We start from the raw sequence: 572,511 nt of genomic DNA on the forward strand, positions 1-572,511 counted from the left end.
TTGTTAATCGTTTGTCAAAGTCAAAAACATTCCAACTGTTGTGTAGATTTGATAATTCACTCTTCTTACAAAGGTGCTATTATCTCAGTTTTACTTTTCTATGGCTTGCATAACTACGTTCATTTGGACATACTCAAAACATTGTTGAATATTGAGTTATTTCTAAAAGCCGATGATTCGATTATTGTCTTCGATCGGATATTCCCATCCCCATGTCGTACTTGCCTACCTACTGCTCATTTTGTTGTCATTTGTCGACCCGCAAAGTCGGGAGCCGAGAACTTTTAGTTAAAAGTGAATTAATCAATTATCTCGAAGAGTTTGTAACTAAATAGTATAAATATATATTTGTAACTCTTGAAAATAAGTTCGAGATGAGGGAAATTGTACATTTACAAGCTGGGCAGTGCGGAAATCAAATAGGAGCCAAGGTAAACAATAATATATAAAAATTTTAATATCAAAAACATTTTTCACTTTGAGGTTTGACATTTTACACTTAGTTCTTTTATTTATTATGGTTCACAAACAATATATACGACATTGGTACAATTATCACAATTTGTTATAATAAAATAAATTAAAACAACGAGAGTGTAAATCGCAGTCCGCTGTATTTGATAAAATTAAAAAGGGTATTCAAATTCTTTATTTTTATTTTCTATTGAATATGTTTTAGAATTTGAATTTCATATTTTCATAAATAAAACTTTTTTTTAATGGTTGGTTGGAAGAAATTGCCATTTGGCAATAAACCCGCCAATGTAAAATTAACATTATGTATTAAAAGTTAAATAAATAAAATAAAATACAAATAAAGCTAAAGTGTCTCTGAGATGGTTTGGTCACGTAGAACGAATGGATGACGAAAGAATTTTAAAACAAGTATAATATATCGTCGCTTCAGTTCGCTTGTTGTATGCTGATGATGCAGTTCTGTTAGCAAGCAGCAAGGATGATTTGCAACAAATAGTCTCTAGAATGTATGATGTATGCCTGGAGAGCGAATTGGCGATGAACGAAAGTAAGTCAAAAGTGATGGTATTTGAAAGGGATAGTGAGGTTACTGACTGCATAAAAAATGTAAACAACGAATGTCTCGAACAAGTAGAAGAATTTGTGTATCTAGAAGGCATGTTTTCAAGAGATGGAAGAGTAAAAAAAGATCTTGAAAGGAGAGTGAATGCGGGCAGCAAAATGAACGGAGCACTAAGCTCAGTAATTGCTAATAAAATATGTCAATCGAGGCTAAACTGGCAGTGCACAACGGAGTTTCAGTCCCAACACTTGTGTATGGAAGTGAAACATGGAACTGGCAGAGGAAGGATGAAAGCCGAGTGAACGCGGTTGAAATGCGATCTCTTGAAAGACGAATATGTGGGAAATCAATGTATGACATGGTTACGAATGATGAAATCAGGCGAGAGTGTAAATCTGAGTCAAGTGTGATTGATAAGATTAAGAAAGGGTCTCTAAGATGGTAAAACAAGTATATATGGCGAAAATGAACGGCAACGTGAGACGAGGGCGACCAAGGAAGACGTGGCATGATCAGATAAACGAGAATCTTAAGTCTGGTCATGTCTGGCATCTATGAAAAGATGTATGCATGTGGCAGAAGCTAGGAATTTATGCCAGGATAGACGTATGTGACGGTCTATTCTATCTGCCTACCCCTGCAAGGAAATGGCGTGATGGTAGTAGTAGTAGTAGTAGCAGTTCGCATCTGATTGGATGGGAGGAACCTATAAAAATGATATCAAGCCTTTAGAAACCGTACAAAAACTCATTATTAAAAGCATACTTTATAATAATTCTCTCGGGCAAAGACACAATGCATTTTATAAGGACAATATATATTAGAGATTAATTATTTAAATTTGTTTCGATGAATTTTTTTGTTGAAATTATGAATAAAAAAGCCGATATACCTAGCTTATGTATACCTATTGTAAAATGCAAAGAAAAAAAAATAATAGATTCTATACAGGGTGTTCTTTAAACCCGGTCACATCCGAAACCACAATGATAAGTATGACCAAGAAGACATATTGGCACATTAAAATTAATTTTTAGAACGAATAAAATTTACAAAAATAAAATTTTTAAAAAACAAATGGTTGCTCACTTCTGCAGAGGAGAAGTGAGGGGAGCGCGGCGCAGTATCAGACTCCCCCCCTTTACCCTCCTCGTTTCTCTCCTGCAGAAGTAAGCAACCATTTGCTTTTTTTTAAATTTTATTCGTTCCAAAAAAATAATTTAATGTGCCAATGTGTCTTCTTGCTAAAACTGATCATCGTGGTTTCGGATGAGACAGGGTTTTAAGAACACCATGTATATAAAACTGAATCGCCGTTATTTGTCTCGAAAAACTCGGAAATGGCTTGACAGAGTTACGTGCGGAAAAAGAGGAAAAAAGAAAGGAGGAGAGATTAAGGAAGACTTTATCCTTCTTTTTTCCTTCCCATCCCCTCTCTTCGTTTAAAAATGTTTTTAAAGGAAAGAAAAGAGGGAGGAGAAAGGAAAACCGTTTTCTGCTAAATTTTCTTTTTTACGTTCCGAAGGTTTCTAAATAATAATATCTTCACTATGTTGAGATGTTATTATCCGCAAAAAATTAATGCTGTTTGTAAACATTTAAAAACAAACTTTTTTTATACACAAAAGAAAAACACCTTTTCATTTTTTTGTAAATGCATTCTCCTCGAACGCAACCTTGGTAGATCGATGAATAAAACATTTATGCTCGTTACTTCTTTTTTACATATTAGATTGAAGATTTTAATATCTACGAACACGCACAGCGCATCTCTATCCGTCTCACACATTAGTAAAAGTGGCTCTACATCTCTCTCGCTCACATTTCGTAAAATGACTCTTAGTTTGTCAGAAAACGACGTTTCGACTACCATTGCAGGATCCATCTTCAGGGTAAACTGAGTGTTTTGTAGAAAAAAGTATGTGTTAAGTACTAGTAATTTGTACCGTGTCGCAGTCGGCAGTAGGCACTATTCATTTTTGTAGTATGTAGTGCCGGGAACCATGTTGAGTTTAATTTAAGCCCGTCGTCTTTGTTTATGTTATTTGGGTGTCTGTGTATTTCAATTGCCTCTTTTATTATTCGTGCACTGTAATTACTGGGTTTATGCAAAATTTTCGGTTCAAAGGCGAAAAAATGTCCGGTGTCTATAAAGTGTTCCGCTATTGCAGATTTGTCAGGGTGCTCAAGTTTACACACTCTTTTGTGTTCGTCAATCCTTTTCTTCGCTGTGCGCCCTGTTTGTTCTATGTACACTTTATCACATCCTTGGTGACTTAGTTTATAAACAGAATCCCCTGGAAACGGAATTTCAACATATGGAGCTTAAACTATGACCGAAGTGAGAACGGTTTTCTTTTTCTTTTTTCGAAGCAAAAATTAATGACGATATGCTTTTTTACCATTGCATCATTCATCAAGAAGCGAAAGATTTCTAATGTTATGGATTTGGTGATCAAGATTGTCAACACAATCGTCGTTAAATCTTTTTTACATCGCTAATTCAAAGAATGTTTACTCAATAACAGAGAGTTAATACGGAGAGCTTCACCGCATAACAAATAAATAAATGAATATTTCGTTATCAAAAAATACTTGATTTACTTGTATTTAATTTTTTTAAACTTTTATTTTATTGATATTTTAAAGATTTTTTAAATATTTTATGTAAACATTATTATATTGTGTTACCAAAATGTTTAAAGAGAGAAATCCCTGCAAAAAAACTGCTTTTGCAGTTTGGCGGGACAAGTCTGCTGGTTTTAGGTGTCCCGCTTGAGGGTCACCTGTGGTGATAATCTGAATCTTCTCTGCTTTAATTTGAAGATTTTTTATTTTTTTAATGCGATGACCATAGAATTAAGAATAGTCCAGAAACCGCATACGCACATCAAACAGAAGGCGACTAAACGACTCATAAATGAGTAGGTTTACGTTTTGACCTATTAGTTTCTTTGTAGACGTCGCTCAGTACGCAACTCCCGATTTGAATTCAATTATACCGTGTTGTGTCATTTTAAAGTGTAAAAATACTGCTAGGATCTTAAAGAAACAGGATGGTATCACATTTCATGTGTAATTAGCAAATGAATGTGTAGTAGCAAATGCATTACTTAAAAGTTGAATTATTTTTCCATCTGTCAGATTGTCGAAGAAACAAAATGGAAATTTCGTTAGTGTTGCCAGGGTAGTAAATTTTTTTACCCTACGTTGCTCATCTAATGAAAAAACTGATGAAAATTAGACATCGGATTAAACAACGCCGTGGGGGGCATTTGAACGACATTATCCATAAAACATCAAATACTATTTGACATGATATAAAAATATCCGTTTTATGTAAAATAAGATTTGTTTTATATTGTATGTTTAAAGTTCATTAATTAAATTACTCTTATTAAATGACCCTTTACTTATCTACTCTGTTGTGTCAATCAATATTTCCGCGTGCACAATAAAATTTTAGAGAAATTAACAAATTACTTTTTTTTACCGTACATTTGTGTCATGATTATATTTTCCCATCGTGAATTATTCCGCGGCGACATCACGAAAGCGCGCGGCGAAAGTAAGCCGGAGTGGGGGAATTATTGGACACAGCCCGATGTATTCAAATGTGATTCTACGCTCCTTCTGGACTATTCTTTATTCAATGGCGACGACACTTGCTTCATATAATATCCACACTGATGATCGACTACCATTGCGATTTTGTTTGTTTTGGAAATGGGATGTTCGATCACTGATTTTGGTTTATTACCTTTATGAGTCCAATCACCATTGTTGCAAAGTTCAAGAACAATGGCGCGTGATAACTACTTTTAACGACAGTGTGGATATCTGTTAAGGATATTCCATCTTTCCTGCATTCTGCTTCAAGGCGTCGTAAACTGTAAAATGGACACTAAAAAAACAGATGTTCGATACTCTGTAAAGAAATATCATCGCATGGACAATAGTCATCATTCCTTAATTTAAACCTATGTATATAAGTAACTTCTCATAGCTCCGTGTCCGGTAAAAAATCGGGTCGTTTCGAAAGTACTTTGGTGATGACGACGGAAGTTTGCTGCTGGATTCAAGTATCACTTAGGCATTGGAGAACAATGTAGTGCCCTATGCACTGCCGGGTGCGGATGACGTCATATACAGGTACCTAGTACCTACAGACAAGGTCTACGTTCAAGACGCAGGGAAGGAATGCGGTAATGCGTTTTGACGCTGTCAGGTCGGACCCCGTCTGTAGTTGGATCTCGTACCAATTTCATGGCAATTGATCCCACAATGGCTGGTTGGGATTCTAAATAAGGACATTGTCACTTGATTAGGGGGAAATGTGCACGTTCACATGTTTAAATTTTACAGAGGGACTTGAAAACCCTTTTAAGTGAAGATAAATTAAGAAAAAGATTAACAGTATTTTAATTTAGTCCAAATCTTTGCAGGCAATACTGTCCTACTGAATTCAAGCATATAAAGGCAGAAATGGGAAACAATAAATCATATTATTATTTACATATGAACACAAAAATATTTAAATTTATTTCAACAGAATGGGAAAAACGTTTTTGAGAAGGGAATATGGAAGTCTAGGCATTTACAGGGCTTATGACCTGTCATTGGCTGGTTTAAGTGGCCACTTTACACACTGTGTAACATTCACCATTCTGCCCATGTTTGAACATCCACATTTCCTCAACTCTTCAATCTGTTGACTTTTGTGAAGTAAAAGAGCTGAAACCTTTATCCCGTGGGTGAGATTCATCCGGCTGAATCAAATCACCTACTAGGCAACGCCTGAAAACAATTTTCCAATTTTTGTACTTCTTCTTTTACCAGGTGGTAATTCAACAATGTTTGAATATGTCCAAATGCTTGCAGACTGGCTGGATTTTCTCCCTAGGGAGTTGTTCATATTTAAATTTATTTCAACAGAGAGGGAAAAACGTTACATAAACCAGCCAATGACAGGTCATAAGCCCTGTAAATGTCTAGACTTCCATATTCCCTTCTCAAAAACGTTTTTCCCTCTCTGTTGAAATAAATTTAAATATGAACAACTCTCTAGGGAGAAAATCCAGCCAGTCTGCAAGCATTTGGACATATTCAAACATTGTTACAAAAATATTTACTTTGGTACTTATTTATTTAGCGTATGGCAGGAAACAAATAGCATGGAAATGAGAAAAAAAATATACATTTAATGCACACAGTACGCAATTTTGTCGTAGCACAGTTATATTTTTTTATGTCCCGACTTGTTAGAAAATTCCGTGTCAAGTCGGAACTCTTCTATACACGGTTTTTAATGGCCAGACCGCGAAACTTCAGAGGAATATTCCTCACGGTAAGCTTTTAAAAAAATCTTAATAATTTTTTTCGAAAAAGTCATTTTAGTTGAATTAAAATTCAGATCTCGGTTCCTCTACATTCACAGATCTTCTCATGCACACGCACCGATTAATCCGACTTTTGCCATATCCATCATCAAGTATTTGTTGAATTTGGTCATGCCACGTCTTCCTCTATTTCTGCATCCATCAATATTAGCATTGTAAATAGTTTTAGCCGTTCTTTCGCTGTCCATTCGCTCTACATGTCCAAACCAACGTAGAGCTCCTTTCTTAATTTTGTCGATAGTGCTTATCTTAGCCTTACATAATGTACGGATCTCAACATTTATGCATCTATCGTATATATTTTTACGACACATTCACGTGAGAGATCGTATTTCGACAGCATTCGATTTTGTTCATTTAATCTATATACGAGTGTAAACTCAAATCTAGCAATAGCAAGCATTGCTGGGTTCAGCTCGTATGAAATAAAAATGAAATAAACAGCATATTTTTTTTCAGTTTTGGGAAATAATCTCCGAAGAACATGGAATCGATAGATCTGGTATTTTTAGAGGAACATCTGATCTCCAGAGAGAACGAATCAATGTTTACTACAACGAAGCATCAGGTATGTATTTTTAAAATAAGTTTTACAACATATTTACATGCACATTTACAAAGTTCAATCAAGACGTACAAACGGAATTAATCCTTAAAAAATCCTTATTTATTCCTTAATATTAATACTGTCCCCTTCAAAGAACAAAAGTCGATGTGTTTCTACAGCAAAGACAAGTATTCAAGAAGCAAGCGGCCGGGGCCATATTACAACGGGAAATTAATTAATTAATTATTTTTTTTTAATTAAAAAAAATATTTTTTTTTTAATTAAAAAAACATATTTTTAATTATTAATTAAAAATTAAATTTTTCTTTGATGTTACCTACAAAGTAAAACGGTTGTCTGTATGAAAAATGGAATATGTATTGGAGTCTAGTCAATAAATCTTCGATCGTATTTATGTATGCTTAAAAGTTAGCCCGTGTTATGTTTTATATTTTTAGTTTATAAAACTCTTTTCAGTTTTCAACATTTTGGATAACTTCACTTTAAAGTTTAGTTTACCGGTGTAAAAAAAAAAAAATAATAATAATTATGTTTTATTTGAATCCTACCATGCTTTATATTATAAACATAATATAATGTATGTATTATGTCTTAATAGTGTATTTTGTTAACTATGTAACTTTATTTTTAAATTTTAAAAATATTTTTAAAAAAAATATATATTTGAAAAAATGTTAATTATGTTTAATGTGTTACTTTTTCTTATTATATAATATGTATAATGTAAAAGCCCCATGGGCGTCAAAAGAAAGAAAAAAATATATTTTTTAAAATATGTATTCATACAGTGGACACTCTTTATAAAATAAATTCCATTACACAAATTTATAAAGAAGAAAAAATAAACGAATTTGAGATGAATAAGTCACTCAGATAACAAAATAATATTCAAATTCCTAAATTCCACACAAGTCATGGTCAAAATAGCTTGGTCTTTAAAGGTGTAAAAAAATATAATAATCTCTCTAAATAAATAAATTTAAAGTAAATACAAAGAATTTTTTTAACACGTGTAAACTGCATTAAATGTTAATTAGTATGAATGTACATATTATTATTTTATGCTTTTTTCTTTATATATTCTATGTTTTAATTTTTTTTCTCATACACCCGTATATTTATTTGTAGCTGCTTGTCAAACTATTATTGACAATTCAATTCCATAAATTAAAAAAATACTTACTTGTTTATTTTTATTACCTTATACTTGACTTTTATTTTTTACTATTATATCAAATTGCATTGCAGTATTGGCAAATACGCATTTTATATTTACATATTTTTATTTCTTCCTTTTTCGCGATAATATATGCTTGCTTGTTTATTAATTTAACTTAAAAATGTCTTTCTTGCTTACCGTAACACTTTATTTATTGTTTGCTTTACAGAATTTATTTCATAAGCTTATATCTTTGCATTTTTTGTTTATATGCTCACTGTTTTTTCTTGCATACCTTCGTTATTATTGTTTTTTTTTACTTTGTAAAACTTTTTATTATTGCCTTTCTAACTAATGTCACATATTTTTTCTGTATATTCTGTGTTTATTATTTAGTATATTAACATGAATTTTTATTTTTATCTTTTGTAAATGCTTTTTGGGCGTTAATGAACAAAATAAATAAATAAATAAATATTCAAAATTAAATAAACTCTTATAAATAAACAACTACAATAGTGTAAGTCACTCTCCAAGCACAAGAGTTAAGCTAGGGTTTCCTAGGACAGCGGTGCCCGTATCTTAACGGCCGTAGTGAACGGTGATGCGGTGGACAGCCGTCGTAGCGGTGACCAGAAAGTAGTTTCCTAGAAAAATGGTGTTGATAACACCGTTAAAAATAAAACCACTGTCTAGTCACCGCTACGACGGCTGTCCATCGCATCACCGTTCACTACGGCCGTTAAAATACGGGCACCGCTGTCCTAGGAAACCCTAGCTTAAGTCTCTTTTTTGGAGAGTTGCAATGATAACATTTACTAGATGTATAAAAGTAGATCTGTATAGAATTTTAAAAAAACATGTACCTTTTATGAAATTTATTAATATTTTTTATTTTTTTATTTATTTCTTCATTTTAAATTACATTTGTATGCATATTTACTAATATAGTATGGCGTTTTAGGCTGTGCCCGTGTTAAGCCATAATAATTAACAACAATAAAATATTACTTAGCCAATTGAGAAAATATATTCCTTCGGTTTTTGTCTAGCACCTGCCGGAATCAAACTCGCGACGCCAGTTTTACACTTGACCGTCTAATCAACTGTGCCACACCGCACAGTGTTTCATTTCATACAAGCTAGACGCTAAAAATTCTAAAACGTCTCGAAACCCACTCGTGCGATGTATTCCATCCTGCCACGATGAAAAATTGTGTTAAATATGTTTTTTTTTAAAAATAATTGTATGATAGTTCACTTAAATAAACATTAAATTCAAATAAAATAAAGTAATTGAAATATGCGTAAAAATATGTATTCAAAGAGTAACATATTTCTAATATTGATGTTTTTTGTTGATATTTCTTGATAAAACTCCATAGTTAATGATTTTGATAAAATCACTCCCACCTTTTAAATAATAAATGCTTAATCCCAATTTCGGTCCAAAAACTCCCAAAAATGAACTATTTATCAAACTAGTTGTAAATATTTATGTTTTCTGTCCCCTGTTAAAATATTTAATTGATCTTCTAATCTCCAAAATATGTTAAGAATAGTATAAAAACTGTAAACGTTGTAAACAATTCGCCTGTCTTGAAGATGCCTACTTAGGCGAAAGCGCTCGTTTGTCAAAATAATAAAAAATGAAACTAAACCAAGAAGTTTCATTGATAACTTAATTTATAATTATATTAAAATCAGTAACATATTTCATTTTTTAGCTAAAATTTATCCATGATATAATTATACTATGCGTATTCGAAAAACTCTTTCATGTTAAAAAATCTCTAGCCAGAAAGTCGTGTACGTCATCATCATCATCATTATCTTTACACACCTAATGGTGCATAGGGCACCGCATTGATACACCAATCGCAGCGTATCTTGATCAATTTTGTTAAATGAAGGTAAGATGATCAGTTTTACGCTTCAGGTACCTGTCCAGGGACTATGAAATATTCTAGTGTAATAACACCATTTTAAATCGACCATGTCGGGAATCAAACTCGACACTTTTTAATAGACAAAAACGATAATATATTAAATTGAACATTAGTTGCTGTGTATTAAAAAAATACATATATACAATTATTGAAGTTTTCGAGAAATGCGAGACTGCATGCATAGAATTAAAAATAGTCCAGAAACCGCATACGTGCATAAAGCAGAAGGCGACTAAACTACTCTTAAACGAGTAGTTTTACGTGTTGACCCATTAGTTCCTTTGTAGACGTCGCTCAGTACGCAACTCCTTATTTGATTTCAACTATGCCGTGCGATCCCATCCTGTTTCTTTAAGATCCTAGCAGTATGTCTACACTTTAAAAGGACACCACACGGCATAGTTGAATTCAAATCGGGAGTTGCGTACTGAGCGACGTTTACAAAGAAACTAATGGGTCAAAACGTAAATCTACTCATTTATGAGTAGTTGGGTTGCCTTCTGTTTGATGTGCGTATGCGGTTTCTGGACTATTCTTAATTCTATGCCTGGAATACTTCCGTGACGTCATCGTTCGAAAATTCTCAAATAAATTTATAGCATCTAGCTTGTATGAAGCGAAACAGCGTGCGCCGCGGCGCCTGTCCTTTATAATCGGTAGTTTTCCCTTTTATTGTCTTTTTCTAAGTCTTTCTTTTCTTTCCTCTTCAACGGGATCTATTCTACCACTTAATTTAAAATTCTTTCCTAAAATACCACAACACACGTCTGCCTTATACTTCCGGTTGGGTCCTGGAACAAAATGCATATTTATTTTTGTATAGAAACAGCTGGCAACGAAAATTGTATGCACGTGATTACCACGTGTTTGGATTTTGAAAGAAAACAAATGAACAGACGCCACAAGCTTTTGTTTGTTATTTTTAAATAGAGATCTCTCATTGGATGTGGTTAAGTAGGTACAGCGTGTGGTGTTAATTAACAAAAGCTTTGATGTTAACCATATTCATTTTAATTAAAGGAAAAAATCATGTCGTCGCTTTAATTTAAACTCGCCATTTTTTTCTGTATTAATGTTGAATATTTTTCACCGTACAAAATATAATTTATCTTGTTATTGAACGAAGATATTGTTGACAGAAAAAAAACATATTTTAGAATAACGCGTGCCTCAATCAAAATCATCATCATTTCATGTCCGCTCCCTAGTTGGAGCATATGGTGTCCACAAAGAGCCTCCAGAGGCACCTCTGTCGGCTGCCAGCTCCTGTGCGCCCTCTCAAGTCAGGCTCGCATCCCTTAGCTCTGACATAAACTGCCGACAGTCAGCAGCGCACGTCGAGAACCTAATGCCTTGGACAGTGGGCAGGCATGGTTACGGCTCTCTGTAGCTCAATCACAAATAACTATCGACGTGCTAATAATCGACGTTATAACAATTTCTCACCATGGTTGTTTATCGTATTCGCGATCACAATGGAACATCCGTGAACACCTAATATTAAATGTCAAAATATTTACGTTTCGCGACGTATAATCCTGCTGCGCAATCACATATTTGAATTTCACCGGTGCAAATATGAAAAATATCCCAAAACTGCTATTTTTATTTATAAAGCTGTTTATTGCATTTAGCCGGCGGTTGGCAAGCCAAATGTCAAGGAAAGCAGTCGCCATAGTAATTGTAAATAAATTTTTATTTTTTTGTATTAGATACTCCTTACTATTTTGCAAATGCAAAATTGTATTATTTTTTATAGCAAACGCCGATTTTTCGCCAATAAACTGTATTTATTTACCAGGAAAACAAAAAAACAAACCAACACGAGCGTTGACTTATGACTGCAATAACTTAAGCATGTTCTTTATTGTTCATTGTGATCGCTCAAATGCTTAGCACGTTTTTAAGCACGTCGATTTTTTTATTATTTTTATTTAATAAATACTTGTATATATACATACATGTAATTTTTAAACTTTTTCAATTTTCTTTCCCAGATTGCATAATGTAAACATTATTTTGAATTTATTTCCATGCCTAGTATTCTGTTTATTCTGTTATTTTCAAGTATTTTTCATACCCTTTTTAATTTGTAGTATATCGTAATTTTAATTTTTCTGCTTTTGTTAAATAATATTATAGTTTAAAATTTAAAAACGTCTCTAAAAAAATTATTATCTGTATGTCCCTAAATGAGTTTTTTTTAAAAAAACTCCTTGGGAATATTGTATATAATTATGTATAATATGTTTTCAATATAATAAAAAAAAATATTAAAAAAAAACTTATTATTTTACATTTTAGTTATTTGTGATTGAGCTACTGGAGGCGTCCGCAGTATATGGCCCAGCCGACCGTATCGCCTCCGCAAGATAACAGTTGTCGCCGGAGTTTGATGCGTCCGTTCTCTTATTTCCTCATTTATAGATGATTCTTCATCTGTATTTATATTTTCCGGTTAAAACGAATTTTCGTTTAATCGATGCCTTATTGGTCCCGTCAAATTCGGTTAAACGGGACAGTAGTGCATAATATGTAATCCATGATAAAAAATCCATGGATGGGCTGTGTTCATATTTGACAGAAAGATTAAGATAAATTATTGAGGTGACCAATCCACTGGCGCCATTGTTTGTTTAATGTTTTTTTAAGCAATTGAACTGTTTCTGATCTGAAGTTGTATGTCATCCTATCAGACCCAATTTCGCTTAAGCGAATCTAACGACTTAAGAGTAGAGACTGTTGAGAGTAATCGCTTAATTTATGGATGTCCCTCATTATCAAAAAAATTGGAATAAACGAAATGGTCACGTAGATCATAATGATATTGAACACAGCGTAAAATAAAAGCGAGTAACTTCTGTAAATCTACGTTAAATATGGATAACGATGTGTTACAAGGTATAAGTTATCCCTAATAATAATTAAGTAAAAATTAAAATATGTAGAATAAAGGATCTTGGCATTACTTTAGATAGTAAACTCTCCTATCGTGAACACATTGATAATATTGTAAACAAATCTCTCAAACTTCTCGGTTTTATCAATAGAGTGACGGCGGACTTCAAAAATATTAATACCATCAAAACTCTTTATTGCTCACTAGTTCGACCCCATCTAGAATACGCTTCTCCTATTTGGTCTCCATTCTACAGGACTCATATTGACCATATCGAGGCTGTCCAACACCGTTTTTAAAGAAAAGTGGCATGGTTGCTCGGATTACAAAGGGGTAATTATTCTTATTTTGAAATAGAGCAATCTCTTAATCTGTCTTCATTGGAGAGACGTAGAACTGAGATGGACCTTATATGCATTTTCAAAATACTTAATGCTTTAAGTGATGTCCCATCTCTGTTGCAATCAATTTCTTTTCATGTTCCCAACCGTGTCACCAGAAGTCAAAATCTGCTATTTATAAAATCATCTAAGAGCAACTTTGGTTTTTATGCCCCAATGTCCAGAATGTGTAGATTAGTCAATTCATCACACGACTTGGATTTTTTTAGGATAGATCTTCCGGCTGTTCGTAGATATCTTCGCGACTAAACAGTGTGGGATGAAGTTGGATTGGCATGGTTTAGCTCAAAGTTTTTGGTCTTTCGTTTTTTAAATATATTGTATACTATTATTGTTTTGCCCTTGTTTGTCTTTGCTAAATAGTTTTATGTTATTTTTGTTTAGTTTCTTGTATTTATGTTTCTTCATGTAACTGTTGTAATTGGCTTAGGCCGTATATATATAATTAATAAATAAATAAGTAAATAAATAAATATGCAACCACTATAACAGGAATCCAAAATGACGTTAACTGACTACAAAGACAGCAAAACAAAATATCAAAGTTAGTATATGACCTCCTTGTCTAACAGCAATTAAAGAATACTTTAAACAAACTAAACCATTAAACTTTTAAACAGATTTTTAAAATTAGAACCCCTTAAATTTGTTCATAAATTAGCCAGTGATGTAATTGTAAACAAATAACTAAAACTTGAAAAAAATATAGCAAACAGGACACAATACGAGAATATCAGAAAAATATTATACACAACCTTCTAAAACGAGACAAGGACAGTCGAGGGACTGAAATTATACAATAAACTACCAGACAAAACTAAACAAAAGACTCAGACAAACTTTTACAAAAGATTTAAAAAATATTATCATTAGCAATAGAATATGTTTTTTTATAAAATATTTTGTCAAATTAGTGCAATCCTAAATAAATAAAACGATAAAAAAATAAAGGAGATGTATGTAATTTAGAATACAAATGAGTTATTTCCGCAATGTAAAATTCAAAGGGAATCTTAAATATGTATATTGTCAGTCATTTAAATTTTGTCAGCAAGTAATCGTTGCCTAGTATGTGAAATAATTCAGTCAAATGAATCTCTTCACAACAAATAAAGGTTTCAGCTCTTTAACTTCACTAAAATCAACAAATTGAAGAATTGAAAAAATGAAAAAAAAAACGCAGTGTGTAAAGTGGCTACTTAAACCAGCCAATGACAGGTCATAAGCCCTGTAAATGTCTAGACTTCCATATCCCTTCTTTGAGGTATTCTCCATCCCTGTTGTAATTTGTTAATCTTAATGAGTCCTGAGGGGGTGAAATCCAGTCTTTTGTGTACAAACATTTGGACAAACTCAAATATTACAATAAATATTCCTTGAAGTTTTATATTACGAAAACTAAGCTATATACGTTATCCATAATAATAATATTTCTTTATGTTGTATATTTTTTTAATTTATGTTGTTTATTCACTCATCTTTTTATTTTTATACCAATTTTACTTCTTAACACTGTTCCTATTTTTTATTTCATTAGATTGTATTTTTTTTTATTTACGTTGTTTATATACTCATGTTTTATATAACTTCCATGTATGTAAAAGCCTTAGGGGCGTGAAAAATTAATAAATTAAAAAATAAATTTAAGACTTTCGCAAGATAATAAAAATATTAAAACAATTTTAATACAATTACAAATTCATAACTGTTCTGTTCTGAACTACCTCGCGGCCATAAAGAACGCTTTTATAGTGCGTATTTAGTACGTAAATACGCGCTATAATAGCTTTCTCTACGGCCGCGAAAGCATTTAGAATATCAGCCCTGATCGAAAATGCAAATATTCAAACTAAAGGAATTAAAAAATATTCTTGTGACTCGTTTTTGAATGTTGTCAGAAAAAAATGAATTTAGAGGTAATTTATTTATTTATTTAATTTACATAGACGCTTGGGGGCTTTTACAAGTATGGTACATAAATAAAATATAGCATTTGGTACATTCAAATACATATTCCTACTAGTAAGAATATACAGATGACATGATATACATAAATATTCTACAGCATTTAAATTAATCAAAATACATAGTTAGTGCAATAATAATATTATCTCTACCTCCACCGCGTCCAGTACATTGGACGTATGTATGTGTAATAAATGGGTAATCATTTACAAAAGTCATCACAGCTTTCGGATTTTTAAATTAAAGTTATAAAGTTTTCGACTTTAATTTTTATTTTAGTATCCTTTCTTCCAGTTTTAGCTTACGGGGGTCAAAATACTGCGATAGCAATGCGCCCTGGATAAGCAGATGAAAGTTTTTAGGCACTGGATGAAATAATATTTTAAAGTTACTTTTTGCAATATTTATGTAAGCAACACCAGATGCCTCTGATTTAGAAGAATAATTATATTGATATTAATTCTGACCTTTTTGTTGCAGTTGCCACGTCTACAGATGGCGGGAAGTACGTGCCCCGCGCCATCTTACTGGACTTGGAGCCGGGAACTATGGACGCCGTCCGGTCTGGGGAATACGGACAGCTCTTCCGTCCCGACAACTTCGTCTTCGGGCACTCGGGGGCCGGCAACAACTGGGCCAAGGGACATTACACGGAGGGGGCCGAGCTGGTGGACGCCGTGCTGGACGTGGTGAGGAAGGAGTGCGAGAATTGCGACTGCCTGCAAGGCTTCCAGCTCACGCACTCTCTGGGCGGCGGTACCGGCTCCGGAATGGGAACGCTCCTCATGAGCAAGATCAGAGAAGAGTACCCAGACAGAATCATGAACACATACTCAGTCGTACCATCCCCGAGGGTATCGGACACCGTAGTAGAACCCTACAACGCTACTCTATCAATTCACCAACTGATCGAAAACACAGACGAAACATACTGTATAGACAACGAAGCCTTGTACGACATCTGCTACAGAACTTTGAAACTCCCTAATCCAGGGTACAAAGACTTGAATCACCTCGTTTCTCTTACCATGTCTGGTGTCACGACTTGTCTCCGATTCCCCGGACAGCTCAACGCGGACTTGCGTAAGCTGGCTGTCAACATGGTGCCGTTCCCTCGCCTCCATTTCTTTATGCCGGGATTTGCCCCGCTGACTTCCATAAGCAACCAACAGTACAGGGCTCTCACCGTGCCCGAGCTGACGCAGCAGATGTTCGACTCTAAAAACATGATGGCCGCGTGCGATCCGCGACACGGGAGATACCTGACAGTTGCGGCTATATTCAGAGGACACATGTCAATGAAAGAGGTAGACGAACAAATGATCAACATTCAAAACAAGAACTCGTCTTACTTTGTCGAGTGGATTCCAAACAACATGAAAACGGCCGTTTGTGACATTCCGCCGCGGGGTTTAAAGATGTCGGCGACGTTCATTTGCAACTCCACCGCCATCCAAGAATTGTTCAAAAGAATTTCGGAGCAGTTTGCGGCCATGTTTAGACGGAAGGCCTTCTTGCATTGGTATACTGGGGAAGGGATGGATGTGCTGGAGTTCACAGAAGCGGAGAGTAATATGAATGACCTTATCTCGGAATACCAGCAGTATCAAGAAGCCACTCCTGATGAAGATTCAGGGTCTGTCATCGATGAGATGGAAGCGGAAGTAGGAAACGATGATGGAGAATGCTAAAAGATAAAAAATTCTCCAAATAGTAATTCAAATCGTCGTTAATATATGCTGCTTTTAATAAGAAAAACATGGATCATACGAACCAAATCAAATAATATTTAAGAAAATGGAAAAGTTGGTTCCATTTCAGCTTGTTTTACATAAGCTTAGTATTTTACGTCATGTCATAGTATCCCAAATATTATTAAAAATATTATTTTTATTATTTATATTTTATCGTGTCTATAAGTGTTATAAGATTAACCCTGGGTTTTTTAGATGATTAATAAATGTATTTTTAAATTAAGCTTTCATTTATGGCTTTGAAAATAAATTATGTCGATTTTTAAATGTTTGAAGGTTTTTCTTTTACCCTTTATAATTCACAATATTGAATAATTACTGCATTTACTAGATTACCGGGTTCACCCTACAAAAGGTGATACATTGTGTATGCGTTTGTAGAATGTACGCGGAAAGTTACCGGGCCGAGTGGACTTGCGTGGCATGTGTGAAAAGGGCTTTCTGCTACACTATGTATAGTCGTCTTCACAACATTAGAGCTGGGGGACATGCTACGATATTTCGGTCAATATGTTAGAACAAAAATATTGTTTAACGTGTATTTAAAACATGTTTTGTTCAAATATGGATTGAAAATTTGAAAGGCTCTATTTTTCTCTTCATTGGTCACTGTTTAATATATTTAAGAAAACTGTCATTAGCCCTTTTCACACATGCCACGCAAATCTACCCGGCCCGGTAGCTTTCCGCGTACATCCTACAAACGCATACACAATGTGTCACCTTATGTAGGGTGAATCCGGAAAAATACCGGACCGGGTGGATTGGCGTGGCATGTGTGAAAAGGGCCGAAGGGGGTATGAAAAATCGTAAACTAAACGAAAGTCCGTGTGTGTGCACGCAATGCACGGCTATTGCAAACGACTTGCCCATAAGATATCTGTGGTCTGTGATCCCATAGAAGTATAATACATGCTCCCTTACACGTACGCGTATTTTTATTTGCTTTTGTTGCTTTCGGCCGATATTATCTGTTTAGGTAGGTGCCTACTTAATATTTTTTGCAATTTTAGAAACTTACCTACACTTCAAAAGCGATTACGGTTTTACAAATATTTTGCAGAGATGTAAATCTGTGCCCTGAAAAATAATAAACCAAGCAAAAATTAATACAAAAAAATTCAAAATATAACTACTTACATGCCATCTCTTGGCAAAATTTTTGAACTATTTTTCCGTTGCTACCTTCACAACAGTCTTGCGACAATTTTAGTCACATTTTAGTTCATATTCGTTCCGCCAGGCGCCGCCGGTTTCCACTTTTGCTCATTTGTCAAAACCAGGCGAGTTTTTTTGACACATGAACACCGCTTGATACGCCAATAAATTCGCGAAAATGTCTCTTTTAAACGATATTCACGATGATATGAAATTGTAAGTACATAAAATTATCAATCACTCCTTTCTTACCTTCTTCCACGTTGAATGAAACAATTTAAAACATATATTTTCCCCTTTGATGCATGTTTTTTAACGTCATTATTGTACATTTTAAAATCTGTTTTAACAATCCAAGTCTTCTGTATTACTTCAGTATTGTTTCACGCGTTATCTTGTGTATGTTTACGATTAGTTTATTATTGTAATGAATTTGCTCATGTTGTATTAATGCTTTACAATTGACAGATTTGTGACGCCGGACAAATTTTACGTCGAGCCGACGATCAATCCGACGGAAGTTCTCGTGATCGACAAAATAACGTCGGAAATCAGCATAATCGGTGCGTAGATGTATATTTTTTAATTACACGGCGAATTTATTTGTTTTGTCACGTTAATTTGACGAAATCAATGCTTGACAATTTATCGGTCGCTCCATAAATCTCAATTGATATAAAAATTCCAAGGACTTTACTAATCAGCACTACGTTGGATGGAAGGTATATTGTTATTTGACCCGTAATTAGATGATATACGTTTCTTGCTTGTAAAGCACAGTACCATTGAACATGGTTATTATGAGGAAGACGGGACTGACTGAATTTGGTCGTTGTATGTATTACTCGTTATACCAGAGAAATATTTTTTTTAAATTCAATCGCTATTGCAGCTATTCCTTTTTTTCAGCTATTCTTTTTCCATCCAAGCTGCTAGACTTTTATTTATTTTTTTGAATATTTTTTTTAAAAATTTATTTATTTTATTTAGTTCTATGATTAACATAGTCTAATATATATTTACATCTATACTTATTCTGACATTATTTATCACTATTATACACTTAATATCCTAATTTATAATATTAACTGTTTCATATGTACATTTTCATTAATTTTATTCACTATTTACACTATATACTACCTAATATTTTTCACATATATACTTTTTACATTTAATTTTAAATATATTTACACTAATTTCATTTTTTATGCTTTCTGGCATTTCCTCAAATAGTTGTATTCCCTTGTACATGCGGCAGTTCTGGGACATTGCTTTTGATTTCTTTTCCAGTCTTATATTTTTAGATCCTCTTGTTGCATAGTTTCTATGAAAGAACTCATTATTTTTTAGTTTATTTTGAAAATATCTCGGAACTATTCCTTTAATAATTTTGTTTATTTCATTGGCAACATTGAATTTGATTCTTTGATCAATTGTCGTGATATCTAGAAGTTAAATCATTTTCTTAACTTTTGTTCGCCTCCCACATCTTAATATTATCCTCATCGCTTTGTTTTGTATTATTTGGAGTCTCTTTAGATCTCCTTCATTACTTAAATATAAAATACTGGAGCAATAATCAATGTGGGGAACGATAATACTTTTAAATATCAGCAGAGAGGTTTTAATGTCTAATTTATTCCTTATCCTTCCTAACAGGGATACCTTCTTTGCGATTTTCTTACTCGTATAGTCTGCATTTTTTGAAAAAGATAATTTAGAGTCAATCCAAACTCCTAGATATTTTATGCTTTCAACATTCTCAAGAACTTCTCCATCTAATTCAACACTGTGATCACTGTTAAAACAGCGTTTCTTACCCATTATCATACATTTTGTTTTTCCTACATTTAGTGTTAGCTTATTTGATTTAAGCCATTTGGAGACTGTTTTTAATTCTGCATTTATTTTCCTTATTGCTGAATCATATTCGTTATCAGCTACATAAATTAAAGTATCATCTGCAAAAAGTCGAACTTGGCAATCAGACAATGTTAAAGTCATATCATTTATGTACAAAATAAACAATGGTGGTCCCAGAACAGATCCTTGTGGAACTCCCAAATCATTTTTTTGTTGATCTGACGTTTCATTACACTTTGGAATGAGCTACTCCTTCATATAAAGAATGAACCTTATCTAGCCACCTTCAAGAAACGCCTGAAACATTATTATATATCCCCAGAATCCTGAACTTGAGTTTTTACTGCTTTTTCTCAAATGGTTTTTTTTTATCCCTTTCTCTTTCCTTTGTTCCTCTTTTTCTCTCCTTTTAAACTCATTATCTGATCTCACATTTTCCTCATCATTAAATACGTATAACATAATGTACTTTAAAAAAATAAAAATATTAATGTTAATATGTGCAAGCCTTATCTCCCAACTAAAAAACAGCTATTATTTTTAATTAATTAGGTTTTTTTTAATATTTTATTTTAATATATGAAGGGTGGGCGGAAGAAACATGCGGTGTCATGATTTTTACAGATTTGAGTTAAAGCTGCCAAGTTGTAGGTACTCATTTTTTAATATATTTTATTTTTTTAAACTTTTGCATATTCGAACTGTTTTGATATAATGGAGAATTTACATACTTATTTCGCAAAATTATTAATTGTTGTTTATGTTTTATTGGTGGATTATTGGTAATAATAAATTCAATTAAAAATAAGTAGATATTTCGTCTTCTGTTGTCGGTAGGTGAAGCGGAGAGATGAATCTGTTTTCACATAAAACCATAGAAAAAAAGTCATAATTCGTCACTGCTATACTGCAGTGAGGGGTACAATGAACGCTTTTTAAGTTTCTATGCTTTTGTAATAGTTTGATTGTAAAGAATGTTGAATTTTCACTCAATTAGATTTTATAAATTATAACGATTAAACGAAACTGAAAAAAAAACATAAAGTCTTTATAAACATTTTCGTGATAGGGGCGGGCGCTTTAATTCTCCCGCTTTAACTGCTCTCGATGAATGTTCCAGAATGGAGCAAGTTCCACATCCCCTCTGCACACAACAGCTACCGTCCAGTATGTGGAATTCTGGGAACCGTCCGCCTACTGTCAGGAAACCATCTCGTGGTTGCTACTCATCGCATAAAGGTCTTTATAATCATCATTTGATGGAATCGACTGAGAAAGATATTGAAAGGAGGGTGAGTGCCGGGAACAGAGTAAACGGTGCACTTAAATCAACCTTGGCAAATAAATGTTTGTCACAAGAGTCAAAATTGACAGTTCACAACGGAGTCCTGTCCCGTCCCTGATGTATGGGAGCGAAGTATGGACTTGGAAAAACAGGTATGAAAGTAGGCTGAATGCTGTCGAAATGCGATCTCTCGGACGAATGTGTGGTAAAACTATGTACGATAGATGCACAAATGTTGAAATCCGTACATTATGTAAGGCTGAGACAAGCATTATCGAGAAAATCAAGAAAGGAGCTCTGCGCTGGTTTGGACATGTAGAACGAATGGACAGCGAAAGAACGGCTAAGAATATTTACAATGCGAATGTTGACGGATGCAGAAATAGAGGAAGACCGAGAAAGACATGGCATGACCAAATCCAACAAATACTTAAAGATGGACATGTCAAAAGTCGGAATAATCGGCGCACGTGCATGAGAAGATGTATGAATGTAGAGGAAGCGAGATCTGTATGCAAAGATAGACTGCTGTGGCATTCTATCCTCTCTGCCTACCCTTACGGGGAAACGGCGTGATGGTTTGTTGTTGTTGTTGTATTTATTTAACAAATCACAACTATTCATTGCGTATGGCCACGTTGATTACAAACAATTGATTTAATAAATGTTTCAGGTTGGCAAAATAAACGGACAAGATATATTCCAGTTAGCGGGCACCGATGTCATTCCATATGCTAACACAACCACGCACCTTACAGGCCAACAGGTATAGTAGAAAATAGACTGTGCCGTAAAAATACCAAAAATACGGCCGGCTTTAAATTTTGTACACTTATAAAAGTGTACAATTTTTCGCTGTTTTTTCGTGAAAATTAATGCTTCTTGTAAGTCATTTATTTATTAAAAATTACACTTATTTAAATATAAGTGAACTTAGTAAGACTTTTTAGACTGTGCCCGTGTCAAGCCATAATAAATAACAATGAAAAATATATAGTAAAATGAATTATATTCAAATATAATGACGTGTGATGCAATATAATAAAACACTTATTTGTATAAACCACTTAATTTTTTTAATTACACTTCGACCGGTTTCGAGGTTACTACCCCATCGTCAGGAAATTTAACTAACCTATAATTACACGCGTTGCTATTTATATAATAAAATATTGTATGAAAGAGACAGAAAATTGAAAGAAAGAGAGAGAAAGAAGATAAAATAAATCATAACGACAATAATACAATATAATAAAAATTCACAAAAAAATGTACAAGTAATAAATAATAAAATTCCAAAGAATACAATTTAAAAAAGATAATCAGACATAAATATTGAAATGTAAATTATAAATTATACAAATTTAGATTCATACATAATCAAATATACAAAATAATAGTATCATTGAAATCAACAAAATAATAGTATCTTTGAAATCAATAGAAAAATAATATTGAAAAGATAATTGAGGTATGGTTTCTATAAAGCAAGATACCTAAGTTAAGTCTAAATTTGAAATGGCGTAATCTGCCGGTTTAAAAGTAATTATATTTTAGCAATATTTTGAGTTTGTCCAAATTTTTGTAGACAAGGACTGGATTCAACTCCCTGGGGAGCTGTTTATATTAACATATTACAACAGAGATGAAGAAAGGCGTTGCCTAGTATGTAGGTGAAATAATTCAATTAGATGAATCTCACCCGCATAAATAAAGGTTTCAGCTCTTTAACTTCACAAACATCAACAGATGAAAGAATTGAAAGAATATAGATGTTCAAATAAAAGCAGAATGGTGAATGTTACACAGTGTGTAAAGTGGCCACTTAAACCAGCCATTGACCGGTCATAAGCCCTGTAGATGCCTGGACTTCTATATTACCTTCTCTTAAATGTTCTTCATCTCTGTTGTAATATGTTAATTATATTTTAGTTACATAAAACTTTTAAGTATATTTTTAAATAGAAATACCTTTAAAAATTATTGTTTTTATCTAATTTATGTTTTTTTATTATTGGGCAATTAAAAAAAATTGGTTTTAAAATAGCAAAATCGTATGATTTCCTAATTTTGTGCGCGTTTTACCAGACTACAGCGTTAATCCCCGTTTCGTTGCATTTCTTATTTTCACTATCAATTATTTAATCATGCTGTTACTCAGGAGTGCGCTAAGCCGTGTTTGATGTGTATGTAATGATGAGTCAATTATTGTAATGGTATCTATGCAGGTCTACCAACGAACAAAATGACTCGCCTACAATCTGTGTTGAATGCCGCAGCGAGACTTATTTTCGGAATCTCTAAGTTCAGTCATATCACCTTACTACTTCGGGAACTACACTGGCTACGTTTTCCACAGAGGGTCGAATACAAACTCTGTTGGCTTATGTATAAGTCACTGCACAACTCTGCTCCGGAATATCTAAGGGAACTATACATTCCAGATGAACTAGCTGACAGGCGTCTCACGCTTAGATCAGCTACGTCTACGGCGAGAGGAAAAGTTATTATACCTCTACGCAAACAGCGCACTAAATTCGGCGAACGTGCATTTGCGGTCGCAGGCCCTACGGCATGGAATGCTCTCCCAGCAGAAATCCGAAACTGTGAGAGTGAAGTGATGTTTCGGAAGAAACTTAAAACCCACTTGTTCTTTAAATCATTTGAAAAAATTCTTAGCATGTGGTGGAAAAGTAATATGAAAAAGTACATTATTTTTCTTAAATTAAAAAGTTAAAATTAAATTTACATCTTTATATAATCACTTTGTAAAGCGCCTTACGCGACTTATTATATTACGAAAACAGCGCACTTAATTTAGTGAACGCGCATTTGCGGTCGCAGGCCCTATGGCATGGAATGCTCTCCCAGCAGAGGTGCGAGGCTGTGAAAGTGAAGTGATGTTTCGGAAAAAACTTAAAACCCACTTGTTCTCTAAATCATTTGAATAAATCCGTAGCATGTGACAGCAAAATAAATTGTTTTAATTAAATTACAAATTTAAAAGCTTCAATTAAATTAATTTAACAATAGAATCACTATGTAAAGTGCCGTTGAGGTATTTTATTACGAAAATGGCGCTATATAAGTTATCCATAATAATAATAATAATATGTATGTATTACAGATTGAAGACAACAAGACATACTTGAAGATGATTACAAGCGTATTGGACACTCCGTATATATATTTCTCCTATGAATACGATCTCACACACACACTACAGAGGCTGTTCAACACATCGCCGGAATTCTTACAGGTAAATTTTTATACGCAAACACATGCAATAAAATAAAATTCACCATCATCATTTAATTTTCATCACTGTATCGGTAGACGTAATGCTGTGTATCTTGATCATCTATTACATGAAGGCAGATGATAATATTTATTTTTCATAGTGGCAAAATTTCTTCCGATGTGTGTATTACCAATAATCTATTATCATGAATGAAATCAATTTTAGTCGACAGTTTAAAAAATAATTGAAATAAGGAAATATCAATTTAAAAAAAAAAAAATTAAGTAATAAAGGTCTATGAAATACTGTCCAGTAAAAAATTTTTTTTTTGCTATTTATTAGTAGCATAAAAAATACTCAAATTTGTAATTTTGAATTCCCGCAAAAACAGTCATTCCATTGGCCACGCCCCTAATACGTCACGATTCATGTTTATTTGTTCCTGACCATTGAAATTTGTGTAGAACAATATCACGAATCTTGACGTCACAACAACCAATCGCATTTTTCTAGCAACGTATTTTTATTAAATTTGTTTTTTACATTTATGTATGAAAAAATTTCTCCACAATATCCATATTGATTTTGAAAATAAAATTAATTATTCTAAATCCATTTTGCATATTTTTATCGGTATTCGTAGTATGTGATATTTCCCTATTGACAAAATATATTTTTAATTATTTTTTAATAAATTTTTCCAGATGTCCATGGTGGAGCGAGCTGATCCTAGGTTCCTGTGGAATGCAGACCTCCTTCAAGAGATGAAAGACAACAGATTCAAGAAGTTCACTCTGCCCATCATGATGGGATGTATCCTTTTCGATAATGTTGAAAAATCTAAATTAGTTGCAACAGAGAAGGAACTATGGAAGTCTAGGCATTTAAGGGGTTATGACCTGTCATTAGCTTACTAATCTGGTCACTTTACAAACTGTGTAATATTCATCATTCATGCAACAAACCTGTCTTAAGAGATTGATCTCTAATATCAGTAGGTCGCGAATTGGTCACTGTTGCACGAATAGCCACCTGTACAAAATTATTGTTGTGGGAAGTCCATGGTGTGAATGTTGTCTGGACCACGAGACTCCAGACCGCATATTCTTCGGTTGCCCAATAAGGGACAGATATAGTCCTTAAAAAAATATCCTTACCCAACTAACATATCATCACTCCTCTCCATCCTTAATCCTGAAATTATCCACCAGATAGGAAACTTCCTGTCACAAAATGAGCTAAATTTTTAGGTTCTCTTGGCTTTAATTTTTACTAAATTATATTCCTAATGCCATGTTTATATTTTACCCTTAATGGCAGAAATCATCCTTCTTAGGATGGATTGCCTTAATAAAAAAATATTCATCATTCTGCCTATGTTTAAACATCCACATTTCCTCAACTCTTCCATCTGTTGACTTTTGTGAAGTAAAAGAGCTGAAACCTTCATCATGTGACTTCCATATTCCCTTCTCAAAAATGTTTTCCCTCTCTTGCTACAAATTTATAAAGGAGCTGAAACCTTTATCATGTGGGTGAGATTCATCCGGTTGAATCAATTCACCTACTAGGCAACCCCCGAAAAAAAAAAGTCAATTTTTATACTTCTTCTTTTACCAGTTAACTAACTAATTCAACAATGTTTTGAATATGTCCAAATGTTTGCAGACTGGCTGGATTTTCTTCCTAGATAGTTATTTAGTCATATTCCCTTCCCATAAATGTTTCCCTCTCCATTGCAACAAATTTAGATCTACATAACTGCCTAGGGAGGAAATCCAGCTTGTCTGCAAACATTTGGACATACTCAAAACATTGTTGAATAAATTTAGGTAAATTAATACCCATATGTTAAATTGTATTTAAGTCAAATTTGTTCTAATGATTTGAAGATAATAAATTGAACAAGAATGTTTTTAAAGAAAAAACTTAAATTTTTGTTTTTCAAAAGAAATAAAACCTTTGAACAAAAAAATTAGGTTAAATTATGGCTTCAGTAATCGTTATTAAGTTTAAAATATTAAGAATCGAGGAGTTTTATAAAATAATTATGACTACCGGGGTGCTATTCTGTGCTGGAAGCACAGAATTAATATTATTTATTACTTAAATTTTGGGTTAGATTTTCCTTGACCGGCATTATAACAGTTGTATCGATAAACCATTTTGTGATAAACGGTAAGATGCTCACATGGACCCTGGTGTCTCGGCGCTCCATCTTCAGAGCTGGTCCTAGACTCTTCATGAGAGGAATCGATCAAGATGTAAGTAAGACAATTAAAAACTGTTTGATGCATTTCAAAAAGACAATATAATAGAGATTAATTATTTCAATTTTATTTCGATTTAAAATTTTGTTGAAATTATGGATAAAAAAGGAGATTTAATCCTTTTAGTGCCGTTATTTTTTAACCATATACAGGGTATTCTTTAAACCCTGTCACATCCGAAACCACGATGATCAGTATGGGCAAGAAGACATATTGGCATATTAAAAAAAATATTTAGAACAAAGAAAATTTGTAAAAATAAAATATTAAAAAGAACAAATGGTTGCTTACTTCTGCAGGGGAGAAGCGAGGGGGGCGCGGCCGCGTGGTTAACGGTGAGTCAGACTCCCCCCCCCCCACCTCGTTTCTCTCCTTTTTTAAAAATTTAATTTGTTCTAAAAATTTATTTTAATGTGCCAATATGTCTTCTTGCTCATACTGATCATCGTGGTTTCGGATGTGACAGGGTTTAAAGAACACCCTGTATAATTAAAAATGCCTTGTTTTTTATGTCATTTACCCTTATCTGGAAAAAATACATCTGTTCCAAAAATTACCCAATTTAAAAAAGTCCTTCGGTGTTTTCTTAAAAAAAACTTGTAAGTGAATAATAAAAAAAAAGAAAATTATGGAAATATATATTGTGAAGTTTTTTTATTGTATTGCATATCCGGTGGTGAGTATGTGAATTTGGTCAAGGTTACATCGTCATTTTCGCAGTCCAGTACTTGCTTCGTGTCAGCAAAATAACTTTAAACTTGTATACACACGAGCGCGATGGTGCTCGTCGGCCCTATAATGGTTAAATAGCTTCTTTTTTGAATGAATAGCATATACTTTTATTACAATTTCCTCATTGTGATTGACAAAAAATCCGAACTTCCTCATTGGCCAGGGCAATGTGGCCAACTACGTGGAGACGGAACAGATCGTGGAGAGCGACGGGTGGCGCTCGTCCTTCGTGCAGACGCGCGGCTCCATCCCCCTGTTCTGGTCGCAGCTGCCCGATCTGCGCTACAAGCCGCGCCCGCGTCTGCACGCGGCGGACCACGCCGCCGCCGCGAGGACGCACTTCCAGCAGCAGCAGAGGATCTACGGCCCGCAGGTTCTCGTCAACCTGGTGAGTTAAAGGGATGATGTTTGGCATTGTCGCAGACGCTCCGTCCCCCGCTTCTGTTCACAACTTGCTTAATATTTTAACCTCTTAATGAGTAAGTTTTAGTGAAAAAGTTGTGTTCTGCATAGTGAATTATTTTCAAGAGAAACAATATGTATTTGCCAAATAACAAACGGTTAAAACACTATATTGCTCACTTGTTCGTCCTCTTTTAGAATATGCATCTGTGATCTAGTCTCCCTTCTATGTAGGCCGGATAAATCATATCGAATCGGTGCAACATCGTTTGCTAAGAAAAGTAGCATGGATGATTGGCCTCGAGAAGGGAGACTACACTTACGGAGAAGTGGAGTCAATGTTCAAAATCTCAAGTCTACAAAAACATAGAAATAACATTGACTCCATATTTATGTTTAATTTACTGAATGGCTTAATTGATGTACCATCGTTACTGGAACAAGTGGCATTCAATATTCCAATCCGCCGGTTGCGAAATAATTATGTGCTGTTCCTCGATCAACACAGCACAAACTATGGCTTGCATGCACCAATGTCCCGATTGTGTCGTATTGTAAACTCGAGACAAGATCTGGACTTTTTTGGTGTAAGTCTTTATAGTTTTAAAAATTCACTAAGATAGACCAGATCTTGTCTTGAGGTAGTAATTTTTTATTTTTTATGTCCTAGCTTTAATTTTATTTTGTTGTATTTTACTTTATTAGTGCCTGTATTTATTATAAGAAATTGTATATACCATCGTTAGAATGGACTGCATAAGTCCGTCAAATAAATAAATAAATTGATGGTAAAATCATTTTAAATATGATTATTAATCAGTCAGTAAAACAAACAAAAGAACACAAACTGAGGTTAGAGTGCTCGTCCCCATAAAAGCCTGGATCTGGCCTTGGAGGGGGAGATTTAGCATTATGAGAACGCTCGCCACAGAGTCATCTCCCAGTCTTTTCGTCTGTTGTCTAATCAATTATCTATTGAATATTTACATTCTGTATTAATATTTGCATGAATACTTAGTCTTTTTTAATGAATATTAAATGCCGCAGTGAGACTTATTTTTGGAATCTCTAAATTCACGGCACCACCTGATGTAAGGAGTACCGCTTTACCCACCGTTAAACTACTGGGAATCTTCCTTAATTCTGACCTTTCTCTTGACGCTCAAATTAGTAGAACGATAAGTTCATGCTTTTACCAGCTGAGACAGATTAAATGCACACGCAAAAATTTTCCAGTTGATGCTGCCCGTCAATTAATAAATGCGTTTGTAGTGTCTAGAGTCGACTATTGTAATGGTATCTACGCAGGTCTACCAATCAATACACCTACAGTCTGTATTGAATGTCGCAGCGAGATTTATTTTCAGAATCTCTAAGTTCAGTCATATCACTCCACTACTTCGGGAATTACACTGGCTACATTTTTCACAGAGGGTGGAATACAAACTCTGCTGGCTTATGTATAAGTCACTGCACAACTCTGATCGAGAATATCTAAGGGAACTCAGCATTCCAGATGAACTAGCTGACAGGCGTCTTACGTTTAGATCTGTTACGTCTACGGCGAGAGGAATAGTTATTATACCTCTACGCAAACGGCGCACTAAATTCGGTGAACGTGCATTTGCGGTCGCAGGCCCTATGGCATGGAATGCTCTCCCGAGGTGCGAGGCTGTGAAAGTGAAGTGATGTTTCGGAAAAAAACTTAAAACCCACTTGTTCTCTAAATCATTTGAATAAATCCGTAGCATGTGATAACAAAATAAATTGTTTTACTTAAATTACAAATTTAAAAGATTTTTTAAAGGTATTATATTATGAAATTGGCGCTATAAAAGGTATCCATAATAATAATACATGTCTGTGTACCTTTTTTCTGTAGATTGACCACCACGGAGCTGAGGAAGCTTTAGAGACAGAGTACCATAGCAACGTGAGCCAACTGGGCGACCCGACCCTCCATTACGAGAGCTTTGATTTCCACGCCGAGTGCAGCCGTATGCGCTGGGATCGTCTCAACATCCTCATAGACAGGCTGGCGCACCAGCAGGTCAGTACCGCTAACCAATCTTATAATAATAGAAAGAAAAATACATTTTTTCTGTGTCTGGGCGGATATAGAATACAGTTTTGATCGACAATATTTTAAGTATCGCCAAATGTTTTTTTTAATTTATTTATTTCACATAAAACTTTAAAAAAATAAAATATTGAGCTGAGAAGCTAGACAGCGTTGCAGGCTATTTGGCTCCTCTACACTGGCCGGCTGCCGGTCCTCCAACATCTGCACTTTTTCTTTTTCAGGCGTTCCCATAGGCTCCAGGCTCTTTGGCGAAGTAGGGCAGCGAAGGTGTTTATTCGTCCAGCTGTAAACATTTCAGAGGCTCTGCAGTACCTAGGCAATCCGAATAATTGTCTGTATGAATTGTTAATAATAATAATAATAATATTTGGCTGATTTATATAGCGCCATTTTTGTAAAAAATCACCTTAAGGGCGCTTTACAATTGTATATCTAAACTTAAATTCTAACTAAACTTAAGTCATACATTATATTTCCAGATTTAAAATTGAGGGTATGATAGTTTAAAGAAGGGGGATTTTAGTTGGGATCCGAACTGACTGTGACTGTCGATGATTCGTAAGTTTGAAGGCAATTGGTTCCAGGCAGAGGGGCCGGCAGCGGCAAAAGTAAATCTCCAAATCTAGTGTTAAGGGAGTGCCGGATTTCAACAAGTTTTCCTCTTCCTGAACCAAATGCTGACCTAAGACTAGATTTTCTTTGACATGTATTTTCCCTAATACAAAGGTCCGATAGGTATTTTGGAGCCATTTCATGAAGGGATTTGAATACTGTCTAGCACAGCTTGTATTTTGTTCTCTCTGGGCTTTTTAACCAGTGCAATTCTCGAAGATGTTGTGAGATGTGAGAATATTTTTTTACTCCCGTAATCTCTCCTCCTTTCCTTTTTCCTCTTTCCTCTTTTTTTCTTTTTCCCATTGAGTAATAGTTTTGATTTAAGGTAATTTATAAACAAATACTTTCATTTCTACTTTTATATATTTTTAGCTTTTTAATCTTTATTTTCCATGGAATATGTTATGTAACTTGAATTATAAAAATAAAACTATAATTTTATTGGTTGGTTGGAAGAAATTGCCGTTTAGCAATAAGTCCGCCAATGTACAAATAACATTATATACAAAAAGTTAAATAAATAAATTTGTTTTCTCAAAAATGCTTTTCCTCTTGGTTGCAAAAAATTTAGATCTGAATACAGTTTCGGGGCTTGTGACACAGCGCAAAGTAAATAACGTTTTCGAAGAGCTGTAACAAAGTTTTCGGCTGCTTCCAGGATGAGTACGGCTACTTCTTGCTCGGCCGCAACGGCCTGGTGAACTCGCAGCAGACCGGGACGTTCCGCACCAACTGCGTCGACTGCCTGGACCGGACCAACGTCGTGCAGAGCATGCTGGCGCGCCGCTCCCTCGCCGGCGTGCTCAAGCGCCTCGAACTCATCAGGAACGAGAGGATAGAGGACCACGACAACCTAGAATCGCTCTTTAAAAAGGTCACCACTTTTTTATTTTTATGATTGATCTCCGATATTTAACACAATTGAAATATTGTTTTGCACTCTCATTCTGTGGCATTTCAAATCACAGATCCCAAATTTATTTGAATCATTGTCCCGTTTTTAAAAGAAATATTATTTAATATCCTATCAATTCATATGGTTATAAATCTACTTAAAATGCGGTGATTTTTTTCATGGATAGATTTATGATATCACAAATAAGGTTTGCTTATATTTTATCGGGAAGCATTGCACCACTAATAAAGATGACATAATTTGTTCATACAATACACCATTTAATTTGACGCATTTTTTTATCACTTATTTTATTTATTTATTTATATATACGCCCAATGGGCATTTTTAAGGACATATTTATACATAGAAAATTATTTTATAAAAAGTAGAAAGACTCAATGGTATATAGTAGACTTTGTGGGAGTGGAAGCTGGAGAGAGGTGTTTATAATTTAATTTGATTCAGTGATCGTTTGAAAGAAGACAACTTGTTACCAAAGAAATCAAGACTGGTATGTTTGTTGGCAGACCTAAGAATTCTGGGCATAGGGGAATGAAAACCATAGTTAGTTAAGCTAGTTTCTAACTCATTATACGTATATCGGTATCTGGATAAGCCCAACCTCCAGCCTATCTTTCTTAAAGATGGATGTTGAACTGATTAAATATTCTTGATGTGAACATCATAATATGGAGACCAGATAACAGAGGAATACTCTAGGTGCGGGCGAACTAGGGAACAGAAGAGAATTTTAAGGGTATTGATATTTTTGAAGTCAGTTGTGCTTTTGTTTATAAATCCAAGGAGTTTTAAGGATTTATTGATAACATGATCAATATGAATTGTAAAAAAAAAAATTGTGTCAATTATAATATCCAAATCTTGTATACTAGACACAGATGATAATATTTCATCGTCCAGTGAGTAGTCGTATATGATTGGATTTTCCAGACGAAAAAATCTCATAACCTTGCACTTGCTTAAGTTGAGATGTAGATTATTGGATGAGCACCAGGTGCTAAAAGATATACTTTGTGATAAAATATATAGATTACAATAACTAAGACTAAATTAATATTTGGTAATAAATAATGTGAAATAAATTGTGATTATTGCATTTTATTATAAAATCAGTAACCGAAATATACTTAACAAATTACAACAGGGATGGAGAATATCTTAAATAAGGGAATATGGAAGTCTAGGCATTTACAGGACTTATGGCCTGTCATTGGCTGCTTTAAGTGGACACTTTACACACCGTGTAACATTCACCATTTTGCCTATGTTTGAACATCCATACTTCTTCAATTCTTCCATTTGTTGATTTTAGTGAAGTTAAAGAGCTGAAACCTTTATTGTTGTAAAGAGATTCATCTGACTGAATTATTTTACATACTAGGCAACGCCTGAAAACAATTTTTCAATTTTTAAACTTCTTCTTGGACCAGTTGATTTCATTACAATATTTGAGTTTGTCCAAATGTTCGTAAACAAATTTCACCCCCTCGGGAGTCATTAAGATTAACAAAGCCCTGTATATGCCTAGACTTCCATATTCCCTTATTTAAGGTATTCTCCATCCCTGTTGTAATTTGTTAATCTTAATGACTCCCGAGGGGGTGAAATCCAGTCTTTTGTCGGCGAACATTTGGACAAACTCAAATATTGTAACGAAATATACTTATTTATGTCATTTTTATGAATAAAGTTATTGTCATTCAGTTTTAATGTAAAAAAAATCACTTCAAAGACAAACCGGCGAATCGCCGGCTTTGTGAGTCAGTGACTAATTGACCTTGGCCGGTGATTCACCGGCTTTGTGTTGCAATGAGTTAAACAGTTTGGCAACTAAATAATCCTTGCACTTTTAACTATATGTTGTTTTATAAGGAGGAATTATTTCTTCCCTTGTTATACACGGTTTTTCAGGGCTAGACTGAGAAAATTCAGAGGAACATTCCTCATGGTGAGCTTTAAAAAAAATCCTTATGAAATTTTTCCAAAAAGTAATTTTAAAAAAAAGAATAAAAATTATAATCTCAAAATGAGAAACGCTAAGATGGTAATAAATAAGATTGCAAAAAAAAATCAATTTTGGGAAGGATCAGAAGATTTATTGATAAGAACTCTTGCAAAACTATTTACAAAGCAATTATTGAACCACACGTTAACTACTGTAGTAGCATTTTATTTTTATCAAACAAAGAAAACATAGATAAACTAACTGTATTACAAAATAAAGCCTTTAGAATCATTTTGAAAAAAAACAGACACACGAGGGTAAAGTCGATGGTAAATGAAATGAAATTATTAACATATAAACAAAGAATATTTTACTATACAATGATATTTGTTCATAAAATTATAAACTCTAATAAAAAACAGAATTTTGGAAAAAAAATTATCGGAACCAGCATGAACACGATCACAATACTAGAGAAAAGAACAAAATTAGACTTCCATTTAGGAAAAAGGCAAAGTCACAAAATTCAATTTTATTTAAAGCAATTAAAAAGTATTACAAAATGGAAAAAAATATTTATGAAGAAAAAAACATATCAAAATTTAAAATAATGGTCAAGACATATGTGATAAACAATTTATAAATTAAATATATTTGCAATGTTATTATTAGAACACACATAACAATATGTATGATATGTGTGCCCTACTTTAAGATTTAAATAAAAAAAATAAAAAAAATGTAGTAAATCCTTAATTTTTTGGACCAGCAGTCCCTCCACAAACCCCTACCCCTCTCCTACCCAGCCGCTTCCCTTGTCCGCGTCTAGTGCGTATCGCTTCGTTGGTCAAATATTTTTTTATCTCAATTTTTTTTGTAGGGGAGGGGTAGGGGTTTGTGGAAGGGATGCTAGTCCGAGAAATTAAAGATTTACTCCATATTACGTATATATATTTTTTTTAATGACTGGAAAAATCCGATATCCCTCCCGAGTGATAATCCCCTATTCAGTAGGTCTGGCATTGAAAAACCGTGTATATTCATGTTCCTGAGCAGGGGGATGATGATGTCCATCTCCGAATCTGTCTAGCAAAACAGTTTTAGCATATCGTCGACGGCCTCAGCGGACAGACGGACACCTTACATTCAAACTTTTATTTTAATCTTTTTGTAGGTCTGGGCGGACCACGCTGATATAATTTCTATCCAGTACTCGGGCACAGGGGCCCTGAAGACAGATTTCACTCGTACGGGGAAGCGAACCAAGCTTGGACTCTTGAAGGACGGAATCAACTCCCTCACACGATACTACAAGAACAATTTCGCTGATGGATTCCGCCAGGTAAAAGAAATATGTCTACTGAGGGTCTCCTCAGACTACAGACTTATCGATCGGCCGATAGTTTAGTTGGATCGGGCCAAATTCTCGCAATCTACGCAAATTAAAAATTTTAATTGGTCGCAAGTGCAATTCATTCATACTTCAACACAGAATTTTCTCGATGTTCACATAAGAGTACCATTTTCTTGAACAAATTTACCTCTCATATCGACATTTATAACTAGAGTCTCTGTGAATTCAAATCATCTCTTTATAAATATTTTATGATGGTCTATAGTTAATTAACAAATTATTTGCAAAAGTTACTTATGCTAATGATCTGGTGTGTTTATTCATTTCATATTTTTTATATCTTTTGTATGCTAACATGCATACATGTATATATATATATATGTATATATTTCTTGTTATTTTTATTTGTATAACCATGTTTTAATATTGTTTTTAAATTTTTGTAAATCAAACTAACTCATTATTTAGTATATTTTATATTGTAAAAGGCACTTGTGCCATATAATAAATAAATATAGTGCTGGGCACACATCTCTTCAATGAGATAATTAAATAGTTTATTTTTTATTTCTTTATCGACTATCAAACAAAGCCAAAAAAATAAAAAAATGATGTATTGTATTGTTTAGTAAAAAATAAAATTACTAAAATGTTTTGGTTAAGAACAAATTAGAATTTTTTTAAATATTTTTTAACATGTTTTTTTTAATGCTTTAGTATATAATAATGTAAAGGCACTTGGTAAAAAAAAAAACAGATTTATGCAACAAATGTATTCACTCATGTTTTTATAATCTCTTAGGATTCAATAGATCTGTTCCTCGGGCTTTATAAAGTAAAGAATAATGAAGGAGTCACTATGCTCTGTCCTCTTCACAAGGATAAAGATTGGAAGTACATAACAGTAAGTCACTTTTTGTATTTGTTCATCGATTGGCGTTTTTTTTTGCACTAGAGACTGACACATTTAGGGAGAATCTTGGTGGTATTTTGCTAGAACTAAATTTATCAGTTAACAAGAACTATGGAACGGTTTGTCGTAGCGATGTGAAATTTGGACACATAATTTTAGATGCAATTTCTTGGTCAACTGTGCTGTTTTCTCATCAATGTTTTAGTACGCCCAAAGGTTTGTAAATAACTTGTCAAAAGCCCTGTAAATTTAAGCTGTGAGCAACTCGATAAACTTGAACGACTTCAGAATACATGCATAAGGTACATTTTTGGTCTTAGGAAATACGACCACATTTCTGATTATCGTAGGCAACTGAAATGGCTCAAAATTAGACAGCAGAGAGACTATTACTCCCTCTCACTTCTGTTCAATGTACTTCATAGTCCTAACGCTCCTATATACCTGTGTGAAAAATTTCAACGCTTATCAGTTCATGGTTTACCTCTTCGTTCTCATTCTCAAGGCACTCTCTTAATACCCATACACAATTCCTCTTTCTTCTCTAACTCATATAGTGTCCATGCGGCTCGACTGTGGAATCATCTCCCATCCACCATCAAAGATGTTACTACATTATCTCTGTTTAAATCACGTCTGAAGAAACATCTCCTTTCTCTTCCTTAATCTCTCCTCCTTTCCTTTTTCCGCTTTCCGCTTTTTTCCTTTTTCCCATTGAGTAATAGTTTTGATTTAAGGTAATTCATAAACAAATACGTTTATTTCTATTTTTATATATTTTTCACTTTTCAATCTTTTTTTTTTTTCTATTGAATATGTTCTGTAACTTGAATTATAAAAATAAAACTTTTATTTTATTGGTTGGTTGGAAGAAATTGCCATTTGGCAATAAGCCCGCCAATGTACAAATAACATTATGTACAAAAAGTTAAATAAATAAAAATATAAAATAAATGCTTAGACTTCCATATTCCCTTCTCAAAAAAAAATTCTCTCTCTGTTACAATAAATTTAATGCCACTTTCTAGCCGAACTTTTCCCGACTTTCGGTATAAAATCAAACTCTCATATATGTCCATACACCTTTATGCATAAATTATTTGAGATGATTACGGTACGGCATACTGGCTTAGAGGTTAAGATGCCACTTTTAGATCAACTATGTTGTAATGGAATGTATATGCAAATCTCCCAATATATCAAACTGATAAACTTCGGTCTGTATTCAATGCGCCAGCGAGGCTTATATCGGACCTCTGTATTCTGGAAAATACATGTCAAATAAATTCCACTCTTGGGTCAGCATTTGATTCAGGCAGAGGAAAACTTGTCGAAATCCGGCGCTGCCCAAACACTAGGTTTGGAGATCGCGCTTTTGCCGTTGCCGGCTTCTCTGCCTGGAACCGATTGCCTTCACACTTGCGAATCATCGACAGTCCCAGTCAGTTCAGATCCTAACTAAAATCTCATTTTTTTTGTTTTTCATACCCTCAATCATAGAATTAAGAAGAGTCCAGAAACCACATACGCACATCAAACAGAAGGTGACTAAACTACTCATAAATGAGTAGGTTTACGTTTTGGCCCATTAGTTTCTTTGTAGATGTCGCTCAGTACGCAACTCCTGATTCGAATTTAACCATGCCGTGTTGTGTTCTTTTAAAGTGTAGAAATACTGCTAGGTCTTAAAGATCTTAAAGAAACAGGATGCAATCACATTTTATGTGTAATTAGCAAATGAATGTGTATGTCACAAATGCATTACTAAAAATTTAATTATTTTTCCATCTGTCAGATTGTCGAAGAAACAAAATGGAAATTTCATTAGTGTTGCCAGGGTAGTAAAATTTTTTACCCTACTTTGCTCATATAATAAGAGAAATAATGAAAATTGAACCTCGGAGTAAACAACGCCGTGGTGGAAATTTGACCGACATTATATTTAAAACATCAAATATTATTTAACACGATATAAAAATATCTGTTTTATGTCTAATAAAATTTGTTTTGTAGTTCAAAGTTCATTAATTCAATTACTCTTATTAAATGACCCTTCACTTATCTACTCTGTTGTGTAAACCAATGTTTCCGAGTGCACAATAAAATTTTAGAAAAATTAACAAATTGTTTTTTTTTACCTTACATTTGTGTTATGGTTATATTCTTTGCGATCTGGCAATATTACTCGGTGACTTCAAGTATGCGCGTGGCGAACGTGTGTCGAAGTGGGGGAATTATTGGACACAGTCCGATGTATTCAAATATGATTCTACGCTCCTTCTGGACTATTCTTAATTCTATACCTTCCATCTTCCTTCCTTCTAAGAATAGCTTCGTAATTGCGCGACATAGTGGGGGCATTTTTGGACACAGTCCGATGTATTCAAATATGATTCTACGCTCCTTCTGGACTATTCTTAATTCTATGCCCTCAATTTTAAAATCAGAAAGTGTAATGTAATAATGTGCCGTGTTGGTTTAGTTAAAATGTTAGTTTAAGTATAGAATTGTAATGCGCCCTTGAGGTGATTTTTCACAAAAATAGCTAAATGTTTTCATAATAATCAGCTAAATATCATTATTATTATCAAGCCCTTAAAATTATAACCTAATAGAGTCGCCTATATGGAGAAAAACCATTCTAATTATTGACCACGAAGCTATTTTTATTTTTTATTTTATTTTATTAACATAAACGGCAAATCTGCCTTTTACAAACATTTATAATACTACATATTTGGCTTAATTTTTTAAAAAACATAAATTTCCTTATACCCAAAATTAATAAAAAAAAAATTTACCTAAAAATTATACAAGATTTATATTTTAAAAATTAACCTAAAAATTAAACAGCATATTCAGTAGAAAGTTTAAATAATAAAACATTCCACAGTAATACAACAAGAAAATCATAAGTACTGTTTCATACAGCTGGGCAAAGTGAACAAAAAACTGTGAATATTATGAAATGCATGAATAAATAAATATAACTACCATTCACCATCTTTAAAAATTCCAAAAGGTTTGTTCTCTAGGAACAATACCCTACACTAAATATAACAGATACGTGGGAATAACTATTGCCGAGTTCATGAAGTCTATTTGATACGGCATTACAAGTATACACTGTCCGTGAATTGTTGCTACAAAATATTATCTACAGATTACAGCAATACCACGGGCCGTAGGTACTTGAGTTGAGAATTGCCAGCGCTAACAGAAACCGTCCATTACACGTTTGTTGTTGAACTAAAAACTAAACCAAAAATTTGGAACGCTTTTGTTCTTAAGGGCTTATCTAGAGAATTATTACGCTGAGATCAAGCCATACTTTTCTTGGCCTACTTTGGTATAAAATCAAACTAATTGATGGGAAGGCACAGCGATGTGAATTTTCAACCAAGGTAAGGTATTTTTTAAAGAATCGAAGCAACGCCACAAGATTTTCAATCCCAAGCGACGCCGAGTAAAAAACTTAGTACATTGCTCAATCCTAAAATTTGCTTTCTCATATTTTTTTCCAGTTCCCCTCCGTCCTGCTGATAGCCATCTCCATGTTCTTCGCCAGCGTGGTCCTGCCCTCGGAGTATTCCCTGGACATCATGCTGTACCTTCTATTCTGGGGAGGAATGGTCGGCTCCACCATACATATCATATTCAGGTAATCACGCCTGTTGCCTCCATCTTAATATTCAGTACATCATGTTATTGAAATTTCCTGGTGCAAATTGATTGTGACATAATTTTTTGCTGAAAAACCAGCTTGTTATCATAAAGACCCCACATACATTTGCCATTTTAAAACACCCTTCTTTTAAAACCGCGCCACTAAAAAAAATCAGCATTAGATAATGACAATCATTTTACCTGTGTATACTTAAAAGTTCGCAGTCCTCCTAGCTGACAGCGAAGAGGAACTGCAATCCTTGGTTACAAAGGTTTACGAAGTGTGCAAGAAGAGTGATTTGCTAATGAATGTGCAAAAGTCGAACGTCATGGTCTTTGAAAGAAATGTAACTATGACTGAATGTAAGATTGTAGTAAATGGAGATAGTTTGAAACAGGTCGAAGAATTTGTATATCTGGGTAGTATGTTTACTAGAGATGGAAATATGGACAAGGATATTGAAAGGAGGGTTAGTGCCGGTAACAGAGTTAATGGTGCCTTAAAGTCTGTCGTAGCAAATAAGTGTCTATCGCAAGAGGCTAAATTAGCAGTTCATAATGGAGTTCTGGTACCAACCCTAATGTATCGAAGCGAAGCATGGAGTTGGAAAAAAAGGGACGAAAGTAGACTGAATGCTGTTAAAATGCGATCCCTCAGGCGAATGTGCGGAAAAACAATGTATGATAGGTGCCCTAATGTCGAAATTAGAGCAGAATGCAAGGCTGAGTTAAGCATTATCGACAAAATTAAGAAAGGTCTTTTGCGATGGTTCGGTCATGTGGAGCGAATGAATGATGAAAGAACGGCTAAAAAGATTTATGATGCAAATGTGTCTGGTTGTAGAAGTCGAGGAAGGCCGAGAAAGACATGGCATGATCAAGTACAACAAATTCTTGAAAGTGGTCATGTGAAAAGTCGGAATAATCGACGTGCGTGCATGAGAAGATGTATGAATGTGAAGGAAGCAAAGGAAGTGTGCCAGGACAGAGTGGTGTGGCGTTCTATCCTCTCTGCCTACCCCTCTGGGGAAATGGCGTGATGGTTAGTTAGTTAGTTAGTTAGTTAAAAAAAAATATTTAAAAAAAAAACAGTCAAAAGTAATTTATTTATTAACGGACATTGTCCATGTATACAATTTATAAGGTTTAAATATTACAATAAAAGAATAGTTTAAAACATTTAAAAAAAAAGAAAAGAAGCATTGACAAACATAAGGGACATCGAGACAAGATCTGGACTATTTATTTAGTGCTCGTTTAAATCGTTGTAAACTTAAACCAAAAAAGTCCAGATCTCGTCTCAAGTTAACAATACGACAAAGGCGGGTCATTGGAGAATCTAGGCCATAGTTTGTTATATGCTGATCGATAAACAGTACTTCATTGTTTATCAATCTACAAGTCGGAACATTGAATTTTATTTGTCCCAGTAATGATGGAACATCGATTATACCATTTAGTATGCCGAACATATATATGGAGTCAATATAAGTTCTACGTTTTTGTAGACTAGAAATATTTAACATTGACTCTATTTCAGCATAAGAATAATTATCTCTCTCTAGTCCGAGCATCCACGCTATTTTTCGAAGCAAGCGATGTTGGACTGATTCAATGTGATTTATGCGATTGACATAGAATGGAGACCAGACCACGGAGGCATATTCTAGAAGAGGGCGAACAGTTGAGCAATAAAGAGTTTTGATTGTACGGACATTAGTAAAATCAGAGGATATTCTGTTAATGAAGCCAAGTAATTTCAGTGAATCTCTGATGGACTTAACTACATATATTTTCGAGTTTTCTAATAGGTACTCGAAGGAAATTGGTTGTTTTGTTCTATGAAATGACATTATTTTGCATTTTTTTATATTTAGTTCTAATTTATTGACTTTACACCATCGGTCAAAAGAGTTAATGTCTGATTGAAGAAGAAAGCAGTCTTGTGAAGTTTGAATTATTTTGAGAATTTTGCTGTCGTCTGCGAAGAGCCAAAAACGAGAGTAAGAGAATGATTTAGCAACATCATTAATAAAAAAAAATTAATAAGGATCTTCAAAAATTCAATCAATAAAAAACTAAACAGCATACAGAAAAACCTCGTTTGTACATTCCTCAATTTTACGTTTTCCCGCTTTTTACACCGGAATATTTAGGTCCCATTTTTTTCCACACTTTCTCATTCAATATTCCCCCCAATTAACGTTTTTTACGTTTTTCATAACCCCGGTTTTACGTCGAAATTTTCCCATTACTCATTTGATCAGTCAAAAGGCGAGCCGCACGCCGCCGCGTGAATGGAATATAAAATCGAGGTAAATAAAAAAATGTGTAAATTGTTGTCTTAAACTAAATTCAAATAGGTGCAGTGTAATTGACCATTTTGTTTAAGTGTCTGATTTTGACATTTTACTAAATTGTGACATGATAAGAAGATTAGGTAAAAGACCAATTAAGTTTTCATAAATTAAAAAGATATAAACATCAAATGTGACAAAAAAATTAAAAATAAATAAGAATTTTAAGTGAGAAAAGAATAATTGTTGACATTTGCATTTTCCATGGAGGTAATAAATTAAAGTAAATAAAAATACCGAATGTACACTCCAAGCCATCCACGCACACACATGAACGCACATATAAAACATACACAAACATATACATCACATGCGGCACATTTACATAGCATAAACCACTCAAGATGCACATTCAGCAACTATCCCAAATAATCGACCCCATGAAGAAATTTTCTGTACAAATGCAACGTGCAGTTAAAAATGTCTACATCAATACTGAGTCCGTTATAATTTCTACAGGTACGTCTAATGAATGAATTCGAGGTATAATTATTTTTACAAGTTGGTACATAAAAAATGGAATTTAATCTGGTATAGCGAAGAGGACAACGGAAACCAATATTTTGTAAAAGATACGGCAAATCAACTATATTATTGAGAATTTTGAAAAGAAAAATTAAATCAAAAATTAAATTAAATTATTAATATTATTATCTATTATTGCAGATATGGCAAAGAGTTTGTGGACTACCCTAAGCTGCGAGATGTGAACTCCCAACCCTCGCGTTTTCACCCACCAAGCCAGTCATTTCCTTTATGATATCCTCGTAGTCTAGTCGCCACCGACCACTGAACCGACACTCCTATTAACCGACACAACATCGCACCTAGTGATTCACATTAAATCGTGCAAAAATTAATCAAGTATCGAAACACAAACTGAAGTGTCCATAGATATTAAAAAATATTTACATTAATCCAGGATCGGGTAAAGTAAAATTATGCTTTGTATATACATAACCATTTAAGCCCTTCGCGCACGAGGAAACGGAGACCAATCTAAAACTGGCCGGGGACAGCTGAGCAGTTCCAAAGTAGTTGGCGACCGAACTTCGTCATTGCCGGGGCGAATCATCCGAACTAACCATCGCGCCGTAGGCAGAGGGTCGAACGCCACATCGCTCTATCTTTGCATACAGATCTCGCTTCCCTACATTCACACATGTTCTCACGCACGCGCGCCGATTATTCCGACTTTTGACATGTCGACTGGCACGGCAAGTTGGTTGCGTCTGCGTTGAAAACTGATCTCTGAGAAGTTGCATGGTGTGCGGGTTGCCATTGAAATAGAGAGCAATTTGAGTTGCCGGCATGTTTTTATAGTTGCCCCGTGTGCAAAGGCATTCACAGACTTTTCTGTACCTACCAGTTTCGAGACGTACCCGTCTCATCAAGAAACTGCACCTTTACCGTAGTAGTGGCAAAAAAATAAAAAAACCAACAGGGTATAAGGGTTGGTGTTAGCTTATAATAGCACATGTCCTATTAGCATATTGTTTTTAAATTGTTGATAGTGTCCTTATGTGGACTTTTTTTTTTTTGTACAATTTTTATTCTCTGCAAATAATTTAAACGATTCTCTAGTGCAGTGGTCAGCAAATCCATTAGTCAAAAGGACCAAAGATCTTTTGCGATGTTTGAGTATGTCCAAATGCTTGCAGACTGGCTGGATTTCCTCCCTAGGGAGTTATTCAAATTTAAATTTATTTCAACTGAGAGAGAAAACATTTTCCAGAAGGGAATATGGACGTCTAGGCATTTACAGGGCTTATAACCTGTCATTGGCTGGTTTAAGTGGCCACTTTACACACTGTGTAACATTCACTATTCTGCCTATGTTTGAACATCCACATTTCCTCAACTCTTCCTGAAACCTTTATCACTTGTAAAGTGGCCACTTAAACCAGCCAATGACAGGTCATAAGCCCCGTAAATGCCTAGATTTCCATATTCCCTTCTGAAAAATGTTTTCCCTCTCTTTTGAAATAAATTTAAATCTTTTGCGAGCCAAATTTTTTTTCGTATAAAAAGGTTTCCTCAGTTTGTCATAGAAGATTTGCGTATTCTCTCTCTATTTCAACTGAAAATTCTTTGAATTGGAGACAATTGACCAATTGTGTTGACAACCTTGATTACCAATTCCAAAATATTGAATTTCTTCTGGAGATGTCTTCGCACAAAGCGCTTTTTGGTGACAGATGCAACGATAAACAAGTATGATGATAGAAACAGAACCTTTTCTCTTTCCGGTCATACTTTTTGTCCCATCTGTTGAAATTGAAACAATTTTATCGGTGTTTCTCTCCATGTAATGACAGCATTTGCAATATCCTCGCCGCGTGTTTGACCTTTCAGTGGCAATAATCCTAAAAGTACTTCATTACGACCCGTTGACAAAATAAGTGAAGAGTGAAACTTGGGTCGTGTGAGCCATGCTCAAGTGGGTAAAGATGCAGCTTGGGAGCCACGGTTTGCCGACCACTGTTCCAGTGTATTTTTAAACTTTAATTAATAGTAATATTAAATTGTAAAATTTATATCAAAATTTATCAAGAACGTATTTTTTTAAATTGATTAATATTTCAACACTTTACGTTTCTTTTATTTCTTCAGATAACTCATTGTACAGTTTAAATTCCTTGCACATTGAGTTTTGAGACTCTGTTTTTCTCTTCATTGGTAATTTTATCTTTCTTTACTTCTAGTTACATATTTGTATGGAGTTTTTGGTTAAATTTTATTATGTTTTATGTGATTTAACCCCTAAATTATTTTATGAATGAATATTGCAACAATTATCATCACAAATAAATAAAAATAACACCCCACATTGTAAATCAAAGTTCTGAAATTCATCTTTGAAATTTTTTGTAATTTTAAGGTTATTTTAGTATAAAATTTTAATTTTGTGTATTATTTATAAAATTATCTAGTAATTTATTTTAGATTTAATTTTAGGCAAAAAGCACACTTTGAATAAAATTAAATGCCTAAATAAAAAAAATTGTTTGAAAATTTCACATTCCATGATGTTATTGGTTGTATAAATATTAAATTTTAATATTTGTGCAAATAATTTTTCATTACCTTTAACGTTACCCAAATGTATCTCTAGTTGGTCAGAAAGTCTCACTTGATTTAATTTATTTGAAAACATTTTGTTTTTCCTCGTTCGCTCCTAAGTGGAGCATGTGGACGTCACCAGATACATCCAGAAAATCCTTTCACCAACTAGCGCATATACATACTTAAATTCGACTGAACCAGATCTAGAAGCTGCTCGGGTTAAGGCTCTCTCGGGGCATCTGAATTATGTTTGTTATTCTTAAGAGTGAAGAAAAACAATGTAGATTTTATGAATTATTGTTTCCATAGACAATCTATGATTGATGTATTAATTCAAACAACCATTTGCAGGGTTATTACTGATCGTTCAATCCTCCCCGATTTCACGTCAACCCTAAAAATTCTTCCTATCCAGCAGAGCGGTTTCAGACTGGAATAACTTCCTAAACATGGTTACCTATTCCTTGGCAGTCAACCAGTTTTTAAACCGCTTGGATGATTTCTTAAAGAAAGTACAATATAGTAAATAGTTATATTTTGTACTAAATATCGACACTCCAAGATGGGCTGCTTTCGACAATATTATAGCACAGCATTTGGATAGTAAATAAATTGTCAAACTTTTAATAACAATTTAAAGAAAGGTTGTCACGAAACATGTAGGGGATGTACAGGCTAGCGAAAAACTAGAACAGCGTAGTATTTAACACGTTTGCGGACACTTTTCTCATATGAACATGCATCTTATTCTTATTTTTAGAGGGGGTCAGTGCTATGCTTTAAGCTCCTGACATCACTGCGACCTGTGAAGATCTATTGTGACGGGTCCCTGTGAACAGTTCTCGCTCTCCAAACCCAGGTCTATAAAGAGCCTGGCTACTGTGTGGACGGCGAGAGTTCTCATTTTGCTAAATCTCCCTCTCCAAGACCAAATCCGTAAAGTATCAGGCTATTAGGTAGGGGGCAAGCTCTTTAACATACTCGGGTTTAACCAGTCGAGAATGAGGCTTCTTTTATGATGTAAAGCATCACATTCTCATAAAATGTGTATAGGTGTTTCCTCATCTGCACTGCAGAACCTACATCTAGATGTTTCGGAAAGGTTCTTTCTAGCAAGGTGTGAACATATATCATAACTTTCTTTTTTTTTAATATTTAACTTTCAATTGGACCATAGTTGACGGTTTGAAGTAAATCTTATTTGACTAACATACTGGGCCACTTTTGTTGCTGTCTGTCTTTTTATAGGGACACAATATCTCCTACCATATAATTACTTCAGCTTCACGCAGGCTTTAGCCGCGTTTTCACTACCAATGTCATTTTCTGAATGAGAGACACGGTTTGACGGCCATAGTGGATAGCAAACGTGTTAAACAAAAATTGGCAAACAACATCCCATTTAAAACGTTCACACAAACATATATTTATGCTTCTTTTTTCTCGATATTATGTGTCCAAAGATAATTTTTGGTAATTCTAAAAGTAAAAGGCACATTCAATTTCAAGCCCTGAAATCTGTAAAAGCAAGAAAATGTGGGCAAATTTTGCTTGAAGATTTTGATGCCCAGATCTCTGTTCCAGGAGACAACGGGTACATAATTAGATCTAGTCTTTGGCGTACAATCTGAATGAACATGAATTGTTTAAAATTTAAAAAATATATTCAATATGTCGACTTAATACATTAGTATATTTTTTTAAATTATGCATTATGTACTTGATAAATCAACTTGGAGCGAAGCTCATCTTCCAATATAATCATCTTTGCATGCAGAAATGACTTAAAAAAGATATAATCTTAATTAATACTCTTTATTTCCTTCTCGAGTAAATATGTTCACTTTTACCCTTCTGTCAATTTCTTGATGATCTTTTTTGTAAATTTGTATAAAATGATTTTTAGGTATTGTTCTAAATTATGTTGTAATAAAAATTATTGTTACACTATTAGTTTTTCTTTATTTTATTTTTTAATCAACTGTTACACCCATAGTCAAAGGATATATTTACTATACTGTTTAAATCACGTCTGTAGAAACATCTCTTTTCTCTTCCTTAATCTTTCCTCCTTTACTCTTTCCTCCTTTTTTCCTTTTTCCCATTTAGTAAATTTATTACGTTTATTTATATTTTAATATATCTTTAGCTTTTTAATATTTTTTTCTATTGAATATGTTCTGTAACTTGAATTATAAAAATAAAGCTTTTATTTTATTGGTTGGTAGGAAGAAATTGCCATTTGCCAATGTACAAATAACATGTACAAAAAGTTAAATAAAAAAAATATATAATCAGGGTGCTACACTAAACCAGAGCATTCTTACATGCCCACACATCATATCGACGTTAAAAAAGATAAGTTACTTATGTTAAGTTATATTGAGTTATGTAAATGCTGAGATATGTATAATTTAAGATTACGAGATGGTTTGGTCTTGAAGAAAGAATGGTAAAACCGATATATATGGCGAGAATGAATGGTAACTTAGGACGAGGATGACCAAGAAAGGCATGGCATTATCAGATAAACCAAAATCTTAAATCTGGTCATGTCAAAAGCGGACACAACCGAAGGGCATGTATAGCAAGTTAGGAATGTATGTCAGACCATTAACTGCTAAACTTCCTCATTACAATAAATTTACTGATTGTCCAGCTCATTAGTCAGACGAGTGTGAAAAAACAAATGTTCCTCTATCAGATTCACCTCAGATAATTAAAAAATGCTACCAAAAAAAAAAATGTTGTAAATTTATTTTTGGGTCATTTCAAAAACATTCTTAAATACTAAACTAACAAAGCAGAGATTTTGAAAAACGCGATCACTCAAAATCATCGATGTACTGTAATTATGCATGAACAGATCCATGAATATTTTCAAAACCTGATGAAGGGCATTTTTGTTAGATTTATTATATTTTTCCAGCTCATTAAGGTAAATGTACTGACGTACCTATAATAATAGATCTGTTTACTTTTGTAAACGACAAAAACTGAAACCTTTATTGATGTGGATGAAATTCACCTGGCTGAATTATTTCACCTACTAGACAGCGCCTGAAAATTCTTTTAAATTTTTCCAGATGAAGAAGTTGAGAAAGTGTGAATGTTCAAACATAGGCAAAATGGTGATAGTTTCACATTGTGTAAAGTAGCCACTGGTTTATACCAGCCAATGACAGATCATAAGCCCTATAAATGCCTAGACCTCCACATCCTCTTCTCAAAAATGTTTTCTCTCTGTTGCAATCTTAGGTTGCAATTTATTTATATATAGATGTTCGAAGTTTAAAAAAAAAAATTCAGTACTTACCTATATATAAAAAAGTAAATTTATTGGAATTATGACGTTTTCGTATTGCCACACTTTTGATACTTGGGAAATTTAAATGAAAAAATTGGAATGCGAAAATGCCTCAAATTAATTGGCGAATTAATAGGTACCTACTCTGTGTGCTTCAAATAAATCTAGGTCAAACTTACCAATGACCAAAGAGGTACATTATTGCCAAACTTGATTGCTTAGTATAATACAAATTACGCAAGTTAATTTTCTAGTTTTCCTCGCGATTTATATCAATTTAGTTTTATTTTTCCCCTGTATGTTAAAATTTAGATTCGATATGCGAATATGAGAACAGTTATTCTACAAAAATAACAACTGAAATATTAAACAAATAACAAACTTTAGCCATTAGATATGTAAACACTAAATGTGGCACCAAGCACCCGCGGCTTATGATGGGTAACATAACAATAAAATCATACGTTATTGTAGAAAATATTACTTTTGGCAACAATGTAAGAGATTCTGCTGTTTTAAAGCATTTTTTTTTATTCCCAAATATAATTGCTTGGAATTTCAAAATAAGTATTGAAGATTTGATTCTTAAAATACATCTTTGCCTAAAAATATCTGCAAAAGCCGCCATTACAATGAAATATTTTTACAGAAATAAAATAAAAATTTTAAAAAGAAAATAAATAAAACACTGAATGAACTTCACACGTGTAAATTGCAATTTATTTTCAATTTTGATACAAATAAGTCATTCGATTTTATTGCGGATTTTAACTTTTATTTTTTTTCATTTTATCGAAAACTGGTTATTCTGAGTACATTTTTGAGTCTTGATTATGTGGGTCTGCGGGTCTTCATCGCGAATTCAGGGGCGATGAAGAAGAATTTATACCTTGGTGTAGCAGCTGAAGATGGTGACGCAAGCCGGGGGCCTGCACGGGGGACAGGGCTTCGGGGGATTGGGACAGCAGGGAAGACAAGGGATGGGGCAGCCGCTCCCGCAACACGGCGCGCAACAAGGATCGCAGCCCATTTTCAGATGTTTGTTGAAAAAACAGCGAAGAAGAATTGAAGTTGTGAAGTTCTTAGCTTATTTTCACTAAAATTTGGTAATAATCTCTCCAGAGCTTTCTAAAATGAGACTATTCTTGTTGAGGACGCGAACGATAATGATCCTCTCCGAGTAAAATTTTTTAACTTGGATAGGATTTTGTTTTGAACATTATTACAATTCGTTTTTTGAAATTCCAAAAAAAAAAATCAAGTACCGACCTTCCTAAGTGCTTGCTTACTAAATAACAACAGTAGTAAATAACAAACGCTTACCAAAATAGTCTAGTGTTTTGGTTTAAAAACCATAGTTTACTCATTTTTAAGTCATAAACCTTATAAAATACATAAAACAAGAGTATGTAATTAAACGACACAAAAAACTATTGATCAACTTTTAGTCAACCATTAAAAATGAAAACTACTGGATCCATGCTTTATTTTTTTAGAAAAGATTTTATTTCACAAACTATAAGAAAGAAAATGTAGTAACTATTTTTGTTTAATTTTTGGGTAAAGTTACAGTACCTACTCTCGAAACGCCATATTTTTTAGTGCTCGCGATTTGACGTTTGTCATTGGGCGATTTTCTAGCTTTTCTTGACGCCGCGCCGTGGAGTGAAAATTTATGTGTTCGTGCGGAAAATGGATTATTTCCGCATCAGACGGATTTCTTTTCACGGCAGTTAATACCAACATGCACCTGATGTCATTTCTGCACTCTCGCAATATTTTTAAATCGATGACTTTTGCGATTTTTTCGTGAAAATCGTGTGTTCGGCGATGTGTGTTCTAATCTTCGGCGTTTCCGTGTTTATTTATTATCAGATAACGTCTTGAATTGATAAGGGGTCAATTTCGATTCGATTGAGTTGTGCGCTGTAAATTTTAAAGTGAAAATGAATGAAGACATCAATTGGGACGAGATTCGCTCCGACGATTCCTTGTTACGACCTGGAAAATTATTTGAACAAGGTGTTCAACAAAGAAATGCCTTTGGATCGTCTTCTTTCGAAAATACGGAGGGCATGGATGCCCCGCTGTTGCGAGATGTGAGTTATCCTTTTAATGAAAAAACTGATTTTAAATTACACGTATTGATTTGAAAAAAAAAAAAAAAAACATAATAGCAAATAATACTCGCATTACGGATGCAATATGATAAAATTTGTACCCATGAACCTGCCCTGACTCGCTAGGTATTAAGCCAGAGCATTTATCCTTTTACCTATATCAAAATCATCGCATAGTCACAATCTACACAAAAATCTAACATATTTAAAAAAAAATACTGCTCTTACTTACGAAATGAGAAAATTATAGTAAAAGTATATTCTATTCATTAAAAAAAATCTGTCTAAATCTGTTTTTTTATCCATGATTTCAACAACAATTTAAATCGAAACAAATTCAAATAATTTATGTTTATCATATTGTCCTAATGAAATGCATTGAACAGTTTTAGAGCTATGAAAAATGAGTGTCTTTGCCCGAGTCTGGATTCACAATAAGGGATTTCAAGTAAACTATTCAATCTTTAAGTAGATCTATTAAAATTTTTAGGAAATAAATTTTGACGCATAAAAACATATTTGAGACATTGCTGGCAATAGATTTATCATAGCTTCGAAAGTTCAGCTTCCTAAAATAATTGATTGAAGGGAAAAGTTGAATTTTTATAAGGTATAATTAGATTTAATACGGTTTCTAAAGGTTTAACATGATTATTATAGGCTCCTCCCCATCCAATTATTCCATAAGAAAGAGAAGACTGTACAAGAGCATGTTAAACCATTTTGCTAATTATTTAAATTAATAACTTATATGGAAATATAAGTTATTACATCATTTTGCTAATGTTTGGACGAACATAACTAGTTAAATGTTTGAAAGCATAGGTCAAATATCTCAATTTGTTAACAATTTTTTCAGTATGATTAGTTCACAAGTTGACAGTCTAACGTTACTCCCAAATATTTTATCGCCATTTTTGTGAAAATCACCTCAACGGCGCTTTGCAATTTACATATTACATTTTCTGATTTAAAATTAAGGTTATAAACAAAAGAAGGGAGATTGTTAAGAACTGATTTTACATTTTCTATAGTGACAACTCATATAAGACTGTAAAATCCCGTTCCTTCTCAAATCCTTCCTATATCAAATGCTTGTGCTTCTACCGTCCTGTGAGCAAGTCACATATGAAAAGTTGCCTCTCCGATAAATCTTTATCATATACTGCGTCAGCATATTTAGTTCATCATCATCTACACGATACCGGTATCCGTGCTGCAGCAATAGTGAAGTGCTCCATATAAGAAACAATTGGAAGAACTTTAAAAGCGAGTAACAATTTCCATACAGTCCACTAAACTCTAAATCCCGCTGTTATCAATGTACAATTGAGCTGGCCATACAGAGATTTTATTTGAGATTGGAAATGACCGGGACTGTCGATGATTCGCAAGTGTGAAGGCAATCGGTTCCAGGCAGAGGTGCCGGCAACGGCAAAAGCACGATCTCCGAACCTAGTGTTTGGGCAGCGCCGGATTTCAACAAGTTTTCCTCTGTGCCCCGATGCAGTGCCCTATACACCTCCGGGTGTGAATAGCAAAATTATTATCGTGATTACTTAAGTACCTGTTTATGGAATGTGTTGACAATAATAATAATTGACTAACTAAGCGAGAAATCCAATATAATTGCATATTGTCACATTCTCAAGAACAATATAAACTGGACCCGAGTTTATAACTTTAAGAGAACAATTGAAAGTTATGTAAACAGTTTAGAAACAAGAAATATTGCTTTCAACAACTTATATCAACAATATTAAACATTGGTTTTTCTCTAAATTAAATAAATTTGAAATTTATATTTGAAGCACTAATTTTGTGGTTATTCATTATAATAAACTAAATACAAAACAACTTGGTTTTTAACCACTTTTAATTTTTTCTCCCGACCAGTTTAGAAGCTACACAAGCTTCTTTATCAAGGTATACTTAATACTTAACGGACTTACTTATCTTAATAAAAAATGGATTGTCTCAATCGCCCAAACCAATATTGAATAAACTGCTCCACAAACGTATAGTTCATTTTATGTTTTTGTTATTTTATTGTACCTTTTATAATATAAATAATATGGGTATACATAAATTAAATATAAACTTATACATGTAGTGTTTAAAATTGTCTGAATTAAAAAAAAAAAAATCTTTATACATTAGGTCTTCTTTATTTATTCTCACATGTAAAAATATTTTAAAAAAAATATATTGTTAAGTGTCCTCAGCACGGGTAACCCAAGTAAGGTCACATTATTTTTATTATTAATTATTGTTTATAATGTGAAAAAAAAATAAAAAAATAAATATAAGATTGACTAATTGCAATGAAATGTTTCTAGGAGGCGTACAGCGAGATCCCAATACAAGATGCCATCACAGACCACTGTCACTGGAGCCCTAAAGTTGTACACAAAGCTGCGGGGCCCCAGCTGCTGGCGGCCACCATTATGTGCGCTATATTTATGGTGAGATTTTTACTATATATGAATACAATTCTTGGGTTGGATTTAAAAAAAAAAATTGTAGACCTGAAACTATGCAAGTTCCTTATCGTGACCTGTGTATGGAGTGTAGAGACTAGAGGCTTTTGAAATGGGATCCTGTAGAAGAATTCTGTTGATTTCCTGGAGAGACCGCATTATAAATAATTAATAATACGCAGGTTCTTAGTTTAATCGAAGGAGGAAGGCGTCTGCTTAAGACCATCTCCGAAAGACGTGCTAAATGGACTGGTCACATAGAGTGTCACGAGGATTTCCTACATGAGGTAATAGAGGCGACAAACTACAGGGGGCGCCCTCGCCGAGAATACCTCGAGGGTTTATTCGAGGATATGAGCTGCAGGTCATATAAAGAGAGCACGGGACAGACCGGAGTTGCAGAGGAGATATTAAGCTTTGCTGCAAACCGAAACCTGAGCGAATTTGTACTGTGTCGCAGTCGGCAGTAGGTACACTAATTTTTTCATTTATTTATTTTTTAATTACATTGAGAACATTACAGAGTATCCAATTGATTCTCAATACATTACAAATTATACATATCAGATTTATTAAATAGAAAAGAGAAAAAAAGTCATGTAAAACTATGGCTTTTTTATTAATATCCCTACAGAGATGAGGTAGAATTTTTTCAAATTCAGGATTATGGATATTCGAGCGTTTACAGGCGGAATGGGGATGTTACAGCGGTATGGGGAATGTTGTAAATACGTAAAGTGGCCACTTAACCCAGCCAATGACAGGTCATAAGCCCTGTAAACGCTCGAATATCCATAATCCTGAATTTGAAAAAATTCTACCTCATCTCTGTAGGGATATTAATAAAAATATATACCTACTCCCCCTTGGGAGAAATCCAGATTTGTGTATGTACAAAATACACGTACCAAATAATGTTGTAAAACTATGGCCTTAATTCTCCAATGACCCGTCTTTGTCGTATTGTTAACTCAAGACAAGATCTGGACTTTTTTGGTTTAAGTTTACAACGATTTAAACGAGCACCAAATAAATAGTCCAGATCTTGTCTTGATGTCCCTTATGTTTGTCAATGCTTCTTTTCTTTTTTTAAATGTTTTAAACTATTCTTTTATTGTAATATTTAAACCCTATAAATTGTATACATGGACAATGTCTGTTAATAAATAAATAAATGTAAAATGGACATACATATTACATATTTAAATTTATTTCAACAGAGAGGGAAAACATTTTTGAGAAGGGATATGGAAGTCTAGGCATTTACAGGGCTTATGACCTGCCATTGACTGGTTTAAGTGGCCACTATGTGATAAAGGTTTCAGCTCTTTTACTTCACAAAAGTCAACAGATGGAAGAGTTAAGGAAATGTGCATGTTCAAACATGGGCAGAATGGTGAATGTTACACAGTGTGTAAAGTGGCCACTCAAACCAGCCAATGACAGGTCATAAGCCCTGTAAATACCTAGACTTCCATATTCCCTTCTCAAAAATGTTTTCCCTCTCTGTTGAAATAAATTTAAATATGAATAACTCCCTAGGGGGGAAATCCAACCAAAAAAAGGAGTATAAAAATTTGATTTTTTTTTTAAGCGTTGCCTAGTAGGTGATTTGGTTCAGCCGGATGAATCTCACCCACATGATAAAGGTTTCAGCTCTTTTACTTCACAAAAGTCAACAGATGGAAAAGTTGACAAAATGTGGATGTTCAAACATGGGCAGAATGGTGAATGTTACGCAGTGTGCAAATACGCATATTTCCTTCTTAAAGGTGTTTTCCCTCTCTGTTGCAATAAATTTGAATATTGATAACAGTTTTCTGTATCTTTCAGATTGGGGAGCTGATAGGCGGATACCTGGCTGGGAGTCTGGCCATCATGTGCGACGCGGCGCACCTGCTCAGTGACTGCGCCGGCTTCCTTCTCGCTCTCTCCGCCCTGTTCCTGGCGCGCCGCCCCCCGGGGCCCCGCATGTCCTACGGCTACAGAAGAGCTGGTAATTAGCATTCATTTGCCATTCGCGTAGGGCACCGCATTGTTGCACCAATGCGGCGTTTATTGATTGTCTGTTGCATGAGGTAAGGTGATCAGTCTTACGCTTCAGGTGTCAGTCCATGAACAGTGAAATATTGAAGCTAATTAAGTTAGAATAAATAAAAAAAATATTTAAGTGACATGTGAACAATTTAAATTCAATTTTGAAGATTCTCAGTTCTCCTTAGAACTGGTTTTTCTAGTGAGGACTCTTAAATTAATTTTGTATGTATTTTTTTATGTAGTATGATTTTTGTTCATTTTAAATGGGATCGTCATATATTTAAACTTTGTGATCGATTGCGGACTCTTGTGAATACTTTTTATAGGTTATCTTTTATTTTGCCTAAAATCACTCGAAAAATTATTTATTTTTTTATAGTAGAATCAATAATAAGATATGGTATAAAGTCGTGGGGACATTCGACTAAAACTAATATTAAAATGATCCAGGGTCTACAGTACTCTATAGTTAAGAGAATTGTACCAGCAGAGATTTACGAACAAAGAAGTGATGATGTTCTCCTGTACAAAACACTTAAACTCTACCTGTTCGAGGATTACTGTGGCTTTGCATCATTTTAGAACAATTTAATAGTAATACATTAAAAATTCCTCTCAAACATAACCATAATACACGCTTCACGTATAATGATGGTTTGGTAAAACCAAAAGTATATAATAAATATAGTAAAAGAACTCTCAAATATTTAGTACCTAGCATTTTAAATTTATTGTTGAAAGAACTTGAATTTAACTCACAATGTAACAAGATCAAAATAAGAGAGTGGCTACTCGATCAAAAGATTATATATGAATAGTAGCTAATGTTTAAATATTTTAATTTATCATATATTTTCTTGTATTTAAAAAAAATAAAACAATTAGGAAAAAAAAAATGTGTTTTTTGTATACTGTAATCTTTCCGGCTGTTAATTATATCTGTTATTCATTGTCTTTATAAATGTAGATAATATTATATAATATTGTATAAATATAATCTCCACCAACAAGCTACAGAAAGAGGCTTGGTGGGATTTTAGTTTTAATAAAAATATGATCATTGAAATTTGAAAACTGTAAAAATGTATAATTATATTAATAAGCCTTTGAAATGTGGTGCTACAGGAGGATATTAAAAATCTCCTGGGTGGATAGAGTCCGAAACGATAATGTTCTCCGACGGATGGAAAAAGATAAAGAGGTACTGAAGAGGTCATCCTACAGGGAAGGATTGAAGGAAGACGCAGTGCAGGTAGAAGGCGCATCTCTTGGCTTAAGAACTTGCATGACTGGTTCCATTGCAGCACTCAGTCTTTGTTCAGGGCAGCTGTCAATAAAGTAAGAATCGCAATGATGATTTCCAACCTCCACCGAGTAGAGGAACCATAAGAAGAAGAAGAAATAAAAAAATAGTTACAAATCAAAAAAGATTTTCAAAATGTATTTAACATGTAATAAAAAATATGTGCATTTAACATTAAAATAATTAGCTAATACCTGCGTCTGCAAAGCGCAGCTGTTTTAAAAATAAAAATAAGTTGTTTGAGGGAACTCCTTAGTAGTCCATAGTCTTTTTTCTCTGTATACATGTATGTGATGAATCTTTTCCAGAGGTGCTGGGCGCGCTGATGTCCATAATGCTCATCTGGCTGGTGACGGGCATCTTCGTGTACCTGGCCATGCTCCGCCTGTGGGAGGGCAGCTACGACATCCAGGTCAACGCCATGATGATAGTCTCCGGAGTGGGCATGTGCGTCAATGTCCTGTGAGTATATTCATTCTGTGCCGGTCTGGCTGATGGGTATTTTTATTCGCCAAGTCTAGAAAATCGAGCATACAGTTTGAACAATCGTGATTAAAGTCACCGTGCGTGGATGCTAAACTTGCTCAAAAGTATCGTAAACGAATATGCGAGACTAAAGAAAATCATGGGAAATCCAAAATGATTAGTGCCGAATGTGAAAAGAATTACAGATAATGCTGAAAAGATATTGCAATCCTCAAATGGGCACAGTGGATCCACGACTGAGTACGTCTGCTGTAGCTTAACCACAAATAATTATCGACGTGCTTAAAAACATGCTAAGCATTTGAGCGATCACAATGAACAATAATGAACTTGCTTAAGTTATCGCAGTCATAAGTCAACGCTCGTGTCAGTTTGTTTTTTGTTTTCCTTGTAAATAAATACAGTTCACTGACGAAAAATCGGCGTTTACTATAAAAAATAATACTATATATTGCAACAATATTTTTAACAATAGTTTGTCCAAATTTTTGTGGACAAGGACTAGATTTAACTCCCTAGGAAGCTGTTAACATCAACGTAGATGTAGCCCTTTAGATGCCTATAGTCCTTAAAATGTAACATGATTAGAATGACAGTTGTCAGAAAAAGTGACGACATAACTTTGTAGTAATATTAAAGGAGTTATTTATATTGACACATGAAAAATCATTTGTATCTGGCGTGATAATTTATTTTTTTATTACAATGCTTGAAAGATGAATCAACATTAATATATAAAATCAGCTTTAAAAATTAAAAAAAACTAAAATAAACCTAATTATTAACGACGTTCTTACAAGGTTACATCATTTTGCAAAAACGAGACGGAACAAATTGATCAATGTAAATTAATCAAATAAAAAAATTATTCGTTTGATGTTGTTCATGAAAAAAGTATAAATGTCTCATTTTTTGGTGAACAATTATGTTAAACACACTATAATAGGCTTGTTTTTTCGTTTTTTATATCAATTTTCGGAAACAAACTTTCATGATTGCATGATATAACTGATAAAATCGATTTGATCAGTGATCAGTAATTTCCCATCACTAATGAAATTAGTTTGACAGCTGTCATTCTAATCAAGCTATATTTTAAGGACTATAGACTTCTACATTACCTTCTCGAAAATGTTCTTCATCTCTGTTGTAATATGATGGTGTTAACGGCTTCCTAGGGAGTTGAATCCAGTTCTTGTCTACAAAAATTTGGACAAACTCAAAATATTGTTGATAATTCCACCTGGTCCATGAAGAAGAAGAAAAATTGAAAAATAAAAATTTCAGGCTTTACCTAGTATGTAGGTGATATAATTCAATCAGATAAATCTCACCCGCATAAATAAAGGTTTCAACTCTTAAGGAATATAGATGTTCAAATATGGGCAGAATGGTGAATGTTACACAGTATCTAAAGTGGCCACTTAAACCAGCCATTGACAGGTCATAAGCCCTGTAGATGCCTAGACTATATTACCTTCTCTAAAATGTTCTTCATCTCTGTTGTAATATGTGGCTATACATTGCATTTGCAAAATAGTAAGGAGTATCTAATACAAAAAAGTGTAGGTACATTAAATTACAATAACTATGGTGACTGCTTTTCTTGACATTTGGCTAGCCAACCGCAGGCTCAATGAAATGAATAGCACGATAAATAATAAATAAATAAAAACAGCAGTTTTGGAATATTTTCCATATTTACACCGGTCAAATTCAAATATGGGATTGCGCAGCAGGATTATACGTCGCAAAACGGTGAGAAATTGTTATCACGTCGATAGTTATTTGTGATTGAGCTGTTGGCATTGGGCAATGCCCTATGGGTATTTATTTATAGATAAATAAATACTCTGACGACTATCAAATGCCGAGCATTGAGCCTTTTACAATACACCTATATATAATTTTCAAAATTCCTACTGTTTGTACTTGCTTGTTCAAACTAAGGCCTTATCTTTGGCCGTAAATTAAGACCAATGGATTCATATCTACAATGGCGTGTTATACTGACCTTCGCATTAATCCTTTTTATTGTTTTATAATCATACGCTGTTCTAAGGTTAAAAAAACGCATTGAAAAAATATGTAATTTAAAGTAAGTGTGTGTATTTATATTTTTAAACATTAAAGTTCTTAATTTGTTGCAACAAAGAGTCACCGTTAAACCACTGGGAGTCTTCCCTAATTCTGACCTTTCTCTTGACGCTCAAATCAGTAGAACGATGCTTTTACCAGCTGAGACAGATTAAATGCATACGCAAAAATTTGCCCGTTGATGCCGCCCGTCAATTAATAAATGCGTTTGTAGTGTCTAGAGTCGATTATTGTAATGGTATCTACGCAGGTCTACCGATGAATATAATGACTCGCCTACAGTCTGTATTGAATGCCGCAGCGAGACTTATTTTTAGAATCTCTAAGTTCAGTCATATCACTCCACTACTTCGGGAATTACACTGGCTACGTTATCCACAGAGGGTGGAATACAAACTCTGTTGGCTTATGTATAAGTCACTGCACAACTCTGCTCCAGAATATCTGAGGGAACTCTGCATTCCAGATGAACTAGCTGACAGACGTCTTACGCTTAGATCAGCTACGTCTACGTCGAGATCAAAAGTTATTATGCCTCTACGCAAACACCGCATTAAATTCGGCGAACGCGCATTTGCGGTCGCAGGCCCTACGGCATGGAATGCTTTCCAAGCAGAGGTGCGAGGCTGTGAGAGTGAAGTGATGATTCAGAAAAAAACTTAAAACCCACTTGTTCTCTAAATCATTTGAATTAATCCGTAGCATGTGATAACAAAATAAATTGTTTTTCTTAAATTACAAATAAAAAAGTTCAAATTTAATTTATTTCAGCTGGAAGCTAGAAGATATTGCTCTTAGCAATAAACCCCCCAAAGTGCATAATTGTTTTGTATCTGAGGTTTTATATAAAAAATAAACCAATGACAGTATTTGATGTACATTTTAATTACAGAATGGCGCTCATCCTCCACGGCGCTTGTCCCGGCATAGCGCACGCACACAGCCACGGCGGCTCCCATTCGCATTCCCACTCGCACGACCACAACGCCTCGTACACCGACGCGCGCAGCGGCAGGTCCGCCAAGCTCAACAACGGCTACCGCAACCTGGGCGTGGAGGCGCCCGAGGCCGGGCCCGAGGCCAACGGCGGCGCAGGCCACTCCGCCCTTCTGGGGATCTCCGTCCACAAGGCCGCGCCGCCCGGGAAGGCCGCGTTTGCGTCCGCGAATGGGGAATACGCGCTGAGAGACGTCAACGCACACGAAGGGGCCAATTCTTCCAGTAATGGATACGCCCACGCAGGTGGGCACAATGAATTATAGTTCCGTGGTTTTAAAATCTGTTGAAAGATGGCAAAATTGATGTTAAGTAATTTTTTTAAAATCTATGATTTTTTTTTTTGCAACAGAGAGGGAAAACATTTTTGAGAAGGGAATATGGGAGTCTAGGCATCTACAGGGCTTATGACCTGTCATTGGCTGGTTTAAGTGGCCACTTTACACACTGTGTAACATTCACTATTCTGCCTATGTTTGAACATCCACATTTCCTCAACTCTTCCACCTGTTGACTTTTGTGAAGTAAAAGAACTAAAACCTTTATCATGCGGGTGGAAAACCAGCCAATGACAGGTCATAAGTCCTATAAATGCCTAGACTCCCATATTCCCTTCTCAAAAATGTTTTAATTAATTAATTAATTATGGATAACTTATATAGCGCCATTTTCGTAATAAAATACCTCAAGGGCGCTTTACATGGTGATTCTATTGTTAAGTTAATTTAATTGAAGCTTTTAAATTTGTAATTTAATTAAAATAATTTATTTTGTTGTCACGTGCTACGGATTTATTCAAATGATTTAGAGAACAAGTGGGTTTTAAGTTTTTTCCGAAACATCACTTCACTTTCACAGCCTCGCACCTCTGCTGGGAGAGCATTCCATGCCATAGGGCCTGCGACCGCAAATGCGCGTTCACCAAATTTAGTGCGCTGTTTGTGCAGAGGTTTTCCCTCTCTGTTGCAATAAATTTTAAAATGAACAACTCCCTAGGGAGAAAATCCAGCCAGTCTGCAAGCATTTGGACATACTCCAAACATTGTTTTAATTTTTTTTTTATAATGAGCTTGATTTGCTTTGAAAAAAAAACTCAACATTTTCTGAGCGTGGTCCCATATTCTCTCGGTATGGGCACAAAAAATCAATCTGCTCTCATGGATCCCAGCAGAATGCCCCTACGAGGTTTTCTCAATAACGAGAACACGAATGACGTCTTCTCGGAGACACTTTTCGTAGATAACTCCAAGGGTATTCAACGTCGTGGAAGAACCTTTTAAGTTCTCCAAAACAATGTCTACGTTTAAGATTACTACTACTACCAGCACGCCATTTCTCCGTAGGGGTGGGCATAGAGAATGGACCGCCACACACGTCTATCTTGGCATACATTCATAGCTTCTTCCATATTCACACATCTTGTCATTCATGTGTGCTCCGGCCCGACTAAACCACTGCTAATAGCGTTAAAGAATTATGTAAAAATGTGTATAGCACAAAACCAACGGACAGATCTAATTTTTATCAGTCAACAAAAATATTGTTATTTATTCGAATTAGCGTAATAACAAAAAATAGTAAACTATTAAATTCAAGCGATTATGTGCTCTTATAATACCGCGGTAGAGTTATATTTAGCGTTTATACTCAATTTAAAAATCATCATCTTAATCCCTTTCCGCACCTATGGTGCATAGGGCCTGCATTGGTACACCAATTGCAGCGTATCGTGATCGTTTTTGTTGCATGAAGGTAAGATGGTCAGTCTTACGCTTCAGGTACCAGTCCAGGGACTATGAAATATTCTGTGTGAAAACACAGAATATTTCATACCATGTCGGGAATCGAACCCGAGACCTCTCGCATGGTAGGCAAACACTCTTGACCATTACCGCCGAATGCCGAAAAAAATTGCAGCGATTTATATTTGGATAATTTATATAGCGCCGTTTTTGTGAAAATCACTTCAAGGGCGCTGTACAATAAATAAATATCCCAGCACGCCTTGCAGCTACAGAGCGTATACAATAAGAAATCTAGCCCCTGTTTACATTTTTTTATTTTTTTTATTTGACAATGAAGTTAAGAGTTTTAGTAATATTTAAAAAAATAAAATAAAAACAAATTTATAAAAATAGAAGTTCTATTACACAATTCTTGCAATTTTTTTATATTTTTCTTACTTTTCTTAATTCTTTTTTTTGCTCTTTTTTGTGTTAAATACATTTCTGTCTTCATATTTAAAAATGCACTTCTACTCTTTCCACTTTTATACTGATATTAAAAGATGATATTTTAAATATTTTTTCCAAAAAATTTTTTTTTTTTGTATAAATGTCTTTATTTGTATATATGCATGTAAACCATGTAAAAGCCTAAAAGGCGTTTAAATAAAAATAAAAAAATCTAATCGTCTTGCAGCCACAAAGTGCACGGACGAGCGAATAAATTTACAAAAATAAACATCGAGCATAATAGTAAATTTGTAAAGTGTTCATGCTAAAAAGTAAACAATAAAAAACTGAACAGATAAAGCCTTTTCAACATGCGACAATAATACGATACATAAAAGTTAAAATGTAATATTTTGGGTTTAGTCTAGAAACCTCAGACAAAACTTACTCTTTCATACCGATAACCATAGAACTAACTATGGTTTTCATTCCCCTATGCCCAGAATTCTTAGGTCTGCCAACAAACATACCAGTCTTGATTTCTTGTTGTCAACAAGTTGTCTTCTTTCAAACAATCACTGAATCAAATTCAATTATAAACACCTCTCTCCCGGTTCCACCCCCACAAAGTCTACTATGAACCATTGAGTCTTTCTAATTTTGTTATAATAATTTTCTATGTATAAATGTGTCCATAAAAATGCCCATTGGGCGTATATATAAATAAATAAATTAACTAAACTTAATTCCCTAAACTTCCTCATTATAAATCAAATTTCAAAATAGGAAGAATAAAATTTTTTTTGTTAAAAAGTACAGAACCTCACCTTTTTACATTTTAAGTGAATTAATATTTCTTGTCAATTGTATTACTAACCCAACTAATTTGTACTAAATTTCATAACACATTTTGTTGTTCCAGGTTTCGACGACGTGGAATTATTGGGCGCCGGTCGCCGCCACTCCTCCAGCCTGGCAGACTGCTCCCCCGCCTCCACGGAGCAGAGCATCAACGTGCGCGCCGCAGCAATCCACGTCCTCGGAGACCTGATCCAGAGCGCCGGAGTGTTCCTGGCCTCTGTCATCATCAACATCTATGTAAGTCTGTTTTTCCAACAAAGATGCAACTACCGTCTCGACTGCTTCTAAATCAATAGCATTCGAGACAAAAAATATTACAAAAAATTAACTTTAAAAAATGAAATATTTCTTGATGTAATAACTTATATTTACATATAAGTTATTAATTTTAAAAATACCAAGTACACTTCCCCTTATTTATTTTGACCAATTAGCGCTTTCACCCTCTAATGGGCATCTTCAGACTGGTGAATATTATACAGTCTAAGGATAATTTATATAAAACTAAATATTATCTTAAGTGTAGGTACATGGAATTCCATCAAGAATTGTCAATAAATAATTTCAATGAAAAAAATGAAATATTTCTGTTTAAAAAAACATCCACCCTGCCAGGAATCGAACCCAGTACCTCAAAAATGGTAGGCGAATGCGTCAACCACTAGAAATATAGGTGGACTTGCGTCCATTCAACTTTTTTAGATTTTTATCTGAGAGCAATACTCATCAATATGCAACAAGTCGCATTCAGGGTTCTGGTTCTATTTCACACACAGAACTGTATTCTCCATCCGTCTGGACACAGCGACAAAGAAAACAATATAATCAATTTCTAGTTTTTTATTTAGACACCTTTTAAAATTTGACTCTACCAAATAACCACGAATGCAATAAATAATATATCAACAATTTGTCCTTATTAATTGGCAATCGGTCTATATTAATCCCTGATTGGTCCATATTAATTGCCTATTGGCCCATATTAATTTCCTATTGGTCCATATTAATTGCCTATTGGTCCATATTAATTGCCTATTGGTCCATATTAATTGCCTATTAGTCCATATTAATTACCGATTGGCCCATATTTATTACCGATTGGTCCATATTAGCTGCCTATTGGTCCATATTCATTTCCGATTGGTCCATAGTAATTGTCGATTCTTCCAAATTAATTGCTAATTGGTCCATATTAATTGCCGACTAACGGAGCGCCTCAACATTCTGACTCCCGTTGTTTCAGCCCGAGGCCAAGATAGTGGATCCGCTGTGCACATTTGTGTTCTCCATCATCGTGATGTGTACCACTGTCAAGATTCTGCGGGAAGCCACCAACGTCCTCATGGAGGGAGTACCGCAGCAAGTCAGGTAATCAATAAATATTTGAAAAATTCAAATATCAATCAATCAAAATCTCTAAAAATGCAGTGGGATGATGGGGATTTAACATCCAAATTTTGACACTTATTGATGTGGATGAGATTCATCTGTCTCACCTACTAAAGCTGTGTTATGCCTTGATATGCCTTGCCGCGGTGGGTGTAACTTTCAGAGTGATAATACGCTAAGCTATAGAGGAGCCCAAACGTAGGAAAACTATTCTATGACTATTGGGTATTAAGTTGGCTACAGTTCGCAGCAAAACAATGGGCCGTACTCAGGTCGAGAATTGCCAAATGGATATAAATTTGCATTGTAAATACTCTTAAATATGTACCTGTGTATTTATTATTGCTGGGTTATTTCAATTAATTTTTCTATAATTCGCCTATATTTATTTTATAAAATTGAAAATACACGTGTGTGTTTATTTTTTTAATTATTTATTCATTTTATTCACAATATATGTACTTATGTTACATTTATTGAGACATAAATCCCAACTCCGTGGACCCAAAGTCCTGTGTTGAGTTTGTTTGTCTGTCCGTCACATTTCCAAAACGGCGAGTCGTAGCGGCCTGAAATTTGAACACGTTATTTTAGATGTGATTTCAAGGTTAATGTTGCTATTGTCGAGTAAAATTAGAATCAACCTCTACTCGATAAAAACTCAAACTTTATATGGATGCCTAGTGCTGCCCCGACATATTGCCCGTAATCAACTGTCATTATCAACAGTAAACATACTTTAATTTACAAATTTATCTCCCAAATTGAGAAAAAATAGTATTTGAAGTAAATATTTTGTTATAAGGAAAGTTTTTGTGTCGAGACAATAAATGCCAAAAATCAATGTTAATCCTGGGAAAATATTTTAAATCAATTGCCTGTGAAAACTGACTCCTTTAACACCTTTGACGCTCCTACTGCTGCTTCCAAACATACTGCAATTCACCATAGTCGAGTTTTATTTATTATAACGTAAATATCCAAGTTATTTACAAACAAAGCCAAGCACAGCTACAAAAGCATCTGATCGAACCGTTATGTTTATGTTGTCAAATAAAACAAAACGGCCACCAATCTGTTGCTTACCAACAAACCAATATCCTATGAAACATAGTGATAGGGCTTTTCTATAGGTTCACGCATTATTACTCTGAGATTATACTTGTATATATAAAACATTTAAGTTTGTAAGTGAAAATTCTTGATGGAAGGTCATTGTAATTTATTATATAAATAAAACACGAGTGATACTTTAATCCACAAATTTGGAAACTCATTAAAATAGCATTATATCAATTCATTAGTTAACCCAAAGAAAATTTGTCGATAATGATCCTTAAGATAAAAATAACTTTAATTAATGTAAGTAATTACATATAACTTTGAATTATCTATCCTTACCTCTGTTCTGTATAAATACATTTAACTCTTTAATAAAGATACGTCTCGAAGATGTCGCGAAAGCTATGAAACCGGTCACTGGATATTCCAAATTTGTGGATTAAAGTATCACTCGTGGTTTATTTATATAATAAACTTGTATATATGTTTGTATTCGAAAATAAAATAAAAATAAAATATGACAAAATATGGAAATTATCCTGTGAAGTACAAAAAAAAGGAATTACGCATTAATTAATCATAAAAAGTGATTTTTGCAATCTGAAAAAAGATCCAAGTGACTGGAGAGGGCTACCAATGTTGCAATGTAAGACAATCTGGATCACTCTCCGGCCTTCGTTCTTCATTAGTGGCACGAAATGAACCGTTTTCTCTTTCTCTCCAGGTACGAGAGTGTGCTGGCCGCCTTGCGTGGGCTGGCGGGTGTCCGCGCAGTGCACAGCCTCCACATTTGGTCCATAACAAACCAGCAGAACGTCCTCTCTGCCCACATCGCCATAGGTAAATTACTCGTCCATTCCTAGCTGCATTATTGGTGTCCTATCAAAATTTGGAAACTGCTGAACAACTATTACGGGATGATTTATATCATGGCAATGATCGTCACGTGATGTAGGTCTGATCATCGATACTAAGAGGACCAAACTAATGCATATTAGATCTGGAGCCTTGTATAGTTTCCCACGATTTTACTTTTTTATTATTTTTATCAAGTGTACACAGCACAAATGCCTTTCATAATCTTAATCTGTCTTCATTGGAGAGACGTAGAACTGAGATGGACCTTATATGCATTTTCAAAATACTTAATGCCATAAGTGATGTCCCATATTTGTTGCAATCAATTTCTTTTCATGTTCCCAACCGTGTCACCAGAAGTCAAAATCTTATATTTATAAAATCTCCCAAGAGCAACTTTGGTTTTTATGCCCCAATGTCCAGAATGTGTAGATTAGTCAATTCATCACACGACTTGGAATTCTTTGGGATAGATCTTCCGGCTTTTCGTAGATCTCTTCGCGGCTAAACATTGTGGGATGAAGTTGGATTGGCATGGTTTAGCTCAAAGTTTTAGGTCTTTCGCTTTTATAAATATATTGTATACAATTATTGTTTTGCCCTTATTTGTCTTTGCTAAATAGTTTTATGTTCTTTTTGTTCAGTTTCTTGCATTTATGTTTCTTCATGTAACTGTTGTAATTGGCCTAGGCCGTATATATAATAAATAAATAAATAAATAAACATAAGCATAAATACATTTAAACGACACTATTCTATTACAAAATTATTTTATTGAGTAAACAAACAGTATGTACACAAATATTGACAATTTCTTTGTATACTAGTTTAGGACACTCATGCACACCAAAAAAATTGTTTACACTTAATGCAATAATTTAAATTATGTTAAATATAATAAATGTAAAAGAAACAAAATGTAAAAATATGTATTTAATAATAAAGTTAAATATCTGCTTCTCTCAAAATTTTATATAAACCCAAAAAACCCAAAAACAAAGCCTAGTATAGTGTGTTTAAGACAGTTATTCACAAAAAAAAGACGTTTATGCTTTTTTCATGAATAACATCAAATGAATTATAATTTTTTTATTAGATCAATTTACATTGATCAATTTGTCCCATCTCTAACATTTTTGTAAAATGATGTAACCTTGTAAGAACGTCATTAATAATTAGATTTATTTGAGTTTTTTTTTAGTTTTAAAGCTGATTTTATATAATTATGTTGATTGCATTGTCAAGCATTGTATTAAAAAAATAAATTAACACGCCTGATACGAATGATTTTTCGTGTGTTAATATTTATTTATTTTTATATTTTATTTATTTTATTTAAATCTTAAAGTAGGGCACACATATCATACATATTGTTATGTGTGTTCTAATAATAACATTGCAAATATATTTAATTTATAAATTGTTTATCACATATGTCTTGACCATTATTTTAAATTTTGATATGTTTTTTTCTTCATAAATATTTTTTTCCATTTCGTAATACTTTTTAATTGCTTTAAATAAAATTGAATTTTGTGACTTTGCCTTTTTCCTAAATGGAAGTCTAATTTTGTTCTTTTCTCTAGTATTGTGATCGTGTTCATGCTGGTTCCGATCAATTTTTTTCCAAAATTCTGTTTTTTTATTAGAGTTTATAATTTTATGAACAAATATCATTGTATTGTAAAATATTCTTTGTTTATATGTTAATAATTTCATTTCATTTACCATCGACTTTACCCTCGTATATCTGATTTTTTTCAAAATGATTCTAAAGGCTTTATTTTGTAATACAGTTAGTTTATCTATGTTTTCTTTGTTTGATAAAAATAAAATGCTACTACAGTAGTTAACGTGTGGTTCAATAATTGCTTTGTAAATAGTTTTGCAGGAGTCCTTATCAATAAATCTTCTGATCCTTCCCAAAATTGATATTTTTTTTGCAATCTTATTTATTACCATCTTAGCGTTTTGGTGAAATGTAAGTTTTGAATCCAACATTACACCTAAATATTTAATTTCAGTGACTTCATTAAGTTTTTCATTTTCTATTACAATTGATGGCGTAATTTCTATTCTTTTGTTTCCTATATTCATGTATTTAGTTTTGTTAACATTTAATTTTAATTTATTAATTTTTAGCCACAGTGATACACTATTAAGATCATGATTTAGTCTGTCCATAATTGTTTTATAATTTTCTCCCGATATATATATTAAGGCATCGTCTGCAAAGAGTCTTATTTTTGAATATTTTAATGTTTCGACAATATCATTTATGTATATAATAAACAAAACCTACTCCCAATGAAATTTTGAGGGGCTCGGAAATTTCATCATTCACCTTCGTTATTTCGGCATTTCTGCCATTTACATATATGTAGTATAAAGAATGCTTGAATATATATATATTTTTTAAATCGAGTATGATATATTAATATACTCATACTATACACATTATAAATGACTTGAAATACATACATATTTTAAAGTAATTATAAAATAACAAAATACTTCTTCGCAGTCTCAATCCTGGGGATTGGTTTGCAGCAAAGTCCTGCATCTCGTCCTCCATTGGTCTCTATTCTCTGCAGCCCTCTTCAGCTCGACATATGAGGCGCAGTTTAAATCTTCGCACGCTTGCTCCAAATATTCCCGTCAGGGGCGCCCTCTATAACTTGTCCCCTCGGCCATTCCCTCTATGATGTCGTGCAGGAGACCCTCATGGCGCATAATGTGGCCGATCCATCGGGCTCGCCTCTCTGAGATGGTTTTGATTAGGTGCTTACCTTCTTCGATTCTGTTGAGAACCTCGTCATTAGTGATGTGGTCTCTCCAGCAAATTCCTAATATTTTTCTGCAGCACCACATCTCGAAGGCCTCTTGTCTTTTTTTATCTCTTTCGGTAAGGCACCATGTCTCACAACCGTACATCAATATGCTCCATACATATGTCTTGGCAAGTTGCTTGCGGAGTTTTATATTGATATTATTTGACTCAAAAATCTTTGATTTTTTGTTAAACGCAAGCCTTAAATCTATCAAATTATAACTACTCTAACCCGATCTCCTGAGTTGATTTGCTCTTTTTGATAAGAATATGTTGGACACTTTATTTTTTAAGTTAGGCAGAGATAAACTAAATCTGTCCATTGCAATATTGCGTATTGTATCTTTTTCAACTTATTTTTAAATGTACCTACACTTAAGATAATATTTAGTTTTATATTTATTATCCTTACACTGTATAATATTCACCAGTCTGAAGATGCCCATTAGAGGGTGAAAGCGCTAATTGGTCAAAATAAATAAGTGGAAGTGTACCAAGTATTTTTTAAATTAATAATATGTAAGTTATTACATTATTACAATGGAATTCCATCAAGAATTGTCAATAAATGATTTGAATAAAATAAAAAAATATCAAAATATGATGCATATTTATTCCCGGTATTCTGTAATCTAAAAATAGGTGAGTTATATTGAGCTACCGTTCAAGAATTTTGACAATAAAATATTGTAGATGTTCCGCTTAACCCAGGTGGTACATAGAATGAAATCAACTTCAGTAGATCACTCCTTAGACGTAACTACAGAGTTATGTCGTCACTTTTGCTGACAACTGTCATTCTAATCAAGCTATATTTTAAGGACTTAAATAAGTTTTTTCGATAATAATTTCTCTTCTTCCTTCAGATCAATACACGGACTCCGACGGCACTCTGCGGCAGGCGCTGAGCATCATAAAGAGCAAGTTTCGTATCGACCTCGCCACCATCCAGGTGGAGCGTTACCGCGAGGAAGCCATGTCCGCGTGCCCCCAGTGTTCGGCCAACACGGGCACCTGATCCTTGTTCATCATCGGCTAGACCGATACCCCGACGCGCTTGGCGCCCGGTGAAAAAATTCCACTTCTACCGTCAACCTATAGCATAAGAATCAAATGTGAAAAAATCTTTTTAAACCGATTCTGGATTTTTCGCCCACTGGGATTGATATCCATATTTAGATATTTTTCAACAAAGATGAAGCTGTTGGGAATATGTAAGTCTTGGCATTTACTTTTCTTCCCGGATTTGATGTGTTCCGTGATTCTAGTTTTAAAAGATCTTCCGGTCTGTCCAGCGTAGGATTATCAGTCTGCTCAATGGAATTTAAATGGCAACCTTTCATTAAAAGTTTTGCTTAATAAATTGCATTGGATGGCCCACCAAGAAATTTCACTAGTTTGAATGTTTTTATACACAGTGAGTAAAGTGATTACTTAAAATCAGCTAATAACAATATGTTTCTTTTTTGGGTGATACCGTGTGTGTTGGATTTGTTCCGACGTTTCGGCTACCATTGCAGGAGCCATCTTCAGGGTAAACGGAGTGCTTTGTAGAAAAAAAGTATGTGTTTAAGTACTAGTAATTTGTACCGCGTTGCAGTCGGCAGTAGGCACATTTCTATTCATTTTTGTAGTATGTAGTGCCGGGAACCATGTTGAGTTTAATTTCAGCCCGTCGTCTTTGTTTATGTTATTTGGGTGTCTGAGTATTTCAATTGCCTCTTTTATTATTCATGCACTGTAATTACTGGGTTTATGTCAAATTTTCGGTTTGAAAGCGAAAAAATGTCTGGTGTCTATAAAGCGTTCCGCTATTGCGGATTTGTCAGGGTGCCCAAGTTTACACTCTTTTTTTGTTCGTCAATCCTTTTCTTTCCTGCGCGCCGTGTTTGTCCTATGTACACTTTATCAAATCCTTGGCAACTTAGTTTATAAACAGCTTCCGTTTCTAGGGGATTCTTATCTTTTGGGTTCAATAAATGAACAAAGACGACGGACTTAAATTAAACTCAACATGATTCCCCGCACTGCATACTACAAAAACGAATAGAAATGTGCCTACTGCCGACTGCGACACGGTACAAATTACTTGTACTTAAACACATACTTTTTTCTACAAAACACTCGAGTTTACGCCGAAGATGGCTCCTGCAATGGTAGCCGAAACGTCGGAACAAATCGAACAAAAAAGAAACATTGATAACAGTGACCGTGAAAACCTTCGCAGCTATTCAGCTAATAACAGTTTATAAATCCTGTAAATGCCAAAACTTTCATATTCTATTCATGTCTGTTGCAATATTGTTATATCTTCGCTTGCATTGTCACACTGCCTATCTCAAAAGATATTTTTTAATACAGCCCCAAGAGGCCCGGGTGGCCCAAATCTGCTCCTTCTAATGAACTTAGGTCGTGGGCCCCAAAGCAGAGCTCATTGCTCTGGCAAACAGCAATGCGAAGGAACTACTAAAGGGATAATCGCAAAGGTTTGCATTCGACCTAATGAAACTTCGCCAAAACCAAGTGAGGTTTATCACTAGAATCCTTACTAGACTGAACCTTTTTAAATCATCTAGATGTAGGTTCTGATAGTGAAATATATTCTATGTGAATATGTTGCTTTATATCGCATCTTTGGGGCCATCGGTTAAACCTGAGGATGTCAGAGTGCTCGCCTTCTACCTAATAACCCAATAAGAACCTGGACTTAGAGGAGCAGGTTCCATTTAGTAGCCAGGCTCTTAAAAGACCTGGGGTGGTATTCGAAATCTTCTCTACCGCCCGAGAGTGATTAATTTGGGGATTTTTATTTTTTTAATGCGACGACACTTAACTTTATAAAATGGCCACACTGATGATTAAACGTCAAATGGTGTATAAAACTGCTTGTTTAGTCAATTCAACCTAATTAAGTGTTTTGAGTAATGCTTAAATGTTTAAATGCGCGGTGATGTGTAGCTAGTATACATTGCGTCTAATAACCATAATTTCTTTATAAATATAATAAATATTGCGTTTAGGTTTTCAGTATTTTTCCATTACACATTTACCTATTGAATGAAACAATTTTTTAATTAATAATAAGTACTTATTAGGCATAAAAAAAGCATTTTATCGGAAATCGGGGATAAATTACAAATATCAAAAGTATACTCTCAGTCAGTCACGTAGTCCAGTACTAGCTAGTATTAGTAGCTCTCGGGAAGTTGGCGCGGGTGCACGTTTCGCCCGAGTCGTTTGCGACACCCAATGGTTTTTTCATGTTTTCAGCAGTTAGATTTGAAGTATTATCATCTTTGAATTAAATTATAGTTAATTAAAGCCATTCCCTATAAATGTTCCATTTTTCCCTTTTTAAATCTCTTATTTTTTAATGTGTAGTGACTACACAGCACCGTAACGCGCGGGTGTTTTTAGGACAGTGAGGGAAAGATTAAGGTCACAATAATGTTCTAAATGAAAATCATCATGTTTTGCATTTCACGTGTTCATATTTTTTTACGTTTAATTATCTAATAATATTGTAATAAATATGGCAAAAGGACACTGCAATAAAATATACCTAAAATATTTTACATGTTACCAAACAATATAAAGAATAGTAAATTAAATACAGGATTGAGACGTATGCTCAAATTATTTTTTTTTTTGAAAAAAGTTTTTTGTATTAATGATGGCGTGTTTGTATTTGGTTGACGTTTAATCACGGTGTGGCCATAAATGAAGCAAAGTTTAGGTGCATGCAAAAAATAAAAATCCCCAAATTAACCACTCTCTAGGGGATAGAGAAGATTCAGAATACCACCACTGGGCGTAGAGGGTGAAAACTGATTTACGGGTACCCGTCACAATAGATCTAGATCGCAGTGACATCAGGAGCCTATATGCAGCACTGCCCATTTTTTATAATAAGAATTAAAACTATGCATTGATGGAATAACATTGTGTTATATTCCACGTAAAATGTGATTTAATTCAATTTACAGTTTGACCTTTTTATTTAAAAATATTTTTATCATAAACTAGAAGGTTTTTTGTTCCCTTGAAAACCGGTCTAATTTGAAATATGCGGTGTTATAATGTTAGACGACATCTCAAATCAACTAATTAATGAAAATAACAAGCTTCACTAAGAAATCAGTATCAACGTGCGATCAAAAAAATATTTGCATACATTCCAATGTTTGTTTCCTGATCAAATATATTATAGTCTGACCGGCCGACATTGCAAATGGCCGTACTTTAGTGCTGACGCTTGTGTATATATTTCACAAGTAGAAATGCTACACCAGCCTCGTCACCGGTTGCCCAATCAGCGTCGATCGGACTATAAAGATCAATTCATTCCGTGAAAATCAGTCACAATATTATTATTATAACGAATATTCTTTCTTTGTAAATATTTAACTCGGGGTGTTTCAGTTTTGACGTATTAAATATATTAAAATGGAGGGTTTCCTTCACTAGTTACAAGTACAGGAAAAATCGCCATTCTTTGGCGACGCTTACGAGCGATTATAAATACTATCTTCATTGCTACACATCGAGATGGTATGCTTAGCTTTTCTACTTTATCTATCTACTGCGGTATTACAAATCCGGATCTACCAACATGCCAATATTATTGATAATTGAGTAATTTTTTACAGTGGCAACATTTCTTCTAAGTTTTGCCAATTCACCTTACATTGCATGCGCTACGACTACCTCAAATTTACAAATTTTAACCACTAGATGGTGCTGTTTCAACTGTCAATCTTTACTCCGCCCTCAATGTCAAATTGAAATTCTGTGTTGTATTTTAAAAAGGCTTATGTGTTAACCGTCCCTCCCCGGTGATGTGTAGCTAGTACATATTGCGTCTAATAATTATAATATCTTTGTAAATATAATAAATATTGGGTTTAGATTTTCAGTATTCCTCCATTACACGTTTACGTATTGACTGAAATAATTTGTTATTAAATAATAAGTACTTATTAGCACAAAAAAAGCATTTTATCAGAAATCGGGGATAAATTATACCACAGTATACCAATGTTTCGCATTGTTGCGTATGAAGAAAATAGTAAAGAATTTACGCCCGTCGCAGTCAATCATAATAATAAAATAATGACTATTTATTTTAAATCATTTCCACTGTTTGTATTTTTATCCTGATATAAATATAAATTTTAATAAAGCGCGCCCAGCGCCTGCGGTGAGCCAAGAAACTAGCCGATTATTCCAGCTTATTTTTCATACAAATAAGTATACTATATTTTGAATGTCTTAACCTCAGTGCGGGTTTTTTCTCCTAGATTAAACTTGCAGATTACACAAATTATTTGAAGATTCTTGATATGGAAAACAGTATTTCAAACATTGTTTCTTAAAGACTATTTTTCTTTGAGAGTATAATTACTTTCATGCGTTATATTGCGAGACATATAGCGCTCCACGCGGCCGTTTTTAGCACTATTAATTACTAGAACAATGTGGCCAGTTGACATTTCAATATAATACCTAATATCGACTAGATTCATAGTAGTATTTTTTATTTATTTTTTAATGAATTATATATTAAAGTAATAATATATCTATTTAATATAATATTTCACGAATTTACATCGTTTGAGTTGATTTCATGGATGAGAATTGTTGTATCACACAGAACCACAGAAAAATATCAATTTACAGTATATATTACTTATGTTATATTATGTACCTCCTATGTAGGTACAAATTTATGATATTTTTTTATAGCTTACCTGTAAATAAAATCACCATTCACCACTGCTACACACCACCGTTATTCGCGGGTGTTTTTAGGACAGTAAGGGAAAAGTTAAAAAGTAGCCGCTTTAAACAATTTAAAATACAAACAAAAAGTGTTGAACTTGAACATGATTTTTGCCATTCCCAGCGCATGGGTCTCAGTGTCGATGTCAATACTTTCTCCAACTGTCAACAGTTGAAGATCGTCATCATTCCTATTACCGTCACAAAGAAGATTTTTCATTTCATTAAATGCTGTTCGGGCCACTTCTATTCTGCATTTGATCTCAGTGTCGGGGTCCAAATCCTCAGTAATGTTCTCTGAACGGTTTCACTCTCTCAATATTAACACTTTTATGTTGAAAATTATTACATTTAATATAGTCAAACTGAAACGCTCTGTATACATAAAAAAGTCACTTTTACCAAAGAAACCAAAGACATATTATACTGCTGTTAGTCTGTATGTTAAGACTTAAGTTAGCCCATCCAGCGGCCTGCGAATATTGCGAGGTCCGTGCAAAAGCTGTGAAAGCAGATTCACCATTTTCGCACGGACATGGCGATATAGAAAGGTGATGCGATACGTGAACAATGTGTTTAAATAGTTTTAGTATTAAAATGATAGTATATTTTCCAAATACCTGGGTCTCGGGATAGTATATTAAGTATATTAAATAAGTTTAACGTTACCTTCCTGCTCAACTCAATGGGGAGTAAACTCCTGATAAAAGTATTGCCACCGAGCATCTATTTAAATGATGGAAAAATCATACTTTACAATTCATATTTAAACAGAGAAGAAGAACATTTAAGAGAAGGTAATATAGAAGTCTAGGCATCTACAGGGCTTATGACCTGTCATTGGCTGGTTTAAGTGGCCACTTTACACACTGTGTAACATTCACCATTCTGCCCATATTTGAACATCTATATTCCTTCAATTCTTTCATCGGTTGATGTTTGTTATGTTAAAGAGCTGAAACCTTTATTTATGCGGGTGAGATTCATCTAATTGAATTATTTCACCTACATACTAGGCAACGCCTGAAAATGTTATTTTTTCAATTTCTATACTTCTTCATGGACCAGGTGAATTTATCAACAATATTTTGAGTTTGTCCAAATTTTTGTAGACAAGGACTGGATATAACTCCCCGGGGAGCTGTTTATATTAACATATTACAACAGAAATGAAGAGCATTTAAGAGAAGGTAATATAGAAGTCTAGGCATCTACAGGGCTTATGAACTGTTAATGGCTTAAATTTTCTTCATCTCTGTTGTAATATGTTAATATAAACAGCTCCCTAGGGAGTTGAATCCAGTCCTTGTCTACAAAAATTTGGACAAACTCAAAATATTGTTGATTTATACTTGAATCGCTATCTTCGTCGTGATTTTCCATGTTAATATTTCGTTGTCTCGGTGGAGAGAAAAACTTAGCCATAATATCAACAAATTACTTTCATATTAACAAAAAATACATATTTTCGTTGTGGTACCAATCAATGCTCAGATTAGGAAACCTTTAGAAAATATTTTTGTTATTTTCTTCTTTTTCCACAACCGCTCCTAAGTGGAGCATGTGGATTTTACCAGACGCCTCCGGGAGACCCCAACGCCAACCAGCTCTCTTACAGCTCCTTCCACGTCAATCCCTGGGCTCTTAATTCCGGGGCTCACTCGTCTTTTATTTCTCTAATTAATTACTATGAACGTCCCCCAAATATTTCTCTAATGAACTTGTATATATTACCATTTTTTTTAAATTAAATAATGAACAACTGTTTAAAGCTCAAAGAGAAACAGTATTAAATATAAAATTATAATATATTTTCATAATGGTGTACTTTTTACTTTTGTCGTTTTTAATCATAGACTAAGGAAAATATTTTATATTGTGATAGTGTTTGTGATAGATTTTTTTAACTGTGTACATAATATTACGTATGAAATCATGTTTACATATTTTATTTACAATTCAAACTTCCGCAAACCAAAGACAATTTATGACTATGCATATTATAGGTACTAATTTTGCCAACAGTAATTTTTATAAAATATTAATATACGATGGTTGATAGATATGGTTGACCCCTGACCTGAAAATTTTTGCACCTCTTTTTTTGACGTAGTCCCCCTGGACTTGTATATGTCGCAGCCACTCAACTGAGCACCTAGGCTGTTTATTAAATGCCGGCATTCAACTGAATGTCTGGGACTGTGCAGTGATTTATATATAAGCCAACTGAGTTTGTATTCCACCCGCTGTGGAAAACGTAGCCGGTGTAAATCCCGAAGTAGTGGAGTGATATGACTGAACTTAGAGATTTCGAAAATAAGTCTCTCTGCAGCATTCAATACAGATTGTAGGCGAGTCATTTTGTTTATTGGTAGACCTGCATAGATACCATTACAATAATCGACTCTAGACTCTACAAACGCATTTATTGATTGACGGGCGGCATCAACCTGCAAATTTTTGTGTATGCATTTAATTTGTCTCAGCTGGTAGAAACATGAACGTATCGTTCTACTAATTTGAGCGTCAAGAGAAAGGTCATCCATACAAGCTGTGCCAGCGCCTTCTGACCGCCAGCTTCACCAGCGCTCCAGCACTCGTCACGCGTCATCCATCAGCAGGTTAGTGGAGTTGCGCAACCCTTTTCTCTAACAATACAGTTCACTTATTAAATTTTCCTCCTCCTAGGACGAGGTATTCTTCACACCTCGTCCACTCCCCAACATAATTATTATTATTAATAATACACTAGCAGCTATGAAGCTGATGCGTGTATATCAAGTGTACATGGTTATTAAACTTTATACATTGCTGTGTACGTCTAGTTAACATTCATTGAACTAGCACCAATCACTTTCTCGGGAAGGCCATTCCATTTCTCCACAACTCGGTTTGTCGGGAAGTTCTTCCCGGGGTTGGATGAGAAGGAGGCAGTGTTTAGTTTCAATGGATGACCTCTGAGATGGCGGTTTTCATTCATAGTGAACATTGATTTTAACTCGGGTACATTATATTGCTCAGTTAAGATTTTGAATGTTTCAATCGAATCACCACGATGCCTGCGCTCTTCCAGTGAACTCAACCCGAGCTCGCTTAAGCGGTCCTCGTATGATTTATTTCTTAGAGAAACTACCATTTTAGTAACTACCTTTCTCCGACAACTCTATGTCTTTTTCAAAATAGGGACTCCAGATTTAGTAGGCATACTCCAGGAGTGGACGAACACATGTTTTATAAATTTTGAGGAACAAATCTCGGGTGATGTGAGCGAATGTTTTCTTTATTAAGTATAAGAGGGAATTGGTGCGTTTGACAATTTGGATAATATGTGACTCCCATTTAAGATCACAAGTAATCACAACTCAGAGATCTTTTTGTGACGTTACTGCTTGCACTTGATTTCCGTCCACGGTAAATATTATTTTCGGATTTTTAGGGCCAATGTGTGGGACAGTGCATTTCTCAGGGTTTAGCGTAATGCATACACATCAGATTGTCTGGTCGACTCAGAGCAGGTCAGGGGCGAACCATATCATTAAATCCTCTTGATTCACTCTCAAAATCTGTCATTCGTGTTGATGTTTTATAAATGTTTATTTTGTCCTTTTGTTAAATCCTTTTATTCTTTATTTATGTGTTTTTAATGCATATGAAAGGCCATCCATTCCATTGATGTAAAAATTAAAACATAATATATACAATTTGTAGTTACAAATTTAATAAATATGATTATTTTGAGTTTATCGTATCGTTTGCGATACCAGGTTATTGTATCTATTGTAAGAATGTTTAGTAGTGATTGTAAATCGAGGCTAGAACCATAGGGAAATAATTCAATTAGATTGTGCATGTGAACAAATCATTGTGATATTGTTAGCATCGGTTAGTTTGATAAATACAAGATGGTGTAAAATGAGTTTGTTACAATGTTTTTCGATCGCCCAGTCCATTAATCACCATTATTTTCCTGTATGGACCCAGTGGTGCATAGGCCACTGCATGGCGCTCCAATTGCAGCGATCTGTGCCAGTTCAGGGACATTGAAATATTGCAGTGAAGAACCATCTCTAATCTGTGTCGTTTCAGATTACAACGCTGCATAAAGCAAAGACTGTGACGCGGTACTAACCCTATGTGCATAGCGTTACATATATATCTACACAGATAACATCAACCCTGTTGATGGACGCTGTGATGCGATCCGAAACATCAGAAAAGAGTGCACGACACACGGCATAATAACCTAGAAAAACTCGATGTGCATCTGATTGGCCTTGAAAATCTAAGAAATTTAATGAACTCTATCACAAGCGAGTTATTATTATTATGGATAACTCATATAGCGCCATTTCCGTCATTTAATACCTCAAGGGCGCTTTACAAAGTGATTATATAAAGATATAAATTTAATTTAAGAAAAACAATGTACTCTGTCACCAAATGCTAAGGACTTATTCAAATGATTTAGAGAAGAAGTGGATTTTAAGTTTCTTCCAAAACATCACCTCACTCTCGCAGTTCCACACCTCTGCTGGGAGAGCATTCCATGCCGTAGGGCCTGCGACCGCAAATGCGCGTTCGCCGAATTTAGTGCGCTGTTTGCGAGGCATAATAACTTTTCCTCTCGACGTAGATGTAGCTGATCTAAGCGTAAGATGTCTGTCAGCTAGTTCATCTGGAATGCAGAGTTCCCTTAGATATTCCGGAGCAGAGTTGTGCAGTGACTTATACGTAAGCCAACAGAATTTGTATTCCACCCTCTGTGGAAAACGTAGCCAGTATAATTCCCGAAGTAGTGGAGTGATATAACTGAACTTAAGAGATTTCGAAACTAAATCTCGCTGCGGCATTCAATACAGCCTGTAGGCGAGTCATTTTATTCATCGGTAGACCTGCGTAGATACCATTACAATAATCGACTCTAGACATTACAAACGCATTTATTAATTGACGGGTGGCATCAACCAGCAAATTTTTGCATATGCATTTAATTTGTCTCAGCTGGTATGAACTTATCGTTTTACTAATTTGAGCGCCAAGAGAAAGGTCAGAATGAAGGAGAAGACTCCCAGTAGTTTAACGGTGGGTAAAGCGGTACCCCTTACATCGGGTAGTGCCAACTTGTGTCAAAAAGCCGACAATTTAATAGTTTTTAAGGTGGTTCTACACTGTAATGTTTCATTTTCACCTGAAACATAACATAATAACCCAGAAAGACTCGCTGTGGATCTGAACCACCGTGAGAATCTTACAAGTTTAATGGACGATCGATATCTATAAAAGAATTAGCTTTTAGCTAAAGAGAATAAACTTTTATTTTATTTTATTATCCAAATGGATTTTAAATCAGTTGACAGTTAGTGGAATGGACAACCATGTTTGTCAAGTTCCACTACGCATTCAACTATGGTAATACAAGGCGGCGTGCATGTTTAAGCCAAATTAGTCCATTATATATTAAAAAGGATGTGATACGATGTTAAGATATTTAAGGCAATGGTTTCCTTGTTTCAACTGGCAAAAGTTTTGACATTTTATATCGAGTTAGGTGCATATGCTACATCCATATTTATTGATATGAAAGAATGGAATTACATCAGAATGTATCGTCGCCGTTCTTACAAAAGTCACCAACCCAAAAAACGTCATTTTGAGAAATCGCAATTTGAAAATTTGAGCTTCGATTCCCGACATGGTTGACATGAAATATTTATTTAAAGGGGTGTTTTCACACTAGAATATTTCATAGTCCCTGGACTGGCACCTGAAGCGTAAGACTGATCATCTCACCTTCATGTAACAAAAATGATCAAGATACGCTGCGATTGGTGTACCAATGCAGTGCCCTATGCACCATTAGGTGCGGAAAGGGAACGATGATGAAGATGATGTGTTTGAAAGTGAATTTTTATTTCAAATATTTTTTAACGCGAATTTATTTTTATGTTTTAATATTTAATAATGTAAAGTCACATATTAAAAAACAAATAATTTAGATTTACGCAACTTTTTTCTAACTAAGTTATCTTGGTGACGTTTGCTTCTTGAAGAACATAATTTTACGCTTCGAATGGCAACTTTAACTCAAAACAGTCATTTTCCGAGTTAGTGACTTTTTTCTGAACGGCGACAATATAAAGCTCCATGAATTTAGCAACATTTTTATTTGACATGTTTCAACCTTTTTTCCGTCCATTTAATATCTGCAAATTAGTCCATTTTAAAATTTGTAGAAATATTAATTTTATTTAAAATCTGTTTTGTATTTAATTATATTTGTCAATGTTTTCAATCAAATTATGTACATATTAATTCAAATGATTATGAGAGGAAAAAACTGTATTATTGGTATTAGTTATAATATTAAAGAAAGATTAATCAAGAAATATTCGTCATATTGTCACCTCTGTTTTTTTTTTAAAAATCTAGAATGAAATAAAACACATTTATTTTATGCTTTAAAATATGTATCTACATGTGTCTATCCTGACCTCAGAGTAATAATGCGTCAACCTATAGAGAAGCCCTATCACTATGTTTCATAGAACGCAAGCGATGTTGGTTAGCAAAAAATTGGCAGCCATTTTGTTTTGTTTGACAACATCCGCAAAACGTTCTATCGGATGCTTTTGTCGCTGTGCTTGGATTTGTTTGTAAATAACTTGGATATTTACGTTATAATAAATTAAAATCAACAATGGTGAATTGCAGTATGTTTGGTTGCAGCAGTAGGAGCGTCAAAGGTGTTAAAGGAGTCAGTTTTCACAGGTAATTGATTTGGAATATTTTCCCATAATTTACATTGATTTTTGGCATTTATTGTCCCGACACGTGTATTATGTTGCTTAAAAACCTTCCTTATATCAACATATTTTTTTCAGATACTATTTTTTATTGCGCATTGTTACTCTAAGATCCTGACACTCATTTCTAGCCTCTTTTACATTAATACATCTTCTAATTCACTTTCGTGGTTAGGCTGAAAATATCGCACGGACATTACATTACAACCACAACCAACAAAAGTGATATTTTTAATGCGTGTATTTTATCTCTCTTAATTTTTTTAGTTATAAAAAAAAATGTATTTTCAATCATCGCTTCATCAAGATGAATATCTATAAATATTTTTTTTGTCTTATTTATTTACGGATGTATCAATGCCATTTAACAATGGCAAACACATTTCCTTATAATACATTCAAGTATAATTGAAATAAAATACATCTAAAGAAAATTAAAGCTAGCACAAAAATTAAATAATAATTACTACCTCAAGACAAGATCTGGTAAATCTTATAGTACTTAAAATATAGCTCGATTAAAATGACAGCTGCCAAACTAATGTGACTAGTGATGTGAAATTACTGATCACTGACCATGTACCGATCAAATCGATTTTATCAGTTTTTTCATGCAAACATGAAACTCTGTTTCTTGAAAGTTGAAGTTAAAAATTGATTTGAAAACGCAAAAACAAGCCTATTTTAGTGTGTTTAAGACAATTATTCACCAAAAATAAGACATTTTATACTTTTTTTCATGAACAACTCACATGATTATTTTTTTTATTCGATCGATTTACATTGATCAATTTGTCCCATCTCTAATATTTAAAAAAAAATGATGTTACCTTGTAAGAACGTCATTAATAATTAGTTTTAGTTTAGTTGTTTTTCATTTTAAAGCTGATTTTATATAATTATGTTGATTTATATGTCAAGTATTGTATTAAAAAAATAAATTAACACGCCAGATACGAATGATTTTTCGTGTCAATATAAATCACTCTTTAGACGTTACTACAAAGTTATGTCGTCACTTTTGCTGACAACTATCATTCTAATAGAGCTATATTTTAAGGACTATAATGGTTGAGATGAGCTGGGATATCAGCCCTCAAAGGGAATACTTTGATTTTTGGGACATATAATATCCATCAAATTCACTGTCTCTTTTGATACAGACTTGGCTAGTTAAAGAGACAAATAGATAGAAAAGGAAAAATGTAGATAGACTAGATTTAATAAAACAAAGTAAAATATATGAGATTTAAAATTAGCATGTCAATTGTTCAAGTTACCATTAAATAAAGTACTTCTTGTAGTGAATTGTGCGCAACTAAGGCAGGGATTATACTATGAAATGTAAATTAAATTAGGAGAATATTACCTCTCGTGAAGGTTTTGTTTTGTGATATCAATGGTTAACAGCCGTTTACGTTCACCGACCCGTTATGTGAAACCCTGTTTTGAGAATATGCCGTTAAAACATCAATTTTAGTTCACTGATGCCTTTTTACCATAGTCCTTAAAATTTAGCTTGATTGAAATGACCAAAGAAATCACTGCGGCGAGTAAATCAATAAGCAGTTGTCCCGGGTGCGAAATGTAAAATTATCTCAAGACAGACACGTAAGCTTTCGCTGTAGTGATCGCCAACGTAGGGGGGGCCCCGGCAAGGCACTAGAAGAAGAAGAAAATGATAGCTGCCAAACTAATGCCAATAGTGATGGGAAATTACTGATCAGTGATCATGTACCGATCAAATCGATTTCATCAGTTTTTTCATGCAAATATGAAACTCAGTTTCCGAAAATTGATATAAAAACCCAAAACAAGCCTATTATAGTGTGTTTAAGACAGTTATTCACCAAAAAATAAGACATTTATGCTTTTTTTATGAACAACATCAAATGAATATTTTTTTTTATTCAATTTACATTGATCAATTTGTTTCATCTCTAACGTTTTTGCAAAATGATGTTGTAACCTTGTAAGAACGTCGTTAATAATTATGTTTATTTTAGTTTTTGTAGTTTTAAAGCTGATTCTATATATTTATGTTGATTTATATGTCAAGCATTGTATTAAAATGAATTAACATGCCAGATACGAATAATTTTTTTGGTGTCAATATAAATCACCCCTTAGACGTCACTACAAAGTTACCGTAAAACGCTGCAACTTTGCCGCAATTTTGACTTTTTTTGTAGATATCTCTGAACCTATTTATTATTATGGCTGTTAATGCGTTTTAGATGGAAGACGGACCTAATGCCTAGCCGTATAAGTTCCAAATCCTTTTAAATCTTGCAAGTTTTCCTAATTACATGCATTCAAAGTCGTAGGCAAAGTTGTGTGCAAAAGGCGCAACTTTGCCTCGAAGAATACCTCAGTAAATATAATGTTTCTCTTTATAGTATTTTTTTTCCATACGCAAGAGTCGCTGTGCTCGACCCCGGCAGTCAAATTATTGCCATTAAGGAAATAGATTTTTATTCACAGCTAATGGGGAAAGTTGTAGCAGGTACCACAAACTTCCCATACAAACATGTCGGTAAGTGTAGGGTTGTGCCAAAAAAAGATTTTTTTTTTCCACTTTTATTTCTATTTTTTCCTAAGTTAAACAAATAATCAGAAGTAAATCTAAATAAAGTTGGTAACAGTAGGTATTAATATCAGTCTATTATCTCTATAATAATAGGTAGTCTTCTCTCTCAAACCTAAAGTTACTTTTTAGGCAGGTAATTAAAATTTCAGCAACACAAAGTAGGAACAATATTAAAAGCTATGACACTAAACAAACATACGTAAAAAATAAAACGAAAAACAAAAATAGCTAACTGTTTAACCAACATCGTTACTTTTTACTTTTAGAAACCACTAAGAATATATTTAAAAAAACTAGATATGCTTAAAACCAAACAAGCTAATAATAGTCTTATTTTGCTGAAAATACCGTTAAGTATAAAATTAGCATGTTATAACAAAATATCCTATTTGTGAATAGGAACATTATTATATTACTAACTTTAGGTACGGAAACTATAAAATCAAATATTTTGGTACATCTTTAGGTACCCAAAAGAAAAGAAATATTTTCAAAAAATCTCAAACAAAATACAAAATTATTAAAATAATTACTCAAAATACGATAAGGGAAATATTTCGACAGATTGACCAAGACGATTGTGAAAATATTCGTCTGATTTATTAGTTAGGTAAGTAATACCATTTTTACTTATTGGATGTTATACTTATTAAGATTTAAATTAAATATGAAATGTCCTCGTCGGGAAATTTGGGGATCAGGTAATACTGCAATAACATCTTTTAAATCTTGTACAGCACATACATCTTCAATACTAGGGTAGATGAAGACTGATCCCTTATCACGCTTAGAATTTTTGACTTTTCGTGTAAATTTCACTGTGGGAATTTTTTCATTTATTGATAAAACCTTCCCTACAAAGTGCTTAGTGCTCTTTTTCGCAGCGAATTTAGCTATTATCCAGCTGTTTTCTTGAAATTCATGACAATCTTTCACGTCAACATTAATGTCACTCAGTTCGAAAGGGGATATTATGCTTTCTTGTTCAAAGTCTTCTTGTTCTTGTAAATATGACGCAATATAAGTATCAAAATTTTCGTAGTCGGAGTCGTCTGCAGCATGAAAAGAAGTTTCCGACACCGGGCTTGAGTCGCTGTTGTACACATGTTTCTTTTGTTTTCTTATTTTGGATGATTGGCCTTGAGAAGTTCTTTTTCGTTTAGTCATTTGTGTATTTATATCTCGTAAAACGTTTTTTTTGGGGGAAGCTTCTTTTAAAACTATATTAGACGTAATTATTATCTTCGGTTTTTTATTCTTGTTCGGGGAGTCATTTTTAGGTACATTAACTATTTTCAAATCCAGGCATTCTGGTGTGTCAACCCAAAACGGAGTATTCATTTCTGAATTCTTTGTTAAATTCCTCAGCCAATGTACGAATTTATTTGAAACTGTCGCCAAAGGCTGCATGTAAACGTTTATGGCACTTATGGAAAGCTTGCAAAGACTGTCAGGACTTTTAGTTTCAGGACACTTTATTTCCTTCTTCTTGACATATGTTATTTTCAACGGTCCTGGTAAACTTGAGTCTTTTTTCTCTTTTTGTGTATTTATTTTCGTAACCTTCTTTATTTTTTTAGCTTTAGCTAGCTCTTCTGCTTGTTCAGTTGAAATAGATTTACCAGGTATGACTGGAAGCTTGCTGTTTTTGCCTGTTTTTATTGGTTGTGATTGTCTATTTTGCTGTAAAAACTCCAAAAGGCTAGCATCAAATTGACGAAAATTTTCTTCTTGTAGTGTTGGCATTTTTAATGTCACTCTTAAGGGATTGAAAGGAAATATTCCGGATCCTTCAAATCCTTTACATATGTTGATCTCTTTTGTAATGTTTATTTTTGACATTAGCTCCTGCAGTAGCTGCGGGAAATGACATTTGTTGATTGTGCTTGTAGTGATGTGTGCAGCTTTATAATTTGTTAAAATTTCACGCCAATGTCGTTTCATTGGTCCAAAAAATGCCACGTCTAGTGGTTGAGTAAGGTGTGTAGCATTTTTTGGAAGAAAAGTAAATCTAATGTTTTGACTTTGACATATTTGAATTGTCTCGACACTTAGGTGAGATGCCAAGTTATCGCCGATAATAAGTTTTACGCCGTCACGAGAGTCTGCCCATGGCATAACTATAGTCTTGAACCAATCATCAAAACAAATCATATCGAACCATCCAGATTTGGTGCGATTATACCTAGCATCTTTTGGACCATTTTCACACCACTTGGACCACAAATGATCTGCTTTGTAAACCACATAAGGTGGTAGGCAAATTCCGTCAGCAGTTCCGCTGAACATGATTGATACTGAGCTTTTGCTTGCATTAATTACCCTTTCTGGGTGTTTTGTGCCTCTTTTGAAAATACATTTTTTAGATCCGGGGTCGTCACTTAAATTTGTCTCATCAAAATTGAGAATATTACTGGTGGGAACATCTTTAAGAGAAATTTTCAAATTTCTGTAGTATTCGTCCATTTCCTCTACTGTTTTTGCAGCACGGCTTCGTTTTATATTTTGTGTTGCCCTTTGTGAAAAATTGTGTCGTTTTAAGAAAAAACGGGCCCAGCGTTCACCAGGCATTTTTCCTTTAAAAAGAGCAGATTTTCCACTTTTTAAAAGGTAGTTGTAAACTACAATACGCAAATCTAAAAGAGAAAGAGGACAACCAAATTCTGCTGAAATATTCACCACGTCCGCTATGTGAGCTTCTTCCTCAGTTGAAAACTCTGTAGGTCGACCAAATGGTTTATTATGTACGCTTTTGACTTTGTTGCTAATTGTCCGACGTGGGATCCCAAACTGCTTTTCTGCTTCGTATGATGAAATAATTTTTCTTCGAACGAGATCTACAGCAACTTCCAGCATTTCCTTCGAGTAATCAGAATAACTACGAGCTCCTACTCTACGCCTTCTTCGCTGTTGATTGTTTGCCATTTTTCACATAACTGCAATAGAATTAAGATTTCCATAATTTTTAGTATTCAATTTGTCCTCGAAATATCGTTTTATCAATAGATTTGAGATATTTTGTAAACTTATTATAACGATCATCGATAGAGATAAACTTTGAATTAAGTTATGTTTCGAACACTTATATAAGTAGTGTGTCATATTTAAATCATAATTAAAAGTTTATTTGTATTACTAGAAATAAACGAAAAAAACTTTATCCGGGTAAATTATATAAAGTCAAATAAATTCAAATTTCGTTTAATAAAAAAATTAAATTAAATGAAAAAATCAAATTTAAGATAAAGCACGTTGACTACTAGTGATAACCCTAGAACCAGGCAAAAAGTACAAATCGTGTTTTCAAAACACTGCACAACATTGCCTAGCAAGTTTTTTTGATGAAATCGTGTACTTTTGATAAAAGTATCAAACAATACGAAAAATATACAGTATTTTCTTACCCCGGGACGGTTTTACTTTTCAAAAACACTTTTGGTTTTTCTTGAACTTTAAAAGTTTTAGGAGACCAAAATTTCACGACTCCTCCTGCCGACATTCATCGCTCAACTGAGAGCGCAACAATGGAGTTGGCGTTATGAAAAATAAAAAAGGTGTTGCCAGGACAATGAAAAATTACTACCAAATGGTAAAAAGTGAGAAAAAGCCAATCAAATGCGAAATATCGTAATCGTAACGAAACAGGAAAAGTTGTGGCCGGTAGGAAAAGTTGCAGCGTTTTACGGTACGTCGTCACTATTGCTGACAACTGTCTTTCTAATCAAGCTATATTTTAAGGACTATAGAAATCATTCAACCATAGATTATCGTGGTCGATCGATTTTACCCTCGACCCTACGACTCAACAGGTCAACGATAAAATTGACCAGTAAACTATTTAAGGAGCAAAGATTCCAAAAGTGATTTGTCCCAAATTTGAACAAAATTAGGTTTATATCAAATTTTATAGTTCATATCTAAATCTATGAAAGAATCAGAGAAAAAAACACACTATGCATTCAAAATACGTTTTTATCAATATAAAATAATATGTCCTAAAGTTTAAACAAATTGTGTTTTCCAGCACCCAAATTGGAACAAAATATGTTCTGTCCTAGCGAACCAATCACAGTGCGGGATGCGCCATTTTGGATTACGGACAAATCACATTTTGCATGTCATTCTGAACCATCTACTACTACTTCCTCTACAGGAACAAGAAGAGATATAATATGTGATTGTGTGTATAATCAATATAATATTGTAAAGATTATTTTCAAAGTTCAAATTTTTTTTTTTTCAAACTACATATATTTCTGTGACAAATTGTTTAGTAAATAACAGCATTTATTGATATTATTCCTGGCCGATTACCTTTCTTTCCCATCCTGCCCTTGGCCCATCCTTATGGTACCTACCTTACATAAAGATAGAAGATATTCAAAATTAGAAGATTTGTATTTGAAACAAAACAAAAAACATTTTTGACACATTACATTTAGATTGCATAAACATTCTTGGAATCGCCGCGCGTCGTTGTAAAGTTATCTTAAATAGTTACATAATTCATAGTGCATTTCATCATCCAGTGCCCAAAATTAAATAACATCCTCATCCGTATCAAAGGTAGGTCCATTTCCATGTTCCTATCCTTTCTTTGAATATTTCCATCCTTTTACAAAACTGAATGAAATTTGTTTTTTCGCTACAGCCCGCTTTCGTTAACACAAATCACTTTCTGAATATTTGCTTCTCATTTATCTTGACTACGTCTTGTGAATTTTACGGGAGATTCAATAAAATAGTAGTATAAATGAACATTCCTTCTTAATAAAAGATAAGGATAATTTATTTATAACGGTTACAAAAGTTGGACTTACCTTATATTCATATTACCTTTTTTTAAATTGGTAGCTATCAAAACAAGATTTTATAATATAATTTTGCTGTTAACCATCGATACGAAGCCATTTGTTTACCTCACACTATGTGTATGTATTGCTAATAGATGACTATGTGTTAGCTTATGCCAATGGATTTATAAATAATTATTGATAGGCCTGTGTTATATAATATAAATATGTGAGTGTTCTAGTTCAGAGAAATAAAGGGTCCATGTTTGACAAAACTTGTTTTGTTTTTCAATAATTCCTTGATTGAATTTTTTTAAATGGCGCTGATAGAAACTTATAAGATACTAAACAGTTACTATGACTGCCCCCTGCACGAGATGTATGGTTTACGGGGTCATAACTTGAAGCTCTACCGTTGCAGATTCCACCTCAGTCCTTCCCAGCAGAGTGGTTTCCGACTGGAATAAATTGCCAAGCCTAGTTGTTCTGGTCAACCAGTTCAAACACCAAGACGCTCTTTAAAGTAAGAACGCAGACAAAAAGCAGTAAGCAGTGCAAGATATAGGCGCACCAGCATAGGCTACCTGCAATTCAAATGAAGGGTACACAGCAAGAACAAGCTCATTAGCAAATAATGAATTTTACAGGTATTTTATTTGATAAATGGGATATCAATCAATGTAATATATCTGTACCTCAGAGAATAAAACACGGGAGTCCACTTTTTGCCATTGCCAACTTAAAAATGTATAAATTATCGCAATAAGCTACCTATTTCATATGTAAATAAAACACCAAAGTCCATTTTCGTCATGAAGATGTTTTTTTAAAGTTGAAATAAAAATCTGAAGTTCACTTTGTTTTAATGCAAAAAACATCAGAAGACTCGGATATGCTATTTTAATATGTACTATTATTATCAAAATAATCATTATTTTACTCTGAAAGTTCCTTATAGGTTTAAATGATCTGATTTGGTTCAAAAGTTATGTTTTGAAAATTGCGCAATCACAAAATCTTGTTTTCTATGTACATTTTGTTCAATGTGACTCCCGTGGTTTATCCTTTAAGATACAGATATATTTTTACATATAATCACAGAAAAAAAGAAACATCTTTGACATTTTGACTGTTTTTTTGCCTGCCGTGACCCCATATTTATTTCCTACAATTTAAACGGCAGGGGGCCACATCTTGTTAGGTTTTAATATTCGATTATATTGAACTTATTCAGGAGAAAAAATGGCATTAAGAGGAAACGCGGTCTCACTTTTCTTCGTACAAACATATTCTCATATTTTCTCTGTGGATTATTGCACTAGAGCAATGATTTTTCTACACCATTGGCGTGTCTATTGTTTTGTTTTTTTTATAAATGATTTATTATGGGAACTAGAACCATCCAAAAACCCTTAAAAGTGCCGAGTTTTATCAGCTGTCTTCGGCCGACATATGGTAAGCAAATATCATAACTATTTTTGAAAAACGCAAAAGGTACTGACACGGAAAATTTCATTCTGTCGCACTTTCCAAAAAAAAACAAAAAACCACAACGAAACGTCGATTTTGTCAATTTCAGTCGGGAATAATTAGTCTGACGTGCAGTGGTTTTTTTCGCACAGTACCGGGAAGGCATCTTGCAAAAGAGTTTTAAAAAAAATCAATGTTCAAATATGTATTTGTGAAAATTCCCTGCCCCCGCATATCCTCTTAATATCTTGAAAATTGAAAAAATGCAATGAGCACGTTTTAAGCAGTGCCCCTTAAAATAAAATAAATAAAACACAGTCTAAAATTATTACAAGCATTTAATTGTTTTGAAGACATAATATTATGTTACATACAAGCGCTAAACGTTTCTGCCCATAATATCAATAAAATTTTGTACATAGTAAATGGCTATCGTAGCGTTGTGCTTTCTAACAAAATTCTCCATACATTACATACGTCATTAGGAATTTGAAATTACAAATACAGTTAAGTGTAATTTACAATTTATTAGCTGCTTTTTGTACATAATGTAATCAATTCAAGTCTTTTTTGTCTTAAAGAAATATGGCAGTAGAGTTGTTATTATGAATTGAAACACTAAAAGTAATTTTGAAATTAACAATAGGAAGGCTTTCTAAAACTAACAATTTATTGTTAAATTTATTGCAACAGAGAACAAAACCGCTTTTGAGAAGGAAATGTGGATGTCTGATGATCTTTTGAGCTTTTGACCTGTTTTTGACTGGTTTAAGTGGCCACTTTACACACTCACCGTTCTGCCTGTATTTAAACAGCCACATTTCCTAAACTCTTCCATCTGTTGACTTTTGTAAAGTAAGAGCTGAAGCCTTCATTGATGAGGGTGGCCGAATTATAAATAAGTTCGACTGTATATATAAATCTAATTTAATATAACATTGCTTTATGTTCTTAGAAACAAAGTGATTTTGAACTATGTGATAAAATATTATTGGCATAGAATTTATGAAGATAAAATAATAGCTTAAGTGAACAAGACAAAAAAGCCTTAAATATTAATTAATACTCACAATTTGTTAATATTTAATAAACTTAGATTTGGGTCATTTTCACGAGTGACTTAAAACAGTTCAAAAATATATATTGGAAGCAAAAAAATTTGCAGGACACATTTATGACCGGGAGTTTTTTTTTATAGACTTTACAAATAAAAAAGTCCATTATCTGCAAAGTTAACAAAAAACCACAATAAGAATAATCGGTAACCTCTACCGGCATCAAAAAGCTGCTCGATGTCAAGATTCAGATACCCCTTTTTTAATAATAATAATAATATAAAGCACAATTTTGGTGTTTCATAAAAATGACCCATTTATACTAATGTAATAAGCATTTAACAAATTAAACTTAACAATTAGATCTTAAACATAAAAGGCTTTTGTAACTAATAGATATATATTTATTTACAATATTTAACAGTATTTAATATCAACATTGCTATTACATCACTTGTTTTCTTATTAACATTAGTATTTCATAATATTTATACAACTTAAAATGTATACAATTAAGTCTTAGTAACAAAGTCAAACAAAAAATTATACTTATATTCACATACATATCGTTGGTGATACTGCAAAACCGCGTAACCTGTTTTTTTTTACAAATATGTTTTACTGCAATAAATTCCTTATAGGGACTAAGAGTCTTTGGTTCTAAATTATTGCCATTTTTAGTCTGAATAATGATAGTTTTTTCTGATACTCCAACAGTACGTTTGTTTGACTAAATCGCAAGACTTCAAAAATGTTAATCCCATCAAAACTCCTTACTGCTCACTAGTTCGACCCAATCTAAAATATGCTTCTCCAATTTGGTCTCCATTCTACATGACTCATATTGACCATGTCGAGTCTGTCCAACATAGTTTTCTAAGAAAAGTGGCACGGTTGCTCGGATTACAAAGGGGTAATTTTTCATATTTTGAAATAGAGCAATCTCTTAATCTCTCTTCATTGGAAAAACGTATAACTGAGATGGACCTTATATGCATTTTCAAAATACTTAAGGCGGCTATATGTGATTTTTATTTTTTTATTTTATTTTATTCAGAAAACATACAGTCATACATAATAAGTATTAAAAAAACATCAATTTTTCAACATAAAAAGACCAATTAAGTTTTCATAAATTATGCAAAAGACGTAAACATTAAATGTGACAAAAAAAATAAATAAATAAGAAATTCAAAAAAAGAATAATTGTTAACATTTGCATTTTCCATGGAGGTTATCGTTGATAATAAATAAAAATACCGAATTCACCACTACGAGCCATCCACACACACACACACATGAACGCACATATAAAACATACACAAACATATGCATTACATGCGGCACATATACATAGCATAAACCACTCAATTCAGCAACTATCCCAAATAATCGACCCCATGAAGAAATTTTCTGTATAAATGCAACGTGCAGGTAAAAATTTCTACATAAATACTGAGTCCATTATAATTTCTAGAGGTATGTCTAATGAATGAATTTGAGGTATAATTGTTTTTACAAGCTGGTACATAAAAAGGGGAATTTAATCTGGTATAGCGAAGAGGACAACGGAAACCAATATTTTGTAAAAGATACGGCGAATAAACCATATTATTTAGAATTTTGAAAAGAAAAATTGAATCAAATGTAAGGCGCCTTTTTTGTAGTGATTCTATATTAAAATGGATCGAAGATGCGCCGTAATCATTTTCAATGTTACCAAAATGATATTCCAGGCTCCTTATAAATTTCTTTTGAATGTTCTCGATTAGATGAATATATACATTATTAATTAATTAATTATGGATAACTTATATAGCGCCATTTTCGTAATAAAATACCTCAAGGGCGCTTTACATGGTGATTCTATTGTTAAGTTAATTTAATTGAAGCTTTTAAATTTGTAATTTAATTAAAATAATTTATTTTGTTGTCACATGCTACGGATTTATTCAAATGATTTAGAGAACAAGTGGGTTTTAAGTTTTTTCCGAAACATCACTTCACTTTCACAGCCTCGCACCTCTGCTGGGAGAGCATTCCATGCCATAGGGCCTGCGACCGCAAATGCGCGTTCACCAAATTTAGTGCGCTGAGAAGACCATACTAATGAAGCGAATTCGAGTTGACTACGCACATAAGTATAGTAAAGAAGTTTGAGTGTATCTGGTGATGAGAATGGCTTGGAGATTCGTAAGATAAACCCTAGAAGTCTATACGCCTTATCCACTATTGTATTTATGTGGTCTCTAAATAAAAGTTTATCATCCATCAGTACGCCCAAATCTGTCGCTTTCATTGAACGATATGATGTCCCATCTCTGTTGCAATCAATTTCTTTTCACGTTCCCAACCGTGTCACCAGAAGTCAACATCTGCCGTTTATTAAATCTTCTAAGAGCAACTTTTGTTTTTGTGCCCCAATGTCCAAAATGCGTAGATTAGTCAATTCGTCACATAACTTGGAATTCTTTGGGATAGATCTTCCGGCTTTTTGCAGATCTCTTCGCCACTAAAACAGTGTGGGATGAAGATGGATTGGCATAGTTTAGCTCGAAGTCTTATATGTTTATCGTGTTTATGAATATATTGTGTGGCATTATTTTATTGGCTTAGGCCGTATATATAATAAATAAAAAAGTAAGTAATATATTGACAGAACGCTTTTTACGATCCCTTGTTAAAAAATCTATTGTTAGTTACGCAGTATTGCAATATCACGGACGATGTGTAATCGAATTGGAAACATGGTGTTATAAATATTGGTATGAACATTTATTATTCAATTTTTTTTTAAACAATATTTTGAGTTTGGCCAAACTTTTGAAGATAATAACAGGATTCAACCCCCTCGGGAGATTGATCATCTTCATTTTAAGGTTTTTTGAACTGCAATTCAAAATTGTATCACAATTGGAAACGAGGAACTAGAACCCCAACCGTTCATGCACTTTGTAGCTAATAAAGAAAATAAGTTTCTATAAACATCCACTTACAAATTTGTATGTTTTAATTAAGTATATTTAGAATTATTTAAACATACCATTATAATAAGAATATATATTACTAATATAATGATATTATTAGTAATTATATATTTATTATAATTATCGCATTAGGATGCATTGATTTCTAGAAGTATATTTAATATCTACATTTTAAAATTGTCACTAACTAAATAGATTAAAAATAGCCATTATGAAACTACCACTGTACAAACTAAACGGATTTTGTAAGATTAATAATTTATTTAGCTAATGCTATAGTATTTATGTTTTTATCATCAACAAAATTAAAAATATAATAAATATAAATATGTGTTACAATAAGCTGAATAGTTAAGACAAGTTAAGTTTTGAGATAATTATTTGAGACAAAATTTAAAATTAGATTAATATGTATGATACAGTAATTAATATTACATATTAATTAAAAAAAATAGTTAATAGCTTAATTTTAAAATATAAAGTTGTAAAAAAACTTTGGCGCTGAAATTAAAACCACATATATTTTGTATGTATTCGTGTCGGCCTCGTGATGTAGTAGTCAGGGTCAGTGCCTACCATGCAAGAGGTCTCGGGTTCGATTCCCTTCTTTTAATTTAAAAAAAAGAGAATACAATTCTAAAAAAAAGGGTTTTAACTAAAATATTTCAGTTAAAATATATTTTTTAAGTATTACCAAAGGCATAATTTTACATAGAAATAAAGGAAAATGTCACAAAAATGTATATGATTTAAAATGCTTGTATTTCTTTTCAAAAACAAAAAAATAAGATTTTGCTTCGGCCACTTTCATGTTTAATTTATTATCTTCAAATTATTGCAACAAATTTTAGTTCAATACTTAGTCTTTATATGAGAACCCAGATACCTGAGTTTAGTCTAAATTTGAAATGGCGTAATCTTCCGGTCTAAAAGTAATTATATTTTAGTTACATAAAACTTTATTTTTTAATAGAAATACCTTAAAAAATTATTGTTTTTATCCAATTTATGATATTTTATTTTTTTATTATGCGATCAAAAAAAAATCGTTTTAAAATTGTAAGATTTCCTCATTTGCGTGCGTTTTACCAGACTACAGCCTTAAGTTTTTTAAGCAATAACACAGTATGTAGAGATTCATATGCAGAAACACAGAGTAGATAAATAGGTCAGAGTAGGTAGGCTGTGGTTCTTCGGTTAGTACGAAATTCATTGGAAATAAGTTTAGTTTGTGAATAATTTCAACTACTAAAAATTTGCTGAAGTAATTTTGGACAAGCGGGTGCATAGAAAAATAATATTTTAGTATGCAAGAGTTTTAAACTGTAAAAACGGAAACAGACGGCAATATATATAAATTAATTCTAATTTTATAAATATTATAATGATATGCACAACTCATTGTGGTCGGGAATAATATCAGGAAAGATTCATTAAACTTATAATTAATCGTAATTGATCCCTACAGTAAGAATTTTCTAAAAATGGTCGCTCGACAGTTCTACTTAGGCTACGGTTTAAAATAAAACAGTACCATTATCCAGCGGTCATGATATGCCGCGATGTGGTGGGCGCAACAAGTCGACTGTCTTAACGGTGACCAGAGATGTCGACTTAAAGAGAGCGGTGGAGTTATCCAGCGGCCGTGATCACCTAATTTGATAAGAGGAAACGTATTTTCTCACTGGAAGATGGCACCAGAGCAGTGATTTTTTTGAGACATGAAAGTTTGAAATGGTGACATTATTTTATCTAATACTTTTTATTAATATTGTCTTAGTAAACTTAATAATAATTAAGGATTGATTTAGTTTTTCTTTAACATTTTGACGCAGATAGAACCGATATTTAATAAATATAATAAAAGTTCAATGTAATTTTTTTTTATAACACATTAAAACTTGTTTCCCCAACGCGACAGTATTATTAAATACATTTTTTTTTTTAAAGAGTCATTGACACATTTCTGGTCATGCGGTTACAAGAGAAGATCCCAGCAGAATGCTCGTACGAGGTTTTCCTGTAATTTGAATTATTAAATACAAAAACACATACGACTTTTGCTCTGAGAAATGCCATTTTCGTGATCAACACTATTTTCAGAAGATAATTATTACAGTTTTTCATATGAAAGCGGTCTGGCTGTTTTTAGCACATACCAATATCTGGGCGGCTCCCGTGGTGTAGCGGTCAAGATGCTTGCCTCATGCTGGGGGTTCCGGGTTCGATTCCCGGTGAGAAAAAAAAATAAATGTGATTTTTCTCAAGCCTGGGTGTTCTGTGATGTAATTGGGCCTCCTGGCGTGTTGTGGTGCAAAAAAAAAAAACTAACAAAATAAAATCTCGTTTCTTCGAAAGTATGGACTGCCTGCTTTTTGCAGAGCTACGTTCAAATTATCGAGCGAGGTTCCAGTGTATATTCAGAATTGTAATTTTATGCAAAGAATTATTTTTATCTTTTAGTCTTTTCTTTTTAGGGCTAAAAAGTATAAATAAATTGTATAGCTGAAATGTGAGAGTGGCGTAAAATAAAATAAAATATTTGGCAAGCTTTATACATTGTAAAAATAACGCAAATAAAATCTTTGGTTTATATTAAATCACTTATATATTACGTCCTTCAAAAGTGGATAAAGGTGTTATGTTATCAAATTATACCTTCAAAAAATGGATAAAGACACTATGAGACCTTACTTTTTTTGCAAGTAAGTATTTGATAAGTAAAAACATGGTCTTTGACTGACGTATAATAAATAGACCCATTACTATTGTACTGGCAACATCTTTTAGCCGGAATACGCAACTAAGAGGACATTCAATGAAATCAGTAGACCTGTGGATGCGTGGAATAGTCTGCCTCAAGAAATTATTACGGCACCATCTGTTAACCCATTCTCGGCGTTCAAAAATTTATATTTTATATTTATTAGTTTAAACCTCAGAGTAATAATTCTCTAGAGAAGCCCTTAAGCTCTATTCTATTGCATAGAACAAAAGCGTTCCAAATTTTCGGTTTGGTTTTAGTTTGATAACAAATGTGTAAGGGACGGTTTCGGTTTGCGCTCACAATTCTCAACCCGAGTACCTACGGCCCATTGTAATATGTAGCTAACTTCGTGGTCAATAATCATAGAATGCGCAATTTGACAGATACGGGGTCCTACTTTAAAATGTTAGGAAAAGTCACTCACTTGAACTAGTAACGTTGCGTGCGGTGTAAAAATTACAAAACTCGAAAAATTCACAGCCATGTTTTTATTTTACTTAGTTTGATGGAACTTCCTCATTATACGTCATTGCAACACATGGTGTTCAAAATTTAACCTCAAATATTTCTGCTCTTTGTTTATGTCAAATAACGAAATAAATCTGACCTTCTAGTCCTATTTAAAAAACTCAATAAAGTTAAATATCCCAACTAGAAACCTCAGACAAAACTTACTCTTTCATACCGATAACCATAGAACTAACTATGATTTTTATTCCCCTATGCCCAGAATTCTTAGGTCTGCCAACAAACATACCAGCCTTAACTTCTTTGATAACAAGTTGTCTTCTTTCAAACGATCACTGAATCAAATTCAATTATAAACACCTCTCTCCCGCTTCCACTCCCACCGAGTTCTACTATTACATTGTGTCTTTCTACTTTCCTTTATGATAATTTTCTATGTATAAATATGTCCTTAAAAATGCCCATCGGGCGTTTATGTAAATAAATAAATAACACCTTTATCCACTTTTGTTCTAAATGGTCCGAATTATACTACAGGGAATGGTTGAAGGAAAATGCAGTGTAAAACGAAGACGTATCGCCCGGCTTAAAACTTAATAGAGTGGTTCCACCGTAGCTCCAAATCCATGTTCAGAGCAGCTGCGGACAAAATAAAAATCGCCCCCATCGTGGAGTGGCAAGGCAAGAAGAGGAGAAATAATAAGCGAAAGCTTCCATTAAAACAATGCGGTTTGTATATTAGTTCACCCGACGGTCTCCTCCGGCTTTCCGTTGGTCGGCGGAGCCAGGAACTGCTGGCACACGGCTTCCAGGTGGTTGTCCAGCATGAGGGAGTGGATCTGGTCATCCGTTAGCATCTCCACACTGAAAGACAACAGTCAAATAACCATTTTAATAATTAAATAAATATATCAACAAATACATTAGAGATTATTAGAGATTTATTTTACAAATGTAGTCTGCAATACTTTATTAAAAAAATCGTTTTTGCTTATCTTGGAAATGGGATGTTCGATCACTGATTTTGGTTTATTACCTTTATGAGTCCAATCACCATTGTTGCAAAGTTCAAGAACAATGGCGCGTGATAACTACTTTTTACTACAGTGTGGATATCTGTTAAGGATATTCCATCTTTCCTGCATTCTGCTTCAAGATTATGGCGTTGCAAACTGAAAAATGGGCACTGAAATAACAGATGTTCTATACTCTGTGAAGAAATATCATCGCATGGACAATAGTCATCATTCCTTAATTTAAACCTATATAGATAACTTCTCATAGCTCCGTGTCCGGTAAAAATTTGGGTCGTTTCGAAAGTACTTTGGTGATGACGACGGAAGTTTGCTGCATCAGCCAGCGTTGGGTTTAGTGATTTTACCTGTAGAAGGAGCGCGGTAATGATCCTCCAAACGCTGCTGCGTATTTTGTTTTATGCAGCGTTTAGCAAAGCTAAGAGGAAATTATGAGAAAAAAAGATTCCGTTCTTTTACAAGTTGCAAAATTATACTATAGACTGTCTCTAAATTAAAATTGAAATTTATGAACCAAAATGTGTATATTTCTATGAAAATTTAATGTATCTTAGTCGGTAACAGGCAATTGAACATGTTTAGAAATAAAATTGTACGCATATTCTATTTTCCATACAGATATACTACAAATAGGCAAGTAACTACTTACTCATCGCAATCGTACTATGATCATTTGAATGCATGATCTGTCTATTTGTAACTCAGAAATGCTGTACCTAGTTTTAGTAATTACTCAGCAATATGTTCTCCGTACACCTAACAGATCTGTCGATGAATGTGAACTGGTTCAATGTTCTACGCATTAAGGAAACGAATTACAGACCTTATCTCACAAGTGGCGGAATTTCCATTTTTATTCGGCATTTTAAACAAGCACCACCAAGCGTACGCAACAGTCAGCTAACTCAAAATGGTGTCAACTCCTTCTAAATAGGTCAAACTGCGATCCCAGCGCCGCGATACAAACGAAGAAATACAAACGGAGCATGCTTTCTGGATATACCAACTCGACGTAGAAAGAAGATTCCAAACCCACCTCGCTAGACTGTCGGTGTCGGATCCCTGGTCGTCCGAGTTGGCCCCCGAGACCGTGTTCTCGCTGCACACACTCAGGTAGGAGAGGGTCTTGTCCAGGGGCGAGGGCACCTTACGGGGGGTGACGCCTCCCCGGGTGGGGGACAGGGGCCCGCGGGGCTCCGAGTTGCGCCGATCGGTGATGGACGATATTTGGAACATCATGAAACCTGGAATTATAATGAAAGATAATATCAACTATGTTTGAAACTCTTGTAAAAATTTGGACTTGAAAATTTGGTTAAACCCTAGTAATAATTCTCTAGAGAACCCCTTAAGCTTTATTGCAAATTTTTGATATGGTTTTAGTTTGATTTTTAGGTTTCGGTTAGCGCTTCCAATTCTGTAGCTAACTCTATGGTCAATTATCATTGATTTTCTCCATATGGGCTATTACTCTATTAGGTTATTACTCTAAGGTTAAACCTGCCAGTCTGAAAATTGCAATTTCAACTAAAAATTATTGTCTACTTTATTCAAATTTGATATTTTCTTATTTATACGGATTTAGGTAGACACTGCTAATATTATAAGATTTTAGGTGTGGTCATATGAAAAGTAAGAAAATTATACAATTTTGGTCAACAATCATACTGTTAACGAAAAGGCGGACTGTAAATGAAAGACAAATTTCATTCAGTTTTGTGATTGGGAAATATTTGAGAAAGGATAGGAACATGGAATGAATACCTACCTTTAATATGATCTGAATGTTCTTCAATTTCTGGCACTGGATGACAAAATGAACTATATAAAATATAGTTCATTTTGTCATCCATGACATCCGCGCGACAAATTCAACCACTTTTTATCCGATTTTATGTGAAGTCAAAAATGTTGTTTGGTTTTTGTTCTAAATCCGAATCTTCTAATTTTGAATTTCTTCCATCTTGATGTTAGGTAGGTACCATAAGGATGGGTCAAAGGAAGGATGGGAACGAAAGGTAATCGGCCAGGAATAGTATCGATAAATGCTGTTATTTACTTAACACATACAATGTCTAAAATTTCTACAATCAATGGGACATACAACCATTTTTAATAGTTAACACCGGAATCGAAAACTTTATAATGTAGCAGGCAATGGGATCACACTCATGACGGTGTGAATGCGAGGATGAAAGGCGAGTTTCTGGCGCCTCCAAACCAAAACCGACCAGCGTCAGGACAAAATATCCACCAGAGGAATCACTACGGAGAGTACATCAATAAGCAGTCGTCCCGGCTGCGGAATATAAAAGTAACGCAGGACAGGAATGCTTTCGCTGCAGTGATCACCAACGTCGGGGGACCCGACAAGGCACCAGAAGAAGAAGATAACGTAGTTATAAACTCACCTTGACTAAATATCTCTTTCATCTTCTCTCCCGTATCGTTCAGCAAGACATCAAAACTCTGTCTCCTGGAGGGACTGAATTGCATCTCTTCTTCCTTGGCTGAGGACCTGCTGATCCAGTTGGCTATATCTGGCCTCAAATTAGGCTTCGCGGGCGCCCCGGTTTTATCGTTTTGGCTCGGATCACTACCCTCCAGGTTAGGAAGGATGGCGTTAGCGGGAAGAGACTTCTGAGCGATGAGCCTATTTCTGATAATCCTCCGTGGCGAATCCGCGCTGACTTTAGAATTAGGAACTTTATTTTCGGCAAACTCGACCGTTTTATTATTTGAAACTGCATTCGGAAGAATTTCTTCTTTTGTGGGGGAATCCTCTTTTTCTATTGGCTCTTTGCTTTCTTCGTCTGCAGCCATTCGCTCGTAGGGGATTTGTCTGAAGCATTCTAAGCTTGAGAAATTAGAACATTTTTCGAAGCTGATTTCTTCCGGGCTGGAATATTCTAGATTTATTTCGATCCAGTTGTCTGATTCCGGTCCATTTTTGCTAACAGTCGAAGGAGTGCTGGCGCTTCCTTTGTTCTGCGTTGATAGAGACATTTTCGAAGGGGCATTCTGTTGGAACGGGGTTAAGATGTCGCTGTATTTGTCACTGAAGTCTTGGGGTAAGCTTTTTGGCCTAACAACTACTATTTTATTCGGATTTAGCCTATTGAATTCTCCGCTGGCACTCGTGGTATCTTCTTCGTGAACGCTGACTGCTTTGGTGGAACCATTCTGCTTGATCCATTCCCGGATGGAGTCAGCTTTGGAGAGATGGTCCTTTTTAATGTCCGGGGAGGTGTCGCCAGTTTTGATTTCTTCGCTACCATTAGTAGGCTTAGCACCGTCAGGTGACACTAAAGTTTGTCCAGTCGGCTTAGCATCTGTTAAAAAAAGATATATATAATTTATTTTCATTCAGGGCCATTCAAACGTGGACAATACAATAGATATGACAACGTAGTCTTGTCCTAGCTCGCTGAACAGCCTGGACTGCGAAAGACAGAACGCTGTTCTGCAGTTCACACATGAGGGCTGAGAGAATGAACACACGACAGTGTTTATAACGAGCGAATTCATAAAAAATATTATTAATTTTATACCAAGCAGTACTGGAATTGTTAAAGGACCGACTAAATAATAAGAAGGAATTTTTCTGTCGCCATTTTCTGCAGGTAAATTTTTTGAGAGCGACGCTATTGTCACAGTCGTGAGGACAATGTGGCTGGGATAAAACAATAACATATTGTCTACGCATAAACGGTCTTTAAATACCATACTACAAGCATTTCGTTACCATATTCCTGTATATTTTATTTAAATTTCATAATTACACCTAAGGTCTATTTAGTCTACACTTATACCCGTATGCAGAGACAAACCTTAAGGTGAGGAGAGTACATTCTATTGTCTTCACCTTCGGGTTATTCCCGCATTTGAAATTAGAATGTACTTTCCTCACCTTAAGTTTTGTCTCTGCATACGGGTATTAGTATAACATTGAACAAAAATACGAAGTATTTTAGCAACTCAAAATACTCGTAAACAATTACTGAATTCGATGTGTCTGGGGAGATGAAAAATACGGCTCTAAGTGTGATATAGAATAGAGGGGTACTAAAATTTAGTACATCTATACAAAGATTTGAATGAACTCAGCATATTCTTTTCTTTTTTTTTAAAGAAATATAAGCGTTCTTATAATTTACCCAAATATTTCTGTTTTGGTGGCCATTTTCATCGAGTTGTAAATGACTCACTATTAGAAAATGGAAATCAAGTTTTACGTTTTTCAAGGGAGCGGCAAAAAAAGTGTCTAACTGAAGAAAATGCTAAACTAAGGAAATGAAATGAATTAAAATTTATTTATCAATTAAATTAATCATAATTGGGGATTATTCATATTTAACTATGATTGCATTATAAAATTATTTTTTTTAATCAATACCACAATGAGTTTTTTTTTTATTGAATTTAAAAAAAAAAACGTGTTTAAATAGTAGGTACTTAAACTTAAAACTCGAAAATAAAAAATTGAATTTGCATAAAATGCATACAATGATTTTTTCCCTAAATATTGGGAAATTTTATTATATGGTATTATTTTTTTTAGTATGGCACCACAGAATTTCAACTGTCATTTATTTCGCGGCAAAACTGTTTCACACTTTTATGCTATCTGTTTAAACAATCTTTCCAAATTAAGTTTATAACTTCAAATAATATTTCTATTACCTAATTTTAGAACTTTCTGCATCATAATTTATTAATGAAAAGACTTTATTCTTCCTAAACATGCGTCAACCGCGTATCACAATTTAGTAATATGTGAAAATTAGACACTTAAACAAAATGGTCAATTACACTGACCCTACTTTGAATTTAGTTTGAGACAATAATTTACACATTTTTTTTATTTACCTTGATTTTATTCACTATTTTGGGCATACGCGGCGGCGCGCGGCTCGGCTCGGCGTCTTTTGACAAATCGAATGAGTTTCGAAAAATTTTCAACACAAAACCGGGGTTATGAAAAACGTAAAAAAAGTTAATTGGGGTGATATTTCAATAAGCATGTATGGAAAAAAATGGGAACTAAACATTTCGGCGTAAAAAACGGGAAAACGTAAAACTGAGGAACGTAAAAACGAGGTTTTACAGTAATATTTATTCGAGGAATCAACAGAAAGGTTTTTGCAGATTGAGTTTTTGCATTGAGATATTCTTGTAAAAAATATGCTACCTTCACCGTTGACGCGATGCTGCGGGCACTTGCTTCGCAAGCGATGTATCTCATCGGAGATCCGCTCCAAATTACGCAGGGCCTGACCGTAGCTCAGCTTCGCGGCGCTAACCTCGCGCTCCAGTTCCTGGATCCTGGTCTTCTGCGAGTCCAGCAGAGCGTTATAACGCGCCTTCTCTTCGAAATACGGCCTGCGGGAACCACAACCGAACACAAAACAAACATACTACAGATATCGATTTATTAGCTTGGATCAATTAAAATAGAAGTGTTCGCAAAAGAAGCTACGTCTTCGATGGACCACCGGTCAAACCTGAGGATGTGAAAGCACTCGCCCTATTCAGTAGCCCGGTTCTTTGAAGACCTAGGACTTGGAGGGAGAGAATTAATTTTCGTATGACCCGTCTTAATGGATCTACAAAGGTCGTAGTGACATCAGGAGCTAGTTTAACACGGACACACATTTACAAGAATAGTATAGAATGGGTCTTTGTAAGTGTAAAGTATCGTTTAAACGCGGACAATACAATACATAGGACAACATTGTCTTGTTCCAGCTCCAAGAACAGCCTCAAACGCCCAGGACAGAACGCTGGGACAATACAAAAATTCATCCACAGTTCATACGTGAACCCATGTCTACAAAAATTTAGACAAATTAAAAATATTGACAATAAATCCACCTGGTCCATGAAGAAGTATAGAAATTGAAAAAATAAGATTTTCAAGCGTTGCCTAGTATGTAGGTGAAATAATTCAATTAGATGAATCTCACCTGCATAAATAAATGTTTCAGCTCTTTAACTTCACAAACATCAACAGATAAAAGAATTGAAGGAATATAGATGTTCAAATATAGGCAGAATGGTGAATGTTACACAGTGTGTAATGTGGCCACTTAAACCACCCAATGACAGGTCACAAGCCCTCTAGATGCCTAGACTTCTATATTATCTTCTCTAAAATGTTCTTCATCTCTGTTGTAATATGTTAATATTAACAGCTCCCCAGGGAGTTGAATCCAGTCGTTGTCTACAAAAATTTGGACAAACTCAAAATGATGTTTTAGAATTGTTAAAAACTAAAAAACAAAAAGGATTTATTTTTTCCGCCATTTTTGGCAGTTCAATTATTTGGGAGCGACACGTTCGCGTCAAGCAAATCGCTATTGTCACAAAGTCCTGTCCGTACATGTTGACGCGAGGACAATATGGCCGCTAAATAATAGAAAGGATTCTTTTCTGTCACCATTTTTGGCGCGAGAGCAACATGTGCACATCGAGCAAGTCACTATTGTCCTGTCCATGCGTGTTCACACGAGGACAATGGTCGAGTCCTGGGACATCATGATGTTATTTTCTTCACACTTTTAACGTGTCTTTATAACTACTTGTCATTGACTACATCCACGTAAAAGTTAATAAATAAATAAATATAGATATTGCATGTCAACTGGTGACATCGGCGCCTTGGTGATGAAAAGACTCGAGGGAAAAATACCAACTGTGATTTCCTCCAACCAAATCGTATAATTTACTAATTTTTATCAGACTACAGCCATAACTAGTCAAGTTAAAATTAATATTTCTTAAAACTGTGATACCTCAGTTCTTTTTAACACCAAAACGCCAAAATATTTTAAAAATGTAAAAGCCCTCTGGGCGTATATAGATAATAAATAAAATATCTAAATTAACTTACAACCAAATTAAATGCATTTAGGAGTGCTTACAGTGGCAGCGTGCGGGATACTACAAAGCAGAAAGGAAAGTTAAACATAATTATCAGAAAGTAAATAGTCAAACTCATATCATAAATCTATGGAAGAGGAGAATCTTCACCCTTTTCTACTACAAACAAGGGATGCTCGATTCAAATACTTGTTTAATAATCAATCTAAGAACAATCATCCGACATTTAGAGTATAAATTCAAATTAATTTTATTGTTTATGGTTGTCGATGTTAATTTTTTACTGTAACGCTTAATCAGTTTTTCAATCTATCACAATTATTTCATATTTACACGTAAATCCTCATTTTATTTCATTTTTATAAACAAACACGTGTTTTTGCATTCTAATTTTAACTAAAATCGATATTAAGAAGTTTCAATTTGGGAGTCAGCACAATCCTAAGTAGGATGGTCGGGAGACTGTTCTTCGAAAAATCATATTGTTGTCTATTTTATGCCAAAACCAATCTACAATATTTTTTATCTAAGCAATGTTAATTCAAATTAGGAATTTTAATAAATAAAAAATACATAAATGGGTACTGATAGTGAGTCAATCAATGTATTGATTAATTGTCAAAATAATTCATTCATAAATATGTTATCATTTTTTTAAATCTACAAATATTCATAATCATTTTACCCTAATCGGCAATGCATTGAAACCACGATTATAATGTACGATACAATGAAAGCATAATGATCAATCTTGCGCTTCAGGCCATTGACATATTAATACATAGACGCGCCCTATAGAATAAAATATTTTTTAAAGTAGTGACACGAAAACATACCCATAGTTACCGAATTTGTTTATTTAAACCGAGGCTGCATTCAACGAGCATGCATATGCTACCAAAAATTGGAGGATACTCATTTTTGTTTTATAAAAAAGTTTGTATTTTAAAGTCAACAATCATCATTACTATATTTGCAATTCGTTACAGGCCAAAAAATTCTCTACTTGTTTTAGTATAACCCCATTCACATAGTGAACCAATCATAAAATACATTTTGGACGAGATAAAAAAGTTAGAAAATCATTGGACTCACTTTGTCGCCTTAAAAGCAACGTATGTTGAAAAATAAAACTGAATTTGGCCAAAAAAAATCGTTCTTGTTTCACTTTTGATATATAAATAAATTTTGGCTCTAGTGACGCAAATAACAAACCATGCGAGGTCAGGCAAATTGAACTCAAAATGCAGCATTCAGCGTCCTAATAATGCGTCCTCACAATACCTGCTCTTGGTAATGTGCCTCTTCAACGAGACTTGCAGTTGTCGCGCGATGGCTTGCGCGGCGCGGTATCTTTCAGCTGTGATGCGATGACGCGCGCCCGCCGAGCCGCGCTCCGCCTCCGCCTGGTTGACGCGGGCCGTGGCGTGGTTGAGCATCTCCTGCCAGGCGGGGTCCAGGGGCACCCCGCTGGTCATGCAGTCCGCGCTCTGTCGCTCCTCGCAGAGACGGCACAGGCCCTGCTCGGCCAGGAATACCTGGAATGAGATTTTTTGTATTGTCAAATCCAGTGTTTTTCGATCATTTTTTATATGCGACCTCTTTACAGGTAAAATAAAATTGGTACTCCCCGGGACCTTGAGTTTTTTCAACTGCTCACATGTCTGCAATTTTAACGATAATGTGTTTAATTTTCTTTCTATTGATTACATTTTATTATTACACTGGAACCTATTTTACACAGAACCGTGTAAAAAAAGTATACTAAAAAAGTTAAATTGTTTACTAAGTTCCTTAAACACAACGTGACATCAAAATACTTAAAAAATCGTCACAAAAATTACACTATTACTGTCATATATAATACGACAAGTGAGTAAAAGACTACTTAGCATTGTTAAATTAAAATAAAAAAATATAAAATATTTCATTTTTGGAGCGTGTTATTTCGAAACCGTGTGAAATATGAGGTTCCAGTGTAATTGAAAAATCAAGCGCGACAGGATCTATAAATCTTATGGAAATTTCTGCTGACGGACGGTATGCTCAAAATGAAATTAAAATTTTTAATCATTCCGATGTTGGCACTTTTTTTCTTAAAAGCCTATTAAAAATATGAGAAAGAAATAAGTCAATTTTGAAGTCGAATTAAATTCCGACATAACTGTCAGTTTAGAAAACGAACGGCTAGATGAAGAGATCACAGAAGCCTATTTAAAATATAAATGAGAACTATTTTAAATGTTAACTAAGTAAGAAAAGCGGACTATATTTTCGGGATCATTCATTGGTTCTATTCGATCATATGACGTCGAGATAACAAGTCAGCAGAACATACCGAGGTAGATAGAGATAGTATAGAAGTTAGGTATACCGTCTCGATATGTTCAGATGAAGATAGCGTTCATAATATTTCAACAATGTTTTGAGTATGTTCAAATGCTTGCAGACTGGCTGGATTTTCTCCCTAGGGAGTTGTTCATATTTAAATTTGTTTCAACAGAGAGGGAATACATTTTTGATAAGGTATAAAAAGTAGTATAAAAAGAAGAAGTATAAAAAATTTGAAAATTGTTTTCAGGCGTTGCCTAGTAGGTGAATTGGTTCAGCCGGATGAATCTCACCCACATGATAAAGGTTTCAGCGCTTTTACTTCGCGAAAGTCAACAGATAGAAGAGTTGAGGAAATGTGGATGTTCAAACATAGACAGAATGGTGAATGTTACACAGTGTGTAAAGTGGCCACTTAAACCAGCCAATGACAGGTCATAAGCCCTGTAAATGCCTAGATTCCCATATTCCCCTTCTCAAAACTGTATTCCCTCTCTGTTGCAACAAATTTAAAGATTCATAATATTTATTTAAATTTAAATATAAATTCATATATTACAAATGTTATGATCATAAATTTTACTAAATCTATTTAATTCAAGAGATATACCATTTCTCTGGCTGCAGAATGCGCACTGTTGGCCTTCTCAAACAGGATAGCTGAAGATCGCATCTCTTGCAAGACCTGTACCAAACACAAAAAAATAACAGAATAACAAAAAAAATACAAGGGTAAAACTACTTCTAACCTTATGGAGTTGATTAGTGTGTAAATTGTTTCAATGCAAAGATCCATAAGATTATCTATTTGTGTCAAATTCTGGGTGGAGACAAGTATGAGATTCTCCAACTTATACTAATGGGCAAGATTGGGCAGGGCCTGCGCTGAATAGAAGAATAATTATATAGATGAACGCACCACATTAGCTTTGAATCTGGCTTCGTAGTACGGGCGCGACTTGTCGATGCAGCCCCCGAGCTTCTTGGCCAGAGACTGGATCTTGAAGGTGCTCTCGTAGAGCAGCTGGCGGAAGATGAGGCGAGCCTCGTCCAGGTCCACCTCCAGCTTGTTGATGTCATCCGTGGACGTGTTCAGACGCTCCAACTCAATCTGGAAAACAAACATCGAGATGGGATCTGTTAAAATGGAAAATTTTAACTAATTTCTTAAACAATTTCAGTATATTTATTTATTCAATCATATGCACACAGTGCTGCGTGTCGCTCAGACGGCAGTGGCGAGCGGTGATTTTTTTCATAGGTAAGCTAAAAAATATTTTTCAGAAAATGGCAGCTTTCAAAAAGAACTGGGACTGCGGTTAGGAGTAGCAGGCGCTACATTCAACGGTATGAAGGCTGTCTGGAGATCGGATATTTACTCAGTGAAAACCAAATGCCGCCTATATAACGCCTGCATAACACCTATTCTCCTCTACGGATGCGAATCGTGGCAATTTACTAGGGCCCAAAACAGCAAAATTCTGAGTTTTGAGAATAGGTGTCTCAGAAGAATCTTGAGTGTGCGGTTTGGTGGTGGTTTTTTTATGTTTTTTTTTTTTTTTTTTTTTTTTATTTATTTACAATTTTAAAAACCCGTTAGGGTTACATTAGAAATTTTATATTGTCTAGTCATTTTATGTCTCGTCTAGTCTAGTTAGTTCAGTCATCATGTGCTTTTTCAGATTGATTTTAAATTTGTCTCCAGTAAAAGTTTTCAAGTAGTAAGGTAAGTCATTGTAGTGTTTAAGTCCATTATGTAGTATTTTTGACTGCCCTGTGTTTGTCTTTGCTTTTTCAATATGATAGTGTCGTTGTTGTCTGGTGTTATATTTGTATTTAAAAGGAATAACCCGCTAAGCCTCTATTTATAGGCTTTTCAGCAGGTGGGATAGAGGGGATATGGAAGGAGGTAATGAAAAAACACCACAACACCCAGACTAATTGAGAAAAAAATCTTTCTTGGATTTGTTCTTGCAACTGGCGGGAATCAAACCCACGACGCTAGTTTCACAGTTGGCCATCTTACCAACTGTGCCACGGCGCCGGTCTAAGTAATAAGAGAACAGACGCATCAAACTCTGGTAAAAACTGTTGTCAAGCGGATGCGATATGGTTGGTTAGGCCATATACTGTGGATGCCTCCTGAGAGTTTTAACCACGCTCGCCTACTTTACAAGGCATCAAGTTCTCGACGTCCTGGACGTCCACTGCTGACTGTTCGTTGGCAGTTTATGTCAGAACTTCGGGACGAGAACCTGACTTAGGAGTATGCAAAAGAGTTGGCAGTTGGCTCTTTGTGGATACCATATGCTCCAACTAGGGAGCCATATGTCCTATGTGATACATAATATGTCAACGATATCACATCAAAGAAAAATAGTCCTTGGAAATAATGTTCGAAATACTAGTTTCAAATAGAGAATCTTCAAATAGTATTTGTAATCTACAAGCTTGTTTTAGTACGAAAAAATCACAAATATGTTAAGATAATAAAATATAATGTACTTCTTTGTATGGAGGAATAAGCTGAGGTAATCGGCTAGTTTCATCATTCACTGAGAACGGGCTGGGCACACTTTACAGATATTTTTAGTAAGATATGAAAGGTGGCGGTGATTTAAAACAAATAACAAATTATTTTATTCTCATGTTAAAACATTCTTATCGAAAGTCAAACTTAATGGTAAGCTGTGCATAATTGCTTATTTAGACGATTCGCCCCTGACATTCACAGTAGTTGTCGGAGTATCGAGCGGCAGATTAATGAGAGAGTACCGTACTTTAATTCTTGTTTTTCCGATTCCATACTTCCCATGCAAAAATCCTACACACACATTCTTAAAGCTTGTTTTATTTCATTGTTCTATAATCGGTTGGTTGCTATATTTGGCAAGACACAAAAAGTTTATTATATTTATTGCCAATTTGAAAATCAATATAACTCGTGATTAAAGACAGCGTAACAGTAGATCGTGTTAAGTAACACTCGAATGTATAGGAAAAGTTATTATGCTAAGAGTGTCGATAGTAAAAAACATCAATTGAATGTCTTAAATAAATTTGGATGCAATTAAAGTCTTAGGGAAGCAAACAATCATACAAACAAGAGCCGATTAAATGTTTATATATAGAAGTGATGAATGAACACAAGTGTAGTTTTGTGTATTGAGTGAAACACGCAATATAAATATTGACAGTGAATATAGGCGGTACAAAGTATGAACGATTTTAACTTGCAATTTAAGACAGAGAAAAATCGATTTTCTCACCTGAACCCGCGGATCCACAGTGTCCATACAATCAGAAGCGCACTCAGACATAATTGCAGAAATTATCTTATATTGCTTTAATTACATTTAATAGATAATCATTAACTTGAAGGTAAAAACATTTTTGACACTTTACGGGCAATCAAAGTCAACAAAAAATGTCAGATGAATGGTGATACTAGTAAGAAAAAAATTAATAAACCGTGGAAAAGCGATTCTAAGTAGGAACTCAACAAATATAATTGTGCCTGTCTATGGGCTCTCAATAGTAATGAGGTCGTTAAATGATTTGGTAGTCGATTAGTTCACATAATCGAATACTATTATAATTATTATTGGTAGTTTATGTAGCGCCATTTTTGAGGAAATCACATCAAGGGTGCTTTACAACTAATATCCCAATACTTCTTGAAGCTACATAATACATGGATGGTTGGGATTCCAGCTGTTTGTTTCCAATTATAATTTAATTTAATAATAAGAAGAAGCTAGATTACAGAATATCTTGTAGGTACACAGCGCATGGACGATATGAAACCTTGTCCCCATTTATATTATTTAAAAATAGAATTTCAGTTTTCTTAATTATTTTTATCAAAATTGTTTACAAATAAGAGCTGGATATGCAAAGTGCATAAATGGTTGGAATTCTAAACCCTATTTAAGAAATTAAAGTTTGTAATAATTCGATAGCTTATGACATTTACGTTTAACGAACATGTTGCCGCTACAAACTGCAACATTAACCACTTGTTCTGTAAATGTAAATGAGACGCAAAGAAATTCAATAATTTAAGGCAGTGAAACTGGAAAATACAGATATAGGTATTTATAAGTCGTATATTCAAAATAATTATCCATTGGATTGTTCTCTCTAGGTATAGTCATAAAGGCATTACCTGTCATCGGCTGGCTTAGGTGATCAGAAATATAAAGGAAACATGATAAGAACAATGTTATAATAATAAATATCTAAACAAATATTTTAAAAGGGGAATATGGAAGATTATAAATTTATAAGGCTTATAAATTTTTATTGACTGGTTGACACAGTTCTGCCCACGTTTGAATATCGATATTTCTTTCATTTCCATTCAATGAAAAGGTAAAATAAATATTACCAAATATTAATTTTCAAAATCGATGTATTGAAAAATCGACTACCTATTTATGTTGATTTTCGCATCCTTAGTCTGAAATGACAGTAAGATTTAAGATTTAAGATACTTTTGTTGTCTTTACTTCGGTACATGTGTTTTTTGAAGTTTGAAATGTGTTTTCGGTTTTGATTTTAGAATTTCGTTTAGCGGTTCTAATTTATAAAAAAAACATAGTGATGGCAGCAATTAAAAGAAAATACTCCGATCTTATTCGCACAATCAACGAAGGCGAGGAAGTGGAAGATCTCTCTGACAAATCCGACGAAGAAGTTGACGTACGTACACATTTAAATTATTTCATAACCTCTCAACTCGTTGTTTTTCAACAAATTAATACATTTTTCTTTTCTAGTATCAACCCACGAAGCAGAAAAACAAAAAGCAAGTGGATTTTAATCCAAATTTCCAATTTGTCTCCACTGCTGCTGATTATAATAAGGTAATATCATATATATTTAAGTATTATTTGCTATAATTTATGTTTCTATTGTGCACTTTTGCCTAAAGTACACAGCACTCCTCCAGCCTCTGCCCAGAGTAAGAAAACCTGAAAAAATCTGAAAACCCTTGAGGAGGGGATTTTACCTAAATAAATCAAAATTGACAATCTGATTCTTCAAACCGGGGAAATTTAAAAATTACCGTTATATATAAATATATTTGGATAATTTATATAGCGCCGTTTTTGTGAAAATCACCTCAAGGGCGCTGTTCAATAAATAAATATCCCACCACGTCTTGCAGCTACAGAGTGCATGGACGGTTGGGATTCTTGTTCCTCGTCTCCAATTATGATATACAGGAGCTAGATTGCAGCACGTCTCGCAGCTACAGAGCGCATAGACAATAAGAAATCTAGCCCCTATTTACATTTTTTTATTTTTTATTTGGCAATAAAGTTTAGAGATTTAGTGATATTTGAAAAAAAAAAAAACAAATTAATAAAAATAGAAGTTAGATTTACAACAAGTCTTGCAGCTACTGAGCGCATGAACGGTTGAAATTCTAGACCTCATTTACTAAATTTGGATATTTGATAGTTGATAACATTTACCTATTGAAGCCAGATTACTAATCGTCTTGCAGCTACAAAGTGTATGGACGAGTGAAATTCTGGCAACTTAAAATTATCAGTAAATTTACAAAAACAAACATTGAGCATAATAGTAAATTTGTAGTGTGATCGTGCTTAAAAGTAAATAATTAAAAACTAAACAGATAAAGCATTTCAAAACTATGAATAACATAACAGATAAAAACATCCGAAGGGTAGCTTTCATAGATTTTGGGTAGTCACTAGTCACTGTCGCAGTGTCGCAAAAGTGCAAACACATGTTGTTTGCTAAATTCCTAGAAGATGGTCCAGTCCACGTGTAGTTGCCGGAAGGGGAAAGAAGCCTATTGTTCCAACGACTTTGCATCCATTTTAGTCTGTATTATTTCGTTTTATAATGAGTATGAAATTCCCGCTCAATTTTATTTATTTTTTACATTATTATTAGACAAACGTGTGTATGATAGTGGTTTGAGGATTGACGTATCATTTTGTATGTACGAGTATATTGGAAAGATTATTTTAAATCTATAGTTATTTTCTGAACACACCTCGTATATTTTAAAAAAAAAGGAATGTTGAACTTTATCCAATAATATTATTTTATTTTGGATACCTTACCAATAAGTAAACATATTTATTGGTTTTTCTTCTTTCAGGATACATGGGATGATCTGGCCAAGTATGTGAAGAGAAAAGTGAAGAATAAAACTGAAGATAAAATCAGTAAAATGCGAGAACAAGACAAGGATGATGTCGACATAAAGAGTGAAGATGAATCTGATGATGGAGGTAAGTGGAGGGCGGAGAACTGATTAGCCAGCATAAGCATCTTTGACGGATAGTCTTCAACTTTCCACGGTATTTGTATCTCTTCGGATTCATAATACAGTCGAACTTGGTTATAACGATCACGGAAATAGTGAGATCTCGGATATAATGAGAAAACATTATGTGATGTTAAGATTCGTGATATTGTTCCACACAAATTTTAATGGCCAGGAACAAATAAACGTGAATCGTGACGTATTAGGGGCCTGGCCAATAATGGAATGATCGTTTTTGCGGGAATTCAAAATTACAAATTTAAATAATGTACGATGATTTGTTTGCAGATGCAGGGTGTGATGATATCAACTTATCTGATGATGAACTCAAAAAGGACAATATAAAACTTAAACCAAAAAAATTAACCAAGAAACAGAAATTAAAACAGGTATTTATTGCATTATGTTTGCTTCGAAAAGTAGCGTGGATGCTTGGACTAGGTAACTATTCGTATGCTGATATAGAGTCAATGTTAAATATTTCTAGTCTACAAAAATGTAGAACTAATATTGACTCCATATATATGTTCGGCATACTAAATGGTATAATCGATGTGCCATCATTACTGGGACAGGTAAAATCCATATTCCGACTCGTAGGTTAAGAAACAATGAAGTAACTGTTCATCGATCAGCATCGAACCTATGGTCTCGATTCTCCAATGACCCGTCTTTGCCGTATTGTTAACTCAAGACAAGATCTGGACTTTTTTTGTTCCCAATGACTAAACGAGCACTAAATAAATAGTCCAGATCTTGTCTCGATGTCCCTTATGTTTGTCAATGCTTCTTTTTTAATGTTTTTAACTGTTCTTATATTGTAATATTTATCCCTATGAATTGTATAAATGGACAATGTCCGTAAATAAAATGAATATATAAATTATACCCCTACCCTGCATTGGTACACCAACCGCAGCATATCTTGATCTCAGTCCATGCGCTTTGTAGCTGCAAGACGTGCTGTAATCTAGCTCCTATCTGTTATTAAACCTCAGACAAAACTTACTCTTTCATACCGAAAACCATAGAACTAACTATGGTTTTCATTCCCCTATGCCCAGAATTCTTAGGTCTGCCGACAAACATACCAGTCTTGATTTCTTTGATAACAAGTTGTCTTCTTTCAAACGATCACTGGATCAAATTCAATTATAAACACCTCTCTCCCGCTTCTACTCTCACCGAGTCTACTTTCACTTTCTACTTTATAATCATTTTCTATGTATAAATAATAATTTCTATGTATTAATAATTTATAGCCGGGTTGTGGTCCCGTGGTAGTATTGTGGACTCACGGGTCAAAGGTCCGAGGTTCAAATCCCACTCTACCACACCTCGATTTCCATTTTTCCACCACAAGTTATTTACGACTTTTAGGAAATAGGCTAAAAATTTAAATGTCTGAGTAAATAATAAGAACACAAATATTTATCTTTTTACCAAAAAATGTCCTTAAAAAAATGCCCATTGGGCGTATAAATAAATAAATAATAATATGTTGTAATTGGAAATGAGGAACTACAATCCCAACCGTCCATGCACTGTGTAGGTGCTGGGGTATTTATTTTACATTAAAATAATTTTTGACTGCAACGTTTTTATTACAATTTTTGTGAACTCATTCTTGTGAATTTTCCAGGAACTCGACGCAATAGACAACCCGGTAGTGGAGTACGATTCTGATTATTTCGAAGAGGCTCAGGAGTACGACGAGAATGCCACTTTTTACGCTATGAACCTCTCCAGGCCCCTGCTAAAGGCGATCGGAGCTATGAACTTCGTCCACCCCACGCCCATCCAGTCGGCCACTATTCCCGTTGCGTTGCTCGGTAAGTAAGAAAATATAATTATTAGATTGTACGTAGTTGATTACCCAATCATTATTTATTTTTAAACCCTCATGGATTACATTCATTCAACAAAAAAAAATATTTTTCAAATTTACATTCTATTGTCAATGATAAAAAAACAATATCATTACATCCTCAATATCTGAGGATTTTTTAAAAGCATGACACCATAGAATTAAGTCCAGAAACCGCATACGAACATCAAACAGAAAATTTAATTAAAAGTATCAAAAATTTTGTTCCACTGAGCAATTTCTGCTTTAACTACAATTTATAAAAAAAAAAAATTCTGAGGTGGCTGGTTTTTTCCTAAAAACCAATTTAAAAAACAAGAGAGAAATAAGTAAATTTTGAAGCCAAATAAAATTCTGACATAACTGTCAGTCATAGAATTAAAAATAGTCCAGAAACCGCATACGAGCATCAAACAGAACGCGACTAAACTACTCATAAATGAGTAGGTTTACGTTTTGATCCATTAGTTTCTTTGTAGTTGTCACTCAATACACAACTCCTGATTTGAATTTTACTATGCCGTGTTGTATCCTTTTAAAGTGTGGAAATACTGCTAGGATCTTAAAGAAACAGGATGGGATCACATTTCATGTGCAACTAGCAAATGAATGTGTAAGTAGCAAATACATTACTCAAAAATTGAATTATTTTTCATCTGTCAGATTGTCGAAGAAATCAAAATGGACATTTCGTGAGTGTTGCAAGGGTAGTAATTTTTTTTACCCTACTTTGCTCATCTAATGAGAGAACTAATTAAAATTGGACCTCGGATTAAACATCTCTGTGGTGAATATTTGACCGACATTATCTTTAAAACATTAAATATTATTTAACATGATATAAAAATATGCGTTTTATGTAAAATAAGATTTGTTTTATATTTTATGTTCAAAGTTCATTAATTCAATTACTCTTATTAAATGACCCTTTACTTATCTACTCTGTTGTGTCAGTCAATATTTCCGCGTGCACAATAAAATTTTAGAGAAATTAACAGATTGCTTTTTTTTACCTTACATTTGTGTTATGATTATATTATGTTTATAGTTATAAAAAAAAAAATATTTTGCTAGTAAATTTTTTTCAGTACCTTTTTTGCCAGACCCTTAAAAAACGTAATTTAGGGGTTTTACTCTATCTCTAAAATTATAAAAATGCAACTAGATGTTATAAATAAACTAAAACAAAACTCCCTCATTACAGTGTGTTTGTTTTCGCGCAGGCAAGGACGTGTGCGGGTGTGCGGCCACCGGCACAGGCAAGACGGCCGCGTACATGCTGCCCACGCTGGAGAGGCTGCTGCACAAGGGCTCGGGCGCGGCGTGCACCCGCGTAGCCGTGCTCGTGCCCACGCGCGAGCTGGGCGTGCAGGTGTACCAGGTCACGCGCCAGCTAGCGCAGTTCACGCCAGTGGAGATAGCCATGGCGGTCGGGGGGCTCGACCTGAAAGTGCAGGTAGGGATGCGTGTGCCGCGTACATGCTGATCACGATGGAGTAAATATCTTTAAATCATATCTTTCTTTGCTGACAATACAAAGTTGTTTGCCAACCCAACAATAAGCCACCAGCAAATCCAAGATGACCTTTATCAGATTTTTCAATGGACAAAAGAATGGCTCTTAACGCTAAACCCTGAGAAATGCATCGTGCTACACATTGGCCCTAGAAATCCGAAAATAATATATACCATGGATGGAAATCAAGGGCAAGCAGTGTCACAAAAAGATCTCGGAGTTGTGATTACTTGTGATCTTAAATGGGAATCCCATATTATCCAAATTGTCAAACTAACGCACCCATTCCCTCTTATACTTAATAAGGAAAACATTAGCTCACATCACCCAAGATTTGTTCCTCAAAATTTAAAAAACATGTTCGTCCACTCCTGGAGTATGCCTACCAAATCTGGAGTCCCTATTTTAAAAAATACATAGAGTTGTTGGAGACAGTGCAGAGAAGAGCAACTAAATTGGTAGTTTCTCTAAGAAATAAATCATACGAGGACCGCTTAAGGGAGCTCAGGTTAAGTTCACTGGAAGAGCAGAGGCAGTGCGGGGACTAGATCTTAACTGAGCAATATAATGTACCCAAGTTGAAATCAATGTTCGCTATGAATGAAAACCGCCATCTCAGAGGTCATTCATTGAAACTAAACACTGCCTCCTTCTCATCCAACCCCGGGAAGAACTTCCTCACAAACCGAGTTGTGGAGAAATGGAATGGCCTTCCCGAGAAAGTGATCGGTGCTAGTTCAGTTAATGTTAATTAGACGCACACAGCAATAATAATAATGTTTGGATAATTTATATAGCGCCATTTTTGTGAAAATCACCTCAAGGGCGCTGTACAATAAATAAATATCCCAACACGTCTTGCTGCTACAGAGCGCATGGACGGTTGGGATTCTAGTTCCTCGTCTCCAATTATGATATATTACAATTATGATATATATGATCTAGATAACAGAACGTCTTGCAGCTACAGAGCGCATGGACAATAAGAAATCTAGCCCCTATTTACATTTTTATTTTCAAATTTTTTATTTGACAATGAAGTTTAGAGTTTAAGTGATATTTTAAAAACGAAATAAAAAGCAAATTTATAAATTTAGAATTTAGATAACAACAAGTCTCGCAGCTACTGAGCGCATGGACGGTTGAAATTCTAGACCCCATTTACTAAATTTAGATATTTGATAGTTGATAACATTTACATAATATGATAAAAATAATATGATAGCTAACATCACAAAAAGTCTTGCAGCTTCAAAACGCATCGACAAATGGAATTTCAACAACATAAGAATGATTTTAAAAAGTTAATAATAAAAAATAATTTTAAGAAACGCAATAATAATACATTGAGCAAAGAACTAGTAAGTATGGCAATTAAGTGAACATGTAACAGCACAAAAAGTAAAATATAAAAAACTAAACAAAGATACCATTCCTTAACTTATTATTAAGGTTAACAAGACAATAGACGATACTCAAACTCGTCAATGTTTTATTTTGGTGTGCAGTAAACAGGATCTATTGTCTTTTTCCTAGTAAAAACACTTGGTTCACATTATTTGGCTGTTCCCTGGGATATGATAGTAGAAACGCATCTGTGTGCGTAGTGTAGAGTGTAGGTACCAAGGAATATATCCGCTTCTTTTCAATTTTGTTTGTTATTACTAAACGCATGTTTCCCGCCTAAAATTTCTGATTTCTGATCAATGTATAATGTTTAATAACCATGTACACTTGATATACACGCATCAGCTAAAATGCTGCTAGTGTATTATTAATAATTAATTTTAAGAAAAATCACACAAAATTGTCTATTTTATCTTCTTCATTTGCCTCTCCTACCGGAGGTTGGCGACCATCTTTCTGAATTCATCACGATCCTGGGCCGGCCTAATCAGCGCTGCTGCATCCGGCACTCCGAACCACTGTCTGAGATTTCTGAGCCATGATGCTCTTATCCGTCCCATACCCCGCCTGCCCTCTATCTTTCCTTCCATAATAAGTTGAAGAAGGGCATACTTCTCACTGCGGAATATGCGACCAAAGTATGAGGCTTTTCTTCTTTTGACAGTGGTCAGTAACTCGCTCTCTTTGTTCATAATGCTTAAAACCGCTTCATCGGAGACGCATTTTTAAATGGTAAATTATATAATTTCCTTATTTTATCAGACATAATATGTATATCATCACCGTTCAAGCAAGTGTCACTAACCCTAAAAAGAGCTGAATATGCCATTCAAACTGTAAAATTATGTTCTTTAAGAGACAAAAGATCACTTAGAAAAAAGTTGCGTAAATCGAAATTATTTGTTGTCCGTGAAAAACAGTGTGACTTATCCTTGTAATTCATTTCAGGAACAAATTCTACGTAAGAATCCTGACATAGTCATAGCAACACCGGGTAGGCTGATAGACCATCTGAAGAATACTCCGTCGTTCAGCCTCCATTCTATAGAAGTGCTCATTCTTGACGAAGCCGACAGGTAAAACTTGACATGTATAATTTTTCTCTCTGTTTTAAGTTTCCTTTTTAGAAAAAAAATGTATAGATGAAGGACAGTATGGGTCCGAATGTATTCCCTCGAAGAACACCAAATGAAATTTTGTTCTATCTTGTTTTTAATTATAACAACTGTGTAACATACACCATTCTGCCTATGTTTAAACATCCACATTTCTCCCCTGAATCTCACCTCGCAAATCTCACCCATATGATAAAGGTTTCAGCTCTTTTACTTCACAAAAGTCAACAGATGGAAGAGTTGAAGAAATGTGGATGTTCAAACATAGAATGGTAAATGTTACACAGTGTGTAAAGTGGCCACTTAAACCAGCCAATGACAGGTCATAAGCCCTGTAAATATCTAGAATTCCTTCCATATTCCCTTCTCAAAATGTTTTCTCTTTCTGTTGCAACAAATTTAAATCTAAATAACTCCCTAGGGAGAAAATCCAGCCTGTCTGCAAACGTTTGGACATACTCAAAACATTGTAAAGTAAAAGGAAGCTATCCTATCTGAATTTTCTTTCGGTAACATGAAAAATGTTAATTTCTAAGAGATACAGTTTAGTAAAGACATCGCTCTTCCTACTGGCAATACCGGGCAATAAATGGCGGGCTGGTTCTGCAATCAGGAAGATAAAACTGCTTAAGGTGTGGATAGCGATTTGATTATATTTACTCATTGTATCGTGTGCAGGATGCTGGACGAGTACTTTGCCGACCAGATGAAGGAGATCATCAAGATGTGCTCTCCGAAGAGACAGACCATGCTGTTCTCTGCCACTATGACGGAGCAGGTGAAAGAACTGGCAGCCGTGTCCCTCTCCAAGCCCGTCAAGATATTCGTCAACTCCAACAAGGAGGTCGCCTTCAATCTCCGCCAGGAATTCGTCAGGTTAAATTTTGTTTTATTATTTCCTTTTTAGGGCGGAATGAAGCCAAAAATATGCAGAGTGCTATTGTTTAATTATTTTTTTCTACCTTCAGTCGACCCTCAGAACTCCTTTGGCGGGCGCCACCCGCCTGAAATAAAAATAATGGCGGGAGTCACCTGCCCAAACAAATTGCCATGTAAAAAATGTGTTAAAACTTTCCTATTTTTTGACATAAAATGATATTATTACTACCATTTTTTGAGAAAAAATAAACTATTATAAAAAATATTTTTTAACAATGCTTGATGGAATTCCATTGTAATGGATAGTAATCTAAAGATTATGCTATCCCATTGAATCATATATAAATTTATTGTATTTTCGCATGTACATATATATTGTGTATGTATGTGTGTATATATATGTATGTATATGTGTGTATATGTATGTATGTGTATATGTATATATGTAGTATATATGCTATATATTTGTATATTGAATTGTATTTTTACATTTAATGTAAACTGTACTATTTTTTTTCTTTTCTTCTCTTTTGGGCTATAACTGTTTTTCTATTTCTTCAATATTATTTTTATTTATAGGAAACATATTCGAAAACCATATTTGCCGCAACAAATCGGTTTCTTAGAACAGGCATTTGCCCATATAGGAACCGATTGCAACATTAGGCATACTAATATTTCTGGCTTGCCGACCCTTCATATACTGAGCCTACTCCTAGTACAAGCAGAATTTGCCAGAGTGTTTTTTGTGCCATTTTTGTAACAATGTATGTATAAACTAATAAATACACTAGAAATGATGTTATAACCTATATTTATATAAAAGTTATTAATTTAAAATACTTACACTTCCACTTATTTATTTGACCAATTAGCACTTTCACCCTCTAATGGGCATCGTCAGACTGGTGAATATTATACAGTGTACGGATAAATTATCCTATGTTAAATTAATAACTTATATGTAAATATAAGTTATTACATCATTATTATACATAGAGAAAATTCAGTAGTTTTTATTTTATTTTTTTATTTGTTAATAGACTATTAAACTAAGCCAAAAAATTCTATTTTTAAATATCGTATTATCAGCGCTACGATTTTTCAAAGTTTTTTATTTTTTAAATAACTTTTTCTTTCTTTTCCGGTTATTCTCGATCAGTTCTTCCCATCGGTCCATCCACGGCAAGCAAACCGGAAGTGTTCCATAACTCTCATACCATAGGTTGATCCATATGAAGCAGTGACGTCATTCAAAGTAGTTCGTTTTTTACTATTTTCAGGAAACTTTGCCGTACAATTTAATACCAATTTTTACCGCGCGCAAGGAAACATTTATTGGCTAAAGTTCCTCGTTACTCGATAAAACAGATTTTTATTTTAAAATGCGAAACAAAATATACTCCATTTTTAAAAGTTTCATTTAATGTTTTTGATGACGAAATAAGATGGAAAGTCACATTTCTTAGGCAAGGTAGAAAAAGGTTAATTCTAACACTAAGCAGTGTGCACTGAACGAAATAAAAACGGAAGGAGAAAAGAAACCGCATAGTTTTTGAAACATGTTTAGAAACCTGGTCTGCACCCAAGATTGTGTTTTAAAAATACCAACAACAAACCATCACGCCGTTTCCCCGTAGGGGTAGGCAGAGAGGATAGAACGCCATAACACTCTATCTTGGCATACAGACCTCGCTTCCTCTACATTCATACATCTTCTTATGCATGTACGCCGATTATTCCTACTTTTGACATGTCCATCTTCAAGTATTTGATGGACTTGATCGTGCCATGTCTTTCTCGGTCTTCCTCGTTTTCTGCATCCATCAACATTCGCATCGTAGATCCTTTTAGCCGTTCTTTCGCTGTCCATTCGCTCTACATGTCCAAACCGACGCAGCACCCCTTTCTTGATTCTGTCAATAATGCGTGTCTCAGCCTCACACACTTCACGGATCTCGACATTTGTGCACCTATCATACATCGTTTTACCACACATTCGCCTGAGGGATCGCATTTCGACAGCATTCAACCTACTTTCATCATTATTTTTCCAATTCCATACTTCGCTCCCATACATTAGAGTTGGAACTAGAACTCCGTTGTGAACTGCTAGTTTAGCCTCCTGCGATAAACATTTGTTTGCCAAAGTAGATTTTAGTGCACCGTTCACCCTGTTCCCGGCACTCACCCTCCTTTCAATATCTTTATCGGCCTTTCCGTCCCTAGTAAACATACTTCTCAGGTACACAAATTCTTCTACCTGATTCAGAATATCTCCGATCACGCTGATCTCACATTTAGTTATATTTTCATCCCTTTCAAAAACCATCACTTTCGATTTATCAACATTCATAAGCAAATCGCTTTTCTTGCAAAGAAAAAAACAGTACATACAATCCACTGTGTTGTTTTACCATGCCGGATGGATTTTAGGTGCGAAATGGGCCAATCCAGTCTGTGTAAATACACGTTTGTCTCTTTTCCACCATCAGGATTCGCAGCGGTCGCGAGGGCGATCGCGAGGCGCTCCTGTGCGCGCTGGTGTGTCGCACGTTCCGCTCCCAGTGCATGGTGTTCGTGGGCACCCGCGCTCTCGCTCACCGCATCCACCTGCTGCTGGGCCTGCTGGGCGTGCGCTGCGCGGAGCTGCACGGCGCCCTCCCGCAGCCCCAGAGGCTCGCCTCCCTCAAGGAGTTCAAGGACGAGAAGGCCGACATACTGATCGCCACCGACGTAGCGGCCAGAGGTCAGTTTCCCTCCTGTCTATCAGAATAACTTAAAGATTTCTATACACGGGGTTCTTATCGGTACCTTGAGAATAACCTTCATGATGCATTCTTGTGCTTAAATAATTCGTTTAAGATGTGTAGCTGCTGCAGATCCCCATCCTATTAACCCATATTCTAAATGAGACAATATTATTTATTAATTTCAATTAACAGTACAGTCATAAATAAATCAGATTTCTTTTGTATATGTATTTGAATTATCACACGGGCCGAAAAGGATTATGAAAATATATTTATTTTAGGTTTGGACATCAGTGGAGTAAGGACGGTTATCAATTTCGTAATGCCGGCTACTGTAGAACACTACATTCACAGGGTAAGACTTCAATATTTTTTTATTATTACGTCTATGACATAAAAACCGGAATTTTTTTGTGATGTAAATAGGAACTAGATTACTTACCGTCCATGCGCTCTGTAGCTGCAAGACGCGCTGTAATCTAACTCTTATCTGTTATAATTGAAAAAAATCATAATTGGAAACGACGAACTAGAATCCCAATCGTCCATACGCTTTTTAGCTGCAAAGTGTGCTGGGATATTTATTTACAGTAATTTTCACAAAAATGGCGCTATATAAACTATATAAAATAAAAATAATAGACAGCTTTGTAAATACCTAGATTTCCAAATACATATTTCAATAGTTCCTTCGTCTTGATTGAGATATCTATACGATATTCCCTTCGTCTCTGTTGAGACATTGGTCTCTTCACAACTGTGTTCCTCTAATCAGCTCAGACACATTGTAAACTCTGATATTTCCTATTTTGTATATATGTATATTTTTTTACGCTATCTCATTCTCGTTTGTGCGCGCAGGTGGGTAGGACGGCGCGAGCGGGCAGGGCCGGGGTGTCGGTCTCCCTGGCCGGGGAGAAGGAGCGCAAGCTGGTGAAGGAGATCGTGAAGCGGGCCCAGAACCCCGTCAAGGCCAGAGTTATACCTCTGGAGATCCTGGAGAAGTACAAAGCCAAGGTGGAACAGCTGGATCCTAAGATTGGTAAGCCTAAAGCAATTTATTGTAGAAATAACAACCTACCAGTGGCGAGCGGTGATATTTTTTATAGGTAATCTGCAAAAAATGTTCATTTATTTGTACCTACATAAAGGTACACATGTGTAAGTTATGTGTAAATGGCTATTTTTCTGTGGTTCTGTAAACATCATCTCTCTACTTAAGCTGTTGACAATAGAAGATTACTACCAATATTTTATCAAATCAACTCAAACAGCATAATTAGTAACTTCGCAGTATTCGCGTCAATACGAACTATTGTCAGAATTCGTTTTTACACAGATCGTGTTCCACTTTTAACAGCTTTTTTAACCATATAGATATCTATCATACAGGATTACAATTATTTAAAAATAGTGTATTGAAAACATTTGAATAAAACTCCTGTTCATCCCTTTTTCTCTTACACCACTTCACATTACAAACATTAATATTATTATTTTTAATCAAATTTCTCTTCTGAAATTTGTATTACTGCTAAAATCGCTGTAATGAAATTTTATCGACTACTCTTGGTTCATTTCACTTTATATTGCTTTTTAAAATTTAAAGATTACTTGCTATATCTGTTATTCTTTCTTTTTTCTCTGCTGCATTGACATGTTTTTATACTTTTAATTACTTATATTATATATGTATATAAAATCAATATATTGCTGCTCTTACTATAATGTGCAATTAATTTTGAAGATGTTTTTTAATTTGACTTAAATTCATTGTCTTATATTTCACTTAAAGATTCTTCTCATCGTTTCCTTGAATCCCTTAAAATATGTATGTGTATATTTATGTTTTTCTTTTTTTTTAAATGTTATAACTATTTTATTTTATTTTTACATCTGAGCATGTTTTTCATTCTTTATTTTAATTCTTAACTTTTAATTACTTTTACAAATTTTCTTCATTTTTAATATTATTTCCATTTGTAAATACTAACTACAAACTTTAAAATAACTTTTTTTGCTTAAATTTTAATGTTTAAACAACTTCCATTTATCAATATTATGTATCTTTTTTGGGTGATACCGTGTATATTGGATTTGATCCGACGTTTCGGCTACCATTGCAGGAGCCATCTTCAGGGAAAACTGTGTGTTTTATAGAGAAATGTATGTGTTTAAGTACTAGTAATTTGTACCGTGTCACAGTCAGCAGTAGGCACATTTCTAGTTTTGTAGGAAAGAATAATTATGTTTATGTACTAGTAATTTGTACTGTGTCGCAGCCGGCAGTAGGCACATTTCTATTCGTTTTTGTCATATGTAGTGCTGGGAACCATGTTGAATTTAATTTAAGCCCGTCGTCTTTGTTTATAAAGACAATTATCTTTGTTTATAAATTCAAATATCTGTAATCTGCAAGCTTACTCGAGAAAGAAAAACACAAACTGGGTTTTAAGGAGTTAAATATAGTATACATATTTGTATGCAGATATAATCTGTTAGTTTCTTTGTTACCTGAGAACGGGCTGGACGGCGATATTTATATTTATTTTTGGAGGAATATATAAACGGAAATGAATGTTGTCCCATAAATATAACAGCTCTAAAATATCATTCACGATAGTCAAATATAATGGTAAGCTGCGCGTAATTGCTTATACGAACGGTTCGCCCCTGCAACTAACATATGTATCTAGAAATTTGGAATACCAAAACTCAACACGAAACTCTCGACGTGGATGTAGCTGATCTAAGCGTAAGACGTCTGTCAGCTAATGCAAAGTTCCCTTAGATGTTCTGGAGCAGACATGCTCCGCTTAGGAGTTGATGTGGATAAAGAAGAAGAATTACGCCAAATATTATATTTTATAATTGACTGCCTCATTAGGTAACCCTGAATTGGGGCAGGAACTGCACTTTTTTCAGGTCAGTAGCTATTTAACACAAATCCCTCACCTTGCATATATCGTAGACCTACATAAAAAATTAAAGGTCTTCTTTGCTAGCAAAAAGCACGGCATCGTCGGCATACGTATATGCTACATACAACTTAAGTAAGTGCAAGGTTATGAGATTATATTGTCTGGAAAATCCAATCATTTACGACTACTCACTGAACGATGAAATATTATCATCTGTGTCTAGTATACGAGATTCAGGTATTATACTTGACACTAAACTTTCTTGTACAATTCATATTGAACATGTTATCAATAAATCCTTAAAACTCCCTGGATTTATCAACAAAAGCACAACTGACATGAAAATTATCAATACCCTTAAAACTCTCTTCTGTTCCCTAGTTCGCCCGCACCTTAAGTATTCCTCTGTTATCTAGTCTCTAATATATCTTCTCTTCAAGACCGTCGAAATAAATCCGACCTTATAATTCTATTTAAAATTCTCAACTCACTCTCTGATGCGCCTGAACTACTGAGCTCAATAAAATTAAATATCCCAGCTAGAAACCTCAGAAAAAATTTACTCTTTGATACCGATAACCATCGAACTAACTGTGGTTTTCATTCCCCTATGCCCAGAATTCCTAGGTCTGTCAAAAAACATACCAGTCTTGATTTCTTTGATAACATGTCGTCTTCATTCATACGATCACTGAATCTCACCTCTCCTCTTCCGCTTCCACTCCCACCAAGTCTACTATATACCATTTTGTCTTTCTACTTTCCTTTATAATAATGTTCTATCCATGAATATGTTCTTGAAATTGCCCATTGGGTGTATATATAAATAAATATGTAATTTTTCTAATTACCAGAAAGTATCCTTCAAGAAGAGTATGCGGAGCGCTTGCTGGCGCGGGCTGAGAATCAACACAACCGCATGGAGAAGAGGCTCCAGGGGGGCGCTGGGGGCCCGGAGCGCCCCTGGTTCCAGACCCCGCAGGAGAGGAAGGCCGAGAAGGAACGTCTCACTCTAAAACCCAACTCCACTACCAAACCAGGTTAACATCATATTCTAGTGGTTTAAGAGGTTCAACCAGAGAGTAAGTTCCGTTTGACAGGTTAAAGCCGTGGTTCTTAACCGGTGCTCTGCGAAATTATGAAAACCAAAATTTAATGTTGAACAAAATGAAGGCATGTATGATTTTTTACAATGTTTTCAAAATTATATCTGGTGTGCTAAAATGGCATATTAAAATGGATATTTTTGATAACTTGAATAGCTTCAATGCCAGCATTCAAGTAAGAAAAGAAAAAAATTTACATCCATTGACAAATTGACAGCCTTTGGAAAAAAATAATTTTTTGGAAAAATCGCATTTTAGAAAAAAAAAGAGTAGATATGTTTCCTTTGTTAAATGAAAACACTACTGAGAAAATTACTTGAGCTATTACAGAACATTTAACTTTATTGGAAGAAAATATTGAATATTACTTTCTTTCAATAAATATAGAAAATTATGACTGGATACGAAATCCTTTTGCGGCAATTGATAGTTCCAGGGATACATCGAATTGTGAATTTTCGTATCAAGAAGAAGAACTATGAATTGCTCTATCAACAGATCGTACTCTAAAAACAAAATTCTCAGAAATAACTCTGGATGAATTTTGGATTTTTGATGCAATTATCAAAGAAGCCCTTGCTAAATGGCGTTATGGTTTGTTTGTCGTGTTTAGTTTGCGATTAATTATTTGCATTTTTGTATTTTTCCATAGCTCCAGCGAAGAAACAGGATGCAGATGGGAAACCAGAGAAGCCGGGAAAACCAGATATGAAAAGACAAAATGAGAAGAAGTCCAAGAAATTCAAGAAACTCAATCCGGAAGAGAGAGCCGAGGCTGAGTTAGAAAAGGTCTGTTAGCAATAATATCGAGCCATAATCGGCAGAACAACGGGAGCGACAAATAGTGAAGAAGAAAAATTTGAAGTTGTGCAGGAGAAGGTTTTTTTGAATTTTGGTTCCATTTATGTTTTTTTAATAATTCGGTAAATGGGATTTATAATGGCTGGTTACTGCCAATGCTGAAACGACAGCCAATTGTTTAAATACCTTCCGCTTTTAAGATAGTGGCGGTAACGCTGTTTTGCCTATAACTCTGACAGTGCGAGCTATCGTAACCGCCTACATTGTCGTCGGTTACGTTGTTTTGCTTAGCTTAAAAATAATATGTCAACATATTTTTTTTTTTTTTAAGAGTGGAATGATGCGGAGTTATACATAGAAAACCATAATTGGCCTGTAATTTTGGTTTGTTTGTAAATATTGTATTTTTTTTTGTTATAATGGCTGTTGTTTTCTTTTAATAAATAATGTGGCAGGTGAACTTTATGTAACAGTGTGTAAAGTGGCCACTTAAACCAGCCAATGACAGATCATAAGCCCTTTAGATTCTTTAAAATGTTCTTCATCTCTTTTTTAATACTTAAATAATTAGATTAATAATATTATCACTTTTGACTTCAATTTTAAATAATTGTAGCAATCGCCTATGAATACTCATTTTTCCAATTTAAAACTACTACTACTACCACCACGCTTTTTCTCCTTAGGGGTAGGCAGAGAGAATGGACCGCCACACACGTCTATCCTTGCATACATTCCTAGCTTCTTCCACATTCATACATCTTGTCATACATGCCCTTCAGTTCTGTCTGCTTTTGACATGACCAGACTTAAGATTTCGGTTTATCTGATCATGCCACGTCTTCCTCGGCCGTCCTCGTCTCACGTTACCGTTCATTTTCACCATATATACTTGTTTTACCATTCTTTCGACGTCCATTCGTTCTACGTGACCAAACCATCTCAGAAGCCCTTTCTTAATCTTATCAATTATACTTGACTCAGATTTACACTCTCGCCAGATTTAAATAAATCGATCATTTTTTTAATGTGTAGTCATTACACAGCACTGTAACACGAGGAAGTGTTTGGCAAAGGTTAATTTTGGTACAAAGTATCAATCAAAATTCTTGGTTTAGTTATGCTTATTTAGTTTAAAGGCCAGACAAATTTAACAGGTTTTGGAATGCTTTTGGGAAAGAAAAATAATGTCAATAGGGAAGTATGCTGAATCAAAGGTGAAATGGTATCTTTATTTACATGAAAATGTTCATGTCATACTGTACCATGTGCGAGATATCTCATTTTTGGCACCTAAAGGGTTAGTTGAAATAATTTTAAGAGTTATTGCTTCAAAGACGTTGAAAGTTTTTTAATACGTCTTCAATAATTAATATCTGCTCTATTTTTACACTAGTTATTTTTAATCCGTTTCAGACGGCCCAGCTTCAAGTCAGGCTAGCCAAGCGGGCGAAACGTCCCAAGAGAATACAGACCGTCTACGACGACAAGGGAGCCGGCGCCGCCAAGGCCGGCCAGAAGAGGAAGGCCGCCGGCAGCTTCACCAGGGACCTCACGGACACTTCCAAGAAGGGCGCCAAGAGGATGAGGTACGACGCCAACGTCAGGCAGAAAGAAATCAAAACGGGGAAGAGCTTCGGCCCCAAAACGGCCAAGAAAAATAAGACCAGTTCGAAAGCCCCCATCGGGAAGAAAGGGGTCAGAGCTCCCAAGGGAAAGGCGTTCGGAAAACCACAGAAAAGCAAGAAAAGTAAATTCTAAAAAAATTGTGTAGTTCACAATAAATTATCGCACCCCCAGACGGACACTGTCGTCCAAATTTGCAGTTTAACCACAGGAGAACACTCGCGTATCTATGATTTTTTTTGAGTGAGGTAAACCACAAACTTCAGTATTCTTTGAAATCAATTGAGTAAAATATGTAATTCAAGGGCTGAAATCAAAAACAGCATTATTATGCTGTTAAGATTGTCAAGAGAGTTAAATTTTTCAGGGGAGAGAAAAAATTTCCCAGCACGTGACGTGTGTTCTTTTTACCAAAATTGAACAAACTTTAAAGCTTTGTAGTTCATGTCATGCGTTGTTTTTAAATGAACAGTATAAACAAATCCATAGAGAATATCTGTACCTCAGAGGCAGACGGATGCAAATCCAGATTTTGATGAAATAACATTTCGATATTCGTATCCAGTTTATGATCATGCATGTCCATTGAGTTTGAAGAAATGTTAGTCTTATAATGAAAGAACCAATGTATTAAGATACTGAAAATACAAATAATGCTATAAATTATTAAAAATCACTTAGAGAAAGTAGATTCTTTAGACTTTGGTTGAACATTTGACGTTTGGATTTGCATCCGTCTGCCTCCGAGGTACAGATATAATTTATGAACGTTTGACATTATAATCGCAAAATCTTAAAACAACCGACAAGTGTTGTTTTTGATATCAGCTCTTCAATTATGATGCTACAGTGGTCTTGTCATATTTTAGCAGTCAAATGGGCAAATACCACAGAAAATACTGGTAATGATGTCAATATACGACGTGTGTTCAGAAAATAATGGGAATTTTTTAATTTCCCGGGTTTGCTGAGTCCGTTTGTCAAGCAGACAAAGTAAATAATGAATACAGCTGAAAATTTTAGCATACTTCAGGGGCATGTGTACTAACATAATAAATATTTTAAAAAGACAATCGGACTCTCCAAACCTGCGAAATTTTGAAATTCCCATTATTTTATGAACACACCTCGTACATTAAGTAACGAGTATCAATACATTTTAAAAAGTTTGTTTTGCTCTCATAAATGGCTGATTTAGACATGCCAGTGTACTATGGGATTGCGATATAATATAAAACAGTGATGAGCCTGTAAATAAATAGGTGTTCGGATTGAATCGATACATCTCAATATCCATTTAGGACCAAGTCTCCTAGATTCTCAGCCCTTTCAGATATTGCTTATATTTGTCTAGGGCGTTTCGCCGTGTACCGATACTATTTGTGAATGTTTTGGACAGCATCGCAGTATCCATCCATTGAGCTTAAATGCCGACTGGAAGTGCTATTTAAATTAAGTTTTTATGTTTGTGAAGAATAAAAGTGATTTTATTATTATATTTTTATTGATTTTCATTTCCTTTATCTGCAAAAAATTCCATGAGTCTACAACTGAGTGCACGATGATAAATAAAATATTAAAAAATGTTGCTCAATAATTTCGTGTTATTTCAACAACAAACCATCACGCCGTTTCTCCATAAGGGTAGGCAGAGAGGATAGAATGCCACATCACTATCTTTGCATACAGATCTCGCTTCCTCTACATTCATACATCTCGTACGTTCCTCTACACATGTCCATCTTCAAGTATTTGTTGGATTTGGCCATGCCATGTCTTTCTCGGTCTTCCTCTATTTCTGCATCCATCAACATTCGCTTTGTAAATATTCTTAGCCGTTTTTTCGCAGTCCATTCGCTCTACATGTCTAAACCAGCGCAGAGTTCCTTTCTTGATTTTGTCGATAATGCTTGTCTCAGCCTTACATAATGTACGGATCTTAATATTTGTGCATCTATCGTGTTATTTCAGCGTCACTAAAATGAGGATTTTTATAAATCTTCGCTTCCATTTATACACGCGACTTCGCCGTTCATCAGCCTGTCCGCCCAATTGTACTACAAAATCTATAAACATAAAAAAATTCATCAATAAACTCCTCAGAACTTGACATGCCAAAATTCAACATCCCATACTTTGAACTATGTTATACAATTTGTACAAATTAGCTACGGCCGTCAATAAATAAATAAAAATATACTAATATTTTTAACTGAATCGGCATTCACTTCGTAACACTTCATTATAAATTATTATGAAAATAAAACTTTGTTATTAGTTTTATATCACCCGTCGATGGGAGGAGTGCTCTCCTAAAATTGTAGTAGTGTTCTTGTAAAAGAATAAAAATTGTGTAATACTAATAACAAAGTTTTATTTTCATAATAATTTAAAAATACTCGTATACTAATTTGTAGATGATGACATGTGTATTTAAAAATGTGTTCATTTTATAATTACTTTTAATTATTTTTTAAATCATCAAACTCATTTTTTTCGTATAAAGAAATACATATTTGAGTTCTTATTATTTACCCAAATATTTAAATTTTTAGACCACTTTTTAAAAGTTGTAAATAATTTGGGCTGGAAAAATGGGAAATGGGGATTTGATCCCCACAACAACCCAGTTCCGCGTCATCGTTTATTTTTTTATTCATACAAAAAAATATAATAATAATGTATCCCAAACTCTATGAGGCCAAGGGCCCTGTGTTGAGTTGGTATGCAACATAATGGAAAGTGGAAGCACGTACACAATTAAATAATTGCAAAAGTAAAATATTGTCACATAAACATACATATATTTCAAAAGGCATCTGGACATCACACTTAATCGTTGAAATCCATTTTTGTCTCATATATTCACTCTTATATAAGAAAGCAATTTTTAATTCAAGGGGTGAGTATCACACAAAAAAGTAAAAAATCCAATTTATTATTATTACAGCATAATTAATACAATACAAAAAATATTTATACAAGTCACGTGCACAATTTTTCAGTCTTAACTCACCGATTTACAATCAAATTCAGAATTTTAGAAACTGAAACTAAACTGGCGATATGAAATTTAAAAGGCTTAGAATGAGGAAGTTCAGTTGGATTGTTTTATTTGTTAATAGACTCAATAAAAAGATGTATATAATTTTATGTATTGCCTGTGACGTCATGAGTTGCCATCGGTGAGTTGTGCTATTCAAAAGTAGAGCTCCGAAGCTGTCAAAATACACTAAACTTTGAAAAAAATGGCTATCCGGAAATCTATAATGACACATAACATCACTATAATTGGTTGGTGATTGTTCGATAGAACCTGTAACGTCTTTTATTAAAACCATTTTTAGATTTGTCTCAAAAAATTCCGATACATTTTTCAGAGGAAATCTCAATGAGGAACTTCAGCCCTACGGGAAATTGAATACAAAAAATGTTTTCCTGCGCGCGGTAAAAATTAGAGCATTAAATTGTATGGCAAAGTTTCTTGAAAATAGACTAATTTTTTTAAATTAATAATGATGATATGAGAGCTGTGAAGGATATCCGGTTGGTTTGCTTACCATCAACAAACCAATCAGGAGAACTGACAGAGAAGAACCTCTGACGTCACACGCAGAGTTATTTCAGAAATACAAAATATAATATGCACGATTTTTATTTAGAAACTTCGCTGGTCTGTATTTAAACCGTATCTTTTTTATGTTATTATATCATTGTCGACTGTTTGTTTCTGTAAAATAAATAATAAATATAAAAATAAAACTAAAAAAAATGTAGTAGTTTAATAGTCTATTAACAAATAAATTTTATTTAAAAAACACAGAATTTCCTCATCGTCATAAGGAAAATAGTTCAAATATGACACTGTTTGAGAATGGCCGCGTTCAAATAATTGTTAGTGCGTGTGATGCCTCTCAAGCAGTTCACTTCGGCTGCATCTGGCAGACGATGTCCAGGTTCCGGCGCAGCGTCGCCAGCTGCTGGTACGTGTCGTGGTCGAGGTACTGCGCGGCGGGGGTGACTTGCGACCGCCGCAGCTTCAGCGGCACGAGCGACAGCACCGTGCCATCAGTCAGAGGAATATTGCAGTTGGCCATCTCGTCGACGCCAGAAGAGCTGGAAGGAGACATTCAATGTATAATTAATAGAATAGGATACAACATTGATTTAAAAGCCCTCCTCACTCAGTCTTACACTTTGAGTGTTAGACCGAGGGCAGTTCCCACTACGCAAAAGAAAAATATTATTTTGTACAATAATGGGGAGTGGTTTCTCATTACATAAAAAGAAAAAAATAATATTTTGTATAATAATGGAGTGACGTTTTCCAATTAGTAAAAGAAAAACATTATTTTGTACAATGATCGGGATTGACATTTTCCATCACGTAAAAGAATTTAAAAAAATAAAAAATAATGGAGATTGACATTTTACAATGCCATTTTTAAAAATATCTTTGAACAAATACATATACTTAAAATAACAAATAAACTCACAAAAAAGGCTTATATGAAAAAAAAAAATTTTTTTTTTTTACTACTTCAAATATGTTGTAGAAGTAATTTATCGAGACTTTATGATTTTACAATAGTAAAAATATTTTTAAAAAACTAACCTTCCTAGAATTGGGCTGCCCGACAAAGACATGACCATTTCCCCTGGCCTCGGTCTTCGTAGCACTGTCATGGGTGTGTTGGGATTAACCTACAAATACCGTACAAGTGGAAAAATATTATACAGTGAAAAGGGGTCAAAACCTACAGAAAGGGCGAGGACGTCTGTGGCAGCTGTGTCGCGGTGGCTTGGCTTAGGTATACAGGAAAAACACAATTCATAGCTTTCGAAGGAACCTATTGAAAAAAACTAATAACGCATAAAAACAATGATAAAAATAAATACATTCATACAAATGTGTATTCATCTCTCTCAGAATCAATTATACGATACGCTATAACTTCCTGGGGTTATCAAGTGAAACCAATATTAATTTTATTTAAACATTGCAAAATTCAATAATCAAATTGCTACTGCATACAGGTGTATACCGCCAGAGACACAATATTTCAATATTATTAATGTATAAATCTATAAATAATCAGTTAGGGCTCTACTTTGGAACAACTTAATTTACATGATTACAACACCAGGTTTACTAGTATGGAAGGGCTAGCTGTTCCTAGATATTGCAATAAATATGGCAAAAGGACACTGCAATACATATACCTAAAATATTTAACATGTTACCACACAATATTAAAAATACTGAGTTAAATACAGAAGTGAGGCATATGCTCAAATAATGGCTAGTGAAAAAAAGTTTTTTACTTTATTTATGTAATAGAATATGGTATAATATGTAATGTTTTTTTAAAATAAAATTATGATTAACATAGGTTAAGCATAAAACATCGAAGCAATATATACGATACTGCTGACGAGTTGTATGATTTACAATTCAGCGGGACTTAGTGTAAATATTTTTGAATTAAAAAAAAAGCATGTGTAACGTTCATACAATCACTAACACCCTGGTTGCATCATTTAGTGATAAAAATTAGTGGCCATAGAGCCCTGCATGGGGCCAGATTAGCCCTACATTGGACTACAGAAGCCCCAAATCGGACTACTGTAACCCCACATCGGGCCAAAGCAGCCTACATCGGGCCTCAGTAACTCCACATCGGGCTGCAATAGCACTATTTCAGGCCACAGATGCTCTACATTGGACTACAGTATCCCTACATCAGGCCACAGTATCCCTACATCAAGCCACTGTAGCCCCTAATAGACACAGCAGTTCATGTTAGTCCACACTAGCTCTACATCAGGCCACAGTAGCCCGGCAGGGTGCCCAGTCGTGTACCTTGGGTGTGATGGGCGGGAAGTTCCTCATGCGGTTGCTGCAGGGGGTCTGGTAGGGGCGCTGCAGGGCCGAGGTGCTGGAGCTGCGGTGGCCCCTGCGCCCCCCCGCCCTGTAGGCCGTGGACGGCGGGGGCATAGCGCCACTGTTGTGATATGCTGAAGACAAACGGAACGGAAATGATGTTTATGATCATCAATTAAGATAATAAGTATTTAGCAGAACCCTATTACAGAGATGGAGAATATTTTTGTGGTGAGGGTAATCGTTGTTCCTCGGAGATAGCCTGCCTGTCTATCTCAGTGATAGTGACATATTTATACTACTTATACTTAAAACATAAAAAATCTCCATCTTAGAACAGGCTGAGCCATGTTAGATGGAGAGTATCCTGACCAGAGGACGCTCCGTATTCATTTTCTAATCCACCAGTTTTATATAGATTCCCTGCTATTAAATATGCATACTTTTTTATGCAATTAATCAATAAAATAAATAAATGTCTCGGAACAATGTTTTGTCCTAAAAATTGCTATTTACACCTGGACAATGATCGAGTCCTGGGAAAAAACAATATTATATTGTCCACGTGTACACGGCTTTTAAAACATAGTATGGCTATAAACATTTTAACATATTAAAACAACTGTTAAATAATATGTATTAGTATGAACTCACGTGTTTTGAGATTGGATCGCGAGAGGCTCCGCGACATGCGGCGCGAGGGCCTCTTCTTGGGCCCCACTTGGGCGCAGCCCCGGCCCCCGCTGCTGCTGCCGGCCACGCGGCTGCCCTCTGTAACGTAGCCTGTGCAGTGCAATAGCGCGCCACGCACCCACCCACACCGAGTTAGAAGGAAGACAAGAGTTAGTTGACCCGGGAGTAAAGATAAGCGAAAGGAGACATTTAGCAAGCCAATTTGTAACATTTTTATTGCATTAAAAGTTTTAGCGTTAAATAAAAACCCTCGGTTTAAATAAAAGTTATTTAATTTTTAAGGCTACAGGGAAATAATTTCAGCTTTTTTTTACAATTTTTAAGTAATAAGAGTATGAAATACTGTTGAGTCAAAATATATTTTTTTATTAGTAATTAGTGGCATAAAAAATATTTTTATTTGAAAGTACTTCATGTTGAAATCTTAGAAATTAAAAAAGCGATTCATAATAAGAAAAAAAAAATGAATAACCAAATAAACAATATTTCCTTCAGTCCACTACTGTCTAGTTTCATAAGTATTCATCTCAAATTACCACCCTTTAAGGGAAAAAAAAGACATGATTTATTAGCTCCACGTGTAGTATTTAGTAAACATGGATAAAATAAAATAGGAAATAATTCATTAGTTATGTAAACCTTGACGAAGAAGCTTGTTTGATTTGAAATCGGTCAGTGAAAAAAAAATAAAAAATAAAAAATTAGTGGGTTAAAACAAAGTTGTTTTATTTATTTAATTATAATTTTGAATTTCCACAAATCGGTAATTGCATTGGCCACGCTCCTAATATGTCACGATTCATGTTCATTCTGAACTTTGTTTGAAACCGTGAAAATGTTTATAGAACATCATCATGAATCCTGATGTCACAATTATCAATGCCAAACATGTCGCAGTTTTATAGATACATAAATTTTTATAATTTCTTTTTTAAAGTATTGAATCGGGTTGTGGTCCCGTGGCTAATGTCTCGGACTCACAGCTCAAAGGTCCGTGGTTCGAATCCCACTCTATCCCAACTCGACTCCAATTTTATAATAGTTAGTTATTTACAACTTGTTGGAAAACGCCTTCAAAATTAAATATTAAATTATCAATAAATCATAAGAACGCAAATACCTATTTTTTTCTAAAAAAATTTATTTTTAAAATTTATGTATGAAAACATTTCTCCACAATATCCATATTGATTTAAAAAATACAATTAATTATTCTAAATCAATTTCATATATTTTTATCAGTACAAGTAGTATGTGATATTTCCCTATTGATTTGCCGCAATTAATTTTATTGTTCTAGTATTAGCTTTCTGAGCACTGAAAATCAATACAATGCCATGCAGAAGCCTCGCTCTTATTCCCTTTTGCATAAGATGGCGGTTTTGCTCTGAAGTTAGCCGCATAAATGCAAAATGCCAAAAAGGCTGTTGTATGATTTGCGTCACTTATAATCAAAAAAGTTTATCAAATTTTTACATTTATATATACAATAGATGATGCATTTTTGGTTTATACTTGTTATTTGTAAGAAAAAAAATATTTAGTGTTTTATGTATTTTAAGCTTTGATAAAGGAACAGTCATGCACAATAGTTTTTCTGGGTTATTATGCCGTGTGATGTTTTCGGTCGTTTCGGCCGAACACCATATAGAAAAAGGCAAGATCCGATAATCTTAGAGAGACAAAAGACCCACCAAACTTTTACTTAAACTTAAACCAAAAATGTCCAGATCTTGTCTCGAGTTAACAGTACGACATACACGGGTCATTGGAGAATTAAGACCATAGTTTGATCTATGCTGGTTGCTGAACAGAACTTCATTGTTTCTTAACCTACGAGTCGGAATATGGAATTTTACCTGTCCCAGTAATGATGGCAAATCGATTATACCATTTAGTACGCCGAACATATATATAGAGTCAATATAAGTTCTACGTTTTTGTAGACTAGAAATATTTAACATTGACTGTATCAGCATAAGAAAATTACCTCTCTCTAGTGCAAGCATCCACGTTACTTTTCGAAGCAAGCGATGTTGGACTGATTCAATGTGATGCAAGGGATATTAAGGTATCAGCTCAGGTTTTGAGTGGATTCAGGCCATTCGACCTGAGGAACAGGGAGCTCTCAGAGGCATACGAGGTGAAGAACAGCCCCACCTTGCAGGGCTTGCCGCAGGACAGATGTTACCAGGGAGTTGCTGTCGTAATTTCTCATGGTGTGTAAAATTCTCCATGGTTTTCCCTCTCTTAATGAATACAATTAGTACCATGTTTAACTTTCAGGGTTTGCCATTAAAAGTAAGCATTTTCCAACAAATACAAATTCTCGGCGTCCATTGTGATATGGTATAGGACACCCGAGGCATGAGCAAATCGCGAACGGCGCCCGCGTGCGTACACCCGCCGCAAAACCCTCGTCACTGTGACTAATACTCGTTTTTAGATACGTGAATTTTTCTCAAAATAAGCCTCGCAACACCCAGATGTTTCATTGAAACGCTTTAAAAATAAGAGTTATTTCTATCACCCACCGGAAGCATTAGGATACCGCACCGCATGCCAGAAGTTAATGCAGAGTAAAAATTAATTGTGTCTTACCGTCGTCCTTTTGGCTGGATGAGAATGTCTTGGAGTCGGTACTTTGTGATAACGGCGCCAGGAGACTATTTAAGGAGTTGCCTTCACTTCTCTGAAACATTTCATAATAATATTTGGCTGATTTATGTAGCGCCATTTTTGTGAAAAATCACCTGAAGGGCGCTTTACAATTTATTTATTTATACATTTATATTGTTTGTATTCTTTTTTTATACATAATAATGTTCCCTCACTGGGGTGTTCCGTGCCGAGGGAAAAATTTTACAAAATGTGAAACGTGCCTAAGATTAGCTATTTAACAAAATAATAACAATAAAAAAAAATGTAATTAAACTAGTTAACCTAATTATAATTAACATAATAAACAATAAAAAACAAAAATATTCATAAAAAACATAACCAATTTATACAGATAATTAATAAAATTCATAAACAGAGCCAACATTTTACATATTTGGCTTGATCCACTCATCGATCCGTGCGCAACCCACCTCCACTATCCATTTCTTAAAGGCAATTTTATATTTTGAGAACTTACTAATTGTGCTTATGGATAATAGAAGTAGATTGTACACTTTAACCGAGTAGTAGGTCAATCCTTTTTGACCGAAGGTTGTATTTATTTTTTTGCAGCATCAGGGTGGAGTATCTAGTAACTCTTGTATTTGTAACGGAAGGTAGAGAATAATGTTTACGTGCGTATAGTAACAAAGTTTTTACATGAAGTTGTTTTATAGATTTGACAATAAGATTTTCAAATATACCGAGGGAGCTAGTTCTGATTGGGACTCTTAAGATAATTTTATACTTGTATTTTAAGATAATTTTATACTCGTATTTTTAAATAATTTTATAATTGTATACATAAACTAAAATTCTAACTAAGCCAATTGAAGGTATGATATTTTAAAGACGAAAGATTTTAGTTAGGATCTGAACTGGCTGGGACTGTCGACGATTCCTAAGTTCGAAGGCAATCGATTCCAGGCAGAGGGGCCGGCAATGGCAAAAGCACGATCTCCAAATCTAGTGTTTGGGGAGCGCCGGATTTAGACAAGTTTTCCTCTTCCTGAATCAAATGCTGACCTAAGAGTAGATTTTCTTGACATGTATATATTATAATGTCCCCGAGATACTGCAGAATAATACTAATTTTCACTCCACAGGCTTGGGATAAATGAAGTACAATGTTTTGAGTATGTCCAAATGTTTGCAGACTGGCTGGATTTCCTCCCTAGGGTGTTATTCAGATCTAAATTTGTTGCAGCAGAGGGAAAACATTTTTGAGAAGGGAATATGGAAGTCAAGGCATTTACAGGGCTTATGACCTGTCATTGACTAGTTTAAGTGGCCACTTTACACTCTGTAACATTCACCATTCTGCCTATGTTTAAACATTTCCCCAACTCTTCCATCTGTTGACTTTTGTGAAGTAAAAGAGCTAAAACCATTATCATGTGGAAGTTATGAAAATGATTGAATGATATGATTTAATGCCGGTTATGAAAAATTCACATTTTTAGAATTTTTTTAGTAAAAACATCTCCCTAATAAATAATCAAATATCCTTTCAATATAGCCCAGTTTTCAATTTAAAATTAACACATTGTGTAACTTTCAACCTCTTAGCCCCTCCTTTTCACAAACCTTCACCCCCGCCCATTCACCAACATACCACTAAATATCATTAGCCTAATTTTTTTAATGCATGTTCGGACACAGTGGTGATTGCATCTGTTAAGTAAATGACAGCATTTATCGATACTATTCCTGGCCGATTTCCTTTCTTTCCCATCCTTCTCTTGACCCGTCCTTAAAGTACCTACCTAACATCAAGATAGAAGAAATTTAAAATTAGAAGATTCAGATTTAGAACAAAAACAAAACAACATTTTTCACTTGACATAAAATTGCAAAAAGAGTGGTTGGATTCGTCGCGCGTCGTTGGAAACATTGTTACATTTTATAGTGCATTTTGTTATTGAGTGCCCGAAATTGAAGAACATTCACATCATATTAAAAGTAGGTATCCATTCCATGTTCCTATCCTTTCTTCAAATATTTCCCTATCACAAAACTGAATGAAATTCGTTTTTCATTTACCGTCCGCCTTTTCGTTAACAGCATCCCCCTATAACTATGCAAGTAATTTATCTATTTTTTCGTAAATACTGTGTATACTACGGTGTAGTGAGTGTCCCGATGAAGAAACGGGTGTGTCTCTAAAACCGGGAGGCGTAAAAAGTCGACAAGTGGTTATAGACTAATATTTACCAACATCAGTACTTACATATTGTTTGACAGTTTTTTTGAGATCTGCTTCACTAAGACTGGCCAGAATTACCGCCTGTTTTTCCTCCAACCTCGAGATGGCGATTTCGGCTAATTGTTTTACCCTTTTTAGAGATTGATTTACTAAAAACATAAAAAAACGTATAAGGAATAATAATTAACATAAATCACAAAAGTGGTGGAAGACATTTTTACAGATTTTTTTTTTTTTGTGCGTAAGGCACTGCGTAAGTACACCAACCGCAGCGTATCTTGGTTATTTTTATTTATTTTTTATTATCATAATAAATTACATACACAAAATTATAATTTAAACAATGTTGCTTGGACTATCTAACTAGGGTTATTTACCCCGTTCTAAGACAGTAAAAAAAATACATAAAAACAAAAATATCAATATAAATTAATATACAGAAACAGTTATAAAGATAGTGGACAAAGTAAAAAACATAGTAAAAAATGAAGCAAAAACATAGTAAAAACAAAGTAATATGTAGTGTAAACATAGTAAAAAAATGTAGTGAAAACTTAAACAAAAAAATGTATATGTATAAAGTAAACAAAATATTTTTTTTAAATAAAAAAAACTTAGTAAAAACTAATCAAGAAGTCATGAGGATATTAAAAAATTAAATCAGTAAAAAACTAAAAATATATATTAACAATTCAAATTAAAACATGATTATTTTTGTAACACGAAGGTATGTTTTTTTTGCAAGTCGGTGTGACCTGGATGCAGTCTGCACAGCACGGGGCGACACAGAGGCGAATATAGGAGACTTTTGTCCAGGGATGGACGGAAATAGGCTAAGGAAAAAGAAGATAAACTCCCTGGGTTTGATATCCAGTACTTGTCTGCATGCATTCAGACACACTAAAAAAATGTGCATTATCATAATTGAAGCAACCTTACACACATAACTGTATTCTTTGTCTGCCTGGACATGCCAAACAAAAAATATTTTTTATTTTATTATTGAGTATGTTTTACAAGCAGATACAAGTTTTTACACAAAAAATATTTATATTTGGGCAAAAAGTGCGAAAGAAAAAACTAAATGAAATACCACACGAAAAGAGACTTGTAAATATAAAGCGAAATCTGTAATACCAAACAGTACCAAATACAGAGACAATGTTTTGAAAATGTCCAAATGTTTGTAGACAGGGTAGATTTTCTCCCTAGGGAGATATTCATATATAAATTAGTTGCAACACAGAGGGAAAATATTTATGAGAAGGGAATATGGAAGTCTAGGCATTTACAGGGCTTAACCCATTGCAACACGAAGCTGGCAAATCACCGACCAAAGTCAATTTGTCACTGACACACAAAGCCGGCGATTCGCCGGTTTGTCTTTGAAGTGATTTTTTTAAATATTAAAACTGAATGACAATAACTTTATTCATAAATAAGTATATTTTGGTTACTGATTTCATAATAAAATGTAATAATTACAATTTATTTCACATTATTTATTACAAAATATTAATTTAGTCCTAAGTGTTATTGAAATAAAAAAAATTAACATATTACAACAGAGATGAAGAACATTTTAGAGAAGGTAATATAGAAGTCTAGCCATCTACAGGGCTTATGACCTGTCATTGGCTGGTTTAAGTGGCCACTTTACACACTGTGTAACATTCACCATTCTGCCCATATTTGAATCTCTGTTGTAATATGTTAATGTTAACAGCTCCCCGGAGAGTTGAATCCAGTCCTTGTCGTTTGCTTCACAAAAGTCAACAGATGGAAGAGTTGAGGAAATGTGGATATTATACAATACAAAAAATATTGAGTTAAAACAGAAATGTATTTTAGGTTTAAATTATGAACGAAACGTTCTTCAAAACACATTTTCACTGAAACATTACGTTAATGTCGTGTTAACAACATAAAAATAAGCGAATAAGTTAGTGTAACCGTAAAGCATTTCATGAAGTTTAAACATTAAATCTTTGACTTTAGAACTTTTCATAAAATCGAACAATCCGATTTGATAAACGATCAAACCATTTCATCAATTTGGATCAAAGAGCCATTTCTGAATTACATTTCAATGAATAAAGTCTCCGAAATCATATTGTGTAATTATATTCATTTTTAACAAACATCGATTTATGACAAATGACAAGCCTTGTACCTTGTATTTTGTATTCCTCGAGCACACTCTTTTCGTCTACGCCGTAAAAAATTGGTCCATTTTTATTCGTAGCTTTGGTACGAGGCATTGTGATAACTGCGTAAGGCGTAATATATTTATGTTATAATATTATAAATCGAGAAATAAATAAAGAAATTTAACTTCCAAATTCAAACGATATTTCGAATTCAACAGAAAATTACAAAACTAGTTAACCATAGAAGACACGCTAAACTTGTTGTCGAATCTATGGTGAATTATGAAATAATGTTGCCATTACATTAAATAGAGGATGGAAATGAAAAATGAGAGTGCTAATTACTTCTTTTTAGTTTTTTTTGGCTTTTTCACCTCCCAACTGGGTGTTCTAGCCAGTATCGAGTTTTAGATTATACTTCGTCAAATATTTACACATTTGTAAGTACTAAATACAACTTAGTGTGTTAGTATTTATTATTACATACATTATACATACAGTAGCGAGCACTGAAATCTTTCCACCCATTAGAAAGGACTAGTGCCGGTATAAATTAGTTCTAAGAACTAATTACCCCCCCCTCCCTTTTTTTTCTACCTGAATAGGGTCTTACTCAAATTATGAGGCCAGCTTTATTGTGACTTTCAACATGTTGACATCAAGTATTAATATTTTTGTGAATTATGGCAAAATTTAAGCAATTCAGCAATTTACAGAAAAATACAATTTTAACTTTGGCGACGCAAAAAGTGAGTTCCAGAGCTACAGCAGTTCAGATTGGATGCAGTCACACTGCAGTATTAGATTGTATAAATTTTTTTAAAGGTTATGCAAGTCTAGAGCGAAAAAAAGGTACTGGGTAAAAAAAAAAAAACATGCTGAGGATCGACTCTGAAGAGAATCCGTTTGCAGAATCGATTCAAAAGTGCCGTGAATATAAGGACAGAGTTCATAAAGGCTAGTGGTTCTGAAGTGGGTGTTCTGAGCTGAGCTTTTTGTCTCACATGAAATAATAAATTAAATTAGGGGCTACATGAATAAATTACACAAAGTTTAAAAAATATATTTATTTCAAATAACATAATAATACAATACAAAAATATTTATACAATATTGACATTTTATGTACAGTTTTAACACACCATTAACCAGTAAGGTATTTACATATTCTGCCGATCTTTTATGGGTTTCGCAAAAAATATACATAAAACTTACAACTAAAAAAATGAGAGATTACATCATACAAACCCATTGGGAAAAAATGTTAAATTGGGTAAAGCAGGTGCGAAGGTTTACAGTCAGTATTATCAATATAAGGGAAACAGTTTACCCTGAAGATGGCTCCTGCAATGGTAGCCGAAACGTCGGAACAAATCCAACTCACAAGGAATCGCCCAAAAAAGAAGAATATTGGGTAAAGCAAGCTCCCAAGCGAGGGAGTTTTTTCACACCCATGTGAGAGCCTGTTATAAATTAAAAATCAGCATTAGTGAGTTACCCACTAAAAACACGTGTTTTATCCTCCTCCACGAATGCTAGAAATAGACGAGTCGAGCATTCAAATCATAATAATATGATTTAAATGCGTGTTTTTAGTGCGTAACTCAAAAATACTGATTTCGAAGTTACCTAGTTGTAGTAGTTACCATACGAAATTATTGTTGTGGAGTTATACTTAATAAATACATTTTAAAGACCTGGCATGTTTTTCGGAGGCAAAGTGAAGTTGGTAGGGAGTTTTAAGAAACGAGTTTTTGTTGAGAAAGTCGAACATTTCTAGAAGTTGCTTGAGAAACTGATCAGAGACATAGATTTTAATGAAATTAATAAAAGTGCAAATATCTCAGAAACTGTTTTAGATTTTTTACATAGATATACAGAAAATACACCTGGATGCCCAATTTCAAAAAATGCCTAAATCCAATTTTATCGGTTTTGGGTTGGCAACATTGCCGTGTAGAACATTTTGTGAACTATACATTTACCTAATTAATTTTTCAATAAAGAATACCCATATCAAATTTTGTATTTGAAAAATGATTCAAAAAATATTATTTCAATTTCAAAAAATCCCCAAGTCCTAAAAATCTCTTAGCCCAAGAGTTTTTTCCCTGAGAAAAAATCCCTTAGTTCTTTAAATACTTTTGAAAAGTCCTGACCTTAGACTTAGGTCCACTTTTTTTACAAGCAATAATTTTGTAACTAAACTTGTAATGATTTTGTATTTTTTTGTTTTAAAATAAAGAAGAAGAAAAACTTTACAATACGTATTTACAATTTTCCGAAATTCTGTCATTTAACATTTCTGGAACAGAATAAAAACTTAAACTTGAAATACCTCAGAACTACAAAAATTGACTTTGAGGCATTTTTTTAAATTGGGTATCCATGTATTCTTGTGAGTTGTGAACTGGCATATCAGCCCCCGAAGAGAATACATTGAGTTTCGGGACAGCCTGTGTATAAAAACAACATTTAACTTTAAAAAAAGGTGGTTACATAATTAAAATAAATAAGACTTAAATAATAAATGTTAATTAATATAATACATATATGAGTGGTTTATTTACAAAATTCATTCTGTCCCGTTGTTTCCAGTGTGTTAAACACGTTTAGTGGGCACAAATTATAATGAGGTACTTTAGCCCTACGGGAAATTGGATACAAAAAATGTTATCTTGCGCGCGGTAAAAATTGGAACATTAAATTGTGCGGCAAAATGTCTGGAAAATGAACAATTTTTTTTTTTATAAAAACGCACTACTTTGAATGACTTCACTGGTTCATATGAACCATCCAATGATATGACAGCTTTGAAGGATATCCGGTTTAGTCACCGTAAACGAACCAATTGGAAGAACTGTCAGTGAACAACCTCTGACGTCACTGACTCACCTATCAGAACTCCTGACGTCGCCGCGGGCTGTTCAATTTCGGAGATTCGGTGAAGAATTTCAAAATCACAAAACAAAAAATCACAAATAAAATACATTTTTTTTGGCTGAATAAAATCATCAGAGCGGTTCACTTTGGTCGCATCTGGCAGACGATGTCCAGGTTCTTGCGCAGGGTGGCCAGCTGCTGGTACGTGTCGTGGCCGAGGTAGCGCGCGGCGGGGGTGACTTGCGACCGCCGCAGCGCCCGCGGCACGAGCGACAGCACCGTGCCGTCGGACAGGGGGATGTTGCAGTTGGCCATCTCGTCGACGCCGGAGGCGCTGCGAGAAAACATATTTACACATTGCAACATTTTGAGTTTGTCCAAATGTTTATAGACAAAAGCCTGGATTTCACCCCCTAGTGAGTCATTATGACGAGGACATTTTAGAGAAGGAATTATGGATTCTAGACATTTACAGGCCTTATGACCAGGCATACTTCACGAAAGTCAGCAGATGGAAGAGTTGAGGAAATTTGGATGTTTAAACATAGGCAGAATGGTGAATGTTACAGTGTGTAAAGTGGCCACTTAAACCAGTCAATGACAGATCATAAGCCGAGTAAATGCCTAGACTTCCATATTCACTGCAATATATGTATGTATGATCATATATTTTTTAATTTTTTTTCTACTGATATGTAATAATTCTTTTTTTATTTTTCTTACTCTTCTTAATTCATTTTTATTTTTTGTTGCTCTTGTATAAAATGCATTTCTGTCTTCATATTTAAAAATGCACTTCTGTTCTTTCTACTGCAATATATGTATGTACTATATGTTTAGTGAAGCCTTTTTTTATACTTATATGTAAAGATGATATTTTTAATATTTTTCTTTTTCTTCTAAAATTCATTTATATTTTTTGCTACTTCTGTATAAAATACATGTCTGTCATTATTTGTATATGTGTATGTAAAACATGTAAAAGCCTAAAAGGCGTTTAAATAATTAAATAAATTCCCCTCGGTGTTGCAGCAAATTTAGATCTAAATAACTAAGGGAGGAAATCCAGGCTGTCTGCCAACATTTGGAACATTGTTGAATAATGTATATGTTCATATCTAATTTCAGCCTAATACCGAACTTTCGATTGTGTTCATTTAATCTATATTCGAGTATATTCTGTTTTCATCTGTTTTCAATGCAGCAGCGAGGCTTATTACGGGAGTAAAAAAATATTCTCACATCTCACAACATCTTCGAGATTTGCACTGGTTAAAAAGCCCAGAGAGAATAAAATACAAGCTGTGCTGGACAGTATTCAAATCCCTTCGTGAAATGGCTCCAAAATACCCATCGGACCTTTGTATTAGGGAAAATACGTGTCAAAGAAAATCTACTTTTAGGTCAGCATTTGATTCAGGAAGAGGAAAACTTGTTGAAATCCGGCGCTCCCCAAACACTAGATTTGGAGATCGTGCTTTTGCCGCCGCCGGCCCCTCTGCCTGGAACCAATTGCCTTCAAACTTACGAATCATCGACAGTCCCAGTCAGTTCAGATCCCAACTAAAATCCGACTTCTTTAAACTATCATACCCTCAATTTTAAATCTGGAAATATAATGTATCATTTAGTTTAGTTAGAATGTAAGTTTAGATATACAATTGTAAAGCGCCCTTGAGGTGATTTTTTACAAAAATGGCGCTATATAAATCAGCCAAATATTATTATTATACTTAAATGCTTAAATCTAACAATAGAAAAGCATTGCCGGGTTCAGCTCGTTTACACATATATAAGAAGTTCATGTTATGTGAAAAAGTACCCTAGAACAAACTGTAAAAAGGCCATTTATTGTTATGTTGTTATAATTTTACAATAAAATTAAAAATATTTTTTAAATCAAATGAAAAATTATAAAAATAAAATTTCTTTTAAAGCTTACCTTACTAGAAGAAGTGGACTTCCTGATAAAGACATAACCATCTCCCCCTGTCTCGGTCTTCTCAGCACCGTCATGGGTGTGTTAGGGGCGACCTACGAATACCGGACAAGTAAAATATATTATACTGTGAAAAGGGGTCAAAATCTATAGAAAGAGTGAGGACATCTGTGGCAGCTGTTAGCTTAGTTACATAGGGAAAACATTATTCATAGTTTTCAAAGGAACCTTTTGAAGAAAATTACCAACGTGTAAAAACAACAAATATGAGGGTCTACCACAAACTCTGAACTCAAGCAAAGTAACTTCAGGCTTCTGGGCCCCAAAATATTCAATATGTTACCCGAACATTGCAAAACCATTAACTAGATTTGTTTCCCCAGAACTAATTCATCTACTTGCTTAGCGTGTTCCCTCCGGACCAACTAGACTCTCTGATATTTTCTATATTCGTAATATTAAAACTAATCATCGGACACATTCTACGATCTTCGTACATTTGAATCATTTAACGAGAATTTCAATAGTCTTGATATATTTGACACTCCATATAATAGGTACATAAGAGAACTAATAGGCTTGATTCAGAATAACAGAGAATAGACGTTTTGTCTCTTTTCTTGCTATCTCCTTGTTTTGTCCATATTTCTTTTATTTTTATAAATAGTATATTTTTTATTCTTTATATAGTTTAAACTTTAAACAGAGTCGCTTTATTGCAGTATAATTTAGTGAATACATATAATTGGTTGGCAGGCCCTAATATGTATGCATTTTTAATAGTTTTTATTTATATTAATTTAACCTGTACATCTGTTTGTATTCGAAATAAATAAAATAAAATAAAATTAATTAAATAAATTTATAAAAAATAGGTTACTGGGTTTTGGTAGAGAAAAATCGGAAAATTTACTAAAAAACATTCTAAAATAATAAATGGTATTATTTTAGAATGTTTTTAAATTAACCAATTAACATCAAAATTTTACTTTCATATATAAGAAACTGGGGTATAATTTCTGCAATATGTAAATATTTATCTGATAACAGTATGTCCGAGGGTTGTGTAAAAAAAATGGTTCTTCATTTTTTTTCAGGTTAAAGGCATTTTTTATTTGAACTGAAAAATACATCATTGGAAAGCTTAATTTCTTAACTATTTTTCAACATCACCAGATTTTAACGCATTTTTGTTGATGACTAATCCTCTTTTGGAATCCAGCTTCAAAGAAGTCCGCCGCCAGTCCGTGGAGGAATTTGGTGACCGCTTCCTGCACTCTTCATCAGTCTCGAAACGTTGTGCACCCAAATGTTGCTTTAATTTTGGAAACAAGTGGAAGTCACTCGGTGCAAGATCAGGGCTGTAGGGAGCCTGTTCAACGAGATCCCAGACAAAATTTTCGATTAAATTCTTGTTTTGGCGAGCGAGAGAGAGACGTGCGGGCGCGCATTGTCGTGGTGCAGTCTAACGCCTTTCGTCAGTCTTCCTCTCCGGCGATTTTGGATGGCTCTTCTGAGTTTTTTCAAGGTCTCGCAATAATGTTCCCGAATCGTTATCCTCCGATCTTCCAAACGAATTCGCTCAATCTTCGACACAACTTTGTCTGAGATCGATAACCTTCCGCTTCTTTGCTCATCGTCGATGTCTGTGCGCCCATCGGAAAACTCCCTACACCATTTGTGGACGTGTTGAATGCTGATACAAGCTTCCCCGTTAACTTTTTAGCGTGCAAAAATCGGATTACTGCACGAACTTCGCACCTGGCGGTGACGGCGATCAGGGGGCTCCACCGCGGATGGCTGTCATTCCGGCACTGAACTTGGCAGCGAGTTTTACTAAGGCGGGATCTAGAGTGGGGGAGGTAGCGCACACAGCGGTGTTGCCGGATTTCGTCTAGCATTTCGTGCGGCGAGTTTTTAACGTTGGGAACCTTATTTTTTACACAACCCTCGTATATATAGATCTTAATGATTTTAAATAATAACTTTGTCTGTAACATATTTTAAAATGTATATATTAATTCATTGCTACATAATGTTATAAAATGTTGTAAAATATAATCATCAAATAATTATTAAGCTCTTATTATGTAAATAGAAATAAGTTTTCACAAATTAGCTTTATCTCTATAATAGTAAACCTATGCCAAATAGGTTTCATTATATATTTTTGTTGTAAAATATCAGGGTTTTGGGTGTTTTTCGTAATAATGCATATTATTATTGCAATTTACGTTTTATTTCCAATTGTTGTAATTTTAATTTTAAGATCTATTATGTTCCATGTACCTATTTTAAAAATGTTTAAGGTATATCTGTTTTTTCTGTCTTGTCTGTAATATTGTTTTGCTCCCATTTAACATAAGTAAACACTGTTTTGTTTCTGGCTAGTTTTACCAAGAATGGTAAAAGCCAAAATATATTTTTTTTAAAACCCTACATCGGGCCACACTGGTCCTACATCAGACTATGGAACCATAACTTCGGGCCACTGTAGTCCATAAACACGGCAGCTCTCATCAGGCCGCCACCGTAGCTCCTAATAGAGACACAGTAGCTCATATTATTTATTTTTTTAAATAAGTAATATTTGCGTTCTTCTGATTTACCCAAAAATTTTATTTTGAGGGCCATTTTCAACGAGTTGTAAATAACTCACTATTAGAAAATCGAATCAAGTTGGGGTAGAGTGGGCTTCGAACCACAGACATTTGGTCCGTGAGTCCGAGACACTGGCCACAGGACCACAACCCAATAAATATTAGTCCACACCAGGTCTACATCAGGCCACATTAGCATGCCAGGGTGCCTAGTCGTGTACCTTGGGTGTGATGGGCGGGAAGTTCCTCATGCGGTTGCTGCAGGGGGTCTGGTAGGGGCGCTGCAGGGCCGAGGTGCTGGAGCTGCGGCGGCCCCTGCGCCCTCCCGCCCTGTAGGCCGTGGACGGCGGGGGCATAGTGCCACTGTTGTGAGATGCTGATAACAAACAGAACAGAGGGAAATTGAAAAGACGATGTTTATGATCACTAATTCTATGGACGCCACACATTTCGAGCATAGGTGACATCCCTACACCGAGGAGTTTCTGTTATTCTTGAATACGAATCTTTTGTCGTCATTTTTGTTGCTCCATTTTATAATAAAATAAATTACATAACGTTCCTTTTGGTTTTCAATAAAAAAAAGTATTAAAACATCCATCATAAAAAAAGATGCATCGTTTTATTTATCCCATGAACAAATTTTTCAAATGTTACTTAACCCACCTGGTCTCGTGGTGAACCGGCGTTCCAAATTGCATATTAAAATTTATTTCAACAGAGAGGGAAAACATTTTTGAGAAGGGAATATGGAAGTCTAGGTATTTACAGGGCTCATGACCTGTCATCGGCTGGTTTATTATAAATTTAAATATGAATATCTCCCTAGGGAGGAAATCCAGCCAGTCTACAAGCATTTGGACATAATCAAACATTGTTGTATTAACTACCTGGTAAAAGAAGAAGTATGAAAATTGGAATATTGTTTTCAGGCGTTGCCTAGTAGGTGATTTGGTTCAGCCAGATGAATCTCACCCGCGTGATAAAGGTTTCAGCTCTTTTACTTCACAAAAGTCAACAGATGGAAGAGTTGAGGAAATGTGGATGTTCAAACATGGGCAGAATGGTGAATGTTACACTGTGAGTAAAGTGGCCACTTAAACCAGCCAATGACAGGTCATAAGCCCTGTAAATGCCTAGACTTCCATATTCACTTCTCAAAAATGTTTTCCCTCTCTGTTAAATAAATTTTAATATTAATAACTCCCTAGGGAGGAAATGCAGCCAGTCTACAAGCATTTGGACATACTCAAACATTTGCAAATTGCACTTAATTAATTAATATCTCAGCAACTACTATTGTGAATTTTTTTGTAATCTTCAAGTAAACTTTAACACAAGAAAAAAAATATATATTAGATAATTTTAAATAAAATATTTTGTCCATGAGGATCTCCGAAAATGACAAAATATCTTTATTCTGAGACAAACATATAAAATATTAATTTGAGAGAAAGAGATTTAATCTAAACAGATCGCTAAGACACACATATAATTTTAATAAGATGAAAAGAGATGGTGATTATCAGGTAATCATTTCCTAACCTCGGTATTTTCACACAGGGGTTAAAGGTTAACAAATATTACCGGCGCAACAATGGTATTTTGCTGTGGCTCTTCACATATCAAGTTCTCGATTATCCTAATGATGCATTAAGAAAATAGGAAACTGGATGGCTGAAAACAAACTAACGTTAAACCCATCAAAAACGGAACAATTATAGGTGGCTTCAGCCAGACGACAGACAGAATTTGATTCAGGATACGGCACTACCCGATGTAGGGAGTACCGCTTTACCCACCGTTAAGCTACTGGGAGTCTTATTTAATTCTGACTTTTCTCTTGATGCTCAAATTAGTAGAACGATAAGTTCATGCTTCTACCAGCTGAGACAAATTAAATGCATACGCAAAAATTTGACGGTTGATGCCGCCCGTCAATTAATAAATACGTTTGCAGTGTCTAGAGTCAATTATTGTAATGGTATCTATGCAGGTCTACCAATGAACAAAATGACTAACCTACAGTCTGTATTGAATGCCGTAGCGAGACTTATTTTTGGAATCCCTAAGTTCAGTCATATCACTCCACTACTTCGGGAATTACACTGGCCATGTTTTCCACAGAGGGTGGAATACAAACTCTGTTGGCTTATGAATAAGTCACTGCACAACTCTGCTCCAGAATATCTAAGGGAACTATGCATTCCAGATAAACTAGCTGACAGGCGTCTCACGCTTAGATCAGCTACATTTACGGCGAGAGGAAAAGTTATTATACCTCTACGCAAACAGCGCACTAAATTTAGTGAACGCGCATTTGCGGTCGCAGGCGCTGTGGCATGGAATGCTCTCCCGCAGCAGAGGTGCGAGGCTGTGAATGTGAAATGATGTTTCGGAACAAAACTTAAAACCCACTTGTTCTCTCTAATCGTTTGAATAAATCTTTAGCATGTGATGTCAAAATATTAAAAAAAAAAAAAATTACAAATTTAAAAGCTTCAATTAAATTTATTTATCTTTAGAATTACTTTGTTAAGCGCCCTTGAAGTATATTACGAAAATGGCGCTATATAAGTTATCCATAACAATAATAATTTCGTATCTTGCAGGCTGTGGACAATAGTTATAAAAGATTACTGTCATTACTGGTATGTAGTTTGTTACCAAGATAGTAATATTTGAGAGAACCTGAATATTACAGCTACATATTTAAAATATACATCAGTATGAACTTACATTTTTTTACATTGGATCGCGAGAGGCTCCGCGACATGCGGCGCGAAGGTCTCTTCTTGGGCCCCGCTTGGGCGCAGCCCCGGTCCCCGCTGCCGCTGCCGGCCACGCGACCGCCCTCTGTAACATAGCCTGTGCGGTGCAATAGCGCGCCACGCACCCACCCACACCGGGTTAGAAGGGAGACAAGAGTTAGTTAGCCCGGGAGTAAGGAGAAGCAAAAGGAGACGCATGGCGAGCCAATTTATATTAGCGACTTGAACCAGTTCTCGCTGTTTTCAGTGAAAATTAATGATTTACTTTTTAAAAATTAGTAAAGTACATTTTATTAATTTATTTATATTTTATTTATTTTACAGAAACATACAGTCAACAATGATTAAATGACATGATAAAGATAATGTGTAAAGACAGACCAGCGAAGTTTCTAAATAAAAATCATACGTATTAAATTGTGGTACAACAAAAGGGTGTGTTTGTATATAAGTAAATGTAGAGGTATGTTTGTGTGGGAGTAAGTGTTCAGGTGTGTGTAAGTGTGAGCATCTTTAAAAAGCAAGTGGGAGCGTATCGAAGCCAGATAGAATGTTATGTTTTTGTTCTTTTATTGCGCGTTTTATAATATAAATAATATAGGTATACAGAAATTAAATATGAACATTATTACATAGTGTTTAAAACTGTCCGAACATTTTGTTGTATCTCTGTATATTTAGTCTTCTTTGTATATTCTCACATGTAAAAAAAAAATTATATAGTTAATTGTCCTCGACACGGATGACCCAAGTGAGGTCACATTTTTTTAATTATCAATTATTGTTATTAATGTGAAAAAAATGAATAAATAAAAAAAATATACATATAATTATGGGAATAAAAAACCTAGTGAATGGTAAAAAATATAAATAAAAGTGGAAACATATTTTTTTAAATTTTAAAAAAATTCTCTAGATATACTTTTATACATCTAGTAAATGTTATCACTGTAACTCTCCAAAAGAAGAGACTAACTCTTGTTCTTGGAGAGTGACTTACACTGTTGTAGTTGTTTATTTATAAGAGTATATATAATTTTAAATATACGAGTATATGAGAAAAAAAATAAAAACATAGAATATTTAAAGAAAAAAAACATAAAATAATAATACATTTTATTATTATAATTAAAATGTCATTCCACCAAGAAATGTTAGTAGAAAAATATAATCCAAATTATTATGTATGTTATTTACACAATATTATTTTTGGTATGTTTATATATATTTACATATTTATACACACACAATTCTGGGTTTTTTATCCCAAGGGGGAATAGGTATATTATTATTTATATCACTACAGAGATGGGTAGAATTTTTGTTTCAAGATTATGGATATTCGAGCGTTTACAGGGCTTATGACCTGTCATAGGTTGGGTTCAAGTGGCCACTTTTATGTAGAATTCTACAACATTCCCCATTCTGCTTATTAGCGAATATCCATATCGGTGACATTTTTGGTTTTAGTATATATGTCATGAAACAGGGAAGGCTGTAAAGCTGTAAGCCCTGTAAACGCTCGAATATCCATAATCTTGAAACAAAAATTCTACCCATCTCTGTAGTGATATAAATAATATTATGTATGTTGTTTATTTTTCTCTTATCAGGGTAAATTGGATTTTTGGTTTTTGTCCCAGGTGCCCCAATTCCGGTGTATAAACATGCATTGCTAGTATTGAAAATTATCCATATAAAATTATCTATCTAAAATAAAAATGACATATCTTAAATAAAAACTAGCCATCTAAAATTTTCCAACCGAAATAAAAATTACACATCTAAAAATCACAGAAGATTTTGTATTTAACACTAATTATATTACAATACATAATTTATTGTTAATTCAAGGAGAAAGTTCAGTGGTTATTGTATTTTTTTATATTTTTTTATTTTTTATTAGTCTATTAAACTAAGCCAAAAATTTTTATTTTTACATATCGTATCATCAGCGCTATGATTTTTTTTAAGTTTTTTATTTCTGAAACAACTCCGCGTGTGACGTCAGAGGTTCTCCTCCGCTAATCTCGATCAGTTCTGCCCATTCATTGACGGCATCATCATCATCTCCATCATTCCCTTTCCACACCGAATGGTGCATAGGGCACTGCATCGGTACACCAATCGCAGAGTATCTTGATCTTAGTTGTTACACGAAGGTAAGGTGATCAGTCTTACGCTTCAGGTACCAGTCCAGGGACTATGAAATATTCTAGTGTAAAAACACCCTTTTAAATAATATTTCATATCAACCATGTCGGGAATCGAACCTGAGACCTCTCGCTTGCTAGGCAAACGCGCTGACCATTACATCACGAGCGTAACGCTGACGGCAAGCAAATGTTAATTTATTTTTTTAATACAATACTTGACATATAAATCAACATAAATGTTTAAAATCAGCTTTAAAACTAAAATAAACCTAATTATTAACGACGTTCTTACAAGGTTACATTATTGTTAGATTGCAAAAATGTTAGAGATGGGACAAATTGATTGAATAAAAAAATAATTCATGTGATGTTGTTCATGAAAAAAGTATAAATGTCTTATTTTTGGTGAATACTTGTTTTAAACACGCCTTAATAGGCTTGTTTTTGCGTTTTTTATCAATTTTCGGAAACACAGTTTCATGTTTTGCATGAAAAACCTGATAAAATCGATTTGATCGGTACATGATCAGTGATCAGGATTTTCCATCACTATTGACATTATTTTGGCAGTGGTTATTTTAATCAAGCTATATTTCAAGGACTATAGGTACATTCGGTTTATTTATTTATTAATGATTTGGTAGATATATTGTGGAAGCTCATTTTAACATAAAAATAGCAGCAACAAAAGAAGTGTTAAACTGAGAAAACACTAAAGTGAGGAAATGAAAAACTGTAGAAAAATTGTAAAAACGGTCATAATTGGGGATTTTTTTAATCAATATCACAATGTGTTTTTTTTTATTGAATTAAAAAAAATAATTAACATACATACATACGCATGCATTTTATGCATACAATGATTTTTTTCCCTAAATATTGGGAAATTTTGTTTACATGGTATCACTTTTTTTAGTATGGCACCACAGAATTTCGACTGTCATTTACATTGCGGCTAAACTGTTTCACACTTTTATCATAACTGTTTAAACAATCTCTTTCCAAATTATGTTATAACTTCAAATAATATTGCCAAATTTTTAATCTTTCTGCGTCGTAATTTATTGATGTAAAGACTTCATTCTTCCTAAACATGCGTCAACCGCATGTCACAATTGAGTAAAAATGACAAAATTAGACACTTAAACAAAATGGTCAATTACACTGTACCTATTTTGAATTTAGTTTGAGACAACAATTCACACATCTTTTTATTTACCTTGATTTTATTCACCACTTTGGCAAACGCGGCGGCGCGCGGCTCGGCGTCTTTTGACAGAACGAATGTGTTTCGAAAATATTTCAACGTAAACCCGGGTTTATGAAAAACGTAAAAAACCGTTATTGGGGGAATATTTGAATGAGAGTGTATGGAAACAAAATGGGACCTAAACATTTCGGCGTAAAAAGTGGAAAAACGTAAAATTGAGAAATGTAAAAACGAGGTTTTGTAAATGAATATGTGCCATGTAAAATTTATTCTTTATGGCAAACTTCTGAATGAGGAACTTCAGCCCTACGGGAAATTGGATACAAAAAATGTTTTAAAATGTTATTTCAACCGTGCACCGGAATTTATTTCCGCATTAGGATACCACATACCACATGCTAGAAGTTAATGTACCTAGAGTAAAAATAGAATATATTGTTTCTTACCGTCATCTTTTTGAATAGATGATAATATATTGGAGTTTGTGCTTTGTGATAATGGCGCCAGAAGACTGTGTAAGGAGTATCCTTCACTTCTCTGAAACATTTTATAAATAATTTTATTTATTTAATTAACTACTTGTACATAGTAAATATTTTGACGTTGGCGGACTTATTGCCAAATGGTCATTTCTTCCAACCAACCTTAAAAATAAATGCATACTGCATGTTTTCGTAATATCAGCATATGTTAATTTAGTTTTTCTTTTATTTTTCTTTTCATGGTCATGTCATACCATATTTATATGATATAAAGTTTTTAATAATTGAAAAAGGAATGGCCCAAACTCAGAAGCTGAAGTGCTGAAGTCTTCGTGGGCATTTTTTTCCAATTTATGTTATAGCTTAATTCGGTAGTCAAATGGCAGAAGGGACCATCTGTATTTTTGTCTATGTTTTAGTTTTCAAAAGTTTTAAATAATATTTCAGTAAATACACGCAGAATTATTTTTTTTAAATCAGCGTCATTTAGAATGGTAATTTATTATTGAAAAGCAACACTAAAATATTTTGGTTTGTGGATTAAAGTCTTGAAATTGAGACATATTTCAGCTCTCCTGAACAATTTTGAAAATTACAGATGGTCCCTTCTGCCATCTGACTACCGAATTTTAAGATGTATTTTTGTAATTATATTTCTATGTAAATAATATATGTATGGAAAAACAAACAAAAAAATTAAATTAAAAAAAATTAAGAGAGCGAGTATCCACAGTCTAATTTCGAACCATTTCTTCGCTTTTTATTTTTTGTTCTAAAAACCCACATTTCAACTGTATTGTATTTGGTGGACAATATAATTAAAAATTATGTAAATGTGTAAAGATTGGACATTGTCCGTTGATGAATAAATAAACAAATAAATGTACTTACATATTGTTTGACAGTTTTTTTTAGATCTGCTTCGCTGAGGCTGGCCAGAATTACCGCCTGTTTTTCCTCCAACCTCGCGATGGCAATTTCAGCTAATTGTTTTACCCTTTTTAGAGATTGATTTACTAAAAACATCAAATAGGGAACAACAGTTAGGTAATTTCACGAATCGGGGATAATGTTGAAAATATCTTAAATATTCAGGGCGGATTTTTACGATTCTAATGAACTATCAATACATAAATATTCGGGGCGGATTTCTATTATTCTAATGAACTATCAATATATAAAAAGCGGCTCACAGTTGGCGCCACGTCAATTTGGCATCACAAGTCATGCTCGCCGGGTGCGCTCCTAACAAACGTCGCATACAAGTACGGCACGGTAATGTAATACGTGGCATTTGTCCCATAGCAAACGTCACGTTTTCGGCCAATCTTTTTTAAACCACTGTGGAAAATTTATCAAACGTCGCGTGATAAAAATAAGAATGTAAATTTTTGCACATTCAAAAATAGCAAATTTTAAAAAGTGAAAAAGGGCCCCTTTTTATCAGGAAAAACCAGATAAAAAAAGTACAAATATAATGATAGAACATGATAAACAATAAATAAGAAAAGAAGAGCAATGTAAGAAGGTTGGGGATGAGGAAAAAAGTGGAGAGGTATTTTATAATATCATAACCATTTCCTTTTCACACCTAATGGTGCATAGGGAACTGCATCGGTATAACAATCGCAGGGTATCTTGATAAATTTTTTTGTTACATGAAGATAAGATGATCAGTCTTGCGCTTCAGGTACCAGTCCAGGGACTATGAAATATTCTGGCGTAAAAATACCCTCTTAAATAAATATTTCATATCAACCATGTCAATAATCGAACCCGAGACCTCTTGCTTGGTAGGTAAACGCGCTGACCATTACATTACGAGGCCACTTTTTCAAATATAGTTTAGATAAAGTTAATTTCATTTTAGAGTTTTGAGAAATTTTTTTTTGAAGTCACAAAATTTAATAATAAAAATATTTCAACAGGGACAAAGTAAGTTAGATTTAGAGCAGCTACAATAGATTAACGAGATTTGAAAATATTTTTTTTGGGAAATGGATTATAAAAAAAATACATATTTTACTATTACTGAGTCTGTTTCTAAAAATAGAAAAAAAACTGTCACAAAACAACATAGGAAATAAAATAATATATTAAAGACATTAAATTGGGACAACATATCAGGCTGTGCTATTCTGAACCATGCAGGGGGTGCTATTCTGAACCACTCTTGCGGCACGAGAAAATGTTTTTTCTCGGGTATTTTGCATGTATACGAGAATAGGGCCGTGAGAGCGTTTAGAATACCAGCCCAGGAACCCTTAAGCTATGGCTCAATATTATGAACGCATAACACTCTCCAATAGCAAGAGTATTTGCCTCTTAAGCATAGCTTCACTGATGTGAAAGGTGTCCATCTCCAAAGTGATCATGTTCAGCTGCCGGACAGCTCTTCCTATCGGCATGACCAGAGGCAGGTTGATTCTGGAAGCCAGTATGTGCTAACGCTGTCGGAGATATCCATCCGAAACATAAAAATAGATTTTCTTCTAAATGTTTAAATCTGATAATGTTCTGTGGAAAATATTTGAATGTATCTTGGTGTATGATATTTTATTAATGGCGTATAATATTTGGACAAACTCAAATATTGTAATATAAACGAAACGTTTAACAAAACATATTTTCACTGGCATGTTAGCGTAAAATATGGGAAACTTAACATCTTCGACTTTTCGTAAAATCTAATAACTATCGATAAAACCGTGTCAATCGATTGGATTTAAAGGGCGTTTCTGAATTAGATTTCAATGAATATAGTCGTCGACATCACATACCTGTTGTGAAAATATTTATTTGAAAAAAAAAACACCGACTTGTGACAAGCAGCCCAACTTACCTTGTATTTTGTATTCGTCTAGAACACTCTTTTCGTCTACGCCATAAAAATTTGGTCCATTTTTATTCGTGGCTTTGGTACGAGGCATTGTGATTACTACCTAATATAATAAAATATTATAAAATCCAGAAATAACCTTTCCTTTCATGTAGGCACAAACAAAATTTTGAATCGCAGATTTTGTCAATATTTTTTGAATCCAACAGAAAATTACAAAATTAGTTTACCACAGAAGAAACGCTAACTTGATTGTTGAGTCTATGACGATTTTGTAAAAATGTTGCCATTATTATTATTATGGCTAACTTATATAGCGCCATTTTCGTAATTTAATACCTCAAGGGCGCTTTGCAAAGTGATTATTTGAATAATTAAATTTAAAAAAATTAAACTACCATGAAATTAGTGAAACAATTTACTTTTCTATCCCATGCTACGAATTTTTTCAAATGATTTAGAATAACAAGTGATTTTTACGTTTTTTCTGTAACATTACTTCACTCTTACAGTTTCGGACTTTTGCTGGGAGTGTGTATTCCGTGCCGTAGGGCCTGCGACTGCAAATGTGCGCTCATCGAATTTAGTGCGCTGGATGCGCAGAGGTATAATAAATTTTCATCTCGCCGTATATGTATCTAATTCAAGTGTAATACATCCACCAGCTAGTTTATCTGGAATGCATAGTTCCCTTTAGGTATTCTAGAACAGAGTAATAGTTGTATATAGTGAATTTTACATACATAATAAGCCAGCAGAGTTTGGATTACATTCATTGTGAAAAACGTAGCCTGTGTAAATCCTGAAGAAGTGGAGTAAAGTGAACCAATATATAAACAAGGATGGAAATGAAAAATAATAGATGCGTCATTCAAAGTAAAATAAATTAACAAGAATTCATTCCTGATATTTTCATCGCAGCTATTTAGTATTGATATTGGAAGTACTGCGGTTGCGATTTGAAAACATGAAATGTAGTACAAAATAATATAAAACCCGAAATACCAATTAAATTATTTTCAATTCGATCTAATAGTTGAAAAAATAGTGTACCCTTTTAGTTCACGTCAGTGCTACTGTCTGGAATTTCTAAAAAACCTAGATTCCTGAAAAACCAAAATACTGTATCCACTGTACAAGAAAATATATTGGAAAGCAATAATTATGCCCAATATATTAAAATCTGTAAATTAATATGAACTCGCTTGAAAAGAATAAGAAGCAGATAAAAATATACGTACATTAAATATTCAAGCCTTTTAAATTATCTTCTTGTATGACTAACAGTGGTGGCGGTCGTTTTTGTTTGTCTTAGATAATAATTATTGTGTTTTTTCCTTAAAAAGTCGAAATAATTCACTAATTTGGTTAAAAAAAGAGTGGTGTACATAAAATTTTTATCTATTATTAAGTGTTTTCAGTAGTTTGTGTTTGTTTTCGTTCCCTGTCCCGAAACCTAATAACCAGGTAACAATTATTTTTTCCATACACGTGTAGCCAAATTTTTTTTTGGTTTTTACAACTTATTTTGTACTTTTCTTTCTTTTTATTTTTTGTTATAAATGAACGATAAAGAGAAACCTCCGGATCCACCGGATGGATCTCAATCAGATTCGTCGTACGGTACAATGGACACTGTTCCAGATCCCGCCGAATTTGTTACAATAAGGCCTAAATCAAAAAAACTCAAACTTATAAATTCGGAGAGGAAGTCGAGTTCTGAGTCAGACCGCCCCCTCCCACACAAAACACCTAGCCCCCGACCCTCTGCTTCTACAAACCCAGGTACTCCAGAGGTCACAAACACTTTACCGCCTATTACCACACCTACCAAAGTCCAATCCCGCATGTACAATGGAATGGATCGTGCTCCATTTATCGTACATGTAACAAAAGTACAAGTAGACGGCGTCACCCAAACCAACTTGTACGATATTGACTTCGGTCGATTTCTTCATAGAAACAATATTCGGACTGCCTGGAACGGAATCAAGTCCGTCGGCCGTAACCGTATTTCTGTGGAGTTTAAGACGGCAAACGAAGCCAATACGTTTGTAAAATCAGAAATAGCTAAAAAAGATAATTATAACGTTTTCATTCCGACTTTCCTAGTAACTAAACAAGGTGTTACCAAAGGCATCCCTTCGCACTGGTCTGAACAGGACATTGTGGAGAATGCCGAGGTACCTCATGGATTCGGAAAAGTAATCAAGGCTCGACGACTGAATTACAGATCGAGTAATGGTGACGTAGTCGAATGGAAACCCTCCCGCACGGTGGTTTTGACCTTCGACTCAAAATCTCTACCTTCCCACATTTCCATCTTCAATGTGTCCCTCTCCGTAGAACTCTACGTATTTCCGACAATTCAGTGTTTTAAATGCTGTAAGTACGGACATACAAAGACTGTCTGTAGATCCCTTGTGCGCTGTTACAAGTGTGGCTCCTCACACAATGGGGAATCCTGCACGGTGGCGGCTGAAGATATAAAATGCCTCAATTGTTCTGGTAACCATTCTGCCACCAGCAAGCTGTGCCCTGAACTTAAAAGGCAACAAAACATAAAACACACGATGGCTGACAGAAACATTTCATATATTGAAGCTTCTAAAATGTTCGGAAAAGCGACGATTTCCTATGCAGAAATCGTCTCTAAAACGACAAAACCGAATGTCAATGTTGTTATGCCCGCGCCCTCCGCGCCAATATCCTACAAAAAATCAGTAGAGAGGAAGTCGAGGTCAAAAAAACTACCTCCCAAACCTAATGTTCCTCATCATGACCCTTCACTTCTGTATTTCCCGAATGGACAACTTCCATCTGGTTCTAATGGGAATGCTTTTCCTAGCACAGTCCCAACATCGAACAATACAATTATATCTACCATATTGAGTATTCTAGTATCGATCCTTCAAAACAATCCACAAATACCGTCCAACGTCGCCCATCAACTTCTAAATATAACCTCCCTACTTAACCACCACCATGGCTCCTCAGATGAGGATTCTGCAGTGGAACAGCCATAGCATTTTAAATAAAAAAGAAGATCTCTTGCATACATTGCAAGAAGAATCTATTTCAATTGCGGCCATTTCGGAGACGTGGATGGTCCCGGGATCTACTATTAGATTCCGGGGATTCCACTGTCTGCGAGATGATCGTGAGGATGGGAAGGGTGGCTCTGCCCTCCTCATCAAAAACTCCCTTCCCTTTATCCCTATTAATGTCAAGACTGATGGCTGTCCTTTCCAAGTGACAGCTGCAAAGGTTAATGACTTGACCATCCTTTCCATGTATATCTCCCCAACCAACAAACCCTCAAAATCGATACTTTTATCTTTGTTCCAAAAATTGACCCCTCCGTTCCTTATCCTTGGTGACTTTAATGCTCACCATGCCCTGTGGGGTGCTCCGACATGCGACAGGTTGGGAAGAGATATTGTTGATCTCTTGGATGATCTGAATATGTGTGTCCTTAATGATGGCTCCGCGACGCGCCTTCAGCTTCCAAATCAGCGACCCAGTGCAGTGGATCTCACCATCTCCAGCGCTGCAATGGCACCATCTGTGCAATGGTCAATTAAGGATGACACTATTGGTAGTGATCATTACCCTATAGTAGTCAGCCTCATATCCAGCCATAGATATTGCCAAAGTGGCCTATCCCCTGGGGGAAGACGAAGACCGAGATACATTACAGAAAGAGTTAAATGGAGATACTTCTCTGACGACATTGAACTTAAAGTGAACGAGCTGCCCACCCCGACGAAAGAGAATGTAGTGAAGTGCTATGAAGCATTGTCATCATGCATCGTCGAAGCAGCAGACAAACATGTCCCTGTAAAGGAGAAAGGCAATAGAAGTAAACCCCCCCCTGCCCCATGGTGGGATAGCGAATGTGCGGAGGCAGTTTTGAAAAGGAAAAAGCAAGCTAAAGTTTACTCCTTAAACATGAGCCTAGAAAACCTGTTGAGTTTTAAACAGGTTGAAGCTAAAACAAAACGCCTCTTAAGAGACAAGAAACGACAAGGATGGAAAAACTTCTGTTGCTCTTTATCACGAGACGTGCCTATATCAACTGTTTGGAGCATGATACGTCGATTTAGAGGTTCTTTCACTCCAACAGTGAGACGTCCTGAGACCCTAGGGTGGGTTGAGGAGTTCGCCAACAAATTAGCCCCGCAGACCGCAAATAACTGGAATGAGTCTCCCTATTGGTACCAGTTTACAAATAGAAGCTGGTTAGATCATAGCTTCAGTTTAGATGAACTGAAGACTATTCTGACCCGGCTCACAGACTCAGCTCCAGGGATTGACGGTATACTGTATAGTTTTATCCAACATAACAGTGATCCTACCCTCTCCTACATCCTATCATTGATCAACATGATCTTTGAATCAGGAAACATCCCCCCTTCATGGAAAACCCAATCCATTATCCCTATCCTTAAACCCAACAAAGACCCAAACTTTGGGTCTTCCTACCGCCCCATAGCCCTCTCCTCCACACTGTTGAAAGTGGCGGAACATATGGTGAGACAACGCTTGGACTGGTTTGTGGAGAGCTCGAAAACTCTCCCCGAGTCTCAATTTGGATTCAGGAAAAGAAAGAGCACTATTGAAAGCGTGTCGGTTCTGACATCTGATATCAGAGCCGCTCTTACTAAGAAAGAATTTCTTATAGGTGTCTGTCTGGACATAAGTGGTGCATATGACAATGTTATTATCCATATTCTAGAAGCTAAAATGCTACGAATTGGAATCCCGCGAAAATTCACTTCCTTTATAGCAAATTTGATTCTCTCCAGAAAGGTAGAAATCAGTGTTCGCGGTCATGCTGTGGTGGAGAGAGAGTTGAGCAAGGGACTACCTCAGGGTTCTGTCCTGAGCCCGATTCTCTTCAATATCTATACGCATGACATAAGCGGAATTGTTCCCTCAGAGACAAGTTTGCTTCAATACGCGGACGACTTCTTCATGTATACATATGGGAAGGACCCAAATAATCTAGAAAATACTCTAAATTTAGGTATGAGAAACATCGGGAATTGGTTAGTGGAACATGGCTTGGATCTATCGACTGGTAAAAGTAATGCCATAACCTTTTGTAGACAGCGAAAAATCCCAACCATAAAAATTCAACACGGAGATGAGATAGTACCTTTTACGTCCCAGATTAAGTTCCTGGGAGTAATTCTGGACACTCATCTTACATGGAACTCATACATAAATCATATAGTAAACAAGTGTCAAGCCGGATTGAATACGTTAAGAGCAGTCTCGCGAGTATGGTGGGGGAGCCACCCTTTTATACAGAGACTTTTTTATACTGCGTATATCCGGAGCCATCTAGATTATGCCTCGTTCCTTTTAGAACCTTGTTCAAAAAAGAATCTCCAAAGACTTGACCGGATCCAATCCCAAAGTCTGAGACTAGTCGTCGGAGCCATGAAGTCATCTCCAATTAACGCTTTACAAGTAGAAGCTTGTGATCCCCCACTTGGTATGAGAAGACAATACTTGGCGGATAGATTTCTTCTAAAATGCTCTATCCAAAAAAACAACCTGCTCCTCAAAAAGGTACAATTTCTCTCTGACTGCGTGACATCCTCATCTTTTTGGTTTCATAAACCACCCCCTTTACTAGTCAACAGTTTTCATTTTTACAAATCTTTCGAATCTAACATTTATCCTAAAGACCTTCTTCCCCTTTATCGTTTCCCATTTAAAACTTCTATTTATGCCCCAAGTATTGAACTCACATTCGGAGTCGAAAGCCACCTACAGCCCCGGTGTACATTCAACCGTATTCGGTCGTCAAGATGGATAGGTTGGAAAATTATCTACACTGATGGATCTCGGTCAGATTCGGCAACCCATACGGGTGCGGCTATATATTGTGAAGACAACAACTTTCAAAGATTGTACAAATTGCACAAGAATGCATCTGTATTTACCGCAGAATGTATCGCAATCCGAGAAGCTGTCAAATACGCCTTAAGCTCACAATATAGCAAGTTCCTAATCCTGTCGGATTCCTTGAGTGCCTTACAAAAAATCAAATCCCCTCCATCCTTTTATCCCGAGGATGAGCTCTGCGTGGAAACTCGATTTCTTCTTTCTATATCAGAGGCATCCAATAAGAGTATTGTTATGTCCTGGATCCCTAGCCATTGTGGTATTCCCGGTAACGAAAAAGTGGACGCGTTAGCAAAAGAGGCGGTCCACTCCGGGGATCCTGCCTATAGTAATTTACTACCACTAGGTGATCTCCTTGTTATGACGAAGGAGAAGCAACTTCGCACATGGCAAGAATATTGGGTAGCCTCTTCCCAAGCCAAGGGTAAACATCTTTTCCAACTGAAACCAAATGTTACAGAAAAGCCTTGGTTTTCCAAAGTGATTCTGAACAAGTTTGAGACATCCTCCATATGCAGAATGCGCATTGGGCACTGCTGCAATGGTTCTCACCTGTTCAGAATCCATGTCCGGGACTCTGCCATTTGCGAATGTCAGCTAGATGAGGAAGATTTAAACCATATTTTTTTTGGATGCCCCATAAATGATTGTTATCCTGATTTCCTATCCGACCTCTCTGATATTAATATCCCATTCCCTTTTCATATTCTAACTCTCCTGTCCCCACCCAATAAACGTGTATTTAAAATCCTATGTAAATATCTAGTTGTAAATGGTGTAAAGCTGTAAATATGTTTTATTATTATATGTATATATTATATTAAATACTAACATACTAACTTGTACATATTATATTACTAACACATGTGTATATATGTAAAAAAAAACAAAACTACTCGACACTGGCCAGAACACCCAAGTTGAGATGTGAAAAGGCCATGAAAAAACGAAGAAGAAGAAGAAGAAATTATCTTCTTCTTCCTCGATTTGAGAATTGTTTTAAGTTTGATTATTTTTTTATTTAACATACACATTTCTTTGAGCGTAATTTTGGTATTTATCACTAGGTTTAGATTATCATGACAGGGATTTAAAATATGTCAATTTATCTCGCATACTTCCAGTACGGCACAAGGATGACGTAATTTTAAGCGTCTTTTCTCCTTTTTAACTCCAGTTCCTGATCTCCACTCTTTCTGAATTAGCGGAGGGACGAAGAGCTTTTATTTATTTATGATTCAAATGCGTGATCACGGAATTTGGTTCTCAGCTTCCGCATATCTCTCACTTCCTTTTCTTTTTCTGAATACTGCCATTCCCAAAACCCCCCTATTTTTTAAATTAATATCCCCGTTGTAACGATTCGTATGTTTGCGTTTGTTTGAGTAGGAATATACCAAAGACGAAATATCTTAAAGCGCTACCTCTCTCATGAGCTTCATCATCGAATTGACATTTTGGAAAACCCAGTCAATGCCGTATTTTCTCTCAGTTACTTGCGAGATAATGAAAAAACAATAGTGCTTTATACACAATACAATTCATAAAAAAACAATAAACAATAAATTATTACGATATATTTCTAAATCTTGAAATATTGTCTATTGTTGTGTTATGATATACAATGGCGGCCGTCAGAACTGTGCGATGTTTAATTATATTATTTTTTATGAAATCTTGCCAAGGTATTTATATATTATTGAATAATAACTTTGAGTAATGCTTAAATATTATTACTAATTTAGGAAAATCGGAACATGTTATTGCCTTTATCCAAAAGAGAGTAATGGGAATTTCTAACACACAGTTGTTTTGTTAATCAACAAATATGACTTATATTGTTGTTGCACGCTTGATTTCTCTTTTATTTACGATGTAGAACAATTTAGTAGAGTTTTGAAACTTACTCTGGATACATTTTAAGCCTTCGGGTCCGTATGTTTGTTGTGTAGAAACAATGTTTTGACTCGCTTCATTTTTAGGAGGATTCAAAACCGGGAGATTAAAAGAAGATTCAGATGACGATGTGTCTGCCAACTCTCAAGATTCTTCCCTAAAGGATCTCGCTTACCAACAGCAGTCTCTTGACCCCCAACTGAGCGCATCCAGCGTGATAAACCACCCAAGGTATAGTGACATTTCTACTTCCTTGTATGGTCATCCAATACTTTCCTACAATGAAGCAATAGGCCGACAACTGTTACTTTATGTATCCTAAGAGTACTGCCATTAAGCGATTTCGTATCGTATGTAATATTTCCTCACTAAACCCTTTCTAAAAATTCCATATTTTTGTTTTGATTTTTGCTAATGAAGTATCTTTGGTGTACTGTTATGAATAATCTTCTTATAAATACATACAGTGAAACCGCGCATAGTTCCAGAATCTTTTTTGTAATGCGAAACACTCGTTAAGTGAAATTATTTTTCCCATATAAATTAACGTAAAATATCAGAAAGTTAGTTTTTGACGTATTTTATATTTTCCAAAACATATCTAGCCCATTTTTGAAGCTATTGAGAATACACGTTGAGACCAACTCATGAGGCAGATTTTTCCAATCCTCAACCCCATAGCTCAGGAAATGCTTCCCGGGTTTAGGTTGAATCTGGTTTTCTTCAGCCTGAGATTCTGGCCTCGGAAGTCGAGCGTCTTGTTTAGTTTGAACATGTTATCCAAATTTGGGCAGCTATAGTGACTGTTGAGTATCTTCTATGTCTCTGTCAAGTCACCCCTTTTTCGCGTTCCTGCAGCATTGTGAGACCGAGAGTTTCCTGTCTCTGAACATAGGAAGACATTTCAGGCTTGGCAACAGCTTTCTGGCTCGTCTTTGGACTCTTTCCGAGAAGTTGATATCCTTAACAAAATAGGTATTGCATACCCGAAACCCGTATTTAAGAGTAGTTCTGATACAGAATTAGTATATTTTCAGTAGCATAATTGGTGTTATATAAATATGAGAAAGCTTTTTTAATGAAGTAGATAGTTTTATTAGTTTTTTTTTTTACATTTAGGCATTCCCATTTTAAATCATATGTTATTGTTATTCTAATGTATTTTTATTGTTTCGCAGCTTTCAAATCTACACCATTTTTTTTCACTTAACAAAAAAAAAAAATAATGTGTCCTCACTGGAGATTACTTGTGCTGAGGACACTTAACAATATATATATATATTTTACATGTGAGAATATACAAAGAAGTCTTAATATACAAAGAGAAATTACAAAATGTAAAGACAGTTTTAAACACTACGTAATTATGTTTACATTAATTTCTGTATACGTATATTATAAAAAGCACAATAAAAGAACAAAAACACAACATAAACTATACGTTTGTGGAACAGGTGATTCAATATTGGTTAGGGCGAATGAGACAATCCATTTTACTTCTACACACCTCCAGTATCCACTTTTGGATAGCCTTTTTGAGCATTTTCTCATTACTAATTGTTTTTATGAACAGTGAGAGTGGGTTATAGATTTTAATTGCATAATACTCAAAATCCCTCTGTCCGAAAGTGGTATTAGTTTTCAATTTGACTGTATCGATGGCTTAAAGCTAAAGTATTGCATCTCCATAAATCACAATACTAAGAAAGTTGTAATTGAAAGTTTGCAAGCCCTTTGTAAATTAAAATATGTATTTTTTTATTGAAAAAAAAATCAAATATAAATTTGAGGTTTTTTAGGCCGATGTGAAGAATTGTGTAGTGTGAGAAACCATTTCTTGGTCCATTCACGAATACTGTCCAGGTCTTGCTGTAGTTGAATTCAGGGGTATTTTATTTGTAGTAATTTATACATTTCTTTTTTCATTAAAGAATTTAGGTTTTTTGCAAAAATTATTTTAGTTTTTGTCTGTGTTTTACTGAATGTAATAGTAAGTATTTTTCTGAATATCATACCTAATCTAAAGTACAATATTAAATCGGTGATATGCATACTTTTTTGTATATTTTTGGAAAACATTAATGAAATTATGTGCCAAATAACTTTCAAGTTACTGTTATGGATAATATCTTAAAAATATTTTATTTCTTGTGCTATTCAATTTATTTATATTTTGTTATTAATAATTCAATCCCGCAACTAATAAAACCTGTTTGTACCTTAAAATTAACAATGGAAATTAATCTAATTAAATCCTTAAAAATAGGGAAAATTAAATTCCCACAGTAGCAATACCTCCCATTATGACACTTACACTATTTTTGTACATTAATTATTAATAGGCTTAGATAATTCATTTTTGATGTACTATTATGATTAATTATTTAAATTATTTTCTTGCTTCATAAAGACGGAGACGATTCAGAAAAAGGTAAGAGAAGAATAGCATATTATTAGCATTGAAGTATTTGGATAAAAAAGTATTTAAATGATATGTGAATATTTACTTAAAACTAGATATACTAGTAAGGAGAATTAATTCAATGTTTTATATATTTTTTTATGTAAGTAGGTATGATTAAAAACATTAAAAAAAGAAGTCTAGTTCATTGCAGAACCAGATTGCAGTCACATATTTATTTTTAACTAATCTTTTACCTAATATTATTTTTGGTATGTTTATATATATTTACATATTTATCTCAATATCAAATACATAGATGGCGCTCCAAACGCGCTAGCGAAAGCTTTCCTTGTTTCATGATATATATACAAAAACCAAAAATGTCACCGATATGGATATTCGCTAATAAGCGGAATGGGGAATGTTGTAGAACCTACATAAAAGTGGCCACTTGAACCCAACCTATGACAGGTCATAAGCCCTGTAAACGCTCGAATATCCATAATCTTGAAACAAAAATTCTACCCATCTCTGTAGTGATATAAATAAAAATCTTTTACCTTATGATCCATTATATTTTAGACATTTTCGGGTATAAGTAGATAATTTTCATTCACTCCTGCCTAGATTCCGGTATACTTTCATGTCTGGTGTGATTTCAGATACAAATGTCACCTATGCGATCCACCGGACTGTATCGGAGGCACGCAGACATGCATCAATGCAATAAATGTAAGTTTATTCTCATATTTTACCACTAACTTTTGATTGGCTATTGCAAGACAGAAGAAAAAATATGTACAAACCCTTCATTCAAACTTGAACGACTTCAGAATACATGCATAAGGTACATTTTTGGTCTTAGGAAATATGACCACATTTCTGATTATCGTAGGCATCTGAAATGGCTCAAAGTTAGACAGCGGAGAGACTATCACTCCCTCTCACTTCTGTTCAATGTACTTCATAGTCCTAACGGTCCTATATACCTGCGTGAAAATTTTCATCGCTTATCAGTTCATGGTTTACCTCTTCGTTCTAATTCTCAAGGCACTCTCTTAATACCCATCCACAATTCCTCTTTCTTCTCTAACTCATAAAGTGTCCACGCGGCTCGACTGTGGAATCATCTCCCATCCACCATCAAAGATGTTACTACATTATCTCTGTTTAAATCACGTCTGAAGAAACATCTCCTTTCTCTTCCTAAATCTCTCCTCCTTTCCCTTTTCCTCTTTCCTCTTTTTTCCTTTTTCCCATTGAGTAATAGTTTTGATTTAAGGTAATTAATAAACAAATACGTTTATTTCTATTTTTATATATTTTTAGCTTTTTAATCTTTTTTTTTCTATTGAATATGTTCTGTAACTTGAATTATAAAAATAAAACTTTTATTTTATCGGTTGGTTGGAAGAAATTGCCATTTGGCAATAAGCCCGCCAATGTACAAATAACATTATGTACAAAGAGTTATATAAATAAATAAATAAATATGTGGAGCCTAAAATTTGCAATCTGATACCAGGGAGTATTATGAGTGAACAATAAAATGGTAAATCATGTTTTAAAAACATGAATCGGGCAATAATGATTTTTTACTACAAAGGTACTGTACAATTGTATTATTTTGGACTGAAATCAACCGCAGGGTTATTCAGGATTGCTTAAAATAAATTTGAATTCTAGAATATGGATATTTGTAGTTATGGCTCTCGAGAAACTGTTCCATGGCTTAGATTTTCACAAAATTCATAATAGTGACAATACCTTGAAAAAACAAAAAAAACACCGAGGTCATATTATGCACATATTCTATTTTATTTATTTATTTTATTAACATAAACGGCAATCTGCCTTTTACAAAAATTTATAATACTAACATATTTGGCTTAATATATTTTTTTTTAAAAACAAATTTCCTTATACCCAAGATTTATAAAAAAAAATTAAACCTAAAAATTATACAGCATATTCAGTAGAAAGTTTAAACAATTCAAGAATAAATGTAAAAATCAAAATTAAATAATAAAACATTCTAAAGTAATATAACAAGAAAATCATAAGTACTGTTTCGTACAGCTGGGCAAAGTGAACAAAAAACTATATATATTATGAAATGCATGAATAAATAAATATAATTACCATTCACCATCTGTGAAAAAGTTCAAAAGGTTTGTTCTATATGAACAATACCCTACACTAAATATATCAGATACGTGGGAATAACTATTGCCGAGTTCATGAAGTCTGTTTAATACGGCATTACAAGTATACACTGTCCGTGAATTGTTACTTCAAAACGGTGGTACCTGTCTAGTCATTCTTCCAGGCACCCTGAAGTTGATGAGAGATAATAGTTCAGGGCAATCCCATATTGAATTTACAATTTTGAATAAATTAAAAAGGTCTGTAATTTTTCTTCTATCGTTAAGTTTTAACAAATTTAATGTTTTTAGTAAAAAATCATAATTTAAAAATTTATGACTGATTCTAAGTTTAAAATGTATGTACCGTAAGAATTTTTTTTGGACTCTTTCAAGAGAATTTTGGTGACAGTTGTAGTAAGGAGTCCATATTGTAGAGTTATACCCGTATGCAGAGACAAAACTTAAGGTGAGGAAAGTACATTCTAATCTCAAATGCGAAGAATGACCCGAAGGTGAAGACAATAGAATGTACTTTCCTCACCTTAAGTATTGTCTCTGCATACGGGTATTATACTCTAACTGGCTTCTCACTGATGAAGTATACATCAACTTCAAAGTGCCTATGTTTTTGAATTCCTTAGTCACACGTAGCATGAAGCCTAACATTTTTAGAGATTTACTAGTAATATTATTTATGTGCCTAGTAAAAGATATTTTTGATCAAAAACGATACCCAGTTCGCGCACCTCAGAAGTTGAGCCTAATTGCATATTACCCATCAAATAATCAAATAAAATTGGGTTTTTTATTAGTATTTTATTGAGTCGTGAACTGGCGTATCAGCCCTTAACCCTTTATAGAACACCTCGAACAAAGTGGTACATAAATATACCACCAAAATTAAGGTATTTATTTTCTGGTAGATCAGATTTTCTGGTCCACTTTTCTGGTTTTCAAGATGTAAATCAGCACAAAATATGTGTCCTATAAAGGGTTAAGGGAATACGTTGAGTTTTGGGACACCCGTGTGTATTGCGATTTTGGCTAGTAAAAATAATGTAACCCTAGTTAGGCTGTCAAGTAACTTCATATCAATGTAACAATTTTATTTATGTATAAATAAATAAATATTCTCTTTTTCAAAGAATCTATGTTGAAAAATCCTATCAAATAATACAACACCGATAATAAGATATATTATTTTGCAATAGTAAAATTATTCATGACTAATTTTTAATTTACAGTGCTGGAAGTCCCATGTTCGTGATTCGAATGGGGAAGAGAGATATTCCAGAGGGTGCACCACAAGTTTAGATCAACTTGATATAAACTGCCCCCCGCATGGACCTAGTGTGTAAGTATCCTTTTATAAATATATGTATTTTAATTTTTACATGAACGGCAAAAATCCCATGAAATACAGGAGAAGAGCCGTTATATATGTACTAAATTTCATGTAAAATGAGTCACCAACGTCTTGGTACTCATTGCCTAGAGTGTGAAGTCTATTGATGACTGCATTTTTACCATATGATGCCGAAGTATTGTTGCCACAGTATTGGTAGGTTTGCCGAGGTGTCCTTTTCGGTACATTGAAATTAATTGGTGATAAAATTGCAGTAAATTAAACATAAATATGAAGTCAATGTTATTTCTACATAGTAGTTATGTAGTATATTTGGCTTCGATTAATACACATGGGGTTCCCACGTTTCAGGTTTCACGTTACTTTTTTACAAATTGTGAGTGATGTTTTGGTTTTATAATGTTGTTAAATATGGAATTGAAAGTAACGGGTGTTTTTAGGAATGTTGCGCTGTTCAGAGGGCACAGAAAGCGTCACACTTCGGGCCAGTTCAACATCACCTGCTGTTTGGGGAACATGTGCAATGACGGAGACTTCCCCGAGCTCCCGCCCATCATATACAGAGGTATATAATTGTTTATTATCCTCTTCTAGTCTCTGGTATAGCGTATGATACCAAAAGTGTGGTGTAAGGCAATTGCATACCGCCTCTTTGTATTTTTGGTGAATATTATTATTTTTTTTTTGTAAAAATAAATATTTGCGTTCTTATAATTTACCCAAATATTTCAATTTGAGGGCCATTTTCAACGAGTTGTAGATAACCCACTATTAGAAAATGGGAATCAAGTTGGGTCAGAGTGGGTTTCGAACCACGGACCTTTGATCTGGGAGTCTGAGACACTACCCATGGGACCACAACCCGACAAAAATAAAATTACACTTTTTATCAATTTTAAAAAAAATTTTTTTTTTTTTTTTAGTTTTTTTTGTTGCAATATGAGGCAATATGTTGCAACACAAGAGCTAAAACAGAGTATTAAAAAATAAAGGATAATTACATAGCAATGAAATACATGTCAATAGTAAAAATAGTAAACAAAAATCCCACAAAGGCATGGCCTGTTCGTGGGTATACAAGAAATGTTTATGAATTTTTGCTCCTATAAAAAATAAACAGGTATAATAATTTTTGTGTAATATAAGAAAGAGAAAAAAAAAAGACGAAGAAGAAAGAAAAGGAAACAAAAAATATTAAAAAAACATAAAAATATTCCTTATCACTAAAGGGCAACAAAATATCATCATCATCATTCCCTTCCCGCACCTAATGGTTCATAGGGCACTGCAGTGTATCTTGATCATTTTTGTTACATGAAGGTAAGATGATCAGTCTTACGCTTCAGGTGCTAGTCCAGGGACTATAAAATATTCTAGTGTAAAAACACATTTAAAAAAAATGTTTATGTCAGCCATGTCGGGAATCGAAGCCAAGACCTCTTGCATAGTAGGCAAACGCACTGACCACTACACCACAAGGTGTATATATATATCAGAAAAAAAAACAAAATTTATTGAGTTCTTAAATAATCTTAGCCTTTGAAATGTGGTGCCACAGGAGGATATTATTTTTTTCCCGGGTGGACAGCGTCCGAAACAATGACGTTCTCCGACGGATGATAAAGATAAAGAGGTACTAAAGTCCACGAAGAAAAAAAAAACTCGCGTTCTTTGGGCATGTGATGAGAGGCGAAAATATAACATTTTACAAGTCATTCTACAGGGAAGGATTGAAGGGAGACGCAGCGCAGGTAGAAGGTGCATCTCTCGGCAAAAGAACTTGCGTGACCGGTTCCACTGCAGCACTCAGTCCTCGTTTAGGGCAGCTGCCAACAAAGCAAGAATTGGTGTGATGATTTCCAACCTCCATCGGGGAGAGGGAAGATAAGAAGAAGAAGAAATAATCTAAATAATGGAACATTTTACCAACGAAAACTATTAACTAAAAAATATATAATATTCAGTTTACGCCTTGGCGGGCAATGATTGCACAACGCAGGAGGCCTTAGTCAGCGAGCGGAAGAACATTTATAGCAATGGTTTTAGTCTCAGATACAGCGAGGTTTGCGAAACTACTAGATTTAGTGGCGACTATGAAAGGACTGCTTCAGGACTTGGAAATATTTTGAGATGCAATTTGTATTTCAGAATCGGAGATTCCCTGGGTGGAGCACGCCTCGTCATGGAAGATTTGGGTCTTCATCGTGGCTCCGTCAATCCTCGTCTTTGCCCTTCTCATATTCATTGCCATGTTGCTAATGAGGAGGTCCAAGAGGTGAGTCTTTTAATCGTCTGAAATGATTATTAGTTAAGTGTGAATGTTTACTGTCATTAATTTATTATGGTTGCCGGCTTTACCTTGAGAATTAGGAACCTAAGCAGTACCTACCGTGCAAAAATAATTTATTAAATTCCACATTCAAATTATATATTATCATAATTTTATGCTAATGTCTTTATATTCTTTTGGCTCGGCCACTGGGGTGACAGTCCCTATTTCGAAGTGTTTTACCCCGCTTGTGTTGGTAGCAATGGATGTTTTACCCCCTTGTGTTGGTAGTAATGGAATTGGTAGTAATTCGCATCGCTATTTCGAATAAGCGCTACGTACTTGCTACGCACGAGCGCTGATGTCGCATCATGACGTCACACAGTTAGAAAAAGCAAATGGCGCATGTGTGAAAAACGGTTTAAATTTAAAACCTGTGTTAATCTTAAATCTACGGCGTGCGTGTCCTGTTTTCGTTATTTTTTCTGTTTGTGTCAGTCTTCTCATCTTTTCTCTTCTATTAAAAGCAAATAGCGCGTGTGAAGCAGGCGCAAAACGACGTTTACCTATATTAAGAAATTTCAAAAAAATGTACAAAAAATAATAATGGTTTTATAAAATTGAACTACTTTTAACTATGTCACACGTTCTTAAGAATCAACCAGCCATTTTTTTCAGCATTTATATTCCTTAAAATATAACTTGATTAAAATGAGAGCTGTCAAACTAATGTCACTAGTGATGGGAAATCACTGATCAAATCGATTTTATCAGTTTTTTCATGCAAACATAAAACTCAGTTTCTAAAATTTTATATCAAAACACAAAAACAAGACTATTATAGTGTGTTTAAGACAATTATTCACCAAAAAAGAAGACATTTATACTTTTTTCATGAACAACATCAAATGAATTATTTTTTTATTAGATCAAATTACATTGATCAATTTGTTCCATCTCTAACATTTTTGCAAAATGATGTAACCTTGTAAGAACGTCATTAATAATGAGGTTTATTTTTTTTAGTTTTAAAGCTGATTTTATACATTTATGTTGATTTATATGTCAAGTATTGTATCAAAAAAATTAATTAACATGCCAGATACAAATGATGTTTCGTGTGTCAATATAAATCACTCCTTAGACATTACTACTAAGTTATGTCGTCACTTTTGCGGACAACTGTCATTAGAATGACAGTTGTCAGATTAGTTGTTGATTAGAATCAAGCTATATTTTAAGGACTATACGGGGGCTTAGGGTCATAAGGGCGAAACTACAAAAAATGCTGTTTTCTGTTAAGTACTAATCTGATATCCAAACAAAATATCCTGTTAGTGACAAAAAGATGAAACTCATCCGATAAGTAGTTACCTAGATAAATTTGTGTGAAACTACAAATGAAGCGTTTTGTTTAAAGTCAGAAGAATAAAACACCTTTTACATCATTTTGTTAATTTACTAATGTAAGCGCAAGTTAGGGTCATATTTTTGTCTCTAAAACATTTTATGCTCTATTAACTGTATTTTTTATTTTCCTTATTTGTTACCCTTAAAAGACAGTATTATTTTTTGAAAACTGTTTTATCATTTATCTCAAAACTGTGCTTTTGTAGTTTCGCCCTTATGACCCTTAACCCCTGTATAGTGTATATTTACACTTTGTGGCTGTACTTTTAAATGTCGGCTGAACTCACCAATGAGAACTTGTGGTATTTTTGATCACTGTATATAAGTTGGTATTTTTATTTCTAAAACTTCTTTTATCCAGGTCGAAGTCGTCCCGTGCGGCCACTCGCAAGCTGTCCCTCCAGCGCTCGACCTTGGAGGACGCCCCCCACTCGGGGAGCGGGCAGCAGCTGCTGAAGGCCACTGCGGCCGGGGACTCCACCCTGCGGCGGTACTTGGAGCGCTCGCTGACCTCGGGCAGCGGGAGCGGCCTGCCCTTGCTGGTGCAGAGGACCCTCGCGCGCCAGATCGCCCTGGCCGAGTGCGTTGGGAAGGTGGGCGAAGACCGAACACAATAGTTGATAATTATAAGTAACTAGCAGGCAACAGTCGGCCATCGCCAACTCTTGCATGCTAGTCGGGCCTTGCCTTATAGGCCCTGCGGGCTTCGGTTGATCTATGAAATAATGGCTCGGAGTACAACACGTGATTGGTTTCCAGGGGCGGTACGGCGAGGTGTGGCGCGGCCAGTGGCACGCCGACAGTGTGGCTGTGAAGATCTTCTTCTCGCGGGACGAGGCGTCGTGGAGGAGAGAGACGGAGATCTACAGCACCGTGCTGCTCCGCCACGACTCCATCCTCGGCTACATCGGCAGCGACATGACTTCCCGCAACGGCTGCACGCAGGTAAGACAATACCAGGCATTTCTCGGTGGAGCTTCATTATAAATATAATAATAAAAACCATCCGTCCATCCACCATTATTCCCTTTCCGCACCTAATGGTGCATAGGGCACTGCGTTGGTGCACCGTCGTGGCATGATCAGATAAAGAAATGGCGTGATGGCAGTAGTAATAGTACTGTTTGTTTACCTAATAAAATAAATAAATATTTCATTTTTCCAAAATTGTGGACCGGCTGCTTTCTGTATAACTATGTTAATTTGTGATCGGATCTGTTGGAAAATTATCATGACATTAAGTTAATATTTATATTGTTTTGTCTACAGTTGTGGCTCGTCACCCACTACCACGCCCTGGGCTCGCTGTACGACCACCTTAACAGGAGCACCCTCACCCATCACCAGATGATGGCCATCTGCCTCTCCACAGCCAATGGGCTGGTGCACCTCCACACTGAGATATTTGGGACCCAGGTAAGTGTCTTTAGCATTGATGTCCATATTGCAAATTTTTGTTTAAATAGAGTCATAACCGCCTGAGACCTGAGATAAACCTGACAACTAAAAAAACATATTTTTTCTTTTAATATAAGGGCGGTAAAAATAAGCCAAATGTTTTTAAAAATAATATATAACATTATAATCTTCATGTAAAAAAAAAAGTTAATACTAATATGTACGTTATTTATGTTAGTAACAAAACAAAGCAAACTAAATAAATGTCAAGCGTAACTAACAAAATCCAAGTTGTTCAAAATTGATAATGATCTTTATTTATTGATGTATTTTTTTTATTATTTGTTCTAGAAGAACAAATTAAGGACCGTTTTAACAAAGCGAAATATTTACAAAATGTAAATTTATAAGAAGAAGGTTTTTTCATGTTAAAAATAAAACTATTATGATTTTAAATAAAATAAAAATTACAGTTTACAGATATAGAAAATCCTTACACATGTACTAAAAATCAACAATGCAGAATCAGTAAAATTATTTATAAAAATGTTCTAAATTCACGAATTTTCACAAAAAATAAATATCTACGAATTTTGATTTATGTTGAGAATTAAATAAGTTTACTTTTGCGCGAAATCATTTTAAACTGATTTTTTGTAAAATTATATGTCTACTGACATATCTAAGTACCTATGTAAATATACACACCTCCCACAGTTCTGTCTTGACGTTGATTAGGAAAAAACAAACGGAGTGTATGCTGTGATTGCGATATTGTTTTTATGTGACTTTGCATATTAGTTGATCATAAAATGTTGTCAAATATCTAGTTAGGGACCCTGGTATCTGTTAGCTAAATGTTAGTCCGTCTGTCCTACCTTCAAAAATAACTATTTCACTTGCGATTATTATTTTGTGATCCATACTCAGTATGTTAAAAGATAACACCCCCGAGTTAATCTATATAAAACAATTATTATTTTTATTATAATTGTAACGTATGTATATAATTATTTCTGTTACTCTCCACCTGTATATCCAATTTCCTGTAGCACTGCACTTCCTCGTTGTATGCGAAGTTATCTCGGCAACGGTAATGAGGAATCCCACTGTTTTCTAATTTATTTTTTTCTATTAGCGTACTATTTAACTAAGCAAAAATATTTTTTTAAATTTTTTTTTGTGCGTTATTTACAAAGATATGATTTTTTAAAGTTACATTTATCAAATACCGCGCCAAATGACTGTAATCAGTGTGTCACTTTTCAGTAGTGGCGTCATGAAACGGTTGGCGTTCTTACTTTCACTGACTGCGGTAAGTTGTATTTCTCCAGCCAATAACAAAACTGACAAGAATCTATGGAATATTGCTTTGATTACTTCATTTAGTTGATTGTAATTTGCTAATTTCTATGTTATGGTTGTTTTTACGAACGTTTCGATTTAGAAAAACCTAGAAAGTTGACATAATCTCTGGTTGAAATGTCAAATTATACTCTTTTTTTTTTCTATGGTCAAAACGTTCCTTACAAGGTGCGGGGGTTTTAAAGCGGAAACCGAATATACTACACGTAGATATAAGGAGTGACGTCATTATTTATGATTTTAAAATGAATACTATTTTTAACATTTTTTTTTTTTTTTTGCGTGCATTTTTGAGATATTTCATCCTACTCCAAATTTTTTTAATATTCACGTGTACACGAAAACATTTAAACAATTTAATTCCGGGTTGGGCTGGAATTCCTCATTATACTGCCGTATATTTTTCACATAAATGTTCGTACAAATATGACATCTTATAACACAATTATATCTCGTTTTGTAGGGTAAGCCGGCCATCGCCCACCGGGACATCAAGACCAAGAACATCCTGGTCAAGGTGAACGGGGAATGTGTGATCGCCGACTTCGGGCTGGCCGTGACCCACGTGCAGGCCACGGGTCGGCTGGACGTGGCGCCCAACCCCCGCGTGGGCACCAAGCGCTACATGAGCCCCGAGCTGCTGGACGAAAGGTCGCTATTCTGATCCGATAAAGAAATTACAATAGTAGTTTGAGGATAGGAAGCTTAGGATGAAGAGTGACGAAGAGAGTGGGAGTGTTAGGAAGGGGATATTTCAGGAAAAAAGGGAAACCATTATTTATCGGGCAGAAGGGGAATATGTGGTTGAGATCCCCTCACCTAAAAGGCACTCGCACATTGGGGAGTCTGATGCCTATAGCCTTGCCAGGTGGGATCCCATACAATGAGTTGGAGTAGTCTCTTATGGTGGAGAGGGTTCAGAAGAAATTTCTTCGGTTTCTCTACATGAGGGAGTGCGGTTATTATCCATGGCTTTATCCCACCGAGTTCCTCCAGGGTATGCTCGGTTACAGCAGTTTAAATGCCAGAAGGAATGTGTATTTAACTACGCTCTTCTTTCGATTGTTGCGCGGTATTATTGACAACCCTGAAATTATGCGGAGCATTAGCTTTTATGTTCCGGATAATTACCTTAGACAGCGTCAGCATATACTGTTATGCCTGTTGGAAGGGCTATCTCTATGAAGAACAATATTACTTTGGACATTGACATTTTTCACGTCTCTGAGGGAGTTTTTCTTTACGAGATTCTCCTACCTTTTTAACATATTATTCTCTGGATATTATGTATAATTATGTGTTATTTATATATATGCCTAATTTTACCTTATTATTTTAATTATTTCTGTATGTATGAATTGAGATATTCCATTTTGTAATGTACAAATATATGAATAAATAAAATTGAAAATTGAAACAACAATGCCCCAACCGCATTTTGGCATATTGTGGACGTTTCTCTCACGAATACGATACATAATTTAGTTATTTTTTGCATAGTTTAATAGTCTATTAAAACAACAATATTAGTATTCATTTACTGATAAGCATGGTAAATTAAAAAATAATATTCATCAAAATTGTTTTTATTTTCAGTATAAACATGGAATGTTTTGAATCTTTCAAAAGATGCGATGTTTACGCGCTGGGACTCGTCATGTGGGAAGTCTGTCGGAGAACCATGTGGAACGGTATGTCTAACTCAAATATTTAAAAAACCATCGAGGAGTTTCTCACTCATCATCATCATCATCAGTGGCGCTACAGCCCGTCGTGGGGCCTGGCCTCCTCGAGAATTTGTCTCCATTCCTCCCTGCACCCTGCGGCTCTTCTCCAGATCGTCGGGCCAATCGCTCTAATGTCACTTTCCACATTATCAAGCCACCTTAATTTTGGTCTGCCTCTGCTTCGCCTGCCTTCCGGAGTGGTATAAATAATATTTTGGGGTACGGTTATCATTAATTCTGTGCACACGGCCCAGCCATTGTAATTTTCTTATTTTGATGAATTGTGCAATGCTGGGTTCGCCATACAGTGCCTCTAATTCATGATTAAACCGTCTCCTCCACACTCCGTTTTGGTTGACAGCACCAAATATCTTCCTTAATATTTTTCTTTCGAATCCCAATACCATATTTTCATCTCTTTAGGTCATACCCCAGCATTCGGCACCATATGCAATGACCGGTCTGATGAGAGTTTTGTAAATAATGGTCTTAGTTTTTCTAGTGAGCAATTTGGATCCCAGATGTTTAAACAAGCCATAATAACATCTGTTTGCTCCCGATAGCCGTGCTCTAATCTCGGTACTATAATTGTTATCATTAGTCATTTCAGTACCTAAATATTTAAAGGAATTAACATTGTCTATGCGGTGTGACCCAACGTCGATTGCCTGTTGTACATAGTTTCCCACTCAGCCGGAATATAATTCTAAGAAATAAGTTCTGCAAAATTATCAGTGTAAATTATTGTGTTTATGTAACTAATACTGTTATTGTATTAAAATATGTTTGTTTAAAATAAAAAAATATGTCTAACCGAAGACACTTTTGCGTGATAGGCAAACACGCTGGTCTAGTGATTTCAAGGCGGCTCGTCGAAAGGTCAACACATTTGTAATATTGTTTGTTAATTTCAGGTATAGCAGAGGAGTACAAACCTCCGTTCTTTGACGTGGTGCCTTCAGATCCCTCATTCGAGGACATGAAGAAAGTTGTTTGCACAGACGGGATGAGGCCGTCACTTTCCAATCGGTGGTCTAGTGATGTGGTAATTTTTTTTCCTTCATTATAAGATAAACTGTAAAACCTCAATTTTACGTTTTCCCGCTTTTTACACTGAAATGTTTAGGTCCCATTTTCTTCCATGCATTCTCATTCAAATATTCACCCAATCGACTTTTTTTACATTTTTCATAACCCCGGTTTTACGTTGAAAATTTTTCAAAACTCGTTCGATCCGTCAAAAGATGCCGAGCCACGCGCCGCCGAGTTTGCCCAAAATGGTGAATAAAATCAAGGTAAATAAAAAAAATGTGTAAATTATTGTCTCAAACTAAATTCAAAGTAGCTGCAGTGTAATTGACCATTTTGTTTTAGTGTCTAATTTTGAAATTTTACTAAATTGTGACATGCACTTGTCGCATGTTTAGGAAGAATAAAGTCTTTACATCAGTAAATTCATTACGATGCAGAAAGTTTAAAAATTTGGCAATATAAATATTATTTTAAGTTATAAACAAAAAACAAAGTTTGTTGTTTGTTTGTATGAACATAATGTGAAAAGAAGATAGTTTAAACAGTTATCATAAAAGTGTGAAACAGTTTTACCGCGATGTAAATGACAGTTGAAATTCGTGGTGCCGTACTAAAAAAGTGATACCATATAAATAAAATTTCCCAATATTTAGGGACAAATAATTGTATACATTTTATGCAAATTCAAATTTTTATTTTCTTGTTTTTAAAGTTAAGCACGTACGTAAAATTATTTAAACATGTTTCGTTTAATTCAATAAAAAAATCACATTATAGAAATATATAAAAAATACAAAATATTTTTAATTGAATCATAGGTAAATATGAATAATCCCCAATTGTGACCATTTTTACAAATTTTCTGCTGTATATTTTTATGTAATTTCATTTTTTCCATACATTTTTTATTTCCTCACTTTAGAGTTTTCCTCAGTTTTACACTTTTTTTGTTGCTCCCCTGAAAAACGTAAAACAGTGGTTTTACTGTAATTACTAAATTATTATTTTTATTTTAGTGCAACTGACATCATTTGACTGTAGGTCGCAATTTTTTTTCGGAAGCGGAGTTGGATATTCCTCGATCTAGTGATATTCCTCGATCCTCGACTTGCAAATTGCTGAAGATTTTTAAAACAAGGTCTGTGTTTCCTCATCTCAGACCCTGTCCGGCATGGGCAAGCTGATGCGGGAGTGCTGGCACCAGAACCCCTCCGTCCGCCTGCCGATCCTCAGGGTGCGGAAGACCCTGGAGAAGCTGGCCGCCGCCGACAACACGGTCAAATTCAACTCGGACGCCGAGGTGTGCGTATGACCGCCGCCGTCGCCAGAGAGAGTGTTGACTATGAGGACGCTGATGAGCGCCATTCGTTTACGGCCGTGTAAAGTTTATTCGTGAAGTGATTTTTGTATTAAGTATAAATTGTGTTGAGAGTTTAAAAACTGTTTGAATCAGACATCTGCGTAGAAGAATATCTCAAAAAGTGGTTTTGATTATCGAATGTTAAATTAAAATTTGATAATTGTTACGTTTTTTGCCAAAATGGCTTGCTTGAGTCAACTTTTTTAAATCCTATTTTAAAAAGACGACTAACCGAACAATGAATTACAAATTTGAACAAGATGTCTTTACCGAACAAACAACGAATTACAATTATAAACCATAAGACTTGACTGAACAAATTAAAAGTTACAATTTGAAATAAGAAAACTTGAGCGAACAAATATTTTCTATTTAAAAATTGCATAATAAATTTTTATCCGTTTCTTTGAATGCAGTTCAAAGTATTAAAAAAATAAAATTAGTCCCGAAGGTTTTTTTTTTAATAAACAATAAATTTATGCTTTTTTATGATTGACTCAAATATTTAAATTTTGAAGGCATTTTTTTTTTAGTTTTGAAAGACCGTTCTAGAAATTAGTAAACAAATTGAGGTCATCATCATTCCATGTCTGCTCCCTAGTTGGAGCATATCGTGGGTACACTGGCAAAAAACGTTAACTCGAAAATATGCGGATTTGACTTAGTGATGCAGTTTTGTAAAGTTTTAAACGCTCTACAAACTGGCAAAATACACTAAGTCATATTAAATTTCATATATCTGTAGTTTTAAAAATAAATTTAAGGTTCAGTCGTATACCCGGTAATTTATTAAGGCTAAAAGCTTTAAATAACTTAGTATTTTCTTTTGCTGTTTTGGGCCCCAGTGAGGTGCCACGATTTGCATCTTAACAGGAGAATAGGTGTTATGCAATGCTGCCTATATATTATATATATAATTGAATGAAATCAAGATTCGCATACCGAATTGCAACACTAGAAACTGTCAAACTGAGACTGCCAAACTTGTGGGCAGTATCGCAGACTCCGGATCAGCAGGTCCGAGGCTTAAACCCACTCTACCACAATTTGTTTACCAATTTCTAACTCAGTTTTTACAACTAATAGAAAATGGCTTCAAAATTTTAATATTTGGGTCAGTCATAAAAACGCAAAAATTGATTGTTGCATAAATTCAAATTCAAATTATTTATTCACAAAGTAACATAACAAATAACAAAGGATTTAAGACGTTAAATTGGAAGTTTATATCAAACCAAGAACCCTCGAGCAATGGTTGGACATTATTAAGGTATAATACTCTCTAATAGCAAGAGTATTTGCCTCTTAAACATAGTTTCACTAATGTGAAAGATGTCGATCTCCAAAGTGATAATGTTCAGCTGCTTGACTGCTCTTCCAATCGGCATGGCCAGAGGCAGGTTGGTTCTGGAAACCGGGAGGTAAAACAGATAATTAAGCTGATACGAACTCCGCAATGCAGTGTCCAAATCACTAATTCATTTTTCAAATTGCTTCTGGCAAGTGAACAAAGCGTAACAGCCGTTCTAAAACTCAACTTTTTCAATACAACTGGTCCTTTGTCCTTCCATATGCATATAATGGTTTGGATATATCATTTGACTATAAAACTCTATGGATTTTTACTAAAATATTCACTTTATTGAGATGAACTTTTTGCCGATGTCTGATTCTCTTTTCTCGATTGTATCGAAATATTGTATAAGGGATGTGTATTTTTGTAATTGAAGAAAACAATCTTGTGTTGGTTCGGCAATTATTATTTGGTAATCATAATGAAAGAAAAAAACTTTGTTTTCGGTGGTAATGTTTATTATATTTTTAAAACACAACTATAGTCTCTGTAGGAGTTGTTTTCTATGGAATAAACGTTGGGAACCCAACTTTAATTAATTTCGAGGGTACGTATTCTGATGAGAAGTCAAAATTTATCTATTTATTTATTTATTTAACTTTTTGTACATAATGTTATTTGTACATTGGCGGGCTTATTGCCAAATGGCAATTCCTTCCAACCAACCAATAAAATAAAAGTTTTATTTTTATAATTCAAGTCACTGAACATATTCCATAGAAAAAAAAATTAAAAAGCTAAAGATATATAAAAATAGAAATAAACGTATTTGTTTATAAATTACCTTAAATCAAAACTATTACTCAATGGGAAAAGGAAAAAAGAGGAAAAAGGAAAGGAGGAGAGATTAAGGAAGAGAAAGGAGATGTTTCTTCAGATGTGATTTAAACAGAGATAATGTAGTAACATCTTTGATGGTGGATGGGAGATGATTCCACAGTCGAGCTGCATGGACACTTTATGAGTTAGAGAAGAAAGAGGAATTGTGTATGGGTATTAAGAGAGTGACTTGAGAATGAGAACGAAGAGGTAAACCATGAACTGATAAGCGTTGAAATTTTTGACTCAGGTATATAGGAGCGTATCTACAAAGTAAAATTAAGGTTTTTGTATGAAAAATAGAATGTTATGTTTTTTTCTAAACATGTTTAATTACCAGTTACCAACGAAGATACTCTGAATTTTTGTACAAATAGGCACACTTTCGTACATACATATCGATGTTCGTTTATACCTTCTCTAAATGTACCGATTAAGATCGCGTTCAAAATCCCAGAGAAGTTAAATAAATGTCGCGTTTTTATAAAAATGAATAAAATAATTTGTTTTATATTATTTTTTTCATGCAGTCCATTTTGACAAAAACGCAACAATGAAGCAGTCTTATGGGAAATCGGAAATTAAAAACGTTTTCTTACGCGCGGTAAAAATTAGAGCTGCCAAGTTTCTTGAAAATGCATGAAAAAATAACAAAAAATATTTTAATAAAAACAGATTAGAAATTAGTAAAGCCATTAATGAAAAACTTCAAATAATAAATATTCAATTAAATTTAACTTTGAGTCCTCTTTGAAAATATTCCCGTTATGATTCATTTGTCTGCCTCGTGGTGTAATGGTCAGCGCGTTAGCCTGCCATGCAAGAGGTCTCGGGTTCGATTCCCGACATGGTTGATGTGAAATATTTATTTAAATGGGTGTTTTCACACCAGAGTATTTCATAGTCCCCTGGACTGGTACCTTAAGCGTAAGACTGATCATCTTACCTTCATGTAACAAAAATGATCAAGATACGCTGCGATTGGTGTACCAATGCAGTGCCCTATGCACCATTAGGTGCAGAAAGGGAACGATGACGATGATGATGATTCATTTTATCTTCTTTCTCTCTCTTTCTTTAATTTTTTTGTCTCTTTCATACAATATTTTATAATATAAATAGCAACGTGAGTAATTATAAGTTAGTCCTGACGATGAGGTAGTAACCTCGAAACCGGTCGAAGTGTAACTCAAAATTAAAGTGGTTTATACAAATTTATAAACATACTAGCGGACCCGACAGACATTGTCCTGCCCGAACGTTGGCTTGCCTGCTATTAGCTTGGAAAAATACTTTTCATTGATTAGTAGGTAGTTGTTTGTAGTTGAATTCCAAAACATAAAATAAATATTTTTTCAAATATGGCATTCTTTTTACAAACGTCAAACTCCGGTCGTCTCACCAACAAAGGGGTGTACTTATGTAGGAATACGATTTTAAAAAATGTATTGAATTTAATATTATTTTAGTGTTACCAAAAATCCAATAAAAATAAATAAATGGGTAAAAATTATAAGGAATTTAAGGAAAGAATCTGATTGAGATCCACAAAAAACAAATGCTGTTTGTAAACATTCAAAAACAAACTTTTTTATACACAAAAAAACAATATCTTTCCATTTTTTTGCAAATGCATTCTCCTCGAATGCAACCCTCGTAGATCGATGAATAAAACATTTATGCTCTTAACTTCTTTTTTACATATTCAATTGAAGATTTTAATATCTACGAACATGAACAGCGCAAAGATCTATATTTCGTTAATCGGTTAAGCCGTTTAGGAGGAGTACGGTGACATCACACGTACAGAGGAATTATATATATAAAGACAAGTGTAAAGTTTTGTTTTATGGTGCATCTTGCTCTTAATATACTAAATATTGAGAACACCGAAAACAAAGTTCTTATTTCATTGTGATTTATCACAAGTGTTACGAAGTGAATGCCGATTCAAACAATAAATTTATTTTAAGTGTAACTATATGAAAAGTATTCTCGAATTATGTGACAAAGGATATTATTTTGTTGACATTTATATTATTTAATTATTTAGTTTTATCTCTGTGAGCACGCTCGTGTTAGTGTTGGGCAGGACACGATTTTAGAATGAGTCAGTATGGGGTGCTCAGATATTGATTTGAGGTACTGAAATGTACCGCCTCAAATGAGGTGAGTTGTGACATAGTGCGGAATGCAAATGAACGGCAGGCAACGCAACGCACAAACCCACACACACATATATAACGTGTATGTCGCATACATTCACGAGACTAGTGCAGTGGTTCTGAACCTTCTTGAAGTCAGGCAGCACTTTTGATCATAAAGAAAATTCGCGGCATACCAAAACGAAAGACTAAAAAAACATGTAAAGATAACTCTTATTAAAAATAACACTAATTATTTTATTACAGACAAGTTAAAAATTACATTAATTTTTAAAAATACATGAATTCTTCAACAGTGTTTGAGTATGTCCAAATGCTTGCAGACTGGCTGGATTTCCCCCGTGGGGAGTTATTCATATTTAAATTTATTTCAACAGAGAGGGAAAACATTTTTAAGAAGGGAATATGGAAGTCTAGGCATTTACAGGGCTTTACCTGTCATTTTCAAATACACAAATTAATTATTTAATTATTTATTTATTCATCAACGGTTCAAAGAACCTTTTACAAATAATAATAATTTACAGAAATAATCACAGCAGTGCACAATAAACATGTACAGTCATTCCGGGTAACAAACATCAACAGATGGAAGAGTTGAGGAAATGAAGATGTTTAAATATGGGCAGAATGGTGAATGTTACACAGTGTATTAAGTGGCCACTTAAACCAGCCAATGACAGGTCATAAGCCCTGTAAATGCCTAGACTTCCATATTTCCTTCTCAATAATATTTTTCCCTTTCTGTTGCAATAAATTTAAATATGAATAACTCTCTAGGGAGGAAATCCAGCCAGTCTGCAAGCATTTGGACATACGCAAACATTGTTGATATAAAAGATTATTTAATCACAGGGTCTGTCCATTAGCTATACAAACGCAATAACACAAGGGGAATCCCCCGATATCAGCACAACTTCACTTGGCAGGGGTGCCGCCATCTAGCCATTATATTTGCAACTCGGATCGCACAGTAAATGAGTCAACATTAAATGTTGGTTTTTGTAATTTCGCGGAGCACTTGCAACAAGCTCGCGGAGCACCGGTTGGGAACCACTGTTGCAGGGGGACAAAGCGTTTGCGTTGGTACAAACTTATCTTTAGTAGTGGTGGGATATCTCGCGTTCGCGTATGCCACATTTGTAGTGCCTCTTGTACGAGTGACTTATTGCGTACAGCGGGGCCCCCGTCGAATAAGATAATCGTTATAAAGATACCAGTCACGAAAGCGATGAAACTGGTGACTGATTATTCCAAATTTGCAGATTTGAGTATCACTTGTCTTTAATTTCTATAATACGAAGGTTGATTGATTCGCTCCACCCCTTTGTTTTTGGGGGTTTTTGTGCCTTGTTTTTCTACGTTATCCCCCTGGACTTGTATTCTATAGCTTCCTGCTAGAACATTTTCCCGATTCCTTCCAACCACTCGTCTACACAGCACACGACCTCATTGACATTCAAAAATTGATTTCCACGTGAATGTTCCTCGAGTTTTGGGAACGGCCGGTAGTGACCGGGGGCTAGATCAGTTGAATATGGGGGTGTTCATCAAATTCAAACCCAGCGTCGTGAATAGCAGCCATTGAAAATATAGTCCTTAAAATATAACTTGATTAAAATGACAGCTGCCAAACTAATGTCAATAGTGATGGGAAATACTGATCACTGATCATGTACCGATCAAATCGATTTTATCAGTTTTTTCATGCAAACATGAAATTCTGTTTCCGAAAATTGATATTAAAACTCAAAAATAAATCTATGTATAAAATTTCATTTTAATTATTTATTGACAATTCTTTATGGAATTCCATTGTAATGATGTAATAACTTAAATTATATATATATACCAGTCTGAAGATGCCCATTAGAGGGTGAAAGCGCTAAGTGGTCAAAATAAATATGTGGAAGTGTACCAAGTATTTTTTAAATTAATAACTTATATGTAAGTATAAGTTATTACATCATTACTATGTATAATATGTGACTTGATTGAAACGTTCAAAATCTCAACTGAGCATTATAATGTACCCAAGTTGAAATCAATGTTCACTATGAGTGAAAACCGCCATCTCAGAGGTCATCCATTGAAACTAAACACTGCCTCCTTCTCATCCGACCCCGGGAAGAACTTCCCGACAAACTGAGTCGTGGAGAAATGGAATGGCCTTCCCGAGAAAGTGATTGGTGCTAGTTCAGTCTATGTCAACTAGACGCACACAGCAATGTATAATGTTTAATAACCGTGTACACTTGATATACACGCATCAACCTAATAGCTGCCAGTGTATTATTATTAATAATAATAATATAGTGTGTTTAAGACAATTATCCACCAAAAAAGAAGACATTTATACTTTTTTTCATGAACAACATCAACTGAATTATTATTTTATTCAATCGATTTACATAGATCAATTTGTCCCATCTCTTAACATTTTTGCAAAATGATGTAACCTTGCATGAACGTCGTTAATAATAACGTTTATTTTAGTTTTAAAGCTGATTTTATATAATTATGTTGATTTATATGTCAAGCATTGTATTAAAAAAATAAATTAACATGCCAGATACAAATGATTTTTCGTGTGTCAATATAAATCACTCCTCAGGCGTCACTACAATGTTATGCCATCACTATTGCTGACAACTGTCATTCTAATCTAGCTATATTTTAAGGACTATAGAATATTTAATTGTGCAATGTTTCTCAAAAATGAATGCAAAAATTGATCAAAATAAACTACTCTGAACTACGTCGAAAATTCTACCGAATCAACCAATGATAAGTGTTGTGATAGATTTCCGGTTTCTGGGAAGCCAACTCACCAGTCAGGACAACTCACAGACAGCAACTAGTGATGTCACAGGCGAAGTGATTTCAAAATTAAAAAAATCTGGTTTAGTTTTTTTTTAGTTTTAAAGCTGATTTATATAATTATTTTGATTTATATGTCAAGCGTTGTATTAAAAAAAAAAATTACACGCCAGATACGAATGATTTTTCGCGTGTCAATATAAATCACTCCTTAGACGTTTTAGTACCTGGTGCTCATCCAATAATCTACATCTCAACTTAAGCAAGTGCAAGGTTATGAGATTTTTTTGTCTGGAAAATCCAATCATATACGACTACTCACCGAACGATGAAATCTGTGTCTAGTAAACGAGATTTGGGTATTATACTTGACACTAAACTTTCTTTTACAATTCATATTGAACATGTTATCAATAAATCCTTAAAACTTCTTGGATTTATTAACAGAAGCACAGCTGACTTCAAAAATATCAATACCCTCAAAACTCTCTTCTGTTCCCTAGTTCGCCCACACCTAGAGTATTCCTCTGTTATCAGGTCTCCAGATTATGATGCCCATATGCCCAGAATTCTTAGGTCTGCCAACAAACATACCAGTCTTGATTTCTTTGAAAACAAGTTGTCTTCTTTCAAACAATCACTGAATCAAATTCAATTATAAACACCTCTCTCCCGCTTCCACTCCCACAAAGTCTACTATAAACCATTGAGTCCTTATAATTTTTTTAATAATAATTTTCTATGTATAAATGTGTCCATAAAAATGCCCATTGGGCGTATATATAAATAAATAAAATAAACTGCAAAGTTATGTCGTCACTTTTGCTGACAACTGTCATTCTAATCGAGCCATATTTTAAGGACTATAATGCCTTGTATGCTGAAGCATTATCCTGATGAAATAGCACCTTGCATCATTTCGCAGTGGTCAGCGGCCTGTTGTAACTAAACCATGGCAGGTTTCGGCTTATCGCCCGGTACTTAACGGTCAACCGGAGTCAGGTCACGGGAGCATATCGATCAACCCTCGTAAATTACAATGAACTTCCACCGAGAATTTTAACTACGAAGCATGTTCAGAAAATAAGTGTACTGGATTTTTATATAATTTTAGAAAAAATATATTTGAAAAAAAAAGCTGCTCTCTCAGCTGTTTTGGGACCCATCTTTTCCGGTATCCCAGCGTTTCTGCGAGTGTCCCATATAAGAGAGTTGTGGAAACATCGCAGAAATTTCATCCACTGTCCGCCAATCTGACAGAGAACAGTTTCTTCGATTTTTTGCACCAACTCACCACTTTTTTCGTTTAAGTTTACAGCGATTTAAACGAGCACTAAATAAATAGTCCAGATCTTGTCTCGATGTCCCCTATGTTTGTCATTCTTTTTTTTCTTTTTTAAATGTTTTAACTATTCATTTATTATAATATTAAAACCCTAGAAATTGTATAAATGGGCAATGTCCGTTAATAAATTAATTATAATAACTTTTTTACTTATCGGGTCCGGACTTTAGACCTTGCCACTTCATTATACAGTGACAGATATCGCTTTGTCGGTGGCCATCCTCAAATCATTATCATCACAAGTTGACCGCATTTGTGGACACCGCAGCAGATGAGAATCATCCTGCACCTCTCCACAATCGCAGTTCATGTCATCTCCCTCCAGAAAACCCCTCCTCCGTTGATTGTATTTGGACCTAGACACCCCTGCCCTTAGTTTATTGAGAACTTTCCACGTAGGGAAGTCCAAATTGTGAGCGGTGTTTGTGCTTTCGGATGGCATTATCCGGAGACTGTCGCCGAGTTCCTCTCTCCGCAGATCCTCTCTGCGTTTTTTACCAGAGGTCTGCCAGTCAGTGACTTTGAGGAAACTCCTTCTAGATCCCAGTCTCGGAGGAGCCATTCGATGGTCGAAAAGGGGTGTCTAGGTAGTAACTCATCAGTCAAAATGGAAGGTATTCCACTTCCCTGTTCGTCGTGAACATTTCTTCTGCCTCCACTAAACTCCCTCCACCACTTAAACACGCTCGTTCTGTTCATAACACCTTCTCTGTAAATCGTTTTAATTTGTGAAAAAATTCAGTAGTAGTTATTCCTTCCGCGAGTACGAAGCAGGATTTAACCTAACCTACATCTTTCACGCAACTCGACACTACACGAGTTTTCGTACTACCGTGTTCCTGCGATGCTCACTCTGTCAGGAGATCCCCTCTACCACTCAGTGTGGCCAACCCTCAAAAAACTAAAAACACCCCTGCCCGTTATGGTTGCTGTACACTAGAGTGGGTGGATGACGTATAAAGTTTTTAATTTTTTTAGACATCAAAGTGAAAGGGGTCTAAAAAGTTACATTTTGGATCACATTGAACGTACAAATTATTAAAAAAAATATTCCATACTACTTTTGGCCCTCAACCGAAGTTGGAAGTTTATAATTGTCTGAATATTTTGTTAAATATCTATATTGATAAAATAATTTTTTGTTAGTAACGATATAATTTAATCACATTACTAATTCAAACACGTTTTGAAACTACCGAAATGCAAAAAGTTTACACTCCGCGGAACCGATTCGTTGAGCGCCTGGCTAATATTGACGAAAACAATGGCTCATTAAAACAACGCTACCCATTTATAACAAAACAAAGTGCAACTCACGCCCTTAGATGCTTATTTAATAAGGTTTAATGCACATTATAAAATTTAATTGGACTGATTTTCTTTGACAGCCGGTTTAGCGCAAAAAATTAACTTTTTCGAAAACTTTAAGCTCTGGCTTAGGGCCAAAAGTAGTATTTTGATATTTGTATTTAAAAAAATATTTTTTGCATTCCGAGTAATCCAAAAGTTTCATTTCAAAATTCGGAAAAAAAATTTCAGCCTACCGTACACTCCTTTCTGAACATGCCTCGTAGCAAAATGAATGTTTTTATACTACTTAAGTCCGTTGGCTTTGTTCAAAGCTTGTACATATTGTAAAAAGCTCTAGTTCTTTTTTAATATAACATATTATAATGACTATGTTTCGAGTATGTCCGAATGTTATAAAGACAGAATTTGACTCCCTGGGGAGGTTTAAAGATTTACGGACCCACGGCAGTCAGGTATAGGACATTTTTGAGAAGGAAATATGACGGATCATAACCTTTGTAAATATCTAGAATTATATATTATTTCCTTCTTGAAAATACTCTTCATCTTTTCTATGTTCTCTTATCGGAGTAGCCACCGAATGGAAAACACTCTTTCTTAATTCTGGTTTCATTTCACGCGTAGAACTGTATTCTTCATATACCTGCATTTATTTAGGTTATTCCTGCAACTACAAGTTTTTATAAAATATTGAAAATAATAAAACGGAATGTTGTGAACCCATATTTATTTAGAAAACATATCTAAAAAAAAGATTCGTATCAAAACAAATTGAAAATGTAAATTGTAATTATCACGCGACTATCAAAAGGTTCATTAGGTTTACTAGTGGCAATATTTTATTTTGTCAATTTAATAACTTCATATCACTCGAGAGAACATTTGATTTTCGTAAACTTTTATCATCTTTCGAATATGTTTAAACAATCATTAGTTTAATTAGTAAATTATATTACGTATCATTTTTTTTAATGTTAAGAAAATGCCATATTGTTCATTTAAAATTATTAACTATTGAATACGCGTCTAGAATTATTTACTTTAGATCGGTTTATTAAACGTTGATTAATTTTCTATAATAAATATACACATTACCACACTCGTTCTTTTAAATTTGCAATTTCATTCATTTCGACGATCCGACTTAATAAAACCCTAAAACACGTCATATCAGTTCAAATTATACATGGAATCGTCTTAGTGGTGAAAAGAGGCATGTGAAAAATCAGTGACATAATTAAATAGACACGTAACTAGTGCGAAGTACATGCCATGGCATTTCAATTCATTGTTAATTGTATTCGATATAGAAATATGCCATCGTGTGTGATGAAAAATGCTTCGTTTGCACGGCAACTGCGGAAAACAAATCAGATATATTGTTTTATTCGTAAATGCAATACAATTTATGGAATAAGTAGATAATGAATTATAGTCGGACTTGGTTACCACGAGGAAGACGGGACCGACTGAATTTGCTTGTTATAATATAAGCATTATTCATCATACCAGAGAAAGGTTGTTTTAAATCCAATCGCCATTGCATATTGTCACTATTGAAAATTATAATAAATGCTTACAAACATACCTTCTTCTTCTAGTGCCTTGCCGGGTCCCCCCGACGTTGGCGATCACTACAGCGAAAGCATATGTATCTGTCCTGCGCTAATTTAACATTTCGCATCCAAGACGACTGCTTATTGATGTACTCCCTGTAGTGATTCCTGGGAAAAGATGACCAGAGTGGTTTTCCGTTGCCTTCTCTGATCAGGATTTTCTGTCGGGGTTACCTTCCCTTAGCTGGTTGGTTTTGGTTTTGAGGCACCAAAAACTCGCCTTTCATCCACTTGTTATCTGCTGTGATCACACCGTTATGAGTGTGATCCCATTGCCCAGGGTTCGCGACGTGGACGCTAACGAGTTGGACTAGTCAGTAGTGTTGCCGGTGGAATGCAACTGGGCGGTCGCAGCATTTTATAGAATCACATCCTCCAGCAAGATGTGACTCACTGCGACCCTACAAGCATACCAGTTTCTAAATTTCAAATTTGGATTATTAAACATTAGTATTTTTTCAGAATGTGATGAGGATAGAGAAATCTTTTTTCACACTTCAACATATTTCAAGACTTTGGCCCCACTAATTTCTCTTCCTACAAATATCAACTCATCTTAGCGAGCAGGAATCCATCTATATACAACCTTATGCTCGACTGGGGCCTGTTGTTAGATGGGTATGCGTGGAGGATTGATCGTTTGGTCGAGGGATTTTAGTGTTTAAACGAGAAAGGAGAGAACTTTCTCGGAACTGTTAGACTTACCTATAATTACGTTGCTTGCAGACCCGACGGTCGGGCCTGGTTGCTGGTTGCTGGCTGCGTACTGCGAACCAGTCTGTTTGTAAAATAATTCAACATGACATTGGCAAAAGCATCAAATTTATTATGCAACCCAATTTTATTTTTAAAATAATAAAAAAAAACATATTTCGCGCTACATTCTATTATTAAAATAATTGCCATTTTTTCGCAAATTGAGACACTAAAGCTTGTTAGGGAGACGCAGTGCAGGTAGAAGGCGCATCTCTTGGATTAAGAACTTGCGCGACTGGTTCCATTGCAGCAATCAGTCCTTGTTCAGGGCAGCTGCCAATAAAGTAAGAATCGCAATGATGATTTCCAACCTCCATCGGGGAGAGGAACCGTAAGAAGAAGAAGAAGAAGCTTGTTATTAGTCATGTTTACAATTCAAGGGTTAGGTTTTAACTTATCCGACATCACTCACTTGTAATGTCCATTATGCATTGACTGTAGAATATTAAAAAAATACATTGTAAAAACCCCCGAAACCAGGATGTCATTTGTAATCAACAAAAGACGTTGTAAATTGTAATGAGGTGCCGTGCCTGTGCTTACTAAGTTCACAAAGCTTGGATTTTTTAAACTGGACAGTATTTCATAGACAAGAAACTACCATTTTAGCTGCCTTTCTCTGGACTTTCTCCAACAATTACGTTTTTTTTTAAAAAATAGGGACTCCAGATTCGGTAGGCATACTCCAGGTGTGGCCTAACATATGTTTTATAAATGTTAAGGATGTAGCTAGTACAAGAATAACGTGTCTATTTACCGTACGTCACTGATTAAATACATGCAAACATTACCTGAACAAGTATTTAAAGCCAAATATATTTTGTATTAAGATTATTTCATAATGCTTTAAATATTTTATATTTATTTACGACATATCGGAATATTTGTATCCATTCAACTGAACATATAAATTTGTATTATCAATTTTTCCAATACATATATTATTACTTATGAATATTTACATGTATTTGTGTATAATACTGTCCATCGTGTTATTGTAGGAAATATGACCGAAACATTCGTTTTATTTTTCTTAACACACTTTACGCGGGAAAGAGAGTTCTATCCGCACGCCTGACCGGTGCTTATCGGCGGGAAGATTAAAATCGCCCCCTACGCCGGCTTCACTTTAGGGGGGGAAAGGTAGATCAACTTGATTATTTCGTCTATGTATTTTATTTATAAAAATTAAGATAACCTGTTTTTTCATTTATGTGCACAGCTCTTATGAAAAACATGAGAGCTTGTGCGTAAAATGATTTGTTTATTCAATGAGGTGATAAATTACATCCGTACGTTTTTCACACACTTTTATTTTATGATTGGCGAGCAGAATGGCAACATTTTTGAAAAGTATTTTTTATAATATGGATGTTGTTTGTTTGTCGTTCTGCGAATGCAAACAAAGACAAATATCTATATATTTTTTATGACGTGTTGTGAGTATAGTTTACTTCTACTCTTATCAAATTATCATAAACAAAATATGGTAAACGTGTATTCAAAATTACATCTGAAAATAATTGGTGGTTTAGGAGATGTAGCAAAGTTTATAAAAGTAATAATTATTTAATTTTTCACTAATTTGTTGCATCGTAGCGAAGCCCGCATAAAATGTGTTAATAACAATTTTATTTTTTATGTGCAGACTACTATTGTACAAAAATTATTTTGTTAAAGTGTTTATTTAACTCGTTTGTAAGTAAGAATAGAGGATAGAGTACGCCGTGGAATCGTTAGTGTAACAACTGCCCCTTTTGTTTTATCCTTTATGTATTTGATATGAAAAATGTAAAATAGTTTATACATGGAATAAAAAATGTTTAATTTATGCGAGACTTTTATTTATCAAAAACTGCCACTAACATAACATAATATTGTCAAGGTCGTAGACCAACGACGCATGTGATTTTCTGAGATCTATTTTTTTTTTCTATGTCAACATGACAAGAACAAAAGTATATCATTCAAATGATATACTTTTGTTCTTGTATCAAAGTATCAATACTTGGATTAGTTATTATATACTAGAGTCCCATTTAACCGAACTTGATGGGACCGATAAGGCTTCGATTACACAAAAATTTGGTTAAAACTGAGATTCTGAATATTTTCTATTGTTATATAATGCCATATATACAATATGGATGGGCATGACATACCGATATTTAGGGGGAGTATTTTTCAGGTTATTGACAAATCCACTCCCCTACAATGACCTACCTCACCCCCCTTTAAATGGCCGCCATTTTTATTTTTACGTTACGATTACGCTAGTGCATATACAAAAATTTCAATAACTGAATACGTAAATATCGCAGAACAATAAATTTGGTGTTATTCGCACGATAACATATTGTTCTAGCGCCTACTAAACAAATTGTATTGATACTTGATACTAACGGTCAAACATACCTAAAAACATTCAAACACAGAAAAAAATATGCGAACAATTTTTTTTTTTGTGCATTTTCGCACATCATTCAAAAACTAGTCTTTTAAGTGGTAATTTTTTTATGCTATTTCTACAGCTAGTTATGTTATCTACAAAATGACACTAAAATTGTCACCATAAGTCTTACTTTAAGTAGGTACTAAATGTTATCTAATACAACTCTAACATGGGTCGAAATGGAGGTAATAAAATACAAATTGCTTTTATACTTTTAATACATCAAAATAACATAATCAATTGTTTATCTAAAGAGATAGGACATAACTTAAACTAAAAGATGCTGTTCAAAATGTCCTCCATTATTTGTAATGCACATTGTTGTTCTTAAAACAATTTGTCGTGTTGAGCGGCGGATCATATCTGTGGCAGCTCGTATTTCATTCGCGGCGGTACGGATCCTTTCCACGAGTTCTTCCCGAGTCGCGGACGCATGAAAGTAAACTTTTTGCTTCATTGTGCCCCAGAAGAAATAATCCAGGGGCGTTAAATCGGGTGATCGTGGTGGCCAAGCGACGAAGCGACAGTGTCTCCACGTCCTATCCATGGAGAATGTTCCCCATCCAAATGACCACGTACACTTCGCGCAAAGTGTACGGGGGCTCCGTCGAGTTGCAACCACATATTGCGGTGGTTTATGAGAGACAAATCAAAGAGTAAATCTGCAAACTCTGTTCTTAAAAATATTACAATTAAATTATAATTAAATAGGTACTAAGGATAGATATTGTACTGTAAAAGTCACAGTTTGGACTGTATTCAGGGTTGCCAGACTGGATCAAGCGAAAAGAGGTAGATTCAGAAAAATAAATCGGTAGATTCGAGGGGGTGAGGAGGGGGGAGGGAGGAAACACAAAATTTGACAGTTCAAAATTAAAGCGCCGTTTCGCCTAAGGCCGTTGCTTTAAAAAGTCGAAAACGCTTGATAAATGAACAATTAACAACCAAAAGGACTTCACTATGTAAATTACCAAAATAAATCGATTCCGGTTTGCAAAATTGACCCAGAATTCAGGTAAATTTTGTTTTATTACTTTGAGGTTATGTTGATATTTCTATTTCAACAATACTGTATTTTGTGTAACCATACAAACTCTTCAAGGGTTAAAGGCATACATATTAATGAAATCACACTAAGTCACCTAAGAATGCAATTTATTTTATGCACAAATTAATGTAAAAAAATATTTTATGCACAGCTGAATGTATTTCCATAAAACGTATTCAATGATGTATGATAATAACCGTTCTGTAGAAATTCAAATACCACGAAACCGTCCAATTTTGCCCTGGATGGATATTTTGCCCAAAAAGTCCAATCTATGATCAACCTTTAAAAAAATATATTTCCATTTGATTTCAGTAAATTTGGTACATCGAGGACGAAAGTAGATTTATGTCACTAACTTCCCTCAGAAGCTTTAGTCACTAACTTTACTCAGTGGCTTGTCAGAACCTGTCAAAATGCGCGTGTAATTTGTTGCGGGCCAATTACGACTCTGTGTTTTTTAATATGCTGCTCGATAGCAAAGACAAAGGTAAGTTTTTCTTATTGCATGATATAGACAAAGGTTTTTAGATCATTTCCTGTTTATATTATGTGATGTCAGTAGTAGTAATCAAGAATTATGACGATGGGCAAATTAAAAGGCACAAATTGAGCCCAGCGTTACCATTACTACTAACAATATGTAAATAAATGTAATAATGATTATTTTGTAACATCAATAATGAAGATATTTGTTCATAAAAAAATAAAGTTAAATATAAAAAAATATGTATATAAATTGGAATATGAATATTTTTTTCATTTTTGTGAACATGCATCTATGTGTGCATACAAACTATGAACATTGCACATGCATCCTTTTTCTACGTCCGTTCGGGCAGATAAAAATTACAGTTTTGAATGTGAAATAGAACTAGAATCCTGGACGAGTGTTTTCGCCTCGGAGACTACTCGTAGATAAAAAATCTGAATAAGGAAATTAAATGGAGATAAATTTGCCTTGAAATGTAGTGGTTGGTGCGTTCGCCTACCATATTTATGGTCTAAGTTATGGTTATGGTATTTAGAATATTTACATGGGTATAATTATAGTCTGTGGTCATCATTACTTGACATTACCTAATATTTATCTGCCAAACAAAGGATGAAAATTAAAATTTTATTGTTTAGGTCACGCGTGTAAAACTACAATCAGCTGTTATTGTGTTGATATTTCAAATCGGATGGATTTGATATAAATTTTATTATTATTAAGTACACAAATAGGCTAGCAGCAGACCTATAAACAAACGTCACTTTATTTTATTGTTAAATTATGCACTTTATGTATTAATTATATTAATATACATTTTTATTTTACCTGTGCTGACATAACTACAAAAAACAAAAGCATTTTATTTCAACTATCACGTCTGCCAGATCCCAGCGCTCATTACGTCATAACGAATTAGTTGGCGATGAAAGTAGTCGGCGTAAAGCTCGCCCATTGGTCTAGTTGTAGTCGAATGAATTTAACGCACGCCTATTGGTCTATTTGCATTCGATTTAATTCATTAGTTTGGAAATTACTAATTCATTCGATAGTCGGCCCATTTAAGTTAAGTTAGCCCATTGGTCTATTTGTAGTCGAGTGAATTCATTTGACTACATTACTGCATTCGGGCTTTCATTCGACTGAATTAAGTAATTGAATGTAGTCGACTACTTTCATTCGACTACTTTCATCGCTAATCTTAACATGTTTTCGTTTTATTTGTATTAAAATTTTGTTCTATGAAAAAAAACGAGGAAATGTATAGAAATTGGGAGAATTTCAATAGAATTCGGTAGATCGGTAGATTGCTCCTAAAATCGGTAGATCTACCGAAAAATCGGTAGTAATGGCAACCCTGCCTCGAACATCAATTTTTCGCGCCCGCCACAGGCCTCGTACTATGACCCCATGTGTGGCGTTTCTAATACGTTTTCGTAGGTTTGAAATTAACGCGCCCGCTGTCGCCACCGCCTTAGGCCCGCACTATGGAGAGCCCTTTTGGCGAAACGGCGCTTTAATTTTGAAAAACTGTCATATTTATTTCCCCCCCTCTCCTCACCCCCCTGAATCTACCGAAATCTACCGATTTATTTTTCTGTATCTACTTATTTTCGCTTGATCCAATCTGGCAACCCTGCTTGTACTATATAATCTGCGGTGAACATTTCTAGAATTTAGTGACGGGGGGCCGGCGCGAAGGACGGGGTTATATTTCTACACAGTTATAATATAAAGGGATGACTAGTGAATTGATCACTAAAAATCTCAATTGGAAGGATAGCTCAGTGTTTTGTGTTCGCGAATTACTGACAGAACTTCCGCGCGAAGTAATCGCTCTTTAAGTGTTTTGGCGATCGATACAAATGACATTTCACGTACAAATTAGTTTTGATTACAAACAAGCCTGTTACAATCTAAGAGTTTAAATTAAACAGCCCGAAAAAGGTGAGTATTTTTGTAATTTGCTAACATCTAATTAATTAATTTTTATGCGTAAATCACCTGTCATAAGCACCTAATAAAATTCGCAATTCATTATACTGTCAAAACTTAGGATGCTTATAATATTTTTGAAATCAGTCTACCAAACTTTTATGCTTCTAAAATAAAGTAGGAAATTTAAAAAATTCGTTCTTATCTCCTTCCCGATTTTTTAAAAGCCATGATAAAAAACTAGAAGCTTTTCTTATATCAGTCAGGAATTATTTTAATAAGTATTCAAATACCTATGTACTTATTTAGTCAAATGTTTAATTAATGATTTTTGTATTAAAATCGGTAGTTTTATTCGTTATTTCCATTATTTACAATGGTTATCTTATAAACTGCTCTTTTCATTACATAATACTTCAAGGACGTTTAGTTATTTTACAAAAACAATTCTAGAATTTTGTTTGGATTACCTGCATCTCAAATGAGATCTCATTCAAAGAGGAGTAAAAAAAATAAACATGTAGAGTTGGTCAGTTCTTATATTTCATAAAATATTTTTTAAATTAATTATAATTTTGCTTTATTTTGAAAAATCTGTCTTGTGTACTGGTGGTTTAACTTAAGCTGGCGCGTTCAGATAACTCAAACTAACGCATTAAAAATCTACAGGATGTTGGTTTAAAAAAACGTATTCAATTTTAAACAAATGCGCTATCTTTTTTTCAAATTCGGTGTTGGATTAGAGGGTTGTGTATATGAAAAAAAATACAATGGGTTAAGAAAATGTAATATTAATTTACTAAAATACTTTGTTTCATTATTTTATATTTTTCAAATCATTTTTCAAAATGTTGCATTCTACTAATTATAGTCCTTCCAAGAACAAGGGGCAATTTTTTAAAATTTTTTAAAATTTTTTTTTTTTATGGTCAATTACTCTAGAAATAGATTGCGAAGTTGTGTAGATTGTTTTAAGTATACAAATAAACAAGATTTATTGTTTATAAATAAGTGTGTATACATATTTTTTCCGATATAATTTGTATTGTGCATTTTAATTACACTCTATTGATATTACACTATATTGTGAAAACGCCATCACTACATAATCGATCTATTCATGATTTGATTAAATGAAAATACCTACATATTTAAAAACCGGTGTTTTTAATCCATAACTTAATACTTGTACATAATATTATATTTTTACTATTAAGAATCGCAGCGAAATTCAGACGAACGCAGAAGCATCCTGTGTGTATTGTATTACGATATCATTAGCAACTAATAAAGCAATATTAACATATTACAACTGAGATGAAGAACATTTAAGAGAAGGTAATATAGAAGTCCAAGCATCTACAGGGCTTATGACCTGTCAATGGCTGGTTTAAGTGGCCACTTTACACACTGTGTAACATTCACCATTCTGCCTATATTTGAACATCTATATTCCTTCAATTCTTTCATCTGTTGATGTTTGTGAAGTTAAAGAGCTGAAACCTTTATTTATGCAGGTGAGATTCATCTAATTGAATTATTATTATTTTCAGGCGTTGCCTAGTATGTAGGTGAAATAATTCAATTAGATGAATCTCACCCGCATAAATAAAGGTTTCAGCTCTTTAACTTCACAAACATCAACAGATGAAAGAATTGAAGGAATATAGATGTTCAAATATAGGCAGAATGGTGAATGTTACACAGTGTGTAAAGTGGCCACTTAAACCAGCCATTGACAGGTCATAAGCCCTGTAGATGCCTGGACTTCTATATTACCTTCTCTTAAATGTTCTTTATCTCTGTTGTAATATGTTAATATAAACAGCTCCCCAGGGAGTCGAATCCAGTCCTTGTCTAGAAAAATTTGGACAAACTCAAAATATTGTTAATAAAGCAATAGTTGTCTATGTCACGCTCATAAGCGCGTCTCAGCGCGAGAGACTGAGATTATTTTCATAATGCGTATGCCGTGCGATGCCAACCATGGGCTTATTTACGGATAATACACAATGCGTATGTGTTAGTTTAGGGCAAGCGCCAGCTTATACAAATCCACCAGTAAGTACTATGTTGAGCTGACCAGATTTTTTTTCTGTATTTATTATATTTATACTGTCTTTATCTAAGTATTTATACAAATATTTAATATTAATAATTGAAACATGTCATTGAAAATTATTGGTGGCAATCGTTTATGATTTATTATGAAAATGAAAGATGAGTGATTAAATCTGCAAATTTTTAATTACCCGTGACCAATTTCAATGCTTCGGCGACATCTTCATGACTTAAATGATGATAGAGAGTTAAAATTCATATAACAGTAATTGAACTAATAAGCGAGTGGCTACTTGATCAAAAGTTTGTATATGAGTAGTAGCTAATGTGAAGATATTTTAATTTATCATATATTTTCTTGTATTTAAAAAAAAAAAAAAAAAAAAAAAACTGGATAGATGTATATTCTGATTTTTCCAGCTGTTAATTATATCTGTTATTTATTGTCTTTATAAATGTAGATAATATTATATAAGTTAGTATAAATATAATCTCCACCAACAAGCGACAGAAAGTGGCTTGGTGGGATTTTAGTTTTAGTATAAATATGATAATTGAAATTTGAAAACTGTAAAAATGTATAATTATGTTTATTAAATAAAAAAAAAACTTGATATTTATTTAATTGAATAGATTTCTTTTTTTTATAATTTTATCAAAATATTTTTGATTAAACCAACTGGTTCCTAAGAAGTAGTATCATCATTCCATGTCCATGTCTGCTCGCTAGCCGGAGCATATAGTGTCCAAAATGTCCTCCAGACATCTCTGTCAGCTGCCAGCACGTGTGCATCCTCAAGTCAGGTTCACGTCCCGCAGTTCTGACATGAATTGCCGACGAACAGTCAGCAGCGGACGTCCAGGACGTCGAAAACCTGATGAGAGAGAAGCCTCTGCTCGATGACAGTTGTCATGGGAGTTTGCTGCGCCCGTTCCCTTATTACTTCCTTCCTTACAAAGTCGAACCATCGAATTCACTCGCAAGTTTTTTCTTCGTGTATATGTTTCATCTTATGAATATGTCTTTGTTTATTTATTTATGCTTTATTAAGTTAGTTCATAACATCTTAAGAACTAATGTAAACATTCAATAATATTACAATTTTTTTATCAAAATTTCTCAATAACATATTTTTTCAAATTATTTTTAAATATTTAGATTTTTTCTATTCCCTTTATTTCTTCAGGTAACTCATTGTACAGCTTCAATCCCTTGTACAATGAGTTTTGAGATTCGGTTTTTCTCCTCATTGGTAATCTTTTCTTTTTTAAACCCCTTGTTTCATATATATGACATTGTTGGTTAAATTTTATTATTGTTTTTTTATTTTATTCATCCCCTTAATTATTTTATGTAAAAAAATTGCTACATTATATTTATTTTTTCTTTACTGTGAGCAAGCCAATTTCTTTGTGCATTCTTTCTACATTAAAATAGATATTTCTTTCGAGTATAATCCTCATTGCCTTATTTAAAAAAAATAAAATATTTTTGATTTCTCCTTCATTACATAAAGCTCATACTGATCATTGTGGTTTCGGATGTGACAGAGTTTTCGATACAAATCGATTTAACTTATTAATTAAATTTTAAAATTGCAGATTTTGTATAAATAGATTCTTTTTTATAATAAAGTTATCATTCTTGAAGATGTTGCGAAAGCAATGAAACCGGTCACCGATTATTTCGAAACTGTGGATCTGAGTATCACCCCCGGTTCCTTTCTCGATGAATTGGTTTTAAACTACTCGACTCGTAAAGCGTTTCGCCTTATCGGAACATTGTTATATCCTGAGTTATCCGTGTTCAGAGCAGTGCGCCTTGAAAATGGCCGGATTCGCCGCTCAAGCCGCCATTCGCTCCAAGTGGACAGACCTGATTGAGTCTTCCAGTATCGACGTCCCGGGGGAAGTGACGGAGGGCGTCAGGTCTGTCGTGGGGTGGCTGAAACAGGCAGGAAATTATCAATATTTTGATGTTGTACATTTGCACGGCTATTTTATTTTTTAACGCACTTTATGGCTATTCAATGGGGTATTTTCACAAATCTTGAATAATCATCAAGACCAATAATACGCAAGTTGAAGATGTATTGAATATTCTAACTGAATTTTTACTGTTCTAATGGTATACCGTTCCATGATTTGGGACCCTTCAAAGTCGAACCGCAACCTTGAAATAGAGAACGTTCAAAGTGATTTTTGGTTTGACGGTCGGATTTTTAAGCATTTTTTGGGATTTCTTTTGTGAGACCCAATGAAAGGATAGAACTTTGGAGTTTTAATCATTTATTTGTAAGTGTTTCAAGAGTATACATATAAATTTTTAGCTAAAAATATTCATTAGAACCAAAGTTATAGCGCTCAGAAGACACCTCCCTCATAAAAATGGACGCTCACTCCCTCCACAAAATCAGCTGATTTGCTCATCTGATACTAAAAAAATTCGAGGTGTTTTAATTTGTAAGCTTATATCCACGGAATGGACTATTATGAAAAGAAAATTTTGAAAATTAGATTTTTGACAGACTTCAGAGCAAAAAATGTCGAATTTCGTGTATTTTTTGTCAACTTTTTGTTAAAAAAACAATAGAAATATTTTTAATTTTGAGGTGATAATAGATCATTCTGTGCGTCTATATATGTTGATTCGGCCCTATAAATTTGAAGTGAATCGGTCAAGCCTTTCTCAAGATATGATGGAGGAAAGATTGAAAAACATAGTATTGAGAAAAACACGTTTGAAGTTTCAAGTACATTATGATTTAATGAAATAAAAAATTTGCAACTCATACCAGCGCCAGCGCTCCAAATACCTGCCTCTTCTAACTGCTGTATCTTAATAATGGCTTCGAATTAAAAAAATTCACTTTACAACATATTATAGATATATTAAGGAAACAATTCATGCGATATTTAAACCCATCAAACCAGAGAACCTTAAAGAGTATAATTGAACATAGTTATGCAGAAAGAAGCCAGTTTTAAAAAAATGAAACTGAAATAATAGCTTTTTTGTGAAAAGAATTAATAATCAAATCTACACAACGGTAAGAATGTTTTTTACTTTCAGAAATGATAAATAATGTATGCATTCGTTTTTTTTATGATATGAAAAATAATTTAACTATGTATTTGACCAGTTTTAATAATTTTAAAGTCTGGCTGACTAACAACCCAAGGTGTGCATTCAGCAGAAAACAGTCAGCCCTAGTAAAACTCTGATGTATGTCGTGAAAATATAGCTTGATTAGAATGACAGCTGTCAAACTTATGTCATTAGTGATGGGAAATTACTGTCCACTGATCAAATCGATTTTATCAGTTTTTTAATGCAATCATGAGACTCTGTTTCCGAAAATTGATATAAATACCCAAAAACAAGCCTATTATAGTGAGTTTAACACAATTATTCACCAAAAAATTAAGACATTTATACTTTTTTCATGAACAACATCGAATGAATTATTTTTTATTCGATCAATTTACATTGATCAATTTGTCCCATCTCTAACGTTTTTGCAAAATGATGTTACTTTGTAAAAATTAGGTTTATTTTAGTTTTTTTTGTTTTATAGCTGATTTTATATATTTATTTTGATTTATGTGTCAAGTATTGTATCAAAAAAATAAATTAACACGCCAGATACGAATGATTTTTCGTGTGTCAATATTAATAACTCCTTAGACGTTACTACAAAGTTATGTCGTCACTTTTTCTGACAAATGTCATTCTAATCAAGCTATATTTTAAGGACTATAGTCATATTATCTTATATGGTACTATGGTGATCTATTTGAATTACTTGTAAATAAATTTTGGTTCTTAAAAAATATATTTTAAACATTGAAAACAATATATTTGTCTTAGATCTAAAAGTTAAGCTTCTTGGAACAATTGGAAAGAGGGAAAAGTGCGATTTTTGTGAAGCATTATTTTTAATATAAATTTTTGAACAGTTTCTAATGGTTTAATATGATTGTTGTAAGTTCCCCCCCATCCAATTATTCCATAGGAAAGCGATGACTGTACAAGTGCATAATAAACCATTTTAATCTTGTACCACTTGTACGCATATTCTGCTTTTGATACAGAAAACTTAATTTTACTTGGTAGATAAAATTGAAGATAAATGTTAACTTCCCCATGTAATCAGGGCCCAGGAACCGTACAAACGCAAGTTAAAATTCACCCTTCAACAGGACAATTTGCCTACTAAATATGGCTTCTGCACATAATATGGACACGTTTTTCTGTACATATCGGCAGTTTAGCTGCTATCTGCTTTCTATTCATTAAATTGTCATTCGTAATGTTATCCTATCTTCACAGTCTACACGTTATGGTTTTAATAACCTGTAAAGTAATTCTGACTACAATCTTCAAATAAAGAAAAAACTTTCAATGTATAAAAATCAAGTTTTCATTCATAATTTTCGGATTTTCAAACGAGCACGTACAAAACAGCTCGCAGTTAGCGTCGCATCACTTTGACATCACACGTCATGCCCGTCGAGTGCACTTCTAGCAAACAACGTCTTGTAAAAAAAATATCTGACATAGCGCAGAAGAAATAATAACGTCATTATTAGTGTAATTTTTTGCTTGTTCGAAAATTGAATTGAAAATAGTTATTATAAAATGTGAAAATACCCTATTGAGTAGGTACATGGTACATTTTTATAATTTAAATGTATAGTAAAAACGTTTGTCAATTTTTTTTGTGTACATAACACGTAGCTAGGTAATTTTTCACAAGTATTTTTATGGCTGTTAAATTGTTGTATTGACCGTGTTCATAGATATATTTTTATATTTAAAATGTATTTAATAGATGAGAACCGTTATGGCTTTTTTAACTATTATTTTGCCGACAAAGTACATAGGTATAGAGATGGGGTCTGCATGAAGGAATGCGGATCATCTAATTTTTATCTAAACTTAACCGGACAGCATCACAACACTCTACCGTATTCATTCTGTGCGCATTGAATGTAGACCCTGACTGTAGGTATATTTTTATAATTTAAACATAATTGTTAATGATAATAATAATTCTTATTCCAGTAAAATGGCTGAATAGTGCAAAGCCAATTCTATCATATTTATTTTATTTTATTTTTTCTTTTACAATTTATGTATTACTTTTTTTTACATAAGAGATAATGTTTCCTCACTGGGGTGAAATATAAAACAAAAACATATATTTTATTTTAATATAACAATGTAAAGATAACATAATATCTCTACCTTAAAGCTGGAAGGCTGGATGTCACATTTTTTGCAAAATTGAGTTATGAATGTCATTTTGTTAATATATCCGGATTCTATTAATGCTAAAAACATCGGAGTCCTCCGGTATACCACTACTGAATTAGCTTGTTCTAAAACACCAGTACACCAGCGTGCAGTAATAATACTCTGCTTTCAACAAAATTTAACGGTTTGCTGGCATTAATGCAGTGAATACCGAATAAATTCCACAACTTTTATAACAAACTACCTCTGACGCAGTGAGGAATTTTGCACAAGATTACGTTTTATTTTCATAATCAACCGTACTTAACCTCATGTCATTTCTTTTGCCGTTAATATGTAAAAAAATTACACATTTTTTTGTACATTTTAAATAAACTTTGCCTTACAATTTAATGCTCTAATTTTTACCGCGCGCAAGAAAATATTAACTGTACCCAATTTCCCGTAGGGCTGAAGTTCCTCATTCCCGTAGGGATGAAGATCTCATTCTTATAATCTACATTTTTGTTATTTATTTATTTTAAAGAAACAAACAGTCGACAATGATATAGTAACATTAAAAAAATACAGTTTAAAGACAGACCAGCAAAGTTTCTAAATAAGAATCATACATATTATTAAATTGCGTTACAACAAAAGGGTGTGTTTATGTGTATTTGTATAAGAGTAAGTGTAGATGTGTGTTTATGTGTATTAGTGTGGGAGTAAGTGTTCAGGTGTGTGCATCATTAAATAGTAAGTGAGATCGTATCCCAGCCAGAAATAATAAGTCTTAATTTATTTTTAAATAAATTAAGGGGCATGTAAAATATATCTATAGATGAAAAAAAGGATTATAGTTAGAGCAAGAACGATAGAGGAAAGAGTGTTGTGCATAGTTAGTGCTACAGACTGGCAGATGGAACCAATACTTATTTCTTGTCACGCGGACATTGAGATTAATTTTGGAGAGTAGGTTAAAAGAGTACTTTATTATTTAATAATTTATGTAAATAGCATAGTTCAGATTCAGTGCGTCTATTTTCAAGGGTAAAAAATCCATTTTGTTTGGCAGATTGGCTGTAAGTACCAAGCGTTTTATTGTTTTTATAATAGATTAGGACACATTTTTTGTTTCGATCTATTTTTTATTTACCTTTTTATACATAATGCGAATTGTACATGGCGGGCTTATTGCCAAATGGCAATTTCTACCAATTTATGTCTTCTGAACCTAATCAAATATGTTATTTTTAAAAATATGTAACATATATCGTGGGTATACTGGCAAAAAACGTCAACTCGAAAATATGCGGATTCGACTTAATGATGCAGGCTTGTAAAGTTTTTAACGCTCTACAAACTGGCAAATTCACCAAGGCATATTAAATGTTGTATATCTGTAGTATTAAAAATAAATTTAAGGGTATTTTATTCAGTCTAAAAGCTTTGAATAACTTAATATAAAATTAAGAAACATGTTCTTAAACGAGCACTTAATATCTCACTATATTTAAATAAGATATAGAAGAGTAAAACTGGAACAAAACTTAAATGAAACATTTAAGTTTGTAAGTGAAAATTCTTGATGGAAGTTCATTGTAATTTATTATATAGATAAAACACGAGTGATACCTTAGTCCACAAATTTGGAATACTGGATATTCCAAATTTGTGGACTAAAGTATCACTCGTGTTTTATTTATATAATAAATTAAGACTTAAATGATTGAATTCTCAAAACAAGGATTTGAGAAGTTTTTTGCCAGTATACCCACGATATATTGCACTAAAAAATACGTTATTACGATACTCTTGTAACTAGGCTTCCAGTCTCGACTCGACTAAAACAAGACTCGGAGACCATGTCTCAAAATTTCAATACTTTTCCAGGCTTCTAGTCAATTGGATACTAACGATTTAAGATTATTAAAGTTTTTTTCCTCCACATATGTATAATGATTTAAAGCTGCAGTTGTATTGCGTCCATGCAAAATTAGATTATTTGGAAATCTAGGGTTCCGAGAATTTTGTCAGTTAGTGGGTTTTTTTTTCTTCGAAAGATTGTATTTTATATATTTTGCATTTGTATATTTTATATATATATATATTTGTTTGTACCACAACAGGGCAAGAAAAAAAATAGGGAAATATCACTTTTTAATTTTTAAAAAAAGTAATAAGGGTTTGTGAAATACTGTCCAATAATTTTTTTTATTTTATGCTACTTATTAATAACAAAAAATATTTTTAAATTTGTAATTTTGAATTCCCGCAAAAACATTCATTGCATTGGTCACACCCCTAATACGTCACGATTCATGTTAATTTTCAACTTTGTTCCCAATCATTCAAATTTTTATGGAACATCATCATGAATCTTGACGGTGCAACTATCAATTCCAAACGTGTCGCGGTTTTTTAGTGACATTTTTTTAATAATCTTTTTTTAAAGTTATATATGAAAACATTTCTCCACGATATCCACATTGATTTTGAATCGTGGATATACTTATATCAATGAAATATATTAAGGAACTGAGTGCGCGAATCACTTCTGTCTACATTGAGTGTTTGCCAAGTCGCAGTGTGACATCTCCGTTCTGTTTTCAGGTCAAGTTTAATGTGTGGATATTTTTAATCCTCTCAGAATATTTTGTACACAGAATGCCACAGTCTGGTATTATTATAATAAGGAAGTTCAATGCTACGGAAAATTGCGCATAAAAAATATTTTCTTACGCACTGTAAAAATTAGAGCATTACTTTTTTTCACTTATTTATTCATATAAAGATACAATGACAAAAATAATAATAACGTATCCCTAACTCTATGAGGCCAAGAGCCCTGTGTTGAGTGGGGGTATAGTAAAATGGAAAGTGGAAGCAGCATATTATTAAAGAATGCTACAAATAAAAATTATTACATCCATGTAAATTCGAAATTGTCAAACGCACCAATTCCGTCTGAAATAAGGAAAACATTCGCTCACATCACCCGAGATTTGTTCCTCAAAATTTACAAAACATATGTTGGTCCACTCCTGGAGTATGCGTACCAAATCCAGAGAAGAGCAACTAAAATAATAGTTTCTCTAAGAAATAAATCATACGAGGACCGCTTAAGGGAGCTCGGGTTAAGTTCACTGGGAGCGCAGGCAGCGTGGTGACTCCATCTTAACTGAGCAATATAAAATATCAATACCAAAACAAAAAGTTAAACACTATGAGGCGACTTGACCTTCCTTGGGAGGGTCCGATGTCTTGCAGGGTACCCGCTGTGTAACTCGGTTATAAGCTTAGACTATACCCTGTCTGCGTAATCTATAAGTGTGAAAGCACTACAATTAATGATACGAATCACACACGTATAAAACATGTGAGTCGAGGTCCTGTAAAAATACCAAGATGCCATGTACCGATCAAATCGATTTTATCATTTTTTTCATGCAAACGTGAAATTCTGTTTCCGAAAATTGATATAAAAACTCAAAAACAAGCCTATGTATAATATGTGACTTGATTGAAACGTTCAAAATCTTATCTGAGCAATATAATGTACCCAAGTTGAAATCAATGTTCATTATGAATGAAAACCGCCATCTCAGAGGTCATTCATTGAAACTCAACACTGCTTCCTTCTTATCCAACGCCGGGAAGAACTTCCCGACAAACCGAGTCGTGGAGAAATGGAATGGCCTTTCCGAGGAAGTGATTGGTGCTAGTTCAGTTAGTGTGTTCGGAAACCGCCTAGATGCACACATCAATTTATGCGAGTAATTCCGAGTACCTCTAAATATAGATGGTACTTGTATATCTCACTGACCTACATTCGGAGCTTATCTGACCAGGTGATGAACGTACATAGAGCCAATGTCATTGTCACTTATACTTGATAGTCTACTTATGGCCCTCGACATATCAACATGTAAATTAATTTCGATATTCCTTAACCACTCAGGTCCATTATTAAATAATTCAGTTTCAATTCAGGGCTGCGTAGTGGAGTTTATTTATAAAATAATTTTTGAGTGCTTATGATTTACCCAAATATTTAATTTTGAGGGCCATTTTCAACGAGTTGTAAATAACTCACTATTAGAAAATGGGTATCAAGTTGGGGTAGAGTGGGATTTGAATCACGGACCTTTGGTCCGTGAGTCCGAGACACTAGCCACAGGCTCACAACTCGTTTTTATATATATATATATTTTTTTATTATCTATTATTTTTGTATATGAACTTACATTTTTATATATTTTTTATTGTTATATCTTTTACTATGTATTTAATTTTTACTATGTTTTTTAATGGGTTTCTAAATATGTTTTTTACGGTTTCTTTTACTATTTTTTTTTACTACGTTTTTCTACTATGTATTCTACTATGTATTCTACTATGTATTCTACTATGTTTTTTACTATATTGTTACTATTGATTACTGTTATTTTTTATATATTTTTTTTTTATTGTCTTAGAACAGGGTAAATAACCAAAAATCAAAGCAACTTTGCATAAACGTGTAATTTTGTGTATATAATACTAAAATAAATAAAAAAAATATAGGAATCATTTTTTACCACTCCTGTTTGTTTATTTATAGGGTTTTAATATTACAATAAAAGAAGAATTAAAAACATTTTAAAAAATTAAAAGAAGTATTGACAAATATAAGGGACATCGAGACAAGATCTAGACTATTTATTTAGTGCTCGTTTAAATCGTAACAACAACAACAAACCATCACGTCGTTTCACCGTAAGGGTAGGCAGAGAGAATAGAACGCCACAACACTCTATCTTTGCATACAGATCTCCCTTCTTCTACATTCATACATCTTCTCATGCACGCGCGCCGATTATTCCGACTTTTGACATGTCCATCTTTAAGTATTTGTTGGATTTGGTCATGCCATGTCTTTCTCGGTCTTCCTCTATTTCTGCATCCATCAACATTCGCATTGTAAATGAATGTTCTTAGCCATTCTTTCGCTGTCCATTCGTTCTACATGTCCAAACAAGCGCAGAGCTCCTTTCTTGATTTTGTCGATAATACTTGTCTCAGCCTTACATAATGTACGGATCTTTTTTTTTATTTTTTTTTAATCGCTGTTAACTTAAACCAAAAAAGCCCAGATTTTGTCTTGAGTTAACAGTTCGACAAAGACGAATTGAGGCCACAGATTGTTCTATGCTGATCGATGAACAGTACTTCATTGTTTCTCAACATACAATTTGGACTACGGAATTTTACTTGTCCCAGTAAAATGGTGGAATATCGATTATATAATTTAGTATGCCGAACATATATATGGAATATTAGTTTGAAGATGCTACGAGTTGTCAACTAATTTTCTGTAAAATAATGAGGAGAATACATTAATGACTAATTTGTTGAATCCTCTTGTTCTAATTTGGAATAAAAACAGACACAACTTATGTCAACACCTATAGTCCTAAAAATATAGCTCGATTATAATGACGATTATAATGACGACATAACTTGTAATTACGTCTAAAGAGTGATTTATATTGACACATGAAAAATCATTCGTATCTGGCATGTTAATTTATTTGTTTAATACAATGCTTGACATATAAATCAACATAAATATATAAAATCAGCTTTAAAACTAAAATAAACCTAATTATTAACAACATTCTTACAAGGTTACATCATTTTGAAAAAACGTTAGAGATGGGACAAATTGATCAATGTAAATTGATCTAATAAAAAAATAATTCATTCGATGTTGTTCATGAAAAAAGTAAAAATGTCTTATTTTTTGGTGAATAATTGTCTTAAACACACTATAATAGGCTTGTTTTTTCGTTTTTATATCAATTTTCGGAAACAGAGTTTCATGGTTGCATGAAAAAACTGATAAAATCGATTTGATCGGTACGTGATCAGTGATCAGTAATTTCCCATCGCTATTAACATTAGTTTGACAGCTGTCATTTTAATCAAGCTATATTTTAAGGACTATAATATGGTTTATTTTATGTGTATGACAGCATGTTTTCTAATTAAAATAATAAAAAAATAAATAACCATCTTATGAATTTTTTTTTCATTTCCTTGCTTCTGTGTTTTATATTAATGTTGCGTTTTTGGTCAAACACGACGTGTTTGGCCTTGGTTGTTGTGACATCAAGATTCGTAGTATTGTTCTACACAAATTTCTACGGCCAGGAACAAATAAACATGAATCGTCATGTATTAGGGGCGTGGCAAATGGAATGACCGTTTTTGCGGGAGTTCAAAGTTACAAATTTAAAAGTATTTTTTATGCTACTAATAATTAGCAAAAAGTTATTTTTTTCTGGACAGTATTTCATAGACCTTTATTACTTTAAAAATTTTATTGACCTTCCCTCCCCGGTGATGTATAGCCAGTACACATTGCGTCTAATAACTATAATATCTTTATAAATATAATAAATATTGGGTTTAGATTTTCAGTATTCCTCTATTACACATTTACGTATCGACTGAAATAATTTGTTATTTAATAATAAGTACTTATTAGGCACAAAAAAGCATTTTTCGGAAATTACAAATATCATCAAAAGTATACTCTCAGTCAGTCACGTAGTCCAGTACTATATAGTTACTCAGTAGCTCTCGGGAAGTTGGCGCCGGTGCACGCTTCGCCCGAGTCGTTAGCGATACCCAATGGTTTTTCACGTTTTCAGCAGTTAGATTTGAAATATTATCATCTTTGAATTAAATATGGTTAATTAAAGCCACTCCCTATAAATATTCAATTTTTCCCTTTTTAAATCTCTTATTTTATTAATGTGTAGTGACTACACAGCACCGTAACTCGCGGGTGTTTTTAGGACCGTAAGGGAAAGGTTAAAAAAGTTGTAATTCTTTATTATTTTCGAAAATAATGGATGTCCATAGACGAAAAACGACCACCACCTTATTGCATCATTTCTCTAAGTTTAGCTCTTTATTTCACTCTAAACTGTCTTGACACTTTCAAAAGCAAATATTTATTTATTCATTCAAAATTACACTAGTTTAAATTATTATTATGGATAACTTATATAGCGCCATTTTCGTAATAAAATACCTCAAGGGCGCTTTTCATAGTGATTCTATTTTAAATTAATTTAATTGAAGCTTTTAAATTTGTAATTTAATTAAATTATAATAATTTAATTTTAATTTTAATTTTATTTTATTTGGGAAATCAACAGTTCTATATACATATTTTTAGTAAACAAACAGATATAGTGTATAAACTCAGAACTAATAACAGATTTCCACATAGTATACAAAGTTAGTAAAGAAAATATTACATATCAAATAAATACATACAATTTATACATATAAAAATGTTATTTTCATGTACTTCAATAATCAAGGATTTATGAACTTATTAAGGCTTTTTAGGCTATGCCCGTGTCAAGCCACAATAAATAACAATAAAAATACATAGTAAAATTAATTAGATCAAATTATAATGACATAGAATAACAATCTAGAAAAAAAAGATAAATGTAATGAATAATCAAATTCCAAAGAATACAATGCAAAAAAGATAATCAGGAATAATTTTTAAAATAAAAATTATACAAATTAAGAATCACACATAATCAAATATACAAAATATTGGTATCATTAAAATCAACAAAATAATAGTAAAATATAGTAGCATTAAAAAAAACAAAATAAGAGTATCATTTAAATCAACAGAAAAAGAATATATATAAGCATATAGTATCATCTAGTATCTCAAAACTACATTGATAGGACATTTATCATTATTGCAGTGGGCATTCCATATGTATGACCTTTTTTGTTAATATTGTGATTATTTTTATGTTCCTAAATAATTACCTTATATAAAAATGAACATAAAGTGTTAGTACTTTGACTTGATTGTTTGTTTCAAACTCATTTGTCGAGTTATACAGTGTGTTCTTTAAACCCTGACGATGATCAGTATGGGCAAGAAGACATTAGCATATTTAAAAAAATATTTAGAGCGAAGAGTATTTAATAAAATAAAATATTCAAAAAACAAATGGTTGCTTATTTCTGTAGGGGTGAAGCGAGGGGGGCGCGGCCGCGCGGTCGAAGGAGTATCAGGCTCCCCCCCCCTCCTCGTTTCTCCCCTGCAGAAGTAAGCAACCATTTGTTTTTTTAAATATTTTATTTTTGTAAATTTTATTCGTTCTAGAAATTTATTTTAATGTGCCAATATGTCTGCTTGCTCATACTGATCACCGTGGTTTCGGATGCGACAGGGTTTAAAGAACACCCTGTATAACTCGACAAACGAGTTTGAAACAAACAATCAAGTCAAAATAGTTACACTTTATGTTCAGCCCCATGGGCATTTTTGTATAAGGTAATTATTTACAAACATAAAAATATACAGGATATTGTCGGGGTTCTTTGTTTAAAATGTAAATAATTTTTTTTCCTGTTTTATAAATACAAAAAATAATATTTCATATCTTTCTACTTGCAGTTTTATTTAAATTGTTGATTTGGGATGAGCTTTTGACTTTAAAAGCGGAACATCTCACAACTAGTAAAATGTAGCTGAAACCCGACAATATGTACATTAGGGTGGCCCGATATTTTTATCCTTTCTGAATTTTAAAATGAAACGGGTCTAAAAAACTGCCTTTTGGATTACTCGAAATGCGAAAAATATTAAAAAAAATATTTGATACCCTCAACCAGAGCTCGAAGTTTTCTAAAAAGTAATCTTTTTGCCCTAAACCGGCTGCCATTTCGTATTTAAGTAAGAAAATCAGTCCAATTAAATTTTATAAAATGCATGAAACCTCATCAAATAAGCGTCTAAGGGCGTGACTTGTATTTTGTTTTCTAATAAATCAGCATTGTTTTAATGAGCTATTGTTTTCGTCAATATTAGCCAGGCGCTCAAGGGAATCAGTTCCGCGGAGTGTAAAATTTTTGCGTTTCGGTAGTTTTAAAACGTGTTCGAATTTGTAATGTGATTAAGTTATATCTTTACTAACAAAAAAATTGTTGGCCCCGTGGTGTAATAGTCAGCGTGTTTGCCTACCATGCAAGAGGTCTCGGGTTCGATTCCCAGCATGGTTGATATGAGATATTTATTTAAAATGGTGTTTTCACACTAGCATATTTCATAGTCCCTGGACTGGCACCTCAAGTGTAAGACTGATTATCTTATCTTTATGTAACAAAAAAAATTATAAAGATACGCTGCGATCGGTGTACCAATGCAGTGCCCTATGCACCATTAGGTGCGGAAAGGGAATGATGATGACGAATAAAAAAATAATTTTATCAATGTAGATAATTAACAAAATATTCAGACAGTTACAAACTTCAAACTTCGGTTGAGGGCCAAAAGTAGTATGGATTTTTAAAAAAATAATTTTTACGTTCAATGTGATCCAAAATGCAACATTTTAGACCCCTTTCACTTTGATGTCTAAAAAAAAACTTCATAAATCATCGGCCCACTTATGTGTACACATGCCTTTATTAGAATTATACTAACTTTGTTAGTAAACTTCACAAAATGACAGCTATATTGGAAATTTATGTAAAAAATCGTTGTGCATTTTGCCAAAAATGCACAATGGCTTCAAAGACAGCATCGTGTCTGATCATGATGGAAGCCCATTGAACGATAAACGCGGGCGGCTAGTACCCGCAAATTGAAATGCCATTTTCTTCACGCATAACGTTGGTTATTTAATTATGTATCATTGACTCTCTCCTTATCAATTTACACTTTGCCAAGTTGATAATCAGAAATTGCCTGGTTTTATATAAATCTAGATACATATGATATAAGTTTTATTTTGAATTCAATTGTTTTTATTTGAAGTTCTCAACCATCGGCGAGGAGTAGAGTAGGGTAGCTGACCACAAGTTGATTTATCGTGTCTCTAGTGACTGCAGTCATCTGCCTACCGGAGTCGAGGGAAGACCGATGTTGGAGCTGGCGGTTTCGATCTAAGAAGAATATTCGCCAGAGCTATTCGGCATTTAATATTTTTTTAACATCGTTAAAATGAGAATCTTCATATCGGTACTGAAGCTTGTAACCAAGGTTTGGGCATGCCTTTATTTCGATACAGAATCTCAACATCATCTTCGAACATTGGATATGGATATATAACTTAACACATCGGGAAAGAAAGATCATACTAGTCTAAAATGTAAAAGTTATCTTGTGGCGAATTCTGCACACTTCGAAATGGTCATTGGGAAATAATTGCCATCTAACTAACCACCATCATCGTAGTCATTACGATGTTCATATCTGCAACCGGTGGTGTGTAGAGTATTGCATCAGTTCTTCAAAGAAGAGTGTTTTGATCATTTAATACATATGAGCTGGTCAATCCAGGAGCCAGTCCAGAAACAATCAGATGATCAGCAATTTTAATCAAGCTATATTTTAAGGACTATTAGACACTAGTCACAGGACCACAACTCGGTTTAAATCCTTATTATTCTAAAGTTTATATTTGAAGCACTAACTTTGTGGTTATTCATTATAATAAAATAAATAAAACAACTTTGTTTTTAACCACTAATTTTTATTTTTTACCGACCGGTTTCAAAGCAAACAAGCTTCTTTGTCAAGGTTTATGTAACTAATGAATTAATTCCTTTTTATTTTATTTCTATCATGTTCACTTAATACTACACGTGGACCCAATAAATCAAGTGGTTTTTTCTTACACGGGTGGTAATCTGATATCATTATTTTCGAAGTAAGACAGGAGAGGACTAAAATAAATATTGTTTATTTGGTTATTAATTATTGTTTCTTATTATGAATCGCTTTTTTTAATTTCTAAGATTATTTTCAATATGAAGTACTTTTAATCCAGTGTCTTTATTGAAGTTATGATTATTTTCTATCGGATGATTTGCAAATTCAGAAAAATTATTATTATTTAAGCATCTTAAGTGTTCTTTTACTCTAATATTAAAGTTTCTTTAAGTTTTTCCAATGTAGATTGAATCGCAATCATGACAATTTAATTGGTATATTCCAGATTTATTATATTTATGGACTTTATCTTTGTGATTTTTTAACAATGTTCCTATATTATTAGTTGTGTAGAAAGCCGGTTTAATGTTTGATGGTAGGGAATTTGATAATTGTTTTGAAAAAATGTCATTTATAAAAAGAATCCGCCTCCATTGTTTACATGGGTTTGCTTTATTTACTGTAAACAATATTTCTGGTGAAAAATAAAAATTAGTGGTTAAAAACAAAGTTGTTTTATTTATTTTACCTTTTTATTCTAATTAACCTTGATTATGATCTTTCTTTCGCCTTGCCCTACATTTGTGACTAACACCATCTTTATTGTGATCTTAACAATCGACGTTGGAAATAACAATAATTTAGTAATGTTATCCTTTATAGCGTATGTATCTATTTTGCGCTAATTTTACATTTCGCAGCCAGGACGACTGCTATTGATGCTTTCGCTGTAGTGATCGCCAACATCGGGGGAACCCGGCAAGGCACTAGAAGAAAAAAAAATCCTTTATTTTATTTTATTTTAACAGGGAATCTGTATAAAACCAATTAATGTAAAATGAAAACGGAGTGTTCTCTGTTTATGATAGTCTCCATCTAACATGGCACAGCCTGTTCTAAGATGAAGATTTTCTTTTTTCCTGTTTCCGAATATGTATTTAACTCATTTTCGAAAAAATGTTAGATGCGTCTTTCTTTCTTATGACGGCAGTGTAGACATGCAGCTTAGTGCTGCTAGTACACCTAATAATGATAGTAATTTATTCAGCTCGGTTTGGAACCAGCGCCTGAAAAGGAACTATTATACAACGTACTAATTTGCATTTAGATTTGAGTCGTTAGTTTAGAATTCAGTAGTCAGTTATATTAGAGCTTGTCTGCCGTCACCACTGTTTTCTGTTGTTCTGTTGGCAATCTTTATTTATACATTATTATGGTAAGTTCCCTTAACACCGGCAATATTTTATTGATTTATTTATTTAAATGTACAAAACAGCATCACTGCTAATTACAATGTACACCTTTAAATATATAATTCTTCTGTACTATTTTATTTTTATTTATTTATTAAGGAAAAACAATAGTTGTTATTAACATATTACAACAGAGATGAAGAACATTTAAGAGAAGGTAATATGGAAGTCTAGGCATCTACAGGGCTTATGACCTGTCAATGGCTGGTTTGAGTGGCCACTTTACACACTGTGTAACATTCACCATTCTGCCTATATTTGAACATCTATATTCCTTGCCCTTCCAAGCCCTTGTCTACAAAAATTTGGACAAACTCAAAATATTGTTAATAGTTATATAAGAATACAAAATATAAAAAATAATACATACATCCAGTTAAAGTTTTTCACAAATATAATGAGAGAACATGTTACACAGTAAAGAGAAAAAGAAAGTGGCCACTCCAACCAGCCAATGACAGGTCATAAGCCCTGTAAATGCCTAGACTTCCATATTCCCTTCTCAAAAACGTTTTTCCCTCTCTGTTGAAATAAATTTAAATATGAACAACTCCCTAGGGAGAAAATCCAGCCAGTCTGCAAGCATTTGGTCATACTCAAACATTGTTGAATTACTACCTGGTAAAAGAAGAAGTATAAAAATTGGAAAATTGTTTTCAGGCGTTGCCTAGTAGGTGTTTTGGTTCAGCCGGATGAATCTCACCCACGTGATAAAGGTTTCAGCTCTTTTACTTCACAAAAGTCAACAGATGGAAGAATTGAGGAAATGCGGATGTTCAAACATGGGCGGAATGGTGAATGTTACACAGTGTGTAAAGTGGCCACTTAAACCAGCCAATGACAGGTCATAAGCCCTGTAAATGCCTAGACTTCGATAATGAAAACTATAGTTAGCTCTATGGTTGTCGGTATGAAAGAGTAAGTTTTGTCTGAGGTTTCTAGTTGGGATATTTAATTTCATCGAGCTCGGTAGTTCAGGCGCATCAAAGAGTGAGTTGAGAATTTTAATTAGGACTAGAAGGTCGGATTTATTTCGACGGTCGATTGTTATTAATATCACGTCATTAAATTTATATTTGCCTGTTATTTTCATAAATAATAATTTTTTTAATTAGTGGCACATAATTTAATTTTTTTGCCTATAGAAAGTTTTACAAATACATTGTTTTTCATTCTATATTCTACATTACTTTTTATACTAAAGTCTGAGGAGGAATTGGGGCGCGTGCCGGGCAGTTAGAACAAAAAACATCAAAGTCCCATAGTTATTTTATAATACATACTTTAATTGTTTTTTTCTCAAATATTCTTATCAAAAGTCTATAAATCCAAAAAAAACAGCAATAAATTGTGTTTTTACTAGGAGAGATACGTTTGAAACAGTTTTACAACTTCAAACCGCTCTCCTGAACAATTGACCAAATGTGACTTCCAGCATTTCAGCTTTAAGGTACAGATTTTATAAATGAAGTATTCCATTAACTGCTCCGATAAATCCATGATGCATTCTTCAATTCATCTCTATCGCAGACCAAAATTAAGGTGGCTGGATAATGTGGAAAGTGACATTAGAGCGATTGGCCTGACGAACTGGAGAAAAGCCGTGGGGTGCAAGGAGGAATGGAGACAAATTTGGAGGAGGCCAGGGCTCACAACGGGCTGTACCGCTACTGATGATGATAAGGTTCTCTCCGCCTCTGTTGAAATGTCTATCGATGCTGATAAATTCCCTAGCGGGTTAAATCCTCAAAATACCCAAAGTATCGTTACACCAAATCAGTGTGGGTGATCAATCAATTTTTATTACACACTCGAAATATGACCTAATAATATCAAATTAAAATATTTTAATTTCGCCGTGTTATTCAAATTATTTACAACTAGTCATGTCATTTTATAATTATTTAATCATGTTTAACATACCAATTTCTTTAGCTTAATATGTGAGCTCATATTTACAGTCCCGGCAATAACATCGGAATCACTTGAAATTCTAAAACAATAAGTTACACAAAGAATCCTCTCTAGGAAGTATTCCTTTCTCAAAAATGTTCTGCATTTCTTTTGTAATCCATTTATTTTTTATTAATTGATAATTTTAAAATTTTTGTATTATTTTTTTTATACAGAATAATGTTCCCTCACCTGGGTGTCCCGTGTCGAGAGAAACATTTTATGAAAAGCGAAACATGCCTTAATATAAACTAAAATAATCATAAAGAACATAACCAAATTTCGTAAACAGTAAACAAATTTTTATTATTATTCTATTTAATGCGGGCCCTGTTGTCGTCAACAATAAATGGTAGCACAAATTCAAAAGGTCCATTTTTTGTAAGATTTCTTCCAGTTTTAGCTTTTATTTTTACACTTACATCCTTTAATTTATTTAAGAGAACTAAATTTCTGGAGGTGTTCATTTTCATTTTGGCATATTAAAAATATTATAAATATTATTAAGCTTCTCTAATAATTTGACCTAGGGCTGTAAATGCGTAGGTGTGACTTTAAATGATCCAAACTTTATAAAATATCAAATTTGTTGCAATCAATTATGATTTATCTTATATTTATCCAATCTCATTTTTCATTACATGATAGTGCAATAATTTTCATAAATAATATTACATACATAAGTACTTACTCAAAAAAAAAACTTAATAATGTTAAAATAGTTTTGTGTAAGGCTGAGATAGGCGCTGTCAACACATTCTGATAAATTAGGGTATTCGAAGCAAACTTAAAAATCTCCATTAAAGGAGTTGCTGAGATATTTGCCAAAAACTTAGAAAAAATAATTGCGAGATTTGTAATTATGCTTCACCAACTCAATGGAGAATGCTAAGTTTGCGGCGTCCAGTCGTATAATTGGAACCTGTTTTCGCAAGACTTACAGACAGTATTGAATTATAAATTATTATTTATTTTATTTATTTTATTAGGTAAACAAACAGTATGTACACATATATTGCCAATTTCTTTGTATATTAGAGTAAGAAACTCATGCACACACCAAAAAAATTGTTTACACTTAATACAATAATTTAAATTATGTTCAATATAATAAATGTAAAAGAAACGAAATGAAAAAAATATTTATATAATAATAATGTTAAATGTCTGCTTCTCTCAAAATTTCTATAATTTTTGACCTAAATTTACATACATTGTCACAAAAAATATCAGCTTCGGTAAATATATTGTTATATTGGTCGCATATTCTAGGTATTGTAGATTGTTTAAAATAGTTTGTTGACGCGTTTTCAGTGTAAAACAAAAGATTTTGTCTTGTCGGTCTAGATGGCACACGGAATGGAAGTCTTTCTAGTAGGTTAGGAGAATCAATTTTATTATTTATTAATTTGAATAAAAATAACTGGTCCAACATTATTCTTCGATTTTTAAGAGAGTTTATTCCATGGTACTGCATACTTTCAGCATGATTAGAAAAATTAATGTTTAACCGGTAGTCGAACTGCTTAAAAAAAATTTGTTGGACCCTTTCTAGTCTATTAATACTTACATTATAGTTACGTGACCAAATAGGAGTACAGTATTCTGGGGAGGAACAAATGTTTTGTAGAGTTTTTCATATGTCTCTGCATGTTTAAAAGGTTTTGATACTCGCATAATAAGTCCGACCATTTTATATGTTTTTTTTAGAACTGATTCAATATGAATATTAAACATTAGTTTCGAATCAATAATAACACCTAAGTCGCGAATTTGACTATCTGTTATAGAGATCGGGGTATTATTAAAAGAGTAAGGAAAGCTGATTGTTGTTTGTTTGCGCGAAATACAAAATGAATGACATTTACTAATATTTAATTCCAGTAAATTTTGATTACAATACTGAAAAAGTCTGTCGAGATCTTCTTGCATTTTTGCACAGTCAGTGTGAGATTTAATGCAGGCGTAAATTTTCATGTCATCAGCAAAGGATATGAATTTACAATATTTAAAGCATTTGTTTATGTCATAAGTATATAGGTTAAATAGTAGAGGGCCCAGGTGAGAACCCTGTGGTACACCAGAAGGTATTATTATGAAAATAAAACATTGTTATTTTACCAGTATACTACTATAGTTTCGGGAGAGCACTCCTCCCATCGACGGGTGATATAAAACTAATATAGTAAACACAGAATATTGTTCGCAATGTCATAGAATTTAAACAAAAAATAAACAAATTAATCGTGAAACTTAGAGCAGGGGGGTTTTTTTCCACTTATCGAAGGTGTTAGCATATGAATGGATAGTTATCTAAAGTACAGATATGAAAACATGATCAATGAGGGACAGGACATTAAGTAGAATTTATTTCTTAAAATTTAGCACATAAGTGGAAGTTGCAATAATTAAGTCTAAGATTTAATGTGTGGGAAGACATCGCTCGGCTAAGAGAGTGTTAACAGACGCGGGTCTAAGAGAGTGAGTGGGGTGAGGGGGGTCGCAAAGGGAACATCGTCAATACAGGCGAGGGGTGGACAAAAGTGAGATTATTAATTAGGTTGTTCTCAGAATTAAAATTTTTGTGAATTTCTATTATTTCGAGATATCTAGGTTTGCTTCCAATACCCCCAAATATAATAATGGCTTTTGCCAGAAAACATTTTTTAAAAAGTACTTTTAGTGGATTTTTATACATACTAACTTTAAAACTAAATCTCGGAGGATTAAGAAGATTTAATCACTTGATAAAGTTTGAAAAATGACATAAAACTGCTCAGTGTACCAATGATATGCAGCTTACCATTATATTTGACTATCGATAATAATGTCTATTATAGTTACTGTATTTATACAAAACCAAAAAAAATAATCTTTATTCATTAATTTTAATATGAAATATTTCTGTATTATTTACTTTTTTTTATTTGTATATAAGATTTTAACTCTCGTGTCTTAATCAAAGTCATTATTAAAATTGATTAGGTTATTTGTGGATTTGGAGAAGTTGTTATTGAGGAGACACCTCGCGTGTTCTTTAGCACGAATACCAGAATGTCCTGATGTTGTTCTAACGTTAACGTAAGGACAAAATGATTAGAATGACAGTTGTCAGCAAAAGTGACGACATAACTTTGCAGTTTATTTTATTTATTTATATATACGCCCAATGGGCATTTTTATGGACACATTTATACATAGAGAATTGTTATTAAAAAAGTAGAAAGACTCAATGGTATATAGTAGACTTTATGGGAGTGGAAGCGGGAGAGAGGTGTTTATAATTGAATTTGATTCAGCGATCGTTTGAAAGAAGACAACTTGTTATCAAAGAAATCAAGACTGGTATGTTTGTTGGCAGACCTAAGAATTCTGGGCATAGGGGAATGAAAACCATAGTTAGTTCTATGGTTATCGGTATGAAAGAGTGAGTTTCGTCTGAGGTTTCTAGTTGGGATATTTAATTTCATCGAGCTCGGTAGTTCAGGCGCATCAAAGAGTGAGTTGAGAATTTTAATTAGGACTAGAAGGTCGGATTTATTTCGACGGTCGATTGTTATTAATATCACGTCATTAAATTTATATTTGCCTGTTATTTTCATAAATAATTATTTTTTTAATTAATGGCATATAATTTATTTTTTTTTGCCTGCAGAAAGTTGTACAAATACATTGTTTTTCATTCTATATTCTACATTACTTTTTATACTAAAGTCTGAGGAGGAATTGGGGCGCGTGCCGGGCGGTTAGAACAAAAAACATCAAAGTCCCATGGTTATTTTATAATACATACTTTAATTGTTTTTTTCTCAAATATTCTTATCAAAAGCCTATAAATCCAAAAAAACAGCAATAAATTGTGAAACAGTTTTACAACTTCAAACCACTCTCCTGAACAATTGACCAAATGTGACTTCCAGCATTTCAGCTTTAAGGTACAGATATTACAAATGAAGTATTCCATTAACTGCTCCGATAAATCCATGATGCATTCTTCAATTCATCTCTATTTATTATTATTGTTAATTTATTTTCTTTAAAAGAAAAAAGAAATCATTGCATTCTCACGATTTACCCAAATATTTAAATTTTGGGGCCATTTTCAATGAGTTGCGGATAACTCACTATTAGAAAGTGGGAATTAATTTGGGATAGAACGGAGTTTGAACCTCGGACCTCTGATCCTAGAGTCTCCCTTCATAGAATTATTTAATCCTATGTACATATATTAGTGATTTTACACCTATTTTTTGTGTATTATGTCTGAAAGAAAAGGTTATAAATACTGTATAGTACCCAGATGCACAATTAATATATCGTTCGCAATGTCAAAATCCTTTGTAAAACCCACGCGAAGATAATGGCTAAAACAAATAGTAAGAAAAAATGACGAACATTGTAGACGAAACTGAATCTTGACGTCACGATTAATCATGGCATGTTTTCGTGAAGGCGTATTTTTTGTCAATTTTATGTTTATTAATGAAAATGTTTTTCCAATTTTTATTATTTTCAATTTGAAAATGCAATGATTCCGTGTTTTTTTGTTTTTTTTTAAAAATATTTTTTTTATACGTATACCGTATTATCAGCACTATGATTTTTAAAGTTTTGTATTTCTGAAATAACTCCGCGTGGATGTCGGAGGTTCTTCTCTGTCAGTTCTCCTGATTGGTTCGTTTACGGTACGCACACCGGATATCCTTCACTGCTGTCATATCATGAACCAGTGACGTTGTTCAAAGTAGTGCATTTTTATTTAAATATTTTTTATGACTTTTTTGTACATTTTCAAGAAACTTTGCCTTACAATTTAATCCCCTAATTTGTACCGCGCGCAAGAAAACATTTTTGTATCTAATTTCCCGTAGGGCTGAATTTCCTCATTAATTTTTCTAAATCATTTCACATATTTTCAGCGGTATTCGTAGTAAGTGATATTTCCCTATTACCTATTACATGTAAACGCTTATCTGCCTCATATATTTTTGTATGCACAACATGTTTTCGTTCGACGGCACGCTGTAGATTGCTCACCTATTATTTTCTTTTTAATTTATGTACATAATATTTCGGTTATTTAAGTACACATGTTGAATCACTGACGTATAATAAATAGACGCGTTACTCTTATACTAGCCACATCTAAGATATGGCAAATATTGCGTTGCCCTCAACAATTTTAATAAAATACATCAATGTACGAAAAAGACATACGTATCACGGCATAATTATTACTTTATTTTGAATTTAAGCAAGCAACTTAAAGCTGATATGCTTCAATCTATTTTAACAAACGTTAGTTGTTGGCGCATTTTTCACTTTTCCCAAACAAATCTAGTCCATTCTTTTTATTTTTATTTAACTTTTTGTACATAATGTTATTTGTACATTGGCGGCCTTATGGCCAAATGGCAATTACTTCCAACCAACCAATAAAATAAAAGTTTTATTTTTATAATTCAAGTCACAGAACATATTCAATAGAAAAAAAATTTAAAAAGCTAAAGATATATAAAAATATAAACGTATTTGTTTACAAATTACCTTAAATCAAAACTATTACTCAATGGGAAAAAGGAAAAAAGAGGAAAAAGGAAGAAAAAGGAAAGGAGGAGAGATTAAGGAAGAGAAAGGAGACATTTCTTCAGACGTGATTTAAACAGAGATAATGTAGTAACATCTTTGATGGTGGATGGGAGATGATTCCACAGTCGAGCCGCATGGACACTATATGAGTTACACTATATGAGTTATTCTTGAACCCATCGAGACTGCACATTGACATCAGCTCTTGTGGCAGCTTATTCCGACTATTAACAACCCTATGGGTCAGGAAATGCTTCCGTGGATTTAGATTAAATCTCTTTTTCTCCAGCCTTAGACTGTGGCCTCGAAGATGAGCATCTTGTTTAAGCTCAAACATGGGATCCAAATTTGGGCAGCTATAGTGACTGTCGAGTATCTTGTATGTCTCTATCAGGTCACCCCTTTCTCGTCGCTCCTGCAGCGTTGTGATACCGAGAGTTTCCAGTCTCTCCACATATGGAAGCCGTAATTACTATGACAAGGTAACTTCAAAATCAGCTTTTGGGAGTTAACCACTAAAACACTTTTTTTTACACCACAACAGACCAGGAGGCTCCCAATTACAGTGAAGAATTACAGCACAAAACACCCAGGTTTGAGAAAAATCACATTCAATTTTTGTGTCCTCACTGGGAATTGAACCTGGAACCTTTCGTTTGAAAACTCAAAAAAACCTGATAATGAGTTAAGATCATAAAACGACTTCAACGAACATTATTCATATTTCTGCATTTAAAAAAATGCGACATTCGTGTGGGAATAGGACAAAACCGTTATATCAATCCCTTTGTTACTCAGAGAATTTAGGTCCCATGTCAGTATGGAAGCGACGCTATTAGTGTTGTGTTTATATTGCCGCGTGAAGGACGCAACACAGACAAACATATAGTGACCGAAAGCCGGTTGAGTCGATTTTATTCCGATACAAATTAAAACTTTACTTTATTTTTAAAAATATTAAAACAACCAATTTAGCTTTGTGATTGTTTGGTTCTGACTTACCGATAATCTTAGTGACTTGTTTAAGCTTATGTCATTTTGTGAATAAATAAAAACATATGTTTGGCGACCTGATCTGACCTAATAAAAATTAAGTCTTCTTATTTATTGAAGTGCATTTTTTTGTTTGTTTTTTTCAATCTAATAATGGACTCATTAAATAAATGTCTTCTTTAAACTTGTAATAATTTATTTTTTTCATAGATTCATAGCTGAATGCCTTCGGTATAATTTTTAAACCAAATTTGGTGCTTTGAAAAATACGAACGCCTTCGGTATAATTTTTAAATCAAAATTTGGGCTTCGAAAAATACAAAACAATCGACGAAAGAATACGAAGGTGTCACAATTTACATTCTTCTTTTGCTGTTTCCCAAAAAGTTGATTTTTTGAGTTCGTCATTTTCGTCCTAAAGGTGCGATATCACGATGACTTAAATGCTGATTTTAAAGTTACCTAGTTGTAGTAATTACCCCACAACACCGTCCTATTAATACACATAGACGCGCCCTGAGTCCTCAAAAATGATGACATTTAGCTGATGTCTAAACGCTCAGTGATGCCCAATGCGAATTAAGTCGTTCTAACCGCCAGCCACAAAGTAAAATGCCATTTATTACCCGCTTGTATCGTGTCTATTTAATTTTACGTCATTGTTTCGAATGTTTTTGTCAGCTTTTCAATGTAAAAATATTTAAGTTTGTAAGTGAAAATTATTGATGGAAGTTCATTGTAATTTATTATATAAATAAAACTGAATCACTGGATATTCCAAATTTGTGGATCAAAGTATCACTCGTCTTTTATTTATACAATAAATTACAATGTTTACGTTAAATTATTGAAATAAATACTATTTTTGTCCTTACAGATTCAATATATGTTTTTACATTATATAATTAAATAGTTATTACATGCCCATGATTATAAAATTAGAAATCTCATGAACATGATATTTCCTTTACCTAATTAAAAGATGTTGAAAATAAAAGTTTTCTTGACAATTATTCTATTCATTTGTTTATTTTTATTTGAAATTTGAATATGTGTTTTCTTTTTGTTGCCAGTTAAAATATTTTAAGATGTATGTAGGTAGGTCCTTGAATTACGTTAATTATTAACTTTTTAATTAATGTTCAGTGTGTTGAATTATTTTTAATTTATTCTTCAGGCATCTTTAGAAGTACGTCAGGCTGGCAGACGCGCTGTGTCTTCCCTGGGCAGTACAAACATGACGAAGGACAAAGTTGTTATTCTCCATTACAACGATGTTTACAATATAGAACAAGTGACGCGTAAGTTGATGAAATAAATCATGCGTTTAAAATGACACAGTTTTTCCAAATGCCGAACAATATAACTTAGCTAGAAGTTTGTTTATTTATATATCGTCGGTATTCATATAACTTTCCAAATGACATTTTAGAAAACAGGTCAAAAATGCAGTTATGTCATTTTTTCGAGCTTTATCGACTGATGAAATCCCCCGAATTTTCTGGGGTTTAGTTTCAAAATTAGCATACATAAAAATCCACTTTCAGTACTTTTTAAATATGTTTTCTAGTGAATACTATTGATTTACCAGTTTTTAAAAAAAATCTTATATTATAACAATTTAAAGGAACTAAAATGGTTTCATGAGTATGTATCATGTCCAAAATATGAACAAGGAAGACCAGAAAAGACTGGATTTTTCTCAGTATAGGCAATAATGCATCAAGGGGATTTTATCAGTATACCGACGAAATACGCCCAGTGGGAATTTTAAGGACGATATAAACAATTTTTTTAAATTTAACAATAAACTTTTTATTTTTATTTTCTTTATGAACTCCTCCATTAAGGGAGAAAGGGAACAAAATTAGACCAGGTGGGAATGAGAGACGGTTAAGGTGATTTATTTTATGTTTTGTACACCATTTTGTGAAAAGAACCTAAATTGTATTGTTATGGTATTTGTCACGTAAAAGTTTCGTAAAATTTCCATTGAAAATAAGCGTAATAATGACATTAAAAAAAAAATATGATAAAAGCGCCATCTATGAATAATTCGTTTCATATTTTTGTTAAGAATCACCTTAAATTTTAATTTGGTTCAGTGATCAATATATTGCCCAAAGTTACTGTTCCTGATAAACTTTCGTGTACCCACAAGACCACCAGACTCCAACACATGTTCCAGCGAGAGTAGAGAGTACTCCCCTAGTGAGCATCCACGGAACAGCTAATAATTATGCTGAGCTGTTGGACTTGCTTCCCATCACTCCTGCTGCTATCAAATTAGCTATCCGTTCCATTGAATGGTCATCCCTTCAATTCTCCTCTTTTTGATTTCTATTCATCTTTACTTACACTAAAACCCCTGTTTTACGTTTTTCAAGGGTGCAACAAAAAAAGTGTAGAACTGAGGAAAACTTTAAAGTGAGGAAGTGAAAAATGTATGGAAAAAAATAAATTTCATTAAATATATAATTATTGTACAAGACTATACTAAATTTACTGCAGAAAAATTGTAAGAACTGTCCTGATTGGGGATTATTCATATTTACCAATGATATACATCATTAAAAATATTTTGTATTTTTCAAATAAAACTGTAATGTGTTATTTTTTATTGAATTAAAAAAAAAAATACATGCATAAATAATTTAATTTAATAACCTTAAAAACACGAAAATGAAATTTTGAATTCGTGTAAAATGCATATAACGATTTTTTCCCTAAATATTGGGAAATTTTATTTATATGGTATCACCTTTTTTAGTATGGCACCACAAAATTTCAACTGTCATTTACATCGCGGACTGTTTCATACTTTTATGATAACTGTTTGAACTATCTCCTTTTCACATTATGTGTGTATAACATCAAATAATATTTATATTGCAATTTTTTTAAATTTCTGCATCGTAATTTATTGATGTAAAGACTTTATTCTTCCTAAAAATGCGTCAACTGCATGTCACTATTTAGTAAAACGTCAAAATTAGACACTTAAACAAAATGGTCAATTACACTGCACCTACTTTGAATTTAGTTTAAGACAATAATTTACACATTTTTTTATTTACCTCGATTTTATTCTCCATTTACGCGGCGGCGCGCGACTCGTCTTTTGACAGATTGAATGAGTTATAAAAAAAATTCAACGTAAAACCGGGGCTATGAAAAACGTTAATTGGGGGGAAAATTGAATGAGAATGTATGGAAAAAAAATGGGAAAACGTAAAAACTAGGAACGTAAAAACGAGGTTTCCTTTTTCTTTTCTTTTTTATAATTAACATATTAGTGGAATAATTCCGATTATGTTTTGTGTCGATTACTACACTACTTTATGTACTTCTTAACCAAATATTGTAAGAGCCCTTTGGGCGTTTATAAAAAAAGGAAGAAACTTGCTATCAAAGAAATCCAGACTGGGATGTTTATGTTAAAATGATATTTGTTTAGAAACCGAGCCAATCGGGGGAGCAACAAGATTCGCCACCGCTGTTAAGAGTTTCTCTCATCTAAACCCTCTGGTTCTATTCAGCGGAGATATTTTCTCACCTAGCTTATGTAAGTATTTTTTAAATGTTGAAATTTAAATTTTTTGGATCGGGTTGTGGTCCCGTGGCTAGTGTCTCGGACTCGCGGCTCAAAGGTCCGTGGTTCGAATCCCACTCTACCCCAACTTGATTCCCATTTCCTAATGGTGAGTTATTTACAACTCGTTGAAATGGCCCTCAAAATTAAATATTTAGGTAAATTATAAGAATGCAAATATTAAAAAAAATATATTTTAATTTGAATCAGCATTCACTTCGTAACACTTCATTATAAATTATTATGAAAATAAAACTTTGTTATTAGTGTTACACAATTTTATTCATTTACAAGAACACTGCTATAGTTTCGGGAGAGCACTCCTCCCATCGACGGGTGATATAAAACTTATATAGTAAACACAGAATATTGTTCACAATGTCATAGAATTTAAACAAAAAATAAACAAATTAATCAGTGAAACTTAGACCAGGGGGTTTTCACAATAATTAGTCTAAGTTTTAATGTGGGAAGACATCGCTCTGCTAAGCGAATGTTAACAGACGTGGGTCTAAGAGGGTGAGTGTGGTGAGGGGGGTCGCAAAGGGAACATCGTCAATAAAGGCGAGGGGTGGTTAAATGTGTGACTATTAATATGGTTGTTCTCAGAATTTAAATTTTTTCAAATTTCCATTATTTCTAGATTATTCATATTACTGCCTTTGTTATTTACTTGGTGCAGGAGTTTTAGGGTGTGATTATGAAATGAGTGGTTACTATCTATTATATGATTATTTAAGTTTCACTGATTAATTTGTTTATTTTTTGTTTAAATTCTATGACGTGAACAATATTCTGTGTTTACTATATTAGTTTTATATCACCCGTCGATGGGAGGAGTGCTCTCCCGAAACTATAGTAGTGTTCTTGTAAAATAATAAAATTGTGTAACACTAATAACAAAGTATTATTTTCATAATATTTTTTTTTATGCTAAAAAAAAATAAATAAATAAACAAAACGCTCTCGTGGCTGTGCTACCTCCTATATTTACATACAAAATACACGATAGTTATTTGTGATTGAGCTACAGGTTCATATTATTAACAATGTATTTTTTAAAATTTGGTACCTACGAATTTTATTGATGAATTTTTGAACTAATTGGAATGTGTATGTTTTTAGTAAGTACTTATACTAAAGGAGAACAGATGGTACCCGTTTTGAACGAGGTCGGGACTCACTGTGCGGTTTTTGGAAATCACGACTTTGGTAAAAATTTGCTTTTTTTTCAAATGTAAATTTTAGTTCACGAAGAATATGGCAGGCGATTGAGACCTATTTTAATTTGGTTTTGAATTTTTAGACCACGGCCTCGAAGTGCTTTCCAAATGGGTGTCTCAAAGCAAGTTCCCGTGGCTGATGTCCAACGTCATCGACAACGAGACGGGCCGGCCTCTGGGGGACGGGAAGATCACGCACGTTGTGGATTGGTGCGGGAGGAAAATCGGCCTCCTCGGGCTAGTTGAGCAGGTAAACTGCCCACTATTGCAGCAGTGAAACTGTAAATAAGTTACAGTAAAACCCCCTTTTTACGTTTTTCAAGGGAGCAAGAAAAGCGAGTGAGTGAAAAATGTATAGAAAAAATATGTATTTCATAAAAATAAAATTGATTTGTTACACTATAGTGTACATATACTTCTAGGAAAATTGTAAAAACGGTGATAAGTGGAAATTGACAATATTTTTGTTACCTATTTTCAATGATTTCACCAAAAATATTTTTATATTTTGTATTTTTTCAAACAATATTATTTAATCTGTTTTTTATTTGATTTGAAAACAGCGTGTTAAAATTATTTTATGTGTAAATAAAAAAAAAACGAAAATAGAATTTTGAACTTGCATAAAATAACATACACTAATTTTTCCCCTAAGCGTTGGGAAATTTTATTTATACGGTATCACTTTTTTTCTATGGCATCACTAAAAACAACAAAAACAAATGTCGCTGCAAAATTGTTTCCATTTTTAATTAATCAATTAATTCCTGGACAATTATTAATTTTAAAAGAAATCAATCTTAATGACATTATAATAATATATTATAATTTTCAAAATGCTAAGTGCTATAAGTGATGTCCCGTCTCTGTTGCTATCAATTTCTTTTCACGTTCCGTGTCACCAGAAGTCAGCATCTGAATTTATTAAATCTTCTAAAATTAACTTTTGTTTTTATGCCCCGATGTCCAGAATGTGTAGATTAGTCGATTCGTCGCACAACTTGGAATTCTTTGGGATAGATCTTCCGGCTTTTTGTAAATCTCCTCACCACTAAAACAGTGTGGGATGAAGATGGATTGGCACGGTTTAGCTGGAAGTCTTATACAATTATTTTATTGCCATTGTTTGTCTTAACTACATATTAACATATTACAACAAAGATGAAGAACATTGAAGAGAAGGTAATATAGAAGTCAAGGCATCTACAGGGCTTATGACCTGTCAATGGCTGGTTTAAGTGGTCACTTTACACACTGTGTAACATTCACCATTCTGCCCATATTTGAACATCTATATTCCTTCAATGCTTTCATCTGTTGATGTTTGTGAAGTAAAAGAGCTGAAGCCTTTATTTATGCGGGTGCGATACGTGTATTTGAATTATTTCACCTACATACTAGGCAACGCCTGAAAATGTTATTTTTTTCAATTCCTATACATCTTCATGGACCAGGTGGATTTATCAACAATATTTGAGTTTGTCCAAATTTTAGTAGACATGGACTGGTCTGATTTCTATTGTAATATGTCAATATTAATAGCTCCCCAGGGAATTGAATCCAGTCCTTGTCTGCAAAAATTTGGACAAACTCAAAATATTGTTGGTTAATAATATTAGGTGTGCAACAAAAAAATGAATTTAACTACATTTAATTTTATTTATAAAATCAACAAATGGAAGAAATATGGATGTTCAAACATAGGCAAAATGGTGAATGTTACACAGTGTTTAGTGGCCACTTAAACCAGCCAATGACAGGTCATAAGCCCTGTGGATACCTAGACTTCCATATTCCCTTTTCTAAGGTATTCTCCATCCCTGTTGTAATTTGTTGAACTTATGGGTACACCTAATAATTATTGCCGTTTGAGTTGAGTTACACAGAACCTCAGAAAAAATAGGCATTGATGAAATTTTTTTGTAGATTACCAGTAAAAAAAAATCACCGGCCGCCACTGTTATACTTTAATTGCCTATTATTATTGAGTCCTTAATAAATAGTTAAAAATGAATAATTTTGTTAAATGACTAGGAATGGCTGGATACATTAGCGACTATAAACCCCGAGGAGGTGACTTTCCTCGACTTCGTCCAGGCGGGGACTAAACTAGGTGCTCAATTGAAACAGGAGGTAAGATACACATAAATACCTATTTTCCTCGGAGTAATTACACGCTACTGTTTACAGAGCCGCACATACACACAAAAATTGATCTAGTTGTTATGTAATGCATGAATCTAAGCATTTTATTTATTTATTTATGACAAAATACGAGGTTTTTAAACTTAACATATTACATATTTTATTTGTACGAAACATTCCCAATCAGCAAAAGTGCTGGTATGAGGGAATATTTCAAGTAATGATGTTGCGCCTTGAATCCGCAGCCTATATTATGCAGGTGATGTGCAGTTCTGTATGTAGGCAGTAGGCACATAATAAATGTACTCGTACACTGTATGGTCAACTATAGTTGTATTATTTATTGTAATGTGCAACTGTGTGACCAATATTCATTTACATTTCTAGTAATATTATAAGTTTTGTATGATTAGTTATTTTATGTTATGTATAATTTTTATGTGACAACATTTACAATAACAATATTATGTGGAAGCCTCTAATTGGACTTTATGATATGTATTTATGGTATAATTGATTCTTATAAATGTATAAATGTCTGTTGGCTTTCCAATGAAATAAAATAAAAATAAAATAAAATAATAACACAATAGTTTAAATAAAAAATCGATAAAATAACATCACATATCACTCGTCACACGGGCTGTAAGAACTGATTTATTTAGGTGTTTTTTAAGTACGTACACCGCAAGACAAAAAAAATTACGAGTTTACCTGCTACCGCGCCCCTTGACTTTACTGAACCCTTTTTCTAAGAAATCCTTTATCGATACCTCTTTCTTTTGTTTAATAAATTAAGGACACTATGTGTCACCTTTCTACAATATTTACATTTTAAAATGTCTCAACAGTCTTGTTTTACCCGCGTTTGAGTGAACATAACACAACAATCATGGAAAGTGCAAAGCAAATGTCGATTGCGATAAAATCCAAAATAATCACATTGTCGCAAGAAAACATATCTAATTGTGAAATATCTCGTCGAGTTGGGTATTCAGAAGGTGCAGTGAGGTTTTTATTTAAAAAAATCCAAGAAACTGGATCCATAGAACGGAAAAAAGGAAGCGGACGGGGGCGCGTGACATCTGCCCGAGATGATCGCTTAATAAAAAAAATTGTTATGCGCGATCGATTTTTAACGGCACCTGAAATACACGCAGAGGTGCAGTCTACCAGCACATCAACATTTTCAGTAAAAACAGTGTCCAGGCGGCTGTTGGAGCATGGTTTCCAAGCACGGAGTCCCGCAAAGAAACCATTACTCACGGACAAAATGAAGAAGGCTAGACTGGATTGGGCGAAAGAGCACCAGAATTGGACCTTGGAGGATTGGCAAAATGTTGTTTTCTCTGATGAATCAAAATTCAACCTTTTTGGTCCAGACGGCAGAAAGATAGTTCGACGAAAACGTGGGGAAAGATATCATCCGTCGTGCGTCACTCGAACCGTTAAACATTCACCCTACGTGATGATTTGGGGGTGCATGACAGCATACGGTTTAGGACCTCTAAATTTTGTACAGGGTACGATGAATGCCATTCAGTACAAAAAGTGTTAAAAAAACATATTATTCCAACAATCGAGGACATTACGCAGTATACCGCGGACCCAATTTTTCAGGACGATTCTGCGCCGTGCCATAGAGCCCGCACTGTGAGTACAAATATATATATTTTTAAATGCATTTTGTGACCACATGATAAATAATTTATTGTTTTTTTATAGATCAATGAATTCAAGGAGAAAATTGGCTTAAAATCGTTGACGTGGCCCGGGAATAGCCCTGATTTGAACCCGATAGAAAATTTATGGGCGATTATGAAAAAAAAAGTCGGGAAAAAAAAATCAAAAAACATTGAGGAATTAAAAAAAAACTTAATTCAAGTTTGGGAAGAAGAAATAACATCAGAAATTTTAGATTCGCTTTACGCTTCTCTAAATAATAGAATTTTACATGTTATAAAAAATAAAGGTGAATTCACTAAGTACTAAATATTTTTAAATGTTATAAATATGTTTAAATGTAAAATACTTTAATTTAAAATAAAGCGATAAGAACCTACTTCTTAAATATGAATTAAAAAATAACATGTCTTTTATTATTCCATCACAAACACTCGACCATAAATGAACCGTTATGGGTCTCTAAGGTTCGGGTAATCTGATACCTGATATATAATGGCAATTTCTAAGTACAATTCATGAGTAAGATTTTTTATTTTAACCTTGAAATAACGAGTAGTCATCACATATGTCAAACAATATAAAAAAAACTAATTAAATATCAAGAATAATTCATTATATGTCAATTTTAGTTTTTTTTGAGAACTCGTAAATTTATTTGTCTTGCGGTGTATATGTTTTGTATATTTTTTAGATCATTAGAAAGTGAATTGTAAAAATTGATTGCTGTATACAAAAAACTGTTTCTTTTTCTGTTGGTCCTAGGTTGTTCGCAAGTTAAATTATTTTATGCTCTTGTATTCATTTTATGTATGTTGTAGTTAAAATTAAATTTAACATTTATCTTTATTTTATTCTTTTCATCTTAAATATCATTTTTATTTTTTCTGCATAGATCAATTCCTCTAGATTGAGCATTTTTGTCATTCTATATAAATCTGTAACATTTATTTATTAATGGACATTGTTCATTTATACAATTTATAGGATTTTAATATTACAATATAAGAATAGTTAAAAAAAAATAATTTTAAAAAAAGAAGCATTGACAAACACAAGGGACATCGAGACAAGATCTGGACTATTTAATCAGTGTAAACTTAAACCAAAAAAGTCCAGATCTTGTCTCGAGTTAATAATACGACACAGACTATAAAATATTGTGAAGAAGTGATAGAATGTGAATTTAGTATGCCGAACATATATCTTCTTTCTTCTTCTTCTTCAGCCTTATTCTCTCCACTGCTGGGTGGCGGATGGCGGCCTCTTCCAAATATCTCCTTTCCTTCCTGTCACCCGCTTTCATCATCCACCTTTTACCGGCAATAGAGGCAATGTCGTCGACCCATCCTTTCTGTGGCCTTCCAACACTTCTTTTGTTTGCCCATGGTCTCCACTTTATTATTCTGGGTGTCCACCTGCCATCATTTTGTCTCGCTAAGTGTCCTGCCCACTGCCAATTCAATGCCGAACATATATATGAAATCAATATTAGTTACGTTTTTAACGTAACTAATAATAATAATTTTAACGTTTTTGTAGACTAGAAATATTTAACATTGACTCTATATCAGTATGTAAGTAGTTACCCCTCTCTAGTCCAAGCATCCACGCTACTTTTTAAAGCAAGCAATGTTGGACTGATTCAATGTGATTTATGCGATTCACATAGAATGGAGACCAGACCACTATTCTAGGAGGCATATTCTAGAAGAGGGCGAACAGTTTAGCAATAAAGAGTTTTGATTGTACGGACATTAGTAAAATCAGAGGATATTCTGTTAATGAAGCCAAGTAATTTCAGTGATTTATTTACTATATTATCAGACAGGCGCCGTGGCGTAGTTGGTTAGACGGCCAACTGTGAAACTGGCGTCGCGGGTTCGATTCCCGCCAGTTGCAAGAAAAAAATCCAAGAAAGATTGTTTCCTCAATTGGTCTGGGTGTTGTGGTGTATTTTTCATTACCTCCTTCCATATCCCCTCTATCCCACCTGCTGACAAGCCTCAAAATAGAGGCTTAGCGGGTTATTCCTTTAAAAAAAAATCTATAGTCCAAAACAATTCCTAAATCTCTGATAGACTTAACTACATCAAATTTGGAGTTTTCTATTGGGTACTTGAAGGAAAACCTTATTATATATTTCTTTTTGCCAAGGGTTTTTTTTGTTTGAAAACTCCGTCTGGTGTTTTCCATACAACAAAGTCATAGAATTAAGAATAGTCCAGAAGGAGCGTAGAATCATATTTGAATACATCCGACTGTGTCCAATAATTCCCTCACTTAGACAAACTTTCGGCGTGCGCATACTTGAAGTCACCGAGTAATATTGCCAGATCGCGAAGAATATAACCATAACCCAAATGCAAGGTAAAAAAAAAACAATTTGTTAATTTTTCTATGTGCACTCGGAACATTGATTGACACAACAGAGTAGATAAGTAAAGGGTCATTTAATAAGAGTAATTGAATTAATGGACTTTGAACTTAAAATATAAAACAAATCTTATTTTACGGATATTTTTATATCATGTTAAATAATATTTTATGTTTTAAAGATAATGTCGGCCAAATGTCCACAATGGCGTTGTTTAATCCGAGGCTCAATTTTCATTATTCCTCTTATTATATTAGCAAAGTAGGGTAAACATTTTTACTACTCTGGCAACACTAACGAAATTTCCTTTTTGTTTCTTCAACAATCTAAAAGATGGAAAAATAATTCAATTTTTAAGTAATGCATTTGTGACAAACACATTCATTTGATATTTACACATGAATGATTGCATCCTGTTTCTTTAAGATCCTAGCAGTATTTCTACACTTTAAAAGGACACAACACGGCATGGTTAAATTTGAATCAGGAGTTGCATACTGAGCGACGTCTACAAAGAAACAAATGGGTCAAAACGTAAACCTACTAATTTATGAGTAGTTGAGTCGCCTTCTGTTTGATGTGCGTATGCGATCTCTGGACTATTCTTAATTCTATGATCTATTTCTATTTCAAGGACGTGGTCTTCCCATTCCTAGTAAACGTACTTGCCAGATATACAAATTCTTCTACCTGATTCCGAATATCTCCATTTACAATTATCTCACATTCGGTCGTCCTTTCACGCCTTTCTTGTTGAAAGTAAATAAATAAATGTTGATTCTAGGGCTGTGACTATGTGATAGCGCTGACGCATATGAGAATTCCCAACGACATGAAGCTGGCCGAACAGTGCAATGAGATTGATCTTATTCTGGGTGGCCATGATCACGTCTATGAAACTATTCTGGTAAGTCTAAATCTTTGTCATTTATCTAAATTACCCGTAGAATCTCTTAAGAAAAATAGCACAATATTTGCCTGATTTGAAATGCTCTTATTTCATATAAAGTTTATATTTGAAGCACTAACTTTGTAGTTATTCATTATAATAAAATAAATAAAACAACTTTGTTTTTAAACACTAATTTTTAAAAAAAATTTTTTTCACCGACCGGTTTCAAAGCAAACAAGCTTCTTCGTCAAAGTTTACGTAATTTATTTATTTATTGTGGATAACTTATATAGCGCCATTTTCGTAATAAAATACCTCAAGGGCGCTTTACATGGTGATTCTACTGTTAAGTTAATTTAATTGAAGCTTTAAATTTGTAATTTGATTAAAATAATTTATTTTGTTATCACGTGCTACGGATTTATTCAAATGATTTAGAGAACAAGTGGGTTTTAAGTTTTTTCCGAAACATCACTTCACTTTCACAGCCTCGCACCTCTGCTGGGAGAGCATTCCATGCCATAGGGCCTGCGACCGCAAATGCGCGCTCACCAAATTTAGTGCGCTGTTTGCGTAGAGGTATAATAACTTTTCCTCTCGCCGTAGACGTAGCTGATCTAAGCGTGAGACGCCTGTCAGCTAGTTCATCTGGAATGCATAGTTCCCTTAGATATTCCGGAGCCCAGTTGTGCAGTGACTTATACATAAGCCAACAGAGTTTGTATTCGACCCTCTGTGGAAAACGTAGCCAGTGTAGTTCCCGAAGTAGTGGAGTGATATGACTGAACTTAGAGATTCCGAAAATAAGTCTCGCTGCGGCATTCAATACAGATTGTAGGCGAGTCATTTTGTTCATTGGTAGACCTGCATAGATACCATTACAATAATCGACTCTAGACACTACAAACGCATTTATTAATTGACGGGCGGCATCAACTGGCAAATTTTTGCGTATGCATTTAATTTGTCTCAGCTGGTAGAAGCATGAACTTATCGTTCTACTAATTTGAGCGTCAAGAGATAGGTCAGAATTGAGTAAAACTCCCAGTAGTTTAACGGTGGGTAAAACGGCACTCCCTACATTGGGTAGAGCCGTATCCTGGATCAAATTCTGTCGTCTGGCTGAAGCCACCCACAGTTGTTCAGTTTTTGATGGGTTTAATGTTAGTCTGTTTTCAGCCATCCAGTTTCCTATTTTCTTGATGCATCCATCAATTAAATTGACAAGCACTAACTAATGAATTAAATCCTATTTTATTTTTATCATGTTCACTAAATACTACACATGGACCCAATAAATCAAGTCTTTTTTTTTCCTTACAAGGGTGGTAATTTGATATCTATATTTTCGAAGCTAGACAGGAGAGGACCAAAATAAATATTGTTTATTTGGTTATTAATTATTTTTTTCTTATTATGAATCGCTATTTTAATTTCTAAGATTTCTAAGTTGTCTAATTGTAATATTTTATTTTCAACATGAAGTACTTTTAATCCAGTGTCTTTATTGAAGTTATGATTATTTTCTATCAGATGATTTGCGAATTCAGAAAAATTATTATAATGCACCTTAAGTGTTCTTTTACTCTAATATTAAAGTTTCTTTTAGTTTTTCCAATGTAGATTGAATCGCAATCATTACAATTTAATTGGTATATCCCAGATTTATTATATTTATGTACTTTGTCTTTGTGATTTTTTAACTAAAGCTCTTATTTAATTTTTAAAAACAAAAATTTAAGTTTTTTCTTTAATAACTTTCCTGTTCAATATATTATCTTCAAATCTTTACATCGAAGTTTACTTAAATAGTTTGTCCTTATACGAACACCAATGTATTGGGTTCGCGCGGTGGGGTTTTTGATTAGGGAAGCAATTAACACACTTCGGGCGGGAAAGGTATTTCTACCCTTTCAGTGGATTGATGCTTAACGGCGGGAAGGGTAGGAATCGTGGTGAAGTGGTCAAGACGCTTGACTCACGCACGGAAGGTTCCGGGTTTGATTCCCGGTGAGAACACAAAAATTAAAAATGTGATTTTTCTCAAGCCTGGGTGCTCTGTGATGTAATTCACCACTGTAATTGGGCCTCCTGGCCTGTTGTGGTGCAAAAAAAAATGTAAAAATAAATTTTGCGCCAGCATCATTTCAGAGGCAAAAAAGAAGGAATTATCCCATGTTTTTATATGAATATTATATGCCAATCTCTTTGTTAAGGTCTTAACTATGCGTACATAATTATCAAATAGCAATGCAAATCTTATTTTTTTTATAGAAAATATAAAATAAAATACAAAATATCTAATGATTTAAAGTAGAAATCGAGATTTTCTTAAAAAATTGAACCATAATGATGTTGAATTACAAATAATATTTGCATATTTCAACAAAGATGAAGAACATTTTAGAGAAGGTAATATAGAAGTCTAGGCATCTACAGGGCTTATGACATGTCATTGGCTGGTTTAAGTGGCCACTTTACACACTGTGTAACATTCACCATTCTGCCCATATTTGAACATCTATATTCCTTCAATTCTTCCATCTGTTGATGTTTGTGAAGTTAAACAGCTGAAACCTTTATTTATGCGGGTGAGATTCATCTAATTGAATTATTTCACCTGCACTATGGGCAGAATGGCGAACCATCCATTGACAGGCCATAAGCCCTGTAGATGCCTAGACTTCTATATTACCTTCTCTTAAATGTTCTTCATCTCTGTTTTAATATGTTAATTAATTTAAATCCTATCATTAAAATAATAACACTCGATGTTTATTTTTGTCATTTTTTTGTTCCCAGCTCAACGGTAAATATATAATCAAGAGCGGCAGCGACTTTCGCCAGTTTTCCAAGATCACTCTCAACTTCAGCAAGGGTAAAGTGGACCTGGATATAGAGGAGATACAAGTCACCTCTTCCTTCCCGGAGGATCCCGTCCTTAAAGAGAAACTGAGCTGCTACTCCGGTTTGTACTTTATCAGAATGTTTTATGCTACTCGAGTTGAATCACTATTGCCGGGCAATACATAACAATAAGAATGGTTTATTATTAACATTTTCCAATATGGAAATACAGTACGAATATGCAGCAATGAATGCACCCATTAATCGTGCCCTGACCTTGTACAATCAAATAGATACTTTCCACATCGACATTTTACTAGACTCTGCAACATCGTTTAAAAATAAGATTGTAAAAAAATTACAATTTTAAACTGTAATTATTCTATTATTATTTATTTATTTATTTATTTGATAACGGACATTGTCCATGTATACAATTTATAAGGTTTAAATATTACAATAGTAGTTTAAAACATTTAAAGAAAAAAGAAAGAAGCATTGACAAACATAAGGGACATCGAGACAAGATCTGGACTATTTATTTAGTGCTCGTTTAAATCGTTGTAAACTTAAACCAAAAAAGTCCAGATCCTGTCTTGAGTTAACAATACGACAAAGGCGGGTCATTGGAGAATTTAGGCCGTAGTTTGTTCTATGCTGATCGATGAACAGTACTTCATTGTTTCTCAATCTACGAGTCGGAATATTGAATTTTACTTGTCCCAGTAATGATGGAACATCGATTATACCATTTAGTATGCCGAACATATATATGGAGTCAATATTAGTTCTACGTTTTTGTAGACTAGAAATATTTAACATTGACTCTATTTCAGCATAAGAATAATTATCTCTCTCTAGTCCGAGCATCCACGCTATTTTTTGAAGCAAGCGATGTTGGACTGATTCAATGTGATTTATGCGATTGACATATAATGGAGACCAGACCACTGAGGCATATTCAAGAAGAGGGCGAACAGTTGATTTAAAGCATTAATTTATTTATTAATATTTAAAGCATTAATTTATTTATTAATATTTAAAGCATTAATATTAGTCGAAAATGCTGACATACATAAATATAACACCAGACAACAAAAACACTATCATATTGAAAAAGCGAAGACAAACACAGGACAGTCAAAAAAACTACATAATGGACTTAAACACTACAACGACCTACCTTACTACTTGAAAACTTTTAATGGAGACAAATTTAAAATCAATCTGAAAAAACACATGATGACTGAACTAACTAGACTAGACGAGACATAAAATGACTAGACAATATTAAATTTCTAATGTAACCCTAACGGGTTTTTTAAAATTTTAAATAAATAAAAAAAAAAAACTTTGTGCTCAAAAATTTTACTAAACTAAACTAAATCTAAACTAAACTAAACTAAACATTTTACTAACTTCACAAACATCAACAGATGAAAGAATTGAAGGAATATATATGTTCAAATATGGGCAGAATGGTGTAAAGTGGCCACTTAAACCAGCCATTGACAGGTCATAAGCCCTGTAGATGCCTAGACTTCTATATTACCTTCTCCTTTATGTTCTTCATCTCTGTTGTAATATGTCAATTTTACTAAATGTTATTAAATATTTGTATATAACCACTTACTGACTTTTCTATGTCTGCCGGTTTCGAGACGTGCCCGTCTCTTCGTCAGGACACCAATTAAACCAACATGCAAACCAACATGCAAAACCCACTATACACCTTCACCATAGTTGTTGCACAAAAATATAAAACCAACATGACGTGCGTTTTAATTGATAAAAATAAATATTGAGGGATGTGATTTTATATTTAATTGTTAGTTTTTTATAAATTTCAATAAATATCTGGACAACACGCTTAATAGTACTATACAGGGTGTTCTTTAAACCCTGTCGCATCCGAAACCACGATGATCAGTATGGGCGAGAAGACATATTTTAAAAAATGTTTAGAACAAAGATTTTTAAAAAATAAAATATTTAAAAAAACAAATGGTTGCTTACTTCTGCAGGGGAGAAGTGAGGGGAGCGCGGCGCAGTGTCAGACTCCCCCCTTCCCCCTCCTTGTTTCACCCCTGCAGAAGTAAAAAACCATTAACTTTTTTTGATATTTTATTTTTTTCAATCTTATTCATTCTAAAAAAAATATTTTAATGTGCCAATATATCTTCTTGCTCATATCTTGCATCATCGTGGTTTCGGATGTGACAGGGTTTTAGAACAACCTGTATATAAACCTATGCAATGTCTCGCAGCAGTCTCCTGGAATGGTCTCTTCCCAGGACATTGAACACTCTTGGGACCACGAAAGAGAAATTACTCTGAGCGAAAGTCGTACGTGTTTTTAGTATGAATTGATCCAAATTGCGGGAAAACCTCGTACGAGCATTCCGCTGGGATCTCCTCTTGTAACTGCGTGACCAGAAATGTGCCGATGACAATGTTCGCAACTAACTTTGATTTCCGTTCCTCCCGCATCGGACTATCGCCTCTGACTACCGACTCTGCAGCCGTGGTGGAAGGCAAGATGGACGAAGTGCTGGGCTCGTTCAGCGTACCCCTGGAGGGGCGCTTCCAGGCCATCCGCACCGGGGAGTCCAACCTCGGTAACTGGATCTGCGACGTGGTGCTCTCCGCTACCAGCGCCGACCTGGTCATCATCAACTCCGGCACCTTCAGGAGTGACCAGGTGACATTCAGCTTTGGAATTTGTTCAATCGTTGTTGACTGTGTGTTTCTGTAAAAATAAATAAATAAACGGATAAACATATTACAACAGAAATAGAGAACATATAAGTGAAGGAATTATGGTAGTCTAGGCATTTACAGGGCTTGTCATTGGCTGGTTTAAATGGCCACATTCATCATCATCATCATTCCCTTTCCGCACCTAAATCAGAAGCAAACAAAGCAAAGCAATATCCATCAGCCATTTTATTCTACCAACGACATGCTTGAGATTTAAATGTTCAAAATGGCCGTCCCATACAAATATTAAAAGGGTATTTTGAATTTGTGTTCCTATTAAAGCTAATTTATTAGTATCTTAAAGTTTAAGTTCAGTGAAAATAACATTTCTGTTTTCAGGGATTTTTTTCAAATATTTTTTTATTAATTTATTAAGGAAATCATGCAGTCTTAATATAAATACAAGGTACAAAAGAACAATTAAAAAAAGTAAGACCAATTACAGATTTCACTTTGATATATTATAAATGCAGGAGGAGAGGAGATAAAATAATTAAATTCTCAAAAAAATAAATATAAATATTAAATAAAAAGTACATAAAAGGGAGAAGACATTGTATAGCTCCAAATCTACTTTCCTCCCCTCTCTCTCTGCTTCCATGAACATTTATATTTCTTAGTAAAAAATCACCACCAACAATAATTAATTAAATGCAGGTAGTAGATGCACAACTGTATGGCTTATGTTAGGTTTTTGTTGTTTTCATTGTGTGTTTTGTAATATAAATAATATAGATGTATATAAATACTTTGTTTTTAAAACTGTCTGAATATTTGTTAATTATGTTTGTTTTTTAAGTGAGTCTTCTTTGTTTATTCTCAAATGTAATAAAAAAAACTAAATTGTTAAGTGTCCTCGGCACGGGAAACCCCAGTGAGGTCACATTATTTTTATTATTAATTTATAGTTTGTAAGCGAAAAATATGAATAAATAAATAAATTAAAAATTAAAATTAAAAGTTAAAATTAAAAGTTTGAACTAAAAGTTTGAACTAATAGTTCAAATTAAAAGTTTAAGTTAAAAGTTTAAATTAAAAGTTTAAATTAAAAGTTGAAATTAAAAGTTTAAATTAAAAGTTTAAATTAAAAGTTTAGAGTAAAAGTTAAAATTAAAAATGTGTGCACTATTTCAGGATTTAAATTAAGAATACGATAATAACCAGGTCCACGCAGCCGGCGAGTTCACGATGCGAGACCTGTCCAGCATCATCCCCATGCAGGATCCCCTGGTCCTCATCTCCTGTTCCGGAGAAACCATCATCGCCGCGCTGGAGAACGGAGTCTGCGAGTATCCCAAACTGGAAGGCAGGTTCCCACAGGCGAGTCTAATCCGTAATTTGGTACACAAACGTTGGAAAATAATACATGAATCTTACAAAACTTGTGAATCTTGAATCTTGAATCGTGAATCTTGTAGAATATTATTATTTGTTAAAGGTTCTTTAAACTGTTGATGAATAAATAAATAACTAATTAAAATGCAGTTCCACCAAGAAATGTCAGTAGAAAAACTCAATCTATTATAATTGTATATCCTGTTTCTTGATGTTAACCCTTTTCTTACTGTGCCAAAAACATCCACACATTACTTTTATTTTTAGTTAAAATAAATATTTGCGTTCTTATGATTTACGCAAATATTTAATTTTGAGGGCCATTTTCAACGAGTTGTAAATAACTCACTATTAGAAAATGGGAATCAAGTTGGGGTAGAGAGGGAGTGGGATTCGAACCACAGACCTTTGAGCCGTGAGTCCGAGACACTAGCCACGGGACCACAACCCGATTCAAAACCAGTTATGGTACCGTGTAGTTATTACACATGCAAAAAATGAGAGATTTTAAATCGGAATAACGGAACTTACGTAGGCAATTGCTTAAATTATTTGAAGTTGAAGTAAAGGTGAAGTAAAAGTGATAATATTTTAAACCTCATTGCTAAAATCATGAAAAAACCATCAGCTCATGCTTGCAACACGAACAAAAGAACCACCCCTTACGAAAATCGAAGAGCTACTATTGGCGTCTGGCAGAAGTGTTGGCAACTTTTCTGTTAGCGCGTGTGAAGCGATTGTCTCCCAAAATATCTGCAGTATCAAGAGTGAGGAAATAATTGTTTATTCAGTTCTCTTTTACGTCACATGGCTTTGGACGGTTTGTAGACCAGTCTGTCTACAAATATTTGGACATACTTAAAACATTGTTAATAACTCAATATGCCTAAAAAACACATATCCTAATATATTTAGCCATCTTTCAAGATAGATAATCTCCTTAACAGTGAACATCCTCTTCTTCATACAGGTGGCGGGCGTGTCATTTGCCTTCGACCCCGCAGCGCCCCCTAGGCAGCGAGTGCATCGTCAGACGGTCCGCGTGGGGGACGAGTACCTCCAGCCGGACCTGCAGTACCGACTGGCCATCAAGAAGTACATCTACCAGGGCCGCGACGGCTACACCATGTTCCAGGGATCCAGGGTGCTGGTGAGGAATATATGAAATAAAATTTCTCAATATTTAGGGGAAAAATCATTGCATGTGTTTTATAAAAATTAAAATTTTTGTGTTTTTAAATTTAAGTACCTACATAAAATTATTTAACCTAGCCGGGCCGAAGGGGGGATTCGAATCCCCCATAGACGGATTTGGTCAATTTCACTTTATGTACATAAGCATTCGGCAAACTAACAAAAATGAATAAAATACACGAATTAGTAAAAATTTGTGTATGCGAAAACATGATTAAATTATTGCACGGTCATAAACACTTCCAACGTTTTATTCTCCTGATGCCATATACAAGTAGGCGCTGGGGTCGTTTGGTCCCCCCGTTCGGATCATGTGTAATTTTTGGATGCTTAGTGAGGGAAAGGTTAAGAATGTTTTTTATTAAATAATAATAATAATAATAATAAAAATACGAAATATTTTGAATAAAATCATTGAAAATAGGTAAAAGTATTTATAATCCCCAATTACGACAGTTTTTACAATTTTTCTAGCAGTATATTTAAATATTTTTATTTTATTAAATTTTTCCATACATTTTTCATTTCCTCAGTTTTATACTTTTTTGGTTCACTAAAAAAAACACAAAAATGGGGTATTACTGTACTAAACTATTTTTGTCGGCCTCGTGGTGTAGTGGTCGATGCATTTGCCTACCATGCGAGAGGTCTCAGTTTCGATTCCCGACGTGGTTGACATGAAATATGACTACTAATCACACATCTTATTTCCGTATTCAATAAGCAACATTCAACTGAAAAAAGTCACAGGGATTCGAGATCTTGGTGTCATATTTGACGAAAAACTTTAATTAAAAAGCCACATCAACCACATTACTTCTAAAAGTATGAAAACTTTGGGTTTCATTCTTTTGAGCGGGAATTTCATACTCATTATAAAACGAAATAATACAGACTAAAATGGATACAAAGTCGTTGGAACAATAGGCTTCTTCCCCCCCTCCGCCTCCGGCAACTCCACGTGAACCGGACCATCTTCTAGGAATTTAGCAAACAACATGTGTTTGCACATGTGCGATACTGCGACAGTGACTAGTGACTACCGAACATCTACGAAAGCTACCCTTCGGATATTTTTATCTGTTATGTTATCCGTAGTGTTGAAGTGCTTTATCTGTTTAGTTTTTTATTGTTTACTTTTTGGCACGAACACTTTACAAATTTACAATTACGCTCAATGTTTGTTTTTGTAAATTTATTGATAATTTTAAGTTGCCAGAATTTCACTCGTCCATGCACTTTGTAGCTGCAAGACGATTAGTAATCTAGCTTCAATAGGTAAACATTATCAACTATCAAATATACAAATTTAATAAATGAGGTCTAGAATTCCAACCGTCCATGCGCTCAGAAGCTGCAAGACTCGTTGTTATCTAACTTCTATTTTTTAATTTTGTTTTTTATATATATTTTTTTAAATATCACTAAATCTCTTAACTTTATTGTCAAATAAAAAAATAAAAAAATGTAAATAGGGGCTAGATTTCTTATTGTCTATGCGCTCTGTAGCTGCAAGACGTGCTGTAATCTAGCTCCTGTATATCATAATTGGAGACGAGGAACAAGAATCCCAACCGTCCATGCGCTCTGTAGCTGCAAGACATGATGGGATATTTATTTATTGTACAGCGCCCTTGAGGTGATTTTCACAAAAGCGGCGCTATATAAATTATCCAAATATATATATATATATGTACATAAAATTCATGAAACTCTTGTATAATATATCCTCGGTTAGAAGCCAAATAGAATACAACTCTACTATATGGTCCCCTTTTTACAAAATTCATATAAATAATGTTGAAAGAGTCCAACAAACAATTTTAAGATTCATTAATTTCAAACTGCATATTCCTACAGAACAAATTAACTACATACATATCTTTGCTAAACTTTTTGAATTTACCTACTCTGGAGGATCGCAGGAAAATAACTGACCTAATATTTTTATATAAAATCATTAACTCTAAATTCGATTGTTGCGAACTCCTTGGTTTAATAAATATTAATAAACAGTATAAATAGTCTATATATTATTGTCATCCTTCTCAAACTAACTATCTTTGTCCCTCACCAATACTGCTTATACACAGACTATAGTAGGGCCAATTGAATAGGTCACATTTGACACTTCATCAAAATTCAACAACATAACCTTGTAAGGGCGGTAATAAAATATTATTTATTTTTTCAACCTTAGAACTGCACAATTGCTTAACTTTTTTCAATTGCGATTACATATTTATTGTAATAACGACAAAAGAATAAGTTAATGTGACATCTATTTGCCTTCCAGGTGGACGATGACATGTGCCCAGAGATAGGGATGGCCGTCCAGAATCACTTCAACGCTATCAACATGAGAACGGGCAAAGCTAAACATTCCAAACACAGGCAGTCACTCATCACTCTCAGTCGAAGGTAGTATACATTTATTCATCATTCATTAGTGTACATTCATTTTAGCCCTGGTATTCTCCGTTTTCCTTTATGGGGCTGAAACGTGGACAATGCGTGCCCACGAGAGGATGAGGATCGATGCATTCGAGATGTGGTGTTGGAGAAGGCTGATGCGAGTGCCTCGGACAGCCAGAAGGACGAATGCATCGATACCGGAAGAGCTCCATATTACAACTCGTCTATCAGTGGTGTGTTTGAGAAGGATACTGTCTTTCTTTGGACATATTGCTAGACGTGAGCCAGACAATCTAGAAAAGGCAATAATGTCTGGCCGAGTTGAAGGTAGGAGAAGCCGGGGTAGAATCCCATATAGATGGACTGACCAAATAAAGGTGCCTACGGGGCTAAAATTTGATGAGTCAGTACGTCGGGCTGAGGACAGACTGGAGTTGAACAGACTCATTAGTATTGTTCATGATGATCACGATCCTCAGCATTGAGGGACCGACTTGGAAGAAGTCGGACATCTCTAAATTACAAGTAATGAGAAAAGCGATATTTTAATGTTCACGTAAAATGTAATATTGCTGATTAAATTAGTGCCTGAATCTTATATACACGGTCCATTATGAAAGTAATACGCATGATTTTATTGTGACGCGACTATCCATGGCAGCGCGTTAAGACCAGTCGAGAAATGTAGGGGGGGGTCTGCACGTCTAACGCGGCTGGTCGCCAGTTTGCTCAGAGCAGTGTGAGCGGAAAGACGTGCCCTCGCGTGAGGTGTTTGTTTTCAACTTTGTAACACGGCGCGATGGAGCGTTCGCTTGAACAGCGATACGCCATCAAGTTTTGCGTGAAGCTTGGAAAGAATGCCACCAAAACGTTCCAGATGCTTCAAAAGGCCTTCGAGGATGACTGCATTTCAAGGTCGCAGGCCGGGACGTGGAACGGGGCGTTCAAAGGGGACCGGGAAGAGGTCGATGAGCCCACGAAAAAGTAGATCGTGTGCGTGAAGTTTTGCATTTCGACCGTCAATTGAGCATTCAGCAAATTTCTGACACCGTGCACATGTCCACATTTGCGGTTTTCATATATATATATATATATATTTAGATAATTTATATAGCGCCATTTTTGTGAAAATCACCTCAAGGGCGCTGTACAATATATAAACATCCCAGCATGTCTTGCAGCTACAGAGCGCATGGAGGGGTTTTATTTATTTAATTTTTAAAATAGAGCTTCCCAGTGATGCAACATTATTCTTATTTAAAAAAACAGGCATCCAAATGATGGAATATTATTCTAATTTTGAAAATAGAGCATTCCAGTGATGCAACATTATTCTTATTTGAATATACTGAATTTTTCTACAGACACAGTCTTGTGAAGATGTTGGATGGAGGGGAGCTGGACGGGCCCCCTCCCCTGCGTAGGTCCTCCTCGATAGACACGCCCCCGCACCTCCCCCTCTCTCCGCACGCCCCGCCCACCACCGGCCATCACAGGTAACCGTAGTATTATTTCATCACTTGGTCTTTGCATACAGATCTCGCTTCCTCTACATGCATACATCTTCTCTTGCACGCTCGCCGATTATCACGACTTTTGACATGTCCATCTTCAAGTATTTGTTGGATTCGGTCATGCCATGTCTTTCTCGGTCTTCCTCAATTTCTGCATCCATCAACATTCGCATTGTAAATATTCTTAGCCGTTCTTTTTCTGTCCATTCGCTCTACGTGTCCAAACCAGTGCAGAGCTCCTTTCTCGATTTTGTTGATAATGCTTATCTCAGCCTTACATAATGTACGGATCTCTACATTTATGCATCTATCGTACAAAGTTTTACCACACATTCGCCTGAGAGATCGCATTTCGACAGCATTAATTAATATTAGTAAATATTAGTTTATAACCACTTGCCGACTTTTTATGTCTACCGGTTTCGAGACGTACCCGTCTCCTCGTCAGGAAACTCACTACGCCAACATGCGAATACTAAAATTCACTTTCACCTTTGTCATTAGCGTAGTATTTACAAAAAAATACATAAATTGCACGCAGAGTTAAAGGAGATGCAAACACCACCATTTCTAAACATGCACTAAAATTAGGTTCTTAATATTTAGTGATATGTTGCAAAATGTCTGGGGGTTAGGTTAGGAAGGGGAAGGGGCTCGGAGGTTGAAAGTTATATGATTGGTTAATTTTTAATCAAAAAGTGGGCTATATTGAAAAGATATTTGACTATTTATCTCGGAACCGGTAGACATAAAAAGTTGGTAAGTGGTCATATACTATAGTCCTTAAAATATAGCTTGATTAGAATGACAGTTGTCAGCAAAAGTGACAACATAACTTTGTAGTAACGTCCAAGGAGTGATTTATATTGACACACGAAAAATCATTTGTATCTGGCATGTTAATTTATTTTTTAATACAATGCTTGCCATATAAATCAACAAAAATATATGAAGTAAGCTTTAAAACAAAAACTAAAATAAACCTAATTGAACAACTTGTTCATAACAACTCCCTAGTGAGAAAATCCAGCCAGTCTGCAAGCATTTGGATATACTCAAACATTGTTGAATTACTACCTGGTAAAAGAAGAAGTATAAAAATTGGAAAATTGTTTTCAGGCATTGCCTAGTAGGTGATTTGGTTCAGCCGGATGAATCTCATCCACGTGATAAAGGTTTCAGCTCTTTTACTTCACAAAAGTCAACAGATGGAAGAGTTGAGGAAATGTGGATGTTCAAACATGGGCAGAATGTCGAATGTTACACAGTGTGTAAAGTGGCCATTAAAACCAGCCAATGACAGGTCATAAGCCCTGTAAATGCCTAGACTTCCATATTCCCTTTTTAAAAATGTTTTCCATCTCTGTTGAAATAAATTAAAAATAAACCTAATCATTAACGACGTTCTTAAAAGGTTACATCATTTTTCAAAATTGTTAGAGATGGGACAAATTGATCAATGTAAATTGATCGAATAAAAAAACAATTCATTTTATGTTCATGAAAAAAAGTATAAATGTCTTATTTTTGGTAAATAATTGTCTTAAACACACTAAAATAGGCTTGTTTTTGCGTTTTTATATCAATTTTCAACTTCAATTTTAAAGAAACAGAGTTTCACGTTTGCATGAAAATACTAATAAAATCTAATAATAAAAAACTAATTTGATCGGTACATGATCAGTGATCAGTAATTTCCCATCACTAGTGACATTAGTTTGGCAGCTGTCATTTTAATCAAGCTATATTTTTAAGGACTATAATATTTATTAACATCAATTTTATTTACTTTTTTATAAAAAAGATATAAGTCTCGAAGATGTTTTAAAATCGACAAAACCGGTCACTGGTTATTCCAATTTTGTCTTTTACTTCTATAATAAATTACAATGCCCTCCACCATGAATTTTAACTAACAAACTTGAATGTTTTAAAGACTAACCCGTCTGTTTATTTTACTTCACTCGTTCATGTCATCTTTTAAAATATCATTTAACATTATTGACAAGTCTAACTGAATCCACAAGAAAGCGCATGCATTTTGAATCACCTAGTTCCGAGTGAGTAGTTCTGTGTGTTGTGTGTTCAGACATATTGTGGGCAAGGCGGACATGACTGCCCCCCTGAGAAGGGCCTCCTCTGTGGACGCCCAGTCTGCCGCGCCCAATGTCGCACCCGCCGCCAGCACCACCCGCCATAGGTAACCCGCCCCGCACTATCATTTATTCATTCAAATACAGTTACTAGACTCTCCACCCCGATGCTGCAAAAACTATTTAAAACTACAGCAAAACCCCTGTTCTACATTTTTCTAGGGAGCAACAAAAAAAGTGTAAAACTGAGGAAAACACTAAAGCGAGGAAAAGAAAAAGAGAAATTACATAAAAATATAATTATTATATTAGACTATAATAAATATCTGCAGAAAAATTGTAAAAGCTGTCATAATTGGGGATTATTAATATTTTATTATTAATATAATGAAATCATATTTCATTAAAATATTTTGTATTTTTTCAATCAATACTATAATTTTTTTTTATTGAAATAAACAAAACATGTTTGAATATTTTGAATTCGCATAAAATGCACACAATGATTTTTTCCCCAAATATTGGAAAATTTTATTTATATTGTATGTATCAGTTTTTTTTAGTATGGCACCACAGAATTTCAACTGTCATTTACATTGCGGCAAAACACACTTTTATGATTATGTTTAAAACTTCGAATAATATTTCTATTGCCTGCCTGTCTTCTTCTTCTTCTTCGTTTTTTCATGGCCTTTTCACATCTCTACTCGGGTGTTCTGACCAGTGTCGAGTATTTTTGTTTTGTTTTTTTTTTTTTTACATATTTACACATGTGTTAGTAATATATACAAGTTAGTATTCAATATAATATATACATATAATAATATAACATATTTACAGCTGTACACCATTTATAACTAGATATTTACATAGGATTTTAAATACACGTTTATTGGGTGGGGACAGGAGAGTTAGAATATGAATGGGATATTAATATCAGAGAGGTCGGATAGGAAATCAGGATACAATCATTTATGGGGCATCCAAAAACTATATGGTTTAAATCTTCCTCATCTAGCTGACATTCGCAAATGGCAGAGTCCCGGACATGGATTTTGAACAGGTGAGAACCATTGCAGCAGTGCCTGCATATGGAGGATGTCTCAAACTTGTTCAGAATCACTTTGGAAAACCAAGGCTTTTCTGTTACATTTGGCTTCAGTTGGAAAAGATGTCTACCCTTGGCTTGGGAGGAGGCTAACCAATATTCTTGCCATGTGCGAAGTTGCTTCTCCTTCGTCATAACAAGGAGATCACCTAGTGGTAGTAAATTACTATAGGCAGGATTCCCGGAGTGGACCGCCTCCTTTGCTAACGCGTCCACTTTTTCGTTCCCAGGAATACCACAATGGCTAGGAATCCAGGACATAACAATACTTTTATTGGATGCCTTTGATGCACACCGCTACACCGGGGCTGTAGGTGGCTTTCGACTCCGAATGTGAATTCAATACTTGGGGCATAAATAGAAGCTTTAAATGGAAAACGATAAAGGGGAAGAAGGTCTTTAGGATAAATGCTAGATTCGAAAGATTTGTAAAAATGAAAACTGTTGACTAGTTGCCTGCCTGTCACAATTGAGTAAAATGTCAAAATAGACACTTGAACAAAATGGTCAATTACACTGCACCCACTTTGAACTTAGTTTGAGACAACAATTTACACATTTTTTATTTACCTTGATTTTACTCACCATTTTGGGCAAATGCGGCGGCATGCGACTCAGCGCAATTCGACCGATCGAATGAGTTTTGAAAAATACAAAACGTAAAACCGATATGAAAAATGTAAAAAATGTTAATTAAGGGAATATTCTAAATATTTCGGCGTAAAAAGTGGGAAAATGTCAAATTGAGGAACGTAAAAATGAGGTTTTACTGTAACAGACTTTCAGTCAAAGAGGATTGGTATATTTCTTGTGTACAACCTACTTCCATTGTCCATAAGGACAATCCAAGAAAATCTATTATTTTAAATACAATTTCGGGCAGCAAATTATTGTTTGGCTGTTATATTTTTTTAACAACGATAATTTTTCTTTCATCAGAGAATGTAAAATTTTGATTCTAGATTGACTCGCCGAGCTTCCTTGGACGACTTGGAGCAGCAATCGTGTTTGCTAACCCCTAAGATAGAGCAGAGAATTATCATCATTGATTCTCCACAGGTAAATTATAGCATTTCTTTCTTTATGGACAGTAGAATCGAAAGCACGAGAGGATGAAGGCATTATGCTGCAAATTTTCAAAGATGTACCTTTTTACATAAACAAAGATTTTATGTACAGCACTTTCACCTAACCTTATTGATGGTGTCCTGGTATTCTCCGTTTTCCTGTGGGCTGAAACATCGACAATGCGTGCCTACGAGAGGGAGAGGATCGCCGCGTGTACCTCGGTGGACAGCCAGAAGAACGAATGCGTCGATACTAGAAGAACTCCACATTACAACTCATCTGTCAGTGGTGTATCTAAAAAGGATACTGTCTTTCTTTGGACATATTTGCAAGACACGAGTCCGACAATCTTTGCAGGGAACTATTGCAGCTTTCGAAAGAAGAAACCTCTGAGTTATCTATGGCCCTGCGAGAGAAAACAACCATTGGCGTCGTCGCATTCAATAGAGAGCTATACGATATCTACCGAGCGCCCGATGTAATCAACTCCATCAAGGCGGGACGCTCGAGGTGGGCTGGCCATTTAATTAGAATGGACGACGAAAACCCCATCAAACGCTTAACTCTCTCTGTGCCACAAGGACGACGAAGACCAGGAAGGCCCAACATCGATGGAAGGGCTGCATCAGCGTAGATATGACAATTTTGGAAGTGAGGAACTGGAGAGAAAGGGCACCAGACCAGCGAGAGTGGAGGAGACTTGGATTCAGCCAAGGCCCACCTATAATTTTAAAAAAAATATTCGACAGTATTTCATAGAATTACTTTAAAAATGTAAAAAAAAGTGTTATTTCCATATTATTTCACTTTAATCTTTGCAATTTATTATATAAATAAAAGACGAGTGATACTTTACTTCACAAATTTGGAATATCCAGTGACCGGTTTCATCGCTTTCGCGACATCTTCGAGACTGGTATCTTTATTAAGGAGTTCAATGTATTTATACAAAACAGAGATAATAAATAAAAAGAGAAGAAAAAATATACTTAAAACTGAAAAAAAATCATTTGATAATGACCCTTAAGATACAAATAACTTTATTTAATTTACTTTCATATAATTTTGAATTCTCTATCCTTACCCTTTGTTTTGTATAAATATATTTACATTTTTACATTTTTTTTGCACCACAACAGGCCAGGAGGCCTAATTACAGTGGTGAATTACATCACAGAGCACCCAGGCTTGAGAAAAATCACATTTTAAAAACATTTTTGTGTTCTCACCGGGAATCGAACCCGGAACCTTCCGTGCGTGAGTCAAGCGTCTTGACCACTACACCACGAAGGCCGCCATATTGAACTCCTTAACCTTTCCCTTACTGTCCTAAAAACACCCTCGAGTTACGGTGCTGTGTAGTCACTACACATTAATAAAATAAAAGATTTCAAAAAGGAAAAATGAAATATTTATAGGGAATGGCTTTAATTAACCATAATTTAATTCAAAGATGGCAATATTTCAAATCTAACTGCTGAAAACATGAAAAAACCATTGGGTATCGCTAACGACTCGGGCGAAACGTGCACCCGCGCCAACTTCCCGAGAGCTACTAATACTAGCTAGTACTGGACTACGTGACTGACTGAGTATACTTTTGGTGATATTTGTAATTTATCCCCGATTTCCGATAAAATGCTTTTTTTGTGCCTAATAAGTACTTATTATTTAATAACAAATTATTTCAGTCGATACGTAAATGTGTAATGGAGGAATACTGAAAATCTAAACCCAATATTTATTATATGCATAAAGATATTATAGTTATTAGACGCAATGTGTACTAGCTACCCATCACCAGTCTCGAAGATGTCGGGAAAGCGATGAAACCGGTCACTGGATTTTCCAAATTTGTGGATTAAAGTATCACTCGTCTTTTATTTATATAATAAATTTCAATGAACTTCCATCAAGAATGAGGAATTCCACTGTTTTCTAATATTTTTTTTTTCTATTAGCGTACTATTTAACTAAGCAAAAATATGTATCTTTTTTTTTGTGCGTTATTTACAAAGATATGATTTTTTAAAGTTACATTTATCAAATACCGCGCCAAATGATTGTAATCAGTGTGTCACTTTTCAGTAGTGACGTCATGAAACGGTTGGCGTTCTTACCTTCACTGACCGCGGTAAGTTGTATTTCTCCAGCCAATAACAAAACTGACAAGAATCTATGGAATATTGCTTTAATTACTTCATTTAATTGATCGTAATTTGCTCATTTCTATGTTATGGTTGTTTTTACAAACGTTTCGATTTAGAAGAACCTAGAAAGTTGACATAATCTCTGGTTGAAATGTCAACAAATTGAAATGTTTTCTATGATCTAAACGTTCCTTACAAGGTGCGGGGGCTTTAAAGCGGAAACCGGAAATACTACACGTAGATATAAGGAGTGACGTCATTATTTACGATTTTAAAATGAATACTATTTTTAACATTTTTAATTTATTTTTGCATGCGTTTTTGAGATATTTCATCCTACTCCAAAATTTTTAAATATTCACGTGTTCACGAAAACATTTTTAAAATTGAATTCTGGGTTGGGCTGGAATTCCTCATTGTCACTTACAAACTCAAATGTTTTTTAATCTTTGCAACTAGTTTTTTTTTATAAAAATTGTGTTTTTCTGGATTGATAGAAACTGAACGATCTCCTGGCGCAGCGCAGCCGCTGGGAGTCGGACACTGTCATCAAGGAAGTGGATGACGAGAACTCGCCTTAATCTCCCTTCGCTGCCTTCCGTACTGTCACGCCGGTAGAGAGTCGCTAATACACCGAGATGAGACCGCTGGCTTTGGAAGAGATCAACGTTCCGAGTATGTTCGTATGCTTGTTTACCAATACTGATCGACCGCCGGGGAGCCTAACTCGAAAGTTTTATGGCTCAGCCGGATGAACCTCACCCACATGCTCTTTTAATTCACAAAAGTCAACAGATGGAAGAGTTGAAATGTGGAGGTCTAAACATAGGCAGAATAGTGAATTAACATATTACAACAGAGATGAAGAACAGGGATGGACAATATCTTAAATAAGGGAATATGAAAGTCAAGGCATCTATAGGGCTTATGACCTGTCATTGGCTGGTTTAAGCGGCGACTTTACACACTGTGTAACATTGACCATTCTGCTCATATTTAAACATCTAAATTCACCTGGTCCACGAAGAAGAATAGAAATTTAAAAAAAAAAGATTTTCAATCATGCCTAGTATGTAGGTGAAACAATTAAATTAGATGAATCTCACCCTCATAAATAAAGGTTCCAGCTCTTTAATCCAGTCCTTGTCTACAAAAATTTGGACAAACTCAAAATATTGTTGAGAATAGTGAATGTTACACAGTGTGTAATGTGGCCACTTAGACCAGCCAATGACCTGTAAGTTCCTAGACTTCCATATTCTCGTCTCAAAAATGTTTTTCATCTCTGTTGCAACAAATTTACATCTGAATCAACTCCCTAGGGAGGAAATCCAGCTTGTCTGCAAACATTTGAACATACTCAAAACGTTGTCGAATTTGAAAGTCACTTGAAAACGCCCAAAATCGGGCATTTTTATTTTTAGACCTAACGAGTTCATTGAAATAAGTGTTCAATAAAATACACAATGAAAAAAAAAGCATAAATTTAATTAGTAAATTAGTTTATTTTTAGTGCTTTTTGGTTCATTATGTTATTCATATAACTTTTACAGCCGAATGTGACCCGACACATCCCGACGCCGAAACTCGTTTTACCGGTTAAAACTGATAATTCGGTCAGTCACTACGAGGTATATCCAGAATGTGTGTTCCGCTTGAAAGGTTAAAAAAAAACAAAGACTTATCCAGAATAAAAATATATTGTGATAAAAATTTAGCTCTTAAACTATTTTTCAACGCAACTCTTATTTTCTTCATTCAAAATTACACGCGTTTAAATATTCATGAACTTATTAACCGCCCTACACGTGATATGTCCGCGATATTATCGCCCGAACGCAACGAGCCGTATCCTGTGCGTCCAGGTACAAAAAAGGAAACCCGCAACCACAAAAATGGCGGACTCCGTGATGTAGTGGTCAAGAAGCTTGACTCACGCATGTAAGGTTCCGGGTTCCATTCTCGGTGAGAACTCAAAATTTAATGTGAGTTTTCTTAAGCCTGGGTATTCTGTGCCGTAATTCACCACTGTTATTGGGCCTCCTGGCCTGTTGAGGTGCAAAAAAAAATGTAATGTAAATGTGTTATACCCTATGGTGGTATGTAAAGATCAATAATAAGCCTAATTGTAGTTGACTGTGGTTTATTCTGGATGCATATTATATTGTGGTAAGAGAGCGACTGTTTGCTAGGAGAGACAAATCTAGAATGACTTGCCAAGCTGTGTGGGTATGCAGACGACTGTAGATATATTGTTGTCACCAACAATAAAACTACATTCCTTACAAAATGTAAAAATGTTTGTGATACGTCAAAGTCCTACTCGCCCTACGCATCCAAATACGTTATTTATTTATTTATTTTGTTCATTAACGCCCAAAAGGTATTTACAAAAAATAAAAATGAAATACATACTAAATAATAAACACAGAATATACAAAAAAATATGTAAAATTAGTTAAAAAGGATATAATAAAAACGGACTTCAAAATTGACTTATTTCTCTCTTATATTTTGAATAGGCTTTTAAGAAAAAAAGTGCCAGCCTCAAAACGATAAATTTTTTAAATAAATAATTGCTCGGTGGAACAAAATTTTTGACACTTTTAATGCGTAGATAAACGTATCAAGGGGTTCTAGACCCGTCGGTATAAACCGATCTACTTACATCAAAACTTAACTTGATGGTGGAGGTATCGGTAGTGTACCTTTGTAGTCGGTCGGGAGACTTTTATCTTCAACTATGACGTCATACTGAAGCTATGTCGTTTTAGAGCGTAGATATGTGTACCGTGACGTACGCTTCCCCTTGTTTCATATCGATGTACCTACCCAAAACTTGAAGGTGGGGGGTCGGTAGTATATCTTTATAATCGCTAGGGGACTATACCGCCAAGGTGAAGGAATGACGTCTTTATCTTCCCATCATAATCGAGGCACAGGGATATTTCTTTAAATATACAAGACCTATGTTAGACCTTTATTATAGTATGGATATCAAGTATGGAGTCCCTACACTAAAGACATCGAGCTATTGGAAAAAGTCCAAAGATGTGCTACAAAAATCCCCAAATTACTCAAAAGGATGCCTTACCACGGCAGATTAAAAGCACTAGGACTTACATCATTGGAAGAACGACGAAAGAGAGGGGACTTGATAGAAACTTATAAGACACTCAATAATTACTATGCCTGCCCCCTGCACGATATGTATCAATCAAATCCCAGCCCAAATTTACGGTGGCATAACTGGGAGCTCTATCGTCCCCAATTCCACGTCAATACCAAGAAAATCTTTCTTTCCAGCCGGGTAGTTTCAGACTGGAATAAATTGCCCAGTCAAGTTGTTTATTCCATTTCGGTCAACCAGTTATGAAACTGTTTGGATGCTTTTTTGAAGGAAGAACCCGGACAAAAAGCAGTACACGAGATATAGGCGCATCAGCGAAGGCTGTCTGCTTATAACGAATAATAAAAATTTCAAACAAGCACCGCGAAGCGTACACAACAGTCAGCTAACTCACAATGGCGTCCTTCTCAAAATGTCCAACATGGCTGAACATATTTCCTGGATATATCTTGTATGTAAACGAAGTTAGCTTAAATGGCATAATCAACGAACAAAGGAGTGATAAAACGTATTCCAAATATGTATTGTATTAAGGTTACAAGAGAGATTTTATTATTATTTATTTTTACAGACTATAAAAACTGCGCCCATTTTATATGTGACGAAAAATGTAAATAAATTGTATAGAATTCGAAACAAGAATTTTTCCAGCAAATAAAGCTTATTTTTACGTGCTGTTTTACACTGTACAGCTTTTTTAGCCGTCTCAAAATGCTTTTCGCCTTATATATTACACAGGGTGTCCTTAAGACCAATGTATTCCCTGTAGCTCAATCACAAATAACTATCGACGTGCTTAAAAACACGCTAAGCATTTGAGCGATCACAATGGACAATAATGAACGTGCTTAAGTTATCGCAGTCATAAGTCGACGCTCGTGTCGGTTTGTTTTTTGTTTTCCTCGTAAATAAATACAGTTCACTGGCGAAAAATCGGCATTTACTATAAAAAATAATACAATATATTGCATTTGCAAAAAAGTAAGGAGTATCTAATACAAAAAAGTTAAAATTAAATTACAATTACTATGGCGAATGCTTTTCTTGACATTTGGCTCGCCAACCGCCGGCTAAATGCAATAAATAGCATGATAAAAAATAAATGAAAATGGCAGTTTTGGAATATTTTCCATATTTACACCGGTGAAACTCAAATATGTGATTGCGCGCAGGATTATACGTCGTGAAACATAAATATTTTGACATTTAATATTAGGTGTTCGCGGATGTTGCATTGTGTTCGCGAATACGATAACCAACCACGGTGAGAAATTGTTATCACGTCGCTTATTAGCACGTCGACAGTTATTTGTGATTGAGCTACTGGAGGGCTGTATGCCAGTTAGTGACTACCAGAATATGTTAACGTAAAAAATTGTTAGTTTTCGAGATATTAGCGGTAAAAAAAATAGTGTACTCAAATCACTGTTTGATTTAATGTTAGGATTCCAACAGGAAGTTCCACATAATAAATAATTATCTGTTAAATGTTTGATTCTAAAGGTTGTTTATGTTTTTCAATAGTTATTTTACGCCATTGTTATTAATTTTAAAAAGCAATTAGTTTGCTAGTCCTGATGCCTCTGGTCAATGTGATGCGATGACATTTTTACCCGATTATTACTGATAATAAACAAAGACATCTCAACAGAGACGAAGGGAACTCGATTTACAGACGCTGTAATTTATTATTTTCAGTGATAATTTTACACACTGTGTAACATTCACCATTCTTTCTTCTCCAATAATTCCTTTTATTTATTTATTTAATCCAATATAAAATACAAATACATAGTTTACAAATGGAAATGTTTATACAATAGGTACATTCAATATAATTTTATTTTTATTTATGGATGTAGCCACTCCACTGGCACGGGCACGTTGCGGAGTGTCAGTGTATTATTTATTCTGTACATAATTGTACATACTTTCACATCAATTGTTGTGTAAAAATTCAAAAGAAATAAAAAAAAAATTAAACATACCTACATCAATGAAACGAGAAAGGATTTTCAAGAAACTAAAATTATATTCAGATATATGAAACATATTCCTCAGCTTCCTGTCGAGTCTTTTCAGCAATCCATTTATGGACTCGAACTTTGAAAATATTGTTTTTCATTTTGTTCACCAATATGTCCTTTAAAAATTGAGTTTTTTAAAAGATTTTTTTGAGACTTTTTTATTGAGATTTTTTTTTCTTCAGACTTTATATTTCCACTGCTGGATACTAAGGCTGGATTTCTTTCTCTTGGGAGCAATTAGGAAATCCAGCCAGTCTACAAACATTCGGAGATACTCGAAACATTTTTGATTTAACTAATTGGTATGAGAAGTGAGAGCATTGGAAGCAAAAATAGCAAACTCCCGTTTTGGCGTTTTTGAGAAAAATAACAAAAACGGCTACACTAATGCCAAAGAGTCTTCACGTTAGAAATGTTATTTTTACTCAACTTAAACTTTAAGTTACTAATAAATTAGCTTTAATAGAAATATGAATTAAAAAAACTTTCTTAATATTTGTATGGCACGTCCATTTTGAAAATTTAAATCTCAAGCCTGTCATCGGTCGAATAAAATGGCTAATTACTAACAACAAACACTATTTTCAAACCATCAGAAGTATGATTTTAAACTACATTTGTAACTCAACTCATGATTTTTACTTTAAAAAAGTTGATAAACTACAGAATGACATAATAACCAAAAGACAATTTTTTTTGGAGGTTGCTATCTTTGCTTCCAATGGCCCTCAAGTGTAAAAATTGAAAAATTGTTTTCAGGCATTGCCTAGTAGGTGAAATAATTCTGCCACACGAATCTCATGCGCAGTGTGTAAAGTGGCCACATAAACCAGCCAATGACAGGTCATAAATCCTACAAATGCTCAGAATTCCACATTCCACATTCTACAAAAATGTTTCCCTTTGCGAAAAATGTGTTTATTGAGATCACTGATCTATATATTTGTTTAAAAAGATTTGTAAACAATCAATATTGTTTAAAAATTTAGCTTATTGTTGACAGAAATCCATCACCGCGTTAGAAAAATTTGACCCCTTTGGAAGAGATAAAAAAACACAATTATTTCAATAATCCATAAAAAAAATTATGGCAACCAAATTTTTTTTGATCATGTAATTCTAAGATTTTCACGGTCTGTCAGATGCACAGTGTGTTTGTCTGAGTCGCTGGGAAGTTTTAATGCGATTCTAAACGTCTAGTAAAGAGTATGAATGACACACGGCATAATAACCCAGAAAAACTGAGAGTGCATTTAAATCTTACTTTACATTGTATAGTTTTTATAACAACAGCAACACCAAACCATCACATCGTTTCCCCGTAACAGTAAGCAGAGAGGATAGAACGGCATACCACTCTATCTTTGTATACAGATCTTGCTTCCTCTACATTCATACATCTTCTCACGCGCGCCGATTTTTCCGACTTTTGACATGTCTATCCTCAAGTATTTGTCATGACATGCCTTTCTCGGTCTTCCTCTATTTCTGCATCCACCAACATTCGCATTGTAAATATTCTTAGCCGTTCTTTCGCTGTCCATTTGTTCTACATGTCCAAACCAGCACAGAGCTCCTTTCTTGATTTTTTCGAGAATGTTTGTCTCAGCCTCGCATGATGTACGGATCTCAACATTTGTGCATCTATCGCCACACACATTCGCCTGATAGATCGCATTTCGACAGCATTCAGACTACTTTCATCCCTGTTTTTCCAAGTCCACACTTCGCTCCCATACATCAGGGTCGGGACCAGGACTCCGTTGTGAACTGCTAATTTTGTTAGTAATTTTTTTATATGACTGCGGTGATGGACTGCCGTCAATGTTATGAGAATCCAAAGATATTAAAATCAAACAGATTTTCTATCTGTCAAAAGAATGTTATCTTAGCATAATATGAAATTATCGTTGTCAGTAAAGAGATTGTAATAATCGGGTATTTTTGTACATCGTAACTTTTTAATGCTAATTACTCTTGCCATTTTGTAATCTATGTAAAAAAGCAATATTGTTCTTGTAAAGTGTTCCATGTCACTAATAAATTATTATTTATTTTCATATTATTTAATCGAATACTCTTTCCAAGTATGGAATCCACATTTTGTAAAAAATATTGACGCACAGAAAAACCCCTAAATTACTTTTTTCAGAGGATTGACAAAAAAATTGTAAATGGAGGGTAATCCAACTTTAAGGTAGACAAACTCCTTTGCATTCTTTAATGGAGCTCCTGACATCATCAACAAATTGTACTAAAATGGACTCCATACTTGGTAATAATGCTCTAATAGGTTTTTAAATAACTATGTTCGTATTTTATTAATGTATGTTGTGGCTTGGAACATATTTTGGCCATAAATGTGAATTATTCCTATGTAAAGCGATTTTTGCAAAAATATTAATTGTGTGTAGCTCGTAATTCATGTTTAGCTCAAAGCTCTACTGTGAAATGATTATCATTATCTTAAGTTTTTACAAAGCTAGCAATAAATATAATGGATTCACTTTTGAGATCTTAATTAAAGAGTAGGTTTAAACCTAAATCGCAGTGTGAATCATTAATGATTCACACTGCGATTCAACCCAAAGAAACCAACCCAAAGTATTGCAATATTAATTTACCATTATTTATCCATAAAATATTCATATATATCCATAAACTATTAAGTTTGTTAGTGAAATGTTTTTATGGAAGTTCATTTTAATTTATTATGGAAATAAAATACGCAACTAGTGACGTCATGCAAAGTAGTTAAATTTTATTATTTTTTCTCTAATTTTTACCGCGAATAAAAACACATTTTTCATGTCTCAGGCAAAATGCAAAACAGCTAAACTTCGTTCAGCCATTTCACAATATGGCCATTTCACAATGCGGCCTCCATGGTGTAGTGGTCAAGACGCCTGACTCACGCTCGGAAGGTTCCGTGTTTGATTCCCAGTGAGAACACAAAAATTAAAATGTGATTTTTCTTAAGCCTGGGTGTTCTGTGATGTAATTCACCACTGTAATTAGGCCTCCTGGCCTGTTGTAATGCAAAAAAAAAAAATGAAAAAAAAAATGGAGCCGTTTCGTAATTTGCCTAGGCAATATGTAATTCACTTTTAATGACAATCCGCCTGCGACGTATACATTATTCAACATGTTTTTTATTAAATGATAAAACAGTTTTGCAGAAACTGCAACTCACAATCGAGGACCGTTTTAACAAAGCAAAATATCAACAAAATGTAAATTTTTCAGGAGAATGTTTTTTCATGTTAAAAATAAAACTATTACGATTTCAAATAAAATAAAAATGACATTTTATAGATATGTAAAATCAACAATGTAGAATCAGTAGAATTATTTATAAAAATGTTCTAAATTTACGAATTTTCACAAAAAAGAATTATCTACATATTTTTGTGATATGAATGTATGGAAAATTGATTTATGTCGGGAATTAAATTAGTTTACTTTTGCGTGATGATGATAACAAAATATATTTCAAATAATATTATTTTATTATTATTATACAGTAGGCCGGAAGTTTCTTCACATCTTCTTTTTTCTTGGCCGAAATTATGTTTTGTTTGTGATTTTTTTCGACTTTAAAAAACTCAACACCCCAAAAAAATATTCAGATATTTCGCTTTGCGAAAACTCTATGAAGTGTAGATATTTATTTATTTTTTTTATTAAAAAAATAAATATTTGAGTTCTTATGATTTACCCAAACATTTAATTTTGAGAGCCATTTTCAACCAGTTGTAAATAACTCACTATTAGAAAATGGGAATCGAGCTGGGGTAGAGTGGGATTCGAAGCACGGACCTTTGGTTCGCGAATCCGAGACACTAGCCACAGGACCACAACCCTATTCTTTTTTAAAATATATTTTGTTAATTTCACGATACTTGAATCGCTGCAACTTTGCACGCATATTGTTTTGTTAAAATTTTATTTCACCAATGATAGAGCTCATATGGGAGAACCCATTTCAATAAAAAACGCAATTGGTTTTTTTGTAGAAATTTCACTGTGTGAAAACGGTCCTCAATTTTCGCATAGGCTTGATGATTTTGTATAGTTATCAGATTTTACCAAAGTATTATAATTATATTCCATATCTGTCCAGTCTTCCCAATTTTTAAAACATATATAAATGTAGTTATAAATCCATTTGTTTGTTTGACAGACAGGCCTGTATATGAAACCGCCCAGACTCGCCTATTCCTTTCCCTAATATATAATTCCTTTATTTCTATCGTCTATCTAATTTTAAATTGGTTATAATAATCTTGTAAACCGGCACTGATGATATATTTATACTATACTCCCAATATGATTACTAAAACTAATAAGCGCATTAGATTAAAGCAAAATAAAAACACCAAATCTAGCTAATTTTAAATATGAAACGTGTGATTATATAAATGTAGTTGCTTTATTTATTTGTAAATTATATATTTATTACTTCAGTATCCAATCAGTATTTAATATTGCTAAATTGGCTAGTTGATTATTTAAGTTATTAAATGTAGGAACAAAAAATGTCAAGTTACTACTTGCATACCCTGCAAAATCCAATATTTAAAAAAAGTGAGATATTAATTGAAACTAATTAAGAATACAATTTTTTACGATAATTTTGACATTGTCAGTTGAAAATACGGGCTAATTTGTAAGACTTGATTTTTAAATTATCGGTATTGCAAAGTTGGTAATGTATAAAATTAAATTTATTATTTCACTACTGTTTCTTGACATAATCATGCTTATGTATAAAATATATACTGATTACTACAAAAAAAAATAGTTTTGAAAATAAGTTGATGTTATTTATTTATTTATTTTATTTGGGATTTTTACAGCTATTACATAAACAAAATAAGTAGAAAAATCTTAACAATGCTAAAGCCAATTAAAAAAATCCACTGTAAATATAATGACACATAAAATATAAGAAAAGAAGTTTAGTAATTGTATTTGTGTGACGTTTGTATTCATGTGTATGTGAATGTGTGTATGCGTGAATGAATGAGGGAGAGGATACATGTGCGTGTGGGAATGAATGAGGGAGAGGGTGCGTGTGTGTGGGTGCGTAAGTATAAAAAAATAATTGTTTAAAACTTGTAAATTGTATTAAAAATGGTACAATAAAGAGCTTAGTAAAAAGTTAGAAACCTTTTTGTTAAAATTCAAATGACGAAATGATATAAATTGTATTTTTTTTAAGTATGTTAAATTTCAAAACCGTGTTCTGAAAAAAAGAAAAAAGCATTTTATTTTAAAATTTAACTGATACACATCGAATGAGTAATGTGCGACGAGTCCCATACAATACGAGTACGGTAGGTAACCACAAAATGCAGTAAATACGAAATAATGACAACAATAAAATAAGGTTTGACAATACGCGAACGTTGATTCAAAACGAACACACAAATGCATATTATATGCACCTACAAAATATATAAATAAGAATAACATATAAGTTTAATAGAAATGATTCGGATTATAAAAATCAGGTGTCACAAACAGTTGGCCCGCAGTACGGGGATACATAATTATATTCAAAGATCTTCTCACTATAAAACTTATATTTGTAATGTATTGTATCAGTTTTTTGTGATTTACCAAAAATAAAGAAAGATGGAGTTTGCCGGGTTTGCAAGTAGTACCCTCAGTTCTCTCTACTTTTTATTTTGTTGTTCTGAAACCTTTGGAATTCAGAGGAGAAACAAACTTTTGTAATATAATATTGATAACTTTATCATTATTATTTTTTGAAACTTAATATTTAACAATGAAAGACGCAAAAATGGTATTAGTTTATTTTGAAATTGATGTTTAGTTACGGAAAAAATATTACATACCAAAAAAGACATTTTACAATTTTTAAGAAGAATTTTCCTCATTAGACTTACATATTTTACATTATTGGTAATAAAATTTTATCCGTCTGTGCTTGTTTAGCTTATTCACCGCGATGCTCACACACGCTTGTGAGCGCCTATGACAGCACTACTACGCGGTGCTCACGGCATACGTGAGCAATTTATTATTAAAAAGGTTCATAGCTTAAATATTTATCAAAGTCTATATATTCATGGACACTTGCAAAATAATTGTTTAAAGTAATAAATAAAATATGCAGCATTTTCGGCACTGGCTCGTCTCAGCACCTCCATTTTGGTCACTAAATCTTCCGTTGGATCGTCAGCATTCTCCGGTTATTTTAAATCCAAATTTCCGGGTACTTTTTGTGCATAACGTACGTGATTTATGATCCTTTGGTCCCTGTCGCTTAAAGCATAAGACTGACCATCTTGCTTATTACAAATAATCGCTGCGAATGGAGTACCGATGGAGTGCCTTATGCACCCTTAAGTGCAGATAAGGGAATCATGATAGTACAGACGTTATCTTTAATATGTGCGTATTTAATTTATCTCTACAACGCAGCGAGCGTAAGACTGATCACCTTACGTTCGTATAACAAATGATCAAACTACGCTGCATTTGGTTTACCAATGCAATGCCCTATGCACCACTGGTTGCGGAAAAGGGGATGATGATGATGATCATACAACTTTTTTTTTTCCTTTATTTAAAATTTTGAAAAATGGTGGTTCTGATTTTTGATAGACCTCATTAACATATAGTCAGCTTTCTCCATTAAATTTTCAAAGTCCTTTGTATATTAATAATCTTTAATAAACATTTATTCAATATTACAATATTTATTTATAATAATGAATCTTTTTCACTAATGCTGAATAGTTTCTAGTACAAAACCTATTCCGTTGTCGAGGCAGTTTGAGTTTAGTCATGTCCATTTCAAACAAACAGTGAAAGACACTAATTATGAAAATAGAAAATCGAAAAGTGAGTTTTTAAATATTAAATACATATTTATTTATCGATTAATACGCCTCAAATAATTTATTTTTATATGAATGTATATAATATATCAACTTTTGTTGCAAACATCGATGATGAAAACCTTCAATAAAAGTATTTTCAAACATTGAAAATGTAGTATTATATTTGAGACTTTAGTTACAAACTAGAACAACGATTTTTTTTATGTTTAAAATTAATTTATGTATTATTTTTATATCTAATGTTTTATATTTTTAAATGTTTATTATTATATAAGAATTATTTCATGCAAACATAACACAAGCATAAAATGACAAATACACAAACATCACATGCCAAAAACCCAAGCATCACATGACAAATACACATCTTCAACATGACAAAAACCCAAGCATTACATGACAAATATACATGTACAATATGACAAAAACCCAAGCATCACATGACAAGTACGCATGTACAACATGACAAAAACCCAAGCATCATATGACAAATACACATGTACAATATGACAAAAACCCAAGCATCACATGACAGATACGCATGTACAACATGCCAAAAACCCAAGCATCACATGACACCTACGCATGTACAACATGACAAAAGGCCAAGCATCATATGACAAATAAACATGTACAATATGACGAAAATCCAAGCATCACATGACAAATACGCATGTACAACATGACAAAAACCCAAGCATCATATGACAAATACACATTAACAATATGACAAAAACCCAAGCATCACATGACAAGTACGCATGTACAACATGCCAAAAACCCAAGTATCACATGACAAGTACGCATGTACAACATGACAAAAACCCAAGCATCATATGACAAATACACATGTACAACATGCCAAAAACCCAAGCATCACATGGCAAATACACATGTACAACATGACAAAAACATAAGCAGAACATGACATATCGTCGACGGCAATCCATCACCGCCTAACTTGAATTTGACCACTTTAGAGGAGAGATTAAAACGGTTTCTTTTTTATGTGTTCAGTAAAATTATGGATTTATTTTTAATATGTAGGTAAATCTTACTTTACAGTTATACATGTTTTTTTGTGTTCACTAGCAATGTTTGAATATATACAGACAAACAAATGACTTAGGCGGTGATATTACATACGCAGTGATGGATTGCTGTCGATGATATACACAAATATAACGCAAGCATCTAATGACAAAAACACAAGCATCAAATGGCAAAAACATAACATGACAAAAACACAAACATAATTTTAAGACAAGTATAGTTTCTATACTTTGCTGTTTTGGGAAGTATTATTATCGAGGCTATTTTACAATCTAAAGTTATTATAAAAACGATGTTTAAAATTGTTGGAAATCTTCAAACAAATGAGAGGTGATTTCTGACAATGTTTCCACATTTCTTAAACCCTCAAAACTTCAATGACATAAGCCATGTTTTGGGAAGTATTATTATTGAGGCTATTTTACAATCTAAAGTTATTATAAAAACGATGTTTAAAATTGTTTGAAATCTTCAAACAAATGAGAGGTGATTTCTGACAGTGTTTCCACATTTCTCAAACCCTCAAAACTTCAATGAAAAGCCATGTAAATTCATACTTCCATTCTCAAAAGTTTTCCATCTCTCTTGAAATAATCTAGAATAAAGACAGTAGCACAAATTAAAAAATAATTTAATTTTTAGCTTTGTCAATCCCGCCATCAACAGACATTGTATGTTGATGCTACTCTGAGATTTGAAGAACTTCTTTGAGAAGAGACTTTGGATGTCGAGACATTGACTGCGCTTACAACCTGTCATTACTAGCTTATGTAATCAAGTTACACATTGCGTAACATTCCCGGTGTCACTACTCTGCAATTGTTCAAACATTCACACATTTAAATAAGTGCGAAGGTTTTCACGGTCACTGTTATCAATTTGTTTCTTTTTTGGGTGATACCGTGTGTGTTGGATTTGTTCCGTCGTTTCGGCTACCATTGCAGGAGCCATCTTCAGGGTAAGCTGAGTGTTTTGTAGAGAAAAAGTGTGTTTGAGTACTAGTAATTTGTACCGTGTCGCAGTCAGCAGTAGGCACATTTCTATTCATTTTTGTAGTATGTAGTGCTGGGAACCATGTTGAGTTTAATTTAAGCCCGTCGTCTTTGTTTATGTTATTTGGGTGTCTGTGTATTTCAATTGCCTCTTTTATTATTCGTGCACTGTAATTACTGGGTTTATGCAAAATTTTCGGTTCAAAGGCGGAAAAATGTCCGGTGTCTATAAAGTGTTCCGCTATTGCGGATTTGTCAGGATGCCCAAGTTTACACGCTCCTTTGTGTTCGTCAATCCTTTTCTTTGCTGTGCGCCCTGTTTGTCCTATGTACACTTTATCACATCCTTGGCAACTAAAAAGTTTATAAACAGCTTCTGTTTCCAGGGGGTTCTTATCTATTGGGCTCAATAAATGGTTCTAAATGTGCCTACTGCCGACTGCGACACGGTACAGATTACTAGTACACATACTTTTTTCTGCAAAACACTCAGCTTACCCTGAAGATGGCTCCTGCAATGGTAGCCGAAACGTCAGAACAAATCCAACACACACGGTATCACCCAAAAAAGAAACATATTTATTCACACATTTCTTAAATTCTTCCGTCTGTCGAATTTTGTGAAGTAAGAGAACCGAATAAATTATTGATGCAGGAAGGGGTAAAACTCAGTATTTTAGACAAACTCAAAACATTGTTCCTTATTTTCTTGATCAAAATTTTTATATGGGTCCATTATTTTGAAAGTGCTATTAGCCAATTCGAATCTTGCTTCTCAGTGTTCAACGCACACGAACTTGGCCAAACTTAGATTGTCCTCTACGCTGTTCACGAACAATTAGACCAGTGTCATTTTCAAAGTGAATAAATAAACTTTAAATTGATTGCGATTGTTTTGACTAATTCCGCTTACAAAATATACATCTCGTATACATATTTGAATCGATATGTTGTGATCTTATCTATTTGAGAATCTCATAAGTTACGTACTGTTGCGAAAATAGGCTTAGCATTATTTTTGTATTACTAGAATTATTTATTTTTAAGATATTTTAATCCTATTGCAAACATGTTTGTATTTTAAATAATATTGTTTGACGTTTCATTAATAAAAAAACAAGCAATTAATATTAATTTGTTTTATTTTTATTTATCTTTTCAACTTTTATACAGTATAATATCTGTTATATATCTTAGAGCGAAATTCTGCGGCACATCAAAAGTTAAAATATATAGATTTTAATTTGATACACAAATTTTTAAATAAATTTTTGTTTTTATTTGATTAGTATACGTACACAAGTTTTGAGAGTAAGTGCTTGAGAAGAATATTAGGTATAAGGTGGTTCGATTTTATAACTAACATTGGAGTCCGAGAACGGACGCAGCAGCCTCATATAATGAGCATCTTGAGGATGCGGCGGTGGACCTGGCTTGGACACGTGCAGCGCATGCCTTGGGAGAACCTAAATCCGAGTTGGCTCTGCTTTAAACCTGCAGGCTCACGCCGTCCCGGAAGGCCGTCGATGACGATCTTTCGATTTTATTCCACGTAACTAAGAGGCGCTGGATTGACGTGATGGGGCGATAGGGGCTCCTGGAGGCAACTGGTGATGTCCACATGGATGTGGAAAAGAGAGAGAGAGGTACGTACATAAAAACTATACTATATTTACTTTTATGGAATCTTAATAATTATTATAAAATAATGACTTATTAATGTGATACCTGATGTCGGCCTCGTGGTGTAATGGTCAGCGTGTTTGCCTATCATTCAAGGGGTCTCGGGTTCGATTCCCGACATGGTTGATATGAAATATCAATTGAAAAGAGTGTTTTCACACTAGAATATTTCATAGTCCCTGAAGCGTAAGACTGATCATCTTACCTTCATGTAAAAAAAATGATGAAGATACGCTGCGATTGGTGTACTAATGCAGTGTCCTATGCACCATTAGGTGCGCAAAGGGAATGATGATGATGAATGTGATATCTGCCACATGTTTTAATAAACACGAAAGTTTTATATTTGGCTCGATACTTGACAGCACAGCCCGAAGTTCTCGGTCAAGACCTTTTAAGCATGACCGCTTATCATTTTTTAAACACTTTGTATCTCGGATTACGGACAACGCATGGTTATTATAATCACGTGTTTACACGGCTCCGGGATACAAAGCACAAAAAAATGCGTGAGAGTCTGTATATGTGCGAACATTGCAATGCGCAATGTGGCTCTCCATAAAGGCCAGTGTTGGCAAAACTATCATACAAAAATTACTTATTTAATTGTTCCAAATAAATATGCGAAGTTTCAATTGATTTAACCAAGTATTTTTATAATTATGACACTTTAAAGAAACCCTTTACAAAGCACGAAATTTCACAAAAATGGGCCGGGCACAGGGTGAATTCTATGTGTAAGGATTGCAAAACTTTGCTCACGTGAATATGTCCTTAAAAAGGAAGTAGTGTTTAGATGGTTTTGTCCGAAACGAAAACTGAAATTATATCTTAACTGAAATCTACAGGGACCTATTTGAGAGAGAAAAAGTGTTTGTACTTTATTTTTTCACCTAGTCTCCCTGGACTTGTATTATGTACTTCTTCCAGCGATACTTTTTTTTACATTTCTAGTAAAGAACATTTGTCCGATCCCTGCCAACCGCTCCTACACAGCGCATGATCTTGTCTTCCAAAGATTTTTCAAAATTGTTTTCATAAAACATAGAAATTGTTTACTCACTTTTAAGTTCTTCCAATTGTTTCTTTTTGCTATTGCACGGATACCGGTATCATGTAGATGATGATGTTTGTTTTAGGCTGTTTTTATAACACTAGCTTCACTTTGTCAAAAATGATAAGGATTTATCAGTGAGACACTTGTTCACAATGTAACTTGCTCACAGGACGGTAGAAAAACACTTGTTATAGTTCTACATTATCTCTGAGAAAAACAACAATTTGAATAAGGAAGGAACGGGATATTTACAGTCTAGTTAGAGTTGCAAGTATGAAAAAATGTAAATTAAGTACTTAACACATTTATTACTAATAAGTCAAATAAAATAACAATCAAATTATTTGTCTTTTATTAATAAATAAATTATTATAGTACAAAAGTAGACAGTTGACACATAAAAAAATGACAATGATTATGGGAAATATTGATAATTGCCAAAAAAAGTTGTTTTCTGGTTTGTGGTGATGAAAGATGCATTATACTGTTCTACAAGACGTTTCTGACGATTTGATCAAGCAAACTGTAGTAAAAATATTTCAGTATGAAAAACGATATTATGTTTTAAACATTTAAGTTTGTAAGTGAAAATTCTTAATGGAAGTTCATTGTAATTTATTATAGAAATAAAAGACGAGTGATACTTTAATCCACAAATTTGGAATATCCAGTGACCTGTTTCATCGCTATCCCGACATCTCTGAGACTGGTACCTTTATGAAGAAATTCAATGTATTTATACAAAACAGAGGTAAGGATAGAGAATTTAAAATTATATAAAAGTAAATTAAATTAAATAATTTTTGTCTTAAGGATCATTAACAAAGTGTTTCTGGTTAACTAATGAGTTGATATAATGATATTTTAATGAGTTTAATTTTTGTAAATATATTATTTTTATTTTCCTATCCATCCATCAGTTTTATTTCTGTCAATTATGATTTCTGAAAAACAAAGGGTAAAAAGTCATTAGTAAAATTATTATTATAATTTTACTTTTAGAATGGGACAATAAAAATAATATATGTATATATAATACTTAAACTTATAAAAATATCATTATCATTGAATTTCTTAGTGAAGATACCAGTCTCGAAGATGTCGCGAAAACGATGAAACCAGTCACGGGATATTCCAAATTTGTGGATCAAAGTATCACTTGTCTATTATTTCTATAATAAATATTATGTTTTATTATCTTTTTAAGGAATAACACAGTATCTAGAGATTCATAAGCAAAAACAGCGTAGATATGGCACACATTGGTTTTATACTTGGAAAAAATTGCCAATCTGAGTATTTACTTATGATTACTTACAGTTTTTAATAATTTGCATAAAGTTGATAAATACTGAAAAGCGTTGTATCTCAAAATACAACTTGCAAATAGCTGCCTTTTTGCTAATGACGGCAGTATAATTAAGTGTGAAGTGTGCAAAAGGTATTGAGATGAATTGTAAGTATTTAAAATGTAGAATATTTTGGGTTGGTCCAAATGCTTGTCGATAAACCCAAAATATTATAATAAAACCAACTGGTCCAAGAAGTTTAAAAATAGGAAAATTGTTTTCAGGCGTTGCCTAGTATGGGAAATAATTCGATCAGATGAATCTCTTCACAACAATAAAGGTTTCGGCTCTTTAACTTCACTAAAATCAACAGATGGAAGAATTGAAGAAATTTGGATGTTCAAACAGTCAAAAAGGCGAATGTTACACAGTTGTAGTCACTGAAACCAGCCAGTGACAGGTCATAAGCCCTGTAAATGCCTAGACTTCCATATTCCCTTCTCCAAAATGTTTTCCACTCTGTTGAAATTTTATTATTCTTTTATAACAAACAAAAATAATTTACAAGTTATTTCTATCTATTTAATTTCCATATTCACATATAAGAAAACACGTAACAGTGGAAAAAATAGAATTTTGAATATAGTATATATATATAGATACATATATATTTTTTTTAAAGTTAAGGCTATTTTAAAATTATGTAACAAATATATAAAATTAATTAATTCAATTTAGGAACATTATTGCAAAATAAAACAATTAAAATTCTCCAAAATTTAAATTGTGTAGTATATAAGATTATGTGCCGTCATTTTTATTCTTACTTTTGATTGTGTTCAATTTAATTATGTTTTTTATCAATCTCTAAAAATAATTTATTTGATACAGATCTAAAAAGTAATGACGGTTTTTTAAATTAAGCAAAAAACAGTAATTACTATCTGCTAACCACATTTAAAAAAATTAAATCTGTTTAAAAAAATGGTGGCTGTCAATCAGCTGACAATAGGTTTAACATGTCCGCAGACACGTTTTACTCATATGGACGCATATCATAACTGTCTTATTTTTTAGTTGATGGCTGTAGCAAATCTTATTTGACCAACATACTGGGATACTTTTGATGTTGACTGTTTTTTATAGGGACACAATATTTCCTCCTACCATGTAATTACTTCAGTTTCATGTAGGTTGAGGCCGGCTTTTCCCTTCCAATGTCTTTTAGACTGACAGCTATAGCCGTTAAAATTATTTCTCTCATTAAGAAGTGAAAGAAAATTGATACAATTATGTATGATTGAAGAGAGGGAGTTATTGTCCACTGTCAAAAGAAGAAAAGCCTCATACTTTGGTCACATATTCCACAGTGAGAAGTATGGCCTTCTCCAACTTATTCTGGAAGGAAAGATAGAAGGCAGGCGGGGTATGGGACGGAAACAGCATCATTGCTCAGAAATCTCAGACAGTGGTTCGGAGTGCCGGATGCAGCAGCGCTGATAAGACTGGCCTAGGATTGTGATGAATTCAGAACGATAGTCGCCTACCTCCGGTGGGAGCGGCAAAAGAGGAAGATGATTTGAATGTCTATTTCAATACACTTAATGATAAAATATATCGGATGGACGATTTAGACTAAAAATATGGAATACATGTAGTTTGATATAGTTTAATGTTTGCAACACTATAATAATTATTATCCATTACTCTGCGAATGCTTTTAGTCAAAAACCAAACAGATCAACAACCTTTGGACACAACAGTCAAACTCATCTTTTTCAAAAGGACCAATTGAAATTTGATATAATTTTGAGATGAAAAAGATGGTTGACATTATTCCTACTTATCTAAATTTAATTAAAAGATGGACTGATTAGGTTTACGCTTTATTTTTAGACCAGTTTATTTTTAAAACAAATTAAGAGTATTAAATTGAAATAAGATGTTGATAACAAGGCTGTGTTTTCCTATGAAACACATACTTAAACTTTAATATAATAAAGTGAGGTATTTTGAATTTGTCATTCTGCTGTTTAAAAAGGAAACTTCAGCTTACGATAAATATTTGTAATTTAACAATGGAGTAGTCGTGTTCTGAAACTGGCTGACATATTGATTTTTGTTGAGGATTTTAAAGGAGAAAATTTTTTTTTAGGAATAATCATTGCAAGAAACTTGAGATTTTGGACCGCGTGAGTTGAAGTGATGTCTTATGTTGAGGAGAAATTAAAACCTAAAAAAAATGCGTTTTAGAAATGTTTTGATGGTTGGAAAAAACGCTGGCATAAATTAATTATAATATTTAACGGTGATTACTTTAAAGGGGATGAAAAAATAAAGATTAAAAAAAATATATATACAAATTCTGCATTGATCAAATATTGTATGTTTGGTTATAACAGATGGGCCAGAAAAGATAAGATATTTAATATTATAAACATGAGTAACATATATTTTATTTTAAACATCCTTAAGATTAAGTTAAAAATATGCTAGTCGTAATTTATTCAGAAAAAATATATACACAACTTTTTTTAATTTAAAAAACATTAATATTGATTATGGTAACATTATTGTATGTTTTAGTACGGATTCGAAATGGATCCATAAGACAATGTCAGGTTAAATCCATAGACAAAATCTATGAATTTTTTGCTTGGTTGGCCAGAGAATGTAAAAGGTCTTTCAGCACATTCTCCAATGTATGTATTTAAATAATAAATTGGGCTATACAATATTTACATACGAGAAATCTGTATTTTTTTTAAATATAGATTGACAGCATTGTTTGACAAAAACCCTTAAAAATAACCAACTTATAATGAAATTTCATAGATGTGGTGTGTCATTTACACTCTTTTCTGGTGTTGCGTGAACAATGCATGAGTTAGTCTAACTAACTAAATTACATGTTCAAAGTATATTAATTTTGTTTTTTAATAGATTTATATTTTAATGAACTGTTTTTATAAATTGAAATTTTAAAACGTATATAAAAAAACATTGGACAAACTTTCTACAATGGGTTGAAATATGCATATTTTGAATTACCTGAAAACGAGATGTTTTGTGTCCCATGGGACAAACGGCACATATTGTGTTACCGTGCCATACTTTTATGCAACATTTGTTAGAACCTACCGTTTACCTACCATGCTTGAGGTATTGGGTTTGATTCTTGAGATTATCGACATGAAATATTTACACTGCAATATTTCACTGACACCTAAAGCATAAGACTGATCACCTAGCTTTCTAATGCAGTGCCCTATACACCAATAGGGTTTGATAAAACAATGCACAGCACAGTAATCCAGTAAAAAAAACTCAATATACAAATTTGCAATACGCAGTTTTCAAATGTCTTTGAATTCGTCGTAAAATTGTTCTGTCCCACTTTGTATTTTATACGTCGACTTTTCCGACGGCCAGTGGAATCTCTTTGAGCTCGCTCCGAAGGCACAAGAACTCGCCCAGCAGGCACGTGACCGCCCCGCAGCAGATGTTGAGGATCCACCACGAGTAGGAAGACGGGAAGTGGCTGCTGTAGAGCCAGCAGAATATCAAGTGGATGAAGTGATATGTGAAACTGAAAAAAAGATTCTTTGTTTTAACAAAAATAAATGAATATGTATTCAAAATTGAGTTCCGTTTTTTAAAAACTCGACATTCGCTTGAAACGTAAATTTACAGGAGAGAGTTTTTTGTGATTTGCGTCAATTTGCGTGAACAATCTTTGTTTTTAAAAATTAACCCTTATTGTTATTCTTAGAGGTGGGGGTCAGTGCCTATTCAAGCTCCTGTGCGACCTGTGAAGATCTATTGTGACGGGTCCCTATGAATAGTTCTCGCCCTCTAAGTCCAGGTCTATAAAGAGCCTGGCTACTGTCTGGAAGGCGAGAGTTTACATTTTGCTAAATCTCCCTCTCCAAGCCTAGATCCGTAAAGTATCGGGTTATTAGGTAGGGGGCGAGCTCTTTAACATCCTCAGGTTTAACCAGTGGTCCCCCGAGGATGAGGCTCCTTTTATGATGTAAAGCATCACATTCACATAGAATGTGTATTCCAATAGTGTTTCCTCATTTGCACTGGAGAACCTACATCTAGAAGTTTCGGAAAGGTTCATTCTAGAAAAAAATTAACCCTTACAACTAAGCCTGAAGGTAATCTAATTTATAATTTTCATTTATATATCATTAGTTCCCTTCTGCGATGGCACTACAGCCCATTTCGAGCTTTGGCCTCCTGCAACTTAAGCCTCCAACTCTGTTTGTCCTCAGCCGCCGTCTTCCAATTTGCCACCTGGACAAGCTGCGCTGCATCCTTTCTCACTTCATCCTCCCATCTCAGCCGGGTCTTCCCACTGATCTCCTTCCACCCGGGTGTTCGCTCATTAATCTTCTAGGGACACGTGAGTCAGGCATTTGCTGTACATGTCTGGCCCATCTTAATCAGAGCTACTTCATAAGTGCGGAGATGCTCGGGACCTGGTATATATTGTACAGTTCTTCGTTATACCGAATGCACCACTGATTATTCTCTCTCACTGGTCCGCAGATTCTTCCGAGTACTATTTTATTATATTTCATTAGCACCCAATATAAATGATGGAAATTAGGGATAATATCATTTATAGTGTTTTGAAAAATCAATAAGACTTTACTAATTTAAGAATTTTTTTCAAAGCCGGTTTTTAGCAATTTTTGATGAGTTTTTTTCAGATAGTCAATGCGTCTTAATAATGGCTTTAAATTAATTTTTAAAAAATCAAATCGCCATGTGGGGCGAATATCAGAAGGTGTGGAAGATGTGGTGTGATCAGATAAACCAAAACGGCAAATCTGATCATGTCAAAAGCAGACACAGCCGAAGGGCATGTATGACAAGATGTACGAATGTGGAAGAAACTAGAAATGTAAAGGGAAGGGAAATGGCAGTAGCAGTAATGTAACTCTATGTAAGGTAATTCTTGTATAGTATATCCTATAGCACTCACCTAAAATCTAAACACAATTTGGTTCGCTGCACGAGTATACTGAGGGCGATGCTTCCAATCACCGAGTTTAGTACAAACCCCGTTACCATTATCTGGCCCTCAAAGTCACGGACATGTATCGCCTGAAACCAAAATTGCTTAATTATTCATTTATATATGCCCATCATAGTCTTACTTAGAAAATTGGTACAAAATTGTGGCAAAGGATAGCGGTACGGTAAGGAAACTACGTGAAACTGAAGTAATTATATGGTAGGAGGAGATATTGTGTCCCTATGGAAAACAGCCAGCAACAAAAGTGTCCCAGTATGTTAGTCTAATTAGATTTAAACCGTGAACTGCGGTCCAATCGGAAGTAAAATTCCAGAAAATAAGGAAGGTATGATACGTGTACATGTGAGTTAGGGTGTCCCAGAAAAATTAAAGTTTTATTTTTTCAATGCATACCCTGTTTGAATGATGTCACCTACATTTTGTTTGAATGATGTCACTGAGAGCAGTTAATGATACGGCTAAAAGAGCTGTTAAGTTGATGCAAGACTTTCATGGCTTAGTCACAGTGGACGAGGAGCAAAAACAATATTTATTACGTTGCGTACAAGAACACAGAAAAGTATATCCTGACTGTAAAAAACAAACCTTAAAAAGAAAATTTAATTAATAATGTCCTTTAAATAATTAATATGTATAATACATAGTATATATGATACAATAATCAAAGTACCATTGTTTTATTTACAAAATAAATATTAAGTTAAAATATTCCCCTATGGTTTCCATACAAACTTTTATATTCAAAGTTTGACATCAAGTCGGCACGGGTTATCGCTATCCGATTTCAATAATATTTATTATTTCAGTTATTAAGGTCAAATGGAACAAAATAAGAGGGTATGCGTGTCTCAATCTGTAAAAAAAAATTTGCCCTTATAGTCTGGGACACCCTAATGTGAGTGGATCCTATGAGAAAAGAACGTGCGCGAATGTGTTAGTATTTAAAATACTTATAAAGCAATGCGAGAATTGGCAGTTTTAATGGATTAACAAATTACAACAGGGATGGAGGACATTTTAGAGAAGGAAATATGGAAGTCTAGGCATTTACAGGGCTTATGACCTGTCATTGGTTGATTCACAACAATAAAGGTTTCAGCTCTTTAACTTTACTAAAATCAACAGATGGAAAAATTGAAGAAATATGGATGTTCAAACATAGGCAAAATGGTGAACGTTACAGTGTGTAAAGTGGCCACTTAAATCAGCCAGTGGCAGGTTATAAGGTCTGTAAATGCCTAGCCTTCTCTAAAATGTTCCCATTCCCGGTTGTTAGTTTTAATGGAGTTTAAACTGTTGCTTACTAACCTGATATTTAAATATGTGGTCCAGCGTCCGCGTAGATTTGGATACGTCCTGGAACATGGCCGTCAGGACGCCGAGAGACACGTACAGGACGCACTGCATGGCCACTATTTGGGATATTAGCAACAGAGGGTCCCACTGGGAATAACGAAATGTCCCCGCGAACTTTTTCATCGTTTCGCTCGTTCGGTGCTGAGTTCAAAATATGTTCAAATGTGTCACCATGAATCAAAAACTTAAGTCAATTGAGAATGTTTATTTAAACGCCGACTTTGCAACGTGCGCATTTTTATATTTAAAAATGGAAATTTCACAATCTACTTACGATAAAACACAACAACACGGTTGAAATAATAACAAATTAAAATAATAACACGACTTGCGAAAGTTTTCGGTTCTAAAAAAATAATGACAAATGACAGGATATTTGACGTTTCGAGTATCGAGTGTGACAACTATAAATAAATAATTATCCAATACTTACCTTCGTAATGTATTTTTACTGGCAAACATTTGGTCATTATTTTCTAATTAAACCTTAAATTCGATTCAAGCAAAAATTTCTTCAGTTGTATAAAAATTATGCGTTATAAAGTCAATTATGGTAAATCAATTATTCAAACGTAAAGTGTGACGGCATGTAGCTTGACGAACTGTCAAAATTAATGAAGTTTCCCGCCACGAACCGCGATAAACAACCGGCGTTGTTTCGTTTTTTATTTATATTTCTAATTCAGTGTTGATAATTAAGTCCGCGCGGTAAAATTAGTAATCATGGGAATTCTAGGTTTATCGAAGTTAATAGCGGATATTGCTCCGCAGGCTTTAAAAGAGAGCGAGATTAAAAACTATTTTGGTATGTTGCGTTTCGCGTTTTTGTTAAATTATTTAACGAATATTTTTACAATATGTACATTATTCTAATATGTTTATGTATTTCAGGAAGGAAAATAGCTATTGATGCGTCTATGTGCCTTTACCAATTTTTGATTGCTGTCCGCAGTGAAGGTTTGTAATCAAATTATTCATCAGAATACCTATAATTTTATTTTATTTTATAAGGCAATTCAATAAAGATACATACTAGAAAACATAAAATTTTAAGGTATTAGTCGTTACAATTTCGCATCTTCAATTATAGAATTACCCAAAATAGGTGGAATTCAATCATTTGTGGGTTTTTTATTTTATTTTATATATATATACTTATATATATTTAATTTCTTATACAATGTACACAATATAATACAAAATAAGTTGTGGATGTGTGCTTTTTAACTAATATTTATTCCTAAGAGATTATTTGCAATATGAATTTAAAGTTATAGGCGCACTTTATACATTATACCTCAGGCAGAATGGTAAATTTTCAATTGATTTATTTAAAAATAACATGTGCATATTATACTATATTATTTATGTTTAAGTAACATGTATTCTTGGCACATATATATACTTTATATTTGTATAATAATGATTTTTAATTTCTTACATTTGGTTAGCTGGGCATTTATAATTAAGTAATTTTAGTTTTTCTTTTTTATGTTATTGTTTTATTAGTATAGGACTACTTACGCTCTAAAGATAAAAAATCTCCATCTTAGAACAGGCTGTGCCATGTTAGATGGAGACTATCATAAACAGAGAACACTCCGTTTTCATTTGACATTAATTGGTTTTATATAGATTCCCTGTTATTAAGTATGTATATATATTTTTTTGCAATAAATTTATAAATAAAATAATAATAATAACCATAAATTGAATGCGTATATATTGTAAAAAGACTAAAATACATATAAGAGACTCTAGTCAAAGTAGTAGGAGAATCCTGCTCCGGGAAACCCTTTCGGATACATGGAACAGATCAACATCCAGATCGATGTTGTTCAGCATAGCGGTAGCCCTTCCAACAGCAGGTTGATCCTGTATATCAGAATATGAAACAATCTATGCTGACGTTGTCTAGGTAATTATCAGGAACATACAAAACAATGCTCATCATAATCTCAGGATTATCGACCATAACGCGCAACAATCGATAAAAATGTGTAGTCAAATACACGTTGCTGAGGATAATACCCGCACTATCATGTAGATACATCTCCTTTTGGATTTTCTCTATCATAAGAGAGTACTTCAGTTTATGTGGTCCCAAGATCATCGAGCCACTCCCGAGTCTACTTCGCACCGAGGAGCTGTAAACAGTTCTCAGTATGCAAGTATTTTCGAAAACCCTGGCAGTACGCAGAATGAATCCTGACATCTTCGATGATTTACCACTGATTGAAAAAATTGTAGCGATGATTATAGGATACATTAAACAAATAAATAAATAAACTACGGAGCTTCCTCATTGGTCAGGGTGTTGTGGTGTATTTTTCATAACTTTTTTCCATTACCTCTTCCACCTGCTGACAATTAAAAAAATGTTAAAAGATATGATTTTTTACCTTTGTTTTTAGGAACGCAGCTGACTTCTGTAGACGGCGAGACCACGTCTCACCTCATGGGAACATTCTATCGAACCATCCGCCTGCTGGAGAATGGCATAAAGCCGGTGTACGTGTTCGACGGGAAGCCGCCGCAGATGAAGTCCTCGGAGCTGGTGAAGAGGGCCGAGAGAAGGGAGGACGCACAGAAGGAGCTGGACAAAGCCACGGAAGCTGGTAATCCATCTAACCATAGGACATTTTCCCAAATCCGGAATATCATTGAAAATATGTAAAATATTTAGAGCAGATTTTTTTTTTAAATTGAAATGTATATCGCTATTGAAGTGATTATTCACAAAGATGGCGCTAAAAAATATAAAAAAATAATTCTCGCACAACTTCTCATGTGCGCCAATTATTCTAACTTTAGGCATGCTGATTTTCAAGTATTTGTTGAATTTTAAAAATAAATTCACTGATTAGCCAACGACAGGTCAGAAACCCTGTTCATGCCTAGAATTTTGTATTCCCCTTTAAAAGAGATACTCCAGATGGAGTAACATAGATCTGTTGAAATGTGGATGATTATCAATCTCTTAAATTAGTAAAATCATCCAAATTAACATTGTCTTTAGTAAAATCATCCAAATTAACACTGCTTGTTATAATATCATCCGTATTAACATTGCCCGTAATAAAATCATCCAATTTTACATTGCTGCCTGCAATAAAATCATCAAAATTAATTAACTAAGTAATCAACTACTTTTAAATAACTAACTCTTGACTGTCAAGTGGATGAGATAGTCTTAAAGTTTAATTGATATTTGATAGGTGATGCAGCTATGGTGGAGAAGTACAACCGACGCCTGGTGAAAGTGACCAAGGCACATTCCGAGGACGCTAAACAGCTCCTGAAGCTGATGGGAGTTCCCTACATCGATGCCCCCTGTGAGGCAGAAGCCCAGTGCGCTGCTCTTGTAAGTAAAAAAAATACATTTTAAATAATTTGAAATCAATGGTCACTATGGTCTAATTAAACGAGTTGTGGAGCAATGGAATAGCCTTCTCGGGAAAGCGATTAATGCATATTCAGTCGATGAGTTCAAAAACCAACTGGACAATCCCGAAAATGTATTTAATTTATTCTGGATATCAAATCACCTCGAGGCTGTACAATAAATGTCCTAACACACCCTGTAGCTGACGCGCTACCGACGAGTTAGCGGGTCCACCACTCTTCACGAGGTCGTCCCTTCCGCTGTTTGTAAGGCAGCGGAAACCGAAGAATGAAGCACACGCTGAATTTCACTGGCGGCGGGAACCGAAGGGCGGAGTACAAGCACTGGTTCACTGCAGCGAAAAGCCAATTCAACTAGTAGTCCTGAAAATGACTTTTAATTCCAAGAGAGCGCCGCGGTCGGGATCCGTAAGGTGAGAAGTCCAGAAGTCGAATCCAGGGGCAGGCGAAGGTCTTGTAGCGTAAACACGAGTGAGGGATTAAGACTGATTTATTTGACGGCGCTGCGTCCATTTATACACAACAAATCTGTGCGCCGACACAGGCCGGCCAATGGCGGGCGGGAGTAAGCCGACCAATCCCGTCGCGAGAGAGATAGCGCGCTGTCGCCTACTCTATCTATCTCTCTCTCTCTCCATGTATAAGGACTACCTCCCCCCGCCACCCGCCCGCACTAGGGTGCAGACCGCGCGGTAAGAAACATGTACAGAGAAAAAAATATTATTAATCAAATAAGGGCAAAGCGATATATTTATAAATTTAATAATAAAATCCTAATTCTATAGACTTCGGTATAACGAAAGCCACCCCCGAAGGTAACAAAATAAAGTCTTTATTGGGGAGGTGGCATTTCGTGTTACATATACCGAGGTTTCTACACTATTCATTCAAGAGGCCCCAGGAAGGGCTGCTGAGTCTATACGACGTCCGTAACACACCCTACAGCTACAGAGCGCATCGGCAGTTGGGACTTTAGTTTCCTGTTACCAATAGGTTATTTTAAATTTTAATAGCACATAAGAGCTACAATTTAGCTCCCATTTACATTTTACAAAAAAAAATATACTCAGAAGTGTTTTTAGTTAAAAAAATATTTTAAAAAAACGTACAGATCTAGATTACAACATATTCTGTAGCTACAGAGCGCACGGACAGTTAGGAATCTAGACCCTATTTACAGTTGAAGATTAAGTCAAGAAATAATTTTAATTTACATAACTGACCTAATATTTTTACATAAAATCATTAATTCTAAATTCGATTGTTGCAAACTTCTGGATTTAATAAATATTAACATACCAATACGTAGAACTAGACAAAATAGTCTATATTATTGTCAACTATCTTTGTCACTCACGAATACCGCATATACACAGACTAGGAAACGAATGTACCTCTCATATCGACATTTTCAACTCGAGTCTCTGTGAATTCAAATGATCTCTTTATAAATATTTGATGATGTTCTATAGTAACGATTAACAAATTATTTGCAAAAGTTACTCATGCTTATGATGTGGTGTTTATTCATTTTATATTTTTCATATTATGACAGGAATGGTTGACTGTACAGAGCTGCTTGGTTTAATAACAATACATGTGCCAGCCAGGATTTGTAGACGGTACCACCTGTTTCATGTACCAATAAGTAAAACATCGTATGTTAAAAATGCTTTTTTTCGTAGGACCTTTTCAATGTACAATACAAAATTTGAAAATATAGATTACACAAACATCACTCTGTCAGATTTAAAATTTACACTAAAAATGTATTATGTAACTTAGTAGACATTATAATAATAAATATGTACATCTCCCCTCCCCTCCTTATCCTCTCTTCAAGCATTTTTGTCCTTATCCCGCCCAATTTACAGTAACTTAATGTTCTTAAAATAAATATTAAAAAATCTTTGATTATTGAGTACATGAAAATAACATTTTTAAATGTATAAATTGTATGTATTTATTTGATATGTAATATATTTTCTTTACTAACTTTGTATACTATGTGGAAATCTGTTATTAGTTCTGAGTTTATACACTATATCTGTTTGTTTACTAAAAATATGTATGTAGAACTGTTGATTTCCCAAATAAAATAAAATAAATAAATATCTTTTGTATGCTGAAATACATACATGTACATATATGTACATATTTCTTGTTATTTTTCTTTTTATATCCATGTTTTAATATTGTTTTTTAGTTTTTAATTTTTGTATATCTAACTAACTCATTATATTATTGTTATATGTTATATTGCAAAAGGCACTTGTGCCGTATAAATAAATACAAAAGCTTATAATATATTATCAAGCATCTTGCAGCTACAAAGCGCACGGACAAATGGAATTCTAGCAACATAAAAATGATTTTAAAAAATGAAATACATCGAGCAATGAGTAGTATGTTTGGCGAGTGTGGAAATGATCCAACGGTACAAAAAGTAAACAGATTTTTTAAAAAACAAATAGGTATTTTCTTAACATAGTATTATGGTTTACAGTATTATAATTTTAAACTTGGAATAAGTTATGAATTTTTAAATTAAGATTTTTTATTTAAAACATTAAATTTATTAAAACTTAGGAATAGGAAAAATTACACTTATTTAATTTATTCAAAATTGTAAATTCAATATGGGATTGGCCAGAACTATTATCCCTCATCAACTTCAGGGTGCGTGGAAGAATGACTAGACAGGTGCCGCCATTTTACAGCAACAATTTACGGACAGTGTATACTTGTAATGCCATATTAAATAGACTCCAGGAACTCGTCAATAGTTATTCCCACGTATCTGTGCCTCGATTATGAACACTATCTTCATCTGTGTATATCGAGACGGTACACTTAACTTCTGTACTATCTGTATCTTACCTTGGTATGTTCTACCTACTTCTCATATCCACATCATATGATCGAAACAAGCCAATGGAATGACCGCAAACAATTACTCCGCGTTCCTTACGTCATTAACATTTAAAATAGTTCTCATTTATATTTTAAATAGGCTTCTGTAATAAAAAGTGCTTAACTAACATTATCACATCCTTGGCAACTTGGTTTATAAACAGCTTTTGGGCTCAATAAATGGTTCTAAATGTGCCTACTGCCGACTGCGACACGGTACAAATTATTTTTTTAGAAAACACTCAGCTTACCCTGAAGATGGCTCCTGCAATGGTAGCCGAAACGTCGGAACAAGTCCAACACTGTGGGCCAACTGTTTGTGACACCTGATTTTTATAATCCGAATCATTTCTATTAAACTTATATGTTATTCTTATTTATATATTATGTAGGTGCATATAATATGCATTTGTGTGTTCGTTTTGAATCAACGTTCGCGCATTGTCAAACCTTATTTTATTGTTGTCATTATTTCATACTTTTTACTGCATTTTGTGGTTACCTACCGTATTCTATAGGACTCGTCGCACATTATTCATTCGATGTGTATCAGTTAAATTTTAAAATAAAATGCTTTTTTCTTTTTTTCAGAATACGGTTTTGAAATTTAACATACTTAAAAAATACAATTTATATCATTTCGTCATTTAAATTTTAACAAAAAGGTTTCTAACTTTTTACTAAGCTCTTTATCGTACCATTTTTAATACAATTTACAGGTTTTAAACAATTATTTTTTTATACTTACGCACCCACACACACGCACCCTCTCCCTCATTCATTCCCACACGCACATGTATCCTCTTCCTCATTCATTCACGCATACACACATTCACATACACATGAATACAAACGTCACACAAATACAATTACTAAACTTCTTTTCTTATATATTATGTGTCATTATATTTACAGTGGATTTTTAAAATTGGTTTTAGCATTGTTAAGATTTTTCTACTTATTTTGTTTATGTAATAGCTGTAAAAATCCCAAATAAAATAAAATAAAATAAATAAATTAACACACACGGTATTACCCAAAAAAGAAACAAATTGATAACAGTGACCGTGAAAATCTTCATACCTATTTAATAAATAATTAAAATATTTAATAAATAATATAATCTACAAATCTGCGATACCTTTTATTATTACAGCGAACGTTTTTTCTCCATCGAGAATTTTCATTAACAATTTGGAATTATTTAACTATGTCAGGTGCAAGCCGGGAAAGTGTTTGCGACGGCTACCGAAGATATGGATGCCCTGACCTTCGGATCCAGTGTGCTCCTGCGTCACATGACGTTCTCCGAGGCTCGCAAAATGCCCGTCCAGGAGTTCCACTTCTCGCGGGTGCTCGAGGGACTTGAGATGAACAGGAATGAGGTAAATATTATAATAAAATAAATATGAAATATTTCTTCGACGGAGTTCAAGCTGTTGAGAAAATTGGTAGTCTTGGCATTTACAGATCTTATGATCCATCATCGGCTGTGTTAAGTGATCAATTTACACACTGTATAACGTCAGTCTGCCTGTAGGTAGATTAAAAATATATAAATAAATATTTACATGAATATAATTTTTTACACTTTTAGCATTTTATTTTTTAAAATTATATTTTTTTTTACAACAACTAAAATCCAACCAAGCCACTTTCTGTGGCTTGGTTGAACACCGAAAAGACACCGAATTGATGATTATCCGAATCGCTTTCAAAATTTAAAAAATATTTTTTTTTTTATGAAAACATACTGCAATTCGCAAAATAACGACTTTGATGCCCGAAAACGGATGATGACAGTCAAGCAGCTTACTTTGATTGAGATGTTCAGCAACAATGAATTTCATTTTCAGTATGGCACGTACATACTGTACTAATGTACGGCACTTGTAACTATGCTTAACATGTAAAACTGTCAACTTTTCGTTTAATTAATTCATCATCTTTCCCTTTCCGCACCTAATGGTGCATAGGGCACTGCATTGGTATACCAATCGCAGCGTATCTTGATCATTTTTGTTACATGAAGGTAAGATTATCAGTCTTTGCTTTAGGTATCATTCCAGGGACTATGAAATATTCTGGTGGGACAACACCCTTTTAAATAAGTATTTCATATCAACCATGTCGGGAATCGAACCTGAGACCTCTGGCATGGTAGGCAAACGCGCTGACCATTACACCACAAGGCCGACTATGGCTTAAAATAACGGCAGGTACAAATAGTAAGCAAAAATGCCAAACATTATGGATGAAACTGAATCTTGACACAAAAAAAACACTTTTCCACAATATTTAAACTTTTTTTTTTTTTAATTTATAAAAATAAATATTTGCGTTCTTATGATTAACCCAAATATTTCATTTTGAGGGCCATTTTCAAGGAGTTGTAAATAACTCACTATTCGAAAATGGAATCAAGTTGGGGTAGAGTGGGATTCGAACCACAGACCTTTGGTCCGTGAGTCCGAGACACTAGCCACAGGACCACAACCGGACTTAAAAAATACAATTAATTTTTCTAAATTAATTTCACATATTTTTATCGGTATTTGTGGCATGTGATATTTCCCTTTTGTGTCGGGTTTATTTAGTGTCCTGATCCACAAGCTTATTTCTCTGTCTCTTCCAGTTTATAGATCTCTGCATCCTGCTCGGCTGCGACTACTGCCCATCCATCAAAGGAATCGGCCCCAAGAAAGCCATAGAGTTGATTCGCCAACACCGCTCCATAGATGAAATACTTAAAAATATAGACACCTCAAAGTACCCGCCACCAGAGAACTGGAGCTATGAACAGGTACTTGGATGTGCCTTAAATTATTTTACTTCATAGAAATTCTGTCCACGCAGCCAGCGACTCTTGCCCAATTCGAGTCTCTAGAACAGGGAAGCTCAACTGGAATCACTTTGTCGTTTGGTAGTCCTAATAACTTCCAACGACATAAAAAACACTCTCCATGGTGTTGAATTGGTTTAATTCCAACAATTTGTTATTATTAACATATTACAACAGAGATGAAGAACATTTAAGAGAAGGTAATATAGAAGTCTAGGCATCTACAGGGCTTATGACCTGTCAATGGCTGGTTTAAATGGCCACTTTACACACTGTGTAACATTCACCATTCTGCCTATATTTGAACATCTATATTCCTTCAATTCTTTCATCCGTTGATGTTTGTGAAGTTAAAGAGCTGAAACCTTTATTTATGCGGGTGAGATTCATCCAATTGAATTATTTCACCTACATATAAACCAGCCATTGACAGGTCATAAGCCCTGTAGATGCCTAGACTTCTATATTACATTCTCTTAAATGTTCTTCATCTCTATTGTAATATGTTAATATAAACAGCTCCCCGGGGAGTTGAATCCAGTCCTTGTCTACAAAAATTTGGACAAACTCAAAATATTGTTGAATTATATTTTATTTAATTCCTATTTTTTCCATACATTTTTCATTTCCTCACTTTACGGTTTTCCTCGGTCTTCTCGCTCCCTTGAAAAATGTATAAAGAGGGTTTTACTGTAGTTGTAATTAACAAATTACAACAGGGATAGAAAATACCTTAAATAAGGGAATATGGAAGTCGAGGCATTTACAGGGCTTATGACCCGTCCATTGGCTGGTTTAAGTGGCCACTTTACACACTGTGTAACATTCACCATTTTGCCTATGTTTGAACATCCATATTTCTTCAGTTCTTCCATTTGTTGATTTAAGTGAAGTTAATTCTTAAACTTCTTCTTGGACCAGTTGGTTTCATTACAATATTTGAGTTCAAAAGACTGGATTTCACCCCCTCGGGAGTCATTAAGATTAACAAATTACAATAGGGATGGAAAATACCTTAAATAAGGGAATATGGAAGTCCAGGCATTTACAGGGCTTATGACCTGTCATTGGCTGGTTTAAGTGGCCACTTTACACACTGTGTAACATTCACCATTTTGCCTATGTTTTGAGGTTAATATGTTTTTAAGGTAAAAAACTCAATTTTGACATTTATAAGTGATTCAATGAATCCTGCTCCTTGTCCGCAGAAATTTAGACAAACTCAAAATATTGTCAACGTTAGTTTTCTTTATCATTAAAATGTTGTTTCCAGGCACGGCAGTTGTTCTTGGAGCCCGAAGTAGCCGACTTGAAGGAAATAGACCTGAAATGGAGCGACCCGGACGAGGAGGGCTTGGTCAAGTATTTGTGCGGGGACAAGCAGTTTAACGAAGAGAGAGTTCGCTCCGGAGCCAAGAAGTTATTCAAAACCAGAACTGGTACAACACAAGGAAGGCTGGACACATTTTTCAAGGTATGTGGCTGGACCGAAGTGCCCGAGAGCCCTGACTCTGGAACTCGTTAGACCTTCCTTCCCGGTTATAACTAACGGCCCTAGCCAATTTGTACAAAATTAAAGTTAAATATAATTGGTGAATCCGTGTAAATAGAATTCACCTTTTGCGGTTTAAATGAATTTGTGATAGCGGACAAAATGACATTTCTAGCGTGGTATCGCATTCACGAGTTCTGTTGTTTGCTGATGATCTTAAATTGTTTTTGGAGATTTCCACCTTGGATGATTGCCGCCTTCTGCTGTCTGATTTAAATAATATATTTGATTGGAGAACTCTAATATTTAAATTTGTTGCAACATTCGTTGCAAATTCATCTATATATTGTATTTATAAAAATGAATCGCCGTGTTGTGTCTCGCAAAAACTCGAAAATGGCTCGACAGATTTACATGCGGTTTTTTGCAAAATTTTCTAATTCACGTACTAAAGGTTTACAAATAATAAAATCTTTAATATATTGAGTAGAAAAAAAACTTAGAAGCATATATGTGTTTTCATCGATTTTCCAGGGTTGCATTCGGCTGAAATGCATATTCCAAAAAATTTGGAGAGCATTATTGAGAGAAAATCTTGGTTCAGTTGGTCACTTAATCAAACTATTTTTCTCGTTTTTTTAGATATTGCCTTCGACTGGAACAACACCAAAGAGGAAATCGGAAGATAGTAAAAAGGGTGCCACGCCAAAAAGGGGAAAGACAGGCGCAGGAGGTGGCAGAGGAAGAAGACCCAAATAACTTAAAATACTTTTTACATAGTTACCTTATTTTAACTGCTGTAAATTTTGTACGCTTTTAAATTTAAATAAATTCTCATGTGTAATTTTTTTTACTTGAGTTTTTACGTAGAGTGAAAACAACCTCTCTTTAATTAATATATATACTTTCTTTTTAACCATTTGTTTCTACCGACCGGTTTCAAAGCTACACAAGCTTCTTTAATAAAGGTATACTTAACTTAATTGGTTAGAAAAAATAAATCTGTGGTTAAAAACAGAGTTGTTTTTATTTTATTTTATTGAAATAAATCATAATTGGAAATGACAAACTAGAATCCCAAACGTCCGTGCGCCCTGTAACTGCAAGACATGCTGGGATATTAACTTCTTGCTTATTGTAGAGCGTCCTTGAGGTGGTTTTCACAAAAATAGCGCTATATAAATTATCTTACTATGATAATAATAAGTAGCACCATTTTTGTTATAATGTGTAATTACAAAAATGGCACAATATATGTATTTCAAACGGCACTTTTTTCAGTCAAACTCACAGACTAATAAAAAAAAACAAAATCGGTGTAAAATTGTTTTTATTTTGAAATTCTAGACAAAATACATTTGCCACTAATTTCATACAAACATATATTAAAAAAAATCATCACTTAACAAAAACCGCAACAAATTACATCATAAACATTCGCATAAATATCTAAAAACAAACATTAAGTATATTTTTATTAATTCTAAACAAAATGAAATAAACTACTGCATCGTAGTTTTATTAACATATTACAACAGAGATGAAGAACATCTTAGAGAAAGCAATATAGAAGTCTATGCATCTACAGGGCTTATGACATGTCCATTAGCTGGTTTAAGTGGCCATTTTTCACACTGAAATATTCACCATTCTCCCTATATTTATACATCAATACAAAGTGGCCACTTAAACCAGACAATGACAGGTAGGTCATAAGCCCTGTGGATGCCTAGACTTCTATATTCGTTTCTCTAAGCTGTTCTTCATCTCTGTTGTAATTAATATGTTAATATTAATGGCTCTCTAGGGGGTTGAATCCAGTCCAGAATATTTTTTGCACCGCAACAGGCGAAAAAGCCAATTACAGTGGTAAATTTGTAACATTTAGGCTTGAGAAAAATCACATTATCGTTGCGTCCTCACCGGGATTCGAACCCGGAAACCCCGTCCGTGAGGCAGGCTTTTTAGCCTATGGTTTTTATACGACCGCTGTAATTATTACTGAAAATAAAGCTGGGTTCACACGAAAACAATAGAATAGACAGGACAATATTGTCTCGTCCCAGCTCTGTAAACAGCCAACCGTGCAGGATAGAACAATGCGACAACACAAAAACAGGGTCTTTTGACGTTTTTTTTGTTGTTTTTATTTTTAAAAAAGCAAAAGTTACGACGGTAACAGTATTAATATTTTTTTCCTGCAATGTCGGATAAATTTTCTACAAAGGTTCAAATATCCATATTTTGAATTACCCGAAAACGAGACGTTTCGCGTCATGTGTGCCAAAGGCACGTATGACATTTTGGCGCGAAACTTGTACGCAATGTTAGAAGCCCAGTCGGGGGTCGTAACGCTTGACGTCAAAATGATTCATTTGAATCCATCGATAGTTATATCGTTAGAATCGTAAAGATCCGCGAAAATACCTTATTCAGGCATAGTTCACACGTGGTACGCTGCAAAAGTGAATACGCGAAGACTTGCGTTACGAGCGAGTTTGCGAAAAATACTATTTTGTTACGACCCATGACGCCAAAGAATTTGAATTTGGCGCCGGGGTCTAAGATTACATAATCGACCACTAGATGTCAGGTGTTACTAAGGGCTGGGATGACGCCAGCTTAGTGACGCCACTACGAATTGCTAGGGGAGGATAGAAAGCTTGGTATCGAGAGATAATTGTGCAAAGTCCGATAAGTGTGAATTGAGCGATAATTGATAAATAAACTATTTAATTACTAATAAAAACCGTGTTATTATTTAAGAGCCGTCATAATTTCTTTAATACCAAGATGCATTGGAACAAATTAAATTTAAAAATAGGCATTTTTTCCACAGACATTTAAAATGTGCAGGAGCGACATGCACGCGTCAAGCAAGTGGCTATTTTCTTACTGTCCTCTCCGTGCGTGTTTACATGAGGACAATGCGGCTACGCACGGTGGTGGGGGTAATCCATTGCCCTGCGGAGATAGTCTGCAATGTCTCGGTCCTTTGTCCTGTCCTCTAAATTGTTACCACAAAGACAATGGATTTGATGTTGGGGCAGGACAATATTGTATCGTCTCCATGTGAACGCCACTTAAAACATAATATAACAATTAATTCTTTAAACATTCGATTACAAGTTTTAAAAATATCAATATGTATTTATCAATTTTTGATTCGCAATCGCAATCGCGAGTTTTGAAGTCCCTTATGCTATATCTAGGCGAAATTTTGCTTGAGGAAGTTGATGAGACCGTTGGTGGAGGGGTCGTGTGAGGAGACGGGAGCCGTTCCCTGCAGCTCGGGTTCGATGGCCTTGGCCAGCTGTTTGCCCAGCTCCACGCCCCACTGGTCGAACGAGTTGATGTCCCAGATCACGCCCTGCGTGAAGATCTTGTGCTCGTACATGGCTGGAAAAACATTCACGTTTACATTTTGTCGCCGCTCAGGCAAAAGTCATTAACCGAAAAAACACCATTTTGAGAAATCGCAATTTGAAAGTTCGATATTATAAGTTCCTTACCAATCAGAGCTCCCAAGGTGAAGGGGGTGACTTTCTTGACAACGATAGAGTTTGTGGGGCGATTTCCCAGGAAAACTTTGTGGGGAAGGATCTTCGTTACTTCTTCGGCAGACATTCCGGACTTTTCCAATTCAGCTTTAGCCTAAAAAATATTCAATACCAATTATAATAAAATTAGTTAGGATGTGGTTACGTTGTGTTTGTAGGCCATGGATCGGGAGTCTGAGATTCGAATCCCGCTCTACCACAAAATCACTTTGCATTTCTGGGTTTACACAGACATTCTGTCTTTACACAGACATTCTGTCTTTACACAGGCATTCTGTCTTTACACAGGCATTCTGTCTTTACACAGGCATTCTGTCTTTACACAGGCATTCTGTCTTTACACAGGCATTCTGTCTTTACACAGGCATTCTGTCTTTACACAGGCATTCTGTCTTTACACAGGCATTCTGTCTTTACACAGATGGAAACAGGTAACATGCGCTGATAAACAAGTTGAAGGTATTATGATGCGATGGTCTTACCTGCGCTTCTGTCTTGCCGGTCATCAGAGCCTCGGTCTGTGCGAGGAAGTTAGCCAGAAGGATCTTGTGATGGGCGCCGCCAGAGATGGGGTTATGTGTCTGGGCAGGGGCGATAAAATCGCATGGGATCAACCTGAAATACATCAAATTACTCATTCAATTGTGACATACTCAAAATAAGTTTTGATAAAGAAGATACAGAATATCTGGATATAATATCTATATTATAATATAATATCCGCATCTAAATAACTCCCTAGAGAGGATATCCATCCAGTCTGCAAACATTTGAACATACAATTTGCCAAAAATGTCGCTTACGTTGTTCTGCCGAGTATGACGCCATATTTTTATTCTAATGCAATTTTAGGCTATTTTGAACAGTTTTTTGCCAAAAAAACTAAGAAGACACATTTCGGTGTGATTGGTGAATTTCCAAGATTATTCCGAGGGTGTTGGATGCTAGTTACCTGGTGCCCTGGTGGATGAGCTGGTAGAAGGCGTGCTGGCCGTTGGTGCCCGGCTCACCCCACACGATGGGCCCCGTGCTGTAGAGGGCGCGGCGCCCGGCCCGCGTGACGTACTTCCCGTTGCTCTCCATGTCCCCCTGCTGGAAGTAGGCGGCGAAGCGGTGCATGTACTGGTCGTAGGGCAGCAGGGCGTGCGTCTCCGCGCCGTAGAAGTTGGAGTACCAGACGCCGAGCAGCGCCAGCACCACGGGGGCCTGGGAATGGAAACACGGGGTTGCACACAGTTGGCCAAATGTCTGAAGACGAGGCTGGATTCCACCCCCTAAGGCTAGGGAGTTAGGGAATCTAAATAGTAGACTAACTCGAGAGAACCACGTGCCGACCATGGTCTAGGACCCGTGTCGTCTGCTCTAAGGTCTGGGAGATTGTTAGGAGGATTAGAGTCTTTGCATAGGATTGTTTCTACTGATAATGGTTTTTGCGAGAGATTCAGTATTATGACGAGAAGTAATTTTGCCTGAGTTTGATGGGGATCATGTTAGGATCTGTGTTAGGATTTCGCCAGTAGTGTCTTGATAATTTGATGTTCCTCTGAGATTTGGTAAAGATACATATTGTTTTTCTTCTGTCGCTTGAGTGCATGTTGTATAGGGCAAAATATTCTAATGTTTCATACAATGAAAGCATCCACCCCTTTCCCGAAATTGTTCATGACGACTTGAGTCTTCAGTTTCGCATATCAATATCAATTTTTTAAAAACTAATTAAGCAAAAATTTCATATTTCTTTACAATCAAACCGCGAAAATAACAAAACAAAGAAACTTTAAAAACTTTCATTGTACCCCTCACTGCAGTATTGTCAATTTGTGATCAATCAAATACACATGCTCAGTACAGTCACCTTTTTCTAATTTCCCAGTGTGACAGTGAAGGAATACAGTGTTAGTTCCAAATTGAGACCGCGGCCGCACGCTCCAGATCCTGCCTCGGAAAGGAAGAAGAACGTAGTAATACAAACAAATCAATCAACGACACAAAACCCAAATACATAGAGGAAACATTAGAATAATTTGCCCTATACAACATGCACTCAAGCAACAGAAGAAACACAATACCAAATCACAGAGGAACATCAAATTATCAAGACACTACCGGCAAGACACTAATGTTTCCTATATGTAATTGGGTTTTGTGTCGTTGTTTGTATTGCAGAAAAATCCACTTTTTAAATATAAACCTTGTATATGATGAGCAAGGTAAATAATAAAGCAACTCCCATTTAAAAAAAACCTTCTGACTTTGTCTTTGACTCTGTTTGGGAGGGCGGCTTCTCACTTACGCCGGGAAGCCTGACTGCGGCAGACGCGGGTGACGAACCAGCGCACACATCGTGGTAACGCGTACGTTACAGTACTGTTATTTATACAAAATGTCAGGTATTTTGTTTTATCAATATTAAGTGTAGAATATATCTACACAGGTCGCAGTGACGTCGAGAGCCTATATAGCACTGACCCCCCTCCCATCAACAAGAACGAGAATCTGTTTCTTACATTTTTCTCCAGAGGTGCTGTGCAGAAGTGGTTGTCCATATAGGAGGCGCCATCTAGCACCTTCTCGAAGTTGTCGTAGCCGATGTACAGAGCGATAGACAGGCCGATGGCTGACCACAGGGAATACCTGAAATCAATTTATCTTTTAAAAAACCCACAAGCGTTGAAATTTAGTGTCCCAGGGTACACGCATGTATCGGACATCGCCGCTCGTATAGCAAAAAAAGGCGGAATGCGGCGGCAAGTGCCGATCATTTAAAACATCATCAAACCTAGCGGCCCTTGTTGGGGCTCATAGACGGAGGTGGTTTCTGCACTAGGAAAAATTATTCGAACAATTGGAAATTAATAAATATCTAAATAGTCCTAATTTTGAAAAAATAAATGAACAAACCAACCTAATATCTTCACCACTATGAAACATATTTAAACAGACTGTTTTTCTTCACTTTGTTCCTTTTTGTACACGCTTATATGACGCGTAATTAATAGGTGAATCATGTTACATTTATATATTGCATTTATATATTTTGATAAGAAACTCTTAAAAATAGAAATGTTGTATAATAATACATTTATGTTTATGTAAATTTCCTCATAGTATTTCAATCATGTTTTAAAATTAAAATGAACAGCAACCTATTATTATAATATTATTGATATTTTTTGGACAGCAATTATTTAAAGTTACAAAACTATAAAGCTTCATTAATTATCTCACAATACGTACTTGTATGTCAATTAATACTTACTTTGTTATATTTTTCCCAGAAATTCAAATATAAATACCTAAATTCTCCATTACCTATTAAACACTTAGCCTCGCCCTTAACCATTGGTTTTTCCCCCAATTATGATTACATGCTATGGTTCATAATATTATTTTTATTTTCTAATTAAATACCTTGAATTATATAACTATATAAGGACATTCAATCCATCCAATCTTCGTTTGAAAATGCCCTAACAAGGCGAAACAATTGTGACAAAGATTTTGTTTTTATATTTTTTTTATATTTGTAAAAATAAAATAAAGTGTTCGGTAGACTCAAATCAGTGTTTGATTTCTAATATTATAAGTTTGTATTAACATATTACAACAGAGATGAAGAACATTTAAGAGAAGGTAATATAGAAGTCTAGGCATCTACAGGGCTTATGACCTGTCAATGGCTGGTTCAAGTGGCCACTTTACACACTGTGCAACATTCACCATTCTGCCTATATTTGAACATCTATATTCCTTCAATTCTTTCATCTATTGATGTTTGTGAAGTTAAAGAGCTGAAACCTTTATTTATGCAGGTGAGATTCATCTAATTGAATCATTTCACCTACATACTAGGCAACGCCTGAAAATGTTATTTTTTCAATTTCTATACTTCTTCATGGACCAGGTAATTTATCAACAATATTTTGAGTTTGTCCAAATTTTTGTAGACAAGGACTGGATTCAACTCCCTGGGGAGCTGTTTATATTAACATATTACAACAAATTACAACAAAAAATAAATAAAAGTTTCAGCTCTTTAACTACACAAACATCAACAGATGAAAGAATTGAAGGAATATAGATGTTCAAATATAGGCAGAATGGTGAATGTTACACAGTGTGTAAAGTGGCCACTTGAACCAGCCATTGACAGGTCATAAGCCCTGTAGATGCCTAGACTTCTACATTACTTTTTCTTAAATGTTCTTCATCTCTGTTGTAATGTGTTAATTAAAGAAGTTTAAAAATAGGAAAATTGTTTTCAGGCATTGCCTAGCATGAGAAATAATTCGATCAGATAAATCTCTTCGCAACAATGAAGGTTTCAGCTCTTTTACTTCACTAAAATCGACAGATAAACAAATTGAAGAAATATGGATGTTCAAACATAGGCAAAATGGAGAATGACAGATTATAAGTCCTGTAAACGCTAGACTTCCATATTCTAGTAACAAGTTTGGACATCGTAAGAACTTTATTTGATTGAATAATTACCTTCCGCCTACCCAGTCCCAGAATCCAAACATGTTGTTGGCATCGATACCGAATGCCGTCACTTTCTCGTTGTTGGTGGACAGGGCCACGAAGTGCTTAGCAACAGCGGAAGACTAGAAAATATAGGAAAAAAATAATGAGTATCTGCTTTAAATGTTTAAATACAAACCATGAGAAAAAATCACTTTCTAGGACAGAGGTTTATTCCACAGTCTTTGATATGCATAGAATGAGTTAGAAACTAGCTTAAATATATCTTCTCTTCAAGACCGTTATATTTGTTTGTGGTCAAATTACCGAAATCGGTAGACTATGTCCTATAATTGAAAAATCTGTATAAAACTTGAGTAAAATCTGTAATCTGTAACGGTACCCTAAAATCTGTATAAATACAGATAAATTTGTATATACGAGTATGGCAACACTGGGCACTGGGCACTGCGCACGATGCATCCCGCATTGACGGCTATCCACGCAAGATCGGCGTGTTCGCTTTACCTACCATAGAAGAAATTGTCACGATAGTTGAATCAATGTACTGAGATACTTCCATAATATGGGATATGATCCAAACTATGCACGATGGAATGTTCTTTTGGTGGTTTTATGTACACTATTAAATTTCCCTTGAGGTATATTTATAAGAAAACGGCGTTACATACATTATCCATAATCATAATATTTTTTTTTTTTGGATAATATGCTCCGACGGCCATTAGCAGACACCCAGCGGGCCGCGGGTTGGCCACCCTTGGCTCAGAGGTATCTTATCGACGGATCAATTGAAGACAGTTTATTATGCTCTGGTACAGTCAATCGTTCAATATGCAATAGTTGGATGGGGAGGGGCTTATAACGCTCATCTTAAGACTCATGAATTGGAAAAAATGCCCACAAAGACTTCAGCGTCTGAGCGTGGGCCATTCCCTTTTTAATTATCAAATACAATATTTGAGTTTGTCCCAATGTTCGTAGACAAAAGACTGGATTCCACCCCCTTCCCTGGGAGGTCCATTATAATTTCTACAGGTACGTCTAATGAATGAATTCGAGGTATGATTGTTTTTACAAGCTGGTACATAAAAAAGGGAATTTAATCTGGTATAGCGAAGAGGACAACGGAAATCAATATTTTGTAAAAGATACGGCGAATCAACTATATTATTTAGAATTTTGAAAAGAAAAATTAAATCACATGTCAGGCGCCTTTTTTGTAGTGATTCTATATTTAAATTGATCAAAGATGCGCCGTAATCATTTTCAATGTTGCCAAAACGATATTCCAGGCTCCTTATAATTTTTTTTTTAATGTTTTCAATTTGATTAATATATACATTATACTGAGGATTATTACTAACATACATTTGGTTATTACTAACATCTTCGGTTCTTATTCACATCTGTAGTTATTACTTTCATATTTGGTTATTAATCACGTCTTTGGTTGCTACTCACATCTTTGGAGCGTTCGACGAACCAGGTCTTGGCCGACGTGGCATTGGTGATGGTCTCCTGCGTGGTGAAGGTCTTGGAGGCGATGATGAAGAGGGCGGTCTCCGGGTTCAGCTTCTTCAGCACCTCGGCCAGGTGGGTGCCGTCGATGTTGGACACGAAGTGGACGTTCAGCCCCTTGGAGTACGGCTTCAGGGCTTCCGTGACCATGAGGGGGCCGAGGTCGGACCCGCCGATGCCGATGTTAATCACGTCGGTGATTGCTTTGCCAGTGTAGCTGAAAATGATTTTTTTTCAATCCATTTAAAATTCAAACAACAGTTTATTTTAAAATCACTGGAACCTCTTTTTAAACGGTACAAAAAAAAGTATTTGAACACTGAAAATGAATCGGGTTGTGGTCCTGAGGCTAGGGTCTCGGACTCACGAATCAAAGGTCCGTGGTTCGAATCCCACACTAGCCAACAATCATCCGAGTGGCGCAAACCGAAAAAAGCACATCAAACTCGATAAAGAATCAAGGGTATGCTCACAATGTTCTTTGATTATCGAGTCGCTGTTCATTATGAGTTGGTTGGAAGACATTGCTATTTGTCAATAATCCCGCAATGTACAAAGTGGAATAAATACACTTGACAACTTCTGATGATTTTTCTCTTCTTCAAGCAGATATATTTATTTATTCACACTCTTTATCAAAATACAATTCCATGTTCACTTTGCCCAGCTAACAAGGGTACATACCCCGTTCCAAGCTAGGCAATTACATTTTAATATATTATAATAGTTAACAAATTAATATAGAGCACAGACAAACAAAATATTAACTTATTCGGATACACATTTTGATTCATATACATACAGACATACACATATATACACACATATATATAAATATACACATATATACACATGTACATACACACACAATATATATTATATATATCTGAATAGGGAAGGCGAAACAAACTTAGGTTTAATGTCTCCAAGTGTTAGGTCACGTCCTTCACTAGGGCCCAAATGAATGACCAGAATCTGATACGAACATCGAATGATAAGGATCTGGGCGTTAGATTTGTGAGCACCCTGACATTTCATGAACACATCGAGACAATCAGTGGTAATGCATTGAAGATGTTAGGATTTGTTCTGCATACTGCCAGGGTTTTCTAAAATACCCGCGTACTGAGAACTCTTTACAACTCCTCGGTGCGAAGTAGACTGGAGAGTGGCTCGATGATTTGGGGGCCACATGAACTGAAGTACTCTCTTATGATAGAGAAAATCCAAAAGAAGTTTCTGAGATATCTCTACATGAGAGAGTGCGGGTATTATCCTCGGCTCTACCCGACCGAGTTTCTCCAGGGTATGCTCGGCTACAACAGTTTAGAGACTAGAAGGAATGTGTATTTGACTACACATTTTTATCAATCGTTGCGCGGTATGCCAATGATTCCGAGATTATGATGAGCATCGGTTTGTATGTTCCTGATAATTACCTAAGACGGCGTCAGCATAGATTGTTTCATATTCCGATATACAGGACCAACCTGCTGTTGGAAGGGCTATCGCTATGCTGAACAACATCGCTCTGGATGTTGATCTGTTCCATGTATCCGAAGGGGTTTTCCGAAACAGGATCCTCCTACTACTTTGACAAGTCTCTTATGTATTTTTGGTCTTTTTATAAAATGTACGTATTAAATGTAAGTTTGTAATGTATGTAATTATAAAAATAAAAAAAAAATTGAATTGAATAAATGAGTTGAATTGAAAAACAATTAAAATGGCTTTGGACCGTTTCAAAGATGGATCGGCTCACCCTTTCCACTCTCCGGAGATGACCTGGTTGGAGAATGTCTTCATGTGCGCCAGGACGGCCTCCACGTCAGGAGTGACGTCCTTACCGTCCACGAGGATCGGACGCTTGCTGCGATTGCGCAAGGCTACGTGCAGTACGGCACGCCCCTCCGTGAAGTTGATCTTCTGGCCTACGGACAGAGCGACGATAATTTTTATAATTTTTGACAATAACCTATAAAAATTTTGTAAATAATCTTAATGGATTTTTCAACTTAAAAAATTACCCTTTGCTGACAGGGTGTTCCTCTCACTCTGTTATTTGACGGACAGTACATAATGCGTATTTCACACGAGGACAAGACTGTATGATTTGGATCGGTTGGAGCTCCCACTCCAGTTAGAGACTGGCAGAGAAGACACGAAGATTTATTACATGGCGAATAAGATACAGCACTTGGTTGCGTAGCGCGAGCGTAGCGGCGATGATGGGTTGAAGAGACTGCACTTGAACTACATGCTGGAACTGAGTTGGTCTGACTGACTGAACTGAACTTGTCGGGCTGACTGACTGGCGTTGTGTCCTGTGGTCTTTTTTTATAGGCGACGTTATTTTGTAGCTCATTTCTTCATGGTAGGGACGATGTGAATGTACATTCACATCGTCCCTACCATGAAGTAGTAGTCTGCAGTACTGCAGAACAATGCCCCCAATTTCACGTGCAATACTGTTAGAGTCGCATTATTATGTTGTATTGGATTCTATAGAAAATGATGACATTGCTTTCTTCGGTCATCACACTATTTCAGGTGGAACGTTTTAGCATGTGTGTGTCATCAAATTATGGACTATGAATCCTACATGACTATATCGTCTTGTCCCAGCTTCAGACCTATCCATTTGTTTATTCAATGGCTTATGCCTTTAACAAAGTATTTAAAATATGAATAAAAATAAAAAGCCAGCTTTAAAAAAAACTGAGAGTGCGGCTAGGAATAGCCGGCACCTTATTTAACAGTATGAAGGATGTCTGGAGATAACCTCCTCTACGATGCAAATCGTGGCACCTTACTAGTGCCCAAAACAGCAAAATTATTTAGTTCCATGAGCTGACTATTTATTGTTGACTTTTGTGAACTAAAAGAGCTGAAACCTTCACAAAAGTCAACAGATGGAAGAGTTGAGGAGATGTTGATGTTTATACACGGGCAGAATGGTGAACTGTGTGTAAAGTGGCCATTGAACCAGCCAATGACAGGTTATAAGTCCTGTAAATGACTGGACGTCCATATTCTACTACTACTACTACCATCACGCCATTTCTCCGTAGGGGTAGGCAGAGAGAATGGACCGCCACACACGTCTATCCTGGCATACATTCCTAGCTTCTTCCACATTCATACATCTTGTCATGCATGCTCTTCGGTTCTGTCTGTTTTTGACATGACCAGACTTAAGATTTCGGTTTATCTGATCATGCCACATCTTCCTTGGTCGTCCTCGTCTCACGTTACCGTTCGCTTTAGCCATATATACTTGTTTTACCATTCTCTCGTCGTCCATTCGTTCTACATGACCAAACCATCCCGGAGACCCTTTCTTAATCTTATCAATTATACTTAACTCAGATTTACACTCTCGCCTGATTTCATCATTCGTAACCCTGTCATATATTGATTTCCTACACTTTCGTCTGAGCATTTCAATTGCGTTCACTCGGCTTTTACCCTTCCTCTGCCAGTTCCATGTTTCACTTCCATACATAAGTGTTGGGACTAAAACTCCGTTGTGCACTGCCAGTTTAGCTTCGATTGACATATTTTTATTAGAAATTACTGTGCTTAGATCGCCGTTCATTTTGTTGCCTGTATTTACTATCATTTTAACATCTTTTTCTACTGTTTCATCTCTTGAAAACATGCCTTCTCGAAAATGTCTTTCCTATCTGTTGCAACAAATTTAGATATAAATAACTCCCTAGGGAGGAAATCCAGCCTGTCTACAAACGTAATGGCATATTCAAAACATTGTCGAATGTATTGATCTGTTGGAAAGGAACAGATAGGATACTTCTGTCGAAGCGTGGACTGTATAATTTTGCTATAATAAAAACCCCGCGCTCTGTTTCCAACTCTTGTATGACTTGGAACATTACAACAATTTTTTTAATTACTAACAGTGACAGAATACAGTGTTAGTTCAAAAAGTTCAGAAGGAAAAAATCCAACAGGCTGTAAAACAACGCATACCTGAGAACATGGCGTCCCGAGCTTGCTCAACTCCTCGGTTTTTCGCCAAGTTCAGGAGTAGGCTGCAGGCCGTGGCGTCCACACGGTTCTTGGAGTAGTCAAAGAGGATTTCTCCATCTTGGGGTGTTTGAAGTTTCATGCTGTAAATTACAAATATGCATTTTATTTATTTGAACCCTTCGAGAGCGTATGTATGTCTAAACGAACACTAACTTTTCGATTGTATTTTTCCCATAATAAATCAAATGATGTCGGGTTTTGGTTTTCTAATTTATTTATTTATTTATTTATTAACGGACATTGTCCATGTATACAATTTATAAGGTTTAAATATTACAATAAAAGAATAGTTTAAAACATTTTTAAAAAAAGAAAGAAGCATTGACAAACATAAGGGACATCGAGACAAGATCTGGACTATTTATTTAGTGCTCGTTTAAATTGTTGTAAACTTAAACCAAAAAAGTCCAGATCTTGTCTCGAGTTAACTATACGACAAAGACGGGTCATTGGAGAATTTAGGCCATAGTTTGTTCTATGCTGATCGATGAACAGTACTTCATTGTTTCTCAATCTACGAGTCGGAATATTGAATTTTACTTGTCCCAGTAATGATGGAACATCGATTATACCATTTAGTATGCCGAACAAATATATGGAGTCAATATTAGTTCTACATTTTTGTAGACTAGAAATATTTGACATTGACTCTATTTCAGCATAAGAATAATTATCTCTCTCTAGTCCGAGCATCCACGCTATTTTTCGAAGCAAGCGATGTTAGACTGATTCAATTTGATTTATGCGATTGACATGGAATGGAGACCAGACCACGGAGGCATATTCTAGAAGAGGGCGAACAGTTGAGCAATAAAGAGTTTTGATTGTATGGACATTAGTAAAATCAGAGGATATTCTGTTAATGAAGCCAAGTAATTTCAGTGATTTATTTACTGTATTATCTATATGCTCGTTGTATGTCAGTTTATAGTCCAAAACAACTCCTAAATCTCTGATGGACTTGACTACATCAATTTTGGAGTTTTTTAATAGGTACTCGAAGGAAATCGGTTGTTTTGTTCTATGAAATGACATTATTTTTCATTTTTTAATATTTAGTTCTAATTTATTGACTTCACACCATCGGTTAAAAGAGTTAATGTCTGATTGAAGAAGAAAAACGTCTTGTAAAGTTTGAATTATTTTGAGAATTTTGTTGTCGTCCGCGAAGAGCCAAAAACGAGAGTAAGAGAATGATTTAGCAATATCATTTATAAACAAATTGAAAAGCAGGGGTGCCAAATGAGCACCCTGAGGTACGCCCGATGTAACATCAATACTGGTTGATAAATAGTTATTTATCCGAACATTTTGTGTCCTGCCAGTTAGATACGATTTAATAAATGAGAGTAATGGATCTCTTATTCCCAAGCCATGTAATTTATACATGAGAATTTTACGATCTACTTTGTCAAATGCCTTAGAAAAACCTGTATAAAGAACGTCAATCTGCTGACCACTTTCGAGTGCTTTGACAATAACCTGGGTATAATCTACCAGGTTAGAGGCGGTTGATCTGGCAGATCTAAATCCATGCTGTTCATCGATCAGTATATTCTTGAACATGGGCGTGATTTTGCTGGCAATAATAGCTTCAAACATTTTAGGGATACAAGATAATGTTGAAATTGGCCTATAATTGGTGGCAATCTTCTCCCTGGCGTCAATTTTTGTCAGCTAGATTGCAATCCGTAATTCACTTAAAATGGCATTTATATTTTGACAATTCAACTGTCGTTAGAGCACCTGATTCTCTCGGTAATTATTTGAATTATTTAAAGTCAAATACCAACTGGCCTATGACCTAATATGTTTAAATTTATGTATGTTATCATTATAATTGTTGTTTTTTATTTGATAAAATGGATTTAAGTAAGGTGGGTGCTGTAGTAATTGGACATGATGTAGTAGTGACCGAATGAAACAAAATTTTCAGACAAAATTGAAACCAAAACCAATTTCGGCTTCTGTTCCAGTTTTGGCCGAAACTGAAGCTTATTTAAATAACATATTACAACAGAGATGAAGAACATCTTAGAGAAGGTAATATAGAAGTCTAGGCATCCACAGGGCTTACAACCTGACATTAGCTGGTTTAATAATAATAATCATAGTTTATTAACAAAAATAACAATTACTTTATCTACTACATACACACTTAGGTAATAGATTTATTTATTTATTAACGGACATTGTCCATGAATACAATTTATAAGGTTTAAATATTACAATAAAAGAATAGTTTAAAACATTAAAAAAAAGAAAAGAAGCATTGACAAACATAAGGGACATCGAGACAAGATCTGGACTATTTATTTAGTGCTCGTTTAAATCCTTGTAAACTTAAACCAAAAAAGTCCAGATCTTGTCTCGAGTTAACAATACGACAAAGACGGGTCATTGGAGAATTTAGGCCATAGTTTGTTCTATGCTGATCGATGAACAGTACTTCATTGTTTCTCAATCTACGAGTCGAAATATTGAATTTTACTTGTCCCAGTAATGATGGAACATCGATTACACCATTTAGTATGCCGAACATATATATGGAGTCAATATTAGTTCTACGTTTTTGTAGACTAGAAATATTTAACATTGGCTCTATTTCAGCGTAAGAATAATTATCTCTCTCTAGTCCGAGCATCTACGCTATTTTTCGAAGCAAGCGATGTTGGACTGATTCAATGTGATTTATGCGATTGACATGAAATGGAGACCAGACCACGGAGGCATATTCTAGAAGAGGGCGAACAGTTGAGCAATAAAGAGTTTTGATTGTACGGACATTAGTAAAATCAGAGGATATTCTGTTAATGAAGCCAAGTAATTTCAGTGATTTATTTACTGTATTATCTATATGCTCGTTGTATGTCAGTTTATAGTCCAAAACAACTCCTAAATCTCTGATGGACTTAACTACATCAATTTTGGAGTTTTCTAATAGGTACTCGAAGGAAATCGGTGGTTTTGTTCTATGAAATGACATTGAGATTTCTCTGGATCATATCTAGTCTGCCTAACTAGGTACAACCTGTTTTAAGGCAGACATTTTTATGCAAAAAATAATCAATAACATAACTACCTACTTGTTAATTTACCATACAGTTATACAATATTAATTTATTATTTAAGAATGTATTTTGAGTATATTTTCCGATTTTTCTCGACCTAAACCCAGTTACCATTTTTTTACAAATTTATTAAATTGAATCAGGGTCATGGTTTTGCAATCTTTGGGTAACATATTGAATATTTTGGGGCCCAGAAACCTGAAATTTCTTTGCCCGAATTCAGAGTTTGCGGTAGACCCCATGACCCATCCTCTAGTTTGACTTCTGGTAGTGTGGGAGTGTTTCTTTTGGGATTTGATAGAATAATTTACTTTCACAAATATTATTTTTAACGTTATTTTTGGTACGTGTACGTGTACACACACAAATCTGGATTTTCTCCCAAGGGGGAGTAGGTATATATTTTTATTTATATCCCTACAGAGATGAGGTAAATTTTTTTCAAATTCAGGATTATGGATATTCGAGCGTTTACAGGGCTTATGACCTGTCATTGGCTGGGTTAAGTGGCCACTTTAAGTACTACAACATTCCCCATTCCGCTTATTAGCGAATATCCACACCAGGTAACATTTTTGATTTTTTGTATTTATGTTACGAATTGAGAAACCATCCACAAGCGAGTTGGAGCGCCATCTATGTATTGATATTGAACGCTCGAATATCCATAATCCTGAATTTGAAAAAATTCTACCTCATCTCTGTAGGGATATAAATAAAAATATTATTTTTAAGTTTAAGTGGCCACTTTACTCACTGTGTAACATTCACTATTCTGCTCATATTTGAACATATGAATTCCTTAAATTCTTTCATATGTTGAAGTTTGTGAAGTTAAAAAGCTGAAACCCTTATTTATGCGGGTGAGATTCATCTAATTGAATTATATCACCTACATACTAGACTAGGCAACGCCTGAAAATTGTATTTTTTTCAATTTCTATACTTCTTCATGGACCAGGTGAATTTATCAACAATATTTTGAGTTTGTCCAAATTTTTGTAGACAAGGACTGGATTCAACTCCCCGGGGAGCTGTTTATATTAACATATTACAACAGAAATGAAGAACATTTAAGAGAAGGTAATATAGAAGTCTAGTGACCTGTCAATGGCTGGTTTAAGTGGCCACTTTACACACTGTGTAAAGACAACATTCACCATTCTGCCTATATTTGAACATATATATTCCTTCAATTCTTTCATCCGTTGATGTTTGCGAAGTTAAAGAGCTGAAACCTTTATTTATGCAGGTGAGATTCATCTATGTAATTGAATTATTTCACCTACATATTTCACATACATTTAAGAAAAGGTAATATAGAAGTCTAGGCATCTACAGGGCTTATGAACTGTTAATGGCTTAAATTTTCTTCATCTCTGTTGTAATATGTTAATATAAACAGCTCCCTAGGGAGTTGAATCCAGTCCTTGTCTACAAAAATTTGGACAAACTCAAAATATTGTTGATTTATACTTGAATCGCTATCTTCGTCGTGATTTTCCATGTATATTTCGTTGTCTCGGTGGAGAGATATATAAAAATAAATTAGATGGATTTAGAATATTTAATTGTATTTTTCAAATCAATATGGATATTTTGGAGAAATGTTTTCATACATAAATGTAAAAAAGAAATTTAACAAAAATACGTTGCTAGAAAAATGTGATGTGTTTGGCCTCGGTTGTTGTGACAAGATTTGCGATATTGTTCTGAACAAATTTCAATGGTCGGGAACAAATTAACTTCAATACATGTTCAAATATATATGCATAATTGGTAAATGTTACACAGTGTGTAAAGTGGCCACTTAAAATAGATAATGACAGATCGTAAGCCCTGTGGATGCCTAGACTTCTTAATTCCCTTTTCAAAAATGTGTTAATATTAACAGCTCCCTAGGGGATTGAATCCAGTCATTGTCTACAAAAATTTGGACGAACTGAAAACATTGTTGCATTACATTTCATTTTCTTTAAACATTTATTATTATATTTATTTGATTTAGAATGTCCAATTATTATAGCACCCCCCTGGTATATATTTTCCATACTAATAAAAATAAAAAAAACCTTTAAAAACTAACATATGTTTAAAATATACATCACAATAACTTCTAAACTATAAATTTGAATCGGCTTGTGGTCCTGTGTCTAGTATCATGGACTCACGGATCAAAAGTCCGAGGTTTGCACCCCACTCTACCACAACTTGATTCCCATTTTCTAACAGTCAACGAATGTTTCCTCATTACATCCGAGATCTCGCTATTTCCGTGATCGTTATAACCAAGTTTGACTGTATATCATCATCATCATTCCCTTTCCGCACCAAATGGTGCATAGGGCACTGCATTGGTACACCAATCGCAGCGTATCTTGATCGTTTTTGTTACATGTAGGTAAGATGATCAGTCTTACGCTTCAGGTACCAGTCCAGGGACTATGAAATATTCTGCCATGTCGGGAATCGAACCCGAGACCTCTTGCTTGGTAGGCAAACGCGCTGACCACTACACCACGGGGCCGACACGAGGCTGACTGAATATATTTTTTTAATATTGTTTTCATAACATTTATTAATGAAAATGTTAGCACGATATGAATTATTAAATCAATGGAATTTTATCTCTGCATTATAGATAAGGGTTTAATAATTGACATTTAAATTATACAATACACAGAGGTGAAAAATATTATCAACCGAAATGCATATTATCAAAGAAATGTAAATGAATTCGTGGCCTGGTTTGATAAAGTAAAAGTATTTCAGGGGGAACAAGTACAGCGCAACGTATGAAGGATGGTTGGAGGTCATAACAATAAAATCTAGTTCGAATAAGAATTACTCTAATAGGAATTTTACCTGAATTTGTCAAAACGACCGGGGTCCTGTTTAAACAGGTCGCAAATGTTGATCTTTGCGCCATTTTGGTCGTAGTACTCCTTCAGCTTCTGCCAGGCGGGATCTTCGGTCAGAGGCACCTTGTTTTCCATCGCAATTTGTTGTTAAATTGAAAATTGAAACCCGGCGTTTCGCGGCGAAGCGATTGCGAAAGTACTTGAAATGACAGCTGATTTAGAAGTCAAACGAAGGTCATCAACGAACGGCTAGAAACTGAAATATTTTACTGCAAGCAAATATTACCTTTATAAATTACGAATATTCTCGCAGAACAGCTTTTAATACTCACAAAATCGCACCAAAACCTTTATATAATAATTTTAAAACACGTCATTATTATAAATAATGTTATTTTAATTGACAAAAACGCATTTATTCGTTTTTTTATTTTTATTTAGCAGGTGAAGTTTGAGTCTTTTTTCAGTATTTGTTTCTAGCTAGTCGTTTTCTTGAATTTAGTGCTGCCAGTAACAAAAAATATTTAGTATGGAAGCAAAAATAAATACATTACACGAAAATGATGGCAAGATTTTTCGTGATGCTTTGTGGCTGGAGTCTACTTTTAGGTGAACATTTAATCAATTAAAAATTGTAATCCACCATGTGAATTATGATTTCATAGTAGCATAAAAAAAATAATTTTAATGACATTGGGTCAGAGAGGTAAAATTTGAATTACTCCATTAGAAAGAAACAAAATATTAACTATTTTGAGTCATTCTAATCCCTAAGGTCCCTTTTGGTTTCCCCCTCTAATTTTTACCGCGCGTAAGAAAACATTTTTCGTATATAATTTCCCATAGGGCTAAAGTTCCTCATTGGCATTTTTTTTATAACACAACAGCAGCAGCCACCACCTCCCCCCGCCGCTCACCACGGTTTTTGAACCGTTTGCGATATGCGAAATTGTTTTGTGAAAAAACAGTTTTTAGAGTAGTACGGCAAAACCGTGACTATCCCCTCCCACGAAATTAGAGCAGTGTGGAAAAATTGTGACCAGCCCCCACCACGAAAATGAAAAATGTTTTTTTAAAGAACATTTTTTAGTAGCGTGGCTCGTCACAAATAACAGCTTAATAATTTTTGGGAAACTGTTCTAGCACTGCCGATTTTAGCTTGAAGGGAGGTTAGCGACGCTGTCTCCAATGTAATTTTTCAAATAGCGAGTCAAGGAGGAAACAAGTCATTGCAGTATTTAGGTCCATTTTTTATAGTATATTGAAAATATGTTTAGTTTTTTTTTTTAATTAACTGAATAAAGCAAAAATAGTAACAAATATAGAGTTGGGAGGAAAAAAGATAAGTCTAATTAACATTACAAGAATCCTCATTTTATTCAAACAATTACATTAAAAAAAACATCAAGTATTACAACAAAACGAAAAAATCACAAAATACTAAAAGGAATACAAATCAAAAAGAAGAAACATCATATAAAAAAGAACTTTGCTACACATTTATATAGTAAAAATATTGTTTTGGCATCAATTTGCTAAACACAAAAGGTATACAAAAAAATGGTTTTCCCTCTTGTCAGAAAGAGGAAGAATTTTGGAAGGTATTGTTAGTTATTTATAAAGGATGCTCACTTCATATTTTTACTTTAATCTGACGTCATGCATTCTCTGTATTAAATAAAAAAATAATCAAAATTGCTGACCGCAAGGGAAATAGAAAATGACCTCAACTCCCCCCTCGGAAGTAAAGAGAACACTAAGGACAACTACTATAAAAGCAGTAGCAACCTTAGGTAGCATAAAGAGTTCAGTTCAGACGGAATTAATTCAGATCAGTTCAATTATCAAAATACCTTTTAACTAAATTTACCTTCCTGTAACAGATGATCGAGATAAGCTGCATTTTATTTGACAATGTAGTAAATGCCTTACACACCACCGTGTACAGATAAGGGTTTGACGTTTTAAAATACGCAGCAGCGTTTGGAGGATCATTACCGCGCCTCTTCTACAGATAAAATCACTAAAATGTTTTTCCCAACGCTGGCTGATGCAGCAAACTTCCGTCGTCATCAACAAAGAACTTTCGAAACGACCCAATTTTACCGGAAACGGAGCCATGAGAAGTTACCTATATAGGTTTAAATTAAGGAATGATGACTATTGTCCATGCGATGACATTTCTTCACAGAGCATCGAACATCTGTTATTTTAGTGCCCATTTTTCAGTTTACAATGCCATAATCTTGAAGCAGAATGCAGGAACGTTGGGATATCTTTACAGATATCAAATATATATTAAAATAAAATAAAAAAAAGGGTTTGACGATCATTTTTGATGATGAATACAAAACTATGTTTATGGTTTACAGATATACAAAACAGTTTGATTTATGATTTTAATATACTTCAAATAAAAATTGTTTACAAATTACAATAAAAATTGTATTGAGCATAATAATGTGAGTACCCTCTATATGTTAAAAAATGCTCGATAAAAAATCCCGAATATTTCACGATTTTTTTAGTAAGTTTCACAATAAGGAAGCCGCAACATTGCGGGACCATTGGTTAAACCGGGGCACGTTGGAGCATTTGCCCCCTACGTAATAGCCCGATAATTAGGATTTCATTTAGAATTACTAGTTCTAAAACAATTCACAGTAATAAATTACTAAATTTAAATAAAACAAGAAATTTTATTAAATATTTGCATATAACCACTCGCCGACTTTTCTATGTTTACCGATTTCGAGACATACCGGCTCTTCGCCAGGACGCCAATTAAGCCAACATGCAAAACCCACTATACACCTTCACCATAGTTGTTGCATAATAATAATAAACCTGTGTACCAATACCAAATAACAATAACTTGCTTTTTATACAAATAACAATACTGATAAATTATTGCTTATTATAAATAATTCAGGTGTTTACCAATTACAAGATATGTTATTATGGTTTGTTTAACCTTTCCCTTACTGTCCTAAAAACATCCGCGCGTCACTATACATGTAAAAAATGAAACATTTTAAATCGTAAAAGTGTAATATTCATCGGCAATTGCTTCAATTATTTATAGTTGGAAGTATTTTTAATCTCATTGCTAAAAACATGAAAAAAACAATTATTCATTCTCGAAGTGCGCGCAAAAAAACCGCCCCCAATGAAAGCCGAGCAGCTACTAACGCAGCAAATGTCTGGGAGAAGTACAAGAAACTTTGCTGTCCACGCGTGTGACACATAAAAGTTATCTCTCTCGCTCCCAAATATACCCGTATTATCAAGAGTGAGACGTAAAGAGTGTGTGAGACAATTATATATTAGGATTACTCTTTTACTAGGAAAGCAACATGCGATGCATTGGTAAACTTTCTATTGTATTGGTGATATCTCAAATTTTTGATAAAACACTTTTTATGTTCCCAATAAGCATTAATTATTTAATAAAAAAATGTTTTTACCGATATGTAAATGTATAACGAAGGAATACCGAAAATACTGAAAAACCCAACCCATCATTTATTATATTTATGGAGATATTAAAGTTATTAGATGCAATGTGTACTAGCTACGCATCACCGGGAAGGGAGAGTTAAACATCTGGGATCCAAATTGCTCACTAGAAAAACTAAGACCATTATTTACAAAACTCTCTTCAGACCGGTCATTGCATATGGTGCCGAATGCTGGGTTATGATCAAAAGAGATGAAAATATGGTATTGGTATTTGAAAGAAAAAATTTAAGAAAGATATTTGGTGCTGTCAACCAAAACGGAGTGTGGAGGAGACGGTTTAATCATGAATAAGAGGCACTGTATGGCGAACCCAACATTGCACAATTCATCAAAATAAGAAGATTACAATGGTCGGGCCATGTGCACAGAATGAATGATAACCGCACCCCAAAAACATTCTTTAAAACCTACCAGAAGGCAGACGAAGCAGAGGCAGGCCAAAATTAAGTTGGCTGGACAATGTGGAAGGTGACATTAGAGCGATTGGCCTGACGAGTTGGAGAAGAGCCGCAGGGTGCAGGGAGGAATGGAGACAAATCCTGAAGGAGGCCAGGGCCCACAACGGGCTGTAGCGCCACTGATGATGATGTTTACCAATTAAAATGGAATTCTTGTCCTTCAGTTTATGTTAGAAAAACATCAGGAAATTTTGATATTTGTGTGAACATATGAGGTGTCTTCACAATAACAATTTCTCAAAATTTGCAAATCAATTTTAATCATGACTTTAATAAAGATACGGGAGTTAAAATCTTACATATAAATAATAAAGGGTTAAAAGTAAATAATACAGAAATATTTCACATTAGGGAAGCTTTAAAAGATAATGTTCCTTTGATCAATAATCAAACAACCTTTCAATATAGCCTGTTAAACGATATTCCACTGTATAAGTCACCCTATACATATTAAACTCACGCCCCTCCCTCTTTTTAAAAATTTTTCTTCCACAGCATAAAATATTTTCATAACCTAATCAGTGCATGTAAGGGTTGCTTATTAAAACGCACGTCTTGTTGGTTATTTATTTCTGTGCAATAACTATGGTGAAGGTGTATAGTGGGTCTTGCATGTTAGTTTATTTGGTGTCCTGACGATGAGACGGGTATGTCTCGAAACTGGTAGATATAGAAAAGTCGGTAAGTACAATGTTTGACCACATAATAATGCTTTTAATAGTATAATTTATTTTGAGTATTCACATATAATTCATTATTTTGATTTAAAAATCTTAGTTTTAATTTGCTTTTATTTGTGTATTTAAGAAATTTTTGTTTATCCATAATTTATGAATACATTTTTACCTAATATTGTCTCATGTGATTGTGTTTTTTCTATATGCATTATACGACATAATTTGTATTATTAACAGTTTGCAAAATAATAATGGTCTAATACTTTCTAGTGAAAATCGTTTACTCTTGTAAATGGCAGTAGATTTGATTTATCTGTGTGCGAAAGAAAAAAATGACAGAGGAATCTAATAATACGTTTCATAAAAAGTATTATGCGTGCTATTTTGACACAACTATTAGGAAATAGAAAAGTAATTAAATAGGGTCTTTTTTTTAGATTTTTTTATTTTAATTATTAAATAAGGAAAGAAAAAAAAGTATATTTTACGCTTCGTATTATCAAGAGCGGGGATAACAGATGACGTGACGCCAACTGCAAGCCGTTTTATATGCGACCTATTTCAAACTCGAAAATTATGAACGAAAATTAGTTTACATTTTATGTACAAAGATAATTGTAAAAATCCGCCCTAAATATTATATATATTTTGAAAGTCATTCCCGATTTGTGAAATAATTCTAGAAAGTACAGAGATTTAATAAATTTATTTTGGCTTTTCTAGAAGTGTAATCTAATACACAAATTTTAGGGATTGTAAAACAATGACGGATGTGCTAAAAATGAGACAATGAGAGTTTGTCCAAATTTTCGTAGACAAGGACTGGATTCAACTCCCTGGGGAGCTGTTAATATTAACATATTACAACAGAGATGAAGAACATTTTAGAGAAGGTGATATAGAAGTCTAGGCATCTACAGGGCTTGTGACCTGTCATTGGCTGGTTTAAGTGGCCACTTTACACACTGTGTAACATTCACAATTCTGCCCGTATTTGAACATCTCTATTCTTTCAATTCTTCCATCTGTTGATGTTTTTTGAGTTACAGAGTTGAGGAGGTTCTCCAACGAATCGAAGGTGGAAGGCACCTGCTCAGGACCTTGTCCGAAAGGCGAGCGAGATGGATCGGCCATGTAATACGTCAAGAAGGCCTCCTGCATGTCATAATGGAGAGGATGAAAGAGGGGACAAATTCTAGGGGACGCCCACGCCAAGAGAGTACCTGGAGGACCTATTAGAGGACGTGCGCTGCTCATCATATGTTGACTTTAAAAGAGCCGCATGAGACAGGGAGGAATGGAGGAGAAGAATGAAAGTAATTGCTGCCAGCCAATCCCAGGATTGAGACCAGAGAAGAAGAGACCCAAGTATCAAATGGTATACTTTTGCACTTATCAAGTTATGATAAGTGTTGAAAAAAATTCAAACCGCTCTCACGTAAAGTTGAAGAAAATCACACGCGTCATTTTTCTACAATCCCGACAAAATCTAGAATTATTTGATTTTTTCCAAGTCATTTTTTTCATTCTTACACAGATATATATAATATGAAAGTAAATAAATTTACTTCAAAAAATATAAAAAATAACGTGACAATCAAACGCTAATTGATTTAGTGAGCTAACTTTAAATATAAATAAATGCATATATTTTTTATATTACCAAGAAAAAAATGGGCTAGTTTGCCATCAATGTGACATTTGAAGGCAAATAAATCATTTAAAAAATCGTATAAACACTCTTAAATACTAAATATTTATAAAGTTTTGACTAGAAAAAGTTGTTTTGTTATAAAAGTGTATAAATTTGTTTAAATCGTATGTTTTACATGTGTATATAAAAATGTTTTTGACCCTTTCACTGCATTCCAGACTGCGCAACACGCTGATATTAAAAAAAAAAACTTTAACATCTTCTAGTTCTTATTTGGCGTGCGGAGAAACAGTTAGGTTAGGTTAGGTTAGTTTAGGCATGTTATTAAAAACGTGTTGATGTGAGATGATCACATCTGTAATTACCGAATACTTGACCTTAGTTCCATGAGTGCACTGGCGGTAATGATTCCGTGCTTCTGACTGAACCTGTTTAAGCCAGATCTGTCCGCGGGCTCCCCCGAAGATGGGTAGATGTTGTTGATCGAATTGGACTTCTTCGAGACCGGCTTCAAACGGCTTCTCGTGTAGCTCTCGTCGGACATCGAACGGACAAAGTCCCCCTTGCACTTGCTTCTGGCATCGGCGTTATAGTCCTTTCGACCGTACGAAATGTATTCGTCGACGGATGAATTCTTGCGCAGAGGATTCCGCCGTTCTTCCTTAATCTTTGCGAATTCGCCGTACTTCGCCTTGTCCAGTTTCTTCGGCTCCGTGTTCTTGTTATGTTTTTCTTCGTTCGAGTACATCTTCGGTTCCGACTGGACGAAATGCGGCTTCTGAGCGTAGTGAGTGAGGAGATTTGATATGATAGGTCTAACATTATCCATGGCTGTCTTTGATTGTCTTATCTGAATCGGGCCGTTGGATGGCTGCGGCCTCAATATCCTCGTGTTCTGGCTGGAAACAAGCTGTTTGCGTTCCAAGGTGGAGGCTGAGTCGCTGCTTGTATCAGTGTTCCTGAAAAGAAAATCATCGATAATATCAAAAGATGATCTCTAAAACATCGGCATCGGTAGGTACAAGGGCAATCAATCAATATTCTCGAATTAAAAATCCATTAGTTTTTTAATATAGCATCAGTGTTTATTAACTTTTGTTACCCATATGAATGAGATGGTTAATTAATATGAATAAGACAGTTTAAGTCTGTTGATGCATTCAAAATATTATACATAACCCTAGTAATAAGCAGTCAAAATTCATATGTGTTAATGATAAATGGTAATAAATAAGATTGCAAAAAAAATATCAATTTTGGGAAGGATCAGAAGATTTATTGATAAGGACTCTTGCAAAACTATTTACAAAGCAATTATTGAACCACACGTTAACTACTGTAGTAGCATTTTATTTTTATGAAACAAAGAAAACATAGATAAACTAACTGTATTACAAAATAAAGCCTTTAGAATCATTTTGATTAAAAACAGATACACGAGGGTAAAGTCGATGGTAAATGAAATGAAATTATTAACATATAAACAAAGAATATTTTAAAATACAATGATATTTTTTATTAATATCCCTACAGAGATGAGGTAGAATTTTTTTAAATTCAGGATTATGGATATTCGAGGCGTTTACAGGGCTTATGACCTGTCATTGGCTGGGTTAAGTGGCCACTTTACGTATTACAACATTCCCCATTCCGCTTATTAGCGAATATCGACACAGGTAACATTTTTTTTGATTTTTGTATATCTGTTATTAAATGAGAAACCAATGATATTTGTTCATAAAATTATAAACTCTAATAAAAAAACAGAATTTTGGAAAAAAATTGATCGGAACCAGCATGAACACGATCACAATACTAGAGAAAAGAACAAAATTACACTTCCATTTAGGAAAAAGGCAAAGTCACAAAATTCAATTTTATTTAAAGCAATTAAAAAGTATTACGAAATGGAAAAAAATATTTATGAAGAAAAAAACATATCAAAATTTAAAATAATGGTCAAGACATATGTGATAAACAATTTATAAATTAAATATATTTGCAATGTTATTATTAGAACACACATAACAATATGTATGATATGTGTGCCCTAATTTAAGATTTAAATAAAAAAAATAAATGGGAAATTTCAGATTTGGTGATGCTTTTCAAGTTATTAAATAATGTTCTCGACAGTCCCGAACTTTTAAATTGTCTGAATTTTTATGTGAGACAGCATGGGACGATACTAAATTCTCACCTATTCCTACTATTCCTCGCCTATTCCACCAATGCAGTGCCCTTCGCATCATTAGGTGCGGAAAGGGAATTATGATTATGATGATAATAATATTACTTACCTAGATGAGCCTCTCTTCATGAGGCCGTAAAGGCGATTTCTGTACTCGTCTACAGAGAGGCGACGATCATCACACAGGGGAGGAATCACATCTTGAGTCAGAACTGGCTCATTCTTTTCTTGGTGAAATCTGAACACAATATAAACTTTAAAAATACACATTTGGAAAATTATAGTCACATTATAATCATATTATATTACAATGTATGGGTAGTTATTTATTTATAAAATAAACGCCCAGAGGGCTCTTAAAATATACAGTTAAAATTACATAAAGCATTGAAGAAAATAACATAATTTATTATATAAATAAAAGACGAGTGATACTTTACTCCACAAATTTGGAATATCCAGTGACCGGTTTCATCGCTTTCGCGACATCTTCGAGACTGGTATCTTTATTAAGGAGTTCAATGTATTTATACAAAACAGAGGTAAGGATAGATAATTCAAAGTTATATGAAAGTAAATTAAATGAAGTTATTTTTATCTTAAGCATCATTATCATTTTTTTTCTTTGGGTTGACTAATGAGTTGATATAATGATATTTTAATGAGTTTAATTTATGGATTGAAGTCTCACTCGTCTTTTGTTTATATAATAAATTACAATGAACTTCCATCAAGAATTTTCACTTACAAACTTAAATGTTTTTAAATAACATAAAATAAAATCGTAACTATTACACTAAACATGTAATTAATTCTAAAAAATTAAAAAGGAAATAAAGTGAAGATAAGTAGAGAAACACATTAAAAAGAGGAGAATTGAGGAGATGCCCATTCGATGGATAGGAAAGCTGATTTGATTGCAGCAGGAATGGTATGGAGCGAGTCCAAGATCTCAGCATAATTATGAGCAGTTCTGTGGATGTGTGCCAGGGGAGAATGGTGGGTGAAGTTTGTCCTATTGTACTGATTACCGAATGGAGCTTCTCGCTACTATCCGTGGCCCTGTTATAGGTCCTGTCGGATATACAGATCTGGTGGCTTCTAAAAAGAATTTCAAGGCTTTTAAAAAGTTTTGTAATCATTTCGGCGAATTGATCATGTCGAATCAATTTAATCCCAGTCAGTGAAGAATTCGCTTCCCTCTCTTCTCAATCCAATGAAGTACATATTATGTACTTCTGGATTACTTTCTTTCAGCACAAAGATGCTAAGGCTACCAGATATCAGAGAGCTCCTTCGGGCAGCTTTTCTCGTTTGACAACGAGCAAATTTTCCGTGTATGTGGGCACCGCCAAGGAGACTTATGTCCTCAGATGCGGTGTGCGGTATGTGGTGGGTAAGCTATTGTACTCACACTGGAACATGTGTCGGAGTCTGGTCCTTGTGGGTACACGAAAGTTTATCGGGGACAGTAATTTTGGGCAATCTATTATGGTGCATATCACTTTGTGCATTAGAGTGAGGTCAGCAATTGTCCTTCTGGTGGAGAGCAATGGTAACCTCAACTCAGACATCAAAGTTTGGTACCAAATTTCATCAACAGGCTTACCGTTTTTGAACTGTATGTAGCGTAAAAACTTCCTCTGAACTCTTTCCAGGCTAAAAGAGTTGCAGTTGTACAGAGGGCTCCAGACTGACGATGCATATTCCAGTTGTGATCGGACCAGGGCACAATACAGAGATTATTAAAAGTTAATATGTATCTTTTATGAACCATGAGGAGACAATGTAGACACTGAAGATTTGTTGATACCTGGCGACATAGGCGTGTTGTAACGCCAGCTGGGCGGTGGGTCTCTTGCCCGGGTTGAAGACGAGGAGTCTGCAGGCCAGCTCTGCAGCCTCGCGGCAACCGCTCCTCAGGAGAACGTCCTTGAGCGGCGTGCGTCGCGACACTGACGTGCGGACGAGCGACGAGCCGTACCCAGTACACACAGCTTGGAAATCTTTAAAAGAGGACTCATTGAGAAAGTGCATACATTTTTATGGCCAGTGTTATAAAAAAGTCGTATAACATCAGCGCCCTCCGTTACTTTTTGCTCAGTTTTTTAAAAATAGATTCTATTCTTTGAGATGAGGGTCAGTTCCAAGTAAGCTTCTGAGACATTTTCTCCTCGAGCTGACATTCGCATATGGCAGAATATTGGACGAGGAATCTGAACAATTTAGAACCATTGCATCAGAGTCCAATGCGCATTCTACATATGGAGGTGATCACTTTAGTGAACTGAGGTTTTTATAAGACAAGTAAGTAGAGAAATATCTTTTTTTTTAAATATTTTTAAAGTAATAAAGGTCTATGAAATACTGTCCAGTAAAACAAATAAATTTTTGCTAATTATTAGTGGCATAAAAAATACTTTTAAATTTGTAATTTTTAATTCCCCCAAAAACGCTCATCCCATTGGCCACGCCCCTAATACGCCACGATTCATGTTCATTTGTTCCTAGCCGTTAAATTTTGTTTAGAACATTTTTATTTTATTTATTTATTTTTCATACAAATACATACATATTACAAAAAAATAATAATAACGTATCCCAAACTCTTGTGTTGACTTGGGATAGAACATAATGGAAAGTGGAAGCGCGTATTTAATTAAATAATAGCAAAAATAGAAATTAAATATTATTACATAAACATACATATATTTCAAAGTGTTTCTGGACAACACGCTTAATAGTATTTAAATCTATGCAAAATCTCGCAGAAGTCTTCTGCAATGGTCTCTTCCCTTAGACAAAATCTAGACTTGTACACTCCTCCTGAAAATGGCTTTCGTTTTGGAGAACTTAATATGTTCATCCAGGACATTGAACACTCTTAGGGCCACAAAAGAGAAATTCCTCTGAGCAAACGTCATATGTGTTTTTGAAATGAAATAATTCAAATTACAGGAAAACCTCGTACGTGCATTCTGCTAGGATCTACTCTTGTAGCCGCATGATCAGAAATGTGTCAATGACTCTTAAAAAAAATTGTCTAATGTTTAGTACCTACATTATCATGAATATCATTATCAGATCACAACAACCAAGGCCAAACACGTTGCATTTTTTTTACCAAGTTTTTTTACCAATTTTGGATTTAACCAATTTTGATATCCAACGACACAATTATTCTAAATTCATTTCATAGATTTTTAACTGTATTTTTACACAAAAAATGACGAGGAATGAAGGATCGGGTAACAGTTTGGAAGGAGACAGGAATAGGATCCAGGAAATGGAAGAAATAGTGATTTTTTTTTAAATGAAGGGAGGTTTGGGGTAGTTCGAATATGGCTGGAAGGTGCAAGGTTACATTATCAGACTAATGATATTATTATTCTTTTTTGTTATTGAAATAAATTGAAGACTGACCTTCTTCGGTGGGTGGTGGAATACAAGCCATTATTCTCTCCACTTGGTTGACTGTAGAGGATCCCGGAAACAGCGGCTCTCCGACCAGCATCTCCCCAAGAATACATCCCAAGCTCCACATGTCAATCCCTTTTGTGTAGCTGGAACCACATTCAATTATAGTCCTTAAAATATGGCTTGATTAGAATGACAACTGTCAGACTAATTTCATTAGTGATGGAAAATTACTGATCACTGATCAAATCGATTTTATTTGTTATTTCATGCAATCATGAAACTCTGTTTCCGAAAATTGATTTAAAAAACGAAAAAACAAGCCTATTATAGTGTGTTTAACATAATTGTTCACCAAAAAATGAGACATTTATACTTTTTTCATGAACAACATCAAAGGAATATTTTTTTATTTAATCAATTTACATTGATCAATTTGTCCCATCTTTAACGTTTTTGCAAAATGATGTAACCTTGTAAGAACATCGTTAATAATTAGGTTTATTTTAGTTTCCTTTTAGTTTTAAAGCTGATTTTATACATTAATGCTGAATTTATGTTTCAAGCATTAAAATTAACACGCCAGATACAAATGATTTTTCGTGTGTCAATAGAAATAACTCCTTTGACGTTGCTACAAAGTTATGTCGTCACTTTTTCTGACAACTGTCATTCTAATCATGGACTATAATGCTAATTTATTCACAGAGTAAAAAAAGGGACACGTGTAAATTAATTTATTTTACACATTTTTTATTTCATCCTGCGGTGGTATTTTGAATCTTCTCTACCCTCTAGAGCAGTGGTTCTTAACCGGTGCTCCGCGAGCTTGTACCGCGAAATTATTAAAACCAAAATTTAATGTTGACTCATTTAGTGCGATTTGAGTTGCAGATATAATGGCTAGATGGCAGCACCCTCGCAAAGTGAAGTTGTGTGCGCTCACCTCACAACAGCGCCAGCGGTCAAGTACTCTATCGAGAACCGTTGCTCGGTTACTAGTTACTGGCACTTCCACGCAGGGGATTCCCCTTGCGTTATTGCGTTATTGCGTTTATATAGCTAATAGACAGACCCTGTGATTAAATCATATTTTGTGTGTTTATTTCGATAGTGTTGTGTGTATACTGTTTATAACATAAATGCATGTTTAACTTTTAAAAAATTATTACAGATTTCAACCTCATATTTTTTGTGAGCTAGGTTTCTCGACATTAACCAATATTAAAACGAAGAAACGCGAAAAACTTAGCAATTCGGAGGAAAAAATTAGAGTGGCTATATCAAAATTTAGACCTAATATTGCTAAAATTTGTAAAAGCCGTCAAGCTCAGGTGTCACATTAAATCATTTTCCCCACAAAAAGTTTTATTGGAGTATTTATGTATTTTTTTAATTAATGTAATTTTTAACTTGTCTGTAATAAAATAATCACTTTGATTTTTAATAAAAGTAATCTATGTATGTTTTTTGAATCTTTAGTTTTGGTGTACTGCGAATTTTCTTTATGATCAAAAGTGCTCCCTGACTTCAAAAAGGTTCAGAACCACTGCTCTAGAGAGTGGTTTATTTACGGATTTTTATTTTTTGCATGCGTTTGTACTTTGCTTCATATGTAGCCACACTGATTATTAAACGTCAAATAAATATAAAATCGTCCAAGGCCCCGATTACAATGGAAAGATTCCATGAGAAAAAAAAGTGAATGTCCTCTTTTATGAACAGGGAATACAAAAGCTTGCGCCGCGCTTTGACAAGTGCCTACAAAATGGTGGGAATTATGTTAAATAATATCTACAATATTTGTACAATAATTTATTTTTCTGAATATGTACTTGTTTTTTTTTATGTTCCAAACGGAACTCCTCTCTGTATACACCTTGTAAATGGAACAATCTGTGTCAAACATGGAGCAAGTGTTAGGTGAGCAGCTAGGTTAGGGTGGTACATACTTCCTGCTGGCTATGAGTATCTCGGGGGCCCGGTACCAGCGGGTGGCCACATAATCCGTGAGGCACGGGTCTGCTCCCCCCTCGCCGGCCCCGCCGCTGCAGGAAGACACCGACCGCGCCAGGCCAAAGTCGGCGATCTTCACGCTGAAGGGAAATACAATAGCAATATTTTGACTGTCCAATTTTTGTACACGAGGACTGAATTCAACCCCCTAGGAGTCATTCTACTGAGATGATGAGGTCCAATTGTCGCTCCATCTCATGGGTGGTCTTCCGAGCGGACGTTGTCCAAATAGAATTTCATTGGCTGCAGCGTACTCATTCTCCCCACATGGTCCCTCCAGTATCTTTATCTGGATCTGTCCCAATGCATGATATCCTCTATTTCATACGTATCTCGAATAATCATAGTATTACAGACTCAAGTCTCACAGTGTTTTTCCAGTAATGGACCTTAAGACCTTCATTTCAGCAGTTCTGAGTAGCTCTTGGTATGAACAGTGTCAGCCCGCGCTTCCACAGCATACATAATAATGGGTTTCACACACATCTCCTATATTCTGACTTTGCTATCGATACACATAACCTTATTTGAGGCGGCTAAAAGCAAAACAAACCCACTGTCTACGATAATTGTTTTTGAGATTACCAACCAAACCTTTTTCTTCTAAGCTCAATGTACAACTCATGCGTGGTTCACCAGTAACAAAAACAATATTCATTTTAAGTTCAACGTGCACATTAAGCTTTTGAAGATTTGAAGTTATAATTATTGTTTCCGCAATTTTCATTATTATATAAAAAGATGTTAATAAGAAACGTTATTTCTTGTTTTCCTTACATTCTTGTATATTTTAACCTTTATAGCCCGATGAAGCATATTGTCCACATAAACAAAAATATGAAATTAAAACTGAAAAACTTAAGCATTTTTTTTTTTCATTATTTTATCGGTTAGCGCTTGCAATTTTTAACCCAAGTACCAACGGCCCCTTGTATTGCTGTCATCTGTAGCTAACTTCGTGGTCAATAATTATAGGATGGTTTTTCTCCGTATGGGTGACTATTTATTAGGTTATTACCCTAAGGTTCCAATAAATTAAAAATAATATGGATAATAAATGTTCATTAATAAGGATTCAAACTAAAGATATGAACTCTTTTTTTCTATGATATATTTTGTTACCCTTTAATAATAAGGAATATTTTTGTGTTTTTTAAAAATATTTTTTATTTCCTTTTTTAATTACTATTACCATTATGATCTTTTACAGAATATTTTATTTTTTCTTTCTTATGTAACAAAAACATATTTTAACTGCCCATTATTTATTATAGGAGCAAAAATTCATTAACATTTTGTCAACATCGAACAGGCCATGCCTTTGAGGGATTTTTTGTTTACAACAACAACAACAAACCATCACGCCGTTTCCCCGTAGGGGTAGGCAGAGAGGATAGAACGCCATAACACTCTATCTTGGCATACAGACCTCGCTTCCTCTACATTCATACATCTTCTTATGCACGCACGCCGATTATTCCTACTTTTGACATGTCCATCTTCAAGTATTTGATGGACTTGATCGTGCCATGTCTTTCTCGGTCTTCCTCGTTTTCTGCATCCATCAACATTTGCATCGTAGATCCTTTTAGTCGTTCTTTCGCTGTCCATTCGCTCTACACGTCCAAACCAACGCAGCACCCCTTTCTTAATTCTGTCAATAATGCATGTCTCAGCCTTACACACTTCACGGATCTCGACATTCGTGCACCTATCATACATCGTTTTACCACACATTTGCCCGAGGGATCGCATTTTGACAGCATTCAACCTACTTTCATCATTATTTTTCCAATTCCATACTTCCATACTTTGTTGTTTACAAATGAAATACATATTAATAAATATGTATTTCATTGCTATGTAATTATGCTTTATTTTTTGAATACTCTGTTTTATCACATATGTAAAAAAACAAAAAAATTAAAATTAAAAAAAATTAAATTAAAAAAATATAATCTGTCCTTACCGGCAGGCATTGTCTATGAGCACATTGCTAGGTTTCTGATCGCGATGAATCACATTCCCAGAGTGAATATACTTCGTAGCCTTTAACATTTGATACATAATAAATCTTTTATGTATGTCCTTCAAGATGTTGCCGCGTTTAATCACATTGTGCAGGTCGGTGTTCATATATTCAAATCCGAGGTAAATGTCTCGATTGTTGGCCGCCCTGAAATCAGATATTTCAAAACTTACATTGGAAGACGGAAGTTTTTGAAATGTGTGAAGCGCAAATAAAACATTTCAATTTCTATTCATTTCAACAGAGAGGGAAAAAGTTTTCGAGAAGGGAATATGGAAGTCTAGGCATTTACAGGGCTTATGACCTGTCATTGGCTGGTTTGAGTGGCCACTGGCTGACATTGGCTGGTTTGAGTGGAAATGTGGATGTTCCAACATGGGCAGAATGGTAAATGTTACGCAGTGTGTAAAGTGGCCACTCAAACCAGCCAATGACAGGTCATAAGCCCTGTAAATGCCTAGACTTCCATATTCCCTTCTCGAAAACTTTTTCCCTCTCTGTTGAAATAAATTTAAATACGAACATCTCCCTAGGGAGGAAATCCAGCCAGTCTGCAAGCATTTGGACATAATCAAACATTGTTGAATTACTACCTGGTAAAAGAAGAAGTATAAAAATTGGAAACGTGTTTCCAGGCGTTGCCTAGTAGGTGATTTGGTTCAGCCGGATGAATCTCACCCACGTGATAAAGGTTTCAGCTCTTTTACTTCACAAAAGTCAACAGATGGTAGAGTTGGGGAAATGTGGATGTTCAAACATGGACAGAATGGTGAATGTTACACAGTGTGTAAAGTGGCTACTCAAACCAGCCAATGACAGGTCATAAGCCCTGTAAATGCCTAGACTTCCATATTCTCTTCTCGAAAACTTTTTCCCTCTCTGTTGAAATAAATTTAAATACGAACATCTCCCTAGGGAGGAAATCCAGCCAGTCTGCAAGCATTTGGACATAATCAAACATTGTCATTTCAATTTCTTTTAATCCGTAGGGGTAGGCAGAGAGAATAGACGGCCACACACGTCTATCCAGGCATATATTCCTAGCTTCTTCCGCATTCATACATCTTGTCATACATGCCCTTCGGTTCTGTCTGCTTTTTACATGACCAGACATAAGATTTTGGTTTGTCTGATCATGCCACGTCTTCTTCGGTAGTCCTCGTCTCACGTAACCGTTCGTTTTCGCTATATATACTTGTTTTACCATTCTTTCGTGGTCCATTTGTTCGCCATGACCAAACCATCTCAGAGACCCTTTCTTAATGTTATCAGTTATACTTAACTCAGATTTACACTCTCTCCTGATTTCATCATTCGTAACCCTGTCATACATTGTTTTTCCCGCACATTCGTCTAAGAGATTGCATTTCAACCGCGTTCACTCGGCTTTCAGCCTTCCTCTCCCAGTTCCATGTTTCACTTCCATACATACGTGTTGGGACTAAAACTCCGTTGTGCACTGCCAGTTTCGATTATTTATCAGCTTCGATTGACATATTTTATCAGCAATTACTGTGCTTAGCACACCGTTATGTATTTTAGTAAAATATTAAATAAATACAAAAAAAAACATATACAATAAAAATGTAAATAACCTGTGTATGCTGTGGAGTTTGACAATATTGGGATGGTTCCGAAACGATTGAAGGAAAATGATCTCTCTGAACGTTCTCTGCGCGTCCGTTTGATTTCGGAATGCGTCGAATATCTTTTTGATCGCCACGACTTCTTTCGTTTTCTTGTCGACCGCCTTCCAGACGATTCCGTAGGCGCCCTTCCCGAGCCGCTTCTTGATGTCGAACCTCTTGGCGATATGTTCGTCGATCTCCGACATCTTGTCCAGAGACTTCTTGGTGCTGCTGCCCTTGTCCTTGTGCAGGGTGCCGTCCTTGAGGGGCGTCACGTCAGAGGTATTTGCCATTATGGTTATTTTGTAAGCGTTTAATTTTGTAGGACTGTGGTTAATAACACCTGGAAAAAAACAAATATTTTTTTACAGAAAGATACATATTTGAGCAAAAATTACATTAAGTTAAATTAAGTCAAATGTAATCATATTAAAATTTAATTCAATAGAGAGGGAAAACACTTTTAAGAAGAGAATATGGAAGTCTAGGCATTTACAGGGCTTATGACCTGTCATTGGCTGGTTTAAGTGGCCACTTTACAAAATGTTTTCCCTCTCCGTTGAAATAAATATAAATAACTCCCTAGGAAGGAAATCCAGTCAGTCTGCAAGCATTTGGACATACTCAAACATTGTTGAATTAACTACCTGGTAAAAGAAGAAGTAAAAAATTGGAAAATTGTTTTCAGGCGTTGCCTAGTAGGTGATTTGGTTCATGACAGGTCATAAGCCCTGTAAATGCCTAGACTTCCATATTCACTTCTCAAAAATGTTTTCCCTCTCTGTTGAAATAAATTTAAATATGAATAACTCCCTAGGGAGGAAATCCAGCCAGTCTCCAAGCATTTGGACATACTCAAACATTGTCAAATGTAATCAAATCAACAACATTAAATTTTACAGAATAAGGTGAACAAAAATATACCAACCATAACGCCATTTCTCCATAAGGATAGCCAGAGAGGTTAAATGCCATATCACTCGGTTTTTTTAAAATATATAAATTTGTTGCATAAATAAGTACAGATATTTAATAGCAGGGAATCTATATACAACTAGTGGAAGAAAATAAATACGGAGCGTTCTCTGGTTAGGATAGTCTCCATCAAACAGGGCTTAGTCTGTTCTAAAGTGGAGATTTTTCATGTTTTAGTATAAGTAGTTCTATACTAATATAACAATAATATAAAAAAAATTTAACTACTTAATTATAAATGCATAGCTAATCAAATATAAGAATTTAATAATCATTATTATATAAATGTAAGGTACATAATATGTCATGAACAATAAACACATATTTTATATGTGCTAAGAATACAAAATGTTATTTAAACATAAATAATATAGTAAAAACGAAAAAAGAATTCAAAGTACATAATATTATTCAACAGTATACAGGGTGTTCTTTAAACCCTGTCACATCTGAAACCACAATGATCAGTATGAGCAAAAAGACATATTGGCACATTAAAATAAATTTTTAGAATGAATAAAATTTAAAAAAATAAAATATTAAAAAAAACAAATGGTTGCTAACTTCTGCAGGAGGTAAACGACGAGGGGGGAGGGGGAGTCTGACATACCGTTAACCACGCGGCCGCGCCCCCCTCGCTTCATCCCTGCAGAAATAAGCAACCACTTGTTCTTTTTAATATTTTCTTTTTACAAAATTTATTCGTTCTAATATTTTTTTTAACATGCCAATATGTCTTCTTGCCCATACTGATCATCGTGGTTTCGGATGTGACGGGGTTTAAAGAACACCCTGTATATTGAGAACGGTAGAGGTTACACTCATAAACAGAGACAAATACCCAAGCGTCAACCACAACCATAACACAAGATCCTCCAATAGGGATCTGATTCTAAGTGAAGGGGTCAACACTGTTCTGGCATCGAGGAAACACAATTATGTTGGCAAGAAGGCGCATAATTTTTTGCCAGAATTGTGGAAAAGCGGGAGTGTTGTCAAGTTGAAGAAAGTGTTGACCCCGCTCTTTCATGACATTGGTCGTAGGACGTCAGAGGTTGATGAATGCCGTGGATTGGAGGTTCTTACTGGATGTTGAAAATAAAATATAAAAATAAATAATAATGAAAAAAATACAAAAGAAAATTAGAAGTTTCGCATTTATTGATTAAATTTTGTATAATTTATGTATGTGGATCTGCAAGGGTATTTATTAACTTTTATTTTATTTACAAAATATTCACCAACCTTTATTGAGACGCAAGTCCCAACTCCATGGAACCAAAGTCATATGTTAAGTTGGGATGTATTAAACTGATTTATATTTATTTATTTATTTATTTTTGCACCACAACAGGCCAGGAGGCCTAATTACAGTGGTGAATTACATCACAGAGCACCCAGGCGTGAGAAAAATCACATTTTAATTTTTGTGTTCTCACCGGGAATCGAACCCGGAACCTTCCGTGCGTGAATCAAGCGTCTTGACCACTACACCACGGAGGCCGCCTACATTATACCTACATACATAATACATACATTATACATAAAAACATTCATTATACCTACATACTACATACAGTCGATTATTGTAATGGTATCTACGCAGGTCTACCAATGAACAAAATGACTCGCCTACAGTCTGTATTGAATGCCACAACGAGACTTATTTTTGGAATCTCTAAGTTCAGTCATATCACTCGACTACTTCAGGAATTACACTGGCTACGTTTTCCACGGAGGGTGGAATATAAACTCTATTGGCTTAATTATTATTTATTTATTTATTTTAACTCATGTGTGGCTATGCGGTAACGGATGTCTACCTCGGGTAAAAAACATTTAATAACTCTCTTTTTTTTAAAAATAACCAACTCATATTTTTTGTAATCTTTATATGGACTTTTTTACACCAAAATAAGGAAACATTTTTATAAAAAATGCACGGGCTTTTTCTATAAAAAACAATTTCTTCATTTTGTAAAATAAATTGAAACAAACGAAAGAGATGCCAGTATTATAAGTGGTTTATTAAATTTTATAAGAAAGAGCACGAGAATATAGCATATCAGAAGACCGACAAGGACACTATTCGTTAGGGGCGGAGCTTGAGTGACCGAGAAAACAATACCGAAAGAGCACGATACAGAATTATACCACTTGTGGGACAGAGAACACATCAGTCGCGTGAAGTTTTTTGTAGTATACTGAGCTGACGTTGTATTTAACACACCGTGTTCCCGAAATGTTTCTACAATTTATTCAAATTTATCTGATTTAAATTATTTTTTGACAATTCTTGATGGAATTTCATTGTAATGATGTAATATTTACATACATTTACATATAAGTTATTAATCAAAAATACTTGGTACACTTCCACTCATTTCCACACTTAAGATAATATTTTGATTTCTATAAATCATCCTTACATTGTATAATATTCGCCAGTCTGAAGATGTCCATTAGAGGATGAAAGCGCTAATTGGTCAAACAAATAAGTGGAAGTGTACCCAAGGAAGTGTGCAAAGTTATTTCATTATAAGTGTTCAAAAAATTTGTTCGTAACTAGTTTTAAAAAACGTGTTTACGTTGTCATTTTTTTTTATGTTTAATTATGATTTGATTATATCACGTATTACGTACTATTATTTTATTTCTCACAAGTTTTTTTTTGCTATTTTTTTAGGTTTTATTTCAATATTATTCTAAGAATATGTTTTAACAGCGTTTTTATTTATTCTATTAAAATCTAGTATTTATTTGCAATAAAAATTTGATATTCTTTTTTGCATTCAAATAAGAGTTGTATTAGCATAGCATACTTTCTAGTCTCCCGGTTGATCTATTTCCGCTAAATTCAGTCGTAAGTGTAATTCGGAATTCAGTCGACAACCAGACGCGGGCGGCAGCGCCTGCAGGCGGGATTTTAAAAGGAATGAACACAATTTCTAACTTTATTTTGCATAAATATGCTTTAATTTTATATTTTTTATGTAACATCTTTGAATAAAGATCATTTTTATCACATACCATTGTAAATAATTTGGTATTTTAGCTTACATTTCAAAATATCTCGACTTATGCTTGTGGTCACATTGTGTTACACCACCGGCTGCAAAGGGATTATTCAGCACAGTCTTTTAAGAGTTAAAGAAACAAACAGTCAACAATGATATAATAACATTTTCTTTAAAATACAGTTTAAAGACACACCAGCAAAGTTTCTAAATAAAAATCAAACATATTATTAAACTGTGTTTCAACAAAAGGATGTGTTTATGTGTATTTGTATGAGAATAAGTGTAGATGTGTGTTTATGTGTATTAGTGTGTGAGTGAGTGTTCAGGTGTGTGCATCATTAAATAGTAAGTGGGATCGTATCGCAACCAGAAATAATAAGTCTTAATAAGTATAAGTCACTGCACCACTCTGCTCCGGAATATCTAAAGGGAACTCTGCAATCCAGATGAGCTAGCTGACAGACGTCTTACGCTTAGATCAGCTACATCTACGCCGAGAAGAAAAGTTAATATACCTCTACGCAAACAGTGCACTAAATTCAGCGAACGCGCAGTTGTGGTCGCAGGCCCTACGGCATGGAATGCTCTCCCAGCAGAGGTGCGAAACTGTGAGAGTGAAGTGATGTTTTAGAAAAAACTTAAAACTCACTTGTTCTCTAAATCATTTGAATAAATCCTTAGCATGTGGTGACAAAGTACATTGTTTTTCTTAAATTAAAAATTTAAAAAGTTAAAATTAAATCTTTATATAATCACTTTGTAAAGCGCCCTTGAGGTATTATATTACGAAAATGGCCCTATATAAGTTATCCATAATAATAATAATTATAATATCTAATTTAGAAAATTTATTTATTTTTTAATAATTAAAAATAATTAATACGAAAGAAATCATAATTTACCAACCTGATACTCATTATAAAGTAATTTATTTAAAAAAATCACATGTTTCTCTCTTATAACGATATGTTTTCGAAGTTATTCTGTTACATTTTTGAAATTATAATAAATGCAACAAAATTCTGATTAAAATGTATTGTGATATGAATCTAAAAACTCTTATGTAATTTTTATAATAATATATGCCCCGACTTGATAATATTCAATATATTGGTAACCAGGCAATTTTGATTGATCTATTAAATTGACAATCCAGTTCACATAAGAGAAACGATAAAAATTCTAATGAGATGGAAAGTACTTATATACTTCATCCATAATTTAATAATACAAGATAGAAAAGAAAATGTTTCAACAAAGATTAAAAGATATGTTTCCTTACCGTCTGTGAATCGAAATTTCATCCATTGTTTGATAAAAAGTCATCCAACAGGCGGCGGATAAAAATGGAATACTGAAAAATACTGTTTCAAAACTATTTTGTAGAAAGAAATTATTTGTTTACGAAAGATCTCGTGTTTCTGTGGTTGCTATGGTGACGGGGTCATTCTCGCAATAAAATCTAGGGATTTTTTTTTTGTAGTGGCAACAATAAAAAGTATTAGAAAACTTATTTATGGCTATGCTTAACTAGTGATGTCCTTAATAAATTTGTGAAGTAAAAGGGGATAGCTTTCAACCGATTCAAAAGTCGATTGTTTGTGATTTTATTAGGATTATTTAATTATTTTTTTAAAACTTAATTTTATAAGTAAAACTTAATAATAAGATAAGTTGTCACCTTCACTGCATTATCAAAATGAAAGCATAATGTTTGTGTTAATTATATAAAGTAATCTATAAAGTACACAAATTTTAATTTAGAAAAAAAATATACACAAAACGAACAAAAAAGATCACATACTTACAAATAAGGAAAAATCATGATGTAGGAAGCTTATATTACGCAAACTGAGCTACATGATTGCCTTCTGGAGAGCTGTGGTAACAAGACAGACATACTATATCCAACAAAATAAAATCATTTCACTAACATGCAACTTATTCTGCTTGATCCCTACGACTGAACTGTACGAAATAACACTACGATTCGACAAAAAATCGATGTCATAAAAATTGTGCACAAAATAATTGCAATGGGAAACGTACAAGACGATGACATAACAGTAAGCGAAAATGCTGGCTTAGACACATATAATACCAGACGACTACAAGACTATTATATTCAAAAATACTTTATTTATTATATTTTAATGCGGCCTGAGCCAATTACAACAGTCATTTGAAGAAATATACTCGTATATACAAGAAACTGAACAAACATAAAACTATTTGGCAAAGACAAACAAAGGCAATAAGATATTGGTATAGAATATTTTCATAACACGATAAACAAATATATCACTTCGAGCTAAACCATACCAATCCATCTTCATCACATACTGTGTTAGTGGAAAAGAGATCTACGAAAAGCCGGAAGATCTATCCCAAAGAACAAAAAAATTTATAATGAACTAAAACATTACAATGACTTACGATACTACTGAAAAAAATATATTGGAGACAAATAAAAATCAATATTAAAAAGCACATGAAGAACATTTTACTGACAAGACGAGATATAACCCTGACTTGACCGTATATTATTTTGAAACGGGTTTTACCCCACGGGTTTTTAAAATCATAAAAAATACATGATTTACAAGTATTACAGAGTATCGAACTTCTGTTATTTCAGTGCCCATTTTTCTGTTTACAACACCAAAATCTTGAAGCAGAATGCAGGAAAGATGAAATATCTTTAATAGATATCCACACTATCATTAAAAGTAGTTATTACGTGCCATTGTTCTTGCACTTTGCAACAATGGTGAATGGACTCATCAAGGAAATAAATTGAAATCAGTGATCGAACATCCCATTTCCAAGACAAACAATAAATATTTTTTCCGATTACCTTAGCCTTGTACATAACACATAAATCTACTAAATAAAGGGGTTAAAATATATATTTTTTAAAAAGTATCAAAATGAATCGTATTTCTAGTTATAATAAAAAAACATTAAATCCAATTTAAAAAAAAAGATAGAGTGTTGTGGCGTTCTATCCTCTCTGCCTACCCTTACGGGGAAACGGCGTGATGGTTTGTTTGTATAAAAAAATATTTGTATCGGATAATAAATAGTCGTTCTCATGACTAATAATCGATTATCATTTCTTATTCATTATTCGATAAAACATCGCTCAACATCTCTGTTCTCTGTTGACGTTTCTTTTATTTTGGCACGTGTTTTCGTGTGTCAAATATTTTTAACGAGAACATAAAAGTAATTGAAAAGTGATTAAATAATTGTAAATTATTGAAAAACACATAAATTAATTGTGAAACGTGGTTAGTTGTATTTTCGAAATGGAAACTGAGACGGTAAACATAGATGTGGACGACTTTCTGCCCGCGAAGAACACAGTGAGGTTACCAAAAGGCAAACGCAGGGCTGTTTCCGAATCCGGCGAGGCTATGGCGGTGGAAGAACACAACGGCATTGAAGGGAAACCAAAACTATCTCGAAAAAAAGCCAAAATTGCCAAAAAATCCCGCGGCGACGGTGATAATGAAACCTCTAAAGATATGAGAAAAATTGCTGTTCCAGCACACAGGTATTTATTTCGCCATTATAATTTCATGTAGCGATGTACAGGTAAATTAAGTTAAGTTAGAATAAGAATATGTTGTCGTTTGCTCAATCTATATACATTTCTGAAGGGTACAAGTGTGTGTTTATTGAACACATGAAAGCAGGCAGTACACTACTACTACTACTACCATCACGCCATTTCACCGTAGGGGTAGGCAGAGAGAATGGACCGCCACACACGTCTATCCTGGCATACAATCCTAGCCTCTTCCACATTCATAAATCTTGTCATACATGCCCTTCGGTTCTGTCTGCTTTTGACATGCCCAGACTTAAGGTTTTGGTTTATCTGATCATGCCACGTCTTCCTCGGTCGTCCTCGTCTCACGTTGCCGTTCATTTTCGCCATATATACTTGTTTTACCATTCTTTCGTCGTCCATTCGTTCTACGTGACCGAACCATCTCAGAGACCCTTTCTTAATCTTATCTATTACACTTGACTCAGATTTACACTCGCCTGATTTCATCATTCGTAACCCTGTCATACATTGATTTCCCACACATCGTCTAAGAGATTGCATTTCAACCGCGTTCACTCGGCTTTCATCCTTCCTCTGCCAGTTCCATGTTTCACTTCCAAAAATAAGAGTAGGGACTGAATTACTGAATCGAATATTATCATAAAGTAATGACTTATGCTGGTGAAACTATTGAAAATTGTTATGACGTATGTGAATCATTCCCTAAATACTTTAATTCTAATAGAGAAACAAGCGTACACAGTTCCTTTAATTTAGATTATACCCAACGCAATGTAATTACCGATGATAATCTAAGTAGCATTTGCATTAACAAAGACATTGTTTTAAAATACATTCGAATGCTAGATGCAAACAAAGGCCCCGGTAGTGACCGGATACCTCCCTCCAGTTTTCATAATTAATTGCGCTCATGAATTGTCTCTTCGTCTTGCTCTTATTTTTACAAAATCACTATCGGAAAGATTATTTCCAAGCAAATGGAAGGAAGCAAATATTGTACCGATTCATAACCGCGTTCACTCGGCTTTTACCCTTCCTCTGCCAGTTACATGTTTCACTTCCATACGCAAGTGTCGGGACTAAAACTCCGTTGTGCACTGCCAGTCGAGCTTCGATTGACATATTTTTATTAGAAATTACTGTGCTTAGTGCTCCGTTCACTTTGTTGTCCGCATTCACTCTTCTTTCAACATCTTTTTCTACTCTTCCATCTTTTGAAAACATGCTTCCCAGATACCCAAAGAATTAGAAAAAATGAGATATTGGTGTTATCAAGTGCAGTAAGGTCAATTCTATGTTCTGATAAAACAACCAGGTCGTTTTGATACAAAAAACTAATAATCACCCTTTGAAAATAGTGCCGATCACAAAACCTAGGATATTTAATAAAAAACCAAAATTCTTAAATTTTGTTTAGCTCCTGAAAAACCTGCATTTTTTGACTGATTCCGTTATTTCATTCGCCCACAGAAATAGTCCAGATCTTGTCTTGTTTTATCTAAGCTCTGTTGTTTTTTTTGTCTCGTTAAATACGTAATTTTGATTCCATTTAAAATGTATCTGGACTAACTTTTAAATGGACATAGTCTCTTAATAAATAAATAAATTCCCAACATTATCTTTTACCGGCCATTTGAGCATTCCAACAAGTAGGGATTTTATATAATATTTTTTTTTGTTGATCTTTTTCAGATACACTCCTCTGAAAGAGAAATGGGCGCAGATATTTAGTCCCATAGTGGAGCACCTGATGCTGAGAGTCCGCTTCAACCTGAAGACCAGAAACGTGGAAATCAAGATAGCGCCGGAAACAACAGACATTGCCAATCTGCAGAAGGCCGCTGACTTTGTCAAGGTATTTTCGTTTTCCACCAAAAATCTTTTACCTGCGTACAAATATCCTGTCTTCGCAATGACGTTTAATTGCAAGACATAACACAAAATCCCTAGATGTATAGGGGTTTTGTGTATTTTGTTTGTATTACAAAATATGATATTTTTTTGCTGGTTTGTAGAATTTGTGCGATAACACAACACAGTGGAGAGGAATGACTCATTAATAGCTAAAATAAATTGTTAGGAATCGCACTGGGAATATCGAATCACATGTAGATTAACAATATTTTGAGTTTGTCCAAATTTTTGTAGACAAGGACTGGATTCAACTCCCTGGGGAGCTGTTTATATTAACATATTACAACAGAGATGAAGAACATTTAAGAGAAGGTAATATAGAAGTCCAGGCATCTACAGGGCTTATGGGTAATATGTTAATATAAACAGCTCCCCAGGGAGTTGAATCCGGTCCTTGTCTACAAAAATTTGGACAAACTCAAAATATTCTTGATAAAATACCTGGTCCATGAAGAAGTAAAGAAATTTAAAAAATATATATATTTTCAGGCGTTACCTAGTATTTAGGTGAAATAATTCAATCAGATGAATCTCACCCGCATAAATAAAGGTTTCAGCTCTTTGACTTCACATACATCAACAGATGAAAGAATTGAAGGAATATAGATGTTCAAATATAGGCAGAATGGTGAATGTTACACAGTGTGTAAAGTGGCCACTTAAACCAGCCATTGACAGGTCATAAGCCCTGTAGATGCCTGGACTTCGTTATTACCTTCTCTTACATGTACATTAGTTGACAGTTTATTTTTTATTTATTTATTTATGCTTTATTAAGTTGGTTCATAACATCTTAAGAACTAGTGTACAGCTTCGATCCCTTGTACGATGAGTTGTGAGATTCTGTTTTTCTCCTCATTGGTAATCTTATCTTTTTTTACCCCTTGTTTCATATGTATGACATTGTCGGTTAAATTTTATTATTGTTTTTATTTTATTCATCCCCTTAATTATTTTGTGTATAAAAATTGCTACATTATATTTAATTTGCTGCTTTACTGTGAGCGAGCCAATTTCTTTGTGCATTCTTTCTACATTAGAATAGATATTTCTTTTGAGTATAATCCTCATCGCCTTATTTTGAAGAATTTGTATGTTTTTAATTTCTCCTTCATTACATAAAAAAAGAATGTAAGAACAGTAATTTATGTGTGGACATATTATTGTTTTATATATAAGAATACTACTTTTTATACCTATTACATTTTGTAATCTTTCCATAAAATATTTTTTTTGTTACATATTGAGAACGTGTTTTGAAATTCAAATATCTATCCAAGTTGATCCCGAGATACTTTATTTTGTCCACAGAATTTATATTCAAATTATCAATATTAATATTGTAACCCTGGGTATTATTTTTTTCCCAATATTCATATATTTTGTTTTTGATGTATTTAATTTAAATTGTTTCACTTTTAACCATTATTATTATTGGGCCGGAGAGAAAAATATTGCACCCACAGTAGGATAATTACAACATTCTAAATAGGCAGCAATAAATTTAACATAGCAACCTACATAGTAACAAGCCGCTCAAGGTGGTTTGACCTTAAGACTGATCACCATACCTTCATGTAACAGAAAATCGAACTATCCCGCATTTTTTTTCCCAGTGTAGTGCCTTATGCACCACTGGATGTGAAAAAGGGGATAATGAAGACATAAATAATAGACTTTGGAATAGATCTGAAGTGTAAGACTGATCATCTTGCCTTCCCGTGTTTAATGATCGAGATTTGCTGCAATTGAAGTACCAATGCAGTGTCCTATTCACCAAGGGGTGGTGATGAATAAATAAATGACTTTCAATATATTTGTCTTCTGTCAACAGGCGTTCATCTATGGTTTCGAGGTAGAAGACGCGCTAGCGCTGCTCCGACTCGACGACCTGTTCGTGGAGAGCTTCGAGATCAAGGACGTGAAGACTCTGCGCGGCGACCACATGAGCCGCGCGATCGGCCGGCTGGCGGGCAAGGGCGGCAGGACCAAGTTCACCATAGAGAACGTCACCAAGACGAGAATCATCCTCGCCGATTCCAAAGTTCACATCCTGGGCAGCTACCAGAACATCCAGCTGGCGAGGAGAGCGATCTGCAACCTGATTCTGGGCTCCCCGCCGTCTAAAGTCTACGGGCAGTTGAGAAACGTCGCGAGCCGAGTGTCACAGAGAATATAACAGACTTGTATAAACCCATATTTTCACTATGCTCAAATGTTTACAGACAAGTACTGGTTTTAAACGAATATTCATAAATATCCGAAGTGTTGTCCATTTGGGATACTTCGGTATGACTCGGAAATACATCTCCCATTCGGAATGTTTTGGAATAACTCGAGCGTTCAATATTTTTTATTTATCGAAACCGGAACTCATTTAACCTTTCCCTTACTGTCCTAAAAACATCCGCGCGTTACGGTGCTGTGTAGTCACTACACATGCCAAAAATTAGAGATTTTAAATTGTAAAAGTGTAATATTTATCAACAATTGCTTTAATTATTTATAGTTGAAGTCAAAAGTTATGATATTTTTAATCCAATTGCTAAAAACATTAATTCATGCTCTCAGTGCTCGCAAAAGAACCGCCCCCAACGAAAGTTGGGAAGCTACTATTGCAGCTAACGGGCGTCTGGGAGAAGTACAAGAAACTTTACTGTTCGCGCGTGTGACGCATAAAAATTGTCTATCTCGCTCCCAAATATACCCGTATTATCGAGAGTGAGACGTAAAGACAATTATATATTAGGATTACTCTTTTACTAGGAACGCAACATGCGACACATTGGTAAACTTTCTATTGTTTTGGTGATATCTCCGATTTTCGATAAAGCACTTTTTATGTTCCCAATAAGCATTAATTATGTCATAAAGATAAACATTTTTATCGATATGTAAATGTATAACGAAGGAATAGGGAAAATCTCAACCCATCATTTATTATGTTTATGGAGATATTAAAGTTATTAGATGCAATGTGTACTGGCTACACATGACCGGGAAGGGAGAGTTAAATGAGTTAAAAGTCACTTCAAAACGCCCAAAATGAGACGTTTTTATTGTTAAACCTCATGAGTTTATTAAAATAAGTATTTAACAAAATACACAATGAAATAAAATGCATAAATTTGTTTATTTTTAGCACTTTTTGGTTTTATGTTATGTTATAATGTAAATAATTTCCAAACTTAAATCAGAATAATTGAAATTAAACAACGTTGATTTTAACCACTTCTTTGAAATAAAATAAGTGTTAAAACAGAGTTATTTAATTTATATTTAATAACCACTAGTGCTTCAAATATAAATTTTATATATATTTATTTATTTTTTAAATAAAATAAATATTTGCATTCTTATGATTTACCCAAATATCTAATTTTGAGGGCCATTTTCAACGAGTTGTAAATAACTCACTATTTGACTTTTGCCGCAACATCTTTTTGAATAAAAATTTCACATCGATCATGTCGGGAATCGAACCTGAGACCTTTTGTATGGTATGCAAATGTAATAAAATATAACAAATATTAAAAAAAAAAAAATTTTTTTTTGGCATTTTTTAAGGTTTTATTGAAAGTACTTTTAAGTAGTTTGTTCCAAGTAAGTGAAATAATTTTTCAGATCTCACTGAAATCAATGAAAGGTATTACTAATTCATTACTTTACAAAAACCATCAGATGGAAGAAATATGCTTGTTACATATGGACAGAATAGTGAATGCTACAGTTTGTAAAGTGATCATTAAATTTCTAAACTTCCATATTCTCTTCCCAAAAATGTTCTTCATCCCGGTTGTAATAACTATCAAATCTGATTTATGTTTATTCAACATTTGTAAAAAAACTGGATTTCTTTAAATCATGTTTATACTGTTTTAAAATGTTTTGAAAAATTTGTTTTTTATGAATACTCGAGGAGAAACAAGACGGTGAATTTTTTCAATGTGATTGTATTTATTTTGTTAATATAAAACTTTAACAAATGGTTTTTTTTAAATTTTGGTAATCCCACTAACATATCGTCTCCGTTCAGGCAAAAAGAGGCGTTTATTTATTTATTTAACTTTTTGTACATAATTTTAAATGTACATAGGCGGGCTTATGGCCAAATGGCAATTTCTTCCAACCAACCAATAAAATAAAACTTTTATTTTTATAATTCAAGTTCAAACATATTCAATAGAAAATAAAGATAAAAAAATGCTAAAGATATATAACAACAACAACAACTAATCATCATGCCGTTTCTCCGTAGGGGTAGGCAGAGAGGATAGAACGCCATATCACTCTATTTTTGCATACAGACCTCGCTTCCTCTTCATTCATACATCTTCTCATGCACGCACGCCGATTATTCCTACTTTTGACATGTCCATCTTTAAGTGTTTGATGGACTTGATCGTGCCATGTCTTTCTCGGTCTTCCTCGTTTTCTGCATCCATCAACATTCGCATCGTAGATCCTTTTAGCCGTCCTTTCGCTGTCCATTCGCTCTACATGTCCAAACCAACGCAGCGCCCCTTTCTTTATTCTGTCAATAATGCATGTCTCAGCCTTACACAGTTCACAAATTTCGACATTTGTGCACCTATCATACATCGTTTTACCACACATTCGCCTGAGAGACCGCATTTCAACAGCATTTAACCTAATTTCACCATCAATTCCATACATTAGAGTTGGCACTAGAACTCCATTGTGAACTGCTAGTTTAGCCTCCTGCGATAAACATTTGTTTACCAAAGTAGATTTCAGTGCACCGTTCACCCTGTTTCCGGCACTCACCTTCCTTTCAATATCTTACTCGGTCTTTCCATCCCTAGTAAACATACTTCCTAGATACACAAATTCTTCTACCTGATTCAGAATATCTCCATTCACACCTGATCTCACATTTAGTTATATAAAAAGATATATAAAAATAGAAATAAATGTATTTGTATGTAAATTACCTTAAATCAATACTATTACTCAATGGGAAAAAGGAAAAAAGAGGAAAGAGGAAAGGAGGAGAGATTAAGGAAGAGAAAGGAGATGTTTCTTCAGACGTGATTTAAACAGGGGAGTTTACACGGGGATAATACAATAGATATATCAATATTGTCAAGGAATGCTGGGACAATGCAAAAATTGGGCTGTTCGTGACATGTTCATGTCAAGGAAATTGCTTTGTCACAAGAGCCTGTCTGTACACATTCACACGAGGACAATGTGGCCGCTGGTGGCTGCATCATTGTTCTGCTTCCATAAACTAAATTTATATAATTACAAATAAAACACTGAAGAAATATCATAATAATGTACTTTTTGCTAATATTAAAGGAATGGATACACATCACTAATAGTACTTTTTACTGACCCGATCCGAGTCATTCTTTTCCGAGCTTTTACAAAGGCTCAGACCGCCGTTCGCATGTAGAATAGAATGAAAAATTACAAAAACAGATGTCACATCTGGCTTTATTATATCCATTTACAACAGGATCTTGTATTTGTACTGTTTGGGTACGGTTGATAAAACGAGTCTTCCGTCGTAGCTGAGTGAGGCAAAAGTCCAAGGGTCCGCAGAACTCCATTCCACACAGTACACAGAGTCCTCGTGCTGCTCGTAGCACTGTAAAACTCCATCTGCCAATCTGAAAAATTTATATAAATGTTAAGATCAATTATTTGCTTAATTTAGGGGCGGCTGATTAGTCTGTAAACATATTTGCCTTGGCTGTTCATCGATAACTGTATGAAAGAATTAAGAATAAAAATGTCAATTGTCCTTTGTATGCTGATGATGCCATCAGAGGCGGATCCTTAGTATGTGCATAAGTGCGATGCACTGCCAAGTAAAAATATATGTAGATAAATTAGTAATTTTGTTGATAGTAAAAATATGTTATAGGTACAAAGAAACGGATTTGTTGCAATATTATACTCGTAAACATCATAATATTCAATACTAGCGCCAAAAGATCTAGCGGACGACTTTCTCATCTTGTCTACGCATGCGCAATCGTCCCCGTGCATATTCTGTTTTGCACAATTCTTTACCCTGAATTTGTATGAAATATATTTCCTAGAATCATCATTTGAGCGAGATAGACAACGCTTTATACCGGTGAATCGTGCGTTAGAGGGAAAAGATAATGTACATATACATACTCCGCGCATTGCCGACGCATGCGCAGACTTGAAGTTTAAAGTTCGTTTGTAATGTCACTTTGAACATGCGTAATGACATGATATCAGTACGAACTTAGTTGCCTATGACGTGCGTTAGGCAAATTCAGCGTTCCTGGTTCCGATGTGCGGGCTGTCATACGGGCTCGTTTATCACGTCAGACCTGTCATATTGTTAAAATGAAAAGAAATGCAATGCTAATGTTTTCGGTCAGGAGCCGCCAGTGGATGCCGTGCTTCTTGCTAGCAACGGACCGAAACAAGATTTTCAGCCTTTTGGCTGAAACTGAATTTTGGCTCCTGTTCTAGTTTCGACCGAAACTGAAACTTATTTAAATAAGTTAAAAGTCTATTATTGTTATCAAAAACATTTTTCACTTTGTGGTATGACATTTTACACTTATTTGTTTATAAATTTGTATAAACCATTTAAAACTATTCCCTCTTTTAAAAACTCTTTTATAACTATTCCCGTTATGATTTATTTTATCTTCTTTCTCTCTCCTTCTTTCAATTTTCTGTCTCTTTCATACAATATTTTATTATATAAATAGCAACGCGTGTAATTATAAGTTAGTTAAAATTCTGACAATGAGGTAGTAACCTCGAAACCGGTCGAAGTGTAATTAAAAAAAAAAATTAAGTGGTTTATACAAATTTATAAACAAATAAGTGTAAGTTAAAAGTCACTTAAAAATGCCCAAAATTATGCTGTGTATCATACACGACCGCGACCCCCATATTGCAGTCATTCATTCGCATTTATTTATTTAAAACTTCAAGTACAAAGAATAAGAACTTTGGCAGACTTGTTGGTAAAAGCAATATCTTCCAGCCAACCAAAAAACAGATTGTTCAAAAGAAGAGATTGGTCAGAATTTTGTACTAAAAAAGACATAAATATATACCAAAAGATAGGTACATACATAAAATTTTTAAAGAAACCTAATTAATTAAAAATTACAGCTACTTTTTAATTGGGAGAAAAGGCTTGCACATATCTGTACCTCAGAGGCAGACGGATGCAAATCCAGAATTTGATGAAATGCCTTTTCTATTTTCGTATCCAGTTTATGATCATGTCCATTGATTTTAAATAAATGTAAGTTTTATAATGAAAGCACCAATGTATTAAGATACTGAAAATCCAAATGAATGCTTTGAATGATTAGAAATCACTTTGAGAAAGTAGATTCTTTACTCTCGTTGAACATTTGACTTTTGGATTTGCATCCGTCTGCCTCTGAGGTACAGATATTAACTTAAATAAAATTAAAAAAGTACATTACGTTATACATGTTAAATTGAGAGAGAAAAAGGAACCAAGGAAAGAAAAAAAGGGATAAAAATATGTATTTAAGAAAAAGAAAAAAAAGCAGTAAAACTCAGGGAGCTTAGGATTCTGGGGATATATAATAATGTTTCAAGCGTTTCTTGAAGGTGGCTGGAGAAAGTGCACTTTTAATATGAAGAGGTAGCTCATTCCAAAGTCTAGTAGCTTGGACGGAAAAGGAATAGCTGAAAAATGATGTGCCATGTCGAGGAATGGAAAGTGTTTTTTTTGAGAAGAGCGAAGCGAAAGAATGATCAGAAAGGTAAATGAAATTCTCCGCAAGATATTTTCGCATACATTTCGCATTACGTCACAACTCGTCTCGTCTGAGGTGGTATATTTCAATATTTAAGAAACTCATCCTAAAATTCTGTCCTACCCAACACTAATCTGTTTGCAAAGATAGTGATGGTTTTTTTTCATTTGTATATTTGTAATAAATACCTCTCTTTCGGTTCGCCATTATGTTCTGGTGTAGTATCGCTGTCGGTGTTGCTAGTGTTAAACCGTTTCCTCCTGTGATTGGAGTTATCTGTCTCCGACTCCTCATCCCCTGCATCGAAAGAGGACACCAATGTGTCTGCGTTCGGCTGCTCGCTACTCACTGAGGCAGCGCAAGTCAGGAAGACCCTGGCGTCGGAGCTGCCTGTCAGGAGTAGCTGGTCATGGAAAGTATTGTACCTCACTGCCCAAACCCTAAAAAGAAACGAGAGATTTATAAAATAAAAATTGCAATAATTAATTTGGGTAGACCTGAACCCAATGCCATCTTTGCCTGTGCACATGAAAATTTGTACAGGCAATACAAAACCAATCATCTTACTTCTTTCCACACTTAGTGGTGCTTAGGGCACTGCATTGTTAAACCAAATTATCATCTGTTACACAAGGTAATGTGATCAGTCATAACCTTCAGGTGCCAGTCCAGGATTGAACAGCAAGGAAATATTGCACTTTAAAAACCTTTCAAAAATCAATATTTCACATCCACCCTGCCAGGAATTGAATCCAGGGACATTATGCTGAACTCATTCGTCTTTAGAATCGTATGCAACTTTCGTAATTCGACAAGTGACAGCATTCTTGAACCACCCATACAAATGCAGTCGATTGAAAACCAATTGACTTTATCTCGAGTGCCCCAAAGCACTCGACATTGACAATCGAATGCGACATCGTCACTTCAGCTGTCAAACTTCCTTCTTGTGAAAAGCTCGGCATTTATGTTTGAATGATGAGTGTGTATTTTTGTTGAACTTAACTTAAAATTTACAACACTGATCAATATGATGTATTAACAAATGTGCAACAAATACAACTGTACTTATTTATAATCCCTTATTAAATAAAGTTTCACTAGAAACATGATTTTGAAATTATTTTATCGCTCGTCGTATTTGAGATACACTTACATTATACAATATGTTTTTAAAATCCATTAAATGCATATGAAATATTTCTAATAACATATGTAGATGTGTGTTATGTCAAAGGCAAATAATAATTATAAATGTAGCAGTGTCTCAGTAAAACATTTTCTTATATTTTTTCATAATATTCCATACGCAGAATATTCAACGGAAGAAGTCTGACAAGAAACAATAAAAGTTTACGTGTGGCAGGAGAGCCATAGGCCATAGATAAATACGGATTTGTTAGTGTTGCCACTTTCTCATCCGTCTTTGTAATTAAATTGTCGGAGGGTTTTCAAGAATAGCATTATGACAAAGCAATCGAGATGCCCAATCGACTATTGTCGAGTGGGTGACAAAATGTCACATCTTTCCAGCATAAGGACCTTAGGCATGGTAGACAAACACGTGAACCACGACACAACGAGGCAGACTGATTTCCACCCGATTTTCTTATTCAGGACTTTTACCTGCACGAACAAAATAATTGATATTCTTTCAGACAGTCGGCTTGCTCTAAATATCAATTTCAATTTTTGGTTTGTGACATTTGAGGTTTTACAACGAGGTCTTCAATTTCTCACCAATGTGAATGGTCGCTTCTGGAGAACACTGGCTCCTTGGTGTTTCTATAGTCCCATATCTTCAGCAGGCCGTCATCACCCACGGTGGCGAGGTGGAACTGCCTGTTGGGGTTGAAGTCCAAATCTCGGAGGTGTTGACTGTGTGCGAGTTCTATGGACCAACAGCATTTGGTAGAGTCGCTGCGAGTGTCGTACGATTTCAAGTGCGTATCCTGAAGAGCTACAAACTAGAGAAAAAAATATATCATTTAAATAAAAGTAAAACAATTTTAACCACTAATTAATACTTATTATTTATAATTATTTTAATATTTAAAGCATTAACTTTGTGGTCAAACAGTTTACTAAATGTTATTAAATATTTTTATCTAACCACTTACCGACTTTTCTACGTCTACCAGTTTCGAGGCGTATCCGTCTCTTTGTCAGGACACCAATTAAACCAACATGCAAAACCCACTATACGCCTTCACCATAGTTGTTGCACGAAAATATAAAACCAACATGACTTCCTTTTTATAAGCAACCTTAAAACAATTCTAAAAAAGCCCTTCAGGTACCCCAGAGTCAAGTTGTTTGAGGAATTTGGGATCTTGGATATAAGGCAATCATGTATCTTTATAATAATAATGTTTTGTGAAAGTAAATTATTCTACCAAATCCCAAAAGGAACTCTACCAGAAGTCAAACTAGAGGATGGGTCATGGGGTCTACCACAAACTCTGAATTCGGGCAAAAAAAAATCAGGTTTCTGGGCCCTAAAATATTCAATATGTCGACCGAACATTGCAAAACCATGACCCGGATTCAATTAAATAAATTTATAATAAAACTGTTTTTCGGTTTCGGTAGAGAAAAATCGGAAAATTGATTAAAAAACATTCTTAAATAATAAATAGTACAATTAAATATTGTATAACTGTATAATAAATGAACTAATTAACTAGTAGGTAGTCATGTTATTGTTTATTTTAGATGAAAATGCCTGCCTTAAAACAGGTACCTAGTTTGGCAGATTAGACACAATCCAGAGAAATTTATTACCTAAACATGTGATAGATAAAGAAATTGTAATTATTGTTATTATTTATCTCTGCTCTGTTTCTAAGCAGATGAAGAATATAACTTTGTGTGTGGAATAGAATAAAAATCTTTACTTCTAGAATTAGACCGATACATCAAATTATATAAACCATTAGGATGTAATTTATTATATAAATAAAAGACAAGTGATACTTTAATCCACAAATTTAATTAAAGTATCACTCGTCTTTTATTTATATAATAAATTACAATGAACTTCCATCAAGAATTTTCACTTACAAACATAAATGTAAATGTAAAATAATATCTTTCTCGCGACGAAAAAAACCTATACAATTCAACTACAAACTAAAAAATACTTCCCTTTCAATGGTTTCGTCAATAAAGGATCTTGGCATTACTTTAGATAGCAAACTCTCCTATCGTGAACACATTGATAATATTGTAAACAAATCTCTCAAACTTCTCGGTTTTATCAATAGAGTGACGGCGGACTTCAAAAATATTAACACCATCAAAACTCTTTATTGCTCACTAGTTCGACCCCATCTAGAATACGCTTCTCCTATTTGGACTCATATTGACCTTATCGAGTCTGTCCAACACCGTTTTTTAAGAAAAGTGGCATTGTTGCTCGGATTACAAAGGGGTAATTATTCTTATTTTGAAATAGAGCAATCTCTTAATCTGTCTTCATTGGAGAGACGTAGAACTGAGATGGACCTTATATGCATTTTCAAAATACTTAATGCCATAAGTGATGTCCCAACCCCTTTTGCAATCAATTTCTTTTCATGTTTGCAACCGTGTCACCAGAAGTCAAAATCTGCTATTTATAAAATCTTCTAAGAGCAACTTTGGTTTTTATGCCCCAATGTCCAGAATGTGTAGATTAGTCAATTCATCACACGACTTGGAATTTTTTGGGATAGATCTTCCGGCTTTTCGTAGATCTCTTCGCGACTAAACAGTGTGGGATGAAGTTGGATTGGTATGGTTTAGCTCAAAGTTTTTGATCTTTCGTTTTTTTTTAAATTCAATTCAATTCAATTTATTATAATATATTGTATACTATTATTGTTTTGCCCTTGTTTGTCTTTGCTAAATAGTTTTATGTTCTTTTTGTTCAGTTTCTTGCATTTATGTTTCTTCGTGTAACTGTTGTAATTGGCTTAGGCCGTATATATATATAATAAATAAATAAATGCATTAGGATGTATATTAAAATTACTAAATAAAACATTATTAGGAAGTTTTACCTGGTATCCATTTTGGTATGGGTTCCATTTTCCGCCGTTGAATTTGAGATGACCTTTTCCTTCCAGTTGTATCTGTCGAATCTCTTGTCCGTTGATGTCCAGCACAACTACGCTGTTATCCACCACAACACACAGCCGATTCGTGTCCGTAGAGTGAAATTCGCTGCACTTGACCTCTTGCCCGTATTTCTAAATCAAAACACAATATAATTCAAATCACATATTTATTTTAGCTAATATTACGTGCACTGGTGTATAATGAATAGACATGTTCCACCAACTCGCGCATGTTTCGGAAATGAAGCGGGGTCGTCATGAAAGCAGATTATTTATTTATTTATTAACGGACATTGTCCATGTATACAATTTATAAGGTTTAAATATTACAATAAAAGAGTAGTTTAAAACATTTAAAGAAAAAAGAAAGAAGCATTGACAAACATAAGGGACATCGAGACAAGATCTGGACTATTTATTTAGTGCTCGTTTAAATCGTTGTAAACTTAAACCAAAAAAGTCCAGATCCTGTCTCGAGTTAACAATACGACAAAGGCGGGTCATTGGAGAATTTAGGCCATAGTTTGTTCTATGCTGATCGATGAACAGTACTTCATTGTTTCTCAATCTACGAGTCGGAATATTGAATTTTACTTGTCCCAGTAATGATGGAACATCGATTATACCATTTAGTATGCCGAACATATATATGGAGTCAATATTAGTTCTACGTTTTTGTAGACTAGAAATATTTAACATTGACTCTATTTCAGCATAAGAATAATTATCTCTCTCTAGTCCGAGCATCCACGCTATTTTTCGAAGCAAAGATTGACATTTCATGCTCACATCAAGAGAACACGAGCGGAGAATTGAGGATCATTTTTTCAAAACACTATATTTTACCATGTATCCCTAATTTCAATAATTTATATTGGATTGTAATGAAATATAAAAGAAAATTATAAACTATATATAAATTATAAAATGGATTACCTTCGGGCTAAGTTGTAAGGTGTAATTTTTTTATACACGCAAATCACGAGAAACCACCCTCTCTTGAAAAATTACGTTTCAAGCAAATGTCGAGTTTAAAAAAACAGTTCTCAATTGACGCAATCTATATCCCTTACTGTCAGCAATTTGACGTCCATGCTAGGTACTCAGTATTGAGGATGTTTTTATTATTTTCTTCACGATTCACCTTCTTCACCGTCCGTAAAATGATAATAGGTCAGGCGACAGTGAGCATTGGTTTCTGGATGAGTCTCACATTTTTTAATTTCAATTATTATAATTAAATTTTTTTAAGAAAAGAGAAATACTTGAGTTTTTATTATTTACTCGGTTACAGGGTTCATGTTAAGGACATCGAAAGAGTTCGGCATAAATTATTGCGTTTTATCAATTTTAAATTAAGTATACTGATTGAATACATAAATTACTCATACTTAAATGATTATTTAAACATCCAAACATTAGAAAACAGACGAAAATCAAACGACTTGCTTTTTTTGTTTAAAATAATAATATCAATTTTCGATTGTTGTGAACTTATCAATTTGATTAATGTGCGAGTGCCTGGTCGAGTTACCCGATGTAATACTTTGTTCTACTGCGGTCCATCATCGACCAATTACAGCGCAAATTCGCCAGTAATGCGGATGCATGTACTCGCGAACCAATATGCTAACAACATCGATGTCTTTAGCGTGAGTCTTGTAAATTTAAAATATCAATTAATATGTTCCATATCAAACGGAACTTAATATTCTGTTCATATTGTATTTTATAACATTATGTACCTAGCTGCTTTAAGCATTTAACTGCATTTCTTTAGCTTTTATTTTTTAAAACCAACTTTACTTCTAAACACTGTTCTATCTTTTGTTGCTTTATATTGTATTTTTAAAATTTAATGTTGTTTATTTACTTATATTTTATATAACTTTCATGTATGTAAAAGCCTTATGGGCGAGTAATAGTTTTGATTTAAGGTAGTTTATTACGTTTATTTCTATTTTAATATATCTTTGGCTTTTAATATTTTTTCTATTGAATATGTTCTGTAACTTGAATTATAAAAATAAAACTTTTAATTTTATTGGTTGGTTGGAAGAAATTGCCATTTGGCAATAAGCCCGCCAATGTACAAATAACATTATGTACAAAAAGTTAAATAAATAAATAAAATAAATAAAAATTAATAAAATAAAATAAAATAAAAATATTAATATCTTCAGACCATTTCCCAGAAATCGTAAATAGACTGTGCTGGAAAAATAGAAATCGAGTTGTGGTAGAGTGGGATTTGAACCTCGGACCCTTGGCCCATGAGTCCACAATACTTCCACGGGACCACAGCCTGGTTCAAATAGAGTCAATGTAGTAAGTTCTGCATTATTTTAGACTCAAAATATTATTAACTCTTTAGGTGTCACAAGGGAAATCCCACGCGATTTACAGTTTAACATGAACATATCATAAATAGAATATGTTTTACTGCCAATCTAACACACCAGCTAAAATTAATAGAGGATCATCCTACTTTACACCACAGTATTTTTCTTTCCCCAAGGCAGCCTAAAATCTGTTTAATTTGTCTGGCAATTAAACGATAAAAGTAAGATGTTTCAAAAGAAAAATAAAGTACCTCAATATCATAGGCTTTCACCAGTTCTAACTTGTCAGTTTGTTTGCCCGTCGGTGCGGGTGTGGTCATTTCATCCGGGATGACTTGCACAGTGGGCAGCCTGTAGAGGTTGGTTCCCATGGTGCACTGGCCCGTGGAGGCGTTATAGGAGTTGTGGCAGGAGAGGAACGTGGCGGCGTCGTGGGGAGAGCAGCGTAAATACCACAACTCACCGGCTTCATGCTGGTACATCTAACAAACAATTTTAGAAAGTAAAGCTATCGAAAGAAATAAGGATTAAGTATAATAAAACGAGAATTCAGTTATATTTTCTAATTGAATGAACCTTTCCGAAACTTCTAGATGTAGGTTCTGCAGTGCAGATGAGGAAACACCTAAACACATTCTATGTGAATGTGATGCTTTACATCATAAAAAGAGCTTTATCCTCGGAGGACCAATGGACCTCGGTTAAACCTGAGGATGTTAAAAAGCTCGCCCCCTACCTAATAGCCCAATATTTTACAGACCTGGGTTTGGAGGAGGAGATTTAGCAAAATGAGAACTCTCGTCTTTCACACAGAAGCCAGGCTTTTTATAGACCTGGGCTTGGAAGGTGAGAACTATTTACGGGGACCCGTCACAATAGATCTTCACAGGTCGCAGTGATGTCAGGAGCTTAAGGCATAGCACTGACCCACGACCTCTAAGAATAAGAATAATAATAACAAGAATTCAGATATATTTTATAATTAAACCATGTAAATGTGAATTATTGTTTTATATTATGATTTGAGCTATAGAGTAACGAAACCCACTCTAGAGACTTTTCCTACTTAAGAGCAATTTAAAAAAAAAATAGTTTTACTAATTTGCTAACTGTCAGATGGCTTTGTCAGGGTGGTTCTAACTAACTAACTTCTGATTTTAATAAATAATTGAACCTAACAAAATATTAAAATAAGCATTAATTTTATAGTACTTCCAGAGTAGAACTGCCTTTTTTCAGAGGCATTATACGGTATAGGGCCCAAAGTTTTTTGACATGTTGGACCCCGACATAAAGACGTTTGTCAGTTGCAATGCATAGAAGAAGATGGCGAGCAGATGGATAAAAGGTAGACCTTTTAACATCCTGTAAATCGGTTCTTTGACATTTTATCTGCTTCAATTTTAATTACATGTCGTTATTTTTAATATTTAACCAAGTAGGTGATCTAAGAGGCAAAATTAGCAGTTCACAACGGAGTCCTGGTCCCGACCCTGATGTATGGGAGCGAAGTATGGACTTGGAAAAACAGGAATGAAAGTAGGCTGAATGCTGTCGAAATGCGATCTCTCAAGCGAATGTGTGGTAAAACTATGTACGATAGATGCACAAATGTTGAGATCTGTACATTAAGTAAGGCTGAGACAAGCATTATCGACAAAATCAAGAAAGGAGCTCTGCGCTGGTTTGGACATGTCGAACGAATGGACAGCGAAAGAACGGCTAAGAATATTTGCAATGCGAATGTTGATGGATGCAGAAATAAAGGAAGACCGAGAAAGACATGGCATGACCAAATCCAACAAATACTTGAAGATGGACATGTCAAAAGTCGGAATAATCGGCGCGCGGGCATGAGAAGATGTATGAATGTAGAGGAAGCGAGATCTGTATGCAAATATAGAGTGATGTGGCGTTCTATCCTCTCTGCCAACCCTTACGGAGAAACGGCGAGATGGTTTGTTGTTGTTGTTGTAGGTGATCTTATGAGCATCTACATGTGTAGAGAAGGCTAGCACTCGTGTGTTACAATGGGCTAGAGAATGGGTTTTGTCCATAATATCTGTATCTCAGAGGCAGACGGATGCAAATCCAAACATCAAATGTTCAACCAAAGCCTAAAGAATCTACATTCTCTAAGTGATTTTTAATAATTTAAAGCATTCATTTGTATTTTTAGTATCTTAATACATTGATTTTTTTCATTATAAGACTTACATTTCTTCAAAATCAATGGACATGATCATAAACTGGATACAAATATCGAAATGTCATTTCATCAAAATCTGGATTTGCATCCGTCTGCCTCTGAGATACAGATATTAATAATAAAGCTATAAATACCTTTGTATGTAGAGCCCCCGATTCTTCCTCCAATTCCACAACATGAATTTGATTATTGTTTGGCTTGAGACTTTGCGTTCCTATTAGAAATCTCACTGCATCATTTTCACCAATCTGTGGAGCCAATGCTCTCGCCTGTAATAATCAAATCAAAATGAAACATGCATTGTTCATTCTGCAATCAATACAGAATAATAATACTACATCTTAAAATCGTCAGGCAAAATTACAATTCTGAAAGATGTTGACCTTTTTCCTGTTTACTCTACTAATGCGGGTACAATACCCATAGATTTATGACACACATACGTGTTAAATTATTTTACCAGAAATCTAGAGCGTTGACCGAAGAAAACAACGTGGCATTTTCTGCTTAATGCAATACATAATACTGTGCAAGATGTTACCTCTTAGTGACAAAATTGAACGACAAATACAGTTCAACGCCTGGGCTGGTATTCCAAACGCTCTCGTGTCCGTATTATCTCGTGTATTTACATACAAAATACACGAGAAAAACTGTTTTCTCGTGCCACGAGAGTGGTTCAGAATAGCACCCCTGGAGTGCATCAAACTTCTTCGCCACAGAGGCGTCCAGAACAAAAGAACATGACCTATAAAAGGATCACAGGGCGTGGTAACATAGTGCAGTGCAATTCATTACTCTCGTGCTCCATACCTGTCCGTATTAAATACACATCGATCAACATAATTTTCTTCTGTCATCTTCAACTGGTGTAGGAGCTCGCTTAACAACAACTAACAAAACCCTACGAATAAATATAACCTAAGCTAAACCCTCCTCAAAGAAAAATATGCATAGATGGCACTGATAAAAAAATACACGCATTATCACCTTACCGACCGCATCTCATGTTTAGCGAAAATCGCATTACCTTAAAAAATTCAACTGTTCGCCCTCTTCTAGAATATGCCTCTGTGGTCTGGTCTCCATTCTATGCCAATTGCATAAATCACATTGAATCAGTCCAACATCGCTTGCTTCGAAAAGTAGCGTGGATGCTTGGACTAGAGAGAGGTTATTATTCTTATGCTGATATAGAGTCAATGTTCAATATTTCGAGTCTACAAAAACATAGAACTAATATTGATTCCATATATATGTTCGGCATACTAAATGGTATAATCGATGTTCCATCATTACTGGGACAAGTAAGATTAAATATTCCGACTCGTAGGTTGAGAAACAATGAAGTGCTGTTCATCGATCAGCATAGAACTAACTATGGCCTTAATTCTCCAATAGCCCATATTTGTCGTATTGTTAACTCAAGACAAGATCTGGACTTTTTGGTTTGAGTTTACAGCGATTAAAACGAGCACTAAATAAATAGTCCAGATCTTGTCTCGATGTCCCTTTTGTTTGTCAATGCTTCTTTTCTTTTTTAAAAATGTTTTAAACTATTCTTTTATTAACAAATTACAACAGGGATGGAGAATACCTTATATAAGGGAATATGGAAGCGGTCTGGCTGTATTTAGCGGAACATGGAATTGACCTTACTGCGCCCGATAACATCAATATCTTATTTTTTCAAAATTGTGGACTGGCTGCTTTCTGCATAACTACGTTCACTTGTGAGAAAAATTCCCTATCCTGAGAAGTGCGAAACAGCTCCTCCACAGTTCTATCCTGGTCCATGCTCGGATGTTTCGAAGCCAGGAAAGCTGTTTTCTTCCGACCCCTCTACGTCCCTCGATCTTCCCCTTCGTGACAAGCTGAAGTATGGCATATTTACCACCTCTCAACACATGGCCCAAATATGAAATCTTACGGAGCTTAACAGTGGTGAATAGTTTGTAATACATGTTTAATGAATTGAATTACATCAGTTCTGCTTTTGGCAACTGTAGTTGAAATCACACTATTTTCTCGTAATACATGACGGCATATTTCTGCGTCTGATCATGATGAAGGTCCGTTGGAGAATGAAGACAATTATTATTTATTATCAACTAATTGAAAATTCACTATCTTTGCGCTTGTAACTTGTAACGTGTCTATTAATTATGTCATTGGTACATGGCCTCAAAAAAACATATTTTTTTTCAGATACATAATTTAAATCAATTTCATTTTAAGCTACATTATTTTGTTAATAGATACGAAAATATATGAACCTGGTGTTCCAAACCATAAATGGTAGAATTTCCTTCGTCCATCTTTAGTAAAATTTTCAATAATTATCGTTTTATCAATTTTCAAAAAATAATAACAACATATGAACGTCAACTAAAAATATTAGGAGCTGTCACTTTGGCAGCTGTCAATATTGTAGGTTAAATTGTGTTGCCAAGCAAAAAAAGATTATTTAATCTGAAATGGTAGGTATTTAATTTGACAAACATATTTGGGCCCCGCTTACCATTGTCTATAATGTATGAAAATAAGTATATTTGCAAGAAAATTTAAAGTATCTTCGTCGGTAACCTATAATTGAACATGTTTATAACAAAAATTTGTATGCATATTTTTCTTTTCATACAGAAAACTTAATTTTAATTGATAGATACAATTTATGATAAATGTTAACTTTTCATTGTTATTGAGAGTATGAAAAAATTACATGTTTTATTTTATAAAAAGTAAAGACGCCAAGCAGTCAAACTCCTTACATTTCACCCTTAGGAAACATACATAATTGATGAATCTCATCCGCATAAATAAAGGTTTCAGCTCTTTAACTTCATAAACATCAAATATGGACCTAATGGTGAATGTTACACAGTATGTAAAGTGGCCACTTAAACCAGCCAATGACAGGTCATAAGCTCTGTACATGCCTAGACTTCTTGATGTTCTTCATCTCATTTGTAAAATAATAATTATTTATTATTGTATCCATCATTATTTCTAGCAGGGATGCTGGATAACAATACTCTCGAATCTCGTCGCAAAAATTTTCTTCGGATACATTTCTATAAGCTAATTTCTAGAAGTATATTATATATAATCCAAATACACTGAACGAGATCGGTTTTTTTGTTTCCAATAATTATACTAGAGCGAGATCAAATGCACTGTTTCAATTTTTTCAATTCAATTAATTTATTTAAATATAACACATACATTACAAACATATATTCATTACGTATATATTATAAAAAGAAAAAAATACATGAAAGAGACTCAAGTCAAAGCAGTAGGAGAATCCTGCTACGGAAAACCACTTTGGACACATGGAACAGATCAATATCCAGAGCGATGTTCAGCACAGCGGTAGCCCTTCCAACAGGCATAACCATATGCAGGTTAGTCCTGTATATCAGAATATGAAACAACCTATACTGACGCTGTATTAGATAATTATCAGGGACATACAAACCAATGCTCATCATAATCTCAGAATTATCGATCATACCGCGCAACAATCGATAAAAATGTGTAGTCAAATACACATTACTTCTAGTCTCTAAACTGTTGTAGCCGAGCATACCCTGGAGAAACTCGGTCGGGTAGAGCCAAGGGTAATACCCGCACTCTCTCATGTAGAGATATCTCAGAAACTTTTTTTGGATTTTCTCTATCATAAGAGAGTACTTCAGTTTATGTGGCCCCCGAATCATCGAGCCACTCTCGAGTCTACTTCGCACCAAGAAGTTGTAAAGAGTTCTCAGTACGCGGGTATTTTCGAAAACCCTGGCAGTACGCAGAACAAATCATAACATCTTCAATGCATCACCAATAATTGTCTCTATGTGTTCATGAAATGTCAGGGTGCTCACAAATCTAAATCAGATTCTGGTCATTTGTAGCGAAAAAATAGAGTCTTTTAGGCCCTAGTGAAGGACGTGACCGAACACTTGGAAACATTAAACCAAAGTTTGTTTCGCCTTCCCCATTCAGATATATTAGATATATCCGTTTGGAGAAGACGAAAATCGTCAGAAGTTGTCACCTTTAAGAATGGTTTTAAGTTATCCACAAACAGCAGAAAACGCGAGTTCAAAATTACCTTTTAATAGTATTAATGAAAATTGAGAACAACAATGGACCCAGGTTAGAGCCTTGCGGGACACCCGAGAAAGTATGGAAGCACTCTGACACAAATATACCGAAGGAGACCGTGTTTTACACACCCAGAAGCCGTACAAATGCAAATTAGAATTCACCCATTAATAGGGCATTTCGTTTGCTGAATATGGCTTCTGCGGATAATATGGATTTATTTCTCTGCACATTCTGTATATATCGGGAGTTTAGCATCTATCTGCTTTCTATTCATTAACTTATTTACAGTGTGCATTGCGTAATGGGTTAAACAGACCGTAAAGTAATGCAGACTACGATTTGTCAAATATTTTTTTCCTCAAATCAGCGTTCCGGTACCTATTCACCTACATCGCACTATCTATTCATAGGATAAATTATTGCTTGCACAATATTTATGTATGTATGATATTTATTTCAATGTTTTTTGTGTGTATAGGTACTCGTTAATTCACAGGAAAAACATTGTTTGCTAATGTGTCATAATGTGGTCATGGTATTCCCAAATAATGATACTCACTTGCTGAAATCATTCATGCAACAGTCATGTTAAAATATATACATTTATATGAGAATGGTAGTGACTACAGTGACAGACCGAAACAAGATTTTCTGCCAAAATCGAATCTTGGCTTCAGTTCTAGTTTCGGCCGAAATCGAAATTTGTTTAAATAGGTAATAACACGTCACTGGCTTATATGCAATTTGCGTAAGAATAGTTTTTGAATCTGTAAGTGAGTATTGTTTTAGTGTATAATGAGGAAGTTCAGTGGTTTTTTAATTTTTTTTATTTGTTAATAGACTGTTAAACTAAGACAATTTTTTTTTTTAAAGTTTTTATATATCGTATTATCGGCGCTTCGATTTTTCAAAGTTTTGTATTTCTGAAATAACTCCGCGTGTAACGTCAGAGGTTCATTTCCGCTTATTCTCATTCAGTTCTTCCCATTGGTCCAGAAGCGGCAAGCAGACCGGAAATCTTCCATAGCTCTCAGATCATAGGTTGATTCACATGAACCAGTGACGTCATTTAAAGTAGTGCGTTTTTTTCAAAATATTTTCTTATTATTTTTCCTGTACATTTTCAAGAAACTTTGGCGTACAATTGAATGCTCTAATTTTCACCCCGCGTAAGAAAACACTTTTTGTATCCAATTTCTCGTAGGGCTGAAGTTCCTCATTGTTTTGGTGTCATAAGTTGTGATTTGTGGAATATTTCTTTAGTAGATATATATCGGGACTCTGAGTATTATATTAACTATGGATTTTTGTGCAACAAATACGCTATTTAAAACTGTGTCACTCGCACCACCCCAACCGATTATACCGTACTCCAATGCACTCGTAATATGTGTCAATGCACAATAGTTAGTTCGCGTTGGGCATGACTGGGCGTTTGGGCGCGGGTCAGCCATTATTTCTGACGGCCCCGATGCTTCCATTTGATTCGCGCTAGTAACGCGTAAATTTCATTATACGTCACTGCCGGTACCTTTATATTTTTGATATATGAAGCGATTGTTGAATAAAAAATACAGGAAATATTTTCATGTGCAAACACCAAAAAATCTATTAAGCGTTGAACCTTTTAAAATATCACATTATTTGATTTTCAATTAGCATTGTGTCAATAGAAAAAGATTGACATGAATACATATACGATAATTACACAGGGGCGGATGTACAAAATGAATCCTTATCGGATCCGAAAAAAACCATAATGTAGTTCCACCGTAGCTCTAAATCTATTGCGCGAGTCCTGATTTATTTATTATACATATCATTATCATTCCATTTCCGCACCTAATGGTGCGTAGGGAACTGCATTGCTACACCAATCGCAGCGTATCTTGATCATTTTTGTTACATTAGTCTTCGTCGTTCAAAGTGCAGGTAAGCGTCGTTTTACGCCGCGGTTCCGTCCTGAGAGACACCGGCGTAAAATGAACACAAATATAATGGAAGGTTCCGTGTCGAAATTCTAAGAACAATCTAACAAGTTTATTTAATACATATCCCATAGGTATAAAGGATGTTCTTTAAACCCTGTCATATCCGAAACCACGATGATCATATGAGCAAGACGACATATTGGCACATTAAAATAAATTTTTAGAACAAATAAAATTTAAAAAAATAAAATATTAAAAAAAACAAATGGTTGCTAACTTTTGCAGAAAAAAAACGAGGAGGGGGGAGTTTGACTTCTCCCCTGCAGAAGTAAGCAACCATTTGTTCTTTTTAATATTTTATTTTTACAAATTTTCTTCGTTCTAAATATTTTTTTAATGTCTTCTTGCCCATACTGATCATCGTGGTTTCGGATGTGACAGGGTTTAAAGAACACCCGGTATATTCAAAATAAATTATAAATTTATTCACAATATTTTGAGTTTGTCCAAATTTTTGTAGACAAGGACTGGATTCAACTCCCTGGGGAGCTGTTTATATTAACATATTACGTCAGAGATGAAGAACATTTAAGAAAAGGTAATATAGAAGTCTAGGCATCTACAGGGCTTATGACCTGTCAATGGCTGGTTTAAGTGGCCATTTTACACACTGTGTAACATTCACCATTCTGCCTATATTTGAACATTTATATTCTTTCAATTCTTTCATCTGTTGATGTTTGTGAAATTTTTACCGCGCATAAGAAAACATTAATTGTATCCAATTTCCCGTAGGGCTGAAGTTTCTCTTTAAATGCTCTCACCAACAATGTTTTAAGAATATCCAATAATGTTTGTAAACATGCAAGATTTCCTCCATTCCAAGGGAGTTATTAAGATATAAATTTGATGCAACAGAGAGGGAAAATATTTCTGAGAAGGGATATGGAAGTGTGGGCATTTACAGGGCTTACTGATCATCGTGGTTTCGGATGTGACAGGGTTTAAAGAACACCCTGTATATATCAAAATATATATAGAAAGTCTGGTTCATCCTCACCGTGTAATCTAAAATTGTTCAAACTAGCACTCACTTTATATATATTTATATATTTTTATTTATATATATATATGTTTTTGCTTAGTTTTTTGCTACATTTTTACTACGTTTTTACTCCATTTTTTACTTTGTTTTTCACTTTGTCCTCTATTTTTATAACCGTTTCTATATATTGATTACTGTTTTTTATATTTTTTTGACTGTCTTAGAACGGGGAAAATAACCCTAGTTAGGCAGTCAAATCAACTTTGCACAAATTATAATTTTGTGTATGTAATATAATGAAAATAAATAAAATGGCAAATATATTTTTTTTAAGTGTATAAAATGGTTTTAAAACTACATAGATTTATTTTGATTTCCCAATACGACACTGAAAAAGTAATTGGATAATATTTATACTAGATTAACTTTACTGTCCACTGACCAGAAAGAAAAACATTGACGGTATTTGTTCATTTTTAATGGGTTCTAGGAAATTCCCCGGTTATTTTTCGCCAATCCTTAAAATAATATTTACACTGCGCATAACGAGAAAAATCCGATATTACGCAGAGTTGGTAATTACATTATTTATAAGAAAACAAACCAAAATTATGTGAAATATGTACCTTGTACATTAAACTAATTTATTTAAAATTGTATATACCTACTAGCGGACCTGACAGACGTTGTCCTGCCTAAACGTTGGCTTGCCTGATATTAGCTTGGAAAAAGACTTTTCTTTAATACGTAGGTACTAGGGGCAAACCGTGTATAGAAGCGATTATGCGCAGCTTACCATTATGCGCAGCTTACCATTATGTTTGACTAACCATAATAATGTTTTATTGTAACTTTATTTACAGAAAAACAAATAAATAATTACAATTTATTTTAAATTATTTCCACCGTTTGTATTTTTATACTAATATAAATACACATTTTAATAAAGCGCGCCCAGCGCCTGAGGCGAGCCAAGAAACTAGCCGATTATTCCAGATTATTTTTCATACAAATAAATATACTATATTTTGAATGTCTTAACCCCAGTGCGAGTTTTTTCTCCTGGATTAAACTTGCAGATTACTCAAATTATTTGAAGATTCTTGATTTGGAAAACATTATTTTAAGCATTGTTTCTTAAATACTATTTTTCTTTGAGATGGTACTTTTGACATAAGACCATAATTACTTTCATGCGTCATATTGCAGGACATATAGCGCTCCACGCGGCTGTTTTTAGCTCTGTTAATTATTAGAACAATAATTCGGCCAGTTGACATTTCAATTGAATACCTAATATCGATTAAATTCATAGTGCTATTTTTTATACATTTTTTAATGAATTATATATTAAAGTAATGGATAATATATCTATATAATATAATATTTCACGAAGTTACATCGTTTGAGTTGATTTCATGGATGAGAGTTGTATCACACAGAACCACAGAAAAATATCAATTTATAGTATATATTACTTACATTATATTATGTTCCTTCTATGTAGGTACAAATATATGTTTTTTTATAGCTTACCTGTAAATGAAATCACCATTCGCACTGGTAGGTACCTGGGTACTTGTTTATGATTAAGTTCCAAAACATAAAATAATTAATTTTCAAATATTTAATTATTTTTGCAAATGTCAAACTCGGCCCTTTTCACCAACAGGGGTCACTTTATACATGAATGCGATTTTCAAAAATTTATTTAATGTCAATTAATATTATTTTAGTATTAACAAAAATCCAGCATAAGAAATAAGTGCAATGTAAGGAAAGAATCTGATTGGGATCATAAACGTTCAAAAACAAACTTTTTGAAACACAAAAAATCAACATCCTTTTTTTTTTTTTTGTATTTGCGTTCTCGTTGAATGCAACTTTGGCAGATCGATGAAAAAAATATTTATCCATCTAAATTTTTTTTCCGATTCTATTAAAAATTTTCATCTCTACGAACATGCGCAGCGCAAAGATCTACATTTCTCTGAAAACCACACGTAAATCGGTTAAGCCGTTTAGGAGAAATTAAGTGTCATCACACGTACGAAGAATTATATATATATAAAGATACAGTATACATACATATGCATAGGGCGGGCATATTGCCTTAAGGCAATTTCTTCCTACCTACCCAATTTGAGAAAATCAGTGGTATATGAACATATTGTAGATAAATCAACAATATTTTGAGTATGTCTAAATGTTTTAAGACATGCTGAATTTCTTCCTTGGGGAGTTATTGATATATTACTGGTATATAAAGCAAAAAATATTTTCAGGCGTTGCTTTAATGTAAATAATTTCAGCCGGATGAATCTCACCGACATGATAAAGGTTTCAGGTCTTTTACTTCACAAAAGTCAACAGATGGAAGAGTTGAGGAAATGTGGGTGTTTAAACTTAAGCAGAACGGTGAACGTTACGCAGAAAGTAAAGTGGCCACTTGAACCGGCCAATGACCGGTCACAAGTCCTGTAAATGCCCAGACTTCCAAATTCCCTTCTCATTTTTTTCCCTCTCTGTTGCAGCAAATTTAGAACTAGAATCTCAACCGCCTTATGCGCTCTGTAGCTGCAAGGCGCGTTGGGATGCTTAATGTACAGCGGCGGTGTGGGGATTTTCACAAAAATGATGCTATGCAATTTATCCTAAATCAATAAATAAAGCACCTACCTCATTCAATCAAAAATCTATTGCAATACAACACTAACTTAACAACGCTGTATTCGGAAAGCTATTCTTGTGGACAGCAATAAAATCAAGTAGGTACCAATAATCTATCTATATTTGACACCTAATTATCTATTGTTTTCAAAACCTAAACTGCAAAATCAATGAGTAAGTTCAGTGCTAAGGAAAATTGGATATAACATGTTTTCTTATACGGCTTGAAAATTACAGCATTTTTATTTACTTATACACTCTGTGGGTTTTTACATTTATTAGTAATACATTCAAGTACAGAAAATACACCAAGTAGTCGGAACATTAGGCATCATCCCTCTGTAACTACACATGTGCATCAACCATCTTCTAGGAATTATCAAGCAGCCAGTAGGCCACATGGCGGCGGTATCTACCTACTATCTACAAAAGCTACTCTTCGGACATCTATCTTTATTTTGTTAACCATAATGTTGAAACAGTGCTTTATTTATTTAGTTTTTTATTGGTTACTTCTTGACATGAACAGTTGACAAATTTACTACTATGCTCTATATTTTACTTTGATTTTTTGTGTTTTTTTTTTCATTAAAAAAAAAAAAAAGAAAAAATATTCCTATGATTTACCCAAATATTTAATTTTGAGGGCCATTTTCAACGAGTTGTAAATAACTCACTATTAGAAAATAGAATCGAGTTGGGGTAGAGTGGGATTCGAACCACGGACCTTCGGTTCGTGAGTCCGAGACACTAGCCACAGCACCACAACCCGCTTTTATATTTATTGATTTTTTTTTATACAAACTATAATGAACAATTAAAATAATGTGACCTCACTGGGATTACCCGTGCCGAGGACACTTAACAATAAACTTTAAAAAATAAAAATTTTTACATTTGAGAATAAACGAAGAAGACTAACTTAATAAACAGAGATAATTAACAAAATATTCAGACAGTTTTAAGTTGATATAATTCAATTAAATGAATCTCACCCGCATTAATAAAGGTTTTAGCTCTTTATTCAATTCAATTAAACTAATTATTTTAAATATAACATATACATTACAAACATATATTCAATACGTACATATTATAAAAAAAGAAAAAAAAGTTCACGAAAGAGACTCATTTCAAAGTAGTAGGAGAATCCTGTTCCGGAAAACCCCTTCGGATACATGGAACAGATCAATATCCAGAGCGATGTTGTTCAGTGTAGCGGTAGCCCTTCCAACAGGCATAACCATAGGCAGGTTGGTCGTGAATATCGGAATATGAAACAATCTATGCTGACGCTGTCTTAGGTAATTATCAGGAACATACAAACCAATGCTTATCATAATCTCAGAATTATCGATCATACCGCGCAACAATCGATAAAAATGTGTGGTCAAAAACACATTCCTTCTAGTCTCTAAACTGTTGTAGCCAAGCATACCCTTAACTTAAAAAACATCAACAGATGAAAGAATTTAAGGAATATAGATGTTCAAATAAGGGCAGAATGGTGAATGTTACACAGTGTGTAAAGTGGCCACTTAAACCAGCCATTGACAGGTCATAAGCCCTGTAAATGCCTAGACTTCTATATAACCTTCTCTTAAATGTTCTTCATCTCTGTTGTAATATGTTATTATAAACGGCTCCCCAGGAAGTTGAATCTAGACCTTGTCTACAAAAAATTGGACAAACTCAAAATATTTTTGAATACGTATTTATGTTATTTATTTATGTACACACACTCAAGACATTGTTGAGATTCTAGATGCCTACTTTCATCAAGACTAAAATTTAATTATTATATAGGAGCTAGATTACAACACGTTTTGCAGCTAAAAAGCGCACGGACGTTTAGAAATTTTGCCCCCATTTAAACCGCACAAAAAAAAGTATAAAGTGTTTTCAATTTATAAATAATTGTTTACAAATATCTAGATTACATGTCCTGCAGCTACTGAGCGCTTGGGCGGTAAAAAATCTAGACCCATTTACAATTTAGATATAACATGAAAGCCAACATCACAAAAGTCTTGTCAATATTTTATATACGTATGCACATATATAAATAACCATTTATAATACACTTATATATTATCAACAAATCGTCCAGTACCCGCTCTTTAGATGGCCCGCTATCGAAAACCCACACGAGTTCACGTTTTATATAAATCCTTCGCGTATTGTCGCCATAGTCAGTGCTTATCTGTCATCCGCGGAAAGTGAGCGGACGCCATTTAAAATCGGCAGACTTCGGGTAATTCCGGAAACATTCGGCTCCGGTCGGTTCTCGAAAACAGAGGAGTTTAAAAAAACTTTTTGTGTAGTGAACCCAAAAACCATTTCAAAATGAAGATTTTGTTATTTTCAATGTTTTTGGTGATTGGATACCATGGAAATACCGTAAAAGGTAAAACAATACATATTTATTTATACTTTCTTTAATTCAATCGCATTTAGTAAGGTTTCAGTCTCCTGAAACATTTCCTAAAGGCGAAATAGAATTATATTTTTAAATCGTGTAAAAATCAACATCGTGTCTCCGTCGAGAAGTAGTGGGTTTTACGTTTGGCCGGTATACGTGTGAATGTGGTCCTCTATAAGGTATATTTTAGTGACAAGAAATGTAAGGATATTTGATGCGTAAGACCGATTATCTTGATGTGTAACAGATGCACGCACATCAATTTATTTGCTAAAAACGTGTCTTACGCTATTAGAGCAGTGTGAATAAAAAAAATATCTACCCACCATAAAAAAACTAAGTATATGAACTTAGTTTCAATAAAATCGGATGTGATTAATTATTTTATTAACATATACGGCAAAATTGCCTTTTCAAAACATGTTAAATTATATTTGATTGACAAATTACAACAGAGATGAAGAACATTTTGGAGAAGGTAATATAGAAGTCTAGGCATCTACAGGGCTTATGACCTGTCATTGGCTGGTTTAATTAGCCACTTCACACACACTGTGTAACATTCACCATTCTGCCCAAATTTGAACATCTATATTCCTTCGATTCTTTCATCTGTTGATGTTTTTGAAGTTAAAGAGCTGAAACCTTTATTTATACGGGTGAAATTCATCTGATTGAATTATATCACCTACTTATTAGGCAACGCCTGAGATTTTTATTTTTCAATTTTTATACTTTTTCAAGAACAAGGTGGAATTTTCAACAATATTTTGAGATTGTCCGAATTTTTGTAGACAATGACTGATTCGACTCGGTAGGAAGTTGTTCATATTAACATATTACAACAGAGATGAAGAACATTTTAGAGAAGGTAATATATATAAGGGCGTTGCCCAGTATGTAGGTGATATAATTCAATCAGATGAATCTCACCCGCATAAATAAAGGTTTCAGCTCTTAAACTTCAAAAGCATCAACAGATGAAAGAATCAAAGGAATATAGATGTTCAAATGTGGGCAGAATGGTGAATATTACACTAAAGTGGCCATTTAAACCAGCCAATGACAGGCCTAGACTTCTATATTACCTTCTCTAAAATGTTCTTCATCTCTGTTGTAATATATTAATGTTAAAAGCTCCCCAAGGAGTTGAGTCCAGTCTTTTTCTAGGCATCTACAGGGCTTATAACCTGACATTGGCTGGTTAAGTAGCCACTTTACATACTGTAACATTAACCGTTCTGCCCATTTTTAAACACCTGTATTCCTTCAATATAACCTTCTCTAAATTGTTCTTAACTCTTGTGTGGCTGTGATGTCACACTAGTCGACATAGGACACAAGATTTGATATATCTCTCTTATTTTTTAAAATGATGAATTCGTATTTATGTAATCTTCAAATGGACGTTTTCACACCCGATTTGGAAAGTAAAATTTGTATCACTATGCTATATGTAAATACAAAAAATATTTAACCTTGCTACGCGAAGCATGAATGTCCGCTAATTCAGCAACACATATATACAGATACCTTATACAAAACAGAGCACGAAGATAGAAGTCATAACTAGGAAAACTGAGACGCTGTTCTGGGGTGGGTGTCATCTAAAACAGATTTAGTCTTCAGTCGGTTAATGACAATGATGGGGGACGCACGCGCGTAACATGTGCGGCGTATTTGTGATTTTCAATTTATTTTGCCATAACAGGATTAAATTATATGTTTATTTCCATAAATTATGGAAAAGGAGTTATTAAACAGTAGTCTCCATGTTTTCCATTTTTTCAAATGTCTGAACTTTAGAATATTCCGTCTTTTACTAGTGGTAACAAGATGTTACATCACCGCGCGCAAAGGGATTATTTACCACAGTCTTTTAAGAGTTAAACTCGGTGGTAAAATACAATATTATAAACAGCTCCCAGGGAGTTGAATCCAGTCCTTGTCGAAAAAAAATTGGAAAAACTCAAAATATTGTTGATAAATCCACCTGGTCCATGAAGAAGTATAGAAATTGAAGACAAATTTTTAGGCGTTGCCTAGTACCTATATAGGAGAAATAATTCAATTAGATGAATTCTCACCCGCATAAATAAAGTTTTAAGCTCTTTAACTTTACAAACATCAACATATGAAAGAATGGAAGGAATATAGATGTTCAAATATGGGCAGAATGGTGAATGTTACACAGCGTGTAAAGCGGCCACTTAAACCAGTTAATGACAGGTGATAAACCCTGTAAATGCCTAGACATCCATATTTCCTTTTCCAAAATGTTTCCTATCCCTTTTGTGATTTGTTAATCTTAATGACTCACTAGGGGGTGAAATAATGTGTTTTGTTTACAAACATTTGGACAAACTCAAAATATATAAGTGAACATATTTGGTTTAATATATATTTTTTGAACAAATATTTATTCTTACCTAAGATTTATAAACAAAAATTAAACCTAAAAACATAGACTTAAGAATAGTCCAGATGGAGCGGAGAATCATATTTGAATACATCGGACTGTGTCCAAAAATTCCCCCACTATGCCCCACTTTCACCGCGCGCATTCGTGATGTCGCCGCGTAATGTTGCACGATGGGAAAAAATATAATCATAACTCAAAAAGGGGGGAAAAAAAAAGCAATCTGTTAATTTCTCTAAAATTGTATTGTGCACGCGGAAATATTGATTGACACAACAGAGTAGTTAAGTAAAGGGTCATTTAATAAGAGTAATTGAATGAATGAACTTTAAACTTAAAATATAAAACAAATTTTATTTTACATAAAACGGATATTTTTATATCATGTTAAATAATATTTGATGTTTTAGAATAATGTCGGTCAAATGTCCACCGCAGAGTTGTTTAATCCGAGGTCCAATTTTCAATAGTTCTCTCATTAGACGAGCAAAGTAGGGTAAACAATTTACTACCCTGGCAACACTAACGAAATGTCGATTTTCTTTTCTTCGACAATCTGACAGCTGGAAAAATGATTCAATTTTTAAGTAATGTATTTGCTACTTACACATTCATTTGCTCATTACAATGAAATGTTATCCCATTCTATTTCTTTAAGATCCTAGCAGTATTTCTACACTTTGAAAGGACACACAACGACATAGTTGAATTCAAATCAGGAGTTGCGTACTGAGCGACGTCCACAAAGAAACTAATGGGTCAAAACGTAAAACTACTCATTTAGTCGCCTTCCGTTTGATGCTCGTATGCGGTTTCTGGACTATTCTTAATTTTATGCAAAAAAATTATGGTACCTACATTTAGTAGAATTTTAAAACAATTTAAAAATAAATATCAATAAAATTTTGAGTTTGTCCAAATTTTTGTAGATTAGGATTCAACTCCCATGGGATCTGTTAATATTAACATATTACAACAGAGATGAAGAACATTTTAGAGAAGGTAATAATAATGAATTCTAGGCCTATGTCGTTGGCTGGTTTAAGTGGCCACTTTACACACTGTGTAGCATTTACAATTCTGCCCATATTCGCAAATCTATATTCCTTCAATTCTTTCATCTGTTGATGTTTGTGAAGTTATTAGCTAAAAACCTTTGTTTACGCGGGTGAGATTCATCCAATTGAATTATTTCACCTACATACTAGGCAACGTCTGAAAATCTTATTTTTTTCAATTTCTATACTTCGTCATTCTTTAGAGGGTGGTAAATTTGAGGATTTTTATTTTTTAATGCGACGACACATTGCTTCACGTAATGGCCACACTGATGATTAAACGTCAAATAAATGATGTATAAATTGTTTAAAAAACTGAAAAAACTAATACGGTTTGGTAAATTTAACCTATTTAAGTGTTTTTGGTAATGCTTAAGGTCGCAATTATGTTCTAAATGAAAATCATGGCGTTTGATTTCACGTGTTCACATTTATTTGACGTTTAATTAACAATGTGGCCAGATATTAAGGAAAGTGTGAACGCATTCAAAAATAAAAATACCCGTATTAATTCCATTTATTTATTTATTTTTAGTTACTGAGAACATTACAGAGTATCCAATTAATTCTCAACACATTAAAAAATATGTATATCAGATTTATTAAATAGAAGAAAAAAAAAGTAAATTGTCATACATATTACAATTTGGAAATTGCCCTCCTAAGAGTAATCCCACTGTCATGAAATATATCGACATCCGAGGCGATACGATTGAATAACACGATTGCTCTACCGGCACAACCATTGGCAGGTTGGTTCTGCATCGTGATACGTAGAACAACCTGTGTTGCCTTCACTCTCAACATCATCATTGGCGGCCTCCGTGGTGCAGTGGTCAAGACGCTTGACTCACACACGGAAGGAGAACACAAAAATTAAATGTGATTTTTTTCAAGCCTGGGTGTTCTGTGATGTAATTCACCACTGTAATTGGCCCCCTGGCCAGTTGTGGTGCAAAAAATAAAATAAAATTATATCACTCTCTAGGGGATAGAGATGATTTAAAATACCACCCCTGGAAGGCTGGCGATGACGATTTTCCGACTATATTTAACAGAACTTAGGGACGCTCTAGGAGGCTTCATTATCTAATGTGGAAAAGAGAGATATATCGTACTTTTTAATTAATTCAATAATTTAATATGACGTCAAACAACGCAGAGCCGGCAAACATGAACCGGCAGACGTATCTAAGTGAACCAATAAAGATTGAGGTTAATGTGGAAATTTATCTAATAATTTACGCATTCTTTATAATTTATTATTACGTATTTATTATCTATGTGTCGGGGTGACACGGGGTGTAGTGATAGGCGCGTACGACTAAAATGCAAGACGTTCCAGATTCGATTTCCGGCAGGATTTATTTATTATTTATTTTGAATCTTGAAATAGCACACATAAACATATTCTTATGAGTGCTCTAAAAATAACAATCATCAGAATTTTTTTTTTCGAGTTTCGAAATGAAAGGGGTCTAAAAAGTTGCCTCTTGGATTACTCGGAATGCAAAAAATATCAAAAAAAATTTCGATACTACTCTTGGCCCTCAACCAGATCTTGAAGTTTTTAAAAAAAATTGATTTCTTGCGCTAAACCGGCTGTCATTTCGTATTTAAGTAAGAAAATCGGTCCAATTAAAATTAAACCTTATTAAATAAGCGCCTAAGGGCGTGAGTTGCACTTTGTTTTGTAATAAATAGGTAGCATTGTTTTAATGGGCTAATTAATGCTTTCGTCAATATTAGCCAGGCGCTCAACGGAATCAGTTCCGCGGAGTGTAAACTTTTTGCATTTCGGTAGTTTCAAAACATGTTCGAATTTGTAATGTGATAATGTTATATATTTACTAACAAAAAAGAATTTTATCAAAGATAATTAATAAAATGTTCAAATAGTGATAAACTTCAAACCTCGGTTGAGGGCCAATAAGAGTATGGAATACTTTTTTAAATGATATACATGAATACAATTACTATGGCGACTGCTTTTCTTGACATTTAGCTTGCCAACCACCGGCCAAATGCAATAAATAGCATGATAAATAATAAAAAAATCACTACAGAAGCAGTTTTGGAATATTTTCCATATTTACACCGGTGAAATTCAAATATGTGATAGCGCAGCGGGATTATACGTCGCGAAACGTAAATATTTTGACATTTCATATTAGGTGTTCACGGATGTTGCAGTGTGACCGCGAATACGATAAACAACCATAGTGAGAAATTGTTATCACGTCGCTTATTAGCAAGTCGATAGTTATCTGTGATTGAGCTACAGAGCGATGTTGTTCAGCATAGCTGTAGCCCTTCCACTAGGCATAATCATCGACAGTTTCGTCCTGTATATCGGAATATCAACACTTTGTATCCCGGAGCCGTGTAAACACGTGATTATATAACTACGCGTTGTGTCCCGGTCCCATATTTTCACGTGATATACCAGCTGGTTAAAAAAGTGCATTTTATTGACATCCAGTGACTATTATTGGACAAAGTTTACACGGCAAGTTTGAATCTAGAATAAGGGCTAGAGATGAATATTTCCAAGACTAAATGTATGGTTATTCGGAAAAAGCCACAAACTTTCCCAATGACTTTAAAACTTGGAGCGCAGTTTATTGAGCAAGTTCATCAATATAAATATTTAGGATGCTGGCTGAATGATAAATGGGATCACTCGCGAGAGATCAAAGTCAGAATAGAGGTGGCGCGAGACTGCTTTTTCAGGATGCGTGACCTTCTTTGCAGTAGAGACTTTAATTTAGACCTCCGAATGCGCATTACTCGATGTTACGTCTTCTCGGTACTTTTACGGCGTCGAAACGTGGACACTCACCCAAAACACTTCAAAAAAGATCGAAGCCTTTGAAATGTGGTGCTACAGGAGGATATTAAAATTCTCCTGGGTGGATAGAGTCCGAAACGATGATGTTCTCCGACGGATGGAAAAAGATAAAGAGGTACTGAAGACTATAAAGAAAAGAAAACTTGAGTACTTTGGGCATGTGATGAGAGGCGAAAAATATAAAATTTTACAAGTCATTCTACAGGGAAGGATTGAAGGGAGACGCAGTGCAGGTAGAAGGCGCATCTCTTGGCTTAAGAACTTGCGCGACTGGTTCCATTGCAGCACTCAGTCCTTGTTCAGGGCAGCTGCCAATAAAGTAAGAATCGCAATGATGATTTCCAACCTCCATCGGGGAGGGGAACCATAAGAAGAAGAAGTGACTATTATTAGTACTTTTTCACTGCTGGTAAACTTCGTGAAAACACGGGACCGGGACACAACGCGTGGTTATTATAATCACGTGTTTACACGGCTCCGGGATACAAAGCACAAAAAAGGAGTGAGACGCTGTAGATATACGTGTGAACATTGCAATGTGGCTCTCCATAAAGGCCAATGTTGGCAAAACTATCATACAAAAATGACTCATTATTGTTGATAAATTACCTGGTCCATGAAGAAGTATAGAAATTGAAAAAATAATATTTTCAGGCGTTGCCAAGTATGTAGGTGAAATAATTCAATTAGGTGAATCTCACCCGCATAAATCAAGGTTTCAGCTCTTTAACTTCACAAACATCAACAGATGAAAGAATTGAAGGAATATATATCTTCAAAAATAGGCAGAATGGTGAATGTTACATAGTGTGTAAAGTGGCCACTTAAACCAGCCATTGACAGGTCATAAGCCCTGTAGATGCCTGGACTTCGTTATTACCTTCTCTTAAATGTTCTTCATTTCTGTTGTATTATGTTAATTAAAAAAATATATTTATAGATGGCAACCATGAAGTTTCGCATAAATAAATTGTCTATGTTTTTATGAATGTATGTATGTGTATGCGCATGGGTGTATGTATGTGTGTGTGTGTATATTTATGTGTATATATATGTGTGTATATGTGTATACGAATAAGTTTATATTTTATTTGTCTGTGCTCTTTATTAATTTGTTAACTATTTTTATATATTAGAATGTAATTGCCTAGCTTGGAACGGGGTAAGTACCCTTGTTAGCTGGGCAAAGTGAAATTGTATTTTGATAAAAGAAAAAAATAAAAAAGAAAAAGAACTTCCCATTTTCAAGGCAAACAGAACGACATTTTCCGAGTACTTTAGCATTGTACATGACACGTAAGGCTACAGAATACAGGGGTCCAAATTTATAAAAAAATGGTATCAAGTTGTAAGTAAGTCATATTATATACCAGGGGCGAACCGTGTATAGAAGCGATTATGCGCAGCCTACCATTATATTTGACTGACCGTAATAATGTTTCACTGTAACTTTTTTTACAGAAAAACAAATAAATAATTACTATTTATTTTTAATCATTTCCACCGTCTTTATTTTTATCCTGATATAAATAATAATATTAATAAAGCGCGCCCAGCGCTTGCGGTGAGCCAAGAAACTAGCCAAATATTCCAGCTTATTTTTTCATACAAATAAGTATACTATATTTAGAATGTCTTAACTCCAGTGCGGGTTTTTCTCCTAGATTAAACTTGCAGATTACACAAATTATTTGAAGATTCTTGATTTGGAAAACAGTATTTCAAACATTATTTCTTAAGGGCTATTATTCTTAAAGATGGTACTTTTGACACAAGATCATAATTACTTTCATGCGTTATATTGCAGGATATATGGCGCTCGACGCAGCCGTATTTAGCACTATTAATTCCTAGAATAATTCGGCCAGTAGACATTTCCATTTAATACCTAATATCGACTGAATTCATAGTGCTATTTTTTATTTATTTTTTAATGAGTTATGTATGAAAGTTATGGACAATATATCTATATAATATAAAATATCACAAGGTTATGTCGTTTGAGTTGATTTCATAGATGAGCGTTGTTGCATCACACAGAACCACAGAAAAATATCATTTTGTAGTATACATTACTTACATTATATTATGTACCTTCTTTGTAGGTACAGATATGATATTTTTTTACAGCTTACCTGTAAATAAAATCACCATTCGCCACTGTTATATACTAACACACTAACTTGCACATAGTACTAACACATGTGTAAATTTGCTAATGTATCCAAAATAAAACAAGTTTATTGGATTGTAATTCTACTTTATTTTTTATAAAATATACAAAGGGTATATTGTGACGCGTTTCGTCTTGTTAGGACATTTTCAAACAAACATTTTGAGTTTGTTTGAGTTTGTTTGTTTGAAAATGTCCTAACAAGACGAAACGCGTCACAATATACCCTTTGTATATTTTATAAAAAATAAAGTAGAATTACAATCCAATAAACTTGTTTTATTTTGGATACATTACCAAATTAAATATGGAATTCTACCAATTATCTGCATACACAATAAACATGTGTAAATTTTTAAATGAGTAAAATCTTAATCTCGACACTGGCTAGAACACCCCAGTAAGGGGTGATAAAGCCAAAAAATATATAGAAAAAGATCATTCCTGCATTTTTTTTTCTTAATTTTTTAGGAAGCTTATATATGTAAGGAAATGTAAGAAAATTGTAAAAAATACATCACAACACTGCGTGATTTGTTTGTTTATTGAAGTATTTTATCACCCGCTCTCCGAGAATATATTCTGATAATCTTCCTCCGCGAAGTAATAATTATTAATAATTCGGGGTAATACGTCAGTCGATGTGAGTTACTAGTTATATACGGTGTACAGTTTTTGTTTGTACTACGGGCAAACTTAAATAATAATTATTTCCAAGCATGAGATCATAATGTCAACAGGTCAGGACGTCGGGAGATACAAATGTCAATCATCGAAGTTCTCGTAACAAGTGACATGAATATGTCAACAGAAAAATATCAATTCCTGGCAGTTTTCATATTATCAGATTTTGTCGAGATTTCTGTGGAGATATTCTGAATCAGGTAGAAGAATTCGTGTACCCGGGAAGTATGTTTACTAGGGACGGAGAGGCCGAGAAAGATATTGAAAGGAGGGTGAGTGCCGGGAGCAGGGTGAACGGTGCACTAAAATCTACTTTGGCAAACAAATGTTTATCGCAGGAGGCTAAACTAGCAGTTCACAGCGGAGTTCTAGTTCCAACTCTAATGTATGGGAGCGAAGTATGGAATTGGAAAAATAATGATGAAAGTAGGTTGAATGCTGTCGAAATGCGATCCCTCAGGCGAATGTGTGGTAAAACGATGTATGATAGGTGCACAGATGTCGAGATCCGTGAAGTGTGTAAGGCTGAGACATGCATTATTGACAGAATCAAGAAAGGGGTGCTGCGTTGATTTGGACGTGTAGAGCGAATGGACAGCGAAAGAACGGCCTTTTAGATCTACGATGCAAATGTTGATGGATGCAGAAAACGAGGAAGACCGAGAAGGACATGGCACGATCAAGTCCATCAAATACTTGAAGGCGGACATGTCAAAAGTAGGAATAATCGGCGTGCGTGCATGAGAAGATGTATGAATGTAGAGGAAGCGAGGTCTGAATGCCAAGATAGAGTGTTATGGCGTTCTATCCTCTCTGCCTACCCCTACGGGGAAACGGCGTGATGGTTTGTTGCTGTTGTTGTTGTTGTCGAGATTGCCAGATCGTTCAGCAGTGTTAGAGAAGAAAATAGGTATGGAAGTCTTGGCTCGACATTAAGGGAGATACTTATGCCCCCCATCCACCCGCAGCTGTTATAGAGTCCAGGGTCTCGATTATGAAAGCTATCTTTATCTGAATATATCGAGACGGTATATTTAACTTCTGTACTATCTGTATCTTACCTCGATATTTTTTACCTACTTGTCATATCAACATCATGTGATCGAAACAAGCCAATTGAATGACCGCAAACAATTAGTTCGCGTTCCTTACGTCATTAACATTGAAAAAAGTTCTCATTTTTAGTATAAATAGGCTTCTGTAATAAAAAGTGCTCACTACAAAGCGACTATAAACTCCAATAAATCCAAATTCAAGCAAAAAATGCTCGCTTGAACATTAATTTTGTATGACTTTTGGAATTCACCTAGACGGTACGCTTAACGATCGTCTGTATGTATCTACCGATCGACTACAAAGCCGGTTCCTTTAACGTCTCGATACATACACTCGGAAAGATAGTAAAATAGATGGAAAAAATATGATGACTAAATTATTTTTTTGGAGTGGTAACTTTCTAACTCCTAGATACTCTTATTTGTTAATAGGACAGAATCTAGCGACATTATTTTCACGTCTAGGCGTTTGTTTTATTAAAGTGACAGTTATGTCGGAATTTAATTCAACACTTATGGAACGGCTGCAGACATTCTGTCCAATTCTTTACCATCTTATAAGTCCACAATATCAAGTTTATTTGTAGCTGCTCGTCGAAACTATTATTGACAATTCAATTTCATAAATTTAAAAAAAAAATACTTACTTGTTTATTTTTATTACCTTATACTTGTTTTTTATTTTTATTTCTTATTTTTCGTGATAATATATGCTTGCTTGTTTATTAATTTAACTTAAAAATGTCTTTCTTGCTTACCGTAACACTTTATTTATTGTTTGCCTTACAGAATTTATTTCATAAGCTTATATCTTTGCATTTTTTGTTTATATGCTTACTGTTTTTTCTTGCATACCTTTGTTATTATTGTTTTTTTTCTTTTTTACTTTGTAAAACTTTTTATCATATCCTTTTTAACTAATTTCAATTTTTTTTTTCTGTATATTCTGTTTATTATTTAGTATGTTAGCATGTATGGCGGCCTCCGTGGTGTAGTGGTCAAGACGCTTGACTCACGCACGGGAGGTTCCGGGTTCGATTCCCGGTGAGAACACAAAAATTAAAATGTGATTTTTCTCAAGCCTGGGTGCTCTGTGATGTAATTCACCACTCTAATTAGGCCTCCTGGCCTGTTGTGGTGCAAAAAAAAATGTAAAAAAAAAAATGTAAAAAAAAATAATGTATTTCATTTTTATTTTTTGTAAATGCCTTTTAGGCGTTAATGAACAAAATAAATAAATAAATAAATAACATTTACTAGATGTGTAAAAGTAGATATGTATAGAATTTTTAAAAAACACTTTTATGAAATTTATAAAAAACAAAAAAATATTTAAAAAAAATGATAAGATCGATTTGATCAGTGATCAGTAATTTCGTATCAATAATGACATTAGTTTGACAGCTGTCATTCTAATCAACCTATATTTTAAGGACTACAGCGGATTTTTTTCACGTTCAGGCTCAGAAAGGTTAAGAGCCAATCCGGAATGAGTGGGAGTGGGACGGAGGTGAGATAGGGCGCGATAGCAGGCGTCGGGTCACGGGGTCGGAGCCCGCTTGTCTGCCATGTCCATTCTGTTCACTGTACTCCATTAGTCCTGAGTCCTGACGCTCCTACATACCATATGCCGCCGTCAACGCTTATCAGTTCACGGTTTACCTCTTCGTTCTGTAGCTCAATCACAAATAACTATCGTGAAAACAATTTCTCACTATAGTTGTTTATCGTATTCGCAGTCACACTGCAACATCCGTGAACACCTAATATTAAATGTCAAAATATTTACGTTGCGCGACGTATAATCCTGCTGCGCAATCACATATTTGAATTTCACCGGTGTAAATATGGAAAATATTCCAAAACTGCTATTTTTATTTATTTATTTATTTATTATTTATCATGCTATTTATTGCATTTGGCCGGCGGTTGGCGAGCCAAATGTCAAGAAAAGCAGTCGCCATAGTAATTGAAGCTAGATTACTAATCGTCTTGCAGCTACAGAGTGCATGGACAGTTAGAAACGTAGCCCCTATTTACAAAACCTGCTACTTTTATTTATTTATTTATTATTTATCACGCTATTCATTGCATTTGGCCGGTGGTTGGCAAGCCAAATGTCAAGAAAAGCAGTCGTCATGGTAATTGTAATTTAATTATCACTTTTTTGAATTTAATACCTCTTGCTATTTTGAAAATGCAATATACAGAGTGTTCATTAAACCCTGTCACATCCGAAACCACGATGATCAGTATGAGCAAGAAGACATATTGGAACATTAAAATAATTTTTTGGAACGAATAAAATTTAAAAAAATAAAATTTCATGAAAAGCAAATGGTTGCTTACTTCTGCAGGGCAGAAACGAGGGGGGGAGGGGGGAGTCTGATACTGCGCCGCGCTCCCCTCACTTCTCCCCTGCAGAAGTAAGCAACCATTTGTTTATTTAAATATTTTATTTTTAAAAGATTTCTTTGTCCGAAATAATATTTTCAGTATGCCTTCTTGCCCACACTGATCATTGTGGTTTCGGATGTGACAGGGTTTACAGAACACCCTGTATAATAAAACGCACAGTAAAATAACAAAAATGTAATATATAAACTATACGTTTGTGGAGCAGGTGATTTCATATTTGTCTGATTTTATTATAATATGAATCAAACCAATGATCAGAAATTAAACGACGCATCCTAATCCCAAAAATGCCACGACTCGACTGACTAAATTTTGACAAGATCGGGCCAACCCGAAGGAAACGAAAATGTACTCGGCACGGGTAACCCCAGTGAGGTCACATTATTTTTATTATTAATTATTGTTTACAACGTGGAAAAATGAACAAATAAATATGAACTAGTCGTTCAAAGAAGTTAAATTTTTTTCTTGCATTTTCTAGAAACTTTTCAGCACTATTTAACGCTCTAATTTTTACCGCGTGCAAAAATACATTTTAGGGATGAAGTTCCTCACTATTCGTATTAACGAGTCTCAGATTTTATAGCTTTTAAAGCAATTTAGAGTATTCGAATCACAAAAACTTACTTAAGCATGTCCAGCAAAGTTAATTACACAATTAAATAAAAATGAAAATCAACTCCCTTAATTTTTATTTCCTGATAACGATCTCGATATTTGGCAATCTGGATGACTGAAGTTCGCGTAAACGGACTTCCAATGTACAGGTAAACGTCGCTTTACGTCGGGTTCCGTTTCGAGACAAACCGGCGTAAAATGAACACAAATATAATGGAAGATGGAATGGTTAGGTTCAATGTCAAAATTCCAAGAAAAATCTAATAATAAATACAATTTAAATTCGTTTACAAAATAAATAATAATCTCTTGTTATAAATAATGAATTTTTTATAGTAAATACTATCTCACCAGTTCGTCGGAACTAAATTAAATTCTCACACTTTTAAAAAAAAGCATCCAATTTCGTTTGCTTTGATTGTCGCTTCCTTTCTTGCAGAATCATAGCATCAACTACAAATATTTGTATATTCTTATAATTTTAATAATAAAATAACTATCTCGGAAACAATTTCACACACACTGTACGTTGCTCGCGTACATGGTAATATAATAAAACAACGTGTAAAAGTGTGTCTGCTATTAGAATCGCGGTGTCTACTGTCATCTGGTGTCGGCCAAAGCGGGAATCCCACGCCGGCACCAACCGGCGTAAATCAAACCGGCGCAAAACGACGTTAACCAGGCGCGTTCCGTCCATATACTGTGGATGCGGCGCATCCCTTGAGATTTTAAAAATAATATGAATTTTACAAAAAAAAAACATTATAAATACGAAATAAAAGCTTCAAAAATGTATTCCTGAAATTCTCACTGAGAACGTTCGGGTGCACGCGATTCAAACAATATCTTTAGTATACACACCTAGCTACATATGCGTATTTCCTATACCAACGTACGTACTGAATATCTAGGTATCTTGATAGTATTTGTTGTATACGCGGGATGCTGCTTGTCAAGTTGCGTCTAGTTCCCATAGCATTCGTCCAAATTGTCGCGCATGCGCTTTAGGCTCATAAGGTTTTAGATTTCTCTTTCGAAACTCGGAGAGAAAAGAAGCATTCAACATGTATAACGCAAAGAAAAAACGGCTCTAAAAACGTTTATCATAAAGTTTAAAGTAGCGCATTGTTGACACTTGGCCCAAATTTATGAACGATTGTCTCGGGTCTTATTTTAGTGTTTTGATGTTTATATTGTTATCTCCTTTTCACACCTACGGGGACCGTCCTGGAAGACCATCGATGGCGATCTTTCAGCTTTGTTCGGCGGAACTAAGGAGGAGGCGAGAGTGCTGGCCGACGATAAGGTCTCCCGGAAGCGTCTGGTGACGTCCACATGCTTCACTTAGGAGTGGAAAAAGAAGAAAATAAGAAAATTTACAGATTCACCTCTAGACGAGCCTGTGCTCCGTCAATTTATTGATTGTCAACTATTGATTATTATTACTCTAATGGACGACTTATATAGCTTATTAAATAATTCTGAATAAACCTACTAAAATAAGGAACATGGTTTTTTGTCAGCATCCTTACTGATAAATGTCACTGCACGCGCCTGACGTTTACCTATTCTTGTAATTTCAAACACAAAAAAAATAATCTTAGAATGTGCTGAGCCACATAAGATGCAGACCAACCTAACCAAATTAATAAATATGGTGGTCAATGAACCAAATTATGGTATTATTGTATTATGGCCAAATTAGAAATGTTCATTGAAGGAATTATTTGCGAAGACCTTTAAAAAAAGAATTGTGAGATTTGTAATTATGCTTCACCAACTCAATGGAGAATGCTAAGTTTGGGGCGTCAAGTAGTATAGTTAAAATCTGATTTTGCAAGATTTAGAGTCGGTTTTGAATTACGTTATTACTAAGGTAGATAGGTTTTTATGTATGCATTGTTTATTTTGGCATCAATAACTAATTTTCCATTTTCAGTAGAGATTTCTAAAATTGCTTCTTATACCCCGAATACTAAGCCTCCTCCGTGTCTGCTCCATTCAGCGATCGTTCTTCTGCGTTTTTTTTATCTGCGCAGTCTGATTGGTCGAGCATGGGAAAATGGCGGCAAACGTTTCAAGTTATCAGCGACGCGGGTCAAATGTGAACTGAGGAGGTCTACGGAAAGATAGCAAAGAAGAGTTAATGTCATTGTGTATTTATAAATCTCCGTAAGATGGAAGTCGAAATATCATGGGTCATTTCGTTCGAGAAAAAATCTCGATGTCTCGTCGAGTTTTGACGGGTGTGATTGCAAACAATCTCCTATTTAAGTATTGAATAATAGCCGAAGTAGGTACTAGGCTTAACCTTACAATGGCCAATGTAGACGATCTGCTACACACCAATAATCGGTGTATAAAAGTGATACCAATCATATTCAGCCGCGTGCACAGAGCTTTTAGTAGAAAAAAACTACATTTTATCTTCTATAACCCTCCCTTCCTGGTGATGTGTAGCTAGTGCACATTGCGTCTTCTTCTTTTTCCAAGTCGGTCCCTCAATGCTGAGGATCGTGATCACCATGAACACTTCTAATTATCTTCATATATTTATTTTATGTTTTTGAATTCAACCATAAACAAGTACTTAGGTACCTACTTAAATTCAATATTTGAATATTAATATTTTTTTTGTTTTGGAATTAAATCATTAACAAGTACCTAGGTACCTATTTATCAATGAAAAGTCTTATCCCAAGGTAATAGCAGGCAAGCCAACGTTCGGGCAGGATCCGCTAGTCTAATATAAGTAATAAATCTTACCAAACAGTTACCTTCACTTGCCACGTTAATTTGGAACTTTTTATGTTTTGTATGTACACACCCAGTTAGCCACTTAAACTCTTCATAATACTTAACACTGAATTTACGTTCAACATTTATTTTAAAGTTTGAATTAAATCTAATTTAAGAGAGCACCTTCCTTTGCTAATAGCATGTTTCTTTTCCATAAAGGATAACAGAGAAAACGCGTTGTTTCTTAACTCTTAAAAGACTGTGGTAAATAATCCCTTTGCGCGCGGTGATGTAACATCGTGTTACCACTAGTAAAAGACGGAATATTCTAAAGTTCAGACATTTGAAAAAAATGAAAAACATGGAGACTACTGTTTAATAACTCCTTTTCCATAATTTATGGGAATAAACATATAATTTAATCCTGTCATAGCAAAATAAATTGAAAATCACAAATACGCCGCTCATGTTACGCGCGTGCGTCCCCCATCATTGTCATTAACCGACTGAAGACTAAATATGTTTTAGATGACACCCACCGCAGAATAGCGTCTCAGTTTTCCTAGTTATGACTTCTATCTTCGTGCTCTGTCTTGTATAAGGTATCTGTATATATGTGTTGCTGAATTAGTGGACATTCATGCTTCGCGCAGCGAGGTTAAATATTTTTTGTATTTACATATAGCATAGTGATACAAATTTTACTTTCCAAATCGGGTGTGAAAACGTCCATTTGAAGATTTAAAAAAAATACGAATTCATCATTTAAAAAAATAAGAGAGATATATCAAATCTTGTGTCCCATGTCGACTAGTGTGACATCACAGCCACACAAGAGTTAAAAGGGTTAAACACACATTTCCGTCACGTCGCAAGTTTTGCAAAACTCCATTTTAAAAACAAATATTTCATGTCGACTTTTTCAGGAATCGGAATACAAGGCAGACTTTTCTCCATTTGATTGATGTTTCAGGATTTTTTTTCTGGTTCTATTTCAGGTACAGAACTGTTTTCTTTAGCCGCCCGGACGCAGAAAAATAATGTTATTGTATTATAATTATCTTATACTTACATTCAATTTTTTTTCAGCTTTTCCTGGTGACGTCGAGCATACAGGCCTAGATTTACCCCAAGTAAGTTGAATAAAATATATACATACATACATCTTGGTGAAAGTTAAGAGTTATTTAATATATTATATTACTTTTGGTATAAACGGATGTAAGTTTGACATTCTTGGTGAAAGTTTTATTTACTTACTAACAAGGCAAGACGGAATATTTACACTAAATATTTCAGCTATGATACATTCTCACCTATTCTATCTATCATGTATATGGGAAAACAGACTAACATTAAACCCATCAAAAACTGAACAACTGTGGGTGGCTTCAGCCAGACGACAGAATTTGATCCAGGATACGGCTCTACCTAATGTAGGGAGTACCGCTTTACCCACCGTTAAACTACTGGGAGTTTTACTCAATTCTGACCTATCTCTTGACGCTCAAATTAGTAGAACGATAAGTTCATGCTTCTACCAGCTGAGACAAATTAAATGCATACGCAAAAATTTGCCGGTTGATGCCGCCCGTCAATTAATAAATGCGTTTGTAGTGTCTAGAGTCGATTACGGCGGCCTCCGTGGTGTAGTGGTCAAGACGCTTGACTCACGCACGGAAGGTTCCGGGTTCGATTCCCGGTGAGAACACAAAAATTAAAAATGTGATTTTTCTCAAGCCTGGGTGCTCTGTGATGTAATTCACCACTGTAATTAGGCCTCATGGCCTGTTGTGATGCAAAAAAGAATGTTAAATGTTAAATGTTAAAATGTTAAATTATTGTAATGGTATCTATGCAGGTCTACCAATGAACAAAATGACTCGCCTACAATCTGTATTGAATGCCGCAGCGAGACTTATTTTCGGAATCTCTAAGTTCAGTCATATCACTCCACTACTTCGGGAACTACACTGGCTACGTTTTCCACAGAGGGTCGAATACAAACTCTGTTGGCTTATGTATAAGTCACTGCACAACTCGGCTCCGGAATATCTAAGGGAACTATGCATTCCAGATGAACTAGCTGACAGGCGTCTCACGCTTAGATCAGCTACGTCTACGGCGAGAGGAAAAGTTATTATACCTCTACGCAAACAGCGCACTAAATTTGGTGAACGCGCATTTGCGGTCGCAGGCCCTATGGCATGGAATGCTCTCCCAGCAGAGGTGCGAGGCTGTGAAAGTGAAGTGATGTTTCGGAAAAAACTTAAAACCCACTTGTTCTCTAAATCATTTGAATAAATCCGTAGCACGTGACAACAAAATAAATTATTTTAATTAAATTACAAATTTAAAAGCTTCAATTAAATTAACTTAACAATAGAATCACCATGTAAAGCGCCCTTGGGGTATTTTATTACGGAAATGGCGCTATATAAGTTATCCATAATTAATAATTAATGGGGTTTCGCCAACAAAAATCACATCTCGGACATACAAGTTCTTCAGAACAGGGCCTCGATTACGACGGGAAGATAAAGACGTCGTACCTTCACCTTGACGGTATACCCGAAGATAAATTCTCTCTAGCGATTACGAATATACACTACCGACCCCGCACCTTCAAGTTTTGGATAAGTACATCTATATGAAACAAGGGGAAGCGTACGACACGGCTCACATATCTACGCACCGAAATGACATAGCTTCAGTATGACGTCATAGTTAAAGATAAAATTCTCCCGACCGACTACTAAGATACACTACCGATCCCCCCACCATCAAGTTCTGATGTAAGTACATCAGTTTATACCGAAGGGTCTAGAACCCCTCGATACGCTTATCTACGCATTAAAAGTGACAAAAATTTTGCTCTCCCGAGCAGTTTTTCCTTTAATTACGATTTACTTAAACTTTTTATCGTTTCGAGGTTGGCATTTTTTTTCTTAAAACCCTATTCAAAATATAAGAGAGAAATAAGTACATTTTGAAGTCGAATTAAATTCTGACATAACTGTCAGTTTCCGAAACGAGTGGCTAGATGCAAAAAATAGCGTAGAGACGATCTAGAGAGATTCTGCCCTATTATTAGGCGTAAGAAAGTTGCCACTATAAAAAAAAAATAGTTATTATATTTTTCGGTCTGTTTTACTATCTTCCGTAGTGTACGTATCGAGACGTTTAATAAGTCAGCTTTGTAGTCGCTCGGTAGATAAATACAGACGATCGTTAAGCATATTGTCTTGGCAAGGTGTCAAAAGTCTTTTAAAAATCACGTTCAAAGAGCATTTTTGCTTGATTTATTGGAGTTTATAATCGCTATAAAGTCGGCACTTTCTATTACAGAAGCCTATTTAAAATGTAAATGAGAACTATTTTAAATGTTGATGAAGTAAGGAACGCGGACTAATTCTTTGCGGTCATTCATTGGTAAAAAGAAATAGAATACAATAAAAGAAATTCGAGATGTAAGATGTAATCCGTTTTCACTTTCATCTGCCAGTGCCTGGAACTGGAGTATGGAGTGGGTAACGGGGGGGGGGATTAAGATAATATGCATAGACAACTCTCCTTATATTTCTATCTGTGGCCTGTGGCATTACCAATATTAAAATGAATGCATTACTCGTAAACTTCTGTGACAAAATTTATTACCAACTTACGAAACGATCGTTTTCGAAAGACCTTATTTTCCAAACGAAAATAATGAATGAACATATTCATTAAAAGGGTTTATACAAACCGATATTCCTCCCGAGTTAATACCTTTGCTTATAGTCACTTAAATAAATTTAATCTATCGATTTCAGAACACGACTGTTCCTTTGTCAAAGCTTGAAAATAAATTAACATTAATATTTTGATCAACTGTGTTTAGGGCAAAGGCTTCAAATTTCAAAATGCTACAAGCCTTTTAGTGCTATCATATCTCTCTTAACAATGGAATATTTTATCTATGGAAACTTTTCACATTTTCTATGAAAAAAATGAAATTACACGTGCTTTTAATTCGGTGATGGTTCTTCAAGGATGTACTGCTAATTATAACCTTCAAGAGAGCTTGGACTATTGGAAGTAAGTAAAATGCTTTGTATTTAATATATGCCGGATTATTACATGTTAATCACTAAGTTGGTTTTGGGCCTTACTCATTTTATTGAAGTAAGGAACGCGGACTAAATTTTCGGGGTCATTCATTGGTTGGATTAGATCATATGACATCGAGATGACGAGTCGGTAGAAGGTAGGACATACCGAGGTAGATAGTGATAGTACAGAAGTTATGTGCATAGTACGTAATTTAGAAATTATTTTACAAAATAATTTTCCACATGAAAATATAAAAATTTGCAGAGAACTTTGACCTGCGTAACCATTTATACCCGGTATAAGAAAGGCTAAGTTAATATAAGAAAAAGGCTACTTATAAAAATATATTCGACCTATTATATGTAACTATACTAAGCTCATTCCGTCGGCCTGGTGGTGTAATGGTCAGCGCGTTTGCTTTTACATAGATCAGATTTGATAGTTGTTACAACCAAGATGAATAACATTTTTGGGAAGAGAATATGGAAGTCTAGAAATTTAATGATCACTTTACAAACTGTGTGGCATTTACTATTCTGCCCATATATAACAAGAATATTTCTCAACAATATTTTGAGTTTGTCCAAATTTTTGTAGACATGGACTGGTAACATTCACCATTTTGCCCACATTTGAACATCTATATTCCTTCAATTCTTTCATCTGTTGGTGTTTGTGAAGGTAAAGAGCTGAAACCTTTATTTATGCGGGTGAGATTCATCTAATTGAATTATTTCACCTACATCAACGCAACGCCTGAAAATATTATTCTTTCAATTTCTATACTTCTTCATGGTAACATTTACCATTCAAAGTAAAATAAATATCTTTGGATGTTAGGTTTTTTTTTATATGGGTATCTCTGGATGTTAGGTATTTTTTAATAGGTATCTCTGGATATTAGGTACTTTTTTAAATAGGTATCTCTGGATATTAGGTATTTTTTAAATAGGTATCTCTGGATCTTAGGTATTTTTTAAATATGTATATCTGGATGTTGGGTATTTTTAAAATAGGTATCTCTGGATGTTAGGTATTTTTTAAATAGGTATCTCTGGATCTTAGGTATTTTTTAAATAGGTATATCTGAATATTGGGTATTTTTTAAAATATGTATCTCTGGATGTTGGGTATTTTTTAAATAGGTATCTCTGGATGTTAGGTATTTTTTAAATATGTATCTCTGGATGTTAGGTATTTTTTATGTAGGTATCTCTGGATGTTAGGTATTTTATTTTATATAGGTATCTCTGGATGTTACTTTTTTAGGTATTTTTTAAATATGTATCTCTGGATGTTAGGTATTTTTTTATGTAGGTATCTCTGGATGTTAGGTATTTTATTTTATATAGGTATCTCTGGATGTTACTTTTTTTCAGGCCATTTATTCCAATTCTCATTTTTGATAGACGGACACGCTGTTGAGTTGTTTTCACTAGTTCTTCCAGGTTTATGTGCGTTGCCGTATTTTTTTACTAACCTTTTCCTTGCGTTCAAAGTTGACGTATTTTATTCATTATTTTAAACACTTATTTGATTTATTAGTTAAAACCCATTTTTGTTAGTGACCATGGGTCTAACTTATGAACCTGATATACAATAACGCCTAGGCATAGTAATAGAATAAGGATGTTTAAGTAAAAATTCTTACTTATAAACCTCGCATAAAGTTATAACCGGTATATATCTATGATCAAATTGCTACTATTGCCAGAGACACAATATTTCAATATCATTGATGTATAAATCTGTAAATAAATTATCTGTTAGGGCTCTACTTTGGTACAAATTAATTTGTCAGCATGCGTCGCACTCCGAGTATAAACACAAGTTGGTACATGATTACAACACCAGGTTTACTAGTATGGAAGGGCTAGCTTTTCCTAGATATTGCAATAAATATGGCAAAAGGACACTGCAATACATTTACCTAAAATATTTAACATGTATACCACACAATATTAAAAATACTGACTTAAATACAGGAGTAAGACGTTTGCTCAAATTATGGTTAATAGAAAAAAGTTTTTTGTATTAGTGATAGTTTTTAATTTTTGATAATGTAATATGTAATGTTTTTCAAATGAAATTATTGCTAACTCTTAAAAGACTGTGGTAATTAATCCCTTTGCGCGCGGTGATGTAACATCGTGTTACCACTAGTAAAAGACGGAATATTCTAAAGTTCAGACATTTGAAAAAAAAGAAAAACATAGAGACACACTGTTTTATAATTCCTTTTCCACAATGTATGCGAATAAACATATAATTTAGCTCTGTTATATTAAATTAAATTAAAAATCACAAATACGCCACTCATGCTACGCGCGTGCGTCCCCCATCATTGCCATCAACCGACTGAAGACTAAATCTGTTTTTGACGACACCCGCCGCAGAACAGCATATCTGTCTTCCTTGTTATGACTTTTATATTCGTGCTCTCTTGTATAAAGCATCTGTATAGATGTTTTGTTAAATTAGCGGACATTAATTCTTCGCATAGCAAGGATAAATACTTTTTGTATTAACATTTAGTATAGTTATACAAATTTTACTTCACAAATCAGGTGTGAAAATGTCCATTTGAAGATTACAAAAAATACAAATTCATAATTTTAAAACATAAGAGAGATATATTAAGTCTTGTGTCCTATGTCGACTAGTGTGACATCACAGCCACACAAGATTTAATGTAGGTTAAGTGTAAATAATCGATGTAATTTATAAGAACTTGCTGACGAGTTGTATGTATGCAACTCAGCGAGACTTTAATTTAAGACTATTTTGTAAATATTTTTGAAAAAAAATAAAAAAAGAGCTGGAATAGCGACTATATAAACTTATGACGTGGCATAACACTGGAATAAGCCTGCGATCAGTCATCTGTCACACTTTCAGTAGTAAAATGGTTTGCATTTATTTCGAATTTGAACAATTTAGAAAACATGCTGTCTTAAGCTAGGGTTTCCTAGGACATCGGTGCCCGTATCTTAACGGCCGTAGTGAACGGTGATGCGGTGGACAGCCGTCGGAACGGTGACTAGAGAGTGGTTTCCTAGGAAATCGGTGTTAATAAATGTTATAAAAACCGTTTTCCTAGGAAACCACTCTCTAGTCACCGTTACAACGGCTATCCACCGCATCACCGTTCACTACGGCCGTTAAGATACGGGCACCGCTGTCTTAGGAAACCCTAGCTTTAGAGATTTTAATGTGAAATATCGTTTATGAGCATTTATGAGTGTAAAAATTATCATCAAATTTACATTACGTTGGGATAAACTTTATTTAGCATTTGTTTCGAAAATAAATGATCCTTGTTACATTTTGCAGTATTTATACATAAAAGATTTATTATATAATATATTCAAGTTTATTAAATAAAAATATATGCGTCTAAACATTTATCAATTAAATTTAATTCTATCTACAGGGCTTATGACCTGTCATTGGACCTTGTCTATAAAAAATTGGACAAACTCAAAATATTGTCGATAAATTCACTTGGTCCATGAAGAGGTATAGAAATTGAAAAAAAAAATCAGGCGTTGCCTAGTATGTAGATGAAATAATTCAATTAGATGAATTTCAACCTCACAAATAAAGGTTTCAGCTCTTAAACTTCACGAACATCAACACATGGAAGAATTGTAGAAATTAGATGTTTAAATAATGGCAGAATGGTGAATGTTACACAGTGTGTAAAGTGGCCACTCAAACCAGCCAATGACAGGTCATAAGCCCTGTGGATGCCTAGACTTCTATATTCCCTTCACTAAAATGTTCTTCATCTCTGTTGTAAGAGGTTCATTACATCATGGTTCATGTTTTTATTATTTTTTTGTAACTGGATGATTTCACTATTAAAAATATTTTTCCTTTAAGGCAAATTTCTTCCAATGGTTTAAGATTACTTTCAATACAGAGTCTAGTCTTCGCGGCGTATGTAAGGACGGGTGGGACACTTGGGTTAAATACTCCAGTCTTTAAAGAGTTTGAAACGGAGGTTCTAAATGTGGAATTTCATTTACCAAATGCCACCCAAGGAAGATCTATCCTCTTTCTGCCTCACAAGGTTGATTATCCCTGCCGACAGTGATTTTGTGACCATAGTATATACACGGTGTTTCAGAGTCAGACAGCGAAACTTCAGAGAACCATTCCTCAATGTGACCTTTAAAAAAAATCCTAATAAACTTTTTCCAAAAACCAACTTTAAAAAAAAAACGTATTTTTTCTTTAAAAAAAATTAATTAAATCGTTAACTTTTGGGACTAGAATCCCTTCTATAAACCCCTACCCATCTCCTACAAAAAAATTGAGATAAAAAAAATATTTGACCAACAAAGTGATACGCACCAGACGCGGCCAAGGAAAGCGGCTGTGTAGGGGAGGGGTAAGCGTTTGTGAAAGGGATGCTAGTCCGAGAAATTAAGGATTTACTCCATTTTTAGATAAAAAAATAATAATAAAAAAAAAAAACTTTTTTGAAAAAAAATTATTGGGATTTTTTTTAAAGTTCACTATGAGAAATGTTTCTCTGAAGTTTCGCGGTCTGGCCCTGAAACTCTGCGTATAGTTGTTAACTTTGTTTACCGGTAGGCTCTTTTCACACATGCCATGCCAATCCACCCGGCCCGGGGTACATCCTACAAATGCATACACAATGTGTCACCATTTGGAGGGTGCACCCGGTAAAGTTACCGGGCCGGTGGATTTAATTTTTCATATTTTTTATATGGGAGTTGCTTTATTATTTACCTTGCTTATAATATACAAGGTTTATATTTCAAAAAGTGGATTTTTCTGCGATTAAATATCGTTAAATTTATTTAAACTATTGTGATCAGGAGGAATATACTAATGTGGGCTAATCAGGAACTTCTCAGCATTTGCTCACGTGGAGAGGAAACCACTTAAAACTTTTCAGGAGAAGCCGCCTGTTGGCAGCAGTCAACAGGCCTTCCATTCCACTTAAGGAGTGTCGGCATTTTGTTCCCTACTTTGGTTGGTTGAGTGGATTGGCGTGGCATGTGTGAAAAGGGCTGTAGTATTCTGCCATTGGTATTGATGTTGTCATTATTTTTGTTTTATTTGGAGTTATCTTAAGTCCAATTTTAGCAGATTCTACGCGTTCAGAAATCAGAACAATATTATCAGCATATCTTAGATCATGAAGCCCCTTTCTGTGTTACGTTCCGTATTTCTTTTGCATTACTCAAAAATAATAATTGATCAATTTTTATCGCTTGCGTTTCTCATTACAGGTTGAAGATCCTTCTCTTTTGTTGCCGGCCAAGAAACACTGCTCACCCGGTCAGCAGTTCCAAGTATCGTGCAACACCTGCTCTTGCGTACCGGGTGGCAACGATTTCCTCTGCACAAACAAAAACTGTCGCGACCCTGAGAACGCAGTGAAGACCTCCGACATAGTATGCACTCCCAGCCTCGACTTCAAAGATGATTGCAATAATTGCAAGTGCAATGACAAAGGAACAGATTTCACATGCACCAGAAAGATCTGCTCACCCGACGAAGTCACGCCCAAAATATGCAACCCAGGAGAACAGAAGAAGGTAGATTGCAACAGCTGTTTCTGTAATAACGCTGGAACAGAGTTATCTTGTACAAAGAAGAAATGTTTGCCGAACGAACCGGAGTTTTCATGCACTCCTGGTAGCAGGATGTCAGTTAAATGCAATGTCTGTCGGTGTAATATTGCTGGGAACGCGTTTATATGCACGAAGAAGAAATGTGCCGATACTGGTGTGCCGAGCGGCGATGGCGGAGCGTTGACCGATGACGGTGGAGCTTTGACTGATGATGGTGGAGCTTTGACTGGTGACGGTGGTGCGTTGACCGATGACGGGGGAGCTTTGACCGATGACGGTGGTGCGTTGACCGATGACGGTGGAGCTCTGACTGATGATGGGGGAGCTTTGACTGGTGACGGCGGTGCGTTGACCGATGATGGCGGCGCGTTGACCGATGACGGTGGAGCCTTGACAAATCCTTCTTCCAAACTTTGCACCCCTTTCAGTATATTCAACGAAGGATGCAACACATGCAGATGTAATGCATTTGGAACAAAATATTCTTGCACTCATAGAAAATGCAAGGTTAGCCAAGAGTAGCTTTATTTTTTTAGAATGAACGTTCTTTTAATATACTAATAATTTTTATTTTTATTTTTTGCATTAAATCCTATCATATGTTTACTTGCTTATATAAATAATAATAATCTATTTGACAATTTATGTTTTGACAGAATATATTATATTCCTAACCCAGTAACGCCATTCTTTTTCTTCTCCTCCTTTCTTAATGTTGAGTTAAATGGAGTTCGTAGTCTGAAGAGAGGCATTTATCATCATTATCGAACCCTTATCCGCACCTGATGGTGCATGGGGCACTGCATTATTAAATCAAAAGCAGCGCATCTCTATCATCTGTTACAGGAGGTAAGGTGATCAGCACGCGCAGTCATTTTACAGAACGGATGGAACTATTGGTTCCCTAAATTTTACCACACGAATATTTTTAACAAAAAGTATGTAAAATGAACAAATAATTATGTTGATTCGACGTTAAATGTAAAGATCTGTGACGGAATTCACAAACAGTTTAATCAAATTTCAAAATATGACGAGAGCACCCTTAACACACGCGACCATTCTTTGCCGCGGGCAATAGCTAACTACGTAACTACACTTGTGGTCTAAAAAATCTCAGCGAATCACGCAGTACTTAAAATAAGCAGCGAATTTATACAGTTCCATAGGGAAGGGCCTTGGTATTGAAATTCCAAGTCCGCGCCTGCGCAGTCAAAATTGTAAATGATCTCTGGAACCAATTCAAAAAAGCCAATCCAAATTCGTTTTCTCGTTATGCTGAACTGTGTTTTAATAAATTAAGGGCTAGAATCGCTTGACCCAACCGAGTTTTTACTGTTAACGCTAAATATAACTCTACCACAGTTTCACAAGAGCGCAAAATCGCTTGAATGGTATTTTTGGTCCTTACATTTATTAATAAAATAAAAGATAAACGAATATTATATCTGCGTTTTTCTGATTTACCCAAATATTTCAATTTTGGGGGTCATTTTCTACGAGCTGTAATGTATTTATGTACTTTTTTAGTATGTACGAGTATGTAGGTACATACTGCTTCCCTAACCAAGTCTTACCGCACGCTCCTGGTGATCAGTCTCAGGCTTTACGTGCCAGTCCAAGGACATTGAAGTACTCCAGTATAAAACCACCTTTGACAACAAATATATATCATTGGCAGTTTTTGTCATGCGTGATTTCACCTGTCAATTGACATAGAAATTCTTTCAATTGGTCGAATTATCTTTCGCAAAGTTTTTTTAAATACATAAGTGTTTGAGATAACCAAGAAAAATGTTGATTAAGTGCTTCAGTTTCTCAAAAAAACGGTTTAAACTATATGACAGAACTATATTGACTGTTATCCGATAAATAATATGTTTGTGCATCTTGCAGTCCATAGAATAAGTAGCATCCGTCTGCGGCTCCACATTTCAAACACATAGAGCATACGCCTTCCTTTTCTCCTTAGTGGTAACACAAAATACTATAATTGAGGAGTCGTATCTTTCTCAATTAAAAGAAGCCATTTTTACTATTCGAATCATAAGCAATTCTATCTGTATTTCTTCTGGTGTTGGAATTATCTATTATGATGTAAGTAAAAACTTTATTTATTAACCTTTAGCATAACGTGTGATAAAACTCCCTCGAGTCACTGTGTGGCAACCTCAGGTTACCTTAGGTTAACCTTGGGTAACCCGAGGCGAGGAAACGATCGACTGATAATCACTGTCTGTTTTCGTCTTATTAAAATTATGTGTGCCTTGCTTAGTGATCTTATTAGATTACATTTCTTTATCTTAAATAAATGTTTTAAATGCTACTGTGATCAAAAATTAAGGTGAATTTTTTAATTTAAAATACGCGGGATTTTCAATTCTGGCTAATTTTAAAGTTGGTAGTACTGTCACTGATGTCTGTGTCAAATTTCATGTCGATATCTGTATTTGCCTAATAGTTACGCATGTGTTTTGTGAACAACAAAAAGTTAATTTAGCGATTTTTACAAGGTGTGATTTTGTTTTTTTTATTAAATTGAAAACATACTCGTATTATACATAATTATTTACAATATTCCTAAGGAGTTTTTAAAAAAAAAACTCATTTAGGGACGTACAGATAACAAATTTATTTAAAGACGTTTTTATATTTTAAACTATAATATTATTTACAAAAGCAGAAAAAATTAAATTATGATATACTACAAATTAAAAAGGGTATGAAAAATACTTAAAAATAATAAAATAAATATAATACTAGGCATGGAAATAAATTCAAAATGATGTTTATATTATGCAATCTGGGAAAGAAAATTTAAAAAATATAAAAAGTTTAAAAATTACATGTATGTAAATATACAAACTGAACTAGTACAAAATATATATATTTTTTTAATTAACAAAATATGCGCACACCCAATACAGGTTAATTTTTTAAACAAAAACGTATTGAAATTACGTATACAAGCTAAAAAAAGTATAAAAAACACAAATAACATTTCAATAGTATTTAAAATTACATATACAAGCAAAAACGGTAGAATATTAAAAGTTATATGTTCAAGATGCGCATTCTCTGGATAAACTAACATTATTTATTCAAAGTACTTCTGGTAAAAATAATTCTTCAATTCGCACGTCCTGTTTCTATATTTTGAAATTGGTACTTTAAATTTTTGTGGCAATTTATTAAATTCCTTGAAACCTATATATATATTCAGTCAAATAATATCCACAATATTTTGAGTTTGTCCAAATTTTTGTAGACAAGGACTGGATTCAACTCCCAGGGAGCTGTTAACATTAACATATTACAACAGAGATGAAGAACATTTTAGAGAAGGTAATATAGAAGTCTAGGCATCTACAGGGCTTATGACCTGTCATTGGCTGGTTTAAGTGGCCACTTTACACACAGCGTAACATTCACCATTTTGCCTATGTTTGAACATCCATATTTCTTCAATTCTTCCGTCCGTTGATTTTAGTGAATTCAAAGAGCCGAAACCTTTATTGTTGTGAAGAGATTCATCTGACTGAATTATTTCACATACTAGGCAACGCCTGAAAACAATTTTTAAATTTTTAAACTTCTTCTTGGACCAGTTGGTATCATTACAATATTTGAGTTTGTCCAAATGTTCGTAGACAAAAAACTGGATTTCACCCCCTCGGGGGTCATTAAGATTAACAAATTACAACAGGGATGGAGAATACCTTGAATATCCTTGGTTCGATTGATGGTTTTATTCCACAAAATAAAAGGTTGACGCGTACACAATATTATTTTTTTGCAAAAAAATAATTCATTCGGTTGTCTTTCTTTATGGCTATCAAACACAAACAAAATGAAGCAGATTGCCCAAATGTTCACAGCGGATGGCAGTTGATGGGAGCAGTGATGCTTTTCAAGTAACAATGCGGGAAATTCTAGTCTGGGACTCAATGATTCACCCTCGTAAAAAAAATAAACCACTCCATAAACATGGATTTATATATTTAATGTTTTTAAAACTATTTTTAGGTTGTTGACACTTCTCTTGGCAGACACAGACGCCGTCGTCAGGACGGCGGTGCTTTGACAAATGATAACGGTGTTTTCACTGATGACGGCGGTGCTTTGACTAGTGACATTGGTGCTTCGACTAGTGACGGCGGTGCTTTGACAAGTGACGGCGGTGCTTTGACTAGTGACGGCGGTGCTTTGACAAATTATGGCGCGGCTGTGACAGATGATAAGGCTGCATTGACCGATGGCGGTGCATTGACAAAACCTTAGGGTTGCACTTAATGGAAATATCAACTTTATTTTTGCATTTATTAGAATAAGTCATGTTTGTTAGTAGACAATATTTCGTATTTTTTGGGTGATCGTGTGTAGGTTGGATTTGCTCCGACGATTCGACTACTACTGCAATAGCCATCTTCAAAGTAAACTATGTGTTATTTAATAGAAAAATGTGTTTATCTACTAGTCGTTTGTACCGTGTCGCAGTCGGCAGTAGGTACATTTAGTGTCATTTTGTTGTTGGTTGCGTTAGGAATGGGTTGTTTAATTAAAAACCTTGTTCAAAAAGACGGTTCGAACGCTTTCAGCCGTTGAGCTATAGCTCAAATTTCTAAAAGGCAGCTTACAGTTGAGAGTTTCGTTCGAACCGTACGTGTGCGTGACGCTTTACAGAAAATTAAATATCAGGTCAGCTGATTCAGCGCGTTAGCGGTGATTCAGTGAACCATACATTTATTTGAGCCGAACGGTACGACCTGGGCCCCGATTACAATGGAAAGTAACAGAATTATCTCCGACTGTCTGTAAAGAAAAATCGATATTTGTGTACGAAAATGAGTATATTTGCATGCAAATTTAAATTGTCTTAATCGGTAACCTATAATAAAACACGATTAAAAGGAAAAAAAATATTCATGTTCTGCTTTTCATACAGAAAACTAAATTTTACTCTGTGGATAAAATTGGAGATAAATGTTTACTTCCTATTGTAATCGGGGGCCTGGGGTGCTATTCTGAACCGCTCTCGCGGCACAAGAAAACTGTTTTTCTCGTGTATTTTATTATTTTTAATACCCGCACTCTCTCAAGTAGAGATATCTCAGAATCTTCTTTTGGATTTTCTCTATCATAAGAGCGTACTTTAGTTCATGTGGTCTCCAAATCATCGAGCCACTCTCGAGTCTACTTCGCACCAAGGAGTTGTAGGGAATTTTCAGTACGCGGGTATTTTCAAAAACCATGGCAGTACGCATAACGAATCCTAACATCTTCAATGCATGACCACTGATAGTCATGTGTTCATGAAATGTCAGGGTGCTCACAAATCTAACGCCCATATCCGTAACATTTGATCTTCGTATCAGATTCGGGTCATTCATTTTGTCGCCATGCCTAGGTTGTGTAAATACACTGACTCCCATAACAGAGACGACGGACTTAAATTACACTCAACGTGGTTCCTGACACTGATACGACAAAATGACACTGAATGTATAGTCCGGGAGGTAGCGTTGCAAATGAAAAAGTCATAGTAAGCCGGCTGATTTTGAAATCGATAGTTGATCTCGTACAACTAATCAGATAACCGGCATTGCCGACTGCGACCGCGGTACACTACTAGCACATCAACACATCATTCTTTCTACACAACACATCGTTTCCCTAAAGATGAAACGGTAGACAATACGTCGGAACGAATCCGACCTACACGGGATCACCCAAAATATATTATGCATCCTGATAACAGTGACCGCGAAAATCTATGCAATTATTAAACTCATGTTTAACTATGAGTAATTTTTACTGTATTTTTATTTAACTGTTATCAAATGTTACTAGAAAATGATTTGACGACTTTTTCTGTGTGTCGGTATTGAGATACACACATATCTCTTACAAAATAATTAAAATGCCGACCACAGAGCGCTTCATTTATGTACATATCACTGCTTTAATTCAAAAGGGCCACAGATCGAAATTTGACTTGAGTTTTTGCATTTTTTGCATCATCAGTGGCGCTACAGCCCATCGTGGGCCCTGGTGTCCTCCAGAATCTGCCTTCATTCCTCCCTGCGCCCTGCGGCTCTTCTACAGTTCGTCAGGCCAAATACTCCAATGTCACTTTCCAAATTATCCAGCCATCTTAATTTTGGTCTGCCTTCCGGAGTGGTATAAAGAATCTTTTTTGGGGTGCGGTTATCATTCATTCTGTGCACATGGCCCGACCATTGTAATCTTCTTACTTTGATGAATTGTGCAATGCTGGGTTCGCCATACAGTGCCTCTAATTCATGATTAAACCGTCTCCTCCACACTCCATTTTTACAATCTCACTTTTTATATTTATGTTTTTAATATCGTTAGATGCATTTTTTAAAGCTTATCTATCTAATTATGGAGTATTATGCTTACTCTCTCACTAATAAAGCCGTGAAGTTAGCTACCAAAACGCAAAATGCCAAAAGAGCTGTTGTGTGATCTGATCATTTATAACGCTAAATCCATGGGAGTCTTTTTCTTACAGACAAATATGACCAATAAATTTCATTTTTGCAATAAACGAAATGTCAGGGTGTTCAATTTGTGGCCCCTAGAATAAGCATGGATATAATATATATGTTTCTAATATAAAAAATAAACATTAAATGAAAATTTTCTATGATCTATTTATCAATCTATCTATGACCCTTTTTATCCATATTGTTGTATCCTATAATTTTCATTAATTAGTTTTAAATTGTTGGATGTTAACCTTATAAAGCATTATATCTTTTTGATGAAATAAATGGTTTTGGGAAAATGTTCTTTCATTATACCTTATGCAAAATATTGAAGCTTTACTGACAGAATGCAGTAAGTCATTAAAACAAGTTCCGAGATAATAGCATTTAAAGCTTTTTTGTTATTTCAATGCATATTCTGTCTCCCAAAAATGTCTTTTAATTTTTTTTATTAAACCTTACAAAGAGTATTCTTTACTCTGGGCAAAGCATAACATTTGAAAACAAGACTTTGTTATTTGGTAATGGATCCAAAATAAATTTGGTAATGTATCCAAAATAAAACACGTTTATTGGATTTTAATTTTACTTTATTTTTTTAAATAAACGTGACGCATTTCATCTTGTGTCTGCATACACAATAAAATCCAAATACAAACTGTAAATTTTGGAGTACCGCAAGGATCTATTTTGGGTCCACTATTTTATATTTTATATATTAATGATTTATCACTGCACAATTTTAAAGGAAAAAGTATTATGTATGCCAACGACATTGGACTATTGTATAAAAATCAAAAGTATTAACAAACAATGACATAAACGAATACCTGCCTATGTCGACAAACACAAACTTATTTACACCTGATAAAAAAAAAGCAATATTATCCATTTTGAATCTAGATAAAAATGTCATAAAATATATGCTCACATAAATGATGAACGACGAATTGAAATTGAATTTGTTAAATACTTTGGACTAACAATAGACAGACAATTGACATGGAAAATTTAATGAGCAAAGTGACGACATTATCGAGTTTTTTTTAATAATCAAAAATTTTGTTCCAAAAACAGGAAAAATACGAGTGTACGAAGCCTATGTAAAAACTAAAATGTGTTATCTGCAACTTTTATAAGGAACAGGCTTTCAAAATGACATAAACAGACTACAAAGACAGCAAAATCAAATATTAAAGTTAGTATATGACCTTCCCTGTCTAACAGCAACTAGAGAACTCTTTAAACAAACTAAGCAATTAAATATAACTAAACTCTTTCAACTAGAATCATGAAAATTTATCCATAAATTAGTTACTGATGTAATTGTAGACGAAGAACTAAAACTTGGAAAAAATTGTAGTAAACATTTATTTATTTATTTTTATTTTATTTTATTAGGTAATTCAACAAAGATACATACATACTAGAAAACATACAATTTAAAGCATTCGTCGAAATAATTTAACATGCACATATATCTTCAATTATAGAATTACACAAAATAGATTTATACGTTAAGTTGTAATACATATTTTTAAATATTTTTGTTTATACAGGATACAATGCAATAAAAAATAAGTTGTACGTGTGTACTTATTGAATAAGATTTATTCCTAAGAGATTATTCGCAAAAGCTGAGAGAGTATCATGAAAAATGTCAATTTTATTGTTTCGGCAGTATATATTATATTCCCGACACATGCGGGCCATAGGTGTGTGGTATGTAGCATTATTTGAAAACAAAGGCAGTTTAAATATTTCCCGATGTCTGAGTGTTCTCAATCCTGCATTTATTTGTATTTTATTTAGGAGGTTAGTATCTACTTTGTAGTTTAATATTTTATACAGAAATTTTATATCGAAAACAACGCGGCGTTTTATCAGAGAATTAAAATGAAAAAGAGTTAGAAGTTGCTCGTAATTTGAATTTGAACGTGGGTTAGAAATTTGGAACTTATGCAAAAGGTACTTTAAGAACTTTTTTTGAACAGATTCTATTGAATTTATATGGACACAATACGAAAATATCAGAAAAATATCATATGCAACCTTCTAAAACGAGACAAGGACGGTCGAGACTAATAAACCGGGGACTGAAAGTATACAATAAACTACCAGACAAAACTAAACAAAAAACACAACAACAGAGTATGATTATAATTTTTGTAAAATGAATGTAATAATCTGTAAGGGTTAATAAATATTTTTTTTAATAAAAAAATAAATATATGTACATTTATAAATAAAGACTGTTGACTTAATGCATTCTATCAGTATATCCTCGATATGTAAGTCTTTTATTCAACGCATTAAAAACATATTTAAAAAATGTGCAAGTCTGACAATGTCGGTCACAGCAAAAGCCGGTCACTGGTAAAAATTACAAATAAAAATATAATTTATTTATTTATTTTATTAACATAAACGTCAAATCTGCCTTTTACAAACATTTATAATACTGACATATCTGGCTTAATATGTATATATTTTCAAACATAAATTTCCTTATACCCAAGGTTTATAAAAAAAAATAAACCTAAAAATTATACAAGATTTATATTAAAAAAATTAATCTAAAAATTATACAGCATATTCAGTAGAAAGTTTAAATAATAAAACATTCTACAGTAATATAACAAGAAAATCATAAGTACTGTTTTATACAGCTGGGCAAAGTGAATAAAAAACTGTATATATTATGAAATGGGGAGCTATTGGTTGGGGAGCTTGCACAAAAACCGCCCTTGAACCTGTAGCAATTGCACAGAAATCTTTAATCCGAGTCATCTTAAAAAAAACATTTCGCTATCCAAGTGACTTGCTCTTCAAAGAATTCAGAGTACTGAATATTATTCAACAGTATATATTGAGAACGGTAGTGGTTACACACATAAAGAGAGACATTTACCCAAGCGTCAACCACAACCATAATACAAGATACTCTAATAGGGATCTGATACTAAGTGAAGGGGTCAACACTGTTCTGGCATCGAGACAACACTATAACGTAGGCAAAAAGGTCCATAACCTTTTGCCAGAATCGTGGAAAGACGGGAGTGTTGTCAAGTTACGGAAGGTGTTGACCTCGCTCTTTCATGACATTGGTCGTAGGGAGTCAGAAAAGTTGATGCATGCCACGGATTGGAGAACCTTACTGGATGTCAAAAATAAAATATAAAAAATAAAGAATAATTTAAAAAATATATATTTATAGATGACAACCATGAAGTTTCGCATAAATAAATTGTCTATGTTTTTATGAATGTATGTATGTGTATGCGCATGGGTGTATGTACGTGTGTGTGTATGTACATGTGTATATTTATATATACATGTGTGTATATATGTGTATGTCTGTATGTATATGAATCAAAATGTGTATCCGAATAAGTTTATATTTTGTTTGTCTGTGCTCTATATTAATTTGTTAAGTATTATAATATATTAAAATGTAATTGTCTAGCTTGGAACGGGGTATGTACCCTTGTTAGCTGGGCAAAGTGAATATGGAATTGTATTTTGATAAAGAGTGTGAATAAATAAATAAAATAAAAAAAATAAAAAAAATGCACAAAAAAATAAGTGAGGCCCTGTATATGTGCGAATATTGCAATGCGCAATGTGGCTCTCCATAAAGGCCACTGTTGGCAAAACTATCAGACAAAAATGACTTATTTAATTATTTCAAATAAATTTGAGAAGTTTCAATTGATTTAACCGAGTATTTTCATAATTATGACACTTTTGAAACCCTTCACAAAGCATGAAATTTCACAAAAATGGCCCGGGCGCAGGGTAAGTTCTGTGTGTATTCGGCTGGTGCTCAAAGTGTTAACATGTCCATCTTCAAGTATTTGTTGGATTTGGTCATGCCATGTCTCCCCCGGTCTTCCTCGATTTCTGCATGTGGCCCCCAAATCGTCGAGCCACTCTCGAGTCTACTTCGCACCAACGAGTTGTAAAGAGTTCCCATTACGCAAGTATTTTCGAAAATCCTGGCAGTACGCAGAACGAATCCTAACATCTTCAATGATTTACCACTGATTGGCTTTATGTGATCATGAAATGTCAGGGTGCTCACAAACCAAACGCCCAGATCCTTAACATTTGATGGTCGTATCAGATTCTGGTCATTCATTTTGTAGCGAAAGACGTGACTTGGAAATAACTAAACCTAAGTTTGTTTCGTCTTCTTTATTCACATATATTAGATATATCCACTTGGAGAAGACGAAAATCATTCAAAGTTGTCACCTTTAAGAAAAGTTTTAAGTCATCCGTAAATATCAGAAAACGCGACTTCAAAAATGTTTTTTTTGTATTTTTAATGAAAATAGAGAATTATTAATATTTAAAACATTTACTTTGTGGTCAAAATTTTTACTAAATGTTATGAAATATTTGTATATAACCACTTACCGACTTTTCTATGTCTTTTCTGCAAAACGCACTTTGCATGTTGGTTTTCATGTTGGTTCAATTGGTGTCCTGATGAAGAGACGGGTACGTCTCGAAACCGGTAGACATAGAAAAGTCGGTAAGTGGTTATCTACAAATATTTAATAACATTTAGTAAAATAGAGAACAATAATGGACCCAGGTTAGACCCTTGCGGGACTCCCGGGAAAGTGACCTTATGAGGTATTTGAAGTGTGACACCTTGGGTAGCTTTGTGTTGTTATCAATATACCTATATATCACAGCCTACGTCTTCCGCCCCTCCAAAGTCAGACTCCATGTATTCGGTCTTTGAATGAATCACTCTCAGTCCGTGCTTTTCCAGTTTTTATATTCAGTTTAAATAAATCTATTATAAAAATCTTCTCTTCGTCAGGGTGACCAGCCTCCTGTGAAGAAGTGCAGCCCCGGAGAGGAGTTCAGATTGGATTGCAATACCTGCCTCTGTACCAGTGATGGAACTGACTTTGCTTGCACAAGGAACGACTGTGTCAAACAAACTGTCAAAAGAGGTAAGGCACCATTTTTTATTCTTCACCCACATTCATAGTCCTTAAATATAGCTTGATTAGAATAGAATGACAGCTGTCAAACTAATTTCATTGGTGATGGGAAATTACTGATCACGGATCAAATCGATTTTACTAGTTATTTCATGCAATCATGAAACTCTGTTTCCGAAAATTGATATAAAAAACGCAAAAACAAGCCTTTTATAGTGTGTTTAACACAATTATTCACCAAAAAATGAGACATTTATACTTTTTTCATGAACAACATCAAATGAATTATTTTTTTATTAGATCAATTTACATTGATCAATTTGTCAATCTTTAACGTTTTTGCAAAATAATGTAACCTTGTAAGAACGTCCAATTTGCTATATTTTTTGTGTTTCGTCGTTTTAATATTGGTCAATATCGAGAAACCTAGGTCACACAAATATGAGGTTGAAAACTGTAATATTTTATTTAAAAATTAAAGATGCACTTATGTTAACAGCATACACACAACACTATTGAAATAAACACACAAAATATGATTTAATCGCAGGGTCTGTCTAATATAGTCCTTAAAATGTAACATGATTAAAATGACAGTTGTCAGAAAAAGTGACGACATAACTTTGAAGTAACGTCAAAGGAGTTATTTATATTGACACAGGAAAAATCATTTGTATCTGGCATGTTAATTTATTTTTTAATACAATGCTTGAAACATAAATAAACATTAATATATAAAACTAGCTTTAAAACTAAAATAAACCTAATTATTAACGACGTGCTTACAAGGTTACATCATCTTGCAAAAACGTTAGAGATGAGGCAAATTGATCAATGTAAATTGATCGAATAAATAAGTTATTCGTTTGATGTTGTTCATGAAAAAAGTATAAATGTCTTATTTTTGGTGAACAGTTATGTTAAACACACTATAATAGGCTTGTTTTTTGTTTTTTTTTTTATCAATGTTCGGAAACAGGGTTTCATAATTGCACGAAATAAATGATAAAATCGATTTAATTAGTGATCAGTATTTTCCCATCACTAATGAAATTAGTTTGACAGCTGTCATTCTAATCAAGCTATATTTTAAGGACTATAGCTATGTAAACGCAATAACGCAAGTAGGATCATCACTCGCGTGGAAGTGCTAGTAACTAGTAACCAAGCAACGGTTCTCGGCAGAGTACTTGACCGCTCATTTTTGACCGCACGACAACTTCACTTTGCAAGGATGCTGCCATCCAGCCATTATATCTGCAACTCAAATAGCACAGTAAATGAGTCAACATAAATTTTGCTTTTCATAATTTCGCGGAGCACTTGCAACAAGCTCGCGGAGCACCGGTGAGAACCACTGATCTAGGGGATAGAAAACACACAGAAAACCACACCACTGGTATTTCAAAAGTTGACCGCCATGTCAAGAAATTAGTATTTTAAATTGGGAGTCAACACATCCCTACGTAGAACTCTTCGGCAACGTTTTTTTTAAATCGTTCTTAATTTATTTTATGGCTACAGATTGAGAAGTACGTTTTTTTTATTAGATACTTCTGCTGCCAGCAAAAAGTGCACTCCAGGCGAAACGTTTAAGGCTGCTGATGGCTGCAATACTTGTGTCTGTTCAGAGGAGGGTTATGCAGCTTGTACGGCGTATGGTTGCCTTAGAAAACGAAGAGGTATTTCAAAAAACTTAATACAATAATGCATGCCATCATTAGCACTAATGAATACATCATAATTCGTCAAAGTTTAAAAAATGCATGATAGTAATTATCATCGAAGGGGTATCCAAAAATGTACGCCGTGTTTTGTGCTGCGGAATGAGGAAGTTCAGTGGTTTTTAAAAAATAATAATTTAGTAATAAACTATCAAACTAAACTATTAACATATTACAACAGAGATGAAGAACATTTAAGAGAAGGTAATATAGAAGTCTAGGCATCTACAGGGCTTATGACCTGTCAATGGCTGGTTTAAGTGGCTACTTTACACACTGTAACATTCACCGTTCTGCCCATATTTGAACATCTATATTCCTTCAATTCTTTCATCTGTTGATGTTTGTGAAGTTAAAGAGCTGAAAACATAAACAGCTCCCCGGGGAGTTGAATCCAGTCCTTGTCTACAAAAAATTGGACAAACTCAAAATATCGATGATAAATCCACCTGGTCCATGAAGAAGTATGGAAATTGAAAAAATAACATTTTCAGGCGTTGCCTAGTGTGTAGGTGAAATAATTCAATTAGATGAATCTCACCTGCATAAATAAAGGTTTCAATGGTTGTGAAAAATCACCTCAAGGGCGCTTTACAATTGTATACCTAAACTTACATTTTAACTAAACTAAAGTGACATATTATATTTTTAAATTGGTGGTATGATAATCTAAAAAAGTGGGATTTTAGTTGGGATCTAAACTGACTGGGACTGTCGATGATTCGTAAGTTTGAAGGCAATTGGTGCCAGGCAGAGGGGCCGGCAACGGCAAAAGCGCGACCTCCAAATCTAGTGTTTGGGGAGCGCCGGATTTCGACAAGTTTTCCTCTTCCCAAATCAAATGCTGACCTAAGAGTAGATTTTCTTCGACGGTCCGATATGTATTTTGGAGCCATTTTATAAGGGATTTGATTACTGTCCAGCAAAACTTGTATTTTATTCTCTCTGAGCTTTTTAACTAGTGCGAATCTCGAAGATGTTGTGAGATGTGAGAGTATTTTTTTACTCCCGTAATAAACCTTGCCGCTGCTTTGAAAACATACTGAAGTTTATTAGTTTGATATTTTTGAAGATTTGCGTTTATTCCATTACAGTAATCTAGACGCGAAACGACATAAGCATTCACAAGAGCTTTCGTTGCGTCGATAGGATTTTTTCTCCGTGCGGATTTGATTTGTCGGAGATGGAAGAAACCATACCATAACTCACCGTTTTTTTGACCTGAGAATGAAGAGAAAGATCTGAATTTAGATTTAGTTCAATTCGTTTAGACGAACACGTATTATATTCAATATAAAATTATGAATTTGCTTCATCGGGCGTTGCTTGATATTTCAGGTGAAACCATTGCACGCGTGTTTGTCATCGATCAATGGACTATGACTCCCACAAAAGTTTTGAATTTGATTTAATATTCGAAAGGTTTACCTATCTATCTGATTGAAGAGGTGGTCTTTTGTGGTCCTTTATTTATGAAATCAACGCTATTATTTTATGTTTAGAAAACTCTGGTACGTCATGTACGCCCGGAGAGTCCTTCAGAGCAGCTGACGGTTGCAATACTTGTGTTTGTTCCGAGAATGGGAAGCATGCTGCCTGCACAGAAAAACTTTGCTTGAGGAAACGCAGAGGTATGAAATTGTTTAAAGTTGTTTTGCATGATTTTTTAGCTTATACAAAACTATTTCATAATTCAAATGCAAATTCATTTATTAGACCTAAATAGCATAAAAAGTTAAACTGAATATTTAAGGTGTTAAATTGGGACAACACATAAAGGCCAGGAATTCTTGAGCAATGATTCGACAGTATTAAGGTGTAATACTCTCCAATAGCAAGAGTATTTGCCTCTTAAACATAGTTTCACTGATGTGAAAGGTGTCCATCCAAGGGAAAGCCATTTGGAGAAGCCATTTGGAAAGCTATTTGGAAAGCCAAAGGAGAATGGAAAAAAAAAATAGGAAGGGAAAGCCAATGACAGGTCATAAATGCCTAGACTTCCATATTCCCTTCTCAAAAATGTTTTCCCTCTCTGTTGAAATAAATTTAAATATGAATAACTCCCTAGGGAGGAAATCCAGCCAGTCTGCAAGCATTTGGACCTACTCAAACATTGTTGAATATTCATTCAGTCCATCACGGCGTTGTTTAATCCGAGCTCCAATTTTCATTAGTTCTCTCATTAGATGAGCAAAGTAGGGTAAAAAAATTTACTACCCTGACAACACTAACGAAATGTCCATTTTGTTTTCTTCGACAATCTGACAGATGGAAAAATAATTCAATTTTTAAGTAATGCATTTGCTACTTACACATTCATTCGCTAATTACACATGAAATGTAAGCCCATCCTGTTTCTTTAAGATCCTAGTAGTATTTCTACACTTTAAAAGTACATAACACGGCATAGTTGAATTCAAATCGGGAGCTACGTACTGAGCGACGTCTACAAAAAAAACTAGTGGGTCAAAACGTAAAACTACTCTTTTAAGAGTAGTTTAGTCGCCTTCCGTTTAATGCTCGTATGCGGTTTCTGGACTATTCTTAATTCTATGCGCGGAAAAATACAAGGCGTTTTATTTGAAATATTTCCAATGTTACAATGTAAATGCTCGAAAAATAAATGATATGAACGTCTGACGTCTATTCTTCTCAGATGCTCCCAGCACAGGGATCAAGTGTAATCCTGGAGAGTCATTCAAAGCTGCCGACGACTGTAATACTTGCGTCTGCTCTGAAGATGGACGTCATGCAGCTTGTACATCGTTTGCTTGTCTCAGAAAACGACGAGGTACAAACAAAACTTCATCCTTCATCAATCTCTTCATCTTCATTGGCGGCCTCCGTGGTCTTTCAGCACGGATGTTCATTCAAACATACAAGAATTAAAATATTTTTTTCCCTCTCTTCCCTACCGAAATTCAAAAGCGGTCTGTTTATTTTTTAATCACTAGAACTTCTGAGTATGTCTTTTGTCATTGACACATTACATAGACATGCCCGAGCCCTCGAAAATGATGACACTTAACTCATGTCCAAACCTCAGTCATGCCCAACGCGTATTCAGTTTTCTTCGACCGCCGCCAGTCGTGACGTTTAGAATCAAAACAAAAATGCCCGCTTGTGTCATGAAAGCGAGTAAAAACCTTTTGGGTAAACATTGTAAAAATGATTGTGTAACTTTCCATTGGTAACATAAAAAACAACCTACGACGTCACACATCATCAAAAAACGTCATACTTGATGACGTCACGAATCGTTTGATTTTGATCTTTTATGTCTCTCTTATTTCTTAACAGATTTTAATAAGAGCAGTACCGTTTGTCTTGTATTTTTTAAAATTAATTTACTGGCTGGTTAAAAAATCCATGATAATTGCCCATTCATGCAGTTTATCTCTAATATTCTCTTTAAATATATTAAGTCAACTCTCAATATAAATGTTAATGTCTTTTTGTGCTTAGATAACTCTGGTACCTCGTGTAGACCCGGAGAATCCTTCCAAGCAGCTGACGGCTGCAATATTTGCGTTTGTTCTAATGATGGAAAAAATGCTGCGTGCACAGAAAAGTACTGTTTGAGAAAGCGAAGAGGTACAGAAATATTTTGCACGATTTTGCTCATTGAAATATCACTCATTGTCATTCACGCAAAGTCTTCAATTGAAAACGTACTTCCCAATGTCTTCAATTTAAAACATACCACTCATTGTTATTCTCGCGATGTCTTCAATTAAAAAATTACCAATTATTGTTATCCACGCAATGCTTTCAATATAACATGTACCACTCATTGTTGTTCACATAATTTCATCAATTGCATAAGCACCAATCATTGTTATTCGGGCAATGTATTCAATTAAAAATATACAATTCATTGTTATTCACGCAATGTCTTCAATTGAAAATATACCACTCATTTGTTATTCACATAACTTCATCAATTGCATATGTACCAGTTATTGTTATTCAGGCAATGTATTAATTTGAAAATATATTACTCATTGTTATTCACGCAATGTCTTCAATTAAAAACGTACTTCCCAATGTCTTTAATCAAAAATATACCACTCATTGTTATTCACATAACTTCATCAATTGCAAATGTACCAGTTATTCACGCAATGTCTTCAATTAAAAACGTACTTCCCAATGGCTTCAATAAAAAATATACCACTTATTGTTATTCACATAACTTCATCAATTGCATATGTACCAGTCATTCTTATTCAGGCAAGGTATTCAATTGAAAATATATTACTCATTGTTATTCACGCAATGTCTTAAATTGAAAACGTACTTCCCAATGTCTTCAATCAAAAATATACCACTCATTGTTATTCACATAACTTCATCAATTGCAAATGTATCAGTCATTGTTATTCAGGCAATGTATTCAATTGAAAATATATTACTCATTGTTATTCACGCAATGTCTTCAATTAAAAACGTACTTCCCAATGTCTTCAATCAAAAATAATATATACCACTCATTGTTATTCACATAACTTCATCAATTGCAAATGTACCAGTCATTGTTATTCAGGCAATGTATTCAATTGAAAATATATTACTCATTGTTATTCACGAAATGTATTCAATTTAAAACGTACCACTCATTGGTTATTCACGCAATTTCTTCAATTTAAAACGTATCAGTCATTTTTATTCACAGAATGTCTTAAATTAAAATCAATAGAAAATATACCACTCATTGCGTAATGTCATCAATTGAAAATGGATTACCTATTTTTATTCATACAGTGTTTTCAATTGAAAATGTATCATTAAATATTATTCACGCAATGTGTGCAATTAAAAATGTGCCGTTAACTCTTATTTACATATTATCTTCTGTTGAATACTAAAATAACTTCCTTATGTGTAGATAATTCAGGCACTTCATGTAAGCCCGGAGAGTCCTTCAAAGCAGCTGATGGCTGCAATACTTGCGTTTGTTCTGATGATGGGAAAAATGCTGCGTGCACGCAAAAGTTCTGTTTCAGAAAGCGAAGAGGTACAGAAATATTTAACTGTCAATATTTTGCACCATTGAAATATCACTCATTGTCTTTCACGCCAAGTCTTCAATTGAAAACGTACTTCCCAATGTCTTCAATCAAAAATATACCATTCATTTGTTATACACATAACTTCATCAATTGCATATGTGCCAGTCATTTTTATTCAGGCAATGTATTCAGTTGAAAATATATCACTCATTGTTATTCACGCAATGAATTAAATTGAAAACGTACCACTCATTATTATTCACGCAATTTCTTCAATTTAAAACGTATCAGTCATTTTTATTCACAGAATGTCTTTAATTTGAATCGGGTTGTGGTCCTGTGGTTGGTGTCTCGGACTCACGGACCAAAGGTCCGTGGTTCAAATCCCCTCTACCCCAACTCGATTCCCATTTTCTAATAGTGAGTTATTTACAACTCGTTGAAAATGGCCCTCAAAATTAAATATTTGGGTAAATCATGATGCATGCCACGGATTGGAGAACCTTACTGGATGTCAAAAATAAAATATAAAAAATAAAGAATAATTTAAAAAATATATATTTATAGATGACAACCATGAAGTTTCGCATAAATAAATTGTCTATGTTTTTATGAATGTATGTATGTGTATGCGCATGCGTGTATGTACGTGTGTGTGTATGTACATATGTATATATGTGTATATTTATATATACATGTGTGTATATATGTGTATGTCTGTATGTATATGAATCAAAATGTGTATCCGAATAAGTATATATTGTGTTTGTCTGTGCTCTATATTAATTTGTTAAGTATTATAATATATTAAAATGTAATTGCCTAGCTTGGAACGGGGTATGTACCCTTGTTAGCTGGGCAAAGTGAATATGGAATTGTATTTTGATAATAAGTGTGAATAAATAAATAAAAAATAAAATAAAAAAAATTAAAAAAAAATCATAAGAACTCAAATATTTCTTTCTTTAAAAAAAATCAATAGAAAATATACCACTTATTTGTTATTTGCGTAATGTCATCATTTGAAAATGCATTACCAATAGTTATTCATATAGTCTTTTCAATTGAAAGTGTATCATTCAATATTATTCACGCAATTTGTACAATTAAAAATGTGCCGTTAACTCTTATTTACATCATATCTTCTATTGAATACCTACTAAAATAACTTTGTTATGTGTAGATAATTCTGACACTTCATGTAAGCCCGGAGAGTCCTTCAAAGCAGCTGATGGTTGCAATACTTGCGTTTGTTCTGATGATGGGAAAAATGCTGCGTGCACGCAAAAGTTCTGTTTCAGAAAGCGAAGAGGTACAGAAATATTTAACTGTTCATATTTTGCACGATATCGCTCATCAATATATCACTCATTGTCATTCACGCAATGTGTTCATTTAAAAACGTACTCCCCAATGTCTTCAATTAAAAATGTATCAATCATTGTTATTCACGTAATGTCTTCAATTCAAAATGTACCAATTATTGTTATTTATGCAATGTCTTCAGTATAAAATATACCACTCATTGTCATTCACGCAACGTCTTCAATTAAAAACGTACTACCCACTGTCCTCAATTAAAAATCTATTACACATTTTTATTAATATGACGGGAAATTTCATACAATATATGTTTTGTAAAAATTGGAGTATTAAATTGTAATGCAAGTTGTCGGCCTCATGGTGTAATGGTCAGCGCGTTAGCCTGCCATGCAAGAGGTCTCGGGTTCGATTCCCAACATGGTTGATGGGAAATATTTATTTAAAAGGGTGTTTTCACACTAGAATATTTCAAAGTCCCTGGACTGGTATCTGAAGCGTTAGACTGATCATCTTACCTTCATGTTACGAAAATGATCAAGATACGCTGCGATTGGTGTACCCATGCAGTGCCCTATGCACCATTAGGTGCGAAAAGGGAATGATGATGATGATGATGAAATTGTACTGCAAGTTACTTGAAAATGTACGAAAAAAATTATAAAAATATTTCAATAAAAACGAACTACTTCGAACGACGTCACTGGTTCATATGAATCAACATATGATAAGAGAGTAATTCAATATTTCCGGTTTGCTTGCCGTGAATGAACCAATGGGCAGAACTGATTCTCTGAACTCTGACGTCTCACGCGGAGTTATTTCAGAAATGCAAAACTTTGAAAAATCTTAGCGCTGATAATACGATATATAAAAATTAAAAAAAAAACATTGTTGATTTAGTTTGATACTTAGTCAATGTATTCAATTGAAAATATATCACTCATTGTTATTCACGCAATGAATTAAATTGAAAACGTACCACTCATTATTATTCACGCAATTTCTTCAATTTAAAACGTATCAGTCATTTTTATTCACAGAATGTCTTTAATTTGAATCGGGTTGTGGTCCTGTAGTTAGTGTCTTGGACTCTACAAATACTATATGACTCGACTTGAACAAATAAAAAAATGTATTAAAAATATTACCGAACTTTTTTATTTCTTCAATCAAATATGTACCAGTCATTGTTATTCAGGCAATTATTCAATTGAAAATGTACCAATTATTGTTATTTACGCAATGTCTTCAATAGCAAATATGCTACTCATTGTTGTCCACAAAATGTCATCAATTTGTTATGTACTACTCATTCTTATTTACGCCATGTCTACAATTGAAAATTTACCATGTTATTGATTTGTCTGCAATTCATGATATCTGTGGCTTGGATCTGAAAGGACCAATTTCGTAAATTACAATATTACAGTTGAGTAATAGTTCAGTCTTCCTCTGGATTTCTACCTGTTGTGGTGAGGAGGCTTGAGCATTTCAGTGATTCACCAAGCAATGCTGGCGGTAGTTACTATCAAAAGGGGCCCCCATGCTAGACTGGTAGGTGTTGGTGGCCCGAGGCTTTTGCCCGTAGACCTCAGACCTCGGAGCTGATCATCTTACATTCTAAAAACTCATTAATTATTCCTCCACAAAATGACCCGGACACCATCATCTCTCATACTCGACCCGGCAACGTAAAAAGGACAATGATTTCGAAATAAACACTCCTATTTAATAACTCTTCCCTGCGCATTTGTACATACAACGTGCGCACAATGCAAATCCTCGGAAAAGATATCCACGCAACTTGCATCATGGACAAACATCAATTTGAAATTCTAGATATGAGCGAGGCGCGTTGGAAAGCATCTGGAAAGAGGCTATTGGAAAAACATACTTGTACACAGCAGTATCACCGCCAAGGTGTGGCAATTTTGTTTTCAGAGAGATCGGTTCAATGTCTTATCAAATGGGAGCCTATCTCTGAGCGTCTTATACGTGCCACCTTAAAAACCGCTGACAGTTAAACCACTATTATTCAGTGATATGCGCCCACAGAAACTGCAGATGCCCTAGTAAAGGAAGCCTCCTATGGCTCTCTTCACGCGATTTTCGCATCTCTACCACAAAGAGACCGCGTGATAGTATTGGGAAACTTGAATCCATGGTCGGAATAGACCCATCACTTGGTCCATTAGTGATGGGAAGGCATGGCCTCGGGCAAGTCAACGACAATGGTAGTAGACTGATAGTGTGCCACCGTCAGCGATCTTGTCTTTGGTGGAACCCTACTGCCCCAAAAATTTATTCATAATATACTTGGACTTTTCCCGATGGAAGAACGAAAGCGCAACTAGATCACATTATTTACGGCCACACTAACCGAAAAGAATTTCTGGATCTCAGGAACTACAGAGGAGCTGACTTTTATACTGACCACGAGTAAGTCGTTGCTAAGATTTGGCTGCAGCTAATACGTCTTCCAAGACCTCCTCGGCGAACGACATTCGACATGGAGAAACTAAGAGCTTGTCCAGAAAGGGCGATTCTCTCGTGCGTAATACGTAATCGCGAATCAAGCGCGAGTCGAGAATCTGGCGAAGTGCACGCGATTTACCGCGTATTTTTTAATTCGCACGATGCTTGTGGACGCAATGTATTGGCGCCTGGCGCGAAACGTTTCGCGGTGAATTCGCCCCTTCTGGACAAGCTCTTAAGTCATGACACGCGACAGAGATTCGAGGACATGCTCATTGCTCAGTCGACGCATTCAGCTAATTAACGACCAACTCCCCACTACAACCCTTATTGAAGTGGAGTGGCGAAATCTCAAATCAGCACTTGTTTTTTCCGCGAAGTGGAACGCGCTAAACTTAAATCACTGAGTGAGTGAAGATGACCCTAACCAAGTAGAGATGACTATGGGCGCCAGGATCGTTTGGTTAAACGTACTGTAAGACTGTTATAAACGCCGTCATCGTCTAGACTATATTATTGCAACTGCAGTGTACCGCAGCGGCTCGAAGAAATGACACCCGAAAACTACTTTATATCACACATAATATCTGTGATAAACGCACGATCATCCCAGGAGCTATAAAAAACTCAAAAATCAGACAGACCGCGTAAAGAAAATATGGCGTGGTCATTTTCAGAGAGCACTATACGCCCCCTCCTTCTTCCATCTTTGATATCTCAATAGAGACTGCAACAAACATCCCGCGGGCAGTCAACATTTCTGACAGTTTTCCGACACTGGCTGAAATAAAAATGACCGTGTCAAACTTTTAAAAAATGGAACGGCACCAGGAGTTGACAATATACACCTGGAATTTCTCAAAAGCAGCGTCACTGGCATTGTGACACTGGCCTAAAATAGTAAAATATAAATATCGAACTCTCTACAGAATGTTAGCAAGAAAATATTGTAATCTGACATTGGCCCTGATAGATCCGAGCCAAAGATATATCACTCATTGTTACCATCCATGCAATATCTTCAATTGAATGACAACTTATTGTTATACATACAATTTATTCCATGAAATACTTAAATAACTTTCTTATGTGTAGGAATATCTAGATTTTCATGTACACCCAAAGAGTCCTTCACAGCACGTGATGGTTGCAATACTTGCGCGTGTCTAAATGATGGTAAATCTGCTGTATGCACAGCAAAATATTGTTCGAGATACCGAAGAGGTACAGAATTATTTAACTGTTAATACTTTGCATGATATCGTTCATTGATAAATCACTCATTGTCATTCGCGCAAAGAAAGACTCAATCTCTTAAATTAAAAATGTATCACTCATTGTTGTTCACATAGTTTCTTCAATTGAATATGTACCAGTCATTGTTATTCACGCAATGTATTCAATTAAAAATATACCCCTAATTGTCATTTACGCAAAGTTTTTAATTGAAAATATTCCACTCATTGTTATTCACGCAATGCCTTCAATTGAAAATTTACCACTCATTGTTATTCATGCAATGTTATATAAAATATGCAAGGAACTATTTGGAAAATTTTATAAATGCCCCAGATTCAGTTAAGTACTTTGCCGTACCGATCGGCGCGCCGTCATCGGCCAGGGTCGACTAAAGCACAAACTAAAAATGCTTATTTTGTTCATATTGCAGCTGTTGTTTACATGAACAAAACGTGTATGTGTGGGTTTTTTTTCAGTTTTAATTACGCGTGAATGGATAACTTTTTAGGCAGTGCTTTTCATGAACTTTGGTGCATTGTTTGAAATAAAAAACGAATATGTTACTGACATCTAGCATATTTTTTTTCCTATTATTATTTAATAAAAGACGGCCAAAGATCAAACGCCTCCAATCAATTTCTTTCATACAATCGAGAATATAGTCCACGTTTATTTTGTTAATAAACAATTGAAATGGAGATCTGTGAAACTTGTGATAGTAAGGGAAATATGTGTTTTAGAAACAACGCGTTTTCTCGGTTATTCTTTATGGACAAAAAACTAATGTGACGAGTGAAGGAAACTGTTTGGTAAGATTTATTACTTAAATTGTATAAGACGTACCTTTTTCTACTGCCTGGGTAAAACTCTGTGCAAGCGACTGCCCACAGTAAGGCTGTGAGACGCTTTCCAATATACTTTTATTGTCTCTTTATTCTGAGTCACAATTTTTCTATCTTGTTTATGTAGATCTTAGCGGAAGTGGATACAACTGTATTCCAGGGAAAGAATTTATGGATGGTTGCAATAAATGTTTTTGCGGTCCGGATGGAAAAACCGCCGCTTGTACGAAGAAAAAGTGCCTTCCCGAGGAAAGACTGAAGAGAGGTATTGCTAAGGGTCTATGACCACAACTATTTTGCACGATACTTGAGCACAGTGTTTTTCGACCAATTTCAAATGCGTGACCCCTTTTAAGTGTTGAAAAAATCTGTAAAACCTCCAAGGACCTTTATTTTATCATATTTACAACTCGCATGTTCGCAATTTCAACTACAACGTAATTTTTTTTTTCTTATACTGCTACTACCATCACGCCATTTCCCCGTAGAGGTAGGCAGAGAGAATGGACCGCCACACACGTCTATCCTGGCATACATTCCTAGCTTCTTCCACATTCATACATCTTGTCATACATGCTCTTCGGTTCTGTCTGTTTTTGACATGACCAGACTTAAGATTTTGGTTTATCTGATCATGCCACGATTTCCTTGGTCGTCCTCGTCTCACGTTACCGTTCATTTTCACCATACATACTTGTTTTACCATTCTTTAGTCGTCCATTCGTTCTACGTCGCCAAACCATCTCAGAGACCCTTATCAATTATACTTGATTCAGATTTACACTCTCGCCTGATTTCATAATTCGTAACCCTGTCATACATTGATTTCTAACACATTCGTCTTTCGTCGAAGAGATCGCATTTCAACCGCGTTCACTCGGCTTTCATCCTATTGAGACCATAACTACTAATCCTTCCCTTACTGTGCCAAAAGCATTCTGGCGTTCTAGTGCTGTCCAGTCATTACACATGCAAAATTGAGAAAAGGGATTGAAATTAAATAAAACAAATTTTCACCTTTAAAAGCATGATATAATTTGAAACGCTTACGTCATCAAATTTTTAAAAATTCAATCAAAAACAAAATTAAACCCTTTTCAAAAATTGTAAAAAAACGTACAGACTGTGAAGATACGAGTAGTGTATGCATTTTAATATTTGTTAATCGTTCTAGCATTAAACATGTCTCAAATTACACACAGTCTCAATTTTGAGTTTTAAATTTGATTTTTTTCACGATTTTTGAAAGAGGTTTAATTTTGTTTTTGATTGTTTTTTTTTTATTTGATGACGTAAGCGTTTCAAGTTATATCATGCTTAAAGCTAAACATTTGTTTGATTTAATTTCTCTAATTGTGCATGACGTATTTACAACATTATTCGTGAAAACTGAATATTATTTTATTTTTTATTGTCTCATGGTTAAAGTAGTGTGCTACATGAGAACCTACAACTTTCGTAGTGTGTCTCATGTTTGCAACAATTTGCAGGTAAATTGAGACAGAAAAAATAAAGAAAGCGTAATATTAAACTGGTATATAAAAATATATAGTCAGTCGAAGTTGAAAACTGTCTCAAGTTGTACGCTTTTACGGTACTTACTTAAAAATACATGCCTCATAATTCAGATAGATGAATCTCACTCACGTCAATAAAAGTTTCAGCTCTTTTATTAGGTGTTAACATAAGTTGTTTCCGTGTTATTTCCCAAATTCAGAGCACCAAAAGTAAAACAAAATGGTGAAGGTACGTTCTGTTACATCAGATTTCATGTAACACTGAACTTCCTTATTTGACCAAGTCACAGTGAAAGAATTGTTAGCAGGTACTACGTTTGACAATTTCAACACAAATATTATATTACAGAGGTAAATGGCCCCGGGTTCCGCTGTGTCCCAGGAAGCACGTTTATGGATGACTGTAACACGTGCCGATGTGCTGCGGATGGCTCCGAAGCATTCTGCACCTTCAAACTGTGTCCTCCCTCTGAGAGGACCAAGCGAGGTACACTGACTGCACGTTTTTCAACACACTTCACTTTTTTATTACAAATAAGCTAATTGCAGGTTTTCACAAGTAGCATCAGAGTAAGTTAAAAAAGATTCTCGAACATAAAATGGACAGTAATCTTATGAGAAAAGAAAAGAAAAAATAGTACGAATTATTTCGAAAGCAAATGCCGCTTGTCATTATGATTTTTCGCAAATAAATATACGTTTAATGATTTTGTTATTATATTAAAAGTATTAAAAGTTCGCCATAAATTTGAATTTTGTCTATAATTAGATGAAACAAGAGGAATATGAAGAAGAAGGTTATTCCTTAGAACTTTGGAAGGAACATTAATAGAGAGTTTGCATAATAGTTCAGGACAGTCAATTGAACCAGAGGCAATTTTTAATAGATAAATTTTATCAGCTATTTAACGACGTTTTTGCTGAGGTATGTTTTTTTACATATTTGAATATTTGGATCGGATTTTTAAACTAAAGTTTCAACCGGAAACACATGTACGTAAAGAATTTCTTTTAAATATATTCAACCTGTGATATCTGCACATTGTTCATAGGATTCCATACTTGTGATGCATATTCCGAGTTGCTTTGCACCAATGTACAGTAAAAGATTTTGAGTATCTTTGCTATGGCGTTCACCATGGTGAACGAGTAGAGCTACGCATAACAAATGGGCGTCAAAAAGTCATTTTTTTTCATGGAAGACACCTAGATCTTTTACACATAATGAGCGTTGGAGGTTTTGACCCTTAAGCACATAGTTAGTAGGTAAAAAAATTACTTTGCGACTAAATGTAATAACTAAACACTTATTCCGAGTTGCTTTGCACCAATGTACAGTAAAAGATTTTGAGTATCTTTGCCATGGCGTTCACCATGGTGAACGAGTAGAGCTACGCATAACAAATGGGCGTCAAAAAGTCATTTTTTTTCATGGAAGACACCTAGATCTTTTACACATAATGAGCGTTGGAGGTTTTGACCCTTAAGCACATAGTTAGTAGGTAAAAAAAATTACTTTGCGACTAAATGTAATAACTAAACACTTAGAAGGATTAAGGTCCAAGCAGTTGGAGTAGCAGTAATCCTCCAGACGGTCGAGATCTGACTGCAGATCAGAGACATCAGTTGGGGTCTTAATTGTTGCAAAAATGTTAATGTCGTTAGCAAAATAAAGCAAGCGCGAAGAGGAAAAGCATTCATCAATATCACTAACAAAAATTATGAAGAGCAATGGTCCCAGAAGGGACCCTTGAGGCACCCCGCGGGAACCCGTACCCAACTAGAAATAAAATTATTAACCACTACCGCTTGTGACCTGTTGTCTATGTAAGATGAAAACCATCTGAAGAAAATGTTCAGTGGTTTTTTATTATTAGTTAATAGACCATCAAACAAAGACAAAATAATACATATTTTCGTTTTTAGGTACCTATCGTATTATCGTTGCTATGATTTTTTTAAGTTTTCTAATTTTGAAATAACACCGCCCGCGACGTCATAAATTCAAGTCGGTGAGTTTTTCTTACGTTTAAAAGTGGAATCCGGTACGCATCAAAACACGCTAAACGTCGACATACATGGCCGGAATCCGGAAATTTATCACAACACATAACAACGCTGTAATGAGGAACTTTAGCCCTACGGGAAATTGGATACAAAAATGTTTTCTTGCGCGCGGTAAAAATTAGAGCATTAAATTGTACATCAAAATTTCTTGAAAATGTACAAAAAAAATAATACATATGAATGAACCAATGGTTTGCTTGCCAAAAATGGACCAATGGGCAGAACTGATCGAGAATAAGCGGAAGAGAATCTTTAACGTCACACGCGGAGTTATTTCAGAAATACAAAACTTTAAAAAATCATAGCTCTGATAATAATACGATATATAAAATAAAAATAAAAAATAAGCTTGTTTTAACAGTCTATTAATTAATAAAAAAAATTACTTAAAAACCACCGAACTTCCTCATTGATCGGTTGATTCACAAAAACTTGTGACGTAGTTGATTTTTATTAAAACCGTTTTTGTTATTTTTTTTCATACATTTTTCAGAAATTTCATCGTACAATAAATGCTCTGATTTTTACCGCGTCAAAGAAAACATGTTTTATATCCAGTTGCATGTGACACTGAACTTCCTCATTTGACTAAATTACAGTGAAAGGATTGTTAGCAGGTACTACGTTTGACAATTTCAACACAAATATTACATTACAGAGGTAAATGGTCCCGGGTTCCGCTGTGTCCCAGAAAGCACGTTTATGGATGATTGTAACACGTGCCGATGTGCTGCGGATGGCTCCGAAGCATTCTGCACCTTCAAACTGTGTCCTCCCTCTGAGAGGACCAAGCGAGGTACATTCACTGCACGTTTTCCGATGCATGACAATGCATTATTTACTTTATCAAACATTAACAATTCACTTAATTATAAGATCTTTCGGTTGGCAAACCATAGAAAATAACAACTAAACTATTAGCAACCTTGCCTTTGCGAGTAAGTCTCAATATCAATTCAAGGTTAACCTATAGATGGGCATATTAAATGGAAAATGGAAGGGCCTTTTGAGTAACAAGGAAACTTAGATGGCAATCGTTATTTGAACTTTTTACAAGTGACTTGCCAGAAATTTTAGAAGACGTGCCCATAAGTGATTTCCAAAACATGTGGTTTTAAAATTATGGTTGCTTAGCTCACTATGCCCGTCTTGTGCGAGAATACTCAAACCAAGAGTATCCAGGGCGTTAGATCATATAATTTTATCTAAGAATTGGGCATCTTCTCTGTGCTTTTGCAGCATCACACGGCAAAATGCGACCCGTAGCGGATAGTCCCGCGGTAGTAACGTCTGCACACGCCTGTAGTGATATGGGTGAAGCCTGTGACGTTTTAGAATCCGATGTGCAGAACTTTTTGGGATTCCGGTAGCTGCTTCTATGGCATGTACCGAGGTAGTTGAAACATTTTCTCTTTCATTGAGAACTTCTTCATCGCGTTCCGAATCTAGGTCTTCCAGCGTTCGTTCTGTCAGATGGTAAACGACCCTCCGAAAACGCTTGATGCACATTAATAAATACTCGATAATTCGGGTATCTTTGAGCATTTGGGTACCTTTCTTAATACAATCTGCTAGCAGCGTTAGCATTGCATCGGCATTCTCCATAAATGCAGCGCATATTTGCGTATTCCAACGGTGTGTATGGTAGCGGCATAATATACGCCAAGCAGTTCAAAATACGCCAAAAGTTCAATTCAAAAACACACAATCACAGTTCAAAATTATGCAAGGTCAGTTCAGTTTGCAGATTACTTAATCCAGTTCAAAAATCAAGCCAAAAGTACGAGAGCCACATCAATTGAGTACAAAACGGTGCACAGTAAACAAAACAGCAGAGCGTACTGACTTGCAGAAAACAGAAATTTTTCGAACATCTATTTATCTGTTTTTAACGTGTAATCTCTCTCTATCTCCTTTTAACTTTAATTTTATTGACTACGCACAATAACTTGGGTTTTGAGTAGACCCTGTCTTTGAGACAACCCCTACGGAAGAAATAAAAGGTTTATTAAAGTTATGTAAAACAAAGCAAGCGCGAAGAGGAAAAGCATTCATCAATGTCGCTAACAAAAATTATGAAGAGCAAAGGTCCCAGAAGGGACCCTTGAGGCACCCCGCGGGAGCCCGTACCCAACTAGAAATAAAATTATCAACCACTACCGCTCGTGACCTGTTGTCTACGTAAAATGAAAACCATCTATAGAAAATGTTCAGTGGTTTTTTTATTATTAGTTAATAGACCATCAAACTAAGACAAAATAATATATATTTTCATTTTTAGGTACCTATCGTATTATCGTTGCTATGATTTTTTAAGTTTTGTAATTTTGAAATTACACCGCCCGCGACGTCATAAATTCAAGTCGGTGAGTTTTTTCTGACATTTAAAAGTGGAATCCAGTAGGCGTCAAAACACGCTTAATGTCGACAAACATGGCTACCCGCAAACCAGAAATCTATCTCAACACATAACAACGCTGTAATGAGGAACTTCAGCCCTACGGGAAATTTGATCTTCTTCGTCTTGCGGTACCTTGTTAGGTTCCCCGACGTTGGCGATTAGTACAGCAAAAGCATCTCGGTCCTGCGGTACTCTTATATCCCGCAGCCAGGACAACTGCTTGTTGGATGTACTCGCCATACTGATTCCTGGGGGAAGATGACCAGAGTGGTTTCCCGTTGCCTTCTCTGGTGGATTTTTCTGTCGGGGTTACCTTCCCTTCGCTGGTTGGTTCTGGTTTGGAGACGCCGGAAACTCGCCTTTCATCCTTTCGTTATCTGCTGTGATCTCATTGTTGTGCGTGTGATCCCATTGCCCGGGGTTCGCGACGTGGACGCTAACGAGTAGGACTAGTCAGTAGTGTTGCCGGTGGAATGCAACTGGGCGTTCGCAGCGTTTTATAGAATCACACCCTCCAGCAAGATGTGACTCACTGCGACCCTTCTGACAGTTTGAACCCCAGAAATTTGATACAAAAATATTTTCTTGTGCGTGGTAAAAATTAGAGCATTACGGCAAAATTTCTAGAAAACTAACTACTTTTTACGACGTCACTGGTTCATATGGATGAACCAATGATAAGAGAGTTATAGAAGATTTCCGGTTTGCTTGGCAAAAATAAGCCATTGGGCAGAACTGATCGAGAATAAGCGGAAGAGAACCTATAACGTCACACGCGGAATAATTTCAGAAATATAAAACTTTTAATAATTTTAGCGCTAATAATAGGACACATAAAAATTTAAAAAAAAAATTAGCTTAGTTTAATAGTCTATTAACAAATAAAAAAAATAAAAAAAATCACTGAACTTCCTCATTGATCGATTGATTCACAAAAATTTGTGACGTAGTTCATTTTTATTAAAATCTTCAAGAACAATTAAATGCTCTGATTTTTACCGCGCCTAAGAAACCATGTTTTATATCCAATTTCATGTAACACTGAACTTCCTTATTTGACCAAGTCACAGTGAAAGAATTGTTAGCTGGTACTACGTTTGACAATTTCAACACAAATATTACATTACAGAGGTAAATGGTCCCGGGTTCCGCTGTGTCCCAGGAAGCACGTTTATGGATGATTGTAACACGTGCCGATGTGCTGCGGATGGCTCCGAAGCATTCTGCACCTTCAAACTGTGTCCTCCCTCTGAGAGGACCAAGCGAGGTACATTCACTGCACGTTTTGCGATGCATGACAATATATTTACTTTATCAAACAAACACACTTCACTTTATTATAAGATCCTTCGGTTGGCGAACCATAGAAAATAACAACCATACTATTGGCAACCTTGCCTTTGCGAGTACTGTCTCTCATATCGGGCAAGTTAGGTTAGGACAGTAGCGAGCGGTGACCTTTTCATTGGTAAGCTACACAAAATGGCAATAATTTGTACCTATAGTCCTTTGAAAATGGCTTGATTAGAATGACAGTTGTCAGCAAAACTGACGACATAACTTTGTAGTAACGTCTAAGGAGTGATTTAAATTGACACGAAAAATCATTCATATCTGGCATGTAAATTTATTTGTTTAATACAATGCTTGACATATAAATCAACATAATTATATAAAATCAGCTTTAAAACTAAAATAAACCTAATTATTAACGACGTTCTTACAAGGTTACACTATTTTGCAAAAATGTTAGAGATGGGACAAATTGGTCAATGTAAATCGATAGAGAAAAAAAATCATTTGATGTTGTTCGTGAAAAAAGTGTCTTATTTTTTGATGAATTTTTGGTCTTAAACTACTACTACTACTACTACCATCACGCCATTTCCCCGTAGGGGTAGGCAGAGAGAATGGACCGCCACACACGTCTATCCTGGCATACACTCCTAGCCTCTTCCACATTCATACATCTTGTCATACATGCCCTTCGGTTCTGTCTGCTTTTGACATGACCAGACTTAAGATTTTGGTTTATCTGATCATGCCACGTCTTCCTTGGTCGTCCTCGTCTAAGGTCTTAAACACACTATAATAGGCTTGTTTTTGCGTTTTTTTTATCAATTTTCGGAAACAGAGTTTCATGTTTGCATGAAAAAACTGATAAAATCGATTTGATCGGTACATGATCAGTGATCAGTAATTTCTCATCACTAGTGACATTAGTTTGGCAGCTGTCATTTTAATCAAGCTATATTTTTAAGGACTATAAGTATATAAACATCGGCCTCGTGGTGTAATGGTCAGCACGTTTGCCTACCATGCAAGAGGTCTCGGTTTCAATTCCCGTCATGGTGGATTTGAAATATTTATTTAAAAGGGAAAAAAATTCATAGTCCCTGGACTGGTACCGGAAGCGTAAGACTGATTATCTTACATTCATGTTACAAAAATGATCAAGGTACGCTGCAATTGGTGTACCATTCAGTTCCCTATGCACCATTAGGTACGGAAAGGGAATGATGATGATGTAAACATATCTTTTTATGTGGTTCTGTGGGATGTAATATCATCTCTCCATGTCGGCTATTGACAACAGACAGATTATTTGTTTTTTAAAGACAGCAATTATTACCAATTTAACTCAAACTTCGCGATATATTTATTTACCCAAGCATTCCACTATTAAATTACACTTGTACAAAAGTTTTTTTTTTAATGCCATAATGACACCCAATATATATTTTTCCCATTAAGATTGCTAGAAAAATGTTAAAGCTGACTACCGTCACCGCTTGATTCTTTCAATAAATTAATAATGCCTAAGATCATATCTTGGCGAGTAAAGTTTCACAAAAATATTTTTTATTCTCTTTCTGCTTAATAATGCTTTTTGGACTTTAATTAATGGATCTAGTATAGATATAGCGGCTCCACCCCAGCCCATAATACCATTTTCAATTGTGCTTTGGCGAATTCATTCTAGCACAGTGTTTATTCAATCTGCAGTATAGTGATAACCCTTACTTGGTTTGAATACATATATTGTTATTATTAGTAATAATTTTAAGCGAGCAGCTTAAAGCTGATATGCTTTGATCTATTTAAACAAAAGTTAGTTTTTGGCGCACTTTGACTTTTTCGAAACAAATCTAGTCTATTTTTGAACCCATTGAGACTACACATTGAGATCAGCTCTTGTAGCAGCTTATTCCAACCATCAACAACCCTATTGCTCAGGAAATGCTTCCGTGGATTTAGATTGAATCTCGTTTTTTCCAGCCTGAGACTGTGGCCTCGAAGACTTGTTGTGGCTCCTTTTTTATCAAGTTCTTGACTATTGCATAGCGGCGAATTAAATTTCTGTCACTTTGTATCCCGGAGCCGTGTAAACACGTGATTATATAACCACGCGTTGTGTCCCGGTCCCGTGTTTTCACGTGGTTTACCATCTGTCTAAAAAGGTGCATTTTATTGACATCTAGTGACTTTTATTTGTATTTTTTTGCTGCTGGTAAACCACGTGAAAACACGGGACCGGGACACAACGCATGGTTATTATAATCGCGTGTTTACACGGATCAGGGATACAACGCCCAAAAAAAGGAGTGAGGCCCTGTATATGTGCGAACATTGCAATGCGCAATGTGGCTCTCCATAAAGGCCAATGTTGGCAAAACTATCATACAAAAATGACTTATTTCATTATTTCAAATAAGTTTGAGAAGTTTCAATTGATTTAACCCAGTATTTTCATAATTATGACACTCTTAAGAAACCCATCAAAGAGCATGAAATTTCACAAAAATGGGCCTGGCACGGGGTAAATTCTATGTGTATTTGGCCGGTGCTCAAAGTATTAAAACGTCTTAAAAAAGTAAAGTATTAGAACATAAGAAGTCAATTTATTATAATGGGTAAAGTAATTCTACATCGGGTTATTTATGAACAGCTAACATATATTTATTCCCACTATAACCCTTTGCAACCGCTTTCATACATTCATATTATCATAGTTTGCCCATTACCAGTAGCTTGCCTAGGGTAGACCAGCAAGGCAAGCCCATTATTATAAAAATATTCTTGGGTGTAAACATGATAAATGCTGGGCTTTTAACCCCATACAAAAAACAACAATAACATTTGTTATCGTTATGTTTGTATCTTTCTTGTGACGAGAAAGCCACATAAGAATCCAACGCGAGAGAGCGAGATGACTATACATGCAGTCACAACGTCCCGCACATGGATATTATGGGATTCAGGTTTCAGCGATACGGGAAGTAAACTTGTCTCCAGATAAGAATGACGACTTTACAAACGAGCGTGCCAAATTTTAAACAATCTTTTATTTATTTATTTACACTCTTTCTTCTTCTTCTCTTAGTGCCCTGTCAGGTATGACCAACGTTGGCAATCACACTGGCAAAAGTCTCCCTGTCCTGTGCTGCCCGGAAAATTTGCTCCACAGTCCTGAAGCCAGTCCGGTCTCGTATATTTCGCAGCCAGGACATCTGTCTTCTTCCAGCCCCTCTGTGACCCTCAATCTTGCCTTTCAAAATTAAATGAAGCAAGTGGTACTTTTCTCCACGCATTATGTGCCCCAGATATGAAATTTTACGAACTTTTATGGTGGTTAAGAGTCCTCTGTTCGTTCTAGGTCGACTTAAGACTTCTGAGTTCGTTATTAGGTCTGACCAAGATATCTTAAGCATTCTGCGATGCAACCACATCTCAAAAGCCTCCAGCCTATTCATAGTGTTCACTTTCAGAGCCCAAGTCTCACAGCCATACAACAATACGGACCACACATAACATTTACACTTTTTCATTTACACTCTTCATCAAAATACAATTCCATGTTCACTTTGCCCAGCTAACAAGGGTACATACCCCGTTCCAAGCTAGGCAATTACGTTTTAATATATTATAATAGTTAACAAATTAACATAGAGCACAGCCAAACAAAATATAAACTTATTCGCATACACATTTTGATACATACGGACATACACATTTATATACACATATATACAGATGTACATACACACACACGTACATATGTACACCCATGCGCATACACATACATACATTCATAAAAACATAGACAATTTATTTATGCAAAACTTCATGGTTGTCATCTATAAATATATATTTTTAAAATTATTCCTTATTTTTATATTTTATTTTCGACATCCAGTAAGAATCTCCAATCCGTGGCATGCATCAACTTTTCTGACTCCCTACGACCAATGTCATGAAAGAGCGAGGTCAACACCTTCCGCAACTTGACAACACTCCCGTCTTTCCACGATTCTGGCAAAAGGTTATGGACCTTTTTGCCTACGTAATAGTGTCATTAGGTCCAGATTTAGTATCTGTGATTTGAAATCGGTTAGGCAAGCCCGGCTTTTGAGTTTCTATGGAAATACCACCACTGCCCATTACCAACACAATATCAAAAACTCCCAAACGCGTGATTGTCAAATTATTCCTGATCAGCATGATCGTGCGGTTACCTTTCCCAAAAATGTAGGCTTTCATGATTTCTTTCTATTTTTCATTGCTGGTGGTTAACAATTGCCGGTTGCAAAGGGGCAGTGAATATTTTTTTTTATCGTACTTGACTTGCATGAAAATCATTAACAAAGTTATGTCACACTCAAAATAAATAAACGATCACTGTTTTGAAAAATTGCAGAGGTAAACTTTCCCGGGTTCAAGTGTACGCCGGGACAAGCGTTTAACGAGGGTTGTAACAGGTGTATGTGTGCGGCCAACGGGCGCAGCGCGGCTTGCTCCAAACAGCCCTGCCCCAAAACTAAGCGAGGTACAACGCGTAACGTATAATAAAAACCTTTAATTAGGGGCGGCCAGATTTAGGACAAACAGATTTGGTACATTTTGCATGGGAAGTTGCTTTTGCATTTGAATATTTTAAAAATGAATTTAAGTTCTATACAATCAGGTAAGGTATGGTTTCCCAAAAAAACGATGCCGTTATTTAGCGGTCATGATGCGGTGAGTGGCGGTGCCCGTATCTTAACGGCCATAGTGAACGTGATGCGGTGGACAGCCGTCGTAACGGCGACTATAGAGTGGTTTCCTAGGGAAACGGTGTTAATAAATGTTATCAAAACCGTTTTCCTAGGAAACCACTCTTTAGTCACTGTTAGGACGGCTGTCCACCGCATCACCGTTCACTACGGCCGTTAAGATACGGGCACTGCTGTCCTAGGAAACCCTAGCTATAGAAACTAGCGCTATTATGACCGCTAGATAACGGGCCCGCTTTTTCGAGAAACCATATGGCTTTAGTGTTTTTTCACTAAATAAGTACCTATGTAGATAGAAAACTCTGCTGACTGTTATGTTATGTTATGACTGCACACAGTTCTCTTAAATATCCCCCTTTCTGAACAACATAGTTAAATTGATTTAATTTCATTATATAAACTGAAAATTGGCATTGATTTTACTTAATAGTAATGATAATTCATAGGAGTAAATGGTCCGGGATTCCGCTGTGAACCGGGAAAGATGTTCAAGGATGATTGCAACACTTGCTGGTGTTCTGCAGATGGTAAAATGGCCGGATGCACCTTTATGGCTTGTCCCTCTAAACAATATACTGAAGGTATGCGTTTAATGCGCCTGTAATGCATGAAAAGATAACTAAATTATCGCTAATCAACCTATTTTACATAAATCCACTATTGCAAAATGCGTCCAGAGAAGCAGGAAAAGGCATCTCACTAGATTGCATATAGATTGTAATATTTTTGTCACGTGCGTGTTACATGCTAGGGAATTCGGCGCTTCGGGCCTCACGTTAGCGGCCCCGCAGGCCTCATTTGAATTGTTTGAATCTCGGGCACTGTGAAATTTCACCGTTTTGAGCCTCAAATTTTTTTAGCTATTAGGAGCAATCTTCATTTTTTAATTATTTTTAGTTGCCAGCGCCACCTGTTTCATTATGATACAATTTTTTTCTTTTCTTTTTTCTTTTATGGATGGTGCTATATAAGAGACAGTCTTAAAATTAAAATCTTTATTTTTTTATTATTTTAGTCTGCCAGCGCCACCTATGTTTCATTTAGTTTCTTTTCTTTACATAGATGGTGCTTATTAGAGGTGGCCAATTTATTAAAACTAAAATAATATATGCAATAGTTAAATTGCGTTTCGAACTTACTCCGATCAATTTGAAACCGGCCGTGCTTCCCTTTCGGCTATGGCTGACTTTGGGCTTTGAGTATCTCGTCATAAAAAGCTTTATAAATAACTTTAATAGATTTACTGGATGGCGGTAAGACATATTTTTAAATGTCAATAATGAATTATTTGTCACTTCACATTACTTTTTTCACAGTACTTATTTAAAGAGTTTTTTCAATAAAATGAATGATTTAGCACCCAATAATTTCATGATATTAATTTTAAGCCTTTTTATTCATTTGAAGGAACTGTTCTAATACTTACCGATTTGTTGTAAAAAACATTGAATTGTTTATAGTATAACGATTATGCATTTTTGAAAAAACATATTTCTTCCCGGTATAAAGTATTATTCCACATTAAAACTTATAGTAACTTATAAATGTTCAATTGAAGGTAAAGAAACTTTAAACATATTCAAAAATTAAAACTATTTACTAATAGCCTCAGTGTCAGTCAGCGCGAAATAGGCAAACAAGGTATACTATTACAGTATTTGAGTTTGTCCAAATGTTCGTAGACAAAAGACTGGATTTCACCCCCTCGAGAGTCAATATTATTAACAAATTACAACATGGACGGAGAATACCTTAAATAAGAGAATATGGAAGTCTAGGCATTTACAGGGCTTATTTATTTATTTTACATAAACGGCATAAATTGCCTTTAACATATATTGAACATAAATATAAAAAGAAATAAAAAATACACATATAAAAACATAACAAAAAATTATAAAATTGCATAACTATAACAAAAGTAACAAGTAGGTAAATACACATAAGCAACGAAAAATATTAACGAAATACATACATAAATATGAAAAAACAAAAAAAGGAAAAACATTTTTAAATATAAAGAAAAGTTTAAAAATAATATTGCGAGAGAAAAAAATAAATCAGACTCGTTTTATAACTATCAAGTCCAGAACCAAATATATCAGCCTTGTCCTCATACTGATTGCCATATCTATGGAGCCTAGGGATGGGCGAGTGCATGTGATAGTTGTGTGGCCACTTAAACCAGTCCTGTAAATGCCTAGACTTCCACATTCCCTTATTTAAGGTATTCTCCATCCCTGTTGTAATTTGTTAAGGTATACTATAATTTTAACTACTGGCATATAGCTAAGTATTCAAATATACGCTAAGAAAAAGAATTAAAGTGTACTCGATAAACGAGCTATTATTTCTATATACGTGGATTGATAAACAACAAAACAAATTCATTATCTAACTAATTTCTCTCTAATAGCACGTGAGCTGAGCTGCGGACAAAAGCTAGTACAATATACGGAGATTTACAGGGAATCAGTGGACGAGGACGACGCAGAGGAAGAGTGGAGGAGCAGGGCCAGCAGGGGGGTGGCAGCTAATTATCTTTTTTTTATTGTCAGTAATTAATTATTGTTTTTCTGTTTTACAGCTGCTGATGAGACAAAAGCTGACGATATCCTAACACCAAACTCCGACTTGAGACTAAGAAGAGGTAAATGAACCATATTTTATTTTAGTTATTCTTATTAAATAATTTATACAGCGCTCATGAGTGTGTGCGTTGAATTCATTAATTTATTTATTTTATTTATTTAATTTTATAATACGCCCGTGGGGCATTTACAAAAAAAAATACAGGTAATTACAAAACATAGTAAGTGGTAATTTAAAAAATAAACAACGCTTTTTTGTATACATGTGGAAACAATAAAAAGCATACTGCTATGCAAAATAAAAAGTGAAACTTTACAAAGTAAAAAAGTTTAAAAAAATATATGTATAAAAGAAAAGTGATTTAATTAAAAAGCAAATTGTAAATAACTTGTAAAGATTAACAAATTACAACAGGGATGGAGAATACCTTAATTGGCGGCCTCCGTGGTGTAGTGGTCAAGACGCTTGACTCACGCACGGAAGGTTCCGGGTTCAATTCCCGGTGAGAACACAAAAATTAAAAATGTGATTTTTCTCAAGCCTGGGTGCTCTGTGATGTAATTCACCACTGTAATTAGGCCTCCTGGCCTGTTGTGGTGCAAAAAAAATGTAAAAAAAAATACAAAAAAATAAGGGAATACGGAAGTCTAGGCATTTACTGGGCTTATGACCTGTCATTGGCTGGTTTAAGTGGCCACTTAACACGCTGTGTAACATTCACCATTTTGCCTATGTTTGAACTACTGTTTTGTCTACGAACATTTGGACAAACTCAAATATTGTAATGAAACCAACTGGTCCAAGAAGAAGTTTGAAAATTGAAAAATTGTTCTCAGGCGTTGCCTAGTATGTGAAATATTTCAGTCAGATGAATCTCTTCACAACAAGAAAGGTTTCAGCTCTTTAAATTCGCTAAAATCAACAAATAGAAGAATTGAAGAAATTTGGATGTTCAAACATAGGCAAAATGGTGAATGTTACACAGTGTGTAAAGTGGCCACTTAAACCAGCTAATGACAGGTCATAAGCCCTGTAAACTTGTAAAGAATTTAAACAAATATATACTTACGAATATATGTATAAATAAATGTTATTAACAAATTAATGTTAAAAACAAATAATAAAAATTAGTTTACAGTAAGTAAATATAAGATATAATTATACAATATGGTATACAAAAATACTTGATTCATTAGTTTCAGAAAGAGATAGGATAATAATAATACAATTCAAAAACAGAGAAAAAATTGCATGAAAAATAAAGTTTTATTACGACTTTGATAATTAGTTTTAAATATTGCATTTAAGAACGTTTTAAAATGGATAATTGTCGTATTAAAAATGTCTGTATGAAAGTAAATTTGTTGGCTAAGGAATGTAAACGCGGAATAGAAGAGTGTCGTGCATAGTTAGTACCTAGTGTTTTATGTTTGCATGAAAAAACTGATAAAATCGATTTGATCGGTACATGATCAGTGATCAGTAATTTCCCATCACTATTGACATGAGTTTGAGAGCTGGACTATAGATAATTGACCTATACATGATTTGATTAAATGAAAATATACGAGTATATTTAAAAACCATCTTTTTTGATCCATAGCTTAACACATATACATCGAATACTGGTTAATATATTTTTACTATTAAGAATCGCTGCACAATTCAGACGAACGCAGAAGCATCCTGTGTATGTTTTTTTACCATATCATCAGCAACTAACAGAGCAATAGTTGTCTATGTCACGCTCATAAGCGCGTCTGAGCGCGAGAGAGACAGAGATTATTTTCATAATGCGTATGCCGTGCGATGTCATACCATGGGCTTGTTCACAGATACTACACAATGCGTTTGTGTAAGTATTGCGAACGCGCGATCTTTTAAAAATCTACCAGTATGTATCAGCGCTTTTGCTGGCTCTGCCAGCCACAAAAAATCCCCCCTCAACATGTTTGCCAATGCGTGTTTGCCAGCGTACTGATGAACGTATTGGCCAATGCGTAGAGCTGTCTTAAAACGACATTACAGCACCTTTTCAGAGCGATTTTTTAGCACAGTATTTTAAGAGTTGATAATTATTTTGTATATTTTAATTTTATTTTATTCCAGTAAAATGGCTATATAGTGCAGAGCCAATTCTACCATATAAACATGAACATAATTGTAAACATAACCATAAACATAAATATAAACAAAAATATAACAATAATCATAAATATAACAATAAACATAAATATAAACATGAAATAAAATTTTATATTTGCAGCACTTATGGTGGTCTTAGCATATCGCGCCATCGCTCAAACAACGGTGAATGGATCCACCCTGCAGTGGCTTGGAGAATTTCGTTATTAGAGCTTTTCAGGCGTTCCTATAGGATCCAGGCTCTTTGGCGAAGTAGGGCAGCGAAGGTGTTTATTCGTCCAGCTATAAACATTTCAGAGGCACTGCATAATGATTATGTTACAGAACTCAACGACAAGGATTTCCGTTGCACTCCGGGAGAGCAGTTCAAAAATTTCTGCAACGACTGCACCTGCGCGGCCAGCGGCCGCAGCGCGTTCTGCAACCTGAACGTTTGCGAGGAGCCGAGCAACTGATCAACTGATCACCCGATCGTATGGACGGCCTACGAAAGGCAAAACTTAGGTTAAGGTTATGTGCAAACCGTGGCAAAGTAACAAATTCAACCTCAGATTTCACAGAACAGAATGATGTTACTACAACTGCATTTCGCAATGATAATTATTTAGGACAACATTTGCAACAGAATCTAGTGCCTTGTCACTCACTGAAGACACGTCTTTTAAATTAATACCAGAATCGGAAATCATACAATTTAAAGTGTACATACATCCCTACGCACACTAATTCGTAGCGCACAATTGAGCACTACAATCGTGTAATTTTCAGCGCTATCTAGCGGGTGTTAAATGAACTAAAATTGTATTGGTGTGAAGTTAGTTTCAAGGTGTTGTTAGATAGATTGCGAAGTATTTTGCACCTCAATATCTAGGTACCATTTGACAATTAATTGAAATTTCATGATATATTAATAATTTGTATATTACTTATAATTTTATATGTATTTCAATTGAATTGGATTAATCATAGTTTATAAATAAATAACTGTCGAATTGCCTTTAATATTCATAATATTTTTTATTTATTAACACACAAAAGATTGGCAGCCTCCGTGGTACCGGGTTCGATTCCCGGTGAGAACAAAACAATTCAATGTGATTTTTCTCAAGCCTGAGTGTTCTGGGCTGTAATTTGTAATTTACAACTGTAATTGGGCCTCCAGGCCTGTTGTGGTGCAAAAACAAAAAAAACAATATGGTTTGGTTGGTACTGTGAACACCTTGGGGCTATCTTTATATGCCACACTGCGTGAAGGCTACAATCGTGCGAGTGTGGCCCGATAACACACTGTTAATGTGTTGAAACTTGTCTGTAGTGTTCAGACAGTAAAAAGTGTGCACAGTGTTCGCTTCAACACACTGTAGTGCTACAATTGTGCGGTGCACACAGTGTGGTCTCATCGCTAATTAATATGAGCATATTATTCTTCCCTCCCGTGTAAACAAGTGTCTGGTCCTTCGCACCAGCTGAGCCTATGGCAGGTTTGGCTCTGCTTTCACGGATAACCGCAAATAAGATAATAAAGCCGTTCAGATGCACAATTTTTAGGTTACTGTGTCCCATGTTCGCACTCTTTTCTGACATTTTGGATTGCATCGCAGCGAGTTCATGGAATAACCCAGAAAAACTTGCTTTGCTTGTCCACAATGAGGAACTTCAGCCCTACGGGAAATCGAATACAAAAATGTTTTCTTGTGCGCGGTAAAAATTAGAGCATTAAATTGTACTGCAAAGTTTTTTGAAACTGTACGAAATAAATGATAATAAATATTCTAATAAAAATGCACTACTTTGATTGACGTCACTGGTTCATATGAACCAACTAATGATGTGACAGCTGTGAAGGATATCTGGTTTGCTTACCGTAAACGAACCAATGGGAAGAACTAACAGAGAACAACCTCTGACGTCTGAAAAAATATTTTTTTTTGGCTTAGTTTAATAGTCTATTAACAAAAAAAGAATAAAAGAAAGACACTGAACTTCCTCATTATAAATGGATTTATATAGCAAGTCAGAACTTGCTCGCCATTATCTGTCCTTCTGTCGACTCTGATGATGGTCGCTGTGAATTTGTCATTGTTTCCTATGCATTGTTATTGTGAGATGCTACTGTTAAATGTGAGGTTGCGAGGAATTCAAAGGTTCAAGAGTTTTTTTGATATCATTCACACAATTTAATTTTCATATACATACTATCTGGAACATTATGACTGATTAGTTAAACTTGGTGTTGAAAAAAATACTGTGTAGCCATGTGTAAATTTATTATTTTGCCGACACTTTTTTCTATATATGCAGAGAATATCTTGAAGAGGAGGTCAGTAGAGTACGCTTTCGTCACTTTGAGTTTTGACTCAAAGTGAGGAGACAAATCTCTGTAACGATTTGTGTTAACAATTTTTGATATCTGAATTTGTATGTGACATTAAATTTTAATTAATTCCTTGCCATGGTTTGCACAATTTTATTTAAATATTTTTAATTATTAAGTGGCTAAGTTTTTCAATCACTGCTTAAATAAAAGCATCAAATAGAATTAGAATTTTTATTTTACTCTAGAATTGACTCGATTGAAAATCAGTTAAGACAACAGATTCACATAACTTATCAAATCGACGCTGGAAAGGCTATTTACTTTAAGCGACATTTTGCAAACTTTACAGGAGAGCCCTTTAAAAATAAATAAAAATATACCTCATAAATTATACCTCCCTCCATTCAGAACATCCTCTATATACGGAGTTTATTTATTTATTAAGGAAATCATAGTCTCTATTTAAAACAAGGTACAAAAGAACAATAAAAAAAAGTAAGAACAATTACAGATTTCACACTAATTTATTATGAATGCAGGAGAGGGGAAAAATAATCCTCCGTGGTGTAGTGGTCAAGACGCTTGACTCACGCACGGAAGGTTCCGGGTTCGATTCCCGGTGAGAACACAAAAAATAAAAATGTGATTTTTCTCAAGCCTGATTGTTCTGTAATGTAATTCACCACTGTGATTGGGCCTCCTGGCCTGTTGTGGTGCAAAAAAAATGAAATTAAAAAATGAAATGAAATAATTGAATTCTAAAAAAGTAAAAATATAAATATGAAATAAAAAGGACATAAAAGGGAGAAGACATTGTATAGCTCCAACTCTACTTTCCTCCCTCTCTCTCTGCTTCCATGAACATTTAAATTTCTCTGTAAAAATTCACAACCAACATTAATTTATTAGATGCAGGTAGTAGATGTTTATATGAATAAGTATAAATTAAGAGTTGAAATCAAAAGTTAAAATTATGAGTTATTCATGAGTTAATCATATTTTTATGTGTATTCGCCTATTTATTAAAAAAAAATTGCAAGTCCCGTGTCGTTTAATGTAATTAATTCTGTCGTTATTAAAACTGCGATGTCGCTTAAATTAAATAGCCTTTCCAGCGTCGAAATTATCATCGTATTTTTTAAAAATATTTAATTATAATTATCATGCATATTAAGAAATAAAAAAGAATTCGTGTTTAAAAATATATATTTCATTTGATAACAATTTTAAAATAGACTAAACATCTTAAATATTATATTTTTAAAATGATTTGACAGCCTGTTTATTTTTTACCATCAACCTATTAATATACATAGACCGCGCCCTACAGAGTAAAATATTCAAAAAAATTATGACACTTAAATGTGCCAATAGTTACGAAGTTTGTTAATTTTTTTATACCAGGGTGGCATCCAACGAGCATGCATATACTACCAAAAATTGGAGGATACTCATTTTGGTACATAAAAAAGTTTGTAAATTGTAAAACAATCAGCATTTGTTTTTGGTGGATCCTATTCAGATTCTTCACTTGAATTCCTTATAATTTCGACCCATTTACTTCCTTTAACTAGATTTTGGGGAATGCAAAAATAATATCTGTACCTCAGAGGCAGACGGATGCAAATCCAAATGTCAAATGTTCAACCAAAGTCTAAAGAATCTACTTTCTCTAAGTGATTTCTATATAATTACAATGGCATTTATTTGTTCTTTCATTATAAGACTTACATTTCTTCTTACAAAATCAATAGACATGATCATAAACTGGATGTGAATATCGAAATGTCATTTCATCAAATTTTTTTAGCTGTAATGAACGGTAAATTTATTTATTTCAAAAATCTTTGTTTTCAAAAGATTAGCGTATTTTCATTTTTTAAATTTACATTTACTACTTTCAATGCCCCGATCGCCGTCAGAGCAGCCAGTCAAGTATATACCTCTGAGGTACAGATAACTCATGTTTATTAGATTTTAAAAACCTATTCCTATCTATGCATCCCTGTTACTAGAAGAGCTTCGCAACTGCCCCGCCGGGCGTAGTTTGACGTTTACAAAAAATAATATTTATATTTAAATATAAATTATTTTGAGCTTTGTCAATCACTCATGAACAAATATTTTCCAATCAAAAGTTACACAATCCTTCTTTACAAAACATGTTTACATGCTTCATGACACAAGCAGGCATTTTTTGGCTCCGATTCTAAGCGTCACACCTGGCTGGCGGTCGAAGAACGATTAAATACGCTTTAGGCATGAAGCTAAGTGTCACAATTTTTTAGGGCTCGGGCCCGTCTATGTATATTATAGATGGATTTTTTTACCAATGAATATTGAACAGTCTACATTAAAAGAACTGTAAACGACAAAATATAAATGTTAGTATTATTTGTGAAACAGTCTTATGTTTCGTTTGGGCAAAATAACCAGTGGAATATTTTTAATGGCGTGTGCGACATTATCAGCCTACCATTAAATAATCATTGCTATATTTTTCTATTAAATAAGATTTTTGTAAATATTTCACAAAATATTAATATTTTTCGCTCCATTTTCAATTTTAAAAGAAGTTCTGTTTACTATTTTTTTTATCATGAAAATATACAACCTTTTGTAATAAAATTAAGTCATGTTAGATAGGTGTTAGTATTTACGTATATTTTTTTAATAAAAATTAATGGTATCTTTTGCTGCATAATAATATTTTTTGACATTTAAGTTCACTAGAAAATAAGTTTTACCTGTATTTAAATAATACTTTTAATAAAAATAATGTAATTAAATTGAGTGTATTGATTTCTTCTTTTTGGTGTATGGAAGTGAAGCATAGAAAGTATTCAGGGATTAAACTGGCTACGTTTTCCACAGAGGGCGGAATACAAACTCATTGAAAGTTGTGACCGTTTTTTTACAAATGATATTGAAAATAATTATAATGAGCACTAGACGTTTTAAAAATGGTCAAGTCATATGTCATTTGAAAGAAAATTTTCTGCTCTATAAGATATTGTGTTTGCTTTTACGATACATGTACAGTGAAACAACTGTTTTACGTTTTTTAAGGGAGAAGAAAAAAAGGTGTTAAACTGAGGTAAACGCTAAAGCGAGGAAATGAAAAACTGCTGAAAAATTGTAAAAACGGTCATAATTGGGGATCATACATATTTACCTATGATTTTATTAAAAATACAAAATATTTTTTCAATCAAAACCACAATGTGTTTTTTTTTATTGAATTAAAAAAAAACATATTTAAATAATTTTATGTAGGTATTCAACCTTAAAAACACAAAAATAAAACTTTGAATTGGCATAAAATGTATACAATAATTTTTCCCTAAATATTGGGTCATTTCGTTTATATGGTATCACTTTTTTTAGTATGGCACAACAGAATTTTAACTATCATTTACATCGCGGCAAAACTGTTTCACACTTTTATGATAACTGTTTAAACAATCTTCTTTCTAAATTATGTTTATTACTTCAAATAATATTTCTATTGCCAAATTTTTAAACTTTCTGCATCGTAGTTTATTGATGAAAAGACTTTATTCTTCCTAAACATGCGTCAACCGCATGTCACAATTTAGTAAAATGTCAAATTTAAAATAGCGTAATCTGCCGGTCTAAAAGTAATTATATTTTAGTTACATAAAATTTTTAACCTTTAAAAAATATTGTTTTTGTTTAATTTATGTTTTTTTACTTTTTTATTATTGCGCGATTAAAAAAAAAACATTCGTTTTAAAATGGCAAAACCATATAATTTCCTAATTTTGCGTTCGTTTTACCAGATTACAGCCTTAAACAAAATGGTCAATTACAATGCACCTACTTTAAATTTAATTTGAGACAATAATTTACACTTTTTTTCACATTGACACTTTGACAGATCGAATGAGTTTTTTCAAAATTTCAACGTAAAACCGAGGTTATGAAAAACACAAAAATGTTAATGGGGGGATATTTGGATGAGAATGCATAGAAAAAATAGGAACCTAAATATTTCGGTGTAAAAAGCGGGAAAACTTAAAATCGAGGAACGTAAAAACAATGTTTTACATAATCATTTAACCTGTACATCTGTTTGTATTTGAAATAAATAAAATAAAATAAGGATACAGTGTTATTACTGTAAACGAAGATTTCCAATTTTATATTTATTTATTTATACTTTTACATTGTTTGTATTATTTTTTTATACAGAATAATGTTCCCTCACTGGGGTGTCCCGTGCCGAGGGAAACATTTAACAAAATGTGAAACATGCCTTAGATTAGCTATTGAACAAAGTTAACATAATAATAACAATAAAAAAAACTTAATCAATCCAATTAACCTAATTATCAATAACATAATAAACAATAAAAAAACTAAAATAATCATAAAAACATAACCAATTTATTTGGACCAATAGAACAAATTTCATAAACAGTACACACATTTTACCTATTTGGCCTTGATCCACTCATAGATCCATGTGCAACCCACCTCTGCTATCCATTTCTTAATAGCAATTTTATATTGTGAGAACTTACTAATTGTCCTTATGGATAATGGAAGTAGATTGTACACTTTAACCGAGTAGTAGGCCAATCCTCTTTGACCAAAGGTTGTATTTTTTTTTTTTTTTTGCAGCATCAGGGTGGAGTATCTAGTAACTCTTGTATTTGTAACGGAAGGTAGAAAATAATGTTTACGCGCGTATAGTAGCAAAACTTTGACATAAAGTTGTTTTATAGATTTTACATTAAGGTTTTCAAATATACCGAGGGAGCTAGTTCTAATTGGACAATTTAAGTTAGGAATGGAAATTTCCACTATTTAATATAACCGAGTTCTTCGAGATACTGCAGAGCTGTTTTGAGAGCGTCCAGATACAGCCTATTAGAAAACATCAGCTGGCCGATCTGGTCGCTGGAGGAATTCATCAGCTTCTCACTCGATATATTGGTGCTCGCGTCTTTGTCCAGTTTTACGATGGGCAGGACGATGCAAGGAGTCATGATCGCTGCAAAAAGGAAAACAATAAGTTACCGTATTTTGCGGACGATAAGATGCACCCCGAAATGTATCTATAAATTTTTATTAGCAATTGCAGGCGTTACTGCGATGACTAATGATGACCCACTCAAACTCAACAGCAATTTGCAAAAGCATTAAATGTGTCACAAGAAACTATCAATAAACTCAATAAACTCGGTAAATGGGTCCCACGCGATTTGAATGAACGGCAAATGGAAAATCATTGATTTAGTTACACGACAATGCGCCGTCTCACACAGCAAAACCAGTGAAAGGCTCCTTGAATTCGCTTGGATGGAACATTCTTTCGCACCCGCAGTACTCCCCCGACCTGGCGCCATCTGACTATCCCCTCTCCGCATCGATGGGGCATGCGCTCGCAGAGCAGCACTTCAGCAATTTTGAGGAAGTTGGAAAATTACTCAACGAATGGTTTGTCGCAAAAGAAAAACAGTTTTTCTGGCATGGTATTCACTATCTCTTCGTTCTAGTAACGAGAGAACCCCTTTAATACCCTGTCATCGCTCTAATTTTCTTGCCTCCTCTTTCACAGTAGTAGCCGCTCGATTGTGGAATAATCTACCCACTAATGTTAGAGACATTTAAGTCAAGTCAAGTCAAGATTGAAATGTCACTATCTAAATATTTAAATTGTTCCTTTATCCTTCTTCTTTCCTTCCCATCCCCTCTCCTCTCTTCACTATAGTGATAATTTTTTTTTATTTGTATATATTTTTGTTAATCTTTGCTTTTAATTTTTGTATAAAATTGTAAGATTCAATATGTCCATTTATTTATAATTTTCTCAAACTGAACGGTTTGGGTAGGCAGGAATAAATTGCCTTAAGGCAATATGCCCGCCCTTATATAAATATTTATTGTATATGTATGTGTCAAATAAATAAATATTCATGACTTAACTGAAGAGTGTAGGAGCCGATGGCCAATATTTTGAATAAACAAAAAATAAATTTCCCTTGAAAATTACGTGTTTTCTTTACCACAAAAACCGGCAAAAGCTTACGCATACACCTGGTATATCAATTCTTTCATACCTATATCTTTGCACTTAAGCAATGTTTTTTCTAGATCTTCGAATGTCGGAATGAATCCTGTATGATTCACATTGAGAAGAACGTCTTTCAGAGTTTGGTGGTATTTCATAAGCAAACTTTTCCTGTGCTTGGCTCTCGTGTCGTCTTTCAAACTCGTAAACAGGAAATAGTTCAAATCCAGCCCTGGATTGGAAAACGTCGACATTTGAAAGTCCACCTGAAAATGTTTAATCAGAACATTCAAATCGTTATTCACAAAATAAACATAAAGGAAGATGACAGTTTGATACTTTTGTAGGATTTATGCTTGGGATACATGGGAGCTCCTACCCAGTTGGAGGCGACAGAAGTAAACGATATTATGTGTGTAAGATAATATCTTTCTTGCTAACATTTTGTAGAGGGTTGATGTAAATTAAACAATGTATATATTTAACTATTTTATTGTCGGCCTCTTGGTGTAATGATCAGCGGGTTAGCCTGCCATGCAAGAGGTCTCGGGTTCGATTCCCGACATGGTTGATATGAAATATTTATTTAAAAAGGTGTTTTCAAACTAGAATATTTCATAGTCCCTGGACTGGTACCTGAAGCGTAAGACTGATCATCTCACCTTCATGTAACAAAAATGATCAAGATACGCTGCGATTGGTGTACCAATGCAGTGCCCTATGCACCATTAGGTGCGGAAAGGGAAAGATGATGATGATTTTATATATAATGTTTTTTTATGAATATTTCTTATCAAAAAGTTCATTAAAACGCCACAAAATGACACCATGTTCGATCCCCAGGAGGAGCATATGGTGTCCACAAAAATCCTCCAGGCATCTCTGTTGGCCGCCAGCTCCTGAGCGTCCAAGTCAGGTTCGCATTCCGTACTTCTGACATGAACTCCCGACGAACAGTCTGCAGTCAAGGACATCGAGAACCGGATGTTTTGTAAAGTAGGCAAGCGTGGTTAAGGCTCTCAGGAAACATCCGAAGTACATGGCCAAGCCAACCGTATCGCCTCCACTCGATGACAGTTGTCACCGGAGTTTGTTGCATCCGTTCTCTTATTACTTTATTCCTTGCAAAGTTAAACCACCGCACACCCAAGATTCTTCTGAGACATCTATTCTCGAAACTCAGAATTGTACATTGGGTGTTGAGGTGTATTTATTACTTGTTGAATAAACAGAGTATGCGTAAACGCTTCACTTGAGTAACTCAGTAAAGTGATCAACTAATTGGTCGCAGGGAGTCTGAGGGGTTAATGGTGGCTGTTAGATGGCCAACACATGTTTTAATTTAAATTGTTAATATATATTTTTAGTTTTTTACTGATTTAATTTTTAAGATCCTCATGACTTTTTAACTTGTTTTAACTATGTATTTATTTTTTTAAAATTTTTATTACATCTTTTTTAATATGCTGTTTTTTTTTTTCTTTCTTTAAATATGATTTTTGCTATACAACAGGCCAGTCGGGTTGTGGTCCCGTGGCTAGTGTCTCGGACTCACAGACCAAAGGTCCGTGGTTCGAATCCCACTCTACCCCAACTTGATTCCATTTTCTAATAGTGAGTTATTTACAACTCGTTGAGAATGGCCCTCAAAATTAAATATTTGGGTAAATCATAAGAACGCAAATATTTCTTTTTCTAAAAAAAAAAAAAAAAAAACATACATTCATTTTTTTATTATGACTTTAAATATGTTTCTTACTATGTATTCTGTTTTTATTTCGCATTTTACTGAGTTTCAAAATATTTTTATAGACATATTTATATATTTTCATGGTTTTTTTTTCCTATGTTTTCACTGCATTTATTACTTTGTTTTTATAATTTATTTATTTTTTTGCAACGTTTTTTTTACTACAATTTTATTATGTTTTTACTACATTTTTACTATGTTTTTACTACAATTTTACTATGTTTTTATTACATTTTACTATGTTTTTACTACATTTTTTACCATGTTTTTACTCCGTTTTTTACTTTGTTTTTCACTTTGTCCTGTATCTTTATAACTGTTTCTATAAATTGATAACTGTTTTTTATATTTTTTGACTGTTTTAGAACGGGGTAAATAACCCTAGTTAGACAGTCAAAGCAACTTTACATAAATTATAATTTTGTGTATGTAATATAATGATAATAAATAAAAATAAATAAATAAATTATAACTTATAACTGTAACTGTCCAGTGTTCACTTTACTTCCTAGTGGCGAATTGAGGTCGTATACTATTTCCCTGGCTGTCAGCAATTGAATGTTTTGACGCAGGAAATGTATTTAGAGAATTTCTAATTTTGTATCTAGTCCCCTCAAATATTGTCAACTCTACGAGTAACTTACAAATTTTACGGCAATGGGTTTTCTTTGATCATCATACTTGAACATTGAGTTCACCAACCAGAAGTCTCCGTGGTTCAGAACGTTGAATTCATCACAGTCATCTGGAACCTTCCTCAGCAACTCTTTGCCCTGTTCTATAATAACGCCGGCAAAGTTCTCGAAGTATGGGACGTGCTTCTGACACTCTGGTAACAGCCTCATCTGTTCTGTGGCCTGCCGGACTCCTTGGATATAGTACTGGGAGAGAAAGTCCGGCATGTCTTCAAAGAATCCTCCCTTGTTGAAGATAGACCGATAATTTGGATCCTGAAATGTAAGAAACCGACAGAATGAAATAACAGATATCCACATCCGTCAGTGGCGAGCGGTGACTTTTTTTATAGGTAATGTACAAAAAGTGCTCATCAATTAGTACCCACATATCTAAGGACATAATATTTAAGTAATATAATTATAAATGGACATTTTTTCTGTGGTTCTGTAAAAAACAAACAACAACAAATATTATTAATTTTGTAATATGCGTAGCTTTATTCTACACTATTTTAATATAACACTTGTACAAAAGTTTATTAAAAAAAAATCACAATGACATTTAGCAGACAAATCTATTATTATTTTATTTATTTATTTTATTTTATTTGGGATTTTTACAGCTATTATACTAAAGCCAATTAAAAATTTAAAAAATCCACTGTAAATGTAATGACACATAATATATAAGAAAAGAAGTTTAGTAATTGTATTTGTGTGACGTTTGTATTCATGTGTATGTGAATGTGTGTATGCGTGAATGAATGAGGGAGAGGATACATGTGCGTGTGGGAATGAATGAGGGAGAGGGTGCGTGTGTGTAGGTGCGTAAGTATAAAAAAATAATTGTTTAAAACTTGTAAATTGTATTAAAAATGGTACAATAAAGAGCTGAGTAAAAAGTTAGAAACCTTTTTGTTAAAATTCAAATGACGAAATGATATAAATTGTATTTTAATTTTTTTTTTAAGTATGTTAAATTTCAAAACCGTATTCTGAAAAAAAGAAAAAATCATTTTATTTTAAAATTTAACTGATACACATCGAATGAATAATGTGCGACGAGTCCCATACAATACGAGTACGGTAGGTAACCACAAAATGCAGTAAATACGAAATAATGACAACAATAAAATAAGGTTTGGCAATACGCGAACGTTGATTCAAAACGAACACACAAATGCATATTATATGCACCTACATAATATATAAATAAGAATAACATATAAGTTTAATAGAAATGATTCGGATTATAAAAATCAGGTGTCACAAATTATGATTGAAATGTCAACCCTGAGCACTCGCCGATTCCTTTTAAAATGAACAATGTGAAAAACGGCCACTCCAAACCACTGGCGGCTCCTGGCCGATATGGGCAGTGCATTTCATGTCTCTAGTTCGTTTCGTTCTTTAGTTCGTTTGAGCCAAATGCTTACGAGCGGTGAATCAAACAAATCTTTCTAAACCTTTGGCTCGTTTGTCAGCATGATTTTTTTTATAGACTTGATAATATTGTTCTTTAGATATTATAATATCACAAACCTGTAGAAAAGAGATAAATTATTTTATTTATTATAGAAAGTTATATATCATGCTAGGTTTATTTATTTTTTATTTACAAAAGTAAAAACAATTAATTTTTAAAATCCCTCTACATTTTACATCGGGTATACATTTTAAAAAATTAGGTTTTTATGTTTATAACGTGTGCAGTTATAATAAATATTATAAAATAGAGGAAGGATGAAAGCCGAGTGAACGCGGTTGAAATGCGATCTCTTAGACGAATGTGTGGGTAATCAATGTATGACAGGGCTACGAATGATGAAATCAGGCGAGAGTGTAAATCTGAGACAAGTATAATTGATAAGATTAAGAAAGGGTCTCTGAGATGGTTCGGTCACGTAGAACGAATGGACGACGAGAGAATGGTAAAACAAGTATATATGGCAAAAATGAACGGCAACGTTAGACGAGGTCGACCGAGGAAGACGTGGCATGATCAGATAAACCAAAATCTTAAGTCTGGTCACGTCAAAAGCAGACAGAACCGAAGGGCATGTATGTCAAGATGTATGAATGTGGAAGAGGCTAGGATTGTATGCCAGGATAGACGTGTGTGGCGGTCCATTCTCTCTGCCTACCCCTACGGAGAAATGGCGTGATGGTAGTAGTAGTAGTAGTAACTAAGGCAAATGAAAAAAAATATACCCAAATAAAATTTTTAAAAAAACATTAATCGGCCTCTTGCGCAAAATAGATAACTGACCTAATAAGTTATTCCACAATTAGGTTGTTATTTTTTACATTGTTTCATTTGTAATTAGTTTTTAATTTTATATCGTCCGATTGGACTGTTATTCTGAAATTGATATATTTCAATTACTATTTATTTTAAGTTACTTTATATTTTTTAACGTTAATTATTATGGTTTTACACGGGCACAGCCTAAAAAGCCATTATTAGGTTAGTGAATATGATTTTTTTTATAATGAATTAATAAATAAATAAAATTCTTCTTCGTTCTAAAAAATTAATTATTCATATAAAATCAATGAGTTAACTATAAATTCTTCTACGGAAGTCCGTGACCTTGGTGTTGTACTTGATGGTAAACTTACATTTAGCAAACATATAGAAAATACTGTAGAAAAAGCTTACAAAATGTTAGGGTTTGTCATACGATCAACCGAACAAATTGGCTGGTTGAAGTGGCCACTTTACACCCAGTGTAACATTCAAGAGTTGAGGATATGCGGATGTTTAAACATGGGCAGAATGGCGAATGACTCCCTAGGGAGGAAATCCAGCCAGTCTGCAAGCCAGTCCAAATGGACATACTCAAACATTGTTGAATATAAATGTACTTGGAAACAGAGGGAGGGAAAAAGAGTGAAGAAAGTTCTAACCTTTTGATTAAGTACCATAGATGCGGCGTGTAGCTGGGCAAGTTTACTTAAAGAAATCTCACAATGTTCTCTGTCCAATCCATCTCTACGGCTCGGAGCTTCATATCCCTGACAGCTTAAGTCCTCCAACACCAGAAGTTCCTGAGGCTCAACTGTGTGGCATATAAATCTAGAAAATTAAATAGTCCAGCCGATGATGCATAAAAATAGACACGGAGCATGTTGAGGACGATCTGGGAAGCGATCAGTTGGTACTAGGACAGAGGTAAAATAAGTAATCAATGCCTACAAAATTCACAATAGGGTATTTTCACAAAGCAAATATATCAGATATTTAAAGAGGACTTTTACTGTTCTAATTTTTTTATTTATTTTCAGTTCACAAACAGTAAAAGATATCACAATATAAATACAATTTAAAAAATAATAACACTAAACATCTTTCACCAATTATATGTGAACACCAATAGTCACAAAAGAAAAATTAAAAATTGTATATAGACAAAAATTTAGTTTTCATTATATGTTATTAAAGCAGTTTATTAGAATTTATTTAAGATTAATTTTAATAAAATTTTATTAAGATAGATGCAATTTATACAATAGAATATAATTTTACTAGATTATTAATTTAAACGTATATCAATAATTATAGTAATAATTGTCACAATAAAATTAATTAAATAAAAAACAATGCATACTCTTATTTAGTGTATGCGTTTTATTATTGTACATGTTAGTTAGGGTGAGTATATATATTTAGGGTGTGTGAGGGTGTGTGTATATGTGTATGGGTGTGTGAGTATTGTGTGTATGCGAGAGTGAGCAGTGAATATAAGTGGACTTATTGATCAATGATTATAAAAAAAATTACTGTTGTTTTTTTTTTCAAAAACCTTAATGAAGAAACCTATCAACCACTTTATCGATCGATTTAAAATTGTTGAGATTGTGAAGAACGCTCCGGCCTAAAATCCAAATTTAAAAATATGTATAAATATAAAAAAATATGTATATAAATTGGAATATGAATAAACTTTACAAAACTAGCTTTAACATCTTTTTGTACTGCCATATCGAGGCGTAATGATATAACTATCAATGTATTGGGTGTACAATTTTGCTTCCTGTAGATGTTTTTAATAATAATAATAATGTTTGGATAATTTATATAGGGCCATTTTTGTGAAAATCACCTCAAGGGCGCTGTAAAATAAATAAATATCCCAACACGTCTTGCAGCTACAGAACGCATGGACTGTTGGGATTCTAGTTCCTCGTCTCCAATTATGATATATTACAATTATGATATATATGAGCTAGATAACAGAACGTCTTGCAGCTACAGAGCGCATGGACAATAAGAAATCTAGCCCCTATTAACAATAATAGAGCAGAGACAACTAATAAATAAATGTAACAAAATAAATAATATACTTACTTTGGAATTAAATCAGTGCTGTAACCTGCAGAATTAATTATCTTGAAGAGTGACGGCAGAGTTTTAGAATACATGGTAACCTCCTTATTAAAAACGTTTAATAATTTTAAAGATTTTCCATGATCTTTGTCCAGAGGATGCATGACTTTCACAATGTAAGATTTCTCAAGATCCTTCTTACTCAAATCGGAGCCTTCAATGGTAAAATTGACTAGGATTCGGTACAGTTCACTGCTGTAGTTTTCCCCGCTTTTGACAGCGGCCTTTGATGAAAATTTCTTAATGCGTATTTCTCCGGAAGTCTCCAGATCATTGCCGATTACTTTCCTTAAGAAATCGTGATTCAACCACGTTTTTTCCAATTCCTTCTGTTCTTCGGACATTTTGAATTGTTAAATCAGCGCCTGTAAAAATTTAAACAGAATTGAAATTTTCAATTTTTTAATATTTTTTTTTATATATTTATTACAGCAATTTACAAGTAATTATTTATACAACAAATTAATTAAGATTAAACATACATATTTTTTATTTTTGCTGTTGGTTCATCCAAACTGCCTAACTAGGGATAGCTTCCCCATTCTAAGGCAGTAAACTATGTATTTTATTTTATTTTATAATAATATTAAAAATTAATTACAGTTTTATCATCATGTGTGCTTTTTCAGTCTTAAAAGTAAACAATAAATATCCATAGAAAACATAAATAATACCAAAAACTCTATATCCTAAGTCATTACTAGTAAAACAAGAAACCAGCTTACGTCCTTCTACATCGGACAACAATTTCTCTGACTCCCTCCGACCAATATGGATTAAAAATGCAGTCAACACCTTCCTCAGCCTGGCAATCCCACCACATTTCCACGAATCTGGGATAAGGTTATATACCCTCGGGCCTATATAATATTTCTGCCTTTGAGCCAAAAAAGTATTAACTCCTCTCTGTAGAATCAGATCCTTATTGGAGTGTCTAATATTATGAACATGACAAACCCTTGCGTATTTTTCCCTATTGAGATGTGTGACCGCTTGAAATTCTTTGAAGAGCGAATCACTTGGGTATCGGTATGGTTTTTTTAATATAACTCTTAAAACTGATTTTTGAGCTATAGCTGCTGAAGCCATAGTCGTTTTAGTGCAGCTTTTACTATAAATTATTATGAAAATAAAACTTTATTATTAGAGTTACACAATTTTCATTATTTTACAAGATAATAAATAATAAAAATACCCCCCTGCTCTAAGTTTCACTGATTAATTTGTTTATTTTTTGTTTAAATTCTATGACATTGTGAACAATATTCTGTGATTACTATATTAGTTTTATATCACCCGTCAATGCGAGGAGTGCTCTCCCAAAACTGTAGTAGTGTTCTTGTAAAAGAATAAAAATTGTGTAACACGAATAACAAAGTTTTATTTTCATAATAATTTAGAAATCAAATCATTCACTTTTCGCACCTAATGGTGCAGAGGGAACTGGGTTGGTACACCAATCGCAGCATATCTCGATCAATTTTATTACATGAAGGTAAGGTGATTAGTCTTACGATTCAGGTACCAGTCCAGGGACTTGGAAAGAAAAAACATGATAAAGTAAACGATCATCGTACAGAGCAAGATTATTAGAAATATATTCTATTAGTCGGTCGGCAATTTGTTTTGCTGGCGGGCTGTACAAATATGTCAATTCTTTTTGGGGCCACACGACCATCAGTCACCCGTGCAAAACACTACTGATTAAAAATCAATGGGCCTAATATGCAATTAAATTATTGCTATGATGAAAGAATACAATTTTAATACAAAACACGCAGACTACAAAACTCGTTACCTTGAACATTCTATTTTTTTTTAAATAAAGTAAAATTCTTAATCGATTGCCGATTGCCAATTGCCGATCGCTGTTGTATACAGTTTTGCTAAAAAATATTTTTTTTATTTCACAGCTAAAAATCTTTTTTTTTATTTCACAGTACAATATTCACTAATACAGGCAGATCTTACCGTTCTGAATAAAAAAAAAATAACCTTATATTTCGGATATCAAATCTTAATCCAAATGTTCAAAAATGAGCACTGATTAAAATATCTCGGCGATCGTATTAATAATGGAAAAAAATCGGTTATCATTTATCTTTGTTATCAACGAAAGATTATATTTAATTTAGAACAAATAAAATTAACTGTTTACCGGCGTATTTAAATTCAGTGAATACAACAACTTTTAATTATACAAAATATACAAAAAAGATTACCTTGAATTCGAAGTTAGAAAAAGTTTTAAAAATATGACAAAACATTAAAACCAATTAAAACAACAAAAAACCAAAACACAAAACTTCAAAAATCTGACACTACTGACACCTGCATATAGAAATGACATTAGCATTAGCATTAGCAATAGACGCAAATCACATAGCAATCCAATAGCATTCTTCTTCTTCTTCAGCCTTCTGTCCTTCAATGTTGAATATAGGCCTTTTCCATACACTTCGCAAATTTTTACCCCCACCCCGCAGCGGCTATGTCGTCTGACCATCTTTTTGAGGTCTTCCGACACCTCTCTTTTTCTCCCAAGGTCTGCATCTTAACATTTTTGGGGTCCATCTTGCAGTCGCGAGCCGTGATTTATTTTATAGGTAATCTACAAAAAAGGAACATAAATTTTTATCTACATATTACAAATAACAAGCTATAAATGACTTTTTTCTGTGGTTCTGTGAAAATCAACTCAAACAATAATTATTATTTACCACGCGATAAACGTAGCTTTATTCTATACTATTTTAATACAATACTAGAACAAAAGTTTATTTACAAATACAACAATGACATTCAGCAGTAACTTTCAACACCGAGCACTGGTCGATTCTTTTTTAAATGAATATTGCCAAAAACGGCCACTGCGAACGCCACATGTTCTATGTGATACATAATATGTTAACGGTATCCTATCAAAAAAAAATAGTCCTTCGGAAATAATGTTCAAAATACTAGTTTCCAAATAGAGAATCTTCGAATAATATTTATAATCTGCAAGCCTGTTTTAGTACTAAAAAAGCTGACTTAGGTAAAATATGTAGAATATAGTGTACAATGGTTGTAAAGGGGGTTTAAGCTGAGGTAATCTGCTAGTTTAGTTCAATACAATACAATATATATTTGACAAAATATTTTATCAAATATATTTTATATTATATTCTATTGAACATTTTCTCGATACAAAATATAATTGATAAAACATTCAATAGAATATTACAAATATTACCATTATTATTATTATTATATTATTATTAATATTATTATTAATATTACCCAGCGAAACCTTATGTCGGGAACCTCTGACTTGCAAAGGATATAAAAAAGGGGTCATAAATATGAGTATTGTTTAAAAATATTGTAAATAAATAATGTTATTGAAAAATCTTATGAAAAAAAAACCCGATGTTTTTTTATGTGATTTTTAAATAATAACCCAAAGGTAGGGCGGTTAAAACATAGGCTATAACATTTTATTGCACAACTGCGATAAATGAATAGGTACTTAACAATGAAAACGAATAGTGCAAAGTTCAAATTCAAAGGAAAAAAAGATAAAATATTGCAAAATATGGTGCAATTTTTTCAGTTGCTGCCAGCAATAAAAAAAATATAGGTGAGTAGATACTTCGATAGTAAAAAGTTGGAAAAACAGTTTTTCTGACAAATCATACTTTTATAAATTAGTAATATAATCAAAGTACCCAATAAACTCAGGTATAAAATGTTACTTACTTCAACTTTTCTCTCTAAAACGTCAGCATCGATGAGAAAAAGTATTCATCCAGATCAGACCAAGTTGAAAGTTTGAAGTGCGTGACATTACGTTTTTTATTAATAGTTTTTTAAAAAAGGGATAACCCGCTAAGCATATGTTTGAGTGGTTTGTCGACAGGTGGAAAGGATGGGATTTTGAATTAATTTATGAAAAATACACCACAAAACCCAATTCAAATGACAAAAAAAAAACATCCCTATGTTTAAATATATATATATATACATTTGATGCTCCCAAACTATTGAGCTCAATAAAATTAAACATCCCAACCATAGAACTAACAACGGTTTTCATTCCCCTATGCCCATAATTCTTAGGTCTGCCAACAAACATACCAGTCTTGATTTTTTGATAACAAGTTGTCTTCTTTCATACGATCACTGAATCAAATTAAATTATAAATACCTCTCTCCCGCTTCCTCTCTTACCAAGTCTACTACATATACACCATTGTGTCTTTCTACTTTCTTTAAAAATAATTTTCTATGCATGAATATGTCCTTAAAAATGCCCGCTAGGCGTATATATAAATAAATCTATATTCCAAACTCATGACCAAATTGCAAACTCTTTGCAAACATTAATGCTAGCAAAAACTGTATTTACTTGTTTCACGATAACCTAAATTGCAATACATGAAACTGAAATTCTTAAAAGAGTAACTCGTTTATTGACAAAAAAAATAATTTATTTTTTGTATGATTGAGAGCGATAGAAAGACCCGTCGTCTTTAAAATGCTTTATGGTGTGTGAAGGAAGTACTTTCAAACAAGTTTATTGGTTTATTTAATAAATAATGTTACATAAATCATATAAAGTTTTTTTTTGCATCACAACAAAAAGGCCAAATAACGGTTAAATTTAAAAAAAAGAGTAGTGGTTACTAAAAGTATACAATTTTATCTCTAAGAAACAAATAATCACATAGACAATTTCCAAACAGAGAACTTTATAAAAAATAATATTTTTAGATGTTTGTAGCACTTACTTTGTGGTTCATTGTTTTATTTCAGAGGTGTAAAAAATAAAATAACTTTGTTTTAGGAACCACTTTTTTATTGTGACAACCGAATAGTTTCAGCATCTGCGCGTAGCACTCTTTAGGGTTATATAATAACTATTATACATGTCGACCTTGGGTGTAGTGGTCAGCGCGTTTGCCTACCATGCGAAAGGTCTCAGATTCGATTCCCGACATGGTTGACACGAAATGTTTGTTTAAAAAAGGTTTTTTTTATTTATTATTTAATAAAAGAAATATTTGCGTGCTTATGATTTACCCAAATATTTCATTTTGAGGGCCATTTTCAACGAGTTGTAAATAACTCACTATTAGAAAATGGGAATCAAGTTGGGGTAGAGTGGGATTCGAACCACAGACCTTTGGTCCGTGAGTCCGAGACACTAGCCACAGGACCACCACCCGATTAACACCAGAATATTTCATTGTCCTTGGACTGGTACTTAAAGCGTATAACTGATCATCTTACCTTAATGTAACAAAACTGATAAAGATACACAAATATTGTTGAGCCAATGCAGTGCCCTATAAACCATTAGGTGCGGAAAGGGAAAGAAAAAAATATATACATGTTATGTCTAATAAAATGTTGTTATCACAATTAAGTGCTGTTACATACAGGGTTGCCAATTTGTGAGGAATTCCCCAATCTGCGGAGAATCTCGACTCGATTGGGGATTTTGTGGGGATTGGTATTATGCGAGGAAAATGTGGGGATTTTAACATTTTACCATTTATTAATTTATTTTTAGGTAACAAATCAACAGCATGATGGTTAGTGATTAAAACATCAATTATGATGAATATAATCGATATTTTTTAATTGCAACACAATATCCACTTCAAATAATGATTCGGGGATCTTCTTTTTAACAAAAAATAAAAACAATGACAGTCAAATGAGCCCATTAGGTATAAGTACAAACGATTGCTTACGTTTTGTTTTAATCTCTTTCAAAATAATAACGGTTGTGTGCAAAAAAATATAAATGGTTACCTACTAAAAGTTTTCGATAAAAAAGCGAAAGATAATCCTCAGGTAGGTTATTATCTAAATTTGTTTAAATTATTCTTAAGAGCCCATAAACGTCCCCTCGAAATTTTAAGGATGATAAGCCTTAAGCCCATTTTTTTTTAATAAAAAAATATTATAATATTATATGTACTACACTCTGGCTGCACTTACGGTTCTAGCCAGTTTGTATTTCATGTAATTATACAGGGTGTTCTTCAAACCCTGTCACATCCGAAACCACGATGATCAGTATGAGCAAGAAGACATATTGGCACATTAAAATAAATTTTTGGAACGAGTAAAATTTACAAAAATAAAGTACATAAAAAAAACAAATGGTTGCTTACTTCTGCAAGGGTGAAGCGAGGAGAGAGGAGGGGGAGTCTGATACACCATCAACCACATGGCCACGCTCCCCTCGCTTCTCCCCCACCGAAGTAAGCAACCATTTGTTTTTTAATTTTGATTTTTTAAAAATTGTGTGTTCTAAATATATTTTTTAATATGCTTATATGTCTTCTTGCCCATACTGATCATCTTGATTTCAGATGTGACAGGGTTTAAAGAACACCTGTATGTATATTTTATTAAAACTGTTCTTTCTTTCATGAGATAATTATGTGGAGAATTTGTGGGGAATCTGGACTTTGTATTCTCCCCATTTGGGTAATTTGATCTAGATTTTTGGGAATTTGGAAAATTGGCATTGGCAGCACTGGTTACATATTCTTTTTGGTACGGTGATTGTTTGAAGTTAGCAACATTACAAAGAACTGTCAAACAATGTGACAGCCAAAATCCAAACACGGATTATATTTTACTATGATATACTAAGTGATAATTAGTTTACATGCTAAATTAAACAATGTAAGTAACTTATGCTATATATAATATTTTTAATTGTATTACACGTTTCTATTTCAGAAATTAACGCCGCTAACAATTTTCGTATCACATCATTAAATTTTTATTTATTTAGTTTGAAAACTAAGTGAAATAAATTTAGTTACTAGTGTAACACCATAAACTAATTCAAATAAATATACCTAGCTTTAATTTAACTACGTACTAAATATTTTTTAATTTAAAAAAAAATACTAATTTCAAATGCTTAAATTTTCAGACCATTTCTCCTCGACAACAACCAAGGCCAAACACGTCGCGTTTTTCCACGAACATATTTTTGTTGACTTTCTTTTTTACATTTATGTATGAAAACATTTCTCCACAATATCCATATTGATTTCGAAAATACAATTAATTATCCTAAATCCATTTCATATATTTTTATTGGTATTTGTAGTATTTGATATTTCCCTATTACAGTCAAAATACAGAGCAGTAGTAAAACTGTATCCGCTCAGTCAAAAAAATAAAAAAATAATAAGAAAAACAAATATATCACGAAAAAAATTATGTACGAGGGCAGATTGAAAATGAAGCTACCTAAGTAGGAAAAAAAACATTTTTTTTTTCAAAAACCATTATTTCTCAACATAGCCTCCTTTTACTTCGACACACTTAGTAAGACAATATTCCAACTTTTTTATACCATCTGAATGATACAATTTAGGAAACCTCTCAAAATACGCGTTGGTTTCGGTAATCACTTCTTCGTTTGAGCTGAATCTTTTTTCTGCGAGCCATTTTTTCAAGTTTGGTAACAGGAAAAAGTCACTAGGAGCTATAAGGTAGATGATCAACCAATTCGAAGTGTATTTCACGTAATTTTAGGATCGTATCTAATGCTGTGTGAACCGGTGTGTTGTCTTGAAAAAAGAGCACTTTTTTCTTCTTTAAATGTGGTCGTTTTTCCTTGATTGCATCATTCAATTGATCCAATTATGCACGATAATACTTTCCTGTGATTGTGCCTTTGCAGGAAGAACAAATCTTGGTTGATGTGAGCGAATGTTTTCCTTATTAAGTATATGATATACGACTACTCACTGAACGATGAAATATTATCATCTATGTCTAGTATACGAGATTTAGGTATTATACTTGACACTAAACTTTCTTTTACAATTCATTTTGAACATGTTATCAATAAATCCTTAAAACTTCTTGGATTTATTAACAGAAGCACAGCTGACTTCAAAAATATCAATACCCTTAAAACTCTCTTCTGTTCCCTAGTTCGCCCGCACCTAGAGTATTTCTCTGTTATCTGGTCTCCATATTATGATGTTCACATCATGAATATTGAATCAGTTCAACATCGATTTTTGAGAAAGATAGGCTGGAGGTTGGGCTTATCCAGAGACCTACATATACATACGTATAATGAGTTAGAAACTTCCCTGAATATATCTTTTCAAGCCTGTCGAAATAAATCCGACCTTATAGTCCTATTTAAAATTCTCAACTCACTCTTTGATGCGCCCGAACTACTGAGCTCAATAAAATTAAATATTCCAACTAGAAACCTCAGACAAAACTTACTCTTTCATACCGATAACCATAGAACTAACCAACTAACTATGGTTTTCATTTCTCTTTGACCAGAATTCTTAGGTCTGTCAACAAACATACCAGCCTTGATTTCTTTGATAACAAGTTGTCTTCTTTCAAACGATCACTGAATCAAATTCAATTATAAACACCTCTCTCCCGCTTCCACTCCCACAAAGTCTACTATAATATTGAGTCTTTCTACTTTTTTAATAATAATTTTCTATGTATAAATGTGTCCATAAAAATGCCCATTGGGCGTATATATATATATGTAAATAAATAATATTTATATTTTTTTTAGTTTTTGCTGTTTTTAATGGTATGCTAATGTTTTAAAAATGCCCAAACGAAGAAAATATCTGATGAGGAATCTGGCTTTAGCGAAAGCAGCTAAAAATTTTAATATTTCAAAATCACCACTCGATGATAATGACGCAACGATTCCAGCCATCACCGATGTAAATGTAGAATGTCAAAGGTATTTTGTAAGTTTTATACTAAAACTGGCATTTCATAACTATGTTACTATAGGCTTAAGAGTAGTCCAGAAGGAGCGTAGAATCATATTAGAATATATCGGACTGTTCCAAAAGACCCCCCCACTTTCGCCGCGCGCATGCGTGATGTGGACGCGTAATGTTGCCAGATCGCGAAAAATATAATCATAACACAAATGCAAGATAATTACACAATTTTTTAAAAGCAATTTATTGTTGATTTCTCTAAAATTTTATTGTACACGCGGAAAAATTGATTGATACAATAGAGTAGATAAATAAAGGGTAATTTAATAAGAATAATTTATTTAATGAACTTTGAACTTAAAAATTAAATTAGTTTTATTTGACTTATTTTATTTTACTATTTAGCATGTTAAATAATATTTGATGTTTTAAAGATAATGTCGGTCAAATGTCCACCACGGCGTTGTTTAATCCGAGAGGTCCAATTTTCATTAGTTCTCTCATTAGATGAGCAAAATAGTGTAAAAAATTTACTACCCTGGCAACACTAACGTTGATATCGGAGAGGTCGGATAGGTACTCAAGATAACAATGATTTATGGGGCATTAAAAAAAACATGGTTTAAATCTTCCTCCTCAAGCTGACATTCAGACATGACAGAGTCCTGGATATGGATTCTGAATGAATGAGAACCATTACAGCAGTGCCCAATGCGCATTCTGCATATGGAGGATGTCTCAAACTTGTTCAGAATCACTTTGGAAAACCGAGGCTTTTCCGTTACATTTGTGTCAGTTGGATAAGATGTCAAGGAAAAAGTGAGGAGCCTACCCAATATTCCTGCCTAAACACGGGTACAAAAGGCTATTGACTTCCATTTTCATTTCAAAATGTCGCGCACCATTAGCCGAGGGAAAAATTACCCACCCGGATCGGACCAAGTTTAAAAGTTTGAGCAGTGTGCCCTAATACATTTTTTTGTTAATTTACTTTATATTTTAAGTCATCTTATATATTATTATTCTAAAAATTATTGATTATCTCTGTGATATATGTGCCCGTTTCACACGCATCGTGCCAATCCACTGGGTCCGGTAAAATTGGGGTGGATGGACACATATTTATTGTTTTCCTTTTTTGGTTTTATTTATTTAGTTTCTACTCGCGGGTGAAAATTTTGCTAAAAGAAATCGAGTGGAGATTAGTCGGCCTCATAGTGTACCGTTTCATTTAATTTCACCTTCCTATTAATAAATTGAACGAAAGCCCCCGATTATATGAGGCCCGATGGGCCGAATTCACTAGCATGTAATAGTCAGCGATAGCTGACTGTAATTATTTTTAATTACAGATTATTCGCTGTTCTATGCTAATCACTTACTAACCGAACCTTTTGTGTAGATATTGAATATATTCTTTCTGTAAATTTGGTGCGGTTTTAGTAGCATTATTCTGAGTGACAAATTCTTCTTTACCGCGTTTAGATTTCCCTGAATAAAAAAAATTGTGAAGCCCAAATGGGCGATATTTCTAGGTGTTCAAGATCCTAACCAACCGAGGCCCAAGAGCGATCAACTGAGGCCCGCGGGGCCGTTAAACGAGACCTTGAGGGCCGAATTTTCTATCATGGAACAGTGGTAACAGTGAGAAATATAATGACTGTCAGATTTTATTGATTTTAAAATAATACAGAGAATTGGAACCGCATTAAAAACTTATTTAAACATGACCGTTGATTGCACAATTAAATTAAAATTTAAAACTTCTACTTTATTAATATTGATGTTTTTTGTTGATATTTCTTTATGAAACTCCATAGTTAATGATTTTGATAAAATTATAAATAAATTCATCAATAAAACTTCTTGGTTTAGTTTTAATTTTTATTATTTTGACCCACGAGCGCTTTCGCCTAAGTAGGCCACCAGTCTTAAAAGATGCCTACTTAGGCGTAGATATGCAAGGCGGTAAAATTACCGCGATATTTTACGGGAATTTGATCAGATTTTGGAAAAATACGTAAATTTTCGGTAAGAAACGAATATGACGTACTAATTTTTATTTTTCGAAGATATAAAAAATACGAGTAGCTTTGTTTTAGAACACGTTACATGACAGTGAAAACCAGGTTTAGATCCATCGGGTGGTTGTCGAGATTTATTGTAAGTTTGGGACGTTCAAGGTCATTCTTGACTTCGACCTTGAACGTTCCACACTTAAAATAAATCTCGACAACCACCCGATGGATCTAAACCTGGTTTTCACTGTCATATAACGTGTCCTAAAACAAAGCTACTCGTATTTGTTATATCTTCGAAAGTTTTTAATTAGTACGTCATATTCGTTTCTTACCAAAAATAATCCTAAAATACCGTAAATTACGGTATTTTACCGCGCGTTTTGGTAAAATTACGTAATTTTACATCCATTATCACGACAGGCCAAAACAACAGTAACAGTAAAAAAAATAATGACTGCAAGATGTTATTGATTTTGAAATAATACGGCGAATTGGAATCACTTACCTACTTAATCATGACCAGCAAAGTTGATTGCACAATTAAATTAAAATTCTAAACTTCTCCTTTATCTTTTATTTCCAGATAACGATCTGGTTATTTGGAAATCCGGATGACTGGAGTTCGGATAAACAGTTCTATTGTAATAAAAAATGAAAGGCTATTTCCAAATATATATTTTTTCAAATTAAGAACTGTTACATATTTTTTAGCTATGGTAATTATTTGAAGTTGGCAACATTACGGACAACTGTCAAACAATGTGCCAAAACCCAAAACACGACGCTCGGTTTCGCCTTGGGTATTTTTATTTCATTGTATTTGTGATCGGTTTACATTGCAAATCAAACAATGTAAGTAACTTATGAACTTCATTATATTTTACATTGTATTACGCGTTACGATTTTATAAATTAACGCTGCCAACAATTTTCGTTGACGATGTTCGAATCACATAACTCTTAAAGTTTTGAAAAATAATTGATCTTTTATGAATGTGTATTTTGCGTAATGGAATTTTTGTCTTGCATTTGTTTTAAGCGAATGCTTTAGATAATTATTTACGTATTATTCCATCACACGTTTGATTACATTTATTTCAAATCTAAAGACATCCAAAGTTATTCTGATCAAATTTGAGACATCTTCCATATGCAGAATTGGGCATTGTTGTAATGGTTCTCTCCTGTTCAGATTCCATGTCCGGGACTCTGCTATGTGCGAATGTCAGCTTGAGGAGGAAGATTTAAATCATGTTTTTTTGGATTTTCTCGGATTTAAAAACATCCCATTCCCTACTCATTTTCTAACTCTCTTGTCCCAATAAACATGCATTCAAAATTTTATGTAAATATTAGAATTTTATTTGGAAAACCAACAGTTCAACATACATATTTATAGTAAACAAACATATATAGTGTATAAACTCAGAACCAATAACAGATTTACACAAAGTGTACAAAGTTTGTAAAGAAAATATATTACATATTTATTTATTTAGACGGTCTACGCCTCAGACAAGGTATAAAATATTATTTAATAACAACCATAATAAAACAAAAAACCTGAACACTGTATGAAAAATATAAATACATGAAATAACAGCAGAAAATAAGGAAACAATAAAGAAAAATTAAATAAGAAATTATAACATGCAGCAAATCAACAACAAATAAAGGGTTTAAATAAAAAAAGTATTGAAGTAACAGAGGCGATGTATCGTAGCATAAACAGTAAAACAAATATATTTTTCAAAAAAATCTTTTGCTACACTATTTGTACGTGTAGTTATTTTCATTTTCAAATTTGTTACATTTTGAATCCTTTTTTACATTTTTTATACAAACCCCTGTATTTAGTAGCCTTACGTGTCAATTCATATTTTTAATCATTTCAATTTTTGGAGTAATTACATTACATTGTTTTTTTACCACAGATGGTTGATACAAGTGGTACAATACAGTTGGATTGTGTTTCTGTGCGAGTGTTTATATTTTGTTGAGTTCTTTTGACCCACTACTACTACTACCATCATGCCATTTCCCCGTAGGGGTAGGCAGAGAGAATGGACTGCCACACACGTCTATCCTAGCACACGTCTTCCACATTCATACATCTTGTCATACATGCCCTTTGGTTCTGTCTGCTTCTGACATGACCAGACTTAAGATTTTGGTTTATCTGATCATGCCACGTCTTCCTCGGTCGTCCTCGTCTCACATTACCGTCCATTTTCGCCATATATACTTGTTTTACCATTCTTTCTACGTGACCACACCATCTCAGAGATCCTTTCTTAATCTTATCAATTTAATCTTGACTCATTCGTAACCCTGTCATACATTGATTTCCCACACATTTGTTTAAGAGATCGCATTTCAACCGCATTCACTCGGCTTTCATCCTTCCTCTGCCAGTTCCACGTTTCACTTCCATACATAATAATAATAATAATATTTGGCTGATTTATATAGCGCCATTTTTGTAAAAAATCACCTCAAGGGCGCTTTACAATTGTATAGCTAAACTTACATTCTAACTAAACTAGAGTGATGTATTATATTTCCAGATTTAAAATTGAGGGTATGATAGTCTAAAGAAGTGGGATTTTAGTTGGGATCTGAACTGACTGGGACTGTCGAGGATTCGTAAGTTTGAAGGCAATTGGTTCCAGGCAGAGGGGCCGGCGGCAAAAGCACGATCTCCAAATCTGGTGTTTGGGGAGCGCCGGATTTCGACAAGTTTTCCTCTTCCTGAATCAAATGCTGACCTAAGAGTAGATTTTCTTTGACATGTATTTTCCCCAATACAAAGGTCCGATAGGTATTTTGGAGCCATTTCATGAAGGGATTTGAATACTGTCCAGCAAAGCTTGTATTTTATTCTCTCTGGGCTTTTTAACCAGTGCAAATCTCGAAGATGTTGTGAGATGTGAGAATATTTTTTTACTCCCGTAATAAGCTCGCTGCTGCATTGAAAACATAAGTATTAGGTTTTGACCTCATAAATGATTTCGACGTACTCAAAACATTGTAAAATGTATCACTTAATTTGCGGGTTAATATTATTTCATTTTGGTTTTCAGGAGTAAAAGAGGACGAAAAAGGCAGAAATTGTACAATGTGCCAGATAATGAAGTGGAAATTACATTTGAGGAGACGCCAACTGTTGACGCTTGGGAACTTCCTATAGAAAACTCGTCGGATCCAACTTACGCGAGTCCGGTATGTCCGCGAATATTTCATATGCTCCTCTGCTTCTGACAATATGCAGTAAAACCATATTTCTCCGTACCCCAGTCATCCGGATTGTCAACTCTCCGCATGATAAAGCTCTTTTACTTTGTAACATATATATTTCATCTTGCCCCGTTTTTGAGAATATAAAAAGGAGTAGGAACGAACAATGAATAAAGAAGAAGAAGAAGAAGTACTAGTAAGTAAGAAGTAAGGGAGTTTAATGAAATGTTACAAAAACTTTACTTACGAACTTTATATTGGGCATTCCATCTTGTCAGACATTTATACCATAAGTACTGCCATATTTACGGGATATTTCTACTGATTTACGAGTAGTTTGACTGTTTCTGCACAATGTCATTATTGTTAATTAATTTTTAATAGGAAGCGGGATAATAATAATGTTTGGATAATTTATACAGCGCCATCTTTGTGAAAATCACCTCAAGGGCGCTGTACAATAAATAAATATTCCAACACGTCCTTGCTGCTACTGAGCGCATGGACGGTTGGGATTCTAGTTCCTCGTCTCCAATTATGATATATTACAATTATGATATTTATGAGCTAGATAATAGAACGTCTTGCAGCTACAGAGCGCATGGACAATAAGAAATCTAGCCCCTATTTACATTTTTATTTTTAAATTTTTTATTTGACCATGAAGTTTAGAGTTTTTAGTGATGTTTTAAAAACGAAATAAAAAGCAAATTATAAAATTAGAATTTAGATTACAACAAGTCTTGCAGCTACTGAGCGCATGGACGGTTGAAATTCTAGACCCCATAGAATAGGATAGGATAGGGTTGAAAATAATTTGAATAGGTACTTAAAGCGTATTTTTGCGATTTCCGTGATGAAGTAGGTGAACATAGAATTAAGAATAGACCAGAAACCGCATACGCACATCAAACAGAAGGCGACTAAACTACTCATAAATGGGTAGGTTTACATTTTGACCCATTAGTTTCTTTGTAGACGTCGCTCAGTACGCAACTCCTGATTTGAAATCAACTATGCCGTGTTGTGTCCTTTTAAAGTGTAGAAGTACTGCTAGGATCTTAAAGAAACAGGACGGCATCACACTTCATGTGTAATTAACAAAAATGTTTAAGTAGCAAATGCATTACTTAAAATTTGAATTATTTTTCCATCTGTCAGATTGTCGAAGAAACAAAATGGAAATTTCGTTAGTGTTGCCAGGGTAGTAAATTTTTTTACCCTACTTTGCTCATTTAATGAAAACTAGACCTCGGTTTAAACAACGCCGTGGGGTACATTTGAACGACATTATCTTTAAAACATCAAATATTATTTAACATGAAAAAAAAACATTTTTATATCAAATAATTTCTTTTGAATATTTAAAGTTCAAAGTTCATTAATTCAATTACTCTTATTAAATTACCCTTTATTTATCTATTTTGTTGTGTTAATCAATGTTTCCGCGAGCACAATAAAATTTTAGAGAAATTAACAGATTGCTTTTTTTTTACCTTACATTTGTGTTATGATTTTTTTTTTCCCATCAAGCAACATTACGCGGCGACATCACGAATGCGCCCGGCGAAAGTAGGGCATAGTGGGGGAATTATTGGACACAGTCCGATGTATTTAAATATGATTCTACGCTCCTTCTAGACTATTCTTAATTCTATGGTCTAATATATATTTACAACACAATATTTACATCTATACTTATTCTAAGAATATTTATCACTATGGTACACTTATTAACCTATGAATATTCACTATTTACAATATATATATAACCTACTATTTTTTCTAGATATATTCTTTACATTTCATTTTAAATATATTTACATTTTTTTCAAGATGCAAGTTGCAAGATGAAATATATACGTTACAAAAGTCAACAGATGGGAGAGTTGAGGAAACGTGGATGTTTAAACATAGGCAGAATGGTGAATGTTACACAGTGCGTAAAGTGGCCACTTAAACCAGCCAATGACAGGTCATAAGCCCTGTAGATGCCTAGACTTCCATATTCCCTTCTCAAAAAAAAAATTCCCTCTCTGTTGCGACATATTTAGATCTGAATAACTCCCCAGGGAGGAAATCCAGCCAGTCTGCAAACATTTGGGCGTACTCAAAACATTGTTGGTCTATTTGTTTTTAATATGCGATTATTGTTTTTTTTTTTGCACGACTATATTCATTTATTTATATATACGCCCATCGGGCATTTTTAAGGACATATCTGTACCTCAGAGGCTGACGGATGCAAATCCAAACATCAAATAAGTAAGCTGGTTGCTTGTTTTACTAGTAATAACTTAGGATTTAGAGATTTTGGTATTATTTATGTTTTATCTGGATATTCATTGTTTACCTTTAAGACTGAAAAAGCACACATTATGATAAAACTGTAAATACTTTTAAATATTACTACTACTACTACCATCACGCCATTTCTCCGTAGGGGTAGGCAGAGAGAATGGACCGCCACACACGTCTATCCTGGCATACAATCCTAGCCTCTTTTACATTCATACATCTTGTCATACATGCCCTTCGGTTCTGTCTGCTTTTGACATGACCAGACTTAAGATTTTGGTTTATCTGATCATGCCACGTCTTCCTTGGTCGTCCTCGTCTAACGTTGCCGTTCATTTTCGCCATATATACTTGTTTTACCATTCTCTCGTCGTCCATTCGTTCTACGTGTCCAAACCATCTCAGAGACCCTTTCTTAATCTTATCAATTATACTTGTCTCAGATTTACACTCTCGCCTGATTTCATCATTCGTAACCCTGTCATACATTGATTTCCCACACATTCGTCTAAGAGATCTTAAATATCATTATAAAATACATAATTGACTGCCTTAGAACGGGGAAGCTATCCCTAGTTAGGCAGTTTAGATGAACCAACAGCAAAAATAAAAAATACATTTGTTTACTTTTACTACTTAATTAATTTGTTGTATAAATAATTACTTGTATATTGCTGTAATAAATATGTACAACAATACCGTAAAGAATCTAATTTCTCTCAGTGATATCTTAATACATTGGTTCATTTATCAGAAGACTTACATTGCTTCAAAATCAATGGGCATGATCATAAACTGGATACGAATATTGAAATGTCATTTCATCAAACTCTGGATTTGCATCCGTCTGCTTCTGAGGTACAGATATTTATACATAGAAAATTATTATAAAGAAAAGTAGAAAGACACAATGGTATTTAGTAGGCTTGGTGGCAGTGAGAGCGGGAGAGAGGTGTTTATAATTTAATTAGAGTCAGTGATCATGTGAAAGAAGACAACTTGTTATCTCTTATTTGCTCTTCTCAATGCTTGGCAATCGCGATGGGAATCTTCCCCTTCAGGGAGGGTTATCTTTCTTTTTTTTCCTTCAATCCGTCAGCGCTTAGAATCTTCTTGGGTTATCCCCGATCACCGGACCACGCAGTTTTTATCAGGTCATGGTAAATTTAATAAAAAAATATTTGTTTTTAATATTGTTGACTCCCCTTCGTGCTGCGGCGGATATCCTAACCAATATTCTGAACACATCCTGTGCTCTTGTCCCTTTCCCCTTCTCTATGATTACCGAATGGAGCTTCTCGCTACTATCCGTGGCCCTGTTATAGGTCCTGTCGGATATACAGACCTGGTGGCTTCTCAAAAGAATTTCGAGGCTTTTAAAAAGTTTTGTAATCATTTCGGCGAATTGATCATTTCCAATCAATTTAATCCCAGCCAGAGAAAAGAATTCACTTCCCTCTCTTCTTAATCCAATGAAGTACATATTACGTACGTCTGGATTACTTTCTTTCAGCACAAATATGCTAAGGCTACCAGATTTCAGAGAGCTCCTTCGGGCAGCTTTTTTCGTTTGACAACGAGCAAATTTTCCGTGCATGTGGGCACCGCCAAGGAGACTTATGTCCTCAGATGCGGTGTGCGGTATGTGGTGGGCAAGCTGTTATCAAAGAAACCAAGACTGGTATGTTTGTCGGCAGACCTAAGAATTCTGGGCATAGGGGAATGAAAACCATAGTTAGTTCTATGGTTGTCGGTATGAAAGAGTAAACTTATAATTAGAAATCAAACACTGATTTGAGTCTACTGAATACTTTATTTTATTTTTACAAATATAAACATATAAAAATAAAACTTCGTGACAATTGTTTCGCCTTATTAGGGCATTTTCAAACGAATGTGAAGATTATTTGGATTGAATGTCCTTATATAGTTATATAATTCAAGGTACTTAAGTAGAAAATAAAAATAATCTTATGTGAGTAATTATTATTGTGAGATAATTAATGAAGCCTTATAGTTACAATACATACTTGTATGTCAATAAATATTTACTTTGTTATATTTTCCCCGAAATTCAAATATAAATACCTAAATTCCCCATTACCTATTAAACACTTATCCTCACCCTTAACCATCGGTTTTTCCCTCAATTATGATTAATGTACATGCTATAGTTCATAAGATTATTTTTATTTTCTACTTAAGTACCTTGAATTATATAACTATATAAGGACATTCAATCCAAATAATCTTCACATTCGTTTGGAAATGCCCTAATAAGGCGAAACAATTGTCACGAAGTTTTATTTTTATATGTTTATATTTGTAAAAATAAAATAAAGTATTCAGTAGACTCAAATCAGTGTTTGATTTCTAATTATAAGTTTAAATATGGAGTTCTACAAAATAAACACCAAATCAATCAATCAATGAAAGAGTAAGTTTTGTCTGAGGTTTCTAGTTGGGATATTTAATTTTACTGAGCTCAGTAGTTCAGGCGCATCAAAGAGTGAACCCTGAACCTCAAACACGGCAGGTGAGCGTGCCAACCCCCACGATGTTCACTTGAGAGTAGCCATTGACTGAAATGTTTGTCTTTGATTCTGTTTTCTCTGACACCCGGGACTGTATTCTTCGTCTGCCCAAATGCGCACGATTACTATCATAATTGACATTTATTTATTTTGTTCAGTTAACCCATACTCGACTGCAGCCGAGTTCCAGAGATGAGATGTGTTTGCTGGAGGAAGTGGGAGTTGTTGAGAAAAATGACGGGACAAAGGAAAAGGAAAATATGAACAGGAACTCTAAAAACAATGACCCTTCTAAGCCAAATCAGGAATCTTGGCCCCAACATTGTAATGTTCTTTTTTATATATTCTCAATTGTTTTTTTTTTGTGAATTGACAGCTTTTTTAATAGAACTGGAGTGAGGAACATTACAGCTTGTGTAGATTAAACAAACTGTATTGAGGAATGTGATTATGTATGAATTGAATTTATTTATTTATTTAAATGTACACTCCAGCACTGCTGGCCGATTACTATGTACATAAATTATACAATAAGGTAACTACAAAAACATGATTAAAAAAAGCACAATAGATTATTAGGGTCCTGTCAGGAAGTAATCCTGAACAAATAGGCCTTTTATAATATATACTTCGTACCCCGTTTCCAACAACAGAAAAAGTACTAATCAGATTTTTAAACCTGAATTATCTATGACTGACCATAGACTGACAGCTGGAAGCCGGTTCCCTCAGAGATAATGTAGAACTATTACTAGTTCAGATCTGCCACTTAGTACTACGGCGCCGTAACAACTATTTGACGTTTAGGTATAATAACACATTCCTATTGGTCAAATTTTGTATTTACGCTATTTCACGTTGGCGCTTATATCCATCGAAAAAAAAATCCGCGGGAAATTCAAAACTTTCCCTAAAAGTTTTTACAGCTCATAGCTTGATCATGAGTAATAGTTAAAAATCAGAAGTATTCACTTTTTTTCCAAATTGTTACTTTTACCACGGATTTTTAATTATTACTACTGATCAAACTACAAGTTTATATTATGAAGGAATTAAAGCTTCTCTATCATTAATGATTCTGCATTTCGAAAATAATGAGTTTTGGGAATTGATTGCCAACCCATAAAATTTAATAAAAAATCTTAGTTTCCTTTTTTGTGATTTAAAAGTGAATTCACCACATTTAACAACAAACTTTTATAAAGCAAACTTGCCCTAACACTGATCATTAATGGTAAAGAGGCTTTGAAGACGGAGGAGATGAAAAAAAAGACACTTTATATGGAACATGATTTTTTTAATAATTTAGTTTACGTTGTTAACTTTGATTCAGTGTTAAGTTGGATAAAAAAACGCCAACATGGAACACATAATTAAACATGACAATTTTTATTTTAAGTTCTGGAAAGAAAAACATGCCAATTGAACGCTTCAATACATATATGGATATATTTAAGTTGATATAATACAGATTTATGCAACAAAAAAAGATAACATTGGAATACAATACTTTCTGAAGAGCTAAACTTATTTGAATTCTATATATATATATATATATACTTATATAACATGTTAATAGTTTTAATGTATATATTTTAGTCTTTATTCAGAATAAAACATTACATTTAAATTAAATTTGATACAACTTTAAAACACATAAAAGAAAAATAATGTGTCGTGGTTCAGATTAGGGCTTCCAACCCTGCAGCTGATTTTCAATCTAGGTTTTAGCAGAATGAAAAAATTTCAATCCAGTGAAATCCTCGTATTAGCGGGATCCTGCATGTTTTAATGCATAGCTTAAAGTTCCATTTACAGGAGTACAATATAAAAGATATGAAAATATTGTCTAATAAACAGCATCAACCACAAAAGACAATATTCTGGGACAATACAATAATTCCACTTGGATCCTGGGAAAGAACAGTGTTGTATTGTTCACTTGTAAACGGTAGTTATATTTTGTATTTAGTGTATTGTATTATCGAGACATAATCGCAAAAATATTGTAACCAACAAAAACAATATTTTTAAGGAGAACACTAGACTTATTCCTATCAATGAACAAGGAATACACTTTGAGAATCAATCTCTGACTATTTATTTTATTGATACCATAATAATATCTTGTTAAAAGATATATGACTGTTGACAGATGTGGATAAAAATTTATATCAACCAATACCGTGGGATCTTGCTCCAAGTGGGATCAGAAAATCACTAGGGATCCTAGTATAACGGAATGTGCACATACAGTTCAGAATACATCAACTTTATATAATACAAAAACTTTCAAAATAATTAGCCCCTTTTCACATCAAAATTTCTTTCTGGAAGTTATGATTACAGAAAAATTTAAAAATGATAGAATAGCTCTTATCTCAGAATATAATTGCAACAGCTTAATGCTACTTATTAAAATAATATCTACTTATTGCACATTAAAAGCAAAAATGTCATATTTTGTGTACTGAACAAATAAAGTGAAGTCCATATTTAAAAGAAATACTGTATGTTAGCTAAAAAATAACATAACATATTTAATTTGCAATAATGATGTGAACAATAAAGGTCCATATTTAAAAGAAATACTGTATGTTAGCTATACAAATACATAACATATTCATTTTTCAACAATAAATAAATAAATAGGTCAATAAGAATTGTTTATTTAAAAATATGTGATAAAAACCATCTGTATTTATATGCAAGAGTAAATAAATAACAGTTACTTAAATACAAATTAATGATTTTAAATTACAAATTAATGATTAATATTTTTTGCTTTTTACAAGAGCCAATTTTTGTAAAACATTTAGATTCGAATCAAGTAAAATTACTTCTAAAATTACTTACATTCTAAATAGAATCATATTTTCCTGACAATATTTTATTTATTTCCTGTGTCTAATTGAATAGTTGTAATTTAAAAATCAGCTTTACAAATTTTACATTTATAACCACTCAAAATTTAAATTTTCCTCTATTATATACTGCAAGTTTTTATGGATATTTGATTGAATAAGATTATTTGGATTATTTAAATACCCATTAATAATTTCAATCCACCTTGTAAATAAATTCAGAAGGCTATTATATGCTAATTTTAAATAATAACCAGTTCTCTCTCTCAACAATACATATTTGTGATGAATTGAAGCTTCTTACTGAGTAAGGGATTGTTTGCAGGCCTCACAAATATTGTCACTTAACAATCTACGACAAATCCAACCAGCAGAATATCCATGGGCTCCAACTTTACTTCTCTCCTGTTGAGAGCGTAAAATAGATACATCATGCACAGTAATGCTATTGCATTCTGCTATTAACAAACTAGATAATGACATCCTAGATTCATTATTGAGCTCAGGTTCTGAAAGTAATGTGGGACCATCACGAGAGAAACTTAAAAACTCTTTCAGGTTTAGTATCATGCGCCCTCTATCGTCTTCACAGTTAAGTGTCGGAGAGTGTGACGACAAAAAATTACTAATAAGTGCAGACTTAAAAGTGTTGACAAAGTCTCTGCATGTTGGATTCACATTCTTTCCATTGTACATTCTTATTGTACCAAAAAAGTTTTCCAATGGATCTTGGTTGAGACGTCGCAGAACTAGTTTTTTATTACCAGCCTGATGCAAGTCTGCCCAGAGCCCTTGAACACCTTTGATGGTCAAAATATAGTTTTTTAGAGATGGTACAATCGTCTCTCTTCCTGAATTCAAATTTCATTTTCTTCAATTTGTTAATAGCATCAATCCAAAATGCATGGTGTGTAGACTGCGGTGTAGTAATGTATCTCATTTTACCCTTGGAAAAGTTGGTAGCACCATTTGTACTGTCGGAGAGTTTGTCGAAGAATAAGACGACATCACTGGTGGCTAACAAACTTAATTTTTTGGGTGATGACTCTGAAATAGAAAAAAACAAGTATTTATTAAAGACTAAATATTTTTAATTCATATTTTGATCTCATACCGCACATTTAGATACATACCAAATTCTGCAGCAAAACGAAGAGCAGCAACCGTCCTTTCATTCAACACTTTGACGCAGTTGCTTACTTTCATTTTTCGGATTTTATCAGGTATAATGTGTGCATCGTGTATTGATTTCAATAACCTCACATCTCCAATCCTTGCGTCCCGTTCATACACAAAAATTAAATCATTCCAACTTGAAATTTTAGCCTCAGTTGATGTATTTTTATTGAGAAAATTATTTTTTAACCCCTTTATCAAATGTGGGAGGTCATAAATTATAAAAACCTTATGACTACATATTTCAAAAAATGTTTCATCTGCAAACAAATTTCAATAAAACATTAAACATAATATAAAACTGAAGTAGTATTATTTAAAATATTTGTAAAGAAAATCTGAATGTAATTTTGCATTTATAAACTAAGGAAATAAAAATAATTCTATCTACCGTTTTAGAAATTAATTTGTAGAATTAATTTTAAATAAAAAAACACTTTGTATTTATACACCACATACGAGTTTAATATTAGTTAGTACACAAGTCTTGGGTATTCAGAATTCATCACCCATCATTAGGTGTAAATACAAACCTTTGCAAGTTTATGTTAACATTTGATGATGGGTAATTTTGAATACCAGAACTAATATTAATTTCATGATTGACGTATAAATGCAAAGTTTTTTTTATTAATAAAATATTAAAAATAATTATTACCATAATCTTTCCCATTAATCAAATATATTCTTCGTGTTTCTTCTCTTAAATATTTAAGTGCTCCAACATTTGTAGCACCTTGGTCACATATACTGGCCTTAATAATAAAACCAGTGTCTGAAACAGCGACGTACACTTCCCGAATACATTTAACTGAATGGCAGGAGTTGTCCCTTCACAGAAATAGTAAGCAATATCATAAAAAATCTCCCTTATCATAAAAACCAGGGCATGGTCCGCAAATCTGAAATAAGAAAAAAATATATATTCTCAAAATTATGACATTACAAATGGAACTAAATAATTTGTTTGCAATACTAAATATTTTTTAAAAAACAAACCTGGCTTTTTCTCAATTCCAAAATCGAGAAGCCTTTGGAGTCCTTCATTTTTCACACCAAAAGATAGTTATGGTGACAGCGAAATTATTAAATATTTTTTAAAAATGCTGTTATGTTTGCATTTATTCCTGTTCGGAAACTCAATCCTCCAAGAAGTCTATATAAGGTTCGTCTTGAAGGCGATGCAAAAATTTTCTGCACGAGTATGTAACCCTTAGGAGAGTTTTTCAACAAAGCAAGGGACAAAATTAGCGCAGTTTTGTGGTATATTAAATTTTTATTTTTGCTTCCTTGGCTATATGTTCTTCAGTAAATAAAGCCGGTGCTGCTTCAGGAAGTAGCCTACAGTTTCCCTCAATGAACTTCGCCTGAAAATGTCTTTGACATACGCGAAATGCATAGCGAATTCTACTATGTGATGTGTCTAATTTTGGCAAAGCGATATAGTTTGACGATGTCCCCGGATACATGGCAAGAAAGCATACAACACTTTTTTGACATTGTTATAATTATCACAGGCGAGAAAAATAGAAGAGAAAAGGTGAGAAGACACACGCACGCCGTAGATTTAAGGTTAACACACGTTTTAAATTTAAACCATTTTTCACACGCGCTTTTTGCTTTTAATAGAAGAGAAAATGTGAGAAGACTGACACAAACCGAAAAAATAACGAAAACAGGACACGCACGCCGTAGATTTAAGATTTACACAGGTTTTAAATTTAAACCGTTTTTCACACATGCGCCATTTGCTTTTTCTAACTGTGTGACGTCATGATGCGACATCAGCGCTCGTACGTAGCAAGTGCGTAGCGCTTACTCGAAATAGCGATGCGAATTACTACCAATTCCATTACTACCAACACAAGGGGGGTAAAACTCCATGACTACCAACACAAGGGGGGTAAAACACTTCGCAATAGGGACTGTCACCCCAGTGGGTTCCCTCACTGCGGGGCCAAACAGCGGCGGGTTAGTTCATTCCCGTTTCTCATTGAAGGAATATAGATGTTCAAATATGGGCAGAATGGTGAATGTTACACAGTGTGTAAAGTGGCCACTTAAACCAGCCATTGACAGGTCATAAGCCCTGTAGATGCCTAGACTTTTATATTACCTTTTCTTAAATGTTCTTCATCTCTGTTGTAATATGTTAATAAAAGAATAGTTTGAAACTTTTAGAAATATTTTAAACTATTCTCTTATTGTAATATTTAAACCCTATAAATTGTATCCATGGACAATGTGCGTTAATAAATAAATAAACCGTAGGATTTTTGTATTTTCAAAAAAACAATAATGCTATTTTTCTTTAAGGTATTCCAACTAGACCAAAAATCCAGAAGGAATGTGATAAAATTAAACTCATCAGTAATCAAGTTCCCGGCGATAAACCCAACTGTTATAACATGGATACTGTCATGGAACAGATACAGAACACCCTGGAGAGCATGACGAGGGATGAACTCATCAGCTTCTGCAAGATGAAGATAGAAGAGGAAATAGGGGAGAAGACCGCCAAGTTGGAAAAGGACAAGAAGATCGAAAACCTCCAGAAATCCCTCAACACCTGTCTCGAGGAGATGACCAAGCTGCACAAGAAGAATGTAGAGCTCAAAGAAGCCGTGAGTACGATTTACGCGGAGTACAAGAAGGGAAAAGAACTACAAAGTGGCACAGAAAAAACACCCCAAATAACTTCAATTTCTAAAAATGTCAATCACAATAATGATTTTATAGTTACTAGCTTGCAACCGGAGAATTCCGAAAACAACTTCATCCTGCCCGATAACCCGCCGAATGAACCTATTCCTTTTGCAAAAAACCTAGTCAAAGTTGAACCGCCGACAATCAAATTGGAAAACGACCAAACGGAGACGCCATTTGGCGAAATGCCAGCGAGCTCTGTTGCTCCCCTCCTGCTGTTGCCGCACAACATGAACGGAAACATGAACAACAACCTCTCTCCGTCTCATTACATCATCATCACCTCTGAATCCACGATCATTCCGCCGAACCAGCCCTCGCTTCAGATCAATCCCGCCGGGCCTAATGCGCCCGCAGCGCCGCTCGCACGCAGCGAGAGCCCGCCCGAAAAGGGAGAAATAAGAGATGATAACTTCGATATCGAAGACAGCATTCCCCACGCGCTGATCACGTGCGGCAAAACTGGATCCAGCGCGCTCGCTCCAGCGAACACTTATACCAACAAAAATGTGAATTGTTCCAAATCGGATGCGCCCAAGAACGCAAATAACGTAGAGGTGTATAAAGTGTTGCAGTCCATCGATTTGACTAACAAGGCGCGCGAACAGAATACGGATAAATTGAAAGAATCGTCTGACGGCGGTGGTTCTAACTTGCTTAATAATTGTACCCCGAGGATTGTGTGCACTACGTCCCTCGCGCATCAGGGTAAATCTGTTTGTCCGTCACTCGAGATAAATATAACGGAAGCTTTGCAACAGGACAGTGGATCAAGTAACAAATCAGCGTCGCATTATATAAAAGACGGTAAAAAAACTCCCATTACCTCTCCGCAGCTCCTCCCTGTCTCCGGAGATATGCCCAACGCCACACCCGATCGACTCAATCCGAGGAAACTTGCGTTCGTCGTCAACTCCGCCAAGGGAAGCCAAGGGCAGAAGCAGGTGTTCTTCACGATAACGCCGCAGAATCAAGGCCAGGATATAACAAACAATAATTCCCCTCAAATATCCGACGTCACCTCCTTAAGCGCGCCGGCGGCGAGCCCGGGCAAGGCGCGCGCGTCCGAAGTGTTTGATCTGACGGAGGACGAGCCCGCAGAGTTGTCGCCGGCCAAGAAAAGTAAATTTTTCGGCGGTTCCGTGAACCCGTCGGCGTGCTTCAAAGGCGCGGTCGGCCAGCGGCTGCTCATCGCCAAAGACAAGTCTGGCGTTATAAAAATCAGGAAACTAAATAAAACGTATATCAAAAAGTTATAGAAAGCCGGATCATCTATTTAATATTAGCCTAGTTTAAGGTTTTGTACAAATCTCTGTTAACCCATTCGTGACGAAGGATTTAAAAAAAATTCATGCTAATACTGCTTGTTATTGATTTACTGTTATTTATGTTACACAGTGTGTAAAGTGCCCACTTAAACCAGCCAATGTACCTTAAAGCTGAAATGCTGGAAGTCACATTTGGTAAATTGTTCACGAGAGCGGTTTGAAGTTGTAAACCTGTTTCAAATGTATCTCTCCAAGTAAAAACACTGTTTATTGCTGTTTTTTTAAATTTATTTATAGGCTTTTGATAAGAATATTCAAGATAAAAACATTTACAATATGGACTATCACATAACTATGGGACTTCGATGTTTTTTGTTCTGACGGCCCGGCTCGCGCCCCAATTCCTCCTCGGACTTTAGTATAAATAGTAACGTGGAATATTGAATAAAAAAACCACGTATTTGTATTTATAGGACTCCAATGTTTTTAGCACTAACAGAATCTGAATATATTAACAAAAAGACATTCTTAACTCAATTTTGCCAAAAATTTGACTTCCAGCCTTTCAGCTTTAAGATATATATTAATATTTATAACTCGCAATGGGTCCATTTCTTGTTTTCACAAAATTGGACGGTTTAAAAATACTGTTGATAAAATAGTATTTTTTTAAATGTTGTTTCAAATAAATAGTCACAGTCCTTAAAATATAGCTTCATTAAAATGACAGCTGCCTAACTAATGTCAATAGTGATGGGAAATTACTGATTACTGATCATGTACCGATCAAATCGATTTTATCAGTTTTTTCATGCAAACATGCAACTCTGTTTCCGAAAATAGATATAAAAACGCAAAAACAAGCCTATTATAGTGTTTTTAAGACAATTATTCACCAAAAATAAGACATTTATACTTTTTCGTGAACATAACAAATTATTTTTTATTTGATCAATTTGTCCCTTGTAAGAACGTTGTTAATACTTACGTTTATTTTAGTTTTAAAGCTGATTTTATATATTTATGTTGATTTATATGTCAAGCATTGTATTAAACAAATAAATTAACATGCCAGATACTAATGATTTTTCGTGTCAATATAAATCACTCCTTAGACGTTACTACAAAGTTATGTCGTCAGTTTTGCTGACAACTGTCATTCTAATCAAGTTATATTTTAAGGTCTATAGTAGTTAGTACTATTTTACTTAAACGTAAGACATTTAAAAAAAAAATTGATAACTTTTATAGGTTTTGCTAAACTCCTGTGTTTTGACATTTTGTAAAAAAAATCACCTTTTTTGAAACACTGAAATTGCAACTCCGCTCACATCGTCATCGTCATAATTCCTGTCCCTCCTAATGGTGCCTAGGGCACTTCATTGGTACACCAATCGCAGCGTGTCTTGATCATTTTTGTTACATCAAGGTAAGATGATCAGTCTTACGCATACGTCCAGGGACTATGAAATATTCTAGTGCAAAACACCCTTTAAATAAGTATTTCGTATCAACCATGTCGGGAATCGAACCGAGACCTCTCGCAAGGTAGGAAACCGCGCTGAGCATTACACCACGAGGCCGACAAAAATCACATCTTTACACGCAGGTAAATTTTTGGCAACAATTTTTTACGTGGACTTACACCAATTAAGACTTGGATTAGTTTTTCGCTGCGCGATTGTTGTCACAATATGACGAATAGAATAGCAATGCTTTTTTGAGTTCCACAAATTGAATCAATGATTATTAAAAGACACTTGTCCATTTTTTACAGTCTCCGTTTTTATCTCAGAGTAATAATGCGCCAAGCTATAGAGGAGCCCAAGCGTATGATAACCATTCTATGACTATTGGGTATTAAGTTAACTACAGTTCGCAGCAAAACAATGGGCCGTACTCAGGTCTGCAGGGTTATTCCAATTTATTTTTCTGTAATTCGCCTATATTTATTTTATAAAACTGAAAATACATGTGTGTGTTTATTTTTTTATTTATTCATTCATTTTATTCACAATATACTTATGTTACATTTATTGAGACATAAATCCCAACTTCGTGGAACCAAAGTCCCGTGTTGAGTTTGTTTGTTTGTCTGTCACATCTCCGAAACGGCGAGTCGTAGCGGCCTGAATTTGGACATGTCATTTTAGATGCGATTTCAAGGTTAATGTTGCTATTGTCGAGTAAAATTAGAATCAACCTCTACTCGATAAAAACTCAAACTTTATATGGATGCCTAGTGCTGCCCCGACATATTGCCCGTAATCAACTGTCATTATCAACAGTTAACATACTTTAATTTACAAATTTATCTCCTAAATTGAGAAAAAATAGTATTTGAAGTAAATATTTTGTTATAAGGAAAGTTTTTGTGTCGAGACAATAAATGCCAAAAATCAATGTTAATCATGGGAAAATATTTTAAATCAATTACCTGTGAAAACGGACTCCTTTAACACCTTTGACGCTCCTACTGCTGCAACCAAACATACTGCAATTCACCTTAGTTGATTTTTACTTAAGTTATTTATAAACAAAGCCAAGCACAGCGACAAAAGCATCCGATAGAACCGTTTAGTGTATGTTGTCAAACAAAAAAAAATGGCCACCAATTTGTTGCTAACCAACATCGCTTGCGTTCTATGCGCATAGTGATAGGGCTTCTAACTAGGTTGACGCATTATTACCCTGAGGTTTTTTTAACTTTATTTAAAAAAAAAACTAAAATCTATGGTTTGATTTAAAAACCACAGCCTTTATACATTTATTTAATTAGATAAAAATGCGGTGACTTTTAAAACAACTTCTGTCCTGGACACGAGTTGTTTTGCAACTGAAGCAAATACAAACGTTAGTCAAAGGGACTTTGAGTACTATGCAATAAGATTCTCGACACAAAGACAACTCAATCTACGTTCACCGTCCAGCAACTAAAAACTGCTTAAAAAGACTATAGAAATGGATTATGATGTGGGTAGAAATAAAATTGTGTCATTTGGTCAAACCAATTTGAATATCTCTTCTCCGTAAGTGGTACATTTTGAAAATGTACAGTTCTTTATAATATTTTTTAAATATGTTAATTAACATTACCTATTGTATTAATATTTTTATTCTATACCGTATTGTTATTCAAGCAATTTTCTATGTACAATTTCCTTCTGTTCTCTCGTATACCCATATTTTTATGTTATTCATAACAAACTCATTTCTACGAAAATGGCAGATTTACAGCTTTTGCTTAGCCCTTTCAGACCGGGATTAAAATATTCACGAAATTAAAGATTTATTTACTCCCCTGCTAAAATAAAAAAACAGCGAGTTTATTTTTTAATCACTGGTATCCCTAAGTACGTCACATAATTTTTCGGTTCATGTTGGTAGCCGGCATTTTTCATAAAAGTTCTTTTTTTTTAGTTCGACAGCAGCTGGCTACGAGCTGGTTTTCTTTGTTTTGGAGCGAATTCCTGCCATCGTTCTAAATTATATTTTAGGCACGTTTTAAATACGTACCTATTTAAATTTGATAATATTTATGTTTTTCGTCCTTTTTTTTTAAACTCCATAGTTAATGATTTTGATAAAAATATCAATAAAAACGCCTCAGTCAAAAAAAATGATTTTTTTTATTCGTGTTCTTAACTTCTCTTCTAGTGCCTTGCCGGGTCCCCCCGGCGTTGGCGATAACTACAGTGAAAGCATATGTATCTGTCCTGCACTAATTGTACATTTCGCAGACAGGACGACTGCTTATCGATGTACTCGCCGTTGGATTCCTGGGAGAAGATGACCAGAGCCACCGCCACCACCGCCCGCGACATTATAAATTCAAGTCGGTGGGTTTTTCTGACATTTAAGATTGGAATCCGGTACGCATCAAAACACGCTAAACGTCGACAAACTTGACAGCTGTCATTCTAATCAAGCTACATTTTAAAGACTGTAAGTGCTATTTACAACGCCGCGCCGGTTACATCACAAGAATCGAGTCAAGATAAGTTTTAAATATATTTTACTATATTTTAAATTGTTTAATCAAATAAACATATATTTTAAGATGTTTCATGGACTTTGTTGATTATTTGTCAGTTTGAGACCCACTTGTCATTCGAGTAAATATCAAGCAACTGTTTTTTTAAGTGCTACAAATTAAAATAATTCCTTTAGTACAAAATATTATTTGTATCCACGGGAATTCACTCCGGTCTGAAAGGGTCAACTGTTTAGAAAAAAATTAAACCCTTTTCTGTTGATTTGTGTATAATGATTTTTTATTATTGTTACCCCATAAATGTGTAAATTTAAAAATAAATTTTATAGTTAAATGCTTTATTTTATTTTCTCCCGTAAAAAAACATTATTTTATTTGGACAGTTTCGACGCTGGAAAGGAAAAAGTGACCAAGCGACATGTGGCAATTTTACGGAAGAGCCAATTAAGGCTGCTGTCGGCTAAAACACACGAAAACTTAGGAAATCATACAATTTTGCCATTTTTTAAAGCAATCATTAAGATTTAAATTCATTTCAACAGAGAGGGAAAACGTTTTTGAGAAGGGAATATGGAAGTCTAGGCATTTACAGGGCTTATGACCTGTCTGTGGCTGGTTTAAGTGGCCACTTTACACACTGTGTAACATCCACAATTCTGCCAATGTTTATTTTTATTTTTTATTTTTTTGTTTCTGTTGACGTCTATGGGGCTTTTTCATTATACATACCATATAATAAGAAAAAACTAAACTAAAATTAAACATAATTAACATTTATTCAAATTTTAAAAAAATAAATAAGTTTAAAAATAAAGTTACATAGTTAACATAATACACTTTTAAGACATAATACATACATTATATTATGTTAATAATATAAGGCATAGTAGGATTCAAATAAAACATTATTTTTTTTATTTTTTTTTTACACCGGTAAACTAAACTTTAAAGTGAAGTTATCCTTAAAGTGAATATATCTGCCCATGTTGGAGAAAATCCAGCCAGTCTGCAAGCATTTGGACATACTCAAACATTGTCAAAAATTAAGATTTTGCTTCGGCCACTTTCATGCTCAATTTGTTACCTACATTATATTGCTCAGTTAAGATTTTGAACGTTTCAATCTAGACACCACACTGTGAACTTAACCCGAGCTCCCTTGAGCGGTCCTCGTGTGATTTATTTCCTAGAGAAACTACCATTTTAGTTGCTCTCTTCTGGACTTTCTCCGACAACTCCGTGTTTTTTAAAACGGGGACTCCAAATTTGGTAGGTAGTAGAAATTGTATGCTTTTTTTAATCAGCATTTCGAACGACAACAGATGGAATCTACATATTACAACAGAGATAAAGAACATTTTTTAAAAATTTAAATCTTAAAGTAGGGCACACATATCATACATATTGTTATGTGTGTTCTAATAATAACATTGCAAATATATTTAATTTATAAATTGTTTATCACATATGTCTTGACCATTATTTTAAATTTTGATATGTTTTTATCTTCATAAATATTTTTTTCCATTTCGTAATACTTTTTAATTGCTTTAAATAAAATCGAATTTTGTGACTTTGCCTTTTTCCTAAATGGAAGTCTAATTTTGTTCTTTTCTCTAGTATTGTGATCGTGTTCATGCTGGTTCCGATCAATTTTTTTCCAAAATTCTGTTTTTTTATTAGAGTTTATAATTTTATGAACAAATATAATTGTATTGTAAAATATTCTTTGTTTATATATTAATAATTTCATTTCATTTACCATCGACTTTACCCTCGTGTATCTGTTTTTTTTTCAAAATGATTCTAATGGCTTTATTTTGTAATACAGTTAGTTTATCTATGTTTTCTTTGTTTGATAAAAATAAAATGCTACTACAGTAGTTAACGTGTGGTTCAATAATTGCTTTGTAAATAGTTTTGCAAGAGTCCTTATCAATAAATCTTCTGATCCTTCCTTTATTTAAGAGAAGGTAATATAGAAGTCTAGGCATCTACAGGGCTTATGACCTGTCAATGGCTGGTTTAAGTGGCCACTTTACACACTGTGTAACATTCACCATTCTCCCATAATTGAACATCTGTATCCCTTCAATTCTTTCATCTGTTGATGTTTGTGAAGTTTAAGAGCTGAAACCTTCAATGTAAACAGCTTCCCGGAGAGTTGAATCCAGTCCTTGTCTACAAAAGTTAGGACAAACTCAAAATATTGTTAACAGATGGAATAATTTATTTTAAAAATTTATTTCAAAAGAGAGGGAAAACATTGTTGATTAGGGAATATGGAAGTCTAGGCATTTACAGGGCTTATGACCTCTCATTGGCTGGTTTAAGTGGCCACTTTACACACTGTGTAACATTCACCATTCTGCCCATATTTAAACATCCACATTTCCTCAACTCTTCCATCTGTTGACTTTTGTGAAGTAAAGGAGCTGAAACCTTTACCATGTGGGTGAGATTCATCCGGCTGAACCAAATCACCTACTAGGCAACGCCTGAAAACAATTTTCCAATTTTTATATTTCTTCTTTTACCAGGTAGTGGATTCAACAATGTTTAGGTATGTCCAAATGCTTGCAGACTGGCTGGATTTCCTCCCTAGCGTTGTCTAGTAGGTGATTTGGTTCAGATCTAGGCATTTACAGGGCTTATGACCTGTCATTGGCTGGTTTAAGTGGCCACTTTACACACTGATGCCTAGACTTCCATATTCCCTTATCAACAATGTTTTCCCTCTCTGTTGAAATAAATTTAAATATGAATAACTCCCTCGGGAGGAAATCCAGCCAGTCTGCAAGCATTTGGACATACTCAAACATTGTTGTATTTTTTTTATTTGATTTATTTGGGATTTTTACAGCTATTAACATAAAAAAATAAGTAGGAATATATTAACAATACTAGAGCCAATTAAAAAAATCCACTGTAAATCTAATAATATATAAGAAAAAGTCACCGTACTGGCTGGGCTTTCAAGTTGGGATATTTAATTTTATTGAGCTCAGTAGTTCGGGCGCATCAAAGTGTGAGTTGAGAATTTTAAATATCTTTTTAAAAAATCGATGGTGAACTGATTAAATATTTTTGAAGTGAACATCATAATACGGAGACCAGATAACAGAGGAATACTCTAGGTGCGGGCGAACTAGGGAACAGAAGAGAGCTTTAAGGGTATTGATATTTTTGAAGTCAGTTGTGCTTCTGTTAATAAATCAAAGGATTTTTAAGGATTTATTGATAACATGTTCAATATGAATTGTAAAAGAAAGTTTAGTGTCAAGTATAATACCCAAATCTCGTATACTAGACACAGATGATAATATTTCATCGTCCAGTGAGTAGTCGTATATGATTGGATTTTCCAGACGAAAAAATCTCACAACCTTGCACTTCATCATCATCATCATTCCCTTTCCGCACCTAATGGTCCATAGGGCACTGCATTGGTACACCAATCGCAGTGTATCTTGATAATTTTTTTGTTACATAAAGGTAAGATGATCAGTCTTTCGCTTCAGGTACTATGAAATATGCTAGTGTAAAAACACCCTTTTCAAATAAATATTTCGTGTCAACCATGTCGGGAATTGAACCCGAGACCTCTTGCATGGTAGTCAAACGCGCTGACCACTGCACCACGAGGCAGACTTGCACTTACTTACCTGTTATTAATATTTAAAGCTTTGTGGTCAAACATTTTACTAAATGTTATTAAATATTAGTATAAAACACTTACGTAATGATCACCCTATCCTATTAATTTCACGCCCCTCCCTTCACCCACTATTTCTCCCTTAACATCAAACAATTTCATATCCTAACTCCATTGTGAACTGCTAGTTTTGCCTCCTGCGACAAACATTTGTCGGTGACTGAAAACCCACTCACCTATTAGCCCTAGTGGAGACGTGGAGCTCTTCCACTATCGACGCATCCGTCCTGCTGCTGTCCAGGGCACCCGCAGCCGCCTTCTCCGGCACCACATCTCGAATGCACTGATGCTCTCGCTGGCACGCATGTCCACGTTCAGCCGAGCTCACGTCAGAGAGTGGTTAATTTTGGAATTATTATTTTTTGAATGCGACGACACTTCATATATGGCCACACTAATGATAAATATGGAAAAAAAAAACTAATACAGTTTAGTCAATCCGACTTAACCCAAATGTTTAAGTTGAAACATATGGCTCGCAAACAACCTCTAGACGTCTCTATCTGCTGTCAATGACTGTCAAAAAAAAGTCTTCTGAATCAAACTCAACAGTATTCAGCAAACATCGATAGTTGGAGCATATGGCTTTCACAAACAGCCTCTAGATGTCTCTATCGGCTATCTGCTGTCAATTGCTGTTAAAAAAAGTCTTGTTGGGAGTCAAACCGAACAATATTCAACACACATCCATAGGTTATTTATTTATTTATTAACGGACATTGTCCATGTATACAATTTATATACATGGACAATGTCCGTTAATAAAATAATAGTTTAAAACATAAAAAAAAAGAAAAGAAGATTGACAAACATAAGGGACATCGAGACAAGATCTGGACTATTTATTTAGTGCTCGTTTAAATCCTTGTAAACTTCAACCAAAAAAGTCCAGATGATCTTAACAATACGACAAAGACAGGTCATTGGAGAATTAAGGCCATAGTTTGTTCTATGCTGATCGATGAACAGTACTTCATTGTTTCTCAATCTACGAGTCAGAATATTGAATTTTACTTGTTCCAGTAATGATGGAACATCGATTATACCATTTAGTATGCCGAACATATATATGGAGTCAATATTAGTTCTACGTTTTTGTAGACTAGAAATATTTAACATTGACTCTATACCAGCATAAGAATAATTACCTCTCTCTAGTCCAAGCATCCACGGTACTTTTCGGAGCAAGCGATGTTGGACTGATTCAATGTGATTTATAGGATTCACATAGAATGGAGACCAGGCCACTATTCTAGAAGGCATATTCTAGAAGAGGGCGAACAGTTGAGCAATAAAGAGTTTTGATTGTACGGACATTAGTAAAATCAGAGGATATTCTGTTAATGAAGCCAAGTAATTTCAGTGAATTATTTACTGTATTATCTATATGCTCGTTGTATTTCAGTTGGAGCATTTGCTTTCACAAACAGCCTCTAGACGTCGTCTCTATCGGCTATCTTTTTTTTTTTTTTTTTTCTCGAGGGGAAATCCATCATGGACACCCAGTCTTTCTGACTGGGTAGTGCCGGACTCCTACCGGCTAAAACCCCCCGTCTTCATTTGCGGGCCGACCCCTACCTCACGGTCTACCCGAGTCCGCAAATTTGTCAGAACAACATATTTCTATATTGTTGCCTGTACAGAAAGAGGTGCCAATCTCATTTCGTCCATTTCCTTTATTGACAGAATGGACTCCACGAAGCTTCTTACTAAGTTCCAGGCTTTCAGTGACGGCAACATATAGTCTACAATGCAGTCTGCATCAGCATTTCGGCCCTTTTGAGAGCCTAACACTTCCCGTACAGACAACCAGGGTATGTTCCGTCGGGGATTTTTGGATTTTGTGGAGGTATTTGCCAAAAACCTCGTGCCCAGACATGCACTGCGTCATTCGAAAGGTGATTTTGCCATGCTTCCGGTTTACCCAACTCTTTATGTCCTTTATTTGCCTGTGCGTCCATCTTCCTTTCGGAGAGGTGTCCCATTTGCCTCGCCATCTTTGAAGAGTCGTCTCTCTCTCCAGGCGTTTGATCTCTTCGGTGATCGGCGGATTTGTCCCGAATAATGGCTATGCCAGCACAAACTATGGCTCACATGCACCAATGTCCCGTTTGTGTCGTATTGTAAACTCGAGACAAGATCTGGACTTTTTTGGTGTAAGTCTTTATAGATTTAAAAAATCACTAAGATAGACCGGATCTTGTCTTGAGGTAGTAATTTTTATTATTTTTGTCCTAGCTTTAATTTAATTTTATTGGTGCCTGTATTTATTATAAGAAATTGTAATTACCATCGTTAGAATGGACTCCATAAGTCTGTCAAATAAATAAATAATCGTCTTTGCTCTTCAGAAAGTAGATCAGCTGGGATCATTCTCGCTAATACCTGCGTGGCATCCGTGAAGATGGTCCTGTATGCGCATCATACTCTTAGAATCAATACTCTCAGTCCACTCCTTATCATCTGCCTGCAGTACCACCTGGCTCTGGTTTGGAGGCGCCAGAAACTCACCTTTCATCCTCTCGTTATCTGCTGTGACCACACCGCTACGAGTGTGATCCCATTGCCCGGGGTTCGCGACGTGGACGCTAACGAGTTGGACTAGTCAGTAGTGTTGCCGGTGGAATGCAACTGGGCGTTCGCAGCATTTAATAGAATCACACCCTCCAGCAGACATTTTGAACCCCATGACAGATTGTTTCATACAGCTTGGCTATTACATTTAAAAGACATTTGGGCCTGTACTTCTTTTCATCATTGGTATTTTTACCTGGTTTTTCTATGAGAACCAATTAGCACTCTTCCGAGTGACAGGAGCCTCCCCATTTCTCATAAGCCCGCTAAAGAATGCCTGGAAGAAAGCCAAGTTTTCCTCTACCATACTCTTAACTGCATCAGGTGGGACAGTACCAGGCCCAAGTGATTTTCCAATCTTTACTCTGCTTGGCGCCTTCCTTATTTCGTACTCGCTGACTGCATCCCGATCACCACGCATCTCCGGCCCCTGTACCTTTGCACCTTGCTGTCCCTCGAGTTGATGAATAGTTGTCCAAACACTTCTTTTCTTTTACCCAAAGATAAGTCACATCTTGGACTGGGTATCTTTAATTAATTTTTAATAATTTGGTACGTTTCGCCAAAAACGTCCTCATTTAAGTTATCCCATGATTTCCTCTTGGATGTGGCTATCTTTTTTCCCAGATTGGTCTTACAATATAGATAGATTTTTGTTTGGTCAGTCTAAGATTCGGATCTCTACACCTCTGGTATGATTTTCTTTCTTTATATAAAACTTTTATTTGCTCTTGGATTTCTATTGACTTCGGAATACATGCATAAGGTACATTTTTGGTCATATTTATTTATTTATTTATTTTACTTAGTTCTATGGTTAACATAGTCTAATATATATTTACAACACAATATTTACATCTGTACACTATTATACACTTAATATCCTAATTTATAATATTCACTGTTTTATTGTACATTTTTATTAACTATATTCACTATTTACACTATGTATTACCTAATATTTTTCACATATATACTTTTTACATTTAATTTTAAATATATTTACATTTATTTCATTTTTTATGCTTTCTGGCATTTCCACAAATAATTGAAAATTGTCTTAGGAAATATGACCACATTTCTGATTATCATAGGCAACTGAAAAGGCTCAAAATTAGACAGCGGAAAGACTATCACTCCCTCTCACTTCTGTTAATGTACTTCATAGTCCTAACGCTCCTATATACCTGCGCGAAAAATTTCAACGTTTATCAGTTCATGGTTAACCTCTTCATTCTAATTCTCAAGAGACTCTCTTAATACCCATCCACAATTCACCTTTCTTCTCTAACTCATATAGTGTCCACGCGGTTCGACTGTGGAATCATCTCCCATCCACCATCAGAGATGTTACTACATTATCTCTGTTTAAATCACGTCTGAAGAAACATCTCCTTTTTCTTCCTTAATCTCTCCTCCTTTCCTTTTCCCTCTTTAATCTTTTTTCCTTTTCCCATTGAGTAATAGTTTTGATTTAAGGTAATTTATAAACACATACGTTTATTTCTATTTTTATATATCTTAAGCTTTTTAATCTTTTTTTTCTATGAAACTTGAATTATAATAATAAAACTTTTAACCGAGAGTTCTGAGCAAAAGAGTTGTGGGAAGGTTCCTTACGCAACGAGTTAACATTTGACGTTCAAGTTAACATCCGTAGTAAGAAAACAGTTTAGTGGCCACGGGCCGGTTACTGGCGACTATAGGATGTTTTATTTGTCGTGATATAACTTTCGAAAGGTTACCGTCTCTGTAACTCAATCACAAATAACTATCGACGTGCTTAAAAACATGCTAAGCATTTAAGCGACCACAATGAACAATAATGAGCGTGCTTCAGCTATCGCAGTCATAAGTCAATGCGTGTGTAATCTCTAAGTCAACGCTCGTGTCGGTTTGCTTTTTGTTTTCCTCGTAAATAAATACAGTCAAATACAAAAAAGTTAAAATTAAATTACAATTACTAAGGCGACTGCTTTTCTTAACATTTGACTCGCCCGGCTAAAGGAATCATCTCCCATCCACCATCAAAGATGTTACTTCATTATCTCTGTTTAAATCACGTCTGAAGAAACATCTCCTTTTTCTTCCTTAATCTCTCCTCCTTTCCTTTTTCCTCTTTCCTCTTTTTTACTTTTACCCATTGAGTAAAAGTTTCGATTTAAGATAATTTATAAACAAATACGTTTATTTCTATTTTTATATTTCTTAAGCTTTTTAATCTTTTTTTTCTATTGAATATGTTATGAAACTTGAATTATAATAATAAAACTTTTATTTTATTGGCTGGTTGGAAGAAATTGCCGTTTGGCAATAAGCAAGCCAATGTACAAATAACATTATGTACAAAGTTAAACAAATAAATAAATATTGACCACCAGTGTGGCATTTTACCATCATCATTCACTTATCTTTGGAGTGCTTTCTTTGTAAGCTTTGGCCATAGCTTGTTCGCAATTATCAGCGTTTATTTCCTTACTTCTGGTAAGTTCCCTAAAGTTTGACATTAAATGTTACATAAATTGAAGTACTCTCTAATGAGAAAATCCAAAAGAAGTGTCAGAGACATCTCTACATGATAGATAGTGCGGGTATGATCCTCGGCTCTACCCGACCGAGTTTCTCCAGGGTATGCTCGGCTACAACAGTTAAGAGACTAGAAGGAATGTGTATTTGACTACACATTTTTATCCATTGTTGCGCGGTATGATCGATAATCCTGGGACTATGATGAGCATTGGTTTGTATGATCCTGATAATTACCTAAGACAGCGTCGACATAGATTGTTTCAAATTCCGATATACAGGATCAGCAGGCCGTTGGAAGGGCTATCGCCATGCTGAACAACATCGCTCTGGATATTGATCTGTTCCATGTATACGAAGGAGTTTTCCGGGACAGGATTCTCCTACCACTTTAACATGAGTCTCTATCTTGTATTTTTTATAATATGTACTTATTAAATATATGTTTATAATGTATATGTTATATTTAAAATAATTTAATTAAAAAATAATTGGTTTTATTGCGGATATACCTTGGTTTTACAATGTCTTGTTAGGAATCGAACCAAACAATATTTAACAAACATCACTCCATGTCTGCTCCATAGTTGGAGCATATGGCTTCCACAAACAGCCTCTAGACATCGGTATCGACTATCTGCTGTCAATCGCTGTCAAAAAAAAGTCATGTTGAGAAATTGAACCAAACAATATTCTACAAACATCACTCCATGTCCGCTCCATAGTTGGAGCATATGGCTTCCACAAACAGCCTCTAGACGTCAGTATCGACTATCTGCTGTCAATCGCTGTCAGAAAAAATCATGTTGGGAATTGAACCAAACAATATTAAACAAACATCACTCCATGTCCGCTCCATAGTTGGAGCATATGGCTTTCACAAACAGCCTCTAGACGTCTCTTTTGGCTATCTTCTGTCAATCGCTGTCAAAAATAAGTCATGTTGGGAATTGAACCGAACAATATGAAACAAATATCACTCCATGTCCGCTCCATAGTTGGAGCATATGGCTTTCACAAACAGCCTCTAGACGTCTCTTTTGGCTATCTGCTATCAATCGCTGTCAAAAAAAAAATCATGTTGGGAATTGAACCAAAAAATATGAAACAAATATCACTCCATGTCCGCTCCATAGTTGGAGCATATGGCTTTCACAAACAGCCTCTAGATGTCTCTTTAGGCTATCTGCTGTCAATCGCTGTCAAAAAAAAAGTCATGTCGGGAATTGAACTGAACAATATGAAACAAATATCACTCCATGTCCGCTCCATAGTTGGAGCATATGGCTTTCACAAACAGCTTCTAGACGTCTCTTTTGGCTATCTGCTATCAATCGCTGTCAAAAAAAAATCATGTTGGGAATTGAACCAAAAAATATGAAACAAATAAACAAATATCACTCCATGTCCGCTCCATAGTTGGAGCATATGGCTTTCACAAACAGCCTCTAGACGTCTCTATTGGCTATCTGCTGTCAATCGCTGTCAAAAAAAAAGTCATGTCGGGAATTGAACCGAACAATATGAAACAAATATCACTCCATGTCCGCTCCATAGTTGGAGCATATGGCTTTCACAAACAGCCTCTAGACGTCTCTATTGGCTATCTGCTGTCAATCGCTGTCAAAAAAAAAGTCATGTTGGGAATTGAACCGAACAATATGAAACAAATATCACTCCATGTCCGCTCCATAGTTGGAGCATATGGCTTTCCTAAACAGCCTCTAGACGTCTCTTTTGGCTATCTGCTGTCAATCGCTGTCAAAAAAAAAATCATGTTGGGAATTGAACCAAAAAATATGAAACAAATAAACAAATATCACTCCATGTCCGCTCCATAGTTGGAGCATATGGCTTTCACAAACAGCCTCTAGATGTCTCTTTTGGCTATCTGCTGTCAATCGCTGTCAAAAAAAAAGTCATGTCGGGAATTGAACCGAACAATATGAAACAAATATCACTCCATGTCCGCTCCATAGTTGGAGCATATGGCTTTCACAAACAGCCTCTAGACGTCTCTTTTGGCTATCTTCTGTCAATCGCTGTCAAAAATAAGTCATGTTGGGAATTGAACCGAACAATATGAAACAAATATCACTCCATGTCCGCTCCATAGTTGGAGCATATGGCTTTCACAAACAGCCTCTAGACGTCTCTTTTGGCTATCTGCTATCAATCGCTGTCAAAAAAAAAATCATGTTGGGAATTGAACCAAAAAATATGAAACAAATAAACAAATATCACTCCATGTCCGCTCCATAGTTGGAGCATATGGCTTTCACAAACAGCCTCTAGACGTCTCTTTTGGCTATCTGCTGTCAATCGCTGTCAAAAATAAGTCATGTTGGGAATTGAACCAAACAATATGAAACAAATATCACTCCATGTCCGCTCCATAGTTGGAGCATATGGCTTTCACAAACAGCCTCTTGACGTCACTTTGGCTATCTGCTGTCAATCGCTGTCAAAAAAAAAGTCATGTTGGGAATTGAACCGAACAATATGAAACAAATATCACTCCATGTCCGCTCCATAGTTGGAGCATATGGCTTTCACAAACAGCCTCTAGATGTCTCTTTTGGCTATCTGCTGTCAATCGCTGTCAAAAATAAGTCATGTTGGGAATTGAACCGAACAATATGAAACAAATATCACTCCATGTCCGCTCCATAGTTGGAGCATATGGCTTCCACAAACAGCCACAAGACGTCTCTTTTGGCTATCTGCTGTCAATCGCTGTCAAAAATAAGTCATGTTGGGAATTGAACCGAACAATATGAAACAAATATCACTCCATGTCCGCTCCATAGTTGGAGCATATGGCTTCCACAAACAGCCACTAGACGTCTCTATTGGCTATATGCTGTCAATCGCTGTCAAAAAAAAAGTCATGTTGGGAATTGAACCAAACAATATTCAACAAACATCTCTCCATGACCGCTCCATAGTTGGAGCATATGGCTTTCACAAACAGCCTCTAGACGTCTCTTTTGGCTATCTGCTGTCAATCGCTGTCAAAAATAAGTCATGTTGGGAATTGAACCGAACAATATGAAACAAATATCACTCCATGTCCGCTCCATAGTTGGAGCATATGGCTTTCACAAACAGCCTCTAGACGTCTCTTTTGGCTATCTGCTGTCAATCGCTGTCAAAAATAAGTCATGTTGGGAATTGAACCGAACAATATGAAACAAATATCACTCCATGTCCGCTCCATAGTTGGAGCATATGGCTTCCACAAACAGCCACTAGACGTCTCTATTGGCTATATGCTGTCAATCGCTGTTAAAAAAAAAGTCATGTTGGGAATTGAACCAAACAATATTCAACAAACATCTCTCCATGTCCGCTCCATAGTTGGAGCATATGGCTTTCACAAACAGCCTCTAGACGTCTCTTTTGGCTATCTGCAGTCAATCGCTGTCAAAAATAAGTCATGTTGAGAATTGAACCGAACAATATGAAACAAATATCACTCCATGTCCGCTCCATAGTTGGAGCATATGGCTTCCACAAACAGCCTCTTGACGTCACTTTGGCTATCTGCTGTCAATCGCTGTCAAAAAAAAAGACATGTTGGGAATTGAACCGAACAATATGAAACAAATATCACTCCATGTCCGCTCCATAGTTGGGGCATATGGCTTTCACAAACAGCCTCTAGATGTCATTTTTGGCTATCTGCTGTCAATCGCTGTCAAAAAAAAAGTCATGTTGGGAATTGAACCGAACAATATGAAACAAATATCACTCCATGTCCGCTCCATAGTTGGGGCATATGGCTTTCACAAACAGCCTCTAGATGTCTCTTTTGGCTATCTGCTGTCAATCGCTGTCAAAAAAAAAGTCATGTTGGGAATTGAACCGAACAATATGAAACAAATATCACTCCATGTCCGCTCCATAGTTGGAGCATATGGCTTTCACAAACAGCCTCTAGACGTCTCTTTTGGCTATCTGCTGTCAATCGCTGTCAAAAATAAGTCATGTTGGGAATTGAACCGAACAATATGAAACAAATATCACTCCATGTCCGCTCCATAGTTGGGGCATATGGCTTTCACAAACAGCCTCTAGATGTCTCTTTTGGCTATCTGCTGTCAATCGCTGTCAAAAAAAAAGTCATGTTGGGAATTGAACCGAACAATATGAAACAAATATCACTCCATGTCCGCTCCATAGTTGGAGCATATGGCTTTCACAAACAGCCTCTAGACGTCTCTTTTGGCTATCTGCTGTCAATCGCTGTCAAAAATAAGTCATGTTGGGAATTGAACCGAACAATATGAAACAAATATCACTCCATGTCCGCTCCATAGTTGGAGCATATGGCTTCCACAAACAGCCACTAGACGTCTCTATTGGCTATCTGCTGTCAATCGCTGTCAAAAAAAAAGTCATGTTGGGAATTGAACCGAACAATATGAAACAAATATCACTCCATGTCCGCTCCATAGTTGGAGCATATGGCTTTCCTAAACAGCCTCTAGACGTCTCTTTTGGCTATCTGCTGTCAATCGCTGTCAAAAAAAAAATCATGTTGGGAATTGAACCAAAAAATATGAAACAAATAAACAAATATCACTCCATGTCCGCTCCATAGTTGGAGCATATGGCTTTCACAAACAACCTCTAGACGTCTCTTTTGGCTATCTGCTGTCAATCGCTGTCAAAAATAAGTCATGTTGGGAATTGAACCGAACAATATAAAACAAATATCACTCCATGTCCGCTCCATAGTTGGAGCATATGGCTTTCACAAACAGCCTCTAGATGTCTCTTTTGGCTATCTGCTGTCAATCGCTGTCAAAAAAAAAGTCATGTCGGGAATTGAACCGAACAATATGAAACAAATAAACAAATATCACTCCATGTCCGCTCCATAGTTCGAGCATATGGCTTTCACAAACAGCCTCTAGACGTCTCTTTTGGCTATCTGCTGTCAATCGCTGTCAAAAATAAATCATGTTGGGAATTGAACCGAACAATATAAAACAAATATCACTCCATGTCCGCTCCATAGTTGGAGCATATGGCTTTCACAAACAGCCTCTTGACGTCACTTTGGCTATCTGCTGTCAATCGCTGTCAAAAATAAGTCATGTTGGGAATTGAACCAAAAAATATGAAACAAATAAACAAATATCACTCCATGTCCGCTCCATAGTTGGAGCATATGGCTTTCACAAACAGCCTCTAGACGTCTCTTTTGGCTATCTGCTGTCAATCGCTGTCAAAAAAAAAATCATGTTGGGAATTGAACCAAAAAATATGAAACAAATAAACAAATATCACTCCATGTCCGCTCCATAGTTGGAGCATATGGCTTTCACAAACAGCCTCTAGACGTCTCTTTTGGCTATCTGCTGTCAATCGCTGTCAAAAATAAATCATGTTGGGAATTGAACCGAACAATATAAAACAAATATCACTCCATGTCCGCTCCATAGTTGGAGCATATGGCTTTCACAAACAGCCTCTTGACGTCACTTTGGCTATCTGCTGTCAATCGCTGTCAAAAATAAGTCATGTTGGGAATTGAACCAAACAATATGAAACAAATATCACTCCATGTCCGCTCCATAGTTGGAGCATATGGCTTTCCTAAACAGCCTCTAGACGTCTCTTTTGGCTATCTGCTGTCAATCGCTGTCAAAAATAAGTCATGTTGGGAATTGAACCAAACAATATGAAACAAATATCACTCCATGTCCGCTCCATAGTTGGAGCATATGGCTTTCACAAACAGCCTCTAGACGTCTCTTTTGGCTATCTGCTGTCAATCGCTGTCAAAAATAAGTCATGTTGGGAATTGAACCGAACAATATGAAACAAATATCACTCCATGTTCGCTCCATAGTTGGAGCATATGGCTTCCACAAACAGCCACTAGACGTCTCTATTGGCTATATGCTGTCAATCGCTGTCGAAAAAAAAGTCATGTTGGGAATTGAACCAAACAATATTCAACAAACATCTCTCCATGTCCGCTCCATAGTTGGAGCATATGGCTTTCACAAACAGCCTCTAGACGTTCTTTTGGCTATCTGCTGTCAATCGCTGTCAAAAATAAGTCATGTTGGGAATTGAACTGAACAATATGAAACAAATATCACTCCATGTCCGCTCCATAGTTGGAGCATATGGCTTCCACAAACAGCCACTAGACGTCTCTATTGGCTATATGCTGTCAATCGCTGTCAAAAAAAAAGTCATGTGGGGAATTGAACCAAACAATATTCAACAACCATCTCTCCATGTCCGCTCCATAGTTGGAGCATATGGCTTTCCTAAACAGCCTCTAGACGTCTCTTTTGGCTATCTGCTGTCAATCGCTGTCAAAAATAAGTCATGTTGGGAATTGAACCAAACAATATGAAACAAATATCACTCCATGTCCGCTCCATAGTTGGAGCATATGGCTTTCCTAAACAGCCTCTAGACGTCTCTTTTGGCTATCTGCTGTCAATCGCTGTCAAAAATAAGTCATGTTGGGAATTGAACCAAACAATATGAAACAAATATCACTCCATGTCCGCTCCATAGTTGGAGCATATGGCTTTCACAAACAGCCTCTAGACGTCTCTTTTGGCTATCTGCTGTCAATCGCTGTCAAAAATAAGTCATGTTGGGAATTGAACCGAACAATATGAAACAAATATCACTCCATGTCCGCTCCATAGTTGGAGCATATGGCTTCCACAAACAGCCTCTTGACGTCACTTTGGCTATCTGCTGTCAATCGCTGTCAAAAATAAGTCATGTTGGGAATTGAACCAAACAATATGAAACAAATATCACTCCATGTCCGCTCCATAGTTGGAGCATATGGCTTTCACAAACAGCCTCTAGACGTTTCTTTTGGCTATCTGCTGTCAATCGCTGTCAAAAATAAGTCATGTTGGGAATTGAACCGAACAATATGAAACAAATATCACTCCATGTCCGCTCCATAGTTGGAGCATATGGCTTCCACAAACAGCCACTAGACGTCTCTATTGGCTATATGCTGTCAATCGCTGTCAAAAAAAAAGTCATGTTGGGAATTGAACCAAACAATATTCAACAACCATCTCTCCATGTCCGCTCCATAGTTGGAGCATATGGCTTTCACAAACAACCTCTAGACGTCTCTTTTGGCTATCTGCTGTCAATCGCTGTCAAAAATAAGTCATGTTGGGAATTGAACCGAACAATATAAAACAAATATCACTCCATGTCCGCTCCATAGTTGGAGCATATGGCTTTCACAAACAGCCTCTAGATGTCTCTTTTGGCTATCTGCTGTCAATCGCTGTCAAAAAAAAAGTCATGTCGGGAATTGAACCGAACAATATGAAACAAATAAACAAATATCACTCCATGTCCGCTCCATAGTTGGAGCATATGGCTTCCACAAACAGCCACTAGACGTCTCTATTGGCTATCTGCTGTCAATCGCTGTCAAAAAAAAAGTCATGTTGGGAATTGAACCAAACAATATTCAACAAACATCTCTCCAAGTCCGCTCCATAGTTGGAGCATATGGCTTTCACAAACAGCCTCTAGACGTCTCTTTTGGCTATCTGCTGTCAATCGCTGTCAAAAATAAGTCATGTTGGGAATTGAACCGAACAATATGAAACAAATATCACTCCATGTCCGCTCCATAGTTGGAGCATATGGCTTCCACAAACAGCCACTAGACGTCTCTATTGGCTATATGCTGTCAATCGCTGTCAAAAAAAAAGTCATGTTGGGAATTGAACCAAACAATATTCAACAAACATCACTCCATGTCCGCTCCATAGTTGGAGCATATGGCTTTCACAAACAGCCTCTAGACGTCTCTTTTTGCTATCTGCTATCAATCGCTGTCAAAAATAAGTCATGTTGGGAATTGAACCGAACAATATGAAACAAATATCACTCCATGTCCGCTCCATAGTTGGAGCATATGGCTTTCACAAACAGCCTCTAGACGTCTCTTTTGGCTATCTGCTATCAATCGCTGTCAAAAATAAGTCATGTTGGGAATTGAACCGAACAATATGAAACGAATATCACTCCATGTCCGCTCCATAGTTGGAGCATATGGCTTTCACAAACAGCCTCTAGACGTCTCTTTTGGCTATCTGCTGTCAATCGCTGTCAAAAAAAAAGTCATGTTGGGAATTGAACCAAACAATATGAAACAAACATCTCTCCATGTCCGCTCCATAGTTGGAGCATATGGCTTTCACAAACAGCCTCTAGACGTCTCTTTTGGCTATCTGCTGTCAATCGCTGTCAAAAATAAGTCATGTTGGGAATTGAACCGAACAATATGAAACAAATATCACTCCATGTCCGCTCCATAGTTGGAGCATATGGCTTCCACAAACAGCCACTAGACGTCTCTATTGGCTATATGCTGTCAATCGCTGTCAAAAAAAAAGTCATGTTGGGAATTGAACCAAACAATATTCAACAAACATCTCTCCATGTCCGCTCCATAGTTGGAGCATATGGCTTTCACAAACAGCCACTAGACGTCTCTATTGGCTATATGCTGTCAATCGCTGTCAAAAAAAAAGTCATGTTGGGAATTGAACCAAACAATATTCAACAAACATCTCTCCATGTCCGCTCCATAGTTGGAGCATATGGCTTTCACAAACAGCCTCTAGACGTCTCTTTTGGCTATCTGCTGTCAATCGCTGTCAAAAATAAGTCATGTTGGGAATTGAACCGAACAATATGAAACAAATATCACTCCATGTCCGCTCCATAGTTGGAGCATATGGCTTTCACAAACAGCCTCTAGACGTCTCTATTGGCTATATGCTGTCAATCGCTGTCAAAAAAAAAGTCATGTTGGGAATTGAACCAAACAATATGAAACAAACATCTCTCCATGTCCGCTCCATAGTTGGAGCATATGGCTTTCACAAACAGCCTCTAGACGTCTCTTTTGGCTATCTGCTGTCAATCGCTGTCAAAAATAAGTCATGTTGGGAATTGAACCGAACAATATGAAACAAATATCACTCCATGTCCGCTCCATAGTTGGAGCATATGGCTTCCACAAACAGCCACTAGACGTCTCTATTGGCTATATGCTGTCAATCGCTGTCAAAAAAAAAGTCATGTTGGGAATTGAACCAAACAATATTCAACAAACATCTCTCCATGTCCGCTCCATAGTTGGAGCATATGGCTTTCACAAACAGCCTCTAGACGTCTCTTTTGGCTATCTGCTGTCAATCGCTGTCAAAAATAAGTCATGTTGGGAATTGAACCGAACAATATGAAACAAATATCACTCCATGTCCGCTCCATAGTTGGAGCATATGGCTTCCACAAACAGCCACTAGACGTCTCTATTGGCTATCTGCAGTCAATCGCTGTCAAAAATAAGTCATGTTGGGAATTGAACCGAACAATATGAAACAAATATCACTCCATGTCCGCTCCATAGTTGGAGCATATGGCTTCCACAAACAGCCACTAGACGTCTCTATTGGCTATCTGCTGTCAATCGCTGTCAAAAATAAGTCATGTTGGGAATTGAACCGAACAATATGAAACAAATATCACTCCATGTCCGCTCCATAGTTGGAGCATATGGCTTTCACAAACAGCCTCTAGACGTCTCTTTTGGCTATCTGCTGTCAATCGCTGTCAAAAATAAGTCATGTTGGGAATTGAACCGAACAATATGAAACAAATATCACTCCATGTCCGCTCCATAGTTGGAGCATATGGCTTTCACAAACAGCCTCTAGACGTCTCTTTTGGCTATCTGCTGTCAATCGCTGTCAAAAATAAGTCATGTTGGGAATTGAACCGAACAATATGAAACAAATATCACTCCATGTCCGCTCCATAGTTGGAGCATATGGCTTTCACAAACAGCCTCTAGACGTCTCTTTTGGCTATCTGCTGTCAATCGCTGTCAAAAATAAGTCATGTTGGGAATTGAACCGAACAATATGAAACAAATATCACTCCATGTCCGCTCCATAGTTGGAGCATATGGCTTTCACAAACAGCCTCTAGACGTCTCTTTTGGCTATCTGCTATCAATCGCTGTCAAAAAAAAAATCATGTTGGGAATTGAACCAAAAAATATGAAACAAATATCACTCCATGTCCGCTCCATAGTTGGAGCATATGGCTTTCACAAACAGCCTCTAGATGTCTCTTTTGGCTATCTGCTGTCAATCGCTGTCAAAAAAAAAGTCATGTCGGGAATTGAACCGAACAATATGAAACAAATATCACTCCATGTCCGCTCCATAGTTGGAGCATATAACTTCCACAAACAGCCACTAGACGTCTCTATTGGCTATCTGCTGTCAATCGCTGTCAAAAATAAGTCATGTTGGGAATTGAACCGAACAATATGAAACAAATATCACTCCATGTCCGCTCCATAGTTGGAGCATATGGCTTCCACAAACAGCCACTAGACGTCTCTATTGGCTATCTGCTGTCAATCGCTGTCAAAAAAAAAGTCATGTTGGGAATTGAACCAAACAATATTCAACAAACATCTCTCCAAGTCCGCTCCATAGTTGGAGCATATGGCTTTCACAAACAGCCTCTAGACGTCTCTTTTGGCTATCTGCTGTCAATCGCTGTCAAAAATAAGTCATGTTGGGAATTGAACCGAACAATATGAAACAAATATCACTCCATGTCCGCTCCATAGTTGGAGCATATGGCTTCCACAAACAGCCACTAGACGTCTCTATTGGCTATATGCTGTCAATCGCTGTCAAAAAAAAAGTCATGTTGGGAATTGAACCAAACAATATTCAACAAACATCACTCCATGTCCGCTCCATAGTTGGAGCATATGGCTTTCACAAACAGCCTCTAGACGTCTCCTTTGGCTATCTGCTGTCAATCGCTGTCAAAAAAAAAGTGTTGTTGGAAATCGAACCAAATAATATTTAACAAACATCACTCCATGTCCGCTCCATAGTTGGAGCATATGGATTCCAAAAACAGCCTCTAGACGTCGGTATCGACTATCTGCTGTCAATCGCTGTCAAAAAAAGTCATGTTGGGAATTGAACCAACAAATATAACGCCATGCCCGCTCCATAGTTGGAGCATATGGCTTTCACAAACAGCCTCTAGATGTCTCTTTTGGATATCTGCTGTAAATCGCTGTCAAAAATAAGTCATGTTGGGAATTGAACCGAACACTATGAAACAAATATCACTCCATGTCCGCTCTATAGTTAGAGCATATGGATTCCAAAAACAGCCTCTAGACGTCGGTATCGACTATCTGCTGTCAATCGCTGTCAAAAAAAGTCATGTTGGGAATTGAACCAACAAATATAACGCCATGTCCGCTCCATAGTTGGAGCATATGGCTTTCACAAACAGCCTCTAGATGTCTCTTTTGGCTATCTGCTGTCAATCGCTGTCAAAAATAAGTCATGTTGGGAATTGAACCGAACAATATCAAACAAATATCACTCCATGTCCGCTCCATAGTTGGAACATATGGCTTTTACAAACAGCCTCTAGACGTCTCCATTGGCTATCTGCTGTCAATCGCTGTCAAAAATAAGTCATGTTGGGAATTGAACCGAACAATATGAAACAAATATCACTCCATGTCCGCTCCATAGTTGGAACATATGGCTTTTACAAACAGCCTCCAGACGTCTCTTTCGGCTATCTGCTGTCAATCGCTGTCAAAAAAAAAATCATGTTGGGAATTGAACCAAAAAATATGAAACAAATATCACTCCATGTCCGCTCCATAGTTGGAGCATATGGCTTTCACAAACAGCCTCTTGACGTCTCTTTTGGCTATCTGCTATCAATCGCTGTCAAAAAAAAGTGTTGTTGGAAATCGAACAAAATAATATTTAACAAACATCACTCCATGTCCGCTCCATAGTTGGAGCATATGGCTTTCACAAACAGCCTCTAGACGTCTCTTTTGGCTATCTGCTGTCAATCGCTGTCAAAAATAATTCATGTTGGGAATTGAACCGAACAATATCAAACAAATATCACTCCATGTCCGCTCCATAGTTGGAACATATGGCTTTTACAAACAGCCTCTAGACGTCTCCTTTGGCTATCTGCTGTCAATCGCTGTCAAAAATAAGTCATGTTGGGAATTGAACCGAACAATATGAAACAAATATCACTCCATGTCCGCTCCATAGTTGGAGCATATGGCTTTCACAAACAGCCTCTTGACGTGTCTCTTTTGGCTATCTGCTATCAATCGCTGTCAAAAAAAGTGTTGTTGGAAATCGAACAAAATAATATTTAACAAACATCACTCATGTCCGCTCCATAGTTGGAGCATATGGCTTTCACAAACAGCCTCTAGACGTCTCTTTTGGCTATCTGCTGTCAATCGCTGTCAAAAATAAGTCATGTTGGGAATTGAACCGAACAATATCAAACAAATATCACTCCATGTCCGCTCCATAGTTGGAACATATGGCTTTTACAAACAGCCTCTAGACGTCTCCTTTGGCTATCTGCTGTCAATCGCTGTCAAAAAAAAGTCATGTTGGGAATTGAACCGAACAATATGAAACAAATATCACTCCATGTCCGCTCCATAGTTGGAGCATATGGCTTCCACAAACAGCCACTAGACGTCTCTATTGGCTATCTGCTGTCAATCGCTGTCAGAAAAAAAAGTCATGTTGGGAATTGAACCAAACAATATTCAACAAACATCTCTCCATGTCCGCTCCATAGTTGGAGCATATGGCTTTCACAAACAGCCTCTAGACGTCTCTTTTGGCTATCTGCTGTCAATCGCTGTCAAAAATAAGTCATGTTGGGAATTGAACCGAACAATATGAAACAAATATCATTCCATGTCCGCTCCATAGTTGGAGCATATGGCTTCCACAAACAGCCACTAGACGTCTCTATTGGCTATATGCTGTCAATCGCTGTCAAAAAAAAAGTCATGTTGGGAATTGAACCAAACAATATTCAACAAACATCTCTCCATGTCCGCTCCATAGTTGGAGCATATGGCTTTCACAAACAGCCTCTAGACGTCTCTTTTGGCTATCTGCTGTCAATCGCTGTCAAAAATAAGTCATGTTGGGAATTGAACCGAACAATATGAAACAAATATCACTCCATGTCCGCTCCATAGTTGGAGCATATGGCTTTCACAAACAGCCTCTAGACGTCTCTTTTGGCTATCTGCTGTCAATCGCTGTCAAAAATAAGTCATGTTGGGAATTGAACCGAACAATATGAAACAAATATCACTCCATGTCCGCTCCATAGTTGGAGCATATGGCTTTCACAAACAGCCTCTAGACGTCTCTTTTGGCTATCTGCTGTCAATCGCTGTCAAAAATAAGTCATGTTGGGAATTGAACCGAACAATATGAAACAAATATCACTCCATGTCCGCTCCATAGTTGGGGCATATGGCTTTCACAAACAGCCTCTAGATGTCTCTTTTGGCTATCTGCTGTCAATCGCTGTCAAAAAAAAAGTCATGTTGGGAATTGAACCGAACAATATGAAACAAATATCACTCCATGTCCGCTCCATAGTTGGAGCATATGGCTTTCACAAACAGCCTCTAGACGTCTCTTTTGGCTATCTGCTGTCAATCGCTGTCAAAAATAAGTCATGTTGGGAATTGAACCGAACAATATGAAACAAATATCACTCCATGTCCGCTCCATAGTTGGAGCATATGGCTTCCACAAACAGCCACTAGACGTCTCTATTGGCTATCTGCTGTCAATCGCTGTCAAAAAAAAAGTCATGTTGGGAATTGAACCGAACAATATGAAACAAATATCACTCCATGTCCGCTCCATAGTTGGAGCATATGGCTTTCCTAAACAGCCTCTAGACGTCTCTTTTGGCTATCTGCTGTCAATCGCTGTCAAAAAAAAAATCATGTTGGGAATTGAACCAAAAAATATGAAACAAATAAACAAATATCACTCCATGTCCGCTCCATAGTTGGAGCATATGGCTTTCACAAACAACCTCTAGACGTCTCTTTTGGCTATCTGCTGTCAATCGCTGTCAAAAATAAGTCATGTTGGGAATTGAACCGAACAATATAAAACAAATATCACTCCATGTCCGCTCCATAGTTGGAGCATATGGCTTTCACAAACAGCCTCTAGATGTCTCTTTTGGCTATCTGCTGTCAATCGCTGTCAAAAAAAAAGTCATGTCGGGAATTGAACCGAACAATATGAAACAAATAAACAAATATCACTCCATGTCCGCTCCATAGTTCGAGCATATGGCTTTCACAAACAGCCTCTAGACGTCTCTTTTGGCTATCTGCTGTCAATCGCTGTCAAAAATAAATCATGTTGGGAATTGAACCGAACAATATAAAACAAATATCACTCCATGTCCGCTCCATAGTTGGAGCATATGGCTTTCACAAACAGCCTCTTGACGTCACTTTGGCTATCTGCTGTCAATCGCTGTCAAAAATAAGTCATGTTGGGAATTGAACCAAAAAATATGAAACAAATAAACAAATATCACTCCATGTCCGCTCCATAGTTGGAGCATATGGCTTTCACAAACAGCCTCTAGACGTCTCTTTTGGCTATCTGCTGTCAATCGCTGTCAAAAAAAAAATCATGTTGGGAATTGAACCAAAAAATATGAAACAAATAAACAAATATCACTCCATGTCCGCTCCATAGTTGGAGCATATGGCTTTCACAAACAGCCTCTAGACGTCTCTTTTGGCTATCTGCTGTCAATCGCTGTCAAAAATAAATCATGTTGGGAATTGAACCGAACAATATAAAACAAATATCACTCCATGTCCGCTCCATAGTTGGAGCATATGGCTTTCACAAACAGCCTCTTGACGTCACTTTGGCTATCTGCTGTCAATCGCTGTCAAAAATAAGTCATGTTGGGAATTGAACCAAACAATATGAAACAAATATCACTCCATGTCCGCTCCATAGTTGGAGCATATGGCTTTCCTAAACAGCCTCTAGACGTCTCTTTTGGCTATCTGCTGTCAATCGCTGTCAAAAATAAGTCATGTTGGGAATTGAACCAAACAATATGAAACAAATATCACTCCATGTCCGCTCCATAGTTGGAGCATATGGCTTTCACAAACAGCCTCTAGACGTCTCTTTTGGCTATCTGCTGTCAATCGCTGTCAAAAATAAGTCATGTTGGGAATTGAACCGAACAATATGAAACAAATATCACTCCATGTTCGCTCCATAGTTGGAGCATATGGCTTCCACAAACAGCCACTAGACGTCTCTATTGGCTATATGCTGTCAATCGCTGTCGAAAAAAAAGTCATGTTGGGAATTGAACCAAACAATATTCAACAAACATCTCTCCATGTCCGCTCCATAGTTGGAGCATATGGCTTTCACAAACAGCCTCTAGACGTTCTTTTGGCTATCTGCTGTCAATCGCTGTCAAAAATAAGTCATGTTGGGAATTGAACTGAACAATATGAAACAAATATCACTCCATGTCCGCTCCATAGTTGGAGCATATGGCTTCCACAAACAGCCACTAGACGTCTCTATTGGCTATATGCTGTCAATCGCTGTCAAAAAAAAAGTCATGTTGGGAATTGAACCAAACAATATTCAACAACCATCTCTCCATGTCCGCTCCATAGTTGGAGCATATGGCTTTCCTAAACAGCCTCTAGACGTCTCTTTTGGCTATCTGCTGTCAATCGCTGTCAAAAATAAGTCATGTTGGGAATTGAACCAAACAATATGAAACAAATATCACTCCATGTCCGCTCCATAGTTGGAGCATATGGCTTTCCTAAACAGCCTCTAGACGTCTCTTTTGGCTATCTGCTGTCAATCGCTGTCAAAAATAAGTCATGTTGGGAATTGAACCAAACAATATGAAACAAATATCACTCCATGTCCGCTCCATAGTTGGAGCATATGGCTTTCACAAACAGCCTCTAGACGTCTCTTTTGGCTATCTGCTGTCAATCGCTGTCAAAAATAAGTCATGTTGGGAATTGAACCGAACAATATGAAACAAATATCACTCCATGTCCGCTCCATAGTTGGAGCATATGGCTTCCACAAACAGCCTCTTGACGTCACTTTGGCTATCTGCTGTCAATCGCTGTCAAAAATAAGTCATGTTGGGAATTGAACCAAACAATATGAAACAAATATCACTCCATGTCCGCTCCATAGTTGGAGCATATGGCTTTCACAAACAGCCTCTAGACGTTTCTTTTGGCTATCTGCTGTCAATCGCTGTCAAAAATAAGTCATGTTGGGAATTGAACCGAACAATATGAAACAAATATCACTCCATGTCCGCTCCATAGTTGGAGCATATGGCTTCCACAAACAGCCACTAGACGTCTCTATTGGCTATATGCTGTCAATCGCTGTCAAAAAAAAAGTCATGTTGGGAATTGAACCAAACAATATTCAACAACCATCTCTCCATGTCCGCTCCATAGTTGGAGCATATGGCTTTCACAAACAACCTCTAGACGTCTCTTTTGGCTATCTGCTGTCAATCGCTGTCAAAAATAAGTCATGTTGGGAATTGAACCGAACAATATAAAACAAATATCACTCCATGTCCGCTCCATAGTTGGAGCATATGGCTTTCACAAACAGCCTCTAGATGTCTCTTTTGGCTATCTGCTGTCAATCGCTGTCAAAAAAAAAGTCATGTCGGGAATTGAACCGAACAATATGAAACAAATAAACAAATATCACTCCATGTCCGCTCCATAGTTGGAGCATATGGCTTCCACAAACAGCCACTAGACGTCTCTATTGGCTATCTGCTGTCAATCGCTGTCAAAAAAAAAGTCATGTTGGGAATTGAACCAAACAATATTCAACAAACATCTCTCCAAGTCCGCTCCATAGTTGGAGCATATGGCTTTCACAAACAGCCTCTAGACGTCTCTTTTGGCTATCTGCTGTCAATCGCTGTCAAAAATAAGTCATGTTGGGAATTGAACCGAACAATATGAAACAAATATCACTCCATGTCCGCTCCATAGTTGGAGCATATGGCTTCCACAAACAGCCACTAGACGTCTCTATTGGCTATATGCTGTCAATCGCTGTCAAAAAAAAAGTCATGTTGGGAATTGAACCAAACAATATTCAACAAACATCACTCCATGTCCGCTCCATAGTTGGAGCATATGGCTTTCACAAACAGCCTCTAGACGTCTCTTTTGGCTATCTGCTATCAATCGCTGTCAAAAATAAGTCATGTTGGGAATTGAACCGAACAATATGAAACAAATATCACTCCATGTCCGCTCCATAGTTGGAGCATATGGCTTTCACAAACAGCCTCTAGACGTCTCTTTTGGCTATCTGCTATCAATCGCTGTCAAAAATAAGTCATGTTGGGAATTGAACCGAACAATATGAAACGAATATCACTCCATGTCCGCTCCATAGTTGGAGCATATGGCTTTCACAAACAGCCTCTAGACGTCTCTTTTGGCTATCTGCTGTCAATCGCTGTCAAAAAAAAAGTCATGTTGGGAATTGAACCAAACAATATGAAACAAACATCTCTCCATGTCCGCTCCATAGTTGGAGCATATGGCTTTCACAAACAGCCTCTAGACGTCTCTTTTGGCTATCTGCTGTCAATCGCTGTCAAAAATAAGTCATGTTGGGAATTGAACCGAACAATATGAAACAAATATCACTCCATGTCCGCTCCATAGTTGGAGCATATGGCTTCCACAAACAGCCACTAGACGTCTCTATTGGCTATATGCTGTCAATCGCTGTCAAAAAAAAAGTCATGTTGGGAATTGAACCAAACAATATTCAACAAACATCTCTCCATGTCCGCTCCATAGTTGGAGCATATGGCTTTCACAAACAGCCACTAGACGTCTCTATTGGCTATATGCTGTCAATCGCTGTCAAAAAAAAAGTCATGTTGGGAATTGAACCAAACAATATGAAACAAACATCTCTCCATGTCCGCTCCATAGTTGGAGCATATGGCTTTCACAAACAGCCTCTAGACGTCTCTTTTGGCTATCTGCTGTCAATCGCTGTCAAAAATAAGTCATGTTGGGAATTGAACCGAACAATATGAAACAAATATCACTCCATGTCCGCTCCATAGTTGGAGCATATGGCTTCCACAAACAGCCACTAGACGTCTCTATTGGCTATATGCTGTCAATCGCTGTCAAAAAAAAAGTCATGTTGGGAATTGAACCAAACAATATTCAACAAACATCTCTCCATGTCCGCTCCATAGTTGGAGCATATGGCTTTCACAAACAGCCTCTAGACGTCTCTTTTGGCTATCTGCTGTCAATCGCTGTCAAAAATAAGTCATGTTGGGAATTGAACCGAACAATATGAAACAAATATCACTCCATGTCCGCTCCATAGTTGGAGCATATGGCTTCCACAAACAGCCACTAGACGTCTCTATTGGCTATCTGCAGTCAATCGCTGTCAAAAATAAGTCATGTTGGGAATTGAACCGAACAATATGAAACAAATATCACTCCATGTCCGCTCCATAGTTGGAGCATATGGCTTCCACAAACAGCCACTAGACGTCTCTATTGGCTATCTGCTGTCAATCGCTGTCAAAAATAAGTCATGTTGGGAATTGAACCGAACAATATGAAACAAATATCACTCCATGTCCGCTCCATAGTTGGAGCATATGGCTTTCACAAACAGCCTCTAGACGTCTCTTTTGGCTATCTGCTGTCAATCGCTGTCAAAAATAAGTCATGTTGGGAATTGAACCGAACAATATGAAACAAATATCACTCCATGTCCGCTCCATAGTTGGAGCATATGGCTTTCACAAACAGCCTCTAGACGTCTCTTTTGGCTATCTGCTGTCAATCGCTGTCAAAAATAAGTCATGTTGGGAATTGAACCGAACAATATGAAACAAATATCACTCCATGTCCGCTCCATAGTTGGAGCATATGGCTTTCACAAACAGCCTCTAGACGTCTCTTTTGGCTATCTGCTGTCAATCGCTGTCAAAAATAAGTCATGTTGGGAATTGAACCGAACAATATGAAACAAATATCACTCCATGTCCGCTCCATAGTTGGAGCATATGGCTTTCACAAACAGCCTCTAGACGTCTCTTTTGGCTATCTGCTATCAATCGCTGTCAAAAAAAAAATCATGTTGGGAATTGAACCAAAAAATATGAAACAAATATCACTCCATGTCCGCTCCATAGTTGGAGCATATGGCTTTCACAAACAGCCTCTAGATGTCTCTTTTGGCTATCTGCTGTCAATCGCTGTCAAAAAAAAAGTCATGTCGGGAATTGAACCGAACAATATGAAACAAATATCACTCCATGTCCGCTCCATAGTTGGAGCATATAACTTCCACAAACAGCCACTAGACGTCTCTATTGGCTATCTGCTGTCAATCGCTGTCAAAAATAAGTCATGTTGGGAATTGAACCGAACAATATGAAACAAATATCACTCCATGTCCGCTCCATAGTTGGAGCATATGGCTTCCACAAACAGCCACTAGACGTCTCTATTGGCTATCTGCTGTCAATCGCTGTCAAAAAAAAAGTCATGTTGGGAATTGAACCAAACAATATTCAACAAACATCTCTCCAAGTCCGCTCCATAGTTGGAGCATATGGCTTTCACAAACAGCCTCTAGACGTCTCTTTTGGCTATCTGCTGTCAATCGCTGTCAAAAATAAGTCATGTTGGGAATTGAACCGAACAATATGAAACAAATATCACTCCATGTCCGCTCCATAGTTGGAGCATATGGCTTCCACAAACAGCCACTAGACGTCTCTATTGGCTATATGCTGTCAATCGCTGTCAAAAAAAAAGTCATGTTGGGAATTGAACCAAACAATATTCAACAAACATCACTCCATGTCCGCTCCATAGTTGGAGCATATGGCTTTCACAAACAGCCTCTAGACGTCTCCTTTGGCTATCTGCTGTCAATCGCTGTCAAAAAAAAAGTGTTGTTGGAAATCGAACCAAATAATATTTAACAAACATCACTCCATGTCCGCTCCATAGTTGGAGCATATGGATTCCAAAAACAGCCTCTAGACGTCGGTATCGACTATCTGCTGTCAATCGCTGTCAAAAAAAGTCATGTTGGGAATTGAACCAACAAATATAACGCCATGCCCGCTCCATAGTTGGAGCATATGGCTTTCACAAACAGCCTCTAGATGTCTCTTTTGGATATCTGCTGTAAATCGCTGTCAAAAATAAGTCATGTTGGGAATTGAACCGAACACTATGAAACAAATATCACTCCATGTCCGCTCTATAGTTAGAGCATATGGATTCCAAAAACAGCCTCTAGACGTCGGTATCGACTATCTGCTGTCAATCGCTGTCAAAAAAAGTCATGTTGGGAATTGAACCAACAAATATAACGCCATGTCCGCTCCATAGTTGGAGCATATGGCTTTCACAAACAGCCTCTAGATGTCTCTTTTGGCTATCTGCTGTCAATCGCTGTCAAAAATAAGTCATGTTGGGAATTGAACCGAACAATATCAAACAAATATCACTCCATGTCCGCTCCATAGTTGGAACATATGGCTTTTACAAACAGCCTCTAGACGTCTCCATTGGCTATCTGCTGTCAATCGCTGTCAAAAATAAGTCATGTTGGGAATTGAACCGAACAATATGAAACAAATATCACTCCATGTCCGCTCCATAGTTGGAACATATGGCTTTTACAAACAGCCTCCAGACGTCTCTTTCGGCTATCTGCTGTCAATCGCTGTCAAAAAAAAAATCATGTTGGGAATTGAACCAAAAAATATGAAACAAATATCACTCCATGTCCGCTCCATAGTTGGAGCATATGGCTTTCACAAACAGCCTCTTGACGTCTCTTTTGGCTATCTGCTATCAATCGCTGTCAAAAAAAAGTGTTGTTGGAAATCGAACAAAATAATATTTAACAAACATCACTCCATGTCCGCTCCATAGTTGGAGCATATGGCTTTCACAAACAGCCTCTAGACGTCTCTTTTGGCTATCTGCTGTCAATCGCTGTCAAAAATAATTCATGTTGGGAATTGAACCGAACAATATCAAACAAATATCACTCCATGTCCGCTCCATAGTTGGAACATATGGCTTTTACAAACAGCCTCTAGACGTCTCCTTTGGCTATCTGCTGTCAATCGCTGTCAAAAATAAGTCATGTTGGGAATTGAACCGAACAATATGAAACAAATATCACTCCATGTCCGCTCCATAGTTGGAGCATATGGCTTTCACAAACAGCCTCTTGACGTCTCTTTTGGCTATCTGCTATCAATCGCTGTCAAAAAAAAGTGTTGTTGGAAATCGAACAAAATAATATTTAACAAACATCACTCCATGTCCGCTCCATAGTTGGAGCATATGGCTTTCACAAACAGCCTCTAGACGTCTCTTTTGGCTATCTGCTGTCAATCGCTGTCAAAAATAAGTCATGTTGGGAATTGAACCGAACAATATCAAACAAATATCACTCCATGTCCGCTCCATAGTTGGAACATATGGCTTTTACAAACAGCCTCTAGACGTCTCCTTTGGCTATCTGCTGTCAATCGCTGTCAAAAAAAAGTCATGTTGGGAATTGAACCGAACAATATGAAACAAATATCACTCCATGTCCGCTCCATAGTTGGAGCATATGGCTTCCACAAACAGCCACTAGACGTCTCTATTGGCTATCTGCTGTCAATCGCTGTCAGAAAAAAAAGTCATGTTGGGAATTGAACCAAACAATATTCAACAAACATCTCTCCATGTCCGCTCCATAGTTGGAGCATATGGCTTTCACAAACAGCCTCTAGACGTCTCTTTTGGCTATCTGCTGTCAATCGCTGTCAAAAATAAGTCATGTTGGGAATTGAACCGAACAATATGAAACAAATATCATTCCATGTCCGCTCCATAGTTGGAGCATATGGCTTCCACAAACAGCCACTAGACGTCTCTATTGGCTATATGCTGTCAATCGCTGTCAAAAAAAAAGTCATGTTGGGAATTGAACCAAACAATATTCAACAAACATCTCTCCATGTCCGCTCCATAGTTGGAGCATATGGCTTTCACAAACAGCCTCTAGACGTCTCTTTTGGCTATCTGCTGTCAATCGCTGTCAAAAATAAGTCATGTTGGGAATTGAACCGAACAATATGAAACAAATATCACTCCATGTCCGCTCCATAGTTGGAGCATATGGCTTTCACAAACAGCCTCTAGACGTCTCTTTTGGCTATCTGCTGTCAATCGCTGTCAAAAATAAGTCATGTTGGGAATTGAACCGAACAATATGAAACAAATATCACTCCATGTCCGCTCCATAGTTGGAGCATATGGCTTTCACAAACAGCCTCTAGACGTCTCTTTTGGCTATCTGCTGTCAATCGCTGTCAAAAATAAGTCATGTTGGGAATTGAACCGAACAATATGAAACAAATATCACTCCATGTCCGCTCCATAGTTGGAGCATATGGCTTTCACAAACAGCCTCTAGACGTCTCTTTTGGCTATCTGCTGTCAATCGCTGTCAAAAATAAGTCATGTTGGGAATTGAACCGAACAATATGAAACAAATATCACTCCATGTCCGCTCCATAGTTGGAGCATATGGCTTTCACAAACAGCCTCTAGACGTCTCTTTTGGCTATCTGCTATCAATCGCTGTCAAAAAAAAAATCATGTTGGGAATTGAACCAAAAAATATGAAACAAATATCACTCCATGTCCGCTCCATAGTTGGAGCATATGGCTTTCACAAACAGCCTCTAGATGTCTCTTTTGGCTATCTGCTGTCAATCGCTGTCAAAAAAAAAGTCATGTCGGGAATTGAACCGAACAATATGAAACAAATATCACTCCATGTCCGCTCCATAGTTGGAGCATATAACTTCCACAAACAGCCACTAGACGTCTCTATTGGCTATCTGCTGTCAATCGCTGTCAAAAATAAGTCATGTTGGGAATTGAACCGAACAATATGAAACAAATATCACTCCATGTCCGCTCCATAGTTGGAGCATATGGCTTCCACAAACAGCCACTAGACGTCTCTATTGGCTATCTGCTGTCAATCGCTGTCAAAAAAAAAGTCATGTTGGGAATTGAACCAAACAATATTCAACAAACATCTCTCCAAGTCCGCTCCATAGTTGGAGCATATGGCTTTCACAAACAGCCTCTAGACGTCTCTTTTGGCTATCTGCTGTCAATCGCTGTCAAAAATAAGTCATGTTGGGAATTGAACCGAACAATATGAAACAAATATCACTCCATGTCCGCTCCATAGTTGGAGCATATGGCTTCCACAAACAGCCACTAGACGTCTCTATTGGCTATATGCTGTCAATCGCTGTCAAAAAAAAAGTCATGTTGGGAATTGAACCAAACAATATTCAACAAACATCACTCCATGTCCGCTCCATAGTTGGAGCATATGGCTTTCACAAACAGCCTCTAGACGTCTCCTTTGGCTATCTGCTGTCAATCGCTGTCAAAAAAAAAGTGTTGTTGGAAATCGAACCAAATAATATTTAACAAACCTCACTCCATGTCCGCTCCATAGTTGGAGCATATGGATTCCAAAAACAGCCTCTAGACGTCGGTATCGACTATCTGCTGTCAATCGCTGTCAAAAAAAGTCATGTTGGGAATTGAACCAACAAATATAACGCCATGCCCGCTCCATAGTTGGAGCATATGGCTTTCACAAACAGCCTCTAGATGTCTCTTTTGGATATCTGCTGTAAATCGCTGTCAAAAATAAGTCATGTTGGGAATTGAACCGAACACTATGAAACAAATATCACTCCATGTCCGCTCTATAGTTAGAGCATATGGATTCCAAAAACAGCCTCTAGACGTCGGTATCGACTATCTGCTGTCAATCGCTGTCAAAAAAAGTCATGTTGGGAATTGAACCAACAAATATAACGCCATGTCCGCTCCATAGTTGGAGCATATGGCTTTCACAAACAGCCTCTAGATGTCTCTTTTGGCTATCTGCTGTCAATCGCTGTCAAAAATAAGTCATGTTGGGAATTGAACCGAACAATATCAAACAAATATCACTCCATGTCCGCTCCATAGTTGGAACATATGGCTTTTACAAACAGCCTCTAGACGTCTCCATTGGCTATCTGCTGTCAATCGCTGTCAAAAATAAGTCATGTTGGGAATTGAACCGAACAATATGAAACAAATATCACTCCATGTCCGCTCCATAGTTGGAACATATGGCTTTTACAAACAGCCTCCAGACGTCTCTTTCGGCTATCTGCTGTCAATCGCTGTCAAAAAAAAATCATGTTGGGAATTGAACCAAAAAATATGAAACAAATATCACTCCATGTCCGCTCCATAGTTGGAGCATATGGCTTTCACAAACAGCCTCTTGACGTCTCTTTTGGCTATCTGCTATCAATCGCTGTCAAAAAAAAGTGTTGTTGGAAATCGAACAAAATAATATTTAACAAACATCACTCCATGTCCGCTCCATAGTTGGAGCATATGGCTTTCACAAACAGCCTCTAGACGTCTCTTTTGGCTATCTGCTGTCAATCGCTGTCAAAAATAAGTCATGTTGGGAATTGAACCGAACAATATCAAACAAATATCACTCCATGTCCGCTCCATAGTTGGAACATATGGCTTTTACAAACAGCCTCTAGACGTCTCCTTTGGCTATCTGCTGTCAATCGCTGTCAAAAATAAGTCATGTTGGGAATTGAACCGAACAATATGAAACAAATATCACTCCATGTCCGCTCCATAGTTGGAGCATATGGCTTTCACAAACAGCCTCTTGACGTCTCTTTTGGCTATCTGCTATCAATCGCTGTCAAAAAAAAGTGTTGTTGGAAATCGAACAAAATAATATTTAACAAACATCACTCCATGTCCGCTCCATAGTTGGAGCATATGGCTTTCACAAACAGCCTCTAGACGTCTCTTTTGGCTATCTGCTGTCAATCGCTGTCAAAAATAAGTCATGTTGGGAATTGAACCGAACAATATCAAACAAATATCACTCCATGTCCGCTCCATAGTTGGAACATATGGCTTTTACAAACAGCCTCTAGACGTCTCCTTTGGCTATCTGCTGTCAATCGCTGTCAAAAAAAAGTCATGTTGGGAATTGAACCGAACAATATGAAACAAATATCACTCCATGTCCGCTCCATAGTTGGAGCATATGGCTTCCACAAACAGCCACTAGACGTCTCTATTGGCTATCTGCTGTCAATCGCTGTCAGAAAAAAAAGTCATGTTGGGAATTGAACCAAACAATATTCAACAAACATCTCTCCATGTCCGCTCCATAGTTGGAGCATATGGCTTTCACAAACAGCCTCTAGACGTCTCTTTTGGCTATCTGCTGTCAATCGCTGTCAAAAATAAGTCATGTTGGGAATTGAACCGAACAATATGAAACAAATATCATTCCATGTCCGCTCCATAGTTGGAGCATATGGCTTCCACAAACAGCCACTAGACGTCTCTATTGGCTATATGCTGTCAATCGCTGTCAAAAAAAAAGTCATGTTGGGAATTGAACCAAACAATATTCAACAAACATCTCTCCATGTCCGCTCCATAGTTGGAGCATATGGCTTTCACAAACAGCCTCTAGACGTCTCTTTTGGATATCTGCTGTAAATCGCTGTCAAAAATAAGTCATGTTGGGAATTGAACCGAACACTATGAAACAAATATCACTCCATGTCCGCTCTATAGTTAGAGCATATGGATTCCAAAAACAGCCTCTAGACGTCGGTATCGACTATCTGCTGTCAATCGCTGTCAAAAAAAGTCATGTTGGGAATTGAACCAACAAATATAACGCCATGTCCGCTCCATAGTTGGAGCATATGGCTTTCACAAACAGCCTCTAGATGTCTCTTTTGGCTATCTGCTGTCAATCGCTGTCAAAAATAAGTCATGTTGGGAATTGAACCGAACAATATGAAACAAATATCACTCCATGTCCGCTCCATAGTTGGAACATATGGCTTTCACAAACAGCCTCTAGACGTCTCTTTTGGCTATCTGCTGTCAATCGCTGTCAAAAATAAGTCATGTTGGGAATTGAACCGAACAATATGAAACAAATATCACTCCATGTCCGCTCCATAGTTGGAGCATATGGCTTTCACAAACAGCCTCTAGACGTCTCTTTTGGCTATCTGCTGTCAATCGCTGTCAAAAATAAGTCATGTTGGGAATTGAACCGAACAATATGAAACAAATATCACTCCATGTCCGCTCCATAGTTGGAGCATATGGCTTTCACAAACAGCCTCTAGACGTCTCTTTTGGCTATCTGCTATCAATCGCTGTCAAAAAAAAGTGTTGTTGGAAATCGAACAAAATAATATTTAACAAACATCACTCCATGTCCGCTCCATAGTTGGAGCATATGGCTTTCACAAACAGCCTCTAGACGTCTCTTTTGGCTATCTGCTGTCAATCGCTGTCAAAAATAAGTCATGTTGGGAATTGAACCGAACAATATCAAACAAATATCACTCCATGTCCGCTCCATAGTTGGAACATATGGCTTTTACAAACAGCCTCTAGACGTCTCCTTTGGCTATCTGCTGTCAATCGCTGTCAAAAAAAAGTCATGTTGGGAATTGAACCGAACAATATGAAACAAATATCACTCCATGTCCGCTCCATAGTTGGAGCATATGGCTTCCACAAACAGCCACTAGACGTCTCTATTGGCTATCTGCTGTCAATCGCTGTCAGAAAAAAAAGTCATGTTGGGAATTGAACCAAACAATATTCAACAAACATCTCTCCATGTCCGCTCCATAGTTGGAGCATATGGCTTTCACAAACAGCCTCTAGACGTCTCTTTTGGCTATCTGCTGTCAATCGCTGTCAAAAATAAGTCATGTTGGGAATTGAACCGAACAATATGAAACAAATATCATTCCATGTCCGCTCCATAGTTGGAGCATATGGCTTCCACAAACAGCCACTAGACGTCTCTATTGGCTATATGCTGTCAATCGCTGTCAAAAAAAAAGTCATGTTGGGAATTGAACCAAACAATATTCAACAAACATCTCTCCATGTCCGCTCCATAGTTGGAGCATATGGCTTTCACAAACAGCCTCTAGACGTCTCTTTTGGATATCTGCTGTAAATCGCTGTCAAAAATAAGTCATGTTGGGAATTGAACCGAACACTATGAAACAAATATCACTCCATGTCCGCTCTATAGTTAGAGCATATGGATTCCAAAAACAGCCTCTAGACGTCGGTATCGACTATCTGCTGTCAATCGCTGTCAAAAAAAGTCATGTTGGGAATTGAACCAACAAATATAACGCCATGTCCGCTCCATAGTTGGAGCATATGGCTTTCACAAACAGCCTCTAGATGTCTCTTTTGGCTATCTGCTGTCAATCGCTGTCAAAAATAAGTCATGTTGGGAATTGAACCGAACAATATCAAACAAATATCACTCCATGTCCGCTCCATAGTTGGAACATATGGCTTTTACAAACAGCCTCTAGACGTCTCCTTTGGCTATCTGCTGTCAATCGCTGTCAAAAATAAGTCATGTTGGGAATTGAACCGAACAATATGAAACAAATATCACTCCATGTCCGCTCCATAGTTGGAACATATGGCTTTTACAAACAGCCTCTAGACGTCTCCTTTGGCTATCTGCTGTCAATCGCTGTCAAAAATAAGTCATGTTGGGAATTGAACCGAACAATATGAAACAAATATCACTCCATGTCCGCTCCATAGTTGGAGCATATGGCTTTCACAAACAGCCTCTAGACGTCTCTTTTGGCTATCTGCTGTCAATCGCTGTCAAAAATAAGTCATGTTGGGAATTGAACCGAACAATATGAAACAAATATCACTCCATGTCTGCTCCATAGTTGGAGCATATGGCTTTCCTAAACCGCCTCTAGACGTCTCTATCAGCTATCAATCGCTGTCAAAAATAAGTCATGTTGGGAATTGAACCGAACAATATGAAACAAATATCACTCCATGTCCGCTCCATAGTTGGAGCATATGGCTTTCCTAAACAGCCTCTAGACGTCTCTATCGGCTATCTGCTGTAAATCTCTGTCAAAAATAAGTCATGTTGGGAATTGAACCGAACAATATGAAACAAATATCACTCCATGTCCGCTCCATAGTTGGAGCATATGGCTTTCACAAACAGCCTCTAGACGTCTCTATTGGCTATCTGCAGTAAAAAAAAGAGTGAACCAAACAATATTAAAAAAATATAACTCCATGTCCGCTCCATAGTTGGAGCATATGGCTTCCACAAACAGCCACTAGACGTCTCTATTGGCTATATGCTGTCAATCGCTGTCAAAAAAAAAGTCATGTTGGGAATTGAATCAAAAAATATGAAACAAACATCACTCCATGTCCGCTCCATAGTTGGAGCATATGGCTTTCCTAAACAGCCTCTAGACGTCTCTTTTGGCTATCTGCTATCAATCGCTGTCAAAAAAAAAATCATGTTGGGAATGGAACCAAAAAATATGAAACAAATATCACTCCATGTCCGCTCCATAGTTGGAGCATATGGCTTTCACAAACAGCCTCTAGACGTCTCTTTTGGCTATCTGCTGTCAATCGCTGTCAAAAATAAGTCATGTTGGGAATTGAACCGAACAATATGAAACAAATATCACTCCATGTCCGCTCCATAGTTGGAGCATATGGCTTTCACAAACAGCCTCTTGACGTCTCTTTTGGCTATATGCTGTAAAAAAAAAGTTTAAAAAAAGTGTTGTTGGAAATCGAACCAAATAATATTTAACAAACATCACTCCATGTCCGCTCCATAGTTGGAGCATATGGCTTTCACAAACAGCCTCTAGACGTCTCTTTTGGATATCTGCTATAAATCTCTGTCAAAAATAAGTCATGTTGTGAATTGAACCGAACAATATGAAACAAATATCACTCCATGTCTGCTCCATAGTTGGAGCATATGGCTTTCACAAACAGCCTCTAGACGTCTCCTTTGGCTATCTGCTGTCAATCGCTGTCAAAAAAAAAGTGTTGTTGGAAATTGAACCAAATAATATTTAACAAACATCACTCCATGTCCGCTCCATAGTTGGAGCATATGGCTTTCACAAACAGCCTCTAGACGTCTCTATTGGCTATATGCTGTAAAAAAAAAGTTTTAAAAAGTGTGTTTGGAAATCGATTCAAATAATATTTCACAAACATCACTCCATGTCCGCTCCATAGTTGGAGTATTTGGCTTTCACAAACCGCCTCTAGACGTCTCTTTCGTCTATCTGCTGTCAATCGCTGTCAAAAAAAAAGTCATGTTGGGAATTGAACCAAACAATATTCAACAAACATCACTGCATGTCCGCTCCATAGTTGGAGCATATGGCTTTCACAAACAGTCAGTAGACGTCTCTATTGGCCTATCTTGCTGTAAAAAAACAGTTTAAAAAGTGTTGTTGGAAATCGAACCAAACAATATTCAACGAACATTACCCCATGTCAAACAGCGTCTCGATTTCTCTATCGGCTATCTGCTCTCAATCTTTTTTAAAAAAAAGTCTTTTTGGTAATTGAATCAAACGATTTTTTTAAATCATCGCTTTATGTGGGCTCTGATTGCATGACTATGGAGTCAATCATTCAGTGACTTGTACAAAAGACGCCACAGTTGCGTTTACGTACATTTATTTTATTCAACGTATAAATAACTAAAATAGAAATAGATTTGAATACAAGTCAACATGAGTATGAATGACGATGTCCAATATAAGGCTTTTGTATGACTATCCACATTGACAGTTTAATGGGAAATCTAAATAGTTGAATAACATGCAATTATTTTAAGTTTATGTATCTTAAATTTTAAAGCATAACTCGGTTATTGACAATATATTTTATTACAGGTTATCGTGTTTTAGTATGGGGAAAGCCGATAGAAAAAGCCACAGTCTTTCAAACTGTTTTTGAGTATCTGGTTTTGTTCTACTGTATTTTATCGCGATTTAAAAAATAATATTTAAAAATCTTCATTTTTCTCACCTTAAAATTACGATTCTTGTATTATTTTTGTGTCAGAATATACATTGGTTCTCACTCGGTATATTTATTATGCATCCTTTTATTTATTTGTCATATCTGCAATAAATGTTAATAAGTATATAAAAAAAAACCTACCTTGCGTTTTCCTCGACAAATTCGGTATTTAAAAAATACTCTTCGATCTGTATCTCTCGCATTGCTCTCAGCAATAATTATTTCTTGTTGTTCACTTGTTGCGTCGAATAAGAAAAAGGGAATTTCGTTCGCCTTTGATAAAATTAACCGCAACCGAGCTTTGAAAACCGAAATATTTTCGACGAACCGCGTATAGAAAAATGTTATCACCGACATATTACAACAGAGATGAAGGACGTTTGAGAGAAGGTAATATAGAGGTCAAGGCAAGGCTTATGACCTGTTACTGGCTGGTTTAAATAGCCACTTTACACTCTGCGTAACATTCACCATTCTGCCCATATTTGAACATCTATATTCCTTCAACTCTTTGATTTTACGTACGAGTATATCACCGCAAATGTTATTTATTTGGCCTGGGCCGATTACAACAGTTACATGAAGAAACATACATACAAGTTGAACAAAACTGAACAAAAATAACATTAAACTATGTAGCAAAGACAAAACATGGCAATAAAATAATGGTATAAAATCACATATATAGATCAACACACTGTTACATGTATTATTTACTGTACGACATAATTTTATTTATTACATATATCATAAACTTGGCAATCTTGAATAAATTTATTCAACTAAATTTAGGTTCTGATTTTTAAGTAAGTTCTATCCAGAATATTCAACGCGTTCAAATATTTATGTTTCTGTGCTTTGAGTATTTAAAATCGTTGCAATAAAATAAACGCGGTCTTTTACTCTAAACTTGCTTTTATATAGGTATTAAATACTTGCGCGGAGTTGTGAAATAGTTAGCAATTATTTTATGCACAAAATTAAATTTAATTGAACAAAAATTATTGCTAAATGAATTATTTTACAAGTTTTCAATAAATTTTTTTGATGGTGATTTACGATGTGTATTGTTGAATCAAATAAAGCGTTTATAAAAAATGTGTGATCGCTGATTAGAATATTCACAATATAAAAAGACAAGAAAATCTCAAATAACATATCAATATCCCTTAAATCTAATAATAATTTAAAGCTTTGACATACTGCTGACTTCTGCTTGGCTGCAATGCATTTCGCCATCCCTGATGATGCACTCACTCACTCACTTTCTTTAGTAACTATTTTTAATAAATCGCGCCCGGAAAAAAATAATAATTATTTTTATAACACAAATTTATCAAAAATAGCAAAGGGTAATTATTTTTAATTTCGCTTTTATTAAACCGACATTACGATTTTTAATTTCAATCAAATCGAACCAACACTCACTTTGAACACTCCCGAGATTTAACAATAATTATTATTATGCAAAAATTATTTTGGAAATGCCAGAATTATCTTTGGCAGGCCATGTGGTGAATGGCTAGGACGTTTGCTTTACGTACTGAATTTTCGGGTTCGATTTTCGGCCAGGTCACAATTACATTTCCTAAAGCCTGGGCAAACCACTCCCGAAAATAAATGTACTTTATTTTTAAAACCACATTTTTAGAAAACGCGAGGGGGCAATTATTTTTATTTTTACTGATTAAACCGATTTAAGTTTTTTTTACTATTAATTACACTTTATAACACTCGAGATTGGACAAGTTCCAATTCGGCCCATCTCTACACAGGACTTTTAGTCCCATGGAGTTGGGACTTATGATGTACAGTAAACTTATGTATGTAAATAAAATAACAAAATCGCCGATTTGGCGGATAACGTGGTCTTGCTGCGGCCAAGACTGATTAAACCGATTTAAGTTTTTTTTATTATTAATTACACTTTATAACACTCGAGATTGGACAAGTTCCAATTCGGCCCATCTCTACACAGGACTTTTAGTCCCATGGAGTTGGGACTTATGATGTACAGTAAACTTATGTATGTAACTAAATTAATAAAATAACAAAATCGCCGATTTGGCGGATAACGTGGTCTAACGGCCAAGACGATGCCTCATTCACGTTTGTGTATTCGGGGTTCGATTCCCCGATAGTTACAATCACTAACCCGACACTTCGCACTTCACTTACTAACACAAAAAAAAAACATTTAAAACGCTCGGATTTTAGTAGTAAAATTTGAACAATTTATTTTTAAAGGGAGAAATTGCCACCCCAGTACACCACTTTTTATACGAACATCAGCAATCAGATGTTTATTATTAAATTAATAAAAAAACGCTTCGCGAAATCACCAACTTTTTGTTAAAACGTTTGCAAATACAGTACTTTTACACGCGTGCCGCGCGATCGAATTTTCGAGAAGAACTGACCACAAATTACACTCTTTGTATGAAAATGTTTTTTCTCTGACTTTTTCTCTTAACTTTCGCACTATCTCCCTCTAATGTCTGCCAAAAAAAAATGAATACATAAACTCGACAGCCATAAATAAAAAAAAAAAATTAAAAAAAAATGAATACATAAACTCGACAGCCATAAATAAAAATAAAAAAAATGAAAAAAAAAATGAAATTTCAAATGTCAAAATGAAACATTCTAAATTCTAAAAATATGTTCAATCACGTTTTATCAACTACTTAAAATTGAATTTATTCGTAATTCGTATCATGTTTTCCTAATATGGGTTGTGTACGTATTCAATACGCCTTTCTTTGAGTTATTTCATTTTTCGATGGAATTTATGTATAAAAAATGCTTCATTTCATTAGTAAATTTTATTTATTTAAATAAACACATTTTACAATTCACTTTCTAATGACCTAAAAAATATACTAAACATACTTAAAAATATACTTAAAAAACACCTAAATAAAATAGTTCTTTCAGCCCGGTGTGACGAGTGATATGTGATGTTATTTTATCCACTTTTTATCTAAACTTTTGTGTTATTATATATAATATCCCCTCATACCAGCACTTCGTACAAATAAAATATATAATGTCATGTAATATGTAAAGTTTTTCATAAATAAATAAATCTAATTTAATTTATACACAAGTATTTGGACAAGACAAGTAATCGAACTCGGGAGAAATACCAAAGCTGCCCCGGGAGTGATGGCTCCCTGTCGAAATCTCACGAGCACTCCGAAACAAGAGTGTTTTCAGCAAATAGGCGTTAGCATTGTTTGTAAAACTAACACATCTTTTCTGTGGCCTTCCAACACTTCTTTTGTTTGACATGGTCTCCACTTTATCATTCTGGGTGTCCACCTGCCATCATTTTGCTCGCCGAGTGTCCTGCCCATAGCCATTTCAATTTTGCTGCACGATCCATGATATCCACGACTCCGGTTCGGCGCCTTATTTCTTAATTTCTTACTCTGTCTCTTAGACATACACCGAGCATCTGTCTTTCCATGGATCGTTGCGTGCATTTTAATTTCAGGCTACTTTTTTGTGTTACAGACATGGTTTCTAGTCCGTATGTTGTCACCGGCAATATGCACGATTCATATACTTGTCTTTTCAAGCATATTGGAACTTCTTTCTTTTTAAAAATACATTTTAATTTGCTGAAAGCAGCCCAACTTAGCCCTATCAGTTTTTGTGTCCTCATCAATCCTCACATCCATAGTAGCGTTGTCATAAAAAATGAATTTGATAAATCTAATGTTAGTAGGGTCGCAGCGAGTCGCATCTTGCTGAAGGATGCGATTCTATAAAATGCAGCAAACGCCCAGTCGCATTCCATCAGCAACACTACTGACTAGTCCAACTCGTTAGCATCCACGTCGCGAACGCTGGGCAATGTGATCACACTCATAGCGGTGTGATCACAGCAGATAGCGAAAGGATAAAAGGTGAGTTTTTGGCACCTCAAAACCAAAACCAACCAGCTAAGGGAAGGTAACCCCGACAGAAAAATCCACCAGAGAAGGCAACGGGAAACCACTCTGGTCATCTTTTTCTAGGAATCATTACGGCGAGTAAATCAATAAGCAGTCGTCCTGGCTGCGAAATGTAAAAGTAGCGCAGGGAAGATACATATGCTTTCGCTGTAGTGATCGCCAACGTCCAGGGGACCCGGCAAGGCACTAGAAGAAGAAGAATGTATCTAGAATCAACTCGGGCATTTTGGAGTGCTTCAATAACAGCCCATTTTTCAACTGAGTCAAACGCTTTTCGATAGTCGATGAGTAGTCGGATTGATTGGATGTGGTCTCTAGTTCCAAAGCCTTTGCGAAAGCCAGCTTGTTCAACAGGTTGATAAGAATCAAGTTTTTGTGTCAATCGGTTAGTTGGAATTTTCGTTAATAATTACCTCGTTATCTAACCCGGGATAAATGACTGCCCCAGTTTACAATGAGTAATCAGTTAAAATTTTGAAACAGTTCAAAATGGCATTTAAAAAAAGATAGGCCAGAGGTTGGGCTTATCCGGAGACCAATATACGAATTATGAGTTAGAAACTAGCTAGATGTTGAAAGGAGAGAATGCGGGCAACAAAATGAACGGAGCACTAAACACAGTAATTGCTAATAAAAATATGTCGATCGAAGCTAAATTGGCAGTGCACAACGAGGTTTTAGTCCCGACTCTTGTGTATGGAAGTGAAACATGGAACTAGCAGAGGAAGGATGAAAGCCAAGTGAATGCGGTTGAAATGTGATCTCTTAGACGAATGTGTAGGAAATCAATGTATGACAGGGTTACGAATGATGAAATCAGGCGAGAGTATAAATCTGTGTCAAGTATAATTTTATTTTATTTTATTGAGATAAACGGCACTTAGTGCCTTTTACATATTAGTTACAAATACAATTAAATATACATACATGTAAGCATAAGTGATACAGAGCATTTAAAACAATATTATTAATTAACAAATTAAGAAAGTCTAAGAAATATAAACTATATAAAATAATCAAACATTACCAGTTATGGAATTATCGATAAAAATAAATAAATTTGGTATTAGAAATACTTTGAACCAGTTACAAAAAAACTTAGAAAACAATATTGAATATCATTAAAAAAATAAATATATATCTGTATTATTATTTAAAACTAATATTTAGGTAAATAGTATCTGTTTATGTATAAAAATTCACCTTGTCCATGAAGAAGTATAGAAATTAAAAAATAAAATTTTCAGGCGTTGCCTAGTATGTGGATGAAATAATTCAATTAGATGAATCTCACCCGCATAAATAAAGGTTTCAGTTCTTTAACTTCACAAACATCAACAGATGAAAGAATTGAAAGAATATAGTTGTTCAAATATGGGCAGAATGGTGAATGTTACACAGTGTGTAAAGTGGCCACTTAAATCAGCCAATGACCGGTTATAAGCCCTGTAGATGCATTGACTTCTATATTACCTTTTCTGGAATGTTCTTCTTCTCTGTTGTAATATGTTAAAGTATATAGTAGACTCGGTGGGACAAGAAGCGGGAGAGAGGTGTTTATAATTGCATTTGATTCAGTGATCGTTTGAAAGAAGACAACTTGTTATCAAAGAAATCAAGACTGGTATGTTTGTTGGCAGACCTGAGAATTCTAGGCATAGGGGAATGGAACCCATAGTCAGTTCTATGGTTATCAGTATGAAAGAGTCAGTTTTCTCTGAGGTTTCTAGTTGGGATATTTAATTTTATCGAGCTCAGTAGTTCAGGCGCATCAAAGAGTGAGTTGAGAATTTTAAATAGGACTAGAAGGTTGGATTTATTGCGACGGTCTTGAAGAAAAGATATATTTAAGCTAGTTACTACTCCTACTACCATCACGCCATTTCCCCGTAGGCGTAGGCAGAGAGAATGGACCGCCACACACGTCTATCCTAGAATACATTCCTAGCTTCTTCTACATTCATACATCTTGTCATACATGCCCCTTGGTTCTGTCTGCTTTTAGCATGACCAGACTTAAGATGCCACGTCTTCCTCGGTTGTCCTCGTCTCACGTTACTGTTCATTTTCGCCATATATACTTGTCAACAATATTTTGAGTTTGTCCAAATTTTTATAGAAAAGGATTGGATTCAACTCCTTGGGGAGCTGTTTATATATACATATTACAACAGAGATGAAGAATATTTAAGAGAAGGTAATATGGAAGTCATCCTTCCTCTGCTAGTTCCATGTTTCACTTCCATACACAAGAGTCGGGACTAAAACCTCGTTGTGCACTGCCAATTTAGCTTCGATCGACATATTTTTATTAGCAATTACTGTGTTTAGTGCTCCGTTCATTTTGTTGCCCGCATTCACTCTCCTTTCAACATCTAGCTAGTTTCTAACTCATAATTCGTATATTGGTCTCGGGATAAGCCCAATCTCTGGCCTATCTTTTTTTAAATGCCATTTTGAACTGTTTCAAAATTTTAACTGATTACTCATTGTAAACTGGGGCAGTCATTTATCCCGGGTTAGATAACGAGGTAATTATTAACGAAAATTCCAACTAACCGATTGACACAAAAACTTAATTCTTATCAACCTGTTGAACAAGCTGGCTTTCGCAAAGGCTTTGGAACTAGAGACCACATCCAATAGATTCGACTACTCATCGACTATCGAAAAGCGTTTGACTCAGTTGAAAAATGGGCTGTTATTGAAGCACTCCAAAATGCCCGAGTTGATTCTAGATACATTCTTCATCTTCTAGTGCCTTTTCGGGTCCCCCGGACGTTGGCGATCACTACAGCGAAAGCATATGTATCTTTCCTGCGCTACTTTTACATTTCGCAGCCAGGACGACTGCTTATTGATTTACTCGCCGTAATGATTCCTAGAAAAAGATGACCAGAGTGGTTTCCCGTTGCCTTCTCTGGTGGATTTTTCTGTCAGGGTTACCTTCCCTTAGCTGGTTGGTTTTGGTTTTGAGGAGCCAAAAACTCGCCTTTCATCCTTTCGTTATCTGCTGTGATCACACCGCTATGAGTGTGATCACATTGCCCAGCGTTCGCGACGTGGATGCTAACGAGTTGGACTAGTCAGTAGTGTTTCTGATGGAATGCGACTGGGCGTTTGCTGCATTTTATAGAATCGCATCCTCCAGCAAGATGCGACTCGCTGCGACCCTACTAACATAAGATTTATCAAATTCATTTTTTATGACAACGCTACTATGGATGTGAGGATTAATGAGGACACAAAAACTGATAGGGCTAAGTTGGGCTGCTTTCAGCAAACTAAAATGTATTTTTGAAAAGAAAGAAGTTCCAATATGCCTGAAAAGACAAGTATATGAATCGTGCATATTGCCGGTGGCAACATACGGCCTTGAAACCATGTCTGTAACACAAAAAAGTAGCCTGAAATTAAAATGCACGCAACGATCCATGGAAAGACAGATGCTCTTGGTATGTCTAAGAGACAGAGTAAGAAATTAAGAAATAAGGCGCCGAACCGGAGTGGTGGATATCATGGATCGTGCAGCAAAATTGAAATGGCAGTGGGCAGGACACTCGGCGAGCAAAATGATGGCAGGTGGACACCCAGAATGATAAAGTGGAGACCATGTCAAACAAAAGAAATGTTGGAAGGCCACAGAAAAGATGTGTTAGTTTTACAAACAATGCTAACGCCTATTTGCTGAAAACACTCTTGTTTCGGATTGCTCGTGAGAATTTGACAGGGAGCCATCACTCCCGGGGCAGCTTTGGTATTTCTCCCGAGTTCGATTACTTGTCTTGTCCAAATACTTGTGTATAAATTAAATTAGATTTATTTATTTATGAAAAACTTTACATATTACATGACATTACATATTTTATTTGTACGAAGTGCTGGTATGAGGGGATATTATATAAAATAACACAATAGTTTAGATAAAAAGTGGATAAAATAACATCACATATCACTCGTCACACCGGGCTGAAAGAACTGTTTTATTTAGGTGTTTTTTAAGTATATTTTTAAGTATGTTTAGTATATTTTTTAGGTCATTAGAAAGTGAATTGTAAAATGTGTTTATTTAAATAAATAAAATTTACTAATGAAATGAAGCATTTTTTATACATAAATTCCATCGAAAAATGAAATAACTCAAAGAAAGGCGTATTGAATACCTACACAACCCATATTAGGAAAACATGATACGAATTACGAATAAATTCAATTTTAAGTAGTTGATAAAACGTGATTGAACATATTTTTAGAATTTAGAATGTTTCATTTTGACATTTGAAATTTCATTTTTTTTTTCATTTTTTTTTTTTTTTTATGGCTGTCGAGTTTATGTATTCATTTTTTAAATTTTTTTTTTTTGATTTATGGCTGTCGAGTATATGTATTCATTTTTTTTTGGCAGACATTAGAAGGAGATAGTGCGAAAGTTAAGAGAAAAAGTCAGAGAAAAAACATTTTCATACAAAGAGTGTAATTTGTGGTCAGTTCTTCTCGAAAATTCGATCGCGCGGCACGCGTGTAAAAGTACTGTATTTGCAAACGTTTTAACAAAAAGTTGGTGATTTCGCGAAGCGTTTTTTTATTCATTTAATAATAAACATCTGATTGCTGATGTTCGTATAAAAAGTGGTGTACTGGGGTGGCAATTTCTCCCTTTAAAAATAAATTGTTCAAATTTTACTACTAAAATCCGAGCGTTTTAAATGTTTTTTTTTGTGTTAGTAAGTGAAGTGCGAAGTGTCGGGTTAGTGATTGTAACTATCGGGGAATCGAACCCCGAATACACAAACGTGAATGAGGCATCGTCTTGGCCGTTAGACCACGTTATCCGCCAAATCGGCGATTTTGTTATTTTATTTACATACATAAGTTTACTGTACATCATAAGTCCCAACTCCATGGGACTAAAAGTCCTGTGTAGAGATGGGCCGAATTGGAACTTGTCCAATCTCGAGTGTTATAAAGTGTAATTAATAATAAAAAAAAACTTAAATCGGTTTAATCAGTCTTGGCCGCAGCAAGACCACGTTATCCGCCAAATCGGCGATTTTGTTATTTTATTTACAAACATAAGTTTACTGTACATCATAAGTCCCAACTCCATGGGACTAAAAGTCCTGTGTAGAGATGGGCCGAATTGGAACTTGTCCAATCTCGAGTGTTATAAAGTGTAATTAATAGTAAAAAAAACTTAAATCGGTTTAATCAGTAAAAATAAAAATAATTGCCCCCTCGCGTTTTCTAAAAATGTGGTTTTAAAAATAAAGTACATTTATTTTCGGGAGTGGTTTGCCCAGGCTTTAGGAAATGTAATTGTGACCTGGCCGAAAATCGAACCCGAAAATTCAGTACGTAAAGCAAACGTCCTAGCCATTCACCACATGGCCTGCCAAAGATAATTCTGGCATTTCTAAAATAATTTTTGCATAATAATAATTATTGTTAAATCTCGGGAGTGTTCAAAGTGAGTGTTGGTTCGATTTGATTGAAATTAAAAATCGTAATGTCGGTTTAATAAAAGCGAAATTAAAAATAATTACCCTTTGCTATTTTTGATAAATTTGTGTTATAAAAATAATTATTAATTTTTTCCAGGCGCGATTTATTAAAAATAGTTACTAAAGAAAGTGAGTGAGTGAGCGCATCATCAGGGATGGCGAAATGCATTGCAGCCAAGTAGAAGTCAGCAGTATGTCAAAGCTTTAAATTATTATTAGATTTAAGGGATATTGATATGTTATTTGAGATTTTCTTGTCTTTTTATATTGTGAATATTCTAATCAGCGATCACACGTTTTTTATAAACGCTTTATTTGATTCAACAATACACATCGTAAATCACCATCAAAAAAATCTATTGAAAACTTGTAAAATAATTCATTTAGCAATAATTTTTGTTCAATTAAATTTAATTTTGTGCATAAAATAATTGCTAACTATTTCACAACTCCGCGCAAGTATTTAATACCTATATAAAAGCAAGTTTAGAGTAAAAGACCGCGTTTATTTTATTGCAACGATTTTAAATACTCAAAGCACAGCAACATAAATATTTGAACGCGTTGAATATTCTGGATAGAACTTACTTAAAAATCAGAACCTAAATTTAGTTGAATAAATTTATTCAAGATTGCCAAGTTTATGATATATGTAATAAATTAAATTATGTCGTACAGTAAATAATACATGTAACAGTGTGTTGATCTATATATGTGATTCTATACCATTATTTTATTGCCATGTTTTGTCTTTGCTACATAGTTTAATGTTATTTTTGTTCCGTTTTGTTAAACTTGTATGTATGTTTCTTCATGTAACTGTTGTAATCGGCCCAGGCCAAATAAATAACATTTGGGGTGATATACTCGTACGTAAAATCAAAGAGTTGAAGGAATATAGATGTTCAAATATGGGCAGAATGGTGAATGTTACGCAGAGTGTAAAGTGGCTATTTAAACCAGCCAGTAACAGGTCATAAGCCTTGCCTTGACCTCTATATTACCTTCTCTCAAACGTCCTTCATCTCTGTTGTAATATGTCGGTGATAACATTTTTCTATACGCGGTTCGTTGAAAATATTTCGGTTTTCAAAGCTCGGTTGCGGTTAATTTTATCAAAGGCGAACGAAATTCCCTTTTTCTTATTCGACGCAACAAGTGAACAACAAGAAATAATTATTGCTGAGAGCAATGCGAGAGATACAGATCGAAGAGTATTTTTTAAATACCGAATTTGTCGAGGAAAACGCAAGGTAGGTTTTTTTTTATATACTTATTAACATTTATTGCAGATATGACAAATAAATAAAAGGATGCATAATAAATATACCGAGTTAGAACCAATGTATATTCTGACACAAAAATAATACAAGAATCGTAATTTTAAGGTGAGAAAAATGAAGATTTTTAAATATTATTTTTTACATTGCGATAAAATACAGTAGAACAAAGCCAGATACTCAAAAACCGTTTGAAAGACTGTGGCTTTTTCTATCGGCTTTCCCCAAACTAAAACACGATAACCTGTAATAAGATATATTGTCAATAACCGAGTTATGCTCTAAAATTTAAGATACATAAACTTAATATAATTGCATGTTATTCAACTATTTAGATTTCCCATTAAACTGTCAATTTGGATAGTCATACAAAAGCCTTATATTGAATATTGTCATTCATACTCATGTTGACTTGTATTCAAATCTATTTCTATTTTAGTTTTTTATACATTGAATAAAATAAATGTAAATAAACACAACTCTGGCATATTTTGTATAAGTCACTAAATGATTGACTCCATAGTCATGCAATCAGAGCCCACATTAAGCGATGATTTAAAAAAATCGTTTGATTCAATTACCAAAAAGACTTTTTTTTTTTAATAGATTGAGAGCAGATAGCTAATAGAGACATCGAGACGCTGTTTGACATGGGGTAATGTTTGTTGAATATTGTTTGGTTCGATTTCCAACAACACTTTTTAACAGCAGATAGGCCAATAGAGACGTCTATTGACTGTTTGTGAAAGCCATATGCTCCAACTATGGAGCGGACATGGAGTAATGTTTATTGTATCTTGTTTGGTTTGATTTACAAGACTTTTTTTTTTACTGTGTTTGACAGCAGATAGTTGATACCAACGTCTAGAGGCTGTTTGTGAAAGCCATATGCTCCAACTATGGAGCGGACATGGAGTGATTTTTGTTGAATATTGTTTGGTTTGATTTACAACAAGACTTTTTTTTTATACTGTGTTTGACAGCAGATAGTTGATACCAACGTCTAGAGGCTGTTTGTGAAAGCCATATGCTCCAACTATGGAGCGGACATGGAGTGATGTTTGTTGAATATTGTTTGGTTCGATTTCCAACAACACTTTTTAAACTTTTTTTACAGCAGATAGACCAATAGAGACATCTATTGACTGTTTGTGAAAGCCATATGCTCCAACTGTGGAGCGGACATGGAGTGATGTTTGTTAAATATTGTTTGGTTCAATTCCCAACATGACTTTTTTGTTGACAGCGATTGACAGCAGATAGCCAAAAGAGACATCTAGAGGCTGTGTTTGTGAAAGCCATATGCTCCAACTATGGAGCGGACATGGAGTGATGTTTGTTAAATATTGTTTGGTTAAATTCCCAACATGACTTTTTTGTTGACAGCGATTGACAGCAGATAGCCAAAAGAGACATCTAGAGGCTGTGTTTGTGAAAGCCATATGCTCCAACTATGGAGCGGACATGGAGTGATGTTTGTTGAATATTGTTTGGTTCAATTCCCAACATGACTTTTTTTTTTACTGCGTTTGACAGTCGATACCAACGTCTAGAGGCTGTTTGTGGAAGCCATATGCTCCAACTATGGAGCGGACATGGAGTGATGTTTGTTAAATATTATTTGGTGCGATTTCCAACAACACTTTTTTTAAACTTTTTATTTACAGCATATAGCCAATAGAGACGTCTAGAGGCTGTTTGTGGAAGCCATATGCTCCAACTATGGAGCGGACATGGAGTGACTTTTGTTTAATATTGTTTGGTTCGATTTCCAACAACACTTTCTCAAAACTTTTTTTCACAGCAGATAGCCAATAGAGACGTCTAGAGACTGTTTATGGAAGCCATATGCTCCAACTATGGAGCGGACATGGAGTGATGTTTGTTGAATATTGTTTGGTTCGATTTCCAACAACACTTTTTTTAAACTTTTTATTTACAGCATATAGTCAATAGAGACGTCTAGAGGCTGTTTGTGAAAGCCATATGCTCCAACTATGGAGCGGACATGGAGTGATGTTTGTTGAATATTGTTTGGTTCAATTCCCAACATGACTTTTTTTTTTACTGCGTTTGACAGTCGATACCAACGTCTAGAGGCTGTTTGTGGAAGCCATATGCTCCAACTATGGAGCGGACATGGAGTGATGTTTGTTAAATATTATTTGGTTCTATTTCCAACTACACTTTTTTTAAACTTTTTATTTACAGCATATAGTCAATAGAGAAGTCTAGAGGCTGTTTGTGAAAGCCATATGCTCCAACTATGGAGCGGACATGGAGTGATGTTTGTTGTATATTGTTTGGTTTGATTTACAACAAGACTTTTTTTAAACTTTTCATTTACCGCATATAGTCAATAGAGACGTCTAGAGACTGTTTGTGGAAGCCATATGCTCCAACTATGGAGCGGACATGGAGTGATGTTTGTTGAAAATTGTTTGGTTCGATTTCCAACAACACTTTTTTTAAACTTTTTATTTACAGCATATAGTCAATAGAGACGTCTAGAGACTGTTTGTGGAAGCCATATGCTCCAACTATGGAGCGGACATGGAGTAATGTTTGTTGTTTATTGTTTGGTTTGATTTCCAACAAGCCTTTTTTTTTACTGCGTTTGACAGTCGATACCAACGTCTAGAGGCTGTTTGTGGAAGCCATATGCTCCAACTATGGAGCGGACATGGAGTGACTTTTGTTTAATATTGTTTGGTTCGATTTCCAACAACACTTTCTCAAAACTTTTTTTCACAGCAGATAGCCAATAGAGACGTCTAGTGGCTGTTTGTGAAAGCCATATGCTCCAACTATGGAGCGGACATGGAGTGATGTTTGTTGAATATTGTTTGGTTCGATTTCCCACAAGACTTTTTTTTTACTGCGTTTGACAGCAGATAGTCGATACCGACGTCTAGAGGCTGTTTGTGGAAGCCATATGCTCCAACTATGGAGCGGACATGGAGTGATGTTTGTTGAATATTGTTTGGTTCGATTTCCAACAACACTTTTTTTAAACTTTTTATTTACAGCATATAGTCAATAGAGACGTCTAGAGGCTTTTTGTGAAAGCCATAATATGCTCCAACTATGGAGTGTACATGGAGTGATGTTTGTTGTCTGGCGGCGATCCTAAAAATATAACTTGATTAGAATAACAGTTGTCAGCATAAGTGACGACATATCTTTGTAGTAACATGTAAGGAGTGATTCATATCGACACATTAGATTTAAAACTAAAAAAACTAAAATAAACCTATTTTTTAATGATGTTCTTACAAGGTTACATCATTTAGCAAAAATGTTAGAAATGGGACAAATTGATAAATGTAAATTGATCGAATAAAAAAATAATTCGTGTGATCTTGTTCAAGAAAAAAGTATAAATGTCTTATTTTTTGGTGAATAATTGTCTTGAACACTCTATAATACGCTTGTCTTTGCGTTTTTACATCCATTTTCGGAAACAGAGTTGCAATGTTTGCATGAAAAAACTGATAAAATCGATTTGATCGGTACATGATCAGTGATCAGTACTTCCTCACCACTAGTCACATTAGTTTGTCAGCTGTCATCATTAAAATCAAGCTATATTTTAAGGACTATAATATATCGTGTTGTTGTTTGAACTTACCTGTATTATTTTTGCAAATGCCCCTCGGGCGTATTGTAAAATAAATCAAATAAAAAAGAATCCTTTCCAGTGTAGGGAGCGGAGCTCTTCTGGGCGATCGGCAGCTGTCTTCCTTGCGCTTGGGACCGCCGCTCCGCCCCCCTGCAGCAGTTCCTGGCCTGCTGCCAGGAGGCCCTGGCCTGCTGCCAGGAGGTCCTGGCCGCCCTGACGGACTATCCCCTGCAGCTGTGAGTACCGCGTCAAACGCTTCAATTTTCCCAAAAGCAATCCATCTAAATCTTATGCACATTCAGATGGAAGAGTTGAGGAAATGTGGGTGTTCAAAAATGAGCAGAATGGTGAATGTTACGCCCCTGATACATATGTATATAGATTATATTTTATTGCTCTTGTATTCCCTAACAAAAATAAATAAATAAATCAGTTGCATTTTTGTTCTGCTCCAACAATTGACAACGGAGTTTTTATTTATTTTTATTGACTGTAAATAATTTGGTGAAAATATCGTTCGGTAAGGTCGAATAATTAATTAAATTATAAATGGAGTACCCACTTACAATAATTATTGACCATGGGCATATTTACTTACTAACAAAAGTATAACTTATATATAATATTTCTTGAGTGAAGGTTATACAATTAATAATATTATGAACTATAAATAAACTTTCTGCGCGTATAAAAAACATTGATTTTCAAGCTTATCTCAATTATTTTTATCAACAATGTTTTGAGTTTGACCAATTTTTTGTAGACGAGGACTGGATTCAATCCCCTGAGAGCCGTAAATATTAACGTATTATAACAGAGATGAATAATATTTTAGAGAAGGACATTGGAGAAGTCCAGGCATCTACAGGGCTAATGACCTGTCATTGGGTGGTTTAAGTGGCCACTTTACACACTCTGTAACATTCGTCAGACGTTAATTAATTCGATCAGATAAATCTCTTCACAACAATAAAGGTTCCAGCTCTTAAACTTCATTAAAATCAACAGATGGGAGAATTTAAGAAATGTGGATGTTCGAACATAGGCAAAATGGTGAATGTTACAGAGTGTGTAAAGTGGCCACTTAAACCAGCCAATGACAGGTCATAAGCCCTGTAAATGCCTAGATTTCCATATTCCCTTCTCAGAAATGTTTTCCCTTTCTGTTGCAACCAATTTTGATATAAGCGACTCCCTAGGGAGGAAATCCAACCAGTCTGCAAGCATTTGGACATGCTCAAACATTGTTTAATTATGGTTGCTTCGTGTGGTGTAACATGGCGCACAATCCTGATGAAAGATGCACAGTTCAGGATCCCTTTCAAACACATCACCGAAAGTGAGCGGCAGTTTTGGCTTAAAGTGAACGAACGCACAATCAATAAATATACAAGCTTTATCTACCTTAGTCTCCCTCAATGTCTCCAGAACAATTCTTTGGAAAAATATTTTTAAATTAAACACCATAATTATTTACAAAGTTATCAAATATTGCACATCGATATAAACTGAATAAAACATAAATCAACATACATACAGATATAGAGTTTTTTTACACAAATTTGTTTATTTGTTTAAATTTAATGTTGTGCACACAGTGCTATGTTAATATAAATCTAGACAATATTACGAACAAAAAATAAACCTAACACAGCACCAATTACGTACACAACACAATATATGAAACAACTATCTAACAGTACAACAAGATGTAAGAAGAATTTGTGCTTTGTGTGAATTTACTAGTGATTGTGTTTTTATTGTTGTGAGTATGAAATGTAGTTCGTGGAGTGAGGTGTATGGAGTGATGTGTATAAGATGTGGTGTTTATGTAGTGTGTATTCTGGTAGTACCTAGTTTAGTATTAATTGTTTCTGTTTATTTTCAAAGAGGCTAAATGATACTAATATTACAGTAACTTTAAACTTTGAAGTAAGGCACACATAAGCAAATTCCCTTATGTGCTCCAATAATAACAATAATAATATTAGTAATACTAAACATTAAAATCGAAATACTAAAAGATTAGCCCAATTCAAGGTTACCGAGACAAAAGGGATATTTTGACATAACTGGGTCCCCGGAGGGAGTGAACAACACAAATAGTCAACACTCGCTTCCACCAAGGTCAAATGATCCATCAGCGCACGTACCCTGCCTCCACAGGAACAATATGCTCGAGTTATAATTTGCCGCACCCCTCAACAGGATAATCATACTTTGCTCTTTTGTTGATCTCAATAGTTGAAGATGTGGAATGAAGAATAGACAAATAAATTGGTGATAAATAAATTTTTGTAATGATGTAATAGCTTATATTTACATATAAGTTATTAATTAAAAATACTTGGTACACTTCCAATTATTTATTTTATTTGGGAAATCAACAGTTCTACATACATATTTAGTAAACAAACAGATATAGTGTATAAACTCAGAACTAATAACAGATTTCCACATAGTATACAAAGTTAGTAAAGAAAATATATTACATATCAAATAAATACATACAATTTATACATATAAAAATGTTATTTTCATGTTCTTAATAATCAAAGATTTTTTAATATTTATTTATTTATTAACGGACATTGTCCATGTATACAATTTATAAGGTTTAAATATTTTTTATTTTATTTATTTACTTAAGTTAGTTAATATTACATTGTATATTAACTAATATATTTACAATTATAACAAATACTTATTAAATATTTCTTACATAACTACATTATTACAATAAATATAACTTTTTTTTTTTAAATCCGTAAGTTTTCTTTCATTCTTCATACTTTCAGGCATCTCATCATACAGTTTTAACCCTTTATACATTAAGCTTATATATTACAATAAAAGAATAGTTTGAAACATTAAAAAAAAAAGAAAGAAGCATTGACAAACATAAGGGACATCGAGACAAGATCTGGACTATTTATTTAGTGCTCGTTTAAATCGTTGTAAACTTAAACCAAAAAAGTCCAGATCTTGTCTTGAGTTAACAATACGACAAAGGCGGGTCATTGGAGAATTTAGGTTATAGTTTGTTCTATGCTGATCGATGAACAGTACTTCATTGTTTCTCAATCTACGAGTCAGAATATTGAATTTTACTTGTCACTACTGTGACAAGTTCCACTCGATGCTCCATCATTACTATGATGGAACATCGATTATACCATTTAGTATGCCGAACATATATATGGAGTCAATATTAGTTCTACGTTTTTGTAGACCAGAAATATTTAACATTGACTCTATTTCAGCATAAGAATAATTATCTCTCTCTAGTCCGAGCATCCACGCTATTTTTCGAAGCAAGCGATGTTGGACTGATTCAATATGATTTATGCGATTGACATAGAATGGAGACCAGACCACTGAGGCATATTCTAGAAGAGGGCGAACAGTTGAGCAATAAAGAGATTTAATTGAGATTTATTTTAAGAACATTAAGTTACTGTAAATTGAGCGGAATAAGGACAAAAATGCTTGAAGAGAGGATAAGGAGGGGAGGGGAGATGTACATATTTATTATTATAATGTCTACTAAGTTACATAATACATTTTTAGTGTAAATTTTAAATCTGACAAGAGTGATGTTTGTGTAATCTATATTTTTAAATTTTGTATTGTACATTGAAAAAGTCCTACGAAAAAAAGCATTTTTAACATACGATGTTTTACTTATTGGTACATGAAACAGGTGGTACCGTCTACAAATCCTGGCTGGCACATGTATTGTTATTAAACCAAGCAGCTCTGTACAGTCAACCATTCCTGTCATAATTTTGTAAAGCAGAAGTTGGTCCGCACACACTCTGCGGTATTGTAGAGAAATTATTCCATGGAAGGTGGAGGCAGTGAGAGTAGATACATAAGAAATACCGGTTTTGTATTTAAGGTACTTTATAAATTTGTTTTGAATATTTTCTATTCTACTTATATATATGGCATACTGGGGATTCCATATCTGAGAGGCGTATTCCAAATGGCTTCTGACAAATGTATAATATAATGAAATAAGGGCCTTTGGATTATCAAAGTGTTTACTCATTCGAATTATGAAACCTAACATGCTCAATGCTTTGGAGGTAATTTCATTAATATGTGATTCAAAAAGTAGTTTTGAGTCTAAAACAATCCCAAGATCTTTAATTTCGTGCTTTCTCATTAGTACGTTATTGTTTAGTTTGTAATCAAAATTAAGAATTTTTCTTTTCCTTGTGAATGTAATACAGACACATTTATTTATATTCAAAAACAGTTTATTTTCAATACAATAGTCAGTTAGACGATTAAGATCATCTTGAATCATGAGGCAATCTTGAGATTTAACTTTAGCGTATATTTTCATATTATCGGCATAAAGAAGAAATTTTGAATAACGAAAGCAAACATCAATGTCATTTATATATATAAGAAATAATAGGGGACCGAGTAGACTTCCCTGGGGAACACCAGAGGAGATTTCTGCCCAGTCAGATCTATACCCACCAATTACTACCGATTGACATTGATTACTATTATATGATATGAGCCAGCGCAGAAGATCACCATGTATACCTATAGCCAAAAGTTTGCGTGTTAAGACTGAATGATCAACTTTGTCAAAGGCTTTACTGTTGTTTGTCCAATTAGCGCTTTCACCCTCCAATGGGCATCTACAGACCGGTCTTATATGTAAATATAAGTTATTACATCATTACAATGGAATTCCATCAAGAATTTTCAATAAATAATTTGAATCAAAAATATTTTTTTATATTATATTTATTAATTATACGACACAAAGAATTATATTCTTAAAAGTTATTACAATTCGACTAGGGACTAAAGTAAATACTTTTTTTTTCTTTTGAGCTTCATTTACCTTCATTATTAATTTACAATAAGTATCTAAAGAAGCTCAAGCCCTTTACTTGAACGGCGAGTATCGAATCAGAATAATTAACAATATTGTCACACATTGGTTTGAGATCACCACCAGAGTTTGCCAAAGTTGCGTCCCTGCATCACTACTTAATATCCTCACGTTGCTCTTGATGGGCTTAATAGGTACTCCGCGTGGATGGGTTTAAAAATCAATACTGCAAAAACTCATGTACTGTGCAACACTAGAAATTCCAAGCTGTCTGCAATACTTTTAAATGCATTAAATCACAGTTTTCATACTCATGGCTACTAATTTCTGAAAAATAACACATAATTAGAATTATAAATCTTTTACTTAGCTACCTAATTTTATTGTTTTGAAGAGGACATAGTTTATTGAATGATCCAAGCTAACCACTTTTTATTTTGAATCTTGAAGAAGTGCATAAATGTTTTCTTATGTGCGCGCTCTAACAAATAACATTGTATATAAATTTTATTTATAAATTGTTTTTTGGTTAACTCTATTTCATCAACATATTACAACAGAGATGAAGAACATTTAAGAAAAGGTAATATAGAAGTCTAGGCGTCTACAGGGCTTATGACCTGTCAATTGCTGGTTCAAGTGTCCACTTTACACACTGTGTAACATTCACCATTCTGCCTATAGTTGAACATCTATATTCCTTCAATTCTTTCATCTGTTGATGTTTGTGAAGTTAAAGACCTGAAACCTTTATTTATGCGGGTGAGATTCATCTAATTGAATTATTTCACCTACATACTAGGCAACGCCTGAAAATGTTATTTTTTCAATTTCTATACTTCTTCATGGACCAGGTAATTTATCAACAATATTTTGAGTTTGTCCAAATTTATGCGAGTCTTAGAAATATCCAGGAGCAAAAGCGGCTGGCCACTTATTTGGCATCCATAACACCCTCTACGTCTTCTCATGGGCTTTTACAAGAAACTTCATCTTCTGATTCTGAAGTAACGGATTTACAAGAAGATTTGTCCATTCCAATTGAGAGGAAACAGCCCGATACTATTAAAACTTCTGTGAAGAAAAATTTCTTTACTTCGAAACTGGTGGCGGCATTAGACAGGTGTCAGTTAAGTATGAGAGATTCTGTCTTTATTATTGAAGCAACAAAAAGTTATATTTATTACAATGCTTAAAATATGTACACAAAAATAGGGAATTGTTTGGCAATAATTTAAATAGGACTAGTAGCAGATCAGAAAGTGTACTGTCGGTTCCAGGATGCAGAACTAAGTTCGCACAGAGACACTCTTTCCATGTTGGTCCAAGATCTTTTAATCTCCTACCCAAGGAAATACAAAATATAGAATCCCTTCCAAAGTTTAAAGCGGCTTTGAGGACTTGGATCAGCATGGAAAATACAGATATACACCTATTGTGAAAGAGTCGTACAACAGCATATTCTAAACTTTGATGTCTTAATTACATTGTTTATGTCATTTTCCTGTTATTTCTGTATGATTTTTAATGGCATTGTCATATTTGTGTTTGTATACCAAAAAATTCACCAAAAACAATAAAAAAGGAATGGCCCACGCTCAGACGTTTAAGTCTTTGTGGGCATTTTTTCCAAATTTAAGGCTATGTTTATTTTTAGAATATGTATTTTTTCTCTTTTTCTCTTCTAATGTTTAATAAATATAATGTATAAAATATGTAATTTAATACATGCATAATATGTAACAGTATGGAAAAATAAACAAAAAAAAAAAAAAAACTATTATTAAAGTATTTAAAATTGTGTCTTCAATAAATGATTGCGAAGTTCTTCAAGCTGACTTAGATAGAATCTGTTGCTATTGCAAGGACAATCAGTTATTATTGAATTCTGATAAATGTCTTGTCATGTCATTTACTCGAAAGAAAAAAAGTATACTATTTGACTACAAACTATCTGGGAAAATTGTCAATCGTTCAATGAAAGCGAGAGATTTGGGTGTACTGATGGATGATAAGCTTTTATTTAGAGATCACATAAATACAATAGTAGATAAGGCGTACAGACTTCTAGGGTTTATCTTACGAATCTCCAAGCCATTCTCATCACCAAATACATTAAAACTTCTTTACTATACTTATGTGCAAAGTCAACTCGAATTCGCTTCATTAGTATGGTCCCCTCAATATAATGTATATATTCATCAAATTGAAAACATTCAAAAGAAATTTATAAGGAGCCTGGAATATCGTTTTGGTAACATTGAAAATGATTACGGCGCATCTTTGATCAATTTTAATATAGAATCACTACAAAAAAGGCGCCTTAGATATGATTTAATTTTTCTTTTCAAAATTCTCAATAACATAGTTGATTCGCCGTATCTTTTACAAAATATTGGTTTCCGTTGTCCTCTTCGCTATACTAGATTAAATTCCCTTTTTTATGTACCAACTTGTAAAAACAATTATACCTCGAATTCATTCATTAGACGTACCTGTAGAAATTATAACGGACTCAGTATTGATGTAGACATTTTTAACTGCACGTTGCATTTGTACAGAAAATTTCTTCATGGGGTCGATTATTTGGGATAGTTGCTGAATGTACATCTTGAGTGGTTTATGCTATGTATATGTGCCGCATGTAATGTATATGTTTGTGTATGTTTTATATGTGCGTTCATGTGTGTGCGTGGATGGCTCGGAGTGTACATTCGGTATTTTTATTTATTTTAATTTATTACCTCCATGGAAAACGCAAATGTCAACAATTATCCTTTTTTCACTTAATATTCTTATTTATTTTTTATTTTTTGTCACATTTAATGTTTATATCTTTTTAATTTATGAAAACTTAATTGGTCTTTTTATGTTAAAAAATTGTTGTTCTTAGTACTTATTTTGTATGACTGTATGTTTTCTAAATAAAATAAAATAAAATAAAAACTATTGAAGCACTTGGCCACAACACTGACGAATTTCCTATAACCAAGTCCTCCATCCAAATAATTCGTACAGAAAAGCGAAAATAGCGCGCAGAAGCTATAAAATTTAATTTTCAAAACGATGTACCAGGTACTGTAACTGTCCACTGGGATGGAAAACTGTTGCCGGCTTTAGATGTACGCAAATCTACCAATCGTTATTTCATACGATAATAAAGAACAACTAATTGCTGTGCCAAAATTAGAAAACTCATTGGAAAGCGAACAGGCACAAGCAGTCTGGAGTGCTATTGTTGACTGGAATCTTGAAGATAAAGCACAGATCCTCTGTTGTGATACTACTGCTTCTAACACAGGCCGAATTAATGGTGCATGTGTGCTTCTCGAACAGAAATTGAACAGAGAAATGTTGATTTTTGCTTGCCGCCATCACATCTACGAATTGGTACTAAAAGCTGTGTTCGAGGCCAAAATCAGCCAAGTCACTACAAGTCCCGATATCCCTTTATTCAAAAATTTTCGATCAAACTGGAAAAACATCAATGTAGAGAAGATACAAAGCCACAAAGAAACGCTATTACGTCTGAACGATTCTAAAATTATTGAACTTACAAAACTGAATTGACTAAAGAAATTGTAAGAGATGACTATCGAGAGTTAATAGAGCTCTGCATAATATTTCTTGGTGGAGATAAAGTTAATGAATTTAAAATTGGCCTCTAGGCGCCATGCACCAAGCAAGATGGATAGCAAGAGCTATTTATTCATTGAAAATATCGTTGTTTACGTCTCAATTCAAAATGTCAAATAAGGACAAAACAGCTCTATTAGACGTCTGCCTGTTTATCGCGACATCCTATGTCAAGCCTTGGCTGCAATGCACTTTAGCGGTAAAAGCGCCCTACCAGGACTTGTGCTTTTTGAAGGCTGTGAAGGCATACGAAACGGTCGACAAAACTATATCAAAAGCGGCTATACAGAAGTTTTGCCAGCATTTGTGGTATTTAGCAGACGAAGTGTCTATCTTGTCTCTATTTGACGATGATATTAACCGAGAAAGTAAGGTAAAAATAGTTGCTAATTTGGCCAAAGAAAATCCATGGGTCCACAATAAACGCTAAATTCCATCGAGAGAAGAACTTAGCGGGCCTCTTTTCGAAAAAAACATCAATGACTTTGTTTCCATGAACAGCAAATCCTTTTTCAGGCGACTCAAAATTGATGACAGTTTTCTCATGGAGTGTCCTACTTCGTGGCCTGCTAATACTTCGTTTCAACACGCTAAAATGAAGGTGCAGTCACTGAAAGCAGTTAATGATACGGCTGAAAGAGCTGGTAAGTTGATGCAAGACTTTCATGGCTTAATCACAGTGGACGAGGAACAAAAACAATATTTATTACGTTGCGTACAAGAACACAGAAAAGTATATCCTGACTGTAAAAAACAAACCTTAAAAAGAAAATTTAATTAATAATGTCCTTTAAATAATTAATATGTATAATACATAATAAATATGATACAATAATCAAAGTACCATTGTTTTATTTACAAAATAAATATTAAGTTAAAATATTCCCCTATGGTTTCCATACAAACTTTTATATTCAAAGTTTGACATCAAGTCGGCACGGGTTATCGCTATCCGATTTTAATAATATTTATTATTTCGGTTATTAAGGTTAAATGAAACAAAATAAGAGGGTATGCGTGTCTCAATCTGTAAAAAAAAAAATTGCCCTTATTGTCTGGGACACCCTAATGTAGACCCAAATACAAACTAATAAGCTTCACACTCCAATACATAGAGTGGTTCCATATTTCACCACCTAGTGAAAAATGATGGCAGCACATACCGATCAGCTTTTAAGAAATTAAAAAAAAAATCATTTGCGTTAATATTCCGTAATAATAAAAAAAAAAAAATCATATGTAAATTTTATAAAAATAATACCAACAGCGTTGAAGGCGTTTTCCAAAAAAAATTTTTCTTTCTTTTTTGTTTAAAATATTAACTAAATTTGATATATATTAAATAACTATTGATAACACACGACGTGTTTTTTTATATTTTATTTATTAAAAGAAGAATTTGTCGATTCACTCATTTTTTTCATTTTTTTAACGCATTTTGAAATTTTCCTCTTTAATAATCTTTTGTCGGAAATCTGCTGTGTTTCATTTTTTTAAAATTATTTTTTTTATATACCTTTTTATACCATCTACCAACATACATGACTCGTTGTCCGAAAATCTTTTAGAAAATATAAATGAGGAACACCCTTAATAAAATAAAATAGATGCTTAGTCTTTATTGAGACCCCAGATACCTAAGTTGAGTCTAAATTTGAAATGGCGTAATGTGCCGGTCTAAAAGAAATTGTATACTTTTTAAAAATAAAAAAAAGAAGATAATTCTTGTTTGTAATATTCAATTTCTAATAATATATTATTTAGGTTTTATTACCTCCATACTGGTATTAGTAAGGACAGGAAACTCCCTGGGGAGCTGTTAATATTAACATATTGCAACAGAGATGAAGAACATATTAAAGAAGGTAATACATTTTTGCATATTATTTTTTTTTGCACCACAACAGGCCAGGACGCCTAATTACAGTGGTGAATTACATCACAGAGCACCCAGGCTTGAGAAAAATCACATTTTAATTTTTGTGTTCTCACCGGGAATCGAACCCGGAACCTCCCGTGCGTGAGTCAAGCGTCTTGACCACTACACCACGGAGGCCGCCGTGGTGTAGTGGTCAAGACGTCTAGGCTAGAATATATATATACAAGTCTAGGCATCTACAGGGCTTATGACCTGTCATAGGCTGGTTTAAGTGGCCACTTTACACACTGTGTAACATTCACCATTCTATTATATTCTGTTCGCTCATTTTACAGGTGCCGTGGCGCAGTTGGTTTGACGATCAACTGTTAAAATGGCGTCGCGGGTTGGATTTCCGCCAGTTTCGAGAAAGATTTTTTTCTTAATTGGTCTGAGTGTTGTAGTACCTATATTGTTAGCCTCCTTCCATATCCCCTCTTTTCCACCTGCTGACGAGCCTCTAAATAGAGGCGGCGGGTTATTCCTGAGAGAGCTCATCCAACCTCTTTCACAACACGGACTATCTCTTCGTTCTAGTAACGAGAGAACCCTTTTAATACCCTGTCATCGCTCTAATTTTTTTGCCTCCTCTTTCACAGTAGTAGCCGCTCGATTGTGGAATAATCTACCCACTAATGTTAGAGACGCCCCTTCTTTATTTACATTCAAGTCAAGATTGAAATGTCACTATCTAAATATTTAAATTGTTCCTTTATCCTTCTTCTTTCCTTCCCATCCCCTCTCCTCTCTTCATAGTAAAGTGTTATTTTTTTTTTATACATATATTTATTTTTGTTAATCTTTGCTTTTAATTTTTGTATAAAATAGATTCAATATGTCCATGTATTTATAATTTTCTCAAACTGAACGGTTTGGGTAGGTAGGAAGAAATTGCCTTAAGGCAATATGCCCGCCTTTATATGTATATTTATTGTATATGTATATAAAGTGTCAAATAAATTCCTTGAAAAAATACACAAATAACTTTCGACGTGCTAATAAGCGACGTGATAACAATTTCTCACCATGGTTGAACACCTAATATTAAATGTCAAAATATTTACGTTTCGCGACGCATAATCCTGCTGCGCAATCAAATATCTGAATTTCACTGGTGTAAATATGAAAAATATTCAAAAACTGCTATTTTTATTTATTATTTATCATGCTATTCATTGCATTTAGCCAGCGGTTGGCGAGCCAAATGTCAAGAAAAGCAGTCACCATAGCAAAGAGCCGATCTGGGAGGACACGAGCATGTTGGCCCGCTTCAGGCAGCGGTAGAAGGCGCTGTCGCACGAGCAGTGTGATCTGGGGATGGAACCTCGGAGTTAGCATCGGGAGCTCAATCGCGAATAACTATCGACGTACTAATAAGCGACGTGATAACAATTTATCACCATGGTTGCTTATCGTATTCGCGACCACAATGCAACATCCGTGAACACCTAATATTGAATGTCAAAATATTTACGTTTCGCGACGTATAATCCTGCTGCGCAATCACATATTTGAATTAATTTCACCGGTGTAAATATGGAAACAATTCCAAAACGACTATTTTTATTTATTTATTTATTATTTATCACGCTATTCATTGCATTTAGCCGGCGCGGCGGTTGGCAAGCCAAATGTCAAGAAAATCAGTTGCCATAGTAATTGTAATTTAAATTTTACTTTTTTGCATTAGATACTCCTTACTATTTTTCAAATGCAATATATTGTATTATTTTTACAGTAAACACCGATTTTTTGCCAATGAACTGTATTCATTTACGAGGAAAACAAAAAACAAACTGACACGAGCTTTGACTTAGAGATTACACACATACGCACGCGCCGACTTATGACTGCGATAACTTACGCATGTTATATTTTTTATTTTTTTAAAATATGTTTTTTAATATTCTCTTATATTAAAAAACATATTTTCATTTAACCGAAATACCTACCTGTGCAGTTACATTGTGTATGGATATGTACATGTACATGTGTATGTGAGTTTGATATTTGGTTAATTATTATAAACACTTTATTTTATTTTAGTTTTTGAGTTTTTTATTTTTATTTTTATAATTATTATTTTCTTCAATTAAGTTGTTCTTCTTATAAGGCTCAATAATTATCGCAAATGTTATACTCGCTGCATATGTATGTATACTTATTATTATGTTATCCGCACTGTAAAATGTACATACATATCTAAATTTAATATCTATTCTTAACTTCTTATTGGTAATATTTATCTTTTAGCTTACGAGAAGGCCTGTAATTGGATCTTAATATATAATTTAACCTACACTGTAATTAATAAACATTGTAATCTGTTGGCTTTCCAAAATAAAATAAAATAAAATAAAAAATGTTCATTATTGTTCATTGTGATCGCTCAAATGCTTAGCATGTTTTTAAGCACGTCGATAGTTATTTGTGATTGAGCTACTGAGAGCTTAAACCGCGAAGATTGCTTGTAATACCACCTTGGCCTGTAAGGATTTAAGTCAGTTTGTGGCGCAATACTTCGTTTCTGTTAAAATTTATCTCTCAAATAAAATGTACTGCTAAAATTGTTTGGAGAAGGATAAATTCGATAGTGTGATTAGGAAATTTGCTGCCTGAGAATATTATGTAATATTTACAATGAAAACCAGTTTTTTAACATGCTCGTATTAATCAACATATCTTTCCAATCAATCTGTTACTCTCCTTGGGTAAGGAGTTCGTATGCAATCATTATCATATTGACCTTCAGTGGTGTATTTTGTGGCATAAAAATATGTTTGTATTTATTTGTATAGAAAATGAATATTTGCCTTCTTGTGATTTATTATATAAATAAAACACGAGTGATACTTTAATCCACAAATTTGGAATATCCAGTGACCGGTTTCATCACTTTCGCGACATCTTCGAGACTGGTATCTTTATTAAAAAGTTAAATGTATTTATACAGAACAGAGGTAAGGATAAATTCAAAGTTATATGTAAGTAAATTAAATAAAGTTATTTTTATCTTAAGGATCATTATCAACAAATTTTCTTTGTTTTCAAATTTTCTTCAACTTTGAATTATGTATCCTTACCTCTGTTCTGTATAAATACATTTAACTTTTTAATAAAGATACCAGTCTCAAAGATGTCGCGAAAGCGATGAAACCGGTCACTGGATATTCCAAATTTGTGGATTAAAGTATCACTCGTGTTTTATTTATATAATAAATTACAATGAACTTCCATCAAGAATTTTCACTTACAAACTTAAATGTTCTTGTGATTTACCAAATTTTTTTAATTTTTGGGCCATTTTTTTATTTTATTTTATTTTTTTATTGGGGATCAACAGTAATACACGTAACAAAAATATAACAAATAAAATATACAGAGAATAAAACCAATGACAGATATCCACAGAAATAGGTACATTAAATACACATACAATACATACTAGTGTGTTTGTGTGAGGGTAAGTGGGTGAGTGGGTGGGTGAGTGGGTGTTATATTGGAATGAGGGTGGATATGTGTGTAAATATAACACAAGTATCAAGTGTCGAAAATATAAATATATGTAAAATATTAAGAAATTAGATATAAAATAATATAAAATAAGATAAAATAAGACTTTATTATTGAAACTAAGTATAAGACAAAAAGTATGTTTTAAGATGCGCATTTTAAATGTTATTTTTTTACAATCAAATGGATCAATAAGGGGAAAGTTCAAATTATATTCACGAGCAAAACTTGTAAGTGGAGAGTTCTGGGCATAGTTCGTACGAACTGCTGGCACATGAAATAGAGAGCTCGGCGTGTGACGGGTGCGGCAGGGGACATTTAATGATTACTCCGACATAAGAGCCGGACTATCAAGGCGTCCACTGAGTATGTCATGAAGCGCCCCCATGTCCAACAGTAGACGGCGATCTTCTAAAGTAAGCAAGTGGTGCTTTTTGCAGGAAGACATATAATTAAGATCGGTATTCCTGCATCTCCAGTTAAGATGTCTAAGAAATGTCCATTGAATTTTCTCGAACCTTTCTTTATGTGTAACATTGTGGAGACCAAACAGAAGAGGCATACTCGAGCAAACTGCGAACATAAGCAAAGTAGATCATTTTAATACACGCGATATCTTTAAATACCTGACATGTACGAAGTACAAAACCAAGATTTCTATGTGCACGGGTCAGTATGTCATCGAAGTGATTCTCAAATGTAAGTTTGCTATCAAGAATAACACCCAGATCGCGTACGGTATCATTTCCATTTTTATCATTTAGTTATTCATATATATGTACATTACAAAATAAAATATCTTAATTCATACTTATAGAAATAATTAGGTATATATAAAAAAAAACACATTAGTATACATAATATACAAAAAATAATATGTTAAAAAAGTAAGAGAATCTTGTAACGAAAAACTCCCTCAGAGACGTGAAAAATGTCAATGTCCAAAGTGATATTGTTCAACATAGAGATAGCCCTTCCAACAGGCATAACCATTGGCAGGTTGGTCCTGTATATTGGAATGTGAAACAGTCTATGTATCAACTCTCTGAACAGGTTGGTTTTCTAATTTATAATGATATGGGATGGGATGTCGACCGCGCGATAAAAAAATAAGCTAACACTTTAATACATTGACGTTAATACGATTTTTCAAATAGTATTCTGTCAAACGGTTTAGATCATCTTGAAGTTTAAGACAGTCAAGGGGATTCTTAACTTTTCAAGTTATAAATAACTCACTATTAGAAAATGGAAATCGAGTTGAGGTAGAGTGGTGTTCGAACCTTGCCGAGTGGTTTTCCTCCGTATGGGTGACTATTAGCCAGCGACGTATAATTACTCTTAGGTTTGTGTACACACCAACTTTCACAAGAAAAGGATCAAATTACAAAAATATCAACAACTTCTCAAGTGAGTGTTAAGAGTCCATAACACCTTTTAGTTATTAATTTTATTGATTCTTTTCAGTTAATAACTCCGGACAGACGGCAAACGGGCAGGATTTCGTAAGCAATGGTATAGCTAGGGGATTTTAGAGCTGTCGATTAATGGAATTATTGACGTAATCTCAAGTCATCATTTACAAGTCATTCTACAGGGAAAGATTGAAGGCAGACGCAGTGCAGGTAGAAGGCGCATCTCTTGGCTTAAAAACTTGCGCGACTGGTTCCATTGCAGCACTCAGTCCTTGTTCAGGGGAGCTGCCAATAAAGTAAGAATCGCAATCCAACCTCCATCGGGGAGAGGAACCATAAGAAGAAAGAAGACGTAATCTCTCCATAATCTATTTACTATAGCAATGGGTATCGCAAATCCGTCTAACTTCTTGACTCTAGATTCTGCCTCTTTTGGCCTTCCCTGCGATTGCCTTTAGTACTTTCATCTCTGACGTTCTGAGCAGTTATTTGGTTTTTCCATTCAGTTTTTCTATTTAGTTTTTCTACTTGGTTTTTCGCATTTTTTATTTTCTCTCTATCTATCCTCGCCTCTGTTGTATACACCATGATTTCGTCTGACACACGTTTTGTATATCCGAATTATGTTTCCAATAATCATGTGTTCATTGTACTATACGACATTTCTTAGGCATCCAGATGTTTACTAACTGAGATGGATATGTTCTCATCATCACTATGGCAGCATCATCTGCATTGGCATGTGATGTTGATGACCTTATCTCCCTTAGTAGATTCACTACTTTTTTATTCTTAAAAGCGTTTTTTTATATATGTTTGTTCTGCTTGTGTAGGAAAAGGTTTTAGGCGTATATATTGTTTATTTTTTTTTTTTTTATTTTTTTTTTATTTTCTTTTACTCAGGAAACATACATTACAGTTACAAAGTTTAATATTTTATACAATTAGACTTAATTCTAATGGACCAGTGAAGTTTCCATATTATAAAGAAATTATATGTAAGGTTAATTATGAAAGTATAAAAAAGAGAAGGAAAAAGAAAAACATAAATGAAAGTTGTTTAAAAATTAAAATTTAAGTGAAAAAAAGGTATTTTAAAGTTTGTAGTTTGTAGTGAGTATTTACAAATGGAAATAATATTAAAAATGAAGAAAATTTGTAAGAGTAATAAAAATTAAGAATTGAAATAAAGAATGAAAAACATGCTCAGATGTAAAAAAAAAAAAAATAGTGATAACATTTTTTTTTTTTAAAGGAAAAACATAAATATGCACATATTTATTTGAAGGGATTCAAAGAAACGATGAGAAGAATCTTTAAGTGAAATATAAGACAATAAATTTAGGTCAATTTAAAAAACATCTTAAAAATTAATGACACATATTATAGTAAGAGCAGCAATATATTGATTTTATTAACATATATAATATAAGTAATTAAAAGTAGTTTAAAAGTATAAAAACATGCCAATGCAGCAGAGAAAAAAGAAAATTGTTGTTGTATATTTAGTTATAAAGGTGCTAAACTTGCTTTGTTTCTTTGTTGTTCTCAATTTGTGTTATTTTCTAAATGTTACTATTATTTATGTCCCGAATTGAGTTGTTGTAACTCCTGGGAATGTAATTCAACGTATTATACTTGTAAAATACTTTGTGTTATTTGATTTATAAATAAATAAATAAAAAGTTTACAGTAGATATCGTATAGTGTAATAAAACCCTTTGCATTTCAATGGGAGTCAACAGAGTGTGGATGCTATTATAGTAACTGGAAATACTCAAGTAATTGGACACTCTTAATCCAATGGATCTAATCTAAACATGCAAACCAGTGCGTTTTTCTTAAAATGAAACAAAACCAAATACCGCATTTCTAACGCCTGCACAACACCTATTGTAGTCCTTAAAATATAGCTTAATCAGAATGACAGTTTTTTTTTAATATTTTTTTTTTATATATATATAAATTTATTTTTGTTAATCTTTGCTTTTAATTTTTGTATAAAATTGTAAGATTCAATATGTCCATGTATTTATAATTTTCTCAAACTGAACGGTTTGGGTAGGTAGGAAGAAATTGCCTTAAGGCAATATGCCCGCCCTTATATGTATATTTATTGTATATGTATATAAAGTGTCAAATAAATAAAATAAAAAAAATGACAGTTGTCAGCAATAGTGACGACATAACGACACCACAAGATTGTCGTGTGCTCTATGATAAAATCGTGTATTTTGTGCATTAAATAAAATAAAAATAATAAAAAAAACTTTGTAGTTACGTCTAAGGAGTGATTTATATTGACACACGAAAAATCATTCGTATCTGGCTTGTTAATTAATTTTTTTAAAACAATGCTTGACATATAAATCAACATCTTTATATATATATAATTCCTCTGTACGTGTGATGTCACCGTACTCCTCCTAAACGGCTTAACTGATTTACGTGCGGTTTTCAGAGAAATATAGAGGTAACAAAAGTCTAAGACGTATGCAAAAAAAGCGATTTGCTTATGAATGTTGATAAATCGAAAGTGACGGTTTTTGAGAGGGATGAAAATATAACTAAATGTGAGATCAGCGTGAACGGAGATGTTCTGAATCAGGTAGAAGAATTCGTGTACCCGGGAAGTATGTTTACTAGGGACGGAAAGGCCGAGAAAGATATTGAAAGGAGGGTGAGTGCCGGGAACAGGGTGCACGGTGCACTAAAATCCACTTTGGCAAACAAATGTTTATCGCAGGAGGCTTAAACTAGCAGTTCACAACGGAGTTCTAGTGCCAACTTTAATGTATGGGAGTGAAGTATGGAATTGGGAAAATGATGATGAAAGTAAGTTGAATGCTGTCGAAATGCGATCCCTCAGGCGAATGTGTGGTAAAACGATGTATGATAGGTGCACAAATGTCGAGGTCCGTTAAGTGTGTAAGGCTGAGACATGCATTTTTGACAGAATCAAGAAAGGGGTGCTGCGTTGGTTTTGACATGTAGAGCGAATGGACAGCGAAAGAACAGCTAAAAGGATCTACGATGCAAATGTTGATGGATGCAGAAAACGAGGAAGACCGAGAAAGACATGGCACGATCAAGTCCATCAAATACTTGAAGATGGACATGTCAAAAGTAGGAATAATCGGAGTGCGCGCATGAGAAGATGTATGAATGTAGAGGAAGCGAGGTCTGTATGCCAAGATAGAGTGTTATGGCGTTCTATCCTCTCTGCCTACCCCTACGGGGAAACGGCGTGATGGTTTGTTTGTATAGATCTTTGCGCTGTCCGTGTTCGTAGATATTAAAATCTTCAATCGAATGTGTAAAAAAAAGTTAGGAGCATAAACGTTTTATTCATGGATCTACCAGGGCTGCATTCAAGGAGAATGCATTTGCGAAAAAATGGAAAGATGTTTTTTTGTGTTTAAAAAAAGATTGTTTTTGAATGTTTACAAATTGCATTTGTTTTTTGTGGATCTCAATCAGATTCTTTCTTTAAATTCCTTTTAATTTCTACCCATTTTTTTTAGATTGGATTTTTACTAACAATAAAATAATATTAAATTCGATACATTTTTAAAAATCGTATTCCTACATAAGTAAACCACTTTGTTGGTGAGACGACCGGAGTTTGACGTTTGCAAAAAGAATGCCATATTTGAAAAAATATTTATTTTATGTTTTGAAATTTAACCATAAACAAGTACTTTAATTCAATATTTTATGAATATCAAAAATTTTTAGTTTTGGAATTTAATCACAAACAAGCACCTAGATGAAAAGTATTTTTCCAAGATGATAGCAGGCAAGCCAACGTAAATAATGTAAATCGATCGAATAAAAAAACTATTCATTGGTTTTTGTTCATAAAAAGGAGTATTTAATGTCTTATTTTTTAGTAAATAATTGTCTTAAACACAATATAATACGCTTGTTTTTGCGTTTTTATGTCAATTTTTGGAAACAGAATCTCATGTTTGCACGAAAAAACTGATAAAATCGATTTGATCGGTACATTATCAGTGATCAATAATTTCTTTAGATTAACTTTAAATTTATTTATCGATATATTATTTTTAATAATTTTTAGTTCATTGGGAAGATTATTATAATTTTTTACACCTTTGAAGACAAAGCTATTTTGACCATGACTTGTATGGTATTTTGGAATTTTGATATTATGTTGGTATCTGAGTGACTTATTCATTTCAAATTCTTTTCTTTTTTATATATTTGTATAATAGAATTTATTTTATAAAGAATGTCTACTGTATGAACTTTAAATATTTTAAATAGACTTTCGGTATTGAATGTTGAGGGTTTCTTTAAAATTACTTTGATAATTAATCTTTGTACTATTTTAAGAGGGTTTAATATATTGACATATGCGCCACCCCATCCTACAACACCATATTTTAACAAAGATTGTACAATTGAGTAATAAGCTATTTTTTAATGGTTGATTTTTAAAACATTCCTTAATCTAATAAATATGTAAATACATTTTCTAATTCGTTTAACTAGTTCACTGGTATGGTCTTTCCATTTTAAGTTTTGGTCTATGTATACACCAAGATATTTAATTTTATCTGTTGTATCAAGTACTGAACATGTGAGATCGCAGTTAGTTTTGTTACCTACTGAATCTAAGTTTGTTTTGTCAATAAAAAATGCAATGATTTTTGTCTTTTCCGTATTTAAAGATAATATATTTTTGTCAAACCATAATTTCAATTTATTTATAACGTCATTAGCTAGTAAATTTACCGAGTTCCAGTTAACTCCCTCAACTAAAACAATCGTATCATCGGCATATGATATTATTTTTGAGTTTAAATCTTGACGAAATATGTCATTGACATAGAGAATTAATAAAAGCGGACCTATCACCGTGCCCTGAGGTATTCCAAAATCGCAAGTCTCAATTTGACTATACGCAAATTTTATTTTTACCATTTGTGGTCGTTGGAATAGATAACTTGTTAGCCATTCAATGGTTTTCTCACCCATTCCCACATCTTTTCATTTCGAAATAAGTTTTTTGTGTGATACACTATCAAATGCTTTTTTTAAGTCAATAAATATACCAATACATTTTAATGATTTGTCCGATGAATTATGAATATATGAGGATGATTTTGCTTAATTTTATTAATATGTCTTCTTATCTATACTGATCTTCGTGGTTTCGGATGTGACAGGGTTTAAAGAACACCCTGTATATACATACACATAAATATATGTATTATTATAGAGATACGTAAAAAAATAAAGAAACATTTAGTAAAATTTAGTTAATAAATAACAATATTAAGTAATTTTATGCAGATTGATTAATAGCCTTTGGAATACTTAAATTTAAATTGTGGATTTTTGTCAAGAGCATCTACAAATAAAAAACAGTATTATTAAATAAATAATAAATCATGAGTTACGAAAGACATGAAATACGGTTAACATCGGACATAATAACGTCATTCATTATCAAAGTGAAAGCTGGTTTTTGACAATAAAACATGATGTAACTCATAACATCAGAGTAAGCAATTATTTTTTGCAACTTCTGACTTATTTACCTATTTATCTATTTAACCTTTTCCTTACTGTCCTTTAGGACAGGTAGGTGCACGTTTCGCCCGAGTTCTTAGCGATACCCAATGGTTTTTTTCACGTTTTCAGCAGTTAGATTTGAAATATTATTATCTTTGAATTAAATTATGGTTAATTAAAGTCATTCCCTATAAATATTACATTTTTCCCTTTATAAATCCATTTTTTTAAATGTGTAGTGACTACACAGAACCGTAACGCGCGGGTATTTATACCGGGTATAAATACCCGCGCGTTACGGTTCTGTGTAGTCACTACACATTTAAAAAAATGGATTTATAAAGGGGAAAATGTAATATTTATAGATAATGACTTTAATTAACCATAATTTAATTCAAAGAAAATAATATTTCAAATCTAACTGCTGAAAACGTGAAAAAAACCATTGGGTATCGCTAAGGACTCGGGCGAAACGTGCACCCGCGCCAACTTCCCGAGAGCTACTAATACTAGCTAGTACTGGACTACGTGACTGACTGAGAGTATACTTTTGATGATATTTGTAATTTATCCCTGATTTCCGATAAAATGCTTTCTGTGCCTAATAAGTACTTATTATTTAACACTTTGAGCACCGGCTGAATACACATAGAATTTACCCTGTGCCCGGCCCATTTTTGGGAAATTTCATGCTTTGTGAAGGGTTTCTTAAAAGTATCATTATTATGAAAATACTATCTTAAATCAATTGAAACTTGTCATATTTATTTGAAATAATTAAATAAGTCATTTTTTATGATAGTTTTGCCAATATGGTCTCTTTTGAAAAGCCACATTGTGCATTGCAATGTTCGCATATATATATATATACGGCCTAAGCCAATTACAACAGTTATATGAAGAAACATAAATGCAAGAAACTGAACAAAAATAACATAAAACTATTTGGCAAAGACAAACAAGGGCAAAACAATAATTGTATACAATATATTAAAAAAAACGAAAGACCAAAAACTTTGAGCTAAGCCATGCCAATCCAACTTCATCCCACACTGTTTAGTCGCGAAGAGATCTACGAAAAGCCGGAAGATCTATCCCAAAAAATTCCAAGTCGTGTGATTAATTGACTAATCTACACATTCTGGACTTTGGGGCATAAAAACCAAAGTTGCTTTATATACAGGAAGTCTCTTTGTTTTGTTTCGCATATATACAGGAAGTCTCTTTGTTTTGTTTCGCATATATACAGGAAGTCTCTTTGTTTTGTTTCGCATATATACAGGAAGTCTCTTTGTTTTGTTTCGCATATATACAGGAAGTCTCTTTGGAAGTTTTTTGTGCTTTGTATCCCCAAGCTGTGTAAAAACGTGATTTTAATAACCATGCATTGTGTCCCGGCCCCGTATTTTCGCGAGGTTTACCAGCAGCAAAATAGTACTCATAAAAGTCACTAAATGTCAATAAAATGCACTTTTTTAGACAGCTGGTAAACCACGTGAAAACACGGGACCGGGAGGCAACGCATGGTTATATAATCACGTGTTTACACGGCTCCGGGATACAAAGTGTTAATAACAAATTATTTCAGTCGATACGCAAATGTGTAATGGAGGAACACTGAAAATCTAAACCCAATATTGATTATATTTATGAAGATATTATAGTTGTTAGACGCAATGTATACTGGCTACACATCACCGGGGAGGGAAGTATTTAACATTAACATCAGTAAGTGGCTAATTAACATTAGTAGCCACTTAAGTCATTAAAGTCATAATTTAAATTTAATTTTGTTTATTAAGAAAAACAAAAAAATATACACATTATATAAAAAAACATAAAATAAAGCCAAATCAGCTTTCCACATAAATACAATTATAAAAATCCAGTTCAGTTAGATATAATTCATAGAAGTGCATGTGTGCGAGTTTTTTTTTTGTGTGAGGATGCGTGTGTAAAAAAGTGGAGTGTGGTTTAGGTAGGTATGTGAATATGTGTGTGATTGTATATGGGTGTGAGGGTAGGTTTAGGGACAGGGTAAGTGTGTATTTGATATGAGTGAATAATTTTTTTTTTTTTTTTATAACAAAACATATTTTTTTTCAAATAATAGTTTTTTAATTTTGGTTTTAAAAGTGAGTTTACTGCAGTTAAATATGTCTATGTTATTGAAAAATAAATTATAATTACGCGTCAAGCGAATCAGAGGAGAGTTCTGTGCATAGTTGGTGCGAACTTGTGGGTACATGGAAAAGAGATAGATTCGTGTGACGGGTGCGGTAGCCAGGTACGTTAAGGGCCAACTCAGAAACCAGAACAGGACTATCAAGACGTCCATAAGCCCTGTAAATGTCAAAACTTCCATATTCTACTACTACTACTACTACTACCATCACGCCATCTCCCCGTAGGGGTGGCAGGGAGAATGGACTGCCACCTAGCATTCCTAGCTTCTTCCACATTCATACATCTTGTCATACATGACAGTGATGTCTAGAATTCCAACCGTCCATGCGCTCAGTAGCTGCAAGACTTGTTGTTATCAAACTTCTTTTTTATAAATTTGTTTTTTATTAATTTTTTTTAAATGTCACGAAATCTCTAAACTTTATTGTCAAATAAAAAATGTAAATAGGGGCTAGATTTCTTATTGTCTATGCGCTCTGTAGCTGCAAGACGTGCTGTAATCTAGCTCCTGTATATCATAATTGGAGACGAGGAACAAGAATCCCAAGCGTCCATGCGCTCTGTAGCTGCAAGACGTGGTGGGATATTTATTTATTGTGCAGCGCCCTTGAGGTGATTTTCACAAAAACGGCGCTATAAAAATTCTCCATATATATATGACCTGACTCTTAAGTCCGGTTAATCTCCTCGTCTCACGTTACCGTTCATTTTCGCCATATACAGGGTGTCCTTTAAACCCTGTCACATCCGAAACCACGATGATCAGTATGGACAAGAAGACGTTTTACCATATTTAAAACAATATTTAAAATGTAGAATTTTCTTAAAAATAAAATATTTACAAAAACAAATGGTAGCTTACTTCTGCAAGGGAGAAGCGAGGGGGCGTGGCCACGTGGTTGACGGTGTATCAGACTTCCCCCTCCCCTCTCCTCACTTCTCCCTTTGATGGTTCGGTCCCGTAGAACGAATGGACGATGAAAGAACGGTAAAGCAAGCATACAGGGTGTTCTTCAAACCCTGTGACATCCGAAACTACGATGATCAGTATGACCAAGAAAACATATTGGCACATAAAAAAAATGTTTAGAACGAATATAATTTACAATTTTTTTTTTTTTAATTAATTGTTGCTTACTTCTGCTGGGGAAAAACGAGTGGGGGAGTGGGGAGTCTGATACCCCCCCTGCAGTAGTACGCAACCATTTATATTTTAAAATTTTCTTTGTTCTAAATATTTTTTTTAATAAGCTTATATGTCTTTCTGTCCATGCTGATCATCGTGGTTTCGGATGTGACAAGGTTTAAAGAACTCCCTGTATATTCACAAAAATATACGAAAAGTAGAAAAAAAGCAAAAACCTAGAAAGCAAAATAAATATTGTAAGTACATAAATATTTATTTTTTTATTTTTTTATTATTGAAATAAACGGCACTTAGTGCCTTTTACATATTAGTTACAAATACAATTAAATATACATACATGTAAGCTTGATTTAAGTAATACAGAGCATTTAAAACAATATTATTAATTTAGAAAGGCTAAGAAATATAAACTATATAAAAGAATAAAATATTACCAGTTATAGAATTATCGATAAAAAAAGATAATTTTGTATTAGAAATACTTTGAACCAGTTTAAAAAAATAACAAAGAAGACAATTTTGAATAACATAAAAAAATATATATATATATGTATTATTATTGAAAACTAATATTAAGGTAAATAGTATATGTTTATGTAGAAAAATATACAATGATGTAAAAAAAATGATGAGAAATATTTTTTACTTATAAATTAATTAAGAAAAGAAACGAAAAAAGAAAAAAAAACACTAATAAAGAAGTTTAAAACAAATGTTTAATTTGATGCAACAGAGAGAGAAAACATTTTTGAGAAGGGAATATGGCAGTCTAGGCATTTACAGGGCTTATGACCTGTGATTGGCTGGTTTAAGTGGCCACTTTACACACTGTGTTTACAACATTCGCTATTCTGCCTATCTGCAAGCATTTGAACATACTCAAAACATTGTTACATAACTATAGCCTAACTATTCAATATGCGTTACTCACATGAAGCCATTTATGTTATATAAGTACCTACCAACACATCTATTTTCAATTTAGTTTGTTGTATGGCTTTTTAAAAATATTTTTTACACTCTAAATAATTTGAGTGACTAATTAATATTGTGTTCACCGTACAACCGTATGCCCATATTGGATGTGACAGGTACTTTTTAACAAAATAATTTCATAAGCAAATTTCTATTTGGTGATTCGTATATAGTGCATGACTTTATCCAATATTGGCTCATTTCACACCGTGGTAAAAATACACACGGCGCGTCACGACAAAATAACGTAGAGTGAATCGTAGAGTAATATTTCAAAGCCCTTTTATCTCTATTGCACAGAAAATATGATTTTTTCACGCCTGGGCGTTCTGTGTTGGATTTGAGCCTTCTGTAGCTCAGGCACAGATTACTATCGACGTGCAATAGGCGACGCGATAACAACTTCTCACAATGGTTGTTTATCGTAGTCGCGATCACAATGCGACATCCGTGAACACCTAATAACGTCAAAATATTTACGTTTCGTGACGTAAAATCCTGCTGTGTAATCACATATTTGAATAGAATAGAAAATATTTCAAAACTTCTATTTTTATTTATTTATTATTAACCACGCTATGCATTGCATTTAGCCGGCGGTTGGCAAGCCAAACGTCAAGAAAAGCAGTCGCCATAGTAAGTAAATTTAATTTTCACTTTTTTGTATTAGATACGCCTAACTATTTTGCAAATGCAATATATTGTATTATTTTTTATAGTAAACGCCGATTTTTCGCCAGTGAACTGTATTTATTTACGAGGAAAACAAAAAACAAACCGACACGAGCGTTGACTTAGAGATTACACACGCGTTGACTTATGACTGCGATAGCTTAAGCATGTTCATTATTGTTAATTGTGATCGCTCAAATGCTTGACATGTTTCTAAGCACTTCGATAGGTATTTGTGTTTACGGGAGAGCCATAGATAAATACGGATTTGTTAGTATTGCCACTTTTTCATCAGTCTTTGTGATTAAATTGTCGGGGGGTTTTCAAGAATAGCATTATGACAAAGCAATCGAGATGCCCAATCGACTATTGTCGAGTGGGTGACAAATGTCGCATCTTTCCAGCATAAGGCGTAAGATATAATTAATAATAATATGATTTAAGCTGCGAGCAACTCGATAAACTTGAACGACTTCAGAATACATGCATAAGGTACATTTTTGGTCTTAGGAAATATGACCACATTTCTGATTATCGTAGGCAACTGAAATGGCTCAAAATTAAACACAGGGGAGAGACTATCACTCCCTCTCACTTCTGTTCAATGTACTTCATAGTCCTAACGCTCCTATATACCTGCGTGAAAAATTTCAACGCTTATCAGTTAATGGTTTACCTCTTCGTTCTCATTCTCAAGGCACTCTCTTAATACCCATACACAATTCCTCTTTCTTCTCTAACTCATATAGTGTCCACGCGGCTCGACTGTGGAATCATCTCTCATCCACCATCAAAGATGTTACTACATTATCTCTGTTTAAATCACGTCTGAAGAAACATCTCCTTTCTCTTCCTTAATCTCTCCTCCTTTCCTTTTTCCTCTTTCCTCTTTTTTCCTTTTTCCCATTGAGTAATAGTTTTGATTTAAGGTAATTTATAAATCTTTTTTTTTTCTATTGAATATGTTCTGTAACTTGAATTATAAACATAAAACTTTTATTTTATTGGTTGGTTGGAAGAAATTGCCATTTGGCAATAAGCCCGCCAATGAACAAATAACATTATGTACAAAAAGTTAAATAAATAAATAAATAATCCCTTAATACGATGAATAAGAACGGCGCAAGGACACAGGCGCTTTAAGCTAGGGTTTCCTAGGACAGCGGTGCCCGTATTTTAACGGCCGTAGTGAACGGTGATGCAGTGGACGTTACGTTACCGTTACGACGGCTGTCCACTGCATCACCGTTCACTACGGCCGTTAAAATACGGGCACCGCTGTCCTAGGAAACCCCAGCTTAAGGACACAGGGCAAGAACGCACGCGTTTTGCGTAATATACGTTATACGAAAGCTGAATAATTGGCATTTAATTTTGACCGAGTATTGACTCAAGTTTCCAGACAGCAGCATACACCGCCATGTTATATGCAGACTATCCTAAACAGAGAACACTCCGTTTTCATTTTCTATTCACTAGTTTTATATCGATTCCCTATTATTAAATATATCATATACTTATTTTATGCAATAAATTTATTAAATAAAATACGTAAGTTTTGGGACTAAATCTCTGAAATACATATCAAGTCTTGTATCGTATGTAGACTATAGTCCTGATTAGAATGACAGCTGACAAACAAATTTCATTAGTGATGGGAAATTACTGATCACTGATGAAATCGATTTTATCAGTTATTTCATGCAATCATGAAACTCTGTTTCCGATAATTGATATAAAAAACACAAAAACAAGCCTATTACAGTGTGTTTAATCAATGGTTTAACACAATTATTCACAAAAAAATTAGACATTTATACTTTTTTCATGGACAACATCAAATGAATTATTTTTTTATTCGATCAATTTGTCCCATCTCAAACGCTTTTGCAAAATGATGTAACCTTGTAAGAACGTCGTCAATAATTAGGTTTATTTTAGTTTTAAAGCTGATTTTATGTATTGATGTTGATGTATGTTTCAAGCTATTGTATTTTAAAAAATAAATTATCACGCCAGATACAAATGATTTTTCGTGTGTCAGTATAAATAACTCCTTTGACGTTACTACAAAGTTATGTCGTCACTTTTTCTGACAACTGTCATTCTAATCACGTTACATTTTAAGGAATATAAGACAAAATATTTTTTATTATTTTTTGCCCTAATTTTTACATTATTTTGTTACAAGTATCCAACTTCCCCATTTCAGTGTGGATTTGTATACTTGTGGAATGGGCCTAGCCTCGTGGGTTAATGAACGGAAAATTATTAGTGAAACTATTGCTGTATTTTTCCAGTCAAATTATGTACAAAGTACGTACCCAAATTTTCATAAAACCGAACATAAGTACAAACGCTTAAAAGACTCTTAAAAGAGAGGTTTTAGGCCCCGATCTTAAATTTTCTAAAATTAAATTAAAATTTTCTGTGAAAAAACGTGTAGGTGTCCATATTTATTTATTCATTTTTTACCATTATAAACAAAAAAACGTTCTGAAGACACTTAACATTTTTTTTTTTTTTTTTAATATTTTTACATGAGAGCATAGAATTAAGAATAGTCCAGAAGGAGCGTGGATCATATTTGAATACATCGGACTGTGTCTAATAATTCCCCCACTATGCCCACTTACGCCGCGCGCATTCGTGATGTCGCCGCGTAATGTTGCACGATGGAAAAATAAATTATAACACAATTGTTTGGTAAAAAAAAGCATATTGATTGACACAACAGAGTAGATAAATAAAGGTCATTTAATAAGAGTAATTGAATTAATGAGCTTCAAACTTAAAATATAAAACAAATTTAATTTTACATAAAACGGATATTTTTATATCATGTTAATTAACATTTGAAGTTTTAAAGATAATGTTGGTCAAATGTCCACCACAGAGTTGTTTAATCCGAGGTCCAATTTTAAATATTTCTCTTATTAGATGAGCAAGGTGGGGTAAAAAACGTTACTACCCTGGCAACACTAACGAAATTTCCATTTTGATTTCTTCGACAATCTGACAGATGGAAAAACAATTTAATTTTTGCTACTTAAACATTCGTTTGCTAATTACACATGAAATGTGATACCATCCTGTTTCTTGAAGATCCTAGCAGTATTTCTACACAAAAGGACACAACACGGCATAGTTGAATTCAAATCAGGAGTTGCGTACTGAGCGATGTCTACAAATAAACTAATGGTTCAAAACGTAAACCTACCCATTTATGAGTAGTTTAGTTGTCTTCTGTTTAATGTGCTTATGCGTTTTCATTCATGAATTCTATGCATGAAATAATAAACAAAGATGACTTAATTATACGGAGATAATCAATTAAATATTCAGACAGTTTTAAACACAACGCATATAAGTTTACATTTAATTTATGTGCACCTATATTATTTATATAATAAAACGTACAATAAAAGAACAAAAAAATAAAATAAACCATTCATTTGTGGAGTAGTTTATTCAATATTGGTTTGGGCGATTGAGACAATCCATTTTACTTCTACCCAGCTATACTTTCCATTTTTAATAGCCTTTTTGAACATTTTCTCATTACTAATTGTTTTAAAAGACAGTGGAAGAAGGTTATAGCTTATAATTGCATAATATTCAAAACGCTTTTGTCCGAAAGTGGTATTAGTTTGTATTTGTTTAAGTTGTCTTTGTGTTTAGAATCGAGTGATTGTGTAATTTGCATGTGTTGTATTTTTGGGTTTATGTCTTTCATTTGAGTAAGAATAGTTTGCAGACAGGCTGGATTTCCTCCCTGGGATTCACTCAGAACTAAATTTGTTGCAACAGAGAGGGAAAACATTTCGAGAAGGGAATATGGAAGTCCAGGTATTTACAGGGCTAATGACCTGTCATTGGTGGCCGATAAGTGGCCACTTTACACACCGTGTAACATTCACCATTCTGCCAATATTTTTTTTATTTTTTAAATATATTTTGGACCCCTGTATTTAGTAGCCTTACGCGTCATGTACAAGGCTTAGGTACTGGGAAAAATCGTTTTTGTTTGTCTTGGAAATGGGATGTTCGATCACTGATTTTGGTTTATTGCCTTTATGAGTCCAATCACCATTGTTGCAAAGTTCAAGAACAATGGCGCGTGATAACTACTTTTAACTACAGCGTGGATATCTGTTAAGGATATTCCATCTTTCCTGCATTCTGCTTCAAGATTATGGCGTTGTAAACTGTAAAATGGGCACTGAACTAACAGATGTTCGATACTCTGTGAAGAAATATCATCGCATGGACAATAGTCATCATTCCTTAATTTAAATCTATATAGGCAACTTCTCACAGCTCCGTGTCCGGTAAAAATTTGGGTCGTTTTGAAAGTACTTTGGTGATGACGACGGAAGTTTGCCGCATCAGCCAGCGTTGGGTTTAGTGATTTTACCTGGAGAAGAAGCGCGGTAATGATCCTCCCAACGCTGCTGCGTATTTTGTTGTATACGGCGTTTAGCAATACTAGGGGGAAATTCTGAGAAGAAAGGTGCCGTTCTTTTACAAGTTGCGGCTCTTGCTCGTTCATCTGCTCTCTCATTTCCTACGATACCAGCATGTCCTCTTATTATTATTATCATTATGGATAACTTATATAGCGCCATTTTCGTAATAAAATACCTCAAGGGCGCTTTACACGGTGATTCTATTGTTAAATTAATTTAATTGAAGCTTTTAAATTTGTAATTTAATTAAAACAATTTATTTTGCTGTCACGTGCTACGGATTTATTCAAATGATTTAGAGAACAAATGGGTTTTAAGTTTTTTCCGAAACATCGCTTCACTTTCACAGCCTCGCACCTCTGCTGGGAGAGCATTCCATGCCATGGGGCCTGCGACCGCAAATGCGCGTTCACTAAATTTAGTGCGCTGTTTGCGTAGAGGTATAATAACTTTTCCTCTCGCCGTAGACGTAGCTGATCTAAGCGTGAGACGCCCGTCAGCTAGTTCATCTGGAATGCATAGTTCCCTTAGATATTCCGGAGCAGAGTTGTGCAGTGACTTATACATAAGCTAACAGAGTTTGTATTCGACCCTCTGTGGAAAGCGTTGCCAGTGTAGTTCCCGAAGTAGTGGAGTGATATGACTGAAGTTAGAGATTCCGAAAATAAGTCTCGCTGCGGCCTCTTATCCAGCATATTTGAATAATCATCACTCTGATTTTTAGATGCTTAATTTTACTCTGAATATCTACAGTGAATGGATTTACCGACCGAGTATCTGTTATAGCTTGAACGCCCGAACGACAATCTGATAATATTTTTGCAATAACCCACCTCTGGTGGTTTTTTTAATAACCATTTAAGAGCTTTTTGTATTGCGAGTAGTTCCGCCTGAAAAACTGAGCAGAAATTGTCTATATTTAAATTTATTTCAACAGAGAGGGAAAAAAATTCTGAGAAGGGAATATGGAAGTCTAGGCATTTACAGGGCTTATGACCTGTCATTGGCTGGTTTAAGTGGCCACTTTACACACTGTGTAACATTCACAATTCTGCCCATGTTTGAACATCCGCATTTCCTCAATTCTTCCATCTGTTGACTTTTGTGAAGTAAAAGAGCTGAAACCTTTATCACGTGGGTGAGATTCATCCGGCTGAACCAAATCACCTACTAGGCAACGCCTGAAAACAATTTGAAGAGTTTGGGAAATGTGGATGTTCAAACATGGGCGGAATGGTGAATGTTACAGTGTGTGTAAAGTGGCCACTTAAACCAGCCAATGACAGGTCATAAGCCCTGTAAATGCCTAGACTTCCATATTCCCTTCTCAGAAATTTTTTCCCTCTCTGTTGAAATAAATTTTAATATGAACAACTCCCTAGGGAGGAAATCCAGCCAGTCTGCAAGCATTTGGACATAATCAAACATTGTAGAAATTGTCTAATTTAAATGTTCTGCCTGGTAATTCTTTGTCACTCTCAAAAGGAACGAATGCCGCTTCCACTTTGCCGTCGAGCAGGCTACCATCCGTAGAGATTTTTATTTCATTGGGAATTTCTGCCTATATTTAAACATCCACATTTCCTCAACTCTTCCATCTGTTGACTTTTGCGAAGTGAAGGAGCTGAAACCTTTATCACGTGGATGAGATTCATCCGGCCGAACCAATTCGCCTACTCAGCAACGCCTAAAAACTATTTTTCAATATTTTTACTTCTTTTACCAGTAAGTTAATTCAACAATGTTTTGGGTATGTCCAAATGTTTGCAGACAGGCTAGATTTCCTCCCAAGAGAGTCGCTCAGAACTAAATTTGTTGCAACAGAGATCGAAAACATTTCGAGAAGGGAATATGGAAGTTTAGGCATTTACAGGGCTTATGACCTTACATTGGCTGGTTTAATTGGCCATTTTACACACTGTGTAACATTCAACATGTTGCCTATGTTCGAACATCCACATTTCTTCAATTCTCCCATCTGTTGATTTTATTGAAGTTTAAGAGCTGGAACCTTTATTGTTGTGAAGAGATTTATCTGATCGAATTATTTTTAATACTAGGCAACGCCTGGCGAATGTTACACAGTGTGTAAAGTGGCCACTTAAACCAGCCAATGACAGGTCATAAGCCCTGTAGATGCCTGGACTTCTCCAATGTCCTTCTCTAAAATATTATTCATCTCTGTTATAATACGTTAATATTTACGGCTCTCAGGGAATTGAATCCAGTCCTCGTCTACAAAAAATTGGTCAAACTCAAAACATCGTTGATAAAAATAATTGAGATAAGCTTGAAAATCAATGTTTTTTATACGCGTAGAAAGTTTATTTATAGTTCATAATATTATTAATTGTATAACCTTCACTCAAGAAATATAATATATAAGTTATACTTTTGTTAGTACGTAAATATGCCCATGGTCAATAATTATTGTAAGTGGGTACTCCATTTATAATTTAATTAATTACTCGACCTTACCGAAAGATATTTTCACCAAATTATTCACAGTCAATAAAAATAAATAAAAAATCCGCTGTCAATTGTTGGAGCAGAACAAAAATGCAACTGATTTATTTATTTATTTTTGTTAGGGAATACAAGAGCAATAAAATATAATCTACATACATATGTATCAGGGGCGAACCGTGTATAGAAGCGATTATGCACAGCTTATCATTAAGAGAAAGATATTATTATGTAATAATAAAATTTATACTCGTAATGTAATTGAGACACATTTAATGTATATATTTCTACCGACATATTGTAACCACTGTATAAATTCCATAATGTGTTTTGTTTTTATGAGAAAATAAAATAAAATATAAAATGTGCGTCCTGGGTAGACTAAATAACTACTGGACGATTTACGAGCGGTTTTTTGCAAGCTGATGAGCTTTGTTCTGGGTATTTTTATAGGTCTTAAAATCTGTTGACAGTTAGGTGCGTAAATGTTTTATGCGTCGACCCACCAGGGCTGCTTTTGACGAGAACGAATATACTAAAAAAATTAGAGGGTGTTTTTTTTTTCATATAAAAGAGTTTGTATTTAAATTTTTACAGACATCATTCGTTTTTTGTGGATCCCAATCAGATTATTTCCTTAAATTCCTTATAATTTCTACCCATATTCGTTTATTTGATTGGATTTTTGGTAATACTAAAATAATATCAACTCAAATTGAACGCATTTTAAAAAATCGTATTCCTACATTATGTGCACCCCTGTTGGTAAAAAGAGCAGAGTTTGAAGCATAGAAAAATAATTATATATTTCAATACTTATTATTTTAAGTTATGGAATTCAATCATAAACAAGTACCTAGGTGCCTAGTTACAAATGATAAATTACACCATATTTTTTACGTTGATCCGAACGGTTTTTACACCCTTTCAAGACACAATTGGGCATTTTGGTTTCGAATTAAATGTCAAGATCACGTCAAAACCCGGCTGGTGGTTAAATATTGACTAAATACGCGTTGGCATGACTGATCGCTTGGTTATGATTTAAGTTTCATTATTTTAGTGGGCTCAGTGTTCGTCTATGTATTTCGCAATTTCGCCGTAAGGCGTAGTTTTACGTTTACAAACAAGATTCAAAATTTAAAAAATAAAATAAAATAATCGTGTTTTATAGCCTATTATTTATAATAGCTTAAATACTTCAAGATTTAATTATTTGACCTCGTAATTCGTAATGTAGATACTACATTCATGAGTGGATAGGCGTGTGTTACGAAATTTCAGTACATTATTTTACAAATGGATGTTTGGAATCATCTCGAAACCATCTGTCATGTTTGTCAATAAATAAAATTACAATAAAGAACGTGGTCGCTAATCTATGGAATTCTCGGATGACATTTAACACAATGTTATGGTGTTTCAGGCGTCTGGCATGACGCAATTTATACCATCATCGTCGCTTCGCGCACAGGCGAAAAGGAAACGAAAAGAAGCTCTCATGGATTCATCTCATTCCGATCTCACTACGCCGTGCAGAGTTCTTTTCAACGATACACTCTCATTTGGCATACTTGTCGTGCATCTGGGGATTTGCCACAAAAAAAGTGTATCAGAAATACAAGTAATACAAAATAGAGCTATAAGAAACATAGACGGTATACCAATGGAAACGCATGTCAAAGATACTTCCAAACTTACTGACATTCTCCCATTTTTGGTCATTTATTTATTTATTTATTAACGGACATAGTCCATGTATACAATTTATAAGGTTTAAATATTACAATAAAAGAGTAGTTTAAAACATTTAAAGAAAAAAGAAAGAAGCATTGACAAACATAAGGGACATCGAGACAAGATCTGGACTATTTATTTAGTGCTCGTTTAAATCGTTGTAAACTTAAACCAAAAAAGTCCAGATCCTGTCTTGAGTTAACAATACGACAAAGGCGGGTCATTGGAGAATTTAGGCCATAGTTTGTTCTATGCTGATCGATGAACAGTACTTCACTGTTTCTCAATCTACGAGTCGGAATATTGAATTTTACTTGTCCCAGTAATGATGGAACATCGATTATACCATTTAGTATGCCGAA

At 34.5% G+C, this 572,511-nt stretch overlaps 18 protein-coding genes and 2 long non-coding RNA genes across 32 annotated transcripts; 10 read left to right on the top strand and 10 right to left on the bottom strand.

Moving 5' to 3' along the window:
• Positions 1-236: 236 nt before the first annotated feature.
• On the top strand, positions 237-17,404 carry LOC148275024 (tubulin beta-1 chain-like). The gene is made up of 3 exons (XM_088236228.1): positions 237-431; positions 6,898-7,006; positions 15,860-17,404. The coding sequence occupies exons 1-3, from the start codon at positions 375-377 to the stop codon at positions 17,068-17,070; spliced, it is 1,377 nt and encodes a 458-aa protein (XP_088092354.1). The 5' UTR covers positions 237-374; the 3' UTR covers positions 17,071-17,404.
• Positions 17,405-18,344: 940 nt separating this feature from the next.
• Sac1 (phosphatidylinositol-3-phosphatase SAC1) lies at positions 18,345-43,705 on the top strand. The gene is made up of 14 exons (XM_088236236.1): positions 18,345-18,507; positions 18,760-18,854; positions 21,278-21,396; positions 22,116-22,208; positions 24,570-24,701; positions 25,388-25,496; positions 26,832-26,947; positions 27,849-28,073; positions 29,970-30,137; positions 31,444-31,659; positions 34,824-34,991; positions 35,806-35,907; positions 39,441-39,577; positions 42,606-43,705. Exons 1-14 carry the CDS (start codon positions 18,470-18,472, stop codon positions 42,697-42,699), a joined length of 1,812 nt encoding a protein of 603 aa, XP_088092362.1. The 5' UTR covers positions 18,345-18,469; the 3' UTR covers positions 42,700-43,705.
• Positions 43,706-49,949: 6,244 nt separating this feature from the next.
• LOC148275026 (proton-coupled zinc antiporter SLC30A2-like) lies at positions 49,950-70,154 on the top strand. Its single transcript, XM_088236252.1, has 9 exons — positions 49,950-50,411; positions 52,772-52,897; positions 54,746-54,908; positions 56,561-56,714; positions 59,728-60,077; positions 62,928-63,103; positions 64,110-64,234; positions 66,042-66,157; positions 69,872-70,154. The coding sequence occupies exons 1-9, from the start codon at positions 50,259-50,261 to the stop codon at positions 70,021-70,023; spliced, it is 1,515 nt and encodes a 504-aa protein (XP_088092378.1). The 5' UTR covers positions 49,950-50,258; the 3' UTR covers positions 70,024-70,154.
• Positions 70,155-85,746: 15,592 nt separating this feature from the next.
• LOC148275027 (uncharacterized) lies at positions 85,747-87,692 on the bottom strand. Its single transcript, XR_015824128.1, has 2 exons — positions 87,584-87,692; positions 85,747-87,115 (listed from the first exon to the last, which is right to left on the bottom strand). It is a non-coding gene; the product is annotated as an uncharacterized LOC148275027 (long non-coding RNA).
• Positions 87,693-98,021: 10,329 nt separating this feature from the next.
• Positions 98,022-111,409, bottom strand: LOC148275028 (uncharacterized). 2 transcript variants are annotated; one of them, XM_088236250.1, is made up of 8 exons: positions 111,236-111,409; positions 108,886-109,077; positions 108,577-108,651; positions 106,920-107,173; positions 103,945-104,135; positions 101,165-102,085; positions 99,790-99,997; positions 98,022-98,583 (listed from the first exon to the last, which is right to left on the bottom strand). In XM_088236250.1, the coding sequence occupies exons 1-8, from the start codon at positions 111,284-111,286 to the stop codon at positions 98,463-98,465; spliced, it is 2,013 nt and encodes a 670-aa protein (XP_088092376.1). In that variant the 5' UTR covers positions 111,287-111,409; the 3' UTR covers positions 98,022-98,462. The 2 variants fall into 2 exon arrangements, with proteins under 2 accessions (XP_088092376.1, XP_088092377.1); XM_088236251.1 differs by lacking the exons at positions 108,577-108,651; positions 108,886-109,077; positions 111,236-111,409 and adding an exon at positions 105,646-105,695 and having other exon boundaries at positions 106,920-106,995.
• Positions 111,410-112,455: 1,046 nt separating this feature from the next.
• On the top strand, positions 112,456-130,738 carry Rs1 (Dead-box helicase Rs1). The gene is made up of 14 exons (XM_088236254.1): positions 112,456-112,670; positions 112,748-112,834; positions 114,109-114,241; positions 114,565-114,665; positions 115,919-116,108; positions 117,367-117,599; positions 120,015-120,142; positions 120,860-121,057; positions 123,556-123,809; positions 124,095-124,168; positions 124,675-124,855; positions 127,589-127,774; positions 128,493-128,629; positions 130,058-130,738. Exons 1-14 carry the CDS (start codon positions 112,572-112,574, stop codon positions 130,400-130,402), a joined length of 2,346 nt encoding a protein of 781 aa, XP_088092380.1. The 5' UTR covers positions 112,456-112,571; the 3' UTR covers positions 130,403-130,738.
• Positions 130,739-133,596: 2,858 nt separating this feature from the next.
• Positions 133,597-144,120, bottom strand: LOC148275030 (uncharacterized). 3 transcript variants are annotated; one of them, XM_088236238.1, is made up of 7 exons: positions 143,885-144,120; positions 141,736-141,860; positions 139,446-139,536; positions 136,806-136,922; positions 136,131-136,285; positions 134,883-134,971; positions 133,597-134,383 (listed from the first exon to the last, which is right to left on the bottom strand). In XM_088236238.1, exons 1-7 carry the CDS (start codon positions 143,970-143,972, stop codon positions 134,191-134,193), a joined length of 858 nt encoding a protein of 285 aa, XP_088092364.1. In that variant the 5' UTR covers positions 143,973-144,120; the 3' UTR covers positions 133,597-134,190. The 3 variants fall into 3 exon arrangements, with proteins under 3 accessions (XP_088092364.1, XP_088092363.1, XP_088092365.1); XM_088236237.1 differs by having other exon boundaries at positions 136,806-136,934; XM_088236239.1 differs by lacking the exon at positions 136,806-136,922.
• A 1,958-nt stretch (positions 144,121-146,078) lies between these two features.
• On the bottom strand, positions 146,079-168,693 carry LOC148275031 (borealin-like). Of its 3 annotated transcripts, XM_088236233.1 has the most exons (8): positions 168,568-168,693; positions 161,252-161,443; positions 158,794-158,918; positions 157,867-157,957; positions 154,023-154,139; positions 151,505-151,659; positions 148,687-148,778; positions 146,079-147,078 (listed from the first exon to the last, which is right to left on the bottom strand). In XM_088236233.1, exons 5-8 carry the CDS (start codon positions 154,057-154,059, stop codon positions 146,886-146,888), a joined length of 477 nt encoding a protein of 158 aa, XP_088092359.1. In that variant the 5' UTR covers positions 154,060-154,139; positions 157,867-157,957; positions 158,794-158,918; positions 161,252-161,443; positions 168,568-168,693; the 3' UTR covers positions 146,079-146,885. The 3 variants fall into 3 exon arrangements, with proteins under 3 accessions (XP_088092359.1, XP_088092358.1, XP_088092357.1); XM_088236232.1 differs by lacking the exons at positions 161,252-161,443; positions 168,568-168,693 and adding an exon at positions 160,745-160,968; XM_088236231.1 differs by lacking the exons at positions 161,252-161,443; positions 168,568-168,693 and adding an exon at positions 160,745-160,968 and having other exon boundaries at positions 146,762-147,078; positions 154,023-154,151.
• On the top strand, positions 168,260-185,473 carry sax (type I BMP receptor saxophone). The gene is made up of 13 exons (XM_088236230.1): positions 168,260-168,345; positions 168,643-168,787; positions 171,623-171,692; positions 174,352-174,461; positions 174,914-175,038; positions 176,622-176,748; positions 178,514-178,745; positions 178,912-179,097; positions 179,422-179,568; positions 181,379-181,566; positions 182,512-182,606; positions 183,557-183,687; positions 184,834-185,473. Exons 1-13 carry the CDS (start codon positions 168,285-168,287, stop codon positions 184,984-184,986), a joined length of 1,770 nt encoding a protein of 589 aa, XP_088092356.1. The 5' UTR covers positions 168,260-168,284; the 3' UTR covers positions 184,987-185,473.
• Positions 185,474-202,874: 17,401 nt separating this feature from the next.
• LOC148275033 (uncharacterized) lies at positions 202,875-263,785 on the top strand. Of its 5 annotated transcripts, XM_088236255.1 has the most exons (17): positions 202,892-203,160; positions 207,021-207,163; positions 232,164-232,287; positions 234,444-234,551; positions 235,704-235,790; positions 235,885-236,051; positions 237,836-237,934; positions 242,791-242,913; positions 245,701-245,866; positions 248,268-248,446; positions 249,670-249,825; positions 250,811-250,990; positions 253,331-253,455; positions 254,814-254,945; positions 257,053-257,163; positions 259,127-259,223; positions 261,880-263,079. In XM_088236255.1, exons 2-17 carry the CDS (start codon positions 207,038-207,040, stop codon positions 261,961-261,963), a joined length of 2,064 nt encoding a protein of 687 aa, XP_088092381.1. In that variant the 5' UTR covers positions 202,892-203,160; positions 207,021-207,037; the 3' UTR covers positions 261,964-263,079. The 5 variants fall into 5 exon arrangements, with proteins under 5 accessions (XP_088092383.1, XP_088092381.1, XP_088092382.1 ...); XM_088236257.1 differs by lacking the exon at positions 207,021-207,163 and having other exon boundaries at positions 202,875-203,160; XM_088236256.1 differs by lacking the exon at positions 257,053-257,163 and having other exon boundaries at positions 261,880-263,785.
• Positions 263,786-281,919: 18,134 nt separating this feature from the next.
• Sys1 (Sys1 golgi trafficking protein) lies at positions 281,920-286,261 on the bottom strand. Its single transcript, XM_088236248.1, has 3 exons — positions 285,847-286,261; positions 284,485-284,606; positions 281,920-283,077 (listed from the first exon to the last, which is right to left on the bottom strand). The coding sequence occupies exons 1-3, from the start codon at positions 286,015-286,017 to the stop codon at positions 282,894-282,896; spliced, it is 477 nt and encodes a 158-aa protein (XP_088092374.1). The 5' UTR covers positions 286,018-286,261; the 3' UTR covers positions 281,920-282,893.
• An 86-nt stretch (positions 286,262-286,347) lies between these two features.
• Fen1 (Flap structure-specific endonuclease 1) lies at positions 286,348-297,561 on the top strand. Its single transcript, XM_088236263.1, has 8 exons — positions 286,348-286,699; positions 286,786-286,851; positions 288,309-288,512; positions 289,113-289,258; positions 293,430-293,597; positions 294,848-295,015; positions 296,328-296,528; positions 297,189-297,561. The coding sequence occupies exons 1-8, from the start codon at positions 286,618-286,620 to the stop codon at positions 297,303-297,305; spliced, it is 1,152 nt and encodes a 383-aa protein (XP_088092389.1). The 5' UTR covers positions 286,348-286,617; the 3' UTR covers positions 297,306-297,561.
• A 1,286-nt stretch (positions 297,562-298,847) lies between these two features.
• On the bottom strand, positions 298,848-316,315 carry Pgi (glucose-6-phosphate isomerase). The gene is made up of 10 exons (XM_088236261.1): positions 316,099-316,315; positions 310,103-310,242; positions 307,875-308,043; positions 306,056-306,329; positions 304,601-304,713; positions 302,614-302,740; positions 301,059-301,312; positions 300,589-300,721; positions 300,059-300,200; positions 298,848-299,945 (listed from the first exon to the last, which is right to left on the bottom strand). The coding sequence occupies exons 1-10, from the start codon at positions 316,227-316,229 to the stop codon at positions 299,755-299,757; spliced, it is 1,674 nt and encodes a 557-aa protein (XP_088092387.1). The 5' UTR covers positions 316,230-316,315; the 3' UTR covers positions 298,848-299,754.
• Positions 316,316-322,717: 6,402 nt separating this feature from the next.
• Positions 322,718-339,086, bottom strand: Erk7 (Extracellularly regulated kinase 7). Its single transcript, XM_088236260.1, has 8 exons — positions 338,964-339,086; positions 333,654-334,029; positions 331,999-332,205; positions 329,966-330,109; positions 328,020-328,159; positions 326,410-326,602; positions 324,706-324,834; positions 322,718-323,364 (listed from the first exon to the last, which is right to left on the bottom strand). Exons 1-8 carry the CDS (start codon positions 338,983-338,985, stop codon positions 322,767-322,769), a joined length of 1,809 nt encoding a protein of 602 aa, XP_088092386.1. The 5' UTR covers positions 338,986-339,086; the 3' UTR covers positions 322,718-322,766.
• A 1,746-nt stretch (positions 339,087-340,832) lies between these two features.
• Positions 340,833-345,624, top strand: l(1)G0004 (RNA-binding protein pno1). Its single transcript, XM_088236264.1, has 3 exons — positions 340,833-341,240; positions 342,954-343,116; positions 345,010-345,624. The coding sequence occupies exons 1-3, from the start codon at positions 340,993-340,995 to the stop codon at positions 345,352-345,354; spliced, it is 756 nt and encodes a 251-aa protein (XP_088092390.1). The 5' UTR covers positions 340,833-340,992; the 3' UTR covers positions 345,355-345,624.
• Positions 345,625-348,463: 2,839 nt separating this feature from the next.
• On the bottom strand, positions 348,464-362,036 carry LOC148275039 (EARP and GARP complex-interacting protein 1). The gene is made up of 7 exons (XM_088236262.1): positions 361,866-362,036; positions 359,724-359,858; positions 357,632-357,862; positions 354,982-355,170; positions 352,679-352,905; positions 351,127-351,378; positions 348,464-348,814 (listed from the first exon to the last, which is right to left on the bottom strand). The coding sequence occupies exons 1-7, from the start codon at positions 361,905-361,907 to the stop codon at positions 348,652-348,654; spliced, it is 1,239 nt and encodes a 412-aa protein (XP_088092388.1). The 5' UTR covers positions 361,908-362,036; the 3' UTR covers positions 348,464-348,651.
• Positions 362,037-371,536: 9,500 nt separating this feature from the next.
• On the top strand, positions 371,537-438,952 carry LOC148275040 (uncharacterized). Its single transcript, XM_088236249.1, has 20 exons — positions 371,537-371,749; positions 388,872-388,915; positions 397,142-397,993; positions 401,513-401,761; positions 408,836-408,971; positions 410,513-410,644; positions 412,189-412,317; positions 413,343-413,477; positions 414,152-414,280; positions 415,575-415,703; positions 416,882-417,010; positions 420,592-420,720; positions 421,705-421,842; positions 423,444-423,581; positions 425,820-425,957; positions 428,692-428,829; positions 433,261-433,389; positions 434,062-434,196; positions 436,203-436,265; positions 438,677-438,952. Exons 1-20 carry the CDS (start codon positions 371,689-371,691, stop codon positions 438,805-438,807), a joined length of 3,264 nt encoding a protein of 1,087 aa, XP_088092375.1. The 5' UTR covers positions 371,537-371,688; the 3' UTR covers positions 438,808-438,952.
• A 6,105-nt stretch (positions 438,953-445,057) lies between these two features.
• LOC148275041 (uncharacterized) lies at positions 445,058-461,797 on the bottom strand. Of its 3 annotated transcripts, XM_088236268.1 has the most exons (7): positions 461,720-461,797; positions 455,749-456,137; positions 453,488-453,891; positions 452,047-452,215; positions 449,104-449,409; positions 446,759-446,975; positions 445,058-445,689 (listed from the first exon to the last, which is right to left on the bottom strand). In XM_088236268.1, the coding sequence occupies exons 3-7, from the start codon at positions 453,868-453,870 to the stop codon at positions 445,499-445,501; spliced, it is 1,266 nt and encodes a 421-aa protein (XP_088092394.1). In that variant the 5' UTR covers positions 453,871-453,891; positions 455,749-456,137; positions 461,720-461,797; the 3' UTR covers positions 445,058-445,498. The 3 variants fall into 3 exon arrangements, with proteins under 3 accessions (XP_088092394.1, XP_088092395.1, XP_088092396.1); XM_088236269.1 differs by lacking the exons at positions 455,749-456,137; positions 461,720-461,797 and adding an exon at positions 455,498-455,587; XM_088236270.1 differs by lacking the exons at positions 453,488-453,891; positions 455,749-456,137; positions 461,720-461,797 and adding an exon at positions 452,864-453,014 and having other exon boundaries at positions 445,297-445,689; positions 452,047-452,401.
• Positions 460,106-481,449, top strand: LOC148275042 (uncharacterized). 2 transcript variants are annotated; one of them, XM_088236265.1, is made up of 5 exons: positions 460,106-460,213; positions 462,105-462,281; positions 467,372-467,510; positions 472,516-472,681; positions 478,714-481,449. In XM_088236265.1, the coding sequence occupies exons 2-5, from the start codon at positions 462,142-462,144 to the stop codon at positions 480,360-480,362; spliced, it is 2,094 nt and encodes a 697-aa protein (XP_088092391.1). In that variant the 5' UTR covers positions 460,106-460,213; positions 462,105-462,141; the 3' UTR covers positions 480,363-481,449. The 2 variants fall into 2 exon arrangements, with proteins under 2 accessions (XP_088092391.1, XP_088092393.1); XM_088236267.1 differs by lacking the exons at positions 460,106-460,213; positions 462,105-462,281 and adding an exon at positions 465,027-465,140.
• LOC148275043 (uncharacterized) lies at positions 476,099-478,164 on the bottom strand. The gene is made up of 4 exons (XR_015824129.1): positions 477,397-478,164; positions 477,056-477,299; positions 476,355-476,657; positions 476,099-476,268 (listed from the first exon to the last, which is right to left on the bottom strand). It is a non-coding gene; the product is annotated as an uncharacterized LOC148275043 (long non-coding RNA).
• Positions 481,450-572,511: the final 91,062 nt, after the last annotated feature.

The sequence above is a fragment of the Micrasema longulum genome, unplaced genomic scaffold (genome assembly GCF_059751315.1).
Source record: "Micrasema longulum isolate JH-2025_06_02 unplaced genomic scaffold, ASM5975131v1 h1tg001527l, whole genome shotgun sequence".
Classification (NCBI taxonomy): domain Eukaryota; kingdom Metazoa; phylum Arthropoda; class Insecta; order Trichoptera; family Brachycentridae; genus Micrasema; species Micrasema longulum.

Coding starts and splice junctions, on each gene's coding strand:
- LOC148275024 (XM_088236228.1), top strand. CDS start 375: ATGAGGGAAATTGTACATTTACAAGCTGGGCAGTGCGGAAATCAAATA. Junction 432..6,897: donor GAAATCAAATAGGAGCCAAG/GTAAACAATAAT, acceptor ATTTTTTTTCAG/TTTTGGGAAATAATCTCCGA. Junction 7,007..15,859: donor TTACTACAACGAAGCATCAG/GTATGTATTTTT, acceptor TTTTTGTTGCAG/TTGCCACGTCTACAGATGGC.
- Sac1 (XM_088236236.1), top strand. CDS start 18,470: ATGTCTCTTTTAAACGATATTCACGATGATATGAAATT. Junction 22,209..24,569: donor CGCACCTTACAGGCCAACAG/GTATAGTAGAAA, acceptor TATGTATTACAG/ATTGAAGACAACAAGACATA. Junction 26,948..27,848: donor TGAGAGGAATCGATCAAGAT/GTAAGTAAGACA, acceptor CTCATTGGCCAG/GGCAATGTGGCCAACTACGT.
- LOC148275026 (XM_088236252.1), top strand. CDS start 50,259: ATGAATGAAGACATCAATTGGGACGAGATTCGCTCCGACGATTCCTTG. Junction 50,412..52,771: donor ATGCCCCGCTGTTGCGAGAT/GTGAGTTATCCT, acceptor AAATGTTTCTAG/GAGGCGTACAGCGAGATCCC. Junction 52,898..54,745: donor TTATGTGCGCTATATTTATG/GTGAGATTTTTA, acceptor TGTATCTTTCAG/ATTGGGGAGCTGATAGGCGG.
- LOC148275028 (XM_088236250.1), bottom strand. CDS start 111,286: ATGTCTGAGTGCGCTTCTGATTGTATGGACACTGTGGATCCGCGGGTT. Junction 104,136..106,919: donor AGGCACATTACCAAGAGCAG/GTATTGTGAGGA, acceptor TGGTTCCCGCAG/GCCGTATTTCGAAGAGAAGG. Junction 102,086..103,944: donor GCATCGCGTCAACGGTGAAG/GTAGCATATTTT, acceptor TTTTTTTAACAG/ATGCTAAGCCGACTGGACAA.
- Rs1 (XM_088236254.1), top strand. CDS start 112,572: ATGGCAGCAATTAAAAGAAAATACTCCGATCTTATTCGCACAATCAAC. Junction 112,671..112,747: donor AATCCGACGAAGAAGTTGAC/GTACGTACACAT, acceptor TTTCTTTTCTAG/TATCAACCCACGAAGCAGAA. Junction 123,810..124,094: donor CACCGACGTAGCGGCCAGAG/GTCAGTTTCCCT, acceptor TATTTATTTTAG/GTTTGGACATCAGTGGAGTA.
- LOC148275030 (XM_088236237.1), bottom strand. CDS start 143,972: ATGCCTCGTACCAAAGCTACGAATAAAAATGGACCAATTTTTTACGGC. Junction 141,861..143,884: donor CGAGGAATACAAAATACAAG/GTACAAGGCTTG, acceptor TTATGTTTTTAG/TAAATCAATCTCTAAAAAGG. Junction 139,537..141,735: donor AAAAAACTGTCAAACAATAT/GTAAGTACTGAT, acceptor GAAATGTTTCAG/AGAAGTGAAGGCAACTCCTT.
- LOC148275031 (XM_088236231.1), bottom strand. CDS start 160,832: ATGCCTCGTACCAAAGCCACGAATAAAAATGGACCAAATTTTTATGGC. Junction 154,152..157,866: donor ATCTATTCAAAAAGATGACG/GTAAGAAACAAT, acceptor TGCACCGCACAG/GCTATGTTACAGAGGGCGGT. Junction 147,079..148,686: donor AGTCCACTTCTTCTAGTAAG/GTAAGCTTTAAA, acceptor GTTTTCTCGCAG/CGCCTCCGGCGTCGACGAGA.
- sax (XM_088236230.1), top strand. CDS start 168,285: ATGGCGGCCGTCAGAACTGTGCGATGTTTAATTATATTATTTTTTATG. Junction 174,462..174,913: donor CCCCCGCATGGACCTAGTGT/GTAAGTATCCTT, acceptor GGGTGTTTTTAG/GAATGTTGCGCTGTTCAGAG. Junction 176,749..178,513: donor CTAATGAGGAGGTCCAAGAG/GTGAGTCTTTTA, acceptor TCTTTTATCCAG/GTCGAAGTCGTCCCGTGCGG.
- LOC148275033 (XM_088236255.1), top strand. CDS start 207,038: ATGGCCGGATTCGCCGCTCAAGCCGCCATTCGCTCCAAGTGGACAGAC. Junction 253,456..254,813: donor CTCATCACTCTCAGTCGAAG/GTAGTATACATT, acceptor ATTTTTCTACAG/ACACAGTCTTGTGAAGATGT. Junction 257,164..259,126: donor GCCAGCACCACCCGCCATAG/GTAACCCGCCCC, acceptor TTTTGATTCTAG/ATTGACTCGCCGAGCTTCCT.
- Sys1 (XM_088236248.1), bottom strand. CDS start 286,017: ATGAAAAAGTTCGCGGGGACATTTCGTTATTCCCAGTGGGACCCTCTG. Junction 284,607..285,846: donor ACCACATATTTAAATATCAG/GTTAGTAAGCAA, acceptor TTTTGGTTTCAG/GCGATACATGTCCGTGACTT. Junction 283,078..284,484: donor AAATTGTGTTTAGATTTTAG/GTGAGTGCTATA, acceptor TCTTTTTTTCAG/TTTCACATATCACTTCATCC.
- Fen1 (XM_088236263.1), top strand. CDS start 286,618: ATGGGAATTCTAGGTTTATCGAAGTTAATAGCGGATATTGCTCCGCAG. Junction 288,513..289,112: donor GGACAAAGCCACGGAAGCTG/GTAATCCATCTA, acceptor GATATTTGATAG/GTGATGCAGCTATGGTGGAG. Junction 296,529..297,188: donor GGCTGGACACATTTTTCAAG/GTATGTGGCTGG, acceptor TCGTTTTTTTAG/ATATTGCCTTCGACTGGAAC.
- Pgi (XM_088236261.1), bottom strand. CDS start 316,229: ATGGAAAACAAGGTGCCTCTGACCGAAGATCCCGCCTGGCAGAAGCTG. Junction 310,243..316,098: donor GGTCGTTTTGACAAATTCAG/GTAAAATTCCTA, acceptor TGTAATTTACAG/CATGAAACTTCAAACACCCC. Junction 308,044..310,102: donor TCGGGACGCCATGTTCTCAG/GTATGCGTTGTT, acceptor CTCTGTCCGTAG/GCCAGAAGATCAACTTCACG.
- Erk7 (XM_088236260.1), bottom strand. CDS start 338,985: ATGAAATTTCGATTCACAGACG. Junction 334,030..338,963: donor GAAATTTCGATTCACAGACG/GTAAGGAAACAT, acceptor GTTTTTTTCCAG/GTGTTATTAACCACAGTCCT. Junction 323,365..324,705: donor ATGAAGAGAGGCTCATCTAG/GTAAGTAATATT, acceptor TTTTCTTTTCAG/GAACACTGATACAAGCAGCG.
- LOC148275039 (XM_088236262.1), bottom strand. CDS start 361,907: ATGGACGAAGGAAATTCTACCATTTATGGTTTGGAACACCAG. Junction 355,171..357,631: donor TGAAAGCCTATGATATTGAG/GTACTTTATTTT, acceptor GTTTTGATTTAG/AAATACGGGCAAGAGGTCAA. Junction 348,815..351,126: donor AATGGCGAACCGAAAGAGAG/GTATTTATTACA, acceptor TAAATTTTTCAG/ATTGGCAGATGGAGTTTTAC.
- LOC148275040 (XM_088236249.1), top strand. CDS start 371,689: ATGAAGATTTTGTTATTTTCAATGTTTTTGGTGATTGGATACCATGGA. Junction 421,843..423,443: donor CGAGGAAAGACTGAAGAGAG/GTATTGCTAAGG, acceptor ATTATATTACAG/AGGTAAATGGCCCCGGGTTC. Junction 436,266..438,676: donor CGACTTGAGACTAAGAAGAG/GTAAATGAACCA, acceptor ATTATGTTACAG/AACTCAACGACAAGGATTTC.
- LOC148275041 (XM_088236268.1), bottom strand. CDS start 453,870: ATGTCCGAAGAACAGAAGGAATTGGAAAAAACGTGGTTGAATCACGAT. Junction 446,976..449,103: donor AACCCATTGCCGTAAAATTT/GTAAGTTACTCG, acceptor AAACATTTTCAG/GTGGACTTTCAAATGTCGAC. Junction 445,690..446,758: donor GCTTAAGTGCAAAGATATAG/GTATGAAAGAAT, acceptor TCCTTTTTGCAG/CGATCATGACTCCTTGCATC.
- LOC148275042 (XM_088236265.1), top strand. CDS start 462,142: ATGCCCAAACGAAGAAAATATCTGATGAGGAATCTGGCTTTAGCGAAA. Junction 462,282..467,371: donor GTAAATGTAGAATGTCAAAG/GTATTTTGTAAG, acceptor TTTGGTTTTCAG/GAGTAAAAGAGGACGAAAAA. Junction 467,511..472,515: donor ATCCAACTTACGCGAGTCCG/GTATGTCCGCGA, acceptor TATTTTGTTCAG/TTAACCCATACTCGACTGCA.